Source organism: Sarcophilus harrisii, chromosome 3 (assembly GCF_902635505.1).
Source record: "Sarcophilus harrisii chromosome 3, mSarHar1.11, whole genome shotgun sequence".
Classification (NCBI taxonomy): domain Eukaryota; kingdom Metazoa; phylum Chordata; class Mammalia; order Dasyuromorphia; family Dasyuridae; genus Sarcophilus; species Sarcophilus harrisii.
Window position 1 is genome coordinate 146,442,862 of NC_045428.1, and position 576,716 is coordinate 147,019,577.

The window sequence follows — 576,716 nt, forward strand, 5'->3', positions numbered from 1 at the left end:
GGAAAAAAATCACCTCAAATTCCATGGACCATCATGAAAAAGGGGACTACTATCAAATTTGATTCCTGCAAAGGCCAACAAGTGCATAGTTTTCTAGCACAACCAGAGAAAGGCAAATCAGTCAGTTAATAAAGATTTATTTTGTTATTTATAAATTTCTTTTTTATTTGTAAATAAAAATTATTTATTATAATAAAGACATTTGTGTATCAGAGACTGCTAAATACTGGAAATATAAACATATACAAAAAATCTTACAATTTAGAGGGGAAATTCAACACACAAAGGAAGCTAAAATTCAGGGGTGAGGATCAAAGGGGAAAGAAGTTTCTGTCTTGCTCAGGAGTATAATGAAGAGATCCAAAGAAGTTCAAAAGTAGCATAATTGGTGGGAAACTCAGAGGAAAACTGCTGAACTCTTACTTTAAATAGAAGTCTTAGAGCCCATGACTCTGACCTCCAGTCACAGGTTCCAATCAGAGGGGCAAAAGGATACCTATGAAATGTGAATGTCAGGCAGATTCCATTTTGCAGCATAATGAGATTTTCCAATGATGAGTTTCCTGAGGAAGAAAACCAGAAAAATGTGTAATGTGCAGGGATTTTTCTCTGAAAATGTCAAGAATGGGACAATTCCTCAGAAAGTCTTAGGTGAAGACTAGAGTGAAGAAGACAAGATTAATTATCCCATAACCCAGAAGCATAATGGAGAGAAGAGCTGGCCTTAATACAAGCCTAATTCAAGAACTAAAGCTGAAGGGATGAATAACCCCCCCACAAAAAAATTAATCAGAATAAAAAGTTATAGCAAATCTAGATATTTCCCCAAAGAAGTAGAAATTAAATCTGAAACAAAGTTAAGCAGAAGCTTAAAGGAAACAATGTCAAGCAGAAACTTAAAGGAAAAAAATGTATTTTCCCACAAGGACTACAAGAATACTTCAAAGAAAAGAAGCAATAAGTAAAAAATGAAATAAAAGCTTTGGAAAAAAGAATTAGAAGGATAAATAGTTTAGAAGAAAAAGTGTTAAATCTTTCTCAACTAAAATGTCTGACATAAAAGCAATTTGGAAACCACATCAAGGAAAGATAATTTAAGAATCAGTGGACCCCAATTTTTAAAAGTATGCAAATAACATTTAATAAAAGCATAAAAGAAACCTGGCCAGATATATCAGAATCAGAGTGCAAAATGAAGACAGAAAGGATACATTAATCACTTCCTAAAGAAAAAAAAAGTAAAGTTCTAAGGATGTCAGAGTCAAAATCAAGAGCTCTAACATCAAAGAAAAAATACTGTGAAAGTATAAGAAAGAAGTAATACAAGTTCCAAGGAACCACAGACAAGATGACACAAGACCTGACAACTTCTACTAAAATGAAAGAAAATCTTGGAATATATATATGTTTTAAAATAAGGAACATTTGATTACAATCAAGTATAATTAACCCTGAAAAAAGCTAAGTATAATCCAAGAGGTAGAAAAAATGACTTTAATACAAAGTATTGTCATTTCTAATGAAAAGACCAGAACTGAAAAGGAACTTTGAAATGCAAACACAAAAATAAAGAAAATCCTAGAAATACAATTGCAGGGAGAAATATTCAACTCAAGATGCAGAAAGAGACTTACATTTTTGGACACTGCCATCACATTGATTTAGTTCACTTAACTATGCTTATTTGTTATAAGAAATTTTTTTCTTCTTTGCATTTCTTTTAATAGGGAAAGAAAGTGGAATGGGGAAATTAGCAATACTGATGGCAAAAAATAGAGGTCCATTGAAACATTTTTTTAAAAGGAACAGAAAAGAAGAGAAAGAGGTTCAGAAGGAAGCACAAACAAGCAGAAGAGTTTTGAAAGGAACATGTAGAATTATTAAATACTTTTTCTTAAGGCAAGTGGTGTGAAATAGAGAATTATGGTCTCATATAAAATCATCTTTTTAATGTTCTTCTCTGTGTATGGAAATGTTCTTTTTTTGGTATTTAAGTTTAGAATTTAAACATTTAAAAAGTGGAAGTAGTTCGGTCCATTCTATTTTGGTTATTATTGTCCCATCACATGAAATAAAGTAGATTATATCTTTTTTTGAGTCTATTTTTCTCCCAATATAGTTTTTTAAAAGCCACCAATGACCTTTTACTTGTCCTTTGCTTATCTGCTCTGCATCTGCTCATTCTGACTAATTTTTCATAGGACTGTGACACACTTCTATATTAATTCTCTATTATCCAGTCTTTCTTCCAACTTCTTCACATTTCATAAAAATTTTAGTTGGTGAATGAATGAGTTCCTTTTGCTTCCACAGGGGTATCTTCAGCTAAATCTTATAGTTCTTCCTCTTTGAAATAGTTTCTCTTTGTATCATCAGAATTTGATTTTTGAGTATCTCTTGTCCCTTCTTGGATGACTTTGCCTTTAGTGTTTAGTGCATAAGATCCTACTTATATTTCCTCTGAATCCTTTGAAAATCTGCTCCCCCCCCCCCCCCTCAAATCTACAATGCATTAAAAACTAAGTAGATTTCTTCTGCTCTGTCACAAACTCAAGGAGGGATTAATTAATTCCTGCTGAGTTCCCATCATTCCCTTTCTAGGAGTTTCTTATTAGTGAAAAGCAAATTGAGAGTAAAATTTCCTCTTATTGGTTCCTCAACCTTTTGTTTGTTTGTTTTTTTGTTTGCTGAGGCAATTAGAGTTAAGTTGCTTGCCCAGGATCACACAACTAGAAAGTGTTAAGTGTCTGAAGTCACATTTGAACTCAGGTCCTCCTAACTTCAGGGGTGGTGCTCTATCCACTGCACCACCTAGCTGCCCCCTTTTGAAGTATAAAAATTACTAAGGCAAGTCAAGAAGTTATTAGTTGTCCTGCATTTGGCAGAGAGATTTCAGCAGATGTCTGCATAATTAAAGCTGGTAATCATTGCTAGATTGTGCCTCTGTACAAGGAGTGTCATTTGAAAAGTCTGAAAAAGGGAAAAAAATACTAACAGCTCATTGTCTTTGTTGTCTGTTCCTCACATTCATTTCATAAAGTGAAATGGGGAATTCAACTAGTCAACAGCTCCAACCTCACCTAGAGAAATGATTATCTAAACTTGTTTTCCCCCATTTCATTGTATTTTCTGCCTATTTCTTTGTATTACTCCTGCTTTTCATGATTCCATTCATATTTTCAAATTGTTTCCCATTTTATGAGTTTTTCAATATCTCTTCCTTTTAATTAAAGAAAATTTAATTTTCTATAATCCTCAAGTGCATTTTTTTATCCATTTGAATGCATCTCTCAGGACTTCTTGTATCATTTCTGCTGCTACTTCTGAGACTTATTTGGCATGCATTTCTTGTTCTCTTCCCTCCTTATTTCCCTCCTTCCCTTTAATTTTAATTTTCTTGTGAGAATTGTTAGCAATTTAGTTTGTTTTCACAATGTCTTTCATTATTGTTGAAGGACATCATGTGAAGCCTGTCTTCTTTGTGATCTCTACTATCTACTTTTACTTTTTTATTCTTTCTTCTTGGTTTTTCTAAGATTTGATCTATGTTTCTTCGCTGAGATTCCAGTAGACTCAGCTTTTATAAGCACTGTCAACCAATATTGCTTTTCTTTCATTTGCCAACTGACCGGTTATACTATGCCTTATGTAATCTATAATTTTTGTTTCAATGGGGATCTGCTATAGCCATTGTTGATGTTCTTATGATGTTTTTGGTTAAATCTAGTTTTGAGGCCATCAAAACAACAAGAAAATATATAATAAGCTAAAACTTTCCCTCACCAATTCTCTGATACTGCTGAGAGTGCAACAGGGAACCCCAGGCCCCTGTGTGGACCCTCATAAATCCATAAAATTCTAGGATATTATATAAATATCACTTACTAAATTAGATCATTTAGATCAAAAGGAAACTCTAAGTATTGTATAGAATTATAGAATCTCAAAGTGGAAGTGAGGCAGCTAGGTAGAACAGTAAATAGGATTCTAAGTCTTGAGTTATTGAGGAATTATTATCCCCCTATAAAATGGGGATAACAATAGCATTCACTTTCCAGGAACATTGTAAGTATAAAATATTTATAAAGCATTTTATAAAGCTTAAAGTGCTATAGAAATGCCAGCTTTTCTATTCTATCTAGTCCAACCAGTATCTGAATAAATATCCATTCTACAATGTAACTGGCAATAGTTAACCAGTTTTTCCTTACCTATAGTTTAAATCTACTTCATTGAAATTTTACTTTATTTGTCTTTAATTCTGCCATGTAGGAAAAAGAAAACAAATCTGCTTTCTCTTATTCATGACATTACTTCAGATACTTAAAGACTACTATTCATTTCCTTTCTAAGTCTTCTCTACAGGTGAAATATGATCATATGATATGGTATTGATTTCTTTTATCATCTTGGTTGCCTTTTTCTGGATGCTCACCAGTTAGTCAAGTACCTTCCTAAAACACAGTACCAAGAACTAATCACAGGACTCTAGAAATGGTCTGAATGTAGGTCAAAGTCCAGCAGAACTGTAACTTCCCATCTTCTGGACATTTTGCTTCTAAATGTATCCTAAGTTCCCATTAGCTTTTTGGCTACCATATCATCCTCTTGTCTCATATTGAGCTTAAAGTCCACTAAAATTCCAAGATCTTTTTCAGATGAATTCTTGTGTTCTACATATTGATCTTATGAAACTGATTTTTGACTCCTAATGTAAGACTTCTAATGTATTTTTCCCTATTCATTTGAACTTAATCAAAAAGCTTGACACCATTTAGGTCAACCACAGCTGTGTTACTATAACATGACCTGGTGTTGTTGCTGACCCACATTCTATTCACACTTACAAGATTAATCTGTCAGGATCTTTTTAGATTCCCAACTCTATCACCATACATGATAACTATCCTTCCCAGATTTGGTCATTTACAAATGTTATTAATTACTCTACCTTTGCTTAAATAGGGATCAATGACAAGTGTAGGGTCAAACACTGATCCTGGAGGCACTCCACTTGAGAGCTTCTTTCATAAACCATTAATGACTACTTTTGGCCAAATGCATTTGATCAACTAATCCTGAATCCACTACATCTCTCTATTTCATCCATATAACCGATTTCTTAGGTCCATTCTGCCTCTGGATCTATGAGTTATGAAACCTTTGGACTCCAAATCCCTGAGTCTTAAAGGCTGTTTGTGTGAAAATGATATGAGCTGCTTTGTTCAGATTGTCAATTGCTCCTATATTAATCTAGATAAAATTGGTGCTTAACTGTTTATAAAAGTGATATTATTAAGTCCTTCACCATAGTATATTTGCATCACTGTAAAAGGTAGACTAATTGCCCGGTTATTAATGACTTACTTTTTTAAAAAAAATAGTATTCTATTTTTTCAAATACATGCGAAGATAGTTTTCAACAATTTTTGTAAAACCTTGTGTTCCAATTTTTTTCTCCTTCTTCTCCCCTCCTCAAGGCAGCAAGCAATCCAATTCAGGTAAAATATATGCAATTCTTCTAAACATATTTCCATATTCCTCAGACTGCACAAGAAAAATCAGATCAAAAGTGAAAAAAAAAAAAACGAGAAAGAACAAAAGAAGAAAACCAACAACAGCAACAAAATGTGAAAATACTATGATTGCTTTGAACCACATTTGGTCTCCATAGTTTTCTCTCTGGATGCAGATAACTCTTTCCATCACAAGTCTACTGGAACTGAATGGCTCACTTTTTAAATGTGTTCCTCTCCCAAAATTGAAGGGAGGGTGGGAGGTGAGGGATATGCTGAGGCTGAATTCTCCTGTGAATACATATATCTGGAAAGGAGTGGGAGGAGGGGAGGAAGAATCAATGCTGAAGGGAAAGAGAGAAATGAAAGAGCTATTTCATTCAGAAGTTCCAGCCCATCCCAGAATGTGGGTCACTGGAATGGCCTGGGGCTCCCTGTTGCATTCTCAGCAGTCTCAGAGAATTGGTGAGGGAAAGTTTTAGCTTATTATATATTTTCTTGTTGTAAAATTGCCATTGCTTGCTCTCTCCCCTGCTTCCAGATGCTATTTCCCACATACATCGTATTTGTGACTTCTCCAATCTTCTCACCTACTTCTCACTCCTTTCACTGGTTTTAGTCTTTTGCTATCTAAAAATATCCATACTCGGAAAGTTATTCATATAGCTCATTTCTTTGAGCTTTGGGGAAAGGGAGGACATGATCAATAAACCCTATAAGTAAAGCTTTGAAACGCAATTTTAAAGGTTTTGCTAATTTTCCTGCAATCAATCCTGCAATTAATCGATATTTGGTTCTAGTTTAGATCTTAACATTTTTGGCATGAAGCTTGGTAAAGCATATGAAGCCCTTTCTAAGATAACATTTTTAAATAAGTGAGGGATTTCTATTAAAGGTTAGTGTAAATAAAAATGTAATTTTTTTCTAAGTTCACAGATTCTTCTTGAAATCTATCTATAGCCCCCAAGAACTTTTGTAATAGTTTTATAGATGTCTTTGTATCATAATCTTATATATGCATATTTGCATTTGTGTCTTTACACACACACACACAAATTCTATCACTGAAACTTCATAAAGCTTTAGTTTTATTTGTCTTTCCTACATTTCGGGAAATTTAGTGATATTCTTCCACTAAAAATACAATGAAATATATATATATATATATATATGTATATACGTATACATACATATATATATATATATATATATATACACACACATATATATTATAAAGCAGCATCAGTACAAACTTTCTAGCTCACTGCTATGTATTTAAGATTTTCTTTTACAGTTCTGCTCATCTGAACACAGATATTGTTTCCCAAAATATTATCCAAAATTTCAACTAGATAGCTGGTCTGAAATGAGGTCAGTATTTATCTTTTTGGGAGGTGACTTTTTCTTCCTTATGTCTCCCTATACAGTGAATGTTGGCCTAGTTAGTCTCAGTATAATGATTTTTAACCCAATTTCAGTGCTCCTACTGAATCAATGTCACTATCACAAAAACTACTTTTTCAATTGGCTTCTTTCTCAGGACTCACAGGGAGCTGAGGGCTGTTGTTCTTTGTTTTATTTTTTTCTTTTCAGAAAAGGTCATAGGACATATTTCTGAGGCCAGGTGGAAAAAGTCCCTTAAGGCTCTTTTTTTGGGTTAAGCAAAGCACTGAATTCTAAAAGACAGCTGAATTCTTTAAAACAGCTAAAATTAAGCAGAGGTAGGATATAAAATATAGAATAGGCAGTAGAAAGTCTTTGATATTATATTACATATTTTTAAAGTTCCTTTATTGCATTGTAAAAACATAACTGCAAAAATAAATAAGAAACTTACAAATATATCTAATAATTATTAAAAATCTAAGGGCAAGCAGCAAGAGATAGAGAAATTACATTCAAAATAATTGTAGACAATACAAAATATTTGGGAGTCTACCTGCTAAGATAAATCCAGGTACTATATGAACACCATTACAAAACACTTTTCATACAAATAAACTTAGTTCTAAACAAGTGGAAAAATATTAATTGCTCATGGGTAGAACAAGCCAATATAATAAAAATGACAATTCTACCCAAGTTAATCTTTTTATTCAGTATCATATCACAAAGTACCAAAAATTATTGCATAGAGGTAGAAAAAAATAATAAAACTCATCTGGAAGAATAAAAAGTCAAGATATCAATGGGGAAAAATATGAAGGAAGGTGGTCTAGCCATACCAGATCACAAAATGATAATTATCCAAACAACCTGGTACTATGTTAGAAATAGAGTAGTGGATCAATGGAATAGATTAGGTACAGTACACTATAGTAGTAAATGACCATAGTAATCTAGTAGATGGTAATTCCAAAGATCCAAGCTTTTGGAATAAAAACTCAAAATCTGGCAAAAAATTTTGGGAAAACTGGAAAACAGTATGGTAGAAACTAAATATAGACCAAATAATACTATAAACTCAGTATATACCAAGATAAAGTAAAAATTGGTATAAAATTTACACAGAAAGAGTGCTATCATAAGCAAATTTGAAGAGTATGGATAAAGGAAGAATTTAGAACCAAATAAGATATGAAGATCATTACAACCTATAAAATAGAGAATTTTGATTAAAAAAGGTTTTTGCACAAACAAAACCAATGCAACCAAAATTAGAAGGAAAGCAGAAAACTGGAAAATAGTCTTTATAGCAACTATCTCATATAAAGACCTAATTTCTCAAATATATAGAATAGTCAAATGTAAAGAATACAAGCTATTCTCTAACTGATAAATGATAAAAGGATATGAACAGGTTATTTTCAGATAATTAAATCAAAATGATCTATAGTCATATGAAAAGAAATGTTCTAAATCATTATTATTAGAGAAGTGCAAATTTAAACAACTCTGAGATACTACTTCATACCTATTTGATTGGCTGATATGACAAAAAAAAAGGAAAGTCATAAATATTGAATGTGGGGGAGAAACTGAGACATTAATGCACTGTTGGTAGCTTATGAACTGATCCAACCTTTTTGGAGAGCAATTTGGAACCGTAGTTAAAGGATTATAAAACTGTTCATACTCTTTGATCCAGAAATATCATCGGTAAGGCTATATCCCAAGAGATCAAAAAAAAAAAAAAAAAGGAAAGGAAATATTTGTATAAAAATATTTATAGCAATTCTTTTTCTAGTGGCTATGAATTGGAAATTGAAAGGATGCCCACAATTGGAGAATAGCTGAGCAAGCTGTGGCATATGATTTTGATGGAATATTATGCCCTATAAGAATTGACAAGCAGGATGATTTTAGAAAAATCTGGAAAAACTTAAATGAATTGATGTAAAACATAAGAAGAATGTTGTAAGGTTTGAGCTAGCTTTCTGGAGGACCTTGAGACCAGCCTTGATCTTAGAGGAGGAGTGCAGGAGGCAGGAGTGCCACCAGGAGGATGGTCAAAAATAGAATGTCCCTTTTTCAGTTTTTCTCAGCCCTTATATACTTTAGTACCATTGCATCATTACAGCATACTGAATATGTGTGAACTAGAGAACCATTACATCATCATACTAAGTACTAACTACATATATGAACTAGAGAACCATGATCTCATCAATTCCATTGAGTTAACACCTTGTTTCAAGTATACTTCTTCAAAGTTCTGGCCCTCTACAGAACCTTGTACACAGTAACAGCAATATTGTACAATGAAGAATTGTGAATGACTTAGCTATCCTCAACAATACAATGATCCAAGATAATCTCAAAAGACTCATGATGAAGCATGTTACCCATCTACAAAGAAAAAACTGATATTGTTTGAATACAGACTGAAATATACTACTTCTCCCCCCCTTTCTTTCTTTTTAAATTCTTCTTATACAAAATGACTAATATGGAATATTTTACATGATTGAACATGTATAACCTATATCAGATTGCTTACCATCTCAGGGATGGAGGGAAGAGGAAAAAGTGAGGGATAGTATTTGGGGCTCAAAACTTTTAAAAAATGTTTAAAAAGTTGTTTTTAACATGTATTTTGGAAAAAAATGTTATTTAAAAAATTGAGTACAGCTATTTTTATTCCTTTAAGTGATTTTCTCAAATGCGTCTTTAATAGATGTATTTATAAAACAGTGCTCAATTCTTTATTTAAAAAAAACTTGAAACCAATTTAACATTTTTCATTTTAATTTAAGAAATATTAATCACAAATGATAATATTAGATGTGGGTTGAAGTGGGAGTTGGAGGCTGAAGCCAGTAAAACAAATCTTTTTAAAGTTTCTTTCTTTTCTATTCTTATGTTCTCCAATTTTTATTCATCTCAAATTTTATATAATTTAGGCAATGTTTGTGGTTATAACAATAGACACACAACTTTCGCCATTTGTAGTATTCTAGTTGAGCTGTATTACGACTCACTAATTACATATATGCTCTGAATGAACAGCATTATAGATGCTTATTGCTTTCAAATTCTCAAAGATTTTAAGAATCAAGAAAGACAGGAGAAATATTTGAATATTGGATATAGTTATATCCATTTTCAAAGAAAGGAAGAAGATTGATTCTCAAAACTCCAAAAAGTATGATGTTGTTATCTACCTAACAAAATTCTAGAATGAATTATTAAAGAAATAATTTGTAGTCGTTTAGATGGCAAAATGGTATTATGGGTTGCCCTGACCAAAAAGAGGACTATACATTTTCTCCCATTTGTGTGAGCTTCTTTTTGAACTTCTTCAAGTATGTGAATTATTCCCAAGAGATAAGTAATTACAGCAGTCTCTCTCTCAAGGCCAAGACATCAAGAAGTCTGATAAGACAAAATCTGATGAATTAACAGCAGAGAATGCTAATTATTAATCCCCAGCACAATCATTCAGCACTCCCTTTCCCCCATCAGCCCCCAATTCTGAAAGGGTACCCTGACTAGACCCAAAGGCTTATATGCTGGGATCTACTCAGCAATTGCAGTCTTTGTCCTCAGGACCCATTCTGTGGCAACAGAAATCAGTTCTCCAATCCTCTTTCCCTTGTCCCTTCAACTTGTGCAGAGGAGGTAAAGATAAAAAAAATTGGAAGCATGTTTTACCTGGAGCTACAGCAGCAGCGCTCAGCTGGAGAACTAAAGAACAGAAGGAATTAGGATAGCCATACAGCTTGTGTGGACAGCCACACTATCTAAAGGAACTGACATTTGGCTGGACTTAATTCTGTTCTCCCAGAAGTTACTTGAGGAAGATAGATGAAAACTGAATTCCTCAAAGTAGGAGGAGGCTGAAGCAGCCTTGAAGTTCATTCCTGGGGAATATGACAATAAATGGGAAAGAGTTGAAAAATGAACAATAGAAAAATAAAGGGAAAAAAGGCTGAAATTACCAAAGATTTTAGAGGGAAGAAATTTTATTTTAAAACCTTGAACAAAGAAAAATGAATCAACATCTGATTTGTAAGAGAACTATAGCAGGTTCCAGATGGTTCCAAAGAAAAATAAGAATCATGAAATCACAATTTATAGGCTAAATAGCAAAAATAATTGACCAAATAGCAGAATTTGAATCATGGTAACACATGTTCATAATGAAATGAAAGAAAAATATTAATTGAGAACACAAATACAGATATAGAAGTGAAGAATAATCTTGAAGAACAGAATCAAAAAATAATAATATTAAGAGAACACGTTATCTCTGTAAAGCAAAGTATATTGACCTCAAAAACTGAATGCATAGAGAAAACTTAAAGGTTATTAAGTCTCCTAGAAGAAGTCTAAAAACCATAATGAAAGAAATTATAGATGAAAATTGCTCAGAACTCCTGGACACAGAAAAGAAAGTGTCAATCAAAAGAGTCCACAAATCACCTTAAACACCCCACTACCACTACCATTCTGTAAACTCTAAGACATAATTAAATTTAACAATTCTTATAATTAAACTTTTTTTTCAAGTAACCAGAAGATCTTTAAATATGAAGGAAATGAAATGTAAATAACATGACTAGTCTGTACTCACCAAAATATATAGAAAGGAATGGAATAACTATGTCTCCATCTAATTCAGTTAATTTTTCTCTTTTCCTTCCTTCCTTCCTTCCTTCCTTCCTTCCTTCCTTCCTTCCTTCCTTCCTTCCTTCCTTCCTTCCTTCCTTCCTTCCTTTCTTCCTTCCTTCCTTCCTTCCTTCCTTCCTTCCTTCCTTCCTTTCTTCCTTCCTTTTTCTTCTTGTTTTGGCTGAGGCAATAAGTGCCTGAAGTCACATTTGAACTCCAGTCCTCCTGCCTTTAGGTCTGGTGCTATATCTACTGCCATCTAGCTGCCCCAATGTATTTTTCTTTATAAATTTAGATGCTAAGGTATGTGAAGGATGGAGGAAAGAATGACTCCAGGAGCATGAGGTCTAGGGGGAAAGAAAGACAGGAAATGGGGGAACCCTAAGCAGGACCAGGAGAGAGAGACTTCCTTTGGCAATACCTGGGTTCCTATTCATGGTAATGAATTTACTAACTCAGTGAAGATAAATCAGGGACTTAAAAGAGTACTTGAGATTATATACTGTCTTTTCTTTCCAAGTACTTCAAATACCTTAACACATTTCACATAATTCTCATTCTAGTTTAGAGTTATTAAAACTCTCTTCTCTCAAGGGGAAGGACTAAATTTTAAAATTATTTAAAAAAACCCCAGAACATTATTTCCTGGCATTATTAGATTTATTACTTTTGTTTTGATCAAGTATTGCTACTATTCTTTCTTTTAATGATAGGGATATGTTATTTCACTGGTAAAGAGAATTTTCGAATGAGTAAATTTTCTCAACCAATGCATGTCAATTTTTTCTCTGCAGTTATAATCTTAGAGTTGCTTGGCCACCTTGATGTTAACTGACTCCCCAGGATCACACAGTGCTAGTATATGTCAGAAATAAGACAGGAACTTATATTTTAGGGGCTTTCAGATTAGCTCTCTATCTGATAACATCATGTTGTCTTTTTTCTTTAGACACCAAAAGTCAAAATTCCAGCTCAAAGCAGTAATAACGCTTTATAATTCAAAAGGCCTTGTTCATACTCATTTTGGTTCTTATAGTAACTTTTTAAGGTTGATAAAGCAGAAATTATGAGTCCCATTTTTCAGATGTAGGAGCTGAGGTTCAGAAACATTAAGGGACTTGTATGAGGTTATAGAGTGGCAAATTGGGACTATTCTCTCTAACCTACTTTCCAGTGCCTTTGCTTTTTTTTTTTCCCTTGCTCATTTCTCCTTATAGAGAAGATTATTAGGTCATCTATGGTCAAAATATCAATTTTATCTTTTCTTTCTATTATATTAAAATGTCCATTTTGTTTCTACATCATTATTTTATTGCAGTAAGCCATATAAGTTCTCTATGGTCCTGACTTTTCTGTGTGTATTTTAGGCATAGTTTTCAAGAAACAGTGCATCTTCAGTAAGTGTTCTTGGCTGATTTACTGACTCAATATATTTTTATATTTCAACCCTTTGATGCCTGGTACTCCCAAACCCTGAACAAAATGAGCACTAAAATATCTTTCTATAGAAGAACATCCATGCAAGGTACATAGAAGACAGATATTATCAGATGAGAAAATGGGGACATAGTTTAAATGACTTGCCCCCAAGCAGTTATTGGAAATGGGGCACTAGTTCCCAAGTGTCCTGATTCTTAAACCTTACCATTTCTATTAAATCAGTACTTTTAAAACTTTTTCATTTTTCAAATTCATATGCCAAACAGTTTTCCAAACAAAACAAGAACATTATTATTTAAAATAAATTTTTTTGTCTTTTGTTTTTAGATCATCTGCATTTCCTGTGATGTCCCTCTTGACATTATATATATTCCCTCTCCCTGACTTTTTTTTAAATTATAGCTTTTTATTTACAAGATATATGCATGGGTAATTTTTCAGCATTGACAATTGCAAAACCTTTTGTTCCAATTTTTCCCTTCCTTCCCCTCACCCCCTCCCCCAGATGGCAGGTAGACCAATACATGTTAAATATATTAAAGTATATGTTAACTACAATATATGTATATATATTCTCTGTCTTTTTCTTAAAACTTCCTTTCTCCATGTTCACATTCAATTCTTCTACTTTCTCCCTTCTTCTATCTCTTCTTTTTCTCCCCTCCTTTCTTCTCTCTATCCTTCCTCCCTTTTCATTCTTTCCTCCCTCCTTGAGAGCCATTTCTTATATTAAAGAACTAAAAAAGGGGAAGAGGAGTTCAGGAAAATAAACTATTATTATTTAATGTGTGATATCATATGCAGTATTCCAAATCCACTGTCCCTCCATACAATAAGGTTGTTGGAGATTACCTTTTCATATTCCTTGTTTGTTATAATTTCACAACACTCAGTTTAAAATTTTGTTTTTATTCTTTCTATTTGCATTATTGTAGTAATTGTTTATATTATTTGCCACTTTTTTCTTCACTTTGCATCAGTTCATATAAGTCCTCTATGCTTTTCTGTATTCATCATATTCATCATTTTTTATAGCACAGTAATACTCTATTATATTTTGTTCAGTCTTTTGCTTAGCTATTCCTCAGGCAATGAGTATTTACTTTATTTACAATTTGTGGTTAACACAAAGATTGCCAGCACTTTGTTTTTTAAAGTGGTCCTGGGAACAAAGGGAAAGAATTATTTCCATTCTGTCAAAAGAAACAAAGATGTGATCATGGAGAGCATCATGGTATAATGGAAAGAAAAATATAATGGAATAATATAATGGAAAGACTACCTAGGAGTTGAGACCTGATAAATCAGTTGTTTCCCTGACATCAAAGTGAAGAAATTGGACTAGGTAAAGTCAAAGGTGCACTGCAGATCTAAAAAAATTCCCTAAATTTATGGATCCTTGGAAAAAGGACTAAGATTGTTGAGAGTTAGTTGTTGCTACCCAGGATATCGAATATTGCCAGGCACACATGGTTATGCTTACTTACTTAAATGCAGGACTTAAATGCTTACTTTTACAAGGTGTTCTTCACTACCTGTGTATTTCTTTTTTTTTTTTTTTTCATGAATTCTGACATAATTGATGAAATCCTGAGTAACTAGTTGGGAGTAGCAGAGAAAGTCTGAAGTATTGATAAAATTACTCCCTGAGGCAAGCAGGGAAGGACACTGAGGGAGATCAATTCAACCTTATAATCCTACCATCTATGGAGGTCATGGGTAGTCCCATCTTGCTATGTCTAGTCAGAAATTCAAATTATGTCAAACCCCTGAGATTAAATTTCCCTTATAAATCTGTCCATGACCCAGGCCATCTTTGCTGAACCCTATAGCCCACCACCATATTCTGGAACCTCATGGTGTCTTTTCTCTATCTCCCCACCATGTCTCATAGTTTCTTTCTACTTTTTGTTTGTAACTTCTCCTAAATAAACCTACCTTTTGCCAAAGAGAAAGACCATTGTGATTTCTTCACATGACTGACCTCCAATATGTGATGCCTTATCAATCTCATCTTTTGGTTCTGACCCTCAAATATTTGGAACTAGGAATTGCTACCCTGAACATATCAATGACGACAACTATATTCTAAACATTGAGCATATCCTTTCTGGTCAATGTCCCTTCTTTTTATTGAAATTTTTCTAACCCATGTTTGTACTTCCTAAGTATTTAGGTCCTCTTTTATCAGCTAAAACCTGTTTCAAACCCTTTTGTGTCTTTAGAGATGAAAAACTAATCCAAGCAAGAACCCACCAGTTCTATGTGAGTAGAACTAGGGGAACATTGTACATGGTAACAGCAAATTGTAAGATGATCATATGTGAATTGTATAGCTGTTCTCAGCAATATAATGAGCCAAGACCTCTCTGAAGGATTTATGATGAAAAATTGGAGTCTATAGTTTACTATACATTTTAAAATTTTTATTTTTCTGTTTATATTGTTCTATTTTCTTTTACTAATATGGAAATATGTTTTATATGATTACACATCTATAGCCTACCTATAAAGGGTAGGAAAGGAGGAAGAGAATTTGAAATTCAATTTTTAAATTGAATATTGAAAATTATTTTTATAAGTAATAGAGGAAAAAAAATCACTATATAATAAAAAGAACCCACTACCTCCCTAGAAGAGCTATCACCTTCAACAGCCACAGAGAGTTGCCCTAACTTTAATAAGAAAATAGACTGCCTAATGTCTGGAAACACAAATTCCATTTGTGGCAAAAAACTGGAAGCTAAATGCATGTGCATCAATTGGAGAATGGCTGAGTAAATTATGGTATATGAATGTTATGGAATATTATTGTTCTGTAAGAAACAACCCACAGAATGATTTCAAAGAGCCTTAAAGAGGCTTACATGAACTGATGCTAAGTGAAATGAGCAGAACCAGGAAATCATTGTACATGGCAACAACATGACTACACGTTAATCAATTCTGATGGTCATGGCTCTCTTCAAGAATGAGATGATTTAAATCAGTTCCAATTGTTCAGTGATGAAAAGAGCCATCTACATCCAGAGAGAAGACTGGGGGAACTGAGTGTGGACCACAACATAACACTTTTACTCTTTCTGTTGTTGTTTGCTTGCATTTTGTTTTCTTTCTCAGATTTTTTTTCCCTTATTGATCCGATTTTTCTTGTGCAGCAAGATAACTGTATAAATATGTATACATATATTGGATTTAACATATATTTTTAATATATTTAACATCTATTGGACTATCTGTCATCCAGTGGAGGGGGTGGGAGGAAGGGGGAGAAAATTTGGAATAGCAGGTTTTGCAAGGGTCAATGTTGAAAAATTACCCATGCAAATGTTTTGTAAATAAAAAGCTTTAATTAAAAAAAAAAAGAAAATAGACTTCCTCTTTTCATAGAGAGCTCTTAAAGAAGAAAAAGGCAAAAAAAGTATTTTGTACAAAAAGAAGGTGATTTCTATTTATTGTCAAAGGATATAAGATATTGCCACTGTTATGGAAGAACATTTTAATAAATAATGCAAGTGGGAAAAGACCTTTGTTTTAATGTAAAATGTTAAAATGAGCATATGAAGAAGCAGCTTTCAGATGGGATTTTGGACAGTTTTTGAAAGAAAGAATTTGTGGTATGAATTTAAGGACTTGGATCCTTTGTTAACACGAAGTTATTGTGTGGAAACATTTTAATGTTACAAATAGGCAGAAAAATTAAAATGTAAAACTTGAGAACTATGAGGGGGCATAAATACAAATCCTGGGGCTCCAAGGAGATTGTCATGTTAAGAATCCCCCCTGTAAAACATGATGATATGCCAACTAATTTTCATAGAACTGTAACACTAAAGAAATGAGAACTTGAATTTGATAGGTTCAACTAGAAGAGTTATGACTTTTTGAGTAAAAAGTGAGACACAAAGACAAAATGCTCTAAGTTAAGCCATTAAACTACAGTTACTCTCAGGTGGGGACCACTGGATAGAGATGACAGCTGCAGCAGGAACTGAGGGACAAGAGAAGATACACCTTGCAGGTAGTCCAGAGATGTCTTCGCAGAGTGACTTCAGACTGGCTGGGTGAGGATCGATATCATTGGCAAGAGTTCTAGGGACACATCTTACTGTGCCATCTATAATCGAAGGAAAATGAAGTTTTTAAAAAAAATTTAATAGCCTTTTATTTACAGGTTATATGCATGGGTAACTTTACAGCATTAACAATTGCCAAACCTCTTGTTCCAATTTTTCACCTCTTATTCCCCTACCCCCTCTCCTAGATGGCAGGATGACCAGTAGATGTTAAATACATTAAAATATAAATTAGATACACAATAAGTATACATGACCAAAACGTTATTTTGCTGTACAAAAAGAATCAGACTCTGAAATATTGTACAATTAGCTTGTGAAGGAAAACAAAAATGCAGGTGGGCATAGATATAGGGATTGGGAATTCAATGTAATGGTTTTTAGTCATCTCCCAGAGTTCTTTCTCTGGGCATAGGAAAATGAAGTTTTTACACAAGAGTTTGTTCACTGCTGCCACCTCTGTGAGGAAGGAAAAGTATGGGTAGTTATAGAACTGAGATGGTATCTTGGTGAGCTGGTACCAAGAAAACCGGAACACTATTGCTGTGAGCTTCATTCTGATTAAATAGAACAGTATCCAGATGAGTATATAATTGACTGGACTGGTTTGTATAGTCCAGAGATTGTCAGTTTGATGAGTTTGACAGTTATATGGCATAAAGAGAACTTCTATTTACATAGTAAGGTAATATTTTCCAAATGCCCTTAATCAAAAGAACTTTAAAAGTTTTATTCCAGGAGAAAGTAGAAGAGAAGAGGTTTTCCTCAGCTGGAGAAATAAAAGTAGTGGATCAGTGCAATAGGTTAGGTTCACAAGACACAATAGTCAATAATTATAGTAATCTAGTGTTGGATAAACCCAAACACTCCAATTTCTGGGATAAGAACTCACTATTTGACAAAAATTTCTGGAAAAATTGGAAAATAATATGGCAGAAACTAGGCACTGACCAACATCTAACACCTTATTCCAAGATAAGGTCGAAAAGGGTTTATGATTTAGACATACAGGGTGTAATACTATAAGTAAATTAGGAGACCTTTCAGATCTGTGGAGAAGGAATTTATGGCTAAAGAAGAATTGGAGAACATTATGAAATGCAAACTGGATAATTTTGATTATATTAAATTTAAAAGATTCTGTACAATGCAGCTAAGATTAGAAAGAAAACAGAAAACTGGGGAAAATTTTTTACATTTAAGAGTTCTAATAAAGGACTCATTTCTAAAATATATAGAGAATTGACTCAAATTTATAAAAATACAAGTCATTCTTTAATTGATAAATGGCCAAAGGATATGAACAATTTTCAGATGAAGAAATTTCTAGTCATATAAAAAAAACCTCTAAATCACTATTGATTGCAAAAATGCAAATTAAGGCAACTATGAGGTACCCACTTCATATCTTTCAGATTGGCTAAGATAACAAGAAAGGAAATTTTGGAGGGGATGTGGGAAAACTGAAACATTAATCTTTGTTGTATAATGATCTAACCATTCTAGAGAGCAATGTGGAAGGGGCTATAAAACCATGAATACTTTTGAACAAGCAGTGTCACTATTGAGTCTGTATCCCAAAGAGATCATAAAAGAGGGAAAAGACTCACTTGTGCAAAAATGTTTATAGCAACCCTTTTTGTAGGGGCTATCAGTTGGAGAATGGCTAAATAAATTATGGTATATAAATGTAATGGGATATTATTGTTCTATAAGAAATAATCAGCAGGCTGATTTCAGAAAGGCCTGGAGAGACTTACATGAACTGATGCTAAGTGAAGTGAGTAGAACCAAGAGAACATTGTACACAGCAACAAGATTATGTGATGATCAACTCTGGTAGACTTGGCTCTTTTCAATAATGAGAAGATTCAGGTCTATTCCAACAGAATTCTGATAGATAGAGTCATCTACATCCAGAAAGAGTACTAGGGGGACTGAATGTGGATCACAAAAGTATTTTTATCTCATTTTTGTTTGCTTGCTTTTTTTTCTTTCTCTTTTCTTTTTCTTTTTAATCTGATTTTTCTTGTGTAGCATCATAAATTGGAAATATGTTTAGAACAATTGCTTGTTGAAGCTATATTGGATTACTTGCTGCCTGGGGTGGGGGTGGGGGGGGTAAGGCAAAGGAGTGGATAAAAATTTGGGACACAAGGTTTTGCAAGGGTGAATGTTGAAAAACATCTTTGTATGCATTTTGAAAATATAAAACTATTATTAAAATATTTTAAATAAAAAAGTGCAGTCTTGTGTAGTACCAATTTTTCTGAATGGACCAGTATCATTGAAGTCTGTGGTTAGAAGTTGTGTTTTTTAAGAACATGTCTTTAATATGGAAATATGTTTAGAAGAATTGCACAGGTTTAACCTATATGGGACTGCTTGCTGTCTTGGATGGGGAGGGGAGGAGAGAGGGGAAAAATTTGGAACACAAAATTTGCAGAAGTGAATATTGAAAACTATCTTTGCTGTATTTGGAAAAATAAAATGTTATTTCCCCCCCAAAAAGAATATTTGTTTTCTTTCTTCTTAAATTTCCCTGTGTCCTCTCTTCACCATAGCTATTAAGCAATACACTTAGAATTAGAATATGGTAGGAGAGTATGATCTGATTATACATATATTGAAATGTACTTTACTATTTATGTATTTGCTTGAATATATTAATTTAAGTTAAAGTTAATTTAAAATATTCATTGATTATTAATTTAATGTATTAAATAAAAGTATCATGCTGTTTCTTTTGCCTTATTAAATAAATGGTTGTATTTAAGATCCCAAAGTATTATTATAGTTGAGTGGCTGATTTTGTAGGTATAAAACAGTAAGTAGTATTAAGTAGGGGGAAGTATGTTTCCTTTTAATAGTGTTACTCATGGGACCCAGAGAGAGTTCGAAGATAACTATGTTTTAGTGTTCTATCTCTGGAAACAAAGTTCTATTAGATGAGAACAGGAGCGAGTAAGTCAAACCCAGAGAGCGGTGGGAGATCTCTTATACTTAGGAGGGATTTTTATACCCCATATTTTACCCCAAATCCCACCTGCAGTACATGGAGGGTGTTCCATCATTGGAAAAGACTAGAGATCACCTCATTCCAAGCATTACTGTTGCATTGACTAGGATGAACGATAGACAATATGGTGTCTTGGGTTATGTCTAATCAAAGTGTGACTTCTCCAAAGGACTCTATGAACATCCCTTTTTGTTCAAGTTACCTCTTGGGGAAAACCACTGTCTCAAAAGTTCAGACAACCTCTCTTGTTCTCCTATGCTCCTACCCCAAAGTATTTTATTTTAAGCCTTAAGAATCTCCTTATGTAAGTTAAACAGATTGCAATAAAGACTTACTTCTTTACTTAATTCTGCCCCAATTGATTTTTAGTTCCATTACTACTTTTGAGGAAGGAAACATTTAAAAATGCATGATACACATGACTGGAAATATGTTTAGAAGAATTGCACATGTTTAACCTATATGGGATTGCTTGCTGTCTTGGATGGGGGAGTAGGAGAGAGGAGAAAGTTTTAGAACACAAGATTTTCAAAAGTGAATGTTGAAAACTATCTTTGATGTATTTGGAAAAATAAAGTGGTGGAAGTGGAAATTGTCTTATTATATACTATCTTGGTTAGATCACATGTGAAATATGATGTCTCATTGTGGATGCCATATTTTAGAAAAGACAATTTTAAGCTGATGTCTTTCTTGTGAGAAAATGTCAAATGAGGAACAGTTGAAGAAAATGGAGATTTTTTTTTTTTTTTTACCATAGAGAAAGGTTTGGAGGATACATAATAACTGTCTTGGAGTATTTGAAAGGTTTCTATGGGGAAGGGAGCTTTTTATGTTTGGTACCAGAGGGCAGAAGTAGAAGCAATTGGTAGAAACTGTAAAAGAAACAAATTTAAGCTCATTGAAAGGAAAAAGTGTTATTGATGACTTTCTTGGCAAAGAAGTGATGGACTAGAACAGAGCTTTTTAAACTTTTTCTACTTGTGATCCCTTTCCATAAGAGAAATTTTTCTATGACCCCAGGCATATACATACATAAAATAGGCATATAAATAAAACATTTACTGATAATAAATTTTAAAAATTATATTAATATAATTCTTTGGTATACATATGATTTTTACCATTTATTAAAGATGAAAGCAAATTTGCATACTAATAAGATTGATATACTTGTTTATATCTATATAAACAATTAAATGTTGGCAATATATTTGATACCTTTTAGTGTTGCCAAATTTTTCATGACCCCCCCCAACAGCTTTGTGAGCTCATATTTAAGATCCAATTTAAGAAACTTTTGGAAGTCTACATTAAAGAATGTAGATTGTATTCATCTGTTTTGCTTAACTATTTTGAGAACTGAATTAGTGAATGGTGATAGAGACAATACACACAAAAAAGAAAATATTATTCTTTTTTCTAGTTATTATTAGAATAAGGGAAAATCAAAAAGACATTTTAAAATGTACAGAATCATCCCTCCCTGCAAAAATCCAGAAGGAGATGCAAATAACCATTTTGTTACTACTTTGTTGGATTTATTATAATTTTTTAAAAAATTTGTCCTTTGTATGTTAGGATGTCTGTTGACTATTGATAAATTCATAATAAAATGAAAATTTACACTAAAAAAGTTATTAAAAAAAGAATTTAAACTATTCAAAAGTAAAATGAACTGCCTCTAGAACTAGTAGGTTGAGTTTTATATTTTGGAAAATGTGCTATGCTTTCATTGATCTCCAGCTGCTCCTACTGAAAAAGCCCATCTCTTTAATACCAAAATGTTTCCAGTTATAACATATGGTTTAGAAACACCACACTCTTGGGAAAATCAGAATTCAAAGGGAAAAAAAATCATGATGGTAACATTATTGCAGTTAGATCACATAGCAGATACAGTTTCTGGATTAGCATCAGTATGACCTGAATTGAAATTAAGCCCTAGATACTTATGAGCTGTGTGACCCTGGATATATTACTTAAACTCTGTCTGCCTCAGTTTTCTTATCTATAAAATGGACATAATTATAGCACTTCTTCTAAAGGTTATTGTGAAGATCAAATGGGATAATAATTATAAAACCATCCATAATAGTAAATGTATAGCATAGCAAATCTCGCTTTGAGAGACTTTTGAAAGATGTGGACAAGAATCATATACGGTAAGTAGTAGAACAGAAGGTGTGATATGTTTGGGGGAGGCTAAACATACACCACTGAAATCGTAGATCCAACATAGTATCAAAGTAATATGAAAAATGGAATTTTAAGAATTGAATGCTTGAAACAAAACCAAGATCAGTGATTTGATCTTGGAAGTTTATAATTTCCTGGATTTTTAGCTCTTATGTTCCCCTTCTCCTCCAAACAGAATTTTATTTCTCTGCATTGTTGTTTATGGAGGTTTTCAAAGATATAGGATTCAAGACCAGGAGAAGTATGGTATTTCTGTCATCTGAAGATCAGTGTAGTTAAATTCAGAAAAGCCAGACTCGGGTTCTCTGAAGGCTGATGAATTTCTTGGCCATAGAAATTCTCAAAAACTGCAAGGTCATAAAGGGTTTATAATGTGTATCAGTGAGAAAGCCCAATCATGATATCCTTGGAATATGTAAAATATCTTCATATATTTAATGCAGATTTTGTACTAAATTTTCTGTTTTGGGTAATATGAAAAAGTCAGAAAATTAGAGGAAGCAAAAATAAAAAGACTGAGTAGAATGTTTTTTAAAGGTCATTGTGGATATAAGATGTATCATTATATTTTTCTGTCTCAAGTAAAATGGCCTTAATAAACTTTTTCTTTAGCATCATAAATAAGGTACCAGGATTTTTTTTAAAAAAGGTAATTTCAAAAAAGGAAGCATGAAAAATACTTTCCTAGCAGAAATATAAAAAATCCTCATTCCCACAACTGTGAGGTGAACTGAAAATCAATAATTTTTCATTTTTTAAAATCAGTCAGATAGATATTATTAAACATTTTTTATATCCTGGTCACTGTGCTAAGTGCTAGGGAATATAGAAATAATTGACACTTGACATCAGCTTCTGTTCTAATGAGGATAGATAAAAAGTATATATACAACCATATACAACTTAAATACAAATTAATAAAATACATACAAAATAGTTAAATACAGGAGAGTTTACTAGAAAGAGCATCTGAGGAGGATCAGGAAATGCTTTATAAAAATTTTTGATTTTGAACTGAATTTTCAAGGAACGGTGGCACTCTCTCAGAATAGATATAAATAGGAAGTATATCCCAGATATTGGGACAACCTATGCAATGGTACAGACAGAAAAGATGAAGTGTCTACCAGGTCTGTATCCCAAAGAGATTATAAAAGAGGGAAAAGGACCCATAAGTGCAAGGAATTGGACATTGAGTAGATGCCTATCAATTGAGGAATGGCTGAATAAGTTATGGTAGATGAAGGTAATAAAATATTATTGTTCTATAAAAAATGATGAGCAGGCTGATTTCAGAAAAATCTGGAAAGACTTACATGAACTCATGCTAAGTGAAGTGAGCAGAACCAAGAGAATATTGCATATAGTAATAACAAGATTATGTGATGATCAACTGTGATGGACTTGGTTTTTCTCAGCAGTATGGTTATTTGAGGCGATTCCAATAGACTTGGAATGGAAAATGCCATCCCTATCCAGAGACAGAATTTTGGAGACTGAACGTGGATTGAATATGCTTCAATTCATAGTATTTTCATCTTTGTTAGGCATTTTTTTCTTTCTAGTAATTTTTTTTTCCATTTTGGTCTGATTTTTCTTGCACAACATGACAAATATGGAAAATATTTAAAAGAATTGCACATATTTAAACTATATCAAATTGCTTGCTATCTTGGGGAGGGGAGGAGGTAAAGGAGAAAGAGAGAAAAATTTGGAACACAAAATCTTATAAAAGCAGATGTTGAAAACTATCTTTCTGTGTATCTGAAAAAAATAAAATACTATTGAGAAAAAAAGAAAGAAAGAAAAGATCCAGTGTTTTATATGATGAAGAGGCTATTTAGTTGGATGATAGGGTATGGAAGGGGATATGATGTCCAATAAGATTGGAAATATAGGTTGGGGCCACTTAAGCAGAGCAGTTTATATTTTATTCTAACAGGACTAGGCTTAGTAACCTAGGGGAGAGGTGATGGAAGTCTCAAAGTGGAAAGAAGGGGTCAAATGTGAAAGATGTAAAGATAGAAATAATTAAATTTGGCCTTGGATTGGGTAAGTGGGGTAAATGATTAGTCCATTATAAAACTGACATTAAGGATTTAGGCTACTGGAAGCCTCTCTTTAAGAGAAATAGAGCACTTGGAAGATGACAAAATTAAAGGGAAAGGATATGAGTTAAGTTTTAGATTTGTTGAGTTTAAGATAGACATGGTAGGATCTGGATTTATGAAAAATTAATTTGTTAGTTGTAAGCAGGTGAGAAAAAATGATTCTGGAAGAACAATTAGGAGAATGTTGCAGTAGTAAGTGGGGTGAATGATTAATGTCCATTATAAAACTGATGTTATGAACTTAGGTTACTGGAAGCCTCCCTTCAAGAGAAATAAAGAAGTTGGAATATGACAAGATTAAAGGAGAAGCATATAAGTTGTTTTAGACTTGTTGAGTTTAAAATGTCTATAGAACATCCAGTGACCAAATGACAATTGGTAATGGGGAATTGCAGCTCAGAGGAGACTCTGGAGTTGGATATATAGCTACAAAGGTCATATATCATATGATCATAACACTCTACCAAGGCCATGCTAATGCTACACTGTGGCATGGAGGTAGGTCACACATAATTTTAAATTTCAGGTTTGGGACTTAACTACCTTTTAGTCTTGGGAAGAAGAACCACAACTGTTCTATTTTTGTTTCTCCATTGGGATATATGACTTTTCTAGGGAAAACCATTTTTCATGATTTTCTTCTGCAACTCATGTTGGGATATTAAAAAATGATGTTCTGGAGAAACAACCATTAGATTTATATTAGAAAATCTATGTTTAAGTCCCAAATCTATTTCATATTAGCAATGATTTTAGAAAGGTCTTGTTACTTCTAACTCTTAGTATTCTCATGTCCAAAGCAAGAAATATTCTGGTCTGGGCTTATATCCCAAAGAGATCATAAAGAAGGGAAAGGGATCTGTATGTGCATGAATGTTTGTGGCAGCCTTCTTTGTAGTGGCCAGAAACTGGAAACTGAGTGGATGCCTATCAATTGGAGAATGGCTGAATAAATTGTGGTATATGAATATATGAAATATTATTGTTTGGTAAGAAATGACCAACAGGATGATTTCAGAAAGGTCTGGAGAGATACACAAACTGATGCTGAGTGAAATGAGCAGGGCCAGGAGATCATTATATACCTCAATAACAATACTATATGATGACCAATTCTGATGGACATGGCCATCCTCAGCAATGAGATGAACCAAATCAGTTCCAATGGAGCAGTAATGAACTAAGAGGCTATGCCCAGCGAAAGAACTCTAGGAGATGACTAAGAACCATTACATTGAATTCCCAATCCCTATATTTTTGCCCACCTGCATTTTGGATTTCCTTCACAGGCTAATTGTAAAATATTTCAGAGTCTGATTCTTTTTGTACAGCAAAGTAACGGTTTGGTCATGTATACTTATTGTGTATCTAATTATTTTAATATATTTAACATCTACTGGTCATCCTGCCATCTCGGGGAAGGGGTGGGGGAAAGGAGGGGAAAAATTGGAACAAAATATTTGGCAATTATCAATGCTGTAAAGTTACCCATACATATAACCTGTAAATAAAAGGCTATTAAAATAAAAAAAAATATTCTGGTCTTCCTTTTCCTTCTACTAGAATTGCCTGGAAAGCCTGTTTTTTGACGAGTAACCTCTTACTTTATCTTGACCAGAAACAAGTAGCCACACTATTTCCCAGATCTAGTTATTCTGTCCTAAATTGCTACCTTCCTTTGCCTCTTTCCAGTTTAGCTCCTCTTTACATATTGACCTCAATAGGGTCAACTTTAATAAAGTAAACCTTAATAAACTACCTCAAAAGAAGGTAATAGATCCCTTGTGGGCAAGAATCAAGTCATTAGCTTATTTTAGTATTCCCAGAGCTTAGCAGTGACTGGCATATAGTAAGTACTTAATAAATGCTTTTTCCCAGTCATTCAGTATTATAAATCTTGGTGGATAACAAGGTTATTTTAATTAGGACCTTAAACATATAACTATAAAGCAAGAATAAAAGGGGATTACTGATCTTTAGGGAAGTACACATGACACATATATAATTTTCCTCTCACAATCCTACTTCTTTTTAGAGGCAAATAGCCAGACAGGCAGACAATAACCATTTATTATGCATTAACTTTATGCCAATCATTGGACAAAATACTGGAGATACAAATACAAATAGAAAGAAAGACCCAGTCCTCATTAAACTTAAATTGAATGGGAGAAGACAAAACAAAACAAAATTGAAGGGTTTTGTGTGTGTGTGGAAACAGAGCTAGAGAAAGAGAGACAGAGAGAGAGAGAGAGAGAGAGAAAGGGAGAGAGAGAGAGAGAGAGAAGAAGAAGAAGAAGAAGAAAGAAGAAAAAGAAGAAGAAGAAGAAGAAGAAGAAGAAGAAGAAGAAGAAGAAGAAGAAGAAGAAGAAGAAGAAGAAGAAGAAGAAGAAGAAAGAGGAGGAGGAAGAGAAGGAGGAGGAGGAGGAGAAGGAGGAGGAAAAAAGAGAAGGAAGGAAGGAAGGAAAGTACTTGTCCTAGGGGTTGGTATTGAAGTCTGAAATGTCAGAATTAGAAGGGGGAAGGGGAATGAAGATTGTAGAGACCAGAGTTCTCCCCCAAACAGAGGCCCCACAGGGACTCATCATTGTGAAAAGGAGGCCAGCATGTTGGTAATGAAAGTATTTCAAGTGCCCATCAAACATGACTTATCTTCCCCAGACCAATTCTCCCCAGGAGAGTTCCTGAAATCAAAAGAATAAGATTATAGCTAAATTAAAAATATTTGCAATCTGATGCTCTTTTGTGACATTTTCCTGGATTTCTACTTTTCTTGTTTAGAAAAGCAAAGAAAAAAAGATGACCAGCAAATTCTTCACTTTTTACCTTATTTCATTTTACTTCCCCAAAGATCTATGCATTCTAATATTCTTCTCCAGACTTCAGGAAATGTGAGATTGGAATGATGAGTGGTGGAAGAAAAGATTTCAGAAGGTTTGAAAAACAGAGGTTATGTATGAGGTGACTGCTTTATATCTAGAAAGGCTCTCAGATATACATAAAGTTTTTTGACCAGCTGAGCTCAGCACTGAAAATTTATAAGAACAATGAAGATTAACTGGGGACCTAGAGGTTTCTGAATTTTTAAGCTTAGACATCTGTCTTGAATAATTGACAGAAAATGACAAACAATTCTCACTTTTTCAGAACTTCTTTAGTGAAGACATAGTTATTTCCCTGTTATCTTCCCAATTAAACTCATTGAGAGAAGAGACTGACTGTCTTTGAGTCTTTTATATGCCCAGTACTTAGGACAGTGTCCATAGCTGACACATAATGAATGCTTGTTGACTGGAAAGAACACTGGCTCTGAACTGAGGAACTCTATTCAAATTCTATCCCTGAGATTATAGATTGTAGTCAACATTTGTATTTATTATGTATATCCACCATATATACACATATATGTTCATATCTATCATACAGTATATGCAATACAGTACTGCAATACAGTATAATATAAATGCAATACAAATTATACATAATAAAATATACATTCAATATAAATCTATCATAGGAAATATATATACAATCCTATTTGAGATTATAGCTAATCTATAATTACATGTATACTTTATAAAAGCATGTGCTTACATACACACTTATATGGGCAATATATATTTGAATATATATATATATTTATACCTACATTTTGCTGTTTTTATCTATTTATTTATCTATTGCCTTTGTAATTTTGGAAGCCTAGACCTCCTTGAGCCTTAATTTCCTCCTTTGTAAAAGAGAGGGATTTGGCTATGTAATTTTTGAAGTTTCTTCTGAGGTGTGGATCTGTGATATATGGTCTTATAATTTGGTTTATGAATTGGAAAGGATTTGAGATTTTTTTAGCTAATAAGATTTTTTTTTTAATATCCTGGTACTTAACCTAATACCATATTTAACTCTTGATATAAGGAACCTTTTAAAATTGTTTTCAATTTAATTAAAATTATACAAATTTTTGGAATCCCTATAGTATTGTAGACATATTCCTATTCGATCCCCAATTTTACAAATGAGGAAACTGAGGCCTTGGAAGGGACAGGTATCTTCCCCAACATCATATCAGCTAGTTAAATATCCTTTTCTTCACTCCTGCTAATTCCTGGAATAATTTTTAAAAATCACTCAATTAGAGAGAGGTTAGCCCCTGAGCTTAACCTAATGGCCCAGTCATATTGTGAGCCTCAGCTCCACTAGATTCATTGTTGAACTTTTTAGATCTACTGTTTGCTCTCTTCATTGGCATTTTCATACATAAGGAGGGTAAAAAAAAAATGACATGAAAAATAGAAAAGTCTCTTTTGGAACCATTCAATAATCTGTAAATTTTAAGCATCCCCAATAAGGAGTACTCTCCTGGATCTGCAAGTTGGCTGAAATGGTAAACAAAAATACTATTCCATTTATTAAAACTTTTCTCATTAGTGGAGATGCTCTAACGGTCTAGGGTCTATAATTCTGACTCGGAGTCAAACTCAGGATCTTAGGTCCAGTGTGTCTTTGAGGTGAACACAGAAAAAAAACTAAGAACTTTTAGTGGATTTGGTGGCAAGGAAATCTGATGGTGTCTTTTTATTTTTCTCATTTCTGTCTCTTAAAGCTCAGATTCAGAATTGTCACAAAGAACCTTTCAAAAAAAAAAAAAAAAAAAAAAAAGACCAAGAGGGCTCTTATCTGTTAGGATAAGGGAAAAGATACTACCGGGATGCTAGAAGGTGCCGGAGGGGCGATAAAGATAGCAGTCTAAAGGGTGAATACTTATGGCAGCACCTGCTGAAATTATATCTCTCTTTTGTCAATCGGGCCACGGGAGCACGTCTTCCTGGTCGTTCCGAGTTCACCTGAGCTTTGCAAATGCGTGGGGGCAGAGTACGACAGGTTTCTAGCCAACAGTCCACTCTCACCCACGGAAAGAAAATAAACTGAGTATATGGACTTTGTCTACCTTCCAGAGGGAGAGCCAGACTTCATAGCTAGGGCGAGAGTGACGGACTGGGGAATGGAAGGGGAGGAATCCAGGTGTGCCTCCCACTGGCCGAATCTTCCTTGCAGCAAAGTCCAGGAGAAGGAAGGAAGGGCCGGAATGGGTTGGAACAGCTGGGAATACTGGTTACGCCTGACCTAGGGCCCACTTAAGGCTCCTCTAGCTGGGTGGGACGGGCTTTTGTGGCAGCTGATCCCTTCGGGATTAACCCCTTTGCAGCCTTTAGGTAGCGATGGCGCGAGAGAGGCGGAGCGCGCCCGTGGAGGAAAGGGGTGGCGCGGCTGCTTTTGCAGCAAAGACAAGCTCCTGTCTCCAGGGGCAGCCGAAGAGAGGTGGGTAGCTAGGTGGGACTCTGCTTCAAATTACAAATTACAAAGAAAGACTGGGAGAAATCTTAGGGTCTTGGTATACTTAGTTGTTTTATTTAAACCTCTACGCGGTCTCGAGTTTTACCTGCTCATTAGCCTCGCTAGTTTTCTTTCTTTAAAATCGGCAAACCTGGCTCTTTCTCCTAAAAGGTATAAAGAATGGCTCAAATCTCTCCTTTTCCCCTCTCCCATTTTCATTTACTCCTAGGTGGCATCGCCCAGACCTTCAATTAGGATAAGAACTAGGGATAGGGAGTCCCGCGTGGAGCTTGGGGAAAAGGGGGGGGGGGCGTCTTTTCGGGGAGAGGGGAGCATTGTTTGTGCCGGGTGGGAAGGATGGGGGACGATTCCATAGTCTGCTCCGGTTTGGCGACAGCCTTCCCAGGCACCTCTCACCTTCCTTTTGGCATAACCCCCCAAGCTGTGTCCCTGGGACCCGGGGCGTGTCCTGGGGTCTCCCTTGGAGCTTGGGGCGGGGCGGGGCGGCGCCTGGGAAGCAGCCTGGCTGGAAACAGGACCGAACGCTGGAGGGGGCTGTAGCTCTCCCTCTCCCTCTCCCTCTCTCTTCTCCACCGTAGCTTCCCCCTCCCCCCATCCTCTCCTTCTTTCTCTCTCCCTCCTCCGGAGGGGGCTGGCTTAGGGGCGGGGAGGTGCGGCGACCACGGCGGTGGGGCCGCTGAGTTCAGTTCCCGCTCGCCGGCCGGGTCTACCCGAGGCAAGTCAGTCGCCTGCGTCTTTGCAGCCGCTGTTCGGCCTTTTAATTTTATTTGAAGGGGTGGGGAGGGAAAAAGGGGCGGGGAAGGAAAGAGGCATAGCCACCGCCTCTCGGGCTTCTCCCGTGCAAATGGTGTTTGCCTAGGCGTCGAGCCGGACATGGCGACCCTGAGCCCGCTACCTTCCCTCTCCTCCCCTCGTCTTTCGTCCTCCTGCTCCTCCCCTTCTCCTCCTTTCCCGGGAACCCTTTAATGGCTCGGACCTCCGCCGGCCCCTGCCAGCTCTACTTGTGCGCCGGAGACGAGAGCCAGCAGTACCCGGGAGTATTAATAGAAAGCAGCCGCTGCAGCCCCAGCCCAGGAGCCGCGCGAGCAGCAGCAGCAGCAGCAGCAGCAGCAGCAGCAGCAGCAGCAGCAGCAGCAGCAGCAGCAGCAGCAGCAGCAGTCGCCGCCGCCTCCCTCAGCAGCCCGGGGCCCGCGGCGCAGGGGAGGGGGAGGAAGAGGAGGAGAAGGAGCGGGGAGAGCAGCGGGAACCCAAGCCCCGGACGCTGGAGTGAGCGGCAGCTCTAGCCCCAGCCCCAGCTCCAGTCCGGCTCCGGCTCCAGCTCCAGTCCCGAGACGTAAGAGCTGTTTTGGGGAACAATGAAGAGTGGGGAGGAGGTGTGGAGGGGGGAGCGATTGGGAAGCCAGGTCGGAGGAAGTGGAGGGCATCGGACTTGTCCTCGGTGAGGGGAGGCAGGCATGGGTGTGGGGAGAGGGAGGGCAACTGCCGCTGCAGCAACTTGTAGAAGTCGCTTGGCTACGGGGAAAGCTGGGTGGTGGTGGTAAAGGGCTGAGCAGGATCGGACCTTGGGCGGCCCCTGGAAGTGGGGTGTGGGGGTATGGGGCAGGTGAGGATGGGCTTCGCTTTGGTCGGAGATAGGGTGGTGGGTGGGGCTTTTTGGAAGCCGGAGGTTCTGGGCTGAGCTGGTGGACACGGCTGTAACCTAACAATAGTAGGGGACTTCGGTTGCCCTGTTGGACTCCGGCATCGCAAGCGTGGGAGGACACTTTTCCTTTGCTCTCCTTTAACCCTACGTCAGAGGAATATCAGGGACTCTGATTCTCCAGCCCCTTTCCTTCTTAATCGAACTATCCCGGCCCCACCCCCCCTTTGGTGACAGCATTGAAAAGCTTCTTCTGGACACTTGTGTAAATCTCAGTCCCTAGAGTTGAGTATCAGGCCGATGGCTGTTAAATCTGGTTGTGTATACTGTGAAATGTCCGAAGCTTGTTCAGATCTCCTCACAAAGTTACACTGCAATCCCTAGACCTGGTTGACAAAGACAAATCTGGTCAGAGCACAAGTTGGATTTCGTCCATCTTTCCCTTTCCTCCCTCATATTCCCCTCACTTCCACGTGTGGCAAACTTCTGTCTTGGGGTGAGAAAATGTGATGCACATTTTAAAAATTCTTTGGAATATGATTTAAAAAACCCTAAGTTCTGGAAACTTTAAATGTGTGATGCAGCTTGGTGCTGAGTGTGCGTCTGTTTATTTTTAAATCAAAGGATAAATTCCTCTTAATGAGTCTGAAGTACGTTTATAGCTATAATGCCAAATGGATAACTCACTGCTTCCTGCTGGTTTGGGGAATCTGTTCAGTGTCCCTTGGATTGAGCCTTACAAAGGAATGAGTTCCTTGTAGCCCCTTGGGCTTGTTCAATGTGAGGACTTGGAGAGGGGAAAAAAATCTTGATTTTCATCTGGAACAGCTTAGCAATACACATAAAAGCAGAGTGGCCAACTTGCTTTTTTTTTTTTTTTTTTTTTAATCCTGTTCTGTGGTAAAAATCACATTGAGTTCGCAGTTATTTGTTTAGCAGACTGGTCAGGAGAGAATGGACCTTTCTTCGGTGACTCTTGTAATGCAGTGTGTTTTACAGCGTCTTTCTCTTGCTTTTAGCCCTTATATAGCACGTGTACTCCATTCCTTATGAACCCAGCTAGGATCTCGATAGATGCCTTGAACAAACCATACACTGCATAGTCTTAAATCCAAACTGCTATGCAGTTTTTGGAAAAATTGAATGTGGTCTAGTTGAGTTATCCCATCCTTACTTTGTCTTTGGGTTGGTCATTTTATTTACTTGACTTTTCTCATCCTGAGTGAAAAGGGGTTTGAAGATTGGATTTAAAATTGGCTTCATTGTTAGGATGAGGCAAAGAAATTCATTGGAGTTCTGGTTGCCTCGAACCTGCCCTCCCCCTCTTGCTGGGGTGAGATCCAATTTGGTGCATCGTAGCCTCTTTTTCCCTTCCTTTGGAAGTGTGGGAGGACCCACCTACCTCCTAGCTATTTGTCTATGGGGAAATAAAAACAAACAAAAATGTACCTTTTAGATATGTATACAAGGTGATGGAAATTCAGGCCAATTGAATTATTCTGTATTCTTGCAACACATATCAATAACAAGACTTTGGTTTTGGAATTAGTTCAGCCATAATGAAATTGGCTTGATGGAGTCATGAAGAAATGTAATCTAGTCCTGACACATACTAGCTCTATTATCCAGGGCAATTCTGTTAAGAGTGTTAAGTAGTAGAACTTGGATGGATAGAACATTTGAACTTCCTTATACAAGGGAATGAAATCACAGGTAAAAATCCCGCTCCCCTCCAGGTAAAAGAAAAATGTAATTTTAAAAATAATATCTGACAATATGGTTACTCAAAGTTTAGAGTTCTACATTCATATTTGATCTTCCCAGCAATCATGTGAGGTAGATACTACTTATGTCATCAACCTTATTTTACATATGAGGAAATTGAGGCTCAGGGAGGTTAAGTGATTTGCTCATGATCATATAGCTAGTATCAGAACTATTTTTCAAACCACCAGAAAACCTTAATTATCTGCTTTTTTATACTAGTGGCATAGCTAGGAGTTGTTTAGTTTCTGGATAACCTAAACTAACTTAAGCCTCACCACTATGAGAAGGATATGGAGGTAAAATGCAGCTCTGAAATAGAATTAACTAGTTTGTAAACTCTATGTATACTCAGAAAATCTGTAACTTCTTTTGTTTAGTACAGAATGGAAAGAATCTTAGATTACGACATAAATTTTTCAGATGTGATTTCTAGTCCCTGAAAGATTTGAACCTGAGATTTTAGAGATTTCACTTTTAAGTGGAAATATTAGCATCCAAAGTAACTGAAGACTGTGTTGTACAGTTTGGTTTTATAGTCTCTTTCCTTATATATCCTCTTTCTTAAAGGACCCTGGAAATTGGAAGCCATTGAGTCATATTAGAATACTAATGCTATTCTGCCAGTATTCCATTGGCTATATTTTAATTATTCTTGTTCATTTTTCTTGATTGGTTATACAAATTACATCATGGTAATACTGAGACTATAAACTGCACAAGTACTGTTCATCATTTTTGTTCATCAAAAATAGTTTCTAATATATTTATCTAATTATTGAACATTAAACAGCACATTGTAGAAATTTGTACTTAGCAATCTTAGTGCTTATAGATGTTTGACTATATGATTCACTGGAAAATAAGCAATCTGACAATATGATTTTGAATAATTAACAATAAGATTCTATTTCTGAAGTAAACAATTCAAAGAAATAAATTTAATCAACATGTTGAGAGTTCTAGAAAAGTTGCTTTTTTGAATTTTTCCAGAGAATGAGGAAAATTGCTTTAAGTAAAGATTCTCACCTAGCTTTTTGGTAAGGTGGTGATTAAGTTCTTTAATACATTTGCAAACATCCCTGTTTATGCAGTGTGTTTTGTAGTGATGATGTTTGTTATCTTTGTGGACTAAGGCTATTGCTGCAAATGACTCAGTTATTTTTGCCCCTGGGCACACAGTTAATCTGTCTCTTGGTTGGCCATGAACTATGGGGACTGTCTGTGTTTGTGGATTCTTTGTCTTCTATTCATGTTAGTTATATGCTGGTTTTGTTCAAATTGGGGCCATCCCATCTCTGATTACTGAATTTCAAGTTGTTCTCTTTTATTTCCTTTGCTTACACCAGTCCCTGATTGTGCTGCTCTGCAAAAATCTTAGCATTTCTTCTGTCCCTGTTGCCAACAGTGCTTGAACTATCATATAGGTATTATATTGTCACTTATTCCAAATGCTCAATTTAAGGTAAAATTAACTAGCAAACAACCTGGTTATCAAAGACTTTGAAAAAGTAAAGTTTAAAAAAATTAACTTTTCTTTTTTATTTTGAAACTAATCATTAACAAACACGAATAGATTGGAATACAAAGAATTAAAAAAAGATTGGATATGAAGCATTTCTTTCTTTCTTTTTTTTATTTACTCCCATTTTTTTATTCTTTTTTTTTTATTTAATAGCTTTTTATTTACAGGTTATATGTATGGGTAACTTTACAGCATTAACAATTGCCAAATCTCTTGTTCCAATTTTTCACCTCTTACTCCCCACCCCCTCTCCCAGATGGCAGGATGACCAGTACATGTTAAATATATTAAAATAGAAATTAGATACACAATAAGTGTACATGACCAAACCGTTATTTTGCTGTACAAAAAGAATCAGACTCTGAAATATTGTACAATTAGCTTGTGAAGGAAATCAAAAATGCAGGTGGGCATAAATATAGGGATTGGGAATTCAATGTAATGGTTTTTAGTCATCTCCTAGAGTTCTTTCTCTGGGCGTAGCTGGTTCAGTTCATTACTGCTCCATTGGAAATGATTTGGTTGATCTCACTGCTGAGGATGGCCAGGTCCATCAGAACTGGTCTTCCTATAGTATTGTTGTTGAAGTATATAATGATCTCCTGGTCCTGCTCATTTCACTCAGCATCAATTCGTGTGAAGCATTTATTTCACACATTTATTTTCTTTCCTTTTCAGTTCCCTCAATTGAATAAAAAGGGAAAATATTCCCCCATCACAAATATGCAAAATAAATTCCCACATTGATCTTGTTTAAAAATGGATGTTTCATTCTGAATTAAAAATTCAATTACTTCTTTGGGAAGAGGTGAATAGCACATTCATACTTAGTCTTCTGAAATTGTGGTTTATCATTGTAATTACCTGAGTACTGAAGTTTTTATTACTGTTGCTTCACATCATAAGGTTGGATAAATAAATTTTGAAGCCACTTCTTGCTAAATACAGATTTTTGTTTTTATTCAGTTCCGCAAAAAATGTTTAATTGATTTTAAAGGGGAGAAAGTTATTTATCTGAGGTGAGGATTTTTTTGGTTGTTGTTTGTTTGTTTTTTGGTTTTGGTTTTGGTTACTGTGTCTCTCTGTGCCATTTAGGATCACAGCATCCTAGAAGTACTAAAACTAAAAGCTTTAGTTGAGACATTGAAAAAAAAAAATCGGATCTGGAGAATTTGATTGTGTACAATGAGTCTGATAAGACCAACAACAATTTGACTCTTAGTATCAGTGTTCATTACTGCCAGTGATTTTCAACTCTGACCTGTAACTTCCTTTCTATCAAAATACTGAATAAAGATTTCCAGGTGTGGCAGAAAATTTGCAGATTGAATTCATGTAGGAAGTAAATGAGTTCACTGAATTTAATTTCATATGTAAAATTTTCACATGTGACCATAAGTTTTCAAGAGGGATACTATAATTAATCTGGGTTGCATTTAGCTTCTAAGCATCTTGGATGTTTCATTGTTATAGTAGAGCCATTACAACTGATCTCTTCTGAACTTACTATACAAGGTTTTCTTCTAGTCTGATGAATTTTTTTAAATTATGTCACAACAATGGAAAAATCCAATTTTAAGATGGTCTTTGTTGCTTTTTGGTTTGATTAGTTTTGAGCATGATTTTAAAGTATTTAAAAACTAGTATTTTCTTTTTTTTTTTTAAAGGAAGTTTAATATTAGTGTTGACAAATTCCTACTATTTTGGGTAATTGGAAATCAGATTTTTAATTGCTTATCTTGATTTACTTTGAATTTATTCTGTTAATATTCCTAAAAAGAATATAAAATATAATTTTACCTTTAGATGCCAATTTTTTCCCTCTCCTCCATCCTAAAATTGAAAAATAAAATATTTGTACACATGGTTTTTAATACTTTGTATTTTTATGAAATATTAAATATTATGAAAATAATTTCCAATGATCAAACTAAAAGTAATGTTACACCTTTAACACGGAAGATGATTGTTCCATGTAGCATGTTGCACACAGAAATCTGCTCATTGGTGAGATCCTACTTTTTGCTGCTGAATGATCTGCTTTATTAAAGCCTATACAAAAGTAGTCCTTGATACTGCTCCTTGGGAAGGCGGTCCATCAGATTGGGCTAGTTATATTGGAGCAAGTAAGGGTCAATTAACTTATTCATCTCTAAAAATATAAAATATCAGTTATCTTGTTCTATGAATCATGAAAAGTATTTAGGAATTTGAGGTCAGGCCACATTACATTTGAGCACAATTGTTATGTGCTTGATCACAACATACGGGAATTTTGCTATTGTATCAATAAAATGAGCTATAAAATGAAAGTATTATATGCTTGTCTTAAAAATACAAGATAAATGAGCTTACAATTGCAATCAAACAAACAGATGGTCTGAAAGCAAAAATGAAAAGTTGTTCTTCAGAGTACAGAACAAGTCTGAGGAAGAAAAGGAAGAAATTATCTATTTGATTTAATAGATAACCTTTATTATAGTACTTTATAAATGTTAGCCTCTCAACAACTTTGGGAGATAAGTGCTATTATTATTCCCATTTTACAGATGAGGAAATTAGATGATTTGCCCAGTGATACAACTAATTAATATCTGGCTGGATTAGATTTTTGATCTTCCTGATTAAATCAAGGTTCAGTGCTCAATCCTCTATGCTAACTACAGAGATGATGCCCCACAAGTAATGTTACTTCTAAAATAAGATAAACACGACCTTATTAGAAGTATCATATCTCTATTAATCTAATAAATGTTATATTAATATTATATGATAGTTTAGAAGAAGATATAGATACTTCTGTCAAAGAGTAGAATTTTGTATAAGATGGGATTGTTTTTAACTTATTTAAGAAGCTTTAAACTCTCATCTTTGCCATTCTGTTGTAAGGATAAACTTCAAAATTGTATTGACTTATATTTCTCTAATTTTATTGGTGATTTAGAATATTTTATATGATTGCTTATGCTTTCTTTCTTTTCTTTTTTAAACTGCCTGTTATCAATTGGTGAATGACTCTTATTCTTACACATTTTTTCTCTCCTCTTTTCACACAACTGATTTCCCTGGGTTTCCTTTTAAGTACCACCTAAAATCTCATCTTTAAAGGAAGCCTTCCCCAATCTCTCTTAATTCCAGTATTTTCTCTCTGATAATTATTTCTATTTATCCTGTATGTAGCTGGCTTTGCATATATTTGTTAAATGTTGTCTTCCCCACTAAATTATAAGGACTATCTTTTGCCTCTTTTCTCCCAGTACTTAGCACAGTACCTGACATAATAAGCACTTAATAATTGTTTATTGATTGATTCTTATATCTTGGAAATGAGGTAATTTACAGAGAAAACTAATTTTTTGAGCTTATTACTTTCTAATTTTAAATACTTTAGTTCTGTTTGTATGAAAACTTTTAAATTTTATATAATCAGAATTGTTCTTTTTATTTTTAATGGATCCTCTCTATTACCTGTTTTTCATAAACTGTTCTGTTATTCATAAACGTGAAAGATAATTTCTTCCTTTCCCTTCTATTGTTAATGATATGGCTGTTTATATCTAAGTCATGTATCCATTTGAAATTTACTTGATATATAGTGTAAAGTGTTGATATAAACCTAATATCTGTCAAATTATTTTTTGTTTTCCCAGCAGTTCTTCTTAAATATCAAGTCCTTACCTTGGACTCTTTGAATTTATCAAACTAAAAACAATTAGGTTGGTTTATATCGTATACCTAATTTGTTTCACTAATCGATTTCTCTATTTTTTAAACCAGTACCAAATCAATCTGTTTGTCCATTACATTCTTTTCTGAATATATCTCTCCTTCCTCTGCTACCCAGAAAGGTATCACTTTTCGTAAAGATTACAAATGAAAAAAATCATTTTAGCAAAACCAATCAATAGGGCATTTCTCACATCTAGTCAAACTCCAATCCTGGATTATTTCTTTATTTTCTGCCTCTTCATAACATTCTACTGAATGAAGCTTATAAGAAGTGATGTAAATGTCTTGACTGAGGCTACAACAGAGGTAAATGGATCCTCATTTTCACAAGGTAATTCTTTTACTCTTCCATAATTGATTCTCTAACTCATTCCCCATAATAGCTGTTTAAGCTTTATCTTCTCTTCAAAAAATTCCCATGGTATTCCCTTGCTTCTCTGCATTGCTATTTATTATTGGGTGGTAGAGAAGTATAAAAATTCTGCTAGTGTGTAGAGTTGGAGGTGCTTTTCCCACCTTTAATATAAAGGTTAGTGTCTTTAGTGTCTTTTACACGCTACCAGTGTAGCTGAAGACATTGACTAATAAGCCTGAATCTAGAAATGATGAATACTATAGTTGCTGTGGAGGAGTAAGCACAGTTAAGCCAGGGAACGTTTTGAAAGTTAAGCATCAGAGAAGTAGTTCAGTAGATGGACTAGTTTGGTTGTTTTGTTAGCCAAGCACATTATGGGTCAGCACAACTTAGCACTGGGTGTATTTATTAAACTGAGAAACTACATCTCTCAAGGGACTTTAATTTATAATCTACAATTTATAATCTACATTTATAATCTATATTAAATATATTTAATTTATAATCTACATCTACAATATAATCTACATATTAATCTATAATCTACATCTGGCCACGTATACTTCCCACATATATGCCTAACTGCCCTGGGTGTGTGTGTAATCACTCTGTGGATACGCTGCATTTTGGGGAAGTGGGGAAGTATAACTATAGAAAATTATATAGATTTGTATTTGCTTTGCATTTTTAGCAAGTGTTTCATTGAAGTTTGAGTATTATGGCTGTTATATTCATGAGAAATAAATTAGTAAAGTGTTTGGAAGCATAGTGTTGATGGGAAGTCAACCCCAAGGGCTATTCCTTAAATTCCTAAATTCCCTAAATATTAGAATAAAAGCTAAGTGACTACTGCTCTGGAGCACCAATCCAAACTGCTCGTATGGGTTAAAAGGGTAAGTGAGCAAGTCTTAGTCTAGGAAGTGAGTGGACCAAAGAAAATTGAAAAATTGGTGGCACACAAGGGCAAATTTTGATATTCATGTCTCTGCTACCAAAGGAAGGTTTTTCCTTATGTTCTACATCTTATGGCAGCTATTCTATCTCACTCCCCCTCAGCCCCTTGACTTACTGGTACTCCCACTGCACCAGTTACTTTGCCTGAAACTTAACAGATTGCTGCTTAATATCCTGGAAAGATTTCTAGTTGGCTCAGATCATCAAACCTGATGATTATCTACCTGAACTCATTCCTCAGTGATTATTGAACTCTCACTGCATCATACTCTTCCCCCTTCCCATTGATTCTGAACTCCTGTCCTCTGTCCCTCACTGATTTCTCCTTTCTTTTCTGCCCCCTATGAACTCCTCTAAAAGCTACCTATTTCTTTGGCTGTACTCTTTGGAATGCCTGCTTCACAAGTAACAAATTTGTTCTCATTTTAGACTTTCTCTGTTTTCTTTCATCTTCCTGTTCTCATTGAGACTTGGCTCTCTTCTGATGTCATTAGCTTTCCTGGTTATCTTTTCAAATATTGACCATGATTTCACTCATATTCCCTGACTCATTGGTCAAGGTGAGAAGTTAAAATACTTCTTACTCCCCATTGTTACCTGCAGGTTTCTAAAATTTAGATAGCAAATATGGATTGAATGAAATTCAAAGTAATTACTCTTACTAAATTACTCAAGTAATTACTCAAAGTAAGAGTAATTGCTTTGAGTTCATTTAAACCATATTTAATACCTAAACAAGATTCTGGTAGTAGTTATCAAACATCCTTCAGGAACCTCTCCTACCTTCTTTTTTTAATTTAAAAACATTTTTTTATTACAGCTTTTTATTTTCAAAAAATATGCATGAATAAATTTTCAACATTGATCCTTGCAAAACCTTGTGTTCTAAATTTTTCCCTCTCTTCCCCCATACCCCTTCCCCTAGATAGTAAGTAATCCAATATATGTTAAACATGTTAAAACATGTTAAATCCAATATGCGTATATATATTTATAATTATCATGCTACACAAGAAAAATCAGATTAAAAAGGGAAAATGAGAGAAAACAAAATGCAAGCAAACAAAAAAAGAGTGAAAATGCTTTATTGTGATGCATACTCAGTATCATAGTCCTCTCTCTGGGTAGAGATAGCTCTCTTTATCACAAGATCATTGGAACTGGCCTCAGTCATCTCATTATTGAAAAGAGCCACATCATCAGAATTGATCTTTTTGTAATTTTGTTGTTGCTGTGTACCGTGATCTCCTGGTTCTCTCATTTCATTTAGCATCAGTTCATTCAATTTCTCCAGGCCTCTCTGAAATTATCCTGCTGCCTACTTTCTTTTTTTAAAATATATATATATATATATATATATTTTTTTTTTACCAATTTTTTCAAACATTTCCCAATTAAATGTTGATTTTTTTTAACATCTTGCATTTCCAATTCTGTTTTTTCCTCTTATACCTTTCCACCTTGAGAAAGCAAACAATTTGCTATCAGTTATGTGTGAGACATCATTCAAAATACATTGCCATACTTACCACGTTACAGAAGAAAATCCAAAGAAACAAAAAAATAAATGCAAAAAAAAAAGTATGTTTCAATCTTCATTTTGAGTTCATTAATTTTCTCTCTAGAGGTATTTAGTATTTTTTCAACATGAGTCCTTTGATCCCAGACAATTCTATTTTATTGTTGAGAATAACTAAGTCATTCACATTTGATTATTGTATGACAGTGCTGTTACTGTGTATAATGTCCTGGTTCTGTGCATTTCTCCTTTAATCAGTTCACAAAGTCTTCCAAGGTTTTTCTGAAATCATCTTTAACCCAGTTCTGATAAGAATACAGTTTTAGTACTACTAGCTCTCTATCTCTTGCCCTCCACTGAACTGGTTCTTTCATTCACATCTTGTTTTTATGCAATGATTGCTTCATTTTACCTCTTCCTATCCAATTTTATTTTTTTAGGATCATCCATCACACTCAACTCAATCTCAAATCTTCTATCTATATATGCTCTTTCAAATTATTGTAATACTGATAACATTCTTAAAGAGTTACAGATAATGTTTTCCCACATGAGAAGCAAACAGTTGGACCTTATTAAATCTCTTATAATTGGTCTTTATATTTACTTTATGTTTCTTCTGATTTTCCAGTCATATTTTCCATTCAGTTTTTATCTGTTCCTCAAGAATACCTGGAAATCCTCCAATTCATTAAATATCTAAAATCCCCCACCTCACCCCTTGCAGGATTACATTCAGTTTTGCTGGGCAAATTATTCTTGGTTGCAGACCCAACTCCTCTGTTGCTTTTTGGAATATGTTATTCCAAGCCCTTCGGTTTTTTAATCTTGTTAAATAACAATTGTTAAATCTTGTGTTATCTTGATTGTATTTCCATGGTACTTAAATTGTTTGTTTCTAGTTGTAATATTTTCTTCTTTGACCTGGGAGCTTCAAAATTTAGCTATGATGTTTCTGTGAGTTTTCATCTTATGATCTCTTTCAGGTGGTTATCTGTGGATTTTTTTTTTTCAATTTATATTTAACCCTCTAGTTCTCAAAAGTCAGGGTAATTTTCCTTAGTGATTTCTTGAAGTTTAATGTCTAGATTGTTTTTGATCATAATTTTCTGATAGTCTGATTCTTAAATGGTCTCTCCTAGATTTGTTTTCAGGTAAGTTGTTTTTCCAATGAAATGTTTCATATTATCTTCAATTTTTTTCATTCTTTTTATTTTATTTTATTATATCTTGGTATCTCATAAAGTTTTTAGCTTCCACGTTTCTGATTCTCATTTTTAAGGAATTATTTTCTTTCTTAAATTTTTGGATCTCTTTCAAATTGCTTGGCTTTCTTCTCATAATTTTCTTGAATTATTCTCCCTCTCTCCTTATCAACTTTTCTTATTTGTTTTCAAAATCTTTTTTTAAGCTCTTCCAAGAATTCTCTTGGAGCTTGTGATCATTTAACATTTTTATTTGAAGTAGAAGTAGCTGTTCTGAGTTTGTACCTTATTCTTGTTTTTTCTTAGTTCATTGATGACTTGTTCAGTTTCTTTTTTCTAAAATGGGGTTAAGTGCAATTTATATTTTTATGAATACTCATCTTCTTCACTTAGATCATCAGGTTTATTGATGTATAGTTGGGTAAAATAGCTTCTAATTATTGTTTTGATTGCCTCTTCATTGATGGTGAATTTACTCTTTTCATTTTGATACCGGTAATTTGGTTTTCTTTCATTTTTTTAATCAAATTAATTAAGGGTTTTTCTGTTGTTTTTCCCCTATAAAACTAGGTCTTTGTTTTATTTATTAATGCAATAGTTTTCTTTCAGTCTTATTCATCTATCTTTTGTTTTCAGAATTTCTAATTTGGTAATTTATTGGAGATTTTTAATTTATTCATTTTCTACCTTTTTTAATTGCATGCCTTTTTTTTTTTTTAACTTATATAAACTTTTAAAGAGTTTTGGCTGCATCTTATAAGTTTGGTATATTATTTAATTATTGTCATTCTGTTGACCTATTCATTCTTTAGGATTAGACTCTTTAGTTGAACTTCTTTTCTGCTAGTGACCACAGCCAGGTAGGATCCTGTCCCTCTGCTATCATACTCTCCTGCATGTATTTCATCTTTCTTATGCATGATCTTATCCTAAGATCATGGTCAATGTACCTAGGTCTCAACTCCAGGAAATATTCTGTCCCTATTTTTTCTTTGATTTCTCAAAAACAGTAGCAATTGGATGGGAAGGGGAGCTCACTTGATAAATGAATTTTAAATAATTTGGATTAACTAGTACTACTAGCATCTCTAAGGTGCCTTTTAGTTCTAAAGTTCTATAGTTCAATGATTCAGCTGTTTGTTTTAAGTAACAAAAAGCCAAATCAATGATCCCAGCAGGAAGTAAATATATATAAAAAGAATATCTTGTAAATATTTATCTCAGAAAAAAGTCTTTAAACTTTAGAACTATTTTAAAAATGCATATGCCATATGTGAGAATGAATACATAAACATAGTGTTGATTGAACTATAAAAACTTTTAAAAAGAATTAGTTGGGTAAAATATGCACTATCTTAACCATGGGAAAACAACAAACAAAATCTGGTGAAAAGCTAGTATTGGCATGTCTTTGGGGATTAGTTCTAGTAACAGATAATATTCATTTGCATGTTTTCTGAAGTCTTTTTTGTTTGTTTTGTAGTAAGGTGGCAAGAGCTTTGCTTTGGTACTCATGCAATTTGAGTTCTTGTTCCTGCTCAGCTAACTAGCTGTATGACCTTGGGAAAAATTATCTCCCTTCTCTGATCTTCAATTTCCTTATCAGTTAAATAAATGGATTGGGTTAGGAAATCTCTAAGGTCCCTTTCAAGTCTAAAGTTCTGTCAATCTGTGCCAAAATGTATGTTTCCATTTTTTAAAGAGCAAATTTAGTTATGTCAAGTGAGACAAAATCCAAGATCTGTACCTGTTTCTCACTTTCTCATTTCTAATAGAACAAGAAAATAATAAATATGTTTTCTGAGACACATTTTAGGTCTGGGAGATTAAGTGACAGCTTGATAAGTTAGCCCTGTTTAGAGAGTGGAAATGAGATTATTACCGTGTAATCTGGGCTTTTGTTTTTACTGTTTGAGAAATAACACAACATACAAAATCTTCAAAATGAATTTGTCTTTTAGGCTACTAAAGTGAATTATTTTCTATATTGATTGATATTTGAAATAGTGTAATTCCTATTGTGACTGACTGAAATAAATGCTGTTGATAGTATAAAAGGAGGCTACCCTCCTTTCTTGGTTTTAAGAATAATGGTTATATTTTTCTTTCTCTTGATATTTGCTGAGTGCTGCATGTGAACAGTGCCAAGGAAAGGATTTTAAATGGGAGTGGATAAAGTGGGATGTTCACTGAGCATATCTTAGTGGGCATCTCAACTCTGGGACATTTTTTAATTGTTTTCTATTACTTACATCACCATCCCATTCATTCCTCCCTTTCCTCCTAAGAGGCATTCCTTATGTATGACAATAACTGATCAACTGATCAGGGTAATTGATAAAATATATTGAGAAAGTTGGAAAGTCCATGCAGTGTATAATAATTGTGGACTTCCAATCTTTACAAAGATGTTAGTTAGGGGTGTTCTCTCATATCTTTTGAATTCTGCCCAATCTTTATAATTTTTTATACTTACTTTTGATTATTTTGGTATGTAGTGCTTTCCGTTTTCCATTTCCATTTTTTGATTACCGTGTATTTTGCTTTCTTATCTCTTCTTACATCACTGTGCCTCAATTCATATACATCTTTTCATAGTTCTCTGTATTCATAACATATATCATATAACACAGTAGTATTCCTTACATTCATGTACCACAATTTGTTTAGCCATTCCCATTTAATAAGCATCTAATTTATTTTCAATTTTTAACTATCACAAAAAGTTCTGCTACAAATATTTTGGAATATCTGGGGACTTTTCTTATCAATGACTTCTTTGGGGTATAAATCAGATTCTCTGATTCAAAGTATATGTGTGGTTTTAATTACTTTATTTGCATAATTCCAAATTGCTGTCCAAAATGGCTATACCATTTCCTACTTCTACCAGCAGAGTATTAGTGTGCCTGTTTTCCACAACCCCTTCAATATTAACTGTTGGATTTTTTTTTTTTTTGACATTTTTGCTAATTTGCAACAACTTGTGGCATTTTCCCAAGCTTCTCTGAGTATACTCTGGCTAACACCAAGAGTAGAACAGAAGAAATAGGTTATTTAATTCTCTCAGCTTTTTTTAAAAAATTGCTTCTGCCTGACCTTAGTTGACAGATTAGTAAATTTTAGATTAGGGTTAGGTCATAGTGACAATCAGAATTTTGTAAATGAATGGTGAGTTTTGTAGTCCAAGTCACATTATATTAAATCATAGGAAGCCTTCATCTAACTCTATTATAGTTTTTATAAAGGAATAGGACCCCCACACTTAGATTTTCTCTTCATTACTACACTTACTAGGCTACATTTCACTATTGTCTTATTCCCAGATTATTAGGACTCTCTTTTGTCTTTATTTGTATATCTAGCACTTAGTACAGAGCCTGACACTGAAGAATTGCTTTATTAACTGCCTATTTGCTTTGCATAAGAATCCTGAAATGATTTTGTTCTATTTTAGCAAGTAACTAACACTAAGGAAATGGGATAGGGCTGGGAATGGCTCATTGGCCATCTAAAGCAATACTACAGATCTGCTAACAGTAAAGACAATTATAATAGCTAATAGTTACACTGTAGAGTAGGATTTACAAAACTCTTTACTTATAATAATATTGAAGTTGTGGGGGAGCAAATTGGGAGCTCATAATTGTGAGTAGTTATAGAATAATCCATATAGGAGAAGTGGATGTTTTTCTTCTGTATGCATTATGTGCTTGTGTGTGTTTCCATGACCTAACTTATGTAAAATTTTAGAATAAAAGAGTGACAGAATTGGAATGAAGAAAAACTGGTCTTCCAATTTCAGATCTACTATACTGTGCTTCTTCTTACATTCAAATATTCATTTTTAGAACTAGGACTATTCTGAACTATTGGATTTCTGCTTCTTATGTTACTTTTATTTTCTTCTCAAATATATATGTCAGTTTTCTGATAATTCCTGTGCATCTTCTATATATTTACTTAAATGTTCAGCATAGTACTAGTAAAAGAGGAAAAAACTTAAGTAAGGAAAGATCTTCTGTTAATAGAATAAGGATGACTGCAGCTGGCAATGAGATTTAGCATTACAATTTCTTGTAATATAGTTAATTCTTTTTTCTTCATGGAAGTTTAATCACGTTGTAAAAGCTTTCAAATATAATTAAGTTTTGCTTTTTAGGATTGTACTTTTTTTTTTTTTTTAAAGCAGTCATTGAAACTATTCCATCTTTGCTAAAACTAACAATGTAGATTTGGATAAAGTCTGTTAATGTCTGCATGGCCACAAAACCATGTGTTTTATTTCTGTGTACTACTAATGCATCAGAAGAAAGAAGTTTTGTTTTTAAATTAAAGTCACATAATAAAAGGACTCGGAAATGAGATCTTCTGAGAATTAATGCTATAATACCAATTCCCTTAATCTGGAGGCATAATAGAGGAAAATGGCCTCTCAGACTGATGACTGTTTTCACATCTAGTTTTCTTTTTTCAAATACTGTAGGTGTTCTTGCAACTCCTAGAGAGTTAGTCCTTAAGGGGATTTTAATGTACCATGTGTGTATACTTGTAATGTACTTTGGCAGAGAAAGATTGTAATTCCAAAGCCAATTCACTGAAGTCATGTGTGTATGGTAGGATGGAATCCTATAGGCATTTCCCAGTAAGAATAGCCTTGGGCAAGCACAGTTGAAGCTTGACCTTTGAACATATAGCTTATGAAAGTTTACCTTGAAATATGCTTAGGTCAAACCCTAGCAGGGAGGAGGAATTAGAATAAATTACCACCCTTCTCCTTGGAAAGCAATATTTAGGGCAAAGTTCCTCACTCTCCCCCTCATTTGCTTTAGCTTTATATTTTATATGGTGGGATGGATGGATACTTTATTTGGCTTCTAAAAATACTATTTTAAAGCTTTGGAAGAACATTAGATTCAAAGTTAGAAAGCTCTTGACTTATTGTGTCACCTTAGTAGGTATGCCATTTCTCTCTGGATGTCATTTTCCTCATGTGTAAAATAAAAAGTTTGGACTGTAGGCTACACAAAACTCTCTGCTCTGATCTTCCCCAACTCCATGTTTTAGAAAATTAAGCCCTACAGAAGAAACAGTCTTATTTGCTCTTTAATTCGCCTGTAAAATGAAGAAACTGGGTTAGATACTCACTGTCCTAGCTCTAAAATTCTGGTTCTATAACTTCTACAGGAAAGTTTTTCAGAATGAAATTCAGTGTGCTAAGGAAGGTAAAGATAATACCACACTTCAAATTTAGAAAAACACTCATTTTCTTTGGTAATTTTGTGGCCATCATATTTATATCATGTATATTTAGTAAGGATTTAGTAAGTATTGGTTAAGTAAAGTTAGGCAAGAGAATCATGTAAATCTGCTTTTATAAAGTAAAGGAGTAGGTGGTAGACAAATGTTGAATTTTGTGTGCCTACTATGCACATCCTTTTTTTAGGCTGGTTGGAGAAAGTTTTGTTTTGTTTTTTGAGCCACTCAATGAAATAGAACTTCCTTCCTTCCAGATGAAACAAGCTGTTTCTATTACCACCTGTAGAAATTGGTGAATATCCATTCATACTATTTTAGTGGTACAGTGGATCTTTTAATCTTATTTATCTCACTTTCCTCCTCTGTAAAATGAACTGGAGAAGAAAATGACAAACCACTCCATTATCTTAGCTTAGAAAACCCTAAAAGTCCTCATGTAGAGTTGGGCATGACTTGGGGGAAGGGAAAAAAAAAAATGACTTAACAGTCACAGCTGTTTTGGATTAAATTAAAAACTTAATTATAAAAGGGAAGTGAAATTGATTTCCTTAATTAACCTTTGTCTTTTACATTTTCTTTTGTTTTTACTATTGTCTTATTCAAAACTCCAAGTAAAAGTGTTTGGGATTTTGATTGTTATTTAATTCTTTGAATAATTAGGGCATGCTATAACAAAGTAATCATAATTTATTTAAAACTAAACGAATGCTCATGTGGATGAAAAAGAAAATTGGTCAATATAGTATCTTAAATTAGTATCTAACACTCAAATCAAAACTGCCTTTTCTACTTGTTGCATGTTTAATTTTCTTCTTGGCATAGTTCTTTGCATATGTATGGCTCTGTTGATGGGAGATTGTGTTGTATCATGTACTCTAGTTATGCTGACTATATTGCTATTTTTTCCAATTTAAAAAATCATACTAGTGTTAAGAATATATCTGACCTTAAGGAAAAAGAATTAGTGAGTTAATCACCCCATGAAAGATAGCAGATGGATAATCTGAATGTTACATTGAAATCTCTGAAGTATTAAATGAGCCTGAGGAAGGCTTCAGTATGTTTAACAAATAGAAGAATAGGGTTCTTGTTTGGTGGGTGTTAGGGAAAAAAAATGCCAAAATTTCAAAATTTATTTTTGTAAAGTAATCATCAAATTTTGGAGCTGGAAGGAAACCTAGGGGTTATCTAGTTAAAGCCTGTCATTTTCTGGTGGAGAAAACTGAATATTAAGTTAAATTACTCACTCAACTCAGTTGATTGCAAAGACTTGACTAGATGCCAAGTCTCCTTACATTTTCAGCATCATTCTTTGTATTACACAACATTGCTTTTATTTGTGATTAATTGCATATGTGACTTTAATTTCTGATGATTTAAAATTGTCCTGCTATGAATAGAAATGTTTTATTTCTCTATGGAGAGACCTTTTTTATTTGTTTCATTGTTTCAAAGCACCTAGTAGGTGCTAAGTGCTGAAGATATGAAGAAAAACAAACAAAAAAATTCCTTTAGTTAAGGAACTCACAATTTAAATGAGGGGATAACATGCAAACAATTAGGTAGAAACAAGATGTATACAAGATCTCAATTGGAGGTGATTTCAGAAGGAAAGTTCTAAGATTATGGAGGATTGAGAAAGCCTTTTTATAGAAGGTGAGACTTGAAGGAAGTCAAAGTTATGGACAGAAGTGAGGAGAGAAAATTCTGGGCGTCTAGTGGATTTCTCCACCAGAAAATGATAGACTTTTAACTAGATAACCTTTAGGTTTCCTTCTAGCTCCAAAATTTGATGATTACTTAAAAAAATTTTTTTTTTGAAATTTTGGAATTTTTTTCTAACATCAATCAAACAAGAACCCTAATCTTTTATTTGATAAAACACACTGATGTCTTCTTCTGGCCCATTTAATACTTCAGAGATTCCAATGCAGCAGTCAGATTATCCATCTGTTATGATTGTGATTTTATTATTTTGTTTTATGTTTTTATACCTTAAATTGAATTAATGTTCTTTTAGATGATAATTATAACATAGTATTTACTTAAAAGGTAGTCTTAAGGTTTTAATAAAGCCAGCATGGAAATACTGAAACAATAAGACTGATACCAAAATAGTCTATTTGTTAATATGTATCTAAACCTCCTTAATTTGGATGCTATTAATAAATCTCTGGCAATTCATACTCTGTTAGGATTGAAAATTTCCTTAGGAAAAATTATCAATGTAATCACAAGTTCCTAGCAGAGTGTTTGAAGAAAAATTTTAAGCACTTTAGAAGCATGTAAATAACATGTTAATTATAAATGATTTGTATTTATTAATCAGGTCAGGCAGGACATATAGTTGTTAAGACTGTGACAGATAAGCTTGGAATAAACAAACAGGCAGGTTGGATAAGCAGGAGAATGGATAGCCTAGAAAACTAGAGTGTTTTGTCTTTGGATAAGTTGAATATAACAAAGGATTTTATACATTTTCTTCTAAATAATGAGATGTTGGCAATGATGTACTTAGACAGTTGACTATTTTATGGTAAAACTGATATTCCTGAATTTCCTTAAGTATATGCTTTTTTTTCATTTAGCTTTCTACCTTTTCTAATTCCTCTTCCCTCCCCTCCATTGTAATCCAACTTGTATAAATGTCAGATATGGAATCGTACATTTAGGTGGTAGCTCTAGGAAAAATGTTTATTACTTTGCATTTGATGTTACGCTTGTGTACACAGATCTGAATGTGTGTGTGTGTGTGTGTGTGTGTCTCCACACACATATATCACATTTGCTCTTTATTGTCCACCTAACTTTGAAAATAAATAAGTCTTCTTTAAACTTTTAGTGAGGGAAAATATTTCTTTGTGGGTACATCCTTTTTTCTATCTTTTCTCTTTTTCCTAACTAGAGTTCTTTAGTTACTTTTTATTGATCCACCATTCTGCAATGACTGGATTTTCTTTTTTTATGTTCGCAAGTACTGATTTTCTCTCTTCCCTTTTCTCTTTCTTTTTTCCCTCTTTACCCCTAGAAACAGAAAATAATAAAGGAAACCAACCCTTGTCTAGTCAATCAAAACAAATTTTCCAAATTAGCCATGCCCAAAAATGTTTTTCATTCTATTTATTAACTCTCTGTCAAGAAGTATATCATACTTGACCTGGTACCATAGCTTGGTCTCTGAAGTTTTTCAAAATTGTTCCTTTTTATAATATTGTTATAGAATAAATTTTCTTGGTTCTGCTCAATTCAGTCTGTCATTTTATCCAGATCTTCCCAGATATAGTCAAATCTGTCATTCCTTTTGGCAAAATAGTTTTTCATTCTGTTTGGCGCACCATAGTTTGTGTGACTATTCCTCAGCTGAATTTTTTGAAACTAAATATTGTCCTATTTTGAATATGAAATGACCTTAAGTTCAAGTAGTATTTACAAAGAAATTGGCTAGGGAATAAATAAGAAAGGTAATAGTTAAAAGATTTTGAATTTTGAAGGGTTTGGTAATAGGATCTATCTAAATCAATCACCTCATTTTATATAAAGAAATCAACTCCTAAAGAGGGTGTTACTTGTCCAGAGTGACTGAGCAGCTAATTTGTGGCAGTGCTAAAAGTGTTGGAACTATAACATACATTTTAAATCTTAGGCTAGTGTTTTTCTACGGTCAACTGTCATTAATGTTTTGTAATTCTGGCTCACAAGAAAATATAGTGTATACCAGGTATCATAGTTGAAAGAGACGTGAAGTTTTACTTAAATACACCTTAACTGGAAGCATGAATCCCTCCAAAATCTTTTTTTTTTCCTCATAGTATTTTATTTTTTCAAATATGTATAAAGGTAGTTATCAGAATTCATTTCTGTAAGATTTCGTGTTCCAATTTTTTTCTCCCTCTCTTTCCCTCCTTCCTTCTCCCCAAGAAAGCAAGCAATCCAATATAGTTAAACATATTTCCATATTTGTCATGTTGTGGAAGAAAAATCAGATCAAAAGGTGAAAAACAAAAGAAAGAAAAAAAGCAAATTAACAAACAAAAAAAGGTGAAAATACTGTGCTTTGATCCATATTCAGTCTTCATAATTCTCTCTTTTTCTATCTCAAACTTACTGGATTATCTTGGATGACCACATTGGTGAGAAGAGTTAAGTCTATCATAGTTGATTTATCACATAATCATGCTGTTATTTTGTACAATGCTCACTTCACTCCATCAGTTCATGTAAGTCTTTCTAAGTTTTTTTGAAACCAGCCTATCAATCATTTCTTATAGAACAATAACTTTCCATTGCATTCATATGCCATAATTTATTTAGCCATTCCCCAATTGATGGTTATTCATTCAATTTCCATTCCCTTGCCACTACAAAAAAGAAAAAAAAAAAGGATTGATACAAACTTTTATACAAGTGGATCCTTTCCCTTTTTATGATCTCTTTGGGATACAGACCCAGTAGTGACACTGCTGGATCAAAGAGTATGTACAGTTGGATGGTCCTTTGGAATAGTTCCAAATAGCTTTCCAGAATTTCACTATTCCACCAATGATGTCCCAGTTTCCCCATTATCTCCTCCAACATTTATCATTATATTTTCCTGTCATCTTAGCCAATTCCAGCAAATTCTTAACAAGTAGTCATCTAGTTTCTACTGAGTCTTTCTAGGAAATTAACTATCTCATAAATACAATCTGTACTATTTCCAAATTTTATTGTTAGGAAGATTTCCTTAGAGTTAAATGTTTCATTTTCACTCACTGATCCAAGTTTTGCTCTGTTTAGACTTGATATCCATTCTAATGCACTGGAAAATGCCTTGGGTGTAGCTGGCAGTATTTATTATGGAAGGGAATTAGGTATATGAAACTTGGTATAGTGGAAGGAGCTCTGGATTAAGGAACACTCCCCCCCCCCTTTTTTTTTTTTGCCAATAACTAGCTATTTGACCTTGATTTAACATCCCTAGATTTCAAGTGAACTATTTTATAAAACAAAAAGGTTAAGTAAAGATATAAGATATACCACATTTTTGTTTATTTTCAATAGTGGGTTACACATGTGTCTATGTGTTTGAGTGAGGGTTTTAAAAAAATGATTTCTAAGACTTACATGAACTGATGCTGAGTAAAATGAGCAGAATCCGGAGATTATTATACACTTCAACAATACTGTATGAGGATGTATTCTGATGGAAGTGCATATCTTCGACAAAGAGAAGATCTAACTCAGTTTCAATGATCAGTGCTGGACCGAAGCAGCTACACCCAGAGCAGGAACACTGGGAAATGAGTATAAACTGTTTGCATTTTTGTTTTTCTTCCCAGGTTATTTTTACCTATTGAATCTATTTCTTCCTGTGCAACAAGAGAACTGTTTGGTTCTGCACACATATATTGTATCTAGGATATACTGTAACATATTTAACATGTATAAGACTGCTTGCCATCTAGGGGAGGGGGTGGAGGGAGGGAAGGGAAAAATCAGAACAGAAGTGAGTGCAAGGGATAATGTTGTAAAAAATTACCCATGCAATATGTACTGTCAATAAAAAATTATAATTATTTAAAAAATAAATATAAAAAAGATTTCTAATTTTGATGCCATCTTGGAGATTGTAGATTACATGATAGCTTTGATGGTTAATGTGTTAGCTAATTGTATCTCTTTTGGGATTGGAGTAACTGGGGGGGGGGGCAAAAAAAAATCTGTTGTTTTTTTTTAAGCTGGCAGACCACATGTTTAGATCCCTAGGGGATAAATTATCTCTGTGGTCCTTATTAGTTTGAGTTTTAGATTCCAAGATTAGGTGCATTGAAGAAAGGAAAAGAAAAGGAAAAAGAATGATGGAGATAGAAAAGAAAAAGAATTGATTATGATATGAACATAGTGAGATGTTACCAACAATTTACTTTGGGTAATTGTCATTTTATAGTTTTCTGATCACTAGGTCCCCTCATTCTACAAACTTTTCTATGCCTATATAGCCTAGATGTGCACAGCACATATGTAATTGCCTAAAATATCAGAAGTAAAAAAATTCTTTCATACATCTAAATATGTTAAATACTGTATTGCTAGGGGTGAGGGAACCAATGCCTACTTAGAGCAATAGTTAGAGTTATGACACATATATATTGAGGGTGAATCTTGAAACTAACCACATGGGAATGTCCAACACAATTGTGATTTGCCTCTAGATAGCATTCAGATTGCGAACATCTGGCTGTACACCTATATTTGACAAATCCTGAAGATGTACTTCAAGGAAAAAGAAAAAGAGCTTATCTTAGCACTCTTTTGTCAAATAATGGAGAAAGCATTTAATGAAAATAGTACTTTGGGATCTCCTTTACACACCACGCCTCATTTTTTTTATCCTTTTGATACATATGGAAAACATTCCTTACCTATAAGGGTGAGAGAATAATTCATTGTGTGTTTAGATTTGTTCAAATATACCTCACGTTTGTGTATTTTGCTTGACTAATTCATATAACACATTTTAATTTGTTTTGTAAATTAAGGTATGTCCCAACTGGGAATAGGCCTAATAAGATTTAATTGTATTTTCCAATTTGCTCCATACAAAATTGTATACCCAACTATATGTGTGTATATAATTTGCATATATATTTAACTTCTTTTCCTCTCTTTTTGCTTCTCCCTCTTTAATCTCTTTAATTCTACTCTCCCTTTTACCCCTCCCCTGCCAAATAAGCCTGGCAGCAAAAATTTTTAAAAGGCTTAGAACAACAATATTGTTGCTATTCTTTTGACAGACTATCTAGCAACTCTTAACTCATTTTAACAATTTTTCTTTTTTAGGTTGAACAAAGAAAATATATTACATTTTAATAATAAAGAAACCCTTTTTCCTCCCCTTTTCCACTATGAAAGAATAATATGCATCATAGGGTGTGGTGGGAAAAAAAGTTTGAGAACCACAGTTTGTGATCAGTAATTTAGTTCAAAGAGGGTGTGTGTAACAGAGAGGGATAGGGAATTAAGTGATGATGGGTTGTGGAGAGAGTGAGAAGGAGAGGTAAGGTGAGGAGGCAAAAACAGATGTGTCCAGAAAGAAGCATCTGTTTTAACATTGAAGAAAGATTTTATCCTGCTGAGCTGTGTTACTGTCACTTCCAAATAGCTATTTGAAGTTCTAAAGCTACAGTCTCTGATACTGTCCCACCACCCCTTCCCTGGAATTTCCCCATGACCTCACCACCCCAAGGGTTACCATCATTGTGGGAAACATTGGACTGCCTGTAGCCAAATAGCTTCGAAGTTCATGCACAAAAGAATTCTTATTAAAACCTAATATGAAATAAGAAAAGTAAAACTTATTAGAACTTTTATTGGCTTGTTTCTGTATTTCTTTTAGGCCCCAGGCAATCGACATCCCTATGGGAGTAGAGAAGTTGGATAGAGAAGGAAGTGAACTAATGCCCAGCTTTTCAACACTATAATAACTAATTAATGTCTCTATAGAATTTTGAGACCATGACTTTTGTTTTGAAAAAGTTACTTTTCTGGTTCCCTCTGGCCCTGTTGAAGTTTGAAGAGGGTGGGGTACTAAAGTTAAATTAAAAAATGGGGCAGTTATACATACTTCTGGAAGGCCAGAATTGTAGTTCTGGGATCTGCCCTATTGTGGCAGAAACCTAATACTATATGTTATACTATAACACTTTTTTTTGGGTGTGTGTGTGTTTTTTTTTTTTTTTTTTTTTTTTTTTTTTATAAATGGGGACAATTAGAGCATAAGAAGAATTTTGGATTTGCTAATATGAGATTTTGAACTCAAGAAACAATGAGAACAGAGAAAATGGCACCACTAAATTCTACCTTTTGGACTCCCAATTTCATAAGCAAACCATCTTTTTCAAGGAAAAGTACTGCATTTATTATCTTCTGGTGCAGTAGGAATAATAGGTATCCACATACTCTTCCTTCCCCATTTTAATATGTAACATGGCATCCTTCTTCCTCCCAAGCATTGCTTGGCTTTCTCTCCAAAGTTGCCTTCAACTTTTCTAGTCCTGGCTCTTTGGGAACAAGGGCAGAGATTGAGAAGCAGCACAAAGGAAATTGTGGACACAGCCACAATTTACATATTAATCATTTTAACCTGGAAAAAATTTTGCTACCATTTGTATTAGGTCCCTATCTTTTGTTTTATATATCATTGACACAGTATATGAATATTGTGCTCCTAGCTCCATTTTCCCATAAGCCCTGTGTTTTTTAATTGTATGATTTTTGCATTATCAGGGAATTTTTAGGACCTCACACCAGGTTGTAGCAGAACTGATTATTTCCAGTTGACTTAAGTTCATTAAGACATCTTCAGTAGCTCCTAGAGATTTAGGCCCTATGGATGATCCTGAGAAAATCACTGCCTTGTTGGTATCCCTTAGGGGTAAAGGACTAGTAGAAAAGTTGCTTGTATTTTCAGACAGGGACTCTCAGGAAGGAAGAAGTCTGCTTCAGAGCCATCAATAGCCAGTATTCCTTCTTATAAGGATGAATATCCCAACAAAAATTCAATCTCCCTTTTCTTTCTGTCTCAGTACAGGACCCAAAACTTGTTTTAACACTTCATAGTTACAAATGATTCTTTTTGATCAGGGAGTAATAAGGGAGAGAGATACACTACTGATAAACCACAGACAAAGTGCTATAATTCACCTCCTTAATCTGGACAAGGTACTGGTATCTGGTAGCTCTTCAAGAGGGATGAGTCAATTGGACTTAGGCCATTTCTCTCTCAATTCTCTGAAGTAATGGGGAGGGACTATATCAACTAAATTAAGGATTTTTTAAAAAATGAAGTGGAGAAACAAAGATTTTTATTTTAAAAAACATTAATAATGATTGTAATAAAAGGTTTATTCATGGTGTTACATGATAATCACTCTATTACAATGTCTGTTGTATATCCAGTAGCAAATGGGGATAAAATGGCCAGACCAGTGATTTAATTGATGTATAGAGAACTGCTGGTGAGAAAATTCTATGCCAATGCAGAGCCACAACTGATCTGCTATTTATTATGTTAGAGAATTAAAATTGCCTGAGACACTGAAAAATTAACTGACTTGCCCAGGAGCATTCATTAGTGAAAATATGCCTCCAGATAGACTTACTGTATGAATGCTAATAGTATATTAGCATTCTAATAACTATTCTTATCTACTTTCCCTCCTTTTGTTACTTAAACCAGTGTTAATGGGGCATTCAGTTGGAGTGCCTTTGGCAAATACTTGAGCCTTAAGTTTGAAGAAGCTAGGCAGACTCTTTCCTTATTTGTCTCTGTTGAGATAAAACTCAACTGCCAATAAGACCAATTTAGAAAAAGTTTTTTTTTTAAATTTAAAATGTGCTACAAGTAAGGGTGATGACCAAATTTGTTGGAAAAGCCATTGATAAAGTTTGAGACATTTAGCTGAGTCTAGAGAGTTCACCAAAAATGTCTGTAGTCTTTTAATAGAAAGTCTGGAGGAAGAAGGAGGAAAAATATATTGATTATTAAAAGTTTTTCATTTCTGCATAAATTTTTACTTGAAAGTTTCAGATCACATGACTAAATATTTTGACAAAAGACTTTCTTAGAAGTAGATGTCAGTGCACGTAAATGGCTTTTTAGACTATTATCTAGGCTAGGGTAATAAGATTTCTTAGGAAGAAAACTGTATATCATGCATGGTTAATTTTATAATGAAATGACTGACTAAATGACTGAACTTTTAGGACTACTTGTTATTTGCTTTGTGTACAATTAAATCAAAGTTCCTCTAACTTTGGTCCTCTAATGTTAGGTTGGAAAGTTTTTCTTCATTTCAGTGTATAGCATCTAAGGATAGAATTATGGTATGCTGGTTGAATAAATACCAATACACTTAATAGCTCTTGTAATAATCCTAGTGGATAATATTGGCAAGGAAAATATTATTTAAATATTTATTGTTGTTGTTATATTTGATCCTTATGTATGATTTCATCAGATTAGAGTACTTGATGAAAAAAACATCCTTTACTGATTTAAGTGATTTGCTTATAATCACAAGCCCTGTTTGTCAGGGGGACAAGACTTTATTCAGTCAAAAAACAAGTTTTCTTGAATCCAAGCAGGGTATCTATCTACTATACCATACTGACTTTTAGGATCTTAGAATCATAGAATTATGTTTGTAGATGCCATCCATTTATATCTCCTAATTTTAATTTAATTTTATGGACACTATCTTTTGCACATGAATAATCTGAGGTTCATAGAAGTTAATAACTTGCTCGTTGTCTCACAGTAAGTAGCAGGGCTGGGATTAGAACCAAGATCCTTAGATTTCAAATCTAGTATCATTTGTGCTATTTCATTAGCTATTTTTTTTTTAAAATTTTGGGATTGTGGAAGCATATTTTAAAAAATCTTCATTTTAGTTAAACTGAAAAAATATAAGAAGTAATATTTCTCTAATCAAAAATCCTCTTTTCCTTTTTGAAAATGTGTAAAAAAAAAAAAAAAACAGCACCCTAAATTTTTACTTCATACCCAGCAAACTGTCAGCATGGGAAAAAAAAGATGGGAATAGTCATTGTTGGCTCTTGGAACACACAAATGCATTATTGATGGAGATGTGAATTAGTATAGTTATCCTTTCCATATCATGACATTCCCTATTGTGGTTTTGATATATCTATTGCAGTTCAGTGTAAGAAATTAAGGAATTTTGGGGGAGTTTTGTAGAAGTTTCAGGTGACAAAAAAAAAGTTTAGAAACTCTGAAATGCATATATGTAGTATTGCATAAATACCATAGTAATTCAGACTGCTTCTCTGTACAAAGGGAATGGCAAAAAATTATATGCAGATTTTCCAATTGCTGGGGCCATTGTGCCCCTAGCCCTTGTGATGCGGAAGGGATATCTATATATCCTTTTTGGAAAGCAATTTGGAATTATGCAAATAAATTGACTAAAATATTCATACTTTGACTTAGAAAGTCCATTACTAGAATTATATTCAGAGACTATTGATAAGAAAGTCCTTAACTGCACAAAAATATTTATTGCATCATTTTTTGTGATAGCAAAGAATTGGAAATGGAGTAATTGCAGCAAAATTGATATGGTAGATGAATGTAATGGAGTATTACTATGCTTGTAAAAAAAAGACAAATGTAACAAATACAGAGAAGCATGGAAAGTTCCATATGAACTGATGTAGATTGAATGATGTAAGCCAAGAAAACAATATCCACATTGACTTCAGCAATGTAAATTGAAAGAACTACAAAGAAAATCAAAAGTAAATGTTGCAAAATTATAAAGAACAAGCTGGGCTTAAAGGAAGAGATATGAGAGAGAACACAATCTAGTCACATTTCCTTTGCAGAGCTGAGGGATCCACATATTTTGTATATTGCACATTTTTCAGACTTTCTCATCAGTTGTGCTGATTTTTTCCCTTTTTCTTTTTGTTTTTAAAATATATTATATGGGAAGGCTCTCTGCAGGAGCAGTAGAAGCAATAAGTAAAATTATGGTGATGTGAAAATATATCAATAAAACTTAGTTTTAAAAATTTATTTTTTGGCAGACTTGTGCCTAAAACAAAGTAGAGTATAAGATACTCTGGATGCTACTAAAATTCTACAACAGTTTTTGTTTTTATTTTTCTACCTAAACAAATGTGCTGTTTACAGATTGGGGGTGGTTTTCAATATTTCCAGAATATGTCCAACTGTTTGTTTTAGTCATGTTCTCACTGAGCAATGCTGACAGACTACACTGTCCTTATGAAAGTCTCAGTAGCCAATTTGTAGAATTTATGAGGAAAGTCCTTTGTTTGGATAAGGTAATATTCCTGTCCTTTTTAGTTGGAAATTAATTTAACATTCACATTTATGAATAGACATTTTTTATGTTATATTTATGTTATTTTTAAATTTTATTTTTTAGGAAATATAATTTTATTGTTAAGGTATAATTTTGTTAATAGGAGAGAACTGGCCCTCTTAGCTGGTGAATTTTAATAAGGGCACAGTAGGGAAAGTAAAATTAGCATTCAGTGTTCATAAATATCAGTTGTTTGGGGTTATTTTAGTCAAGCTGTGGATTACCAGTACTTTTCTGAGTATTTGGACTTATGTAATATCAAATGTTTATTTTCTTCTTGAGGTCTTTCATATCATTCCCTGTGTGGGGAGAATGCTATAGCTTGTTTTTATATCCATCATATGTCTTTTAATTGTCCTTTTCTGTGTCCTTTCCATTGTAATTTTTATTTTCCAGGGTCATGATGTTTCAGAATTCATAGTCATGCATAAAAATCAGAAAAAAAATGTTAGTATTAAGATAGATTTTGTGGTAATAAGCAATTTTAGATCTTTGAAGGTGTGGTTCTGTTTCCCAAATGTAATCTAGCCTATTTTTTTTGTTACTCCATTTTGGGTTTAGCTTTTTATCCATCTGTAATTTCTGACCAAAGTAATAGATAAAAATTTAAATAGGACTGAATGTTGGGTCAGGAAAGAGTTGAATTCAAATTGCCTCTCAGAAACTTAACTTCCAGAGATGGTCGTATATGCTTGCAAGTAGCTCTGCTGCTGGGGCGTTGAGGCTGATGGATTGTTTGAGTTTGGGAATTTTGCAATGAAGCTAGCATGGATTATGTTTCTCTACTGTCATAAACAAATATTGATCCCCTAAGAATGGAGAACTACTAGATTGCCTAAGAAGGGTGAACCAACTCAGATCTAAAAAACAGACTAGTTTAAAACTTCTGTGCTGATCTTATTGGGATTAGGCTTATGAATGATTAGTATGCTTTTAGCCTATGGGAGACAGAGAAACTCAGGCATAAAATAAACTTTTGAACTGTATAACCCCAAAAGAAATGTTATTCAGTTTCTTCATATTTAACATGGACCCAATTGACTTTATAGCACATATTTTAGGTATATATAAATATAGTTTATATTTTTTATAATATGTATTATAACACATATAATATGTATTATAATACATAATTTAGGTCACAATTAATTGTGAGAAATAAGATAAGACGTACTAAGTGCTTGATAAACCTTAAAATACTATATGATGCCAGCCATTATCATCATTATCATCTTTTCTCACATACACATATACAAATGATTTGACTCATTTTCCAGCTATTATTTCATAGCCAGGGCAGTATATGTATTCTTTCGTATGTATTGTTTTTCAGTTGTATATGGTTAGACAAATATCTTTTGCATATGCCTGAATTTAATAGAGTTTTATAATGTTCCAGGTTTGATGCAATTAGTTGTGTCATTTTCAGATAGGACTATTTGGAAAACAAAGCCATTATATGTACTTCTTTTGTTCCAACTTCAAGTGGTATATCTTCTACATCACTTTAGTTGAGCATGCATAAGCCTATTTTGTACTTTACTTGATATTAATAGTCTGTAGATGGTTGAACACTATAAATGAAAAAAAGTAAAAATTTCCTAATCTTGTATAATAATTTTCACACATGTGTGAGATACTTGGTTGAGGAGACCCTTCAAGAGTAGCTTTTGTTCACTGGAGACATTGAAAAAAAAAAGATATGCTGAGATTATATATTTTTAATATCTTTACATTTTTATGGTCATATAAATGACTGTCTACTTTAGGAAATAATCTGCTAAAAGCTTTCTTATGGCCACCTCATGTTTTCATCAAGTGTGCCCTTGATGGCTACAGAGACCATTTTCATAAAGATTTTGAAGAGAAAAAGTAAATGCTGTTCAGTAGCTGTTGATGTTTCCAATCTTGTTCTGTTCTTTTAGGCTTTTTTGATATCCTGAAAATTGAGTATCTGAAAGCAACCTAGCCTTTATTAAGTATTGTATATACTTGCATGGGTTCAGATATTCTTTTTGACTTAATCATAAGGTTTTATATTTAGAACATAGACTTAGGACCTTAGAAATAAGTGGTCACTTAACATTCAGAGCAACATAGACCCACAAAGATTGTGTGGCTTTTCAGGGTCACATGGTAAATAGATTCAGGAATTGAATCCAGCTCTTTCCCCTGCCTATCAGTGCTGTTGCCTTGTATCATTATTTAGCCAAAAATTATTCTTGATTGGGTTGACCTGAATTGTGTTTGGTAGTGTCTAATCCTAAGAATTTTGTATAATTCAAACAGCTTTACTAGCAAGCGCCTCTTTGTTTTGATGCTGAGAATGGTGATTATTCCTCATATAGGGCAGTAGATTAATAATTAATTTAATGGTTTACCGTTATTTAGTGAATGAACTTTTAATTTGAGATGGCTAAATATCTTCACGTCATCTTACCACTTGCATTAATACAAACCTCTACTGGCAGGGTTTTCCTCCCTTCTGACGTGTGTGTGTGTGTGTGTGTGTGTGTACGTGTACACATTGAAACAGTTATTTCTCCTCTCTCTTTTCTCCCTGATTTCAAGGCTAGCAGTCTAGTTAAATAGATGTATTTTTCATATTAAGCTCTGTAAGAACACTTACTTCTTGACTGTGGTCCTCTGGGCTCCTTTTCTTGGTGAGTTTCGAAACCTTAATTTTGGGGGAAGATTCCCCAGACCTAGTCATCCCTGATCTCTAGATTAACCCCCATACCTTAACTACATTTTGATTCTGTTTTTGCAGACCCCTTAAACCACTAGTAAATTCTTGTTACCAGTAAGAATTCCATTCTCTGGCTTTAATCACCATTCTGTAATGTGGGTGCCTTCTTTCTTCTTTCCCACTTTCATTTTCTGTATTGTTTTTCCACTATTTGAATGTAAATTCTTTGAGAACTGATAATACCATTCTTTTTGCTTATATTTGTGTTTTTGCCTAGCATGATGCCTAGAATATAATAAACAATTAACAAATATTTAATAAGCATATACTATGTGCCATGCACTGGTAATTACTTAATAAATGCTTGTTGCTTGTTTAAGATCAGCTACCATAACTTGACTCTTTTTAACATGAGATGATTCAAGGCAATTCCAATAGACTTGTGATGGAAAAAGCCATCTGCCTCCAGAGACAGAACCATGACAACTGAATGTGGATTGGAACTTAGCATTTTCACTTTTTGTTGTTGTTATTGTTGTTGTTTGTTTGCTTATTTTTTCTTTTTTGTGTTTTTCCCCCTTTTGATCTGATTTTTCTTGTGCAGCATGACAATAAGGAAATATGTTTAGAAGAATTGCACATGTTTAACCTTAAAAAAAAGAGAGACAAGAAAGTAAATAAAAAATATAAGGGACAATACAGGGGCATATCAGGCCATCTATTGAAACTCTTCATTTTATAGATGAAGAACTGAAACGCAAGAATGTTTAAGTCTCTTGCTCAAACTCATATAAGCAATAAGTAACAGCTCTGGGATTTGAACATCAGTCCAAATCTAGCACTCATTCCCCCATGCTATACTTCAAAACTTTGTACTTTTCCTTATTCCTAGTAAAGTTCTCTGAACATGGTGAATACTAAATAAATTGAAAATAATAGGAAGTAAATTTCTTTTTTTTAAACAATAGCTTTTTATTTTCAAAATACATGCAGTGTTTTCAACATTCATCCTTGAAAAACCTTGTGTGCCATATTTTTTCTCCCTTTCTTACCCCACTCTCTTTTCTAGACAATAAGATATATATATTAATATATATTAAACATGTGCAGTTCTTCTATACATAGTTCCACAATTATGCTGCACAAGATTAAAGAGGGGAAAATGAGAAAGAAAAAGCAAGTAAGCAAACAACAATAACAAAAGGTGAAAATACTGTGTTGTGATCCACATTCAGTCCCCACAATCCTCTCTCTAGATGCAGATGCTCTCTCCATTACAAGTATATTGGAATTAGCCTGAATCACTTCATTGTTGAAAAGAGCCATGTCCATCAGAATTGATCATCATATAATCTTGCTGTTGCTGTATACCATGACCTCTTGGTTCTGCTCATTTCACTTCACATCAGTTCAAGTCTCTCCAAGCCTTTCTGAAATCATTCTGCTGATCATTTCTTATAGAACAATAAATTCCCTAACATTCATATACCATAACTTATTCAGTCATTCTCCAACTGAAGCGCATCTACTCAGTAGAGAGTAAAGAATTTCCTAATAACTAGGATTATCTGAAAATAAACTGTTTTATGATAATATGTGCTAGTCATAATATCCATATATCCATAATAGCGAAAACTCTGTAAATACTTGGAGATATAGCAGAATCAATTTTTACTCAAGGTTAGTAGTTAAAATAGATGAACTATTCCAAGATCCTTGCTACTCTGAAATTCTAGTATTGAGAGGCCCAGTGGCTCAGGTGTTTAGGTTTCCATGGACTCTCTGGAGAGGTAGTGATGAAAGCTATTACTGTTCATTGTTGTTCATTCGTTTTATTCATGTCTGACTCTTCATGACCCTGTTTGGAGTTTTCTTGGTAAGGATAATGAAGTGGTTTGCAATTTTCCTTTTTGACAGATGAGTAACTGAGGCAGACAGGGTTAAGTGACTTGCCCACAACTAGTTAAGTATCTGAGGCCAGACTCAGATTCGAACTCATCAGGATGACTCTTCCTCACTTTAGGCCTGGCTCTATCCATTCATTGCACTATTTAGCTGCCCATATCACTTTTCAGCACCATTTATATTGAGAAAAAAGGAATTGCGTCTATAAGGGGCCCAAGAATACTATTTTTCTTTTCTGTCAACATTTAATTTCCTGTTGTAGCAAGGAAACAAACTCCTTGACCTTTAGAACCAGGATATTTCTGGAGTTGAAACTCTGTCATAAAAGGGTATGGCAAGTGGCACTTTATCAGGATGCCAGGAAGATACCTTAGGATCTCTTAGCTTGGTGCCCATAGGTCAGTGGAAATAATGCCAACTGTTCTGTCATACTTCTCACAATGCTGAGTATGCAGTGGATGCACATTAGATATTAGCTGACTAAAACTTACTCAGTAAATACTGTTTAAAGAGTAACAAAATATTGTTATAAGTTAAAAGGAAAATACTGTCATGGAATTTATAAGATCATGAAGGTGTTATAAGTAGATATTCCAGGCTAAGTTGAGTATGCATTGTTATGGCTTGTGATTTGTTGAGGGTGAGATTTTTCTTTCCTTTTCCATATGTGTGTGTATGTGTATACATACTGATATTAATATATGTAATTTTATTATATATCAAGCATTCATTTTTTTGTTTCTTCCCATACAACCTCTCCAAATTGAAAAAAAAAAAAAAAGAAAAGAAAAAACTTTTTAACAAACATTCAAACAAAACACATTTGCCCTGTCCAAAAAAAGAGTATATTTTATTCTGCATCTTGTCAGGAATTGATAAGCATGCTTTAACATTGGTCTTAGGAATTATGCTTAGTCATTATGTAACTCAGATTATTAAATTAAATATATAATTATAACTCAGATTATTAAATTAAACATCATTATAACTTAGATTATTAAATTAAATATATCTGTATAGATATATTTATACACATACATATAACTGTATAATACATAACTCCACGCCTGGAGTTAGAAAGCATTTTTCTTCATAGGTCCTTTGTAGTTGATTTGAAAATTCATATATCTCAGAATAGCTTAATCATTCATATTTATTCACTGAATAATATTGTTACTGTATATAATATTTTCTTGGTTCTGCTCATTTCATTCCTCTTTTATTTCATGGAAGTCTTTCCATGTTTTCCTAAAATCAACCTTCTCATGATTTATGACACAATATTATTTGATCATAATCATATACCAAAACTTATTCAGTCATTCCTCAATTGATGGGCATCCCCTCAGTTTTTAATTCCTTGTCACCACAAAAGGAACTGTTGTAAATATTTAGGTTCTTTTCCTTTTACTTAATCACCTTGGGAAACAGATCTGATAGTGATATTGCTGCATCAAAGGGTATATACAGGTGTTTGTATTTTGCCAAGCATTTGAGGTTAAGGGACTTGCCCAATGTCATATAGCTAGTAAGTGTCAAATATCTGAGGCTGGATATGAACTCAGGTCCTCTTGACTCTAGGGTAGTCTATCCATTGTACCATCTAGATACCCCTGTAATTCTAGACATAGTTCCAGATGCTCTCCAAAAAGGTTGAATTAATTCACAGTTGTACCAATAGTCCCAATTTTTTCATCCCCTTAATGTTTGCTGTTTTTCCCTTCTATCATTTTAGCAATCCGATAGGTGTCAGAATCCAAAGTTGTTTTAATCTTAAGACTTCCAAAATTGTTTGTCTTTGCAATGCTATTATTGTATAAATGATTTTCCTAGTTCTCCTGTACTATATTCTGATTCAGTTGGGAAGATTTATTCCCTTGTTTGTCTGAAACTGTCTTTCAATCTTTCTCAAGAAGCAATCATATTTCCATTGCATTTCATTTTCCATAATTGGTAGGCAGCTCCTTGAATTGTAATACTTTCACACTGCAGAAAGAGTAGTGATAAATGTTTTTATGTACAGAACCTCTGGGTTCTTTTCTTTTTCTTTGCTCTTGTATATTTTAAGGCTGTGCTACTGAGGAAGCAAGGAACTAATCAAAAATCGTCAAATTGTCATTTCTTTTCTCCCAATTTCAAAACATTTTTATTTAAAATTTTGAGTTTCAATTTCTGTCTCCTTTTGCCCCTCCCTGAAAGAATAAGCAATTAGGTATAGGTTATACATGTACAGTTATATAAAACATTTCCATGTTGGTCATTTTATATAAGAAGATTTGAATAAAAAGAAATAAATAGAAAATAAGAAATAAAAAGAAAAAAGGAAGGAAAGTGAAAAATAGCATGCTTTTAGTAGTTATCAGTTCTTTCTCTGGAGGTGGATACTATACTTCATCATTAATCTTTTGGAATTGTCTTGGATATAGTATTGTTGAGAATAGCTAAGTCATTCATAATTCTCCATTGAACACTATTATTATTGTTAACTATGTACAATTTCTCCTGGTTCTGTTCACTTCATTATGCATCAGTTCATGTAAGTTCAAGTTATCATTTTAAGACCATCAATCTCTGCTCTGTAATTTTTTTGTTATTTTTTAAAAGGTTGTATAGTTCTTTATTGACTGACTTCCTAGGTAATACTTGTTAAGCTTTTGAGTCTTATTTTTACATCAAGAATGCCACATGCAGAGTTAATATTTTTGGAGAGATGATGTGAAGGTAATTCAAGATTCACCTAAATAGATATTAAAATCCTTAATGTAATGTGAGAAATAATAACTTACTTTATAAATGAATATTTTAAATTAGTAATTCTCCAGCCAGAAAAACATACTAATAAAATTAAAGATAAAGCTCAACCTGCTAAAATTTTTTGTATACATTATAAAGAATTTGAAAGCCATGCACTGTTGAATTTTGATTTCAGTGTGAAGTTGAGCTATTAATAAGACATGGATTGTTCTTTTATTCTTGTTTTCAGTGCCCCAGGAAGACTTCCTGTGAAGATGTGTAATCACAGAACCTTAGGAACAGCAGCTGATTTTTAGTTGATTGCATTTATATTTTTTCCTTTCTCTCTTTCAGACAGCTGTCTTTTTTTGTTGATAGGGATTTTTTTCTCCTATTCTCCTTTGTTTCCTTGTGAATTTTCTCTCTTCAGAACCCACGTTTTCTTTTACGAAATACATACACACATGCACCCTTTGCTTCCTTTTTCTGTTTCTTCTCTGCCATTAACGTATGCTTTTTATTGCCTTTTCCCCTCTGACTCCTCTGCCCATCTTTTTAACAGCATGCCTTTATTTTTTAAAAAAATTCCTTTTTCTTTTTTTCAATTCAAGATTTTTATTTTCAAAACATATGCAAAGATAATTTTTCAACATTGACCCTTGAAAAACCTTGTGTTCCAATTTTTCTCCTCATTCCCCCTATCTCCTTTCCTAGATGGCATGTAATCCAATATATTTTAGATATGGTAAAAATATATGTTAAATCCAATATAGGCATACCCATTTATGCAATTATTTTGCTGCACAAGAAAAATCCGATCAAAAAATTTAAAAAAATAGAAATTAAATTCCAGCAAACTGCAACAAAAAGAGTGAAAACGCAATGTTTTAACCTACCCTCAGTTCCCACAATCCTTTCTTTGGGTGTAGACGACTTTCTTTATCACAAGATCATTGGAACTGCCCTGATTCATCTCATTGTTGAAAAAAGCCACATCCATCAACTTTCATCATCATATAAATTTGTTATTGCCATGTACAATGATTTCCTGATTCTGCTCATTTCACTTAGCATCATTCATGTAAGTTTCTCCAGGCCTCTCTAAAATCATCTTTCTGTTTCTTATACAACAATAATATTCCATAACATTCATATGCCATCACTTATTCAGCCATTCTCCAACTGATGGGCATCCACTCAGTTTCCAGTTTCTAGCCACTATAAAAAGGACTGCCACAAATATTTTTGCACACATGAGTCCCTTTCCCTCCTTTAAGATCTCTTTGGGAATAAACCTAGTAGAAACGCTTAATAGCATGTCTTTAAACTTTTCTTTCTAGAGCAGATCTGCTGAAAGTGGAACTGGTGTTGCTTAGCAATGCCTAGGTCAGTGATCCTCAAAGTGTAGTCCAAAGAATTGTTGGGGTCTCTAAAACCCTTTCAGAGGGTCTATAAATTCAAAATTATTTTTTATTTCTAATATAGTAAATAGCTATAAATATAACCCATGTGAACAAAAACTCTTTGAACAGATCCTCGATAGTTTTTTTTTTTTTTTTTTTTTTAACAACATGAAGATACTGAGAACAAAGGTTTGATAACCACTGGCCTAGGTATTAGTTGGTACTCTTGCATGATGTCTTAAGATTAAAGTGAGGATTGAGTACGGCCTAAAATTCTTAAGAAATCTGTACCAACTATTAGGATTTGTTTTAATTATTTTCTTTGTAAAGAGTATCTTATGTCATTAATTTCTTTTGAAAGATATTGAATAACGAAAATGCAAGAAATAAAATTTAAAGAAGCTTCCCCCCCCCAAAAAAAAAAAAAAACAAGCAATACTATGAAGAATGGTGGAATTCTTGTGAATGCTGCTCCATCTATTTTTTTTTTTTTTCATCAAAGAGATTTTCCTTAGAGAATATCCTGCCCACAATCTGCTGCCTCTGCTAAAGTCTCATATGTTCTTACCACCATTGCCATTAGGGGAGTTAGAAGAGGCATTAAAGCATAGTGAAATCTGGAAGAACTCAAGAGATTATATTTTAAAAGCAGCAAGTAAATTTCCAGTTAGCCTAACCTTCTTGTTTTCAGAAGAATGTAATGTTCAGAGAAAATAAGTGACTCGCTCCTAGTTGCACAGTAGGCCTGTAGTGACTATGGAATGGAATGGAACTCAGACCTTCCTGTTGGGACAGTAGCATAGCCTCTGGGGATAAGGCAAGGTGTATTTCTGGTATCTGTGTTTGGAAGTTAGGTTGCAGTTTTTCATAGAAATAACATTTTGTTGGTGGATAAGGTCTTTAGTATTTTAGTTTGTAATAATATGAGAAAATAGACTTTTGTGGGCAATACTGGACACTTGATTAGCTCTTTTTAGAAATGACTTTCTGAAGGACGATGAGTTCTGCATTCTAAAAGACAAACTGGAACAATGAACTTTTGGAACACTACTTCTTTGAAACGTAGTATGTAGGCCTATTTGGATTCCAAGAGTCCAGCACTCTTAAAATTATTGCTCCTTGACCTATTTTCCAGAAGCATGAAAATCTAGTTAGAATCCTGATGTGGATAATCACTTGTTGTGTAACTGGCAAGTCTGGAACTAAGTTTATTGATCTGTAGAATGAGGAGGTTGGATTTCATGTCCTCAGAAGTCCCTTCCATCCCCAAATCCGTGATCCTAAATGAGTACTTAATTATGCTTCTTTGATGATTGATTGATTGATTGAAACCAAGTCTTCTGACTACATTTTACGGTGTTTCTGCCCCAAACAGCATTGAGGACATATGTAAGAAGGGAAAATTATACAGTGTTGGATTGGTAAATGTTTAACAAGAGGTTTTCAGGGGAGGTGGGAGAAAGTACTACAACAAACAATTTTAAGTTTAACCTGCAATGTTAACATTTCTTCATCCCCTTCAGTCTAGACAATCAACAGAAAAATAAATCAAATCCTTATTCATAGTTTGCTATTTTGAGTTGTAATTGTAACTGAAATGTAGCTACTCATACTGAAAATTTAACATGAGATCTCTGAGTAGGTTTAACCTAGCTCTAGCACAATCCTGGTTATATGAATGATGCCTTATTAAATCACATGTTCTTTATATCAGATAGACTTTAGTGATATAGATACAAACTTACTTAAACTTTGAAGTATCTAAGTAAATATGTAACTTATTCTTAAAGGCCTTTCAGGATAAATAGATTTTACATTCTTGTCTGACATGGTAATTTTCGATAGTCTGGAGACAATTTGATGTGAGTCATATTTGCTATGTCAAAATGTTATAGAGTCTTTTCTCTTCTGAGATGCTTGTGAGGCAGTAGGAATTCACCCAACTATGTATTACTGAATTAAGACTTTCCCACAAAAAACTTTGTGCAATACATTTTCTGTTGTCTAATGAGATTGAAAAATAGAATCTTCCAGTTATATATTTAATATTTTAGTTAGAGTCACTTTATTTCATACATGGATTATACATTTTTCTAAAAATTAGAAATTAACTATGCTGAATTGTGATTTTAAAAATAAAAGTATTTCTTTGATACAGAAGGCACTTCAGGATCTTCAGGGTCAGTATATTCCACTATCTTGTGCACTGCTCCCAGAAATCATTCATATGGGTATTGGTATGGATCGAGATCCATCCATGCCTTCTTATTCTGTGTGACTCTGATCCATATTCTTTGATAAATTTTCTTTAAAGAAAATGGTAGATGTCTCTCTACTTCTGTCCTCCCCCCACTTTTCTCTCTTTAATCAGAACAACATTCAAGTTATTAATTATTTCTCATTTTCACTGTATGACGGGCCCATCTTTTCTAATGATGAAGATGCCATTTCTGCACCATATTATATGCATATCATCTATAACCTGCTGCTACCTGCATACAGCTTTTCTTTATGTAGCCTTCATTTTTGATTCTCTTGAGACCCTGATATTCTTTGTGTTGCAGCCATATAGCCTCATTAGGGTAATATTGATATTTGAAAAAATGAGTATTGTGTCTGGAAGCAGTTAAGAATAGCAGTGTTCATTGTGCTGTAAAGCAGAAGTGCTGGTTATTAGAAATTTCTGACCAAATAGTAGCAGAGTTTAATGTGTATTGATTCCAGAAATCCAGCAAACATTTATTAAGTTTCTATTTTATAACAAAGTGCTCTACTGGGCCTTGCATACAGATATAAGAATAAATAAGGCATAGTCTATGTTGTTAAGGATTTGATTTGTTGAAGAGATGGTGAAGAAAAAGAAGCCAGCTGGCTGCCCAGGATTTTCTCATGCTGGTTACACACTGGTGAAGTCACTTCAGGTTAAGCTGTGAATGCCATGCTAATTCATTTGAACTTTATTAGGTGAATACTATCAAGTCATTTAAAGTTTTGGAGAACTAGAATAGTGTTAACTGGGTATTAGGAAGAACTTAGTGAGGAGGTTAATTAGGTGGCTATGAGGATGATGCAGGTAAGAGTTAATGAAGACCTGAACTAGGGTGATTAAGAGACATTTTGGAAGTTGAATCTAAATTTAGTGATTAGATATGAAGGAAGTGGGAATGAAAGATTACAATTTCAAGCCTGATTGATTGGGGGGAAAAAAAGTAAAGGCTCTTTTTTGGAAGGGGAGCTAATGACTTCATCTTGGGGTTTTTTGATTTAGAAATTATGTTTGATTATTGGATAGAGGATTCCAATTAGCAGTAGGAAAATGGGAGTCTAGAGCTCAGGAGAGAAGTTGGGGTTGGAAGTACAGATTTCAGAGTCTTCTACATAAAGGTGATGTTGGAAGTCAAGGAAATGGACATGTTTGTCACTTTCTTCATATAATGCCTAATTGCTTTTCAGAGTGACTTTTAACAATTCATAGCTCCTTCAACAAAATCAAGAGTGTCCTTTTAACACCCACTATTCCCTCTTGTCTTTACCAGTTACAAGTTATTTGACATTCTATTTTGATTAGTGATTTGGAGAAATCTTTCATTTAGTTATTAATAGTCTGAAGTCTTTTGACTCCTTGTTCAGTGATACTACTTTTTCTAGCTATTTGGCAATGAAAAGACTCAGATGGAACTTTTAGTGTTGGTGAGAAAAAGAGTAACCTTTTCTCAGTACAAGAGGAAAGGAAGAAGGGTGGGTAAATACAGACATTTTCAAGTGTGAGTGGGTGTGTGGGTGGTTTGAAAGACTTACTAGTTTTTTTTTTTTTTTTTTTTTTAAATTGACTCTGAAATGAAGTTAGTTCCTAAAAATGCTAGGTACAGAGAAAGAGCTGGGGCTTGAGAAGAATGGAAAATGTTTAGGTGGAAAAGTGTTTAGAACAGCCAATATGGGAAATGATAATATGAACTCAATAAGAGAGAGATATATATATAATAGGATTATTTTTGAGTTTCACTTGTGTACAGATTTGTACCGTTTGGTGACTTCATCATGTTCTATAGCCTGGGCAGAGAAAGTAGATAGCCAGTTTTTTACAAGGTTCATGGAGCATTATTGAAATGACTGACTTTGGTGGTCTAAACTGGATAATGGGGCAAATGAACCCACGCATGAGGTGATGAAATAGGATTCTGGGAGAAGTTGAGGCTACTTTAAGAGTGAAGAGCAGGCTCAGTAGAGATAAGTCAATGGCAAAGATGGAAGGACAAGACACTGTCAAGATCTTCAAGGTAAAGCAGCATCGAATTATAGAGGGGTTTAAGTTGTGACCATATGTATGGCTGGTGGAAGAGGTAATGATGATACAAGTGATTGGGTTGCAGTGGAGAAGATGTGAGTACAGAGTTTAGATGAATCATAAATGTAATACGAAAAATTCCCTTGTAGACTTTGTTCTTTACTCATATATTATCTCTATAGGGACATTGTAAGTGGGCCACATTTTGAAAGGTTCCCAACCAAAATTTTTCCTAAGACAAATGTCTATCTTCATCATTTTTTCACTTTGTTCCATAGTTTAAATTTTTGATAAGCTGTTTGTTCAGACATATAAACGTTATTTTTAAAAAGTCATAGTATATAAACTCACGTGCATGTATGCAGGCAAGTATAATACGAAGTTTAATAGGGACAAAGAAGAGATACAAATAAGATAAGAAAAAGACCACAGCTTTTTTCTTTAAGAATTCAGCAAGATGATAATAATTTTTTATATTCATATACTTTTTCCTGTAGTTCTTTAATCTAAAGTTTTTGGGATCATTCTAACTTGTCTCCCCCCAACTTTAGTTTTTATTAACTAGCTTTTTCTCTTATTATCCTTTCAACATTTTTTTGGTTATTGCTTTACAGAGCATGCATGTAGCATGGGCACTAGACTTCTGTCAATATTTCTGTTTCTCTTCTTTCTTCCTCTTCCTCTTTTTCCTCTTCTTCCTCCTTTTTCTTCTTCCTCTTCTTCTTCTTCCTCCTCTTCTTTCTCTTCTTCTTGTCTCTGTCTTTCTTACTCTCTCACTTTCTCATTCTGTCTCTGTCTTTCTCTTTTTTCTCCCTTTTCTTTTCCCGCACCATTCATCTATCCATTCATCCATCTATTTTATCATTTGTGTCCTGAGTGGTACATTAAGCTTACCTTGTGTTTTATATCAATATGGAAAGAGGACTTGCCAGCAGACAAGTTAAATATTGGCTTTTACACTCTTAGAGATCAAGATGGCACTAAGGTTCACTGAGGTGGGAAATGTGGCATTTCAAAAATACAGGAATACTTGTGTAATCAACTGGGTTTTTCTGGAAATGTAGACTGACTACATTTATATCTGGTTGTTGATTCCCTTGTTTATCTTTTAGTTTGGTTTCACCTGAGTAGGATATCAAATTCCTTTGATTATTTGGCAAATGTTTTCTTTGCCTGTAGCAACCTTTTTTTCCCCTCCTAAAACACTTTTGTGCCTGAAGGCATAGGCAGATTTTGGAAAGAGAATAGTACTTTTTAGTTGATAGCATGTAAAATTCATAGCACCAAAGGATTTTAGAATTGAAAGGTACTTTAGAGATAGAATTCTACATATTAGGTAATTATTTTATAGACTATGAGACAGTTAAGGCCCAGAAAGGTTGAATTATTTGTTTAAATCATATCAGAACAGTAACCATTGCGATGTGGAAATGCATTTGTAGATGTCACCACATCAAAATCTTTTCCCTGATATATATTTGTTTTTCTGTGACAATTCTAATTTAATGTTGGACATCAATTTAATGGTGATTTGAGCATCATTTTTATTGTTCTCATACTTAATATTGTGCTTTTAAAATGTTTTTAATTCTTAAATTAACTTTTAACTATTAATCTAATATGAAAATAAAATACAATCAGGATAGCTTTTCCAATGCTTTTGTATTTACAATATTATTGTGCAATTAACAGTATGCAGTAACTTTGGTTTATTAATTTTTTTATTAATGTGAGAACTAACATTGTAGAATTTAATGTTTACATGTAGTGGTTTAATAGCATTGATTTTCTTCTTTCCTCATTCTACCCTGAGGGGAAACTATTATTTTTTAATATATCAGATTTGAAAACATTTTCTTTTACCTCTTAAAATTATGTAAACAGTAAATTATAATTCATTAGAAGATTGTCAGTGAAATCTTTTCTTTAAAGTAAGATATGGTTATGTTTTATCAGAAAAGAATTTTCAGAGTAGTAAAACTACAGAGAATGATGGAGTGGCATTTGATGAAATAAGTTCACAAGTGGTTATGAACTTCATAATAAAAAAAAACTTGATTATTAATTAAGGATTATCCTGTCTATACTTCTTTTGGGATTAATTTGGAAATACTTTAACACAAAGTAAAAGAAATAGCATTTGTTTTTATACATTATTCTAGATATCATTAATTGGTCTTTAACATAAAATAGAGGGACATGATAAATTCATACTGTCCCTATGAAACAGATGAGTTAAATTTATTTGCCTCATTGGTAGAGTTTCCATAATCAAGATTAGACATCACAATTACTTCTACTAAGATTTATTGTCTATACTTCTCATGGAACTCACCTCCATAGTTGTTTCAAGGGATTTATGAGTTCAGTCTTCTCCCCTCTGATAAAAATCATTAATATTCCTGCCTTGGTCTTCCATAACAATAGTGTTGAAAAATAAAGACTGATCTTTATATCTTTATATTTTTTGAAGTGTTAAGCACATTAATTCGAAAACAACATTGAGTACTACTGTTAGGAGTTAGGTAAACTGTATAATGTTAAATTTATTCTTTGCCTTTCCAAAGTAATTAACACCAGGCAAAAAAAGGCACTGAATAAATTTCGATTTATCGACTCATTCAGTCTTTAATTCTTCTATAATTTTCCATTCATTTTAGAGATTCTGCTTCTTCATTATTGACATGATGATTGATTGCTATCTCCAGGTTTCATGTACAATTCTTCACTTAAGGCTTTCTTATGGGAGAAAATTGTCAGAATGATGTTACTTATTAGTTTTAAATAGTTTTTAGAAGATCAGAGGTCTTTGTATCTGTAATGAGTGATTGTAAGTAGTAATAGTTTATAAACTAGTGAGATGAATTGTTATATAGAACTGAGGACCAGTAGATTTTGTGTGTGTGTGTGTGTGTTTTGGGACAGGGGAGAATCCTTGTGGAATCTGATTCTCCTCATCCTTTCACAGATGCCTACGTGACTATGAAGAAAAAAAAAAACTATCATTTTATGTAACTTTTTGTTGGAAGTTGTGATGTCTTTAGTAAAGCCTCACCAATTTTTAAAGAAATTAAGTTTTGTTAATTGTGAGTATATAGGGTTATTGGAGTTGAATTAACCAACCAAGTGTTGCTTGACAGAAATCTTATTTTAATGAATAGACAGAATGCGTCAGTATATTTGGCAAGGCACGAACCTAAAGATCATTGAACTTTTGACATGTTTGAATCTTGCCTTCTCCATTTTCAACAATGTGACCTCTCTTGGCCTCAGTTTCCTCATATAACTCTTCATTTACTATGATTTTAAGTGGAAGAAAACTATTCATGGAATACTGATATTGCTTTTATAAAAATGGATGTTTCAAATAATTTTGGAAAAGTATCTTTTTTACCTTTTCCTACCCAATTTTGAATTGAGTTCTAAAACCCAATTTTAGAATCACCCTCATCATATTCAGCTTCAGCCTAACCTTTTTAAAAAACTATCCTAGTACACTTGATTGTCTACTGCTAAGAAATATCTTAATAATAATATTTTTCCTCTGTTAGAAGTAAACAGTTTGACCTAAATGATTCCCTTATAATTCCTTTTTTAATATTTTTCTTGTATTTCTTCTGAAACTTGTATGTTGAATTTTCCTTTGAGTTATGATTTCTTTTTCACAAATACCTGAAAGTTTTTCAATTTGTTAATTGTCCTTTTTTTCCATTCAGGATTATACTCAGCTTTACTGAGTAATTTATTTTTGATTGAAACTTTAGTTCTTTTTTCTGCATTTTTCTGCAATTTGAAACTATCCATTTGTTCAGCAAAAACAAAATAAAGCAAATTAAACAATCCAAACTATTTTGTTTAAAAAGTTGAACTTTGTACTACCAGAATCATCTTAAAGTTAGCATTAATGAACTTTGAATTATTGGGAGAGGGTGGATATTATATTTGTTTTCAAAAGTTTAACTTTTTTTCTTACCATAGTGGTAAAATAGTATGCTGATACATTCTCTTTGGGGTTTCCTCAAATTCTTAAATAGTCCAAACTGTGTCTGTTTTAAGCATTTGCATGATATCAAACAGTGACAGTTAGGGTTTTTTTTTTTTCTGACCACAGACATTTTGAAGTAAATTGACCCCAACAGATAATAGTCTCTGAACATTCTTACACATGTCTTATCTGAGTCTACATAAGTATTCAAAACAGGGTCTGCCCTGTTGCTTTTAAAAACTATTCTGATTTAGCTTATTTCTTCCCCATTCAGCTCTTTTTAATTTTTTTATTCTTAGTGCCTAGCCCAGTACTTTATCCTAAATAGAAGTTTAATAAATGTTTATTGACATTGTAAGTCCTTGGAGAAAAATGTGGGGAATGGATTAGATGATCTCAGAAGTACCAAGTCAACAATCCTTAATGAAATCATGATGATATATGAACATGATATGGAATTTATGGAAAATGATGCTCTTCTAGTTTGTTTTTGTTTTTGTTTTTTGTTTTTTTTTGTAAATTTGTGGAAGTGATAGGATGGTGTTTGTAAAGGGCTCAACTACGATACTTCTGGTTTAAGATAAAAATAGATAGTTATTTTATTTCTGTTTTGATCTATATGTGCACATTGTTGTTTGTCCTTTTAAAATGTAAGCTCCTTGAGGGCATGGAGTTGTTTTTGTGGTCCCAAAACTTAGTTTACATTGCCTGACTAAGAAATATTTATTGATGAAGACTTTTGAGAATGGGATCAATCATGTGTCAACTTCAATTTTCCTTTTACTCAGTCTCAGTCTAATGTAATATAAATGAGTCAGGCACCTTTTTATAATAATGTAGCATATTCTGAATTTCTCATTGATCAAAAGTATGTCAGCTCTTTCCTGTATATGAGAATGATGCTTACTCTCCTGTCCTTTCCTTGATAATGGATATCTTTTTTCACCTACCTCTTTGGATTTTACTGATGCTAACTGAAATCAAAATCTAGAATAGTTTCCTAAATGTTATTCCCTTGCTGGGAACAAAGTTGTTTTTTTTTTCATTTTTTAAAAAAATAATGTATTTTATTTTATTCTGAACTTAAATAAAACAAGCATTTCCTTAATATAGTAGAATAGAAAAAAAGATGATTGTACTTGAAACTGCAAATCTATTATGTACAACTTGCTATTCATTTAAAATATATAATAAAGTTAACATGCCATTTTCTTCTTTCCCCTTTTTTTTTCCTCCATCCCTCATCCTAAAAATGGCTACTGTTAGGCATAAATTATACATGCATACATATATGTAAATATGTATGTGTGTATGTGTATGTATGTATATATAAAGTCATTCTATACATACTTTTATTAATCAGTTCTTTCTTTGGATGAACTTCATATGTCTTGTAGTTAATTTGGGCATTTTTAATTGTCGGAATGACTTAGTCATTCAAAGTTGTTCTCAAAACAATATTTTTGTTACTATATACAGTGTTCTCTTGGATCTGCTTATTTTGCTCTTCATTATTTCATGTAAGTCTATCCTATTTTCCTAAGGAGTCCTGTTTCAAGGTAGAACTTAGTTTCTGGAGCCTCAGCTCTTAACTTCTCAAATACAGAAGTTTTGCTGGTACTTTTCAGTGGTACTTTTTAAAGTAAAGTCCAGGCCAGAAACCTTGTTCACATCCACTAAGAGACAAGCCAAATCATCTTTCATTATCCTTGAATTTCTTCTTCCCCCTTTGTATATTCACATATGTTCCTACCCACTTTAAACAAAGTTGAAGACATTACAGCTCTGACCTCAGTCTTTTGATTCTCCCTTCCCTTCTCCCTCCTCTCCCCTTATCTCCTTTTTTCTCTCCCTCTTTGCCCCTTGCTCATGTCCTAACTATGCAACTAGCTAATATGCCCTCCATTCCCTAAGAATCTGATCATCTTGACCACGAAGTTAAATATTTATAAGTTGGCTCAATATATTTCACACCCCAAAGTGGAAGTTTTCTTACAGTATTCTTTAGGATTGTGGGTTTACATTTTTAACCTTTATTTATGCCATATCACACACAAATTATTCTGAAAAGCAAAAGGAATGGGAAAAACTACCCAAATGAACAAAGAATATATGAGTGGTCTGGGATGAAAGTAATGGATACAAGATTGGCCTTCAGTTCAGAAATACTTGGGTTCCAGTCATGTGGTCAACTCACAACTCTGTGACCAAAAGCAAGCTATATTTCAGAGTGCCCCAGGCAGCTCTGAGAGTTGCTGATCTATGTCATTGATCTGCATTATTGGAGGGAGTTTATACACTGCGAATTCTTCATATAAATGAAAGCACATCTGAATCCATGTCTCTCTCATTTTGGTGATAATTCATTATAATATAAATATATGTAATAAAATAAAAAATATAATATAAATAATTTAAATTCATTATAATATAATTCATTACAATATGAATGAAAGCACATATCTGAATCCATGTCTTCTGTACCTTCAGTATAATGCTAATAATACTGTGAGGAGAGGAGTTAGGTTTGAAATTTAAAGTGAAATTTCTGGATTTCAGTTTCCTCATCTATAAAATGAAAGAGTTTGCTTAGATGTCTTGTAAGCCTCACTTCCAGCTCTAAGTCCTATGATCCTCTGACCAGAGAAACTCTTAAGAAAAATTTCTTTCCCCCCAAAGATTGATCTTTTACTAGGTATCTTGTCATAGCATATTGCTTTTAAAGGTCAACAGGGAGTAGCCATCTACTGGGGGTGGGGGTGGGGGTGGAGACCATGAAAGGATGACTGAGTGTTAACACACATTATTAATATGATGTGTAGGCTCCCTTTTTGTCAGATCAGAGGAAATCCCTTTTAGGAAGTGGAAGGCAGAACTTTTTGAAACTAACTGGACAATAAAATGAAGAGTGAAGAAAGATTGAAATTTAGAGTCAAAGTCTCTGAATATCAATTCCGAACTAGTAACTGCAAAGCCAATACTCCCTGCCCTCCCCCCCCCACCTTTGTAATTAGAATTATGAATGTGCTTATATGGTTCACACCAATTCCAGATTTGCTTAGGATTTGTTGAGTTAGGCTCCTTGGGTACTTGATTCTTCAGAAAGTAATCTATTTCATTTTGTTGCTATAACTTTTGGATGTGTGAGAGAGACTCTGCCTTGGTCTGTTTTATAAAACTTGAATCGAGAAATGTGAAAAACTGAGAGAAGTCTCAAGGAGGACAAAGATTAAACAGTAAAATGATGGAAATAAGGCGAAAGAAATAGATTTTTTTCTGGAGAGAAGAAAAGTGAAGTTAACTTTAATTCTTATCTTCAAATATATAAGACTTTCTACCTTTTTTTTTTTAAACACAGTAGATGACTTTATTATTCTTTATTATACTTGGAACTTTACTTCTTTGATACTAAATTACTATTTTTCTTAACACTTAGAACGATCTAATTGCTCTTCTTTCTCCCCAAGGGTAATCTGAGCCAAAATGTAAGGCTCAGTCCCTGAATTTCTTTATATGCTTTCTTTTTTAGATCTCATCTGTTTGCACAGCTCCAATTGTCTTCTAGGTGGGTAGGCTTAATTTTATAGCTTTAGTTTGGTATTTTCCCTAAAGCACTTGTTTTGTAGGCATTACTGGTATTACTTCTAGCCAATCATATGCAAAACAAAACTCTCCTTTCTTTCTTATTTCCCTTCCCCCAGACTATTTCCTCTCATTTGTCTCCCTTTCCTCCTACTTTCCTTATTTTTTCAACCACATCAGTCATTCAGGTTTAATACTTTGTAATAGGTTTTGTTATTGTTGTTATTTTTATTCCTTTTCCTCCTCATTTATGCTGAGCTAGAGGATGACACCTAGAAGATTTTCTTATGAGGAAAATGAAGTTTGTAGAGGTAAAATGATTTATCTAAAGTCACAAGATAGTTAACATCAGAAGTGATAGTAAGGCACAAATCTTCTGATTCCAAGGATGTGGCTTGGCTCATTTCTTATTTAAATGGAACATTGTAACACCAAGTTTTGATGTTCATCTTTATTGGAGAAGCACTGTAGGAGATTGGAGAGTGTTACCAGATTTGGAATTTGGATCTCATCTCTTGACACTTACTTAACTGTGTAAATACAAGCAAATTTCTTAACCTAAAGTCTGTTTCTTCATCTGTAAAACAGTAGTAGTACCTCCAGTGCTAAGGTAAATTTCTGTGGGTATCTAAGAGAAAGACCTTTAGCTATTTGTCTATCCCTTTACAGTATCCAGTTTAATTCCTATGTTCTTATGAAGCATTTCTTCACCTCTCCAGCTTACTGATTTCTCCCCTCTTCCTACCCCTTAAAAACTTATGGCTTGTCCTATTCATTTTGACCTGGCCTCACTGGCTTGAATTTTTCATATGTATGTTGTTTCTCCCAGTACCAGATTATAAGCTTACTGGGGGCAAAAATTACACCTTATTACTTTTGTATTGTGTAAACCTCACACATAGTTTGGGGAATGTACAAATGGTAGGTATTTAACAAATGTTTATTATATGAATAAATGAATGGAAAGGGCCAGCCTGGAGCATTTGGGAAATCTATTGTGAATAATGGAGCTGAAAATGAATTTTTTTTTTAAAGGAATACTGTATTCCAAAGGATGCTTATTAATCTCTAGAATGTAGTATTAAGTAAAGTCCAGGAGTTATTGGCTCTCAGAGGCCTCTCCCACCTGTAAATCCTATGCTCCTTAATATAATTTTTGTAATTCTGTTAAAATAGGATATCCTCCTTTTAAATTTATCTTATGGGTAGTATCCTAGAAACTATGAGACTGACAGTGAATTATCCTTCCAAAATGTATAGCTCTTCTGGCAAAAAAGTAAAAGTGGTGACAAATATTGTGAAATGATTTTTTAAAAATGTACTCTTCTGATTCATTTTATTTTCTTTTTTCCCCTCTTATAGACATTATATAGATTACTTTAAACATGGGTGAAATAGAGCAGAAGCCAACTCCAGGATCACGGTTAGGAGCTCCTGAGAATGCTGGGATCAGTACATTGGAACACGGACAGAAATTGCCCACAGCACCACCAGGAAAACTTATTTCCATTAAAATCCAGATGCTGGATGATACCCAGGAAGCATTTGAAGTTCCAGTAAGTTTTGGGCAAATATGTAAACTTTTTGTTTGGTGGTGGTAGTGGTTGGAATTGAATATTAGGTTGGTGCATTAGTATGATCTGGAATGGGTGAGCAAAAATTCTGTATTCTATACATGAGCACAGTGACAGGACAGTGCTACTTACTCATATGTCCTGATCCATTTCTGAATGTTCTATGCAAGTCTCAGATGGTATACTGCTAAAGGGTGCAGAGTAGGTATATGCTTTTCTCTTTTTTCAGGACATAATAAAGTGCTAAGCACACTAGTACTTAAAGTCATGAATTTGACAAATTTGGTTACTTAACATATTGGCAAATAGAGTTTTTGTGAACTAAGAAGACTTGAAAAAGACTAGAGAACACAGGGAAGTAAAGGGGTAGAGAATGAAAAGATAAGACATTGTAAAGAAAAAATGTTTTATCTATATAGAATACGGGGGAAAGAGCTTTGTGAATGGATTTTTAAGTATAAAAAACCTTGGTAACTTACTCATTTTCTTTTGTGGAATTAAAATCTTTCAAGGGATAGGATCTTTAATGTCTGGTGGATAAAGATACATGAAGCTTTTGAAACTTTAGGATATGTTAAGGGTTATCATTTTTTAAAATTAGATATCTGAGAGTTTTATTGTGTTTTCTGTAGTTCCTTTTTTTTTTTTTTTTTTTTTTTTTTTAAGGTGAAATGGGAGAGTGTTGCTCTTAATCTCCAAACAGGTGATATGTTTATTTTCAGTATTTCTCACTTAAGAAAATATCCTGGGCTTAGTGACTTATGAATTGTGAAACCAAATTCTATACTAATAAACTATGTTAAATGATGTTTCCTGGATGTAGTTTAGAGCCTTTATCAAGTGCTATTGTGTATAACAGTAAAACTTTTAATTAAAACTGTTAAAACAATGAAAACATTAGAATGTATTCTGCTGTACTGTGCCAAAGAAGGTAGAGTTGTGTGCCAGTGAAATTGTGAGCATAGAAGATAGACATTTCCAAGGAATTTGCATAGTATTGAAGGTTTAAACACAATAATATTGAGCTTTTAAAATGATTTCTTTATTGGCAGTTCCCTTTGCACTTGCAAATACCTAGTTCAGTTTCTGAGTGAGGGATATTGCAGGATGATGGGGATATATGTATTTTATTTTATTTTATCTTTTTAGATTTATAATATCTCTTTTTGTCTATAGGAATTGTATTTTGTATTTTATTTTTGTTAAGTTGCTTCTCACTCTTTATGACCCCATTTGGGGGTCCAGGTAAAGATATTGAAGTGATTTGCCATTTCCTGTTTCAGTTCATTTTACAGATGAAACTGAGGCAAATAGGATTAAGTGACTTGCCAAAGACACTAGGAAATGTCTGAGGCCAGATTTGAATTCCAGAAGAGGAGTCAGACCTAGATTCTATCCACTATACTACTTAGCTGCTGCATTTTGTGCCTTAAGAACATCTTAATGATTTTTTTTTGTTTTGTTTTGAAAGCATGATTACTTCCCCAAAACATTGTTCTCTATCTTTAATAAAAAAAAAAAACCCAGATATCTGACTACCTTAGCAGCATTTGGAAGTATGTTTTATAGAACTTACACATGTCTTAAAAAATGTCATATTCCCTCCCCCCCCCCCTTCTGTGCATGACTGGATCTGTGTGTGTGTGTGTGTGTGTGTGTGTGTGTGTGTGTGTGTGTGTATACGCAGATAGAAATGGATAGAAATGGAACTATTTTTCCTAACAAGTGATGCTTCTTATTTTTGGAACTCACAGCATCTTGTAGAGATCAATTACAAAGGCATTCTGATTTGTTATCGGTGGAAAATAATCAAAAAAATGAAATAATGTATCACTTAAAGCATTGATTTTATCATGGAGGAAAGATTGTAAATATGTTACCTTAGAGAACAAGCATACTAACCTGCTAATAATATATGAGAAAAATACAAGGGCCTCAGGTAGGGTTTGAGGAGTAATAATGGAAAACAAAGACCAGATAGGGATGAATTTATTCTGCCTTCATCATTTTATTGTTTTATCCTCTCCAGTCTTTGTATGAATTTTTTTTTCATTTTTTTGTCCAGTTTAATGAGTTAGAAAATTTGTGACAAATTAACAAAAGCAGTGTTAGCTTTTGAATAAGTAACATTTTTGGTCTTCAAGAGTGTATATTTGAGCATATATTTTCATATTTGTAGCTTGTGCATTTATACTTTTTTTCTTTCAATTTTTTTAGACTAATTATATTTTTGTATTTTTAAAAATTTCCCTTTCTTTCTAGTGGTTATTGTACTTTATTATAATGATGTGGGGAAATCTGTTTAATTTGATTCCAAATTTAGGCTTCTTACCACTAACTATATCATATTGAATTACAAGATTATTTTTTCTGCACAGTATACTTTTATTCATAGGATTTCTGCCTTCTCTATTTCTTCTTATGCCCCTTTTCCATCTTTCAAAAAATGATTTGTTAGAATTTTCATTTTCAGAGTAAAGCACATACTTTCTTGCATCCTTTGCAAAAGAAAAGAAGTCAATACTATATCTATGGAGTAGAGACATTGCCCTTTTAAGAAATGGAGAAGCTAAGTTGTAAAATAGCTGGAAAACAGTCTGACCACTGATACGCTGTCTATGCAAGTACTTACTGACTGGAGAAGTATAAAATAGTATGTAACTTTGAAAAAAAATCTCAATCTCTACATTTAAAATCTTTGTTTCTAAAAGCTTATTATCAATCCATTAGATTTATAAAAAATTTTCCAATTTTTAATGCTTAATTTAAGTCTTATATTTGTGTTTTTCTTTTTAAGTCACAAAACTTCAGTGAATGAATTCTTATGCTTTATCTTTCCCTCCAAGATGAACTGGGGCATATTGCCAAGATTATTTGCAATTTTCCTTTGGGAAAGTTCTATGGACTGTGTCTTCTTCCCCTGGGGATTTGGTTTCCTGGACCTTTCCTCATTGTTTTTATTTTAAAGTGGCTGTGCAGCCACAGTAGTCCTAGTATAGATTCTTTGAATATTTTTCCAGCACTGCATACCACATCATACTCCTGTGGTTGACATCAATCATTATTTGTACCTGCTTTTCCTAAGATTGATAATCTGAGATTCAGTGAGACACTGAATGATATACTTTTTCTTCCTCTGAACAGGTCTACATTCACTCAGCTAGTGACTTAAAACTTGAGCAACTTTGGAAACTTGTCAGTTTTCCCTTCAGAGTGAGAAACAAACAAAAAAGATGACACAATACTGTTTTTTTAACAGCAGTTATCTGTCTTTAGCTAGTGGTATATAAACAAGCTTTTACCATGTACAAATTGTATTAAATTAGTCCTGTGGACTCTAAAGCTCAAATATGCCATCCTGAAGTGATCAGTTTACTTTTTTTTTCCCCACAAGAATTAGACTGGGAAGTTAGTATTGGGGAAAATTTACCCTAAAAAGTTTTCGAATATGAGTATTATAATTGGTATTCTCCAATCTCTACCAGAGGCCTACTATCAAATTCTTCTTCAAAAAATATTTGTGGTATGAAGCAGACCATTTTGGCTCTGAGGAATGATTTACCTGTTTTGTTGGCTATGTTTTGTATCCCTAGCACATATCATAATACCTGGTACATAGCAGATCCTAAATAAATTCATGCTAAATAAATGAATCAAGGCTACCACAAGAAAAGCAGGAAGAAGAAAGTAAAGCAGAATTCATATCAATCTATTTTTACTAGTCCTTCCTATTGACTCTGGGTAACCCACTGCAATTTTGTCAAAAGTACTGGAGGAAGATGGCTAGGTGGTACAGTTGACAGAGTCAGAAGGACCTTAGTTCAGGAGATTTTGGATACTTACTAGCCTTGTGACTGTAGGCAAGTCACTTAACCCAAATTGCCTTAAAAGAAAAATAAAGGGGAAGAAGCTTGAAGCTAAAATGGGTAATGTCATCCAAGTAGCTACTTCCTAGTAAAGTGAAATTATATTACTGATGTTAATGATAATTATCAGCTTTTATATAAAACTTTAAAACTGGCAGATTCATTTACTTTAACTTATTCTAGCCTTATAACAATCCCATTTGTCAGATATTTTCTCCATTTTACAAATGAGTAAAGCTTAGAGAGGGTAGTTCATTTGCTCAGGGTTATCACACAACTAGTAAATGTCAGATGCAGGAATTGAATAAAGGTTTTCCTGAATCCTAGTTCAACACTTTATTTAACACCTTGATGCCTTTTCTAGGTGAACAATTGTCAGCCAGGCGGGAAGAGAGAACAAATCTCAAAAATAATTTGGCATGGAGTTAGCCATCAGAAACAGGAAACACAGCAGGTAGACCAGGCAAGAATCTATCATTCTGAAAGTGTCCTTTGTTCTGAATGAGAGTACTGCAAAGTCCCAGAGGGTAAAGATACTCAGACAATCTGATTCTCATAGATTATAAGGATGCTGCTGCAGACAGAGGTATAGTGATCATGTGAAATAGTACCTTCTCTATGTATCTTTTTTCTCATGTGATTCCCTTACTCAGAAATCTTTAATTAGATTCTCAGTGTCTATAAGATATAGTTAAAACTTCCCATCCTGGCATTCGAGGCCTTCCAAAATATGCCAGTATTTTCATACTCCTTACCCAGTAATTTTTCGCTTCATTATGTCTCATTCAGATTTATCCACTGAACAAACTATGTAGATTTTTCTTATCTTTCTTTTTATACCATTGCTCCTACCAGAAATGCCTCTTCTTCCTTCCAAATTATACTAATCTTTCCGATGTATCTTCTTCTATGAAGCCTTCTGTGACTACTCTGGCCAGACATCTCTTCTTTGGATTCGTCACTAATTTACATGTATTGCTCATTTTGCTATTTCATCATAGAATTTAATAGAGTCATTGTCAATAATTACTATGCAACCAATTTCTAGTTGGCGCTTATTGGGTTTTAGATATTCTGTGCTATAAAATGGAAAGGTTCTCTAGATCACTTATAGGTGCCAGTAAGTTCTCAAATTCTAAAAATCTATTTTGTGCCTTTTGATATTTCTTGTGTTTATCTTTTCATGTGTGTCTGCATAATTTATCTTCCTAGATGATGTGGAAACTCATATAAGGTAGGGATTCTGTTTTATGCTCATTTGTAGCTTCTTCAGGATCTCGCAGAATGTTGTTGTTGTTGTTGACACTTTATGACTTCAGGGACTTTTTCCTTGGGCTTTCCTTGGCAAAGATACTAGAGTGATTTATCATTTTCTTCTCTAGTGTGTTCCCATTTTACAGATGAGGAACTGAGCAAATAAGAATTAAGTGAATTGGCCAGTCACATAGCTAGTAAGTGTCTGAAGCTGTATTTTAATTCAGATCTTCTTGACTTCAGGTCCAATGTAAGAGGTCAAGGAATTGATAACATAATTATAAAATTAAACTATTTCTTGGATATAGATTTTTATTAGTTTATTTCGGTTTTACACTATCTGTATTTCACCAGAATCCTCTGCTTCACATCTGGTAGACCCTCAATGGTGGCTCCAAATCAGTTGAATTGAATCCAAGCAGGATCTTGGTTGCCGAAGCAGGTTCTAGTTTAGTAATTCAGTAGAGTTCTAAACTAGTAAATTATATTTTTACTGGTTTACTCAGATTTCTTTTTGTCATCTTTTTAAAATTTCTGTTCAGTTTTACTTTTGGCACATATTATTGGTAAATTTCTGAAAGAGGAAAATTTATTTTTCTATGTAGTTTTTAACTTTTTGTTTTATTTAGCATTGAAGACTTACCTAGTGCTTTAAAAATAAATCTATTCATGTTTGCTTCTATTCTTTAAATAAAAACAAAACATGGCTTCTACTTTTCCCTTTCTTTTTCTGTCCTCCTGACAGGATATGCCTTCACAGTGTGCCATTTAACTTTTAACAAGTTTTTTGGTAGACATTAGTTATTTGCAGTCATATGTGATTTGTTTGCTTGCCTGCTTACCTCCTAGTCTAATTGAAAGAAGAATAAAACAGAGCTTTCAATGTTCTCTATTTCTATGTCTAGAAGATTAAACTACAGGCTACTTCAGTACATTAAAAATATTGTAGAACATTTAAAAAGAATTAAAATAATTCTTTTAATCTTCCTTTCTTCCCTTTCTTAGAAATGAATTTACACGCTTGACTCTCAAGAATTCACAAAGTGGAGAAGAGCTCTTGGTTAGAAATTAGGACCTGGGTTCAAATTCTTCTTCTTTTTTTTTAAATAATAGCTTTTTATTTTCAAAATAAATGCAGAGATAGTTTTAAACATTAATCCTGGCAAAACTTTGTGTTCCAAATTTTTCTCCCTTCTTTCCCCCATTTCTTCCCCTAGACATCCAATATGTTACACATGTGCAATTCTTTCATACATATTTCCACATTTATCACAGTGCACAAGAAAAATCAGATCAAAAAGAGAAAAAAATGAGAAAGAAAACAAAAAGCAAGCAAACAACAACAAAAAATGTGAAAATACTATGTTGAGATCTACATTCAGTCCCAATCTGGATGCAGATGGCTCTCTCCATCACAAGTCTATTGAAATTATCCTGAATCATCTCATTGTTGAAGAGACCCATGTCCATCACAATTGAAATTCACATAATTTTGTTGTTACTATATACATTGCTTTCTTAATTCTACTCACTTCAGTTAGCATCAGTTCATTTAAGTCTGTCCAGGCCTTTCTGAAGTCATTGTGCTGATCATTTTTAATTGAACAATAATATTCCATAACATTCATATACATAACTTACTCATCCATTCCCCAGCTGGTGGGCATCTACTCACTTTCTAGTTCCTTGCCATTACAAAAAGAGCTGCTACAAACATTTTTTACACATGTGAGTCTTTTTCCCTTTTTGGGGGGATACAGGCCCAATGGAGACACTGATGGATCAAAGGGTACGCACAGTTTGTTAGCCCTTTGGGCATAGTTCCAAATTGCTCTCCAGAATGGCTGGATCAGTTCACAACTCCACCAACAATGTATTGGCGCGCCCCCATTTTTCCACATCCCCTCCAACATTTGTCATTATCTTTTCCTGTCACTGGATTCAGATTCTGAATATGTGACTAATACTTCTATGGGCCTCAGTTTTCTAATCTGTTAAATAAGATTATTGGAGGAGGGGGCCTTTAAGTCCTTTATAACCCTAAAACCATGTTCTTATGATAATAATTATGTTAGCACCTTTATCTTTAGTTTAGACATTTTATATTCAAAACAGATTGTCCAGAGTTCTGAAAGTAATGTGGTAATTGTCTTATGGATATAGATGAATGATTACTCTAATTGGAAGAACTGTTACTTTAAAAATAATGAGAGGCATCCTAGAAATACTAGGTTTAGGGACAATTTTGGAGACAGAAGGGCCTGTGTTAATATTTTTCCTCTGACTAGTATTGGCTGTATGACCTTAGGCAAGTTACATCTTAATGCTTCAGAGGCATTAACTAATGTGACTGATTTTCAAATCAACTGCTAATTTCTCTTCCTCACTTGCTTTTTACTACACTAAGCAAATCTTAAGTCTGGATTCCCTCCTCCAACTCCTGAAAGAAAAAAACTAAATTATTTCTCTTTATTAAGTAAATTGTTTTAGTGGTACTTAGTTAATTATTAAAATAGAAATTCTATTAAATACTTTTTAAAATAAAATATTTAGAAAAATCAAGAACAATAGTTCTTAAAATTGAATGAACTTGGAAAGGCTTCTTAAACTCTGGGCTTCAATTTTATCTTTTGTAAAATGAGGAGTAAGTGTAGGTGATCATTAGGGTCCCTTCCCATTTCTGTTGTACTTTAAACTGTGACTATAGCATATTTTATAAACAAGGGAAATGGAAAGAAGTCAACTTTAATATTAGTCTTACTCTTTAAAATTGTTTTGATTAAAGTATTTGTTTCTTTGGTTAATATACATAAAATTAATTATTTTAATAGCCCAAATTAAAGACATGATATTGTATAAACAGAAAAAAATTACAAATTTGTAAATTAGGCTTAGAGGCATATGGTTATAGATTCTGCAAAGAATGTAAACAAGAAAGCCGAAATAGAAAAATGAAGATGGATTGACTAAAACATTTGTATCTTTTGGCATTTTCTTTGAATATGTTTATTGTAGCAGAACTAACTTGGGCTGTGTTTCACTGCACGTGACTGTTTATAAATCATGACTGAGTATCTTTTTCCTAATAACCTGGAAAGCAAGTCATCAGTAACTTTTTTTGTATCATCTAATTTCATTATAGGCTTACCTTTGAGCAATCACATTAAGTTCATTTGGTCATATGGTATTTAAATGGGCATCTGTCTATCTGACTGTTCTTATCCTTGTTATTTGAGAGTTCATAATTGGTGTCTTCTAATGAAACTTAACATTGAATAGTTTGATAAGTTTGCACCCTCTTGTAAGCTGTTTGATAATAAATACAATTGTTTCCTTTACTAATTTAGTTAATGATATGCTTTTAAAATTATAAGAAAGGTGATTTTCTATATTAAAAATGAAAATATAAACTCCAACCTAAGTCTTATGAAGGCTTTCTTTAACACCATTTTATTTGTACTATACTTAAAAATGCTTCACCTTCTCATTGGAAAAAAATGGAAGTGACCTTTTCTTTTTATGGTAATGTATTTTTTTTAAAAGAGGGAAATGGGAAGAAAAAAATGAGTACTGACTTTTGAGTAAAATTATAGCAATCTTTAAGACATGAAAAAGAACAAATATTGTGATAGCCTGTTTTAATATAATTTTAAAATAATCAATTTTAAAGTTTTGAATATTGAATTCTGAGAAGCAACTAAAACTGAAGAGGGCAGTGGCATATGACTGAGTTATTTTTGAATAGCAGAATGCTCGGGGAAAAAATAAATGCAATAACCTTTATGATTCTTAGTCCTGATTGTTCTGTTTTGCTTTTGTTTATTATGAATTCAATTAAGAAATGGTTCTCTGAGTCAGACTAGAACAGCAAAGATTAAAAAGAATGAATGCAATAGGCTTTTATTCAGTAAAGCTGAGTTTATAAATTAGTTGGGAGAATGATTAGCTTTAGATCAACATCTTGGACCATATACCCCATTAAGTTCCTAATGAATAAGCATCAAGGTTCACATCATCAAAAAAGAAAGAAATTCAAGATGACTGAAGGAGCTATTTTTCATAATTAATGGCTGTAAGGAAAACTCTTGAGCAGACAAGGGACAGACAGAATTGATCATAAAATAAAATAGTTATCTCTGAATATATAAATTTATAATGGAATCTTTTCCATAAATAACAGAAGCTGTGGGGGGGAAACTTCATTTTACATATATTTCTGATAAAAGTCTGATATCCATATTATTAAAGGAAGTGACACAGATATTAGATTCAGAACCACTCTCCCACAACCAGGAGCTCAAAGGACATAAACAAAGGTTTTCAAAAGGAATTTAAAGCTATTAATAGCCATAAGAAAGGTTGCTCTAAGGCTCTAATAACAACAGAAATGCAAGTTTAAAAAACTTTGAAGTTTTATTTCACACATAGCAAATTCCTAAAGATTATAAAAGACAAAAATAGTCAATACTTGTGGGACTGTGAGAAGAGGGGCACACTAATTTACTACTGGTGGAACTGAATGTTTGTTCAAAAGTTCTAGAAAACAATTTGGAATATGTAAGAAAATTAAGAAAAGACATTCAACCTTTTACTCAGAGTTGTACTACTGAGCCTGTATTTCTTAGAGATCAAAGATAGAAAGATCTCCCATATATATTAAAATATTAGTGGTACTACTTTTTGTGGCAGGATAAAAGTTCCCAAAACTGGACACAAAATGTGTATAATGGAAAGAATTTGTTTCATCTTCTGCTCCTCTAAGCTAAATTAGGTCATTATAATTACTGTTAGATTTTGATTAAGGGGGTCTTTTAATTTATAGTTACTACAGTCATTGTGTATGTAACTCTCTTGGTTTTACATCATTTATTCTGAATTGGTTCATATAAGTCTTTCCATATTTTTTGAACACATCAATCCATGCAGATATATAATTGCAGGGGACTTTAGTAATCATCTGGTCCACTTGCTCATTTTATTTTATTTTACTTTTTCAATAATATTTTATTTTTCCAAATACATGTAAAGATAATTTTCAACATTCATTTTTGTAAGGTTTTATATTCCATATTTTTTGTTCCTTTCTTCCCTCCTCTTCCCTGCCTCAAGGCAGCAAGCAATCTGATATAGGATATACCTGTATAGTCCTTTTAAACATAGTTCCTTTTGTCATGTCTTGCAAAAAAATCAAACCAAAAGGGAAAAAAGCATGAGAAAGAAAAAACAAACAACAGAGGCAGCTAGGTGGTGCAGTGGATAGAATACCAACCCTGAAGTGAGGAGGACTCAAGTTCAAATCTAGTCTCAGACATTTAACACTTCCTGGCTGTGTGACCCTGGGCAAGTCACTTAACCCCAAATGCCTCAGAAAAATAAATAAATTAAAAAGATGGTGAAAATACTATGCTCAAATGCACATCTAATCACCATAGTTCTCTCTCTGGATGCAAATGGAATTTTCCATTGGAAAATGCTGAGAAGAGCTAAGTCCATCACAGTTGATCATCACATCATCTTGTTACTGTGTACATTCATTTCAAAAAAGCTGGAAAGACTTACATGAATTGATGTTGAGTGAAATGAACAGAGCCAGGAAAACAATGTATATAATAACAACATTAATAATATTCTATTCCATCCATATATTATACTTTATTTAGTCATTTCCCCAATTGATGGGCATATACTCCATTTCCAATTCCTTCACTACAAAAAGAATTGCTACAAACATTTTTGTATCTGTGGGCCCTTTTCCTTTTTTTATGATTTCTATGGAGTACAGATTCAGTCATTCTTTCATTTTATAGGTGAAACCGGAGACTATGAATATAGAATGTTGCATACCTGGTTAGATATAGTTATTGTATTGGCTTTTTTTTTTTTTGCCTAACTATTTTTCTTTGTTACAAGGAAGAGCTCATGGGCAGAATGTATCTGAAAGTGACTGTCATATAAAAATATAAGACATTTCCGTTAAATGTAAATAGAAAAGAAAATGAGATAACATCATAATTCTAGAAGACACATGGGGAAAGCATCAGATGCAAACCAGAGGACTGTAATAATTTAAGACAACAATATATTTTGTTAATAGATCTTAAAATTTGATTCTTAATTAAAATTAATTAAAAGATCTCAATATATGCTAAACGAAGATCTTGATTGATTGTATGGCATATACTCCACATTTCAGTTTAAACAAAGCCTAAATATCAATTTAAAATTTTTCATCATATTTAATTTCATTGAAAGTTAAATTTAAAAATACTAAGAAATGCTAAATTACAAGTCAGTTTTCACAGAATTGCCTTTATTGCCTCCCTTTTGATGGTTATTTTAACAGTTCACTGCATGTAGTTAGATTTTACTGTCATGACTGAAGTTTCTTTTTGCCTGATATCTGATTAAATGATCAAGAAAATCAAGAAAGATAACAGAGACTGCTTTGATTAGAACCCTGGTGATATATTAAGTTTTGTTATATCCCCTTTGTGCCCATTAAAAAGTATACAATTATTTTAAAGCTAAATAAGACAATAATTTCCACTGTTTTACATTGCCCTTTCTGAAATTCCATTAAAAACACACATAACCTTTATGAGTTTTCTGTTTTTCTTTCCCTTCTAACACGTCTTATCCCCTGGGGGCCCGGTTTTTTGGTTTTGTTTTATGAAAGAAGTTTCTAAAATTCTAATTGGTTGACTCATTCCCCTAAGGTGACCTTTCCCACTGTCTGATTTCTCCCCCCCCCCCCCCCCTTTTTTTTGCCTTGTTGCTTCCCTTTTGAAGCCACTGAAAGGTGCATGGAACAGATATCTTTAGAAAATAACATTCTCATTTTGTTCACAAACTGGTTCAGCACTGGCCAAAGTGCTGCCAGCTTCTCTCGGTTGTCCTGCCAACCTGTGCCCTATTTCAGAAAGTGCTTTTATGTGGGCAAAGGGGTAGCACAGCTTCCATTTTTATTCTTGGGTTCTATATTGTTGCTGAAATTGTTGACAAAGGGAGTCAGTGAATTTTGGTTTTGATAATTGTTGAAAAGGGACACACGGAACTGAAGGAAGAGAAACTCTTTTCAAAACTTGCCACTGAACCCATATGAACCTTCAGATGATGGTTGCTTTTTAGTGAATCAAATGAGATTTGGCAAGACCTAGATTTCTAACCTAGAGGTAAAAGTATTGTATTTTTGTTAGCCTAAGCTTAGTTATGATTTAATTTGTTAGTTTTCTATTTTCATGCCATAGGTGACTTTGTTCTTTCTCATATAGACTCAATTCATGGAAAGATTGAGGGGGGGAATGATTTGTGGCCCTTAATGATGGATCCTGGACACCCAAATGACCAGTCACATAAATATGTCATTTTCCCTTTTTCCATTGAAAAGGAACAGCATAAAATGGCAAATTTCTGGGAAATAGAGCAAAGCTTGGAATAGCCCAGTTATGTAGTGATGGAGTATTTGTAAAAGAGTGAATTGGATGGGAACAGGTCAGCCAAAAAGCTATGTTAGCTGTGTTAGATTGAATATTTTTATTCAATCTTTTTAAAATTATTTTTAAAAAGTTTTTTATTTAAGTTATAGGAAAGATCTTTGAGTTCAGAGATATTTGAAGACCTTTTTTCTCCCTCCTGCTAAGCCTTTGTTACTAGATTTAGTTAATGGGGATGCTGTCTGGGAGTCACTTTATACTTCCTCTCAACAATATCCTATTGAATGACTTAACAGTTATCAATCTCATTCTAGCAAACAGACATTCCTTTCTGCCTAGTCAGGGTTGAAAAGACTAAGCCTTCAGTATAAATTCAGGACCCTCCCTGTGTTTAGGAGGTGACAGTAGAGTTCATTGTGAACCAGACTCAGCAATAGCCACTTCATTTTGGTCAACTTCCCATTCATAGGAAAAAAATAGTCTTAACTGTTAGTTTCTTATGTGTTATGTTAAAATCTGATTAGTTGTGTTCCTTCATTACTTAGAGTTTTTGATCTGAAGAATTAAATGGACTTTCAAATGAAATATGCCTGTACTTCAGGCATTTAGGTGTTCTTCTGCCAGCTTTATCATAGGTTATGAAAGAGCATTTGCTCTGATCTCTTCTGGACAGTTTTATGTTGTCTTGTGGTTTTCATTTTATATAAATTCTTTTTATATGATATAATGTTTTTCTCTAAATACATGTTAATTCCTTGTAATCAAGGACCATATCTTATAAGTTGTGTCCCTGGCTTCATTTAGTACAAGGAATTACACATAGAACCTGGCCAACATTAAGTAGTTGACCCCAACTGTTTTTTTTTCCTATTTATATATTTTACAGTAGGAGCTATGTGATTCTGTCAAGCCTTATTAGTTATTAGCGGATTTTTTGTTTTGTTTTGCTGAGGCAGTTGGGGTTAAGTGACTTGCCCAGGGTCACACAGCCAGAAAGTGTTAAGTGTCTGAGGCCATATTTGAACTTAGGTTCTCCAGATTCCAGGGCCAGTGCTCTATCCATTGTATCATCTAGCTTCCCTTATAGCAACTTTTTTATGGTGGCTAAAAATTGAAAATTGAAGGTATGCCCATCAGTTGGGGAAGGACCAAATAAACCATATTATATGCTTGTAATGGAATATTGCTGTGCTGTAAAAAATGACAAATAGTATGATTTCAGGAAAAACCTGGAAATACTTACGTTAGCTGATGTAAAGCAAATTGAATAGAACTAGAAGAATATTTACAGAGTAATAGCAATATTGATCTGTTAAAAACTGTGAATGACCTAGCTATCTTCATCAATACAATGATCCAAGACAGTTCCAAAGCACTAATGATGAAGCATACTATACATCTCCAGAGAAAGAACTGTTAGTGTTTGACTACAGACTGAAGCAGCTATTTTTCATTTTCATTCTTTTTCTTGTATTCATGTCTTGTACAAAATCATAAATATGGAAATGTTTTACATGGTTGCACTGGTATAACCTGTATCTGATTGTTTATTGGCCTAGGAAGGAAGGAATGAAAGAAGGGAGGGAGAGAGAATTTGGAACTCAACATTTTTAAAGAAATGTTTAAAATTTTTTAAAAATGTAATTTGGGAGAAATACAACTTATTTTAAAGAAATTCTACCAAAGCTTCCAGATTTTCTTTTTCTGAAAGAAAATTCCCTTGCCAAAAAAGAATAGAAGGTAGTGGGAAAGCGCCTGTTAGATACTAGATGAGGTACAGAGTTTGACCAGTCCCTTTCCTTTCCTTTTTTCTAGAAATTAGAGTCCAAAACAGGGATTGAATGCATATAATTAGCTGTTCTCAGTAAGGTCAATCACCTGGCAAGTTCAAATCTACCTTTGTGGACTGAAAAGGTTATGATGCAGTGTCAAGAATAATGGACTAAGAAATAAGAAGGAGGTTTTACTTTTGGCTCTGTCACTATGGGTCTTTGAGTGAGGCTTTTTATATTTCTTCTGTTTCCTTATCTGTAAACTTAAATGTTTAGAAAAGATGATCGCTCTGTCCCCTTCTAGGTCTGTGTTTCTATGAATTTGCAAGTGTGAATGCTACAAATTTATTGATCTCCAAAGGATTTTTGCAGGACTACAGATGGGCAAATATCCTTCTTTTAAAAAAGGAGGATAAGATGAAGTCTTTAAAGTAGTACTTTGTCAGAACTCTAGAATGAATTATTAAAAGTGTTGTCCTGGTAATTATTATTAGAATGTAGCATAGTGTAACATAGCAGGTGTTTAACAAATACTGCTCCTTGATTGGTTACTGGTTGATTGATGTATGAGCCTATAGATAATTATTTTGTTTATTGTATAATTTGCCGTTGTAAATGTGTCTTTTTCTCTCCTTGTCCATTACAATCTCTTTTTTGAAGCCTATCAGTAGCATGGAAGGGAGAGGAAACTACTTCTGAGAAGGTAGATCACAAGGACAGAGGAAGTGCTACCATTAAATTATTATTAATGCATATTTACATATTGACAAAAATTTATGTGCATTTTATGTTCAGAGTATTGAGCTAGAAGTTAATTGAGATACAAAGATGAAATATTGCTGATGTACTGGAGCTTATAATACAATATACACCAGGTGTCTATTAAAGCTTAAAACTACACTAGAAATTTTGCACCCTCTACATACACCTTCTGCATACAAATCAGTACAATACAAAATATAATGTAAACACATCAAAGAGTTACAAACAATTTAGGTGTTATGTGAGACCATGGGGAAAAAAGATTTATTGACTGAGAGCTTGAGCTAAATTAAAAGATCAGTAGGATTCCAACAAACTAAAGGGTAATACAGTAGAAGGAAAGCCCTGTTTGCAATTTCCATATTGGTCAACAGATTAGTTTTTGGCTGTGCAGTTCCAATGGTTAGTCTTTTTTCCCCAGGTATGGATATTTTGGAGGTTCATTCATAACATATGATATGATATTGATGATATACCTGTTCTATTAATAAAATAACTATTGATTAAAATAGGTATAAATGACTTAGATGAATAATTTTTCTATTTTTTAATTAAAGCTTTTAATTTTCAAAATATATGCATGGATAATTTTTCATCAATAACACTTGTAAAACCTTGTATTTCAATCCCCCCTCCTTCCACCCTTTCCCCTAGATCACAATTAATGCAATATATGTTAAACATGATAAAAATATATGTTAAATCCAATATAGGGCATACATATTTATACAATTATTTTGCTGCGCAAGAAAAATCGAATCAAAAAGGAAAAAAAAGAGAGAATAAAATGTAAGCAAACAACAACAAAAGGAGTGAAAATGTTGTGTTGTGATCCACACTCGGTTCCACAGTCCCCTCTTTAAGTGTAGATGGCTCTCTTCATCAACAATCATTGAAACTGGCCTGAATCATCTCATTGTTGAAAAAATGCCCATCAGAGTTGATCAATGTATAATCTTGTTGCTGTATACAATGATCTCTTAATTCTGCTCACTTCACTTAGCATCAGTTGAAGTAGGTATTTCCAGGCCTCTCTGAAATCATCCTGCTGATCATTTCTTATAGAACAATAGTATTCCATAACATTCATATACCATAACTTATTCAGCCATTCTTCAACTGATGGACATTCACTCAGTTTCCAGTTTCTTCCTACTACAAATATGACTGCCATAAACATTTTTACACATGTGGGTCCTTTTTCCTCCTTTAAGATCTCTTTGGGATACAAGCCCAGTAGAGACACTGCTGGATCAAAGTGTATGCACAGTCTGATAGCCAACAATGCATTGGTGTCCCAATTTTCCTACATCCTCTCCAACATTTGTCATATTTTCTTAGCCAAACTAAGAGGTGTGTAGTGGTGCCCCAGAGTTGTCTTAATTTGCATTTTTCTGATCAGTAGTGATTTAGAGCATCTTTTCATATAACTACAAATGGTTTTAATTTCTTCATCTGAAAATTGTCTGTTCATATCCTTTGACCATTTATCAATTGGATAATGGCTTGGATTCTTATAAATTTGAGTCAATTCTCTATATATTTTAGAAATGAGGCCTTTATCAAAACTTTTGAATGGAAAAATGTCTCCTCAGTTCATTGCTTTCCTTCTAATCTTGTCTGCATTAGTTTTGTTTGTATAAAAACTTTTTAATGTAATCTAGTCAAAATTATCTGTTGTATGTTCAATAATGAATTCCGGTTTTTCTTTGATCACGGATTCCTTCCTTCTCCACAGATTTGAGAGGTAAACTATCCTTTGTTCTAATCTGCTTATAATATCAATCTTTATGTCCAAATCATAAACACAGTTCAACCTTATCTTGGTATAGGGTGTTAGGGGTGGGTCAATGCCTAGTTTCTGTCATACTAGTTTCCAGTTTTCCCAGAAGTTTTGTCAATAGTGAGTTTTTTTTCCATTAATAATTTAAATCTTATTTAAAGTAAAATTCAATATAAAGCAAAATTTAAAGATATACAAACATGTGAATTAATAACATAAGATTACTAAACTACATCTTCACTTCTATATCCTGGAAAATTTACACTTTCTTTTAATTTAAATTTTCTCTAGTTATTGAAACGTCCCAGGCTTTCTGCTTCCTGGGATACCTTGGTATTTTCTTCAGGTACCTCTGTTAATTAAGATTATGTTCATAAACATAACATGGTCTCTTCTAGACAAGAAACAGAAAATATAGGCAAAAAAGATTGTTCTATGTTTCTTCCTCCATTTTTATAGAGTTTTTAAGAAATTTCAGAATAACTTTTCTCCCTAGGAACTCTCCAGGGTCCTGGAAGGCCTCTGATCTAAGCCACACACTAAGATGCTCTAGATCTTTATGACTGAGCTACTTAATACTTTTGCTATATTTGAACCCTGTTGTACTGACTTAAAGCATCTTTTGTACCAGCTGTTCATGTTAGTTGACCTTGGCCAATTCATCCATAACTCAGATAAATATTCTGAATTGCTGCCTTCCCTAGTACTGCTCTAGATAGGTTTTACATTTCTCTTGCTAGCTTTCTAAAAGAAAGAAGGTAGGTTGACTCCTACATCTTAATATAGTCTTATTTAAGACTTGTCTGTGATATTAAACTTTAAAATAGAAAATTTAGTCTCAAAAAATAGTATAAAATCTCAAGACGTGTAAAATGTACAGTAATCTATTTAGTTTCTGGTTCTTTTTTGAAAAATTAAGTTGGTGTTAGGACTGACAGAAAGTACCCTTAGCTTAATTGTGGTTTTTTGGCACTTTCTAGAATGAGGTTTTCAGAGTGAGAGGTAATTTTACTTTATTTAACAAAATAAAATTAGTTGTTCTCCAGAATTCTCTTCAGTAGCACACTGTGGTGTGGAGTTGACCTTAAATTCTTGAAGTCTATGCCAGCAGTGCATAAGTCCTTGCATAGCTTATGAAACTAGACAACTCTTTGAATGTGAACCACGTAATAAACTGTGTTTCTGTTGTATCAAGACGAGTCTAGGTAACTTTGTGGAAATTCATCACCTCCATAAGATGGCTTATTACCAATCAATAGTTTGATTGCAGGGTGGTGAAATTTTTGTTTTAACATACGAAGAACATCTGTTAAGTCCTTGATAAGTTATAATTTGCATTGGGTAAAGGAGTAGGCCCACCAATAAAATTATAACCCTTTGAAGAAATGTTTTGTTGTATTGATATGCTTTAAAAAAAAAAACTTGATATACCTTTCTTGAAGTTAAAAAGTTAAATACTTTTCATTCTGATTCTGATTTACGTTTTGTAAAAAACATTCTTTTGGAGTGGCATGAGGTAGATAAAGTGGATTTGTCGATTGACATTATGTATTCTATCAATTGTTCATTAACGTTTAAACTGCCATTATAGATAGTTATATACCCATATTCCCCCGTCACATAACTAGTAAATGGCATGAGATAATGTGGGTCATGGGTGAGAAAAAAAAGTTTGGAAGTTACCCCTTTGACACATACTGGATGTTTTTCTAAGGAAGTCACTTAACCTTTAATTTCCTTTGGCAAACTCTTTGAGACTATAACAATTGCAAAGGGAGCTTCCTTACTACAAATTTCTTTACACAAATAAAATCACGTAACTGGTTATGCCTCTCCCCATAACCAACCTGTGTACCTTTTAGCATCAATTATTTGACAATATGTTTTTAAAAGGATTATATTTTCAGTTTGACATTATTAATGAAATTGTAATTTTCTAAGCAAACATAAAGCATATTACTGAAGTGAAGGAGCAAGGGAGGGAAAATTGGGATATATTTTTAATTTATTGGTTTGAGATAAACAATATGACTTTTGTCTTTGAGGGTTTGTATCTTTAATATTTTTTGGCTTCATTTTACATTGAGGGGGTTTTTCATAATATGATCATTAAACTATATAACATTTTGAAATAATGGCAGCTGAAAACTAGCCATTCCTTGGGATGGGGCGTGGATAAAGATGGAGTAGATTTAAAGAACTCATTCGACCCCTCCTCAGAGTAGTTAAGCAATATATTTAGAATTCTTCTGGATACAGCAGTGTCAACTTGTTGATAGTAAGTGGACCTTATGGTGATACAAATTATTTACAAGTTTATCTTTTGTGGCTTATGAGTGTGTGATACAGTACCTTTTAGATATATTTGGGAACTACCATGGTTACTCTTATCCTCTCTTTATTTATTTTCTCTGAGTTCAAAAGCATTGCAGAAGTTTTACAAAGTCTTGGGTGTTAGCAAGTAATGCTTGCTAGTAAGAATAATAATAGATAAAGAATTTAATACTGCCCATTTTTCCCTGACTTTTCTCAGTCTACATATGTCTTTCTCTTGTTATCTCCCAACCAATCAAGTCCAATTTTAAAGTGTTATTTAAATAAGTTGTTTTTTCTTGGTCATTATCATTGCAATCATCATTTCCTCTTGGGTCCTTTGCCTTATTCTCTAGGAATCTGTATTCTTCTTCTGATCTACCTACCGATAAAGTCAAATCTTCCAATAATTTTCTGAGTTAATCTTCTTTCTAAACTTTTTGTTTCTTCCAGCCTAAATGACAATAGAATCTACTGATACAGACCTACTACTTTCCTTAATTATAAAAATATAAAATTTAAAATATGTGTATGTATGCATGTGTATGTAAAGGGATTGCTGAAATTACTTAGTCCACCCCCTTGTTTAATGGATGAAGAAGAATCTAAATCCCAGAGAAGTGAAATGATTTGTTCAGCCTCAAGAAAAGATTTGCTCAAATGATTTGCCACAATGTGGCAGAACCAACACAAGGGCCCAGTGCTCTGATGCAAAGTTTACTTGCACATTCCAATGAGATCAGAAAGAAAAAATAACTGCACAGAATGTATCTCATATTATAACCCAAGTAGTAAGGGCAATTTGCTGCAAATATTATGTCTGCTTCAGAGCTTCACATATTTAAAAATATTAGAAGAAGAGGGGAGTGATAATCTAAAGGATTCATAAATGAAAATACTTTAGTAAAGGAAAGGCAGGTTAAGAGTAGATTTCAATAAATTATTCAAATACACGAAAGGATATTATGAGAAAGATTTTAAATGTCTTCTCAGTCTCTATAGAATATAAAACAAGATGGCATGTGTCTAAGATGCAGAAAGATCAAAGGATATCTGGTTGTTGGGAGGTTGCTAAACACTCAGACTATCAAGGGATTTACAGTATAATGGGGGGAGGGCTCTTTAAAGACAGGTGTTCATTCATTCAAGAATCCAATTAAGAACTTGTTATTTGTAGAATGTTACCTAGCCATTTGGGAAGATACCAAGTTTCTTTAACGTAGAATTACCCTCCTAGAACTCAGCCATCTATTTGGGGTGGTTTAAGAGCAATCTTGCTTGAAATAAAGACCGTGGAATAGATGACAGTTTGAGGCCTCAGACAATTATTCTATGAAAGCACTGAGAATTTACATAGAGATTTTTAACCTAGGGCCCTCAGTGTTTTATAGACATGAATTAATTAAGTCCTCTGACTTTTATGGTACCCTTGTGCATGGGTAACAGGCAGTTAAAAGTATTACTTCCCACTAGTGAAAAAAACGCAGTTGCCAGTGATGCAGTGCAGCCCAATACTGCCCCCCCTTTTCAGTTAAAAAAAATGGAACTCGAAAATGTGGATCATATTCATAGGCATGTATCTTCTCTTTTTGATCTTCCATATCAAGGGGCAAAGAACGACAGTTATATTTTGAAACATTCTTTTAAATATTCAGATCTGTTTAGTCTTTTTGTGGTGAATATGAAATATTGGAATTTTGTTGGCATTGGAAAAATCAGCAGTTATGTTGATACACTTTTTGCATTATCAGGATTTATTTTCTCCACAATTTATATCTTAATTTTTATTAATTATTAAAACTCCTATAATTATAGCATGCTAAATTTCCATGGAAGGATCTAGAAAAAATTAAATTTCTACAATTTACATTAATTTTATACAAGTTAGAATTTTTTTTAATGGGCATAGTTGAATGGCTGTAAATTTTATAGCTTCTTATAATCCTTTTAGAGGCATTGTTCACATTACCAATTTGCTTTGGATCTAATTAATATATAATCAGTAGCTTGGGAGTATAACAATTATATTTTATTAGAAAATTACACAAATTATGCATAGGATATCTTATAAATTATATATTTTCTAAAATAATATGATGTTACTGACAGGAACATTGAAAGTAATCTAGTTCAAGCCCATTGTATAAATGAGGTACCTGCAGCTCAGAAAACTTAAGTGATTTCCCCAAGAAAACATTGAAAGTAGTAGAACAGCTATGATTCTAACCTAAGTCATCATCCTCCATAACTCTTAATTTTTGTATTTTTTCCTTAGGGGAAGAAAACAAAACAAAAGATAAAACCAATGTGACATTTGAAGATAGACTGATTTATTTTACTACATATGTAAAATATTTCATTTTCTATTTTAATTTTTTAAATAGTATTTTTTTTTTTACTAATACATGTAAAAGATAGTTTTCAACAGTTATCCTTGCAAAACCTTGTGTTCCATTTTTTTCTCTCTCTCTTTCCCACTTCCCCTCTGCCCTAGACAGCAAATAATTCAATATAGGTTAAATGCATTCATTTCTTCTAAACATAATTCCATATTTGTCATGCTGCACAAGAAAAATCAGGTCAAAAGGGGAAAATACAAGAAAGGGAAAATTTTGCAATTTCAAATAGTTTTATACAAGTTATTATAAACTTCCATATTTAAAGGTTGGAAGGTAAAGCAAAGAAGACAGACCTTTTCCCAAACAAACAAAACCATCAAACATTTGCATCTCCTCTTGCTTTCTTTTCCTTAGTGTTTAAAACAAATCATGTTTCTGTGTATTTTCCTTCCTTAGTCTGGTAAGAAAATTATATTGAATTATTATGACATTACTCAAAAGGAATTTAATAATTTTTTAGTGGTGTAGAACAATATATACCATTGTTAACATGAATAGTAGTAAGAGCTAGCATTCATATAATGTTTTTAGATTTTAAAGTACTTTATACAGATTATATTATCTTCTCTTCACAATAGCTCTATGGGGTAATACTATTATTAACCCCACTTTGCAGTTGAGGCTGAGAGAAATTAAGTGAATTGTCCAGGCTCCCATAATATTTGTTTGATACCAGAGTCAAAGTCAGATCTTTTTGACTCTAAATCCAGCACTCTATCTGCTGTGCTACCTGGACAAGTTATTTATTTTTGTTTGATTAGAATTCAAAGGGACTTGTGTGCAGTAGTCACTAAATCTAGATTGTTGGCATCTGTTAGTATGAACAGAGACCAGCTTATGATTAGTTAAGTTTAGATAGAGTTGGCGATACAATAACTCTTCTATTTGACATGATTATAGAATAAAGACTTTCACAAGTGAATTGTCATATTCTGAAGCTTACCTTGTTAAGTCCTACAATTTATATTTAACAATTTTTATAGAAATCTTTTAAAAATATACTACATTTTCCTGTCTTTTAAAATAGAATTTGCTAAATATTTTGCTTTTCCTTGACTACTAAGGATCATCATTATTAAAGTGAATTGTTCTGGGTGCTAATATAGTGATATTTTTGAGATACTGAAGATATTGAGGAATATAAGGTGGTTTGCCTGTGTGGTACATGGCCTCACATTGTTATTTTTCATTCTTGTGTTTCCTTTTTATAGTTTTTATATTTTTCCCATATTTTGAGCTCTTAGATAATTTTTTTCTCTGCCGCTATCAATCTTTCTGGACCTGGCAATATCCCCATCTACCTTCCACCCCTTTTTGACTACTACTCTCCTATGGTTTGGGTTAACTAGATAGCTAGGCTTGGTGGAATTATGTGCAAAGTAAGAATAAAGGGACTGAGCCCTTGTGGACTTGTATTATATAAAACTTAATAAGTGTCCATGCATATATGTACTTTGTACCTTCCATTTTAGCTTCCATTTTTAGTGGAGACTTTTTTGCTTTCTAGCTTTTCCTCAGTATATTCTGGGGAATTAAAGTCTCCTTAAAACTGATTCTAGAAAAACAAAGTTTTCGTCATACTAGAATTTGATCCCAGGGCCAATGTTTGTAGTTAGTGCTCAATAAATATATAGTTGAGATTTTTAAAAGTAATGTGTTGTTGTATAATAACTATTCAAAGATAGTTCTGTCTCTTAGAATTTAGTTTTGGTAGGTAATACTTTTGACATGTTACTCCCAACTATGTGATTTTTGAGTATATTCAGCAGTTGCTATTAACCAGAACAGTTATATGATATCTCTAGGCTCTGTAAAGGATTTGTATAATATTTAGTAAAGAAAATTAGAGATAGTTAAATTATAAGATATAGAACTGGAAAGAGTCTTAGAGAACATCTATTCCAGTGGTTTTTAGCCTTTTTTAAAATTTTTTTTTGCCATGGCACAGTAATGGTCAGTTGGTCAGTCTGGTGACCTTTGGTCCCCTTTTCAAAATAATGTTTTAAATAAAAATAAGTAATATTACAAAGGAAGGTAAGTATATTGAATTACATTCATCAAAATATTTTTAAAAAACAAATTCACAGATCCTCAGATTAAGAACCTTAATAGAGACATGGGACTTGAGAGTTATATGAGTGTTATTGTTTTTTTTTTTTAAATGTAATCAATATAATAACCTAATTAGAACTACAGTTATAAGTGGATTAAACCATTTAACCAGTTCATCGTAGCAGTTAACTGATGTTACATACATATATTAATATGTGCATAATTTAAATCTGCAAGGGATTTTTGAAATCATACACGTAAACTCTTCATTTTGTAAATTAATAAACAGAGGCCCAGATAGTTGAAGTGACTTTCCCAAACTATTTAACTGATTTTCATAACATTAAAATTTTTGTTCCCTAACTACTAAGAAAGTTTTGAGAATACATGAATGTGGCTAACTAGCAGTGCTTTCAGTTTCTTTAGAGAAACATTCAATTAAAAAAATTGCTGCCTCTCCTACTTTGTAAAAGTAGTATTCCTTTATTATAGAGTTCAAGAAAGATGATTTTACAGAACACTCACATTGCTACTTCAATTAAGAGCATGGAAAATTTTAAAGAAAATGAATTTTGTCATTTTCTCAGCCCAAAAAGATGTATGCCACTTAAACAATCAATCTTTGTGTTTTATTCATTTTTGGCATCTCTATATAACTATTAAGTTTCAGAATAAATAAACTTCATTTTACAATAGATTATTTTTCATCAGTCAAAATTATTCAGTTTCTTTAGAAGATATGTCATTCTTAGAGGAAATTTCCTTTTATGGAGTTCCCTATTCTAGTGGAATTTCAGGTTCAATCCAAAGGGAAAGAAATCATTCTTTGGCCCTCCATTTCACCAGAGATAGTTAGAGTGGAGCTAACTGGAAGTAGCCAGTGGGCTGGGTATGGTTATGGATTTAGAAGAACTTATTCTTTTTACTTCAGAACTTCCAGCTGCTAATCTTTTGAGCTTGGAATTCTTTCTTATGCTATCTGCTCTCTGGGCACAACTACTGGGTTTCTCACACTGCTATTATCAACAGATCATCTAAACATAACCTTTTGGCCCACAATTTCCAGAATACTCTGGACAAGGGGTAAAGGGACAGGGAACAGCTGCATATACAAGTTAGAACTTCTCTAATGAACTGTGAGGTGCATTTGAAAGAGCTTTAGCTAGATTAGGAGATTTGGCTTTTATATCCTTTCCTTTGTCACTTAGTAGCCCTGTTTCTTTGGTCAACCTCAGTTCCATAGATTTTCACTGGTCATCCTCTTCCTCATAGCTGCTTTTAGTTTATCTGGGAAGAAGCTTATCCCAATCTTTTTCAATACCTGTGTTTTCTCTGTTGAGCACCTTTGATTTATCCTGTATAACTTTTTTTGTACATAGTTGTTATTCCTTCTTAGATTATGAACTTTAGAGCAGGAACTAGCTTTTGACTTGCTTTATATCTCCAGTGGGTAGCATAGTGTCTGGTAGGTACATAATAAGTGCTTAATAAACACTTGTCTGAGTGATTACATTAAATTTCTTGAATGTTTCCCTATGATATGAGTATGATAACCACCTCACTATGTAATTGTAAGGGTTAGATTGTCATTATGGAGGAGGTAAGGGTTGAATGAAAAGGAACAAGTTAAGTCAGCAAGTCAACAATAAGCATTTATTGACTGCCTTTTAAGTGTGGGCCACTATGCTGGGAAGGGGGACTCTTAATTAATGGTAAACAGGAATCCAGGGTTTTAATGTAAATCTAATATGCTTGATTTCCAATATGTTTTTGTGAAAGAAAGGAGAATTAAGCTTTGTGATATCACAGAAATGTCAGTTTTGAGAATAATTCTAGAGAACTAATAAAGTAAAGAAAAACAATGAAGATTTGGGCAGGTTGTATGAACTAATTCTAGTCATTTACATAAACTGCTTACCATTTGTGTCTACTTACCAATTAAATCATTATTTATAACATTAAGTATGTGTCAAATTAACTTTTCTGGTTGATAGACTTGATAACAGTATCAGTCTCTACTTTTGCTCAGATTTCCTGGTCTACTGCTTATATAGAATGACCCACTATCATAGAGACTCTGGGTGGGCAGACATAACACCTTACAATTATATTGAACTTTTTACTTTTCACAGTGCTTTGCCATAAATATATCTTTGGGATTTTATACCAATTTTGAGAAGTAGATAGGGGAAGGGTAATGAAATTAAAGATTGTTAATTCTACAAGGGATCTTGGAGATACTGCAGAGAAATCCTTAATTTTTATGTGTGAGGGATCCCTTTGGCATTCTGGTGAGGTCTAGACTCCTCAGAATGATGTATTTTATAGGCATAAGATAAAATTTAAAATAGGATTTCAATTACATTTAAATGAAGTATTATATACATGTATATATGTACATATGTAGATATGTGTGTGAATACATACATATAATTTCCCCCCCCCCCATTCAAGTTCACAGACTAATTGAAATCCATGCATGATTCCCTAGGTTAAAAACTTCTTAACCTTCTCAGAGGTTAAGAACATCTGAACTTGGCACAGCAAAGTGGAGGAGTGGATAAAGCACTGACCCTGGTTTCAGAAGGACCTTAATTCAAATTTAATCTCTGATATTAGCTGTATGACTCTGTGCAAGTCACTTAACTTCACTTATCATCAAGATAATTAAAAAAAAATCTCTGCACTTGTGGAACTCATTTTTACAATGAGAAAACTAGAGAGTTAAAGTGACCCACAGTCACCCAGAAGTTAGTGACAGAGGCATAACTCCAACTCAGATCTGAACTCAAATTTCATTCTGTCCCTTATATTCTCCTCTATGATAGCTGAGGAATCTGAGATTCTGAGGACTTTCCTTCAAAAGCTCCAAAGCTTTTTGGAAAGAAGAGCAGGTTCAAAACTTGGATCTCAAGATTCTTAGCCTAGAATTCTTTAGACTGCTTTCATTCTCTATTCATTGATCATTGCTAAAACTAAGTTGTAGAGTATAGTAATTCTGCTCTGGTACATTACTAGGCATTATGGAATTAATATTCAGTAATATGTTAGGGAAGTTACCTCTTCTGAGTTTCCTAATATATATTTTTTTTCATGATAAGAGCATCCTTATTTTGATTGGTTTAGTCCATTAGTTAAGTTATTAAGTTTCTGCATATAAAATTCAGTTCTTACAAAGAATTTCAGTGTACTTAAAAAAAAGGCAGTCAGGCTTAAGTAACTTGTCCAGGGGTTCCCTGTCCCTCGATGTAATTTACTAGATAAATTTTCCTTTATTCATTTGAAATTTTAAGGATTCCTACTATTATTTCAGTTTTTAGTACTACTAATAGTTATTCTTTTATTTTTATTTCCACAAAATTAATCTTTTTAAAGATACTTTTTTCAAATTATTGTTGATATGATTCTTTTTAAGATGTAGGTTTCAGGGACATAGATCGTGCAGTGAACAGAGACCAGTCCTGGAGTCAGAAGAGCCTGAGTTCAAATTTGATCTCTTAATATTTACTGCTAGCTGTGTGATCCTAGCCAAGTTGCTTAATCTCAGGTGCATCACCAAAAACAAACAAAAAAAGATGTAGGTTCTTAGAGAGCAAAAATTATAGGAAAACTCTTTGATGTAGTGTAAAGAATACTGGATTTGCTTTTAGAAGGCCTGGGTTAGCATCCTAATTCTCATACTTACTCCTGGTATATCACCTTATCCCTTGGGCTATTAGATTCCTCATCTGTGAAATGAAAATATTTGACTAAATGCCTTCTAAGCTTTTTTCCAGCTCTTAAGTGTGTGTTTGTTTTGGGGTGGTAGTACTTGTTTCTTGAGTGCAGAGACTATTTTATTTTGTTTTTATATTCCTTGTGTCTAACATAATGAATTACTTAGTTGATTATGAAAAATTGACTTTATTTAGTAAATGTCATATTAAAGCCCTTTTCCAGAAAGGTATCTTACTGGAATATTAATATTAACACTTTCAGTGTGACATTGGTAAGAGAAATTAATACACAGCAATGAAAACTAAACCAATAAATTCTGAAGTTTATAGTCAACAGAAGTTTTCCACATAGGGTAGTCTTGAATAAGATCTTAAAACATGTGATGGTTATGATTGGGAAAATGTCTAGATAGAGAGAATGGCTTGTGTAGAATCACAGTGACAAAAAATAAGCAAGTATGACATACAAATAAAATTACCTTGAGAGAAATGGAAAGATATAACCCTGTAATAAGGAAAACTGAAATTGGCTAGATGAGCTATTAAAGAGGATACTATTAAAAGATATTGGCCAGATGAGATATTATATTAAAAATATTTATTAAAAATAAATCATGGTATTTCTGTGAAATAAACCTGAAGCAACAAAAGTTGTTCCAAGGCACTTTATCCCCCAACTTCATAAAATTTCATTCTGTCCCACTAGTTGGAACACTCTCCTTCCTCATCTTTGCCTCCTAGTTTCCTTGATTTCATTCACATCTGATCTAAAAGTTTCTATAGGAAATCTTTCCTTGTGTTCCTTAATGCTTGTACCTTGCCTCTGAAACTGTTCCCAGTTTATTCTGTATGTATATTGTTCTCACATAATTGTTAGCATATGGTCTCCTCATTAGACTTTGAATTCCTTAAGAGCAGTCTTTTTTCCATTTATGTGTGTGTGTGTGTGTGTGTGTGTATACACATCATATACATATCCTCATTATTTAACACAGTGCTTGGCAAATAAGTGTTTAGTAAATGCTTTATTGACTGACATAAGTTAGAAATGCTTGATAGATCATTTCTGATTTGGAAGGGACTTTAGAAATCATGTATGTCATTCGGATACCTGTGGTAATTTTGTACTCTATAGCTTAACTTAAATATAAATTTTAGAACATAACAGGTCCCATGTACAGCATGTTCTGTTCTGTTTTGAAAACTTAGGTTATTTCAGCAAATTGACAGGCTCCATTTAAAACTATAATGTCTTAGAGCAGGAGTCCTCAAACTTTTTAAATAGGGGACCAATTCACTGTCCCTCAGACTGTTGGAGGGCTGGACTATAGTAAAAACAAAAACTTTGTTTTGTGGTTCTTTAAATAAAGAAACTTCATAGCCCTGGGTGAGGGGATAAACGTCCTCAGCTGCTGCATCTGGCCCATGGGCTGTAGTTTGAGGACCCCTGCCTTAGAGGATGGTACATCAGATGGACCATTCTGTAAGGTCTCTTTTATAGAAATGTGAAGAAAGCTTGTAGTTGCATGTTATTGCTATGACAGTTTATCTTTCTGCTGAGAAAGCCACAAATCCCTGTGTTTGTACTATATTTGATTTTTGTTTTTTATTCCATTTTTTGTTTGTTATAGAGGCAGATACTATTGAATTTTAATATTTTTGCATGTTAAAAAAACTTCTTTAAGATATATTGTCATTTATAGGCAAATGATTAAATATTATTTAAAAAACACATTTTTCAGTTGCAAATTCTTGAAATTCTCAAATTCTTCACCCTTCTTCTAGTAAAGTTCAAAGTTCAATTCCCTGAAGGAAATTTTGAATCTGAATAAAATTATAGGTAGACTTTATTTTGGGGTTAATTACAACTTAGAACTTAATCATATGAATAATGTGAAGTTTAGTGGGTTTTTTTTCCTCTACCTATATTAAGAAAGATTTAAAAATAAAGCCACCTTACTGATGATTGTGTGGTGGGTTTTTTTTCCTTTTAAAAAAGAATTATGATCGGAACAGAAGTGAGTGCAAGGGATAATGTTGTAAAAAAAATTACCCTGGCATGGATTCTGTCAATAAAAAGTTACTATAAAAAGAAAAGAATTATGTACAATCTGTGATTTGAGTGTAGTTATCTGTCAAATCCTCATTTGGTTTTCTTGGTAAAGTCACGTCCAAGTACTAAATAGTCATTCTGTTTATTAGTACAACTCTTTTATATCATTTCTTTTAGAGCCACTTTATTTAAAACAGCTCTGTAAATGCAAGTTCTGTTACATACTTTATATAGAGAAAAAAATGGAGGCACAGAGAGAACTTGTTTTAATAATAGATAAAAGGGGAAATGTCATGAACATCTATAGAAGATCACATTATGTTTATGGGTTGGAGAGTTCTCAGGACCTTTGGAAATCACTTAGTCCACGTTCTTCATTTTAAAGATGAGAATTGTGGCAAGAAGAAGTGAACATACCTGGCATGAAGTACTTCCAAGATTGGCTGTATCTTCCAGAATGAAAAGTCAGCTGGGGCATAGTGAAGAAAACAGTCCAGACAGTTAGAATCAGAGCTCGGAGAAGAATTAAAGAGTGATTGTAGCTGCCTCAAACCTTTTCTTAAAATGGAGATTCTGGGAGGAATTGAGGCAAGGGGATTGTGAAGGTGAAGGAATCTTTCAGGATAAGAAGAAATCTTCAATTTCACCACATTTATACTCCACAAACAATTTCTGCAAGAGTAATAAGCATTTTATCATTTTGAGAGAAAGGGCTCTATTCCTGCCTAACATCTATTGCTTCACTGGGATAGAATAAAAACTAGGGCAGGATAGGATAACTGATTGTCTTCTTTACCTGCTCTCAAATTGGGTATTTACATAGTATTTTGTCCTTATTGACAAATTATTTCTTGCTAAGTTAGGTTTGATGATTGCCATAAAATAACTATTCTCTTCTTGCTAACAGAAATGGACTGCTATTGCTTAATATCTAAATTGTTTGTTTTTAATTGTGAGCTTGTGATAATACAGTTCTGGAGAAGTCATTCTCTTGAGCAAGGGGATAAGGGAAGAACAATTTTATTATGAATCTAGAAACAGAGATAACCTGGTAACCTAAGTTTAAAAAAAGGTATTTTTATTGAGTTTTTTTTTATTGAGTTCTAGATTTTGTTGTTTCTACTCAACAGATGAGCTGAATGCTAAAATTGCTCCTCAGAATCAAAAGTATAATTTAGCAAGAGTTCCAAAAAGGGAGTGATTTTAGAATGTAATGGAAAGAGTCTGCTGGTGACCATAAAGAAAGTGCACATTTCAGCAGGTGATAGACTTGGTCAGTCTATCTTGATATTCTCAAAGAGGAAAGGAATAGGCATTTAAAAAAATAATTATAACTTTTTATTGACAGAACCTATGCCAGGGTAATTTTTTACAACATTATCCCTTGCACTCACCTCTGTTCTGATTTTTCCCCTCCCCCCCTCCCCTCCCCTAGATGGCAAGCAGTCCTATATTTGTTAAATATGTCATAGTATATCCTAGATATAATATATGTGTGCAGAACTGAACAGTTTTCTTGTTGCACAGGAAGAGTTCGATTCAGAAGGTAAAAATAACCCGGGAAGAAAAACAAAAATGCAAACAGTTTACATTCATTTCCCAGTGTTCTTTCTTTGGGTGTAGCTGCTTCTGTCCATCCTTGATCAAATGAAACTGAGTTAGATCTTCTCTTTGTCAAAGAAATCCACTTCCATCAGAATACATCCTCATACAGTATCGTTGCTGAAGTATATAATGATCTCTTAGTTCTGTTCATTTCACTCAGCATCAGTTCATGTAAGTCTCTCCAAGCCTCTCTGTATTCATCCTGCTGGTCATTTCTTACAGAACAATAATATTCCATAACATTCATATACCACAATTTACCCAACCATTCTCCAACTGATGGGCATTCATTCATTTTCCGGTTTCTAACCACTACAAACAGGGCTGCCACAAACATTTTGGCACATACAGGTCTCTTTCCCTTCTTTAATATCTCTTTGGGGTATAAGCCCAGTAGTAGCACTGCTGGATCAAAGGGTATGCACAGTTTGATAACTTTTTGGGCATAATTCCGTTATTGCTCTCCAGAATGGTTGGATTCGTTCACAAGTCCATCAACAATGCATCAGTATCCCAGTTTTCTCGCATCCCTTCCAACATTCATCATTATTTTTTCCTGTTATCTTAGCCAATCTGACAGGTGTGTAGTGCTATCTCAGAGTTGTCTTAATTTGCATTTCTCTGATCAATAATGATTTGGAACACTCTTTCATGAGTGGAAATAGTTTCAATTTAATAATCAGAAAATCGTCTGTTCATATCCTTTGACCATTTATCAATTGGTGAATGGCTTGATTTCTTATAAATTAGAGTCAATTCTCTCTATATTTTGGAAATGAGGTCTTTATCAGAACCTTTAAGTGTGAAGATGTTTTCCCAGTTTGTTGCTTCCCTTCTAATCTTGTTTGCATTAGTTTTATTTGTACAAAGGCCTTTTAATTTGATGTAATCAAAATTTTCCATTTTGTGATCAATAATGGTCTCTAATTCATCTTTGGTCACAAATTTCTTCCTCCTCTACAAGTCTGAGAGATAAACTATGCTATGTTCCTCTAATTTATTTAGAATCTCGTCCTTTATGCCTAAATTATGGACCCATTTTGATCTTATCTTGGTGTGTGGTGTTAAGTGTAGATTCATGCCTAATTTCTGCCATACTAATAGGAACAGGCATTTTTAAGTGAAGATGACTCCTCTTCCTCCTCCTCCCACTTCCATTCGCTTTCCGACTATCTTCCCTTACCTCCACTTATCCCTCTCACGTATATTGGTCTCTGGTTTACAAAGCATTTGCCTCATATAACTCATTCTGTAGCTGATGATTTTAAGGCTTAGATGTCCCCAAATGGGACAGTGTTCTTAAATGTCTCCATATGTATACAAACTTGGATGCTTTTGAGATCTGAAAATTGTTAAGCTGATATGTTTTTTGACTTGAAGAAGCTCTCTGATTATTATTTTTTGCATGCCAGAATTTTGTCTTGCCTCAACATGTTGTTTTTGTTGAGTTTATTATTATAGTTATTTAATATAGAAGAGAAACCTGATTCTGGATACCTTGGTGAGTTGACAAAAGGTGGAAAAATATTGTTACTTATGTAACTGAATCTGCTCTGTAGAGTGGCAATTCAATTGCCACTTTGCCCTTAAAGGCACATATTGAACTGTCACTGTTTAGAAAAGAAGACAAAAGCTTTTCTGCTATGGGATGTTGGAAGCTACTATTGGTTGATTTCTTCATTCCATCTCTGGATTGGTTTGAAGAGAATAAAATGAGAGGTATTGTATTTATTGCTAGATGTAAAGTTAAGACAGTTTTCATCCTTTCCTCATTCCTCTCTCTGAACCCAACTTTTGTCATAATTTTATTCATTTATTTTCTAAATGTTCATCATTTAATTTTGGTCTAATTTGTAAGAATTTGTGCTTTTAAAAAAATTTAGAAGGAAAACCTCATTTAACATCTACCAGTGCCCCGTGCTATCTGCAATGATTTTCTCATACATTTTTCAGCTCAAACCATTAGAATGGAATATGACTTGTGAAATATTGAAGAGACAAATAACATCCAAATATTGTTTAATTCATGATTGCCTTAGTGACTTTTTGATAAGAATTTCCAAGTTGTTTATATGATGATAATTAATTTTGTTGAGAAGACAGGCTTTCAGCTCCTACATTTGATTCAATACTTTCATGACAGAATGACATAATGCTTAAATAATATAGTGAAGACTTCTCTAATTAAAAGCAAGAGTTAATTACATTTTTTGGGGGTAACATGAAGATCATCTATTATTTGCTGGAATACAAACTCAGTTTTTTTAAAATCCACTCTAGTTCTCTTTTGCAGGGGGGATGCATAAACATGTCCAACTTGCTTAGAGTGGCAAATATTTCACTCTTAAATTTTATTGCTTTAAAATATTAGCCTTTTATCCTTAACAAATTTCTAACTTCTGATTTTGTGTCAAAATAAACATTTTCTGATGTTTGTTTGACTTTAGTATTTTTTTAAATGTGCTTTTCTTATATTCTGTGGGCAGGGTAGACTGACAGTAAACATTTTGGTGAGTTTTCCATTTTAATAATATTTATTAAATGTTCTTTTTCATATTTATAGGTATTTTTTTTAGGTTAGTTTTTTTTAAAAGTTCAGAGTCTTACTCATGAGTATTGGGACAATACTATGAAGGATTTATTTCAGAAAGTTTAACGTTAACCAGGTGCCTGAGTCCTATGATATCACTTAGGAATTTGCTTAATGAATAGATGCTTTGTCCCTGTGCTTACTTGTACTTTGCCGCTGAAATATAATATAAATTGTTAATTAAGTTAAAAGTGAATCCAAATGAAGTGAATCAGGTTCCTTTAGTCTATATGTGTGATTTCTCTGCTTTTAACTAGGGACTTCACCTGTCCCACTGCAAGGTTGAGGCTTGCATCATCAAATCAGGGTTGAGGCTTATTTCAAGTTGACTGGTCTTTTACATCTCAAGAAGTTTTAAAATGGCTATGAACAATACTTCTAATTTTAAAAAATCTTATTTTAGTATCCTGAACAAGCTATGCATTGTATTAAATGATAGACAAGGTTACCACCATTGGTCTGAATCTGAGTTAATCCCAACTGCATAATAACTATCAGAAGATGTAGCCCAACAGTATACCCAAGAACATACACTTGAGAAAAAGTGGGGTCACTGAAAGAAGGGTTGGAAAGAAAAGACTTCAAAGATATTGGAAACATGACTTCAAGAGAAGATAACATAAATTGACAGTTAAGGAAATTAATAACTGCCAAGAAACCCATCTGAAAGCATTTATGAACAGAGTGACACATTTTTAAACAATGTCAAATTGGACATAAGCATATTTTATAAAGAATTTAAGTTATAGCAAATAATGTTCACTAGTGAAAATCCAACTAGGGTATGATAGAATAGTGAAGATGTAGAGAATTCTCATTTTGATCTTAGCAGTTTAAACCTATTCAGATTAGGTAAAGGATATCATATCTACAGAGCCACAGTATTTGGTTAACATTGCCTTCATGTTGCTTATAATATGGGTGGATTCATTCATATCAAAGATGTCTGAATCCTACTCTTCTAGCAATCTGCTTAGACAGCCTAATTTTTTTTTTTGCTATTTTCTTTTTTTATTTTTCCCAGTTATTTAAAACAATTATTTTTACATTTGTTTTAAAAACTGAATTGTAGATTTTCTCTCTTATCCTGACTTATAGCTCCTATTAAGAAAGCACATGTGAAGTTAAAGATATCCTCATTTGATGAATATAGGAATGTATGGATTTGAACAGAATCAATCTAAATCCCTTCCTGCTTCATAAGAAGAAAAATTTCATGATATCTCTACAGGAAGACAGGCTGCATCTTGTAGAGCAGTGGTCAAAATACAATAGAAATGGAACTCTACCAATTGTATATTGACTTTAGTTGGTTTTTTTTTCTTCTATGTTGTATTGAACTTTAATCAGATCTCTGATGGTTACTTCTGTTAGACTTTAGCCTTTTATGTACCCTTTACAAATTTAGGCTTTGCCACATTGCATCCTTACTCCTGTGTTTTATTATTTTTTTAAGGAATAATTATGTGTGTGTTTTCGTTAAGAGCCAGTAGAAAAGGACAGGCTGCATTTCCTATTCCTTAGAACAGGAAGGAATAGAACTTGGAACATTCAGTCAACAAGCATTTTTTGAGCACGTACAATATAGTCAGCACTGTAAACGTTCTGGGGGAATATAAAAAGAGTTGTAAGAAATAATCTCTTTTTGACCCCATTTAGGATTTTCTTGGCAAATATATGGGAGTAGTTTGTAATTTCTTTCTCCATTTCATTTTAGAGATGAGGAACTTGAGGCAAACAATTATGTGACTTTTCTAGTGTCTGAGGCCACATTTGAACTTGGGAAGAGGAATCTTTCTGACTCCAGGTCCAACACAATATACACTGAGCCTTAGTTGCCTTAATTAAATGCTTACATAGATACTACAGCCCAGGAATAATTTACTTAAGTTCTGGGCAAGGTTTAGAAATTGGAAACCCATATTCCACATCTGTTGCTCCATACCACAGGCTTTGACCCTTCACAATAACACATGCAACTTGATTTGTCACTAATACTTATAGGGCCAGAGCGAGTGGAATCTCATGGCAAGAGATTCCACTTTCTCTGGCCTATTATGGCAATAAAATATAACTTATTTAAAAAACCATATTTAAATGTGTCCCTTCTTGTATTCCCCTATAGAGTTTGCTTCCTAAGGTGCTGCCTATTTTGCCTACCCTGTTTGCCTGATTCTAGTATTTTCTTTTTATTATTTTCAGTAGTAAAAGGTTTTCTCTTTATTATCTGCTAAAGCAGCAGGTAGTTGGGGAAGGCTCAGACTTGCGATCAACATTCCTAGAGCATATTAACCCCAATTTTTGAAGTTTACTTAAAAATCATTTAAAATTACCATTGCAACATACAGTATAAACATTTATAATCTATATACTATTAAGTCCCATAATAATATTTATATATTGGCTAGATCCTTTTCTTTACCTTTCTAATTGCCTGGGAAGGGATTGTGGCTTCTTTATCACTTTTTCCCCCATCTCAAATCATAGTCATTCCATGCCTTAAGTTATATTTGAAATTAGTCATTTGGGACAAAGGCAAAAAGTGTTGAAGAAACAATATAAAGCCAATTTTTTGTATTCAGAAATGTCCGGGATATTCTGCTCAATTCCTATGGAATCTTTGGATTTAAGGTATCATAAATTTCAAGCCAGAAAGAAACTTTAGAGGCTCTCATTTTCCAAGTGAGGAAACTAAATCCTAGAGGTACCAAGAAATAATACAAATTGTAAGTAGCAGAACTGGCATATGACTCCCACTTTTCACACTTTAAAGTCTGAATTCTTTGCTGCTGTACCATTTGGTTGTAGTTAACATTTATGCAAAAATCCATAGGTGAGCTGATAGAGTGCATATTATCTATATATATACAGAATACAAATTTAAGAGTATGGGAATAACAAATTTCAATTATTCATTCTTTCATAACCAAAATTAACTGACACAAACATTTGTAAAAACATTTTCTCCAATTTTGGTAGGTTATTCATTTCTCTGACAAAATTAATCAGTGTTTAAGGAGGGCCAAACAGCCTAACCCCCTTTATTTTATATATAAAGAAAGGAAGGGTCAAAAAGCTTGTGAATTGCAAGATGTAAGTCTACAAACCTGGGATTTATTTTCCATAAATTGCATTTCTCCCCATACTGTCTAATGATTCTCCATGGTGCTGAATCATAGATTCAATCACATAGTCTCAAAAGTCAGAGTTATAATATTAATTTGAAACTGATTTAGAATGTAAACAGTCAAGTGAATATTTCATTTATATAATTTCTTTATAGTATTCTTTTGTGTTTATATGAGCTTACAAGCACACTTACATAATTCAAAATAATTTCTTCAAAAATTTAAAACAAAACCTTTCTAAAGGGTCTGGGACTGCTTATTTTTGACAGCGCTAAAGATCTCAGAATTTCATAATTCATTTTATAATTCATTTATTTTTACTGGGTGGGGTTTAACTTTGTCCTGCTTCAGGAATCAGCAGCCCTGCCTGATGGACGACAACATTAAGAACTTCCTACCTAGTCACTGTTTTACTTTTCCCTTATGGCTACAAGGATTCATTTTACTGGTGTTAGCATAAATCTTGCACTTTCCTTATGTTATTCACAAAAGTTACAGTCCTTTGCAGATGACACATTAAATTGTTTGGCTATTGAGATGATTGATGCCATAGAGGGATGCATCTCAGTGTGAGGCTGAATAAGAACCAGATGAACTTCTAAGAAATCAAGATCACACAGGTCCTGTTTCTGAACATATGCCTCTAAGAATTATCAAAAAAGAAAGGCAGAAGAAAATGTGAAATAGTATAGCTTTTTCATTGACAGTATGCAGCTGGGCTTTAAAAAATCCAGCAAGAAAAAACACATCACTAATACTATCTCATTTCATCTATAGTGTTGTGTGCTCTAATTGGTATAGGAGAGACGGTGTAAGTGTAAGCTCAGCAGTCTTCTTTTGATAGCTTAAAATTTAAGCATCAATGTAGGGATGAAACTTCCATATACTCTACTACAAATCTTTAGTATCCTTTTCCTCCTACACCTGCTTCTTATTTTCTCATATTTTTCATCATCCTTCCTTGTGTTCACTTTTGCACTGAAGTTACCAAATGTCCAAGTGTTCATTTATTTGGTTTGGAGGATCTGGTTCTTAATTGACTTTTTCTATTTCTTCTACAACAGATTCTGATTTATAAGTAATGCTAGTGCCTGATTCATATTCTATGTGCTTAATAAATGCTTGCTGGTTAATTAGCTTCATGCTCCTCTATTTGCTTGTGTTCTGTAATAAAATGGACAAGTTCCCTTTGGAATGTTGCAATTTGTTAAAACCAACTTTGCCAACTCCTTTCCTTTTCCAAGGATAACCTAGGAACCCTAGTTTTATTTTACTGCAACTTCCTTTTACCCTTTGGTTTTATTGTCATAAAGAGACTGGCAAATTGAAGTTAGAATGTTTTTTTTTTTGCACTTTTTATTTTATTTAATTTTAATTTCACTAAAAAGTATAAAAATCTTTCCTAGCTTATGATAGAGAGCTTCAGTTTACTGACCCTTCATGTAGTTTATCAACATTGATGTGGTTTAGTTCTTCCAGTAGTATTCATTGCTCATTGGACAAAAATTTCACCTTTTAGAGTACCTATATTTCAGTGAATTTTTTTATAAAGCATCTAAAAATAATGTGACTCTTAGCATCTTCTGCCTTCTTTTCTGCCACACGATTACCATCATTATGAGATTGTAGAAGGTCATTTTTGTTTTTCTTTCATGGGTGTCCAAGACCAAAAGATCTAGTGGGCATCCTAATAGCTACTCTGCATTTTGGTGATCCTCTCTGTATTTTAACATAGATTGGTCTTTATGCAGCAGACTCAAGTCTATCAGTGAGATAAGTCCCACTTTTTTCCATAAAGTCTTTCCTCATCCTTTCCTTCTAGATGCTCAGAAAGTACTTTGCATTTATCTTGTATGTATTCATATTTACATGTTACCTCCTTCCCCATCCATTCATAATGTAAGTTCTTTAAAGTGAGGGACTAATTAGCTTAATGCATATTTATCATTAGTAATGGATAGCAAGCCTTAGAAAGAGTGAGACCTCAATTTAAGTCTCACCACTTGACACATACAAGATATGTGACCACACAAGTAAGTCACTTAATTTCTTTAACATTCTAGTAACTTTCTAGGGCTATAAGTTGCATCGGATGTGCTTACCTGCACTGATAAGAGATAAATTCTTTTAAAAAATCACACTAGTACTTATTCCTATCCTTATATTCATATTCATTTCTATCTGGATCAATGCTAACTAGCCCATTATGCACCTAGAGGCAGAAAATGGGAAGTGATATCTTTTCTTAGTATTTTAAGATTTCCCTTTTCATGAAAACTTTTGTGTAAGTTCTCTGCAGATTGCATACATTTGCTACATTTAATGGGTTTTTGAAGATACCGATTGAAATCTTAACTATCAATCTGTACTGGATTCTGCTTTTTTATGCAAGTGTCAAATTTTATTTGTTCATGGTTGTATATGTAGGTGAATTATTATGCAAAGATATTTAAGGAAAACTACACTATCCCACTAAAAGCACTAAAAAAAAAAAAATTTAATGAATCCTAGCAATAACTTAGACTTCAGGAGAACAAGTAATTATAGCATATCCTCATATTATCACAGTAAGTTATTTTTTTTTAACAGAACACTTTTATATGATTTGGAATTAAAATAGAGCAGCTCTTAAAATTCAGTTTTGGCAGGCATCTTCCACTGCAATTTTAAGTAGCTTTTATGAAAACAAAATCAACTGCTTTCCAAGAGAAAGAAAAAGTTCTGCTGACACTGATACAGTAAGGATGGAGTGTGATAAATTAATAACTACAAGTTTGTTGGGACATAATGAAAACAATTCTTCATAACTATATTTTCAGCCAGAAAAATATTTTAATTTAGAATCTCTAAAAAGCGCCTTGAGGAGACTTTAAAATAATTTGAAACATAATAAATACCTGGTGACTGACCATTGGATTTTTATTGGGAATATTTGTACTAGTTTTTCCAGTTGTTATAAACTCTTGGTATCTTTTATTATAGTATATCATTAGATATGAATATTCATATTGCATGCATGTGGTAGATGGAATAATGGAGAAACTGCATTTAGAACATATATTTCCCTGAAATTTAGCCGGAAATGGATAAGTTCCATTAGTTCTGCCATGTGGCCTAATCATATATACACTGAAGGAAGAGAATGAAGATGAAAAGAGAGGACTAGGGGAGGGGAAGATGGCAGAATGGCCAGGCATGATAGTTATCATCAAGTATTTGAAAGGCTATCATGGGGAAGAGGGAGAGTCAGGTTTTGGCTTCATGTAAGGAAAAAGTTTCCTAATAATTAGAGTTGTCCAAAAACATAATAAGCTGTTTTGAGATGTAGTTGAGTTCCTTATCACCAGTGGTGAATCAGAGACTGGATGACAATGTATAAAGATATCATAGGAAGGATTCCATCTAAGATTCTGCAAGTCAAGAAATGTAGATTCTAATCCTGGCTCCATTTATTATGTGAAGGACCTTGGGCAAATTGTTAGCCTCTCTGTCTTAATTTCCCTTAACTGTAAAGTGGGTTTTTTCTTGCATACAACCTTGCAGAAAGGTTGTTCTGACCATTTGGCCCATTTATTTTAAGAGGTTCTTTTAATAAGAAATTTATTCCTCTCAAAATTATGTTCCATGTTCTAAATGAGATTTAAGCCAGAATGTAAAATGTATAATAATTTACCCTGGCCAGCTGGGTACATATTCAGATTCAATCTCAGTATAAATAGTCTTAACATGAATTCTTAAGAAACTGCTGAGAATTCAGTATCTTAGCTCACTGCTGGGATTAATTTCTTTTCAACAGACTAGCTGTCTAGAGAATACTCATAATGCAGTAAATGAAAACATATGTTTGTGTTACTGACGGCAATGGGGAACTGGAAATGTAACTGAGGGATATTCAGGAACCACTTCATGGAGAGAAATTGCTGGCTTGGCAACTGCTGGTGTAGGAAACAAGATACACTTAGTAAAATGTTCCTTTTATGCCCTATTTTTCTTCAATTTGTTGTTTAAGATTAGAGTGTATTGAAAAGCTCCAGAATGTGAGAATAATTTGTCATTAAATAATTTTCTGCGATCAGAAAATTTTGATCATGAGATTAAAGCCTTGGTACAGGCAAAGTTAGTATACATTTGCTCTTTAGGCACATTTCTTGTCATCTCATATTAGGTCCATTGTTTACATTTTACCAAAAAAAAAAGTATCTTCATAAGTTTGATAATTTTGTTTCAAATGCAAAAGAAGCTAGCCTGTAGTCATCAAATCCACCATAACTTGAGGAGGTCAAAAGATAATGAAACATTGTTCTTTCTAATTGAGTTTGCTTTTATTGGCTGGTTGTCTTAGAAAAACTTTCAGTAATGAAAAGTAGATTGGTCATATTTGAATAAAATTGCTGTACAAAGAGAAATTCTCTCTTTCTTGTAAAAGGGAGTGCAATCTTTTTGTTTAATTTTATTCCTATTGGCTTAACCAGCCCTATATTCAAACCCCTTAATTTTTATTAATTTATAAAATTCTTATTTTACTTCTTCATTGTATCCCAGTCATTTGCTCTTCTTCCTCTCATCTTATAAAGCTGTATCCCAAATCTCTTTGGTTCTCTTCTTTCCCTCCACTCCCCAATCTCTTCGTGATCTCATTGATTCCCAGGGCTTTATTTATCTCCTCTCTAAATAACTCACATATCTGTAGCTCCAGTTTAACCCTGAGCACCATGTTCACATTTCCAGCTGCCAGCCTGGATGTTACTTGGTCAGCTCAAGCTCTAAGGTCCAAGGGTAAATTCACATTTTTTTCCAAAACCTGCTTTTAGCTTCCATATTTCTATGGATTTCAACAACTATTCTCAAAAGGACTAATGATGAAAATTACTTCCCTTTCATCCATCCCTAATCCATTCAGTTACCAAATTCTGCTAGCTACACCTCATAATATCTCTGCTATTGGTTTCCACTGTTTTTCCCCAAATATTCCATACTAGTTCAGGCTTCATGTTTGGACTGTCACAATGGACAATAACATTGTTTTAGTGTTCTAAATTCACCTCATACCTTTGGTTTCTCTGTGTTCCAGTCTATATCAGAGAAGAGTTGTAGATTATTATTTTCAATATATATCTTTGATCACATATTTCTCTTACTAAAAAAACCTGCAGAGGCTCATCAATACCTAACAAATAAAGTTCAGTTACTTAGCTTGACATTAAGCCCTTCCTCTAGCCTACCTTTTCATCCTTGCTTCATCTTTATATAGGATATGTGCCAATGATAGCACTTTATATTTACTGAATGTAGATTTTTTTCATTTTACATTTCTTCATGACAACATTGCAAAGTAAGACAAGCATTAATAAGCCCCATTTCACAGATGAGAAAACAGAGGCTTGTGGCAGTTAAATGACTTGTTCATGGTCACATAACTCATAAAAATCTTGGCTAAGCTGTAAATTACAGGTGTAATAATTGCAAATCTACTACTCTTTCTACTACTTCACACTGACATCTCAACATTAGGCTCACATTGTTTTCTCCTGTGTTTAGCATCCCTTCTTCCCTCAATCCTGGTCTCTCTCAGCCTCACTTCATCCCAATTTTTCACTTCTATTAAAGGTAGAAGAGTATAACAGTAGTATTACCTTTGGCTCTGCTACTTATTTTGTCTAACTTTTGGCAAGTTGTTTTATTTTTCTGGGTCTCAGTTTCTTCAGCTGTGAAATGCTTGGAAGAGGTGATCTCTCCTCCTTCTTCCTCTGCTAACTCCAAAGCTTTTATCCTTTAGTACTATTATATGCATATGGGAATATTTTGACTCTTCAGTCTATTTTGAGGCAATTAAATGGATCAGTGAATAGAGTACTGAGCCCGGAGTCAGGAAGACCTAAGTTCTAAATGAGCTTCAGATACTTATTAGTTGGTGACCCTGGATGAGTCATTTAATTTCTGCTTCAATTTCCTCAACTATAAAATGGGATGAATAGTACTTTTCTTCCTAGGTTGTTGTGAGGATCAAATGAGTGAATATTTGTAAGTACTTAGCATAGTGCCTGGCACATAGAGAGTTTAGTAAGCGCTTATTTCCTTCTTTTCTTCTTTTAATTGCCTCTTTCTTTTACAAAGTCTTCCTACAAACTTCTCATATAACATTATTATCTTTAATTTTGTCTTCTATTTATATTTTTTCCTATTAGGATTTTCTTTGTAGAGAGGGTAAGCTGCTTAAAGAGAGGAAATCTAAATAGCTTCATATTTATATTTGGATACCACAAAAAAGCACAGTACTTTGAATTTTATTAAGCACCGTCCTTAATGAATGTTTAAATGACAAGTAAAATTTCCTACTTAAATATGTCTTTTTAATTCTTATGTTAAAAATTTAAAACATTTTTCAGGTCATTTTATTTATATGTCAGGTAGATACCTCTTTGGGGAAATGTCTTTTAAGTTAGGGGCCTTCAAGAAAAGAAAGTAAGATTATGTAGAAGACAGTGTAGCAAAACAAATATTCTGAAATGTAGATAGTTTTCTGTCATTAAAAGTTAATGTACAAATATTTTCTTAGTTTTATATCTTGAAAATTTATTAAATGTGTCCAATATACTTTGGTATATATAGGCATCTTATACTGGCTTCATTTAAAGTAATAGCATGATATTTAACATGAAGGTGCTATATTATGTTGCTAATTATTAATTGATTAACTTACTAACTTCCAAAGTCTGTTCATCATGGTAACATATATGGTGCCAGTTAATTAATGTTTGTGGAAAAAGTTATTTCCCTTGACTGAAAATTTCCTCAAAAATTTTTTTCTAATTCGATCATACTTTCCTCTTAAAATTTTCAAGTTTGTCATGAATATGGTAATTGACTTGGGTATGTATTTTTAAAGGTTGTCATGTCATTTGTCACTGGACTTGCTGGTGTATATAATTGTGATAATATGAAAGTGGCTTTCACTGTAGGGTTCTTACAGCTGCCAACTATGATATTAATTTGAAGAGGGCTAGTATGGCAAGATGTGTTAATCTTTCTTTCCGAGAGAGTCTCAACTTGTCAAATTGGGCATGAAAATTTATCTACTTTACCATTTGCTGTCAACTTCTTTTCATTACATGCTGACTTTTTTCTTTCTCTCTCTCTCTCTCTCTCTCTCTCTCTCTCTCTCTCTCTCTCTCTGTGTGTATACACACACAAATATGTATATAAAATTGATATCTTTCTGTAAAGAAGTAAATTTCTATTGAATTACTGCCACAATAAAGGAACCCAGACTTCCAGTAATATTACTGAAAATACCTAATGTGCTATTATTTTATATCTTTGTCATCGTTGTTTTATCATTTCAATCATATATGATGCTTCATGATCTACTTTGGGGTTTTCATGGCAGTGATTCTAGAGTGGTTTGCTATCTTTTTCCAATTCATTTTATAGATGAAGAACTGCGACAAACTGGTTTAAGTGACTTGTCCAGAATCACACAGCTAGTAAGTGTCTGAAGTCAAATTTGAACTCAGACCCTCCACTATGTTATTTAGTTGTCAATGAAACAGGTATTAGGCAAACAGTCCCTATGCCCTGGTAAATTTGTTTTCCTTTTGAGAAAATTAGAGAATTTGATACTGGCATTTGTTAGACTTGCAGTTGAATCAAGACTATTTATGTCTTTTTTTTTTTTTTTAACATCTCCAGTGTTTAGAATTTGTAAATCACTAATAATTTCAAAACCCAATTTTCCACCTCTCATATCTTGGTTTCTTGAAATGCATTGGGCCTTTTAAATAAATCAAAAAGCATTTATGTGCCAAGTACTTGGCACATTTCTATTCATTTTAATCAAAACTTAAGTAAATTTAAATAAAATTTAAAACACATTTGTTTAAATTTGAGGAATAAAATATCCAGTACATATGAGTTTAAAAGGAAGTGAGAAGTATTATATTAATGGTAAAAAGAAAATATAAAACAGAGAACAAATATTCATTAAACCTCCTTAAACAATTAAAACATTAACCTTTGTTTTTAGGCGCACATGGCAAAAATTATACGTGGTCTTTGCAGGTCATGAGAGGTGGATATTTTTAAAAATATATACAATTTGTCTGCAAGAGAATCAGACATCAGTGTTTTAGCTTGTGATAGAGAACTCTTTTATTGAAAATATTACATGCCTCGCTTTTTAAAATGAAATGGTTGATGAGAACTTGTGAATTTCTTATAGTCTTCTTTACATTTATGTTAATGCTTAAATTACCTTAAGATTTAAGTATGTCTCACATTGTATTTTTTCTCTTTGGTGTTCTTATAAGAATTTCCTATTTGATATTCTGTCTTGAGCCTTGAAAGTTTTTCTGGATGGCTGCCAGCTCTATCACCAGGGACTTGTGGGAATCTCTGCCAGTTCATATGCAAGCCAGATTATCCACTGAGAGCCTCCCCAACACGCTAGTTTTAGGCTTTCCAATGAAAACAGACCCACCAGGTCCTGACTGTGGTAACCAGAGTCTGAGCTCTTCAGAGCAGGATGAACAGATTTTTATCATGTCAAGCCAAGAATAAAGTTTTTTTGCATTTCTGGATAAAAGCCTAATTACCAAGGGTAGACATTTTAAACTTGGTTTTGCTAAAGATCATGAGGACTTCCATTTTTGGTAGCATGGCATACTGCCAGGTGTCAGTCTATCTCTCTGGCTCATTACATACTCCTTTCTCTTCCTCCCCTTCTCCACTCTCTGTGTCACTTCAACACCTTCCTTTACACTGTTTTCTTATCTATCCTTAAGTATTCAACCCAAATACTATCTTCTCCCTGAAACTCTCTATAATTCTTTCTTCTTTTCCCTCTCCAGTACTTTGTAGTAACACATTTCCCTCCCAGATGTAAAATACTTGCTTTTTGTATCTTATCATGTTGATATGTTGTATAATATTGTAATGTAGTTGTGTTTTCTTCCTCTACTAGATTGAAATGTTCTGAAGACTTTTAGAAACAATGTCTTATCCAAACTTTGAGAAATTTAATTTAATTACTAACTCAGTACTTTTCATACTGTATTGTAACACTTAATAAATGTATTGCATGGAAATAGGTACGGATTTCCATAGGAATGAATGGACCAAAAAGAATCCACCCTCAGTTGTGTAATCGTCTTACCTGTGATGTCATCACTGTGATTACACTGCCCATCATTCAGGAGAAAATGAAAGAACTTTGAGAGAGAAGTGATTTTGGGGTAGCAAAAGAATAGAAGGGAAAATGCCCCTAGAGCAGCATATGCAGAGCTAGTGACGGAATTTGGGTCCTTGAACTTGGTATATTTGACCATTAGTTTCTGTAAACTTCAGAGTAGACAGATGATTGGTGTACTTTTTTAATATGCCAAGGTCAAAAGCAACTTGAATCCTATGTTTACAGCCTGCACCTTGTATTTTGATATAGCTTAAACCTAGTATTTTAAGGTTTGTTGTAGAAAATCTGGGTGGAGATCAAGATGAGTAGAATTTTTTTTTTCTAGGTACTTTTGCATTCTACAGAAAGCAACTTGAATATATTCCTTGCGTGCACATGCTTGATGGTGGTAATTGGGGAAGATGAAAAGAGACTATAACTCAAAAAAGAATCCCACCTACACAGTGAAAGCAGTTTTAATAATATGGGTGGTTTTTAGAAACTATCTGATTATACAAAAAAACCAGGAGATTTCCTGAATTGAAGACCAGGCAGAAAAACTAGTCATATTCTGATTCTATATAGGTCATATTCTGATTCTATGTAGGTATCTATCATAAGCTTCTTAAGAATTTCGATTATAAGATATATCTTATTCCTCTCATAATTAAGATGTGTGGATTAAAGGGTTTTTCCATCTCTGTTATGTGATTTTTAAACTCCCCCCAAATACTAAAATAAATCAATAGCTGAGTGAAGCTTAGAATTAATTAGAATCTAAATAATAGTAGTGTATATTTATGTAGAGTTGTGAGATTTACCAAGCTTTTTACATATTATATTCTTTGATCCTTACAGCAACCATATGGGGTAAGTGATATTATTAGTTAATAATAACTGGCATTTACAAAACATTTTAAAATTCGCAAAGTACTTTACAGATGTTTACTCATTTGATCTTAATCACAACCCTGTAAAATAGATGCTATCGTTAGTCTCACTTTACAAATGATATAACTAAGTCTGGAAGAGTTTAAGTGACTAGAATAAGGTCACATATCAGTAAGTGTCTGTGGTAGAGTTTAAGCTCAGGTCTTCATGCCTCTTAATTGCAACTATCTTAGCTACCAAGAACTAAAAGTGCTTTTTCTATCTAAAAATCTACCACATGTAATTGACCATCTATCCCTTTTCTTGAATATGTCTATCATAGGACAAATAAAATAATGACAGTATTTCCTTCAAGTTTTTAAACAACAAATATTTGTAGTATCTGAATATCAAAGTAAATAACTTTAAATTGGTTTAAGAAGACAATGGAAAGAAGAAGATCTGATGCCTTAGCTGAAATTGCAGTGTGATGAGAGAAAAGAAGAACTTTCAGATGGTGACCTGAATTTGGGTACATTACATAACTTCTTATATTTAGTTCCCTGGTCTGTAAAATGGGGAGTATGGACTGGATTTTCTCTGAGACAGTATTTAGTGGAAAGAACTGTATTTAAAGTCAGAAGACCTGAGTTTAAGGATAATGATAATATATAGTGTTTACTGGGCACCAGGCACTGTACTAAGAAATTTCCAATTATTATCTCATTTGATTCTCACAATCACCCTGGGAGGTAGGTGCTGTTATTAGCCCCATTTTACAGATGAAGAAACTGAAGCAAACATAAGCTTAAGGGTCACACAGCCAATAAGTGTCTGAGAGAACATTTGAACTCGGGTCTTCCTAGCTTCAGGACCAGTGGTCTATACACTATACCACTAGCTGTTCCTGCTTGAAATCTGACTCAGTTATTTATCAGATACAGCTATGTAGTCACTAACAAATTACTTTAATTTCTCTATGCAGGTCAGTTTTTTCATATAAAAGTAAGATTGAGTTTAACAAAGTTTAATAAGTGCCCATTTATATGGAAGATGTTGATATAAATATATGTGTAATATAAATCCAGTTCTCTATAGTCAGTCTGCCTTTCAATCTTTGTAACTCTTGAATAATTTTAACCAAGGTAACATGAATTTGGCTTCATGTTGTGCTAGATGACTTTAATTTCTTAGATGAGTGGTTCATTTTGGAAACTGGAATATTTTGCAAGAAAAGATGAAACCTCAGAATTGGGCTTCTGACAATCCAACACATGCTCAGTTTCAAAATAAAAATGTTGCTGTGCTTTAAAGACTACTGTCTGCCCCTTATTTAGAAGGAATAGTTTCTAATTTTAGCAACAACAACAAAAAAATTCATCCAGCATTCCAACAAAGAACTATTACCTTCTAAATATGGAATATCTAAATAGATTACAGGTTTTGAACCTTTCTTCTTTTTTGCCAGCCTTTTCCATTTATGAACCTGACATAAAGTGTAGCTGACCTCAGGAAACCAAGGAACTTCACCCCAGATGTTATATGTGATGGCTTTTTATTTACATACCTTTATCTACCAATGGGTGTGTCCTGATTACACCGATGTAAAAATATGTAGTCTTTACCATAATGTTAATACTTTTAACCTTTAATACCATTAAGTGACTTACCCAGGGTTACACAGCTAAGTTAAAATCCTACCCTAAATACTTTAAAACCATATATCTCTGGTCAAGTCATTAACCTCTCTGCCCTGAGAGTTTCTTATCTGCAAAATGATGGCCTCCAACTTCTTTTCTAGTTCTAATTTTTTGTCCCTCTGATAATATTTCTCTTTATTCTCTTATAATTGATTTTGATATATTGAAAAACATTTTCCCAGCAGTGACTATTACCTTTTTTGGTCTTCGCCATTACAAACAGCCTCTGGCTTCTAAGTAAACATCATAAGCATTGGAAAGATAGAGTTCATGCTACTCTGTTGTATGGAACAAACTGAAAATAGTCCCAGCTCTTTGGTTTATGAAAGCAGTGATGACTATTTAACCCATTCTGTTCTGTAATATTTACACATTTCTTCTAAAGCACCTTATTGATCTACCTTTTAGAGTTCCATTCTTAATGTGAATTACTCCGTTGCTACTTCCTTTGGGAGAGCACAGGAAAAGAATCATACCACATGAACAGATGCTCTGACTGTGTTCCATTCTCTGACTTGCTCCAACATCTGCAGAATGTTAGGAATAAGCTAAGCCAAAATATGAAGTTAACTCCCTTCTTGGGTCTTCACAGCTTTTATTGAACATTGTCAGCAGGGTGAAAATAAGAGGAAGAAGCATAGCTGGGAATAGCCATCCTTATCCCTCTTTTTATATAGAGATAGTTAAAGCCTTCTTCAGTAATAATCAATCCAGGGACAGAAAGATTTGGAGGGAAATACTCACAGCCTATTCCTTTGGTAAAATATGCTGTTGCAGGTGTTGGGATAGGGTAGAAAAATTCCTACATCTTGTGGAGAAAATACAGGTAAAAAAACACAATTCACACTCAGGGCAAAGGCAGCCTCTTTATTTTATATTGTTATTGTTTTCCACTCCTCTCATCATCCCCCAGCATACATTTAAGCTGTCTTGTCTAAATCTTTATGACTATATATTTTTTTGACTGGAAGAAAAAAAAAGCCTAGTCAGCTTTAAATGGAACTAGTGAGTGGGAAAGGTGTGGGTGGGGAAGAGATTGTATGAAGTTATATGAAGAGCATTTACTAATGTTTATGAAAATATCAACGTTTGTAGTACAGATGGTACTTTTTGATGCAAAACAGGCTTGTGTAGGAGTAAAAAAAAATCAAACATATGTCTTGAATTTTCTCTGTGCAGATCATTCCTTAAATAGCCTTCCTTGTGTTTAGCTTTATACATGTAGAAACCACTGTGTCTTATATCCCTCATAAACACTCTCCCCCTTCCCCCACCATCCAAAACAAAACATACAGACATACAGACTACGGTTGGTTTATTTGGGGAGGAGGGGTGGAGAAAGCCTCCAGCAGCTGGAGGGGTAGTCTGTAAATTAGACTGCAACTTTTTTTTTCCAGAGCAGGTTAAGTAACTGGATCTGTTTTCCTTACTTAGTATAACTGAAAGCTGAGCAAGCCCTAAGGCCCTTCCACAGGCCTACTTTAAAGTAATGCAGAGCAAAGGAAGATGAAGTTATGTTGTAGAAAAACTTGGAATTACTTTTGGCATGGAATAATGAAACTGCCTCTATTTAAAAGTTTTTATCTGTAGTCAGATCAAATCAGCAAGTATTTATTAGTTGAGTATTCTGTGCCAGCCACTGTGTTAAGCAGCTAAAGATGCAAAAATGGGGCAAAAACAGTCAAGCAGCTCCCAGTGAAAAGAGGAGACTACATGTGAACAACTATGTACAAACAAAAATTTACAGGCTAAATTGGAGAAAAGAAAAAAGGCATTGGCATTAAGGAAGACTGTCAGTTTCATTAGTTGCAGTAGGCGACTATGAAAATGGCACTTGCCCATTGTAGATTGTATAGGAAAAGGTCATTTTTATTTGTTGTTGTGAAATTTAAAATGCCATTTTTATTTAATGAAATATTTTTCAGAGTATCATCCCAGATGGTACTTTTAATGCATCATTCCCCCCCTAATTCTGATTATAAGGTGATTTGGGGTTGCATGCTACATGTATTTATTTATTTTTGACCAAGTTTTTCTATTATTAATGGATAGTGTGGCAAGGGGGGTAGAGAGAGCCTCCTTAGACCAAAGGAAATCTAGATTCAAAGGCTATGTCTATATGACACTGTGCAAGTTACTCTTATGGGACTCAGCAAATCTATAAATTATAATTGTAGAGAAGGTGCTAGCCTGCATTGGTAGAGGGAGTGTCCTCATCTATACGAATGAAATCAATAGATGCAGTTCTTATCAGCTTCTTTATTATTATTATTTTTCAATTATCATATAAAATTTCTACCAGTTTTTCCTTTGTTGCTTCTAGTTTCATTCTGGGCATTTGGTGTTATATAGCAACCCCAGTTTTTCCCCTTATAATTAGTCTTTTTTTCCTTTTTTTTAATAACAACTTTGGTTCTTTTAGGCAGTGATTGAAAATGGAGTAGTGTCCTATTTTCAGAAAATAATTACTCAAGCATTTGTGTGTTTAGGGACTTTGTGTTTTGGGGATTCAAGTTTGGGAAAAATAGTCAGTGAAAAAAAAAACATGAATTGCTAGGGTATTTCCTATAAGAATCATAAACAAATGAAGTATGACGATAGTATAGCACCAAGATTCTCATGGATAAAATGTAACTTACTTTTATTTAAGTAAACAAGACAACTCGAGTAATGAGTAACATTCATCTGACTTTGAGTTTAATTTTAAAAATATTCTTATATATTTTTTATTTTTGAGTTAAGTATATTAAAATCATTGTAGCATCATTTAGAGTCAGTGGTCATAATCTAGAGTACTTCTTTACACCTGTGTTAATTTAAACTCTCCTTAACTTTTAACCAATTTCATTCGGAAATGTTTTACAAATTGAATTTTTTTTAAGGATCCTAGAATATGAACTTCTGCCAGATTTTTTGCAAGTAAAGTGAATTTTGGCTGTGAGAACTGGACTAACACTTGGGAATTTGGGGTCTTAGTTCTGGTCCTGTCACTAATTTACTGTGTAAACTTGGGCAATGTGCTCATAACTCTTTCTGGTTCGGTTTCCTTCTCTTTAAAAATGGGAATAATAATAATAATAAATATCTAAATGTCACAGATATCATGGAGACAAAATAGAGTAATACATGTTGAGGCATTTTGAAAAATAGACAAAAGTGTTTTGCAACTCTAGAAGGTAATTATTTTGCATAATATTAAATTAACTTGTCTTATAATCCTCATATATTTATTTCTTACCATAAATCATATATAATTCAGTCATATTTTCACCATTTTATCCACTGATAATTACAATGATTCCTGAAATGGCTCTGACATGACATAGGAATGAAGTATGAATTATGTCAGTAGCTTGTGATTTTTGGACTAATGGTTACTTATTTTGTTGACATCACAAAATTTTGTTCATTGATAGAAAAATATTCACGAAATTCTTGGAGGAGTGGAGGAAGACAATTATCTTACATGATAAGAAAAATAAACTAAATGGTATCTAAGTAAATGATTAGCAATTGGTGGGTGGTCATAAATTTTCGAGTTGGAAAGGGCTACAGAAATGTTCAAGTGCAGATTCTTCAATGTATAGATTAAAAAAAAAAAAAAAACTGATGGCCAGAGATTTGCAAGGTTATATGGTAGAGTTGAGAGGCTGCCAGGTCTGGGAGTCAGAAAGACTCATCTTCTTGAGGTCAAATGTGATTTCAGACATTAGCTCTGTCACCCTGGTAGAGTCACTTAACTCTATTTGCTTCAATTTCTTCATTTGTAAAGTGAGCTGGAAAAGGAAAATGTAAACCATTCCAGCATCATTGCCAAGAAAATCCCAAATGTGGTCACAGAGTGTCAGATAAGACCAAATAATAACACATGGACTCCTCATCCATTGCTGGTTACTTTTAACTCTATACATGTTACTCTAGCTTTATACATTTAAAAAAAAATTACATAGTCCAAGTCAAATATGTTTTACATTGATTTATATACATCTTTGCTGCTCAGTTTAACACATATCATTTTATTTTTTTTATATGTGCTGTCCCTACATATACATTATCTGTAGGACTGAGTTTGGCAATATTGAATATCACACTTTTGGAGTGCTGGAGTGATCTAGTTTGTTTATTAAGGAAGAACTTGATCATTTTTTTTGCTTTATGGGAGAAAAACAGAAAGCTTAGGTGAATTGGGAGTCAACATTTGGAATGCTTTTTGGCACTGGGGGTATTAACTTGATTAAATGCAATTGGAAAGTATGTCCCAATCCCAGATTTCAAATACACTTTCAACATTTCCAGAATTGAAATTTGGGTTAAAAACAAAACAAAACACCTAAGTTTCTTGTAAAGTTCTTAACAATTGAGTGCATGGTATGGATGGTATGGAAACATTTATTTTGTGTTGTAACTAAACTGAAATCAGTTTTAGAAAATATGACGTTTTAATTTCAAGAAAGAATTTTAGCCAGTGGCTAATCCTGAAACAAGCACCACTTTGTACTGTGCAAAGAAATACTCTGATACTGACATAACCTTTTTCATTTCCTGGCAGTGTCCAGACTGGCTGGAATTGTCTCACAGCCTTGTATCTTTCACAAGTGGCCCGGATAAAGCCTTTCTACTTGGGAGTAAAGTTGTTAACTAATTCTGCTTTGAAAAGTGTGCATTTGTTACCATTTTTCCTTTCATGTTGATTGTTTAAAGTGTAAGAATGCATCTTAATTTCCCCTCCCCCGTTTTCCTTGGACTTTTTTTTTTTTTTTTTTTAAAACAAAGTTAGCTTGGCTGTGTCCCAACTCCTCCCCTTTGGTCAGGAGGGTAAGTACATCCTGATACGTCAGCCAGCTGGCTACCTTCCCTTGTTCACAGCATTTATATACTTCCACAAAGTATTCAACTGCTGTTGGGTGAGGGAGACTAGGGACCTATGGAGCCTATCTCAAACTCGGTTTTTTCCTTCTTGCAATAAAGAAATCTGGGCTATCTGTGAGAAAAGTGAGAAAAAGAATAAATTCCAGACATGGGACCACTGGCATTGTGAAAATAGGGAGGCAGGAGGTAGAGTATCCTGTGTGAGGAACAGAGAGAAGACCAATTTAGGTAAATTTTAAACTATGTAACAATGAGTAAATGTGCCTAGAAAAACTGATTTGGAAAGGGCTTTAAAATAAACATTGAAAACTATGTTTTATTCTAGTTGCAATTTTGGTAATGATACCAAGGTGATGGTTTATAATGGTCAAATATTTTCCTAATTTTAGACAGTTGAGTAAATTAAAATAATTTATTTTTTTAAATATTTATTACAGGGGTTGGTTAATAATGTCAAGACAGTTATTTCATTTGCTTAAGTTTTGGACATTTTAAGTGGATACAATCCATATTGATTTAGTCCAAGAGTCATTTATTAAGCTATAATCTTTTGCCATCTGGCTTGGTTTCATTAATAGTTTTTAAAGACTATGTCAGTCAGGCCCATTCAATTTTATATTCTTTTTGTCTTTGTCAAGAGAAACAGGGAAAACATGGTGAACTAACTAGTAATCATGGCAAAATGAAATGGGTTTTATTTTAATGTATCACTTTAAAAATGTATCACTAATGTATCACTCTAAGAATATTTTAGCAGTTTAAATATTTATGTATATACATTGATGTACATATATTCATATAGAAAGTTTTATTGTGCTTTGATTTTTTTTTTAAAAAATTACTTAATTATTCAGTACTTTTAAAAATTCCATGCTGTTTGAACGTCAGTAAATGTACTTAAAGATAATTTCTGCCTGGTCATTTGACAGTATATGGGAACCTAAAGCTTTTCTCTTTCAAGCTATCAACCAAGTGTATGAAATTGATAGTTCCTCTTAAAAATGACAATTTTGAACTTAGCCTAAGTAAGCCTCTTGAGGAAAAGATAGCCTCTCCAAGGCTATCATGCTACCTTTCCATTATTATAGGCCCCCATTTTACACACAAAGATGACTTTCTTAAGCAATTTCAGTGGGAACAACCCTTTTTTTTTTTTTTTTTTTGGTCTATTTCTTTCTTTCTGCCAACTTTATCTTGTTCCAGAAGTTAATTTGGTTGGGAGGATATGATGTACATGGTCAGTATAGTATGTTTATGTGGGTGTGTTTTGTCGGTAGAGCTCATGAGAAGAGATTTGGAGGAACACTTAAAAATCTTCCAATATAAGGAGACTTATAAAACAATATAAAGGCATAAGTGGATAGGTTTCTGGGTCTGCAATCAGGAAGACTCATCTTCCCAAGTTCAAATCTGGCCTCCGATAAGTGCCACACCAGCTGTGTGATCCTAGGCACATCACTTAATCTGTTTGCTTCAGTTTCCTCATCTATAAAATGAGCTGGATAAGGAAATGGTAAACTACTCTATTATCTTTGCCAAGAAAACCCCAAATGGAGTCACAAAGAGTCAGACAAGATTGAAAATGATAGAACAGTCACCACTACAATAATAGACCAACTATTTGACAGAAATCAGACTCATTTTTTTTCAAATTCTCTATCAATAAAAATTCTTTTAAAATGTCAACAGTATTATAATAATTTTACATCTCAAAATGACAGAAAACTTAAGAACAGTAAACAACAAGCCCATTTGTGGAATTTCCACACAAACTTAAATTTAGGAAATACGGCCACAAGTGATATTTATATGCATTATCACCACCTATGTTTTTCTGTATGGGAAGAAACAATTATAAATCCTGCTTATGATTCTGTCCATCATGAAGATAGATTTCTTTAATCAATTCTGTAAACAGTGTAATTAAAAATCACTGTTCATGCTGCCTTGTACACAGATGTAATTGAATTAGAGGAGATACAGGCATGTCCATTGCTAACAATGGGAGATTCATTACTGAAGACCTGAATTGAGGGATATTGGAAGCACAAGCAAGAATTACTTTAAGTAAAAGTTAAACAAAAAAAGCCCCCCCCCCAAAAAAAAAGCTTGCTGTACACGTTTGGATAAACATAAGAATGATTGGTAAAGAATGAATGATTTTCATAGTTTATAAATGACCTAATTGCTTAAAACAAATCTTGAATGGGTTAAATTATTGGGGGGATAGTATAGAGCTTTTAAATACATTTTTCTCTTCTTTCTCTAGAATACTAAAAGAGTATAAAATAGATGTCTTCAAGAATACCTATTAGATACTAGGAAAAAAAGAAGCTTGAATAAAAGACCAACTTACCTTTTTTTTTTTTTTTTGTATTCTATATCTAACCTTCACTATTCCCATAGTACACTTGGTTATTGCATCAGTGTGCTCATAGCTATATAAAATAATTAATGAAAAAAGTATTTATGTATTAAACACATAGCATTTATCAGGCAATATGCTAAGAATTAGGAATACAGATTGAAAATAGAGAAAGTTCCTGTCTCCTAAGGACTTTATATTCAAAGGAGGTTATGTTCAAATGTGATTGGGAGCTTTGGGGAAAAAATCTAGTCTGGGAAGTCACAGAAGATGGTGAATGAAGCCATAGGGTTGTCAGTTGACTTTCTTTTAGTAATATGATAATAGTATTAAGAGGAAGAGTGGGGAATAGTAGGTAGTGTGTCAGGAAGATGATTAGATTCTCAATTTAAACATTTATTAAGCACTACGTACCTAGGTTCTTTGGTAAGGAATGGGATTACAAAGAAAAGAAGCAAAACAACACAAAACAAAATCCATAGACTCTGCTTTCAAGAAGCTTACTTTTTAGTAAAGGTAGATATGGTTGGGGGATTTAGGCATACTTATGTAGTTGACTCTCAGCAATCCAGCCACCACAGATCCAGGTTCAGAATTCCATCTGACTATCTTTTGCCAGAAAAATGGCCTCTGAGAACATTTTACAGAAATGAGGATGATTCTCAACTTGGTACTATCCTCTTCTCCTATCTACAACAGTCAAGCACGTTCTAATAAATTTTCATGAATTGGGAATTTGAGAAGCATTTCCTCTGGTTGATGTGATTATGTTTTTTTTCATTTTTTTCCTTTTTTTCTCCCCTCCCCTCCTCTCCCTTTCTTTCTCTTCCCTTCTTCTCCCCTCCCCTCCCCTTCCATCCCCTTTCCCTCTTCTCTCTTCTCCCCTCTCTTCTCCCATCCCCTCCTCTCCTCTTTTCTCTTCTTTTCATCCAGAAAAGAAAGTCTTTACCCTGAGCTCTTGTTAGCCTTATTTTAATCTTAAATTGGTAGTATGGAAAGAGTTGCATTGGTTGAGTTTGTCTCATATATGATTTTCACAGAAAGAAAAAATGAAGTTTTAGAATTCATGTTGAAAATTATTAAATAAGTACATCACAGAACAAAGAGCAGATTGTACAATAATCATGATATGAATGCAGAAATGGCACGTTCCTTAACTTTTTCATTCTTTTTTGTGGACCAGCAGTCCTTACAAATGAAGAGAAAAGAAGATAAGGATATCATTACATCAGGTGAAACCCCAAAATGAAATTTTAGCTAGGTGTCCCACTGGAGGGAGTGCTGAACTTGGAGTCAGGAAGACATAGTGAATCAATTAACTGCCACAAACACTTAAATTAGGTATATTACCCTGTACAGGTCACTTAACCTACCTTAACTTTAGTCAGTAGTGGAGAGAATCATAGCACCTACCTTACCGGGTGTGTATCCAATGAGATTAACATATCTAAAACACTTTGTAAACCTTTAAAGTGCTATATAAATACTAGTTATCACTTTAAGGGAAATGTGGCTTAAATTTTACCTAAAGTAAATCTAGAATGGGGATTACAAGATTAAAATTGAAAGTACCCATAAGAGAGTGATTATGAAATCCAAGTTAGAATCAAACCTTTTCCTCAATTCTCCTCCACAGTGTCCCCATCCTCATTATAGAGTTCTGGTTTTATTATAAAGCCATAGATGATTGAGAGTTTTGCTGTAGGAGTATAGTCAATTTTCAGATAACAGGATTACTTAACAAAGTGGTCTATTGCTACCTGATACTGCTTCTATTCTGTCTTTTAGTCTTCAGGACTTTAGTGAATTAGGCACATAGCAACATTTGTCACATTACTCTTTTATGGAAAGGTCTGAAAGATTGAAAATATAATTCTTGTTCACTGGTAATGTGTAATAAATAGATAATTTTAGCTGTTTTCCAGGGTAACTAGGCTCTCAAAAGAACTCCTCAATAAGTGAATTTAATTTTTTTTTTTTTTTTGGTCATTAATCAGGGACTCTGACCTTTGACAGTTGAGCTATGGGATACAAGCAAAGGTTACTTTTTAATTAAAAAAAAAAAAGGTAACTACATGATTTTTTTTTAAAAAAAGTATTGTTTCCCCCCCCCCCCCAAAAAAAAAGCAAAATATGAAAAATTGGGGGTAAAATCCTGAGCTCAGAACAATAAACTACCATTTTGGTATTATGGAGAAAAAGGTCTTTTTCCTTTCTTTTTTGTAGTTCTCTGAGACCCAGCTGAGCTTTTGTGACAATTAATGAATATAAAATGCCCTTCTTTCCTTGTGAATAGTTTGGCAGTGGTGGCTGAACAATTTCAGGCATGAGAAGAGAATAAAGCCTTAGACGGATGAATAGCTGACATCTAACCCCTGTTCATTTCCTGGACTGGAGACACACATGATTCATGTAATAGTTAAAGAAATAAATCTAAAATGTTGTGCTACTTATTTCTTATAGATTCATTGTTCTTCAGCATATCTTTGAAAAATTCCAATAATCACAATATGTATTAAACTATCATAGATGTGAACAAAAAAAAAACCCATAAAAAATAATGCTAAAAGTCATAGGTGGATCTAAAATTACCATTTCCTTTCCCCTATGGAATTTGTTTAAGAGTGATAAAAATGTATTTATTTTACCCAATTTTATTTTACATTCTGACAATTCTACCTGATGAAAAGTTGAATTATCATTGATGTTATATCAAAATCATTTTACATCATTGATGATGTAAAATGTGACTTTAGTAGACCTTTCTTTGTTTGACTTCCATAGTGATACAAAAGATGGAATCTAAATATAAAGAAGATGAGTTCCTTTAGGAAATTTTTGCCTCTTCCTCCCCTATAGTCCTTCCATAAAAACTTCTAAAAAGATAAAATATACTTTGTCTAAAGTGCCCAAACTGAACTTTAGGGATTAAAAAAGGGAGTGGGAAAAGGAATTGGTATTTTTAAGTGCCTATTGTGTACTAGACACAACAGCATATTAATTCATTTTACATGAATTGACAAATTTTATTAAGAAAAGCAAATATACTTTAGTCTGAGTCATGGGATATTACAATTTTATGGTATCAAATTTCAACCAAATATGGAAGTTTAGAGTTTTTTAGTTTTCTGTGTTTTTCTTCCCTCATATTTGAGTCTTGTCTAACACAATTAATTTTCTACCCATATTGGCATGTTATGTAGTTGTATGATAAAGTGGGAGCAGGGGAAGAAATGCCTGTTTCCTCTGGAAATTAAAGCTGTTTTTACTGAAGGACAGGGTTGAGGAGAGAAATCTAAAATTTGAGATGACAGTTGAAACCATGTGCTTGATTTTTTTTTTAAAGTTCTGTAGGTTATACTTAACTATTCATCATTTAAAAATACTTGTCCACCAAACTCTATTTGGAAATATAGAAAAGCTACTGGATGAGTTAGCATAATAAGCAAAAGAAATTTGTGATCTGAATTTTTGGGAATATCCATATTTTAAAAGATATTTCACAGAAATCCTTGTTATTTTACTTAAAAAAATAGATCCATTGATCCTTTAAACTCAATCTCTGGGTGGAATATCTAGAGAAAAAGATTGCAGCTACTTCCCCATTACAGAATTATATTGATGTCTCCTCTATGATCCTTGATTTAAAGATTTAAGTGTCATAATTTAACAACCATCATAATTTAAACATGAAAATTTGAATGTTTTAGAAACACCTATGATGCTGCCGTCCAAGTTAGCGTATTGCCCTCAACTGTTATTTTATCAATTGTGCTTTTGTTGGTAGAGAAGGAACTGCTTTCCCTTCCCCTTGCCAGTTTTTAAAACATCACTGAAATTTCTGTTAGTGTTCTACTAAAGTTTACTCCCTGCTGATTCCATTACTTAGTGAATGAAAAGCCATGGGTTCAGTTTTATGGTAGTTTATTTTTGGTATTTGTGTTTTGGCTTGAATAACAAATACTTTTTAATAATGAATAATTTTCTCCAAGGAGTTGAAAGCTCTTCTGTAAATCACCATTTAGGTAGGGAACTGTAACCAGATGATAATTGGTGATAGAAAGTTGGTGATAGAAAGAATTCTTATTAACATTAGTGCTAAAATTGTAGTCTATAGTGGTCCTATGGATTGAATTTTTTAGGTTTAATCCTATTCCTCCTACCTAGTATATTTTTGTACTATTAATTTGAATTTATGATGTTAAAAAAATAAAAAGCAAAAAAAAAATTAGCAAAACCTCTAATTGTAAAAGTATAAGGAACAGGGACAGTTACTTGATGTAGTGGATAGCTTAACCCCAATTGCCTGAACAAAACAAAACAAAACAAAATTATAGGGACAATATATTCAAGGAATATTTTTGATTAGAGGGGAATTGAAGGAACAGAATCAGTTTCAGTGACTCTCACCCCAGTGTTATTGGTTCTGTGTTCTTTCCATTGGATAGCAGTGGATTATGGGGGCAAGAAGATGTCCACTTAAGTCACAGAAAGAAGCTACACTTGGAAACGGTCCCTTCCAAATGCCCTGAAGGCAAAGTGAAGAGTTGTACTAGAGTGGAGGCATTGGTTTCCTACTTCTCATCCCCATCCTTCCTTTCTATTGTTAGAAGCTCAGTGTCCTCCAAGAACTAATATTCAAAAAAAGAGAATTAAGACCTTTGCTATCCTAATTGAAGAGTGCATCATATGGCTCACCTTAGCAAACTAGCTCCCTCTATGTTTCATATTTCACCCTGATCATTTCAGTCATTCAAAAACCTCTTCCATTCTTTTATTAAAATTCATTTATTAAAATGAGATAGTTCTTAGAGGACTGGAGTCTAAGGTAGTTCTAAGAGGGCTAAGCACTTTGTGATCCCTTAGAAGGTATTTAGACATTACAGATATAGCACTACTTGAAGCTGTTCATTGGCTTTTCAAAGTTATGATTTTAAACAAAAGGGCAGTTAATTTCACAAGAACAGTATTATAAAGGAAGGATACTCCAAGTACTATAGCAGAGAGTTAGGGATAATGATATGGTAAAATTGTTGAAATAGCCTTATGAGGAATTATTTGCATGTACTCTTAGATTGAGAGAGATTCTTTAAATCAGGCTAGTTCTGATGCTCCAGAGTAGATATAGAATAGGTGGACACTTTTCACAATTAGGGGTTAATATCCATTGTCATGCTCACACTTTAGCAGTGACTTTTATGGCTAGGATGGCTCTAGGACTGATACAATGGGCTATTCATTGACCTCTCTAGAAGTCCATGAACCTAATATGACCTTAAACTTTCTTAGATGCTGAAAACAGTATTGAAGCAAGGAAGGTTAAAAATAATCTAACCTGCTGGTTTAGTCTGAAACATAGGATCTTCCTTGTTTTTGTGGGTGACTTTTGTCTAGCCATGCTGAGCAGAGTCAGGGAGGAGGAACAGAGAAGTTATTTTTGCTATCACTACTTGATTCCTTATGACCATCTTAATATTAAGACATCTCTGGTTGTCTTCTGATAGAGAAGTGGTAGAACACAGACTCTGAGTGAAGCAGAAATTATTAAACAATGCCAGTGTGTTTATTTGCTTTACTTTTTATTTTCTTCCTCCTTACTTTGTCTCTTTGTTCTTTCTTACTCATTCTATTCCTCTATTTTTCCCTTTCTCCTCCTTTTTCTGTGTAAGACAACAGTGGTTGTTTTTTTCCCTTTTAATAGTATTTTTTTCCCCAAATACATGCAACTATAGTTTTCAACTTTCACCTTTGCAAAACCTTGTTACACAATTTTTTTCCTCTCCTTCCTCCTCCCTCCCCAAAACAGCAAACAATCCGTCTAAATTAAACATGTGTGATTCTTCTAAACATTTCCATGTTCATCATGTTACATGAGAAAAAGCAGATGAAAAGAGAAGAAAACACGAGAAAGGGAAAAAAATCAAACAAATAACAACTCTCCAAAAAGGTGAAAATACTGTTTTGATCCACATTCAGTCCCTATTGTTCTCTTTGGATGCGAATGGTACTTTTCATCACAAGTCTCTTGGAAATGCCAACAATGTTTGTTTTTTAAAGTTCTTAAACACTTTTTAAAAATCCTCAAGTCTTTGAAAATATGTCATAATTTGGATTTGTGAAATATAGTGGCCATGAGGTTGAATGAAGAATGTGATGTTCAGTTATCTGCATGTGAAACTGAAATAAACATAAAGCTAATCTCTAAGGTTGTGATGACTTTGGAAATGATTCTTCTTAGTTCATCACTACTCCAGCCATAACACATATTTTTCAACCTTGCTTCAGATAACTTTATCAGGGAGGTCATTTCTTAGACTCATCAGAGACTGAAAAGCAGTGGGGGCAAGGAAAAATGGTGTTATTTTTAAGAAATTATCTGCAGCTGTGTAATTCTCCTTTTTCCAAGTTTTTCTCTTTCATTTTGTTACCTACTAGAAAAACAAGCAAAGAAACAACAAAACGAAACAGAAAAACCTCAATAAAAATGCCTTTTTTGGGGGGTAGTTTATCTCAAGGCTTCTATATATGCATTATACACTTTAAGGTCTGAGTTTATTTCCTCTTAGAGAAGATCTATACCAGAGAGCAGTTAGGGTGTGGAATACAAGAATTATTTATTCAGTAGATTATGGTTTTGGAGTTATTCAAAAGGTGGAAAGTGTGAGATCCATTTCCAAATGATCTTTATTGGGCACATCATATAACAAATTAATGACATGAGAAAAAAATTACAGGAGAGAATTTTTTTTTTTTTTACCACAGTTGACACAAGGTAGGATAAGATAGGATAGCACCTTTCATTTAAGGTTTCATTTGTTCAGTAGACTCTCAGTTGTGGAAGTTCCTTCTATCAATGTAGGTTGGTACCTTAATTTTAACTTAGAGATTTTAAAGTTAAGTCTTAGTTGACTAAAGCAGTGAAAATTTGGATCATTTGCTTAGGATGACAAAGTCAGCATTTACTGGAAGAAAACTTGGCCCCAGGAACAAAATATGAAAATATTATTTCATGATGCTTTTAGATGTAATTATATTTTAAATTTCTGTTTTTGAATATTGTGTGAGAACATTTTAGAGTGAACACAGTGCCATCAATACCTGGGTTCATCAAAGTGATACAGATAATGACAGTTAAGGATTGATTGGGGGGATATTTGAACACATTCCTTTGCATCAGTGCTTTTTGTAAAACAAATGCCAATGTGAAGTGCAAAGGCTTGCTGGATTCAAACCCCTGTCCTATTATTAAATAGCTGTATTGTTGAGATTATCACTTAATTTATATGGGTCTCAATTCTTTTGTCTATAAAATGAGAGCTGCGCTAAATTACCATGAAGGTCCCTCTGGTTCTAAATCTATAATCCTATAATCCTTTGATCAAATATTCTACTCATCTGTCAGGCTGATCTTACTGAAGCACAGGTCTGACCATTCTGTAACTTCTAGTGACACTCTGTCAAATATAAAATTCTCTGACTTCTAAAGTTCTCCATAACCTGGATCTTTTCTACTTTTCCAGTCATGAGTCTTCCTTTCTCCATTCACAGTGCTGCTAGCTGCCCCTTTATACCTCTAATTTATACTACTAGAAAGATCCTTTCCACCAGTAGAAACCAATAAGCCTTTCTCAGAGGAATCTTTGACTATGCACAATTATACATTGTTCTATAGTTTAATTCTGTTTTGATGAAGGGTTCTTTAGCAGGGGAAAGATAAGTTTCTTTTTTTTTTTTAACAATAAATTGATATTTTAATGTTTTTCCCCTTAAAGTAGTCTTTTCCCTTTCATTTGAGCTGTTGTTTTCAGCATCAGGCCAGAACCTTTGATTTTAAAACAAAAATAAAACTCTTCAATTAGATGCAATGTGCATCACCTGTAGTTACTATGTAACACATGTTAACAAAGGAGAAAAAAGAAAAGAATTGAACTGTTTTAGAATTAAAACCTGAAACAAAAAAATTAAAATATAACCTGAAACAATCAAGTCCAGAAAGACCAGGCAAATCCATTTCCTTTGCCAAAATCTTACCAAAAAGGGCTCTGGGCCAATTGCCAAGGGGGGAGAAGCAAGAAGTCTGGGGCATAATAGCAAATCCTTCAAATGGGGATCCCCGTCATCACTCTCCCCACTAGGAGAGATTTCCTTAGGATTTAAAGATTTCAGGAAAAGAAGCATTTGTAGATTTTCTTGATGAGGGAGCAATTAATGCCTTCATAAATTAAGGAGCTGTGGGGCTAAGATGGCCAGAAGGGAATAGCTGCCTAGAGAGGCAGCTTCTGCCATCCAGCACCATACTGAACAAAGATACAGCCCCATTCTGTATAGCTTGGTTGTCTTCCCAATTATTATTTGAACCAGTTTTTTCCTACTAGTAAGAGACAAACTAGGCTTTTAATAGCTAAGAAATCTCTCGGTTTAGTAAGCACAACCCAGAACCCACCCCTTTCTCTTAAATCAGAGCTGCCAAAATGAAGCTGAAAGAAGACTCCTGCCTTGTTGATACTTAACTAGAGATTTCTTATACCACTTTTGATATTGTGGCAAAACATGCATTACTGGAACATTTGGCAGAGAAAGGAAGGACATAACTTGATGGCATCATTAGAGCCTTTGGGTCTTAAAGGAAAAGCTGAAAATGAGCATTAGTTAACTAAAACTATACCAATTGGGGAAATCATTGAAAGGATGAGAGACTTCATATTACCTGACAGTAAACCCACTGAAAGTAAAAAAGGAAAAACCATGACATCTGCCATTTCCCTTCCCCAATCCATTGGGTGTTTGCTGCCCCAGCCTGCCCAGTGGCAGCTGGAGACCAGATCTTTCACTTCAGACATTTTCTTAGTGGGCTCCCATTGTTCAGCATGAGGGGGCACTTTGGCTCTGCCAGCTGCTACTCAGTCTCTAGAATTGATGAAATTCTGCTGTAGCTTTAATGTTTTCTTGATGTTAGTGATCTTGTTCTCCACCTGCTGCCGAGTGAGTCCAGCTGAAGTTCTCCTGTTGGGAGGCTTAATTTTGCTTAATTTCTAATAGAACATTTGTCACACCATTCTTGCAAGGTTTTGATAAGATTGTCCATGTCCTTCCCTTGAATGTCTTGGCCAATGCAAAAGTCCACTTCAAGTAGCTAGTTGTACTGATCCAATTTGCTTTGAATGGTGCCCACATAGACAGTTTCATTGGTGAGATCTTCTAGCTGCCAAAGGTTCTGCATCTTGAGATTCTTCAGAGGCACTGGGCAAAGAATACACTTCATTCTTGCGGCCAAGCTTACAATAGTGAGATGATTTAGCTTGTTCTTAGGAACCCATGCTTAGTTTAGATAGGGTGTCCTTGGTGACTATATGATCTGGGTATGTTCTATAGGCAGACAGCAACTGATAATAAATAGCATTAACACTTTTTATAAGTTTCTGCACATTGTTCCACTTGAGCAGCTCTCTAAACATGTATATCCAGAAACCTCCAGGACTTGTATGAGCAGCGAAGGTTGAGCTATTGGTGTCTTGGGCTAATAAAATAAATTGCTCTAGGAGTTTACAGGAGGGTTTTTATTTGCCTGTATAGCAGATTCATTCTCCTCCTCTGTTTCTCCATGGATTAGCTCCAAGTGCCTCCACACAGATTGTCAGATGGCTTCATGGGCTTATTTCTTCAGTTTTTTTTCTTCATGTATGCTAGGTGTGGTCAAATAGTTCCAGGTCCAGACGTTGTGGGAGAAAAGTGTATCATTAACTCTCAGTTGTTATCAAATGAGGTAATGTTTATGAGACTCTTAATATAATGCTTAGTATAGGTGCTTGATAAATCCTGTCCCCATCTCCCCACTCCCACCCCTCATCAGAATTACAATTCTAAAGGCAAGTTACTCACCACTAAAAGTTCCTTATGGGAAAAAATGTTTTGTTTCTTACAGGCTATACCAGGTGCCAGTCTTCATTGTCTACCAGTATAGTCTTCATTGTCTACCAGTATAGTTCTCTGTCAAGAAGTTCCCTATGCCAATTAAATAAACAAATTTGATTTAAAAGAAGCCATTACTGTTTGCTACTGGTTACTGGATTGTTGGGGAACCATTATTACAAGGAGAAACCCCACATTTAAATGTGTTAAAGAATGTTGGGGAAAGGACTTTAGTAAAACTAGCCCCTCTATTTTTATTTTCGAACAATTCTCTTTGTAGTCACTAGTTGTTCATGTGTCAGCTTTAGATTCTGGACTAGTAGGTAATGCTAGTCTGAATGTCTTTTTTTTTTCTTTTAAGTCAATGGAGCCTAGGTGGTAAATGGACCTTCTGTTATTTTATCTATGTAGGGAACTCCCATTTCCCTATCAGTGCAGATCTGTTATTGTTTGGAAACTTCTGTTTTTAAGTATTGCCTGAAACATTGAGAATTTAAGAGACTTAAGATGAGCCAAGGACTCCCAGAATGGCCCTCTGATCACTAACCCATTTTGCTTCTCATCTGTATGCTCAATTTTCACATCTTATTTCCAAAATAATTAAAACAATTTGATTTACATTCAGCTCATAAACTAAAAAGTTTATAGACTTAAACAAATTCCCTGGGGTGAAGCCCCAGGAAGGTTTAAATTGTTCCATAGAATGTTATGAATTTTCTTTCTGAATGTGCAGGAATAGCTGTCCCATATTTTATAAGTACTTGATCAGTCTGATTCAGTGAGATGATATTGTATTTTATAACTCATTAATATTTGGAAAACAGTGTACTCCATTACATAGTCATCTGTCAGCTATCTCTGTAATAGATCCTAAACCCATTAGAATGTACTTTAGTAGTGTAAATGCATTATACTTATGCCAAAAATCAGAGGGAACATATTGAATCTAGTGATAGTCTCAGACAATATACCTATTCTATGTGTTGTATATGTGTGCTTACATGCTTAAGCCCAAACATTCTAAATATAAAACAAAAAGAATATAGTTTTGTTACTTTGAATAAAGCAAGGTGTTTCCATTAAATTAAGTACAGTTGAGGAAATTCCAGAAGGTTATCTCTCCAATTAAAAATTAATCTTTATTCCTGCCCATATGGTACGCAGCATCATGCCCTGATTGATCTGAAACTCCTGCAATTCCACACACAGCATGATATTTTGAACAGTCTAACTCAAAAGAGAGCTCCCTTTTCATATTTAACAATGACTGTCCGAATAGCATTTGGATCAAAGAATCCTTTTTTGTCAGTAAACTAAAAAATTGTTAATATAATGTTTGAAATTTTAAGTGAACTAATATGACAGAAGACAAAACTATGTTTTTTGTGTCTTAAAACTCAATACCTATGAGAAGTAGATTTAGTTTCTTGGAGGTTAAGTAGTTTAACCTAATCCTGACTAAATAAGCAGATGCTCTCATAGGGAACCTGGCATCTGGGACTGTCAGCACTCATCATAAAGATCTAATAAGACAAAATTATAATTTTTCCTTATAGAAAATTCACATAAGTACCTAAATAAAAATATATTTTCTGTATTAAATTTTGATACCCATAAAACATATGAACTCTATAATAATTTCCAAAATGATACCTAGATGGCTGCCTGTGAAGGTGTGATCTTTAAAGTTCTCCCTAGCCCTTGATCTATAATCCTCTGATCTGAGGATCCCTTTTTAGATAAGCTGAGATTTGCTGCTATATGGAACCTTCAAGAGGCATCCCAAGATGATAGAATCTTAGACTTTAAGAACTGCCAACTACATTAGACTTCTTCTTAAGTCAGCACTCTTATTTTACCAATGAATGAACTAAGAATTAAAGAGATTATTGTCACACTTCCTGCATATCTCAAACTGTGAAATCTTGGGTTTATGCAGAAGTGACTCTGGGAGTAAGACTATAGACCTGGCTTAGAAACCAAATTATTTTGTTGAGACTAGTTACAATGATAAAATACATAGTAAACTCTGGTGAGTCAATTTAACCCTATTACCTTGATTATGGTAATATCCTAAGACCATTAACATTTTCTTTGAATAGTTCTGTTTTATCATCTGCTGACATTTCCCCTTCATTATTGGAACTGAGACTTTGGGAATTAAGATCTAAAGAATTTGGTGCTAAACAACCTAAATGCTCATAGATAACATTGCATAGAAATAACAATAACATTGACATACTCCTCATGAACAAAAATGGGAAATTATCAGCAAGTCAGGGATTTAAAAAAAATCCCAAACTTATAGGCAATGCTTATATATATATTCCTTTGAATTTCTTCCCAGAAAAAACTTTAAATCCTACTACATGTGGAATTCTTAGGACAATTTTATTAGGGAATTTAGTTCAGATGCATTAGGGTCTTTTTTTCTTTTTTTTTTTTTTCTTGTTTTTCTTATACTTGCTAGGGATTACTTATATATAGAAATTTATCTCAGAAGATCCAAAGAAAAGTATGCCAAAGATTTATGGGAAGGGAATTTCTGATATTCTAAAGCACTGACTACCAATTTTATAAATATCCTTCCTTTGTTCACCAATTTCCTATTTATAAATGTAATAATAAACGTGATTTCCTTCTTGAACTTATTTATCTGTTCCACTCTCATATTGCAATTATGATATCACAAACAGTACAAAATGCTTCTCTCAAGGTAATGCAAATAGTAGTAGTAGTTTCAATTATGGTAAGAAGAATTAGAGTTAGCTATCATCTTTAATGTAGGAGCTCTGTGCTTGAGTATTTGAAGTGATTGAGAATACATACATCATGGACATATATAGAGCATCTGAGAAGGGATTATTGAATTCTGTATTTCTAGAGTAAAGGATATACTTCAGAATTAATTTCTTCAAGTATCTAATAATTATCTTCAATTTCTCACTGGTTCAAGAATGTCACTCATAATGATTACTTAGAAATATTTTGTAGAATGATCAGGTCAGTATTTATCTAGAAATAGCTATGCTAGTCACATTTCATTCTGGCTCATGAGTCGATTGGACTAGATGATATCTAAGGGCCTTCATAACTGTAGGATCATGATTTGTAAATGCTTTTCAGTTAAGAAAAACCACTGAAATGTTTGCTGTTTGAATAGTTTCTTTAACTAGATTATTAATTTCCTTAATAATATTCATTCTCAACTTCCATTTAGCCATGCTATTTCCCATGGCTTTGAATCACACTTATAGGAAATAAGAAAAGACTTTTTTTTTTTTTTGATTATCTGTTAAGTTCACAATTAAAAAAATTAAAAAGACAGAATGACATCTTTAGAAATGTTACATAGTATGCCCTTCTCAGGACATACTGATATTATATGCATAAGGACAGTACTGTACTTTTTAAAAACTTTTGATAGAGAGGGGGAATGAGAAGCCTAAAAAAGTGTAGATATTTAAAATGACCCATTAGTCTGTCCAAAAACCTTTGTGGGAGAACTTACATTTTGCAAAATGTTTGAATAAATTTTATTTGTTTAGGCCTTTTCAGAACCCGTTAATTTCTTTTTCCTTTCCTTATTAATTCATTCAGTAACTGCTCTGCATTAGAATGAATCAATCAGTTTTTTTCTCTGAGTTCTGTATCCAGCTAGCCTAGTCCATACTCCATCACATTCAACAATTAATGTAGGAGCTCTTTGTTATCAAGGTCTAGACAGCTTGAATAGATATCTTTCTATCTCAGGCAGCCAATAAGCTTTTAAGCGCCTTATATGTTTCAGGCACTGTGCTAAGTGCTAGGGATATAAAGAAAGGCAAAAGATAATACCTACTCTCAAAGAGTTTACAATCTAAAAATGGAGACAACCTGCAAACACAGTCTAGTGCACCAAATGAGAAAATAAGATTGCCTTTTCATTTAAAAAATGTTTGAATTTATGTATAACTTTGATATAATTTCATTTGCTCCAAGACACTCACGGCCACTTAATGTCTAGCATGGCTTTGAGAAGCTACAACATTATCATAATTTAATTAAACCTAATGAGGACTTATGACACCATCATAAATAAGAAGTGTTTAATGGTGTTTCCTCTAATCTGTATTCATGTGGAAGCATCATAATTTATCTTTATTCTTTTCCACTTCATCCGCCTTTTATCCATCTCTTTCTTATCTTCCATTTCCATCAGTTTTTTTTTTCTGAGCAGCTTTTACTATTCTCTGTCATCAAATTATCCTTTCAGTTTTTAATTCTTTTTGATATTTCTTCAGTTTGTCCCCTTATTATTATAAAATTACTTCTCAATGTTATTTCACTAAGTTTCTTTTCATTTCATTTTCTTTTCTTGGCCATATTCTGATGGATGTGTCAGGGTATTTTATCCTTGATTTTAGGATAACATAGTATACACACCATGAAGGTGTCTGATGGTGGCCAGTTAGGATCATTGGCATCCTTTTTCTTGCTGTTTTTCATTGATCCATAGTCTTACTACTTTATCATATCATACCTTGTCATCCTTTTGCATTTCTTCAGATATAGAGTTCACATTCCCTAATCTCTCTGAACGCTTTTTAGAAAACTCTGCAAAGTTGATAAGTTCCCCTAGATTCTTTTTTTTAGTCTTTTCATGATATGTCTGTGCAACAAAGACATCTTGCCCACTCAGGTTTTATGAGATTACTTTTAACCAGTGATGAGCTGGTAAATGATTAACATCTGTCTCTTGAGTAAGAAAAAAGGTACTTAAGATACACTTTAAAATTTCATCTGTAACATTAACATTTCCTACATCACTTTCTTTTGTATAAACAATTAGCAGTTGCTGATTTTTGAGGTGTAAATGCTCACCCAGAAAATTTGAGGCTCTCATGAGGGGTAGAAGCTGACTCCAGCACTCTGTGCCTTTACCTGTATTGAACTCTGTATAGTTTCCATAATAAGAAATTAACTAATGCTTTTTGTTCTGTTCACAACTAGAGTTCAGTTCATTTAATACTTAACAAGAGTCTACTATATACCAGACATGGTGATGGTGCTCAGTTTAGAGAGGGAGTGAGGGAGTGAAGGTAGGAATGGGGAATCAAGGAGGTCTCAGAGAGGAGGTAGCAACTAAGATGAGCTTTGATGTAAGATAAAGAGACAAAGGGTAACATTTCAGGTACAGAGAAACTGTTTCTATCTTTGTCTCTTTGTTAAAAACAGGACAATTTGATGAAAGCAAAAAGAACAATAAATCTGTGTGTGTGTGTGTGTGTCTGTGTGTGTGTTTATGCAAAGAGAGAGGAGATGGAATTAAGTAAAATGTTGATGTCATGAAGACTGAAAAATTTCGAAAAGTAGATGAGAGCCAGATGTTCAGGTGTTTTTGATAGTGGGCACCTTTTTATTATAATTGAAGTGCATGGCAGCTTGGAAAAAATCTTTATCCTAATATCTGAAATCCTTTTAAAAAAAGTTTTTACTTAGTAAATAACTCGCTTATATCCTTACCAAGCTACTAAATCATCTATACCTTTATCACTCCCTTCCTGCCTCCCCCACTCCCTGCCACCTGTTTAAAGCTAAGATGACTTTATTCTAGCTTTTCAGTCGGGTCTTCACAGGGCCAGGTGCTTGGTTGCTATTTCTTTCAGGAGCAACTCCCATGATTTCTAACTTTTAATGTTTAAGTAACCCCGTCTTTGCCAAAGACGGTCATCAAGTGGTCATCAAGTCTGCCTGCTCCTCCCCTGGGTAAAGCCTATACAATGTGATCTAATTATGTTCAGTATTTTGTGGAAGAGTACTTAATCTTGGAATAAACTTGAGACAAAACCTTACTTGAAAGATAGTTGAAATATACTCTAAATAATTTAGTTAAGTATGTTCTATACTTGACTGGACAGATCTAGATAAACATTTTTTTAAAAGTAGGAAACAATGATATGATTAAACTTTTCTTATGAACTTCTGGCCTATCTTTATGTGCTCCTTAATATGGTGGAGTAAAATTTAATGAAAGTTATGAAGTATGTTTTTTAAATCAAAGCTATAATGTCTACAATATTTAAATTTAAATAAATTTAAATAAAAATTTAAAGGTCTTCCATTCCAGTGGTGTCAAAGTCAAATAGAAATAGGGCCACTGAACCTTATGTAAGGATCCCTATAGATGCATTTGAAATCCATATGATAACATCTGTATTTTATTATATTTTAATTTGTTCCATTAAATATTTCCCAGTTATGTCAGTTATGATATCAAATTTTGTAAATACAGGCTAGGAGGATCAACCGAATGGTGAATTCAGAGATCGGGCAGAATTGGGGAGGAAGGTGATGAGATTCATTAGGGACATTGAACTTGAAGTGTCAGTGATTAACAATCATGTGAAGATGCCCAGCAATCAGTTTTGAAAAATAGGCCTGGAACTCAGGGAATTCCATATCCAGGGTTGGATATGTAGATTTTGAGGCATTATCTTTAGTCAGAACCCCCGAAGGAAGGCAGTGGGTAAAGTGTTATGGGAAGAACAGACAAAAAAGAGCTCCTTCAGAAGTCAGGAGCTTCTGACCTGAAAATTGAAGGATGTCTGGAAATCCAGAAGGTTTTGTTGCAATAAAAATGGTAGGTAAAATCAGGGGAGTGAATAAGAAGGGAGATGAAGATAAGAATGTTGGGAAAGATGAGATAAAAAAATTGTGGGGGTACATAAGAGCATGCAGAGAAAGGTGAACCCCCATACCCTCTTCAAAGAAGAAAAAGATCTAAAAGAGAGGTAACAGCAGAGAAGTTTCACAAGATATAAAAAGATAATCAATAGTGTCTCATGCTGGAACACGAGCACTGTGCAAAGGTTATTGGATCTGGAATTAAAAGCTCATTAATGGTCTCAGAGAATTGTTTAAGCAGAGTAGTGGGAAATTGAAGTAAAGCTATAGTAGGTTAAGTGGATGGTGAGAAAATAGAATCAGATTATTTCTAAAATTTTAGCATTGAAGGAAAGAAGCAGGGTTGAATATTTATTTGAAATAGTATCAGGGTCAAAGGAAGATTTGAAGTTTTATGATGTCATTAGAATTAGAGAGACATGTTTGTGTCAGTAAAAAAGAAGTATTGACTGTAAGAGAGACCAGGAATGCTCAGGGGAGAATAGTTCTGTTATAGATGGGAGGAGAAGGAATGAAGAGTACAGATGAAAGATCATCTCATCCTCTGTGATTAGAAGAAGGAAAAGAATGGGGAAATATATAGAATCATCTTGAGATAGAGATGAGAAATTTACAAGAAATTGATTTTGTTTTATCCTATAATGTAACTGTTACATGGGGAAATATATTGCCAAGACCTCTTTTCCTTTAAGACAGCAAGATGATACATATTAACAGTAATTATAGAATGTTACATGAAAAAAAAAAACTTCACAAATTGTAGCCATTCTGTTTTCTCTGTTAGTCTTTCAGACCAATTACTAGATAGAAAGAAAAACAATCCAAGGGCTAGAAGGAGTTCTTGGTTCATCTAAAACTATTCGATTTGTGTACTCTTGCATGTGGAAAGCATTTGCAAATCTCAGTTTTGATCTGGACCAATACTAAGGATATTTCTAGTGCAATTAGAGACTTGTGTACAGCATCACAGTTAAGTATGCAACTTGTTTGCTTCTGCCTTAGGGCTTTTTAGATTAACTGTTGAACATACAAAATGAGTTCATTTAGAAATGTATGAAGATGCTTTAGATTTGGAGGGAACAATGCTCAAGAAGATAAGTGGGGCATTCAAGTAGGTGTTTCATAATTGGAAAAATTCTCAATAAAGAGCTTTTCACTAAAGTTGCCAAGTTTTTCTTAAGTCCATCCTACACAATTGATATTTTATTGTCTTGTTTATTAGAGGCATTAATTAGAGTCAATTGCATCCCTCCTCCTCCTCCTTAATTCCAGCAGCAGGCAAATTGAGTTTATCATTTTTTTCTTCAGCCTGATCAGGCATGCTGGGTAAATATTTACTAACTTGACTAAGGCTTGTGAAAACAGGAGTGGGACATGAATGCCCAGAAGTGGCTAAATTCCCATCATAGCAGCCATGTGAAAGAATTTTACTATCTGAAGTAGAAATAATGAAAAACCCTTAAAATTCTGAGTTATTTATTATAATGCAAAGTATGGGGTGTGGGGGACCCAGAACTAATGGATTACTCTAATCCTGTAGAGGATATCTAGAGAACTCTAATCCTCAGTGGTCCTCAAACTACGGCCCGTGGGCCAGATTTGGCAGCTGAGGACGTTTATCCCCCTCATCCAGGGCTATGAAGTTTCTTTATTTAAAGGCCCACAAACCAAAGTTTTGTTTTTACTATAGTCTGGCCCTCCAACAATCTGAAGGACAGTGAACTGTCCCCCTATTTAAAAAATTTGAGGACCTCTGCCCAAACTAAGTATGATAGTATCAGGAAAAGTTAATGGAAGTAAATATACAGAGAAGAAGGATGGGAACCTACAGAGAGGAAATAAAACAAACAGAAAAAGTTCCTCCTATATATTGCCATCAGCCTTTTTATCCATTCCATTTCCTCCAGTGATACAACCCTCAGTGGTATCAAACTCAAATAGAAATGGATTCCCATTGATTGCAAATTGATTTAAAAACACCACAGATTATTAACATTGTCTGTGTTGTTTTATATTTTGTGGGCAGCTACCTAGTGCAATGGATAGAGCACTGGACCTGGGGTAAGGAAAAGCCATTTTCTTGAATTCAAATCTGATTTTAGACATCTATTAGCTGTGTAATCCTGTTCAAGTCTCTCTGCCTCGATTTCTTCATCTGTAAAATAAACTGGAGAAGAAAATGGCAAACCACTTCAGTATCTTTGCCAGAAAATCCCCAAATATAGAGTCATGAAAAATTGAATATAATTAAAACAACTGATATTTTTATTTGTAAATTGTATTTTTATTTGTTTTCTTAAACATTTCTCCATTATATTTTATTCTGGTTCTCTGATATTAGGGAGTTTTGCCATTTTATACCTCTACCCACATTCATTAAGTCAATGAAATTAATTTGTTAGGATCTACTAAATACATGCACATGTTTTTTATTGATGTTTGTTTAGTGACTTTTTAATAGGATAAAGTAGAAGCTAAACTTGTGATTTCATGGATTTAAGATTTTTCTGGATAAGGAAATTCCCTTCTACAGTACAGATCTTTACCTTCTCTGCAACTTAAATACTTTTGGTATAACCTAAAGAAAATGGTACCATACTCAAATAGAAAGAAATCCCTGCAAGCCATATGTTGACTTAGAAAACCACAAATCAACATCATCTGTGTTGTATTATGTTTTTATTTATTTTGTTAAATATTTTCCAATTACATTTTAATCTAGTTTAGGCCATCCTAGTATATATTGTGACAGCTCAAGAATGTGCTTGATATATCTAGCCTAGATTTCTAACAAGTAAAATGACCTTCCTGGGGTCACTCAGTTAATCAGCATCAAATATATGTCTTGAATCTAATTCTTTTTGGGTTCCATCTGGCTTTCTATCCACTATGTCATACTGCCTCTCAATTTCCTAATAAAACATTTCATGTTTAAAATCCCAACTATAAAAGTTATGCCTCATATTAGGTGAGCAGCAGCTCTAAGTACGTTAGTGAGTAAGATATCCTCCAGGCTCTAAATAATGGAGTCTGCTAAAAGTGGGAGGTATCAAAAGCACTCACTTCAGCAAAGACCTTCTCTTTTAGAATTTAAAGAGATTCTCTTTATATACTGTGGTTGTCTGTAGCTGCCTATTAGAAACCTTTCCAGATGTAATCTGTCCTACAGTGTGATTTGGAAACCCGTCTCACTTGAAATTAAGTTAAACACTTTGAGATGCTTCAGGAAGAAGTCTATTTAAAATGTAATAAGTATGGGATACCTTGTAAGCTTTGACATTTTTATCACCTTGTAAAAACATATAGAAATAAAAATGGGAGAGAGATAATGACAGGATAAATGTAAAGATGATCATGCATAAAATCTGGGAAAAGCATTCATATGATCATAGTTATAGAACTAGTGGAAACCTACACACACCATTGAGTCTTGTTTTACAAATGAGAAAAATGAGTCAGAATCGTAAGTACCTGAAATAGGATTTGAATGCAGGTACCCTGAAACCTAGCCAAGAGTCTATCCACTGGGATCCTTTTTTTTCTTAGCCCATTTGAATAGTAAAGATAGACTCTTCCTTTCTTCTTTCTGAATAGTAAAGATAGGATCTTCTTTCTTCCTCTCCCTTCCCTTTCCTTCTCATCCCCATCCCCTTCCTTCCCTTTTCCTCTCCTCCCCTCCCTTCCCTTTCCTTCTCATCCCCATCCCCTTCCTTCCCTTCTCCTCTCCTCCCCTCCCCTCCTTCCCCTTCCCCTCTTCTCCCCTTTTTCCTTTCCTCTCATTTCCTTTCCTGAGGCAATTGGGGTTAAGTGACTTGCCCAGGGTCACAGGTAAGAGGTTTTAAGTGTCTGAAGTCATATTTGAACTTGGGTCCTCCCGACTTCTGGGCTGGTGCTCTATCTCCTGTGCCACTTGGCTGCCCCTAGGCATATTTTTAATAGAGTTCTAGGTTAATAGGCACTTATATAATGAAACTGCAATATTCCTTAAGATCATGGAATCTTATTTGAATTTCTAAAATATATTTTCATACTGAAGAAACAACATACTGACCAGCTAAAATAGGTGTTCCAGTTTAGTGGAAGAGTTTTTTTTTTTTTTTCCCATTTTTCAATGATTTTTCTAAACTAAACATTTTTTTTTTTTTTTGGAATTTAGCTTATATAGTTTAACTTTACCAAGGCCTGATAGCTTCAGAGGTCCTCAAACTACGGGCTGTGGGCCAGATGTAGCAGCTGAGAACATTTATCCCCCTCGCTCAGGGCTATGAAGTTTCTTTATTTAAAGCCCACAAAACAAAGTTTTTGCTTTTACTATAGTCTGGCCCTCCAACAGTCGGAGGGACAGTGAACTGACCCCCTATTTAAAAAGTTTGAGGACCCCTGTTCTAGATAAAGTGGCCATGAGGATGACAGAATTAAAACACACACACACATACTAAAAATCCAAAGCTTGAAACCACAGTGATGCTTAAGGTACAGATTTTTTAAAAAAAAGTCTAATTAGTCTTCTTATAGTGCCTTTTACTTATTTTCCACGAGAAGATTTTGTAAAAATATTGCTTATTCTTTTATTACTAATGTTAATAGTCTTCCTTCAATAGTTGTGGGGGATATAAAATCATATTCTTTTTTATTTTTTGTTTATATTAAATTGTTATTGAAGTTTTTTATTTTCAAAACATATGCAAGGATAATTTTTCAGCATTGACCCTTGTAAAACCTTGTATTCCAATTTTTCTCCCCCTTCTCCCTACCCCCTCTCCTAGATGACATGTAATCCAATATATGTTAAACATGGTAAAAATATATGTTAAATCCAATATAGGTATACATATTTATACAATTATCTTGCTACACAAGAAAAATCAGATCAAAAAGTTGAAAAAATGAGAAAGGAAATAAAATTCAAGCAAACCACAACAAAAAGTGAAAATACTATGTTGCTGTCCACATTCAGTTCTCACTGTCCTCTCTCTGGGTGTAGATAGATGGTTTTCTTCATCACAAGACTATTGGAACTGGCCTGAATCATCTCATTGTTAGAAAGAACCATGTCCACCAGAATTGATCATCATATAATCTTATTGTTGCCATATACCATGATCTCCTGGTTCTGCTCATTTCACTTAGCATTCGTTTATGTAAACCTCTCTAGGCCTCCCTGTAATTATCCTGCTGATTACTTCTTACAAAACAATAATATTCCATAACATTCATATACCATAATTTATTCAGCCATTCCCCAATTGCTGGGCATCTACTTAGTTTCCAGTTTCTCACTATTACAAAAAGAGCTGCCACAAACATTTTTGCACATATGGGTCGCTTTCTCTTTAAGATCTGTTTGGGATACAAGTCAATAGAAACATTGCTGGATGAAAGGGTATGCACAGTATGATAACCCTTTGGGCATAGTTCCAAATTGCTCTCCAGAATTTTTGGATCCATTCACAATTCCACCAATAATATATTAGTATGGAACTTTTCCCACATCTCCTCCAACATTCATCATTATTTTTTCCTGTCATCTTAGCCAACCTGAGAGGTGTGTAGTAGTATCTCAGAGTTGTCTTAATTTGCATTTCTCTGATCAATAGTGATTTAGAGCACCTTTTCATATGACTACAAATGGCTTCAATTTCTTCATCTGAAAACTGGCTGTTAAAATCATATTCTGTAGTAAAATAATTAGCTGTTAGCCAGTATTTTGTCTTGAGTAGGACTGTGTTATATATATATATATATATATATAGGAAATCTGGTATGTGATTGTTTTTATGAAGAGTACAGTAAAATCCTGTTTAATTAGTACTTAACCAGAACTCTGATATTTTTTGCATCAAACATTAGTTAAAAATTAAGAGTTCTGACTTCAAAGAGACCTTGATGTCCACAGAATTTAAGGGGATTAACTGGGGAGCTGATAAAGTAACTAGTCAAAGTAAATCTTGTGGCCAGTCCATAAAAGGTAAATGTGAAAAAATGAAGTGAAGATAAAACAGAAAAGGAAAATAGCAAGGTAAAAATTGAGGCATTCAATAGGGATAACTTCACAAGTGCAAGATTAAGGAGGTATTATTAGATAGCAATTTAGAAAAGATTTTACTGGACTGCCAGCTCAGTATGAATCAGTAGTGTTATGTGAAAGCCCTCCAAAACTCCTATAAACTTGTATTAGTTTAAAAAAAGGCAAGGTGATAGTTCTACTAATTTTACCTTCTTCATACCACATCTGGAAACATTTATTTTGGGGAACCAAAATTCAAGAAGAAAATTGATAAATTAGAGAGTACTACTCAAAGGAGAACAACCAAGATGGTGAAGATCCTTGAGTCTGTATCTCAGGAGGATCATTTGGAGTAACTGGACATATTTAGTCTAGAAAACAGAAGCTTCAGACTGGATCTGATCTCACAATATTTTAAGTGCACAAAATTAAAAAATAAATTATATATGCACCCACCCACCCACACATAATATGTATAAAACAAAAGAAACCAATTGTATTGAAATGTGGTTATCAACATATTTTAAAAAACAAGTTCCTAGACTCCAGGTTAAGAATCTCAAATTTTGAAGATTGCCTGGAGCATGATGAGTTCAGTGACTTGCATAGGGAGACACTACCAGTAAAGGTCAGAGGCTAAACTTGAATGTGAGTTTTTACTCGGGCAAATGGCAGCATTTCTTTCTTTAATAACCTACAGTCATAGAATTTTAGAGTTGGGAGTAACTTCTACTCCAAAGCATGTCTGGAACTAGAGAAACCTTAGATAAGAGCCACAAGTATGCCTTCAAAAATGAACTAATCATTCACTTAGAATGTGGCTAAGTGTCTAAACTTCACAGAAGTTTCCTCGTATTGTGCACCTAGTATTTTGAAAAAGCTGTTATTTTTTTTGGCCTGTGTATGGAGGTCACTTAAGTAGCTATTTATTCACTAGCAGACTATCTTCTATCATACAAGCTTTCTGGAAGAGAAAAAAAAGTATGACACTGATTTCTGATTTCATAAACACAGTCTCATTAGAGAGACAAAAATCAATGCATAGGAAACAATTGCAAAAATACAAGATGGAATATAATTAAGTGCTTGTGTGTTGCAGAAATTGAAAGGAGAGGCTTTCCTAGAATGTAAAAGTGAAAAGGAACTTTAAAGAATTTGGTCGAACACCCCTTCATTTTATATCTGTAGAAACTTGAAGTCCAGAAAAATTAAGTGACTTTTTAAAGTGACAGAGCTGGAGGTAGAATCCAAGAAGTTCAAGCTGGATCAGATCTTTAGGATCATCTAGTCTAATTGCTTTATTTTGCACCATATTTCTTAGATCACTGTGGGTAGAAGTAATCAAGTAAAACATTTGAAAGGAATGGAGCTTAAACTTAGCAGTAGTGGATGATTAATAAGGTAAGAAAGAATACATATTTAAGGTACATTGCCCTTTACATCCATTTCTTTAACAGAAAGAGGCCGAAAAGAACGTGTGAAACAAAAGCTATTTGAGAAATAATGCAGGCAATTCTGAAAAAACCCAAGAGAAAAACTGCCTATCAGGAAAAAAAATTGCTTGAGGATAGATCCATATAGTTCTGAGAAAAACAAAGTGAAAGCATGTCCCTCAGAAGTGAAAGTATTCACTGATACTTTTTTTTAACCAAAAATTAATTTACATGTGATTGTTTTTAGCACTTGGAGGTTTAATGCTGGGAAACTGGGAGAGGGAGCTGTTTTGGAACCATGGATTTAATTCTTGAAATTATTTTTATCTGACAAATAAATGAATTTGGGGTTTCTCAATCTACGATAGAGGTGATTTACTACATATAATGAAGTACATGGATTGAGAAATTAAGAAAGATGAAAAGCCAGTTTGAAAAAATAGAGGGAAGGCAAATTGCTTAGAGAAGCATATATCAGAAACCAGAATGCAAAAGCACATGGAACTCAGAAGCTTATGGGATCTGAAAATAGCTGGGACCAACTAACTAAAGGTAGAGAAGTTCTGCAGGTTGATGCAGGAGATCTGTTTGGAGAAAAGCTTTAATCCTGGCCAGTTGACTTGAGAAAGTGGCATCCTATGTGAAGGAAGAGCTGGCTGGAATATGGGCTGATTTGCTCTTCGGTATCATCTGTCTGAATGATGGCTAGTTCAGTGGATAGAGTGCTGGGCCTGTTTTTAGATTTAGCTTCAGACTTTTGGTAGGACCTGATAACTTTTGGGTAAATCACTTAACTTTGTGTCACTTTCCTCATTTATAAAATGAGCTGGAGAAGGAAATGGCAAACCACTTTAATGGTGTTTGCCAAGAAAACCCTCAAAAAGGGTCACAAGGAGTCAAACATGACTGAAAAATGACTGAAGACCAACAAATAATTTCAATGAATGAAAATCTTTCAGCAACAATCCTTTTACTATCCTCTTAGACTCAAGAGAGGAAAATGCTTTAAAGTCCACAGGAAAAAAATCAATCCTGAATTACTCAGCTGATCCTAAGCTTTTTGCTGAAAGACTATCATCTCTTCTTAGTATCCAGCCAAGAGAATAGACTTGGGAAATTTTTCACATTCCCAGTATTAAAGCTATTGTTAGCTAAAAGACCCTAGACACTGCTTCATTGGCAGAGAATTGGAGAAGTTCAGAAGAGAAGCAGTTCTGCATGGCAGGTGACATATGGTACAGACTTTTATGTATTCAGAACACAGATATCCAGACCTGCAGTCTAAAGTCATCACTTACTCTGTAGGAACGTGGATTTATCATCTCATGTGCTTCAGTTACTTCTAGTATCCTGATGTAAGTTATATCCATGTCTTTTGGTGGATATAGAATTCTTCAATGTATATGGCTGATTCTCGTGGCAAATTCAGTTGTACTAACAGTGTTGCAACTCCTTTGTGGAAAAGAAATCTGTGGAAGTGTAATCTTGCCGGGAAGGTATCTATACTACAGAGTGATATGTCTTTAACTTTGTTTTCCTTAATTGGCCTGACTGGCTTATTTGTGCAACTTGTCCTTTTAATATATCATTGATAGGACTTTTAAGTTAGCATGTGAATTTACTGTGAGGGTATTTCTGGTGTAGTGTAGCATCATTAGCAAATATGTAATACTTTAAATAAGGAAAACTCAAATAGTGAAGTTCCAAGTCTAAATGACGCAGAAAATTCCAAACCTAAGAATGTCATTAGATAGCTAGTAGAAGTAGCTAATTTTAATGTAGGGATTCCCAACCTGAGTTATTTACTAAATTATTATACTATCAAAATTAATCTTTTCTTTCTTTTAATGATAAACTTGAGTATAAATTTCTTTGATATTGAATAGGGATTATAGGAAGACTTACTGAAAGACAGGGGATAAAGGAATAGATTTATTAGCTCTTATGCATTAATATCTTAATGAAATTCTAGTTATATTTATTTTCACACGCTGTCAGAAAGTCTACCTTTTCAGTCTTCCTGGATCTCACTCTCTTTATAAAATAAAAGTACCACTTGAACTCTTGAGTGACCCTTCTAACTATAAATTATGAACTCTGGTCAGCATTAAGGACTGAGTTTACATATTTAATTTTCCTTGTTGTATTTTTATTTTAGCAGCCATGAAACTCATAGCAAAGTCTTATCAGTTCATGAAAATCTTGGATTAGCCCAATTTTTAAGTTTCTTCCCCCTCTTCATATGTCTACTTCCCTTTTATTAGTCAAAATGAATAAAATCAATGAATTGCTACAAGTACTTTCCTCTTGAGTTACTTTTATTTAAAAGACATGTCACTTTGAAAAAACTTGATCAAATTTATCTGTTTAGTTTAACACTTTCAAATCTAGAACTATCAGGTAACTTTGAAAAGCACTGAATTTGTCAGATAAAAATGTAATGTGTATTGAAAAAGGTTAAAAATTATATTTAGTTAAATCAGTTTGAAACATGCGTTTATGATATTAATCTTGTTTGTTAGTTAATTTCTTTGCAATCATTTCTTTGCAGTCAGAGAGAGTTTTTACTCCACTTCTATTTGGATTAAATCTCTCTTCTGCCCTCCTGGAGAAAAAAAGAGCAGCTTGAATTTGTATTAACCTTTGTTCAGTTTTTGGGGGGCACCTGGAAGAGAACAGATTAAAATTTTTCACATAGTATTAAAAATCTATAAAGGAATGTGTGTGTGTGTGTATGTGTGTATGCATGCAATTTTATCAAAGCAACAGATTTTCTCGACTTTCTCTGCAAAAATATATTGGAAAGAGCAATAGATGTAATGTCAAAAGACATTCAGATTGTGACTTTGCTAGTTACTAGCTGGGTGACCTTGGATGAATCTTAACTTCCTTGTGTCTCAGTTTGCTTGTCTCTAAAATGAAGAATTTGACAAATGACTTCTAAGATTTCTCTCTAAATTTTATGGGAATTTAACATGAAGCAGTTTCTACTTTATATTAGATTAGAAATTCCTCAAGGGTAGAGATTGTTATTGTGTTCCTCCCCTCCTCCATTTTAGTTTCTAGTGTCCTGCATGTTATCCTTGTATTGTAGTGGGCACTTAAAAGTGGTTGTAGAATAGAATTATTGGAGTGGTATGTTGGGGGAAATTCAAGTTTCAAATTTGTCAACTTGATTTTAAGCTCAAAGAAAAACTAAATGCTTTCTTGTAATTTAGAGCATCACTGCATTTATTATTAATGAGATTATTTTTTGGATCATCAATTTAGAATTGTAACAGACATGAATGATCCAGTTCCATTTACAGGTGGGGACAATGAGATCCAGAAAATTGGAGAAATTTATCCAAGATTAGATAGGGAGAAAATATAAAGTTAGAATTTGAACTCAGTTCAAAAACTGTAAGTCAGATGAACTACACAAATTTTGTAATTCCACTGTTGATTTGTTCTTGCTGACAGAAGGCTAGAGTAGGACTATATGTAGTCAACTGGAAACTAAAATACAGCTATTCATTTGCAGCTAATTAGATAATTCACTTGCCTAGGGAAGTATACATAGTGTACTAACATTTTTTTCCAAGTAACTAATAAGTCCATGAACATTTATTTTTGTGGACTTAAGCCTCTTGAAGCCATCTGTGAGTTTGTTTCTGTGAAGCAATTTTGTTGCAGGTGTCCTAACACAAATGAGGTAATAGTTTAATTATTCTGTAAAGCAGTGTCTTTTGGCCAAGAGAACAGCTTCACAATCTTCTTATCCTTTGATTATGACAGTTTGTATTTAGGGATTTTAATGCAGCTCAAACTCTTGAGGCTGTAGTCAAGCTTTAGATGGAATGATAAGGTTTAATCAAGTGTCATATTTAAATAAAAATAAAACAGCTATTTGATTCCAAGTTAATTTCCTCAGCAAACTCATCATGCTTCACACCCATTGCACAAATGGTTTTAGGAGATGTGGATCCACCTTTAATTTATGGGGATCATGAAGAAGTTTACTGTTTCTTTCATAAATTGTTTCATTTGTAGATGATTCTGATTCCTAGCTGCTCCTTCTTGTTGTTTGAATGAAATTTGAATCAGCTCATTTTGGGGAGCATGTTGCATAGCAAACTTGTTACTGTTTTCTCCATTCCCCCCGACCTGCATATACTAAGACTAATCTAGTTTCTATGACTCTTTAAGCTCTGATTAGTTAATCATGGAGAATAAGAATGCCAGAGTACTTGAAAAATATCTATTTTGGAACTGAACTTTTTATTTCCTTCCTTCTCATGGAGGGGGGGGGAGAAAAGAGGGGGGGAAAACTGTAGAGATAAGAGGTGTGAAATGACTAAATCTGTTATATAAAATGAGTTCTTATGGATTATTTGTGAATTTCAGTTAGCTGTGACTGGGTGACTGAAAGTTTCTGGTTGTTTTATATATGCTAGTAGTAACTGATTACCTTTCAGTCTTTTATTCATTCCCTGTTAATTGTGTGTAACATGTTAGATGTTATAACAACAATGTTAATAAACATAGTGCTTTAAAGGTTATAAAGTTTTATTTTGTTTTTACATATTTTAGCTCTTCTGAGTTTAACAACTACCTTATGAAGGTAATTACAGTTATCTTCATCATTTCACAGATGGTGAAATTGGATCTCAGAGATGTTTTTAGGCTTTATAGATTTGGAATTGGTAAAAAAAATCACTAAATCATTTTGTGCAACCTTCTTATTTAACAGACAAGGAAACTGGGATGTTGCTTTGTGAAGTGATTTGCTCAAGACCACCCAGTCAGTAAAAAGGCAAACTCAAGTTATTTGACTCCAAATCCAGTACTCCTTTCACCATAGTATGTTTCTGTAGCTTAAATGGCTTGCTTTAGGTCACAAAGCTAGAAAAGTGTCACAAGTGGGATCTGAACCAGGTGTTCCTCTTTTCAAAGCCAACTTCTTTGCAATGTAGCAATCCTTCTTTCAATATAGTAAGAACATATGAGCCACTTTGAGATTTTAAAAGGAAATCCTACATAACAACTCTTCTCAAGTCTATAGAGTATTAGTTACCCACTTTTTTTTTTAATGTAAGGACTTTGAGACCTAGAAACATTAAATGATTTGCCCCAAAGGTTAAATGGATCATGCAGCATTGGCCCAGCAGGACTTGAATCCAGATCTTAAGATTTCAATCATTCAACAAGCATTTATTTAGCATTTACATTGTACTAAGCCCTGGGGATACAAAGAAAAATTAAAAAAACAACAAGAAAAAACAAAATCAGCCCCCCTGCCTCAAGGAGTTTTGATGATAATGGGGGGAAAATATTAAATGAGAAGTACAGGTGCCAATAGGAACTGAGGGGAGGAAGATTGACTTCTCATTGATATAATATTCTTATGATTTACAGAATACTTTCATTTTGACAGACCTGTAAGATGTTGACATAATATAAATGATGCCAGCTTCATTTTACAAATAAGGGATTTTAGCTGAGAGGTGATTTATTTGAGTCGTGATTTGAGTCTAGGTTTCCTAACACCAAAGGGAAATAGACACAGTTCCCTGTGGGATTGTAAGAAAGGAATTATAATCTTTCTGCAAACTTTTATGGATAGAGTACAGGATTTGAAGTTTGGAAGCCTCTTTCAGATGTTGCTTTATGAGCTGTGTAACCCTGAACAAGTCACTTAGTCTCTGTATGATTCCATTTGTTCTTTTGTAAAAAGAGGGGCTTGGATTGGATAGCCTCTCAATACCTTCTGACTTTAGAGCCTATGATTATGTAACATTCAGATGCAAATAGAACCCATACAAGTGAATGAAATGTACTTTCCTTTCCCTTCCAATTATCCTGAAAGACATGGAGAAAATACATTTCATTGAACATTTTCCTAGTCTTGCCGGGCCAGGCTTTTCTAGCTTTCCAGACTGCAATGAATAAATGTATAAATTATTTGGCCATGATTCAGAATTCCTGTGTGCTGGTTTTATGCTATCATTTCTCTATCTCTTTGTCTTTCTTTGGCTTCCATCATATCTCCCATCTTCACAGAATCTCTCATAGACTGAGAACAAGATGTATACCAGCCAAGAACTCATACCTTGTCTTAATTTAAAACATGGATGGCTGAAAGTGATTTTGATGGAAATTGGGAAGCTGTTTTTGAAGTACTGAAAATTTGACTATAAATTAAAATTGTTCTCCCTTTCTCAGCTCACATTCTAGTCTTGTTTGTGTATATAAATATGTGTTCCTCAGTGGCAGCATAATTGTCAAAAGAGACAGGGAGTAAAGAAATACATGATTCTAGTTCCAAAGAGATACATTAATGACTTGACTTGGATAATTGTCTAAGAAACTTGAATTTATAAATTAGAAGAATTTTATACAATTGGTAACAATATTCCTAAGGAATTTTTATTTTTTTTCTGAGAAGTCTTAGGCAGAGAGATGATTCGTTAATCATTTCAGTGGAATGTTGAGGCAAATAATTTGTAACCATAAGCAGTTAGGAGGAAGCAGATGAGAGTTTATGTAATATATAAAGATTATACCCAATACATTTTTAGAAAGCATTTATGCTAAAGCATTTAATTAATTGGTAATGGATATTTCTGAATTTAGCTTTGTTTCTGTCTCTCTAAAGCCTTCTTCTATATAGTTTCCTCATTGCAATATGAGATAAAATATTACAGTTTCAATGAAAACGCCTACTCCCTTTCTGCTTTAATGTATTTAAATGTATCTGAAATTGCTTTTTAATCATTTCTTCTTACTAACTCCTCTTGGGTACCAAGAATATGCTAGGTATTAAATCAAACCAGCTGGGAGGACTTCATTGATTTCTATCTAAATTAGGTATTCATTGAGTTCAACCTTAGGCTAAAAGAAAAAATTATCCCCTTTAGATCACTAGGTTCTGGTACAAAGATTGTCAGCTACCAAATGCTGATTTTTTGAGGCAGAGACTGGCTTATGTTTTATTCCTATCTTCCCCCACTAAACTACTCATGGCATGACATTTGATTGATTTTTAATGTATCTATCCTAAACGAAAGATTGAAGCAGGAGATGCTGTGGAAGGAGCATTGACTTTGGAGTTGTAGGACCAGAGTTCAAATTCTGACTGACATTTACTGTCATACTATGGCCTTTGGCAAAACACTTAATATCCTTGAGTCTCAGTTTCCACATTGGTAAAAGGAAGGGGTTGGACTGGATCTGGCTCTAAACCTATGATCTCAGGTGATAATGAATAATAATATCAGGTTTCTTAGTCCCCAGATTGTCAGTTGGTGAAATTTCTTCTAAAGTGCATACAAGTAGTTTTGGGGGGACCTCTGTTCATTTGCAGAGCCATCCTGGACTATTGTCAGTTATGGGGATCTTACCGGGTCTAAAGTTATCAACCCTAAAAATTACATAAATAATTTAATTCACGATGTGGAAATTTCTAGAGTATAAAGAAGAAAGGAAGCAAATTGAGCTACTAGGATGTGTGTGGAAACATGGAATAAATGCTATTTGATTTTGATGTTCACCTGGAATCTTTTCAGCTTGTACTCTTAGAATTACAAAATGTTTCAAATCCCTCATGCCATTTTAAAAAAATGGATTCAAATACTAGCTTTGTGACCCTGGGCAAGTCACTTAACCCTATTTGCTTCCATTTCTTTACCTGTAAATTGAGCTGGAGAAAGAAATGGCAAACTACTTGTGTATCTTTGCCAAGAAACCCCCAAATGGAATCAAAAATGGAATGAAGTCAAATAAGACTGAAATGTTTAAACTACTATGGGAATAAGTGAATAAAGTGCTAGACTTGGAGTCAGGAAGAGACCTAAGTTCAGATTCTCTTTTTTATACTTACTTGCTGTGTGACTATGGGCAAATTGTTTAACCACTCTACGCTTCAATTTCATTCCCTGTAAAAATGAAAGGATTAGATTCAATGACCTCTAACATCCTAAATCTATGATTTTATGATCCCATGACTTTAAGACTTAAAAAAACCTAGAAATTAAAGTTCCCTTTCAGTTCAGTAGTTTATCATAACTCCTTTCCTTACTTCAAAGCAATGCTTTAGATTATGGTATTGTTAATAAGCTATCCCTTTTTAGAAAAACCCTTTATATTACAGTGCATCCAGGCTCTTTCCTCTTACAGATATATTACATATTGCTCTATACTCTATCCGAACTATACTAACTAGGAGGGTAGGAGCCTCAGGTTGTAAGAGACAATGCAGTATAGTGAAAAGAAGTTGGCTTTGGGGATGGAAATGCTTTTGCCAGTTTTAAATCTTGGCTTTGGCACTTAGCAGCTGTGTGACTTTGGACAAATCACTTAATCTGCTGGAGCCTCAGTTTTCTCATCTGGAAAATGAAGTGGAGCAGAATCATTAGCCTCTAAGTCTTTCCAGCTATGACATTCTTCTTTTCTTCGGGGTTAAACCAGAAAAGTGTCCTATATCTCACATGGTATATCTCTTCTCTAGGGACCTTGCATTTCTTTACAGTGATCTATTTCATTTTCAGAGTTCATTTGTCAGTGCACACTCTTTTGGGTGAGGAGATGAAGGCTTTCTCATGCTTCTTGAGTATGTCAGATCAGTCTGATTATGAAAAACAGTACTTTTATTGTTTGGCTTGCTTGAGAAGAATTGAATCAATGGTTGTATGAAGGTGTCAGTTTTCTAAGCCACGTTTTAAGTGTCTTTGTTTTTGTCTTTTCCCATTTATAATTTTCCTGGCAATGACTAAAGCTTGGCATTCGTATATGTTTTATTTAGGTTTCATGCCATTGCTGTGACATGGATGTCTTAGACTTCTTAGACTTCAGTTCTTTATTAAATCAACTCCTAATTTTCATAGGAGTTAGTGCTAAAGGGAGATTGATTAAGATGAGGACTTGAAATACTTTAATTTATACCTTTTAAAGACAAAAAAGAAAGTATGGTACATGATATTAAAAACACATAAAGAAATTCCTTGGAAGTGAAAAATTGAGACCATGTAAAATACAAACAAGGCACAAATATGGGGAAGTATGTTTTGTGTGCTTGTCTTAATCATACTGACCAAATTTCAAAACTGAAGCAACACATCTCACATGTGGCATTTATCCATTTATCCTTCTGAGAAATATTCATTTCCCTAATAAGGGCTACTTTTCCTTAAACAATATTTTTTATAGATGTGCCACAGTCTTAACCACCATAAACCCCTTCATTCTTTTATTGCTGAGCTTCCTTGAATGAAAGCAGGAAAGGCAAAAGGCTTTGTTTGACTTAGATGGAATTATGACTTATTTTGGGTAGTAAAGATGATTAAAAGTGTTAATTACCAATCTATTCTATGTTGAAAAACTATATCTAAATCTACAGAAAGGCTATGACAGTGTCTTGAAATGGAACTTATGGGTTGGGAGGCTTGAGATAGGGTGGAATGTTGCTTGGCTAAAAATTATTAGTCATGACTCTGCCACTGACCAGCTGTCTGACCTTGGCCACTTCTCTTGGCCTCGTTTTTTTTCCCTAAAAATAAGGTAAAATATTTGAATTAGATGACCTCTAATATTTCGCATCTAGTAAAAAAATTGGACTTGGTATTAAATTATCTTTAAGACATCTTCTAACCCTGAAAATTCTTTGATTTTTATTCTGTTTCTGATGAGTGAATTATCAGTTATGTTGCTGTGCTTCTTAGTGGTATATGCTTTCCTTTATTTCTCCCTATGAGAGAAATCAAACTAATTTCAGATGGGTTTGCAGAGGTATTGGGGAAAGTCTGATAACCCCAATGTTAATGTTTCCTGATAATATTGTTGTTTCTTTTCAAAATTATATCCCTTGATCAATTCTGATGGATGTGTCTCTTTTGAACAATGAGATGATTCAGACCTCTTCCAATGATCTTGTAATGATGAGAGCCATCTATACTCAGAATTTTTAGAAAAACCCTTTATATTACAGTGCATTCAGGCTCTTTCCTCTTGCAGACCTATATTACATATTGCTATGGGACTATGACAATATTATACAGACATTATTACATATTGCTATATTGACTGTGGGAACTAAGGGTGGGTTACAACACAGCATTTTCACTTTTTCTGTTATGGTTTGCTTAAATTTTATTTTCTTTCTCATTTTTTTTACTTTTTGATCTGATTTTTCTTGTGCAGCAAGATAATTGTATAAATTGTATAATTTATACAATTTATACAATTATACAACGTATAATTGTTTAAATATATATGCCTATGTTGGATTTAACCTAATTTTACCACATTTACCATATATTGAACTACGTGCCATCTATAGGAGGGGGTTGGGGGAAGGGGAGGAAATTGGAACACAAGGTTTTTCAAGGATCAATGTTGAAAAAAATTATCCTTGCATATGTTTTGAAAATGAAAAACTTTAATTAAAACATGAAAAATAAAAAAGCAAATAAAAAGTCAAAATGATATCCTTGTTTACAGGACAAAATAGTCAATGACTATAATAATCTATTGTTTGACAAACCCAAAGATTCCAGATTTGGGGTTAAGAACTCACTATTTGACAAAAACTGTTGGGAAAATGGAAATTAGTATGGCAGAAACTAGGCATTAGCCCACACCCTATATCAAGATAAGGTTGAAATGGATTCATAATTTAGACATAAAGAATGATGTTAAAAGCAAATTAGAAGAACAAAGGATAGTTTATCTCTCAGAACTGTGGAGAAGGAAGGAATTCGTGACAAAAGAAGAACTAGAGTACATTATTGAATGCAAAATGGATAATTTTGATTATTTGTACAAAAGCTTTTTAACTTAATATAAAATCAATGCAGACAAAATTAGAAGGGAAGCAATAAACTGGGGGAAATTTTTTTACATTCAAGGGTTATGATAAAGACCTCATTTCTAAATAGAGAATTGACTCAAATTTATAAGAATTTAAGCTGTTCTCCAATTGGTAAATGGCCAAAGAATATGATCAGGCAGTTATCAGATGAAGAACCCCTGAATGTAAATTTTTCCCCCATTTGTTGCATCCCTTCTAATTTTGGAAGGACAAAATTCTTTTTTTTTTTTTTTAATTTAATAGCCTTTTATTTACAGGATATATGCATGGGTAACTTTACAGCATTAACAATTGCCAAACCTCTTGTTCCAATTTTTTACCTATTACCCCCACCCCACCCCCTCCCCCAGATGACAGGATGACCAGTAGATGTTAAATACATTAAAATATAAATTAGATACACAATAAGTATACATGACCAAAACGTTATTTTGCTGTACAAAAAGAATCAGACTCTGAAATATTGTACAATTAGCTTGTGAAGAAATCAAAAATGCATGTAGGCATAAATATAGGGATTAGAATTCAATGTAATGGTTTTAGTCATCTCCCAGAGTTCTTTTTCTAGGCTAGCTGGTTCAGTTCATTACTGTTCCATTGGAAATGATTTGGTTGATCTACGTTGCTGAGGATGGCCTGGTCCATCAGAACTGGTCATCATCTAGTATTGTTGTTGAAGTATATAATGATCTCCTGGTCCTGCTCATTTCACTCAGCATCAGTTAAGTTAAGTCTCTCCAGGCCTTTCTGAAATCATCCTGTTGGTCATTTCTTACAGAACAGTAATATTCCATAATATTCATATACCACAATTTATTCAGCCATTCTCCAACCGATGGACATCCATTCAGTTTCCAGTTTTAGCCACTACAAAAGGGCTGCCACAAACATTCTGCACAAACAGGTCCCTTTCCCTTCTTTATAATCTCTTTGGGATATAATCCTAGTAGTAACACTGCTGGATCAAAGGGTATGCACAGTTTGATAACTTTTTGAGCATAGTTCCAAACTACTCTCCAAAATGGTTGGATTCGTTCACAACTCCACGAACAATGCATCAATGTCCCAGTTTTCCCGCATCCCCTCCAACAATCATCATTATTTTTTCCTGTCATCTTAGCCAATCTGACAGGTGTGTAGTGGTATCTTAGAGTTGTCTTAATTTGCATTTCTCTGATTAATAATGACTTGGAGCATCTTTTCATATGACTAGAAATAGTTTCAATTTCTTCATCTGAGAATTGTCTGTTCATATCCTTTGACCATTTTTCAATTGGAGAATGGCTTGGTTTTTTATGAATTAGAGTTAATTCTCTATATATTTTGGAAATGAGGCCTTTATCAGAACCTTTGACTGTAAAAATATTTTCCCAGTTTATTGCTTCCCTTCTAATCTTGTTTGCATTAGTTTTGTTTGTACAAAAACTTTTCAGTTTGGTATAATCGAAATTTTCTATTTTGTGATCAGTAATGATCTCTAGTTCTTCTTTGGTCATAAAGACCTTCCCGGAAGGACAAAATTCTTAATGAATATCTTGATCCAAAGTTGGTAGATGATCTACTTTTTGGGTTGACCCTATCAGCCTTTTTCTACATCCCCATTTTATTCAATTTCCATGGCTGGGAATCTAGACTGTTGATTTTCCAGTCTCAATGGGGGAATTGGTTGAGAATTGGACCTAGTGGGTATGATATAACATCAACCAAAATCTAGTATAAATGCCTTTTGAATTGCCAGTGGTTTTGTAATTATTCGAGGTTCCACTCACTTGTATTAACTAGATAATTAAGAACAAACAGCAAAGAATTCACATTCACACACACCTCTTGAAAACAGGTGTGATACAAACAAATTCAAAGAAATGATTTTACATAGGAAGGGTAAAATCACATGGAAATCCTACTCTCAATTTTACCTGAAGTTTTATTTTGTTCTAGATTTCTAGTTCAGAACCACAATGTAGAGTTGTTGAGTTGGCAAGATATCTTCCTATCATCTACTATCAAAACTAGCTTGACCTTTGGAATACGCCAAGTCCCTCAAGAGTGAATCAGGTTCAAATCAGATAAGATAGATGGTGGATTTTTTTTTTGGGGGGGGGAGTGCCCAGAAGAAGATTTTAGCAATTAATGAGGAGAGGCAGAATAAAATAGCTCACAAAGTATTGGCTTAATGAGTTATAGAGTACAGAAATTTTATCCCAAAATAACTTTAATCTGACCAGAGGTGACTATCATAGTTTTCTTGGTGCTAATCTGGCTCTTGTTCTCTTCCAGCTATCATCTAAGCATAGCTTTGCTGTATGGCTAATTGCCATGTTTTCTTTGGTGAGAGCTTGAAGCATCATTAAAACACAATGTCCCTTATTTCTTTTCATTTTAACTCACCTATTCTCAAAGTTGACATCCCTTTTGGGACATTGACAGATTTTATTGGCATAGCAAATAGCACCAGGCACCCTGAGGTAAATGAAAGATTGATACCTTTCCCTGGCCCATCTGCTTGCTTTCTATCTAACCTCTTTAAACTGCTTAAGAAATATTTATTAAGTGCTTGCTGATGTGTTACATGTTGAGGATACAAATGTAAAAATGAGACAGTCTGTATCTTCAGTGAATTTTCATTTTACTAGGAGGACATAATACATGGACAGATAAGTAAATAAACAAATGTGTGTGTATATATAGATATATATGTATGTATATATACATACACACACACACACACACACACACACACACACTATGTATGTTCAAAATAAATCCAAAGCAATAATAGAGTATCCACTAACAATTGGGGCTATCAGAAAAGAACTCTTTAAAGAGTTGGTTTTTGAGCTTGAGCTTAGGATTTTCTGAAGTTGAAGTAAAGAAGTAAAGCTAGTGAGGTGGGAAATATAATATAGAGTGCATTAGGCTGATTCACGTAGAATCATTCTAGAAAGATAGGTTTGCATTGGGTTTTGAAGGACTTTAAATGCCCAACTGAAGATTTTGTGAGAGGCACCATAGTGGATAGAATGTTGGACTCTGAATTGGGAAGAGCTAGATTACTTAGATGCTGTGTGACCCTGAACAAGTCACATAACCATTGTGTACTTCAGTTATCATCTGTATAATGACTTTTAAGGACACTCCCAGCTCTAATCTATGTTTAGATTATAAGAATTTGTATGTTATTTGGAGCAAAGAGGAAGCCATTGAAATTTAGGTTCAATTTAATTGAATAAGCATTAAATACCTACTGTGTTCAGCAGGCTTTCCTAGGTCCTGGAGGCATAAAAATGAAAATAAAAAACAAACAAACCACATTCCAATAGAAAAGATAAAATATACACATATATTATAATATGTTAGAAAATGGATTCATGCAAGCAGAGTAGACTGAGAAATTGAAGCAATAAAAATCATTTCTTATTTGGAGAATCAAAAATCTTTCAAAGAGGAAATAACATTTCATTTCAGCCTTTTATAAAGATTCAAAAGATGAGATAGAGATGAGAATATTGGGGAGGGGGAGAGAAGTCCATTCCAAGACATGTATAGTTGTACAGGGGGATATTGGGGAAACAGTCATATGGTTAGTTAGGAGTTTTGAATAAAAAATGGAGTGACAGGAAATTAGAAAAGTAAATTAGAAACAGATTGTAGAGATCCTTGAATGCCAAGCTAAAAAGTTTGTATTTAATTTGGGAAGAAATAGGAAGCCATTAGAAATTTTGGATCAATGCAGTGATATAATCAGACTTATATTCTGGGAAAGATCATATTAGCCATGATGCTTAGGATCAGCTAGGTAGTACAACAGGTAAGAAGGCTAATGAAAGCCTAGAGAAAGAAAGGCCTGTGTTCAGATATGACCACTAGTTGTGTGACACTGGGCAAGGAACTTTTAGCCTGTTTCCTCATGTGTAAAATTGAAATAATAAATAACACTTAGCTCCCTTGCCCCATAGTTATGAAGATCCAATGAGATATTATTTTCAAGCATAATTCCTGGTACATAGTCAGCATTATGCAAATGCTTATTCCTTTCCCATTTTCTCTTTGCCATCACCTCCCTCTCTTCCCTCACCATGTGAGGGGTGAATTAGAAGAGAAAGAGATTGAGAGTAATAGACTATTATAATCTTCTATGTTAGAAGTAATTAGGACCTGATCTAGGGTAAGCAAGCAATGAGAGCTGATAGAAGGTACCACATGAGCTAAAATCATGGTTAAGGGATATAAACCGAACAAAAATTCTATAGGTAATAGGGACTCCAGTGCCCCCATTAGGTTTCATAGTCAAAACTCTGAGCTAATAAGAATCATAATCTTAGTAAGTTTGTTGGACCGTATTTTTCTGATATATGTGTGTGCGTGTATTAAACTATCTCTAAGGTCCTTTCTTCATCTAAAGTTCTAGTATTCTTTGCCATTTTATTCTGAATACAAGCTGCAGTTCTTCCCAATAAATTAACTTTTAGGATAGATGATTGTGGATTATTGCTTACAGCTACAAAAGGAGAACACTGAAGCTCAGGATTGTGGAGTGGAAATATAAGTAATAAAGGGAAGCAGGGGTAAAGGATTCCAGGTAGTCAGAGAATATCCAGACTTTGTAAATGAGCAAAGGGAATGCTCTCAGAGTAGAGTGATAAGGTAATATAAAATTTGTTTGTTTTTATTTTAAAATATACTTACATACATACACAAATAAGTGTACATACATATGTCTACATATGTACACAGATATGGATTATCACTACAGATATAAGCAAATCACAGTGACTTCAGTGACATGTAGTATCTAAGCTGGAAGATAGCTTTATTCATTACAGTATTTACCTTTTCATTTTATGCCTCTTCCTTCTTTTCATTGGCATAGAATTAAGAAATGTAAGACCACATCTTTCATCTAACTTCTATAGAAAGAGAAATTACCTGTCCCTTTCTGATGTCCCTTTAAATAGCAATTCAGCTCTGCCCTTTTGGGTAGAAATTCCATGGGCATACACATTGAGAAGAAATTGGTTGTCAATGGATGATTTTTTGGGGCTTAATTCCTTTTAGTTTCTTTACCCTGTGTCGTTAAAAGGTCACTTCTTTGGATTGCATGGCTGTTCTACATATAAAAATAGTAAATTATTTCTTATCCAGAGAAAGTAATGGATTTGAGGTTATTTCTGAGATTGGATGTTATTTCAGAATGTTCTGTAAGTATTCATTAAATGACATTGATTTATTTATAATTGGTTAACTTTAACAACAGGCTAAAGGGATTTTATAAGGTTTATTGGAAGGTGATTTAGAATTCCTCATCCAGGTATTTGATGAATGGAATTTTACTCTGAGCACAATTGCCTCCTGATGGAACAGTTAAAGGTCAGTGGCTTTTTTGCTTTCCTAACAACATGTCATGTCTGCTGGAACACTTAATTTAAATAGTACTGTTTAGTTAGATTTGTCAGTGAGAGCCAGGGAGGAAGAAATCCTTTCAAATCTTAATTCTTACTATAATAGGCAGTATAATAAGTAACTAATAGAATGAAGGAGGGGAATGCAAGGATTTGTAGAGGATCCAGAAGGAGGAAGAACTAAAGAAAAAAGTGATAGAGCAGAAGAGCAAAGGACAAGAATAAGAAAGGGGAAAAAAAAAAGAGTAAAAGCATTTTGCTTAAGTTTTCTATTACTCCTTCCCTTCACCCCCCGGGAAAAAAAAAGCAATGGAAAGGAGAGAAGAGAAAAAGAATAAAGAGAAAACCTAAGTTGTGAAGACTTAGGACATCCTCCACTCTTTTCACTCCATAAGGATAGTGCCTATGAAGTAATAAGTATTCAAGCAGAAATACTTTAGATCTTTCTTTCTATGATTATCTTGCTTCAAGCAGGCAAATTTAAATTTAAAAGATATATACAAGAAGCATCAAAGACAGAAACAAAAATGAGAATTTAATGTTATTTGAACATCATTGTCTGTCCATCTATGCCTGACTTCCTCTCTTTCCCTCTAGTCATTTTTTCTTAGTGTAATGTCCAGGCTAGCTTTATACTTAGGATAAAGTGACATCAACTTACTTTTCTCAAATAAGGATTCAGATCATTTAAATAATTTATATCATCTTATGTCTAGGTCCTCATCTTCGTGTCACTCCTGGTTTCCCTAGATATTATAATGTTAATGGCATTTCTAAAATAATGCTGTTGAATCCTCTTTCTTTGCTTCTAACTGGAACAAATCTCAATATAGATAAATAGGTATACATAAAGATGAAGCAAATGTCATTATTATTATTATATACAGCTGTGCATAACTTTTATGTGCAGCTGCATAAAAATGCAGACATAGCATGCATATTTAATTGAGCAGTTTTGGGAAGAAGGCTTTTGGACTTTAGGGGTGGGGAAGATATGAGGCTGTTTTATGTCTTAGAATGTTGATTCACAGAGGCTTAGAGACTGATCAAATCCAAAATTGGATTTAAAGGATCAGTAGGATATCAATCACTATATATGTAAGTTTTTCTTAAATATAAACACTAGAAAAATGTTGGGAGATTCTGAATGATAGGAAGGAATACTGCCATAAAATGTGTTATATTATTAAACCTGTGCTTTAACTGTAGAGTTTGTTGACATAAAACCATATTTCAAAGGAGTGTTACTTAAGTGAACTCCCATTTGTTTTCTTCCAGCCTTATGATCATCTATCCAGAGCTTCTCTGTCCTCCCTCTCCTTTTTAATTTAAGGAAGGAAGGTGGGCGAAAAATGTATTTTAATCTAATGAAATGAGATTTCCACTTAGGATTTTTTATCTATCCCAGTTCATTTATTGAGAAACCAAAGATAATTGTGAAATTCTGTGTCCAAATGTTGAAGGTTTTTGTTCAATAAATCATTTATTTCATTCACAGCATAGGAATAAAAGAGTGGAGAAGGGGGTTAAATATATGTCCTTTGAACTCCTCTGAAGATAGAACTTAGGAATTAGGAATTTTCCAGTATTACTAGACCATGGTGTTCTAAGTTTCCCTAGATCTTAAAACTAATCTTCTCCAGGCTATGCTGTGTATCTAATTGCTGTTAATTTTTGGCTTTTTAAAAATCTCCTGTCATTCCATTTTCTTTAGTCATTTGGCAGCTCCTTTCCCACAAACTCTCTCTTGAGATTTACCTTCCTTTCTTACTCTGTGTAATCACTCTTTGGGTTTGATTTGATACTTTTACTGTTTTTCTTTCTCCTTTTCATCAATCTCTCTTCTTTCTAGACCTGTTCTTTTGTGTCCCTCAGGGAATATTGGCAAGGCTATGTAGGTTTTAGATGGGTGTTTTGTTTTTTGTATTTTTGTAATAATAGTATAATGAAGGATGAATTTTGAATTTCTATAACACCTTTTTTTGACAAGTCAAACTAGGTCTTTTTCATTTTGGAAATATTTTTGCCTAGAGCATAGTTTGAAATAATTCTTAATTTATAATGAGTTTTTCCACTTTAAAACACATCTCATCTTCTAAAAAAATTAGGTAAGTTGCCCTTGAAAATTTATTGAGTTATGTTGTTATACTGTAATAGTTATCTTGTTTGTAAATTAACTTTTTTCTTTAAGGTGGTCATTCATAACTTACCAGTTCTTTTAGTAGTTTTCTTTAGTTTCTGGGAGATGGAATCTAGCTATATTTTAGCATGTTTCATTTCTGATGATTCAATTTTGAAAAGAATAACTTTTCATTTAAAGAGGACATTAAAATAACTCAAAAACAATTAGTACATGCAGCTGCATCACTTTTATTTTTAAAGAGAAATCTTTATATAATAGTGACATTATTTTCATGAGGGTAAATTTAAAGCAACAAATATTCTTTACATAACAGAAATAGTAAAGACCAATTCAAAATAGAATTTTGTGCTTCCCCTTTTCTGGATTCTTGCATTGTTTAAGCATCAAGGTGCAACATGGTATTTTCATCCTCTATCACCTTACTTGGTGGGGAGATAACTTTAATTTAATTGGTTTCCACATTCTTAGATTCTTTTAGAAGAGTTTGTCAGAAAATGTCCTTGAGTTGACTTTCAGACATGAAACAGGATCAGCTTTGAGATTGATGCATGAGTCTAGAATTCTTCTATACATAAATGAAACTTCTTGAATTTGTAGTATATGATGAAGATCCACCATTATTATCTCTGGTCACCTGTGGCTGTTCTGCCTTGTGTCTATTAGGTCTGTTCAAAAGAAGAACAGTGTCTGTAGCAGAGATGTGCCTGACCTATTATTTCCTACCGAAGCTAGGCCATTATATTCTGGAAGCCATTCTTACTTTAAAATTTTTTCTTTCAATTTTATCACTTTTCTGTTTTCTATTATAATGAACAAATAAGATTTCAAGAACAGAGATATGAGTTGAGTAAGAAAATGAACTGTTGTGAATTTTTAAAAAGGCATATATATGTGGTTGTGTGTTATGTGTGTGTATATTTTAACAAAATAGGATACCTATGCTATATGTCTGAAGTGTGATGGGAAATGAATAGCAAAGGATAAGTAAATTAAAAAAAATTTTTTTGGACTAGACTTTTGGGTGATTTCATTAGTGTAAGGAAGTATCTTTGAGGAAATTCTCTTATTTTGAAGAAATTCCATTATATAGTGCTCCATCTTCCTAGGTACAAAATACATACAAGAAAATATAAAAGTATTTTTTGGAGGAGAGGAAGAAAAAAGTAAGAAACCTAATAATTGAGAGCGCCAAGAAAGACTTCCTATAGAAGGTTATTTCTGGAACTAAGCCTGAAAGAAACTAGGAACTCTAAGAGGTAGACATGACAGTGGCTTCTAGGCATGGGGTAGTCTGTGTAAGGCCTGAATAAGGAGATCTTTTATGAGGAACCAACAGATAGGCCTATTTGGTTGACATGTAGAGTGCACAAAAGAGAGTAATAGAAAATAAACCAAGTGGCACAGTGGGTGAAGTTCTGAGCCTGAAGTCATGAAGATTTATCTTCCTGAGTTCCAGTCCAATCTCAGATATTTACTACCTTTGTGATCCTAGGCAGGTCTTTTAACTCTGTTTGTATCAGTTTCTTCATCTGTAAAATGATTTGGAGAAGGAAATAGCAATCCACTCCAGTGTCTTTTACCAAGAAAACCCTAAATGGGGTCATGGAGAGTCAGACATGATTGAAATGGCTGAACAACAGTAGTTTAGAATAAATCTAGCTTAGAGGTAGACTGTGAAAGCCAAATGCAGGAGTTGTATCTGATTCTAGATAGGGAGCAGCTGAAGCAATTTGAAAAAGGGAGCAATGTGGTCAGACCAGAACTTAGGGCCTATCAGTTTGTTAACTGTGCAGGACTGGAATTGAAGAAGAGCTAGACTGGAGTTAGAAACTTTTGGGGAGAATATTATAGGAGTGCAAATGAGAGCTGCTTAAGGCCTAAAGTAGATCGGCTTTTCTAGTTGAATGAAAAGAATGGAATAGATGCAAGAGACATATTTCCACTTTGTTGTATTTATAATTACTATACTAGAATATAATGTGATTTGGGGTCCTGGATTATGGTAGTATTTCCACAAATATATTGCAGAAACATAGGATTTTTTTTTAATTGATAGGCAGAGTTTTAGGGAATATGTAATTATATTGCGGTATATTAGTAGTTCTTTGAACATTGCCTTCCACTCTGTGGGCTGTGGCAGACTGATCAGGCTTTTACTCTCAGGGAATGTAAACACGTGGCCACTTACCAAAGTTACAAAGATAAACACAGACATACCTCGGAGAGGTTGTGAGTTCCAGACCACCACAATAAAGTGACTATCGCAATAAAATGAGTCAAACAAATTTTTTGGTTTTTCAGTGCATATAAAAGTTATGTTTACACTATACTATAGTCTATTAAGAATGTGATATTATTATGTCCAAAAACCCCATTTTCATATCTTAATTAAAAATATTTTATTGTTTAAAAAAATCATCTAAACTTTCAGTGAGTCATAATCTTTTTCCTAGTGGAAGTTCTTGCCTTGAGGTTGCTGGCTGCTGACTGATCAGGATGATGATTGCTGAAGGATGGGGTGGCCATGACAGTTTTAAAAAATAAGACAATAATGAATTTTACCACAGAGATTGATTCTTTATTTTACTCTAACACTTAAAAAGCCCACTGTAGGATTTTTTATTGACCTCATTTCAATATTGTTGTGTCTCAGGAAACAGGGAGACCTGCGGAGAGGGAGAGTGACTGGGAAACAGCCAATTAATGGAACATTAAGATTCTACAAAACATTTATCAATTAAGTTCCTGTTTTATATAAGTTCCTGTTTGTGGCTCTCGAAAACAATTACGGTTTTAAAATCAAAGATTACTGTTCACAGATCACCCTAAAAGATATGATAATGAAAAGTTTGAAATGTTGTGAGAATTACCAAATGTGAGAGATATAATGTAAGCATATAATATTGGGGAGAAAAATGGCACTTATAGATTTGCTTGACACAAAATTGCCACAAACTTCTAATTTGTAATTAAAAAAATAAACAGCTTCTACAATATCTTCAAAACATAATAAAGCTGAAGTGCAATGAAATAAGGTATGCCTGTAAATTCCTTTGTAGGAATGCAGTGACCTGGCCACACAATTAAACACAAGGCCTAGTTTCCTGAAAATCCTCCACTCTAAATTATAGCAGTCTGGCCTTGGTAGAGAATGTAGTAGGGAATATAAAGCAAGCATGGCAATAAAAAGTTATAGAAATATAAAAGATGTTAACATTATTTTTAGTGCTATTCCTCATTAACTTGCTGAATTTTTCTTGGGTATCAAGTTACTTGATAAGTTTTAATTTATATAAATTAATATAAATAGTTACTGTCTAATTTCAAATTGTTTGGCTTGGCTTTAGAGAGGCTTTAATGAGAAAAGAAGGGAAACTAAGTCATTTTGAATAGTTGGGGGAAATACATATATCTTAGAAATTATTAGCCCATTTTAAACACATTTCATTCTTATCCATTTTACTTTTTCCTTATTAGAGAAAATGGGGGAAAGAGACCACATGTCAGTTTTGCCTCTATATAAACAAAATGCTCACATTAGAGAAGAAAGAAACAAACTATCTTTGCTTAGTATTTTTATAGATTGCTGAGAGTTTTACTTATTCTTTTAACCTATGCTACTTTTTATTTAACTATTTTATATATGTTTGCATTCATTAACTTTATATTTATGTGATATTTATTTTTACATGTACATCTTGTCTTTCCCCTCTGTAGTGCAAGTTCTTTGCTTTTATGGATTGTTTCATTCTTTGTATTAAAGTAACCATCTCCTAGTACATAGTAAGTATGTAATAAAAAATAATCAGTCAGCTATCTATTTATCTATCTGTCTGTGTGTATCTACTTATGGACACACATAAGGCAGCAGATGGTAGGAAAATTTGAATCACAGCAGTTTGGAAAAGTACTAGAGAATGATTAAGAAAACCAAGAAGCTGAGAAATGGAGAATTAATTGTCATGTGTAACACATCAAAGAAAGGGAAAGGGTCTGTTGGCTCATTGTTTTAAACATACTACATTAAACTTTTTTTAGGAAGTTGAATAACAAGAATTAGTCTGATTAAGGATGAAAAATTTTTAGGGCAATATGTTTAAGATCTTGCTACAGACCTAGATGCTTTTCTGATCGAATTTGCCATCCCTTCCAGTTACTGTCAACTTCCTAGGAAGGTAACTGCATCGGAGGGCAAAAAAGATGTATCATGGACTTATAGATGTATCATAGTCTTAGTAAAAATATATGGTGGATGTAGCAGGCTGCATTTTTTCCCTTAACTTGATGATGCTGCTGAGAAGAAAAAAGAGGTAACAGTTGTTTGAGTCATTATAATTAGGAGAATCCTTTGCTAGTTTTATGTGTTCTAGTTCATAATAGAAACCATTTGAGAAGCAAGAAATGCCAAATGTGTGAGTTTTCATCAACCTCAAATCATTTAGCATAAAATCTCCTCCTAACTTGAAACATTAAATTATAATTAACACTTACAGGATATTGCAACTAATTAGTGAAAAAGGCCACCTTTCTATTGTAAGTCCAGATTTTCCCATTCATAAAAATAAAACAAACTCCATATAACTAAGTTAAAAATATTTTAAATTTCTATATAGTTGTTCAGTTTTCATTGCACAATTTCAATGTCTGTTTACTACCCCCCACATGCCTCTTAGTGTTTCATCGAATTTTGTATGCTTGGCATATTGTTATTGTTCAGTGAATGTAAGATCTCAAGGGTATTTGTTAGCTTGATGTAATTGTTGATAATTGGCAGTTTATACTTGCATTGGAAGCATCTGTTATTGGCCCAGTTATCTCTATTGTAATATTTGTTACTATGAATTCAGTGTAGCAGATGATAAAATTTGGCGATTTGAATATATCTAGTTAATGAATCTTTTTAAAACATTAACTCAGAATGGGAACAATTTGAGGAAAAGTGGTTGTACTTTTTCTGTACTGCTGATAGCTAACATTCATACTACATTGGGGTCCTTCACCTTTTTTATGTTGTGGATCCCTTCAGAAATAATGTGAACATTATGGACCTCTTTTCAGAATAATGTTTTTCAGTAATTGAAAGAAATGCTAGCTTTCAACTTTTGGATAGTGAAAACAAAAACATATCTTTTTTTCCAAGTTTATAGACATGCCCCCTCCCCCCCCCATTAAGATTGATGGTGGTTTGTGGACTTTAATGAGTCCAAGGATCTCAGATTAATAATCTACTACATTAGACTGATAAGCATAAGAAAGAAAATTTATTAAATTTATTCCAAAAATATCAGTAAATAGTATATATGAAATGCTAACTTGGTTGTGGCATGAAAGTCACCCCATATAATCATGGGAAATTTTTAAGTATCTGTCTGTGTAAAACTTAAATCAAAGTATATATCAACTAATTTGATGACATTTGTAATACTTTTATCCATAGTCCCCCAACTTCTCTAGTCAAATGAGGAAAGTATCTTCTTTCTTTGAGGTGAAACTGATTGTTATAATTAAAGAGCAAAACCAATGTCTCTTTAATATAAAATGAAGTAAATATATCTGCTTCACACACACATAGACATACTTCATCAGTCTAAACAATGGTCCATTCCAGTGTTAAATAAAAATCATCTTTAAATTTAATGCTTGTTTTGTATCATTTGCCTTATTTTTTTCAACAATGAAGTAACATCTTACATGTCAGGGTTTGCAAAGTACTTTTCTCATAATAATCGTATGATTTAGATATAGTAAATATTTATTCCCTTATTTAAAAAAATAGGAAACTGAAGCTCAGAGAAGTTAATGTGAATTGTTCAAAGTATTACAGTCATGATAATAGAGTGTTAAGGGTCGTCTGGGATCATTTAAAGTTATGGTGACATCAATTTTTTTTACCAAAGAGAAAGTGAGTGAATATGAAGCTGAGTGATTTGCCCAAGACCACACAGGTAGTGTCAGAGATGGGATTTCATTCTAGTTCTACAGTTCTCGAAATCCTGATTCCTTCCATTGGATCATGTTGTTTCTCACTTTACTGTATAATTAAAAGTTGATTTCCTAAATCTAGGGCTTCTTACATTGGGATGCATTGATGCCTCCTGTAGATCTATAGATTTCTGTGGATTCATGACCTTGGGAGAAGAGGAAATTACACTTTTATCTTCATTAACCTTTAACTAAAATACAGCATTTCTTTCTACTACTTAAAAACATTTATTCCAAGGATTTCATAGGATTCAGCAGACTTCCAAAGAGGTCCATGTCATCCAAAAGAATCCTAAGAACCCATGATCAACTTTGCTTAGTCCTTTTCAGGACTACACCCACTGTGATATTATTCTCTCTCTTCCTTCATAATGCCTACTCTTTAAGGGCGACTTTTTTCCTTACTCTGGCTAACTGATTAGTCTAAACTGTCAGTCAATGGCTTTCTCCCAAGTCAAGAACTATTTCCTTTCTCCTGGTTAACTGTGAATTCCCCAGGGGAACTTGTCTTTTTCTTTGCTAACTTTATACTATCCCAACTTTATTTCATATTTGCCACTCTTTGTGTCTGTCTGTCTATCTTATCTTTTATTTTGTCTGTAAACTCTTCTCCTAAATAAACCTTGTCAACTATATCATGTTTTAGATGAGAAATATGTAACTAAAAGAGGTAAATTAGCCTGCCCTGTCACCTTATTAGGAAGTGTCAGAGGTGGACACTGGTCTTCCTCCCAGATCTTCCCGATTCCAATAACTGCATTTTATCCATGATGTCTATTTGTCCATATGCAGTTATTTCTTTAAGCTTAGTTAAACCAGCCCAAATTGGACAAATCATCTCAAATTCCACTTTAACAGAGCATGAATTGTTATTGTTCCCCTTGGGCCTTAGCAGGTCTTGTAAATTTCTTAAGCTTCACTAGCCATTTGGTTTGCCCAAGAAAAATCTTGGTGTTCATTCAACAATTCTGAGTCATATACATATATGTCAAAGAACTGTCAAAAGAAATGTCAAAACTCAAGATTGTTTCTTAGCATAAACAGTTACAATTCTAAACTAGGGCAGGACTGGATTTTTGGGAAAGATGTGAAAGAAGGGAAATTATCTTAAGAGGATGGAGGCTCTTGAAAGGTAGAATTGAAAACATCTGAAACCGAAAAACATAGAACAATTATGTATAGCTTTCCTAAGCTACATTTTTTGTTGTTTGCAATTCAGTCATCCTACTTAGTCATTAATGAAAACACTAAAGAAATGATAATGAGATAAAAGAATCTTCTAACTTTACAGTTTCTAATTCAGATTTGGCCACAGCTATTAGTATAATAACTTAGAATATATACTATCAAACAGCTGTTAAGTGCCCTTGGAATGAAGTTGAGCATCTCAGTTACTTCCTTTTGGACCAATATTCCCCATCTCACTTCATCAGATAACAGACAGCGAGAAGAAATGTCTTTCATTTGTATATCTACTTCATTATCAAAGATGGATACTTTGATAATAAGATTAAAGTTAATGAGGAGCCTTTCATACTGATGAAATCTGATTCAACCCTCTTTTTAAACATAAGGCCAATCTTTTTTTATAATCACCTAATTTCTCTACCTGAATTAGAATTGAATTTTCTTTGCTTCCTTAAACCATACATTTTGGAAGTGTTTTTATTATACTAAAGAGATTGGCGTTATTCTACAGCAGTGACAAGAAGGGGAAGGAAGCAAGCATTTATTAAGCTCCAGCTTTATGTAAGGCACTGTACCAAATGCTCTACAAATATTATCACATTTAATCCTTATTATAAACCTGTTAAATAGATGCTATTATGATACCCATTTTACAGTTGAAAAAGCTGAGTCAGAAGTTAAGTGACTTAAGTCACACAGTTAAGAATCATTTGAAACTAGATTTGAACTCAGGTCTTCCTGGTCCCAGGCCCAGTGTCTTCCCTAGGAATGGCACTAGAAATGCCTATCTTCCCACCTGTATCAGGCAGAGAGGAAAATCACATGAGGCAGTTATCCCAACTTCTTCTGTTTTTTTTTTTTTTCCATTCCCACCAAGCATGTTAGATACTCAAATTAGATCCTCCATTAGATTATGAGGGAGAATACATGCAAGGACAAGTATGTACCAACTAGACATATAGGAAGGTCTCAGAAGGAAGATGCTAAAAATTAAGCATGACTAGAAATAGTTTATTGCAAAAGGTGAGATTTAGCTGAGATTTGAAGGAAGTTAGGAAGCTTAAGACTGGGTAATGAAGAGAAGGGAGGGAGAGGGAAGAAGAGGGAGAGGGAGAGGGAGAGGGAGAGGGAGAGGGAGAGGGAGAGAGAGAGAGAGAGAGAGAGAGAGAGAGAGAGAGAGAGAGAGAGAGAGAGAGAGAGAGAGAATATATTTTGGCAGCATATTTTATGTTGTATATATTTGTGTTTATTTGTATATGTATTGCTTCCCTCTAGTAGAATGTAAATTATTAAGAAATGCTCACTGAATTAAATTGAATTAGATTTACATTTTTTTTTCCTTGTTTAGTAGGTGCACATTCTCAAATGTATAATTTGAATAAAACTAAGGCTTGCCTTCAAGTTAGAAAAAATATAAGCCTTCTCTGCAAAGGATTTCTGAATAGCCTTAGTATGTTTGAGTTGTAAGGCCTCAACTCAATTAGGTCAGTCATTCATAGGCATTATAATGAAAGTTTATAACATTTTATTTTTCATGGCCTGTTTAATTTTTTGGGAAATGATATCATGCATCTCAATCATCAGACAATTAACAACCACCTACTATGTCTTAGGCACTGTATTAAATTCTGAGGATACCAAAAAAGCTAAAAGGAGCTTACAGTCTGATGGGGTAGACAACAAGCAAACAAGTATATATGAAGCAAACTGTGGGCAAGATAAATAGGAAATTTTTAACAGGGGAAGACACCAGAATTAAGAATGTTTGAAGACTTCCTGTAGAATGTGGGATTTTAGTTGAGATATGAAAGAAGCCAGGGAGGTCAGTAATCAGAATAGAGAAAAAGGAACATTCCAGGCATGGGGGGCAGCCAGAGAAAAATGGCTGGATTAAAAGATCTGAAAGATGAAAGTTTTTGTTTATATAACATCTCGGAGGCCAGTATCACTAGATTGAAGAACATCTCACTCTTTTAGCTTGTGAAAAGTGATATCATATATCTCACAAATATCCTTGTTTTATTTCATCTCTACTGCCTTTCTGGAACAGACAACCCAACAAATAACTCACCCCCACCCAAACAAAAGGGAAGTCTTTTTCCTTCTTCACTGACTTCTAAGTGAAGTTATGTCTCTAGTCTTCACTTCTAGACAATAGTCACTGTCTTTATTATTTATTAGACACTGGCTAGATCACCCTTAAACATCCTTATTCTCAAATGATAACTTTAAATAAAATCCTAGTTATTTATGAAAATGTAAGTTAGATTTTTTTAAAGGAACTATTTAAATCTACAAAATATGGTAGAACTTTTTAGAAGTATAAAATCAAAGCTGCTGCATTACACAGAAAGCAGACATCATACAATTCAGCCAAGGTCTTTATGTTCTCTAGCTCTTTAGTGGTCTATGGATTTATATGAAGAAATAAATTATAAAAGGCATATTATAAGAAGGAGAAATTGCTGGTGATGTTGGGAAAAAAGATATGTTTTAGAACATTGTATAACGGATAGTATGACAAGTTTTTTTTTTTTAAAAGCACATAAAGGAAAGTCTCTTTCTTTGACAAATGACCAAATTTCAACTCTTCAAGTTGCTTAAATGGAAACTTCACTTTCTTTGAATATTAAAATCTAATGTTAGGAGATTTTTGCCAACAGTTAGAGCTGTCCAAAGATGGAATGAGCATCCCTAGGAGACAATGTATTTTTTTTCTTAGCAGATTTCATGTGATAGCTTAATGACCATTTATATTGAGAATTTTCTAAGAAGGAATTTTCAGATGGGTACCCTTTGCATTAAATGGCCTGAATTCAGGGAATCCTAATTCTAAAACCAGCACTGTTTACCACTCACCTAGCTACTTGAACACTGTTTGCAAAAAAAAACAAACAAAAAAACAAAAAAAATTATTTGATATAAGCCAGTTAAGTTTTTCCTCCCTGAAATCAACCAGTAAATCACCAAGAATTTATTATGTCCCTAACATATGTCTACTGTACTAGGTACTTGAGCTTTAAAGACAAAAATGAAGCGATTCTAGCATGTAAAGCTTGTTTTCAGTCTAAGGAAACAGTATGTACATATAAAAGTATATATAAAATGGATACAATTTATATGCTAGATAATTGGTTGAATATATAGTGCCAGCTGGAGAGAAAGGACTGGTATTTGAAATTACTTTTGAGGGAAGAGATAGTTTTTAAGTTGTCCAGGTATAAGCAGAATCCAGGACAACCTTTGCAAGGGCACAGAGATCAGAAGAATATCAATAATACCATTTGAACCCAAAAGTATAAGACTCAGTAATAGGGTAATAACTCTGGAAAGATAGACTGGAGTAAGTCTATGAAAGATTTTGTCTAAGGGAATAATCTGCAATTTGTTCTTGAGTTAATAGGGAGCCACTAGAATAAATTGAATAGGTAGGAGGGTGATATAGTTAGACCTTTGTTTTAGGAAAATCACTTTGTTAGTAATTTGCAAATTAAATTGGAGAAGGAAGAGACTCCAGCTAGGGAACTAAAATAGGAGTCTATTACAATAGTCCAGGTGATAAAGAATGAGGTCCTTAAATGAGCTGGTGACCATGTGAGTGAAGAGATGGAGATAGATGTGAAAAGAATGTTTGCCTACCAGTAATGTAGCTTACCTTGATAGCGGCTAGTTTTTTTGTGTTGTGGACACACTTAGTAGCCTGGTGAAGCCTTTCTACAGATTCCTTCTTATAGGTATGCTTTTAAATGCATCAAACAAATATAATTACCAAGGAAACCAATTCTATTGAAATAAAGGTTTAATTATTTCCCATTCAGGTACTTGCACTTCGTAAAATCTATTCATGGACTCTAGGTTAAGAATTTCTGGTTGAAAGATAGTATAGTGAAATGCATTCAGCTGCTTGTTCTAATTTGTGACAAATAATCATATAAGTCATTGCATGTCAGCAGTGAGTAGATTGATTGTCTTTTTGTCACTTTATTATATTTGTTCTTGTAAGACCTGCATTAGTTGGGAAATGGAATTTGTATTACATAATACTTGGAATTTTTCACATCATATAATATTTTTTTCCCTTGCTGTGTTTTTCATCAGCATGGTTAGGTGACTACTGCAAAGCAGTGAAGGTAGATTGGCAATTGGCTTTGCTTTAAAATATATTTCAAATGATATTTTTCTCTAATTAGGAGCCCTTTGGCTGTTTACATTTTTTTATTCTGCTCCACTGAGCTAATTGAGCACAACTGTCACTTTGAAGATACAAACCTTTACAATTCTTCCCACTTGGTCGAAGTAACAGTTTCATTTTGCTTTTTTTTTAAACCTTAATTTTACAACAGTTTCATTGTTGTGGTTATAAAGGTTTATAATTACATATATATCCCTATATATAATATGTGCATATTATATAATATATAAATATGTACATATAATAATATATAAACAAATATATATTAAAATTAGCAATTCATTAAACTTCTGAGAGAATGACTCTGACTTATCAAAAACTTATTTACCGTTACCCCCTACCAATGAAAGTATTAAATAAATATAATATAGTCATAACCTGTTTAATTCTTTTTTTTTTCAAGAGAGGATTTTTAAAAGGTGTTATTTTAAATAAAGAGTGTTATTATATATAAAATATAAAGGACAGAAAAGAGGATTACACATGAAAATGAATCCACTATGTAGAGTTTGTTGTTATTTTTCTAAGTGTCAGTTTTAACATGAAAGTATCAACATTCCTTTTCTTTATCACCTTCTAAATATCTTTCTTCTCTCTTCTGTGTATTTATATGTTTCAATGACAGGCTTGTTTCTTTTTCTGTTTTACTTGACTATCACTGTCTACCCACTCTCCTCTAACACCTCTCTTCCCTAAAAAAGAGTCCTCCTCTTCAACACATAAATATAATCAAGCAAAACAAATTTGTGATGTACAGGTTGTGCCTACAAATGTATGTTTCCTTCTGTTCCTTCAGTTCCTCATGTCTGTGCCAAAAAGTAGAAAGTTGCTTCATTATCATGCTTATGGAATCCTGAATGATCATTTGATTGATCAGAATTTTTAAAATAGTATTTAAAAAACTTTTGTGCTTCAGATTTTTCTCTCTTCCTCTCTCCCTTACTGCTCTACTTCCCAAGTTAGCAGGCAATGTGATATAGGTTAAATATGCACAATTTTAAAAAACATATTTCTATATTTGTCATTCCGGGCAAGAAAAATCAGTTCAAAAGGGAAAAAAAAAACATAAGGCAAAAAACACCAAGCAAACAAACAATGACAACAAAAGGTGAAAATATTATGCTTTAATCCACATTCAGTCTTCGTAGTACTCTCTTTGGATGTGGATGGCTTTTTCCATCCCAAGTCTATTGGAATTGCTTTGAATTACCACATTGTTGAAAAGAACCAAATCCATCACAGTTGATCATCACATAATCTTGTTGTTACTGTCTACAATGTTTTCCTGGTTCTGTTCACTTCACTTAGCATCAATTCATGTAAGTCTTTTTAGGGTTTTCTGAAATCATCCTGCTGGTCATTTCTTACAGAACAATAATACTCCATCACATTCTTATACCATAAGTTATTCAGCCATTCCCCTACTTTTCTTAATTTGCATTTCTCTAATCAATAATGATTTAGAGCATTTTTTTCATGGGACTAGAAATAGCTTTAATTTCTTGGTCTGAACATATTCTTTAACCACTTATTAATTGGGGAATGGCTTGTATTCTTATAAATTTGAGTCAATTCTCTATGTATTTTAGAAATGAAGCCTTTATCAGTAACATTGGTTGTGAAACTTGTTTCCCAGATTTCCACTTCCCTTCTAATTTTGGTTTCATTGGTTTTATTTGTGCAAAACCTTTTTAATTTAATGTAAGCAAAATTATCCATTTTTGATTTCATAATGTTCTCTAGTTCTTTGGCCATAAATTCCTCCCTTTTCCACAGATCTGAGAAGTAGCCAATTTTTTGTTCTCTTAATTTGCTTATAGTATCACCCTTTATGTGTAAATCATGAACCCAGTTTGGTCTTATTTTGGAATAGTATATTAGATGTTGGTCATTGCTTAGTTTCTGCCATACTGTTTTCCAGTTTTCCCAGAAATTTTTGTGAAATAGTGAGTTCTTATCCCAGAAGTTTGAGTCTTTGGATTTATCAGACATTACTATAATGATTGACTTTTGTGTCTTGTGAACCTGCCCTATTCCATGATCAGAATTTTTAAGCTTTTTGAAGATGTTTTACTTTAGAAGGTTGTAGCCAGTATATAAATTGTCCTCTGCATCAGTTCATACAAATCTTTCCAGATTTCTTTGAATCTTTTCTTTTGTTATTTCTAATTTTACAGTGTTTAATTTTCAATTTTGAGAGAAGATCAGAGACAGTTTGTTAAGAGTGGGAAAAATTAGAGAACTCAATCCTAAATTCCATTTCCTAGTCTAGGCAGATGCCTAGTCTGGCATAGTCATATGAGCCAGGGCAAATCAGATCACTATTTAGTTTTCTCATCTATATGAACAGATCAGATTAGATCATTTTTTAAGTCCATGCTAGCTCTAATAGTCTCTGATTCTTGAAGGGAAACATCTTCTAAATAAATAATATATTAAAGAATCAGATTTTTAATGAAAATTGTATTTTGTCAATTTAAAATATCCGTGGTTTTTATAACTCCAGAAAACCTATGATAAAGCATGCCATCCAGCTCCTGACAGAGAGGTGCTGGACTCAAAAATAGGATGAGACAGCTTTTTGATCTGATCATTTTTCTTTGTTTGATTATATATATACATAATTCTTAAAAGGCCTTTTTTTCTTTTTTCAATAAAAGAGTTTGGGGGAGAGAGAAAATAGATTTTTTTGTTAAGTGAAAACAACAAATTAAAAAGATCTGTGATTTTGTTGCGAATCATGTAGTTTCCCCCTGAAGCAAATTACAATCCCACAATGCTGAGTGGATTCCCATAACTGAGTTCCTATGGCTGAAGAATTCATTGTCTTGAGTAGTGGCCAGACTTGTGATCATAAACTACTTTGCTATATTTCTCTTAATTTCTTCTTTGACAGCAGACACATAAACCTGCTGTAAAAGAACTCTCCTTGCAGATCCTATCCAGAATCACCTCAGTGACAGGATGCATGAGACATTTGGGAATGGGGCTTTAATAGGGAGTCTAATGAGATTATATAGAGATTGTAAAGCCTTTATTCTTTATTTTTGTTTCCAAAATGTATTGTGTATATACATGTATTAATATATAAGTATTCATGTACTTATGCACACAACAGTACACCTAACTTTTCAGTTTTTCCAGTGGTAGTTTTTCATATGACAACGATAACAAAAATCCCAAGACATATATTTTTTAAATGATTCTGAATGTTAAAAGATGTATACATTACCCCTTTCAGTTCATGTTAAAATCTAAGCCCTTTGAAACAGGGACCAGTTATATTTTTTTTATGTATTCTCAAGGATTGGCACAGTTCTTGGCACATTGAGAGACATTAATAAATAGTTGTGGAACCTTTTCACTCATTTGATTAGTTTTTATTTTTTGTCTCTACTTTTGTATTTTTCTTTTTTTCCTTTAAAAGTATTTATTATATGGGAGTATAGGGAGGAGGAGGAAAGCATGCTGGGAGAAATCCTGGTGATATGAAAAACAAAAGATAATAAAAAAAGCAAGTAAGCACTGATATGAAAAACAAAAGATAATAAAAAAAGTAGGTAAGCACTTATCAAGCATCTACTAAATGCCAAGCATTGTGCTAAGTGCTTTATAAACTCTCATTTGATCCTCACAACAATCTTGTGAGGTAGGTGCTATTATTATCCCCGTTTTACAATTTAGAAAACTGAGGTAGCAGAGGTTAAATGATTTTCCCAGTGTCATACAGCAAGGATAATGATTTTGTATATGTTTGATTTTCTTAAAAGAATGAATTTATCCTTATAAAATTAAAAGTACTTATTTTGGTGGAGGGGAAAGGAGAGTACTTTACTCTGAAAATGGTTTCTTTTCTTTTTCTTTTTTTCAGTGTGTGGTTAAGAAAAAATATATACATTCAGATTTCTTTCATGCTTTTAATATCCAGTCTTTATAAAGGAAACCCCATTTTCAAAAGGAAATTTCGACACTTGGGGCCAAGGTTGTGTATTTTGGCAACATGGATAAGGAGAGTACAGTTTTCAGTGTTCCCAAGGCTACTTGTGTAAAATTTCTTTTGTGGGGAATACTCCTGGTATTTAAGTTTTCCCCACTTAATTTTATAACTGTCTGCAAGTCTTCAGCAGGCTGAAATTCATGATCCATGAGGTGAGCTTGAATAATTTGATGTAATAATAATTTGAATGTTCATATGAGCTTAGTTTTCTTGAAGCAAGTTAACTTTACCTTTATGAAATATTACCCTGGAGAGAATGTTGTTTTTACAACTTATTCAAAACAAAGTCATTCTTTACTATCATTTTAAAAACTTATTCTGCTATTTTCCACTGTGAAAATGGGTTGTCAACTCTCAGTAAATATGCCAATTGGCATGTCTCTACAGATATTTTTATCTGCTCCCTGTCTCTCCCTTCTCATAACCCTTATTCAAATAGTATGTTGTTCTTATCCTCTCCCTGGGAGATTATGAGATCTTTAAAAAGAAAGATTGTTTCATTTTTGCTTTTGTATCTCCAACACCTAGCTCTGTTGCTGAAGACAATTGTCTACAGCATATTTTAAAAGCATGTTAAATTTAAATAATTTAAACAGGTAGCAAAAGGAGCTTTGCGTTAGACCTATGACATAGATAATGTAAAAGACTGGAAGTGTAGTAAAAATTGCAGCATTTTTCTAAGTGGTAAATGGAAGAGTTTAGGAATTGTTTTATGTTATTTCATGGGAACTTCTTTATGCTCTGAGAGAGTTCACTGAGTTAATATGACATAGGGAAATTTTAAACCCTTTTTAAACTTTTTAAGACATGGGAACATGTCTTAGTCATTATTTGTTTAGGGCAGTTTGTGACAATTGTAATTCTTATTGTTTGGAATATTTCTTTGTAGATCACTGAAAAGTAGTCAAATGTAGTCACAATTTTTAAATCAGTGAGTCTGAGGAATAACTGAGAAGGGAGATCAGAAGAATTAAACATAATCAATACTTGCTATATTTCAAAGTGTATTCAATAGTTGAAGCATCAGGCTTCAGAAATAGTGTAGGTTTTGTACCTTTCTGGTGTCACCCACCACTGCATGTTAAGATTTTTGTATTCTTTGTAATTCAGGTATTCGCAGATTAAATGATGTCAGTCTCCATAATATCTAATGAATTCATTGAAGCACTTGGTATTTTTACTATAACTTTTTTTCCTTCTTAATAAATCTTTTTTCCTAGTCATGTGCTTTCATGTTTTTACTGTCATAAGAATTTGATAAAATAAGTTCATAGGACTAGATAGTATCATTAGGATAGGGAAGCAGGGGCAACTCATCTGGGGTTCCTTGTACTTTTCAGATGCCTAGGGTACCTATTTTGGCTGAGGCCTGTATCCTATATCTTTTGTACGTTAGAATGCAAGATAGATATTACAGGCGTAGGTACTTAGAGGCTGGGGATTTCCACATATCTTTCAAGTACATTCTTCCAGACTCTTCTATAGAATATCACTAACACTAATTTGGGATAATGTTAATTATTAACATGTTTTGTTCTTATTTTCTTGGAAGCTGAAAAAATTAATATGATTCTTAAGTATTTAGGTTGGCTTGTGAATCCAAAGTAACATTGTCAGGACCTGTCATCATCTATGATAAGCATGCTCATATTGAACTACCTGCTTAAGCAGGAAACTGTTGAAACTTGTGGAATGAGAATCCCACCCTACCACTTTCAGGGACAAACAATGGATATTCTATCCCCAGTGTGCTAAATCTTATACTATACATCCCCTGTTTAAACAACTCTCCCTGAGACACAGTGTTCCTTATAGCTGAAGACAGTGAGGGGACTTATTCACTAAAATCTTTAACCTGAGGGTGGTTGGAGTGTTGGGTAAAGAGAGATTTATCAATGCTGTATTTGCAGTCTTCTTGGAATCAGTCCTTAAAAGGGTGATCAAAGGAGAGCCCCTTGTCATTCCTGCTTAAAAATATATAAACTAATTCAGTATTCCTGATAAATATTGAGAATGCAACTTGCAGTTGGAGAAAATGACATTTCTTATTTGGTAGTATCATCAAAACTTGTTTTTTTAAAACCCACCCCAAGTTTTTGTATAACATATACTTTTTATGGGCTTCAAACCTGTGATTGGATAGAGAACTCCAAGCTTAGAAACTCACTTGTAATTTATACTCAGATTGCCTGGGGCAATAGGAAGTTAAGTATATATTAGTGGAAGAACTTAAAAACATCTCTTTTTTTACTTCAAGATTGGTTTTCTATTCACTATCTCACTCTGCTTCATAATATTCAGTGGAGGAGCTGTAATTAGATATGTAAATCTGAGTTAAAGATTTTTCTAGAATCCATGGATCACACATGAAATACATTAGATTTTGTTACATCTTGGTTATGACAATATACTTTTAAAAATTAAAGCTTTTTATTTACAAAACATGCATAGGTAATTTTTCAACACTGACCCTGCAAAGCCTTCTGTTCCAATTTATACCCTCCTTACCCCTACCCCCTTCCCTAGATGGCAAGTAGTCCAATACATTTTAAATATGTTAAAATATTTGTTAAATCCAATATATGTATATATATTTATACAGTTATCTTGCTGCACAAGAAAAATCAGATCAAGAAGGAAAAAAAACTGGGAAAGAAAACAAGATGCAAGCAAACAATAACAGAAAGAGTGAAAATGCTATGTTGTGGTCCACACTCAGCTTCCAGTGGCCTCTCTTTGGTTGTAGATGGCTCTCTTCATCACTGAACAATTAGAAGACAATGTACTTTTAAAGACCAACACCTGTATAATTAATATGTTGACATACTGAGTTTCCAGTTTACTTTTCTGAGTTTCTGTACTCCTGGATGCCTCCACTGACCATCCTGGTAATTTTCTGGACCCAAGTTCTTTTCCCTCATTACTACTTCTTTTTCTTTTTTAAATATATAGTGTATAATCCAGTGTTTATTGTTTCTTTTTTTTTACCCAATAGTATTTTATTTTTTCTAAATACATGCAAAGAAAGTTTTCAATATTCATTTTTGTAAAATTTTGTGTTTCAAATTTTTCTTGGTCCTTTCCTCACATCTCTCCTCCCCAAGACAGTAAGCATCTGATATAGGTTAAATATGTGGAGTTCTTTTAAATATATTTCCATATTTGTCTTGTTGTGCAAGAAAAATTGGACCAAAAAAAAACATGAAAAAGGGGGAAAAAAGCAACAAAAAGTGAAAATACTATGTTTCAATCCATATTCAGTCTCCATAATTCTCTCTATGGATATGATTGTCATTTTCCATCCCAAGTCTATTGAAATTGCCTTAAATCACCACAGTGTTCTCCTTGTTCTGCTTACTTCACTCAACTTCAGTTCATGTAGCTCTTTCTAGCTTTTCTAAAATCAGCCTGTTCATCATTTCTTATAGAGCAATAGTATTCCATTACCTTTTTATACCATAACTTATTCAGTCATTCCCCAACTGATGGGCATCCACTCAGTTTCCAGTTCCTTGCCACCAAAAAAAGAGCTGCTATAAACATTTTTGCACATATGACTTCATTACCCTTTTTTGGGAGGAAGGTTAAAGAAAAATGTTAAAATTATGTTTTGTCCTACATTCAGATTTCATCAGTTCTTTCTCTGAATGACTTTTTTTTTAATCATGAGTCTTTTGGGATTGTCTTAGATCATTGTATTGATCAGAATAGCCAAGTCATTCACATTTGATCATCATACAATATTGATTTTACTATATAAAACCCCATACTAAAAAAAAGTAAATGAGGTTAATGTGGCAGTTTGCATTTGTGTGTGAGAGAGAAAGAGATAGAGAAAGAGAAATAATATTATCTTATTATCATCAGTTCTTTTTATAAATGCTCGTGACCTATTTCACAATTTTGTCAGGGATTGATTTCAAATTTCAAATGGAGCAATCTGTAGTTTCTACAGTTTAAATCAACTACAAGCATTTTTTAAGTGCTCACCATGCAACAGACATTATGTGAAGTGTTTGGAACAGAAACTTAAGCAAATTGAAGAACCATCTGGGCCTTTAAGAAACTCAATTTTTTGCCCTTTTTGGTCAAAATTAGCATTATGTTTTCATCATCTCCTGTCTTTTGGCATTCTCCCAGTCTTTGTAATATATTAGATCTGGCAATGCTCATGTAATTACACCTAAAATTATTTTAGTAAATTAGGATGTAATTTTTTTCTGGTTCTGGAGCTAAGTTCTCTATTATTTCAGACCTCTTCCCTCTTGATGGTGCTTACTGCACTTTTTGTTTTTGTTTTTGTTTTTGTTTTGTTTTGTTTTGTTTTGTTTTTTTATTTGGAAATTATTCTCCTCTGGAGAAAATGAAAGGTAAATAGAAATTTAGTATTTTTTGTTTTTCTGGGTCATCTATTAATCATCCGTTAATACTTCACTAATCTTTGTTCTTTTCTTACTTTTTCTCTTTATTTTGCTCTGAATATTAGTAGAAACAACAACAAAAAGGAAAGAACACTGGATTTATAGTCATAGGATGCTAGTTTGAATCACATTCAGTCTTATTCTATTTCACTTGCAAGTTACTTAAGAATTCTAATCTTAGACAAATTGGTGTATCTCTAGGATTTCTCATCTACAAAATGAAGGGATTGGATCAGTTTCTTGGCCACTGAGATTTCTTCCAGCTCTAAATCATGATCCTATGAATTCTGTGCTTGCATACGATTGTAGTCCAAGTTTGCTTTTCATTTTAGCATTTTCCCTTTTTTAGTTGTCTCTTCTACCTTCTCATAATTAGCTCTCAAGCCTTTCCTGACTCTACTGTCAACTTGACCCAAGTAATTTTTCCTTTGTCTAAAGATCCTCTGATTCCAAACTTAAATTTTATATCTTGACTAATACTTGGTTCTTTCTTACCTGGACAATTTTAGTCTTACAGGTGAATTTCAATATCAAACCTATTAATTAATAGGTGTAACTTGTCTCAAAAAGAGAGCTGAATTAGGAGCCACTGGATCCTGACTTTGCTACTTGGTACCTTTGTGAATTTGGCCAAGTCAGCCTCTCTAAATCAATTTCCCTGTCTTTGGAACAGATACCCTCTAAGGTCCTTTCAACTATAGAAATATATCTAGATATATGGTCTTACTTTACAGACTCCTATGATCTTAATTCCCATATTAATCCTCGAATTTCAGAATAAGGTAGTAAGGTTCCCCTTACTTTTCTTTACTTAAATTATAGAATATTTGTCTTCCTACAATAGGCAAGGAGTTCCTAAGATTCAAAAGATTAAATGTGATTTTATACAAAAGCATCAGAGGCAGCAGAGTGTTCTAGGTAGAGAATCAAACTTAGTTAAGAGACATCAGTTCAGTCCTCATTCCCTTACTAGGTGAAAGATGTAGGCAATTTTTTTGTTGAGCCTTAGTGTCTAAATTTGTAAAATAAGCATATTTGCCCTATATATCTCTCAGGATTATTATGAGAAAAATATTTTGTGAACCTTAAAAAGCCTAGAAATATAAGTAGGAAAAAGAAAATTAGAAAAGATCCTTTCTTAGATTATTATAATTTCTCCTTATATATAAGTACTAAACATTTGCCAAATCACAGACATTTTTAGAAACATGTGATCTAGCCCTAATCCCCAACCTGTCTTAAAAAGATAATTAATAAAATAGACCTTCAAAAATAATTACCAGCCATAAATTATTACTGGGCCCGAGGATTATGTTGAGTCTCTATAGTCCCGAGAGAGATCTTTTCAAAATGTAGATTGCTTTAACAGGTACTTTATCTTTTTACAAATTCTGGGTTATGCTAACCTATCTAAACCAAACTATTTCAGAAGAGTTACCATACATCTTAAATTGATAAGCTAATGATTTTAATGCCCAGAGACTCAAACTGAAATCAAGGAGTTATTGCTGATCATAACTACTTTATTAATTTAATATGTATTTTTAAAGCCAAAATCAGTTTCCTATAGGATTTTTATATCTGTATCTAAAAGATTTTTGAATCAAAACCCAGTGGTGTTTTAGTGCTTACCTGGCACATAAGAGGCCCTTGATAAATGCTTGTTCCCTTCCCTTACTCTTTGTGTATATATCATTGCTAACATGGTTTTCTCTGCAGAGATATAAATTACTAATCTTCATTATTATTTTTACATACATAAATGTAAAGAAATATTTTATTTCTAAAACTTTTATAGAATGATTCTTTAGATGTTTGTTTTTTAAAAGTTGGCAGGTGTTTTTTTCCTCCCATTAGTCTGTATATACAAAGTATATTTGTATGTGTCTCATAGTTATCTATTTTAAATATAGGTATGGTAAATCAGGATAGCATACTAAAAAGAGACATCATCTTGCCAACAAACACTATATAGAAATACATATTTCTATATAGTGAAAGCTATAGTTTTTTTGGTAACAATCTATTATTGTGAGGTTTGAACGGAAAACTGAATCCCACAGGATCAATGCTTTTGAATTGTAGTGCTAGAGAAGACTTTTGAGAGTTCCTTGGATAGCAAGATGGTAAAATCAATTAATGCTTAAAAAATTAATTCATGCATTTCACTGGAACATCAATATTGAAGCTTAAGTACTTTAGTCACCTAATAAGAAGATGGAACTCATTAGATAGACTTTGATGTTGGGAAAGATTGAAAGCAAAAGGGAAAGGGTTGGCAGAGGAAGAGATGGATTGATATGTCATAGAAACCATAAATATGAACTTGGACAGACTTGCAGAGATAGTGAAGTATAGAAGGTCCTGACAAGCTATGGTTCATGGGATCATAAAAAGTTAGACACAACTGAACAGTAACATAACTTAATTTGAACTTTAAATCATCCTTTATCTTCTTTGTGGGAAAGTTGAAAGATATTGTCATTGGATAGATAAGATCCAGGACTTCTGTTGCTGGGAGTTCTCTCTGACACTTTTATATCTCCAAGAAGGATGTTAGGCTCAAATTATCTACCACACATGTGAGTCTACCAACATCAAAAGTCTAGTCAAGAGCAGCAGTTCTCAAAGTATGTTCTAGGGGTCCCCTGGGTTATTAAGATCCTAAAAAGCAAAGCTGTTTTCATAATAGTACAAAGATGTTTTAATTTCTAATGTCATAACTATTAACAGTTATAATCCATAAACAAAAGTTCTTTAGCGGGGGGAGGGGGGAGATTTTTAATAGTTTTTACTTTTTCCCAATTCTTCTCTCGTCTTTGCTAAGCTTCCCTAGTTTCTTCATTACATGACAAAGGTATGAATCACTTCACCATGCAATAGCTATATTTTGACAGCAAAGTTCCTTTTATCTACAGGAAATTTATCAACTACCCTTGACTTACATTGTCCCAGGAAAACATTCCTGCAGGGTCTCAAAAGTTCTAAATTTTTTGTCTCCTTTGCTAATCAGATTTGTTGTGTGAACAATAGGAGTTAGGTTTTAAAAAAAACATTTTTAGTGTCATCACAACCATTCAACTAACCAAAAGTTAGTTAGGATAACATATCCATTGGGAATCACAGTTTCCATTATATTTTATATGCCATCCCCAAGTCTGGGGCAATTTTCTTGAAGAAGAGGCTTATGTCTACTCTAGAGGGCACTTTAGACAGTAATTTGAAAACCTTTGAAGGATCAAACACATAAACTTTTGAAACACAGTTGGAAGATTTCCCTAAAGCTACAGACATGAGAAGCAGCACTCTATATATGTACTTTGATTCCTAACACTTGCAACATAAAGAGCGCTAATAATGTATATATAAAGCATAATAGTTAATAAATTTCCTATAGGTATGAGAAACTTTGTTGTTGTCAAAATATAGCCATTGCATGATGAAGTGGTTCAGAACTTCAGCATGTGAAGAAGAAACTAGGGAAGCTTAGCATGGACTAGAGAAGAATTGGGGGAAAATAATTGCAATGTACAAAATAGTGCTATATGGAAGGAGATATATGACTTACTCTTCTTGGTATCAGAAAGCAAATTGAGGAACGTATGGGTAAAAGAAGGTGCTTAATCCAGTACCTGACACAGAAGTGCTTAATAAATGTTTCCTGAGCGATTAAAAGTAACAGTAAAGCAAACTTCAGCCAATATAAAGAAAAACTTCCTAATAATCATGTTGTCCAAAATGGAATGAACAGTTTCAGGAAGTAACAAATTACTGGAGGTCTTTAAGAGATACTTGCATTATGTCGTGTTGTTGACATGATTTGTGACCCAGATGATGGGTAGGATTTGTGACCTCTTAGGTTCCTTCCAACTCTATAAGTCTATGGATTCTTTTATTTTATGTCTTTTGTAGCTGTTTTTTTTTAATTACTTGCTTTAAATACTGAAACTTCTTATGCTCAGTCCTTTACTGTTGATAGAACACCATCTCCATACATAGCAAAATTGTGTGTTTAGGGAGGCAAATCAGTTTTTCGTGGTATTAAATGCTCAATAGATGTTGCCAAATTTTTGTTATGTAGTCTTCTTTGTCATGAAATCCTAAACCATCAAATGATTTATCTTCTCCTTTTCTATTAAGGACTGTTTTATTCAACTAATAGCATTTTAATGATTTCTTTCAATATGCTTTTCAGAAAAATCTGTAGGAATATCGTATAAGCCCTTAATAATGCTGGCACTTAGAGACAAATAAAACCTGCTTTGTAGATTGGCCAAGTCCAACTATACTGAATTTAGTTAATGTTTAAAAAACCTGATGTGAAGCATAAGCACTATTTTATATCATGTAAAATAAACTGATTTTCTTTTAGTTACCCTTTCACCTACCCTTCCCAGTAACAGGATAGCTATTTTTAGTAAAGATAAGATTGTAGCAAATTATTGTTCTTATGTACAATGACCTGTTTTATCTTCTTGTCTTACAAGTTGGGACTAAGTTAGCAATGAAACAAACCAGATTAAGGTTCACTAATTAGGTATGTTGCCATACATAGCAAATTATAGAATAATTTTTTTAAAAGAATGCAAATAAAAGTCAGTAAAAGTCCTACTTTCCCTAGGAATCCTTTACCAGTCTCTTACAAATGAAAACAATCATTTACTTTCTAACATTTTCCCAGAGCTCTTTGGAATGCATGGTTTCCTCTGTTTTGATTCATATTTATAGTGTACATACTGACCTTTCCTTTTAGATAATAAGCTATCCTTGTAGAAATTGTGTTTGTGTTTCTTTATGTCCTCACTTACCATGATAGTACTGGTACACAGGTGCTGAGACATGTTTGTTGAAATGTTGCTTTTCACATTGAATATCTTCACTCTTGTATTAACTTAGAATTCCATTCTTTATTTTACCATTCTTGGAATATTTGAAGCAGCTGCCCTACTGTTAATTGTTTCTGTAAGTGTTTTGTGGAAATAAGAAATAAGGTTTTTAAGCAAGATTGATTTGAATTGAACATGATTTTTCTGATTGGTCTCTTTGTTAAGAAAATCCTACACTTAATAATATTTAGTTCTCCAGAATTATATATAGTAGGATATATTTCAACATATGTGAAGTGGAGTCTTCCTTCTATCTGCCAAACAAAGCATGAAATTCCCTTGACCAAAGTGTCTGCTCTTCACTGGGTACTCTTTGATATGGCCTCTTTCCTAATGCTGATAAAATGTACATTGTTGAGATGGTAACAGTAAGGATTGACACACTTATTAATAATGCTCAGGAATTTCACAAGTTGTACTTTACCTTGCAAAGAAGAGCTCTTGAAAGAAAGCAGTACCCTGGTCAAAGAGTAAAAATAGACCACACATATATATCTCACTTATCAGGGGAAGGATTGATACCACTTCTTTAAACACATAAAATCAGTGATCGGTACTCTTCATAGATTCATTGAGTTAGAATGGATTCCTTCAGAAAAATACCTGCTTATTCAAATAACTTCTCAAGAGTTTGGAGGAGAAAAAAACTTGGATTTGTATTAATAATATTTGATTCACCTGAACTGCATAGGTTCCTGGGGAAACTGAGATCTATAAAAGGTTATCTTGACTGTTGAGTTCAATTGTATTGACTTCTTATTGAACTGGATGTGAATCCTTTGTATTTTCTGTCAAATAAAACTTTTACTATATTCATTGTCATATTAGCCTGCATGCTTTCAGGGGAGCTGAAAACCCTTTTAATTTTATTTACTCTCCCTCCAAAGATATGAACCAAGTTCTTCTGTTCCCATGAGAAACCTTAGGTGGGTGTTGTGAGTCAGAGATTTTACACAGAAGTCCTAAAATCAAACCTAATCAAGCCCAGAATTGCAGTAATGGGCTATAGGGAACATGTAATTTTTAAAATCATGATAAGCATGAGAGAACTAAATCAAATCTCTGTGTAACATCAACAAAAGATAAATTACTTTGATAAATCCACTCCACTTATGAAGCCATTTACAATGTATTCAGTAGAAGGTTAGATTTCTGCATTTGCTATCATAGCAGAAGTATTTATTTTTTTTTAAATTAATCTGTAAGATAATTCCAGAAAAGATCAGTGTTCTTAGAATTTATCAAAGCACATAATCAAATTTTAAGGAGATTTTTTTTTAAATTTCAAGCAACAAAGCATAAATAGATGAACCTTTAGCTATAAGAAATGTTTAATTTTTGGCACTAGATAGAAATACAAGTATTTTATCATACCTATACAGATCAAGATGCTCTCCAATCTAATTTATTTTCCACTAAATGGTTAAATTGATCTTCCTACCTTTTAGGTCTGATTATGTCACCTCATCAACACAGTAAACTCCATAGGCTCTCTATCATTTCCAGGATCAAATATATAATTTTTTTTGGCATTCAAAATCCTTTATAATCTGGTCCCCTCCTATCTTTACAATTTTCTTTTACCTTCTTCCCCTACATGTATGCTGTGATCTAACGACACTGACTTTCTTGCTGTTCCTAACGCAAGACACTCCATCTCTTTCCTGACTCCAAGTATTTTCACAGGCTTTCTTCCATGTCTGGAATACACTTCCTCCTTTTCTTCAATACTTTAATACTTCAAGAAGTATTCTTGACTTCTCTGGCTTCCTTTATGTCTCAGCTAAAGTTCTACCTTCTGTAAAAAGCCTTTTTTGTTCCTTTGTCTTAATACATTTGTTTTCATATTGTCTCAGGTTTTTTCTACAAATATGCATACAAATATACACTTTAATTTATAGACACATATACACATATTTATTTGTATGTGTATAAATATATAACTATGATTATCTATGTATATTATATATGCATGAAAAAATTTTACTTATTTGTTTACATCTTGTCTTCCCCACCAAACTATGAGCTACTCGAGAATAGTGATTTTCCCCCATTGCTTTGTATTCATAGGTCTTATGCCACATAGTAGGCATTTAATAAATTCTTTTTAACTGATTAAGTAGTGCCCAAGGAATAAAACCATTAGAGTTTAAAGAGTTTTGTCAATAAGTAAATACACCATGTTTGTAAATCTCTGTGTCACATCTTATGCACATGCTAGTAGCTACTCTTTCAGCAAAGAAGAGGCTGAAACATTCCATTCACTTTCTTTTTCAAACAAAACATAATATTTAAGAAAGAAATCTATCTACATTTACACACAAACACACTCATAAAGAAGAATGTTTATGCAGGAGAGGAACTTAGAACAAACTTTTTGTTAACAGAAAGACAAATATAAATATTGTCAGATTCCTAGACAACTTTCCAATGAGATATGTCCAAGATAATCTCTCTTACTCATTATCTTTAAACAAAGTTAAAGGCTTCTTTGCTAAATTGGTTAAGAACTATGCAATAATTTAATAAGAAAGCCAGACTCTTCTCCTCATGAATTGTCAAACTCAAATAGAAAAGGAGGGATCACCATATCTTACATAAGGATCCTTGTGAGCCATGTGTTGACTTGGAATACCATATGTTAGTATTATCTGTTTTATTGTATTTTTTTGGGTAAATATTTCCCAGTTACATTTTAATCTGTTTCTAGCCACACTTTGAGATGTTGTTGGAGGTATGCATTGAAAACTGAGTATTTGATATCCCTAATGTAGGCCATAATTGCTCCAGTTATGAACAATTACAACAGAAAGAGCAACATAGACCTATGACTTGAGAGGTAATAAAATGGCAGAAGCCAAATGGAGTCAGGTTCACACTCTAGAATTTCCACTTATTATCTAGGATCAGTTTCTTGGTCTGTAAAATAAGTATATTATTATCCACTTCAAGAAGTGGTTCTGGGAATCAAATGAGTGTGTGTGTGTGTGTGTGTGTGTGTGTGTGTGTGTGTAGTTTTTGCAAGTCTTAAAAGGTCTATATAAATATTAGTAATTACTATTGTTGTTATTATTTCCTTACTTTTAGAGGTGCCCCCCTCAACTTTCTTTCAGAATGCTTTTCTTGATTGGCTTTTTATGCTCTCAATTTATGTAAATCAATGGCCTTGTGTGTGAGTATTCTTTGGATCTCATACATTCCCATTTTTATTCCAACCATTGTAGCATAGAAGGTATTATACTTTTATTTGCCTCTGATGGTACCTTTTATATGCTTTGCTTCATAAAGTAGAGAGCCTATTATTGTTCATTTGCCCACATGGAATTTAGGCTTCTGGGCTCTGTTTCAGTGTCGTTTCTAAATGACTGCCTTCCCTGTCCTCACCTCACCTAAATACCAATTGGCAAGGACCTCCAGACCTCACTACATAACCTGGAATGCCATTTTGAAAAGATAACACTGTGAAAGAATTTCAAGAAGATGTTTTTGATAGGCAGACAGGCTTTAGTAAATGCTGTACTAGAAGAATATCTTAAATGGACTTTGGCTTTGGGTCAACATTTCTTTCTTTTAAATTCAAGAGAACTTGTAGCTTTTTTCTTTTCATGAATAACCCCAAATGATTCTTTTTTGCTAGAGGCTATCTTTCCATTAGTTCCTACCTACATATTTTTATGTATAGTAAGAAAAATTGGAATATAATCAAATCTGATCACTCCAATGACCCATTAAATTTTTTCTTCTAGTTCTGTATTTGCTTGTAAAATGTCTTATGAATAGCTTCTTAAACATTGCAATGCCTATTTCTTGCAAGGATTATTTTATACAATTGGAATACTTAATTATCTAGGAGATCCTTCCATTTTTCCCCCTTACCTCCCCTTTTAGAAAGTGTAAGTTTCTTGAGGTTCCTTTGCTTCTTTTTGCATCCCCAGTGTTTAGTGTTTAACACAGTATCTGGCAGAGATTCTTAAGGAATGTTTCTTCATAGATTGATGCCTACTCTTTTTTTTAAGCCAACCATGCCTTTATTAGAACTTTTGTCCTACTGATGAATAAAAGGTAGGGAAATAAGTTATGCCCTAAGTTAAAGCTTCTAGTCGAAGTTTTTGTGATAATTTTTTTGAGCTGGAAGGGACTTTAATATTGGTGTTATTTCATGACAGAAGAATTTCCATACTAAAAATGAAACATGACCTTTTGAAATTTCCAAATCTGGAAATGTTTTTTATGATTTGAAAATTATGGAAAAAATGGCTCTCAAAAACGTCTATACTACTCTAACCCTATTTATAACAAAAATAAATACCTTTGTTATCTTTTTTCCCCTTAAGTAAGCTCTTGTTTTTTTATCTTTAACTTTGTATTCATTAATAGAAGACCAGTGTTAAATTGATGAGAGTTTCTTAGCTTTCCTCTTCCTGAAATCTTTCTCCATATATGTTTTAGGAAAAAGATTCAAGATGACTTTTTAAACTTATAAGAAGATTCCTCATCAGGCTTAGAAGGAGCCTGAACCTTTCATTTGGATAAGTCGGTGATACTTATGACTGTATGTAGGAATTCTATATTAATGAGATTCCAAAATAATGGGGTACTTAAGTTTGTTATATAATTAGTGGGTGTCTTGTCAGATTAGCCTTGTCATTGGATTTCATCAATCTAGATGAATAAAGATGGAATGTAGGTTGATTCTTAAGCATCATTTCTTTGTAAGTAAAGGTCAACACAAATTCTTTCAAAAAACAGTTGTGGTCACAATTCTCCTTAATGAGTATTTCTGTTCCCCTTTCTATCTGTTCCCATTCTTTCTTCAGACCTTCAAAATGTTCATTAATGAAGTACCTTGTACCTCTTTGAAACTACTTCTTGTAATTACTGTTCCTTGGATGGGGAATTAGGAAGATCATAACCAGGCCAAACATGAAAGTCTGCGTAGAAAACACCATCAGGAGAAAACCTGAATGAATTTAAAAATAGGGGATAGCAAAAATATTATATAGAACTTAAGGATCTGTATTGTACTTTTTTTCACCTGTTCAAGTTTACAAATTTAAAACTCAGAGAGGACTTTTCTCTATATACCTCCCCATTTTAACAAACTGAATACATGACACATCAAATGAGTTTTCATTCAGAGAATTCAGGTGCAGTGAAATACAGTGAGATAATATGGATTGGATTTTTTGAGTCCAAAGTGAAAATTGCCAAGTCAAATAAATACAAGTAAGGGAAAACAGTAAGCTCTTTTCTGTCATTGACTGTAGTGTAATGCTTTCTGATTTATACTTGTCTTAATCATTATTTGTGCAATATTTTATTCTTTCTTAACTGTGCTTAAAATAGTAAACATTATTATGGAAGATTTTTATTCTTCCTTTTTTTTTTATTTTTGTTTTTTTTAGGCAATCATAAGAAGGCAAATTAAATAGGCAAAGTAATATCAAAGTAGTATCACACTCAGCATTACAAATACTGAAATTTCCCCTATAAACATTTTCTGCTCATTGCTTAACTGGTTTACAAGAGAGCTACAGAAATGCTACCCCAACAGCCTGTCTTTGCAAAGTCTTGTTAGGAAGAAGGCAGGCTCTGTCCCTAATGACATCGTGGTTGTTACATAGCTAAATTACAGTGAGGAGTCTGAATGGGGCCTTTCTATTCCTCTCCCAAAGTTGTGGGCTATGAAATTCAATCTGAAGTATGTTTAATGAGTGTTCAGAATGTAGGATTCTGCACCACTGGGGGAACAAGGAGGCCAGTGTGCTACTAAATGGCACTGAGGCCAGGGGTTAGACTCATTCAGTGTTTTGTGGGAGGGAAGAAAAATGTCAATATTTGTTGAACAGGTATACATCCAGACCTAAAAGTGTAGCAAAATTTTCCCCCCAAGTGAAGGCTCAGTGACGGTTACTCATGGTTAAATCTTGAGCTTTCATTTCTTGCTTTTGTTGGCATATTCTAATAACACAGATCAGAGTTTCTGGCTGGTCTAGTGAGTGCCCTGTCCACTGTGTGGCTTTTGAACTGTTTTGATGATGTCATTCAACCATAGAAAGTGAGTTCAGGTGGGTAATCTGCTTTCTGTTTGCCTTCATTTTCCACCAATTATATCTCAGTTGCCCAAGAAAGCTTATACAAAAGGGCTCTGGTCTCTTTGTGTGAAGTGAAAAGTGTTGGCTCATCAGAAACATCACCAAATTTAAAGGAGTTTTGTTTTTACTGTAGTCAGTCTTGGTTCCTGGAATTGTATTACTTGATGATAAAGTCTTTTTACCTCACTATGAGAGAGGCTCTGTTGTGTTGTCTGAAACTTGGTTCAGAGGTGATGATTCAGGAGAGCCTTAACTATGACATCTTGTTTCTTCCTTCCTCATTCTCTCCTGTCTCTCTGATATCCTACTATGGAAACTTGTGGAAGTATTCAGAAAGGAACTACAAGACAGGTCAGTGACCAGCACCTCTGTTTGAAGGAACCAACTAAAATTACTCCTTCAACCAACATTGGTTCTAAGGCCAGAAATTCCTTGCTGTTTTCTTCCTTCTTTATTGTTCACTTGTGTCATGGATTTTATGTGGGGTTGGTCATTTCCTTCTTCCAGTGTGTCCCATTTTACAGATGAGGAACTGAGACAAATTGGGGTTAAATAACTTGCCCAAGCCCACTAGTAAGTGTCTGAGACCGGCTCTGAACCCAGATCTTCCTGACTCCATGCCTGGTGCACTGTCCACTGCATCAGACCTGGCTATGCTGAAATAGTGAAGGAACAAGCATTTGTTAGTACATGTGTACTTTATCATCATATCGTCCAGAATTTTATCATCTTCCAAGATAATGTCAGTCCAAATCTCACACTTCCTCAGCAGCCCTGTTCTTTGGGGTCCCCCCTCTCTAGTTGCAGAGCTGGACAACAGAAAACTCCTCTTTTTAAAACAGTAACTTGTACAGTCACTTCCTCTTTTTCTATCAGGCTGCCCTCCTGGGCTTAAGCATACCTGTGCACTAAGTACCCTTTCTCTGACCCTCCACTTTTCAGCCTTTTTTAATGTATTGTCTTCCTCTGTTAGATTGAGAGTTACTTGAAGACGGGAGGGGAAGCTGTTTTTTTGCTATTCTTTGTGCTGTTGCTTATCACAGTGTCTGTTATATAGTAAGCACTTAATAAATGTTCATTGATTACCAGGTACCGTGTTATATGCTTTACATACATCTCATTGAGTCACTTTCAGTATACAGAGTAGAGGTAACTGTGGTAGTGGCGGTTGGAATTTTGTTTTTGAAGAGGACCATGACATCAGGGAGCTGATGCTGTGACATGCAAATGATTTGGACTTAAGGGAGGGAGGGATGTGCAAGGTCACCTGCCTCACTTTCCCCTCCAGAGCTGTTTGGGTCTAGTGGCCACATATGGATCAGGACGACTGGAGATGGCCCTGGATGCATTGGGAGACCCTGGCCTTTTTAAGCTAAGACTCTTTAAGTAGTCTCTGTTTGACTGAGGCTATACCTGTTCAGTGATTAAGGTTAGGTAGCAATTGAGGCAAAAAATGATTTCTTTCATCTCTTAAAAAAATCCAAATAAATCTGGAAGGAGAAGACCTTCAAGGTATCCCCAAAGTTGTTATTGATGTAACATGGTAGAGTCTTATGACCCATTACTGTATCCAGTAATGCTTTATATTTATTAAAAATTTCATAATTGGGGCAGCTAGATGGCATAGTGGATAGAGCACCAGCCCTGAAGTCAGATCGACCTGAGTTCAAATCTGGTTTCAGATACTTAACACTTCCTAGCTGTGTGACCCTGGGCAAATCACTTAACCCCAATTACCTCAGCAAAAACAAAACAAAACACTTCATAGTTTTTCTGAACTTAAAAAATATAACAAACATTTCCATAACGTGGTAAAATAGAAAAAAGATGATAGCATATAAAACTGCAAATCTATTATATACAACTTGATATTCCTTTTCAATGTATAATAAAGTTTACCCTGTAAATTTCTTTTTTTCTTCCTTGCCTCCCTAGAGAAGATGGCTACTATTAGACACAAATTTTAAATATATGTGTATAATTCTATATATACTTCTATTTATCAATTCTTTCTCTGGCTACAGATAGTATCTTCTTTTATAAGCTCTTTGTAATTAATTTGGGTTTTTATAATAGTCAAAATTACTTTAGTCACTCAAAGTTATTCTTAAAACAATATTATTACTGTATTTAATAGCATCTATTAAATGCCTACCATGGGTTAAATACTGTGCTAAGTGCTTTACAAATATCTCATTTAATCCTCAGAACAACCTTATGAGGTATTATGATAACCAAATTGCAGTTGAGGGAACTTGAGGCAGATAGTTTATAGGCTTTGTAAATTCTTTCAGAATTGCTGTAATCAAAACCTAACATTTTCTGAATTCACTAGGACAATAGAAATGTGAGCCTGTGGTTAGTCTGAATGCACTCAGAGCTTTTCTATTTTTCTGAAATTGCATCACTCTAGGAGGCTCTATCATGGTCTCTCAACCTTGATTTGTAGCTTTCCTCAGAGCATAGTTTTGCTATGACCTGCTAAACTCAGAGGTAAAGATCACCTGCTTTCACTCAGAATGAGATATTAGGAGTAATAATAATGACCACTGTCACCACAATAATAACCAACATTTTCTTGTGGCTGGGGGTTTAGAGTGGGAACTAGATATGTGATTTCATTAACATAGGCAATTAATATTTATGTATCACTAAAGTTTTCATTGAATTGACATATGGTCTTGTTTGAATATTAATCATAACTGTGAAGTATATCATACAAATATTGTTATCATCGTCATCATTTTCATTATATTTTGAGATCCATGAGGGTCTTTATTTATATTCTCAGTGTTTTGCATGATACCTGGCACACAGTAGCTGCTTAATAAATGCTTATTGATTAACTTAATCGTTATCATCATCATCCTTCTTCTCAATTGTTAGATGTATAAATAGGCTCACTACTTTCTCTTGACCTAATACTGGGTAAAGTAGGAAGTTTCATAACAAAGTTGCTAATATAATGCTTTCAAAAGAAGTAGAAGAGGTCCCCCTTAAGGTATTGAAGTCCTAAAATGTAGTGGAGATGTTGATGGTGGTTAGGTACTTTTTAATTAATATTTCCGTATGCATAATTATTAGTGACATCTTTCTTGGACCCCTAAGGACCTCATCTAGTACCAAAGGAAAAAATTATCATCTAAAATAAATATTACTGAACTATTTTGAAGCATAGACCTATCTAAAGATGTCAGAAGATATTGGCCCCAATTAGATTTTAAGATTGTTTAGAATTTTTTTTCTTTGCTTCTAGCATATACCGTACTTGATTTACTTTTCTTTCTAAGGGAATTTTTTTCAAAGTTAATCCCTTCTAGAGAGAAGGGAATTTACATTACAATACAATTTATTGTTAGAGTCCCTGGAGGAGAAAATTGTGAAGTCATCTATTTATTACATTAAATGTTCTTTATAGTTTTACTTTGGTTGTGGGTTATTAAAGCAAAATTAATCTTTTCATGAAAGATAATTCACTTTTCCCTCTTAGTTTCAAAGAGGGAAATAATAAAGACTGGAAAGGTTAGTACCTTGCTGTAGGGAGAGGAGACTCGATTGCTGGGCAAAGAAAACAGTTTGGATAGTAGAAAATAGGAAACCAATTAAGATTTATGAAGAGAGAAGTAATGTGACTCAACTAGATATAGATATAAGGAACATTCTGATAGTGGTATGAAGAATTGTTGGTGGTTCTTTAACAATATGGGAACAAAAATACATATTCCTTTAATTTTCACCTCTTTTACTCCTTCATTTATAATGGGTTGTCTAAGGGTTTGGACTTAAGAGAATCGACATATTATAATAAAAAGAGCACTAGGTTCCTGGGAAATAGGAAAGGAAAGGTAAGGAAATAAGCAATTATGTGTCAGGCATTGTGGTAAATGTTGAGGATACTAAAAAAAAAATAAAAGTAAAAGGCAGTCCCTGGAGGTGATATAATTCTAAGGGGGGAAAGGCCTCTTGAAGAAGGTGGGATTTGAATAAAATCTTGAAATAAATATGAAATAATTGTCCTTCCTGAAATTGGGGGCCAGCTGTTGTGTGAAGAGCAGCAGGAAGACCACTGTCATTCGATAGTGGAATACATGAAAGGGAATAAAGAATAATAATAATAAAACAAAAACCAGAAAGGTGGAAAAGGACCAAATAGTAAAACATATTAGAAATTAAAAAGATGATTTTATATTTGATTCTGGGGGTGAAATGCTGATATTTATTGAACATGATGATGAAGGTGGGTGGAGAGTGACACAATCTGAGCAGTATTTTAGGAAGATCACTTGGATAGATGAATCTATGGACTGAGGTGGGGATACCAACCAGAAGAATATTTTAGTGTGTAGTGTGAAGTAATAAAGATGACCAGCTGTGTGAGTAGAGAGAATGGGAAGTGGAAGAGAGATGTTATGAAAATAGAAACAACAAATCTAGCAACAGACTGTGTGCTTGGGCTGAGCAGGCAAAAGTGAGGAATTGAGGATGACTCCAAGGTTGCAAGCTTGGAGATGATAGTACCTTCTACAGTAGTAAGCATTTTAGGAAAAGGGAAGAGTTTGGGAGGAAAGATAATGAATTTTGTTTTGAATGTCAAATAGACAAGCTGGTCAGGAGAGAAGATAGTACCTGCTAAATAGGAAGTGTATTCTTTGAAATGTCCTATCATTATTTTGATCTGCATTGCCTATCTTTCCCTGTCAGGAAGAAGTCCAATAAGCTATCATCAATTATAATCAATTCCCAAATTATACCATTTGCATGGAATGATTGTGAGGAAGGAACTAGTTATCAACCCCCAACCTATCTTTAAACAACCTTTTGAAATATTGATTAGCATATCATTAATTTTGGTTTATCAGGTATTCCATCTGACTCTTCTTTGATCCCCATCTTTGAGCTCCCTGACACTTCCTCTCCTCCTTGTTCCTCTCTGAGTTCTTGCCTTTACTTCCCTAAGAAGCCCCAAGGCTGTATTTACCTATAAAAGATCTGCTTATTATGAAAATCTTTGCTAAATTCTTTTCAGCACTAAGCTCACTCTGAGGTACTCTCTCTTTCTCATAGTGCCTTCCCTTTAATGGTGCTTTTCTCTTTGTTACCTAGCTAACTCCGATTTGTCTGCTATAGATCTAATCTGCCAGTCAGTGACATAACCAAACTTAATGGCATATTCTTTTAATAGATTCTTCCAAATTCCTTTCCTTTCTAACTTTATGTTCTCCCAATTCTTTCATATCACTCTTGGTGCCTATTTTACCTCTTATTTTGTCAGTCACCTCTTCTCCTAAATAAAACTGCTTTTTATTTCAAAGTTGGGATTGCTATCCTGTCCTCATCAGTTCTTTGTTATTGAAAATGGCACGGCTGGTGATTTAATTCAAGGAGTACTTATTAGATGGCTCCCATATACCAGTATTTGTAGCAGGCACTCAGGATAGGAAAAAAAATGAAGCAATGAGGATACCCTTTGTTTTCTATATGTACAGGTGTGCTCAAAAGAAATGCCAGTTATTTGTCCTATGTGCACTGGATATCTACTGAGATTATTTTTAAAAATATTTCATTGAAGTTCTTGCCACATTTATTTGTTTGTTAGACTCAAAAAGATAAGCCAAACTTGAATCCTATTCTCAAAAAAGATCAATTTTTGCTTGTTTCTAATGAAATTGTTCAATTTGTTATAGGAGTTCCCAAGTGTCCATAACTGTGCCACATTATTTGAAACTATACCTAAGTGGATAATGAAGTAATTTCTTCTGCCTTCCATTTCAGAACTGCCATATAATCCAGTATAGGCAAAGTGGAGGGATAGAAGCCAAGGGTTTTTAATAAGGATGGGACCAATCACATGGTAGAGTTTAAATTCCTCTCCTTCCCACTAACATTTAAATTTAGGTGGGTGATGTTAAAGTGAACCTGAAGGGAAACCCACAAGGGAAAAAGAACTCATAATACCTTAAGAACTCCAGGAAGAAGATATATTTATGTACTGATTTGTATATATAATTAAATGTCATTTTTTAAAAGATAGGACTTTATTTCTGTGAGAAGCTTCTCGTTATTAAAGTTACATTTCAGTTTTTTGAAGGCAATCAGATCCAATCTCCTCCTGTGTAATTCTGGGCCTGATTCATTGTGTGTTTGAACTTTGTCCCAGCTACCCATACCAAAGGACAAGCTGTTTGTCCACCTAATTGCATGTCAAACTATGGGCAATAAATGTTATTCAACTTGGTATTTCTATTGTGGAAGATCAAGTCAAACTTTTTTGAGTGGTTATAAACCCTTGAGAACACAGATGATGTCACCTACAAACAAAGATATCTGGGGGGGCTTCATCATCTACAAATCTCCTTCAACTTCAACTCTGAGTTGGATCTCTTCCATAACAGTGATATATACCTTTGACCAACTTACATCTCCCTGTTACATCTCCCAATAAGGAGATATTGGGACAATTAGGTAGTCTACAGAATAAAGGGCTGGACTTTACTTCTACAAGTCGTTATTTTTCATTTGCTTCATTCATATCTGGTTCTTTGTGATCCCATTTGGATTTGCTTTTATTGTTATTTTTGTCAGATATTGGAGTGATATGACATTTTCTTCTCCAACCTATTTTACAGATCAGGAAACAGAGACAAATAGGGTTATGTAACTCACCCGGAGTTGTCTAATTAGTGTCTAAGGCCAGCTTTGAACTCAGGAAGATGTCTTCCTGATGCTAGTCCCCACATTCTACCTACTGTGCTACCTAGCTTTGCTAGGAATCTGGAATACCTGAATTCAAATCCTGTTTCAGTTACCCAAATATAAGACCTTATTAACTTCCTATAAGTCTCAGTTTTCCTGTCTGTAAAATGGGAATAAAAGTAGCACAAGGTTGTTGTTGAGATCAAATGAAAATATTTATGTATTTTGGTAAATGCTAAAAGTACTGTATAAATTATATAAATTATAATTATATAATTAGGTTTTAACTGGGTTGTTAAATGGGAGTAATTTTCTATCATATTCAAATAATTTTGAATAATTTTTATAAACAGTATTAAGGTGAAAGATGTTGACAAGCACTTTTTGGTTGTTGGTTGTGAAACATAGAAACAGTAAAAAAAAAAAAAATAGAACACAGAAAGCAAAGGAAAATCAATGAAAAACTTTGAAGAGAGTTGGAGGAAAAGCCACCATCAGAGAAGGAAAAAGAAGGAGGCTGATTATGGGATAAGGAAAGGAATGGCAGATGGACAGTGTTTTATTACAATGTTAAGAGGAAGTAAAGATGTTGAATGCATCTTTGTTTGAAATTAGGGAAGGACATAGATGAGTATTTGGGCTAGATGGGCAAACATGGATGAGTTGCAGTCTATATTGTTAGAAAGAATATCCATGTAAATGAGTTGGCATTTCTATTTGAGCATTTGATAATGATCGGGAGACCTTGGCTTTTTTAAGCTAGGGTCTTCAGTTTGATTTAGTCTGCACTCATTGATTACTTAAGGTTAGGTAGCAATTGAGGCAAAGAATTTCCTCTTTCACCTTGTCCAGAAAAATCTAAATGAATGAATGAATGAATGAGTGAGTGAGTGAGTGAATGAATAATGAATTCCAAAATAGTTCCCCACACAATTAGAAACTTCAGGAGATGTAAGTTTTATAAATATAGCCATGCATCATCTGTAGAGATTTTATCTTCAATTATATCACAGGAAATCTGTTGGACTATGCTTAACTTATAAATGGGGAAATATATTCACTTACACTTTTTTATGTCCACATTAGCCCTCATAGGTAAAATAGGGTTGATACAATGTCTTTCCGAAGTAGTATTTATGCTTTGATTCTCTTAAAGATGAAGGGGATGAAAGAGATTTTATTTAATCAAAATAACTTGAAAATAGGAAGAACTGAAAATGTGGCCAAATGAGACAAATTTGATTCAGTATTTTCAGAACTTGTAGCTAAATGTGGAAATGTATAATTCAAAGTTTACTTGCTAGACATTCTCCAAAAATTGTTACATTGTTCTTGTCATTCCAGTCCTTTAAAATTTAGTCTCATAGGATGATATGAATAGACCATTAAAACTTAAGAAACTATGAACCCATAGTTTGAAATCAGTCTACTTGTTTTTCTACCATATTAAAACTCAAACATCATTTGCATTACAAGTAAGAGCTACCGAAAAAGAAAAACAGCAATAATAATTTTGTTATGTATTCACTTTTCCCTGGACCTCAGTTTGCTCATTTGCAAAGTGGGAGGAATAGAACTAAATGATTTATATATAAGGTTCTTTTGTACAACTTATGATCCTATTATTATTTTTAAAATTTATGCATTATAATTGTAGTTGTTTCTATTGTGCTTGTGGACATATTTTGCCAATCTCATTCTGTGAGGATCTTATAATAATGGTAGAGAAGTGTATTTGATCTCAATAGACCATGCTCAAAATATAAGGGTTGGTTTTCTTTTCTTTGTACTAACATCATGCCTTTATTTAGTCTAAAAATACTGTATCATATTCAAATAATAATGGAGACATTTTAAAATCATGTTATTTTTTGTTTGGCTTTTAAAAATTAATATTTTACAATAAATTTAATCTTAATATTTTTATTAAATATTCAATTGCTGAGTTTCTTTTAAGAATTTTATGTGCTTATTTTTAATGATAAATATAGTATACCTACTTTAAACCTCAATAGTTTACCTTAGCATTTTGGAATTATGAATCTTGTAGTTTTAAAATAATTTGGTCAACTTTCAATAGAAAAATGTGCCTAGAATGTATGATTTGAAATTAAGTGCCTTTTTGCACAGCTGGCTTTTAGATTCCTGATCTTTTCTGGGAAGAGTAAAGACCACTAATATATTATTTGGTATACAGAAATGCAGGAGGTTTAGTAGCAAATAATTCATGCTTCCTCTTCCCCAGAATTTCCAAGGAAGAATAGCTAGACTTTTTTGTTGTTGTTATTATTATTATTATTAATATTATATATCTCCTAAAGATGTAATGGTGAATCCTGATTTTGCCATTTAATACTTATACAGCCTTGGAGAAGTACACTTAACCTCTATGAGCTTCAGTTTCCCCATTTATAAAATGAGAGGATTGGTCTAAATAACCTTGTAAATCCTTTCAAGTTTTAAATTTCATCCTGTGAGTTTTTGATCTGAGGTTGTAGGAGGTCATTATCTGTTCTTGGGTTGGTTTGGCTTTATGGAGAGGTAATGTCATTTGAATTGAACTTTTAAGGATGGGCAAAATTTCAACTTATGTAGAGGAGGAAAAAAATCCAAGTAGATGGAATAGAAAGAACAAATACAAGGAGGTGGAGAGCTAGGAAAATAAAGGAACATTTAACTAGCAATCTAGGATCACGGAAACATAGAATATGCAGGGGGAAATCCTCCTACGAGGTACCCCTTAGGGGCATTTTCTTCCTTACACCTCCTTGGTCTGGATATGTTCTCATCTGTTTCCTTGGGCCTTAAGTCACCAAAGGTTGTCTCTTTGGGCACTTATGCAGCTGTGGCTCTGGAATCCAAGCTGTGGAACACTGGAATGCTGGATTACCCTCCTGATAGTTTGAGCTCACAGACTCAGAAGCCTTTTCACAGGTCTGTGATCTCAGAGGGGAGAAGTCCCCTTAGCTTTTCTTTTTATAATATAATCTTACCATACCAGAGGTACCTGGGAAGAATCTGAAATTGATAAATCCCTTTGATCAATTCACAAGCTTGCTTCTCCATACAGGGTTAGTCATGCAGAATCACTTGCTGCTGTTTGTCCTTTGTTTTACAAGAGAGCCAGTTACATCACAAAGTGATATCTTAATTTGAATATGAATTGGATTTAAGTGAGTCAGTAACAGAATTTCTATACTTGTATCATACTTCAAACATTCCATTCCTTGTGTTTTTTCCTTCTCCTGGAAGAATGTTTCATTGCCCCATGTGAAAAAAATTGCTTTATCCAAATCAGTTGATGGGATTTGTACATGCATTAGACCCTTATTGCATGGTTATAATTTCTCTCCTACATTTGAAAAGATTGCACTTTGGACAAAACAGATATCAAATGTTAAGTTTCTTTTGCTTTCATATCTTTAACTTCTCAGACATTTTATAGTGCAGATAAGTTCAAGATGATCTGTTCTTGTAGGAGAGACATTAAATAATCTTGGACTCTGTCAGACATATCAAGAAAAGGATGTTGACAGAAAGCTTAGATGATTGACCTGGCATTTTGATGCAGTGCTCTTATAAATTAGCTAAATGCTATATTGCAAGAACAAAAAATTGTCCTGCTGGAAGAAACAGAGATTCCTTGTCTTAGAAGTGATGAGTCCTTTCATCCTACTTCTATTAGGAGAATCCTTTCAGTATCTAATCCACCTGTGTGGGAATGATATATCCAGGTAATCTTACAAAATCTTAAAGATCCAAGATATTTTGATACGATAGTATCTGAACATGTTTTAGACTGTGCTCAGCAATATGATGTAGAAAAAGTAGAAAAATTAAATTAAAAATCCTTGGCATCCATTATAGTACCATTAGCATGTAGAGAAATATTCAGCACATAATTATTGAATTAAACTTGTTATTCTGTGACTACCATTTTAAATCCTTATAATGGAATCTCAGTGGTGGTGTGATGTATTCTCTTGCTCACAAACACAATCTCAATATACATGTGTTTGTTTATCAGAATCACATAAAAACAAATTCATTTTTTGTTTGTTTTGGTTTTTTCAAATTTAATTTTTTGAGATAGTGTTGTAGAGGGCCTCTCTTGTTGAACTATGGAAAGCATTTAACAAACAGGAAGCTGTGTTGAATTTTAGGCATTTTGTGAGTCAGTCTGTCAGTCAACAAACATTGATTTTAAAGGAATGTTATCATATTGTCACATTGGGAGAGTTTTTTCTTTGTTTCTTAAAGCAAGTCTGGAGTGTTCTTGAAAAAAGTTATCTGGTTTTACATTTTCTGATTAGTTTCTAGAATCAATTAGGAATGTATCATTTCTTAGAGATATTTAGTCATGTGATTCTTGCATAGTTTTGAGACAGTATAAATAGTATTTTAAACACATAAGACTGATAGATTTAAATTTCACCACTAATTAACAATAGTGAAACATTCTCACAAATTTCCAAAATTGCTTATGTTTAAAGAACTACTCATTTTAGAACATTGATAGCAATCAAATATTTATTAAGTACCTACTATGTGCCAGGCACTATACTAAGCTTCTTTTATATTGCCTGTAAAATATTTAGGATAAAGCCAGGTCCACAAAGGTATTCATTGCATTTTGGGTTTTGTACTCAATTCAGACTTAGAGTATTGAATTTGTAAGGCTTATTTCCCAGACTCTGCAAAGCCAGATCAGATCAGGTTTATGAAGTTCACTTAGTTCCAGGAATTCTTTGGGAAATTTGAGCGCTTGCCAATTGATCTGGAAATTGGTTGGTCATTCTGTAATTTACCTCCAAAAGGAAGTATTGTCTGGTGGTGTTGTCAAGGGATTAGAAATCTTGGGTTCTTTTTCTGTTTGTTTAGCTAAAAAAACACACACCTATAGTGTAGATCCTGTTACACAATTTTTTATTTATCCTATTTAAAAGACCACTATCCTTATATTTGTTTATTTTGCTGTAGTAAACGCAGAAGAGACTATTGACTAAATAATTGTCTATTTTTTTAGGCCTTTCACATGAATTTTGGAGTCAATATAGTCTTCTAAGGACCTAGAACAAAAGGCTTATATGATTTGGGTAGAATGGAGGTTTTATCAAAATAAAATTCCATATTTAGGGCATGGCGATGGAATAAGAATGAGCAACCTAAGTTTCCGTGACTTCATTAAAATTCCAGCTAAAATTCCAACATTCTTGGGGAAGCCTTTCCTTATCACATTTAATTCTAGTAGCCTCCCCCTTTTGGTTATTTATAATTTATCTTGTATGTAGTTTTTTGAATGTCTCATCTATTAAACTGTGAACATTGGGGTGGTGGGGGTAAGTAGCTCACTGCTGTCTTTTGCCTTCTTTATATCCCCAGTACTTAACACATTGCCTAGCACATAATAGACACTTAATAAATATTTATTGACTTACTGACTGACTTTATTTTTTGCTAGCTAACATAGCTAGGAAACAGCTGACAGTATTTCTGTGTCTAGGACATTCTGTTTTGTTATATATCCTGGAGGCTCTCCTGTAATACAATATGGAGATATATATATTTTTGTGTGTGTGTGTGTGTGTGTATGTGATGTATATTTTGGGCATATGGTAAGAATTCTAGGAGTACAAGTGATCTTTAAGAGGGAAAATCAGTATATTATTTCACATAGATATTTCTTGATTATATCTTTATGTATTAGAATAGGTGAATTGTTTTATAAATTCACTAGGATCCTAATTGCTATTGCCAAATACATCTATTGGACATTTAATTAGTTCCTAAATTAGTTCATTCTTACCAGAGGACTGCAGACCACAATTAGGTCCATTTAGCTTGTTAATTTAGATTATGATTCAAATTAAGAAAATGTTAGAGTTTGTTAGACTGAACAATGATTGTTTTGCCTTTGTTTTTATCTGCAGCACTTAGTACAAAACCTGGTAGGTAGTAGGTGCTTAATAAATGCAAATTGACTAACAAGATTGTATGATTTTAAAAAACTTGAGAACAAGAATTATTCCAATGTACTTCTCCTGCCTATCTATACTCCTACTCTGCCAATAGTATTGGCACTTGCACTCCAATAAATGGTTACTGCATTTTCATTTATTTGAGTTGTTTATGTCATCTTCACTAAGATGAAATTTCTTGTTTTATTTCACAGCAAAGAGCTCCAGGGAAGGTGTTGTTGGATGCAGTTTGTAACCACCTAAACTTAGTTGAAGGAGACTACTTTGGCCTTGAGTTTCCAGATCATAAAAAGATCACGGTAGGTAGAGTAATATTAATCCTTCATTTAGTTTATAGTTATCAGATTTGGAATTAACTTCTATCCTCATGTGTCCTGTTCTTCATATCCAATTTTTATTTCGTTTGCTTTTTTATTTACTTTTTGCTTTTAAAAACTGCTGTCACATGCCAGTTAACAAGAATTCAAAAAGGTATGGGCAGAAGTTACCATAACAATCATAGGGTTCATATGAAAAGAACAGAATACTAACAGGAAGCTAGAAGAATAAAAAAACACTCATATTACGTCACCCTCTAAGCATACAGCCATAATAATCTCTTTCTTTTGTGACTCTACCTATCATATTTCCTTCATAGCATGTAATCATCATGTGCTTTCTTTATGCTATGATCTTCTCCCATTCACTTTGAATTATAAAATATTGATACTATTGAAGGATAATTTTTAACTATCATTTATGGCTTTATCAAGCTTTAATTTTTAGGATTTTGAATTCTTATACTAGACAAGCTTATAAGAAGTTTTTTTTCTTAATTATTAAATACAGTATGTCTTCTATTAAATTGTGCATATGGAATGTTTAAAAGTCCTTAAATCTCAAATGTTCAATTTTGCTGTTCAATCTTGACATTATCTCATAACTATTCTTCATATGTTTTGTGACCTGATATATTACCTAGTCCGGGAACTACATATGATTTTGCTCTGTTTATATTTGGGATGAGATAATTATTTTTAACCCTGCTATTCCTCTCCTTTTAAATGTTATGGAACTCCAGCTCTGTCCTTTTGTAGAAGTAGGAGAGCCACAAGTGTTACATATTGCACATATGTATTAATCAGTTATGCTCATTATCCCCCTTGCTTTTATTTTCTTAAAAAACAAAACATAGGATGAGGTTGGAAAGGGATATATATATTTTTTTTTATATATTTTATTTTATTTTATTTTATTTTTTTTTTTTTTTGCTGCGGCAACTGGGGTTAAGGGATTTGCCCAGGGTCATACAGCTAGGAAGTGTTAAGTGTCTGAGGTCACATTTGAACTCAGGTCCTTCTGACTTCAAATCTGGTGCTCTATCCACTGCGCCACCTAGCTGCTCCTATTGATATATTTTTTAAAAAATCAATAGAAACCTATTTTTAAAATAAAATATATCTTGTTGGAATTTTATGTAAATAGTCAGAAATGTATAATTTTGTGCTAATCCAAGACTTAATTGGTTTATATTTTGTGGTAGAAGAGAAAGGGACTACATTGTGAACTTTGAGAATTACAATGATAATAAAAGATAAGTTCAGAATCTTTGTTTCTTTTTATAATCAAATTTATGTTAGTGGATTTAAATTGTTCAACTAAACCCGAGTTGTTACTGTGGTTACTATTTTTATTATTTCTAAGTAAGCAAGAAAATGACTGTATTTGAAGCTGATTTAGTCCAATATATGTCATTTCTATGAAACTATCTCTTTATACTTTCTCCATGACCATAATAAAGTTATTATGTACCTTTCCTTCCCAATTTTCTTCCATCTCTTCCACCCTTGCCCTAGAGATGGCTATTTCTTAAATGTTTATCTGAAATATTAACAAGAAATTTTAAATACTGGTATTATGTTTTTTTTTTCTCTCCATTTATTTGTGTCTAATGGTAGCTTTCTCTAGTGTGAGGCATGGAGGAAGGAAGGAAAAAAAGAAATTTTCATGATAACTTTGAAATTTCATGTACAATCATCTTTTTATTGTACTATGTTATGGAAATGCTTGTTTTATGCATAAATTAAAATTAAATAAATGTTGGGAACTGGGGTTCTCACACTTTCCTCCCATCACTATACTTTCAAATGATCAACTTTACTTAAGATTGGTCAAAGGGTAGAATTTTCAGATCACAAACCCATGCTGATTCTATAATGATAATCATCATCAGCATTTGATTTGATGGAGAGGGCAAAAGGAGATTTTTTTTTTTAAGTTCTGTTTTATGTTGCCCAGACCTGTATTTTTCAAAACCACATGCCTGGTTGGCTCACACTGGTGTTTATATTTGGTGGTTTTCACAAAAATGCCAAAGACTGAAAAGAGTTGTTATTGCTGTTTAAAAACAGTACTAGAAATGTTGCCAAGATATAGTTACTTTGTCCTGAATTGCTTGCAAAATGCTTTTTTCTTTTTGGTCTGAACATGTCTGTGAATTCATTTATATACAAAGAGTCCATGAACAGTCTCTCTTTCCCAGGGCAGTTCTGCATCTATTAGGTGGCTTAGAAATTTAGGGACTTTTCTTGGGGTTCTTAGATATTAAATGACTTGCCATTCTGAGTAAGAAAAGAGAATTTAACACAGGGCTTTGGATGCCCTACCTCTCCTCTTTGGCATAGATAAGTGGAAAGTATAGAAGCAATATGAAGTATCAGAGATTAACAATAATTTTATTTCCATTTTAAGATTATATTGCATGGGAACATCAATATAGCTAATCAAAAAGAAGTTTAATACTATCATTTTATCTTTCCTTCTTTTTCTTGGGTCTGGGGATTGGTAAAGAGCTGGAAAAGTGGTAAGGATTAATTTAATTATAAAATTTTACCAATCTAGATCTAATAAGGAAAAAGGCTAGCATGAATTGTGAAATAAAGATTATAGAATCAGTGAATTAGGAGAGTATTTTAAAGGAAAGTCATTTTTATTATGTCCAAGTATATAAAGTGAAAAATTAATCATTAACAGAATTACTGAGAAGAGGGATTTTGCCAAGTTTGTTTTAACAAATAGATCAGATTAATTTATAATTATAGTAAAATCCTGTTACATAAAAAGTCATTGTATTATTATCTTAATAGTTTATAATTTAGGGTACTTCTTTTAAATATAAATGCATCTGGTCACATTGTGATATTAATTTGATAATAAACTCAATTTCTTCAGAGTCTGGTTCTTCAGAGTCTGGGATGAAAAGATTAATTTCATCCCAATTCACATCAGCCTGGACTAGTGGCTTCTCCTAGAATTTAACATTCCATCTGCCCCTTCATTGCACAAGATATTTCCCCATATCTTGAATACACTGTTTCCTCAGGGTTCTTTTCCTTACCTATCAGAATCTTTACATCTTTATATTTCTTCAAAGCTTAGACTTCTTCCATGATTTTTTCAATTAGTAATGAATTATCCTTTAGTAGAACCACAAAAATGCTTATCCAAAAACCCCAGCAAGGACTTTTCATTTTATCAGGGGAAACCTTGTATATACATAGGGTTTTTAGAGTTGTTTTTCAGACAGTATTGTGCTTTCTTCCATATAGAAATCCCCATTATTCATTCAGATAAAAACTTTTCTTCAATTTACAATTTTTTAGAGTTACCTGTAATATTGAGAAATTAAGTGGCTCACCCTTGGTCATGATAATAAATATAAAGAGACAATAATCCAGGTCTATCTGATTCCAAAGTGAGCTCTCTACTCACTACACTGCTACTGCTCCTCGATACATATAATTATCTTCTTTTAATCACCTTATATTTGCTTATCTGTGAACGTGTTGTATCCCTCCAGTGAGAATGTTTCTTGAGAGGAGGGGCTACATAATTTTTGTTTTTGCATCTCTGCTGTTTGGCACAGTGCTTTTCCAAGAGCAGGTGCCGATGAATATTTGTTAATTGAATTGACATTCACACAACCCAAATTAGTGGAATCCACATTAATTTATGTTGGTAAAGAGGGGAAAGTAATGCATTTACTCTTTAGAAGTAAATTGAATCAGTTTTCAATAATTTCCCCTGTCTTTCATATTTGAAAGGTGTCCACATTTTAGTACTTTTAGTTTATTTGAGAGACAGGAGGAGATGCTCACAATCAAGACTGATGTTTTCTGATTGCTGGCAAAGAGGAAGCACAAATGAAAAGAGAAAAATTCATCTTCTGCTGTTAGTCACTTGCTGAGATCAGGCTAGGTTTTGATTTTCAGGATCCTTCTTATAAGTAACAGACTAGTTTATTCTATTCCGTTCTATTTCATTTTTTAGACAATGCAAGAGATCTTGTTCTAGAGAATTAAATAGCAGACGGTCTAAAATACACTGAAGAAATATTTTGAATTTCAACAGATTTAAGCAATCTTAAAATGTTTGTAATTATTCATTAGGAGCTAATGTCTCAATCTGTTTTTTATTTTTTGTTTGCTTTTTAGGTATGGCTGGATCTTTTAAAACCTATTGTGAAACAGATCAGAAGTAAGTATATCTATTTAACAGTGCTGGTAAATGCTGAATTAGAAGTAGCTTTCTTCTTACATAGTTAAATATAGAGTCTTAGAAGTTGGGTTTTTTGCGGGGGGAGGGGAGGTTTTTTTGGTCTCTGTCTTTCATCATCCAGAATGCTATGATCTTTGAAAATTATACTGCTTTAAATGTAACAAGTTAGCAATCAGAATTCGACTTTGCAAATCAAAAATGTCTTTGATTAGTAACTAGCACATATCATTAAGCCAAAGAGTAATTTAGTCAGAAATTTTACTTGTGCATGAGCATGTGTGTGTGTGCACACACACACACACACACATACACAGTACATACACACATGTTTATTGGCATGTATTACTGGTATCTTAGAGGAGGAGAAAGGGAATTATTCATGAATCACTTTTTAGCTCTCACCTACTATTGCCACCTCTAAATTTCATCTTTTAAAAAAAAACCTGTTTTATAGGTATTAATTAAGGTGTGAAGAGTTAAATTCATGTTTTCTTAATATCAAATATATAAACCTATGCTGCTGTTTTCTTTTTTAATTTTTATATTGAAAGCAGCTCTCCGAGAGGAGGCTTAACTTCATACTTTTCATTGAATTTGAATTTTGTGTTAGGGAGGGGAACAGAGAAGAGAAGGAACCGGATGGGAAGAGAAAGGGGCAGTAGACAGAGGTGGACAGAGAGATATGGAATGTGGGGGTTGTGGGGAGAGAGAGAAGGGCAGAAACTGGGAAGGGAGAACTTCCTTCCTAGGGAGGGAAGAGAGAGATCAACAGAAATACAGAGCATATGAGAATATGAAAAAAAAAGTTTTTTACTTCTTCCCACTCTTTTTTTTCTCTGCATTCAGAGTTAGTGACAGGTCCGAACATGGTTATTTATGGGGTTGTCTTTATGTCTCTGAGATTATATGTACAGAAGCACATATTTAGGAAACACAACAGAGTATAGGTATGATATCTGCTGTGTGTTTTCTTATAATTTAAGTTCTTACTTTGCAAAATTTAATTGGAGAAGCTATAGATGTAGAAAATGAAATACGGTCATTTAAATAACAATTATTGGTATTGTTTAGCAATTCCCTTATTGCACATGGGCAATATTAAAAAGAAAACATATCAATCTTTGTCTTAAGGAAGTTTACATTCTACAAGTGTTGTAATCAATACATGGTATTTTCACATAACATAGAAATGGTCACTTTTTTAGTGTTGTAAAAATGAGTTTTTTTTTATGAACCTCCATGAAATTCCACATAGTAAAATCTCTACTACAACATACCTTCATTGCAAAAGTAGTTTGCCCTTATTATATGCATCGCAGTAACCCTTTTGAGGAATATTTGTTTTCTCCCTCTATTTCAGATATTTTGATTTGAAATATTCTGAATTAATTTTCATAAATCGATTGGAAAAGCTCTCTGCTCAACTTTTCATGAATTTATTACTGCCACAGTATTTTATTTTTGTATTTAGAGTCTCTAGTTTTCGAATTTTTGTGAAGATGCTTTATCTTCTGTTTCTTATATCTAAATATATGTCTTATATGTCTAAAATTCTGCATTGATCACAGAAAATTAGAATCCAATGCCATGCCTCTTGTATCAGAAGAAAGCAGGGCTAAATCTTTACCACTTTTATATCCATCGAAAAATTCATATGAAGATTTTATTCACTGATACATGTTTTAATATGTGAATTTGGTTCCAACAATTAAAATCTTGGAACTGATGGGAGATTTCATATGGCTTATACAACAAAACCCTAAAAGTTGATCTGTTTTATCCAATATATTCATTTGCTATTTTATGGCAAAATCCAGAGAATAAAAACACCCTCTGTTTTACTTTTCAGTAGCATGTTCTTTCTAATATACTTGCCTGAATATTAAAATCTTTTTTGGGGGGAATTATTTTTATTTATTTAAATATTTTCCCCAATTACATTCAAAATAATTTTTTTACATTTTTTTTTGTTAAAGTTTTGAGTTCTAGGTTTTCTCCTTATCCCCACTCATAATTAAGAAACTACTTGTGAAGTTATGTAAAATTTAAATCTATTATTTATTAATTCCTTTCATATTAATTAATTAGTTTGTTTATTTAATCTCTTCCATAATCAATTTTCTCAATAGTTCTGGTTCTGCCCTTGGGGACCTTGTAAAACAATGAAAATACCCTCCCTTCTTTTTACCTCCCTTCTTCCCACACACGCAATATAAAAGATTAAGTTATTTAAAGACAGGAATGAATATCACTTTCCTATCTTCTCTTGTTCAGTTTAAATACCCTAAGTTTTTTTTTTTTTTTGCTAAGGCAATTGGGGTTAAATGACTTGCCCAGGGTCACACAGCTAGGAAGTGTTAAAGGTATGAGACCAGATTTGAACTCAGGTTGTCCTGATTTCAGGGCTAGTACTCTATCCACTGTGCCACTTAGCTGCCCCACCCTAAGTTCTTTTAATAGATAATTTAGTTTGTAAGAAAAGAAAGAACTATTTAAATCTATTTTTAACAGAAAAAATTTAAAATAATTTATTTCTATTTTCCTTCTATGTTTTTTTTCTTTATTTAAAACTATTATATATCTTATAGAATTAGCAATCTGCAAGTCATTTCTGGGACATTTTGGAAGCTTTTTTCACTTGGAAACCAAGACACTGTGAAGAGAATTTAAAGGTGACTTCCTTTCCATTTCTTTTAGGGCCAAAGCATGTTGTGGTTAAATTTGTGGTGAAATTCTTTCCACCTGACCATGCTCAACTTCAAGAAGAACTCACAAGGTTAGTGTTTTAAATGGTATTCTTTTAGGGGCAATTGTATTGTTTTTATGGTATTTACCCAACCAACATTTGCTCTTATATTTAACATACTATTTGATATATAAGAATTTTAAGTGAATTAAATGTGATTAAACTTGGGATGTTTTACATGTTTGTTGACATTCTTTCATTATGTGTTAGAACAATCTTTGTAATTCATTTCTGAAGTCCCAGTGTAATCTCAATACTATTATAGTTTTAATGTGTATTAATGAGAATAAATGTGGAGTATGGTGAATTAAGATCTTGCCTCTTGAAACAGAAAGACATAAGTTAAATCTCACTTATGATATATACTGGCTGTGTGATGGTAAATAGTTCATTTACCCTCTCAGTGCTGCTGACAATTCTGTGAGACCATCAAATTGAAAAGAAAGTTTGAATTATTGACATTTCTTCCATGGAAACTCCCTACTTTGAGGAAAACACAAATCTTGCTTTTTAAAAGTTTCATTCTGCTTTAAGGGTATCTGTGATTTCATCTACATGCATATTACTCTTGATAGTATAGATCTCTTCCCACCCATCAATACTTTCTTCTCCAATGTTTAGTCTAGTCTGCATTATGTTTTACAGGATACCTATTGATGTCTTAAAAAGAGTATATGCTCTTATCACTAGAGATGAGGGATGCTATCTTAAATTTCAATATTCTCAAAAATTTATTTTTCTACTTATTAACAAAGAGTAGGAATATTTGGTCCATGCATCTTTCAGGGTGTGTGAACATGAAGAAGCTCATTGGCCAGGAGGACATTTGATACTTTAGAGCCAGGACCATGTTTTATATAGTTCTTTCTAATTCTTCACAGTGACTATTATTTACACAATCAATGAATTGTTTACTGAATGAATAACAAAGTGTTTCTCTCTCCCACTTCCCCCTTACACACACACAGAAGTGACCACCTGATTGAATTTTATCAGTTTAAGACTAAAGAAGGCAATAATTAATGGGCCAAAATCCATGACTTGAAACGCTTGCCTTCACAATTGTCTTCTGGGGATGTTTTGACTTTTGACAAAACTCTCAATACAGATGAGAGGTGGTAAGGTTTAGCAAATACTATGGTGTATATTCCACTTCAGAAAACTTGGGTTCAAATCTTTCCTTAGAAACTCATTAGCTGTATGAACATCAGTGTATCTTTTTGTGTCTTCATTTTTTTTTTTAAAACTAGAAGAAGACAGTAGGCCTCTTGTGGTACTCTGATGAGATAATGTACGTCAAGAGATTTGCAAAAACTTTATTATGTTATATATAAATGATAAGTTTTTATCATTGTTATTGTTTGGAGGGTAACTCTTTGGACAGCCTCAGGTCATTTTAGAGGGAAACTTCCCACTAATCCCTTCTTACATTGTAACTACATTTTACTATCTTTGATGATATTATATGACTTGTAATAAATAGCTGTTATCGACATATTGTAAGAGTTAGTCAGCAAGCATTTATTAAGCACTTACTGTGTGCCAGGCATTATACTAAATACCAAGGGTACAAAGTAAGACAAAAAGCTGCTCATATGTTTAAGGGACTTACATTTTACTGGAGGGACTACAAGTGAAAAACTGTATATATAAAAAAAAAATATATATATATATGGTATACACAGAGTAGATGAGATAGGTATTGTCACAAATGAGTGAAAAAAAGCATTTTGTGATGTAGGTTTGTTTTTACCAGTTCCCACGATCCTTCTTTACTTTTCATTGTACTCTTGGCTCAGTTTATGAGGTTTGGGAGAAAAAATTATATGGCATCCATTATTCTTTTTTTATGGTCACGTTTGAGCATTCCTTTTTTGGGGAGAGAAAAGGAGAAAAATCCTGTTCAATGTGAATGGCTTTTTTCTATTTTTCCCCTATAGAGTTTCTTGGTTTCTACAACTTTGTACACCCTATTGTCATCAAACCAAACTGTGTGAGTATTGTGCCAGCTTCTTTATCAGAACAGATAAATATCTGTAGTTCTACATTCTCAAACTGAAGGTATTAAGTTTGCCTTCTTCCAGTTCTCTCATTAAGAAGAAAAAAAATTTCTCATGAGAAAATTCTTCTAGTACAGTGTAAAATAAAACTGATCTGAAATGTCTGATCTATTAAAATTTGATGACAACAACCAACTGGTGTTATAAGGTAAATAACTTCTGCTCAATTTCTCAAAATGTTCACTGCCAGATTCCCACATCAGCAAAATCAGACCATAAAGCTATTAAGACATAGCTTATTTTTTCACTGTGAGGATTTCATGGTGCTTTCAGTGTCCTAAGTATAAACTACATAAGACAACTAAGGAGGCATTAAAATTGAGCTGAATATGAACTTTTCTAATTGTGCCACTAATCTTCCAGTCATCCAAGAATTGTGTCACACTTCCCATTTACACAGATATAAAATGGAATGGGTTGAACTTTTCTATTAAACATGAAAAAGTAAAATTTCTTCATCTTTATTAAATAGCACATTCCATATGCTTGAAAATCTATAGGTCCCTAGTGTCTAAAAGGGAAAACAGGAAAAATAGATATATAAAACTATTTGCATTTTTTTTTTAATTTTTAAAAGCTCATTTTCCCCTCATTATGGAATGCTGAGTCATTTCTTCTGTGTTGACCAGCCTTGGCAGATTTCTTTGTGCAAAGTATCTTGCTTTCTGTCACAGGGAGCATATTTTCCTTAAAACAGTTACTGATCTCCTCTCCAGCTGGCTATGAATTTACTTGTGAATGGGGCGGATACTATTTGAAGTGGCTGTTGCAGCTTTGCTGACAGATTGAAGAATCAAGTGTTTGCTGTTGTTTTTTCAAACTAAACAGAGAAGTTAGGAAGTTCTTCTGTGCAACACACATAGCAAAAAAAGGCTCAGAAATTAGATAAGGCCTTCCATGCAAAGCTAATTAAAATAGAAATTTTAAAAGGAAATGTATCAAAATGAGTGTTACTATGACTGTTAGAGTCCATTTTTCCTACTCAAATTAAGAAGAGAAGGCAATTCTGAGTTATCACCACCCAAGCCTGATATTTAAGGTTTAATTCTTCTAGAATGACATGTCATCTGGAATGATTCATCAGGATAATGTGATATTATACAAATAAAAAAACCCATTCAGTTCTTCCTAAGTTCCTTCCATTCAGTTCCTTCCATTCAGTTCTTACTAAGAATTCAGTTCTGAGTTCTCATTCATTGTGTCAAAATCAATCAGCAAATGTTTATTCAATATTTATTTCCCAAACATTAGGGATACAATTGGGAGGTAGTCTCTATCCTTAAGGAACTTTTTGTTCTGTTGGGGTGAGAGAGTGGAATGCAGCCATTATCCACAGGCAGGTAATTATGAGATATATTCAAAATTAATATAAAATGATGGAGGGAGGGGTCAGACCAACAAGTAGGTGAATAAGCAAAGGAAAATCTTCAGAGTCCTAAGGATTTTGTTCTTTAGTATCTTAAGTCGTTTCAAATTATATGGGAAATATTAGTGATCTTTTTAGAACCATGGGTTTCATTGAGAATATTTATTCCCACAATCAAGATTTTGGAAGACTGGCATTAGAGTGGGAGCGATACCTGCCAGATTCTTGAAAAACAGGAATCTCCAGGAAGCCTACAACAGCTCCGTAGTATTCTCCAGTTTGCTCACTCCATTGCCAGCATTGACCAGAGTGCCCCACCTATGGCTGAGCAATCTGAGCTCCTACTGATATGATCAGACACAGTCAGACACATGTACTTTGACTCTGACTTTGTCACTTTGGTCCCCTTCAAGAATGAAGGACAATCACCAGTGAGCTATTTATACCCAGACCCAACAGACATCCATCTTAGACTCAAAATCATTTAGAGAAGGAAACTTTGGAGTTTTAGTGTATATTTGTGGAGAACACTATAGTACTTTTAAAACAGAAAATAGTGATTTCCACTTTACATTGAAAAAGAATCTTACAGTGTCACAAACCAAACCAAACCAAACCAAACAAGAAAAATCGTCCAAAAAAAATTGGTCTGGGAAGAGAATGGAAATTGCTTTCTTTAAAACAAGGCACCTGGTCCTCTAAAAAGGCATGCTTTCAAAACCAGATAGTACTTACAGCCTACATAATGACTACTTCCAAAGATCAGCAAAGCCTGTGATTCTCCCCATATTCTTTTCTTGATCACTTATTTGTAAAAGTGAGGCTGGTGATTTTGTACAGCCCTCTCTCACTTAAATCCAATTTGCTTACTCATATGTGCAAAAATATTAGTGGCAGCCATTTTTGCAATAGCAAGAAACTGGAAACTGAGTAGCTGCCCATCAGTTGGAGAATGGCTGAATAAATTATAGTATATGAATGCTATGGAATATTGTTGTTCTATAAGAAACAATCAGCAAGATGGTTTCAGAGAGGCTTGGAAAGACTTGCAGAAACTTATGCCAAGTGAAATGAGCAGAACCAGGAGATCTTTATACACATCAACAACAAGATGATGTGATGATCAATTCTAATGGATTCAGATCTCTTCAACAATGAGATGATTGAGGCCAGTTCCAATGATCTTGTGATGAAGAAAGCCATCTATTCCCAGAGAGAGGACTGTGGGGACTGAGTGGATCACAACATAGCATTTTCACACTTTTTGTTGTTGTTTGCTTGCATTTTTTTTTCTCATTTTTTTTTCCTTTTTGATCTGATTTTTCTTGTGCTCCAAGATAATTGTATAAATATGTATGCATATATCGGATTTAACATATATTTTACCATGTTTAATAGATATTGAATTACTTGCCATAGGGGATGGGAGAAGGGGGAAAAATTGGAATGCAAAGTTTTGCAAGGGTCAATGTTATATGCATATGTTTTGAAAATAAAAAGCTTTAATAAAAAAATCCAATTTACTTGTAAGTCATGGTATCACTTTTCTAATATTATGGTCATCTTCACAAATGATGGACAAACAACATTTATAAAAACATAAGATGTATATTTTTTCATTACTTTTTAAAATAATATTTTACTTTTCCAGATACATGTAAAGATAGTTTTCAACATAAATGCTATAGTATTTGAAATGTAAGATTGTTAGAACAATAAGGTCCTCTGTTTTTTTATTTGGAAAAAAATGGTCATGTAATGTGAATTTCAATTTATCAAAATGGTGATATCTTTTTTTTAAATGTTATCTAAAAAGAAATATTGTACTATATTGTATTCCTCTTCCTTCCCCTTTGTCTTTGTACTATATAGTACGACATGTACTCCTGAGTTTGCTTTGTTCATATTCTATTTCTTTTGCTTCTTCATTTTCTTTCTTAATATAATCCTGAACAGAATTTATATGTGTATATCTGTGTAAAATGTTGATAATAGGAGAATTTTGAAGAACTACCCTTGAATCTTAAAATTGGCCTTGGGACACATTTAGCAGTGGGCATTAGGAGACATGATTTCAAGTTTTTATTTGAAATTACTGAGGGAACAAATCATGGAGAAGAGGCTCACCTTCCTCATTATCATGGGCAGAAACTACTGACTAGCCACTAGTGATGGTAAGATAGGTAATATGACAGGTGAATGTAAGATCCCTAGAAGTGACAGTATGGCCCTCAATGTCATCATCTGGAAAAGCATCTCTTATAGAGAAAGGGTCAGTCATCCCCACCAGCTGCCAAACAATTTATTCTGGCTGAAACAATAAGATACCCAGAAGAAGAAAAAGGAGACATTATGTACCAGGTGAGTCAAATCACCACCACAATTTTGACCACCATTTTCTCTCAAATGCCAATGGAAACAGACTCTGAAACCTTGAGAATAACCATGCATCTTGCTTATTTCTGTTAGTTTTCATCTTGGGAAGTAAGCCCTGTGATACTAGTACTGGACCTATCTCTGTCATTTGCCAATTACCTGATTTTGTGAAAGTTTTTTTTCACATTTTGGAGTTTCTGTTACTTGATATGTAAAATAATTTTGTATAGCTTATCAGGATCAAATGAGATAAATTATAATTCTGTATCATGGTTTTAGAATTGGAATTGACTTCAGAGACCACCTAATCCAACTCTTCCTTTTATAAAAAGAAAAATTGAGCTCTTAGGAGATTCCTAAGGTCACACAGATAGTGTTAGATCTATTGTTAGAGAAAGGATCATGAAAGAGGCATATAGGTATAAGCTATGATTTTTAAGGAAGATAGATACTTTTGTTGTCATTATTCATATGTAGAATCCAATTACAATAAATATCAAGTCTAAATTATTCTTTGTTTTTGGTTTGGCCTTTAAGTTCAAGAATTTTTTTTTACTGTTTTCCCTTGCTTTCTTTCCAACTGTGCGGAGGACATGTTGCCAAGGGAGCATCTAATCTTAGTGTCTCTTTCCCGGGGCTTGATTGATTCATGTGTTCCCATCTGTATTGTAGGTACCTGTTTGCTCTGCAGGTGAAGCAGGACCTGGCTCAGGGCAGGCTAACATGCAATGAAACCAGTGCTGCACTTTTGATCTCACACATTGTACAATGTAAGTCTTAATTCTTTTCCTTTAAAAATTACATGAGGAAAGATCCAGGAATTAGGCATGTATTCTTTTTTGCTCTTCTTACGTGGTCTCTATAAGGGTGTGTGTGTGTGTGTGTGTGTGTGTGTGTGTGTGTGTAACTACATGGACAATCACTGTGAGCATCACAAATGTCTTTTAATGGGATGAAGTAAAATTAAATGAACATTAAAATTTCAAATCTATATTCTGATGTTTCTTTGATTTCTTTAAATCTATGCCCCACAATTCTAAGAAAAATATTTGAAAATTGACAAATTATTTGTATTATTTGACTGGGTCCTTCTTTTAGTATTGCTCTTAGTTATTTGTCATAATCACTATTAAAGCAAATACCACCAATTCATCCTCTCATTTTATATTGACTAAAGTGAAACAGGACACTTACAATAACAGCATGAGATAGTGATTTCTGATGGTAGGTATTTAAATTAATCTTTATCTAGAAATGTTAGAAATAAGATTCTAGCCATTCCCATTCCTACTGTTAGTCTGTTAGAACTATTTTTAATCAGATGACTTTAAATTACAGGTATTTGAAGTGGAATGCATGCCTTCTGTTTTTAGGAACGTCACTATAAAAATCAAATGTGAAGCATTTAAGCTTCACCAAAAAAAGATCCAAGTTGTCTTATCTTAACATTTTTGATTACCTTTATATAAAATGTAGTATTCTCTGTTCAGCACTGCCAGATATAAATTACTTGCCCAAATTAAGAAGCTTGCCTTGGTTTTAGAGAGTCATGTCTTTGTCAATGATATGAAAAACTCATTGTATTTACCAATTAGATGTGATATTTGAAAGAACTTTTTCTTAATCTTGTCCTTGGGCAGTTGCTGACTTCTGTTCATTTAAATTGCCTTTTTACTTCATGTCAATCAGTCAATATTTATTTGGCATTGAGTGTATTTAGTGAGTGCTAGGTACATTCTCTTTTTTTGTTTAGGGCAGTCATGAAAACAAACAAACAGTCACCTCAGGGATTTTCTGTATTACTTATGGTTTCACATTTGGTGATATTTTGTGTTTCAAAAGAAAATTTATTCCATCTTGTATGTGCCAATCATATATATATATATATATATATATATATATATATATATATATAGTAATAGAAACAGGGGATGTTTTAGCATAAAGTTTATTCCTTTCCTTCTGTTTTGGAGTCCCTCAACTCAAATGATTTATTACTCACTCCTCCTATATAATATGAAGTTTAAAAACATGACTTTCCTAACTAAGTAGTAACTTCTTGAAAAATTACTGAAGCATCTTTTTTTTTTCTTCTATTTTTTTCTTTGGAAGAAAAGAGAGCTTGTAATGGTTTGGTAGGAAAGGGAGAAGAATATTCTTCCCTTTCCACATGGATTTCATACTTTTTTTTTCCCTCGGAAAGATATTCTAAATTATTTTTTCTACTGCTCTAGAAAGACTTCCATGAATTTCATTCATCTGAGGAATAACTATCTAAAATGTTTTTCATTGTTTTAACACAGAATTCCTAAGCACTGTTAAATATAATGAAACTCACCTGTGTATAAAGAAACCAGAGAATTCACAAAGCTCCAGAGAATCTCTTTTTTTCCCTCTTTACTAATCTTCTAAGGATCCAATGTGGTACTAAAAATCTCTTGCAAATCTTGTGTTCTCTGAAGGAAATTATATCTGGGAGTTGAGGTACTTATAGTTCTGTATATTTAGCACTTAGTCATGAAAAAATATACATTTTTATCCTTTTATTATCATTGAGAATCTATAGCTTAAATATAGTTTAAGGTGGCATCCTTTGTATTTCCAGAAGTACTGAATAATTTAAAGGGAAAAAATCCCCAGCAAACATTCATCTGGTTGGTTTAGATTGTAAGGTACCATTCGTTACTGCAGAGGTGGAGAGTGCCTACAAATATATGGCCTAGTTCCCATAAGATTACCAGAAAGAATATGAAGCTTATCATGAGTTGAGTTTGGCCACAAAAACCAAACCAAACCACTAAAAAGCTATTTTTAAAAAAATTAAAATTATCAGGAAAAGAAGGATCTAGGAAAGAATTGGACTGATATTCCTGGTGTGTGAAGTTATGATTATAACCAATGATATGGGGAATAAAGCTGCTCAGTTATTATTTTCCTACTCTTTTCTCTGTCAAAGAAAATAATTTTTGGATTAGAAAAGACAGGTCTAAAATTACCATCTAGGATAAGTGGAGAGATAATAAGAGAGCACCTATTGCATTTGATGAATTCAATTGATCAAGTCCCACAGAACTACATCCCAGGCTCCTAAAAGAATTGGCAGAGGTGATTGCTAACACATTGATATTTCTGTTATACGCTATAACTGTGCCATGCTTCCACTCAGATATTTTAAATGCCTTTTTTTTTTTTTTTTTTTGGTCTCTGGAATGTAACACAAAATCCTCATCCTGGCATATAAAGCCCCTATAATCTAGCTCTTATCTATTTTCCAGTTTTATTTCATATTATACAGTTTTACACATTCTCCTTTTCAGGCAATTCAGCCTATTATTCCAATTATATGTGATATTTCATTTTGTTTCCCCCATTCCTTTCCATAACTGGTTCCTATGTCTGGAATCCATTCCTACCTCATTTAATCTCTGGTTCCTTTCAAAGTACAGCTGAGGTGCTATCTCCTACATAAGATTTTCCCTTCATCATCCCTAGTTATAAATACTTTTATCTTTTAAAAATATTATTCCTCTATAAGTATTTTGTATCTACTTTCATTTACATTGTATCTCATCTCTATAGAATGTAGACTGTATGGTCCTGGAGGGAAACAGTAGTATTTTTCTCCTTTGCATTACCAGAGCCTCATCCAGTATCACATTTACTTAATAAATGCTGAATTGAATTGAATTGAATTGCTGAATTAACATCTGTGATCATTGAAAGATTATAGAGATCAAATGAGTTCTAGGTGGACTGGAAAAGACAAATGCTTCACTTTTCAGAAAGAGTAAATAAGAGTTGCTAACATTTGTGTAGTACTTGAGGAAGAGGCCATTGAGTTAAATTTGAGTCTTGGCTAAATTCTAGAATATATCACTAGAAAACACAATGACACCTGAGGGGTAACATGCTTTCATCAGGAACAGGTTTATTTTCACATCATTTTTCTTTTATTTTAACAGGGATACTAGATTTGTAAACTAGGGGGATGTTATAGCTACAATGTACCTGCGTTTTATACAAACTTGGGACAAAGTTTCTCCATGCTATTTTTGTAGAAAAGATGAAGCAATGTTGGCTACAGAGTTAATACAGTTAGTTGGCTTTGAAAGATAGGGAAATACCTGGGCTCAAAGACTATTCAATGATGTCTCAAAGTCACCTCAGATTGGAGTGATCCAGGAATCTGTGGCTAACATTTTTTTATCTGTATGCTAATTCATATCTTTATCAATGGCTTCAATAAAGCATAAATGGATATTTACAAAACTTGCAAATAAGAAAAATTGAAACAAATAGCAAAAACATTGAAAGGTAGAAGATCTAAAAAGTTTTGACAAACTAGAACATTGGGCTGGATTTATTATAAGACAAACTTCACAAAAAATTAATGATGAAAATGTTTGTTTCCAGCTGCATATCCCATAGGTATTTCAGTTTGACCCAAACCTTACCATAAGCATAGTTAGACTTTGGAAAAGATATGGAAGTTTTTTTGGATTGTAGACTGAGATAATAGAACAATATGTTATGATAGCTAAAATTACTAATGTATGTTATACATTTATTTCCTATGACATATTGTTTGCCATTTAGGAGATGAGGGAAGAGAAAGGCAAAAATTTGAAACTCAAAATATTTCAAAAAGTGAATGTTGAAAATTGTCTTTATGTGTAATTGGAAAAAATACTATAAGTCTGTATGTTAAAAAAGGGGGAAACTAGAATCCAAAAAAAAATAAATAAAATTACTGATATAATTTTGGGCTACATTGAGAAAGATAATGTCCATTTGATTAAAGAACATTTTATCGGCTAAGCTGGTGAGCATCTAGAAGATGACAGTGAAGGGCTTTGAAATTTGTTGGATAAATAGGGACTTTTTTAATAGGGAGACTAGAAGGCTTTGGGTACTGGTGAGGAGGAGGAGATATCTGTTTTAAAGTATAAAAGAATTGTCACTTAGAAGAGGGATTAAAATTTCCTTTTAAAAAATTGGCTTGGTTTGGGTTTTGAATTTATTTTGGGCAATGTCCTATTAGAAAGCCATCTAAAAGCAGAATAATTTCCTTGAAGAAGAGTGGGTTTCTACCATTTGTTGGATTGTTAGATGGAATTTATTCATGCTTTACTGTTAAAAACAGAAATTATTTGCCACAATTTTCTACTTCTCATAATTCTTTGGCTTCTCTCTTATTCTAGTCTTTCATGTAGCTGTGGTCCTTCTCCTAAAGGCAGAAGCCTCTTATTTATGTATTCGATCATATTTCTTTTTATAGTTATTGGCATATCTCTTTAATTATCTTTTCCCTTTCCCTAATCTTCATTATCTCCATTTCCACTACTTTCTTCTTGGCTATATACAAATGCCCAAGTCTTCCTATTCTTCAAAAGTTCATACTACATCTAACTCCCTATCACAAACTAGCATCTTATATTTCTTCTTTCTTCCGAAGCCAACTCATAGCAAAACCTGTTTTATACTCTTTGCCTCCATTTCCTCTATATTCAGTCATTCATTTCTCATCACAGCTTGGATTTCACAGCTCATATTTCAACTAAAACTTCTCTCATCTTTCTCTTGTGTTATTGATCTCTCAATTATAAAATCTAACTGCCCTTTCTTACCTATTATTCTTTTTGAACTCTGTAGTATTTGGCCTTTCCTCTTGGAATTTTGTGATCTTAATTCTCCTCCTATCTGTCTGACTACAACTTCTCACTCTCTTTTGCTGAGTCTCCCTTCATGTTCTGTCTCCTAACTTTGGGTGTCCCCTAAGACTCTTTCTTTGTTTTTTTTTTTCCTTTCAAAATTTGAATCCTTCCTTCCTTCCTTCCTTCCTTCCTTCCTTCCTTCCTTCCTTCCTTCCTTCCTTCCTTCCTTCCTTCCTTCCTTCCTTCCTTCCTTCTTCCCTCCCTCTCTTCTTTTCTCCTTCCCTTCTTTCTTTCCTCCTTCCCTTCTTCCTTCCCTTCTTTCTTTCCTCCTTCCCTTCTTCCTTCCCTCCTTTCCTTCCCTCCCTCCCTCTCTTCCTCCCTCCCTTTCCCCTTTTTCTCCTTTCCCCTTCCTTTTTTTTTTCCCTTCTCTTTCCCTCCTTCCTTCTTTCCCTCTCTTCTTCCCTCCCTTCCTTCTTTCCCTCTCTCCTTCCCTCCCTTCCTTCTTTCTCTCTCTTCTTCCCTCCCTTCCTTCTTTCCCTCTCTCCTTCCTTCCTTCCTTCCTTCCTTCCTTCCTTCCTTCCTTCCTTCCTTCCTTCCCTCCCTCTCTTCCTTTCCTTCCTTCCCTCCCTTCCTCCTTCCCTTCCTCCCTTCCCTTCCCTTCCTCCCTTCCTTCCCTTCCTTCCTCCATCCCTCCTTCCCTCCCTCCTCCCTCCTTCCTTCCTTCCTTCCTTCCTTCCTTCCTTCCTTCCTTCCTTCCTTCCTTCCTCCACTTCCTTCCTTCCTTCCTCACTTCCTTCCTTCCTTCCTCACTTCCTTCCCTCCTTCCTTCCCTCCCTCCCTCCCTCCAGAATGGTTGAATCAGTTCACAATTCCACTAACAATGCATTAATTTCTAATTTTCCCCACATTCTCTCCAACATTTGTCATTTTCCTTTTCTGGCCTTTTAGCCAATCTAATAGACATCAAAATTGTCTTAATTTACATTTCTCTTATCAATAGTGAGTTACAGTATTTTTTTCATACTCACTGACTCCCAAAGCCTGTTCTTGGTTTCCTGGCACTCTCCTCATACCCTAGTGTGACAAACATTTCCTACTGACCTTTTAAATTGTCTTTGGTGTCTGTGGGCTGAGAGGTCTGGAAACCAACACTGCTACCATTGATTTGGAGGCCCCAAGGCCTGCTCCTGGATTGCTGGAACCAGGACAGTGTTGCATTCCCACCTTGGTGCAACAAACTTTTTCTGCTGATTTTCTAAGTTGTCTTCAGCTGGAAAACTGTTTTACTCCATATTTTGGGGGGTTATGATGCTCTAAAATTTGTTTAGAATTATTAGAATTATTTCTTATTAGAATTAAAATTAATTCTAATAAGAATTAATTATTAGAATTTAAGATATTTGGAGAATTTGGGGGGAAAGCTTGGGCAGATCCCTGCTTTTATTCAGCCATGTTGATTCCGTCTCCCAAACTTACCTATTTGTGCCAACAATAACCATCATCCTTCCAATTACCACATTTATAGACGTGAAGTCCTTCTCAACTATTCATTCTTTCTCATTCCAGTTTATCAAATCAATTGCCAAGTCTTGCCAAGTTTTCTTGTGCCACTTCTCTCACATTTATCATCCCCTTCTCACTATTTGCATGTCTTCTACTTAATTCAGTTTTACTGCAATAGTTATATGATTATTTTGCACTGATATTCTCTCCTACCTCCAGTATAAAGGTGCTGAAGTACTCTTCCCTCTCCCTCCTCCTCTTCCACTCCCTCTCCCTCCCTCCTTCTTTCCCACCCTCCTTCCCCTTAAAGCACAAATCTGAACATGTCATTTCCCTGCTTAATAAACTCTACTAGCTCTCTATTGCCTGTGGGGTACAATACAAACTTCTCTGGCCTTTAATATCCCTTACAATCTAATTTTAATTTACCTTTCTAGCTTTATAATCTCTTATTTGCCTTTACACACACTCCCTAGCTTAGTCAAACTGGCCCATTTGCTGTCCTTCACACATAACATTCCTCCTTTACTCTATATATACTAGTATATAGGCAGAAATGGCTAACTGGCACTCCATCCCTCACTGCAACTTCTTAGATTGCCTAACTTCCTACAAAGCTTATTAGATCAGAAATACCATCTTCTACATTCTAGTTTCTTTACATGTGATTCATAAGCCCATATAATGGGTCATAACTAAATATGGTAATTGGAAAAGTATGATTTATTATAAATAGATGTTTGATTTGTATACTTATTTTATATACCTATAGACCTGGGGCCATGTAAAAATTTCTCAGGAGTGAAGAGGTCATGTGTGGAAAAAATTTAAAAGTTGTATTTGAAGCTTTTCTTGATCTCCATATCTATTTTCTCCATCCAAATAGATTTTATACTTACTTTGTATGTGCTTGTCATCGATTTAGTATGTATACATATTGTTTTCTCTGATAGAATGAGTTTCTTGGGAGCAGAAATTATTTATTTTTTACATTAAATCCCTAGCAATAAACATAATAATAGATTCTTAATAAATGGTTTTCATTGATACTCTTATATAGGTGACTAAAATTTCTATATCCCCTTCACCTGTTTCCTTCTATATAATGAAATCATTTTCTAGACTGTGTGATTGTGGTATCTTTTCTGTAATATTTAGGGTCTGAATTTCAGTAAAGTCTGATTTTTACATCTGTTAAATAGAATTTTTGCTATTAGAAGAATTTTGCTATTAGAGAAATAATGATGTAAATAGTGAAATAGGAGTAAGCTGAGGTATTGATGAGTTAATTTCTTCCTGTATTCTTCTTCTTAACCTTTGAGTTATCTGAAACAAAATGATTTTCTAAAAGTGTACTTATGAAAATATCTCCTTTAGCAAAACCTAATTTTATGAAGACTTAGGGCAGCAAAAAAGTAGAACATTCTTATCAATATTAAAAGACAATATGTGTAGCATATCATATATTATAAATTTTTAGTTAGGATATTTCAGTAGAAAAGACTTTCTTTTGTTTATATAGAGCAATTAAGTGGCAAAGTGGGTAGAGTAGCCAGCCTGAAGTCAGAAAAACTTATCATCCTAAGTTTCAATCTAGCTGTGTGACCTTGAATAAATTACTTAACCCTATTTCCCTCAGTTTCTTCATCTATAAAATAAGCTGTAGAAAGAAATGGCAAACCACTTCAGTATCTTTGCCAAATAAACCACAAAAAGGCTCAAGAAAAGTTACACACGATTGAAACAACTAAAGGACACATTGTCCATATATGTGTAGAAAACAAAAAAACAAGCTAATTCCTAGTTAGGAAATGTCACTTTTTGCTGTTTGTATTCCAAAACTTATACATAATAGGTACTTTCCATAAATGTTTGTTGAATGATCAAAAAAGACTATGTAGGAAAATTTCTGAGGAAAATTCAAGGAGGGAAAACTGAGATTAAAAAAATGAGTTTAGTAGTCAGAAAAATGCTGAAGGCTCTTTTAGATGGTTTATGAAGGACAAATGTTCCTGAGAGGGATGAGAATTACAAAGAGTTATTCATCCAGCTGAGACAAGAAAACAATTGGGATTCTTTATTGTGTGCCTGCTCAATTTAGAAAAAAAAAAAGCAATTTATACAGTCCATGAAAATTAAATACTTGGTAGAAATTCACTGGAAATCTGTGATGAGCTGTACACTGCATTCTCTCTTGAGTTCTCCTCTTAGGAAAAGAGAGAATATGATGATGAAGCAAAGGTACTATAATGGCTAAGGTAACCAACTTAGGATGACAGATATGATCTAGTAATTATTTTCTATTTCAGTACTTTGTCTGTGATGGAAATTTTAAGAGGGTTTTGGTTTCCCCAATGACAATTTCAGTCTATTTAAGGGAAGAGCTATTCAAGAAATCAAGACATGTATCTGAAAATGAGGAAATTGGATGATGTTGTTGACCTTTCTGTCACAAGAGAAGGAAGGAGATGAATATAGTAAATGGCTCTGTAGCTGCTTGCAATATCAGTAGCTGCTATCCTGTATAAAACAAGCAGGCATGACAGGGGTGAACATATGATTGTTGGCTTAGCAGAAGCAGCATTCATGCTATGTTTTGTGTGATTACAAGAGGTAAATGGCCCCCAAAGTGACATTCAGTCTAGTTCAACAAGACCCAAAAGATGTGTCAAAAGCAACTAGTGACACATTTAATCCATGGAACTGTGACAGATGGGTCTCAGTCAATAATGCAATTTCTTATTAAGTCTTTCTAAAGAACATGACACAGGAAGAAAATGCACAGAAGGCCAAGTTTTAACCTGTGACAGTCATGTTCTTAAATAGTATACTTTTAATTTCTGTATTATAACAAATTTAATATTATGTTATGGTCAAGTTAATTTGAGACTATTCTGTCCAGCAATTTTTGTTTTAGAAGTCAAAGAACAGTAATCAAAGCTTTTATAAATTGTCTTTCAAAAAATAGCCTTTTTTCTTTACCCATTTATTACCACATAAACTCCTTTCATAGAATTCCATAGCAAAAATGAGCCTTTTGAGATCAGATAGTCAGTATTCTCATTTTACAGATGAAGAATATAAAGTATTTCATTTTTCTATGTAATTAGGTTATCTTTAGAAGCTCCCTGAAATATGTAGTATACAAATTCTTAGATTTCCATGGAGTTTTTACAATTCTAAAGGTGAGACTGAGATGTAGATGATGCATTTCCAAGAATGTAGGAGATTAGAATTATGGAGTGATGTGTCTAGAAAGGACAATATCAAACACCCAAGTTGCAGAGATTGCTGAAGAGAATACTATATTTTGAATTTTTCTTTTAACTAACATCTAGTCCTTGGAAAATATGTATTAAAGATACGTATACATGTGTAACTTAATTGTAAATTATGTGAATGTGTCTATATGCATGTAATATAAATACGTACTGGTATATTTATGTGTAGTTATATATAGTAACATATGTGCATTAATATATAATATATACAATCATGTATTTACATAGTACTAAAAATTTAATGGAAACATCCATAGATTTTTCAAATTTTAATAATTTCTAAGACAAAAACGAATGAAAGAGAATTTGGTACTGCATGATCTGTTAGAAGGCTCTTCATAGATCAGTCTGGTCACTCACTTTAAAAAAAAAATCAATGTACACTGCAGAAAAGCATCTATAATTAAGTTGTAGTAGCAGACAAAAGCCATTATGTGTGGCAGCTATGTTTCTAATAATTCAGAACAACTCAAGTGACAGATAAATGTGACCTACCTTTGTTTTTTTCTTTATTTGTTAGCTGAGATTGGGGATTTTGATGAAACAGTAGATCGGGAACACTTAGCAAAGAACAAGTACATACCTCAGCAAGATGCACTAGAAGACAAAATTGTGGAATTTCACCACAACCACATGTAAGTCTCACTACTTTTGCTTATGTTTTCTTCTTATTCATTTCTTTAACATAGTATAATACAGGAAGGGAACTAGAGAAGCCAATTCCTTACCATCTTCATCTTGAGAAATTAATCCTCTTAAAATGTTCTGGATGCTTTTTTGGAGTTTTGTTTGTTTAAAAAATTTTTTTTAAGATCTCCTAGGAAAGAATTGTAATGATGTGAGCTATATTATAATAGATAACAGTTTCATGGTTCAGAATTTCATTTCTAACACACTTTTTATTTCAGATGAAACCTTCCACCCTTTGTTTTCTCATTATCAGCATGCAGTCTCATCTACACTATTGGGATATTGAGATATCAATCTATCCAATATAGGGGAAAGGTTAGGGGAAAAGGAAAAGCATCTATGTATGTGTGCAAGGCACTGTGCTCCCTTTGCTTCATTTCTCTACAGCTCAGAACTTCTGTCATCTCTCATTCTCTACTAAACTCATCCCAGAGTAATAAGTAGTTTCACTCCTCCTTATCAGAAGCTCTAATTTAAATCCCAACAGTTTCCCCATTTTGATCAATTAATCTTCCCCTATCTTTTGCTTTATTTCTTATTTTTCCATTTCCATTGACTTATTCCCTTCTCTCTGAATGAATATGCTTATGACTTCTCCATCCTAAAAAGACAAAATTAAAAAAAAAACCTCTTTCCTTCATGTTGTTAACCTTTTAAGTTATCCTATCACTTTTTTTTTTAAACAAAACCAAACTTTTAGAAACAACAGTAAATACTTGCTTCTTCCATTTCCTCAATATCCATTTACCCTCCAACCCATTGCAATTTAATTTCTACTCTTATCCTCACAGCCAGAAATATTCTCTCTGCCCTGCAAATTGTTGGTGTATAACTTGATCCTTAGATATAGACACCTAGTCCATCATCAGTTCCATAAAAAAGTTATTCTGGCTAGTAAGACCTGCTCACTTAATAGAAATAATAAAATACAAACTTGTTTTTAATTTTCTTCCTTATTTTATTATTATAGTATTTTGGGTATGTGAAAGAGCTGCAGAAGTTCATTGTTGATTTCTTAATGCAACATTTGCCATTAGCACGGCATTAGTTGTTAAGATGATGTTCACTCATCATATTTCTAAAGAAAAAGTCTAGAAAAGATGGTGACTGATAAGATATACAGGACAAAAAAGAAGGGCATTTGAATGGCTGAAGAATGTCTTCATGAAAAAAAAAATGGTAGTAGAGGGCAGATTTTAAAAGGGAGGATGTGATGGCTTCAGCTTTTGACACTATGAATTTTAGATGGGGGCATTCATATGGAAACACCCATAATGTTAAAAATGTAGGTATGTTTTTGAAATGAGAGATTAGTATAAGATGCATAGTTTTTCAAAATTGTGTACATAAAGATGTTAAATGACACTATGAAAGTTTACAGAAAAATTGTAAAGGAAAATAAGAGAAGATGGTGAAGAAGACAGCCTTAGGGAATGTCTACATATAGAGGACTAAAAGGAGAATATTATAGCATAATTAATTTAATACTGGAAAAGACCTATTCCAAATCCTTCATTGTACAGATGAGAATATTAAGACCAGAGAGCTTAAATAATATTTTCAGGGTTATGCAGGTGATTAAGTGATGAAGCCAGGTTTTGAGTCCAGGTATCTGACTCCATGAACACCAACATGCAAAGTATGATGGAAAAGGGCAATCATGGAAAAACAAGAAGAATGAAATATCATGGAAGGCAAAGGAAAAGAGAATTTTAAGGTATGTGGAGTGATCAACTGGGTGAAGGAGTTGAGAACAAAGGCTTTGGTGATTAAGAGGTACTTGAGAGGGAGTAAGGGAAGAAGTCAGATACTGAGGACTCAAAGAATGAAAGACAGAGTAGAAACAAAGAGCATAACGTACTTTCTAGAAGTTTGGAAATGAAAGGAAGGAAGGAGCTAGTTTGATAGCTTGATGGGGTAACCAGATTTTATTTTAGCAATATATAATCTAAATTGATTGACAAGAAAGATATTTTTCCTTTTTTTTTTACCCCTCTAATATTTGGTCATAGATTCTGTATATCCCAATCAGTAAATATTGATTGAATTCTGAAACATAACGCAGTTCTCCACTTCCAGGGATTATTAGACCCTGGGAAAAATTGACTCATGATGAACAATTTCTTTCTTTTTTTTTTTTTTTTTTAAATTTAATAGCCTTTTATTTACAGGTTATATGCATGGGTAACTTTACAGCGTTAACAATTGCCAAACCTCTTGTTCCAATTTTTCACCTCTTACCCCCCCACCCCTCCCCCAGATGGCAGGATGACCAGTAGATGTTAAATATATTAAAATATAAATTAGATACACAATAAGTATACATGACCAAAACGTTATTTTGCTGTATAAAAAGAATCAGACTCTGAAATATTGTACAATTAGCTTGTGAAGGAAGTCAAAAATGCAGGTGGGCATAAATATAGGGATTGGGAATTCAATGTAATGGTTTTTAGTCATCTCCCAGAGTTCTTTCTCTGGGCGTAGCTGGTTCAGTTCATTACTGCTCCATTGGAATAGATTTGGTTGATCTCGTTGCTGAGGATGGCCAGGTCCATCAGAACTGGTCATCATATAGTATTGTTGTTGAAGTATATAATGATCTCCTGGTCCTACTCATTTCACTCAGCATCAGTTCGTGTAAGTCTCTCCAGGCCTTTCTGAAATCATCCTGTTGGTCATTTCTTACAGAACAGTAATATTCCATAATATTCATATATCACAATTTATTCAGCCATTCGCCAACTGATGGACATCCATTCAGTTTCCAGTTTCTAGCCACTACAAAAAGGGCTGCCACAAATATTCGTGCACATACAGGTCCCTTTCCCTTCTTTATAATCTCTTTGGGATATAAGCCCAGTAGTAACACTGCTGGATCAAAGGGTATGCACAGTTTGATAACTTTTTGAGCATAATTCCAAACTACTCTCCAAAATGGTTGGATTTGGATGAACAATTTCTTAAGGGGCTGGTTTAAAAATCCAGAAAGCCCATTTTGTCATTTCTATTAAAAAAACATAATTACCAAATGGAAATTTGTGTTGGTTAATTGCATGTTCTCTCTCAGTGGAGAAATGTATACTAGAAACCAAATATCTCCATTAGGTTTAATAGTGATATGTATATAATCAGGTACTTGGGTTTCTAAAAATCAATCATCATAGTGTAAATTAAAAGAGGGTTACCTATTTAGTTTATGTGGAAAAAGATATATGGAATTCGGTAGACCATAAACAGTCAATAGTCAATAGTGTGACACAAGGGCCAAAAGAGTTAACTCAGTCTTACTCTGTAGTATGCTGTTCTGGCCAGACCATATTTGAGACATTGTCTTCACTTCTGGGCATATATATTTAAAAATATATATGAGGTATGTTCATTTATTTTTACTTTTTGTTTTTTTTTTAATGGTGGGGGCTCAGAAGACAGTGGATGGCACCAGACCTAGGATACTCTCTGTAATGTGGTATTTTTTAAATCTAAATAAATTGCTTTCCTAAAATTAAAAAAAAAATTTAAAATTTGCATCATAAGAGGATCCTTTCAAGTAATTGTATCTGTTTAACTTATAAAATAAAAGAAATAGGAGAGAATACTGTCAAATAGAAATGAGATGAGATTATTTTATAGAGTTTCAAAAGAGAAAACTAAGACTATGCATAGCATTTAAGAGGGAAGCAAATTTTGACTCTGTATAAGGAGATATCCAATACCATTTGTCTTATTCCTGTGCTTCTTTCTGGCATAGAGATCATACTCAGTTCCCAAAAGTTAGTAATAGCAAGACTTAAATAACTCTGAAAGTGTTTAATAACTCTGGAAGGGTCTACCGAGATTGAGAAGCTTTAAGCACAGATCTGATGTGGCACTATATATCTGTCATGTGAAGGCCAGTTTAGATAAGCTTGAAGGAGCCACTTGAAAGTGGAAATCAGAACTAGATTTGTGTCAGCAGAGAAGTCTTTAGGTCTCTCAACTTCTTTATCTTTAAAATGGGGAGAATTCCAATTGATAAGTGATCAAAGAATATGAACAAACAATTTTCAGATGAAAAAAATTGAAACCATTTCCAGTCATATGAAAAGGTTTTCTAAATCACTATCGATCAGAGAAATGCAAATTAAGGCAACTCTGAAGTACCACTTTATTCCTCTTAGATTGACGAAGATGACAGGAAAAGATAATGACAAATGTTGGAGAGGATGTGGGAAAACTGGGACACTGATACATTGTTAGTAGGGTTGTGAACAGATCCAACCATCTGAAGAGCAATTTGGAACTATGTCCAAAAGGCTATCAAACTGTGTATATCCTTTTATCCAGTGTTCTACTGTGCTTTTATCCCAAAAAGATCATAAAGGAGGGAAAGGATTGCTCATCAGTTGGAGAATGGCTGAATAAGTTATGGCATATGAATGTTATGGAATATTATTGTTCTATTAGAAATGATTAGCAGAATTATTTCAGAGAGGTCTGAAGAGAGACTTACATGAACTGAAGCTAAGTGAAATGAGCAGAACCAGGAAATCATTATGCACAGCAGCAAGAAGATTATGCAGTGATCAATTCTGATCATTGTGGTTCTTGCTGCATTTTAATAATTCACCAAAAAAAAAATCTACTAAGTTTTAAAGGGGTAGCAGTTTATATTAAATGGGAGGAATGGGCATACTGGTAAAAGTATCAGATACTTACATTGGATTCCTCTTGAAGTAATGAGTTTTCTGCCAATGGATTTTAAATATGGCTAGAGCTATGATAGAAGGAAAATGGCCTAAGTAACTTTTAAAGACTCTTCTAATACATTAAAATCTATCAAATTAAGAAGCTGCTTTGAGCCTACATTCAAACTATTGATCTATAAAAAAATCTTATCCTTTCTCTCAGACTATAAACTCCATGAAAATGTCTACTCTGTCCTTTTCATTTTTGTATGATGCCTTATTTTTTTTCCTGAGGCAAATGGGGTCAAATGACTTGCCCCGGGTCACAGAGCTAGGACGTGTCTCTGAGGTCAGACTTGAACTCAGATCTTCCTGACTTCAGGGCTGGTGCTCTATCCACTGCACCACCTAACTGCTTCTTATACATAATCTTTTAAGCAAATTTGAATGACATTATCTGCATAATCTGAAATTTATATTTACAATCATTAAAACAAAAAGTCAACAGAACATTCACTAGAAGCCAAAACCTTAGGGAAATAATGGTTCCTGTGTCACTACCTTTTTTTCTTTTCTGCATCCTTCCTTCTTCCCCATTTCCATTTAAGAGATTTGAGTCCTGAACTGATTATATGTATTTTTTATTAAAGTTTTTTTTATTTTTCAAAATGTATATATGGACAGTTCTTCAACATTAGCCCTTGCAAAATGCTGTTTTCCAATTCCCCCCCTTCCCACACACCCTCCCCTAGATAGCAAGTAATATGATATGTGTTAAATATGGTAAAATATATATATTAAATCCAATATATGTATACATATTTATACAATTATCATGCCACACACACACAAAAAGAGAAGCAAAATAAAATGCAAGCAAACAACAAAAAGAGTGAAAATGCTATGCTGTGAACCACACTCAGTTCCCACAGTCCTCTTTCTGGGTGTAAATGGCTTTCTTCATCACTGAACAATTGGAACTTGGTTGAATCATCTATTGTTAAAGAGAGTCACGTTCATCAGAATTGATCATCCTATAATATTGATGCTGCTATGTATAATCATCTGATTCTGCTCATTTCACTCAGCATCAGTTCATGTAAGTCTCTCCAGATCTCTCTGAAATCATCCTGTCGATCATTTCTTACAGAACAATAATATTCCATAATATTCATATACCACAATTTACTCAGCCATTCTCCCATTAATGGGCATCCACTCAGTTTCCAGTTTCTGGCCACTACAAAGAGACCTGCCACAAACATTTTTGCACATGTGGGTCCCTTTCCCTCCTTTAAGATCTCTTTGGGATATAAACTCAGTGGAAACACTGCTGGGTCAAAGGATATGCACAGTTTGATAACTTTTTGAGCAAATGAACTCATTGTATATTTTAAAAACTGAGTAATCTCATGTTGGTCTTGAAGAGAATACTGGCTTGTTTTTAGATTCTTAGCTTGGTCTAGGCTCCAAAAATGTTCACAAAATTGACTTTGAACTCAGTTATTATGTCATATGATATTTCCAATTGAAACATAAGTATTTTATATATCATAATAGTTACTTTTAATCAGTGCTAATTGAGATGATTGCATTAATGGAAAACTTTTTATCAGTTGAATGAACAGTATATACGTGAAGAAGCAATACATATGAAGTCAAAAGAATTGAACTCAACTTTAACACCAGTTATTCTCTACAAAGTCATTTAAAGTCATTTGACTTCTCTTATCTTGAGTTTTCAGTACCTCCTTCTCCTAGTTCACTACCAGAATCACAGGATTACAAAATTTGTGATTTGGAGTTTCCTCAGTGGTCATTTGGTCCAATGCATAAAGGAATTCCCCTACCTTGCATAGTCAACTCATATTGCAGCCTGTACTTCACCATCATCAACCAACATCACCAAGAAGCTAGATCTATCATGTCTTGAGGGAAGAAATTATATTCTGGGACAACTCTAATTGTTAAGAAATATTTCCTAAAATCAAGCCTAAAAATTATCTTCCATTGATCCTGTTTCTGCTTTCTGTGATCAAAAAAAGAACAAATCAAAATTCCTCTTCCATGTGATAACTCTTAGTATACTTAAAGATAGTGATTATATTTTTCTGTTGGCTTTCTCTAGTAATTAAGCTTAGTTCCTTTCATATGACATGGGCTCATGTCACCAATATATCTTTATATCACGTGCACTCAAATACCTCCACCTTCCTAATTCCCTTCTTTGAGACATTCTCAAACTTATGAATGTCATTTATAAACTGTAGTACTTAGAACTGAACATAGTATTCTAGATTAGATCTTAGCAGATCACAGTACAGTGAAATAATCACCTCCCTCTTCCTGAAAGATTTGCCCCTTGTAATGCAGTATAAAATGCCATTTATTTTTAACTGTCATATTATAATTTTGACTTTGAGCATGCAGGCCACTAAAAATGCCAGCTCTTTTTTAGGTCTACTATATAACATGCTTTCCCCTCTTATACTTGTGAAATTGATTTTTTGTACCCAAATGCCCTACTTACCCTATCTATGATGTACTATCATCTTCTTAAGATCCAACACAATGCTCTAGTCTGACAAAATTGTTTTGGATCCTTACTTTGTCTCCAGTGTTTTAGCAGTCTCTTCCACATTAGTGCCAACTCTGCATTTATGCATGTTATGGATTTAAAAATAATACATAGCAAAGGGTCAAGCACAATTCATAAGGGAAGAAGCTCCACTTGAAGCTTCCTGCCATGTTAATATTGAACCATTAATTAAACCTCTTTGAGCTTAAATATTCAAACAATTAATCCTCTAATTGTATCTAATGTCTGTGTCTCCATATTGTCTAAAAGAATAGTATGAGGCACTTTATCAAAGTTTGCTAAAATCTAGGTGTTAAAAATATTCACCTCATGTACTAGTTTTTAGTACATGTCTTATCTACAAAGGAAAAGAATGAATTGTTCTTAGTAGAGTCATCCTATCTTTTTAGACAATACTTCCCCACCCAGAGGCTTGTCAGCCATCTTTTTAATTAAAAATTCTGTTTTATAATTTTCCCTGGAATTGTAGATCAAAGTCATTAGGTTATAGTTTGTTGACTTTTCTCTTTTCTCTTTTTTTGAAAGCTGAGGCAACTACAGTCTTCAGTCTTTGTGATACTTCTCTTGTTTTCTGTGCTATTTCAAATAATATTAACAATAACTCTTCAGTCTCATCTGCCCATTCTTTTAAGACTGGCACATATAGTTCATCTGAGTTTGATGGTTTGAATTCATTAAGCTGATCTCTTACAATCTCTTTACTGATCTTAGTTATGAGCTGTCTTTCAATGATTTTTTTTTTAATTTTGTTTTTTCTGGTATTAAGGCCACTGTTTTTTGCAGAGAAATAAGAATGAAGCACCTTTCCCTTTGGTTATCATTGTCTCATCCACACCAGACTTTAGTCTTATCCCTTTTCGGATCCTTCATTTTGTTTTTCCATCTCCAGTTTCTTGAATTCATTGTGTAAATATTTTATATGTAGCTATATTGCATGTATTTTCTCAATAAAATGTAAATTCCTTGAGGGCAGGGATTGTTTCCTTTCCTTTCCCCCAACACCCTAACAGTGCTTGGTACATTGTAGTTTAAGAAATGTTTGTAATTTGTGATTCATTTGTAAAATGGGAGTATGATAATCCTTGACCTGTCCACTTAAACTGCTAAGTTGTGAGAACTAAATGTTATATAAAAGCTATTTGTAAATGCAAATCAGTTTGAAAATAGAAATGATCATGCATAGGATGACTCTATTGCAGAGTTATCAACAAAATAAAAACAAAAAACTGTGCAACAGGTCAATATGCCCTGAAAAAAAGTCTCATATGATATAGTCTAAAAGGTAGGTCTAGGCATGACCCACAACCCTACTATTATGGAGGATTCACTGACTTTTCTTTTTGTTATTGCTGTCTTGTTTTTTAAATAAGGCTTTTAAGACATGGTGACGTTATAATCCTTGTTTTCTAAAGTATGGTTTTGAACTTGACTTACTGGGCTAATCTATTGTAAATGACTGAAAACTTGTTTTAACACAATGTTTTTGTGGGGTTTTTTTTGCTTTTGTTTAACCTTAAAGGAAATTCTTTGAGATTCTAAAAATTGGCAGAATTTGAAGTAGACATTTTGGGTTTTGAATTACATGAGCAATAGAGCTTTTGTTCCAGCTGCTAGACTTTGGGTAGGAATGAATGGAAGTTTGGATATCATCTGATCAGCTAGCCTCAGTGTTTGGATGAAATGCTTCTTTATATCCCTAGAGAAGCCACTTGATCCCAAATTAATAGACATAGGGAATTCAGATCTTCTGCCCTTTCTTTTTAATTTTTGTTTTATAAGGGGACAAACACCAGCAGAATCAGATTTCCAGCTCCTGGAGATTGCACGCCGGCTAGAGATGTATGGAATCCGATTGCACCCAGCGAAGGACAGGGAAGGTACTAAGATCAACCTGGCTGTTGCTAACACAGGAATTCTAGTATTTCAGGTGAGAGCCACTTCAGAATATTGTTCACATCCCTTACCCAGGAGGTGAGGAAGAAAATTGGGCCTTTGAACTCAATTCTGGGTTAGTTAGTTATTGAAATTAGTGAACAGGAAAGTTATTCACTTTCTACTGTTACTTTTTAGTGAAAAGAGGTATACCACCCCCTCCCCACCCTCTTTCTATTTTCTTGCTCGAAGCCAGGGTGACATAGGAGAAAGAAAGCCTACTTTGGAGCTAGGAAAACCTAAGTTCATATCTTACCTCTGATACATATTTGCTGTCACTTAAACTCCTATGATCTTGCAGTAGTGATATAGGCAAATCTCTTAAGTTTTTAAATATAAAGAGACTATGAATCAGTCTCCTATGCTGCTAGAAAGTATTTCCTTAGCTAATTAAATTATGTCTAGTTCCTTTCACTATTCCTTTATTCAGTTAATTCCTGTATCCAGTTTAATTACCATTTTTGCTTATAATTAAGGAACCCTCAATTAAGAATTTATTTGAGCAATGGAAGCCTAGAAATTTATAATCCTTGCTGAAATCAACATATGGCAATGGACATGACTGTTCTACTATTGTGCCTTGAGGATTAATAACCAACTGATTATTTGGGGATAGTTTTTCTTTTTTCTTTTTTTTTTTAAATTTAATAGCCTTTTATTTACAGGTTATATATATGGGTAACCTTACAGCATTAACAATTGCCAAACCTTTTGTTCCAATTTTTCACCTCTTACCCCCCACTCCCTCCCCCAGATGGCAGTTTGACCAGTAGATGTTAAATATATTAAAATATAAATTAGATACACAATAAGTATACATGACCAAACTGTTATTTTGCTGTACAAAAAGAATCAGACTCTGAAATATTGTGCAATTAGCTTGTGAAGGAAATTAAAAAATGCAGGTGGGCAAAAATATAGGGATTGGGAATTCAATGTAATGGTTTTTAGTCATCTCCCAGAGTTCTTTCTCTGGACGTAGCTGGTTCAGTTCATTACTGCTCCATTGGAAATGATTTGGTTGATCTCCTTGCTGAGGATGGCCAGGTCCATCAGAACTGGTCATCATATAGTATTGTTGTTGAAGTATATAATGATCTCCTGGTCCTGCTCATTTCACTCAGCATCAGTTTGTGTAAGTCTCTCCAGGCCTTTCTGAAATCATCCTGTTGGTCATTTCTTACAGAACAATAATATTCCATAATATTCATATACCACAATTTATTCAGCCATTCTCCAACTGACCGGCATCCACTCAAGTTTCCAGTTTCTAGTCACTCCTAAGAGGGCTGCCACAAACATTCGTGCACATACAAGTCCCTTTCCCTTCTTTATGATCTCTTTGGGATATAAGCCCAGTAGTAACACTGCTGGATCAAAGGGTATGCACAGTTTGATAACTTTTTGAGCATAGTTCCAAACTACTCTCCAGAATGATTGGATTCGTTCAGAACTCCACCAACAATGCATCAATGTCCCAGTTTTCCCGCATCCCCTCCAACAATGGGGATAGTTTTTCAAAGAGGATTCAAAGAAATGTCTCTTTTTGTATAAAGTAGTAGTTTGTATAAAGTAGTATTTATGATCTTTGGCAGGAGGGATTTACGTTGCAAAACCTTTTTTCAACAAGTAAATGAAGCACTTGATAAGTTCATAAATTTAAAAGTGAATGTATTTATACTATAAATTGTTAAATATCCAAAGTAATGCTAATCTACTATAAAGAATGAAAAAAATTTAAATTTCTCTCCAAATTCTTAAATATGAAAGTTGAATTCCTTATAGCATCACTGAGTTGCTTCCATTTCATTCTAAGTAATTTGAATATTAGGAATTACATAGTTAAGTAGCAATGTAAAAGTACTACATAATAAAGTTAATCATCTTGCTAGTCCCTTATTTATATTTCCCTATAATTTTGAATTTGTTGTTCTCTTGTTTATACCTACTAAATTCCTATGGTTTCCTTATCAAATATGACTCAATTACTAAACTCGCAGAAGTCACAGATATAATAGTATATAAAAGGCTTACAGGCTACACTTTAGGTCTAATGTACATCTATCTGAGAGTTCACTTATGTGTGTTTTCCGATGCTGGAAACATCAGACTTGTTCCTAATTCTTGGTTGTATCATTGAGAATTCAACTGACACGCTAGTCAATGAACAATTGTTCACGGTCAATTCAAGACAATAATAAATTCTGGTGTGCTTCAATTTAATGATGGACATTGTATTTAGGTAAAAGAAAGCAAAACAAATGCTAGAAAGCAAGCCCTAAGCAAAGGATTAGTTCTGAGTGGATCAGATGAATTCCACAATAAAACTAATAATCATCACCATTGATGAGGTCTTCAGAGCTTCTAGTCCCCACCTCAAGCTGTGGTTGGTTGGTTTCATTGAATGAAAGAACTCAAGTTCATCCTGATATATTCTAAGGCTTTGTTAAGGGTATAATTCACAAGAGCCTAACCAATTTTTGTGGGAAATGACTTGTATCCTTAAGAAACTAGCGTATGTCAATGTGTTAATGTTCTTTTATGATTTGTGGAGATATTCTAGATTTTGCTACTTGACTATGTGTTTTATTAGATGGTTTTGTATTTTTTTAGGGTTTTACCAAGATCAATGCCTTTAACTGGGCTAAAGTGAGGAAGCTGAGCTTCAAAAGGAAACGTTTTCTCATCAAACTGCGCCCTGATGCTAATGTAAGTGGGTTAGGGAAGTTTAGGGGAAGACTAGTTTGGTTATCCCAGTACAAATGAAGTAAATATTTAAGGTCTGTCTGTGGTAATTTGAGTTTAGTTTTGAACTGAAAGTTATTACTAAGAGCACAATGACTTATTCCTAGTGTATATTTCATTAAAGTTTATTTAACTGAATTTGTGGAAATGATTTTGACAATTGGTGTAAGATGCTTTTATGAATTGGAGTTGGAGGTCTTCATAATTAAAAAATGCTTCCAAATGGGAAAGTAGCTTCTTAACTGTCAACTTTATAAGTTACAATAGCATGTGGTTGATAGAATCAGGAAAACTTAGATTTATTTCACATACATTTTCCAGTTATGTGATTCTGCATAAGTCACAGAGCCTTTTATTTTTATTTTTAGCCTCAGTGTCTTCATTTTTAAAAAGAGAGGATTAAACTCCATGTCTTTTAAGATCCGTTAGGCCTCTAAATTTGTCATTAAGGATGACAAATCTTTACTAAGGTAAAGAAAGAAGGTACTAGCAATTGCATAAAGAAAGATAGGATGTGTGACGTTAGTGGTGTGATGGATTCTTTATAAATTCAAGAAATCTATGTGTATTGCTTCACTCTTGGAGCTCCAACCTGTTATTAACCACAAAAAGCTACTTCTGATATCCAGAAGAACAGAAAATACCATTTCAAGTTTCTTCTGTCCCACTTAACTCTTTCTTTCTATCATCCTTATTACCTAGCTAAAGCCCTTGCTATTTTCACTAGAATCCCTATCTCCATCTCCCCCATTTTAAGCCTTATAAGCTTGCATTCCATGGACCACTATTCCCTACCTGAGTCTAGTGTAGAATTAATTCAAACCAAGGAATTCTCTAGAATTCTTCAGGGATAAATGTTTCTTCTTTAGGGAGAAAAAAAGAAGTATTTTTTTACTGTTAAGATTAGGACTGTGGAAACAATAAATGCATTTCTTGTATCTGTTTTAAATATAAACCTTGTTTTAACATAGTAAAACTGTTAACAAAAAATGATTTGATTCTAAAGACTGATTATGTGTCAAATAGGCTGTTTTCAGGTTACTTAGTCCTATATGTAGTATTCTTTCTTTGTAAAAATGCCCTTTTAATTTCCAAATAATTGACTAAAAATGAAATTTTAAAATATAATCTATTTCTTCGGGGTTGAGTATCAGGAAATTCTCTGTGAAAATTTGGATTTCTTAAGAATTTTAAAAACTTGTTCCAGATAGAAAGACAGACATGTGGACATATATACATATACATGTGTGTGTATATATACACACACACATATATATATATATATATATATATATATATATATATATATATACATATATGTATATATATACATACACACACACACACACACACACACACACACACACACATAGGCAGCTGAATGGCTCCATGGAAAGAACACTAGGTCTGGAGTCAGGAGCACTTGAGTTCAAATATGGCCTTGTATACTTATTAGTTGTGTGCACCTGGCCAAGTCATTTTACCCTGTGTCTTCATTTTTCCATGTGTAAAATGAACTGAAGAAGGAAATGGCAAACCATTCCAGTATTTCTGCCAAGAAAACTCCAAATGGAATCAGGGCTGAAACAAGTGAATAACAACAACAAATAAATATGTACATATACACATACATGTATGTACATATGTATGTGTATGTATCTGATAGATGGATGGATGGATGGGCTTTAAGTTAAGGACAGTAAATGGTAAAAGGAATATGTTAGGAGCTTAAAGAATATCACTGTATCCTATTTCAAGAAGCAAAAGATGTAAACTTGATAGCTTAAACTTGTTAAGATGACATTTTGGTTCCCCTGGAAATGATTTTCCTTTCCAGAATGGTACTTGATGCCTTCTTTAGGTCTGACAAACTTGCTGAAGAAATATAAGATAATGTCCCAACTTTGGCATGAAACCTAAGAAAGAAAAATTTATGAACCTTAGCCACTGAAGCTTTTTGCAAGAGAGTTTCTGTACTAAGGCATGTCTAAGCAAAATTGAAAATGAAGTATGTGTATTTTGTTTATGAATCCTATTAAAGAAATTTGATCAGTCCTGCTAAAAGCCAGACCTTCTTTGTTAGTTCTTCTGGGCAGGATTAAGTGTGTGGAGAATTAAATGTATATGCAGAATTATGATTTAGGTCATCACTGGCAAGAAAGCTTTGCCAAACATTGAAAAGGAATGTTTGCCCTAGCATATTCAAAAATTGAAATAGAATATGGCCTGTTATTTTCCCATCTCCTTTTTTTTGTGAAGCTCAGTAAGCTTTTCTGTAGATGATAGAAGAAAAACAAAGTCATAATTTTCTTTCTCTTTAGAGCTCGTACCAGGACACATTAGAGTTCCTGATGGCCAGTAGAGATTTCTGTAAGTCATTCTGGAAAATATGTGTGGAACATCATGCCTTTTTCAGACTTTTTGAAGAGCCTAAACCAAAGCCCAAACCAGTTCTCTTCACAAGAGGGTCATCATTTAGGTTCAGGTAAGATAGAGGCTCTACCTACAAGACTTATAACCACATTTTGTCACTTCTGAACTATTTACTTGAATTGAATTCCTTCTGTGACTGAATTGTTAGAATTACAGCTACTATAGCTGTTGTTTTATGTAGTAACGGCACTACAGGAAACCCGTTAACCTTTGCAAACTTGAATTGCTCAAGTGATAGAAATCCTGTGCTTTCAAAGCAAAGCCCCTTGATATATCCCCTTTCAGATTTGCTATCACTACTAGATTTAAAACTGTAAACAACCTACCTTTCTAGAAGTGAAAATAATATTATAATCTCTCTAAAATCTGGGGTATCTTATCATATTTACCTGTCTTCAAAGAAAGAATATGCAACAGTGGCAATGTCTACAATTATGCAGTAATGAAGACACAAAATTTTTATGAATAATGATTTCAGAAAGGGGGTTTGTTTCTCCCTGTTGGTTTGGCAAACCCAGAATTTCCAAAGATTGGGAGGGAGGAGATTCTGTTGTTTTCTTTTCTGACCCGTTGAAAAGTTTATTTCAAATGTAACAGTTCACTATTCTGGAAGAAAGAAAAACAAGATAATAAATCTTTGTGTTTATCAGTTATATATATTTCTCCCTCTTCCTATAATTGTGGTCTTTATCCTAGTGGTCGAACTCAGAAGCAGGTTCTTGACTATGTTAAAGAAGGAGGACATAAGAAAGTTCCATTTGAAAGGTGAGAGAAACTTTGATGCTATTTCTGATTTGAGGGCAATGATACACTCACCAGGTAACCTTTCATTGCTGCCAAGAATGTCTGTTTCCCTGAAGGCTCTATGTCCCATCACAGACTTGCTGCAACTTAACTATACTTCCAATCCCTTACACTGATCTCAGGCAAGTAAATTCCTCTTGCTTTCATATTTTTTTCAATGTCTTCTCAGAAGAAACATCTTTTAAAAAAATATTCCCCCCTCCCCAATTACATATAAAAGCAATTTTTAACATTTTCTAATATTTTGAGTTCCAAATTCTATCTCTCCTTTCCTCCTCTCCTTAAGATGGTAAGCAGTCTGACATTATACATATTTAATCATGTAAAACATTTCCATATTAGTAATTCTGTGGAAGAAAACTCCAAAAAAGAAGAGAAAAGGAAGGAAACAAAGAAGAGAGGGAGGGACAAAGATAAGGAAGAAAGGGAAAATAATATGCTTTGGTCTGTATTCAGAGTCAATAGTTATTTCTCTGGAAGTAGTTAGCATTTTTCATCATGAGTCCTTTAGGATTGTCTTAGATCATTATCTTGCAGAGTCTAAGTCATTCACAGTTCATCATAGAGTCTTACTATTACTGTATTCAGTGTTCTTCTAGTTTTATTCATTTCACTCTATATCAGTTCATGTTAGTCTTTTCAGATTTTTTCCCTGAATTCATTCTGCTTATCATTTTGTACAGAATAATATTTCACATAATCTTATACCACAACTTGTTCAGCAATTCCCCAGTTGATGGGCATCCCCTCAATTTCCAATTTTTAGCCATCACAAAGAGCTGCTATAAATATTTTTGTACAAATAGATTATTCCTCCCCTTTCAAAAATTCTCTTTAGATTATAAAACTAGTGGAGTTATTGTTGGGTCAAAGGGTATGTACAATTTTATGGGCCTTTTGGCATAGTTCCAACTTGTTCTCCAGAATGATTGGATCAGTTTGGAATCAGGGGATATTTCTCTCTCAATATAAAGGAATATGAGAAGGAAACGGGCGAAGAGCAGTAAGCAAGGAATGAGAGCTATTCATCTAAGAATAGAGGAGAAAGACTCCCACGGGGGAGGTGTGGAGAGGGGAGAACAAAAATTCAAAACAGAAAATTAAGTATGAAGGATTGAAAGGAAATACTTACATGGGGCTAAGCACACAGTAAATATTTGTTGACCTTATACTTTATGAATTTTTATGAGTTTGTAAATTAGATAAGTCATGCATGAGAAGATAGGATTAGAAAATTTAGCATGAAAAAAAGGAAAAAAAGAAATGGTTAGAAAAGTAACAAAATATTTAAAAATAGATGAGAATAATGATTGAATTATTAATTACTTTTAAAATGTGTATGTGTATGTATATATATATATGTTTTAATACAAGAAAAGCTATAGGTTTAATTTTATATAATATGCATGTTCTTCTCATAAGTCACCTTGAAAAGCATTTTCATCCTGACATAGGAATTTTTTCTGAGTCTTCAAGTCATCAATAAGTGATCTTTATTCATTTTTGGCATTTTTAACATGAAAACACCTTGCAATTCAATTTTTAGCAGTAACGTCAAGTTTTTGATATCTATGTAATTTGCTTTGTTTGCAAATTCCTAAATTTCTTTGTTCCTAAATTTCCATTATTTTAAGAGGAAGCATAAAAGTAAAGGGAGATGTTTACTGATAAAATTATGTTCCACTTCATTGCGTTGATTGAGCTTATAATTGCAGTGATTCCCAAGATAAATCTTTTTTTCATAGATATCCATTATAATTGGCAGGCAATTACTTATTTTTCTTTGAATTTCAAGTACTGAATTAAATAAGTACTATCTGTTTTATAAAGCTGACCTAGAAAGTAAATATATGAGATACACATAACTAATTGTAAAATGTTATCCTGGAGCTTGTAGCTCAGAGTGTGCCAGATTCCATAGAATTCTCTTTCTGTCTCCATTGACTTTGCAAGTTCCAAGTATTGCTAAAATTTGTAATGATCCTTAAAACTGATTTGACTATGACCTTCTCTTCAATCGTACTTAAGTAACTCATAAGACATTCTATGGATGAGAAAAGGCAGACTATAAGTCACACAAGACTAAAGTCAAAACAAATTATAAAATCCTACTTTGAGGAGTTGGCAGTGCAGCTTTTTTTTTTTTTTTTTTTAAAGAAAGTGCTCAATGTTTTTTCATTGGGAAAAAAAAAACTTTATATAACTTAGTTATCTGATGTGATTTTTTTTCCCCAGGAAGCACAGCAAGATTCAGTCAATCAGAAGCCTCTCTGCTCAGCCTGTCGAACAGAACTCAGAGGTGCCAAAACAAGTCAGTAATAGTGTTAAGTATCCAATGTTGTCCTTTCATTATTGAAGTAATTTCTTCTAGTTATTGCTAAATATTTTAATTTCATTATTCTTCCTGTTTAATTTTAGCAATTTTAAAAACAATTGTTGCAAAGGCTCTAGTACAAAAGCATTGAAGTATAGGCTAGAATAGAATCATTCTATTATACGTGTCCAAACATTAGGCCATCAGTTTCTACTATTTCTTAACCTTGAATCAAATTTTACCATAGGGTCCCATGGAATTCAAACCACTTGATATTTCCTGTTCAGCTGTATGTGTGATATAATCCCTGAAGAAGGTTGCCATGTCATAAATTTAACTAAATGGTAAACTTAAAGAAGACTGTTCTTGGAGCTAAGGTCTCCATCAGCTAAACAGGTTCATTTGCTTGAAAAGATTAGAAACCGTTATGCTAGCTGACGGGTGTAACTGCAGCTTGTTGCCAAAGTCATAACCCCTAGTTGGCATCAAACTGAGAAATGAGTTCCCAGGGTTTATTTTACAGGGCAGCAATTGCTATTCTCCACAAGAGGCTTTATCATTGTGTTGTTCTGAGAGTGGCTAAAACATATTTTCCTGGAGGTAATTTCTGGAAGACTTTTGAGTTTTCCCTGATGGTGAATAAGAACTTTGTTAAGGCTTAAATTAACATTAAGGAATTCTATTGTATAAAAATGTAGAATTCAGGCACAGAAGTAATTTTTTTCTTTAAGGTTTTTCTTTTTTGTTGTTGTTGCTAACTTGTCTTTATAAGTCTATGATAAATTCCCTTCTCTTATTGCCTCTGAGTTCCCGAGAGCTACTTAGGAATAAGGGTTTCTTTGTTTCATGTAAACTTCCAACACTAAATAAGATCTTGTATATGTTTTTGGAGAGCAGGGGCCAGCATTTGTCTAGCACCTAGCTTTATGCTGTTTCACATATGGAAGAGCATCAAGCATAGAATATCAGGAGACCAGCTTTACCCATAGAGTATGAAATTGTGGGCACATAAAGTCACTTCACCCTTCTAGACTCCAGGCTCTTCATCTATAAAATGAGTGGGGTAAACCAGATTATTCTGAGGTCCTTTCAAATTAAAATTCCATGTTCCTAAATTCTTTCTGTGTGATATTCAAATATTCTTTGTGAACTTATACTTATTACCCATAATGCTTTTTGAAGACCAAATGAGAGTATATGTAAAAGTACTTTGAAAACTTTTAAATGTTGGGTCTATAAGATAAGCATCATTATTACTATATTTAAATGCTATCTAGAGGAGTTTTTTCATCATCATCATTATTGTTATTATTTCTTCCAGTAACCAGAGTAAGTACTGGTTTGCATCAACAGAGGAAGTTTCTACAATGACACTTTTTCATATCAATCATAGGTTTAGCCTTACCCTTCAATAAAAATTAAACAAAACAAATAGTTCCTAGAAATGTAATTTTAATGAAATTTCATTCATTTGGACTCTGGGAAACAAATCAGTCAAGAAGTCCAAATCCAATCTTATTTTCTCTCCTTCTCCCTATTTCTATTTTACTGCTTACCTCCCTTTCCACTACAGAGTTCAAGTTTTACTTATGGAGATGGTGCTGATTCGCCGGGGGGTCAAAGTGGTCACCAAGGGAAAGAACTGAACATTTCTGCTGAGGAATCTGGGCAGCACAGAAGCCCTTCTCTGAAAAAGAGCCCTAAGGATGGCGGACGGGCTGATGGTGTTGTGATGGCAATGATGGAGGAAGAGGAGGAGGTCATTAAGGATAGAACACGGCCGAGTAATCCTCAGTCGCAGCAGCCAAGCACAGGTCCAGCATCGAGGGCTGCTCGGGGCAGCAGCACCTCCATTCCTTTCATTGACTGCAGTGATGTAGATAGTGAATATGACCTTCTAAGAGAACCAGTAACTCAGTCGCATTCCCCAACAAATGACAATCATGAGGGTGATTTGACCAGTGGTGTTTATATGCTCTCTAGAGATGAAAACTGGAATAAGCTTAGGCACAGGGAGTCCCCCAACTCTTGGAAGTCTTCCCAGGCCATTTCCAGAGAGTACCTTGATGATGATTTAGAAGACATAACCTTTTATAGTAGTGGGAGCCCCAGACTTCAAAGACATAGCTCCTTAGTGGATGAAATGTTTAGGGGATCTGGTAACCGTAGCCCTCTTGCAATTCCATTGTCTCCTAGTAGCAGAGGATCAAGTCCTAATTTGAGTTGGGATAGAACTGGATCTCAGGGCTATGTCTCGGAAAATGGGCATGACTATAGAAATACAATCATGGAAGAGGACACTATCTCAAACAGACATCTTCATTATGGAAACCATTCCCCTATTTTGCAGAAGCCACACTTAAAAAATGTCTCTAGTGCATTTAATAAATCAGAAACAGATCCATTCATCCTTAGCCACATAGTCTCAACCCCAAGGGAAGAAAGCAGGATAGAAAACTATGGAAAGGGAGAGCTCGCTAACAAAATGGCTTGTTCAGAAGGCAAAGCATTGGCGAATGGCGTAGCTGTTCTTGGTCCAAATAAGAAGGTTGGGTGTGCCAGTGGTATGATAGACCGTATGGCAGCCATCCAAATAGCAGAGGGCTCCACCAGTAGTGGGACTGAATCGAGTGATTCAGATCCTGAAATAGTAAGCCCCTTCAACCAGCCCCTCATGTTTGGTAACCCTGTTGTGCTGAATTCCCCTCCCTTACCTAGGAACAAGCATTCCTTTGGTAGTCTACAGCTTGATGAGGAAATGGAGTAGGGGGTTGTGTGTGAGTGTCTTAATGATGAGGATGGTACGTTCATTTTTTTAGCCACTAAGAGTCTGGGATCACAGATCCTGAATTGAGCTTGGGGCCTCCACTCTGATGACTCATTCATTTTTCACACCATTAGAAAGAAAAAAAGTTCTGTAAGAACAAAATTTTAGATAGTATACATGATACTTTTAAGTTATTAATGAAAAAAAAAAGTCAAATGATTCTATAGTATAGCTTTCTTCAATATTTTTTTGACCAAGTAGATGAAAGAAATGACAATAATGGATCATCACAATACACCTATTACTGCTTTTTTTTTTTGATGTAGCTAGCAAAAGGAAATCCATAATCAATTTAATATAACTTGTAAGTGAGTTGTGTTATGCAGAAAATATTCATGTAGATGCTGTCATTTTAAGTAGATTGTCATGTTGATTAATTGAGTGCTTGGGCTAGTATAAATTACAGGAAGGCAAAACTGGCTTTACTTGACTCCTTAAGAGGAGATCCACTTTTTAGTGCCTCATAAAAAGGGGTAGGGATGAAACTTAATTTTACGCTAAATATAAGTTATTTGTTATTTATAATCAAATCTTGGTGAAACATCAGTCAAAAATAATACACATTTTGCTGGGAAGAATTTATTTGACTGGGTTTCTCTCCAGGGCTTGTCTAAATTAAAAATCATCATATTGTCCATTAACTATAATTTAATTAAAAAGGGTTAGTTTCTAGGTAGTTAGTGGAAGAAACTAGTAATCTTGGAAAACTCTGGTCCTCATAATCTCTATGTGAAAGAAAAAATTATTGACTTGTGTTAAATGTTGACCAATAGATTAGATTATCTCTGAACAGGGTATAACACAGGACAATATTTTCCTGCACAGTTACCTCTGTTTTGTTTTGCTTTGTTTTTTTAATTACACTTTGTATGTTCCCATTTTTGCTAAAAATAACTTGGGTCTTTTTCTGACCATAAAATAATGTACATAGACACGAACTTATAGTTGATAATGGTTAATTTATTTTAAAGTTGCCCCCTTTATGTTGTTGCCTTTTTTCTGAATTAATGTTTTAATATATAGAGTGAAGAGTCTTGTCTTTCCTTCAAAAAGTCTATTTTTAGTCAGATTTCCATTTCTTTCTTTTCAGTGCAAAATGCTAGACCTTTAAGTTCTTTGGTTCACATACATGTAGGAGTTGGAGACATAGCACAGTAATGTTCTCATGCCTTTTATTTTACTCTTGCTACATTTAGTACTAATGTGAATCATGAAACACATTTTGTAGCTATTAATTAACCACCAAAATGTTGAACTGGGTTGCAACTGTGAAATGCCTGCCAGTGGCCTTACTGTAATCATTTTGTGACGTTATATTATAGGAAGAGTTGAATATATTTGGCTAACTTAAGTAGAATTTGGCAGTAATATAAGCTCAGTAAAAATAATGGTTGACCATAAGTGAACCATAAATAATTATCTGCCCACATGGATGTTCTATTTTAGTCTATTTTAAATATTCTTAAAACTTAATCAGTTTTAATACAGACTAATTTTTGGTGGTTCTGGAAAACTTCTGTTTTCCTATTGAGTCAGAAGGTGATGTAACATTTAACTTCATTCTTGATGAGTTTGAGAGATGTTTGTTCTATTGGCATACTTAGGGATTTTTTATTTTTATAGATTTAACAAATATTTCATAGAGTTTCTGAATTTTAGATTTGAGAGTATCTTTAGTGGTCACCTAATTCAACTTTCCTATTAAACAGATAAGAAAAATGATGCCTAGAAAACATAAGTGACTTGCCTAGATGCAAGTGACTAATTGAGGACAGAACCAGAATTAGAAATTCAACTGTCTTAACTTCCAAACTAGGCTCTTTGCATTTTATTTATACATATATATTTATATGTATATGGTACTTTATAGAAATGAGTTTTTTCTTTTTAATTTATCTAAATATTTCAATTTGGAGTGTTTTCTTATGGATGAATATTATATCTGAATGGTTTGGAGACTGGTAATAATCATATAGAATTTCCATATAGTTGACTGATAAAGGTAAGAATATCTCATTCTTTTATTGTGATTATTTAGAGGTAAGGCTGTTAGATCTTGTTAAAGTGAAAGTTTTCTTGCAGATGCCATTGTTTTTTTACTTAGAGATTGAGGTCAAATGAATGCTCTTAACTGCATTCAAGTGATTAAATGAATCCAGATGTAGCAACCTGTGGATTCTCTGTCTTTAGGCTCCATTGTTCATACCTATATCCTCAGTTCTTTTCTTCAGTTGATACTTACACAATATCTTTCTAAAATAAGTTGTCAAATTAACTAAAATATCTTGTACAGTATATAAATGCCAGAGATGAATTTTCAAAGGCAAATGGCATCCAGTTTTCCTTTTCTCAGAAGTAGCTTGATAAGAAGTATTTTAGAAAAGAAGTGCTTAGTTCTAGCATAGCTCACATCTGTGAAGACAAAACTGTCTACCTTTTCAGTGGCATTTAAACAATTTTCTTCTTTCTATTGTGTGATAACCAAGATAGGTGCTTTTACTCTATAAACTTCAGGACTTTAAGTGCTTGTGATTTATTTGATGTGAATGCTCTCTATAGTGACAAAGGTGGAAACTAATTGTCATGGCTGAAATTGTGATCACCTGGTGATCAATAAAGTATTAAGCTGCCTCAGTGTAGCTGAGTTGAGCCTTAGGTTTGGGGACATACGGATCATCACCTGGTCTGTACTTGGAGCCTTTCCAAATCTGTCATGGCACATGTGTAGCATCTGGAAATCCCAGGTTGCCTGTACTACAAGATAAGACACCAGAGGATGACATCTGTGGAGGTTATCTACTCCTACTTCTTTACTGTTTATGAAAGGAGTAATGTTGGTATCATTACTTTTCAGTTAATAGATTCCTAGGCATAAAGTTTTTAAAGGCACAACAGTTAGTTCTCAGAAGTCAAAAACATAGTGGATACTATTATATGTAGAAGGAATCCTGTCTTACATTAAATCATAATATAAATGCTTTTAAGCACTAATTAGAGAATTACTCCAAACACTTTTATAGCCCAGTTAAACAAATAATTGCCCTACTTTTTATATTACAAATGATACATAACATAGGACTCTGTCAGTACATCCTTTGGACTCTTCCTGCCTCCCCCCACCCCAAAACTTTCCATTGTCTAAACACATTTCACTTCATCCTACAGAATCCGATTGTGTGGAATATAAGCACACATGTGTATAAAGTAAGTTCTGCAGTAAGGTAAAATGATATTAAGAATATACTCAGATGCCAAACAGTGGTTCTTGTCAGATGGACTAACTGTAGCACACTTTCTTTAAGGCTATGTGTAAGCTATGATCTTTATAGCCTGTTACTCTGTGGTCAAAATAACCCTTTGAATGACCAATATATCACAGTTGCCCTAGGAGTTAATGTTTTTAAGGTTTAAACATATAAATATATTTTAATATAGAAGGCTTGAGTAGTTTTACCACTTGCTTAATAATTAAAATTTTCCTTTTCTTTTGTTGGATAATATTGCAAAGATATTCAGACTGCAAAATGTTTTTGTTGTTTAGTTTTTTTCCCTCGAATCAAGCCTTAAGAAATTCTTTCAGTGTGAAGAAATGTACTTAATGAGTTCCATAACCTGGAAGTGAGCAATTCCAACCCTCTTTGACAATCATCTGTATGCTATTGAAGTTGTGTGATTAGACATTTAATTAAAGGCAGTCTGTGGGCCAGATTCTTTCCTAGATATTCGATGGGAATTTGGCGATTTGCCAGGACTCTAAGCCATTGAGCTGTGATAAATTACCTCTGCCATTTAAAATAAGAATCATTCAAATATTCCTCTCAAGAATGGCTTCATATCCAACATATTATATTCATAGAGAATAAGAGTAAAGACAGAGCAATTGTAGGAGAAGCAACATGTGATATGCTTTTTCTTTCCACAAAGCACACAGAAATCCAATTTTCATTTCCTAGCTTCAGCCAACATTTGCATATTTGTAGAGAACACCATTTTTATATACTTCCAGGTCTATATTACTGGTTGTGTTTGTGTTTTTAAAATAACTACTTGGTAGAATGTTTTCCCTACGAAATTATTGTGTATTTTAACATGATTGAGAATTTCCCCACTGACAAATTTAGTAGTAGTCCTAATTTTCTGCCAGATACAATTTTTCTAAAAGTTTTGACCTGTAACTCATAATTTACTAATATTTTAATTCAATAGTAGTTTCTCTTAAGAATTAGTCTTAGAAGACTGCAAGTAAAATATTACTTGTGAATATTTTAATAGGGAATTCAGAATTACTTCAAGGTTTACTCCTTACTCCTTATGTCAGCTTGTACTGAAAGTGATGATATATGGTACTGAGGTTGTGTCTGTATGATACTGAAACAGTCTGGTGGTTTAGTGAAAAATCAGAGTATTTTTTGTGGGGCCAAACAACTTAAAGTTGTTTTTTTTTGTTGTTGTTGTTTTTTTTTTTTTTTTTTTTTTTACCTTTTGGCAGATTATTGTGCGATTGTATAGATTCAGTTTTGGATTAAATAAATTCTTCCCTTTTCTTTCAGTGTTTGCAAGCTGAATTTAATTTATGTTTTCTGTCCTAAAAACTGTTTTGTGCTTATACTTCAATATTTAAGTCAGTGATATCACTCTTAAGAATTCTTGGATTTCCCCCAAGAGGGATACTTTTCCAAAGAAAAGGATTTTCTCACTCTCTTTCAAATTTTTCCTGTCATTTGTCTAATAGTAATGAACTTTGAGTTATTCTTTACAAATATGATTTATGCAGATACATTTTTATCATTATTATAGATTTAGAGCTAAAAGAGAGTTTCCAGGTTTTCTATATCTCCCCATTTCCTCATTTTAGACGTGGGGAAACTGAGGCCTAAAGAAATTCAATGCCTTGTCTGAGATCAGTCAGCTAGTTACAGCTGAAATTTGAACTCCTATCCTCTGACAGCAACTCTAGTGTTTTCCCTTAACTTTATATAGCTTTTTTTATTATCTAATAGCACAAGTCTGTTTTTATTCCTGATCAGTTGTATTGATTTAAAAAATGTGAATATATTTAGTCATGTAATCTGTATATGGAAGTAAATCAGTCACAGAGTACAATTCAAATAGATTATGTTCTTGAAGTCCCCATTTCTCTTACTAGTAAACTATATGTCATACAGTGGATAAACTGTACATTTGTGTACTTCCCACTAATTTAATATGAAGCTTGTAGGTTTGTACATTACAAAAGAGTTCTCTGAAAATATTGTTTCCTAATGGTATTCCATTGAGTTAAGTTAGCCATGCACAAAAGGAGAATTACTCCTGAATATGCTATTAGGTACACTTGGAGATTAGAGTAGTTTACCCTGGCAGCATTAAAGCATACGCTGGCAGTGTATTTTCTCCTTGGTTTGATTCCATGTGCTTCTGTTAAATTGAGTGAAATGTAATACTCAGAGTGAGCACTTAAATATTTTTCTTGACATTGGCCTATATTTAAGATTGACATAGGTGGTTTGATTTTTTTTTAGGTCAGTATTAATATATCCCCTAATAAAGAAATTTGAACTTTTTAAAAAAAGAAATACAAGTTTCTTTGATTATTTTTTTCTGGCAAAGGGACACAGAGGAATGTTGGCAATGCAAAATTAACTTGTGATTTGCACAATTGCAATTGCACAATTGCACAGAAAAATGAATAAAATAAAAGGATAATCTAGATGGAATATTACCTAAAACAAGCCAAATCTCATCATCAAATCATACTTCCCACTAATCTAGGCCAAATATCATCATTAAATCATACTTCTTACTACTCTGGGATATTTGGCTGGTAGAATTAAATAAGTACTCACATACTCAGACTATAATTATTTTAATTTTTGTCTCTCCTATTTATTTTCCCATTTCTACTTTACTGAACCAGGGAGGAAAGTTATACTGGTGGTTCTTGATGTTAAGAATGAAATAAAAAGTTCACCTGTTATAGAAAACAATTAGATTAGAGGTACTTTAGTCCTGGGTTCCAATTGGTTCCTTGAATAAGTGCTTGATACTGCTTCAAGGTTTCTTTTTTTAAAAAATCAGACAATATACTCTTTATTTCTCATTAGGAATGTATGTCTTCAACGATTTGATATTTAAAGTACTTAAGGACAGATTTATATACGAGTATATTGTGGTCACTTTTCATACATTTATATTTGCTGCTTATATTCTTCCAGAAGCTATTGCCAAGGGCCCATCAAACTTTTTTCCCCTGAGGCAATTAGGGTTAAGTGACTTGCACAGGATCACACAGCTAGGGAAGTATGTGTCTTGAGTCCAGATTTGAAATCAGGTCCTCCTGACTTCAGGGCTGGTGCTCTATCCACTGCTCCACCTAGCTGCCCAAACCCATCGAATTCCTAAATAATTTTTAAAAATGTCTAGTAAGTGAGAACATTTCCGCTCCTTATACCAATGAAAAAGGCATATTTCTTTTTAAAAAAATTTTGATAATATTTTATTTTTCCAAATATGTGTAAAGATAGCTTTCAGCATTCATTTTTGTAAGATTTTTGAGTTCTAAATTTTTCTCCCTCTTTCTTTCACTTCCCTTCTCCCCAAGATTTCAAGCAATCTGATATAGGATAAAAATGTACCACTCTGAAAAAGGCATATTTCTAAGGAGCTGTTCTGTAGAAAAATATAAATTATATCTATTATTACATTTATAAGATTAGGGAAGAAATTTACAGGTTTCAAAAATAGTCTTGCATCAAAAGTTGATCAGCATATTTCTTGCTCTACTAAGGACCTAAAAGAAAATGTATTTTAGCTTTAGCACAAAGTTCACCATATGAAAAATAGCCAACAATAAAAATTATCAAACATCCCAGGGAATTTCAGTGACTTTTTTTTCTTAAAAATCTTTAAAAACAAGGTAGAGTCTCCTCCATTTGTGGTAATTTAAGTATGACTTAACCCAAGTTTGAGGTACTAGTCCTATAATAAGCTTCAGGATTTCTTCATTTTGCTGAAATTTTGTTGGAAATTCTGAATGGGGAAGGCATCTTATACAATTTTATTCCCGAAAGTATGTTCCAAGTTAACTCACTTCATCCTGTGAATATTAAGAGAATTCTTTGGAAAATAACTTTGAAATATGTTTTGGAATCACAACGTTATATTACAAATTTTTGAGGATTAAGAGCATGGACCACAGAAGAAAAAATGGGTATTGATAAGTTGGTATATTTGGGAAGTGACCTCCATGAAGTAGCCAAATTGATGTTGCTGTGTTACAAGGGTAGTAACTCCCCTATGCTAGGTGTGATCTCTTCAGAATGTTAAGGAGGTCAACTTAGTCACTTTAATTGAACATATAACAGATAGGGAAGAGAAATTTAAAAAGAAAAAACCCTTACAACTTCTATAGCTTTTATGTAAGAAACAGTGATGGGGATAAATCTGAGTCTGTTTAAAATTCTGGTTTTGTTTCACTGTGAATTGATTTTTTTTCAGTAAGTTTTAAAGCAGGAAAAAGCAAAATGTCTTTGATAGAGTGTGAATTGGTTATTGTCCATTCTCAAAGGGGACTTAAATGACATCACTATGTTGGGGTCAAAGTATGGTGTGTGGTTGATCAGACCAATAGGAGCTCAGAAGGTTCTTCCAAAGGTGTCAGGCATAAATAGTCCACGTGAACATTTTTAATAGACTGAAAAGTGGCATAGTGATAACCCATGAGCTCACAATCACTGAATAAGAGTTTTCTGGTCCAATAAAGTGGGTTAACAGTTCCTTTTCATGTGTTTCAAATTTCCTTGGTGAGAAGAAAGCAGTTGTCATTCTGCCTGTGATAATATGTGGTGAAATCAAAGGTAGGTCTTCCATAGTTCAGAGCTCAAATTTGTTGCTTTCTCCGTAAGCACTTAAAATGGCTGATAGCCTAATAAATCCCCTTTCCCCTCACTTCTTCCTCCTGAGAAATTGACTTGGGAAAACTAACCAAATTTCATAAGCTTGGCTGTATATTATTAATCCTTTCTGTGTTTTTAAATTTTGTTTGTATATATAAGGCAGTATAGAGAATATATTTTTAATAAAAATCTCTAACAAACCAAATTAATTTTTAAATAGAAAATGCTGGGGACTTCATTCTCATTTTTGTCATTTGTTTAATGAAATTTAAGAAAAAGCATTTTTATTTTGTTGTTCCATTGTATGCACTGTTTTGTCAGCATGTACCTCTCTGGGAGAAAATCTTTTCAATGTTTTGTCTTTATCTTCAAAGCATGGTGTGCCTTCTGTTTCTTGCATTGTTTGGAGCGCTGTCTGATGTCTTTTTTTTTTTTAACTGCAGAATACTTATTTGTACTTGGAATACCTGTTTTCCCCACATACAGTGACCCTGTTCACTTCAAATAATGATCATGGTATCCCCAAAACTCTGTGTTACTGCTCTGAACCATATTTCCTTAGAGGTGGGTAAAACAAAAAGAAATCTAGCTTCTGCTGCCATTTGGAGGGTATCTTTTTATATTTAATTTTCTTACACCTTGTGATTTTTTAAAATTTGCATAATTGAAGATTTATTTTGAAGCAAGCAGGACCACTGTAGTTGTGGGAAGATATCTTGCTGAAACCGACAGTATCTGTGGCAGCTGTTTACAGAAGGGATTAGTTAGACAAAGGATCAGATCTCACATTTTTAACTATGTGAGTTCCTGATATTTAAGTGTGAGACAGGACATTTTACACTCTATTTTATTTCTCATAAATTTTTTTGGGGGGGTAGAGAGAGGGAAAGGAAAGGGGAAGCATAAGAATGACCTTTAGATTTGATCTAAAGCTCAGTAAGTTAACCCTAAATGTAGACGAGCTGCAGCAAACACTGTCTGATTTCATCTTTTTCACTGCCTAATATTGCAGTATATCAATAAAGCATGGATTTGTACCACCAGAAGGGTTGCTGGCTTCTCCCAATAACACTGAGCTTGGTGACTCTTTAAGCATGTCAAGCCAAACTCATGTAACACTGTATGCACGGTATTAATATCTTTTGTTATCTAAACTGAAAGCTTTTACTTGTTCTAACAGGTATCTTTGCTGTAAAAATTGTCAATGGTTTAACTATTCTATCTCACTGATGGCTGAAGCTTTGTCCCAAGTACAAGATATTTTGCATTGGTATGATGTGTTATTCTCCCTAATTTCATGACCCTGCCACCACCACCACCACTACCACCACCCACCACTACCACCACCACTACCACTACCACCACCATGTTCAAATAAAGGAGGTTTTCCTTTCCTGTCTTCCTCATGTATCAGAGTAGGGTAGTGCATTAATTATCCAAAACTATTTCTCCATTAATGGTATCTCTTTATTTTCCTGCAAAATTTGTTTCTGTTGCTTTTCTGAATTGTTTCATTAAGAGCTAAATATTTAGCTGTTAGTGAAACTTTTCTCAAAGGGTTTTATAGATAGACAGCTTCATTGTTCTTGCAACATATCTAACAGGAAGGGGTCAACATTTTTAATAAACCGGTAATCCTGTAAAATAGTTTTTTTCATAGAACTTCATAGTTTAAATTAAAAAAAAACATTCATAAGTTCTGTTTGACATAGTCATTCAAGGAAGGCCTTATATAGATATTAAAACTGTAGTAAAGCCTGCTTGAGAAAACCCTATTTAGAAATAGTTCCATAGAAAAGTGATTTTCAGGGACAGATTAAATCTACAGACAGATTTCACTATAATCTTTTTGAAAGCAATTATTATAGCTCTCAAAAGATCCCTTTTAAAAAGGGGGGAGAAATGGTTTTAATGTGTTTCTTCTATGTGCCTTTGAATAATGTGTTAGTACTCAAAGATAAAGATCTCTGGTGTTTTAGGATGAAAATATGAAAGACAAAAATGTTTTAGAAGTAGCTTTTTGAAAACAGCTAAACAGATTTTGATTATGTAATCATCTTTATTTGAGGTGCTGAAAAAGGCATAGAGAATTTTAAAAATATTTCTGACATATTTCAAAAGAGACACTGAGAAAACATTCTATTTTTTTGGTGAATTGTAAACATCTGCAAATGTGTGAATAGGTTACATATTGATGGAGGCAGTACTTATATCAATTTAAAAATACAAATTAATTCATTCCTATCTTCTCAGTGACTAAGCATTAAGAAGACTCTTGCAGGCTTTGAAAAATAGAATACAATTGCCCAAGATTCTGTCTCACATTTTTGATTTTTCCCTGTTTAAAAAAATAACCCAATCCTTTGAATTATAGCACTAAAGAGATAAAATTTGCTTGTTTAATGTTTGGCTTGGGCACAACTCACACTTCCAAACCAGAAAACAAAGTCATAGTGTATATAGAAGCCAAATGAGGGTTGTTAATCATAAACTCTCATCCTAAATATATTGTAGTTCTCATGATTAAGAGGCTATGGGGGGAAATGCTGACATGCTTCTCCAATATGTGACCCTGCAAATTTCCTTTTCCCTAGAGCTACCAGTAAAACAGAATTATTGAGTGTGTTTTAAATTAATAAAATGGAGTCCAACTGGCTGTTGTGCTGCATAATAAATTGGAAATTGCAGTAAATACAATTGCTGTGATATTTTGGAGTCCCTTGATTCTCTGTATTAGGGGAATAAATATGTATGTTTAAAAGGAATTTTAAAAGCAATTATTAGAAATGTTTCCCTTGAGGTTTTATATGTGAAAGGGCTTCCATTCCATGGAGACAGTGTTATGTCTTTCAGCTAAACACTCAATCTCTTGAGGCACATTAAAGAGGAGGGAAAAAAAAGTAATGTCCCAAGAGAAATCATTGGGAAAAATGAGAAGAATTTGAAAGCTATTAACCCTTATATCTATCTGAAAGTTTCAAAAAATTGTAGCTCAACTTCTGGAAACTACAAAAATGTCCATTCATTTCCAAAGCTCCCTAACTCTCAGTGTGTAATTTAATTTGTAATAACCTCATCTTTTATCTATCTTACTCCTTTTGCTATAATATTTAACTACTTACTTTTAAAGGAGCTGGTAAAATTACACATTTACTTTTAAGACTTTTGTTTAGGAGACCCTTAACAAGCTAATTCAAAACTATGCTTCAGAACAGACTATCTGAGGAGAAAAATAAGTGACAAAATTATTCAGTGTATTGTGTAGGTAACTTAGTAACTTTAAACATCTTGATGTTACTTTATTTTACAATTTCCAGAGGATACACAAAGAGTATAGAATTAAGTTGTGTATACTCCAAATGTCATTTGGTCAGAAGGTTTTATATCAAAGTAGAATTCTAGTTAATTACCCACCTGGTAAGTGAATTATTCATTGCTTTTGTCTGCATATTTTACTGCTTGCCTGAATTGTAAATAGCCTCCAGATTATTGTTTGATTTTTCCTTTTTTTGTCCTTCCACCACTTTGGTGAATACAAGTATCAACTTTCTAAAATGCTTCAAGATATACCTTCTTACAGGTTGAGAATGTGCCTTAAGATTCTATTGGCACTTTTAAAGCTAACTGTCCAACCTTAAGAGTTAGATATTATCATTATGTAATTATAGAATCATGCATCTAGAGATGGAAAGGACCAGTGGCAATCGAGTCTAGGACTCTCATTTTTCAGCAGAAGAAATTAAGACCCATGAAAAATAACTTGCCCAAGTCAATATAGCTAATAGGAAATAGAGTGAAGATTAAACTCAGGTCTTAACTCCAAAACCAGTTCCTCTTAATAACTTTATATGAGTTTAAATATGGCCTTCAGGAAGCCTTAGGCTTTGTTCTTAGTATTTACAATTCTTAGGATTGTTAAGACTTACAGACAAGAATACTTCATAATTTATTGGTGTGACAATTCCCACGTCATTCTTTCCATCAGTTTTAAACTTCCTGCACCCTCACACATATATATTTATATTTATTTAATAAATATTTAAAATTAGTCTGAGGCAAAACAAATTGCTAAATCTAATTAGATTGTCAATACTTAACCAACATCACAAAGAGTGGAAAATTGTATATTGTACATGTGAAATGTAGTAGGTTCTGTCAATTGAAAATACAGAATTTGTCTATACTGTCATGAATATACTGGTTATAATGAAGTTTATTTTCCTTCATCTATTATTGCCCATCTTTAAACTAGTCAAATGCATTTCTTCTTAATTCAGACTGTTTCTTTTAAATGGCATTTTCTTTTTCTTACAATCACATATTTTTCAATAAGCTTGGTCCTTTTGCTCTGCTGTGCTCCTTTTTTCTAGTTCAAACTTTTTTTTTCTCAAGTAGATTTCTAGTTGAAACTTTCCCAAGTAGTCTTCTATAAGGATAGTTTCTTTCCTTCCTGTGGGTGTGGTAGTGGTTGTATTTGAATTTAGTCACCATTATTTTCCCCCTCCAAATAAACGAGGTTATGTATTTCATGCTTGTTAGTTGGGCATGGTCCGGCAACCAATTGCTTTCCTTTTTGCCCAATCCCCATTCAAATTAGTCTTCTTGCTGTGATCACTGTGCTGGTGCTTGTCTGACACAAGACACCAGGGAACAAAAAAAATGAATGGTCATGAATACAAATCCATTATACAGTTGCTTGTTGTTTTATCTGGTATACTTTAAAACTCAGCTACTCAGAATATGAACCTCTTCTTCCATTGACCACGTAAGGGCTGAATCCAAACCTATGTGTGTTCTGGGTAATTATGGTCTGATTAAAAAAGTCATACCCAAGATTGTCACTCATGAGTGCTCAAAGCATTTGTAATCTTTGATACCAGGCAGAGGAAGTACCAGAATTTCTCTTGTAAATCAGATCTAGAGTAATAATGTTTTTTTCTTATATGATTTATTAAGAGTAGTATAGTACTTCTTTTAAAAATTGCCTTTTAAATTGGTTTCACCATTTCTACATGATGAGTTTCAATACTTTTGCAATCATTGTATTCAGTTATGTACTAGTGTCAATAAAATTGACATTTGTGAAGCAAGCTCTGGCCTTTCTCTGGAATTTTACTGGGCATGGTGATGTGTGGTGAAACTGGGTACTAACTAAATAACATATCGTCTCTTGTGTGTTCTCTGTGGCTATAAAAGTGGTTAACATTTTGATTTACCTTTTAAAATACTGTTTTTCTGTTCTTTCTCTACAAAGATCATTACCAATAGAACATATACTGTCATCTGTTTTTCCAGAAGTGGTGGCTTTTCATACACTTGCTGATGGTGAACAGGATGCCTTTGTGAGAGAGCTGTCTGGGGCTAATTAGGGGGTGCTGGCTGAGGCTGGGGAAAAGTTTATTTTTGGTTTTTCCTTTGTGAAGTGATATAACCAATATGAAGATCACATCCATGACTTTTTACCTTTGTGTGCTAAGTGCTGAAATCACCTGAGCTAACCCTCCTCAGCCTAGTTTTTATTGTAGTTGTTTTAAATAATCATGAAGTAAATATTAACCAATCTCAAGCAAGAGATGAAAGGTCAAAGATTGATCAAGTTTAAGTGCTCCCTGAAACTGATTATATTTCTCACATCTTATTGCTGTTGTAGTTGTGCTGTTGGAATGGGCTTTAGTTACATGTTGTACAGTCAGCAAGCCAGACGATTCAATCTACAAAATATGTCTTTATATTTTCTTTGCTTTTAATTATTGTCATTGTCACTTCCATAATTTAAATTCTTTTACTTTGATGACCAAATATTAGTCATTGAAATCACCATCTTCGTTTTTGACAGTTTTAAACTATAAAGGAGAAATCAGATTAAATTAAGTTTTTCTTTTAAAGCTATGGCATATTAGACATTAAAGAAAGGGAAATTGAATATTCAGAGAAGCTTTTCATTTAAACATTCAGTAACCTGGCTGACTTTTAAGAGACCATGAACACTTTTTTGTGTAGAATTTTTAATATTCTGTATCTCCCTGTACAGAGAATTGACTGTCACTTTTTGCACATAAAGTGGATTTGTGGTAATTTCTCATGATCTCCAGTTTTGCACATACAAAATGATGAGCTTTGCATGTAAATGTGATGCTAGTGTTTCTATCTCAAACAGTGAGAGAAGCATGGAGTGACACCATCAGGTACTCTAAGCTTGCTTCCCTTCTTTGTAGAAATGAAGCATTAGCTGCTTTCCTTTTGTGTTATCTATGATGTAATAGTGCATTAATAATTTAGATTTCTATTAGAATAGTTTATTTCCTAATGATTTACCCACATCTCTTTGTGAAATACACTATTTTTGTGGATTAATTTTCAGGAGTAATTATAGTACTCAAGAAAACAGAATATTATTTTATATATATCATAATCTTAAACTTTTATAGTTACAGTGTGGGGATAGCAGAGAGATTATACATTATCTTAAATTATTGTAAATTTAATTATGTGACATTTGTTCTCATTCTGGTATTTTTAGTTGTAAAGGCAGCTGTAATTCAGAGTTTATTAAGGGGCTAATAGAATTTAGTTTCCCAAATACTACTTAGTCATAAAACTATAGAATAGTGAATCAGGCCCTTGTAGGAAATATTTTGGTGGTGTTGTTGTTTAAAATCTCCCATCCCCAAACAGGCTCCCTGACTGGTAGTCCTCATCTCTCAGAACTGTCAATCAACTCGCAGGGAGGACCAACTGCAGCTAACATGAATTTGTCTCCAAACTTGAGTCCTGATACCAAGCAGTCATCTCCACTGGTCAGTCCACTACTCAATGACCAGACCTGTACAAGGACAGATGATGAGGAAGAGGTCAGGAGAAAGGTATCCAGCTCAATTTATTTTCCATTTTGTAAAGTTTTTTCCTGAACCAGGTGGTGTGCTTGTGGTCCTGAGGTCGAGAAAGCTGTGATTGAAATATAATCTCAGTTACTTAGACTCTGCAATATTTTAATGCTTCTTCCCTTCCCAAAAAGGGAGTATTAAGGAGGGGGAGGGAGCAGGAAAGATGAAGTAAGGAGCATACAGCTTATGTTTTTTAAAAAGACAGTAGCTTCTAGTCTGCTCTAAGAATCATTAAAAAACAGATAAGAATAACCAGCTGGCCAACTTTCCCGTTTAACTCATACTTAGCAGTTATTTTTTTAAAAATTGTGAGGTCCTTAACCACCAATTACCACATTCCAGCTCTTAAAACCCTGCTGGTGGCCCGGCAAAGACATAGCTATGTAGCTTTTGTTCTTTCCTCAAAAGGAAACATGATTGTTATTTTTGCTTACTAATTAATTGAATTTTTGTGCACTTTTCCTGAAAAAAAAAAACCTTAATTATGTGAATAAATAGCAATAAGTGGCAGTTAAGTTTAATATCCTAAACTTTTATATATTAAGTATCATAAAGAGATATAAACAAACCACAAATAAGAAAGATCTTTCACTTTTACTCTGAAAGGGCTTAGTTTATTCCCCATAGGAAGAAATTCCCATAGAAACTGAACTAATAATGTTAAATCTAAGCAATAAAACTAGAGTACTGCCTTTTAAAAAACACACAGACATAATCAAACAAATAGAGCAAAAGCATGTGAGAAAAAAGTTAGACAATATCATAGCCCCAACATATATTTTTCTTGAATAATTAGCCTTTTGCTTCCATTTTTAGGTTTTTTTTTCAATAATGATCTAACATGAAAAGGAACATATTTTACAAAGCAAACTAATTACTTGAAGGATTTCATTTATTCTTCTGAGTTCTTGTTCCCAGATGCCTTCATTCTTTTCAGGGAGGTAAGACAGGGCTCTTGTTAGACAAACTACATCATGTTAATGAATTCTTTTTAACATGGAAGAAATTTAAAAAAACACACCTCCAAACCACAAAACACATGATAACTTAGCCTTTTTAAAAAAAAATTCACATGCATAAACTGAGGATTTTTTGGACCTATAAAATTCCTCAGTAACTCTTTTGTATTTAGGAGATGTGTTAAAAAAAATTCTTTTAAATTAGCTCACTTTAAGATTTATGAAGTACTTTCCTTCTCAGACCACTATAATATAGGAAAATGCAGATGTTATTACTCTTTTTTAAAAAAATATATATAACAGAACTGAAACTAATAAATACTTATCCACAATCCTAGTAAATGTCATTGCTAGAATTCAAATTTTGATCTCCCTTTCCAAGTTCACAGTTCTCTCTATTATTTGGCACAACACTCTTTTTGATTTGTATAATGTTAATAATGAGGGGAAATGATTTACTAAGCTGTGCATATTCTTTTGTCCAGTGATTCCATCTACTAAGCCTATATCCCAAAGAGATCAAAGAAAGAGGAAAAAGGAAGCCTATGTGCAAAAACAAAAAAGCCAACCTCGTTAGCAGGTTTTTCTGTGAAGAAAAAAAAACTGGACATGGAGTAAATGCCCATCAATTAGAGAATGGTTAAACAAATTATAGCATATAAATATAGTGGAATACTGTTGTTCTATAAGAAATAATGAAATGTTTAATTTCAGAGAAATCTGGGTACACATATACAAAGTGAACAATAACAATAATATTGTTGACAAACAACATGAAAAACTTAAAAACTCTGATCATTGCAGTGTCTAACCCCAATTGCAGACTCTCAATGAAATATGCTACCTACCTTCTGACAGAGAGGTGATGGATTCTGAGTACAGACTGCGACATATCTTTCTTAAATTTTTTTTTCCTTATCTATGTCTTTGTTACAAAGATTTTATTTTTCTTTTATACTTTTGAGGCAAAGAGGGGGTGAGAGAGAATAGATTTTTCAACTATAAAAAATTAAATTTGTAAAATAAAAATGAGGAAAAATGGTATGAGTTTCTATTTCTGATCTGCCAATTAGATCTAGCTTTTCAGAAAGGGAGCTAGATATGAACTTAATCTTTGTACCAGCTACCCCAGATAAACAAATAATAGACTTAGATTTATCAATAGAGCTATTTTCATTCTAAGATTTGTATTTTAAGATCTAGTTTCTTTTACCTATGTATTTTTCATTTTACAGAGATTTCCAACTGACAAAGCATATTTCATTGCTAAAGAAGTATCCACCACTGAAAGGACTTATCTAAAGGACCTTGAAGTCATCACTTCAGTATGTTTACTTTTAACATTTTCTTAGGCCTTCACTTTTTCTTCAGTGATACTTTACCTGTGTCTGCACTATATCATTAAAAAATAAGTTGGCTTTTCTTAAATTCTGTGCATGTAATGAAGGACTCTTTGCATACAGAGAAAAGGAATATGGTCCTTGGAGACTGATTAGACATCTGTAGTGTGTTTAGTCTGGAATGTACTCTGCAAAATAATTTTAGTAATAGTGGCTTAAAAATGCAAAAGAAGCAATTAAATTCTATAGTGTTGGAAATATGAATTAAACATTTAACTTCTGGTGTGTACTGATCCAGAACACTTTGTATTTTGCTGGTTGTCAAAATGTAGTCACTTCTTTTTACTCGAGGGAGACCTGGAGGTGAATGGGAAGCCTCATTGTAACTTTGATAATAAAATAGATCCTGACAGCAGTATCTACCCCTCCCCCCCAAGTTCCCATTATTATTCTAGTTAGATTCTGGCCTTCTTTGCTTAAATTTCTTTTCCTTAAATTTTAAAGATACCTATTTTAGTCTCAGGATTTTAGAAAAAGAACTATGGGTACTGTAGAGTTTATTTAAGAACTATTGAGTTTTTATTCATTATCATGAAATACTAGCCTATCCTTCATAACCTAAGTAATTTCATATGTACAGAGCAGCATTATGTTTCTTGGTTAGCTGAATTAGAATTCTGCCATTTTTAACAAAAGTGTAGGATTTGTCCTTTTATAAACCTAAAGACACAAATCATGACACAGGAGTTAATGATTTTTTAAAAATTGGTATATCAGAACTAAAGGAATTATAATCAAACAAAGTTCTAACATAGATTAGTATAAGAATGCCTATGGAATATCTGGAAAAGAATTGGTAATCACAACGATTCAACATGGCTTTGATAAAATCAGATTTTACTTAATTTTTTTCTAAACTGGTGAATCAGGAAAATAATTTAGGTATAGTTTAACTGGATTTTATTAGCAAAGATTAAGTAGAGTATGCTATTCTTGTAAAAAAGATGTGCTCTGCATAAGAGTATTCTTAACCTTTTTTTGTTTCATAGACATTTTTGTGACAAGTCTAGTAAATCCTATGGAACTTTTCTCAAATAAGGTTTTTAAATGTATAAAATAAAATGCAATATTTACAAAGAAAACTAGTTTTATTGAAATACTGTCATTAAAAAGTTCAGAGGTCCTGAGTTAGGAATCCTTGCTGTATGTGATAATACAGTTTTAGAATTTAGAATTGGTTGAATGCTTAAACTCAAAAGAGTAGTCATTAACAGTTGTATCAGGTTGGAAAGAGGTCTAAAAGTCTTAGATCTTAGACGTCATCCAGTCCAATGCTTTCCTTTATTTGGGGTTAAAAATTATTTTCTTTAAATATTCTAACCAATGACAAGCAGATCAAATGCCACATAAAACATACCACACAAACATCAAGGTGTTTTAGATCAACCAGTTGATATAAGTTTTGAGCTTTCTGGGGCTTTAAGTTGGCCCTGTGCTGGGGATACCATTTATATCAATGATTTGGATAAAGGAGGAGATGGAAAGATTAACATTGCAAGTAATACTTTAGGTTTGATAGAAAGAAAAGTTTTGTATAATTGGCACTGCCCCAACATGGACTGGGTTTTCTCAACTAGAGATCTTTAAGCAAAGAATAGATATGATCACTTGAAGGATATATTCTTTTTCTAAAAGGAAGGATTCTTTTTCCAAAAATTTAATGAATTTGGCTGGATGACTGCTAAATTACATCTCAATTTCTAACATTCTGAGATGCTTAAATATATTTATCACTTTGAAGATTATAAAATGCTTTCCTTAAACAACAATAATAACCTTGTGAGAAATTGGAGAGTATACAATTGATGGGTACATGCAACTAAGTATCTCTTTCATAAATTGTGGCTTGAAGCAGATGTAGCCAGGTATAGATTGGTTTGAGGAGATTCCTGTTTAGAGGTTTGCTCCAGTTTTGACAAATTATCTTAAATCTAGAAAAGAGCTAACAAAATAGAAATAGTATTTTGATCTCCTTATGTGAAGAAGCTGTAGCTACCTATAATACTGTGTTCATCCATATGGGGAATATACATTTATATATACCTTTATTAAAAATCTCATAGTAGACTGCTGGTGTTAGCCTGTAATTTCATTTGATTTTAGTTTTAATTCTATTTTAGTTAAAAATTCATTCTTTAATCTTTATATTCACAATTTTGTTCTTTTTCTTTCCTTCCAGTGGTTTCAGAGCGCAGTGAGCAAAGATGAATCAATGCCTGAAACACTAAAAAGTCTCATCTTCTCTAACTTTGAACCTTTGCACAAATTTCATACAAATTTTCTCAAGGAAATTGAGCACAGACTTGCCCTTTGGTAAGAATAGCCTTGTCTGTTTATCTCTCTTTCACCAAACTGGGAAGTTATTTATCATGTCCCTAATTAGCTGACTGGAAATACTTAATCATAACTGAGTAAAATGATTGAATCTGACTTGGTACAAGATTGAGTTCTCAAAAAAAAAATCATGTTTTTTTTTTCAGTTAAATATCAAAATTTATGTTTAATATTTATAGTTTTGGGTGCATATGTATTTTTATAATAGAAAATTAGTTTTGGGATATGTAGCAGTCTTGCTAGATACGACTTAGATGAATGCAGCTTTGTTGGCAGGATTTAAATCATCACAGCTAGCAATGAGTCAGTTTTAGGCTTTTTGCTCTCAGACTACAGCAGTAAAATGTTCTTGACTACTAATGTAACACAACATCTTTATATTCTGTTTAATCTGATGCTCGTTGGCCTGTTGAAATGAAAATTGTAGACTAAACACACTGTGTTGCACTCTATATTTAGAAAACCAAAAGTTCCATTATAGAAATGTTTTTTGGATTTAGCAAGGTGTTTAAATTTCTCAGACTAAATCTGCACATAGATTCCCCCATTGTAGATCATCTGAATCTGTTTACAGTGTAACTTCTATAGCAATGGTAGGGCATTTGGTATATGCTGGGCTCTGGGCAAGTCCCTTAATCCTGTTTGCCTCAGTTTTCTCATCTGTAAAATGAGCTGGAGAAGGAAATAGCAAACCAATCCAGTATCTTTGCCAAGTAAACCCCAAATGAGGTCACAGAGAGTTAGACACAACTGAAATGACTAAACAACAGTTGGGGAGGGGGCTGTCACTCTGGAAAATGACTGACATTAGTCATTATTTGACTCTATGAAAGTTCCCCCATTCATGAGGGATAGATTGTATAAGTACCTAAAAGTAGGTAGGTGCTACAGTGTATAGAGTCAACCTGGAATCAACCTGAGTTCAAATGTGGCCTGAATTACTAACAAGCTGTGTGATTCTGGGCAGGTCACTTAACAGCAGTCTGCTTCAGCTTCCTCAACTATAAAATGGGGATAATAACACCTACCTCTTAAGGTTGTTGTGGAGATCATATGAGATATCTATAAAGCACTTAGCACAGTACCTGGCACAGAGCCTCCTAATGAATGTTTCCTTCCTTCCCTTCACATAAGGAAATATGAACTACATAATTACATTATTAAATATCAGGAGCAATAAATATGAAGTCCTACATTTAACATTTTTTTTAAATCACATATTTGATTTGCACATATACAAGATGTTCAGAAATCTAGTAGTTCATCTGAAAAAGATAAGGAATTGTATTTAATCTCAAACTCAATATGAAGCAACTACTTGAAAACAAACTAAGAATTTCATTGGTTTTAATAAAAAGTACCAGAGATAGTGAGAGTCTATTGGTCATTGCTCACCAGAGTACTATGTTCTTTAGAAACACCACATTTTAGAGAGATGTGAAATCATCTTTTGATAAATGAAAGTTTATTCAAGGAAACAATGATGAGAGTAAGAGGGCCCAGAATCTATCATGTAGGAAACAGCTGAAAAAAATACTATGAATTTTTTATCTAAGAAAAGAGAAGTCACAAGAGTTGCTTTCATTATACCTTTCATGTGGAAATGGAAGTAATTGTTAAAGTTAGCTCCACACAGCAGGACTAATAGATTTAAAAAAAAAAAAAAAGACGCAGCAAATAGAAACAACCTTATGATCAAATAATACATGATTAGCCTTTGTTTCGACAGCAAGGAGGCACAGGATATGGAATGGGTCTGAAGTGAGGAAGACTCATCTTCCTGAATTCAAATCTGGCTTCAAACAGCTGTGTGAGTCTAGGCAAGCCACTCAATCCTGTTTGCCTCAGTTTCCTCATTGTAAAATGAGCTGGAGAAGGAAATAATAAACCACTCTAGTATCTTGGCCAAGAAAACCCCAGAAATAGGATCATGAAAAATCAATCATAACTAAAAGTGACTGAATAACAACAGCTTTACACTTCAAAAAACAAACAACTCCTCAAACTATATCTGACAAACTTTGTTCCCTGAAAATAAGGATGTTTGCCTTCTTTTGACAGTATATAGGTGAGGTTTTAATTTATTGGTTCCCTTTATGTGTTGATTTTATTTACATTTTTTCTGCATTTTTGTTTACATTTCTACATTTTTTATTAATCTTTCATTCTCTTTTCTCCAGTTTGTATTATTTCATTCAAGTCTACTGGTGTTTTTTGAAATTCATATTTCGAATTCCTTATAGCACAGTGACATCCAATTACCCTGCTGTATCATAATTTGTTTAAGCCTTGCCAAATCATTGGAACATATTTTGTTTCTAGCTTTTTGTTTTCATAAACAGTGCTATGAAAACAGAAGTTTCTGTCTGTATAAATCTTTTCTTGCTGGTAATAACTTCCATAGATACTCAGAAGTAGAATATTGAGGTTATTGTATAAAAAATTTTATAATTTTTCTTGCATAATTAGAAATTGTTTTCTAGGAACAGTCAGTTTGAAAGCATTTCTTTTTGTTTTAATGGTATTTTCCCCCTCCCTCCAATTCATGTTAAACAAAGTTTAATATTTGAATTTTTTTTAAGTTTTGAGCTCCAAATTCTATCCTTCCCTTGCCCTCTGAAAGTCTGCTTTCAGAAAATATAAGTTATTTCTCTGGAGGCAGATAGCATGCTTCATCATGAGTATTTTGGGATTGTCTTGGATCATTCTGTTGCTGAAAATAGCTAAGTCATTCACAGTTCTTCATTCAACAATATTTTTATTACTATATTCAACTTTCTTCTGGTTCTCTTGACTTTGCAGCAGTTCATAAGGTTTTTTCTGAAATCACCCTGCTTGTTATTTCTTATAATATTCAGTCATAATCATATGCTACAACTTGTTCAATCATTCCCAATTGATGGACATTCCCTTGATTTCTAGTCTTTAGCTACCACAAAAAGAACATAAGCAAATATTTCTTAAGTGCTTGATAATATTTTTGAAAATAATAGCTTTTTATTTTCAAAATATATGCAAAGATAGTTTTCAACATTCACCTTTGCAGAACCTTGTGTTCCAAATTTTTCTCTCTCCCTTCTTCCACCATCTCCCCTAACCAGCAAATAATCCAATATATATTAAATATGTGCAATTCTTCTGTACATATTTCCACATTTATCATGCTATGCAAGAAAAATCAGATCAAAAAGGAAAAAAATGAGAAAAAAAAAATAAAAAGCACACAAACAACAACAAAAAAGTGAAAAAAATATATTGTCATCCACATTCAGTACCAACAGTGCTCTTTCTGGATGCAGATGGCTTTCTCTATCACATCTATTGAAGACAATATTTTTTTTTTCAAAAAGGCAAAAACAGTCTCTGCTTTCAAGGAGTTTGCATTCTAATGAGAGAAAAACTGAAACTTTTCTTAGTTCTATTAGTAGAGAATCAGCGCTAGTTACAATGTTTGCTATCTTGGTCTGTTATCGGTGATGCCTGATTGTGGAAATGTGCATTTGTCTGATTATTTGTGATTGTGAACATTTTTTTCAGGTGGTTCTTCATAGTTTTTACTGCTTTAGAAAACTTTTCCATTTGACCACTTTTTTGCTGGAAAACGGCTTTTAATATATTTTTGTTCATTTTAACAAAATTTTAAATTGTGAGTGTCAAACTTTATCACATAGATTATATAAAGATTTTTTCCCAATCTCTATAATTTCTTCTTTCTACATTAATTATTCAGTAAAAGCTCTGATTTAACTTCTTTCCTTCAGATTCTTTTTTTAAAGCATGTATTAAGTATCTAATACATCCAGGCACTATACTGAGTACTTCAAAAATATTACTCTCATTTGATTCTCACAAGAACCCCGAGTGGTCCAAGCTGCTGTTATTACCCCAATTTTGTATTTGAGAAAATGGAAAAAGTCAGAGGTTTAGTGACTTGCCCGGCATCACATGGCTTGGAAGTGACTGAGCCACATTAGAACTCAGGTCTTCTTAACCCATCCCTAGTGTTCTATCCACTGTACCACTTAGCAGTTTTTTTAGGCTTTCTTATGACTTTTGAGCTTCTTTTGAACATTCTACTTTCTTTCTTTGGTTCTGGTTGTAGTTATTACAGAATTGCCTTCTTGTTTGGGAGAATTATTCTATTTTTTTATTCTTTTAATTTATTTTATAAATACCTTTTCTTTAATCATTCTTCTCTAGGATGATTATTCTATATAAATTCACTTTTCTTTTTTTGGTTGTTCTTGGGTTTTTTTTTAAGTTTTTTTTCTAGCTATTTTCAGTTAGATTTAGGTACAACCCCTAATTCATTTAGTTTGCTGGAAGTTACACACTTCATCTTGTTAAAAGAAAAAAAAATTCTAACAGTTGATGCTATTTAATAATGCTACAGATTGCTTATAAGATATTCCCCATCAGTGGAGATATTTAAACTAAGCCTGGTTGATCATGTTTCTGGCTTTCTTAAGATAATTCTTACATTGAGTGGCAAGTTACTAAGATTCTTTTTAATCCAAGGTTCTATGAACTCCATTTTATATTCAAAGCCTAAAGTTGCTTAGCAAGAGACATGAAACATGGAGTTAGTGATAAAGAGAGAACTACTAGAGTCTTCATAAAAAGCATTTTTATCCATTCTTAAGAGTTGTAAAGAACATGTTTCATTCTCCTAAGAATGGAGAAAAAGTGAGTTTTAAAGTTACTTGATACCAGGAACTCCTCAGAATAGGAAATCATGTTATATTAAATTCATAATATCAGTAACCTGTATGTACAGGTACAATATGATATGTAATAAACCTTTGTCAGTAGTGGGAAGCTTCTGGAACAAATACTTAACAGGAAGCAAATCATGGAGTGATGGTTCAAATAAATACACCTGTTTACATCCCAAAGTGCTAGTGAGTACTCCCAAGTAAATACACCTGGCTAGAGCATATAAAGATTCCACAAAGCCTCCTTCTCAGTAGAAAAATCTAGCTAATTCTATTTCTTCAAAAGCAAAGGAACAGATTTGGTGATTTTTGAAAACAGTGAAAGTCCTTAAAAAGTTAGGGTGTGTGTGTGTGTGTGTGTGTGTGTGTGTGTGTGTGTGCGCACCTACCAATGTACTTTGTTGTCCAAAGGCTAGTATTTTAAACTGAGTAGACCTTTTAATCAGTTGACTAAAAGTTTAGTTGAAACAATTCATAATTTTAGCAAAGTAGCAGGATATAAAATAAATTCACATAAATTATCAGCATTCCTATATGTTATATTTCCCAAAAAAAACTCTGAAAGAAGAGATAGTTTAAAAAAAAAATTTTTTTTACAACTGCCAAAACAAACCCAGGAAATATATAAACACACTTATAAAAATCTTCTTAAACAAATAAAGTAAGGTTTAAATAATTGGAGAAATATTAATTGTTCATGGGTAGGCAGGACCAATAAAATAAAAATAAAAATTTATATATATAATGCCATCCCAATAAAATAACCAAAAAATATTTTACTGAATTAGAAAAAAATAATAAAATTAATTTCAAAAAACAAAAAGTCAAGAATATCAAAGGAAAATGGGAAAAATGTAAAGAAAGTGGGTCTTAGCAGTAGAAGATCTTAAATCATATTATAAGGCAGTAATTATCAAAACCATCTGCTACTAGCTAAGAAAGAGAAAAGTAGATCCATGGAACAGAGTAGACACACAATTTACAGCAGCAAATAAACATAATAATCAGAGAGTTGAAAGTAAGGGGTTTTCCTGGTTATAGCTAGCTGAAAAATTGTCTACTGAGGTGTAGAGGTGCCTTATGGATAAAATCAAATCCTTGATGTATCAGGATTTACCTGCTTGGTGACAGAAGAGTAAGACATTTTCAAGCCTTGGCATTAGGTTTATATTTCCAAACTCTTAATTCAAAAGTGACTGCTCTCCTGACTCCTTTAGTAACTGAGTCAAAATTGATTTCTTTCTGGCTTCAAAAAAACCAATTCTTGTTAAATAATCATAGCAAAATATATTTCTAAATAAATTTTTTATAAATAAATAAAATTTCTAAATAAAATGTTTTTAAAGCTCTTAGAAATTATGGGCTTTTGAGTTTCTTTAGTTTTTAATTTATTGGAATGAGGGACTCTCAGAAACCTTCAAATTTCATAGTGATGTAAAAAATGCATAGTTGTGTAAGGCTACAGCATATTACCAGTATTGCCTTGTGAATAAAGGACTTGATCAAAGACCAAAAAATAAAGGGGCGGGGGGTAGGGGGACTGGTGGCAGAATTGAGAGCATAGGAGATGATGGACAGACATGCCAAGTGTTACCTAGTCATATTCAAAAGGAAAGAAAGTCTTTAATGAGTTGATAGGATTCATTAGGACTGATGCAGGCATATTGATTGGATGGGATGGTTTTAAAAAAATGTATGTTGCAATATGTATCAGAGGAGAGCATACCCACAACCAAGATCTCACACCCATTGAAAGGAGAGAATTTTAGGGAACTTAAATGGATAGGACTTTGACTTAAGATTAGAGGGAAAATATTGCTTCTGTTATGATCAAATCTGCTTTCTTTTCTGTGTGATTTCTACTTCTATAGTTTAAGTTGGGCTAAATTAAGTGCTCAAGATACTTAGAATAGTTTAAGCTTTATCCTTTGATTACTCAAAATATTTGTTAATGCATCTTTCCTGATATTAGCATCTTAGCCTGATATATTTCCATATCTCTCTATATAAATCAAATAATACTTTGTTTTTTATTTAAAATTGATTTTTAAAAAATCTGTTCACTGTAATCTCATTTTACAACATTTTTATAAGGAAATAAGATAGTGTTTTTAAAAAATCAAGAAAAGGCACAAAGAAATTACAACAATGTAAGCCCCATAATAATAGAGTTTGGGAATTGTGACTAAATAGTTTCAAAATCAGCTGTGTTAGAAATAAAAAATAAAATAAGTGCATTTTGATTCTTTGGAAATGTCTTCCATTATCAATTAAATTATACAATATTTATGTTTCTTAAGTATTTTTTGATGATTGTTTTTAGCTTGACTCATTGCCAAATTAGAACAAAAGGCACCATTTTCCAATATTTGTGATTTTTTTTTAATTGCTCTGATAAATGAAGGACAAGGAAGAAAAATAGATTTCCTTCTCTCCTTCCCTCACCATGTAGTTTCTTTTTAAACAGTGTGGGCTGTTTGGCATTAATTGCTTTAACAAGTGCATCTTATGAAAACATTTGCTCCTCCCTTTTGACTTAGAAAAGCTTTGTTATTCTTAAAATTGTATATTGCATTTTAGCAGCTTTGGGGAAATAAATTTTTTCTCTCTGTTTTCTTAACCCTCTTGTAGTGTCTGAGAACTTCTTGAAACATAGTGGTTTTTTCCCCATCCTCTCTGGCCTAAAACCAAGCCAGAAGTTGGATTCAACTCATCATCCCTATAGCGAAAGTTTCCAAAGGGGTTTTAAAATTATTTCAGCATGGTGTAAGGAGATTTCTGCTGCTGTAGAGTTTAATTATAAGAAGTCAGGATCCTTTGCTGCCCTGATTGGTAGTTGGTGGTGCAAATGTATGGAGAGCCTTGACTGGGTAATCTAAGATTTGGGGTGAGACTGCCCCAAAAATATAGCAGGTTTATTTTTTGGTTCTGGGAATTTTTTATGGAGAAAAAGCTAAGGAAGTAAGAAGTTACTAAGGGTCATCAAACCACCTAATAATTCCTTCAATCTGCATTATGATAATAACATTGAAATGTTACTAAGTTATATTTTGGGTTAGATATAGAGATACTTCTTAATTCCTCATATTTTACATAATATATATATATATGTGTATATAGATATAGATATATAATACCTCCCTGAACAGTGGTTCCCAACTCACAGCTTCTTTCTCGACTCCACACCCTGACATGTTATATACCAGGATTATTGGTGAAATAATTCATCCCAATTAAAATATTAATCTTGTTCAAACATTGTAGTTTTTATAGATTCATACTAAGCTTTGACCATTCTTTTGAGGTGTTTACATTCAGGCGATGTTCATGTCTTTGTAAGGATTTTGCCAGAAGCAGGTAGGAAAGTTTCTTTGGCAAATCTTTTAAGAGTACTTCTTGGGGTGACTGCCAATTATTTTAAAGCCAACAGCATAAAATGCAGTAAAAATCTGGTTAGTATCACAGCAGTTCTATGCCATGGAAATGAAATGAAATGAAGCTCCTCATGTGTAGCTGAGGAAGAAAATATATTCCTGCTAACACTCCCTCCTTTTTTAGTGGGGATGGGGATGGGAATGGCAAATAAAAGAAAGCCTTTATTTTTTGTCTGTCACTGATTTCCTCTTAGCAAGATCGAGTTAATTGAATGGTTGCAACTACTTTTGGCTAACAGTGAGATTTCAAAGTACATTCAGTTCTACAAATGTGTTTATAGAGTGCTATGTGAATACAAATACTGAGAGAAAAATGAAACATTCCCTGCCCTTAATAAACTTATATTTTACTGTTTTAATTACAACATGATAATATTTTTTTTTATTTTTTTTTTTATTTAATAGCCTTTAATTTACAGGATATATACATGGGTAACTTTACAGCATTAACAATTGCCAAACCTCTTGTTCCAATTTTTCACCTCTTACCCCCCCCCCACCCCCTCCCCTAAATGGCAGGATGACCAGTAGATGTTAAATATATTAAAATATAACTTAGATACACAATAAGTATACATGACCAAAACATTATTTTGCTGTACAAAAAGAATCAGACTCTGAATTATTGTACAATTAGCTTGTGAAGGAAATCAAAAGATGCAGGTGTGCATAAATATAGGGACTGGGAATTCAATGTAATGGTTTTTAGTCATCTCCCAGAGTTCTTTTTCTGGGTATAGCTAGTTCAGTTCATTACTGCTCCATTAGAAATGATTTGGTTGATCTCGTTGCTGAGGATGGCCTGATCCATCAGGACTGGTCATCATCTAGTATTACAACATGATAATATTAATAATAATAGTAAGTAAGGTTAACAACATTTACAAAGAGTTTTAAAATTTGCCAGGCAATGTACTGCAGGTCCTTCATCCTTGTTTCAAATGATGACACAGGGGCTTAGCCTAGCACTAATTTCACTATGCATTTGCTGTTTCTTCCACATTATATATAAGTAACTAAATCTAAGATAATCTTAAGAGGATCAATAAAAACACCTGATAAATATGAAGCATTATATGGATTTATTAATGGATATACAGGATTTTACAAATCTTAAAGTACTGTGTCACTGCTATCGTTAACCACTGTGTATTATGAATGAAGAGTTTGGGAAGGTTTTTCTTCTGTCTTGATTTGCAAAGTTAGTGGCAGTGTCAGAATCATTAGAATGAGCTAGATATAACATTGTCTCTTCTTTATAAAAGGAAAGTAACCAATAACCTCAGAGTTGTTGGTGGTGGTTATTTTTCAAGAACAATACTCAGAGATAGTAGTTGATGAATTTTACTATACAGGTGCTTAGTCATTTTAATTGTATCCAACTCTTCAGGACTCTGGAATTTTCATGGCAAAGATATTGGGCTGGTTTGCCATTTCCTTACTCAGTTCATTTTACATTTGAGGAACTGAGGCAGTTAAATGACTTGCTCAGAATCATAAAACTATTGAGGGTCAGAAGCTGGACTTGAACTCATGAAGATGAATCTTCCTGATTCCAAGTCCAGTTGCTCTTTCTACTGCAACACCTTTGAATTAATGGATGGGGGAGAGGTAAATAGTGGCCAAATTTCAGGGTTGGAAAAAGAGATGATGGGGTGGTATTGAGAGTGGAAATATTCTTATTTTAAGGAAAACTGATAAGTAAAGAAGAAGGAGATTATATCCTTAGGACTACACATTGGGAAGAAAGTTGATTGACACTGATTGACACCATTATGATACACTGCCCTAACCAAGTAGAGTCTTCATTTACTACTTACTTAAATCCAGAGTGATGACCCAAGGTTCCACTGTTATTCTCTTTCAGTTGACTTGAACACAGAAGATGAAATAGCATTACAACCTTTATTCATTTATAAAAAACCCAAGCATAGATCTGTGCAACAATATCCCAGACATTTGAAAAGAATAGTAGGATAGCAGATTGTTTTAGGACTATTTCTGCCTGATTACATCAAATATAGGATGAGGAAAATTAGAACCTTAGTACATATAGCACTCTGAGGCATGTTTCCATATATTAATTTACCCTCATGACAGCCATGTTTTGGAGATGTAATCAAGATGAAGTCAAAATAGAACTGGATTTGGTGTCAGATGACTTCAGCTAATCACCACATAACTTTAGGCAAGACCCTATTGAATTGTACATCAGTACTGTCATTTATAAAATGAGAGGGTTGCACTAGAGATGTTTCTAAGATGTCTTTTAATTCTAAATACAATCATTATATTTTTTCCCTAATGTCAAAATGATTTTAAAATATACTTTAGACTTCATTCCTTCTTATCTAATTATACATTATCCATCTTTTCAAAAATATTTTCCTTTATAAAATGCTTTTTTCTTTGTGAAAAAAGATTTTAAAAAGCATAGATGATAATTCCATTTTCCAAATAAGAAAATGAAGCCACTGAAGTTAGAAACCACCTTCAGCCCTCTTAGAAATTTTCCCTTTTAATATGAGCTTAAGTATTAAACATAAAACATTTAAATATAAGATTTTATGCAAAACTGTGAACTTCTGTCACAGTTTTTAAAAACCGTATGTTAAATTTGAAAGTGCTCTTTCTACTCCAACATTCTGCTTCCCACAATCTGATTATCTGTACATTAATGTGGGATCCAGATATAAACATAGATAAATATAGACACAAATGTAACTTTATTTCAATATATACTTTTATAATTGTATTTTGATTTAATTCATTTCCTTTGATACTCCTATGTACTTTATGTTATATATTTAAAAATCTTATTCTGAAAATGGTTCCATAGGCTTTATTCATCTTTCCAAGTGTCTCCAACACAAAAAAATTAAGACCCTCTGGGTAATGTTTTAGTTCGATTAGTCCAGCCATATCCACTTCCATTTTGGGTTTTCTTGTCAAAAAATACTGGAGTAGTTTTCCATTTTCTTCTCCTGCTCATTTTACAGATAAGGAAACTGAGGCAAACAGACATAAGTGACTTACTCGGAGTCACACAGCTAGTAAGTGTTTTGAGGCCAGATTTTAACTCAGGAAGATGAATCTGACTGTAATCCCAACAGTTTAAGTACACTCTTTAATTGGAAAAAGAATCTATTTAAACTCAAAAAAAAAAAAAAACATTTCAAATTTATTACATTAGAAAACTACATTCCCAAAGGAAGCCCATATTCTCAGGCTTATAACATTTTATAGGTTAGTTTTGTGACTTTATTGCAGACAAAGTCATTACCCAGTAAATTTTGCTTTTTTCAGAGTTTTGAATAGGTTTTATATTGACCATAACTGAGGGGAAGGTGTGGAGTGAAGTAAGGAATCGTGTTGTTGATTTAACCTTAGTTTATTTTCCAGTACCTTATAACTATTCTCCAAAAATAACAGTAATGATATGGTGTACATCTACCTGGGACACAGCTGTACACTTTTGTATTTTTCAACACTTTGGAGATAAACTTATCAAATTCATTTTTAAGAACCAGAATAATATTCCTTATTGGCAGTTTTGTGCCATTTTTATTATCTAACTCTCAATTATTATTATCTAACACTCTCTGTCTGTCTGTCTCTTTTTTTTTCTTCCTCCTTCTTTCTCCCCACCCCCTTCCTCTGCCTGCCTCTGTTTCTGAGCAGGTGGCTCAGATTAGAGCTTTAAGATCCCCCAGCCAACCAGCTTTTACATAATATGAATCCTTTCTTTCATCTTTGTCCTTCCTTATAGAGTTCATTGTTGAATTATGTACTAGCTGTCAAATGTTTAAACAGAATCAAGATGTTTTGAAAATAGGGAGCTTCCTTTTTTAACTTCCTAAGAAGAAGGGAAAAAAGAACAAGCACTTATATAGAACCAGGAATTGTGCCAAATGCTTTTTATAAATATTATCCAATTTCATCCTTTACAATCACCTTGTAAAGTAGGGCTATTCTTATCCTCATTTTATTTTTGAGGAAAGTGAAGCAAACAGAGCTCAAGTTATTTGGCCAGGGTCTTACAGCTAGTAAGTATCTATGGTCAGATTTGAATTCCCATGTTCCTGACTTTACATACCCAGAGCTCTATCCACTGTACCACCTCCAAATATTGTATTTGCTCACTGAGGAACACTAAATTAATTATAATGTACAAATAAAAATTTGTGGCATTTATGAGGCCTGTTGGGCCTCTTCTGATTTTCTTGTGCTGAAAATGCCAAACAAATGTTCTTGCTATGGGCAGTTCCTTCATTGCAACACCACATATTTGCATTGACGACTTCTCAGGGCAGATAGGCTTTCTGTACAAGGACTCTTTTCACTTGTGGGGTTAATATCCGGAGGATGTTTTGGAAGTTATAATTCCCTTTTCATGTTATTCACGACAAACATGACCTTTTCACGATTGTTCACAGTAGAGCAAATGCTGTAGTGATTTGGTTGTTTCTCAGGCTAAACGTTTAGAGGATTACTTTTTTTTTGTTGTATTGCTTTTTAAAATGCAAGGTTTCTACAATTTTGACCTAAGTAACATGTAAGAAAAATGAAATAAGAATGATGTCTCCACATGAGACAGCAGCAACATCTGAAACCTTGCAAGGACATGTGGACTGGCTGATTTATGTGCCTAGTGATGACAAAAAGCCAGAGTGTGGGTGGGAAAAGAGTTTTGCTTGATGTACAAAGGAATTCTTTGGAAATTGCATATAAAAGGCTCAAAGTAGTTTCTTCTTCCTGTTAAGTTGAGAGGCATCTGAAGTCAAAACCTAGTTTTTGAGAGTTTAGTAAATGAATAGGAAACATTTCATTGTTAGCTGTTGAATTTTAGGATGCCTTTCTGTCACCTTCTGTAATGACCTCATCATCTGGCCATTTTTTCTCCTATGTATTCTTGGCTTCAGTATTCATGTTAATGATATTTATACCTTTGCCTCCCAGTTCTATATATGCTCCAATTCCTTTTCTTGAACATCACTCACTTCTAAAAGTAAACGTTTGTTAAATTGAATTCCTTACTCTTACTAAACCTGGATGCATCTCAAGCACTTACTAAGCACCCCCTATATACTTATACTGTTAGGATTCTGGAAACAAAAATACAATGAATGAAACAATTACTACTTGGGAAGACAAGTGAGTGAAAGTATCTGTGTGTGTTGTATGACATCTACTTGTAAATTTAAATACAGATCTGTGTGTGTGTGTGTGTGTGTGTGTGTGTGTGTGTGTGTGTATAAATAAACATCTTCATGTAAAAATATCTGTACGTACAGAAATAAATGTAAACATAATAAGTAATGAGTAATTTGAGAGGGAGAGAGGGCACAGCTATTGGGAGGATCTGGAAAGGATTATGTTGTATCTTGAAAGATGAGACAAGGAGACGAGAGGTGATGAGGTCTCAACTACAATAAGAGATGTATGAGTGGAGAAAAGTGGTTAGATATAGTAGATAATATGGAGGTAAAATCATCAAGATTTGACAACAGATTAGATACCTGGGGCAAGGGAAGTATAGGGCACTGCTAAGGTTAAAACAAAGAAATGGTGTCTTTAGCAGAAGAAGGAAGTTTGCCAAAGAAGTGTATCTTAGGGAAAAGATCATGATTTCAGTTTTTGGACATGTTGAATTTTAGATGTCTCTGGGACATCATGACCTCAATCCTTTCAACATAACTCATTGTCCTGGTCCATTAACTCAATTTATCTTTTATTTTTCTCCCTAATCAGTCTTGCTCCTTTTTTTCCAAGGCTAATTTTTGCCAAGTGGTATTAATCTCATATTCCTTGATATTTCCAGAAACTTTCTACATTCATTTTCCCTACTTTCTCTGAAATGTTCACTCTATCTTTATTTGTTGTTTCAGTTAATCAAACAAGCAACAAGTATTTATTGAGCTCTTTTATGCCCAGAACCATGCTGAATGCTGTGGATCCAAAGACAGAAATTAAATAGTCCCTGTATTAAAGAAGTTTACATTATTTTGACAAAAATGTCTGAGTGAACATACACATACACACACACATATACATACCATACGTTGTTGCTAGGAATACATTTAAAAGTAAAAATTAAAGCATCTCTAATCACTAAAGAGCTTGTGTCCTACAGGATAAAAGAAGCACACACTTCCTAGTGTTTCTTCTTGAAATAGTCCCATTTTATTTTTAGAGAGTTCTTATTATTTAGAAGTTCTTCTTTATATTAAGCCAAAATTAACCTTTCTGGAATTTTTATCCATTGGTTCAACACCAGCCCTGTGAAGGAAAATTAACATAAATCCATCAGCATTATGCTGGTAAATATTTAATAATTGGATCTCCAAAAAAAGTGCCCATGACACAGCGTTAAGTTTAATATATATTATTAACATTTTTGCCATCAAAAAATTTTAAGTTTAGACAACAAAGCAATAAACCCAGTCTTAATTTTTAGGATCTGCCAATTTCTAAAGTGTAAATATTCACACTGAAAATCTAACAATCAACTCTTGTGAAACAGTTCAAGCTGGCGCCAGTACATTTCTGGCAGTTCCTCTTCCACATAATAATCTTTTGAATATTTGAAGACAGCCATCTTATTCCCACTGTCATTCTTCTAAACTTAGAATCCTCAATTCTTTCAAGTGATGCTCATATAAAATCATCCTGGTTTCATTTTTTCCTGTTCTTTCCCTCTCTAAAATGAAGTTGAGAACTGACCATGTAACTTTAGATGTGCGCTGATATGGGGCAACTAGATGGTATGGAGGATAGAGCACTGACCCTAGAATCAGGAGGATCTGAGTTCAAATCTGGCCTCAGATACTTAATATTTCTAATTGTGTGACTCTGGGCAAGTCACTTAACTCCAATTGCTCCCCTCCCATACACACACAATGTGGTCTGATCATAGATAATAGTAGTTTTCTGAATTTTAGGTATCATTCTGTACAATTGCAGAAGATATATCTCACTCGAAAACCTTGCATGCTTATAGATGCTTTAACAACTCACAGATCTGGATTAAGCAATGTCTTACAATTTGGTCAACATATGACCGCTTTGGATGCCAAATAGATATACAAAAGCAAAATGTAACATTCTAGCTAGTTCAGGGCTTAGATGTATGTGGATCATTTTTGAATATTAGACTAGGATTGGAACATTTGGTGTTAATAGAATGAACTGGAAACCCAGAATATCATTATGGTACAAAAGTTGGTAGATCAGAGCTGAAACCTGAATTCAGAGGTTTGAACCTCATCAAAGACCCAAGAAGTGGTAGTTCTAGTATTATTATTTTTATTTATTGTGAAGAGGAATAAAAGATGCTAAATTGAAGGTTCCTAGTTTCCCTGACTTCCTTCAAGCTTCAACTACAGTTCCATTTATTGCAAAAAGTCTTTCTAGATCCCTTTTCATGGTTATATCGTTTATTTCCAATTTAACCTGTTTATATCTTACTTGCTGATTGTTCCTTCTTCTCAACCGCAGTTCCTTGAGTTCTTTGAGAAAAGGGACTGTCTTTTGTCTTTGTATCTCTCATATTTAGCATAATGCATGGCACATAGTAGGTGTTTAATAAATGCCAGTCGACTGACTAATCAAAGGAAAGGTTGTAAGGCAGCCTTCACAAGCTCTGAGCTCCCTATCCATTTAATATAGTGCAACTGACAAATTGTCAACAAATCTCAGACATTAAGAATTACAGACATAGTAATTATATAAGAATTACTCTGAGTTGACACTGAACTAGCAATGTCTACTGTTAGACTATACTTTTAAATTCATCTATTTTCTATCTTATTGCAAAGGTAGCATGAAAGATCTTGTCAAATACTCTACTGATAAACACCATCTACACAGATAAATTCTATCTACTGAATTTTTTGGATCTACAAAAGAGAAAACAATAGTTGTTTATTGAAGTCAGAAAAGTGGTCTCTGATAAACTTTTGTTCTGTTAGATTTGAAGTGATGATTTTGGCTAAAAGCCAGATATTGAATAAGTTACTATGGTGCCATGAAATAGTAAGATTTATGTCCCCTGAAGTGAGAGGACAGTAGCAATTCCAAGTAAAGATTTTTGCTCCTTGTTCAATGGTGGGTACAGTAATTATGTAGACTGTAACTTATCTGCAGAAAAATATCACTAAGAACTTAACTGGGTGATGTGGAGTTGAGGGAGACACATTTGCTTTGTTATTGATTAATTTTAAGTGCCACTATATATAATGTTGTTTGTTCTTTTGGACTTTATCCAAGGGTATTCATTATTGAAACATTAAAAGAATCCTACTTAAATATGTCTCACCTCTGAGGCAATTACAAAACCAGGGTTTCCCAGGAAGAAACGGTCATCTTTGTCAATATTACCAGTATAATGGTGATGTGTTTCCTCATCTCTCCCATTTTGGTAACACATCAACAAGATAATAGTTCCAATCTGAAATTGTTAGAAGGAAGAAAGAAATGTTCTTGGAGGAGGAATTTTCTTTTTATTCTTAGTAAAAAAGAAAGGAAAGGGAATGAAAAATAAGGAGGGGAAAGACAGGGACTTCTATAAACCTTGCTCAGGGAAGAAGATATATAATAAGCTTGTTTCAGGCTTGGAAAGCATGTGCTCTGTCTTCAGTACTTCCATGATAGAAAAGATTTAATTAGTTAATGGGCTTTGGGGCCCTGGGTTGTCACTGCAACATTATTTACTCAATATGCTTAGTTGGAGCTATCAAAATGAATAGCATGTTCTTTACTCAGTGCATGTTTATTTGCCTGTGACCTGCAAGCCTGGTATAATTTATGAGATGAATTTATTGTTTCCGACCAATAAACTGTCCTTGGCTTATTTAATTAAGCATGGGAGTATACCCTGCTATCAGGTTCCCTCCTTCCTCTCCCTTCCCTGAGAGAAATGCTTGATAAATTAAAGATTAAATAAATATGATTCTAGATACATTGAGTGTCGTTCAGCTTGACTTGACTTGAAATGGAAGCCATTATGTTCTATAGTTTGAAAGCTATTAGATACCACACTTTTGAGGTATATAGTTTGAAGTTTCCCATTGATCTGTGTTCTGTACAGCAGCACAGATGTTAACAGACAATCCACCTCAGATATCAAGAAACACTCATCTTAACTTTACCTACATATCACCTGAGGGATTGGTTTGGGTATGTGGTCTTTGATTTCCAATAGGAACATGTCTGTAAAAAACTCTGGCTATGACAGTCCCATCTGGGTAAATTTCCTATAAACTTAAACACCCATGTATATAGTTACCTCTAGCTCTGAAAACTGAATTATCAACCCTACCCTTGTTTTCCATAAAGGCAAAATAATTCTTATAAGATTCCAGTCAACTGCCTGTTGCGCCATTAAACTTCTCTTTGATTTTTTTAGACCAAAATAATCAACCTTGTCCATTACCTTCTATCTTCTCCCTTATGGGAATATATATCCTTGAGGTCAATGACTGTCTTGTATTTATATTTATACCCCTGGGAATTACCACAATTCCCACTATTTAATTTTTTTTCATTCATTCTAGCATATATATAGAGAGAGTATTTCTATATAAATACATATATTTATAAATAAATTTACATATGAATTACATTTATAGAATATAAATTATGTATAATTTATATGATTTATATAAGTTATAAAATAAGTATTTAGAATACATATATTGACCCCTTCCTCTCTATCTCTTGTAACATGGATACCAATCTTAGAGGTTTTTCTATGTCCAGTTTTCATATCTCTGTGTCTATGTGGGTTTTATTTTTCTATTCCCTGGCTTTCCTGATTACCTTGGTCTAATTTAGATAGAGAGATTTTCAAGGCAAGGCCTTCTTCTCTGTAACTTCAGCTCTATAAAGCTATGTATACTTCTGTTAATCTATAAATAGCAAGCCATCAGAAGCCAGGATTTTAGCTACTAGTTGTTTAAAACGGCATTTAGACTTCTGTAGGGACTCTGAAATTATCCAGGTGTAACATGAAAAATGATGTTGGAATTAATTAGGTTAGAAATATATCTTTACTCTCACTTCCTTCCCCCCTCCCAAGTTTCTTCCCTATCTCAACCAAAACAGGTATGTACTCTAAAAGAATCATAGGATTAGAGAACATGGATGGATGACATTTGGAGAGAAAAAGGTCTCTTGGTCTTTTGTGAAATGATGGCATAGTTACTGTGATATTGGTCAAACTGGGCAATAATTATAATTCCATTTGTTCCTAGGGAAGGCCGCTCAAATGCGCACATCAAAGGAGATTACCAAAGAATTGGTGATGTCATGCTAAAGAACATCCAAGGCATGAAGGTAAGCCACGTGGCAACATCATTGTCCTGGACCACTCTTCCATGTAAAAAGAGTTCACTCTCTTTGCTTCTGTGGGATCCCTAAAGGACCACTCCAAGTTGTAAAAAATACCCCCTGGATGAGGGAGGGGAGAGAATGTAGAATTTAAAATTTGAAAAAGAATGTTACAATTGTATTTACCTATAATTGGGGGAAAATAAGATATTAAATTACAAAAAAAAAAAAAAAAGCCTCCTCACCCTTTCCCCTCCCCTGAGTTGAAAACTTCTCTGAGATTTGGTAGTAGCAGAGGTACTGTAGTAATTGTGTACAGCAAGCATTTCTTGTTTGTTTTTTCATTAATGAATTTCTGAAGGGATTTTAAAAAACACATAAACTGAAAGAAGGTATTTCAGCAAATCATTTTCCAGATCAAGAAATTTCTTTGAAGGTGTGGAGAAATTATAGGATCTGTCTTGAAAAGCTGGTTTTTTTTTTTTTCTTTTAAAATGAAGGATTTTGAGAGCCAGAATATCATAGTGAGCAAAGTTTGGCTTTGGAGTTAGGACACCCTGGATTTATGTCATACTTTTAACAGAAATCAGCTGTTACCCTGTACATGCCATTTAATTCCTGAAAGAGCCAGTAATTTTATTAAGACTTGGTTGCCTGTTATATTCCTATTAAAGAGAAATCACATTTGGACCAAAAATCCAAAACAAAACAAAAAGTACAAAAAAAGAAAAAGTTTGTAGTATCAAAACATGTAGTACTATCACTGAAAATATAGATTAAAAAATTGCTTAGTATTTTGTATGTTAATTGGGCAGTGAGGTGGCACAGTGGATAGAGCATTGGGGCTGAAGTCAGGAAGACTTGTGCTGCATTCAAAACTTACTAGCTATGGCAAGTCACTAAATCCTGTTTGCCTAGTTTCCTCATCTGTAAAATGAGCTGGAGAAGGAAATGGCAAAACACTCCAGTAAGTTTGTCAAGAAAACCCCAAATGGGATCAATAAGTCTCAGTTACAACTGAGAAATACTGAATAATAACATGCTAAATAATTAATTTGTTGATTATGTATTCATAATTACATTGAAGTTTTGTATTTTTTAGAAAGAGTGTTTTAGTATTGCCTAGACAAGATCCAAATCTGAATTTAGAGGCATCAATTCTATCATTTACATTCAAGATAAATAACATGCATGTTTTCTTGTGAGAATGAACAGGAAGAGAACATTGGAGTGCAGAGACCTAGGCTTATAATTTGATTCTGACATAATTCAGTTCAACAAAGATTTGCACATAAAGTTATTTAGGCTAAATCATTTTACCCTCAGTGACTTGGTTTCCTTATCTATAAAATAGATTTTATAAAGGATTTATAAAGTATGGATTATGTTTCAGTACTCCTTGTTAATCTCCATAGGGTATAACCTCTTAGGGTTTATAGACTTTTATTTACCCACCATCTAGAACCACTGTGTGGCTAGCACATAGTAGGTGGTTAATTATTGTTTGTTGAGTTATTGATTACCTATATAACTTAGTTGTTACTTGGAAAAACCTTCTAGTATGTAAGAAAGCAAATTGTTTTTGTTACTATTACCCTGGGTACAAAAGGCATCAACAATATCAAAGAAAATAGTTATATAAGATTACCAACAGTTCTTTCTAAATATATTCACATTATATGAATTTGATTTTATATAAAGAATTCTGAAAGAAATATGCATTCCCCAAAAACACGTATGCTAACTTTATTATATAATACTGTGCTTTCTTTCTTCACTCCTGCCCCTTGGCTTGGTACCTCCCATTCCACTCCCAAAAAACAAACAAACAAAAACACCCTTTAAAAAAAAAACCTTCAAAGAAAGCAGAAGAATGGACACAGAGAGAGAGCAACATTGAATTAGGGACTTGACTTGAGACTTCTGGTGCTGAGAGAGGAGGCCTTCCATCCACCCACACATATGTCTGGCTCCAAGTATCTGTCTTCTGTGCATTCATGCTCAAGTACCTCATGTCCATTTTCACAGCCCTAGTTTGTTACCCATCCTGTCTTTCTGGCCCCACAGGTCTGCTTCTGCGTGTATTCTTCCCTTTGGTTATAGCCTGGTTTCCACATGACTGGCCCCAACCCTCATGCATTTCTTCTTCTGTCTTGCTTCTCTTTCTCAGGTGTCCTTAAGCCATGTACTGTCCTCCTCCCTCTGTGAGCAAGGGGCCTCTTCCTATTTCCTTTCCTTCTTCCCTTCCCCACATCTTTGGGCAAATTAATATTATATAAAAATCACTTTACATACAGGTCTGCAGTTTGGTCCACTTAGATAAACAATAATTATCTATGTCCAAAAGACAAGTAGAAAAACAATGACCAATTTCTTGCACCTATAGTTTTAAGTTATTTTCAAGTTATTAAACTTAATTTATTTGCAAATTAAGAAAATTCAAACTTTCTCTTCATGAATAGAATATAAAGATCTTTAAATATTTAAAATGACTAGTCTTCATCCTTTTTTATCTCTCCATTGCTTTTGACACAATTTCTTGGATACTTTCTCTTTCAGCTTTCATGATATTATTCCTCACTCCATGATTTCATTTAGTGAATTATAATGCATTCTCATTTATCTACTAAGGAATTCCTTCAAGATATATCTCCCTTCTTAGCCTCCCTTCTTCCCTCCCTCCATCACTCCTACTCTTATACATCCATCCACCCATCTTTCTACTTGTCTGTCTATGTATCTATCTATTGATATATAATTTCTTTCCGAATGAGCTTATCAATTTCATGGATCCAATTATCATCTTTCTGCAAAGGACTCCCACACATGTATATTTAGCTCTTTTCCCCTCCTCTTTTTCTCTGTCTCTCCCCATCTCCCTTCTTTCTTCTTCCCTTCCCTTCCCTGCCACTATCTGCCACTAGCACCAAGCCCCACTTCTCCATTCCAAATGCTTGCAGGACAAAGTATCTGAATATCATAGGAGCATCTCAAACATAATGATACATAAATATCAAGTGTAATTTGTCACTTTTCTCTTTTAATGTGCCCTTTTTTCAGATTTCTCTGTTTGTCTTGTGGGTACCCTAATCTTTCTAGTCAGCTAAATTCACAACCTCTAAGTCATCCTAAGTTATTACTCTTACTCACTTCTCATAGCCAATAAATTGCCAAGTCTTGTCCATTTTCACAATATCTTATATCCCTCTGTCCTTTCCACTAGTATTAATATTCTAGTTCTATGCTTCTTAACCTATTTCTTGGACTATTGTAGTAGCATCCTAATTGATCTACTTCATTCTAGTCTTTCCCCACCCTAATCCATTTTCCAAGAACCTACCAAAATAATCTTCTCAGAGCATACGTTTTATCATGTCATTCCCCTGTTCAAAAATTGTCAATGAGACTCCATGTTGTCTGTAGGACAAAATGTAAATGCCTGTTTTAAAGTTCTTCCTAATTTGACTTTACCCTTTCATTACAGATTTTTTCACATTACTCCTACTTACAGATTCTATCTGTCAGTCAAATTGGATGACTTTATGTTTCTTAAATTTGGTATCTCATCTCCCCTCTGTATGTCCAGTGTTTAGCTTTTTCTAAAGCTTTTATATATAGATTATATACTCCTTTTCCTCACTCCCACATTTTAGAATCTTTTGCCACGAAGCTTTTCTTGGTGGTTCTATTTGTAATTGCTTTTGTCTCTTAATATCATATGCTATAGATTTATCCTATATAAACATTCAATCCCCCCAATATAGTGGAAGAGAGGACCCTGGTTTTCTTTAGTCTTTGTATCACCATTATCAAACTTACCACCTTATGTAAGGAAGTACTTCATGAATGCTTTTGAATTAAATTAAAAACAAGCCTTTTTCATCCCAGTCGGCTGGATATTGTCAGAGAGCATAACTTTTAGGAGCAAGTAAAATGCTCAAGTAAATCAAGAGAGTGGAATTTGATAAACTATTTGCCTAGGGCAATAAAAATTATCCTTAAGGCTTAAATTAATGTACTTACCAAAGAGAGATTAGTTCATGGACATGATTTAGTTAAGGTTTGTTTTTGTGTGTTTTTTTGAGTAGCAATACTTGTGATAGAAATAGCATTAAACTGGGAATTAAAAGACTTGTTTTCTAGCTCCAGCTTTGCCACAAATTACTTGTGGCGAGATAACTTCCATGTATCTCAGGTTTCTCATCTGTCTCATGACAGGGATGGTCAACATGAACTTTGATGTCTCTTTTAGATTTAACTTTCTGTGATTATATCTCATAGAAAATTTGGAGCATGCAGTGAGAAGGAGATGAAAACTGTTGAGAGTCTTTCTTGAACTCATTAGTGCATTCTCCCTTTTTTTTCCTTTTTTTTTTGTCTTTTCAAAGACATTGATTGGAATATTTTATTGATAAGAGATTAATTCATATTGTATTATTTGTTAGTCTTTCTAGTCATTTCCATGTCTTTGTGACCCCATTTGAGATTTTCTTGACAAAGATAATGGGATAGTTTGCTAGTTCTTTCTCCAGCTCATTTTACAGATGAGGAAACTGAGGCAAACAGGGTAAAATAACTTGCCTAGAGTCACATAGCTAGTAAGTGTTTGAAGCCAGACTTGAATTTGGGTCTTCCTGACTATAGGCCCAGTGTTGTATCTTTAGATACTATAGTTTAAAAGGCCAAGCTCTCCACTGCATCCAGGGCCATCTCCAGTCATCTTAATCTATAGGTAGCCATTGGACCCAGATGGTTCCTGAGGAGAAAGTGAGGCAGGTGATCTTGCACAGCCCTCCCTCCCTCAAATCCAATTACTTGCATGCATCTCTCCGATGTCGTGCTTATCTTTGAGAATGAAGGACAAATAACACCAGCAATTGATGCTATTATTTTAGGTATGACATAGTAGAAAATGGTGAGTGGCCAGGACTAAAGGACTAAAATGAATTTGGGGTCTTACTCTGCCACTGATTTGCCATGTGACCTTAGTTAAGTAATTTCGCTTTTCTCAGGTTCTTTCCTATTTCCTAATCTATTCAATTTAGGGATTTGAACTATATAATCTTTTAAGATCTCCTTCAATTTCAAATACTGTGAACATCTTACAAGCTATATCAGAGAATATGGGTTGATTTCTGGTGATAAAAGAAGTCCTGCTAAATATGTTTCTCAAAGGAGAAATGTTTATGCTATAATTATAGCATAAAGTACCCAGATTTGTATGTTGCAGATTAACTCATGTCTTTTCCATTTCTAAAGTTTTATCTCCTATCCTTTTTGCATTCTTGATGTCTTTGTCCTCACAGCTACTTATTTCCAATGTCATTTTTATATCTACTTTCTAGCTTCCCTTTTTCTTGTTCCCTTCAGCCTTTCTTCTTGTCTATACTCAGAAAGCTTGTTATAAATCTCATTATCCTTGTTCATCGGTCTTCCTTAGGCATCCTGTATGCTTAAGCTTTTCAAGCTCTAAGATTTCAAGTCTCTGTACCTACTTTAAGTCCCATTTTATAGTACCTAAAACCATGCTCAATGTACATTGGGTCTCCTTTGTCTTGTTCTTTCTATTCTTCTGCTCTGTCCTTCTTTAACTTTCTTTCCATCTTATTTTTCTCCCTTGTACAGCTGCCTTCCTGGCTGCTTCCAGCATTTCACTTTTATACCAAGTGCTGACACTCAGTTCGTATCAGATCTCTTTTCTTCCAACCCAATCCAGGACTTTTAAAAGGTCACATGGAGTGTGATGGTTTTCATTTATAATCACCCCTCCTTCTACTCTATAGCCACATATACACCTTCCTCTCTCTATACTACATCTTCAGTTCAGTGACTTAATGTCTCATTCTGTAAGCTTCCCTGGCTTCTTTGACATTTCAGATATTGTATCAATGCTCTGAATTCTGAATGTTTACAGCTGGAGCTGTTAATGCAAGTGCAAGGAAAAGGAAAAAAAAGGAATTTTCCAAGTGGCAAGTTGGAAAATTTTTTGGTTATTTTTTTAATCGTACTGCTAAAAAAAATAATAAAGCAGCAAGATAAAGTGAAATGAACATTGTATATGAAGTCAGGGGAACAGGCTTCTAATCTTAGCTCTACCACAGGCTGTCTGTGTGATCAAGAGCAAGCCACTTTACGTTCCAGGGGGGGCCTCAGTTTTCTCAACAAAATGATCCTGTGAAAGGAAGTCTTCAGAAGCCAGTTTCCTAATGACAGGTTTGTACTTTGGTTCTAGAACTCTGATTGATAGGATATACTGGCTTTCACAGCATTATGTTGCAAAAGGACCAAAGCCATTTTTTTTTACCATATCTTTGATTTATTTTAAACCAGAAATATGAATTTTATTTGTCCTAAAAAATACTGGATGAGGAAGCTCTTTTTTCTATTCCTGATTGATTGGTACCTGATCTGCAAGTTGTTGTCTTTAAGAGTCACTTGGGACACAGAGAGAATGCATCATTTGTTCAGAGTCAGTACTTGAGGTCGGGTTCTTCTGACCAAAGGCCACCTCTCAATCTATTCACTCCATCCTTCCTCTAGACATCATTAATATATAGTACAAGCAAATCTCACTGCAGCCAACTGCCTGTCTTTAAAGATGTTCCTTATGGAATTGACTGCCTTTGTATCATTGTTTTGCCTGAAGTTATTGTTACCAGAAACCCATTAGAAACGTTAGAAGGATATCTTTGACATTTCCCTACTTCCTTTCCCATGCTATCCATTGCACATACTTGCAGGAATGATGTGGTGAATGTCTTATTAGTAACCTTCTATTTTGAAGGGGCTGTTACATCTTGTATGCAAGGTAGGATACTGACATTATCCAGGGAGCTTTGCCATTTTAGTAAATTAGCTGGAATTTTTTGCTGACATTATTTTTATGATGCTATTTTTTTAAATGCAACCTCTCTGTTTTAGCCACACTACACAATGTAGAAAAAGTAGCCCCTACCCTCAAGATCTGCCTAATTATTTTCTAATAAATATAACTTTAGCACTATCAATTTTGTTTTGAACTTAGGTAGAACATTTTATTAGTTCAAAATACTTTTTTTTTTTTAAAGTGAACTTTAATATAGGTGCAAATGCATTATGTCAAGTTTCAAGTGAATGTCTTATCTTTGTTGCTGTTTAGCTGTGTCCGACTCTTCATGATTCCATTTGGGGTTTTCTAGGCAAAGGAACTGGAGTGGTTTGCCATTTCCTTTCCCAGCTTATTGTACATATAAGGGAACGGAGGCAAGTAGGGTTGAGTGGTTTGCTCAGAGTCACACAGCCAGCCAGATTGGTACCACAATATTACTTCACTCTATCCACTGCACCACCTGGCTGCCCTGTTCATCTTTGTATTCCCCCAGATATCTTGAATAATGGACAGGTACATTATTCCATTAATCCAAATTAGGCTGAATTTTTACAAACATCACATCTGTTTCCCCAACTATCTTTTTTCTCTTCCATAAGCAACTGACAAGTCACCTGTGGAAGCACAACGAGGCTTTGGTAGAACTGGAGAATGGGATCAAGAATTCTCGTAGACTGGAGAGCTTCTGTCGAGACTTTGAGCTGCAGAAAGTCTGTTATCTGCCTCTCAACACCTTCCTCCTTCGGCCTTTGCACAGGCTTATGCACTATAAGCAGATAATGGAGAGGTTGTGCAAGCATTACCCACCAAACCACTCGGATTTCAGGGATTGCAGGGGTAAGTAAAAAGAAATACTTGTTCGTCTACAAAGAGCAGTGGATGGATTCGGGGTTTGTGGATTTTAATGCCACATCTGCAATTTTGCTAACTCACAGATTGCTATCTTGTAGAGGGACCTTTATTCCAGTAATGACATTCCATAAGAAGTTTAAAGTGATGGCAGTGGGTTTTTTTAGTGATATTTTGTTTTCTTCTTGATACAGGTGGAAAATGTTTATGAATTTGTTTTCTTTCCAGAGAAGGAACTAAATGATGTTCCTCCTAACTTGGAAAGCTAGATTGAAGTGGTTTGAAAGCAATATCCTGCTGGCAAGAATCTTTTTCCCAGAGTCTGTCAGAGAATGTAGTCCCTGGTTTGGCCCGCCCTTAACCTTAGTCTTGGGGAACTATTGATTTAATGCCTTTGAATTATTTACCCATTTTTGGATAAGAATCATAGATTTAGAACTAAAAGACCTCTCCAATTCAGGTACAGCTTAGACAAAACAGCTTCCAAGATACTTTCCAAATGTAAAATTTCATGACTAAGGAAACCTAGGTTCTTGCTCTGTTTCTACCATTAGCAATGTTTACACTGAGCAAATCAGTTTGCTTTTCTGGGTTTCACTTACCTTATCTTTAAAATGAAATCTTTGGTCCCTTTTAGTGTAATCCACCTGGGAATACACTTAGCTAAATTCAGAAAAGCTACATTCAGAATGACCACAAGGTGATGAATTTTTCAGTTACAATAACTTTCAAAGCTCTTTTGTATCCTGGTGATGGAATCTATAAGCATTTTCATTTGGTCTTTTCTTTTTACTGCCACAAGGTTACTACCTTTGAAGGCCAATTGTACCCAAAGGAACTAAGAGTGAAGGGATTGTTTATGTGTGTCAAATGCTGTTGGGAAACCAAAGCTGAGCAAGCTAGCCCTGGAAGTAAATGACTACATTTTATTATACCAGTGTCTCTGAGGGAAGCAATGCTGTTAAGCCCTCGGAAGACAGTTTCTGACACTGTCATCCTAGAGGGCTTTATCGTGAAGCTTGAACTGCAGAAGATGGAAAAACCCCCAAAAGCCCCCATGTCTCTCATAAACACTTAGAGTTTTCTTTCCTCTTTTATTTTACTAGCTGCGCTGGCAGAGATTACAGAAATGGTGGCGCAGCTCCATGGCACCATGATAAAGATGGAGAACTTCCAGAAGCTACATGAACTCAAGAAAGATCTGATTGGCATTGACAATCTTGTTATCCCAGGAAGGGTAAGTAGGACAGGATAGTAGTGCCTGGAAGCAAAGCAAAAGCTGAGACCCACCTCTTTCATCTTAAATCAGTTCATGTCTAAGAAACAGTTAGGCAGATAAATGATGCAGTGGAAAGAACATTGCACTTGGAGTCAGAAAAACCAGAGTTTAGATCCAGCCTTAGACACTGCCAGATCTCTCAACCAGCCTCAGTTTCCTCATCTGTAAAATAGAGATAATAACAGTATCTGCCTTACAAGGTTGTTGTGAGGATCAAATGAGAGCACATATTGCAGACCTTGAAGATATCACAGGTTCTGTTTCAGATCATGACAGTAAAACAAATATTGCAATAAAGTGAGCCAGAAATTTTTTTGTTTTCCAGTGCACATAAAAGTTATATTTATACTATCTTGTAGTCTATTAAGTGTGCAATAGTGCTAAGCCTAAAAACACATATATAACTTAATTTGAAAATACTTTATAGCTAAAAAGTACTAAACACTACCTGAACACTTTCAGTGAGTTATAATCTTTTCTGGTGGTTGTCTTGACATTGATGCCTGATCCAGGTTGTGGTTGCTGAAGAGTAGGGTGGCTGTGGCAATTTCTTAAAATAAAACAATGAAGTTTGCAGTATTAGTCAACTCTTTAATTGGCCTGATTTCAATATTATTGCATTTCGGAATAAGAGAGGATAAGAGACAGGAGAATGATTGGTCAGTAAAGCAGTTACAATACACGCAAAATATATTGATTAAGTTTGTTATCTTAATTGGGTTTGGTTCATGGAATCCCAAAACAATTACAATTGTAACCTCAAAGATCATTGATCATGAGAGATAATAATGAAAAAGTTTGGAATATTGTGAGAAGTACCAGAATGTGACACCAGGACTTGATGTGAGCACATACTGTTGGGAAAATGACACTTAAATACTTGCTTAACACAGGGTTGCCACAAACATTCAATTTGTTTTTGAAAAAAATTATGCAACATCTGCAAAACCTAATAAACAAATTAGGCCTGCATAAATGCTTTTTTATTAAGCCCCAGTGGCAAATTGTCTTTCCCCTAGGGTTTTTCCTTTTACTCCTAACATGTTTAGGAAGATGCTGTGAGGATCATGATGCACTTACCACAGTAGCTGGCACATAGGTACTTAATACACTTAATAAATGTTTATTGATAGATTAATTCCATGAATTGAGTTGAAAGGAAATCATAGCAACCCTTTAATTCTTGTCTAATGGTTACTTTTCTCCTAAGGGTGTCATTTATTTTCTTCCCTCACAAGCTGCTCAGGAATCAAATGCCAACTCATGGTTCTGGGTATGGGACAAGCTCATTTATGTCATTTTGTATTCTTTTTTTTTTTTTTTTTTTTTATTTAATAGCCTTTAATTTACAGGATATATATACATGGGTAACTTTACAGCATTAACAATTGCCAAACCTCTTGTTCCAATTTTTCACCTCTTACCCCACCCCCCTACCCCCTCCCCTAAATGGCAGGATGACCAGTAGATGTTAAATATATTAAAATATAACTTAGATACACAATAAGTATACATGACCACAACATTATTTTGCTGTACAAAAAGAATCAGACTCTGAATTATTGTACAATTAGCTTGTGAAGGAAATCAAAGATGCAGGTGTGCATAAATATAGGGACTGGGAATTCAATGTAGTGGTTTTTAGTCATCTCCCAGAGTTCTTTTTCTGGGTATAGCTAGTTCAGTTCATTACTGCTCCATTAGAAATGATTTGGTTGATCTCGTTGCTGAGGATGGCCTGATCCATCAGGACTGGTCATCATCTAGTATTGTTGTTGAAGTATATAATGATCTCCTGGTCCTGCTCATTTCACTTAGCATCAGTTCGTGTAAGTCTCTCCAGGCCTTTCTGAAATCATCCTGTTGGTCATTTCTTACAGAACAGTAATATTCCATAATTTTCATATACCACAATTTATTCAGCCATTCTCCAACTGATGGACATCCATTCAGTTTCCAGTTTCTAGCCACTACAAAAAGGGCTGCCACAAACATTCGTGCACATACAGGTCCCTTTCCCTTCTTTATAATCTCTTTGGGATATAATCCCAGTAGTAACACTGCTGGATCAAAGGGTATGCACAGTTTGATAACTTTTTGAGCATAGTTCATTTTGTATTCTTCTAACCAGAATGGTGACATCTTTGAAAGAAGCAAAGCCTGTTACAGAGATGCATTACTTTCAAAGCAAAGAGAACCACACTAAGTTAAAGGGAAAGTCGCAAAACTATTATAGCCCTTTTAAAAAGAACTTCTTTCCTAGAATATAGTCCTTCTAATAGGAGACTTTGTGTCAGTGTACAAAACTTGTCAAAATGGTACTATAAGTATCACAAAGAGATGCAGAGAGAGACAGTGTTGCAGAATAGATCCAGAAGACCTGGGTTAAAGTCAAGCTCGGAACTCTTACTAGCTGTGTGACCTGTTGCAAGTCATCATACTGAAACTTTCAGTTTCCTCATCTATAAAATTAGAGTAATATAATAGCATAGAGTTATTGTGAAGGTCAATTAGATTATGTTTTATTGTCAAGTCTTTTGCAAACTTTAAAAGGCTTTGTAAATGAAGTAATTGTTATAAACACGGAACTGTTCATATTCCACAGGCAGAAGTCTACCAATTTTATGAAATGCTTTGGTTTTAAATGAGAGAGATATACTTGAAATCTTAATTTATCTAATACAGGAAAGATGAATTGAGCTTCCAAGGTTGGAATCTTTAATTCCAGGAAACTTGGGTATTTCAAACTAGATAATCACAAAACAGTTCATTTTTGATTGGAAACATGTTGAAATAGTTATATATGGAAAGAAGTGGGTGGAAATTAAAGTTAGCATTCATCTCTGCCATGCAGGAGTAGAAACTACTTACTGCTTTAAGCATTTAGTGTCATATTTGGTTCATGTGAGTCCTAGGGAAACTACTTTTAAAATTGTCTGTAATCATATTGAGAACTCAACTTTCTCTGGATAAATTTGTATATTAAAGTGACTAACAAGTTTTCCATGGGAAATTATTATTTTTTTCTTTGAACTCCAACATGTATAATTGGAAGGGTATTTTTTCTAGCCATGTGAATATATGGCTATAATTTTGTTGGATCTACCCTATAGTTAGTAGGAAATCTGAATAAAGATCAAGGCCCTAGTTAGTATTGCAGAATTGCCTTATCACTGTGTTTTCTTACTCATCCAATTGACGTGACTCATTCATTATCTGAACTCTTCTCTGAAGAAAATGAAGTATTTATGCCTGTTAGTCATCAGGGAAATTCTGTAATGGATGATTTTAATTCTTCAAGGTTGAATGAACTATTTTAAAAATGATTTGAAGGGACTGATGTGGAGCTGAAAGGCTCTAGTAAGTTAGTTTATAAACAGAATTTGAAAATTTGTTATTTGAGGATGAGAAAATCTTAAACCTGCTCACATAATCTTAACAACCTATTTTTCCATTTATAATATATTTCCTAAAATGATTTATGGCACAGCTGTGTATCCTCTGCGCACATCATTTGTACCCAGCAGGATTAAGATTGGGACAGTATTGGTGCCTGGCAGATAGACCTTTCTTGGTCCCTTTTAGAACTTTAGTTAGAAGCTCAGTATGCATTAATACATCATGGACATGAAGTGGAGCTGATAGCTTGTTTTCTTCCAGACTGAATTTCTGGTTTAACAGCATGTTGGTGCTACTGCCTGCCTCCTCTTTCTGTTTCCCAAAGAGGAAAGAGAAAAGAGAACCTGGTGTAGTAAACTATTATTTTGACTTAGAAACCTCGGGGCTTTTCCTTCTCTTTAGAAGAGAAAGAACCCAAGTTTAAAGATGCTGTGGATCTGTTTCCTTCCCCTTTCTATAGTTAACAGTGTCTCGAAAGAGACTTTTGTTGAAGGCAGTATAACTGTAAATAGTCTACAGATAACGAATGTGAAACTTAATAGCTGGTGAAACAATCTGTCACAATAGGATGGACTCCTTTAGCCTCTAGTTAATGCATTTAGTATATTCCTGTTTGATGTTTTGTTATGAAACCATTTTCCTCCCTTTTGAATTGCTTTGATATAATAAGTATTATCTCCTATCTTTGTCTCCATAGGATTGAACTCTGACTCTATGCCTCCTTTGTTCTCAGTTATCTGTAGGCTACAGAGGCTGGGAAAAAATGCCTCCTCCTTTTTTCTTTCTTTAATCGTTTACAGCATTAAATATAACACTCCTGTCTTTCCATATTGGTTCTGTCAGAAGCATTGTTGGAAATGTAGCTCCTTTTAAATAGATGGTTAGCTGTTCCTCCATCATCAGAACTCAGTTCTAAGAAAACATCATTTCCTTAAATAATAACAGTGATGTGCCCTAGTCTTCTTGTGTCCTTCGTGCAAGGCTATGCAAGTGTTTCCCAAATGCTATTTTACCAATCTTCAAAATATACCACTTCAACTAATAAATTGCTTCCTAGCCAGAAGTGACCTCTCTACTGCCTCTGAACTTTTAGATTCTACATGACAACTCTCTCAAGCACTTATCTTGACCTAGTTTGTATGATAGCTCTTTGTGTATGGCTTATCTTTTCTATTAGATTGAAAGATCCTTAGAAAGGATCTCTTTATATTTTACCTTGCAATAGAAGAAATTTAGTTAATTTTTTGATTGCTCAAATAAAAAACATTTGAAACATCATTAGCTTTTGACCCTAAATCTGACTTGGAATGGGGCACTGGATGATTATAAACTGAAAATCTTTTTTTTCTTTTCTGAGAAATCTTATTTTAGGTTTTTGGTCTGTGTTCTGGGTAGAAGACTATATTCAGATAAGTATTTTGGAGGGGGAGAGGGGAGGGTGAAGACCTTTTATTTCATTAGTATATGGAAATTTTTCACCAATACAGATTGTCAGCTCACATATTTTATGCTCTTACAGAGTTGGCTTACAGCACTGAGAACATTAAGTGACTTGCCCAGGGTGACACAGCTGTTATGTACCAAAGGCAGGACTTCACCTCAGGTCTTCCTGACTCCAAGACTGACTTTCACATTACCAATGTAGATCAATACAGTAATGAAATTCATCTTTCCCAAAAACATCCCTAGGTCCAAGAAAATTCGAATAGTTTGTACAAGGATATGTTGAATCTAGAGTCATTTATTAGATTTATATTAGATGCACAATATTTCATATATTGGGGATTGTAGCTAAAACATGTTACCTTCCTTTGAAAAGTTTCCAGTCAGAAAATAGCAATGGGACATCTTTTCTTTGCTAATTTGTCTACATGTAAAGTTTTACTACTGCATAGGACCTGCAGCTCTACTACATTGGAAAACTCTGCTTTTAGATAGGCAACAATGTGATATGGATAACAAATGAGAAGTCATCAGAATAAAGTAGCATATATACCAACTACAACTGTTTTAAAATAATAAGACTTTGCTCTATGTATTGTCTATCTATAAACAGATTCAAAATTAGACAAAGATGTATTATTAGTTTTGCTGAAGTTGGAGAATTTGTATGACATGGTAGAAAAATTATGGAATTTATCATTACAAATTCTGACTATTTATACTTATTGATAATATAAACCTGGGCAAGTCAGTTATTCTCTCCAGGTCTCGGTATCCTTGAGTACTTTGGACTAGATGTCTCTTCTATCCCCAAATCCTATTATCTTGAATTATTTTCCCTCAATTACACATGTAAACCATTTGAATTTGCTGTTGTACAATTGTTTTAGTCATGTCCAACTCTTTGTGACCCTTTTTGAGGATTTGTTGGCAGAGATACCAGAGTGGTTTGCCATTTCCTTCTCCAAAGCTTAATGCTTTACTTGGCTTAATTATTTGTTGAGAGTATTTAATTTCTAATTCAAGAAAAATGAATAATATCCCCTTTATACGCCAGGATAGGATATGAGTTCTCTCCAGAGGCATGCAGGATGTCTCACCTTCCTATTTGTCCTCCTTTTCTGTAATATTTCTCTTAAAGAAGATCACTGAAGTCTGCACCACAGTTCAAATCCATTCCAAACATTCCAGCCAAGAATAAAGGACAGTTGTTTGTTTGTTTTTACAAGTCAAAGATTTTAATATTAACTCAGATTGAGAATCTATCAGGAGGCACTCATGACTTGTTCTTCCACAGGAATTCATTCGCCTGGGCAGCCTCAGTAAGTTGTCTGGAAAAGGGCTACAGCAGCGTATGTTTTTCTTGGTAAGTAAGGACAGCTATTTTTTTTTTTTTTTTTTTTGCCTATTGTACACTTAAATGAAACCTTGTACCAAGGAATGAAGTGGCAATATTTGAGTTTGGGACCTGGGAAGCAAAAAGGGTAGTGATAACATAGGCTTAGGGTCTCCAAGTTAATTAAATGATATAAAACCTGGATTGCATTTTTGACTTAGGCAATCATAGGTTTTACTTTCCAGTATGGAAACTCCCTTTACTAATGCAGGTTGTCAACCCATATAACTTATACACTTAGAGAGTTTCTTTAACTTACCAAATTTGGATTTATTGCTTATTGCTATTTGGATTACTTGGGTTTGTTTATTATTATTGGTTTTTTAAAATTAAAATTGGTCTTATTTCAAATGATCTTTTTTCCTTCCTTTCTAGTTTAATGATGTTTTACTATACACAAGTAGAGGACTGACCGCCACCAATCAGTTCAAAGTTCATGGACAACTCCCACTCTATGGCATGACAGTGAGTATACAGTGGGTTAGCAGAATGGTATTAGACCTGGGGGCCTGATTAGATTGGGCATTCTTTTTTGTGTGTCTGCCTTGAACAATCTATGAAGCCTTTGAGAAATCCTTCTCAGAATTATGCTTTTAAATGTATAAAATACATCAGATTACAAAGGAAACCAATTGTATCAAAATAGTTATCACAGTATTTCAAAAATCAGTTCACAGTCTCCAGGATAAAAACTTCTTGATTATATCTTGCTTAGTGAACTGGAATTAGTTTTTTCCCCATTTCTCAAGTCTCTTCTCAGTATTAATCTAGAAAGTATGCTGATTAAGACCATGAAGAATGTATTGATCCATGCCTTCCTCACACACCTTCCTTCAATGCTGCTTTTCTTTCAGCTGAAAGTGATTGGTTCCTTCTCTGATGTTTCTTCTACCATTTTGTCTGGTTCTTTCCTTTGCCCATATCAGTCTTATCTTTTACTGTATTTATTTGTGGACAGGTAATAGAAACTTGTAAGTTCTATGAAGACAAGGCATGGCTATATTGTTCTCCATCTTCATTTCCATATTATTTGAGCAAGGTGCTAAATATTGATTGAACTGATAGTTGGCAGAGCCCTGTTATGTACCTTGGTACTGTTGTATTCATGGTTGGATCTCCCAAAATTAGGAGAAATGTTATGGTTCTCTCTGTGTTGAAAAACTACTTCTTTTGCTGTGTCTAACTATAGATGAAGTTTTGGGGTATATTTGTATAATAGCTTCTAATAATAATAATATCCCAAATGCATTTATTTAAAGTCTAAGATTGAGTGAAGATAGATGAATTATCTACAATGACCTTTCCCCTGTTGTTGTTTTCCAACATTTTTTATAACACAAGAAATTCTTTTACATTCATAATGCATAATCTGTTTAGCTATTTTCCAATACATAACCACTCCATTGGTTTCCCATTCTTTGCTGTTAAAGCACATATAGATCTTTATCTTGTTGCTTTGACCTCTTTAGGGAAAGGCATGCACATTTTAGGGACTTTTTGGAACAGTTCCAATTTGCATTGATTCACTGAGCTAATACTTTGCATTTATCTCCAACTAATTTTCATCATACTAGATTCAATTCATTTTTTTTAGCCATTTGAGAGGTTTTTGGTTCTTGATTGTCACCCAACAGTCAACTTTTTTTCCTAACTTGTCATCTTCAAACTTGATGAGCCTTCTATCTATAACTTCATCAAAGTCATTGATTTAAAGGGGAAAAAAACGATAAATCATGTAAAGCCAGGTCAGAATCTTAGGGCATTCTACTTGAAACTTCTATCTAAAATGATATTAGTCCCTAAAAGACCACTCTGGGTTCAGTCATTCAAGACAATTTTGAATCTACCACCTGTACTAATGCTTAGCCCAAATGTCTGTGAGATTATTCTGAGACTTCTCTATATACATTCTTTTGAATTCAGGTGATGCCTTGTTTAAATGATATATGTAGTTGTTTAAAAAAATAATAACTTTTACTTCCCTCTTTAAATAGTTGCGCTGTATAGTAACAGTCACTGTAAACTTGTATCTTATAGATAGAAGAAAGTGAAGAAGAATGGGGTGTTCCTCATTGTCTTACACTTTGTGGTCAACATCAGTCCATTATTGTTGCAGCAAGGTAATTCAGTGAAGTAGCCTCTTAACTTTGTTTTATGTCGCCGGCTTTGGGTCTGAAAATGAAATGTGAACTTTTATCTTCAGTTCTCGGATTGAGATGGAAAAGTGGATCGAGGACATACAGATGGCAATTGATTTGGCAGAAAAAAGCAGTGGTCCCACCCCTGAATTACTAGCAAGTAGTCCACCTGAAAACAGTAAGTATGATGTTAAGCTGGAAATGTTATCCAGTGTTGTCAATCAGTCCACTGACCCAAGATTAACTAGGGGAAGATAATTGTGATATTAAGGAAAATTAATATTGTTCCATTTTTTAAAAATCCTATTTTGGTCATCTTTTATGCCCATGATACACTATATCTGTATCTTGAGAAATCAGGTATCCTAACAGTCAACTTCTTAGGCAATAAAAATGGCAATAAAAGATTTGCAAGTTTAGAATTTCTAAAATTTTTCTTTCTATATTAACTTGATTTCTCAGAGAATACTCTCCCTAATATGCCCTAAAAATTATTACCTATTAACAAAGAATAAAAGGAAAAAAGGTATTTTAGAAAAATTAACAACCATCAACCAAGCTTGACATTATATGCCATGTTCCTTATATACCAATTATCAAATTTAGATAGAAATGGGGACCACTAAATTGTACATAAAGATCCCTGTGGACACATACTGACCTAGAAAAATAAACATTAACATTATATATGTTTTGTTGTATTTTACATTTTATTTTGTTAAAAGTTTGCCATGTACATTTTAATCTGATTCATGCTGCTCTTAGGAGTATTGCAGGTCACATGGAAGTTTGATACTTCTACCACACATAGTCTTTCTATTTCTGTTTTCAAAAGGGGAAGAGGGGAGGAAGGTGCATTCTCTCATCTCTTCTTTAAGGATAAGCTTGGTTATAATCTTACTACTTGTATAATGAGGCAGCAGGATAGAAAGAACACTGGATCTTTAAATTAAAAACCTGCATTCAAATTCCAGCTCGGCTACTTATTGCCCATGTTTGTCCCCTTAAGGAACTCAGCAACTTCTTACTGCTGCCTTTATTTTTTTTCTCTCTTTTTTTTTTAAATTTATTTTTTATTATAGCTTTTTTATATGCAAAACATATGCATGGGTAATTTTTCAACATTGACCCTTGCAAAATCTTCTGTGCCAACTTTTCCTCTCCTTCCCCCTACTCCCTCCCTTAGATGTTACTGCCTCCTTTATAAAAGAGGGGATTGTACCAGGTAGTTTCTAAGGACCCCTCTAGCTTTAAATCAATGATCTCTTCCACCTTTTAGGGAAGGGAAACAAGAGAACCCATAAAGAGTGCAAGCCTCAAAGTGTAAATGGTCCATTTTCCTTCATAGTGTCAGCTGGACTAGAATCGGCATCTAACCTGAGGGTGACCAAAGTCCAAACATCCAGAGAGTCAGGAAACAAACAGAACTTTAATTAATTTTAGAGTGAGGAAGATGTTTGCCAATGGGAGCTCTACCTCCTAAAAAGGAGAACTGAAAATGTGTTGGGCAAAAGTAGTGCATTTATAGACACAAGTGGCCCAGACCATGACAACCATTCTTAGCTGTTCCCACAGCAGGCTTATGAGTGGAGAATACAGCGTTCCTGGATCTTGTGTCTCTAAGTTGATTATCTCACAGCAGGAGATACAAAACCAGTGGGAACAGGAGAGAAGTACCTGATTCAGTTCACTTGGCAGTTACAAGGAACAGGGATTATGAGCATCTTGAGGGATGCCATACCACATTGGCTCTTAGGTCCCTGGGGAAAGGGGGCCATTAATCCCTCAGTGAGCACCTGGTCCTGATGCAAGCAGTAATTTTGCCAGAGGGTGAGATCATCCAGAACACAAAGGATTGTTGTTATATCTGCTTGCTGGGCCTTAGCTCTGGAATACAGAAAAAAAAATTGTCTCAAATATTTTGATAAAAGCAAAAAAAGAGAGAAAGATAACTCAGAGGAATTTTTGTAGTTCTAACAATGACATTTATAGTGTTTTAACATTTGAAAGTATAGGTACTTTAGCCTGATGAGCTATCTCCAGAGAACCAAGCCTCGGTGAGCTCCAAAGTACTCTATAAGTCTTGGTAATGATAGCAAGGGAAAATCTGTCTGTTTGCAAGAAGAGATGCCTTTTTACCTGCATTCTAGAGTCCCCTGATGACGCCACAGCAGACCAAGAATCAGAGGATGACCTCAGTGCTTCCCGCACATCCCTCGAACGGCAGTCTCCCCACCGGGGCAACACCATGGTTCACGTCTGCTGGCACCGAAATACCAGCGTCTCCATGATCGACTTTAGCATTGCTGTGGAGGTATCTACCTGGGCCACCCAACTAGTGACTATCTCCCAGTTAAAAGTACTTCCTTTTGGTCTAAAGCCAGCCTATCTTGAGTTTTTTTGCCAAGCTGAAACACGTTTCCCACTACCATTAAGAGTCCCAACTGTGCTCTGCCATTTTAATACTGGCAAGCCTTGAAAACTAGAGTTTCCCTATTGGGACCTGATGGGCTATTGCATTATTACTTGTGCTTGAGGAGCTTTCATCTATTTTTATCTAAACCCTAGTGTTGGTGTCATAGGGAAGAATGAATCTGAACCAACAACAATCAAAAGAAAATCTCATCTAAAATTGTTCTATTATTGAGCACAGAGTATACAATTCCTCATACCTGGGAAAAACCAAAAGGGTATTGTTGCTGGGCTTGGTAAGTGCACACCTGTCTCTTCGCTTTAATTCTTTTCATTCTATACCAGGAATCGCTTTCACTATCTGTAAAATGTCTTCTTGTGGTCTCTGTGTATGTTCAATCTATCATGGCTTTTTCTTTACATGTGGTCTGTATCTCATTATTTCATTCCTTAAATGATGTGACTAAAATCTTGGCCACAGACTCAAACAATTTTACAGCAGGTATTCAGAATCAAGAATGGTTGGGGAGGGGGAAAAAAGTTTTAGGTGGCTCTCTCGGAGTGAAGAAAGGCATTTGAAATACTAAGAAAGCTTACCCTTCAGTTGTCTGGTATCTTTCATGGTGGTTTTTCTTTAAATATAGAGATGGTAGTGCAACACTTTGTAGAAACTGTGTTGTTTTTCTTTTTAAGGTAGATTGATTTAATTTATCTTTCCTCAAAATGACAGCAATAGGCAATACAACAAAATAGCTTTGACCAGAAAGCTGCCTCAGGGTAACAATTCTTTACCTTTTCAAGTACGAAGATCTGCTTTTAATAGTGCAACAGTTCAAAGATCCCCAATTGAGAGTTATGCTACTAATATTTTCTCATGGACAAAATACATGACAGAAAGCTACGATTCAGCAATGCTTTTAAATGGATTAATTAATTATAGCAGGATCTACATACATTTAAAACATATTGACACATAGATTAGACTTAGTCTACAGAAGAAATTTTTTACTTATGTTGCCCTGCATAATTTGTTAAGAGCTAAAGAATGATATGGGCAGCTAGATGGCAGATTAGATAAAGTTCTAGGTCTGGAATCAGGAAGATTCATCTCCCTGAGTTCCCAGCCTTAGATGCCTATTATCTGTAGAACCCTGGGCAAATCACTTAACCTTGTTTACTTCACTTCTTTCATTGTAAAAATGAACCAGACTAGGAAATGGTAAACCACTCCAGTATCACTTTCAGGAATATTTACTTGGGATTCCAAGTAAGATCACAGAGAGTCAGACATAACTGAAAAATGACTAAACAACAACAAAAAAGTGGTGAGAACTATTATACTTTCATTTGGATCAGAGGACCCTTAAATAACAACTACTCTTGGTCATAGCTCCATTGCCCCGCAGGGGATCCTTTGCCTGTAGATCAGGAACTCTTGCAATAACAAGCTCTTTAGAAGGAAGTAGAATATCTCCAAGCTCACTTTGGTAGGGGGAAAAGCAAAGTTTCTATGTATCATAAAGACAAATCATAGATCTAATCCCTGTGATTTATTGGCAAAGGGAACTCCCAGACCAGCAAACTCATTAGAGGCTGGCACCATCTCTGGCAATTTCTAGGCTTATAAAGTTGCCTAAAACAGTGAGAAGTGGTGACTTCTGACCCAGGGTCACACAGCTAGTTTGTGTCAGAGGCTCAACTTGAACCCAGGTTTGGCACAGTTCTACTACTACATTAATTCCATTTAATCCCATTGTATATAATATAAACAGACACTCAGAAAGTGATTTATCTAAAGGGGGTGGAGAGTACCACTTATCCTATAGGATGCCTTGGTTAGCATGTATTATATTTATACAACTGTTTGACTCATTTTGTCCCTTATGCACAAATGGATGCACAGCTGAAAGATATATTTTATCTTAAAATATTGAGGTTGATTGTTTTTGTGGCCTGAGCTGGGAGTTGGGTGCAGAGAAGCAAGGCAAGCTTGGCTTTCTGTCATATGTCGTAACACTGATCTTGAAAAATTGACTACTACAATATGAATCAACTTCCATTCAATAGATGAGTTAAAGGGAGTCTTTCCAGTTATGTTGTTAACACCCACATTTTTGAAAACTTACCCAAATGTTTGCTTAATAAAAGGCTTGTGGGTGGTTTTATTTCCCCCCACTCCTGGCCCCCTTCCTTGGAAGTAAACACTACTTCCCCTATATCAGATGTTTGCTGAAACAGTTTACAAACTATTTTTCCCTCAGTCCAACAGAAGTGGGATCTGTTCCCCACAGTATCAAAGTGTTCATCCTGAATCACCACAATCCATCCTTCCCTGTTGTCTCTTGTACCTGGGATTCTTTCATTTATACTTTTCTCAGTGTGACTTTTTTGTGGGCTTTATTTTCTCATTTCTATGTCTTTTTTTTCCTTTTTGTCACCTGTGCTCCCACCACCATCACCAATTTTCCACGCCTACCTCTTTCTTCTTTGTGAGTCTGTCTTTCATGCCCTACTGAGCTGATCATTGATCGGCAGATGGCTTCCATATCACACTTCTGATGGTATCAAATGCAAATCATCATTTTGCGAAGTCTTCCAGATGAATGGTAATCACAAAGGAAAAAGGGTTTGCTTGTATCGTAGTGAAGAAAAGGGAAAGTATGGATAGCTGTCTTAAAAGTGAATTAAGATATTCTAGCTAAACTCTTAAAGGAGGGTGTTTGGGGGAAGAGAGAAACCATTATCTGTCCTTGTTCGTGCTTTTTTAGCATCTGAGTTTGTTAGCTAGAAGCTGGTTTATGACATTGCAGAATTTGAGAGGATCTTTGTGGGCCCAGAGCTGTAGTGTTACTCTGTGGAGGCTTCTTCATACCAAGTGCCAATGTGATTCAGGGCTCTTGAAGTCTAAAGATAGTACAGGACCTTTGATCAGAGTAAAATGGCATCCTGAGAGATATACTGTGGACTTCAAGCCTAATTCCATTTAAGTAACAATTCCTACTAGGCAGATCTTCTTCTTAGAATGGTAGAGGTGATCTTGTTCAATTATGATCATGAATTATTTAAATGGCTCTTAGGTACTGAAGATGTTTTTAGTCAGTCAGGAAACACTGAAAAGGGGGATTTATAAATGACTGCTATAATGTTTCAGGTTTGTTATAGACTCGAGACTCTGATTCCAGGCAACGTTCTCTGTGAAAGTCAACTCACATGCGGTTTTCCTATGTAGTTTTGTGTTCCTCCACAAACATGCAAGATATTTATTCTAGACATTACAGATGGAGCTATTACTCCATTGTTCGTCCTTTGTTCTTGAAAACCATGACATGGAAGTGATGCCATGATATGCAAGTGAATTGGATTTAAGTGAGAGAGCTGTGCAATGTCACCAGCCTCTCTTTCTCCTCCCAAGTGATTAGTAGGGGATCTATTAGACATTTTATATATATATTATATAGCATATGTATTAGACATATATCATAGGGGATATATTTGACATTTTAAATAGGTAGAGAGGGAGAATAGTCACAATGATATTGAGGGTCTTTAAAGTCAGAAAGTTCGGTAGAACCCAGATTATTGTGGGCCTTGGATGGTAGACTAGTGATTTGGGGCTTAATCTCATCATAGTGTATTATCCTTGAAGAAAGGAGAGCTGACATAATGAAAGAAAACTTGGGAAAATTACAAAGTAAATCTGAACTGTAATGTATAGGATGGATTAGAAGAAATTTAGCAAGGAGATCCATCAGGACATTATATACTGACCTTGTCATGAATCAAAAGTAGTCTTGACATAGTGTGATATATATATATATATATTAATATATAAACATGCATTGTATATCCATATGCATATATACACATATATCATGTCAGTGGGAAGGAAAGCATAGAAGCAAGAGATTAAGCAAGACTTGGTAACTTATTAGAGGAACAAGGGAGAGAAGGGAAAAATCAGAAACAATTCATGATTATGAAAAGGAAGTAGGAGGAAGACTAGTTTTGAGGGAAGATAATGAGCTCAATTTTAGACTTGTGAGATATGCTATTCAGGTAGAACCAATTCTACCTGGGCATCTAAGTGGGCAATTGAAAAGTATAGGATCATTGATTAGAAAGAGGTCAAGAATGAAGATGGGAAAAGTCATTAAAGTGGATGATCCTCCAAAGGAAGGAGTGTACAGAGAGAATAACAAAAAAGACAAGCACTGAATGATTGCGTGCAAACACAAGCAAGAGGATGAAGTATGAACTAGCTAACAAAGGAGTCAGATATGTGTTCAGAAAACCCTGAGTCCCCTAGTACAGTGTCCCTAAAACTAAAAAAACACTAAAGGGTTGGAAATGGAGAAGTGTTTCATTATATGAAGGTTCAGAGAAAGTCAAAGAGAATATGGTCTAGAAAAAGTTACTGGATCTCATGACTAGTAGAGTCATCCATTCGTTTAACAGAATCCCAAGGGTAAGGAATAGAGCACATAGACTTGAAATAGGGAGATCTGAGTTTGATTCTTGTCTTAGATATTTAATAGCTGTATGATCTTTGGGCAAGTCATTTTAACATTTCTTAATCTAAGTTTCCTCATTTGTAAAATGGAGATCAAAATAGCAGCTACCTCTCAAGGTAGTTGTAAGGTGTGTACACACCAAGTGAGTACACACATTAAGCACTTTACAGATCTTAAAGTGCTATTTAATGGCTGTTATTATAAGAACTCCATTTCTGGACATCAGAGGACATCTAGTCCAGCCTTCTCATTTTATTAAGGCCTGAGGAAGTTAAGTTGGCCAAATCAAATGAGTTTTAAGCATCAGAGGCAGTATTTGAAAACAAGTCCTCTTGACTTCAGGGTCTGTTCACTTTCCCCTCTGCTATAAATTAGACATTTCAGGTTATCAAATATTTTCTACTTTCATCATTTTACAGACAATTTTGGGTGGGTGGAGGAATTTGATAGGAGCTACCTATCATGCATTTCTTTCTAACCACACTGGTACTCATAAGTAACAATGAACAATGCTTTGTCATTGTTAGGTAGAGAACTAAGAAGGTATTTTTTTTCATAATTTGAGTCAAGGGAAACATGGAGCCCATAACATATATCTTCTCTCCTCAGCAGCTCCACAGGAACAAAGGACCTAAGTGAGAAGCCCATTTTTCAGGCCTAGAAACTTCATTGGAAGGGTTGTTTCCCGATTCAGGCAGAATTTAAGCTTTTGGTTCCTCAACCTTAGAAGGATGTTTTTGTTTAATTTTTGCTAACAGTCATTATAGCTCCCAAAATAAACCCCCCCAATCTCTGCCCTTGAACCGAAGGCACATTGTCCCACACTGAAATGAACTTTCTTCATTTGAAAACAAGAAAACTAGGCAGTCAAACCAAGATACCCTAAAAGGGTGTCTTCTCTTGTAAGGGAGGGCAGGATCTCTTTCATTTCCTACCAAACTAGGAGTATCTTTATCTTCTCTTCCTTCTCCGCCCCCCCCGCCCCCCCAATCCTTCCTGGAAATGGGAAGTCCTGAGGAAAGTTTAGGAGAGAGGCAGCTCAGCTGTCCCTCAGGCAGAGCCACAGTATCTGGCTTTGTTCTTGCTGCAGTGCACTAGGTGGCAGTAAATAGCTGCTTAACCTTTACTCATAATGGGGCTGCCAGCTCCTACTCCTTCACTGGCTTTTCTCCCCTTAATGGGGAATGCCAAATGCTCACAGTGAACTGGAGAGAAGAAAATTCCAAGCTTGTTGAGGAATGATTGAAGAAGAGGTCATCACTGTGAGCTTACTAATTCCACAAGAATAACAGCAAAACATTTTTTCCCCATTAGGATTATAGGCAAGTTTCATTTAAAGGAAAATTATTCTTTCTAAAAAGGTATCACCAGGAAAGGTTTCTGACCCCCTCCCAGAGATGCTGCTTCTTCGTAACTAAAAATTGCGGGGGATGAGAGGAAAATGAAATTTTCTTTTACATGAGATTTTGCTTCTTTTCCGGCAGGGTTTTTTAACTTTGAAAGAGGGGAAAAAAGAAAATGTATGTATGTATGTATGTATTCTCTCACACCCTTCTGGTTTTCTTCCATTTTAGAATCAGTTATCTGGGAACCTGTTAAGGAAATTCAAAAATAGCAATGGATGGCAGAAGCTCTGGGTGGTGTTTACCAACTTCTGCCTGTTCTTCTACAAATCACACCAGGTAAATACCTTCTGTGACTTGAAAAGCTTGTTGCTACAATGGGATCAGATCAAAAAGGTGCAGAGGTCTGGGAGTTTGGGGTCAGAACATTTTTGCCTGCAATTATTGTAAAAATTAAATCCAGCTTCCCACAGACTTGATCATAAGCTACTTTCCACAGTTCTTGAAAACTCGGGGGGGGGGGGGAAAGTGCCTCATGGCTTCCCCCCTTCCCCAAAGTATGGCTACCATACTGCATTTGGAAGTTTTCACTCCAGGAAGACTCCATCAAAAAATGGTGGTAGATTAAATCAAATCCGTAAAATCAGGGCTGTGCAAAAAAGATCTATAAATGGGAATATATTATGCAGATTCTTCTAACAACTAGTTTTAAAAACTAAATAATGGTGATAGAAATGGTAATTAAGAGGATTATATCTTAAAGCAATGGCACTGTCCCTAGGAGTAGATTTTTTTCCCCCTCTAGGGGGCAAATAATAATCCATTCTTTAGGGTACTCTGTGTATCCGTGACAGTGAGGGAAAATCGGGGCCTCTTATACTTTGGGACTGGTTCTCCTTCAAAAGGTGGCAGCTGGCTGTCCTGGAGGCCTGTGGTTCAGAGGTAATCATTAGCTAAGGGCGTGTAGATTTCCAGAGTGTATCTAGAGAGTACCCCGATACACAGTTCCATGTTAGGGCCAATTTAATCTGAGCAATGTCAACCGAGAAAACCTCGGGTTAACACTTAGGCTTAGACCATACTACTAAAAGCATATTTGACGTCCAAGGGCCAGGGACAGTCGGGCACACAGGACTCAGTGGAGAATACAGCCTATGCTATCAATCTCGGGATGTAATGTTACTGCAGAAGGTCTCTGAGGGTTGGTGCGTAGATCAACAGCTCAGCATTCTGACTTCCATTAGAAAGCTAATGCAACATTTCTGCTTCTGGAATGAAGCTTTTGAATATAGATTTCAGCTTAAGTGTTCTCCCCAGAAGACACTCCAGGAGAAATGAGTGACTAGAGCCAGAGAATAGGCAATTTATGCCACAAAAGTTTCAGGAAATAATCTGGGACCTCTCTCATTTTTAAGAAACTAGATAGTTCAATGAATGGAGGACTATGCCTGAAAAGGCAGGAAAATCCAAGTTCATATTAAGCCTCGGACACTTAAGGAATGTCTGATCCTGGACAAGTCACTTATATCTGTCATAGTTTCTTCATGTGAGATGGGTTAATCATACCTACCTCCCAGGATTATAAGAAAAAAGAATGAGACATTTGTGTGTTTACTTTGCAAATCTTAAATGTGATCATTAATTAGTTTTTTCTCGGGCTCTGGCTGAATGATCATGACTATCAGAAAGATTTTTCTACTTATTAAAAAAAATTAGGTAAAATCAACTTAAAGTTTACATCAGAAGTAGTCTACTACAGTGGTGTTAAACTGAAACAGTACATAAGGTTCCTTGAATACCGATTTAGTTTTAAATTGTAACATTGTTTCATTGTATTTTTTGTTAGATATTTTCCTGTTACATTTTAATCTGGCTTGCCTTTCACTCTGGAATGCAGTGGATCCTCATGTTTGCTATCTTTGGTCTAAGAGATACTTTTGCCCAGGTTTTAAACATTCTCCAGAGACTTGCCTTCAAGGCCCAGTGTGCTGAAGAAACAGCACATCCCCAAACATAGCCCAGGTAGGGCACCAATTTGCCCTAGACCCTGGCCCCCGTTTTCCATAAGCAGGGCCTTGGTGAAAAGCAGTCACAAGAGGACTGGGAACAGCCAAAAAAAAAATCAGATTGGGTCTAACTCCTCAGCTTAAGTTTTGGACAATATCTGCAGTTATTTCACAGGCCAAGTTTTCCAAGGGAGAATAGCATCATCCACTTTTGCATGCCTGTGTGTCTGAATATCAAGAATGGTGCTGATGAGAAAACTGAGTTAAAGCTCCAGAGAAGATTTACAAGAAGAGACTGTGTTTGAGCAGGCTTCTGACTGCTTTCAAAATCTGTTCTCATTACTTCCAGGACAATCATCCCTTAGCCAGTCTGCCTTTATTAGGATATTCACTCACCATTCCCTCGGAATCGGAGAACATCCACAAAGATTATGTGTTCAAACTACATTTCAAGTCCCATGTCTATTACTTCAGGGCTGAGAGTGAATATACATTCGAAAGGTAAGGGTTTTCGGTTTGTTTGTTTTACTTCCCCCCTGGACAGAGTACACCTTGTTTGTTGAAGGCCGGGCTTTCCCTGTAATGATGAAGTTAGCTTCTTTTGGCTAAAAGGACCTACCCTTACAGTATGTCATCATGGGTGGGTGTACTATGTTTCACAAATAAGAATAACTTTGATATGGCTGGGAATCCATACTCTAACACACTTTAGTTATTTTTACAGCAACCAAAAGAGTTCTATAAGTAAATAATGGCATCAATGCTTCATACAATGTGGGAGAATTCACATTACAGAAATCAAGTTTTTCAATTTGCTACTTTATAATGTTTCCTAGTAAGAAGCAAAAACAAATTGAATGTGGGTGAGGTTAATGTAGGAAATTGTTTTAATTATTCTAAATTCACCTAAACACTCACTGCCATCAAGAAACTGCATTTGAATGGGGGCCATCTTTAAATCTGGGTATTCAGAGTTGAATTTCCCATTTCTTTTCCATCTGCCTCATTGGGAATCTAGTTCCAGAAGCAGTTCCTTGTGCAAAACAGGAATTAAATGTGTGAATGGAGATGAGGGAGAAAATTTGCTAATGATGGAGCTGATGCGAAAAAACCACAAAAATCTTTTTCTTCCTCTTGCCAGAGTAAACTGTAGCCAGAAAACAGGTTTAAAAAAAAAAAAGACTTGAACATATCTGAGAAGAGATAATTGATGGGGGAGGAAAAGCAGCGCTCACCTGTTCATAAATACATTTTCATAAGTAAAGAACCAGAATTCAATTTCCGTACTCAGGTTGAAATGATTAGGGAAAGGAAATATATGTGCTGAGCCACATACATTATGTGTCATAAATGCTAAGCAATACTACAGGAAAAGTTTTTGATCTAAATAGCAATGATTTAAAAAACAAACTAAAATTGTAGGTGATGTTAAGTCCTATGTAACATCTAACCTTGCAATGAGGGATTTAGATTCATAAGATTTTGGTTTACAGATAAAAACCATCACCTTTTATGTCTAGTAAATTTGGAGAATGCTAATAGACATCTTTCCAAAAGCAATCCTTGGAGATCACTAGGGCCATGAAACAGAGTATTTTTCCTTCCTAAAATATACCATGTTCTGAAAATGGTCTGATGAAAATGTCATGAACATCATGTTTCTTGTTCTGGACAGTAAGCTCAACAACTGAGGTAGCAGTTCATTGAGCCCCCAGATTTTATTTGTGAAGGTAATTTTGAAACATCACATAAGTATTATTTTTTTAAGTTTTGTTTAACTTTAAGACAAATTTGATAAAATTAAATAGAACAAAGTACTATTTTGTCATCAGAAGCAGACACAGGTATAGATATATCAAGTTCAGATTTGTGAATTAGCATTCTCTTAATATCACAAAGTTGAGAATTCTCTTGATTTATAGCAGCATGATTCACAAAATGAGATGTTTTGTTGAAATAGAAGCATGTAACCTGTGTCATGCTACCAGAAACTGAAATGAAGTTAATGAAGCACATGACCTGTAAAATTGTTTCCCTATTGAAGGGCTCACAAACCACTCTCTTCATGTCTTAGAATTTTGCCCTAATTCAAATTTGTTAGCCTTTAGTTTCCATGTCACTTGTTTTTAGAAAATCAAGTCTTCATTTTATGTGACCTCTCCCATTTTCCAAGATCTTTCAAAGGTTATTGAGAATGACTTAACAATCACATTTCCTGATGGAATTAAATCAAGGTTGTCTGGCTAGGTCTAATTTTGGCTCCGAGAACGTGAGGTGCTTCCTTCCCATGTCTTCTATTGTCTTTGGTTTTAATCTACTTGAAAGAGAAAAGCAAAACAAAAGCCAAGATTCAGCCTCGCCCATCTTGAGTAGTGCATGAGCTTTTATGTGGTGTCCCCTCTTGCCTTTTTTGTTGGGCTTAGTATTGATGACCAGCTTCATTTCTCTTCTTGCACACACACGCCTATTGAGGAATCATTCTGCTACTTAACAATTCTTTTTTATTTAATGAATCAGTCTAAAATTGGTCCAATTTTTTATCTTACAAAGATAAATGTATACCTTACAAAGATCATGTATACCTTTGGATGAAGGTTGGCAGATTGAATTGCCAAACTCCAAATTGGTGTGACTGATCTTATTTGCAATCGAGGGTCTCTGGGGTCCGTTCTAGAACCCTATACTGAGTTCTCCAGTACCACATGCTGTGCTTATCTTTACTGACACTTGGCTCACAGAAATCATCAGCATACTTTAAAATTTGGTTAAAAAAATTTTTTTTTCTTAAGACAAATTGAAAAAAACCTTTTGAAAAATTGAAAAAAATCTTTTCTGTTTTCCCCATCCAGGTGGATGGAAGTGATCCGGAGTGCCACCACCTCTGCCTCACGTGCTTGTGTTCTAAGTCACAAAGAATCTCATGTGTATTGATAGCTGAACATCCACGTTTCTTGTTCCAGCAGTTGCTGCTTTTCTAGAGGACATTTGAAGTTACTTTCTCTTGTATTAATAACAAAGCCTAGTGAAATTAAAATAAGTGGTTTTGCAGCAACTTTTGTCTGTCCCAGCAAAACTGTTTTTAATCTAGTCTTTTCGGCTGTTGACTCCCCATCCCAATGGTAACAGAACCCCACCACCTCCTGTCCCGTGTGGCGTTCTGTGGGTCCTTCTCTTGGTGTGCTGTTTTTTTTTAAAAGCTTATGCCAGTATTAAAATATCATTCTTAGAGTGCCAAATGACATTTCTTTTCCTCCAAGATTGCACCTTAAAAAGCAGTACAAATATACCTGCCCCTCCCAATGAAACGTGATCCTATGTGCAAGTGCTTTCTTTTTCTTAAAAAAAAAAAAAAAAAAAAAAAAGGAAAAAAAAGAAAACTTTTTATTGTTTTGATCAGTAGACTGCTGCATTTTTAAATATAATAATGGCTTTTTCACACTATGATACACACAATCGAGGCAGTCTTACAGTAAAGGGGGTCATTTTCAGATTTTGTTTTTCAATCTTTCTACTTTATTAATCAAGGAATTCCTACTAATTTTCTATTGTTATAAAAGTTTGCAGCACACAAACAATATTTCACTTTGGGGTTTCATGTTATATAATGAACTACTTACTCTATGACATTTATCAGACCTTTGTCTTGGTGCAAGTTGACCAAATTGTTTACCTGTTAATTTTGAGAAGTGATGACTATTTGCAAAATGTAGTTTGTTTTTTAACGAGAAACAATGAAACAAAAGTCCAGTGCAATATTATTTGGGCTATAAATGTACTGTGAATGGTGTGTACAATGGGAAGATATTAAGCTGTGGTGTTTTGCTGTTTGTTTCACAAGCATGAAAATACCTGTATGTCATTAACCATGGGCCATTTGTGACATGTTAAGTTATGAAAAGTGTTTTTTGTTGGCTTAAGTGGATGAAGAAACACGATAAAGTAACGGTACTTATTCCCCCACCCCAAGCTTTGATTAAGACCTATATCCTATTGAAAAGAACTCATTTTAAAGAAGTATTCTATGGGCATACAGATTGTGATTGTCTCTTCATGAACAGGACTCTGTTATTATCTACTCTTTGCCCTCTGGTCATGGGTTGTTAACAGTTACTTTGATATTTCATGTGCTGGACTGCTGGTATCATAGGGTAATTAGGTGCAAATGCAGGCTGCATTTGAAACATTCCCACTTTTTAAAAAGCATCTCTGACTGTTCCACAATTTATTAAAGGCATTTTCTAATGCAAGTCTAAAAAACCATAGATGAGCAAAATAGCAGCTCAATTAATACACCTTTCTTCCCCCCTCCCCCACCAGCTAGGTTGATGCTGCCTAACTGAGGATACCAAGGAATGAATTTTTGCTGGAATACAGACTGCATGGAGCTGAGGCTGGCTTTGATACATATGGAAACTACAATTTTGAAATGGACTAGTAGCTTTAGACTTGTTAATCATTTGCCTTACAACATGTACCAGATGGTTTAAACTACTAACAACAAAAGGGAATAAAAATACCTCACGCCACCACTGAGCATACTGCAATTTGAAGGCAATACAACTTATCCTTTCCTTGCTCCTCCTCCTGACCTGGGCTGGTGGAATTATCACCCTGCACACTGCAATTTCCTTGCCAGGGTGGGGACACAAAGGGAGGAACAGTCAATAAGAAAACAACATTACCGGAGTCAAAAGGGGATGAACTGATGAGGTTAAGAATACTAGTCAGACAAAGGTTTTCTTTCTCCTCTGATGTCATGATAAGAAAATTAGGGGCAAAGGAGAGAGTGGAAAAGATAATACTTCCCCTCCTCAATTTGCTTATTACTGATATATTTTCCTTCTATCATTAAGTTATGTTGACAGGAAAACCCAGTGCTGAGAATAGGACTTTAGATGTCTTTTAGTCCATTTCATTTAATCCATCTCATTTCCATATGTGAAAGGACAAGCTCCAGAACACCAAGGTAAAGAATGTCAGAGTCTGGGTTTGAACAAAGGCCTACAAAAGTTGAGTAGAAAAATGGCTCTCTGTAGTAGTCCATCCCTCCCACTGCAAACCCAAGTGTTTGGCTGACAAACGGTCCTGTGCTCAGTGTTCTCACAGCTACCTAAGGTGCTCAGAGGCTTTCTTCAAGCCCACTCTTACAACAGAGTTGAGATAAACTGGATACATACCAATGGCAAGTTTTTGCAAACAGCTAGCTGTTTTCTCATCTATACCACAAGGATAGATAAGCAAAGTGGGAGAGAACAAGATTGTTTTTTAAATTCTGGGTCTTCTTCCATCAATCAGAAATGGCTAATGACAGCCCTAAGTCTTCCACCATGTTTGAACCAAGTTAAGAGACTCCTCCTGGGAGGATCAATGCCTGACTGACATTGTTCTTCAAAGGCACAATACATTTTCAGAATCCCAGCTTCATGGATGTTTACATCTTTTTGAAGGATTCTGACTTTTCATGTAAACCTTGACCCAGCAAGTGAAGTTTTCAATTACAGTTCAAATGACAAGTATGGAAACGTCCTGACTTAAGGCACATTAAAATGTTTACATTTTAAAAGCCATTTGTGACATGAAGTGGTCTTTGTCAACATTTTCTACTGAGTACAAAGTTCCAGTTCCAAATGCAAAGACATTTTCAAAGAAATTTAAAAAAAAAAAAAAACCCACTCCCTCCATCCCAAAATGTTCTCCCTTTTCTCCTCCCCAAAAGCATTCCTTTTATCCTTTATTAAATAAATCTAGTCTATAAGAATTTAGCAACCAAACATATCAAACTAGTATTACATGCTCCCTTCATTATTTTGCTGCATAAACTTATAATGTATTGTTAAACTCTGAATCCAGTGGTGGAAGGGTGGTGCTTCTTTAAAATATTTGCACTTTAGGGGTGGATCTGTAAAGCAGCAGACAGGATTGGAGAACAAAGCCACATATGATTTGTGATATCATAAGAGCAATTTTTCTCAAGGTTGAAAACCGTTTAAAATCCACCCACTGGTCCCAGGCCATGACTGTACATTCAAAGCTATCATACCCACACATATTACCACCATCACTACTCTCCCCCCCACCTTCATGATTTTCTGTGGATCTTTATTGACTCTTACATTTCACAGTATCTGTGCTTAAGAATATTTCCTATGGCTCTCCCCTTTTACTGCCATTTTTGTGACAAATACAGTATCTTGTTTTTACTTTTAAAGGAAGCATAAAAAACTTACAAACTGACAATGTGTTTTTTAAAAACCACATACAACATTGTTACATAAAAACCAATAAGTAAACCAGACACTTTTAAAGAATAACTCAAGAAAAACAGGGGGGTGGGGAGGAGAAGAACTGTTACAGAAATAGAATTGTTTCAATACTTTACCAAGGTACCACCTATTGCAATAGCAGCCCCCCCCCCCCCCAAAAGACAAAGCCAATCTCTTCCATTAGGTAATTCCCAGGGCTGCCAAAATGTTTCCAAGGGTAAGTTGATTTAACCCCAAATACCAAGTTGGACATTGTGACTATGTGGTCAAACTACACACACACACACACACACACACACACACACCCCTACCTCTCTTCTGGGTGAATGCATTTTCATTATTTTTTGTTTGAGAAAATAAAATAATTGCCCTCAAGTATCACTATATTCTATTCTAAACAACTAACCTCCGGCCTATCTCTATATAGGTCCATGAAGAATGTCTTGCCTAGTATAAATCTAATTTTAAGTCCTACAGCACTCATACTGCTAGAATTAAGACTTCCAACTGAGAATTTTAAAGTTCTTTAAAGAAGTGAGAAACTTTAAAAGTGAGATAGAATCTCTAAAGTGGAAGGATCTTGAAAGACAGGCCAGATTCCCTTAAAAAGACCACATCACAGGAGACTAATCTCCTATCAACAGTCTTTCATTTTTGTGGGATGGGGGGACATTATAGCGCAGGAAAGTGTACTATATTATGCGTTTATGATTGAGAATTTTCTGAATCTAAGTAAATGCTGCTACCCACAGAAAGCCTAATCCAAAGAAAGTCAATAATCCACACATTTCCCCCAAATGTGAACTAATTTAAAGTAGTTCACATACAAAAAACCAGAATTCAGACTACAATTATAAGCTGATTAAAGATTATTTAACTATTAATATCAAAGAAGTTTGAATAATAAACCTGGCCCTTCTGAACAAAATCTACTATTATACAGGATTGTCTCACTACTGAAAAGTATACATAGACTTTATTCTTTTCTAAGTTTCAACAGTATTATTAATCTTTCAAAACTGCTATGTCATTTTACTTTTTAAAAAAAGCCAGTAACACACAGCTGCCAGGGGAAAAACTGATCTTTCTTTTAGTGAAATAAACTCAACTGAATTTAAGTGTATGTAAAATACATAGAAGCCAATTCTGACCATACGGGCTCAGCAATTACAGGCCGATAGGCCCCAAATTGTTAGTCTTAAGTATGTTAGGGACAGGTATGCACAACTAGACAACAAAAAATTGTGTTTATTTCCCAGAATCAAAATGTATCCCACACAGAAATTCATGGCTCAACCAAAGACAGAGTTTCTAAGATCACAATATAACTAAAGGCAGAGGTTTAAAAAAAAAAAATAGTGCTTTTCCTCACTCAGTTAATGCCCACTCACCTAAAAACTACTTGGGAATCTTTTTTCTTTACTGTAGTACATAATGCACTAAACCAATAAGTGTCTCACATATCTAAGCTTTTCATACAACTTAAATGTTTCTGGAATTACCTGTCTTCTGGCTGTTAACACAAAGACAGGCAAGGAGACATAACATTCTTTAAAAATGATAATTCTTTAAAATATATGAGAAATAAGGGACTCAATATATCAATACCACCTTGTGTTAAGACATTTACTCATGAAAACCCTAAGGCAATTAATTCAGAAGTCCTCCCCTACCTACCCTATACAGAGAAACCAAGAGTTTTCTTTTTACCCTGAAAGGCAGGCTCTCCAAGAAGTCAGTATGCCCTGGGAATAATAATGACTGTTATGTTATACCTGTGATTTTAAAGGAAATGAGTATAGCAATCTCCCAAGTATCTGCCAAATATACCAGTAACATTCATCCATATCTCTTCAAGGAAATGCACAGGAGCTTGAATAAAATTCAGGTTTTTAAAATGGGTCATTTCTTCTACCCTTCAAAACTTGAGAGTGTATGCACACATACGCACGCACATGCAAGACACAGGAAATGGTGGAAGGAAACAACTTTCTTCTTAGTCACATTTCAAGATTTTTTTTCAAAACTGGTGTAATATAAAATTTATTCATGTAAGCATTCGACATGTTTAGGTGGGAAAGATGATATTCAGATTCTACTACAAGGTTCAACAGAATATAGTACTGAAAGGGATGATACATCTGGTGCAAAATTGGCAGTGGTACAATTTAAAACCAAAGTGAAACGAATGAAGATACTTATTCTGGGGGCAAAAGGAGAACTTAAAATAATTTAAAGGTTTGCGAGGCTAGCCGCGTTCCAATTTAAAACACTGAGAAATAGTACCATCATTAAAAAATGAAAAGCAACCTCTGTGTGTACCAAAAGAGATATGGGGGTCAAAACCAAGAAAATTCTGCATTTGTTTAGGTACAAACAGGAGTTGTCCATAAGAGGGCATAATTATTATTCAATGGCAAATCCTGCAGATACCAAATCAAATCCAAATCACTGGTCACATCATTCAAAATGTACATGTAATAAAGGCAAGGCAATATACTCAGTTATGGCCTGTCAAATATTTACTCCACTAATATTATCTACAGAAGCACTTGGCCATTTTGTACACAGTGATTTCTTATGCACGCTGAAAGGGTTTCAGTAAAAATGACATTATATACAAATCTGTACACAGATCCAACAGAGCGACTCTCCATCTCCTGTGGGAGTTATCAACTTAAAGCAGGATACCTGAGGTTTCACAATATCTTTAGTTGCCTTATCACAATCCCAAATATACATTTCAGGGTTGGTTTATTTGTTTTTGTGTGTGTTTTTTTTTTTTTTTAAAGATACTTCCCTTGAATATATGCACTATGGTTAAAATTAAAAACAATAATAATAACATTAACAAAATATAACTAGCTTTAAGGAGCTGATACACCACCCAAATGGGAGACTTCATCTTGCTGTGGCACACTGAGGAATGTATGTTCTGTGGACAGCTCTCCCTCCTCTGGCCATGGGGGATGATCCCTGCAGTCAGTCACATACCGCTTCAGGGGAGTCACACCACAGGGTCTTGTTGATTAAAAAAAAAGGAAAGGAAAGGAAAGGAAAAGAAAAAACAAAAACCCAAATACCAAAAAAGAAAAAAAGAAAAAAAAAAAAACTTCAGTGGGATGAAGTTCCTCCACCACTCAGTGAATATCTGGAGAGAGAAAGGAAAAATAGCATCACTTCCCTGACACAATACATCAAGTTAAGCAATAACTAGGAACTAGGTGAATTTTAACAAGGAAAACCCACAATTTCCCCCTGCCAAATTATCCAGTTTGTTCCTCTAATCACCTCAAAAGTAAACCTGAAACCCACAAACCCTATTAAGAAAAAAGAGAAAAAAGGGCTGGGGAATTGAGGACAGAGTCCTTCTAACCAAGCTTCATGTCAGAATACTTCCTAGTTCTCTTAAAAAATCAATTATTTAATTTTCAAGTTTATGAAACACCTGGAGCCCCTCAGGAACACCATGCCTCTTTGTCCAGGCTATCCCCAAAGTATTTTTTTTTTTTTAATAGCCTTTTATTTACAAGATATATGCATGGGTAACTTTACAGCATTAACAATTGCCAAACCTCTTGTTCCAATTTTTCACCTCTTACCCCCCCACCCCCTCCCCTAGATGGCAGGATGACCAGTAGATGTTAAATATATTAAAATATAAATTAGATACACAATAAGTATACATGACCAAAACATTATTTTGCTGTACAAAAAGAATCAGACTCTGAATTATTGTACAATTAGCTTGTGAAGGAAATCAAAGATGCAGGTGTGCATAAATATAGGGACTGGGAATTTCAATGTAATGGTTTTTAGTCATCTCCCAGAGTTCTTTTTCTGGGTATAGTTAGTTCAGTTCATTACTGCTCCATTAGAAATGATTTGGTTGATCTTGTTGCTGAGGATGGCCTGGTCCATCAGAACTGGTCGTCCTATAGTATTGTTTTTTTTTTTTTTTTTTTTTTTTTTTTTAATAGCCTTTTATTTACAAGATATATGCATGGGTAACTTTACAGCATTAACAATTGCCAAACCTCTTGTTCCAATTTTTCACCTCTTACCCCCCCACCCCCTCCCCTAAATGGCAGGATGACCAGTAGATGTTAAATATATTAAAATATAACTTAGATACACAATAAGTATACATGACCAAAACATTATTTTGCTGTACAAAAAGAATCAGACTCTGAATTATTGTACAATTAGCTTGTGAAGGAAATCAAAGATGCAGGTGTGCATAAATATAGGGACTGGGAATTCAATGTAATGGTTTTTAGTCATCTCCCAGAGTTCTTTTTCTGGGTATAGTTAGTTCAGTTCATTACTGCTCCATTAGAAATGATTTGGTTGATCTTGTTGCTGATATCCCCAAAGTATTAATTCAATTGCTTAAAAGTATACTAATACTTTTGGGAATCCCTGTGTAAGATACATTTTAAAAACACTTAGTCACTGTTTACCATGTCTCAATTTTTAAAGAATCCAAATTTTTAGTTTAAGAAATGATGCTCAAGGCCTCACTTCATATAAACATGTAACTGACTAATGTCACAGATAAGGAGCAAAAAAATAAATAAAATCACACAGTTCAACCCAGAAAAAGCCTGGCAATATTTAATGCAAGGACAAATGTCTTTTTTCTTATCCAAGGAGAGCTGATTTGCCATCTGAACCGCAGCAGAAAAGATGCAGGGTTGAATAAAGAGTGGCAGGCTGGCAACTGGAGACCTGGCTTAAATGCTCTCTCTGTCCTGAGCTCTGACCTCTAACAAATCCCATCACTTCTCTGGGTCTCAGTGTCCTCATCTGTACAATGACAGAATGGCCTAAATGGCTTATAAGGTCTCTGAGATCTACCACCTCTGCTATATTTGGGGAAAAACTACTCTATAAGCAGAGGTTCTCTGTATTAGAAACAGAGGAGAGATATGAAGACACCTGAAAGGTGGAGGCTGTAGTAGGAAGGTCTTATAAGAATGAGAGGGAAACTCATATTAAGACAAAACATGAATTAACAACTAAGTAATTTAACTATCAACAAGAGAAGAAAAAAAAAATCCCACTTAATAGGGGGAAAAAAAACAAAGAAAACAATTCTTGAGATAAAGAACAAACAAGATTCTTCAAGATGCTTCACTTTGTATAACTGCTTATAATTTGTAAACACATTTCAAAAATTAATTGAGACAATTGAGTACATGATTGATCTAGTATCTTGCATCAGCATAGGAGAAAACAAAATGTGGGCTTACAAGGCAAAAAAATGTCCACCATGAAGAGAATTATATATGTCAATTAGGGAAGCAGAGTACAGAGAAAAAGAGGCAAGGAATTTTAAAAGAGCCTTTGCCAAGCCCAGAGTTAAGTGTTTTCCAAATATTATATTATTTAATCTTCACAACAAGCCTGATGGTTTGAGAAAATTGAGGCAAACCAATGTGAAATAACTTGCCCTGGTTACACAGCCATTATGTGTACCAAGTCAATTTGAGCTCAGGTCTTCTAAACTCTAAGCCTTCTTCCCTTATATATCTAACACCTCATTGCCTATAAACAACAGAGCTATTAAATTTTTTTATTTTTATAGGACTCATAATTTCTTTGGCACAGAGAATTCCCAGGAAAGAGACCCCCTCTACCAATGCAAACTGGAAGCTGCACAGCAACTTATTGTCTATATGAGTTGCCAGAACATTGAAGTTCATAGCTATGGAGTCACACAATCCTGGGACCAAATTGAGAAAAGAGAACTGGAAATGGTCCTGTATACAAGGCCAGTGATGCCTGATCCTCCATGCTGCTGATAATAATCTTCATAATGAGAAAAAAAATAGAGCTTAAATGTATTCAACAAATGCTAACAGGGACCTTTCCAAGTTTATGATAAGGAAGGCAGTTCATTATATAAACATTATACAAACATACAAAAATGTGAAACTCCAAAACATTAAGAGCATTAAACACGACATTACAGAGTAGCCTTAAGTTTTCTGAAAATGCGCTTGCACAGATGGAGAGAAAGGGCTCAGTCTAGGTCACCTTCTGCTCCAGAGGAGCCATCTTGCTCAGCATTTCTTTCCATCTCTATTACAAGGAGAAGGCAAGCTGAAAACTGAAAACTAGCTCACCTGACACAAAACCTCTTTATGGTATATGCAATGACAATCCAAGAAGAAACCTGGGAAATTATTAGTCGCAGTCAGCTCTCAATAAGTCACACTAATGAAGGAGAACATTGGCATGGATAATTGAAAAATAAATTTAATTATTCACCTGACTTGGCTAATAATTAGAACAGTGAGTGGAGACTTACAACCTGACTGAGAACACATTAAACACAGGAGCCCCAAGTCTCAAAGAGAGAAGGTAGATCCCAGAAAGGCAGAGATAATCCATAATGCACAATAACAGGGAATGGAATGTGGTAACTCCACACTTCTTTAAGCCAAAAAGGGGCATTGGCAATGATCTATGAAGGAGATTTGGCCTAATGAGTTCAATTAATCTGAATATTATAATGTATATCTGAAGGATACTGAAGTCTCAGAACTTCTGCATCACTTTGCCTAAAAATGACATCCTAAATATCAGATAATAGAATCACAAAGGAAGGATCTCAGGCCAATAAATCCAAATCCCTCCCATTTTACAGATAAGAAAACTGGGGAATAGAAGCCAGTTAGTAAATGATTCAAACAGGATAGAAATTTGGATCTTTCTGACTACAGCACAGTCAATCAATCAAAAAGTATTTTACAATGTGCTAGGCACTGAACCACCTGCTATGATACCATATTGTGATAAACATTCTGATTGGAGCACTGGATTCTAAAAATTTCTTAGGATCAAAAGCTACTGAGAGCAGGAAGGGAAATCCTTCTAAACACCATTTTTATGTCTACTATTCCTGATGAATCCTACAAGTACATATTCAATGAATACCTCATGAGACAACTATTTTTGAAGCAGAAGGGCAAGGTGGAGAGTATTAGATTTGGAGCCAGGAAACTCAAGTCAAATCCCACCTCTGCCCCTCCCTTTTGTGCCTGTGTGATTTTGGGCAAATCACTCGAACTCTGCAGAATTTGGTTTTCTCACTTTTAAGATGCATTTTATGAACTAGAGGACCTCCTGGTGTCCATTCTAGCATGATCCTTGTCCAGAACACTATGCAATGCTCTGGGCCAAATCTGCCCATGATCCTCCGGCAAAAGATCTACTGCGTTAGTGCTTAAATGAAATTATCAGGCCCAAAGCTTTGTTGTTGGAGGTACTTCAAACCAGGAAATCAAAGCTAGAGCGACAGATGTGGACCAGTGTGTGGTTACAGGCCTGCTCCAATTTCAGCTGCTAGCCATGGCTTTAAACTCTCAAAGCATCTTAATTTTTTTTAAAAAGGATCTTCATATCTATAGGGGAGAAAGAGGGAAGAGTAGAAAAGAAGGAATAAGAACTCCATAAACACATAATGCTATGACATTTTCAGAAGGGTCCAATTTACTGAATTTGGCTACACTTCTATGGACAGAAAAGCTCCTGACTTCCTTAGATTTGCTTTAACACTGAGATTTTTATAGTAAATAGACTCTGTTCCCTTTTGAAGCCAGAGTTTAAAAAAAAATTATTATTATTTTTTTTTACAAACAAGAAATACAAACATTATCACTGCTTCACAGCAATTTTCCTTAGAAGATGAGGAGTCTTACCTCTGAAGCCTCTGTACAAGCTGAGACACCATGGTGTCCGAGATCCCAGGACAGGCTTCTTCTGCCAAATAAATTGCACCTCTCAATTCTTCAATGGATCCCATGTTGCCTCCACTTGCCTGGCTTTTCTCTTTCAACTTGAAAACCAAAAGAAAAATGTATATATATATATATATATATATATATATAAGCAAAGGAACTACTTCCAAGAATATGAACACACGGGCACAGCACTGAGTTCAATTTGTGAATTCTTTATTAGGTTGTATTTCCAGCTTTACATCTGAGGATCTAAGTGGTCCTGGAATCTGTTTGTTTTTTTCTAAACCAGGACAGGTAAGAGAATAATTTCTGCAGTAAATTATTTAGAGAGAATACAGTGGAAACAATGCTTAAAAAGCAGTAGTTACATATTACTTATATATCTTACACGTGGAAGAACAGACATTACCCAAAATAACAGCATACTTATCTTTTTCTCATATAATATTTTTTTAAACATAGCCTTCATTTCCAAGTATATCCCTTTCACTTCTCCTATGCAGCAACCATTGCTTGTAACAAAAATTAAAAACAAAACACACAAAAAGAATTTCAGCAAAACCACTGACTATGACCTCATAGCGCTCTCTAAGAGTCTATGTATGGAAGATTCCTCCCCATCCTCTTCTTGGGGGTCCAAGCTTGATCTTTCTAATGACAGAATTCACATTCTAATCACTGTTTATTTTCCTTTTCTGGTTCTGCTGATTTCACTCCCATCCTCTCTCCCTTTCTTTGAATTCTTCATTTTCGTTGGTTCTTTTGGGACTGCAATACTCCATCATAATTATGTACCACCACTGGCTTAATCATTTTCTAATCGATGGCCACAGTTTTTGTTTCCTGTTCTTTGCTCCCACATAAAGGACTATCACTATGAATGAATGCATTTAGAACTTGTGGAAGTTCAACCTCATCTTTGACCTCTTTGGGTTATATGCTCATTTCAATTCAAAAGATATAACTGGACAACTTCTCAAAGGAATTTATCACATTGTAATCCTGTACATCTTAGATTTCTTCCAGGGGAAAAAGTTATTTCTTCAAACTAGTCCAAAAGTCCCTAAATTGTGCATATTCTTTGACCCAACAAAGGTCTAAACCCTAAAGATATAAAAAAATTTTTTTTTTTCAAAAAGAAGAAAAAGAAAGAAAAAGCACATGCACAAAATATTTGATTCAGTTCTTTTTTTGTGTGGTGGCAAAGAACTGAAGAGAGAGAGAGAGCTCACCAATTGAGTAATAGCAACACATCATGGTACATGAATGAAATGGATTTCTATCGTGATGTGAAAAAGAATGGAATGCCTGGGAAGACTTGCAAGAATGAAGATATAGGAACTGAACAGAATCAGAATAATTTATATAATTTCAACATTGTGAAGACAAACAACTTTGACTCAGGAACTTAAATTAAATGCCATGACCAAGCAGGATTTTAATGAGCCTGATGCATGCAACTCAAAAGTTCTTGATCTTAGAATGATCCAACTGAGACACCTATTTTTTTTTTTAAACATAGCATAGCCTATGCAGAAATGGCCTATGCTTACTTGTTACAAAGGTTTTGTTTTTCTTGTGTCTCCTCTTCCCTTCTCCCTCATTCCTCCTTTCTTATTTCCTGGCAATGGATGTCAAGGAAATAGGAAGGAAAAGATTTTTATTAAAAACATAAAAATCTAATTAAAACACCCTCCCCCCCCAAGAAAATAACTGTTTCACTATTTTGCTGCAGTTACTATACTATTTATTTCTCACTCTGAACCTTTCTGAAGTCATCATGTACTAAGATTATATCATGTACCAGACACTGCACTAGGCCCCTTGGACACAAAGACAAAAACAAATTTCAGTCTTCAAATTTGATTTGAATACAAATTTTAAAATGAGAATAAGTTAATTCGAAAATTTAGACAGTAAGCAGATTGTAAGGACTTTCAACAAAAGACTGAGAAAAGCAGTGCTTGTACTAGGGACAGCATGAAAATACCTGGACCTTACAATTTTGGAAGTTATATGAAGGATGACTTGAAGAAGGGAGAGAATAAAATCAGGAACAATTAGGGTTCAGAGTGAGAAATAGATAGTATAGTAATTGCATCATAATAGTGAAACAGTTATTTTTTTTTGGGGGGGGGAAGTTTAATTAGATTTTTATTTTTTTTAATACAAATCTTTTCCTTCCTATTTCCTTGACCTCCATTGCCAGGAAATAAGAAAGGAGACTATAGTCTTAGTTCCCTATATAGTCTAAACAAGAGATCACAAGTGAAACCAATAAACATAGAGGTCATGGTGCCTATTCAGCTGAATGCTCAGATGTTTTGATAGTTTCACAATGAATGCATATGCATATTTAAGTATATAGGAATTACATATATGTATTTATTATGAATATGGACACACATACATATATAAAACTAACATATCTTTAATATATTTGGGAAGTTTTTTTTTTTTTTTTAAATGGGGGGAGCTACAATTGTTGCTACTGGAGTAGGGTAGCAGCTAGCTTTGAAATTCAACAAGTGATCCCTCCTAGTTACTAATTACTTGCTCAGAGTATTAAAGAATTTCTTCAAAATAAGACCTCTGAACTGTTTCGCATTTGAACAATAAAGATGCACTCTCTCCACAGTATTTAATGTTCAGTTTCTTTATCCCTGGCATTGTGATATAACTATTTGTACATCTGCTCCAACAATAATTTAGGTCCATTTATCTGGGAACTACACTAGTTATTAAAAGTAGCTGGTCCCTATAGGTAAAACCCACATATGCAAACAAGACTGCTCAGAAAAAAAAGAACTTAAAAAAATTGATGTCAGACATCACATGGGTGACAAGTATGAACCATTACTTATGACCCTTTCAAATTCCTGTGAATCAAGAATCATTTTGTGTCTCTGTGTCTCAGGCATTGTGCTGAGCACGTTTTGCTAAAATATACCAGAGACAAGGAAGAAATATCAAAATTTTTACAGCAAGTTTTTTTGATAATAGTTTCATTTTTCAAATACATAATGAATATAGAATAGACTCCAATATAAAAAGAATCATTCCTAAACTGACAAATGGTCAAAACATATAAACAGGGAATTCAGAAGAAGAAATCAAAGCTTTCTATACTCATAAAAAACGGAATCACTACAGATTATAGAAAGGTAAATTAATACAATTCTGAGGTACCACCTCAGACCTATCAGAAATGACAAATGCTGAAGGGAATGAATGAACTGTTGGTAGAGTAGTAAAATGATCCAACCATTCTGGAGAACAAGTTGTAAAGAGGCCCAAAGCACTAAAAACTGTGGAGAGTCTTTGATCCAGCATATCACTATTATGTAGTGTACACCAAAGAGATCAAAGAAAAAAGAAATGGACTCATATGTACAAAAACATTTACAGCAACTTTTTGTGGTGGCAAAGAACTAGAAAGCAAGAGGATGCTTATCAATTGGTGAATAGTTGTGACATATGATTGTGACAGAGTACTACTGTGTTTGTGGTAAATGATAAGGAGAGAGGTTTCAGAAAAAAAAAATGGCAAGACTTATATGAACTGATGCAAAGTGAAATGACAACACCTGGAAGATCACAGTGAACAGCACCAACAATATTATAATGATGATCAACTATGAAAGAAATAGTTGCTCTGATCAAGACAATAAATGCAAGATATTCCTAAGAACACATGATGAAAAAAATTGCTATCGACCTCCACAGAGAGACAGAAATGATGAATTGAGTGCCAATTGAAACCTAATTCTCATTTTGTCTTTGTTGTTTTTTCTATTTTTTGTGGGGGGAGGGAGGGTGCTAATATGTGGAGAGTCTAATATGGAAATAAGTTCTAATAATTTCACATATACAATTGATATCATTTTGCTTACTTTCTCAGTGATTGGGGAGGAAAAGAATATAAGATAAAATATAAAAACAATGCTAAAATTTTCACTTCTTTTGTTGTTGTTTGCTTGAATTTTATTTTCCTTTCTCATTTTTCCCCTTTTTGATCTGATTCTTCTTGTTTGGCAAGATAATTGTATAAATAATATCTATATTGGATTTACATAAATTTTTACCTTGTTTAACTTATATTGGATTACTTGCCATCTGGGAGAATGGGTCGGGGAAGAGAGGGAAATTGGAACACAAGGTAAAAAAAAATTATCCTTGCATATGTTTGGAAAGAAAAAGCTTCAATAAAAAAATAAAAAATAATGCTAAAAATAAAAACAAACATAACATTATCAGGAAAATGGAAAGTTAGGGATGCCCCAGAAAATTCCTCCTACTGGTCTACTTATGGTGTAAATCAAGAAGCATCAAAATGCACAGCCAGCTGGCCATATACAGCCCATTGTACTCCTGACTGCCACCAGAAAGAGATCAAAATATAATTGAAAAATAGTTAAACTAAATAAAAATACAATAAAACATTGATATTTTTTAAAAGAAAGGAAAAAAAAAAACGAATAAAGCTGAGGAACTGGGAGGTTAGGGTGTTAAAAGTATGTCAAAAAATGACTAATCACAATTCCAGAGGGGTTTTGATGAAATATTATTTATAACCAAAGAGAAGTAATGAAAACTCTCAAATCAAAACTCTCAAACATATTTAATAAAAGGAGGTAACACAACTCACTGAGAAAGGAAGGTAAGTGTTTTGGAGGTTAAGTAGGACAGAATTTTGATTGGGTGACAGATACAGATTGAAAGAACATGAAAGGATGAGAGTGTGGAAGTAACAAGGGGAAGCAGGAAGTGTCACAACAACCAATAAGTTTGGGTTAAGCGTGAAAGCATAACTAAAGGTAGAAAGGGAAACTGTATCATCAAGGCGGAGTTACAGCTCAACAAGTACAAGAAAACTGAGGGGATGAGAAAGGAAATTGAAAGCTACTTTAAGATGAAAGCCAGTTTGTTATCTACAAAAAAGACATTCCAGAAAGCAGATCATTACAGTGGGATACTAGTAGGGTGAAGTTGAGCAAGGAAAGGAATAAGGGACAGATACTGAGAGAACAGGGTTTAAACAATGACAAAAGAGGGTTCAGAATCACTGGGATGAGAAGGAAATGGAAGAAGAGAAGTTAATTCAGATAGGTTATCATCATTCAGAGGTGTTCCACCTAGAGTGGGGTTGTCCCAAGGTATCAGACAGTATTGTGTAGCTAGAAAGATTTTCTCAGAGGAGAGCAAGACAACTGTTGTAGAACTGCAGGTGTGGAGAGACAGTTGCTGAAATGGATCAGAATGGCTGTTCTGGGAGGTCCTTATGGAAGCTTTCCTGGGCAGGCACAAGCTGGACAATGCAATGGAGTGTTAGTATCCACACAGAATATATGGAACCAGTTCCATTATTATATACAGTGAGAATTGTTTTGCAACATATCCAGCTCTGGCATTTCAAGATGATTTAGCAAATTTCAGTGTCCCATTCCTAGAAAGTATTTTTCTTTAGTTCTTATTCTAGAAATCAATGATTTGCATTTATTAAATGGTAATGGAATCTGAAAGAAAAGATGTCATATAAGACAACATTAGGGAAAGCTGAGCATTTCAACTTAATAATAACATAGATCGGTTTCTCTGGATTGCAACACATTTGATTTGCAAACTTTCACCAAAGGAACTGGAATTTCTCAGAGCTAAAAGTACAATAGTAATTAAGACTCTTTAAATGAGTAATCTGTTAATTGCCCTTCTTCCATGAACCTAACCCTGGCTATACAAGTCCTACATTAGCATGTCAAGTGAAAGCTTTGGATTAAGGTAGAATGTAACTCAGAGCAAGTGGAAATTCTGTAAAGTGATTAAGTATATCAAAGACTCATAAAATCATAAAGATCAGACAACTCTGTCAGAGAATTCAAATATCATCCAGTTCAAATCCCTCATTATCTACAACTGTGACACGACATTGGCATTTCACTTTCTTTCCTGTCATGTTCCCCTACCCCACCTCCTATCTATTTGGAAGAACAATTATGCTCCAGAAAGATTTCTTCATAGTTGCATAAAATTTTGTTTCTGAAATAACCTCATTGCCCAATTCATTATTCTTGTCTTGCTAGGGTTCCTCCAGCTGAAAACTTGAACTTTCAGAGCTCTTGTTTTTGAAAAATAGAAGAATTTCAATTTTGGATATTGCCATATGTTTTCACCATTTTATTTTTTTCTTTAAATTAGGCTATATAAAAGCTAGTAGATTAAACAGAATTTTTAAATTTAAAAGCAAAAATAGACAGACAGATGATAGGTGACAGATGACATGCCCAGCCAAGGTCAAACAGATAAGGAGGCAGAGTTAGACTGTGAGCCCAGATTAATAAATAAAAGCTCTTTGTACTCCTTTCCCAACATTTAATGATAATCTGGGCCAATGAAGTGTTTTTACAGTACTAAGTGAGATTAAAACATACAGAGAGCACTGTGTACTTCATCAAAGAAGTACTTCCCAAATCCAAGATATGATTTATTCTTTTTATTGGAGCAAATTTGGGGATATTCTTCTTTAAAAAACTGTTGCTTAAAGTTCATGAAAAAAATTTGTTTAAAGATAGGACATAAAAAGAAACCTATGGAAATTAGAGAACAAACTGATAATTATTCGAATTTTATTAGTTAGATTATGTTGGAGCTCCTAAAGAGTAGAGACTGTCCCATGTCTTTCTGTGTACTCCCAGCTCTTAGCACAAGGCTTGAGTAGGCAGTTAATAAATGTTGGATGGCCCACAAAAAAGAAAAGAGAATGCACTAGATTCCTCCTGGTATTAACTAAGGAAATATTTCTGAATGTTTCTTCCACATGTCCAAACCCCAAACTACAACTTAGCATATCCTATGACTTTCTGTCTATTGTGGGTCTAAGAGAACACTGGTAAGATTCTGTACAATAGAATAAACAACTAGAAAACTATAAACCCTGCTCTACCATATAAGAGTAAAATCAAAATTGCATTATATATAGTAACGATAATGAGAAAAAAAATAAAGATACTGTTGAGGAAATCATAAAACTTTTAAATTTAAGCATGAAAGCAGCTCAATGCTACAAATCAATAAACCTGGGTGAATGGTATTATTAAACTATCCACCAATACTGACATTTGCACAATGGAGTGCTAATCTATGGCCTAAATCAGATCTGCTAAATACTCTAAACCACTTAATGAAAAGTATACAGAACTTATTCATGGTACAGTAGACAGGTACAGGTCTGCAAAGCCAGGAAGAGACAAGTATGACTCAGCCAAGAGGCTTATGAGCCGTGTAATCCTGAGCAAGTCAAGCAAGTTATATGCCTTGGACTCCTCATCTATAAAGGGAGGGGAAGTAGACAAAATGACACCTAAGATCCTTTCTAGCTCTAACTACTATAATCATTCCCATTTCTGTGACAGGAAGCCCTAGTCTAACCATAGTCAGTACTTGTTAAAAGCAGGAGGCCAGGATTACTAGATAAGGCTATGATGAGACATAATGAGTAGGAATTCTGATAGAAGAATAGAATATATTCTGTAGTTTTCAAAGACTTAACAGAAGTAAATGGGCAGGACTAAAAATTCCTTTTTAAGAAAGGAGACTTTAGAACAGTACCAGTTTACCATTGAATGTAGGTAGGCATGGCGTGGCTGGACAACAGATGTTAGATAAATAAAAGAGATCAAAGTGCTAAAAAAAAAAAAAAAAAAAATTTACTGGGCTCTGCTGCTTTTCTAATGCAAAAATCTACTTTTGGGCATCTTATTTTACATTTTGCTTTTGCCAAAGTCAAAATCAAAATGGATTGAACTAAAATTATACTTAAGGGGAGTTAAAAAGTTATAACTAAAATTGAAATTTAAGACCCATGCTGCAAAGTTCCATGTACTTTTACTAACTGATGTTCACTGCTTATCCCTACCTAGAAAAAAAAAAAAAAAAAAAAAGACTACATGACATCCCTCTGGCTGACCCTCAGCCAGCAAAGGAGTGAAAAAGTGGCCAATGATCAGTTGCCTGAAAGGAAGGTGAAAAGGCAGATCAAGATGACAGGTGTAAGGATGGGCCATTTCCTTAGACTTGTGACACCAACAGCAAAGAACTGGAAAAGGAGGGAATGCCCATCAATTGGGGAATGGCTGAGCAAGCTGTAGTATGTGAAGACAATGGAATATTATTGTTCTATAAAAAATGATGAACAAACTGATTAAAGAAAGGCCTGGAAAGATTTATACAAATTGATGCTGAGGAAAACAAGCAGAACCAGAAATACATTGTACACATTAACAGCAAGAATGTGTAATGATCAATTCTGGAAAGCTTGGTTTTTCTCTGCAGTTCAGTGATCCGAAGCAATCCCAATAGCAAGTCCCAATTTGGACAGAAAATGCCATCTGTATCCAGAAAGAGAACTATGGGGATTGAATATAAATAACACATGCCATGTTCACTTCTTTTTTCTATTTTTTTTCTCTCCTGTGGTTTTTTTTCTCTTTTATTCTGATTTTTCTCTCTCAAAATGATTCATAAAGAAATATGCATTAAAAAAGTTAGTAAGCATGTATAACCAGAAAATAAATTTAAAAAAATATATATTTGTGGCCCTAAGCATTCTTAATATTTAAGTATAGTTTCACACCACTTTCTGAATCTGTTTAAAAGCATTTATATCTTTCATTTACCATTCTCTTGACATTACCAGCACCACAAGAAGACTTATCTTTAAAATAAAATACTGACAATATCAGTAATCTTACCTCTGCAAATAAAGGAGAAATGACTGTAGATAAGCATTGAGACAAAGGCCTCTTTGGAATATCTTTCACCTTAAAAAAAAAATTAACATAATTTGATAATTTGTGATACATTTTACAAAATTTACTTTCAAATCTTATAAAGTATAATTTTCTGCTTACACTGAAATTAAACCACTTACACTGTGGCATTTAAACTCAAAGGCAGAGGGAAAAACATTCTTTCAAGTTCATTATCAACGAATTTAATCAAAAGTAATCACAAACTTATCTCTCATTAGACCAGAAGGCTGCATATAACAAAATCAAATATATAAAGATAGACAAACCAGATTGTATACTACAATACAAAAATATGTCACAAAGTTCAAAAAAAGTAGTTTTTTTTTTAATTAAAAAACTATAACAACAACAACAATATAACACTAAATACTATTATGCTACATGGAGTGGGAGATGGGGGTAGCCCCCACTTCAAGGAATTTTCACTCTAGAGAGTAAAAAGCAACAGAGGAGAAAGAATGGAAAGATAATGTACAGAAGAATAACAAACTATTTAGGACAGTCTGTGATAACTTAATGTTTCTCCTCACTGCAGAAAAGTACAATAAAATCTTATTATTTTGATTCATAATTATTCCTGGTTCACACCCATTCCATAAAGTAAGGGTAAATTTTAATCTTTAAATTATTTATGGAGAAATTTTTTTTGAAGTAAATTAAAATGCCACTGTAATCAACATGGGGGTAGAAAGGATTAAGGCTTTTATAGAGAAAATATCTTACTTAACACTACAGTAATACCTACTTACACACACAAATAACTACTGAACTAACTGTAAATGATTCAGCTCTTTATCAAAGCAGAATCTGTTAAGACCATTACTATGGAACTATTTGTTTGGACAGGTACTGAAAGCTACAGGTACTATTGTAGCAACAAAAAGTGAGACAGTGTGTTAAACAAGAATCAATGGAAGGAATTAGATATAATCCTTAAGGGCATAGGAGAGATTTCTTCAAATATCTAACAGTTTCTCATAAGAAAGAGCAGTAAAAATTATTCTGTTTGGCCCTGAAGGTCATAAAATGTACCAGTAGTTGGAAATTATAGAGGAACAAATTTCTCATCCCTCCTTCTCCCCCATATAAAGGAAGAACTTCCTAATCATTAATTGTCCAAAAATTGGAATGGATTACCAGGGGAAAATAAGCTCCCACTAACTAGACATATTTATGAAAGAAAGGTTGTGTGGATGTTGAAGAAATAATTGATGAATTAATGAATAAGAGTTAGAATCAATGACCTCTAAGGTTCCTTCTAACTCTAAGATCCTAAACTACAATTTAGGGGTGAAATAAATTCTTTGCACATAACCTTGGTGGTAATATGGTAAACTGCTAGATCTGATAATTACCAAGACAATCAAGCCATGTACTCTGGGCTTTAGCTAATCTAAATTAACCTCTTTGGTCTTCTTCCAGTTTTAAACTTAAGTAGGAATTTTTAAGATCCAATCAACTTTTAAATCATTAATAACTTGACAAACCATTTCCTTGAGTCAATCTTTCAAATTCTCAGTCTGTTTCCAAAATTTTAAATTTAATAGCAAAATTGCATAAATCAGGTGAAATAAGAGATAACTGTCCAGTGTTCTGTAACTGTAAAAGATACTCAGCAAATGATTTAACAACTATATTTCAAGTAATTAGGTTCTATTTATATCTGAATAGCTGTATTTAATTTTTATTAAACATTTCTGTTTAAATAATTCTATTTATGGTTAAGTAGTAAGAATTTACCTTATTTCTTTCTAGTTCCTGTGGCTGAACTGCTCCATTCTCCAAGTTCTTAGGATCTTTTTCTCTGATTGTAAAGATCCAGTCTCCTGAGTCACTGCCACCTGATGCTTGACCATCTGTTTCTCTTAAAACAAAAATTCACAAATCTTCCATCACTAAGTATATTACCACTGAAAGGATTCAATTCAATAAAAAAGGAAGGAAAACAAAACATAGAAACACCAATCAAGGACTAGACAGACAATTAAGACCCAAGGGCCACTTTACTTCCTAGGTGTTAGGCTCAACAAAATTAATGGGTCTGTCTGAAATGGGAAGTTGGCAGTACACTTGCAGTAGAACTTCAGGACTTACAAAACTGAGTCCTGAAGGGAGATTGGAACAACAAGCAGAACAGTCCCCGTTCAAATCAGGATCCTTCTGGTTTTATAAACCAAATGGAAAACATTGCATTTTCTCACTGACACAGAAAAAGAGGCCACTACTTAGAAAATGAGATGGCTACCACTTTGCTAATCAGGAATGAAAACTAGCTAGTGTAATCTTCAATCTTTAGGTTTCCCAAGTCCACAAATCAAAAAGAAGTTCTTTTCCTTTCAGGACTTTGCCTATAAACAGGACAAGTTGGTATCATGTCAGTGTTGTTTTGTGGTCTGAATGACTAAATTCAGGTCACATAAAATGAAATCCAGAAAGCAATTACAAATTTTCTACTCACTAGTGGTTTGTTGTTTTTTGTTTGTTTCTTTGTTTGTTTTAATTAAAAAAGTATCCTGAAAGTAAAGTTTTAAAAACACCAAAACAATACTACATATACTTTGACACTTTTCCCATAAATTTTAATTATTTTCAATTTTACACTAATCCAAACTTTCAGTCTTAATCCCATACATTTTTAGGATGTTCTTTTCTCATTAATGCAGAATTTTTGAGTCTAAATTCTTAGGACTCTGAGACTTTAGAAGTAAAAGTTCTTTCCAGTTACTCCTTAAATAGCTATTGTTATATCCTGCCTTAATCACGAAAATCTATCATCTGGCTAAGGTAGTAGAAAGAAACTAAAGAAGTTACTTTTAAATTTTCTTTCTTGACTTCAAGATCTTGACCAATTCAAGATTGGCAATTTTAATTCTTGGGAAATTCCACTTATGGCATGAAGGGGTTAACAGAACATTAATATGTTCTAAAAAGGAATCTTAACAAAGTCAGCGCTTCAATCTGGTACATTTACTGCCAAAAATTCATAAAGTAATTTGAAGAAACATTTTCTGCTTTGTGATTTTCTGATTCTAAGAGCTGGAGAAGGCTGATTAACACTGTGGCCCACTCAGGCAAAGAAATTCTTTCAAGTTTGATCACTTAACACAATTTTTACTATAAGCTAAAGGCACCCAGAAGGTGACTAAATGAAATAAGCCTATTCACCAACTTAAACCTGCTTGTATAATCTGCAAAATAAATCAACTCTGAGAAAAAGAACTCAAACCATTCTATCAAACCACTCACAAGTGAGCACTTCCATTACTGAATGTTCATAGGACAAAGGACCTACATATGAACATTACCCATAGGAGATGTTGATCTTAGTGAACATATAATAAGAAAAAAATGCAGCCCCATTTGCTAAAATTCATAGGGATTTGGAGATAAGGTAATCACAAGTGTCTATTTACCAGTACAAAGTCACAAAGTCATGAAATACATCTCAAGTAGGAATTTAATTTCTCAACTTTTAAGGGCATCAATCAGCTCTCTTAATAAAAGACACAAATATTCTTTAAAATGTTAGTGCTTATCACCCAGTGACTTTACATATATGATGATACATTTTTATTCCTTATTTATTTTAATGCCTTTTCTTTCTCTAAAAAGAGATTATAATCTGATGTTATCTACAAACACATCAATTTCCTTCGCCATTCCTATATTCAGTTCACATATTATATTTTCAAACATCCCATGTTTTACATCCAAATGATGTATCAAATCCATTCATTTTCTGATTTTCATTTAGCTTGAAGTATCAAAATATTTCTTTTGGAGAAACCATGAATTAAACTTCTCTCCTTCCTTAACACATCCCTGAAGCAGTGAAATAAAGGCTTGTGAGACCACCTTTCTGACATCTGAAGTCCATCACAGGTAGTGAATACCAGAGGAAAAAATGACAGCTGGACAATGAATAGTTAACAGATAGGAGATACTCACGTGTCTGAATCTTCTGAACTGGAGTCATCTTGGCTCTGTTCAGCCTTCCATCTCTTGTACCTGTCAATGAGCTCTGTCAAGTAAGATGTTTTCTTTGCATTCCTTATTATAAACTTGTGTTTCAACAACTCCTTTGCTGTAGGTCTCTTGAAAAAACAAAAGTCAATAAGATGATGTTCACTAATTTATGCCTGAAGGTTATTCTCCAAAATCCCCCCCCTTGGAATTTCCAATGATGACACCACTACAAAACTAGACTTTTCCAGTTGAGCATACAGGAGGGTGGCTCTAAAATGTCTCTCTCTACTTTCTCCTTGTCTTGGACCTTATATAATCCAATGATTTCTGGTATGAACCTATTTTGGGCCAGGTATTATGCTAAAGATACAAAGAAAATAAAAAGAGGAGATAATTTTCAACTGAGAAAATACATTTGTATGCAAATTAAACTTAGATACATGCTATTTTGCTATATAATGCTATAGACAGACCATGGCAACTACAAGCTCTTCAGGTTTGTTTCAATTATTATGTTACCTCTTTCTGTTGTTGTTATCAAAAAGCCAAAATAGCTCCATTTTTAAAAACATGTTCTCTTTTTTTTTTTTTGAGTGTCTTCCAAAAAGAAATTCATATAACATAGAGTGGAAATACTGTCTAAAGAAAATCTATGCAGTATCCTTTGATCCAACAGTGTTTCTACTGGGCTTATATCCCCCCAAGAGATCTTAAAGGAGGGAAAGGGACCACATGTACAAAAATGTTTCTGGCAGCCCTTTTTGTAGTGGCAAGAAACTGGCAACTGAGTGGATGCCCATCAGTTAGAGAATGGATGAATAAATCATATATGGCATATGAATGTTATGGAATATTATTGTTCTGTAAGAAACGACCAGCAGGATGTTTTCAGAGAGGCTTGGAGAGACCTACATGAACTGATGCTGAGTGAAATGAGCAGAAGCAGGAGATCATTATACATGGCAATAACAAGACTATACAACCGTCAATTCTGATGGACGTGGCTCTCATCAACAATAAGATGATTCAGACCAGGTCCACTTGTTCAGTGATGAAGAGAGCCATCTACACCCTGAGAGAGAATCATGGGAACAGTGTGGAAAACAACATAGTATTCTCACTCTCTCTGTTGTTATTTGCTTGCATTTTGTTTTCTCAGTTTTTCTTTTCCTTCCTTCTTGAACTGATTTTTCTTGTGCAGTAAAATAACTATATAAATATGTATACATATATTGGACTTAACATGTATTTCAACATATTTGACATGTATTGGACTACCTGCCAACTGGGGGGAGGGGAAGGTGGGAAAAATTTGGAACAAAAGGTTTTGCAAGGGTCAATGTTGGAAAAATTACCCATACATATGCTTTGTAAACAAATTTTAAAAATTATTTTAAAAAAAGAAAAGAAAACAAAACAAAACCTATGCAGGATAGCCAGCTGTTTCCTTCACTTTCTATTCCCAGGTTTGCTCTATAGGAAAATACATGAACTGCTTCTAATATGACAGAGGAAATTAAATAGTAATTTGTAAACATATTGTCTTTGAAATACTCATTCATTTGTCAGTGGTTTTTATTTAGAAATTTAATTATTTTTCATGCTTTGAACCTTGACAATTTTAGAATCATTTAACTAAGTAACTAGTAACTACTCAATCTATTCCTCCAAACAGCATTCACTTTCTGGGTATGCACTTTCCTTCATGACTACTTAAGACTTGTTTTATGGTTTTAAGATAGCAACAATCATGACCAAGATATGCTACAGGCCAAGACCTACCAACTACTTTTGCTACGTAAGAGCACACATTGGGTACCAATTAGGGGGAGGGATAAAAATAAAAAGAAAGCCTAAATCATCAGTTGGTAGAAATACAGAAAGTGTATTATTTGAGCACTTGGGGGTTAGTCAAACCTCTTCTCTTAGAACAAATGACATACTTAAATGAGAGTGTCATATTACTCGGTCTTGTGAAAAAAAAGTATCTGTAGACACATTTGGCAATATCAGACGTTTTCTCACTTCCTACTCATTCCCAATACCCTGTCATCTTTCTATAGTTCCCTACTTTCCTTCTGGATTCCCTTTATGGTGGAACTGGGCAGGTAAATGGATGTTACTAAATGTGTGCATTTTAATTTACAAGAGATCCAGAATAAAGTCAAATTAATTACTATCTATAACTCCTGATTCCCTGCAACCCAACAAAAAGAATGTCAAGACTGACAAGGACACTGTTATGTTAACTGAAGAAGAATATATAAAGGCATTTTAGTTTCTGGCTTTACCAATCCTGTTAGTTCCTTATTCCCTCATTCAGTCTCTGACAAGGTATCAGCACACTCTAATGCAGTGAAATAATTTAAAGTTTCTTATATTGTAGGTCATGACCCTACATGGGATCACATAGCTAAAGGTGTGTGTCATGAAATGATGATTTCTCAGTAAATGTTTGTTTGGTGTGATGTACCCATGTTACATACTGATGTATCTGGATTCACATAAAAATTTCTTGGCTGAAAAGGGGTTATGAGTAGAAAAAGAAAGTAGCCCTGATATAATCCAGGCTTTACATCTTCAGATAGAAGTCAATAAGATGATGAAGATAAACTACATTTTATAACTAACAGATAAAGAAACTCTGTACTACTAAGTGGAAGGGACATGTGTAATATAGAAATAGGCCCTGCTTAGGTGTCAGTTTCCTCATCTGTAAAAAGGAAGAGGTCAGATTCTATTAGCACTAAGGTCTCTTCTAGATCTAAATCCTATCATGCTACATTGCTAAAGCCCAAACTCCACCTAAAATACCAATCTCATGAACCTAACCTAATTTGGAGCAGAAGCTAAGTCAAAAGTATATAATCAGCAGTGTTCTAATTAAATGTAAATGGAGGGAAAAGGCAGAGAAAGAGGAGAGGGAATAATCTAACTCATATCCATCCTTCTGATGGCCAATTATGTTAAAGTTTTTTGTTTTTTTTTTCCTCCCTGTCCTGTTTCAAGCCATGTTAAAATTGAAAACAGTTACATAAAAACCTATTTGGCTATTATTTTTCCTACTTGTTTTTTGGCATTGCTAAAACAATGTTTCACAATTTGTTTTTAATAAAACTAACGTTATTTGTAGGATTTTCTATTTTTAATGAAATTATCTTCTACCTTTAAACGGGGGGTCAGAATCCAGTAAAGAAAAAAAGCACCATGAGGATCCAGGAAAAGAGAACCAAGATATATAGAGCCTTAAAAGATAAAACTACGATAAAAAGTTTTCCATGTAGAAATTGGTTACAAATTGCCTAGAAAGCAAAATAATACAGGTGTATGTTAGGTCTGATATGTCCTTCTGAAATTGCTAGTAATTACAGTAAACTAGCTGAGAGGATATGTCTAAAAACTTAAAAATAGCAATACTTTCCATGAGATAAAGAACTTGCTTATCAATATGGCCTTGGATAAACCATTTAACTTCTCTTAGTTTCCTCTTCTATTTTATGACTTAAAAAATAAAGTCAAATGATTCAAATTCTCAATCACAGGAACAAGAACACAACAGATTTTTCTGAAAACTGTTGAAAAGGCAACCAAGGTCTAGGCTAAGATTAGCAAAGAATCAGTGAGTTTACAATTAAGATTTTTTAAAATGGGTGCTTGTTTACAAGAAGGCAGAAATCATATTCAAAATTATAATATGACTAGAACTGAAATCATGTTAACATTCAGAAACTTTGAGATAGGATTTTAGACTTAATTTTATATTCAGACCCAATCTTCCATTGAAGAACATTTCATGTGCTTAGACAATAAAACTGAACCACCTCCAAGTGATTTTTTTTTTTCTGATTTAAAAGGCTTTTGGGCAAAATTCCAAGAAAAGTTTGTGTAGCTCTTTTTTTTTATATATTCAAAATACTCTTTTGGTAGGCATGCCAACACCTGTGTGCACCCCTGCTATGACCACACCAATATAAATGAAAATATTTTCATAGTGAGCTATGGTTTCTTCCATATTGTCATTTAAAAAGTTTTGGATCCCCATCATAGATGTTTGTCCAATGAAAATATTTCCATACTAAAGTTTCTCTGTGACTTAAAAACAAAACAAAATTTAGCACTATAAATCCATGCCCTATACTCCAAGAGTGATCCACTAGTTAAACTTACAAAGCTTGGTTCCTTGTTCAGACAGGCCTCCACAAACTCTTTGAGGGGTTTGCTGTAGTTTCCTTCCAACGTTGGTGGATTATTCTTTGGAATGAGGAATAAAACCTTCATTGGGTGCAGCTCTGAATGGGGAGGTTCTCCTTTAGCCAGCTCTATCGCTGTTATGCCCAGGGACCAGATATCTGCCTGCAACACAAAACAAACTTTAGGCACCAAAAGCAGATGATCTTTTCATTCTGCGTGAAAGAAGCTTGATAAAAGACATACCAAAACCGTTTTAATCTTTAGAAAGTATTAACAGCTGCCACTTGGTCAGCTCAACAAAGACATTCCAGTTAAACAAACATGTCACATCTCATTTGGAACACTAGGTTTATTCCTGGACATAGCAATTTAGGAAAGACAATGATGAACTGTATCAAGTCCCAAGGGACAACAACCAAGGGGGTTGCAAAACCAAACTCAGAAGACTGGTTGTATATGGAGGGAAAAAAATGATAGTTGTCTCCTAATATGAGAGAGAAATTAGATTTGTCTGTATCAGGCAAAATTAAGAACAATGAACAGAAGCTGCAGCGTAGCATACTTCAATTCACTAAGATGAAAATTTTACTGTTAAAACCATCCAAAGGCAGAGACTGGAGGATGTCAGGGACTAAGAGATCAGAATGGGGCAAATACATGATTCAGGGTATAGAGTAAAATGTCATGAGTCAACAAGACCTAAATTCAGATCTGGATTTTGGTGGTTAATTAGATATATAACCCTGGACAAGTCATTTCACTTCTGAAATGAAGTGTAAAATGGGGATAATAATCATCCTTGACTTCCAGAATGGTTACAAGAATTAAATGGGATAATATTTATAAAGCACAATGCTTGGCACAAAATAAACACTTAATAGATTCTTAGTAGAAATGTTTGTTGAGGCCTCCCCCCCAAAATATGGTAGCTATTAGAATAAATAAGTGTAGAAAAAGAAGGTAGCCAATACTGACCCTGGTGGGATATGGGAGAGGGGACCACTGCTCTTGCTGAACTTCCCATGTAAAGAGAATGAGAAAGCTCAAAACAGAGCAGGAAGGTAAATGTTATGGAAAACTCAGAGAAATAGGAAGAGTCAGTTATAAAAAATTGTTAAGAACTGAGCCTGTAACTTCTGACACAGGGTACTCCCAAGTAAGGAAATTCCCTCAATCAATGTAAGTAGGTATCTTATGTTCAAATCATTGAGTTTGTGTGTAAACACACTAAGCATTATTTAAACCAATTTATGAAATACATAGAACTTGAAGGCAAGGATCACTGGCTTTTAGGAGCTCAATTCTCCACATGATGCAATGCAAAAAAAAAAAAAAAAAAAAAAAAAGGAATTAAGAAATGTAATCCTTAACTGTAACTTGCTCTTTTTTGGTCATTTTACATCATAAATGCATCATCATACAGACAAAGCAACTGAAGGCCCTAACAAATTTTCTCTGCATTCCTTCTATAATAAGAAGATTAAAGAACTTATTAGCTAGGGTTTCTAAGCCACCAAGACAATTTATCTGCCTTTAGAAATGCCTTATTCTGCTTTTCATCTAACCCACTTTTCATAACTGCCATCATCCAAAAAGTTCTTACTAGAATCTAACCTTGCACTATGTGAAGCCAACAATTTAAACCTGTAGTCTTCGTCCTTTTTGTTCTGAGAGAGAATAGTGTTTATATACAAAGATAGGTATTAAAGGACTAGATATGAGCAAAATTGCTGTCATGCATAATAAATAAAACTGTCTTCCCCCCAATATCTATAATTCATTGCCCTAACTTATTTCACATGATTAGGCCAGCATTTCTGCTTAAAGCAACTGCTTCCAGAAACCTTCAGTCTCTGGTGGAAAATGAAACTGTGCATGGATTGTGTGCATACCAGTAGCTTGGGACAGTGGCTGGGAATTATCAAGAGATGGGCATCCAAAGGGAGAAAAGAAAAGGTGGGAGAATTTAGAGTTCATAGATATTTTTAACCATTAAAAAAATGATTTGTGAAACATTTCTAAATGACAACTTTTCTCTACACAAATCACATGCAACACGTAGCAGTGCTCTTTCAGAGGTAAAATGGTAGAAAGATCTCTGCACATAAGGTGAGAATAATAGGGCCTGCATCCAAGGAAAGACACCAAGTCTGGGGTCAACAGACCTGCTAGAACTGTCTGCCTCCTCTTTAGCAAGCTCCTTCATGCCCAGAAAGGACTCTCACTTCTTCCATCTGAAAATGACCTCTATCTGTCTCTCCCAGCTCTAAATCACTTGGTAGGTACATGACATTGAACGACTCACTATGAGGACAAAAACACACTACATGTACACTTCACAAGATTGCAGTGAGGGTGAATCGAGGTAATCAGCTGCTCCATACTCTCTGACCCAGAGTCAGGCCGAGGCCCATATCCAAAGAGAAAGAAAAAGGACTCCTGGTGAAAAGCATTCATAGTAGGTCATTTTGTAAGAGTGAAAAATTGCAAACAAGAAAACACATTAAAGCAGATTAAGTTATGAGCTGTAGATTTCTGTAGCCTGTGTCAAAACAGACAATTTCAAGAAGAACTGGGAAGACTTTCATAACTGATTCAGTGAAGTGGGAATAACTAAGAGAAACATGTGGAGCAAGGCCTTCATCATGTCCCTTCTCCCCTCTTCACTGCCTGACTCTCTGCTGCAGACACACAACTTGCGAAGCTCATGAAGCTCAGAGGGTAGAAGAGCTGAGAATAGAGGGCTTAAGAGAAAAAAAAGTCCTGTCACTAATTAGTTGCAAGACTACTTAGCAGCAATTCTCTCTATTTCCTTGACCAGACTTTCTCTCCACTCCATGCCTGGAATGCTCTCCTTGCTCTGTTTCATCTACTAATCTTGGCTTCTTTTAAAAAGTGTAAAATCTCATCTTCTCCAGAAAGCCTTACCCAAGCCTCAAATTCTGGCATCTTCCCTTTATTATTTCCTATGAGAAATCAGCCAGTGTGATTGTGTGGAAATGAGACTGACAAAGACCAGAGAAGTGATCACTGTCTGCGAATGGAGTGCTCCAAAGAAAAATTCTGAGGAGAGTATGAAATGACAATCCATACAAAACAAAGTGAACTGCTCAAGAAAAACAACACACAACTGAGGCAAATAGAGCTAATGACTTGTCCAGGGTCACATAGTTAGTGTTTGAAACCAAATTTGAAATCCTGTTTTTTCCCGACTCCAGGCCCAGACCTCTATCCACTGTACCACCTAGCTTCCCAGTGCTCCATTATTCTATATATAGCTTACTTTACTTATTTTTGTTTTCATGATGTGTCCCCAATTAGATCACAAGCTCTGTGAAGGCAGAGGCTGTCTTTTGTCTTTTTTGTACAAATGTCTGGCATATGGGAGGTTAATAAATGTTTACTGATTGACTGATTAGCCCTAGACTTCTTAATCACCAAATGAAGGTATCAGACTAAAATACCTAAGATACCTTTCAACTCTAAAAGTCAATAAGCCTTTTTTCTGAATTTATAAGTAAAACAGCAACAAAAAATGTAGATGGAAAAAACAATAGCAACAAAATTATGAGAGATGAGAAAGCACTTCCATCTGCCAAGGTACCATTTCTTTACATAGGAGTGGAATTATGGATAAGGAATACAATACAGAATGTCCAACTTTCTCAATACATTACATTTTTCTCAACTTTGCCTCCCATAATAAAATTCTCAGGGATAGTTCTCAGGGAAGGAGAGAGAAGAGTTATACTGGCAAAGTGGTTAATATAATAACAAAACAAAAAAATTTACTTTAAAGAATAGGAGCAATAAATAAGCTGGAAATTGGTCGTCTATATCAGATTTGCATTGCCAACCACTGGCCAACTTAAGAATCCACATTCATATTCAACAGCGAAAGGGAAATCATAGAATTCCCTATCATAACTCCTATATCCTCCTAAAAGACTAGGCTTTGGGTTTAAGACTCTGGAGTTGGATACTCCTCTTTTTGAGAACTAAGGACAATAATAGCACTGACAAGCACATCACTAAGGTTAACTTTAGAAACAAAGATTCAAATAATAAAGAGGCAAAAAATAAAACAAAACAAAAAGAAAACCCAAACCACAAAACTGAGCTATCCCTTACTTAGGATAGGGAATTGATATCTCATCAAAGAGAAAGGTACCTTTTTTTTTTTTTTGGGGGGGGGGGGGAGGGGGAAAGGGAGTGAGAGAAGACAGAGAGAGATAGAGGAAACACATTTAAATCAGCCTAGCAATAAACTATCATCTCCTTTTTATTTAAGAGCTATTTTGAAGATATTTTATCAGAAGCTCTAAAAACACTAAAGAACAGGTGCCAAATCCTCATTCTGACTCAGTGACCTACTTTTTTTTATAATGAAATCTTGTTTATGGCACAACTTTCTGTTCCTTTCCATAGGAGAGACAAGTGTAGAATTATCTTTGAAGCCAAAGGCAGCTAAAAAAGAAGGAAAGCCCAGAATGTAAAAATTAGTCTTCTCCAGACCTAGGGAAGGAGGGAAAGGATGAATCTGCTTTTAAAAGAGTCAACCTATAAAGTTTGAAGATGACCCTAAAAATAGTTAAGTGACTAGAGTATCAGTCAACAGAAAACAAATCATGTTATCTTTCAAGATCTGGTATTGGTGAGAAGTTAGTTATTTGGAGAGCTCCGAAGTTTCCCACTGGCTTATAGGTGATTACCTTTGAAGAAGTGAAAACAAAAATGAAAAAAATAATCTACAAAGACAGAGAAACAACATTAGAACATCAACCTTTAGAGTATGCCCCAAGTCTGCTGGGTATAAGTAGCTAGGATGACAACTTCAGATAAACTTCTGAAGCTTGAATTAAACCCTGGTCAATATCCCTGGTAAAAAACAAAACAAAACAAAACAAAATGGCAATTAGTTTTTTTTTTAATGGAATGACAGGAGGATATGATCACAAAATAGCATTTAATATGTACACCTATATTGGATTTACATATATTTTTTATCATGTTTAACATATATTGGATTACTAGCCACCTAGGAGAGGAGCTGGGGGAAGGTGGGGAATTTGGAACACAAGGTTTTGCAAGAGCTAATGGTGAAAGCCATTCTCCAATTGATAAATGGTCAAAGGATATGAACAGACAATTTTCAGATGATGAAACTGAAATTATTACCACTCATATGAAAGAGTGTTCCAAATCATTATTAATCAGAGAAATGCAAATTAAGACAATTCTAAGATACCACTACACACCTGTCAGATTGGCTAAGATGACAGGAAAAAATAATGATGATTGTTGGAGGGGATGTGGGAAAACTGGGACATTGATGCATTGTTGGTGGAGTTGTGAACGAATCCAACCATTTTGGAGAGTAGTTTGGAACTATGCTCAAAAAGTTATCAAACTGTGCATACCCTTTGATCCAGCAGTGTTTCTACTGGGCTTATACCCCAAGGAGATACTAAAGAAGGGAAAGGGACCAGTATGTGCCAAAATGTTTGTGGCAGCCCCTGTTTGTAGTGGCTAGAGGCTGGAAACCGAGTGGATGCCCATCAATTGGAGAATGGTTGGGTAAATTGTGGTATATGAATGCTATGGAATATTATTGTTCTGTAAGAAATGACCAGCAGGATGAATACAGAGAGGATTGGCGAGACTTATGCTCTGTGATGCTGAGTGAAATGAGCAGAACCAAGAGATCATTATATATGTCAACAACGATACCGTATGAAGATGTAATCTGATGGAAGTAGATTTCTTTGACAAAGACCTAATTCAGTTTCAATTGATCAATGATGGACAAAAGCAGCTACACCCAAAGAAAAAACACTGGGAAATGAATGTAAACTGTTTGCATTTTTGTTTTTCTTCCCGGGTTATTTTTACCTTCTGAATCCAATTCTCCCTGTGCAACAAGAAAACTTTGGATCTGCACACATACATTGTATCTAGGATATACTAGGACATATTCAACATATATAGGACTACTTGCTATCTGGTGGAGGGTGGGAGGGAAAAATCGGAACAGAAGTGAGTGCAAGGGATAATGTTGTAAAAAATTACCCAAGGCATGGGTTCTGTCAATAAAAAGTTACCAAAAAAAAAAAAAAAAAGTAGACAATAAATAATTTTGAATGATTAAAAAAAAGTTAATGGTGAAAAATTATCATTGTATAAGATCTGAAAATTAAAGTGTCAATAAAAAAATAAAATAAAATTGCATTTAAGATTTCAAGATCACAGGAAGGACAAAGCTTGTGAATTGAAGGCCAAAGCAAAAGTATGAACCTATGTGCAGCTGAAGTAGTGCAGAGAAACATGAGAAAGAGGAACTAGAAAGTGAAGGTATCTGAAAACACTGGCATGGACATCAAAGTCCTCAAGTATAAAAATATTGTAAAGTCACTCAAGGTTTTCAAGCAGTGAATAAAATGGTCCCTTATGTACAGGAGGGAAAATACGTTTGGCAGCAGTTTGTGAGAAGGGAGCCTGGGTAAGAGAGTAAAATCAAAGAAGTTTTGAGTCTGAGAGATTGTACTGCCATCACCATTTAAGGAAAAAACAACTGAAGGAAAAGGCCAAGTACCTTCACTGTCCATATGTGAAGAAAAATATATCATTTATGATAAAACCCATGGATAAAACTAGGGCCTCTGATTACCTGTGGTTCTGACTCATACATACCATAAGTAGGCATGATACACAATTTTCCTCCCTGCCTCCTCCCAGCCCTCTGGGGCAGCCAATGGCTTTACTCTGCTCAAAGCTTCAGCTGAGAGAGCACAGTCAGTGCTTCAGCAATGCCTCAAGACAGTTAAAGACAAAGCAGAATGTATTACATTTCTTGTCTGACAATGGTAAGGAATTGATGGGAATATTGAGTGTGGTCAACTATTAAAGATAATGGGTGATGAGAATATCATTAAAAACCTATTTCAGCAAAAACATTAAATTTACTTAATAGTAAATGTGCCTTTAAAATAACAAAGAGAATTTTCACTGAAAAAAAGATTGCACACAATGAAGCAGACTTTCAAATAACAATCAACATATCCTTAGTGAAAATGATACCTTAATATCTATAACAGTAAGTTACTTCATCAAAAAGCTACTCCAGAATAGGCAATAATTCCAATTATTCATATCCTAATGAGGCCCTGGAAAACATAAACTATTTCCCACATATAAGAACTGCTTTCATAAAAGAATGACCATAATGAAGAAATTCCATATGCCCTTAAATGTGAAAACGAAGCTTTTAAATAGAACTACTACATTTGGATTCCTAATGTCTCAGTCCTCAAAATACTATACGTATAAGGAGAACTGTCACTAAAACTAATGAAGCAGCTAGACCAGCTGAATACAGAAAAAATCTATGATGATGACAATACAATCTTTTAAAACACTGAATGATGAATTTCCAAGATCTTTACAAAAGGACTAGAAAAAAAATCAGATTTTTGAAACAGAACATTGTTTTTGTAATTGAGGAGATATCAGAAATTACATATTCATATGCCTATTTTCTCCTTCCCATGATAGCTTTTTGAAAATCTCCATGTATACCAAGAATAACCTTGAAGTTATGAAAAAGGAGAAAACTGGCATTTTTGCAAGTGACTTCCTATTTCTTCTAATCATACAAACTGACATATTCCCAGTGTTTACATATCAGAAGAAAAAAAAAAGTTTTTGACTTGAAAATTTCTAGATGGAGATATAAAAGTTCTTCTCCCACAAGGTGACTCCCATACAAAAGTTACAACTATATGAGATTCCTTGATAGTTTGTTCAGTGATTCTTTCATTAATACCAAGTGAATCTTAAGAACATCATAGGATCACAGACTTAAAGTTAGAAAAAAGACCTTAGAGCCCATCCCAAGCTGCCACATGGCACAAAAGTGCCATCCTGTGTCTCTTTCCCCACTCCCCACCCCCCGCCCCAATCGCTCTCACTTTTAAACATCAATACTCTTCTGGTGTAAGAGAGTGCAGAATAGTATACCAGAAGTTTTAGTGCAGTTTTAAGCTTCATAGATAACAGCTTGACAGAGAGATCATATTTCTCTGAGGAAAAACAACAGCTTCTACATGGACTGGTACTCTTGTCCACAAGCTACACAGGAATTGAACACAGCCATTCAAAATAATAACTCTTAAATAAAAACATTTTTAAAAAAATTTAGGGGGTAACTAGATGGCACAGTGGAAAGAGCACTGGCCCTGAAATTGGAACTCCCGTCTCAGACACTTAACACTTACTAGCTGTGTGACCCTAGGCAAGTCAATCCAAAATTGCCTCACCTCCCCTCAAAAAATAATTTTTAAAAAATGTTTAAAAGTACAGTGGTCTGTTTAGACACTAATAAAGCAGCAACCTATTAAATATTAAGTTTTATTGTACAAGAAGCGCAAGCTAGCTATAAACCAAAGTAACCCAATCAATGTTAGCCTGAGATTTAAAAAGCCAGGGTTGAGAACTAGTTTAGCTAAAGGTTTCTCAACTTCTCCCCAGGATCACTTCATAAAACATTTAGATCACTGAGTATGGGAGCTACCAGGTCTGAAGATTGGCAAATGATAGTAAAGTGAATAGCATGTTGTTGCTATTGTTTTTTAAAGACAAAGGGGAGGATGGAGGTTGGATCAACACCAAAAGGGGGCTTCAGAGATGTAAAGGAGGTGGGGTTGCTTTTTTTTTTTTTTTTTAAATAAATAGAGAACTAGTTATTTACTTTATAATAGGTTTCAAAGTGTGCTTTAAAAAAGATTATAGCTGGAAATTACATAAAGCTTTGTTCTGATCTTACCTTTGAATCATAGGCAGACTGCTTGATGACTTCTGGTGCCATCCAGAATGGGGTGCCTACAAAGGTGTTTCTTTTTATTTGGGTATCTGTCAGCTGCCCAGCTACTCCAAAATCGGCAAGTTTTACTTCCCCTTGTTCAGATAGCAGAACATTTGCAGCTAGAAAACAAAAACATGCACTGCCTTGTGACATTTTGTATAATGTTGTCATGTACTATTTAACTCTGGGGCCTACTTTTGTTTCTCACAACTTTGGAGTTGATATCCCAATTCACCTATAAAGAATCTTTATGATAGGGGGATCAAGTTTTACCACATTTTTATATGCAAACAACTTTACAACATATCACCCCTCTCCCCTTTCCCCAAAGTCAACATTTGTACTTAAGAAGAATAAATACAAGGTTATTAGCTGAAAAAAGATTCTGCCAAAAACGGAGAGAGCCCTAAAACTCCAGAAGTCACATTCTGTCAGTTTCTCGGCAGTTTGATAAATTACCCCAAATTGTAAGAGAATAAAAAGCAACATGTTTTTCTTACCTTTGATATCTCGGTGAATTTTCTTTTCTGAATGCAAATAATCAAGTCCCTTCAGGATTTCTCTTAAAATGGTAGCAATCTGAGTTTCATCTAGAGCGCCAGGTTCTAACTGTTAGAAATATAAATTGGTGATAGTCATTAAAACGACTCCTTCAATCATAGAATAATTTACCTGGAGTTGGGGGTAGATCAGAACCACACACAATATATATAAATAACAATGACAATGGCTCATGTTTCAATAGAGTTTTTAGCTTTTACAAAATACTTCCCCCAAAAACCCCCAGAAAGGAAAGAGGTATTAGGGTACGGGTGGCTGTTTTGAGCACAACTACAATTTCATCAATAAATGCAAATTTTAATGAGGAAATTCAATAGAGGCTTGTTCTTACTCCACAGCTAAGATAAGTGAGGCATTCCTAATTCTATTTTCAAGGAAGACGTTATCATTTCTGTTTTCCAGATGAAAAAGTATGTGCCAGTCATCCATGGTATGTAAAAATCCTTTTCTATCTCAATAAACCATTTACCAAAAATATTTAAGGGAGAAAAAAGTGGTGAGAGTGGTTTAATGTTTCACCCCTACAAATGTGAACCATCGGTTGCTAAAGATGGTCAGTCTTAGGCCAGAGAAGAAGAGATAAAGAAATATTTTTAGATCTGTGGTTTCAGTGACCCAAATCCTGAGCTGCTGCAGACTTAGGTTAAGTTCTGATCTGCTATGTTGCACTGAAGGGGAACAAGTAGAAACCAAAATCCAAAGAGGCATAACAACTTAAGACAAGACTTAAAAGAGCTCAGGAAATCAAGCCATGTCAAGAAATTTTAAAGTGTCTATCTTATGCCTTTGCAGCATCTAAACTGAACCTATGTGTGAAAAAAAAAGAAGAAAGAAGAAAGAAGAAAGAAGAAAGAAGAAGAAGAAGAAGAAAGAAGAAGAAGAAGAAGAAAGAAGAAGAAAGAAGAAAGAAGAAGAAAGAAGAAAGAAGAAGAAAGAAGAAAGAAGAAAGAAGAAGAAAGAAGAAAGAAGAAGAAAAAAGAAAGAAGAAGAAAGAAGAAGGAAGAAGAAGAAGGAAGAAGGAAGAAGAAGAAAGAAGAAAGAAGAAAGAAGAAGAAAGAAGAAAGAACATGGTTTAGGTTTATAGTGTTTGCAGCACACCAAAAAGTTGGGGGTAAAGTTTTAAAAGTAAAATATCCAAATATCTATACAAAGTTAAATGTCAAAGCATTCAAAAAAACAGAGGCTTGGATGAACTGTTCACTTCTTCTTCATGTACTTGGAGCTACAAAAACAGAACTTGTAGGGGGATGAACTGGTTGAGGATAGATAGAGAGGAAAAAGTCCACAGATTCATGGTAAAGCTACAGAAGTTGGTTCAAAATAACACAAAGAAAGGTATTTTGTCCTTTCATGTCACTAAACTGGCAGACTGGGCTTGAGGACTGATTCAAATATTAATACCTTTAATATTAATATCCCCTGTAAGGCAAGTGCTAACTATACACACAACTGGCATGACCACCATATAATGGTGATGATGACAAATAATTTGTGTTTTATATAATGCTTTAAGTTTGCGAAGCACCTGACAAATATTCTCATTTTATCCTTACAATTTTGGGGAGGTAGGTGCTATTATTATCTCCATTTTATGAATGAGGAAACTTTGGAAGATCAATCTCAAGTGGTCTGCCCAGAGTCCCACAGCTAGTATGTGAAGTGGAATTTGAACTCAAGACTCACTGGTTCCAGATCCAGTACTCTAGGCAGTACACTATCAAATTTACTATTTTATGTATGTTTTAGATTGTATTACAGACTTAGAAGATATTCACTGACCTAAAAGGAACATAACAAAGAATAAATCAGGAATTTTAAAAGCATAGGAGACAGGGTAAGGAGTGTCTCAAAAAAACTATTTAGTAATATAACAATTCTATGTCCCTAATGCTATTCTAGTTATTTGTGACAATTCTTTGACTTTTTTATCTCTGAGAATTATAAATATTTTCTCTAATCCTCTCAATACTCTTCTTGATCTTGTGAAGCAATCGTACTAGCACCTACTCATTTAGCAAGAGAGAAAAATAAGGAATATTAATGACTGGATCAAGATTAGTCAGTGGTGCATCAAGATGTGAAAAACTAGGAAGTGAACTCTTCACTAATTATTTAAATTACTTTCCTGAGAAACTAGACTTAAATCTAAAAATGGACATCTCAAGCCATGAAACAAGGAGACAAATGACTGGAGAGATCCAGGAAATCGGTGTTAATCTTTAACAAAATGACCAGTATTGTTCTGTAAGTATGTATAATTTTGCATATATTCAGTGAATAAAAATGCCTAATATACTCTACTTTTACTCAAGTAAAAATAGCATTTGCATCTGTAATACAGCCAAAAGGAAATGAAACTAAAATATTCACTCTAAGGTCAAATGCATCACTGATAAATCCACAGTTGCATGGATAAATAAACATAGACCACTCTATTTATATACTTCATGTCTTTCCTCATGGAAAACACCATTGAGAGGCCTACTTTGTACTACACAATGAGTTCCTGAAAAATTAAGTGTCAATTATTTTAAAATGTAAATCAGAGAAGCTAGATGGCGAAGTGGATAGAGCATGGGCCCTGGAGTCAGGCACCCCTGAGTTCAAATTTGATCTTGAACATGACACTAGCTGTGTGATCCTGAGTAAGTTACTTAACCCCAATTGCCTGGACCAAAACAAACAAACAAAAACATACAAACAAACCAAAACCAAAATAAAACCACCACCATCACTCATACTCACTCTCTCTCTCTCTCACACTCACTCTCTCTCTCTCTCTCACACACACTCTCACACACACACACACACACACACACACACACACACACACACACACTAACAATAATTAACAATAAAAGAACAACAAAAAAAACCCTGAATCATTTTCTCATTATAATTTCACAAATATTATTACCTCCCACCAGAGCTATGAATTCTGATAGTCACAATGCACCTTTGGCTGAAAACTTATTCTACAATTAACCAAGATTGAATCCTTTCCAAATGTTGTGCTTGAGAGTCCAGAATTTAAACTCCAGCTAATAATACTAACCTAGTATTTCCATACAACTTTATTTTCTTAAAGGAGGGTATGGCTAAATGAGCAAACAACTCACTTGATCTTTCAGTTTCCTGTAAGATTTTACTTCTGGAAGTGAGGGAAAATGCCAGCAATTTATAAATGTACTTAAAAGTAAGACACTGAACAAGTTAACTCTTAGTCATCCCTTACTATAATTTTACGTTTTAACTATTTAAAGTGTTTGTTGAACAGTAAAAAGTTAATTCCCTCTACTTTGAATATAAGTTTATGCCAGGAAAAAAACACATTTAAAATACTAATTCTACCATCTATCAATTCGAAATGTTGCATTTTTTTTTTTAACTTCATTGTTAGTGCTTATTTTTTTTTTTTTAATAGCCTTTTATTTACAGGATATATACATGGGTAACTTTACAGCATTAACAATTGCCAAACCTCTTGTTCCAATTTTTCACCTCTTACCCCCCCCCACCCTAAATGGCAGGATGACCAGTAGATGTTAAATATATTAAAATATAACTTAGATACACAATAAGTATGCATGACCAAAACACAAAATGTTGCATTTTTGCTATACTCAATTCACTAATGGTTTGTGGTAAAAGAGAGCAAAATCAATGGGAATAATAATATAGTTTATAACTATAAAATTATAGTTTCCATCTCTTTCCATCAAACCAAGTCAGAACTATAAGAAGCAATGTGGTATAATGGAGTTAAGTGCTGAATTTAGCATCAAGAACCTTCGATTCAAATCCCAACTCCCAAATTAGCTGTGTTATCATGAATAAACTCAAAAGCTTATCTATAAAATGGGCATATTTGTACAACTTACACCTCACAAGTCACTGCATGGAAAACAATTAAGTGTTCCATAAATGTGAATTATTATAGTAAATATTATTACCTCATGGGAATTTACCTGCTCCTATTTCAAGTTTCGGGTAAAGTTTTTAATTCTAGTGATGAATAAGCAAATAGTCAAGTAGCATGCAAAACAATGGAGAAGTAGTATAGCTACTACTAGTAGTAGATCAGCTAAATTAAATGGAGAGATTGACCCTGAATTGGCTACATGACCAGCATTTTACTAGTTCAACTAAAACACAGTATTAACTCTTCAATTTTAATTTTTCTGATTAATCATTAACAAATGTTTCTACTGAATTCTTTTATTTGTAACAGGATACTTAAATGTGTGACTTATTAAAAATTAAAACGATGATGACAATGCAAGTTTTCTTACAGAATGTAGAGCACAGAAAAACTATTATACATTGCTATCGCTTCCAGAGAGTAGAGCATCAAGAAGAATCTGGACATTTCAAACAGGTTTACAGAAAATCCTTGCCTTCACAAAGACATTCTGAGCAGGATGCTTCCTTCCTCTCCTTTGTGGAAGGCTGTGAGAGTGCTCACTTTCAGTTGGTCACACAACTCAGCCTGAAACTCGTGACTAAGAGTGATCAATGAGAGCAGCAGAGCACTTTCTCAATTAGATTCCCAAGCTGTCACTTAGTTCTTAGAGAAATACTGATTGACTTATTAATTAGCTAAAATCTTTTCAGTCTTTGGTTTCAACCATCGAGCTTCAATTTACTGGCATTCAATAATTTAAAGCAAGAATTCACGAACAGAGATGGTAATTCCTGCTTTATGAAGGGCTCATGTACTTACTCAAAACTGAACAATCTCTTTTAAGTTCACTTCCTTCTACAGTTGTTCATCTATTAGAATTTTTAAAATAACTTAATTTTTTTAAAAAGCATCCTTAACTAATGATTTGTCCATCACCTTTCTCACTGTTATTTTAATTATCAAGTCTACTCCCCTCTTCCAGTTTAACACCTTCGTTGACTCTTTCTTTTCAGTTACTCTTCCAAAGATTTCAACAGTTAGTTCATGGTTAAATAAAAAAGGCTTTGGACCTGGAATCTAAGACCCTGGGTTAAAACCCCAGCTCTGCCCACTTCCTGGCTCCCTGATGATGGCCAAGTTATATTTCCCTTCCCTAAGTCTTTGTCACCTCATAAGGAAAATGGGGAGTTGAAGCATATTTTCTCCAAGATCCAATTTAGCTCTAAATTGTTCATTCAAATGAAATTTAACAATATTTATTAAATGTGTGCATTTTGCTAGGGATTAAAGATAAAAATAAAACAAAACAAAATGAAAAGCAGTACCTGGCCTGAAGCAGCTTTTATTATACTGGATAATTTCACTTAAAACCTTAAATTTTTATGTACCTATCTAAAATAATGGAAAGGAAAGCTGGAATTTATGCCATAGAGAAGCTACTTCCCTCACAGTCACAATTTTTTTCATCTTTAAAATGGAAATGGAAAGGTATAAAGTAAGAGCAGAGAGGGCTAGTCCTAGAGTCATGAAGACTGGATTCAAGGATCTGATCATCAACCTATGAATAAACAAAGCTTCCCCAGAGTTTAAATAGATATTACAAAACTTTGATTATGCAACCTGGTTTCTGCCTCAAAGTCTCATACACCATCTAGGTCAATGTCCTCATTTTATAGATGAGGAAACTGAAGTACAGAAAGAGTTAAGGGTTTTGCTGGATTAAACAAAAGTCAGGATTCAAAACCAGGCTCTCTGATTTCTAATCCATCACATTCCCTATTATAATGCCAATCAATCAAAACATTGCAGAGCTAGAAAGGAGTTTAGAGATTGTATAGTTCAATACCCTTTTTTTTTATTTTTATTTTTTTGCAGACTAGATGATCCCAAAGTTAAACAATGACAGAGTGACTTCATTAATGATTTCTGTTTCCCAAATACAAAGAGTGTGAATCTGGAGTCAGGAAGACCTGACTTCAAATCCAACAGTGATGTACTTTTTCATTCTGGACAAGTCATTTAACCTGTCTACCTTAGTTTCCTCATCTCTATGCTGGAGATAATATCACCTGCCTTCCAGGATTGTTAGAAAGATAAATGGTATATTTATTAAATGCTTTACAAACCTTAAAGTACTAAACAAATGCTAGTGGTTGTTATTAAATATTCTATCCATAGGTTTAAAAATCATTATTTGAAATAAATTATTAACACTGTCTACAATAATTTGAGGGGACCTAAGGGGAGAAGAATGTAACTGGAGATCCCTTAAGGAAGTGGTATCAAACTACCAACACATTTCTCTCCAAAGCTAACAATTATCTCTTCAAAGCCAAATTCAACAACCAGCCATTCTGGAGAGCAATTTGGAACTATCCTCAAAAAGTTATCAAACTGAGCATACCCTTTGATCCAGCAGTGTTACTACTGGACTTATACCCCAAAGAAATTTTAAAGAAGGGAAAGGGACCTGTATGTACAAGAATGTTTATGGCAACCCTTTTGTAGTGGCCAGAAACTGGAAACTGTATGGATGCCCATCAACTGGAGAATGGCTGAATAAATTGTGGTATACGAATATTATGGAATATTATTGTTCGGTAAGAAATGATGATTTCAGAAAGGCCTGGAGAGACTTACATGAACTGATGCTGAGTGAAATGAGCAGGACCAGGAGATCATTATATACTTCAACAACAATACTATATAATGATCAATTCTGATGGACCTGGCCATCTTCAACAATGAGATGAACCAAATCAGTTCCAATATATTAGTAATGAACTGAACCAGCTACACCCAGTGAAAGAACTCTGGGAGATGACTATGAACCACTACATAGAATTTTCCCAATCCCTATATTTTTGTCCACCTGCATTTTTGATTTCCTTCCCAGGTTCCTAGTACACTATTTCAGAGTCCGATTCTTTTTGTACAGCAAAATAACTATATGGACATGTATGCATGTGTTGTATTTAACTTATACTTTAACATATTTAACATGTATTGGTCAACCTGCCATCTGGGGGAAGGAGTCGGGGGAAGGAGGGGAAAAATTGAAACAAAAGGTTTTGCAATTGTCAGTGCTGAAAGATTACCCATGCATATATCTTGTAAATAAAAAGCTATTTAAAAGAAAGAAAGAAAGAAAAAAGAAACATCACAAGATAGGAAGGGAATTAATGAAAAAATACATGTCATAACAAGGAAGCATTTTCTTCTAATCCCTAAATTTATCCATTATGGCTTGTCAAAAGAACAGTAACAGTTAACATTTATACAGTGCTTTAAAGGTTTACAAAGCACTTTATAAATAGTAGCTGCTGTTAATATTATCCCCATTTTATAAATTAGGAAATTGAGGCTTGGAGTAGTTGACTAGTTCATGGTTATACAGTTTTCCCTTTTCCCACACCCATCTATATCTCTCTACTTTTGTTGTAATCTCAGAAAGTCTTTATGACTAGCTTTGTTAAAGTAGCAAGATGATCTGTCCCTCTCTTCAGTGACCTCCCACAAAAGTCTTACTGAAACAGAAAATCAGAGGAACAATATAGTTTATAGGTACCAGAGATATTCTTTGCCTAGAGAGGAAGGAAAGGCATATGGGAAAAAAGATCTCAAGGATACCTATCCCTCTGTAAATATGACAGATAGCACTGCCAGCAGAGCAAGTGACTGCAATCCAAAACAAGCAGATTGATGCTAAGAGATTTATCCAAAGGGCAGACCAAGCAGAGCTTTTCTTATACTTAAGAACTGATATTAGGCAAAAGATCCACAGACACTAGAACTATAACAAAAAAAGAAGGAAAGAAAGGTAAGAATAGAAAAGAAGAGTTGTCTTTTCTTTGCAGCAGGCTACCCCTAATCATAAATTATCTTTACAGAGCTCTATGCCATGGTGACCATCCTTCATGTCTTTTCCACACCTCAAAAAACATTTATCCAGTCCCTGTAAGAAGGGAACAGTCAAAGTCAAAGGAATTGATGTCTCTAGCTCACAGAAGCCACCAGAAGCATTCCTAGAGCCCCCTACTAATCCCTATCCTTGTTAACACATTTCAAAGGTTTTTTAAATTATTCTACTTTTATCATCTAGCATGAAGTATTTTCTAAAATGAGATATCTTATTAAAATGTTTAAAGAGAAAAAGGCGACATCAAAACATTATCTTATTTTTCCATCATGTCAGTCATACCCAGCTCTTCCTGATCCCATTTGGGGTTTCTTTGGCAAAGACATTGATTTGCCATTTCTTTCTCCAGTGTTTGAGGGTAACATAAGTTACTTAAGTGACTCACCCAGGGTCACACAACTAACGAGCATCTGAAGCCAAATCTGAACTGTGTTCTTCCCGATTCCAGGCCTGGCACTCTATCCACTGACCATCTAGATATCATCACCTTTCCATTAATTCCACAGTTCTATGGGAATCATTATATTACTCACTGCTGTCATGGCCTAAGCCATGGCTGGGGAACATCTGGCCCATGTTGGGCCTGTGAAATCATTTCCTAAGGCAACTGCTGGCAATGATGAGATAAAAACTAGTTACAACCTCCTACTACTTGAGTTCTATAAGTTGATAATTAAGTAATGATATTATAAATATCCAAATGGCCTTTGACAGGAAAAAAAAAAAGCTTTCCCAGCCCTGGTATACACAGTGAAAACTACAAAACATCTATTTACAGAAAATATAAATAACTGAAGATCTCTCTTCTCTGCCCCAATTACACTAAGGATAGGAAAGGGAGGAGAGATAAAAACACAAAGAAAATAAAACAACATGAAAAAGAAATGATACAATTGTTATCCTTGAACTAGATGTTATTAAATAAAATTTACTTATAAATTTATTTCAAGAACAATCAAATAGGAGATTTTCAAATAAATGACCAAATCCCCTATGTTAGCAAGCCCAGAGTGTTAAAAATACAATGTCAATAAAACATTTTTTTGTTGTTCTATTAGTAGCCTACAACTGATTCCAAAATTAAACAAAAGACTTTTCTTAAACTCTCTCAAATCTCGCAGCCAAATACTTAAGTCATGTCTTTAAGGCTAGAGAGCTTTCCATTTCACCATGGCTGTCCCCCAAAATCCATTTAAAATAATTAAACCACTGTGGTCTTAAAACTGAAGAACTGGTGCAAGAGAAAAAATACTAGAATTGTGGAATCAGTAGAAAACTAGTTTTGATTCCTGCTTCTAATACAGTCATGATACACTCTAGTTGTAAAATAGGTACAATCCCTATAGTACTCGCCTCAAATGAGATTACAAATTCAGAATCAGAAGGCAAGAGGACATCTTGTCCATAAGATATGCAATAAGCTCTTCAACAATCTTAGTAACCATCATCATCAGAGTCTAGAGATCTGAATATTTTGCCAATGATGGCAAGAAAAACAGCTTCTTTAAACAATTTTACAAATAGCAAAAATGAAATTTTAACTTAAAATATGTAATTCTACAAAATCTGGCTAGTATGTAACTCTAACTTTCCCTTAAGTACTATTTTCCAAGAAAATGAGGAAGTAAAAAGATGTTAATATATTTAATGTGTTTATCACACAGTTAAGTAGCAGCATAGGATATGTTATGGGTGATTTTATATTTGTTTGTTTAGGCTTCGCTCCCAGCATGTTATTTTTTACATCAATCCTCTTGCTCTTTGAGATGTCCAAAATAAATCTTCCAAATGCATTTCCAATAAATATTTCTGCACTCGATTCATGCAACCCACTGTATTAGATGCTGGAAATTCAAAGACAAAAACAAAACAAAACCCTACTTCTCAAGGAATTAACATTCCACCAGAAGACCAATATCAAAAGATTTTTTTTTCCTGTTAATTACAATTCAGATGTCTAACATTTAAAGACATCTTACTGTTTAAGAAAAAATTATTAAACATTATTAAAAATATTTTTTTGAAAATAAATTGTTTGTCACCTAAAGGAGTCCAGATGCATTTAAAGCAGTTTAGTGTTAGAGTGGACTTGTCAGAGATCTAGGTTTAAATTTTCTGGTTATTCTTTCCCAGTTGTTTAACTGAAAACAAATGACAATCTAAATCTCAATTTCCTTGTCTGTAAAATGGAAATAATATATTTATATTATCTTCTTCAAAATATTGTAAGTAAAATCTTTTGTAAACTTCAAGACTGCTACATATATATGACCCTTTCCTCTCAGAATTCATTTTTAATTTTCTATTTTTTTCCATCCTGATTTCCATATGAAATAATAACATATTCCTTCCTCTTCCCCTTGTGTCATAAACCATATGATCTCCAAAGACAGAGAAGGAGAGATATAAATCTAGAGATTTAGGGAGGATAGATTTCAAGACATCCATGGACTTGTATGGGGGAAAAAAATCATCTTTATTTTCAATAACCTCTGAAACTGGCATTTCTTTCAATTATTTAAAAGTATAACTCTACGGGATCCACAGAATTTACCAAAATTCTAAAGAGTTCTGTGAAAATAGAGATTACTAACTCCATATCTAGAAAAGTTAAATTCATCATAAATGGCAGAATCAGACACTGTTGACTACTAGCCACTAATTTCTCCATAAAAGTAAAAGAAGAAATACAGTCATTCCAGGATAGCCCATGTCCAGGGGAGAAAGCCTATGAGCTACCTAGAGAATGAACTTAAGGGCACTCAAATGTCTACAAGTCCATGCCCCAGAAAGCATATTGATAAGGGAGACAATGACAACAAACTTATTCGTTGCCTGTCAGAAACCTGGGAAAAGAGTTTGTTGTAAGGGTGTGAGAAGCAGGTGTCTAAGGCAAACATAGATTCTACAAATGGAATTCAGGGATGTGGAAACGGGCTGATGTTATTAATGACCTTGCCCAACAAAATCTAGAAATAGGAGGCCCTATGCCTAGACAGGACCAGGCTACAGCTGTGCTTAAAAATGGAACTATTAACAGGGAGAAATGTCAAAAACTAGCTCCTGAATTTTTACATGTAAAATTGTAATTAACTTAAGCTGGGAAATGTTCCCTATCTTCACAACTATAAATAAAACCCAACCTTCCAATACATCTTTATGTTTCACAGTAAGAAAAGTAGTGTAGTAAAGTAGAAGCAGCCTCAGAGCAAGGAAGAACCCAAATTCAAAATCAGCCTCTGACACCACTGGATATGTGATCCTGGCCAAGTCACGCTTAGTGCATGACTAGCAAAGAAGGCACCAATCTGCACTGGCAGAGGGAACTTCTCCATCTGAAAGTTCCCTCTGCTATTAAAATCACAGGATTGATTCCTACCCCAATCCAAGGAAAAGCCTTAAGAAGACCTAAATGAAGGTTTCCACAGAGGAGGCCATACTCTTAAAAAAAAAATCATTTAAGATTAGGCTCAATGTCAGTTATAAATCCTGACAATAGAAGTAGCCAAATCCTATGTAACAGATATAACATCTAAATATTTCCAAGGGATGGTCTTTAAATTTTTTTCAAAACAAAGATTTAATTTAATTTAATTTTGAAATTCATCATTCAGAGAGTACAGAAATTTGGGAGCTTCTAAAGCTCAAATGTAATGAATTACAGAGTATCAGTTATATAAAGGATGAGAATCACTGATGCTAGGTCTTCATTGTCAGAGAAATAAAATTCATCAAGTTCTCTTATGTTACTAGGTTGGTGAAAGATAGGTTCATTTGCTAATAATATTTAATATCCTGTTAAAGAAAATAAATTGGGCTCAGAATTATTACTGTAATTTCAGGCTGTGGAAAAATTAAATCAAATAATTCTGTTAAGAGTAAATTTGGTGGGGGCCCCTCTGATGTAAATATTACTACTGCAAAAGGATATAAAGGTAAATAAAAATTTAACAAAGTTTTTTTTTGGTTTTTTTTTTAAGTTTCCCTAAGAAAAAGTTACATGAGGAAACACTAAGGTTATATATACTTACTAGATCTAATGCAGAACCTCCACCAAGATATTCCATTATTATCCACAATTTGGTATCCTAGAAAATTAAAAAAAAAAAAAAAAAAGAAATTTAAGAAATAAAAGAATCAAAACAAAAGCTTCTTCTTGAACATCATATAAAGCTAGAGGATTTTAGAATTCCATTTAACAAGTTCAATTTAGAAAGGAATAACTCTTATAACCATGTACTAAATAGTGAACACATTAAAGTAAACTCATTAATAATAGAGCTTCTACTAATTGGAGATCAGCCTTCTATAACCAAAAAGGATAAGATGGACAAAATGACCTGGGAATACCACTGCCTTGCTAGAATTATTACTGTATGACTCCCAAACTTCCATAGTGATTCAGACCCAGAAATGATCTTGAGGTGTCCTTTAAAAAGATTTAAAAAGCAAAACAGTTATCTTCTGAGGCAAAAAGAATAAAACCAAGAAGAATATAATCAACAAAACTTACTTCTTACACAACAGGATTATGCTGGCCTGTTTACTGTGCCAAAGTAAAAGAATGCTCTGGGTGGCTGATATTTACAAAAGGTAAAATATTTTTGTACAAAATGAGGGCGATATGGTAGAGATAAAAAGAGAATGAAAAAAGTTCTCTCCTTTTTTGTCTCTAAAGACAATAGACAAACAATGTAGATATAAAAGTTCATAGAAAAATCACAGAAGGAAGGACTCTATCTTCCATAATTATGGCTAATATGAAAATTCTTTTTTTTTGAATTTTTTTTTATTTTATTTAATAGCCTTTTATTTACAGGTTATATGTATGGGTAACTTTACAGCATTAACAATTGCCAAACCTCTTGTTCCAATTTTTCATCTCTTACCCCCCATCCCCTCCTCCAGATGGCAGGATGACCAGTAGATGTTAAATATAATATGAAAATTCTAGCCTAAGAGAGATAATTACCAAAAATATATATATATCGAACAGTTGAAGTAACATAAAAGTGAAAACTTTTTGCACAAGCAAAGCAGCTGCAGTCTAAGAATTAAAATGAGAAATGAGAAAAATCTTCACAGCAAATTTCGAATTTGAATTCACAAATACATAAGAACACGAACATTCCAATAGATTACTGCAAAACAATGAGGAAGCATGCATAAATCTCGTGACAGAGAAGTAGGTGATGGATTCAAAACAGAATGAGACATTTCAGAGATAAATAATCTCCAAAATGTTTTCCTTGAGTATATATACCTATTACAAAGGCTTTGATTGTTTTGTTTTTAAGGGAGAGAGAGAAATCATAGGGATGATTAAAAGAAACAAAAGGTGACAATCATGAAAACATTTTTTAAGATGCAGTTAGCCTAAGAAGGCCAGAAGGAAACAGAGTCAAGCTGGACAGATTTAAAAATTCTATGCTAAATTTATATATTATATATAATAGCTTAGAGATTCATGGTTTCCATATGCAATCTTATTTTTCTGTGCTATTGAAGTGACTTTTATTTATTCAGAATTAAAAAATTAAAAAACAGGTGATCATTAAAATAAAACTTTAGGTTACAAAATACTGAGTTTTTGCATAAACAAAATAAATTCAATTCAATTAAAAGGAAGACTGCAGAATAATTACAGCTAATAATCCAAGCTATTTAAAAATCTAGACAAAAGAACAAGAACAATTTGCCAATTGAACAGTCAAGTTATAGATCTGTTATAATTGTTATAAATCAACTTTCAATTAAAGAAACGCAAACTATTTTAAAATGCTGTAAATCTAAATTCCCTAAATACTTAGAGAAATTTACATGAAAACTATGAAATTACATCTCATAATTACAGTGGCAATGACTATTAAAAAAAAAAAAGAAAATGACAATTATTGAAGAGAGAATGTGAGAAAGGACATTAAAAGGACTGTTGATGAAAATGTAAATTGATTCATACACATTCCAAAATTAGCAACTACCTCACTAAATCAACCCCTTTCTCTGTCATTCCCCTTCCTCTCAAAACACACTATGACAATATTACTATGCTATACAAATCTGTATATGTGTATCTCTAAGATGAAGAATAGAAGAAAAGGGTGAATGTATACAAGAATATTTATAAAAGAACTTTGTGTAATAGCAAAGAACTTAAACAAAACAGGTACCAGTTAATTGAAGATTGGCTAAAGGAATTATATTATATGAGTGTAATGGAATACCATAGGAAATGATCAATATGGTAATTTAAAGAAACATAAGAAGTCCAACTAAATGACAGAATTAAAAGTGTAGCATCAGGAAAACAGTCTACAGTGCATGAAAACAACACATGGGAGGACCACTCTGAAAGATCTTAAAACTAATTCCTGGCAGAGAAGTAACTAACTTTTAAGAAACAGAAAAAGGTGTATTTACAGAGATGCCCACTAATTTATTCTGAGGGCTTCTGGGGAAGAAGGGGAAAAGGAATGGACGAATGGTTGGTAAATTAGTAGGAGAAGGGGGGAAGATACCAATAAGATACATTTTTAAAATATACATTAGAAAAAATGTAGAAAACAATAAATAGCAGATGTGTTTTAAGTACATTAGTCTAAAGTTGTATAATTCTTTTTTTTTAATTTATTTTTTTCCATTACATTTAAAACAATTTTGACATTTGTTTTTAATACTGTGAATTTCAGATTCTCTCCCTTATCCCCACCCCCAACACCTATTAAGAAAGTACACATAAAGTTATCCAAAATATTTTCAAAAAAGTTATGTTGGGAAAAAACCCCAGAAACTACCCTCCCCCCGCCCCCCAAAAAAACCCTCAAGAAAAAGAGAGAGAATCCTTCAATCTGTATTCAGACACAATCAGTTCTTTCTCTTTTATGGACAGGATTTTTCTTCATGAGTCCTTCAGAGTAGTCTTGGATTCACAGATGATCATCCCACAACATTGCTTTTACTCTGTACGTGGAACATTTCACTTTGCTTGAGTTTATGAAGCACTCTTTCTAAGAGCATCTACTTGTCATTTCCCATAGAACAAAATTTTCCATCATAATTACATAATTCAATTTATTCAGCTAACTCTTCAATTGATGGGCATCCTCTTAGGTTCCAATTTTTGCTCTGAGGAAGAGAACTACGAAAGACTTGCTCCTAAAGGTATGTCTACTATCTTTTTCTGATGAAACCTTTGGAGTGAACTTTCTCCAAAACAGAATGGCATTTGAAGTTCTTTAAGTGGTGAAAGTTATTATTGCTTCACACTCATGAACAAAAAGCTCAAGGCAAATGAAATGGAAGACCAGAAGTGTTAACTGTTGGAGTTGTGAATTAGTCTAACTGCTCTGGGAAACTTTTGGAACCATATTAAAGAAGAGTTACTAAACTGTATATATGTTACCTCAATGATATCACTAATGGAAAGAAATTGTGTCCATGACGAAAACAACTAAACAAATCATGCTATATATATAGTATAATGGAAAATAACTAAAACATTTCAAATGATGAACATGAAGAATTCAAAGAAACTTAGAAGTACACATAAATTGCTGCAAAAATAAGTAATCAAGAAGCAAAATAATGTGCTCGGTACAATGATAAAATAATTACTTTAGAAATCTTAATATAGCAATCAATCATCCTACTTGAAGACATATCTCCCAAATCCAGTCTTTTTATTGGCTAGCCTCCATTCCTGGAATGTTCTATCATTCTTCACCTCCCAGCTTTTCTACCTTCCTTCTGGATACAGCTCAAATCTCACATTCTACAAGAGACCTTTCCTGACTCACATCCTAAGGATTCCTTATATTTACACTGTATATATATATCTGTTTTTTTGCAAACAGTCGTTGTAGTGTAAGGTCATTGAAGACAGATACCATTTTTAAAAAATTTTCTTTTTGCATTTGTCTTAATAGCACATAGCATAGTCCCTGACATTACAATAAACACACAACAAAGGCTTGTTGAATAAATCAGAAAAAAAAAGTGGTATATTACAGGTGTGGAGTCATGTTTTCAGACATAGTCAACATGTCTCTTTAAAAAAAAAAAAGCTTTACTTGTTTAAGAGAGTTCTTAGGGATGCTACAACTATTATAAAATGGCAGTGGTATATAGCAAAAGAAGGACAGAAGATCAACAATTTTTTAAAGAATGGATATAAGCTGACAAGATGCCTATGAGTTAGCAATATATAGAAATCACTGGATAATTTATCAGGTATTTCAGTCAATGGGTAGCAACTATAGAGAATATCATGGGTTTTCTTGAAGTACCAAAAGAAAGTTTTCTAATCCAAGAATTATTTTTGCTGTTAGTTGGAAAGATTTATTTTATTTTTTTGGCAGAAAGGTAGCCCCATCCTTAACAAAAATTAGAAATTTGATATTTGCCCAAACTTACATACATTATTATCTTTGCATTTGCATATCTATATGTATGTAAATTTCCCAAAATACAGCAAGCTAATATCACTATGCTGTCTGTTGTAACCTCTCTCACATGGTGGTGATAACTAAACCAAGTATAAAACAATTCCCCTAGTGAATATTAGGGAAAAAAATCTTGAACAAGTAGGATTTATTTTAAAATTATTAATAAAGCTTTTTATTCTCAAAACATATGCACAGATAATTTTTCAACACTGATCCTTGCATAGCCTCATGTTCCAAATTTTCCCCTTCTTCTCCCCACCTCCTCCCCTAGATAGTAAGTAATTCAATATATGAAAACATATTTGTACAATTATCATGCTGCACAAGAAAGATCGGATAAAAAAGGAAAGAAAATGAATATGAAAACAAAATGCAAGTGAAAATAACAAAAAAGAGTGAGAATGCTATGTTGTGATCCACCCTCAGTTCCCACATCCTTCTCCTGGTTGCAGATGGCTCTCTTCATCACAAGATCACTGGAAATGGCCTGAATCATGTCATTGTTGAAAAGAGCCACATCATCAGAACTGATCATCATATAGGCTTTTTTGTTGCCGTGTATAATGATCTCCTGGTTCTGCTCATTTCACTCAGCATCAGTTCATGTAAGTCTCTCCAGGCCTTTCTAAAATCATTCTGCTGGTCATTTCTTACAGAACAATAATATTCCATAACATTCACATACCATAACTTATTCAGTCATTCTCCAACTGATGGGCATCCACTCAGTTTCCAGTTTCTTGCTACTACAAAGAGGGCTGCCACAAACATTTTTTGCACACATGTGGGTCCCTTTTCCTCCTTTAAGATCTTTTTGGGATAGAAGACCAATAGAAACACTGATGGGTCAACGGATACACACAATTTGATAACTTTCTGAGCATGGTTCCAAACTGCTCCTCAGAATGGCTGGACTCATTCACAGCTCCACCAACAATGTATCAGTATCCCAGTTTGCCACATCCTCTCCAACATTCATCATCATCTTTCCTGTCATCTTAGCCAATCTGAGAGGTGTGTTAGTGGTATCTCAGAGTTGTCTTAATTTGCATTTCTCTGATCAATAGTGATTTAGAGTACCTTTTTTATGTGACTAGAAATGGTTTTAATTTCTTCATCTGAAAATTGTCTGTTCATTGCTTTTGACCATTTATCAGTTGGAGAATGGCTTGAATTCTTATAAATTTGAGTCAATTTTCTATATATTTTGGAAATGATGGCTTTATCAGAACCCTTAAGTGTAAAACTGTTTTCCCAATTTATTGCTTCCCTTCTGATCTCATCTGCATTAGTTTTGTTTGTACAAAAACTTCTTAGCTTAATATAATCAAAATTATCTATTTGGGGTTCAATTATGACTTCCAGTTCTTCTTTGGTAACAAATTTATTCCTTCTCCACAGATCTGAGAGGTAAACTATCCTAACGTTCTTCTAATTTAGTTGTAGTATCATTCTTTATGTCTAAATCATGAACCCATTTTAACTTTATTTTGGTATACGCTGTTAGGTGTGTGTCAATGCCTTGTTTCTGCCATACTATATTTCCAATTTTCCCAGCAATATATCAAATAGTGAGTTCTTATCCCAAAAGCTGGGGTCTTTGAGTTTATCAAGCACTAGACTGCTACAGTCATTGACTATTTTGTCCTGTGATTCTAACCTATTCCACTGATCAACTACTCTTATTTCTTAGCCAGTACCAAATGGTTCTGATGACTGCTGCTTTATAATATAGTTTTAGGTCTAGCACAGCTGGGCCACCTTCATTGGCATTTTTTCCCCATTAATTCCCTTGTATAATTGGGCTTATATCCCAAAGAGATCTTAAAGAAGGGAAAGGGACCCACATGTGCAAAAATGTTTATGGCAACCCTTTTTGTAATGGCTAGAAACTGGAAATTGAATGGATACCTATCACTTAGAGAATGGCTGAATAAATTGTAATATATGAATGTTATGGAATATTATTGTTCTGTAAGAAATTACCAGCAGGATGAATACAGAGAGCCTTGGAGAGACTTAAATGAACTGATGCTAAGTAAAATGAGCAGAACCAAGAGATCATTATACACTTCAACAACAATGCTATATGAGGATAAATTCTGATGGAAGTGGCTCTCTTCAACAATGAGATGATTCAAACAAGTTCCAATTATTCAGTAATGAAGAGAATCAGCTACACCCAGAGAAAGAACACTGGGAAATCAATGTGGACCACAACATAGAATTTCTACTCTTTCTGTTATTGTTTGCTTACATTCTTGTTTTCCTTCTCAGATTTTTTTTTTCTTTCTTTCTAGATCCAATTTTTCTTGTATAGCAAGATAACTGTATAAACATGTATACATATATTGGATTTAACATATTTAACATGTATTGGACTATCTGCCATTTAGGGGAAGGGATTAGGGGAAGGAGGGAAAAAGTTGGAACATTAGGTTTTACAAGGGTCAATGTTGAAAAATTACCCATGCATATGTTTTGTAAATAAAAAGCTATAATAATAATAATAAAAAATTCCCTTGTAATTTTCTATCTTTTGTTCTTCCAGATAAACTGTTATTAATTTTTCTAGATCTGTAAAAATAATTTCTTGGGAGTTTGATTGGTATGGAACTAAATAAGTAGATTAATTTAGGTAGTATTATCATTTTTATTATATTCATTCAGCCTATCCATGAGCACTTGATATTTTTCCAACTGATTAGATCTGATTTTATTTGTATGGAAAGTGTTTTGTAGTTTTGTTCATATAATTCCTGACTTTCCCTTGGCAGATAGACTCCTAAATATTTTATACTATTGACAGTAATTTTGAATGGAATTTAACTTTGTATCTCTTGCTGCTGAACTTTGTCAGTAATATATAAAAATGCTGATAATGATGTTTTCTTTCCCAGTTTTTTTCTTCCTTCTTGATCTGATTTTTCTTGTGCAGCAAGATAACTGTTTAAATATGTAAACATATATTGAATTTAACATATTTTTTTAACATATTTAACATATATTGAACTACCTGCCATCTAGGGGAGCAGGTGGAGGAAGGGAAAATTTGGAACAGAAGGCTTTTCAAGGGTCAATGTTGAAAAATTACCAATGCATATATTTTGTAAATTTAAAAGTTTTAATTAAAAAAAAAAAAAGATTATACAAGATCTTTCTGATGAACGTGGATCTTTCCAATAATGAGATGATTCCAATCAGTTCCAATAATCTTGTGAAGAAGAGAGCCATCTATACCCTAGACCTAGAGAGAGGACTATGGGAACTGAATGTGGACCACAGCATAACATTTTAGTTCTTTATATCATTGTTTTGCTTGCATTTTTCTTTCTTTCTCATTTTTTTTCTTTTTGATCTGATTTTTCTTGTGCAGCATGACAATTGTGGAAATATGTAGAGAAGAACTGCACGTGTTTAGCATGTATTGAATCACTTGCTATCTAGGGGAAGGGATGGATGGGAACAGGGAGGAAAAAAATTTGGAACACAAGATTTTGCAAGGGTGAATGTTCAAAATTTTTGCATGCATATGTTTTGAAAATAAAAAGCTTTAATAAAAAATGAGGGAAAAAACTGATTTTAGAAAGGTCTGGAAAGATTTATACAAATTGATGCTGAGCAAAACAAGCAGAAGCAGGAATATGTTGTACATAGTAACAATAAAATTATGTGATAATCAATTGTGAACAATGGGGCTCTTCTCAACAATGCAGTAATTCAAGGTGATTCCAATAGACTTGGGATGGAAAATACTATCCACATTCAGAGAGAGAACTATGGAGACTAATGGATTGAAGAAGTATTTTTCCCTTTGTTTTGTTCATGGTTTTTTTTTTTTCTTTTGATATGATTTTTCTTATACAACATGACAAAGATGGAAATGTTTAAAATAACAATATATTTTACCTAAGAAAAAGAATTAATTTTGGAGAAAAAAAAAACAACCTGCTCCAATCATGATTCTACCTATGGTGCAAAAGATCACTCAGACCAAAGGTTCAGATAAACAATCACTTTGATTAAAAACATTAAACAATCCCCAGGTAAACATATAATCCACCAGGTAGTATAAAAAACAAAAAACAAAAAACAGATAAAATCCACTAGCACAGAGACTGGCAGCTACCAAGGAAATTTTCTAGGTCTCAGGCATATTCCCAAGTCCTAAAAACTTTTTATGTCTCCCTTGCCTCAAGAATCCAGAGCAGAGCCCTAGATCAATCCACCAGGAAGCAAAGTTAACTCAATTTGCTCTAGGAATGCTTTTGGGATCATAACATATCAGTCCCAGCTGCTATGGTCAGGGGAAAAAGAGGAACATGATGATTAATAAAAGCCTCTCAGGTTCCATTAGTGTTGTGGACCACAACATTTCCTGATACAGGGCAACAGAAGAGCATTCAAATATTGAATTCTTGAACTGTAATAAATAAACTATTTTAGATGAATAAAGTACTTAAATATATATGTACCACTCTCTTCTTACAGCTATGCTCCTTAGTCCAAGGTACCCTTTTATGGAGTATCAAAATCTGATGTCAAGATAAAACTTTCCTTGGTGGATAATCTTTCCTCACCTTCCCTTAATCTCTTTACAGAGGAGACAAGCAAGCCCCATCTGCAGCCAACTGTGCAATACTATTATTCTCTGGGAAAACTTGTTTGTTGACCCCAGAGTTTAAACATGCACACACAGGACTTCCTGCAACAGTAACAAGCCATAAACAATCCCCTTAACAGTTTATTCTAAAAATTCCATCTCCTACCAACCAGTTCTAAATTTCTCTCCTCCTAATTAGCCAGCAAAAAAGATAGAAAATTAGTCTTCAAAGGGGGGGAAAAAAAGTAATATATATTCCCTCATAGTCTCAATTCCCTCATGTATAAAATTAATCTCAAAAGTTTTCTCCCAGTTAAAATACAAGATCCTATTATGAACAGGTAATTTTCTGATGAAGAATTCAAAAGATATTTATAGTGAAATGAAAAAATGCTCTAAATCACTAGTGATTAAAGAAATGTAAATTATAAATTCTGAAGTACCACCTCATACTTATCAGATTGGTTAATGTGACAGAAAAGGAAAATGCTAAATGTTGAAGAAATTGTGGGGGAAATTGGGACACCAATGCATTGTTGGTGTAGTAGTGAACCATTTTAGGAAGCGATTTGAAACTATGCCCATGTGACATTCAAACTATGCTTAACCTTTGATCCAGAAATACTACTACTAGGTCTGTATCCCACAAGGTCATAAAAATGAAAAAAGCATCTACATGTACTCCGCCCCCTCCCCCCCAAAAAATAGCTCTTTTTGTGGTAGAAAAAAATTGGAAATCAAGAAGACACCCATGAGTGGAGGAATGGATGAACAAACTTGTTTATGAATGTAATGGAATATTACTGTGCTATCAGAAATGATGAGCAGCTAAATTTCAGCTTGGAACTTGGAAACTTACATGAACTGATGCTGAGTGAAGTAAGCAGAATCACAACAGTGTTCACAATAAAAGCAAGATTGTACAAATGATCAACTTTGAATGATTTAGTTCTTCTGGGCAAACAGTCATCTTAAGACAATTCCAAAAGACTCCCAATGGAAAATGCTATCCACATTCAGAACTAATGGATTTTAAATGCAGATTGAAGAGTACTAGTTTCACTTTTTGTTACTGTATGTGTGTTCCCTTTTCTTCTGTTCCTTCTTTAACAATATGACTAATGTAGAAATGTTGTACATGTTGCACATGTAATACCTAAACCAGGCTGCTTGTTGTCTTCGGGAGTAGAAAAACCTGGATTCAAAATCTTATTTTAAAAAATGAATGCTGAAAATCGTCTTTATAGTGTAATTGGAAAAAAATACTATTTTAAAAAATAAAATAAAATGTAGGATTCTATAACCAAAATAAAGCTCTTATCCCTCATAACTTTCTCCTCTTAAGTTGGCCACTGTGTCAATGGAACAATTATTCTTTTGAGCTCAAAACTTTATTAACTTTGACAATCTTTTCTTTACACCTGACATTCAGTAATTTACTTATTATTCCATTTTAAGTGATAAAAACTCTCATTCATTTGTTATTCTCCTATTCCAACACACTAATTCTGACTCTCAACTCATCCTTAATACTTCATAATACCCTAACAAGTCTCCTTGTCCCTGGCACAATGCTGCCAAAGTTACATTCTAAAAAACTCCTACTTTTAAAGTAATTTAAGGAAAGGGAATGAGCATTTATATTGTTCTTAGTAACTATGCTAAACATTTTACAAATATCTCATTTAAATCTCACCACAACTTAACAAATCCCTCTTAGTATCCCCCATTTTACAGCTGAGGAACTGAAATAACCAAGTACAGAGTGACTGAGACTATATGTAAACTTAGATTTTCCTGACCCCAAGTCCAGTGCTCTATCCAATGTACCACCTAATTGCCTCAATGTTATTCCTTCTTACAATTAATATATAAACATAAAAATTTTGTCATTTCTTTTAAAATATTTCAGTGGTTCTCAGATTATCTCTGGATAAAAATCTAAGTACCTCCACCTGACTTTCAAGAATCTCAATAATCTAATTTCAGCCCACCTATCCAATCTTATTTCCTGTCACACAATGCTCTTGCCAGGTCGGTCTGTTAACTATTCCCCACATATACCAAGTTCAGTTCCATGCCTTCAGTTAATAATCCCTACCTATAATATTGCCAGCCCTCCTCCTATGTAACTAAACACTCGTCCACAAAGTCTAAATGATTCTCATTGTCCCAGTGTAAAGAATATCAGGATCAGGAAGTCAGGAAGACCTAGGTTCAAATCCAATTCCAAACAGTTCCTAGCTGTGTGGCCTTGGGTAAGTCACTTAACCTTTCCCATACCTTTTATTTTTTCATAACAATCATTTATCCCGGTCCTGAAGTGGTATTCTCTGTTGTTAAAGCACAAAAAAGCCTTTTCACATCCATAATAGCTCTTTACTGCCCTCTGGGAGACCTGCAACCATCCAGATAAAATCAGAAAATTAAGAATACCCACCTCCTGGGCTATCCTATGACAAATGAATTCAGAAATCGCAGCTAAGCCAACTACATCTGTGTCTTGGACTGACTCTATAGAAGGAAAATAAATTGGGCTTACTTTAAGAAACAAAACGTCTTAACAAATATTCTGCAGGCTCACTAATGAAACCAGGAAAAGATTTTTACTCACAATCTTGCAAAATGGGATGTCTGGAAGCAGGCACACCATAAAGCTTTTCGTACTCTATCCCAAATGCAAGTCCTTCCCCTGATTCCCCATTGGCTGGATACGATAGATTTTTACAGCCTATCTGGAGGGCCTAATTCCCCAATGTGAGCATGATTACCCATCCCAATTAGTATTCATCTTATTTGAACATAGTTCCCCACAAGTGACCATAATGGCAAAAAAACAAATAAAATCCAGTTACATTTTCTCTGTCCTGTAAGAGTTTACAGTTGGATTATTACATATCTACACATCCTCCTTCCCTCCAATTATAGAAGCAACATTTTCAACCACATTTTTCTACACTACTGACTGCATTTAAGAAACTGCATAGTACTTTGGAGAACTCCTAAGTTTTTTCCTAAAACAAAAATTCATTGTTGTTGTACCAACAGAAAGATTCCAGTGATGTTACATAACTAATTTGAAATATGGAATAAAGTGCTTCATAAATGAGAATTATAAATGCCAAAACTATTCCCAGTTTTGGAAATGAGGAAACCAAATCACTTTTCCACTCTCTGCCCCCTAAATATTCATAAGGCTAACTCAATGATGGAGCTGAGACTTGGAGTCAAAGAACTTTTAGGTTATAAAAGTTCAAAGAAGTCATCTATCCCAATTTACACCTGAAATAAACCTGTCTTTTAGTTTATAGTTAGTTGTAAAATACAAGCTGTCATTAGTATTAACACTATCATCATCTATGGTTCAAAATAACTTGCAAAATATGCCTGGACGACACAAAAAATTAATGAAAAACCAGAAAAAGTATTTCTTTTGATGCAAATTCTTGACCAGTGTGAAATTTCTTTTCATGTTTCATAAATATTTTAAAATTACAACAAGAATGTAATTATGAATAACTGTCTCACAATGGTAGGGGAAAAACTGACAAAGTCTATCTAATAAAGACACTGCCTTCTTGGTTCTCAGGTAAAGGCTAACTGCTGTATTTGCTGCTAAGATATGCAATTAAAACCTTCATAAAACATTTCACAATTTGGCTCATGAGGTATTTGTTTCTAAAGACTGGAAAAATGGATGGTTTTAGATGAGAACTATTTTTATTTGTAGGGAGTTTCAGATGAAGAAATTATTTCAATTGATTTAAAACAGCAATAATGACAACACAATTTTAAGTGTATCCTTACACTTAGTAAGGATACACTTACAATGAGCTTTTCTCTAGATATATGCCACAAGATGTAGACCTATTATGATCTCTAAGTTCACTGCTCCCTCCAAAATCTATACTCTTCAAAGGAGTTCATAGAGTTGGAAAGTTGAATGAGATAAACTGAGTAAAAACCTCTGATGGGAATGTGGCCTTAGCTGCAGGTGTTTGCCTGTCTTGGATAAATATCTGTTTCCCTTAATTAGTGTTCCTCCTTTCTATAGGAATGAATCCCCCCTATTCCCAAGTCTGACAATGGGGTGGAATTCATTCATGGTCTTCATATCTGAAGTCAAATAGCTAAGGATGCTTTGTCCTGTTATAATCATGAAATTTCTATATTCAGAGCAAGTGGTCAGCTTGAAAGCCAGGAGCAAAATGCAAGTATGTAAGATATTGCTGCTTTCTATCTGAGAATGTGTGATCATTAGATAAAAGACTGTTTTTCCATTATTGGGTAGATAACTATTTGGCTTAGTCATCTGCCAGTTATTAGAGAAATATCTCACTAAGAATATTTTTGTACAAGGTCTTTAAATCTTTAATAATGTAAAAACATTTAGCCACCTGATGCAACTGTTTTGGGGAGCTCTCTCTCTTATTTTATTGATTATTGAAACTAAAGTTGAAACATCTTCAGAATAATCTGGAGAAAAGAATTTTAGTGTAATCAGTTTCTTAGAGAGATGTAGCTTATGGAATAGTTTGTTAAATCAATGGGAAATTCAATTTTATTTAAGTTTATTCCTAATGTGGGAATAACATGCTTGTCCTGTGTGTCCTGTGGCACAAACATGCTTTCTTATAAATTAACTTATTTGATACACAAAGAGCAAACCATAAGAAACTGTCTTGCTGGCCAATCTATAATGGCCTCTCCAATCCATCCTTTAACAGTTTTTTTGTGGACTGGTTTTTCTATCCCAAACTACCTTTAACCCCTACTTCTGAGGTTTGTTTTCTTCTAGCAGTCAATTACATCACTCAGTTCCAGGGTTTTGACTCAGAACCACTGGATGCTTCTATCTGCTCCACACTCACATCCTCAAGTTTAGGACCAAACTGGGACCTTGTAGGATGACCCAGCTCTATGCCCATTCTCAGCAGCAAGCAGTTTCAGAAGATGAGATATCACCCCACGCCCCAAAAGACTTTGGGTCCCATTGGTCTGGGGGGAGCTAGAATTAATTGGTGTCTGAATGGGAACCCAATAAGGAGTTCATTAATCCCATGAAGGGGGAGGTTATACAGTATTAATGCTCCTTCCGGGATACAATAGTATTTGAAATTCAGGATGGGGGACATTGGGTTAAGATTTGGGTAAATATTACTGAAAAATATACTTCATAGATTGAAGCCGTCAAATTTTAGATTACAGAGGCTTAACTAATCACAATTAAGTAGTTATAATTGTGCTATGGTGAAAAAAAGGATTTTATGAAACTGCCTGTCCAATTTGGAACAACATTTGGATTACTATAAGGGTCAGATATTTAGAGAATAAAAAAGAATAAGTCAAACATATGGTTTAAGAATAGATGTACTAAGTATAGATCTCAGGAAGATTTGGAGTCATAGCTCTTAAATCATAAGTGAATGTCAAGAACTTAAGGCAGACAATATATACCAATGCCTGGGTAGAACTGATAAAAGTATTCTATAAAGAGTCTAAATACAAACAATTTCTATGCCTCTGCTACTGGTTACTCCATTCCCTGGTTAGTACCATTCTCTTTGGGTAGGGGAAAACAGGTGAATTCAAGCACATGATCCTCCTGTTACGAAAATAATACCCACCCTGGGAAGAAGTGCAGTGCTTTGTTCTACTTATTCCCCTCTGTAAAGGCATAAACCAGGCTGTAATAGCCCCTCATCCCAGCTCTGGAAATCATTCAGCTTGCCTTTCATGGCAGGAGGAGATTCTAAAACCCAGGAACTTGTTTCTTACATTAAGAAATGCAAATTAGAAACAATGCTGAGGTGTCAGCTCACACCAATTTGATTAGCCAATGTTACAGAAAAGGAAAATGATAAATGTTGGAGAAGATACAGCAAAATTGGAACACTAATGCATTATTGGTAAAATTGTATATTGATTCAACCATTCTAAAGAACAATTTGAAACTGTGCCAAAGGGCTATAAAACCAACAATACCATTATTAGGTCTGTACTCCATGAAATCATAAAATGGGAAAAGCACCTAATAAGTACTAAAAATTTTACAAAGCTCTTTTTGTGATGGCAAAGAATTGGAAATTCTTGAACTGGAAAATCCCCTTCAAAGTGGGGAATGGTTAAACAAGTTATGGTATATGACTATGATGAAATATTATTATATTGTGAAGAATTAATATTTCTCTCTTGTAATTGTCATTTGTCCTTCATTTTCTAATATAGTAGGACCGAGGTTTTTTTCCCCTTTTCTACTTCTTCATCCAGAAACCAATTAGTGTAGGAAATCTCTCAAAAGATTTATCCAGGCCAAGATCTAATCAAATAGTAAAAGAAATTCTATGTTTAAACTAATGGATATATAGTCTTGCTTTTTGTATTTGCTCAGGCAGGTCGATTCTCCCTTTATCAAGATACATGACTATGGAAATTGATGCCTTTTTGATCAAAGTCTGGGTAATCTCAGTCATTTGCCCCCAAATCCTCAATTTAATATGGTCTACCTCCCATTATTGGGAATTGATAGCCACCCCTTGGGAACACCTATTCTTTGAAGCACATAAATGCATATAAACCATGAATTCCCCTCATTTACCAGTCTTTGGTCTGAGATAGAGAGCCAATGACCATCCCTTTATTAATAAGATACTAAAAAATAATAATAACATTATTAATAAAATGATTAAATTACTCAAAAACTATCTCTCAGAATTTTTTTAATGGTCACAATAATATAAGAAATGACAAGCTGGATAATCTCAGAAAAACCTGAGAAGACTTTACATGAACTGATATAAAGTGATGTGAGCAGAACCAGGGGAATACTGTACATAGTAATAGAAATACTATATGATGATCAATTGTGAATGACTTGGCTATTCTCAGCAATGTAATGATAAAAGACAATTCTGAAGGATTTGTGGTGAAAAATGCCATTCCACTTCAGAGAAAGAAATTATAGAATCTTGAGTGCAGATTGAAGAATTCTCCTTTTTTACTTTATTAATGTTTTCTTTCACAATATGACTAATATGGAAATGTTTTGTATGACTGCACACATATAATCTACATCAAACAGCCTGCCTTCTTGATGAGGGGAAAAGAGGAGGAATTTTAGAACCTGAAATTTTTTTTAATGCTAAAAATTGTTTTTATATACAATTGAGGAAAAAAGACTTTTAAAAATGGAAAGAACAAAATCTCAATTTAACAAGTGTTTAAAAATGCTAATTATATGCAAGGTTTCAGTAATACAGAGACAAACATAGAATATTATTTTCTCTCAAGAGCTTCCATTCTATTGGAGAAACAAGTACATAAAATAAATACAAAATATACTGATGTGCAAAGTAATTTAGGTAGGGTGGAATAATAGTGACTAGATAGTGACTACTTAACCAATTTCCCAGGCAATTTTATCTATGAATCTTCCCTCTCGATTACCTAATGAGACATTCAATTTATTACCAAGTCCTTACCAATCTATGGCTACAATACCTGGGCTACAGCAATATCTTTCTCACAGATCTTCCAATCTCCATTCTCTCTCTCCTCCAATCAAAATAGATTACTTGCCAACTTCAGTTATAAAGACCCATACTTTCCCAACTTTATGTGTTCAATTTATTACCAAGTCCTTACCAATCTATGGCTACAATACCTGGACTACTGCAATATCTTTCTCACAGATCTTCCAATCTCCATTCTCTCTCTCCTCCAATCAAAATAGATTACTTGCTAACTTCAGTTATAAAGACCCATACTTTCCCAACTTTATGTGTCTGCAGGTACCTACATTTAGAATGCTATCTCTACCCCAGCACATCTGCTGTACTTCTTTTTGTTGTTATTCAGTCATTTCAATTCTTCATGACCCCATTTGGGATCTTGCTAAAAATACTGAAGTAGTTTGCCATTTCCTTACCCAGGTCACTTGACAGATGAGGAAACTAAGGCAAACAGGGTAAAGTGACTTAACCAGGGTCACACAATAGAAAATGTCTAAGGTCATATTTGAACTCAAGAAGATTAGTATTCCTAACTCCACGTCTGGAACTCTACTGCTTTACTTAGCTGTCTTTTCCTGAGAATCAGTCTCTAAGACCCCGACAAATCATGCAACCTCTATGTGTCTCAGACAACTATTTGGACTTATCAAGTTACACATAAGTACACACAATTTTAATTTCCACACTTATCCATTAAGTTACACGTAAGTGTGGAAATTCTACACAGGGACTTCACAGTTCCTCCACAAAGTGACTCAGTAAAGATAGCATAAACACAACAGATTGTCCAATCTTAATAGACTCTCTTCACTGTATGATACAGAAACACTATCTGGGAAATCTGCAGTCTTAAACTTTTCCATTATCTCAAGGAGAGATCATTTTTTAAAACTGCATAGCTTATAATAAATAAGCTTTGAAATCCTAATACTTTCCTGCAATTTATAAACTCTTGAAATGGAAGTCTACTTAGGCTTTCAGTTTTCCCAATTACTTATCATCAGGAAATGCTGATGACCTCAAAGTCATTTACTTCTTATACAATTAAAAAGATTTTTTCACCAATCTAGTTCTAAGGAACTTTTAAGTTCTTTCATCAACACTCTTCTTTGTATTCATAAAAATGATCTGATCTATAACACTCAAGCCAATATAAAAGGTATGGATGTCATTAGAAATTAGTACACACTTCAAAGGGAGATAACTTTACACATAAAGAAAACTCTACCTGAATTCCTTCCCTTTTTTCAAAGTTCAGTTCAACTGAAATCTCTTAATTGATCCAAACAGCTGTGAGTGCTTCCAACTTGAAAATACCTCTGTACTTTGCATATATTTTATATATATTTACATGTTGTCTGTAACAACAGGGACTATTTTGTTGTGTAGCACAGTACCTGACACACAGAGTAGACATTTAATAAAAGTCTGTGGATTGATCTTACTCTTAGAAGACTATAAACTTCATTCACCCTCTTTTACTTACTCCATCTCCCATACAGCATGAAATAGCACTTTGCATATAACCAACACTTAATGTTAGATATTAATATTTTATGTTAAACTGAGTTGACTATCTTAAAGTGAAGATGGTGAGGAGAAAGGTGGTTTCCAATGAAACAAACTCACCACAAAAACAGGCTGGGGGGTTCAAAGCCTCCTCTTTTTCCTTCCTGCTTCCAAAAAGTATAATAAAATAAACAAAATCACTCTCAATTATTCATTTGCCAAAGTTTCCCACTTTTCCTCTCAAGATAGTCAGCAAAAATTCAGTTCATTCAATTAAATGTACTAAAACTGAAACATATTCCTGCTTCTAAATTTGCCTAAGAATAATCTATGGGTCAAAAAAGGGACAGTAAAAGTACTGAAATACTTTTTTCCCCCAACACTAATTAAAGACCCAAAGACTTATTCTCAGAAAAAGAGAGTGTTTTGCCTTTAGTCATTGCTGAGCCAATTCTCAGGAGCACAATTTTTAAAAAAACAGTATACAAATGCCCATAAGTAAAACAGTAATATAAAGAATTAGTTCTTCCCTAATGGTTCCGAAAATTTAGAGGACAAAATGAGCAAGAACATTCTTCTCTGATTTTTAATATTTTGTGGCAGCCTGCTGAAAGGAGTTAAGAAAAGAAAGCAAGAAGGGTTTGTGTTTCTTTCTGCCATCCCACTTCCCACATCCATGCCTTTTGCAAAGGCAGTCCCATATTCTTAGGAGGTTATTTCATTTCATCCTTTCAGAATTCTAAGCTTAGTTCATATGTCTCTCCCTACATAATAAAATCGCTGATTTGGAACTGGAAAGAGAGCTTATAAACTCATTTTACAGATAAGGAAACAGATCTAGAGAGGAGTAAATGACTTGAATTTTCTTGGTTACCACTTAAACTGAACCCTAAACCCCCTCCCCCCCATGCACATACCTGTTATTAGTACATTCTACTCTTTGAAATTACTTTGAATTACTTGGCATATTTTGGTTTTTATTTGTTTGTGTGATATAACCTCCTAGTAAGCTTCTTGAAGGCAGAACATTTTTGTCTTTGTAATGGAGACAAAAACTAAGCACAAAATTGGCAGTTACTAAAGATGTTTAAATTGTGTTTACTTCAGTATAGCAACAATAAAGTCCAACAACATCCATTCTCAGAATCCCTGATTATCCTTACAGTAAAATAACACAATGGACAAGAATAGAAAACAGGTCAAACTTTAGGGCCCTTCAAATCTCAAAGATTTAATATGATATTGGCTCACTAATGGGGATTCATTTTCTTGGCTGAAAATTAAAATACTTAGTTCACTTGGGAGCTTCACTTTCATTCTATTTATTTGAAGGGAAAGGAAACAAAGAAAGCAAAACAGTTAAATATCTTCAGGGACTTTCTTCAACTGCTTTAAGAGAATAAGATCCGGGAAAGAAAGAAGTTTCTTCACCAATCCCCCATTTTTCACAATATTCATGAAACACATTTCTTCTGCATTAACTTTGGCAATCGGTCTCACTTTTTAAACAACTGACTGGCTAATGAAAAGTTATCTCACATTACTTCAAATCAAACTTTGTCAGATGTTTGTTTAGCCTACCTAAAAGAAAAATGAATAGCTTTGCACCTCCTTTACTTATTGGCACCAACAGAGGCTTAATGTACAGAAACCATTTCTACTATTCCCAGAAACATGAAGACAAACAGATACTTGGTGTGCTAAAAATTACTCTCAGAGAAAACAGATGTGCTTTTCCCTTGCCCAGAAGTTCCATCTGTTCTGAGCCAATCAAGAATTCAGATGACCTCTCAGAACCAAAGTAAAGCTGGCAGGATAACTCCCATTCTATGTGGCTGATTACTTCACAGATTCAGGTACCATTTCAAGGGAATCCTTGAACCACGGGTGTATTACCAGAAGATGACCAAAGATGAATCTGGGGAAATGATCTTTCTGCCAATCAAAAGTTTAAAATGCCTGATAGGAAATTCTTAAAGATTTACTCACTGCCAAGACTTGGCATCAATACCAGGAGTAAGCAAACTATTTTGCTCACTGCTCATACATAAGCAATCTTCCTAGAAAAAAGAACTCTCAGAACCTATGACATCAACTTGTGACTTATAGCAGAGGGAAATAAAGAATTTCCTGAGTGCTGACTACCTATTATAAAGTGCAGACATACAGGTGCACTTTGAGCAATCGATAACAATTAACTTTATACCCATCAGTCCTAAAAAATTTCTTTGTACAACTGATACCATTATTATCTTGGGACCTTCATTACTGTTTCACTGGGTGTGGCTGCATGCAAATGATTAACAAATTGGCCTTTGGGGGGGGGGGGGGGGGGGTTTATATAAATGAGGTTAGCCGTCTTTGTTTAAAAACACACACAAACACAATAAACATCTGGGAAAAATCACTATCCCAGAGCAATTTCAAAAAACCCAAATAATTATTCAATTGACCATATTTATATAAATGTGCATGAACTTCCAGGATATGTTTCCAGCAACTCTGAAAACATATTGCCAAAGCTTCTTACATCCTTCTACAGCTTACATGCTTCTAGTTTAGATGTAATCATAAATCCAAAACTAATTTTTTTTAAAGATCAAACTATCCTGACTGAGGAACTTTTTAGAAAAATTAGTACAAACAGAAGTTATTTTAAATGGTACCTAAAAAGAAAAATGTAAAGTAATGAAGGTTAGTATTCATGAAATAAGTAATCCAAAGGAATTATAGTATGACAAAGGACAAAATGATCAGATAATTAATGATTGAGTGAGTGAGTAAATGAGAGAGAGAGAGAGAGAGAGAGAGTGTGAGTGTGTGTGTGTTTGGGGAGGAGGGGTGTAAGTGAACAGACCAAACTCAGAGGAGATGTTGTGCAGGGCAAGAAACAAAGCATATCCAACAAAAATAAAGGCAAGTCTGGGGCAGCTAGGTGGCCCAGTGGATAGAGCACCAGCCCTCAAGTCAGGTCGATCCTGAGTTCAAATTTGATCTTAGACACTTAATACTTCTAGCTATATAACCCTGGGCAAGTCACTTAACCTCAATTGCCTCAGCTGAATGGATAAATGAATGAATGAATGAATAAAGAAATAAAGGAATGAATGAATGGGTAAATAAATAAATAACAAAAATTAAAAAATAAAGACAAGTCTATCATCAATGTCATAAAATAGAGGCATAACTTTGGAAAGAATTCACAGTCCAAAGATAATCATATAATGTCATAAAACACCTAGATAATTGCTTTAAAATGCCAGACAATACTTCTACCTAGCTAAAGCTAGCTGGATACTTTCCCTGAAACTACGGAATATTCTCATGATCATTTCCCAGAATATCACCCTAAATAACCAGAAATAACCAGCAGAGCAGACCACAGCAAAAAGGTGACTTAAAAGAACTTTGAAAACTTCCACTACATCCTTCTTCCCTACATAATCATGTGCATGTTGAGGAAGAGGAATGAAGAGGAATACAGTAAAAGCAAGTTGTATGACAGAATATTTTGATGGATTATTGATGAACTCAATGTTGCAATGCAATTCTTCTAATGTTTTTCTTTAAATCCTTAACAGAGGATCTACCTAACACATCTGAAAACTTCCACTGCTATTTAATTTTGTATTTGATTGTCTATTTGCAAAGCCTGATGAATATAAAAAAGGCTTGCACTAAACTTATACTCCAATTCTGTGCTACTGTTAATTCAATCATCAATCTCCACTGGGCAAACAGATTTTCAAAATACTATTGGAAACTTCTTCTTTGTGGGGGTTTTATATAACTTCTGGTAGTTTTGATTTGAGTTGTTTTTTGTTTGTTTGTTTTGTTTTGAGGGAGAGGGTTATAAGAAATAAACCTCTTGGAATCAGAAGGGGTGAAGTTAAAAGTGTTTTCTGCAATAGCAGACTTGCACCAGGAGAAAGAAGCTTTAAGCATTAGATACCTAATTCTACACCACACAGTCCCTCCATTTTCCCATTTGCTGGATATAAAGGGGTACAACTTCCTAGTATGCCTATTACATACTTACTCTCATGTTCCCCCTCTCACTACATGCATTGCATGACCATTAAAAAATGAACCGTAGCTCCTCCTGGGGAGGAAAAACTAATATTATGAGCTAACTGTACATAAGCCACAAGCAAAGCTTCATTTTTACCCTACTGAAGTATCTCCCAAATTTGAACAGGATAGAACCCAGTTACATTATATTTTATCTGGTTCTTTCTCCTACCTGCTACTCTGAATTTATGAAGAAAAACACTCCATTATATCTCAAGGAGGAGATCTACAACTTGTTTGTACAAGTTAGATCAGAACTTCTAGAAAAAAATAAAATGTCACCTTCATCTTTTTTATTAGCTTGACATTTATTTTAATGATATCAATGATTAGGCTATAAATAAAAAGCTGATTCTGCAATGACTCTCAAAGCAATATCAAAGAATTTTTTATCTGTTAAAACAAATTTTCTTTGTTCTACTGTTTGATACTGGTCACATCAAGCATCTTTAAACCCTTGTTTAAAGGTTTTCTTTCTTAAAGACCCATGTTAATAATGATCGATGGGTGTGGTATTTCTTAATAATCTACAAGCCTTTGGTCTCTTATTTCTTGATCCCAAGTTATTTTCCCCCCAACATATTTTGCCTGAAATGAAGACTAGTATCAAAGTCAATTTTTAATGCATTTGCAGTTACCTTGTCAAGTTCTTCACTCAATTTCCCCTCTTCGTCTTCTGAACAGATGTCAATGAAATTATGTTTCTGGTAATCAATTTATTTTCGTGGTAAGCATGACAAAAAAACAAGATGAAGTAGATTCCATAAAATCATGATCCTTATTGCCTTATTAGAGATGAGGAAACTGGGGTAAATAAGGTTAGGATCACACAGATAGCAAGTGTGAGACCAAATCTGAACTAAGGAAGATGAGTTTTCCTGATTACAGTCCCCCGCTCTGTGCACTAAACTACCTAGCTGCCCTTTGAGACTTCCTTCCATTTAATAGCAACTTTTACGTGTCTTTTGGTTTCACAGCAAGAAGATAAAGATAGATGTGATTCAGTTATTGCAAGATGCCAATGTATTTGTTAGTCAAAGACAAAGATCACACACAGTATGAGTACCAACAGTTAAAAGAATGTGGATGGTCAAGGAATTGTAAAATTCTTATCCTCTGTACCCTATTTCACCATTCATAGAAATGAAAAAAGGACAACACAGAACTATAAGCTAGTTGTATTTTTATATTTCATGGTTGAGCAAAAAATATCTAAATACCTAATATTTTAGTGATATGTCTTCCCATTCCGACAAAAATGAAAATGATATATCAGTTTGATTTATAATTCCTAAGGTGCATGAATTAGTAATACAATAATACTATAAACATATTCATTCTATCTCAAGCAATCATACAATCAATATATACTTATTAAGTGACTAATATTTGCCAGGTTTTGGTCTTAATCACTGGGGATTTTAAAAAGAGATGTAAAAGATAGCCCCTATGCTCAAGAAGGTTGCAATTTAATGGGGAAGATAACATACAAATGTACACAAAGCAAGCTGTATACAGCATAAACAGGAAGACAAAATTAAGATGGGGATCGAGGAAGGCTTCCTGTAAAAGATGTGTTTTTTGTTGAGACTGAAAGCTAGAAAGTTAGTAACTGAAGCAGAGGACAGAATGTTCTAGACATGGAGCTCAGCCAGAGAAAACTCTCAGAGCCAAAGACGGATCAACTTGTTCTTAGAATAGTCAGGATGATGGTTAAAAAGAATATGTTTTGAGGAATAAGATAATACAAAGACTGGACATGTAAGGTTAGATTATTAAAGACTTTGATATTCAAACTGCATTTTGTAGTTGATCTGGGAGGTACAAGGGAGCCCCAGAGAGAGTGGACATGAAGGGGAAAAAAATCATTTTAGTGACTAAATGGCAGATGGATTGGAATGGGAAAGATATTTGAGGTAACTACATTTACTGATATGAGTCAACACTAGAGTGTAATGGCAGCAAAAAAGGAGAGAAGAGAGCTTATTTGAGAGATGCCACAAAGGTGAAATTGAGAGGCCTTGGCAAGAGACTGATTTGGGGAGAATAAGAAATAGTGAGTAACCCAGGGTGACTCCTGGGTTGTAAGCCCAAGGAATTTGGGTGTGTGGTATATTTCTTTCTATAGTGATAGGGGAGGTAAATAGGGAGAAAAAAACATGAGTTCCATTTTGGACATATTGAGTTTAAGATGTCTACTGAAAATCCAGTTCGAATAATCTGCAAGGCAATTGAGGATGTGAGAGTGGAGGTCAGCACAGAGGATAGTACAAGATAAGCATATTTAAGACTCACCAGTATAGAGATACTTTAATTAAATCCATGAGAGTAGATGGGATCACCAAACTGACATAATTAAAAGAGATTGAGTCCTGAGAGACCATGAGCTACTGGACATGAGCTACAAGGGGACCCAGCAAAGGAAACATAGACAAGTAGTAGGAGAACTAGAAAAGATCAGTCAATAAAAACCTGGATAGAAGAAAGTTTCAGGGAGGAGGTGATCAATAGTGTCAAAGGCTACAAAAAGGTCAAGGAAAAAAGACCATTGCATGTGGCAAGTAAGAGATCCCTGAGAAATTTATAGAAAGAAGAGCTTCAGTGGAAGGATGAGGTCAGGAGCCACATCTAAGATCCTACAAGAGAGTGGTAGGAGACAAAGCAGAGACCTCCTTCCTCTGTAGTTGGCCTAGTCAAAGAATTCGGCTAGAAAGGAGAGAAAAGATAGAGTAATAACTGGCAGGCATGGAAGGATCAAGGGAACAGTTCTGTGTTGGGGGGAGGGAGGGTTGTAGGTAGTAGTAGGGAATAAGTCAGTAAAGAGGGAGACTAAAAATAATGAAATAGTGAAAGATGACAGAGAAGGCAAATTATTGGAGACAGATCAGAGATCAAGAGCTATAAAGGAACTCAGAGCCATGTAAACTCAAACCTCTTAAGAATAAAGTAAGCTTAGGGAGCTTAAGTGAATCACCACTGAGGCACAGCACCAGACACACTTTCACTTTTTAAAACCATTTTACTCACCCAAACTATTCAAATGGAAATTTAAGAATTCAAATGCAGAAAAATGAAGTAATTCAGAAATGAATGTTTTAATTGAATTATAACCTGGTTTTATTTAGAAACACATTCTCACACTGTGGCACTTTCTTCATACTAGCAGTTTAAAAGACATCTGTCTAAACTTTAGTCATAAGTGGGGGAGAAGGTAATAGGAAGTAGTACCCAAACCCAGTTTGTAGGCACTAAAGGGTTAAGTCAGTAAGACAATATAGACTACTTTTCCCCCCCATGTCCTTTGTTAGGTATGGTATGTGGAAGGAAGCAAATGTGAGGATAAATATCTTTTATATTTATATAAAATGTTAGCATGGTTGTGGTAGAAGTGCTAAAACTCAGTCTGAGCTGAAGTTAAAGACAAAAAAAGGATTTTTACTCAAAGGAATGACATAGTAGATACTCTGCCTTAAGAATGCTATTTTGTGATAAGTTGGCTGATTTCAGAAAAGCTTGAAAAGACTTACACAAATGGATCCTAAATGAATGAGCAGAACCAGAACACTGTTCACACTAACAAGATTATGTGATGATACATTGTGAGGGAGTCGGCTCCTTTCAATAATGAAGTAATTCAAGGAAATTCCAGTAATGATGGAAAGACTCCTCCTTATCCAGAGGGAGAATTGGAAACTGACTGTGGATCAAAGCATAGTATTTTCACCTTTTGTTGTTGTTTGCTTACTTTTTTCCTTTTTGTGTTTTTCTCTTTTGATTTGATTTTTTTCTTGCACAACATGACAAATACAGAAATAGGTTTAAAAGAATTTCACATATTTAACCTACATCAGACTTCTTGCTATCTTGGGAAGGAAGAAATAAGGGAAGGAAGGAGAAAAATTTGGAACACAGAGTTTTACACAAAAATGAATGTTGAAAACTATCTTTATATATATTTGGAAAAATAAAATATTGAAAATATAAATTAATGAAAAGGTCACCAAACTGTAAGATCTGGAATATGCTACAGAAACTGTGTACATTAATTTCCACAAAGCATCACAAACTCTCTTTATGCTATCCAGTGAACTAGAGAGGTCCAATTCCATTCAAACACACATGTAGACTGTATGATAGCATTAACTGGAACAGTCCATACCAATGTAATGACTTGACTCAAAGACTAGACATTAACAGAGGATTAATATCAACTTAGAGGGAGAATTCTAATGGAATCCTCAGCTACAGCATTCAAGATCTTTATCAGTGACACAGTGACAGTGATAAAAATAGAGATAGCAAGTTTATAAAATTGGCAAATAAAACAGAGCTGGAAGAGATAATTTAATCTCCTATAACATTTTATAATTTGCCATTTGCTTTCTCTACAACTCCATGAGAAAATCATCCACAAATCAAAGATTTTTTTTTTAATGTCTCTGATGATAATCACCAGGGATATATAATTCTTTATTGTTGTTATTATTAGTATGCCCATTTTTTTGGATAAAAGGTGTGAGGCTGAAGTGACTTTAAAACGTTAACACTGCTGCTCATCACCAGAGTAGACACTTGGCCTGACATATTTTTGGCATACTGACAGACTTAAGCCCAGGATTCCTTCTGTTATTCTACACTGTCCCTAACCAATGGTTCTACACTGCATTTAAGATATTATTGAATAAAAGGATCCCAAAGTATCTTGACATACTAGAACAATAAGCAAAACAAAAACACAAACTTAATTCCTATTAAATGTGTAAGTAAAGGATGTGGCCAATAATGATACAAAAGCCTTCTTTCCTTCCCTCCCTCACAAAAAAGTTAATACAGCCTTGGTCTGAATTAATATACCATCCAGAATGAAAATAAAGAGAATCCTCAACTTTTGGACCCCATCTGTTGTGAGCTGTATTCAATCCAGGGTACACCACCTTATAGGAAGAATACTGACAAAATAAAAGAGAGGAAATTTCTGTTCTATATTATATTAGTCTAGGTGACTAATCTCTTCCAACGTAAGATTCTGTGAGTCCTATGTAAGATACATATTTCTAAAATAAAACAGAAATTGTTGTAAACTTTTTTACATTCCAATCACTAAACATTGTTATGGGCCGGAACTCTGAACCCTGAAACAAGGATTTTTACAAGGTGTTAAATCAGTGGAATTGATAAAGACAATGGTTATCTAGTTTAGCATGGTGCTTAATAGTTCTCTAGTTGAGTATATGTACTTAGTCTTAATATAGTTCCACAAGATTCACACCTATGATAATGGAGTATATAACAGCCAGCAAGGACTGGACGACATTCAATTTCATCTTCATCAGCCTTATGGCTGAAACCACTGAAATCAAGATTCGGAAGCCTTTAAGAAAGCTAACCTGACCCCAGGAAAGGAGACAAGACTTTAAAAGAGATAATAAAGGATTTGGACTTTAACCCCTGGCTACTCTTGTGGTGATTACTCTGCTGAAAAGAAGGCTGCTCCAAGACCACCAGAAAACCAAACTTGAACACTACATTTTGGCACAAGAGCATTACAAAACATCTCTTCATTCCCAAAGCATAACAACCTGTTACTGGAGACCAAGGATTTTTTTAAAAAATATTCTTTGTTCTCAAAGAGAAACCATGACATGCAAGTGAATTGAAGCGAGGAAGAGCTGTGCAAGGTGACCTGACTCATTTTTCCCTACAGAGCCATCTGGATTCAGTGGCCAGAGATCAATCAAGATGACTAGAGATGGCCCTGGATGTAATGGGAAAACCTAGGCCTTTTTAAGATAAGGTCTACAACAGGTCTGGACTTAGTCAACAGCAATTAGTCATTTACTATGTGACAAGCATTGTGTTAAGACACTATAGTTAACCTAAGCTAATTAGTTATCTAAATTATAAAATTTGTTAAAAGCAAACAAAATTTATTTTACTTTTGATGTAGGAAATACCTCCTAACAGACTTGATAGCTAACAGACTTGATATTCATTTTGTCAGAATTTATTTTCTAGTTGTCAGAGTTCATAAAATAGGAGCTGTTACTTGTTAGAAATTATAAGAAAATATGGTATATTATTCATACATGCAAAAAGACAATACCATTTAGCAACCACCAATTTATATCCTAACTTGATATATTATTTTTTGTTTCTACCTTCTAAATGCCTTTTTTAAAATTAATGCAATTCATAAGACCTTAACGAACACTACTGTGTCCAATAAATCTTTAATTCTGCATAATAAATGCTTTCTTTTGTTTCAAGCAAGTCACCATCAGATAAAAAAAAAGTCAATTTGTTATGCTAAATTTTGACAAAATCAATTCTCTTTTCAATACACTCACCACCTTCTACCAATTTTTAAATCCTTTAAGAGATCATAAATAGTTAATAGACAATTCACACCTACTCTATTTTCCCCAAGAATAACTTCCAACTTTTTAACCTAATCATCTCCTAAACCCAAACATACACATATGTACATAGATACACACACATAATTGCAGCAACTAGAAATCTGGCTAAGCAATTGTGCTAATTCATACTATTTTTCTTTGTTACTCACTTCTTAATGATTAGAGAATAAATACAGATGATGAGAAAATTGTTACCTGCCACTAGGCACAAAGACTTTCACTGTTAATACAACCAAGTATCCTTCAGGTTTTGTATATTTAATCATTCCACAACAGGCACACTGCTCCAAAGAAATGTAAAACTTTCAGATCATAACTGCTATTCTATCAAGATGAGGAGCAATTCCTCCTAAGAAATCCTAGAGTTCAGTTTCCAAATGGATCACTATTAAAAGGAAGAGCCAACCCTAAAAAGATTTTGCCTTCACAACTCAAATATAAAAAAATTAAGACAGCAAGACGCTTTGCAAGCTGTCCTCAAATGGCAACATGAATTCAAACGAGGCAGAAATAAGTTTGAGTTCAGATGGCAGCCAGCTGAAACCAGAAAAAAAAAATCTGTTTTCAGATATATGTCCTCAATCAGAGGCCAGAAACTCAGCCCCTCTCCTGGGCCAAAAGGAAATAAGGTTGTTCTATGACCCTATGCACAGCCGGAACCAAAAGACTGAAAGAGTTTTCATGGCAAGATTTTCACAAGATTGGATGCAGCTCAGAATGTGAGAGGGATGCGCGGGAAGTATGTATTTGTCTGAGGAGTACCAACAGAGGTGCTTACCTCCTCCGAAGTCTGCGGAGGTCAGGGTGATTGCCAGCTGTCTTTCAGCCTGCCATCCCTTTTGAGGAGAGGGCCCAAAGCTTCTTCTAAAGTCAAGTTCTTACGTCAGGCTGGCCAAAAAGTCCCTGCAATCAAAGAAATTATTGTGGTTTTGCATTTGGCGTCTTTATGCCTCTTTCCTTTGGAGACAAGTCTGTCAGTCTTTGAATGGATATGAACCACAAAAAGCAAATGATCCAAAAATAGATATCCACCAGAACATGAAACAGGTCTGAGAAGAAAACAAGTGCCTGAATTGTACAGAGTAATTTTGGTGGATCCAAAGGACATCTCATCACACACTAAAGGCAACCATTAACCTTTCCCTTTGAAAGATCTTGACAACCTACAATTCACTAACACTTGCCTTCTCCACACCAATAACACCATAATATCACAATTTTCCAAATAAGAAGTGATTACTCACCAGCCCTGAAGTCAAGAGGACCTCCTGAGTTCAAATCCTATCTCAAACTTAACACTTACTATGTGAGACCCTGGGTAAATCACTTAACCACAATTGCTTCACACACAAAAAAAAAAAAAGAGAGAGAGAGAAGTGATCACCAAAGGCTCTAAAGCAGCAACTAGCAATGTTACTTGAAGAACCTCTAACATTCAAAAAGCAGTACTATTTATGTAAAACTACAAAATATTAAAGATTAGCTTCTGTAATCACTAGACTAACATTTTTGCTAATTATCTTCAAAAATTCCTACTATAATTACAAGAAAAAACTATTTAACAGAAACAAAGAATACAGTCAGAAAATCAACATAATACCCAGTCACACAAAAGGAATCAAACCCTAATGGGTAGCTAATTAACAATATTAATCCTGTGTAAAGAAAATAAATTTCTTTATTTACTCAACAAGTTATATAAATTCCATTCCTAACAATTTAATCTCCTGAGAACCAAAAATAATTTAATACCATAATACCTCTTTTATTACACACACACTTTAACCATATCAGTAAAATATATCTGATTTCTAAACCTCAGAATTCCCCTTTAATCATATCAAACAATATTTTCCACACTGTTATCCTCCTCTTCTAAAAAATGACTAACATTATACAGGGAAAAAAAAAGTACAGCCCCAGAATACCTTGGTTGCCTGCCCATTCTGTACTCAAAATAGAATAATTCAAATAGAGGAAATCAGGGGGAATTCTATAATACCAGCGAGAAGCATTTTCACACAATGAACTCTCAATAAAAATAATGAAGTATATATTCTTTACTTCTACAGTACAAAATTCTTCTTGGCCCAAATGCAGAAGTAGGAAAAAGTTGCAGGAAGCAGATTTAGCCTTGCAATAAAGACACTGCCTAACAATTAGAGAAGATGTTCTTATAATTGAGGTTCATGAACTTGTTTTATTTTTAATTTAAAGTGTATTTTTTAATTGTACACATGCAACTTCTATGCCATCTGATTCCTTTTGTAAAATTACACACTATACATAACATTTTGCACCCAAAAATATATTTCTAAAAAGGGGGTTGGTTCATAAGCTTCAGTAGAATGACAAAGGAGTTCACAACTGATACTCACCCCCCCCCAAAAAAAAAGATTAAGAACTAGTAAACTAGACCTACCAAAAAGTGAAATTGACTATCTTAAAAGACTAAGTTACTCATCACTGAAGCCTTTCAAAGATTAGTCTCCTATATGTACTTGCTGTCTCCTCCCAATTCCAAATTAAGCTCCTTTTCAATGGGGATTGCTTTGTTCATTCTACTGGGATCCCGATTAATTGTAGAAATTCTTTACACACCACATTCTCAGAACTCTTCTACACTCAGCTCTGTATTCAAAGGTCACTGAAATTTCACATGAAGTCATTTTCATTGCCTTGAATGACAACACAGCAAAGGAAATGCGGAGAATTTCAAGTCAATGTCAACAAATGATGAGCATTATCATCACTGAAATTTCATTATAGTTATATCAGCATTCTACTTTAGAGCTTAAATTGTATAGCAATTCTCTTTGTTACTACATTTTCCCTCCTACTTAAAAGGTCTTTCTTAGACATTTCCCTTGGGACAGCTTTGTATTGAAGTGAAATCCTATATTTGGAAACAAGCTGAATATGTAGGCTGCCAATACCTCCCTCTGATGTGATCTGACCCACTATGCCCAAATTCACCAGTAGTATCTCAAACTATGATTAAAAAAAAAAAAAAAAAAAAAAAGAAAAAAAGAAAAAGACCACCAAAAAAAAAAAAAAAGGACCACAAAGTCCTCCTTCCCAACTGTCTATGCTTGCCAGTTCCCAAGCAACAGAATTCTCTGCAAATTAGGGAAATTTCTTATCACACTGAATATCAATTAAACTACCATGACCTAGGGTACTATGTGTTTTTACTTGAAAAACATAAATATTATCTCTCCATACCAGAAACATAGAAAGTTGTTGCTACATGTATGCAAAAAGTTTGTGGCCTCAAGATCTGAATAAATAACCCAAAGACTGATTACAAATTTCAATCTGGAATCCTCTATCTCGGCACTTTTCATACCCTATGACCAGAAATGCTAGGAAAGAAATCCACCAATAGCATCTTTGGCAATGTCCTATTATTGTCCTCAGCAGGGCCAAAGATTCCTTTCTGCACAAGGTGCAGAATACCCTAAGTTGCCTTAAAAAACAAACAAACAAACAACCAAAAAAAAAAAAAAAAAAAAAAAACAAACCAGATAAATGTAGCCACTAAAACAGGTTCTCTTTGCCTCTCCCAGCTTCCATAACTGCTTTAACAAAAGGTAGTACAGGATTAAAGTTTGCCCTCCAATCTGGATGAAAATGCCTGAAGATAGCTAAAAAAGCATTCTTCAAGGATTCCAAGAGAAAAACTTGCAAATCCAGAAAATGTCAGCTATAATCACAGCAGAGAGTTCAGTATTATTACTCAACAGTTATATGTTGGATGGGCTGCACCTGAGGAAATGACAATTACTAGTTGCCTTGAGTGAAGCAAAAACAAACAAAAGACTATTAAATATGGTAGAATTCAAATGTGAGACAAAACTTCAATTGATTTTCTGAACAGAGAACAAATCTGTTTTCCTTCTTTAGAAGGAAAAATTCTAAAGAAAATGGGAAATTAACTCAATTTTCACAGAATAATTGGGATCATTTATTTAGAGGTAAAGTGATATTACAGATTACCTAGTAGTACAATCCCATCATTTTACAGATATGAACATTGAGGCCCAGAAAAATTAAATATATTGCCCCCAGATTACATAAAGTTAAATGACAGATCCATGACTGAAACCGAGATCTTCTGACTCCAAATCCAATGAGCCTTTTATCCCACTAATCAGTCAGTCAATAAGCATTTTATTATTTGCCAGGCACATAATACTAATTACTGAGGGGGATAAAAAGAGAGATCCATTTCTTTAGATGCTCATCTTCTTATATGGTAAAAAACATGTAAATAATTACAAACAAGATATATACAGAATAAAATAGAGATAATTAACAGAGGAAGGCAAGACAAAATGGGCAAGCCTTGCAGAAGCTAGAATTTTAGCTGGGATGAGATGAGGGAGAAAATTTTCAGTACAAGTCAGTGAAAATCATGCAGAGTTAAGACACAGAATATCTTGGGTAAAGAATAGCAAGGAAGTCAATGTTACTTGATCAAAGTGTATGTTGGGAGGAGCAAGGTGAAAGACTGGTAAAGTGAGAGGAAACTCAGTTGCAAAAAACTTTAAAAGTCAAATAGAAGGTTTTACATTTGATCCTAGAGATAAAAAGGCATCACTAGAGTTACCTGAATTGTGTAGGAGGATGGGGAGCCAGAATGCGAGGATATTAAAACATAGATTTGAGTTTTAGGAATTATTAATTTAATTTGATAGTTGAGTAGAATTAGACTGGAATGGGAAGAGATGGGGCATAAACATTATTTTATGAACAAGGAAATTTGGTCCAACATGGATTTTTATTGTTTCATAGCCTTAATCACCGAATGAGTGCGGCCTCAAACTAAGACCTGTTGAAGACTTTAGCTTAAAAATCCCAAGGTCTCCCACTTCATCCAGGGCCTTCTCCAGTCATCCTGATGTACATCTGGCTATGTGACCTAGATGCTCTGGAAGGAAAAGTGAAGCACATGACCTTGCCCAGCCTCCTTCACTTAACCAATTCACTTGCATGTCATGGTGTCCCCTTCCTAAGGTCATGGTCCTCTTCTAGAATGTAGACAAACAACTGTTTCATTTAGAGAAAAAGATGATTTGTTATGAGTAGAGTAGAAAAAATACTCATCCTCAAAATTCCTGTCAGCATTTAGAATCAACAAGTATTTTTAACACTTTACTTTCAGTAATTCAGCAATACTTTCTCAAATGTTCCCACAAACCTCTTATGCTTTCACATGAATCTAATTAATCCACATTTGTCTTTTGGGAAATACTACTAAAAAAAAAAAAAAAAACCACCTACTTGATACTTTGTAGTTATCAGCTTTTACAGCCTTTTTTTTTTTTTGGGTGATGGACCTTTTTGGCAGTCTGGTGAAGACTATGAAGCATTTTCAGAATTATGTTTTAAAATAACTGAAGGAAATGCTAAATTTCAATTAGACACTGGTGAAAATAAAAATGTAACTTTCTTTCACATCAAAATTTAGGGACCCCCTGAACTCTTTCTGTAACCCTAGATTAAGAATTCCTGCTTTAAAGGAAGGAAAAAAAGTTCAGGTTTCCACAAATTTTAACACTTGGGTATTTCATTCATTTATTTATTCAACATGAATTTAATAATTTCTTCCTATGTGATTGAATGTGTTAGACACTAGGGATACAAAGGGCAAAAAGCAAACAATTGCCTATGTTATCCTGAGGGGAGGTAGGAATACTGAACGACACATACACAGATTATAAAATATAAACTACTAAGTAATTTCGGGGGGGGGGGTTCTGGGGAAGTGGAGAAAGGGACCCTACCAACTTGTGGGACCAACACAGGCTTCCTTTAGGAGGGGACCCTGGATGTGGGCTCTGATGAAAGTTGAAGATTCTCTACTGATTCTATGAGCCAGTGAATTTGTAAGTTTGGAGCTCTCTAATGAAACTTTGCAGTTGCCGCTGATTTACATTTCCACATGGCTTTAGGGTTTACACAGAGTGACTTCACAATAGTTTCCAAAGGTAGACAGTTGAAGCATTATTACCCAAACGAATAAAAAGCCAGCTGAGGCTTAAAGACATTAAGTGATTTGACAGGGTCCAAAACCACTAACTTATCAGAAAGCCAACAATCAAACACAGATTTTTGGATGCAATTCTATCTGCCTTCTCAAATCAACTTCTACAATCCCTTCCAGGGTCTCAATCATCAGTTTTAGAAATATTAATGTTTTTTAAACTCAGTTAAATGTAAGGTCTCTGTTAACAATTATTGAAGAAGAATCTATTGTTAAAACAAAAACAAAAAGCCTGGCACACATTGGAAATATCTCCACTCCTATCTCACTCCCGGCACTCAATTTCCTACTCTATAAAAACTAAGGCCTAGACTAATCTCTAAGGTCTCTTTCTATTTTGATTTCCTGGGTAATGGCTAGCATGTACTACTAGGTGCTGCCTAGATACTTTCCTTACAGGAATTACATAAAAGAAAATTTAATTCAAATAAAGAACATGAACAGACAATATATTTTTATAACAATGCTTAAATTAAGTAAAACCTTTATTTGAAAGAACCATTTTTCCTCTGAGGTATTGCATATCCAATATTATGAAGGAAAGTTAATGAAAAGGCATATTTAACACACTTTTTTCAGGAATATATCTAATTATTAAAGGGTCAGGCCGAACTAAAGAGATTAACATGCTTTGCTGAACACTTGTTCCCACTATTAACAGTTACGTAATACTCCTTTTAACAAAGAAAAACAATTCTGTCTCAAATAACAAAAAATTTTAGGAAGACACAACAAACAACACTTCCTATCAACAGAAACTGCCTCAATGGGGTAAATGTTCATTTTTGTTTACCATTTGCCATATAGTAATACATCCATTGTTTTATATCCATAAACTGATAAAAGCTCATACCTCAAGAGCGTCTCATAATTTGCTTTAAAAGAAGGCTCAGGTTTAAACAGCAGTCACCAAATCTACTACATTAAATAAAACTAAGAAAAAAAAGAAGTAAAACTTAAATATATTTCTGTATCAAGCTCACTTAGGCTGAAAGCACTGACTGAAACTCCCAAACCTTAATTTGCCTTTGGCCTCTTCTGTCTTGAAGTAGAAGGAATGAATACCCTACCAAAGAAACATATCCTCTTATAAATCACACAAAACAAATTCTGATGTGTAAGGTAGGGACACAGTGAAGAAAATTTCTCAATCCCACATAATTCCAAAGGAAATGCTATGACCAGTAGTCATTTTGGCAACCAGGATCAAACTACACAAATGAAGGAATTGTTTAAGTTTTACTCACACTCCAGCAAATTGGCAAAAATGATAAAAGACATAATGTTGGCAGGAATGTAGAAAGATATACTAATATATGTATTGTACAATAGAATTGTGAATGAGTACTTTTTGTGCTGTAATTACTAGAAACAAAAAATGCCCATCAATTCAGAAATGGATAAATGAAATACAGAAGAATATGAAAATAATGAATTATTACTATAGAGTAATGATGGATATTCTGAATACAAAGAAGAATGGCAAGACCTATATGAAGTGAAGCCAAGTAAAATAAGCAAAGCCAGGAAAAAAATACACAAAGACTACAATAGGAAAATAAAATGAAATGAATGCTATGAAATTACAAAATATTAGTTTGGCTCCAAAAAAGACACATAAGAATATTTTTAAAATAAAGGAGTTTGTTCTAGATAGGGTCTAAAGTCCCTGTTAGCTTAAGATCTTTGTATGACAGGTTCTTGTTTTCTAAAGCCAACAGTAACAAAAGTCTCATTTAAAATTCCACTGATCACATCTTAAACATTTTTTTATTCCCAAGGAAAGACCAAGACTGAAGAAGGCACAAAGGACATATATAGCTTTTGGTACCGAGTTCTTCCCCACATATGCAAGATACAATGTTCATACATTTAACTTTAATTGAGGCTTTCAAAAGTGAGTTATAAATCTAGGAACAATGATGAGGAGATAGATAATCCCTGTCTGTTGCAATGTGATGTCTGTGATGGCTTGGCTCAACATCACATCCACTTTATACCTCTTCTATTCCCTTTCTGTCTCTTGTGAATGAGCTTCCATTCTCAACTGGTGGCACCCACACACTGAGACTGGGGAGTGATCCCACTAATGTCCATTAGGAATACCTCTTTTTGATGCTCCAAGTCATTATTAATCAGAAAAATGCAAATTAAGACAACTCTGAGATACCACTACATACCTGTCAGACTGGCTAGAATGACAAGGAAAGATAATGCAGAATGTTGGAGGGAATGTGGGAAAATTGGGACACTAATACATTGTTGGTGGCATTGTGAATACATCCAGCCATTCTGGAGAACAATTTGGAACTATGCTCAAAAAGTTAGCAAACTGTGCATACTCTTTGATACAGCAGTGTTACTACTGGGCTTATATCCCAGAGATCTTAAAGAAGGGAAAGGGACCTGTATGTGCAAGAATGTTTGTGGCAGCCCTCTTTGTAGTGGCCAGAAACTGGAAACTGAGTAGATGCCCATCAATTGGGGAATAGCTGAGTAAATTGTAGTATATAAATATTATGGAATATTATTGTTCGGTAAGAAATGACCAGCAGGATGATTTCAGAAAGGCCTAGAAAGACTTATATGAACTGATGCTGAGTGAAACGAGCAGGGCCAGGAGATCATTATATACTTCAACAATACTATATGATGATCAATTCTGATGGATGTGGCCCTCTTCAACAATGAGATGAACCAAATCAGTTCCAATAGAGCAGTAATGAATTGAACCAGCTACATCCAGCGAAAGAACTCTGGGAGATGGCTATGAATCACTACATAGAATTCCCAATTCCTCTATTTTTGTCTGCCTACATTTTTGATTTCCTTCACAAGCTAATTGTACACCATTTCAAAGTCCGGTTCTTTTTGTACAGCAAAATAACTGTTTGGACATGTATACATATATTGTATTTAACTTATACTGTAACATATTTAACATGTATTGGTCAACCTGCCATCTGGGGGAAGGGGTGGGGGAAGGAGGGAAAAAGTTGGAACAAAAGGTTTTGCAATTGTCAATGCTGAAAAATTATCCATGCATATATCTTGTAAATAAAAAGGTATAATTTTAAAAAAGGAATACCTCTTTTTTTGGTAAACCTTTACCCAAGTAAGTTTCTCAGCTCTCCACATGTACCATATTATCATCCTAATTTTGCCACTTGCAAAGTACATATCATGAGCCAAAAGCAAAATAGGATGGGGTTTTTGTCTTTTTAAGAAGAACAGAGATATTGGTTGAGAGGGAAGGCTACCAAAGTTATTTATGTCTTTCAGGCATATAAGAGATTAAGTTCTAGGCACAGATCTGAATTGAAATAAATTTTCAAAAATGAATTTATCATGTATGTTTCTAAATACTTCTGAATCCTAGCTGTCAACATACAAATTATTTGTCACAAATTAATATGGGGAAAAATGGGAAAGTGGGGTCAAATAAGTGCTTGGTTGAGAATATTACAATCACTCTAAATCCCCTGTTAATCAAAAGGTCAAGAATTTCAAGGGAATTAATGAAAAAAAAATCAAATGATGGTGGCTTAGCTGTACCAGATCTAAAATTATATTATAGAGCAGCAGTTACCAAAACTATTTGGTATTGGCTAAGGAATAGATTAGTTGATCAGTGGAATAGATTAGGTTCAAGGGATAAAACAGTCAACAAATATAGCAACCTAGTCTTTGACAAACCCAAAGATCCCAGCTTTTGGGATAAGAACTTACTGTTTGATAAAAATTGCTGGGAAAATTGGAAACTAATATGGCAGAAACTAGGCATTGATCCATACTTAACGCCGTACACCAAGATAAGGTCAAAATGGGTTCATGACCTAGGCATAAAGAATGAAATTATTAATAAATTAGAGGAACATAGGATAGTTTACCTCTCAGACCTGTGGAAGGGGAAGGTCTTTATGACCAAAGCAGAACTAGAGATCATTACTGATCACAAAATAGAAAATTTCGATTATACCAAACTGAAAAGTTTTTGTACAAACAAAACTAATGCAGACAAGATTAGAAGGGAAGCAATAAACTGGGAAAATATTTTTACAGTCAAAGGTTCTGATAAAGGCCTCATTTCCAAAATATATAGAGAATTAACTCTAATTTATAAAAAATCAAGCCATTCTCCAATTGAAAAATGGTCAAAGGATATGAACAGACAATTCTCAGATGAAGAAATTGAAACTATTTCTAGTCATATGAAAAGATGCTCCAAGTCATTATTAATCAGAGAAATGCAAATTAAGACAACTCTAAGATACCACTACACACCTGTCAGATTGGCTAAGATGACAGGAAAAAATAATGATGATTGTTGGAGGGGATGCGGGAAAACTGGGACATTGATGCATTGTTGGTGGAGTTGTGAACGAATCCAACCATTTTGGAGAGTAGTTTGGAACTATGCTCAAAAAGTTATCAAACTGTGCATACCCTTTGATCCAGCAGTGTTACTACTGGGATTATATCCCAAAGAGATTATAAAGAAGGGAAAGGGACCTGTATGTGCACGAATGTTTGTGGCAGCCCTTTTTGTAGTGGCTAGAAACTGGAAACTGAATGGATGTCCATCAGTTGGAGAATGGCTGAATAAATTGTGGTATATGAATATTATGGAATATTACTGTTCTGTAAGAAATGACCAACAGGATGATTTCAGAAAGGCCTGGAGAGACTTACACGAACTGATGCTGAGTGAAATGAGCAGGACCAGGAGATCATTATATACTTCAACAACAATACTAGATGATGACCAGTTCTGATGGATCAGGCCATCCTCAGCAACGAGATCAACCAAATCATTTCTAATGGAGCAGTAATGAACTGAACTAGCTATGCCCAGAAAAAGAACTCTGGGAGATGACTAAAAACCATTACATTGAATTCCCAATCCCTATATTTATGCACACCTGCATTTTTGATTTCCTTCACAAGCTAATTGTACAATAATTCAGAGTCTGATTCTTTTTGTACAGCAAAATAATGTTTTGGTCATGTATACTTATTGTGTATCTAAGTTATATTTTAATATATTTAACATCTACTGGTCATCCTGCCATCTAGGGGAGGGGGTGGGGGGGGAGGTTAAGAGGTGAAAAATTGGAACAAGAGGTTTGGCAATTGTTAATGCTGTAAAGTTACCCATGTATATATCCTGTAAATAAAAGGCTATTAAATAAAAATAAAAAATAAAAAAAAACAAATGAAGGAAAAAAAAAATCATAGAGAGTAAGAAAATAAAATAATTGAAATAAATCCCCTGTTAATCAATCGAGGAAATCAAATTTATTAAGCATCTACTGAGTCAGGCCCTGAGACTGTAAAATATACATAATTCTAAGTTTTATTAAGTAAATTGACATGTGATATCTCTTCTCTGTGCATCCTCAAATTTTCCTTTACAGGAAAATACTAAATTTTGACAATTTCCTTTTGAAATTTTTTTTGTTCTGTCTTCATTTCAAATATAGAGAAATTTAGACAAAATAAAGTAATAGTTAAAATCTAGAGAAATCTGAACTCTAGATTTTGATTCTCACTTTTCTGTTTTATTTTCTACTAGAACTTATGTCTCAATACTGAAAATTAGCAATTTCCAATATCTTGATTTTACATAGTGATTTTCTTCTGACAAACACAAATTACTTCTCCTAACCCAGAATGATCTCATCTTCTTCTCATAATATTTCTTCAGAATTCAGGGCACAGAAAATGGTAAACTACAGTTTATCCATAATGACTAGGAAACAATGGACTCCTACTTACCATATACTGTTATAGCATATTGTCCAACAGTTTTCAAAAATGATTCTTGAAAACTACAATAAATACACTTTAATTGCACAACAGTTTTGAACCTTGTAAGATTCTTGAGGACAAGGATTTAACTATTAAATTTATATCTCGAGCACAAAGGTACCTAAAAAGTGTTTAATAAATGCCTACTAATTGAGGTCTTTAGCCACCACATTCCTTTTAAGAACATCATTAACTAATGCATAATACTGCAAGGTGAAAACAGTAACTGCTTGCTTGGCTTTGAGATAAAGAAGTATGCTGTAGTATGCTAACTACAAAAACTGAGGGAATCATGTTGCAGAATAAAAATGAATGATCAGCATATGATTCCACAATAAAAAACTAAGACAGGATATATCTGAATAGGAAGTTCTTGGAACATGCAACAATAAGGAGGTATATTGGTCTGCCAAAATCTAGGTCACCTAACTGGCTCCGGTCAATTTCTTGCTCTTTTACAATGATCACTCATTGTAAAACAATGCTTTAGAATTAATACATTCCTCTAAAGTAAATTTACCCAAAAAGAAATCTGGTATTTTCAAACTTATGGCACAGTCTTTTTTTTCCGGGGGTGGGGGGGGGGAGTTACTTATCTATCCCTTACTTTTAAGTTAAGAATAGTTATATTGTCTTTGATTCTTAACCACGGCTTTCTAAAAACAAGGCATGTTTGAAGGGAAAACAATTATATAGAGTAGACTAAATCCTGCTAATAATTCACAGGGAAAAGAGAATCACAGGTCTGGAATGTCTAATTCAGATTATAATACTTAATATTGTTTTTACAAGATTCATTCTCTTGATAATCTTTTAGAAAAGAGGAGTATAAGCTTCTATTTTAGTGCCTTAAGAAAAAGATACATTTAATTAAACAGGCTATACTATGATTCAGCACACAAATGTCACTGCATATCTGTAGAATAGACAATTTTGTACACAGAATGCAGAATGCATGTAAAATGTGGAATAGAATTGCTTCTACTTTTAATTATGTTAATCTTTGTTGAAAAAAATTCACAGATTTTGAATTTGAAAGTTGGAAAGGACACCTCAAAGATCACCTTGTTTAATGCCATACCAAATCAATTTAACACTTTCAACAATAATCCTGTTTTTTAAAAGACAGCAAAAGTTCATAATTTCATATTTAGTCTTTTTTGTGGTTCTTTATGTGAAATATTCATTTTTGTTTGTGATCATTATATTATGATCATTACTTATACATTAAATGTGTAATTAAAAAAAGAAAACAAAAACTTTGTAAGAAAAGGTAGACAGAGGAAAAAGAGTTGTAGCTGAACTATCCTGACATCAAAAAAAATAGGGGGTGTAAAGGAGATCACAAAAGCTAAAATAGACAATTTTGATAACATGCTACTTTTAAAAACTATATACTGTTTTCATATGAACAAAATCATTATACCTTGTCAATTGGGAGGAAATTCTTTACATCAAATATTTCTTATATCAAAAATATATGGGGGAAGTGAAAAAAAATGCAAGATGTCCCCAAGTCCCCATCTAAATAAGATAACCATTCCCAATGAAGAAATGATTGAATGAGGGAAATTATTTGTATTAAATATCATAGATAAAACTCTAATATTAAAAATGTAAAAAGTATGAACAAATATATAATATCCAGAATTATTTCCCAGTTAGCCTTATGAAAGGCTAAAGAATATAAACACCCCCACCTTTCCCTCCACCTCCCCTCCCCCCAGCAACTGCGGTTAAGTGACTTGCTTAGGGTCACACAACTAGGAAGTGTTACTTGTCTGAGACCAGATTTGAACTCAGGTCCTCCTGACTTCAGGGCTGGTACTCTATCCACTGTGCCACCTTGCTGCCCCAAACAATTTTCAAAAGAAGAAATGCAAGCCATTAATATACAAAAAATGCTTCAAATCATTTTAAGAGATGCAAAAATTATAAACAATTTTAAGATTTCTTCTCACTCTCAGCAAATAGGCAAAGACTATAAAATGTAAAAATAGTTCAAACGTAGGAAAAATGGGTACATTAACATAAAACTTGCAAAACTACAAAACAGTCCTATCATCCAGTGAACAGATCTGGAATATATTATTTCATCATAAGAAATAACGAATTTAAGGGATTCAGAAAAATGCTGGGAAGATAACTGAGACAGAAAGAAGCAGAATAAAAAAAAAAATAAAAAATCTATACATACTTACTACAACAGAGTAAAGAAAGATATCGAAATTCAAATCTGTACAATCCTGACTTCAAAAGACAAATAACATTAATATACAGGACTTTTTAAAGATTCATAAAGCACTTTAAATATACTAGCTCCTTTGAATGATGAAATATAGTTTCCTTAATTCAAAAGAATTGTTAGTACAGAAAAGGGAACATGTTAGACAAAAGCAATGTGTCCCTTTGTTTTGCTTATCCAAAATTCATTCTGAGGTAGGATTCTTTGGTTAGGTTTAATTGAAATATGTTTCTGAGGAAGCTTGTTTTACTCAAAGTTGCTTAGAGATGAGAAGTTTTAAAAATGTAAAGGAGGAACTTGAACTTGACCATTCTTCTAACCTGATTATCTTAAAAATTCCATTAAACATTTCAATGATTCATAAACTTTTTATGTCGTCAGGTAATCCCTTTCATCTATCATTTTTTAAACTTAAAAACTCCTCCAACTTCTCTATTAAAAACAACAAAAACACCCTAAACCAATGCAGTTAATATGTTGTTCTCATTATCAGAAATGATACTAATATAGCAGAAGTGGAGGAAAAGGGACCAAGCTCATTCTATACACAGTTCGTGGTTCAATGCTGCATTATCAATATAGCAGTTAAACACAGGTACAAAAGTTCCACAAGAATTTCCTCACAATTTTCCAACAAAGTAATCCTCAGAATCTCTAAATCCCCATTATAGAAAACACTATATATATACATATATATATATATATATATCAGGTCAAAGAACAAGACAGGACTTGAGGTGGTTATGAAAAAAGAAATGAGAGGTATTCTGGTTCTTGAGAGAAGACGAATTCAAATGAATCTATATTCACTTTAGTTGATTCACAGGAGGAAAAGAAAAGCAGGAAAATATTACTCCAACACCTCTGAATCATTGTCACTCCACTTGTCCAGAGCCTTCAATTTTTCCTAAAAGTAATGATGACCATATATTGGCCCAAGGGCCTTAAAAAGTAAAAATTGAGACCCAAATTTGTATGTTCAACTCTCCAACCAACTCCCTTCCCCCCCCCCAAAAAAAAACCTCCAATACCCCAGGCAACATTCAATTATTCAAACTCTATAACTAGAAAAATTGTAAAATCCCTATATACACATTACTTCATTTTTAGAAAGAATTCTTAATAAAATCAATCAAAACTGGTTGCTAAAATAGTTTTAAGAAATTCTTTGTGTTTTCTTTTCAAGGACAATGATCCAAAGATTTAACACTTAACACACACATCCCCAGCTCATTATAAACTGAATCAAATCCATACAATGGGTCCTATAATATATATTTACATTATCTTGTGATTTTAAATGTCATCAAGGTACCAACCCAACAGATGTATAGCTCTAGATAGCAAGATCTGCCTGATTTCAAAAACCAAAATGTTTCTTGTTCTCTTTTTAAAGCAAACCATGAGATCCAAGTCTTTCACAAATTCTCCACCTATCTGCAAAAGGCTTTACTATCAAGAGGATTTTTTTTTTTAATTTCTTACCTTGAGATAAGATCCATAATACTTGGTGACATATGGACTGTCACACTGGCTCAGCACTGTGATTTCTTGCTGAATGTCTTCAATTTCATCTTCTGCTTCTTCCAAATCAATGATTTTTATGGCAACTACTTTCTGAGTCCGATTGTCAATGCCTTTAAACACCTCACCAAAGGAACCTTTTCCAATTTTTTCAAGTTTTGTAAAAAGCTCTTCAGGATCTGCTTTTAGATTCTATTATAGAGAAGGAAAAAAGAAGAGGGGTCAGAATTATTTGAACTGTCATAGACATTTTTCTGTTTAGTTCTAAATTTAATATCTATGAGAAATTTTAGGAGGACTTAACTATTTTCCTATATTGATTTACACAGATCAATTTTCCAAGTTTCAAATATTTAAAATAGCTATATGTAATATAAATTAAAATATATCAGTATCTATAATTCTATAGAGTATTTTTTACAACAGTAAAAATACAGATTTAAAAAATATATTGATAATGAAAAATGTTTCAATATTTTCCAAAATAAATGTTTAGACTGTTTACTTTAACACAGGGCAGCTAGGTGACAAAATGGATAGAGTATAGAACTTAAGAGTAAAGAACTCGCATTTGCCCTAACTGTGTGAACCTGGGCAAGTAAATCATTTAACTCTGTTTGCCTTAGTTTCCTCATCTGGAAAATGAGCTAGAGAAGGAAACTGTAAAGCACTCCAGTATCTTTGCCACAAAAACCTCAGTGGGGGTCATGAAAAACCAGACAAGACCACTGAATGTTGTCACCAAATACTAATATCTTAAGATGATTATTAGGATAACTAGTCAAGTGACTGTGGAAAGAGCACTAGGCCTTGGACCTAAGAGATCTGGGCTTCAGTCCTGACTACCTGTACTTAATCTAGGTTAGTCACTTAAACTCTTTTGTGCCTTAATTTATGCTGCTGATCCAACTGAGTAATTGTGTGGAAATTAGCTTTGTAAACCAAAGAGCATCATACAGAACCTTAGTGGCCTTTTTAGTCCAAACCCCTGATTTTACAAATAAGACTGGGAAAGATTAAAGGATATTTGTCCAAGGTCACCCAAGAAACTAGAAGGAAACCTGGGACTGGGACCAAGGTCCTGAATTGAAAGCCACCATTCTTTTCATAGTTTTCTGCACATAAAGTATGTTATTATTATCAGTTTGGGGAAACAGAATATTATAATGAAATGAGCACTGGATTTTTCGAAAGGGCCTACAGTCAAAACCTGACTCTACTATGGATCAATTCTATGACCTTGGGAGAAATTTCTAAATCTCTGCTCTGGGTTTTAACTTTTGTCACCTATAAAATAACTAGCTTCAAAGAGATAGCTTTATAGCTCTCAGTCCCGTGTGTCTGTGTTCCTATAAGCATAACTGTAATCTGTGAAGTGAATTTTAACAGAAAAGAGGCTAGGAAAAAAAACATGTTCAAAGCCTCTTAAACTAAGGGACTCAATAAACCATTTAACCTCCTTCCCCCCAACAAAAACCCAACTTCTTCAACCTTGCTAACTCATGAACACTATATATGCAAAAACTATCAATTAACTTTGCTGGATGTCCTGGTCAGAGATAAATGTTCCCCAATTCTCAGAATTCTCTTCTTGCCTGAGGTTATGAAATGCAATTTTTCAAAGAAACAAAATTATGGCTGGCTGTTAAGTTTCCAGACTATCAAGAAAAGCCTTTTTATCCACAATGAAGGTGTAGCAATATATGAAGCTGATAAAGAAACATCACTTAAAGAAGGAGAAAAAGAAGAAAAAAATGGTGGGGCACGCCAAGACGGGGAGGGAAGGAGATATAGACATGAAAGGAAAAGAAAAAAGAACAGGAAGAAAATTCCATGAAGTATGAGCAAGTAAACTAAAAGGATAAGAATAAATTAAATCCATTTCAGTTACATTTTTGTGCCACAACTTAGGAAAACCTCTGTTCAAATTGGACCTTTGAAACTAAAGTGATGGAAAGCAAATCACTGCGTGTCTCAGTTTCTTCAACTGAAAACTAGGGAATAATAATAGCACCTACCTCACAATAATAATAGCACCTACCTCCAAAGAGGTTCATGAAATAAAGGTAAAGAACTTTTGCTCTAGAGACATTCCATGCCCCAAGAGTGTGCCCACTGAAATAAGGGTGTATGTAATTTCACCCTTTTCCCATATGATCCCATTCTATACACAGTATAATTATACAATTAAGACATTAACCTAAAAAATGAGACTGACACTATCTTTACTTGATAAATGAAGGTTCATGCCATAAATTAGGTTTCTATCATCTATCTCACCAGGCTATTGGGAGGAAAAGTAACTAATAACTTTAAAGCACTATAAAAATGATTTGTCACCATTACACTTCATTATATTTTATTTCTTTTAGAATAATCAAAGCATGAAGATTATGGAGATCATGAAGAGTAATCTTTCAAATGTCTTCACAGGCATTACATGCAATTATTCAGATAATGGAAGGCAGAGCCTCTTTTCCTTGGTCAGGTGAAAGACTATGATTGCGAAATTGTTTCACATAATTTTTGCTGAATTCTTTCTTTTTCAGCTTTGCTATGAGATAAGGCTGGTAATGATGAATGGCATATTAAAAAACAAATATCAACAACTTTTTAAATTAAGTGCATACAAGTATAAAAGTGAAAAAAGTGAAAAGTCACTGACACTAGTTCAATCTAGAATTATTTATTCTGCAGCCCTTCAACAAAAAGTTTTTTGCAGAATGCACTCTCAATGCATAAACTTATTTATAAATGATGCACATGTACTATAATACTAATTTTATAATTATAATTTATGCAAAAAAAATTAAGAGAGACCGAGATTAAGATCAAATGGCATTTGATCCTATAGTCAATAGGCAACCCCTGGAATTGACAGAATAGGAGAATGCCACAGAAAGAAAGGCCTACTCTTTAGAATAATCAGTTTGACAACTATGCAGAAATCTGGAGTAGAACAAGGAGAGACATGAAAGGATGAGCAATTAGGAGGCTACTTAAAGAATCTAAGGTCTGGAGTTATGAAAAGGGCCTGAACCATGTGGTGCTATATGAGTAAAGAGGAAGCAGATTAGATACAAGAGACAAAAAATTTCCAATCCTGGAAAAGCAATACTAACTTCAGTGGCAATGAAAGACAAGGCAAAAGCTGGAAAACAATGTTCCAATTTGTGAACTGTTTGCTGTCCTTTAAATTTCAGATAGGTTAGAAAACAATTACTGAGAACAACTTCTGCCACTGCCTTTTAAAAAAAAAAAAATGCATTTCCAGAAGTCTGCCACCTATAAATTCAGCATTAGTGGCTTTCTTTTCACATCTGTTTCTCTAGGATTCTAAGTAAGTAAGAGCTCTTTGATCAACCAAATCATTTCCAATGGAGCAGTAATGAACTGAACCAGCTACGCCCAGAGAAAGAACTTTGAGAGATGACTAAAAACCATTACATTGAATTCCCAATCCCTATATCTATGCCCACCTGCATTTTTGATTTCCTTCACAAGCTAATTGTACAATATTTCAAAGTCTGATTCTTTTTGTACAGCAAAATAACGTTTTGGTCATGTATACTTATTGTGTATCTAATTTATATTTTAATGTATTTAACATCTACTGGTCATCCTGCCATCTAGGGGAGGGGGTGGCGGGGTAAGAGGTGAAAAATTGGAACAAGAGGTTTGGCAATTGTTAATGCTGTAAAGTTACCCATGCATATAACCTGTAAATAAAAGGCTATTAAAAAAAAAAAAATAAGAGCTCTTTGTCACTGTTTGCAGGTAGAAACTTGGCTGAAAATTGTCAGTTAAGAATGAAGACATATGCTCTGATAGCTTGACACTAAATGCAGTTATGGTTCTCTAACATCTCTATTTCTTGCCTTTTGGCAACTCTTCCTTAAGCTTATTACTATCTAGTGCTTCATCACTACATAGACATATAAGTCAAAAGACATGTGGCTACTTCAAAAAGTTGCCTCATATGCTATTTGTCTGAGCTATTCCTTCCAGAATGTTCTTTTTTTTAATTTTAAAATTTATTTTATCTGAAAAAACAAAGTAGGAAAAAAAGAAAAAGAAAAGGACTGCAAAATAAAATAAGGCAAAACAAAGGAAAACACTGTCGTGTCTAGCAGAACATCAGGGAAGATTCAAAATATAGGATAACAAATTACCAGATCAAAAAACTATATATAACATATAAATATGTTAATGTTATTTATTATATTGTATATTATATATAATTATTAATATATAATATTAATAGAAGAAATTATAGTCATGAATGTGCATTTTTTTCTTTACTTCCTTGTAAATTATTCTTTGGTTCTCTGCTGTGTACCTTATTTACTTTATTCTTTTTTCCCCTTTCATTCCCCCAAATAAGCTACAGCTAAGAAGATATACATATACATATGTGTATATATACATACACACTCACACACAACACTTTTCCTATCCCAGCTGACTAATTGAATTCAGCTTCATAACTTGCTTTACTATTACTTAACCTTCCCCTACCCAAGCATCCCTCCCTTGTCTTTTTCCCCTTACCTTTTCTTTCCTCATCTACCCATCCCTCCCCACTTATTTCTTTACAAATTTTGGAGAGTGCTATATCTTTCATGGTATAGATGTAGTATTGCCTATTGAATCTATTTACGATGTGAGTAGCCTCCCTCTCCCCTCTAATGCCTGTGTTCATTCTTCCTCTGCACCTCATTTATATAACATGATTACTATTTTTACCTTAACTCTGCCAATCTTTCTTTTGAGCTACCCTATTGTTGATGTGAATCTTAAACAAATAGTATACATTTCCCATGTAAAAAAACAATTTGTCCATGTTTAAACAGTTTGCCCATGTTAAGTTCCTTACAATTGATCGTTCATATTGACTCATGTTAAATGTTTTGTTAAGTTCAGGTTTGAATGCTAGAAAGTCCTGAAAATCTGTAAGTTTGTTAAATGTTCTTTTTTTCTCATTCAAAATTATAATTTTGCTAGATATGATATTTTTAGTTGCAGGCCTAGTTCTTTTGATTGTTGGTAGATATGATTCTAGGACTTGAAGTCTTTTATAGTAGCTGCTGACAAGTCTTGTGCAATTCTAATTGTAGTTCTAACGTATTTGAATTTTTTTCCTTGTTTCTTGCTAAATTTTCTTTCTGATCTGGGGATTTTGAAATTTGGCAATAATATTCTTGTGTGTTTTCCACTTTGAGGTGGTAATTGGTGGACTTTTTCTATTTCTATTTTCCCCTCATGTTCTATCACTCCAGGATAATTTTCTTGGATTATTTCCTGCATTATTGTGTCGAGGTTCTTTTTTTGGTCACAAATTTCTGGCATTCAATTATTCTTATATTTTCTCTTCTTGATCTGTTTTCCAGATCTGTCGTTTTCTTTAACAGTTTCACATTCTATTTTCTCATTTTTATAATGTTTTGTTATTCCTTGGTCTCTCACAGCTTCACTGGCTTCCCCTCGCCCAATTCTAATTTTCAAACAATTATTTTCATCTTTGAGACTCTATACCTTTTCTGCTTAGTTATTTTTTTCATAAGTTTTTTTGTTTTCTTGGTTTTCATTTAGTTTTTCTTGTTTTGTTTTTTGTGAATTCAATGTCTCACATTTGATTTTTAAATTCTTTTTTGAGTTATATAAATTCTCTCTGGGCAGGAAGCCATTTCACATTACTCTTTGAGGTAGAAGCTTTTTACTTTTTTCTAAAGTGTCCTCCTCTGAAGGTGAACCCCAGTCTTCCCCGTTCCCATAATGTTTCAATGATGGTGTTCGTTCTTTCTTTGCCAATTCATTTTTTTTAATAAGAGGTATTAATGTAAGTACCTTTAATCATGGGGTAGTGGGATGGTGCCTCAAACTTTCCCCTTCAGCTCTCCACTATGACCAGGAAGCTCAAACCAAGAACCCCACCTTCCTCCTACCTACCCAGCCAGCAGCATCACCACCCCAAAGCTTCTGCACTGATTCCTGCTTGCCCAGGACCCTGATAAGCCCAGCTGGGCCTAGTGTACCCAATCAGCCCAGGTTCACTCAGTCCTCCCAGACTCAAATCTCTACCTGACAAACAGTCCTGAAGGTGAGAGTCTCTGTGGTTCCTGCTGAGGCTCCAGCTATACCCAGCTAGCCCTGTGCTCTTCACAGGATCGATCCCCAGCTCGGGTCTTTCTTCAGATCTTTTCAGGTTGCATCAGGAAGACACCTGTTCTGCCCCAAATCTTCCAGAATTTCCCTAGTCTATGTTCGCCCTGAAGAGCAATTTGTTCTCTATTTGTGGGGGAAATCTGGAGAGCTTGACATTTACCCATCTACTCTGCCATCTTCCCAGAATCCTCACCCCAGAATGTGGGGTAGTTCAGATTAGTATAATGAACAGAATGCAGGATTCAGAGTCAAGACCTTGGTCACAAGTCCAGCCCTCCTCCTTGTTCCCTATGTGACCTTGGATAACACTTTGTAAAATAAAGGATCTGGACTAAGGCCACTAAGGTCCTTCCAGCTCAAAATTCACAATCTATATGGTGTTCTCCAGTTTGCAAAATTAAATTAAATTTCCTCAAAATAATCCAGCAAGATTGGTAGTATAAGTCATAGTATTTTAACATATTATCACTAGTAGCATGAGTCAACATTGTGGTTATTATTAGAAGTTTTAAAAGTGCCTTTCCATAAACTATTCATAAGGATTTTTTCCTGAAAAGCTTACCTTAAATTAAAATAGTCAAGCTACTTGAGTTCTCTCAAACCCATTCATAGACTTGATATCTACACTATTCCTCCAATAAATAGTGGGTGCTAGTTACTCACCACTAAACGGTTAAGACAGAGGGGAGAGGTGCTAGGAAAGAGTTGTTTCAGCAAAAGGCAAGGGGAAGTCTAATAATTAAAACAACCAAGGGAAACTTTATCTCATCACTGTAATGCTCAATATGAGAACTCTTTGGTATAGTAGAAAATAGCATTACTTTAGAGTCAAAGAGCCTTCTACCCCAACTTTAGGCAAATCATTTAATTTCCTTGCATGTAAAAAATTAAGGAGTTGGACTACATGGTCTCTGAGGTTCCTTTCAGCTCTAGACTTAAAAGCCACGATCCTTTGACCTTGGATAAATTACTTAGAACTCCTTAGCACTTATTTCCATTCTTAGAAAGTAATTGAGATTGGACTAAATATCCTCTAAGGTCCCTTAATACTAAATCCAGTCTATAATTTAGCAAGTAAAATCAAGAGCATTAAGGGCAGCTAGGTGGCGCAGCGGATAGAGACCAGCCCTTAAGTCAAGAGGAGCTGAGTTCAAATAAGACCTCAGGTCACACCCTGCTGCAGCTCACTTAGCCTCAATTGCCTCAGCAAAACAAACCAAAAAGGGCATTTTGCTTGAGGTATTTGAAGTTAAATGACTTGGGGTTTGAGGGGGAAAAAAGGGCTTAGAGACCTAGTATTAGAGGGTACTACAGAATTCTATTAAATAAGTGAAAACCAGACCATCAGATTACTTTCTCCTCTGTGCCATCCAATGTCCAACTGACTTTCTGGAAGAACGTTTCTCTTCAGTCGGTTTCCAATGGCTTCCCACTGAAGCACATTCCAGTCTTGAAAATTAGTTGAGTATCAGAGCAGCACAGGTTGCCTGGGGCTGTGACTTAAGTAGAAGTACACTAACCCCCGAAGTTGGCTAAAGAACAAAGCAGTACACTAGGAAAGCAGCCAAATGCCAAGACTTCTTTGGCTTCAGCTGAATAACCCAAAAGCATCAACAAAATAGGCCAGATTTGAGCACCTTTGTGGTGAAGAGACTATCTACCACCAAAGTGGTCAGTCAACCATTGAATTCTCTGTCTTTGGATGTTCCTAAGAAGTCTGTTAACTGAATAACTGAGCTAGAACACCTTTTTTCCTTCAAAGATTCTCATTCAATTATTGTTCTATAAGAAACGATCAGCAGGATGATTTCAGAGAGGCCTGGAAAGACTTACATGAACTGATATTAAGTGAAATGAGCAGAACTAGGAGATCACTGTACACAGCAACATTATATTAAGATCAATTCTGATACACATGGATCTTTTCAACAGCGAGGTGATTCAGGCCAGTTCCAATGATCTTGTGATGGAGAGAACCATCTACACCCAGAGAGAGTATTGTGGAGACTGAGGGTGGATCACAAAATAGTATTTTCACTTTTTTGTTGTCTTTTGTTTGCATTTTGTTTTCTTTATCACTTTTTTCCTTTTTGATCTGATTTTTCTTGTGCAGCATGATAATTGTGGAAATATGTATAGAAGAACTGTACATGTTTAACATATATTGGATTACTTGACATTTAGGTAAGGGGAAGGGGAAGGGAAAAAAATTGGAACAAGGTTTTGAAAAGGTGAATGCTGAAAATTATCTATGCATGTTTTGAAAATAAAAAGTTTTAATAAAAAAATTTTTGAAGGCAAGGAAATTTTAAAAAATTCTCATTCAATTCAACATTCATTTACATAACTTTCCTAATCACCACCTCAACACCATTTATCATATGGTTAAAAAATGAGAATATTTTACTTTTCTAGACATTTAAATTTCCATACCTAGGAAAACATTTTTCACATTTGCATTCTCAGAGCTTGCAGAATTTCCTTGTTCGCAACCCAACTCACTGTAGCAATTCTTTAGAGTACTTGGTTCACAGTAACCAGTTGCTGTCTTGTCATAGCAGTCAGGATATGAATCCAAGCCCTATGGCCTCAATGTTTAAAAAAAGTTTCTTAATACAGGCATAACAGTATTACAGTGATCCACTTATCTTCTCTTCATCTATTCCTCATCTTTAAAATTAAGAGTTGGATTAGATGGAGATTAAGGTTCTCCATTCAACCTGTGATACTATTGGTTAGACCTGAATAAAAGTATTAGTTAAAAAAACTCAAATGTACAAATCATGCGTTCATAGTGACATTAGAGTCTTCTACATTCACTAATGAAGCTTTTAATTTTCAAAATGACAATTATTCTTTTTTTTTTTGGGGGGGGGGTAAATGTTTATTTTTTTTTTAATAGCCTTTTATTTACAGGTTATATGTATGGGTAACTTTACAGCATTGACAACTGCCAAACCTCTTATTCCAATTTTCCCCCTCCACCAGATGGCAGGATGACCAGTAGATGTTAAATATATTAAAATATAAATTAGATACACAATAAGTATAAATGACCAAACCATTATTTTGCTGTACAAAAAGAATTGGACTCTGAAATATCGTGCAATTAGCCTGTGAAGGATATCCAAAATGCAGGTGGGCAAAAATATATGGATTGGGAATTCAATGTAATGGTTTTTAGTCATCTCCCAGAATTCTTTCGCTGGGCGTAGCTGGTTCAGTTCATTACTGCTCCATTGGAACTGATTTGCTTCATCTCATTGCTGAGGATGGCCAGGTCCATCAGAATTGGTCATCATATAGTATTGTTGTTGAAGTATATAATGATCTCCTGGTCCTGCTCGTTTCACTCAGCATCAATTCGTGTAAGTCTCTCCAGGCCTTTCTGAAATCACCCTGTTGGTCATTTCTTACAGAACAATAATATTCCATAATATTCATATACCACAAATTATTCAGCCATTCTCCACTTGATGGGCATCCACTCAGTTTCCAGTTTCTGGCCATGACAATTATTCTGACTAGCTATCCAATCACTATGAGTAATATTGTTCCCAAAAAAAGAAAGGAATAATAAATCCTGAGTAAATCAATGGAAAATAAAAACATTTCTCCATGCCAATTCACTTTAACATAATTTTTGATTCCCAGATGAATGAGGAGGAAAGAAATCACTTTTCTGTTAGTACTCCTCATCTCTCACACACCAAGACAAAACTTGCTCTTAAGCTTTGCTAGATCAATTTGTTCCATTTTCCATCCATTGGCATTACCATCTGTGACTATTTTCCTAGGGAAATAATTACATTATTGGTATAGTGCCCAAAATCTCCACAAGAAACGATTTGCTTTAACCTTGGCCAGTCAAAAATATAACTGGGAAACTATAAAGTGGTATAAAATGTGAACAATTGTTATTATCACTCACATAACCAGAAGAAATTGTCTTGACCTTTATGAAGAATAAATGCCTTCTTAACTTCTAATAATAACTACAATGTTCAACTAATCTAGGCCTCTCGCTAATGGTGACTCATCTCTAGAGCTTACCTACCCAGACCTGCTAAAGCCCTTTTTTACTCTGCCCAGAATTCTTCTTTAATCAACCTCCCCATTAGGAGGATGGGAGAAGAATAAATGCAAGGAGGGGAAAAAAAGAAAGAAAAGAATGGGAGGAAAAGACAGCACAAAGAGAAGAGTATGGATGTAGAAAGCTAGAACAGTACAAAATCAGGCTGATGGACCCAAATAGATCCAGAAATAGGAAAAAAGGCTAATTAAATTATGAATTTCAAAAGGCAAAGATACAGACAAATTAGATAACCACTAGAGGCAAACTAAAGGAACAAAGGGAATTTTAACACATCTTTTGTTGGCCTGCACCAATAATTTCACCATTCAACAATGTAACAAGCAGAAAAGAACTCTCTCTACCAATATCACATATCACATATACTCCATCACATAGACAATATCACGTAGACAGAGCAATTTAAGGTCTTTGCTGCTTGAGGGATTGAGATATTAACAATGCCAGGAAAAGAGCCCAAATGATAGAGAACTGAACCAGATCTTCCTAACTCTAACACCAGGTCTAACACTGACTGCAAGACTAAATGTAATACCAAAAATATTAGATCACAATCTGGTACAGTGGTAAGATAGAATTAGATGGACAGATTTTAAAAAGAGGAATTAGAAGGGAAAGAGAAGCAGAGGGGGAATGGTATGGAGATACCACAAAACATGGTGGAGGCCTGTTCCTAGAAAGATAAGGCAAAAACTTAGCTATCAGGGAACCAAATAAGTTTACTAAGAGATAAAGGAAAATAGTGTCAAATCAAGTTGCAGTCTAAAGCATAAATCATTTTTACCATACTATATTCATTGACTGCTGTGTCTTGTGAACCTAATCCATTCCACTGATTTACTACTCTTAATTTTTAGCTAGTACCAATGGTTCTGATGACCGTTGCTTAATAATATATAAACTTTTAGTCTGGTACAGTTAAGTCATTTTTCTTTGCATTTTTTTTTCATTAATTCCCTTGAAATTCTTGGATTTTTGTTCTTCCAGATGAATTTTGTTATTATTTACACTACAAATTAATTTCATAGCAGTTTAATTGGTATGGCACTGAATAAGTAAATTAATTTAAGTAGAATTGTAATTTTTACTATATTAGCTCAGCCTACTCATGAGTACTTGATATTCTTCCAATTGTTTAAATCTAACTTTATTGTGGAAAAAAGTTTTGTAGCTGTGTTCATATAGTTCCTAGCTTTCTCTTGGCAGGTAGACTCTGAAATATTTTATATCATGTATGGTTATTTTAAATGGGATTTCTCTTCCTGTCTCTTGCAGCTGGGTTTTTTGGTAACATAAAAATGCCAATGGTTGATGTGAGATACATCATTTTTTTTCTTTTTTTTGTTTTTTAATTGAAGCTTTTTATTTTCAAAACATATGCAAGGATAATGTTTCACCATTGACCCTTGCAAAACCTTATTTTCCAAACTCTCCTTCTTCCTCCCATTCCCTGTCCTAGATGGCAAATAATCCAATATATGTTAAACATGGTAAATATATATATAAATTCAATATAGGTATACATTTTTATACAATTATCTTGCTGCACAAGAATTAGATCAATAAGGGAAAAAATGAGACAAAATAAAATTCAAGCAAACAACAATAAAAGTGAAAATGCTGTGTTGTGATCCACACTCAGTTCCCACAGACCTCTCTCTAGGTACTGATGGCTCTCATCATCACAAGTGGATTCTACCATCCCCTTCAATGTATGCTTTCAAGTGGCCTCAGTCTAGATCAAATAAATTACACTTTTGTCAGAACCATAGCCACAGAATAAATTTTGTGGCTTTAAAACTAAAGAAACCAAGTGGATTCAGTAAGTCTTCCCTTACGTTTCTATAAGGCTTTTCAACTTGCAAAGCACTTTCACATTAATTCTCTCATCTCTATCCACCCATTTAAAGGTAGGTAATATCCTCATTTTATAGATAAGAAAAGGTAAAGCTGTTCCAAGGTTATAGGGTGGAGTTCAAGAACAATTCAAACATTTATTAAGTACCAATTGACTATGCTAAGTAATAAAAATAAAAAGTGAATGAAACTAACAGTCCTTGCCATCAAAGAACTTATAAACTAGTAGATGCAACCTGCAATCAACTATTATATAAGTCAGAAAATGAAAGGTACAGAACAAATGAGACATCAGAAATTAAAGGTGAGGAAAGATTACTTCTCTTGGGAGGGTAGGATAACTAGTAAAATCAGCAAAGGAATCAAGGAAGGGGTAACCCTGATACAGTGGATTTCAAATCAAAGGATCAGTCCAAAATGGTTTTCTGCTATTTACTACGTTGATCAAGTCACTTACTCAATCTGTACTGGTTCCCTCATTCTTAAAGTGAGGGGAAGAAACAAAATGACCTTTAAAGTTCCATAATAAATCGACAATGGACAAAATATTATTTGAGCTAGGCCCTGAAGGATTTTAATAGGCTGAGAGTCTTAGCTAAAATTTGAAGTTATCTCAATATCAGTGCCCTGCACACAGGAGACAATAAACAAATATGTTAAAATAGAAGAGAGGAAGAATTGGGAAAGAGACTAATACATTCTAGACATGAAGGATAGTAGTACGTAAAAGGCAAAACAGAGGTAGAAGGCAGGATGAATATATAAGTATCATGAAACTAACATTTCTTGCAATTTTAACTTAGCCAAAGCTTCCCTTCTTCCCCATTTGGCTTCTAATGGCTTATGGTTGACAGACATTGCTCACTCTGCCTGAGTGATTGTTCATATTAACATCTGGCCTCTCTTGGGCACTTTTTTGAGAATGTTTACTTTACCAAGTACCTTAGAACCTGGAGGTCAATTATTTTCAATTTTTTAAATCAAAACACTCCTTCATGAAAAGTCTCCCTTAACTACTTGGGTTCACCTTTCTCTCACTTCTCTCAACTCGAAATTTCATCATCTATCCACCATGTTCTACAATAGGGTTCCTAATTACCACTGCTTTATTTCATTTGATTTGTCTTTCTGATTAGTCAAATACTTATAGGGCAAAAATATTGTATATATATATCAAGTAGCACAAGTTTAAGCACTATACTTGGTAACTGAATGGCTGAGGTCCCCAAGAGCATCATACCCACACAGTTGCCATCAGTCATAGCCATGCTGGTAGCAGCATATAACAATGATATGCCCATAGAAAGAGTTCAATTAATGTTTCTGATGATGAAAATCAAGAAGAGTGTCATAGAGCTTCTTTCAAGAAGAGCTACTCAGGTTTCCAACCTTTCTTTACATTTCCATGGTCACCTTTTAATGATTAACAATAATTTGTGTTAATAAAGTACTTCATAGCTTTAAAAAATTTCTTCCACTATAGTTCTGAGAGAAATGTAGGGCAAATTTCATTACTCCCATTTTCTATTTTCTGCTCTTCAGGGAGATTTGCGAAAGTTCAAGCAGCTATAAGGCAGACCTCAAATCTAGGACTTCTGGCTCCAACTCAATGTTCTTTTCTCTGCTCCCTGCCTTAACCCAGATCATCAGCATAAAGAAATCATATTTACTGAATTGAACTAAATGGGTAACTGGTTATGACGGAAAATTCTGAGAAACCAGGTGAAAATTAAGGAATTATTCCATACCTGAAATTTTAAAAAGGAGAGCAAAGAAATCACTTAAGCCATATACTGCTCTTCTTCCAATGAACTTATATAACTAATACATAGGATAACACATATTCTAGACAACAGTTCACTAGTGGAAGCACATAAGCAATTTCACTGTGGGGTCAGCATGGTTGGTAAAAATCTTATAGGAAGTTTAGAAGAGCCTTGTCCTTCCCATCTGCTCATACTTCTATTTTGCTCTCAATGTAACTTCAAAAGAAGTCACTGCATAATACCAAAAAAAATTACAGGTATTATCAGGAATCCTCTTGGAATCTATGTGACCACTCAGCTCTAATTATTTCAGCCTTCTTCTTGGCACGCACCGAGCTAAGGGACAGGGGAAATGGGTTTTGGACTACAAATATTTCAGGATCTGATAGAAAAGGAACTTTTCCCAAACACCTTCTCTGAAAGTCATTTTTAGATCCCTTGGTGATTATAATTTATGTCCTGATCCAAGACTGATTATTCAAAGAGACCACTTGATTTTCCTGAATTCATCCAGGTAGTCAAAAACAGAATGAAGAAGAGAATTCAACTCTCTTTTCCTTGATACGCTGCTTTTTATAATATACATTGCACAATATACAATATACATTAAAATATACATTACCTTATATGAAATACAATATACAATATACAAATAATACAATCAAGTATGAGAGTTTCCTAGATTCCCTTAAAAGTACATGTTTTGTAATACTTAAAAATGTACTGTTGTCTCCCCTAATATAATGTAGCTTCCTTGAATGCTAGAATGACTTCATTTGGGACACTAATACTCATTAGGTAAGATGGCATACTTTATACTTTTATTCACCTAACATATTTCAATCTTGTTCACCACAAACAGTACCTTGACAGACTGTCATATTATTTAATGAAATCACATTATGTCTGACACATTCTATACATCACCCTGCAAACCCTAGCCAAAAATGAAATGGGGTTACTGTGACATGACCTAACATTTTTAAGTGAACCTAACTTTCTATTTAATAATTACCACATTCTTTTCCAAATCCTCAAAAATTATCTGTCAACTACTCAAATTACCTTCTCCAAACTTTTGCCAGGCATCAATGTCAGGCTTTTGGGTCTATAACCTCTAAATTTATCCCTTTTCTCCTTTTTAAAATTCAGGGCAACATATAGTACTGTACTTCCAGTTTACTGGAACCTCTCTCATTCCAAATGAAATTTATTGTGATTACTAGTTGAAATTCTGAGACCACAACTGGTAATTTCTTTCATCTAAAGCAGTTCTTAGCCAGTTTTAATTTGCTCTAACATGCTTGTTCCAGCCTCTCCAGTTTGAACATCATTCTCCTTCTTGGATAAAACAGAAGAAAAAGAGTTAATAAGAACTGTCTTTTTTTATTTGTTTGTTTTGCTATTATACTATCTTCTCCAAGGAATAGCTAAATAGGGAAAACCCACAGGTGATTTTTACTTCTATTATAATATGTTCAATGAGAGAACAAATGCAATTTGCAGCTTTGAAACTATTTCAAGACATTTTCCCCCTACATATAAAGCAAGACAATTTTAATGAGGTGAGCCACTTGTAAAAACAAGTGAACATACTAAGGTACAAAACTCTTAAGAACAAATCAGAATCTACATGCATTTTGTCTATATACTACCTAAGACTTGTGAACTAAAACCAGATTGACCTAAGAGATACTGCCTAGCAATTTTTGAACAAGACATTTTTAGAATAATACTACAATGAAATTCTCATATATATTCAACTAAACTAGATATCAAAATGATCTGGTCTTTCCCCACCACAAATCAAAGGGAAATTGCAAGACTAAGCAGGGAAATCATCAGGCTTGGTTGTCTTATATATCTGGTATAGGAAGCAAAAGCTCAGAGAATAAAGTTGTTTGAGATCATCTAGTCAAATTGCTCATTCCATAGATGAATAAATTAAAGTCAAAAGAATCAACACTAGCAGTTCACATTTATATAGATTGTAATCCACACATTACTTTCCTCACAATAACCCTTTGAGGATATTATTTGCAATGCAAGTATTACTTCCATGTTGCAGATTAGAAAACTGAACTTTCTTAGCCCAGTATTCTTTCCACTATGCCTGCCCCTATTTCTCTTCCTCAAGCTAGCTTTCTACAACTTGGATGAAGTAATAAATCACTTAAAGAACAATTATGTCTACTTTTGAGAAATAATTCTTTAGTTTGGAAAATGCTTAAATGAAAAATAGCTATCAAAAACAGCTCTTAAGCTTTTGTTAGGACCCTAGTTTTTTGGTGAAATGCTGCTTAATTTTATACTATGTACTTTCTCATTTATTTAAACATGAATCCTTTTCTATAAATAAAGTGCATTACGATCTGCAAACAATTTAGGGACTGAAAGGCTTGCCTATCAGATGAATCTGACCAGTCAATCCTACCAGGCAGACAGAATTTGTCTAAAACACAGGCATCTGTAAACTGCTAAATGCTCCACTGAAAATCCTGCTGTGGTTTCAGATTTTTTACATTCCAGCTAAGTACCAGTAGTTTGTCTAAATTGAGCTTGGTAATCCACACAGGTCTATTCAATCTTTCCAACAAATCTGCAATTCAATCACTGCCAGAAAGTTACTGAGATATGACAGTGAAACTGAGGTTTAAATGATCAATACTCCTTCAATGAAAACTGTACCAGGAATATAACTTTACAACATAAGAGCACTCTAGAAATTAGCATAAACAAAATAATTTTCAAAAATAATGAGTAACACAATTCTTTCTTTCAACCTTTTACTAGGAAAAAGTTAATACATTTCTCAGAAATTTCAAGGAGTTTGAAATTTGATCCTTAAAATTCATTAAGGATGCTTACTCAGGTGTCAGCATTAGAAATCTAAAGTATCTACCTTCCTTTAAGGCCAAAGGGAGAGGTATATAAATATAATGGAAAACTATTGTTCTGGAAGAAATGATGAGCAAGCTTATTTCAGAAAAGCCTAGAAAGATTTATATGAACTGATGCTGAGTGAAGTGAGCAGAATCGGGAAAAAGAACATTGTACAACAGTAACAGAAAGATTGTGTGATGGTCAACTATGCTCACTAAGCTCAACTTAGCTCTTCTCAGCAATACAGTAATTGGAGATAATTCCAAAAGACTTGGGATGGAAAATGGCATCTGCATCCAGAGAAAGAACTGTGCAGACTGAATGTGGACCGAAGCGTAGTATTTTAAACTTTTAGGATTTCTTTTTTTTTTTTTTTTTTTGGGGGGGGGTAGGGCCCTTTTGTTCAGATTTTTCTTTCACAACATGACTAAAGTGGAAAGGTTTAAAATGGTTATACATGTATAATCTACAACAGATTATTTATTGTCTTAGGAAGGGGGGAGGTAAAGACGGGAGGAAGAAAAAAACAACCTAGAACTAAAAATCTTACAAAAATGAATGTTGAAAACTATCTTTACATGTAATTGGGGTGAGGAAAGGAATAAAATATTAAGAGGAAAAAAATGAATGCTAAAAATTCCCTTGACATGTAATTGGGGTGAAAAAAAATATTTTTAAAAATAAAATCTTTGAGGACAAGGGAAAAAAAAAAAGACTATAGGGAAAGGGACAAAACCTATTATTGAGCTCAATACCAATGTGGAAAGGTTTATGGCACTACCAGTAAAGAGAAAGTTTATTTCTGTGTTGAAGTGATAGAGGAGACTGGCTCCTGGCCTAAAAGCCACATATTTCTAAAGAGTAAAGTCTGAATTAACAATATATTATAGAAACTGGAAACTGAATGGATGTCCATCAGTTGGAGAATGGCTGAATAAATTGTGGTATATGAAAATTATGGAATATTACTGTTCTGTAAGAAATGACCAACAGGATGATTTCAGAAAGGCCTGGAGAAACTTACACGAACTGATGCTGAGTGAAATGAGCAGGACCAGGAGATCATTATATACTTCAACAACAATACTAGATGATGACCAGTTCTGATGGATCAGGCCATCCTCAGCAACGAGATCAACCAAATCATTTCTAATGGAGCAGTAATGAACTGAACTAGCTATACCCAGAAAAAGAACTCTGGGAGATGACTAAAAACCATTACATTGAATTCCCAATCCCTATATTTATGCACACCTGCATTTTTGATTTCCTTCACAAGCTAATTGTACAATAATTCAGAGTCTGATTCTTTTTGTACAGCAAAATAATGTTTTGGTCATGTATACTTATTATGTATCTAATTTATATTTTAATATATTTAACATCTACTGGTCATCCTGCCATTTAGGGGAGGGGGTGGGGGGGGTAAGAGGTGAAAAACTGGAACAAGAGGTTTGGCAATTGTTAATGCTGTAAAGTTACCCATGTATATATCCTGTAAATAAAAGGCTATTAAATAAAAAAAAAAAGTGAGAAAAAAAAACAAACAATATATTATAGTATTAGTAAGAGGAATTATTTCTCTTAAATTTGAAAGGAACTTGAGGCACAAAGTAATTCAGTCCACTTCAGGTTCCTATTTTCTAGATGTCTTCCTAAAACTTCCTGTTTCTAAATATCCTGTTACTTGTTGAATAATATACTATAATGAAGATCGAGAAGGAGTCATCTTTGGTTAATGGAAATGAAAACAGATAGACAATGCCATACTTACAGTCATTTGACTTATGAGTTCAAGTCCAGCATCTTGGCTACAGTTTCCTCATCTCTAAAATGTGGGTGATGATATAATAGCATCTGTTTCTCAGAGTTGTTGAGGCTCAAGAGTAAAAATATACATGTATACTCTGCTATGTAAATATTTAGCTACTTGTGTCGTAATTATTACTAATGCTGAAATATTATTTTGTCTCTGGCCTTATGATTGAAATTAGAATGTATAATTTCTAACTTCTTTCTACAACACTCCCTGTAATTATTTCCATGATAAGTAGCTACAAAAGTTCCTGCCCCATCACCAGCTAGTCGGAAACTGTTTGTTAATTTTAGGTGTGACCATAATCTCAAGTAGAGAAATCTTTGTTAAAATATGGTCTTTCACTATGCCCAAAGGGCTATCAAACTGTGCACACCTTTGATCCAACAGTGTTTTTACTGGGCTTATATCTCAAAATGATTTTAAAGGAGGGAAAGAGATCCACATGTGCAAATGCCCTTTTTGTAGTGGCAAGAAACTGGAAACTTTAGTGGATGCCCATCAATTGGAGAATGGCTAAAAAAGTTATGGTATATGAATGTTATAGAATATTATTGTTGTGTAAGAAACAATCAGGAGGATGATTTCACAGAGGTCTAGATAGACTTACATGAATTGATGCTAAGTAAAATGAGCAAAACCAGATCATTGTTCATGGCAACAGCAAGAATCCATGATAATCAATTCTAATGGACATGGTACTTTTCTCAACAAGACAATTCAAACCAGTTCCAATGATCTTGTGATGAAAAGAATCATCTACACCTAGCGAGGGCTGTGGGAACTAAGTGTGGCTCATAATACAGAATTTTAACTCTTTTTGTTGTTTACTTGCATTTTATTTTATTTCTAATTTTTTACCTTTTTTGATTTTTTTTTGAAAATTAAAAAGCTTTAATTAAAAAAAAAAAGTAGTCCTTCACATTTATTTCTAGACAACCAAGATTCCCACATTAGATTTTAGATTAAAGAGCAGGTAGATGCTGAATGCAGGAAACTCTACCTGCAGACAAACTTCTTTCCTTTCTCTATATGACACCTTTAACTTAACAATGAATATTCATGCCCTATACTGACTATACTCAGACCAAATGTCCTAATTTTAGTCTATTTTCAACCCTACACATGTCCTTATAAATAGTCTTAGGTTAAGTCTATTTCAATTAGCATTCCTGCTCCCTTCACTTTGAAAATCCTTCAAACTGTAGATGGCAACTAGGGAAAAGAATATAAAAAAGAAAAACTAAGGCCAAGGATAAAGTTGCATTTTTATGATCTTACCTTGCAAAAGGGGGGAAAAAAAAAAAAAAAGCAACACCAGAAGGCAATTTTTGAAGATAAGAAAAAAGGAAATTTTTGGCAAAAGATAAGGAACATACTATAGCAAATCATAAAGAATTCTGATGCAAAATTAGATGTGGCTTTTCTAAGCCTGATAAGTCAACTGTGTGTAATTTCACATATATCAGTTACAGTCAAAGAAATAGCTTCTGTCTTCTAATCTGAAGCTAGGAAAATATACTTCCAATATGAATAGTCAGCTAAGAGAATGAGTTGTTTTCTCCTCTTTAGTAAATAGCTTAATTTTTTAACCTGAGATTCAGAATCACAGAATTCTGGAACTGAAATTCAACACTTAATCAAGATAAGCTAATATAAACGTTGAATAGAGTGAATTGAAAGGATTGAATTGCAGCTTGGAGAATCTGGGTTTTTAAGTTCTGACTTTGTGATTATTTATTCAACTTCAGCAAGTGTCAAGGTCTAAAAAAAAATGAGGGTACACTAAACCAAATGATCTCTTTAGGCTTATTCCAGCCTCTTAAAATACAAATCACCAAAATCTTACTAGTTTACTAGCCGGGTAACTCCAAGACATGCAAATAGAAGTTTTTCAAAGGCTCAAGATTAAAAAACCATTATTTTCTATTAGAAGAACAAAAATAAGCCCCAATTCATTTTTTTGTTTAATTTTCAGAAAGATCAAAATGGAATATTAAAGCTGGAAAGAAGTTTAGAGGCAACTCCTCATTTTATATATGAAGAAACTGAATAAGTGATTTGACCAACATTACAAGGTAACGTGACAAAACCAAAATTAGAATTAAGATTCTTTGACCTGCATCCAATACACTATGCAGTTTTCCAGGCTGCCTCTCCTCCATTTATAAGGCAGCTTCAGAACTCTCACGAATTTGAGGATACTTTTCTCCTTCTCTTTCTTCTCTTTTAAACTTTGTTTTTCACATCTGTAAACAAGCTATTATAATTTTAGGCATTCAGGTATAGGCAAAGCTAGCTCTTTGTGTAACATCTGAGCAGAACAAAATATCAGAAATTTTGTTTCTTATTTCACTAACTATTTGATCATTCATTTTCTCTAGATAGTACTTTCCCTTGAGGGAGAGGGAACACAGGCATGAAAAACAAGAAAGAAGAAAGAAAAATGAGTGAAAGGGAAAGGATGAGGAAGAGAAGGTAAAAGGAAGATGAAGAAAGTACTGACAAGTTTCTTCAAACTCTAAGTCTTCAAACCACTATGGTTCAGTGCTGCCTCTCAACACCAAAAATCATTAACATTTCACTATTACTTGGTAATATATGCTCCCATTCATATTCATTCATTCTCTCTCTCTCTCTCTCTCTCTTTTGCTTTTACATTAAAAACAGCCTCTTTTGTGAGATTTACCACATTAATAAATATGCTCCCTTAGGGGGCTTTTTCTTCTCTTTAGTTTCTTTTGCAGCTTGATCTCGATCAAAAAGTTTGAGGGAGGAATGGAAGATAAGGACAACACCTTTTATTTTTAGTACCAATACAGAATGATAAAGATCAAGCCAACCTTGATTTATTCATTTACCAAGATAAAGCCATTATGACCAAATTTCCTCATATGGCATTTATTTGCACACAACATGTTGTTGTCTAGTTCTGTTCTTTCCTGTTGCCAACACCTTCAGCCGTGGTCCACAATTAAATCCTCTTACTTCAGTAGGAGTAACATTCCATGATCTAAATCCAATGACATCAAAACTGGATTAGTCACATAGTCATAAAAAGTTGGAGCTGGAAGGGGTCTTAACTTTAAGGATTTTTAATCTCTTTAGTGTCATGGACTTTTGACAATTCAGTGAAATCTACGTATTCCTGTTCAGAATAATTCTCATAATTCTCTCTCTTCCTTCAGGTTAAGAACTCCTAAACTACTCCAATCCTTTTATTTAACAAATAAGAAAAGTTTGACAGAGATAAAAATGTTCCCAAACTGAAAATAGGCAATCTTTACCCAGTCAAATCTTACACTAGACTTCTGTTACCAAGAGGTTCACAAGTTTCAGATTATTTTCATTTTACTTCCTGATCTCTGACAAAAGAAGTATCTACCTAAATTTAGAAACTTTTCAAGAGATTTATCACACAAATACTATTCTGATAGAGTATTTAGTTATAATTTTCTGTCAATATTACTCTACAATTTACCCAATACAAAACAGCTAGACAAATAAGCTATTTTTGTATTATTCACTTGCTCGGTGTTACATAATACAAGGTAGGTATACAACTATCAAGTTTCTGATAACAAAATATAAGTTCCTTGAATGCAGGATGTCTTCATTTTGTCTTTGTATCCCCATCACCAAGTATGCTATCTGAAATAAAGGTGCACTTAATCCTTAATGAATTTAATGAACACTTTCAACTTTATACAAATTTTCAATCAAAAATTATACTACCAAGGAATAGCTCTAGCCTCTCTCCACCTCTGCCCCCAAAAGAAGAAGGGCTAACCTCCCCATTCCTTCAAAGATTACATGCATAATTGTAATAAAATTAAAGAGAATGTTCATCATTGAAAATTCACACTTTTTGAAATGAGCAGGACCAGGAGATCATTATATACTTCAACAACAATACTAGATGATGACCAGTTCTGATGGATCAGGCCATCCTCAGCAACGAGATCAACCAAATCATTTCTAATGGAGCAGTAATGAACTGAACTAGCTATACCCAGAAAAAGAACTCTGGGAGATGACTAAAAACCATTACATTGAATTCCCAATCCCTATATTTATGCACACCTGCATCTTTGATTTCCTTCACAAGCTAATTGTACAATAATTCAGAGTCTGATTCTTTTTGTACAGCAAAATAATGCTTTGGTCATGTATACTTATTGTGTATCTAAGTTATATTTTAATATATTTAACATCTACTGGTCATCCTGCCATTTAGGGGAGGGGGTGGAGGGGGGGTAAGAGGTGAAAAATTGGAACAAGAGGTTTGGCAATTGTTAATGCTGTAAAGTTACCCATGTATATATCCTGTAAATAAAAGGCTATTAAATAAAAAATAAATAAATAAATAAAGTAATTAAAAAAGAAAAAGAAAAAAGAAAAAAAGAAAATTCACACTTTTACCACAGATCTTCAGATATCTAAATCAAAAGGAATGACTGGTGAGTGGAGTAGGCTTAGAGATTTAAAGAACTTCTCAGGATCTTAAAAGGTCTCTCAGTTCACAAATGAGAAAGCTAGAACTAAATGATGAGGCCACAGTCACACAGATATTAAATGGCAATCAGGACTGGAAGAAATCTAGCCTTATGGCTACTAGTCTATTATTCATTATAGCATACTTGTAATTAAAGGTCAGATTTGATTATATAATTACATTTTTATATGTTTCAAATAATATTTCTTACAACTTAAAAGATTCTTCAATAAATTCTAGTGATTCCTTGAAAAATTAATTAACAATATTTACTAAATAATTACTCTGTGTGCTGAGCTTATATGTTGTAGGATACAAGATATCATCCCTATACTCAAGATCTTACAGTCCACTCAGTGCACAAGTATAAAAGAAGATAAGCAGTAGATGAGTATTCCAAGAGTAGTATGATAAATATCTAAATACTATGGGGAGGACATGTCAGGACGTGTCAGGACAATATCACTATAATCTCTCATAACTTTTGTATAGTGTTTTAAGGTTTGAAAAGAGCTTTGCAATACTACCTCATTTTTATCTTGATAACAACTGAGGTAATATTATCACTCCTATTGTACAAATAGGAAAACTGAGGCAGACAGAAATTAAGTGACTTGCCCAAGCCCTGGACTAGTCTCTGTAAGACCAAGAGTCCAATATCAAATGAATTTATCTTCCTAAAATCATATCCAGTGTCACCCAGCTATTTAACTACCATAGGCTAATGTGGTCAGGGAAGGCAAACTTGAAATGGGCCTTGAAGAGTAGAAGAATTAAAGTAAGTGGACTGAAGGGAGGACATTCCAAGCAAAGGCCTAAACAAAAGGACAAAGACAACGGGAAAAATGAGTAGGTGTTCAAGGGATAATAATAGTTGTGAGTATTGAAAACCTCCACTTCAAGATTTTGTTGAAACTAAATAGAAAATCCAACATTTTACTTGTAATGGACAATGATGCTATCCTCATTAAGGTACCCCATTTGAATCTGAAATCACTAACTAAAATTGTTCAGCCAACAGTCACCAGTCTATGTAACATCTGATCTTGAATCTTCCCTAATCCTAAAATTCCCTAATCCAAAACAGGTTGCATCTCCAGAGTCAAGCACACTTGTAATCCTTGACCACAATGCAAAAAAAAAAAAAAAGCTCGGCTAAGCACCATCCGAGAGAGACCATTATAATCTGGATGAGAAGGCACTCACCTACTGAGCCAAATAGACTCATATCCATGAAAGATCAAAACAGATCCATCAATGACCTTTAGCAAAACAGCAAACAATCTACATGCACACCACCTCTGGAATGTCCAAAAAATCGGAAGCAAAGGGCTTTAGATATTTGCCATTAAATTTTAAAAATTGTTCAATGACTTTAACCTCAAGTTATTTATAACTTTTTATAAGGGGGAGGGGAGAGTTGTTTTCTTGTTAATAACCAGCTGGAAAACTGAGGGCCTGCACAAGCCTTAATTATTTTCTTCACGTGACAGGACCATCTGATGATATGGTATTGTTTTCTGGATGCATCATTCTACAGATTGCTCAGTGCTGACTGAGAACATCAATTGTATAACCAATTACAAAAGGCTGCTTACACAAAATACATATGGGGGTATGAACTGAACAGAGTATTGCAGATCATGGACAGCTCTCTCCAGCTCTTTACCATCCATAGTAACAAAGTATCAAGAAACCCAGAATTGTCAGAGATGGAAAGAATCCTTAATATGATCTAGTTTGAGTACCAGCTCCCACAACCACACTGCCACTGTTTTACACAGGAAATAACTGACTTGGAGGAATTCAGGAATGAGGGTTAGTAGTGATTCAATTAACTTTAGTAATAGAAAGATAATGCCAAAAAAGAAAGAAAATAATGCACTGAAGCAGTTTTCTTAATATACAATATAGCTATGAAACATAATGAATTTACTGCATACTTTAATTTCAATTTTTTTTTTCTTTTTCAGTTCTTTCTACATGTAAACCATTCATGTTTACTGGTGCTTAGGTTCAGAAAAGCAAAAAAATTAAACAAATGAACAATGATGGCAGTAAAACAGTGTGAAAAGAAAAAAGAGAATAAGGAGAACTAGATTTGGGAAGACACAAGGAGAAAAGGACATTGTTTTGCTACCATAAGAATGAGAGTGTGTGATAACACTGAGAAGTTTTGAGGAATGAAGGACAGGTAAGAGAATCACACTGGCTGGCCTTTATCTTCAGAGTGAAATAGAAGAACAATTTATCTCTTTTAAGCATAGGGACTAGAATGGTTGTATGACAGAGAAGAGAGGGAAAGTATCCAAAAAGTCACTATGGGGAATATGAGAGAGGAATTTGTTTTTTTCATCCATGTAGCAAATCAATAATTGAAACTCAATTCTTTTGGAGGTAATAACTAGCATCAAAGTGTAATGGAATATGTCTCAACCAACTATTGCTAAGCTGACCTTTTATAGATCTACTAAATGGAAAGAAGGTAAGATGACATAAAGGCTGACCTTGATAATTGGGCTAGAAAAAAGACACTACTGCTATCCTATGAAAGTCTGGAATTTGGTGGTAATAATTCTTTTCTCTCCAAATACTTTTTATATAGTGAAGATTTATTTAAGAAAATTTATTTAACAAGATTTAAGACACACACACACAAAAGGCAAAAATCAAACATTTTAAGGATAAACCACATAATTAATTGATACAATTATTACCGCCCCTCTCTGACTACCGTTTTAAGTATACACATTTTTGAGACCACAAAGACAAGATCACCTAATTGCAGTTATTGTCATTGCCTAGTCAGGTCATAACACATGCACAATGTTGTACATTTTACAATACTAAATGAGCACTTGTCAGACCAAATTAAATCTGAATATTTTACTTATCCTCCACACTTCATCTACCAATAGTGCTAGATAACTTGTTCTTGAGACTTTCCCCCCTCTTGCTTTGTTTTAGGGGTTACTTATTATCATAAAAACATAGTTTAAGACACGTTTTCTGAACAAACTTTCTAATCTGGAGTTAATTAACATAGTTAAAATAACTTTAAAAACTGGGAGAGGGGGAGAGTATCTCAAGATCTTTGTCTCACTACATAGAACCTTTTCCTGGGCAAAATAAACTTGCCATTTGCTAACACCAATCACAACCAAGATTCTGAAGCAGCTAAAGATAAAAATTCCCATTTATCTCACATTAAAGGAGATACAAACATGATCTGTACATACATACATGATCACATTCTGACAACAAATATCTATGTTAAACAGAACAAACAGTGTTTATTAACTGAAACTGTGATTTCACTGGTGTACAGAGTATCTTTTCTAATGTACATCTTCACTTATTCTTTTTTTTTCCCTAAGGCAATTGGGGTTAAATGACTTGCCCAGAGTCACACAGATGTTCACTTATTCTGTTGGTCAGGTGAGGAAACTGAGGCAAAGAAGGTTAAGTAACTTGAGTCTTCCTGATTCCAGGCCAGCTACTCTATTCACTGTTGTCACCCAGTACCCTGGGGTACATGAGATACTTAGGGAGGACAAACCCCACCTGATATGAGGCTGATCATACATCTTCAGCGTGGCATAGGCAGTAGCCAGATAGTAACCAGGTTAAGGGTAACAAACAGGCCTCAAATATGCTGATGAAGTAAGGGATACCTTCCCTCAAACATTTAAAAAATCTTCCCCATTCCCCAGGAAAGGGTAAATAAGAACAATTTGTTCCAACAGTCATAAAGGAAATTGAAGCAGGCTAGCTTAAATTCAATTCACAAGCAACTCAGATATCACCCATGATACAATGGTACCACCTCTCCAAAAAGGAGGAATAGCAATGTTAGGTGACTTGATCAAGGTCAGAGACTAAATACATATCAGAAACTGGACTTTAACCCATTTCTTCCTGATTCTGAATAAGCTACCTGTTTTGACATCTGTACACCTCTCACTGCAAATATTTCATTAGCCATGTTTGACAGATGAGTTGAGCTAATAAATGAGAAAGTCAGAAATTGAACTCAAGATTGCAGTTTCTGACTATGAATTCTGAATTCTTTCTACTACAATGATTGCTCAGAGACCTACTACAAGTTTCTACATCCTACATTTTAGGTTAACCAAACAATATATCCTGGGATAACATACCAGAAAAGTCACTCAGATAAATCAATCTTCAACTTGTATTCACTTAAAACCTACTATGTTCCAATCATTACAAAAACAAAAATGTGACAATCCCTGCTTACATTACTATTAAGACATGTAAATCAATGGGTTAGAAGGCATGAAAGTATCTTCACTACTACATACATCCAATTAAAGACTCATTAGAATTTTAAAATAACCTTCATACACGAAATATTCTTAGTGATTTTAACAGAAATCTATACATCAATTTACCAGCTGTAGCAAGTTTTCTTCCTGAGTATCATAAGATCCTTTGTAAAGCTAATAGATGAAAAAGTACAGGTGCTGAATATAAGCGACAAAGTGCAACAGTATTTACACATCTAGAAGATAAGGTAGAAGAAATAAAGCACATTCTAAAAGGTGAATATAATTTTAAGTGATGTGCAAGTTCCTTTAAATATAAGTAAGATCCTTTAAATTATATAATGTCCTACAGCTTAATGAGTCAAAAGAACAACATATCAGGAATAAAATAGACAATGATCTTAGGCTGCATTAATGTAACTTTGTTTAGAATAAAGGATATTAACATCCTAATGTACAGATTGCATCTGGATTGCTCTATTCATTTCCAGGTGCTACATTTTAGGAAGGACATCAACAAGCTGGAACATGTCCATAAGAACATAGTGAGAGAACCAAAGTGATGCCATGAGAACTTGTAATTATGCCTCTGTTTAAAAGACTGGGCAAAAAACCAGGAGATGAGACCTAGAGGAGACATTATAGCAAATATCAAAGATCCAAAAAGTTGTCAAGTAATAAATATAGGGACTATATATTTATTATCCTTGCAGTAAGAAAGGAGAATTAAACAAATGAGAAAAAAAGTCACAGAGAAGCTCTAGGTTTGATATAATAAAAATGTAAGACTGCCCAAATACCAGGGTCCAACTTGTCTCCTTCCTGCCCAATTTCCATTTGCTGTGTGTGTATCTTTTATATATATGGCTATTCACATGTTGTCTCCCACATTATAATGTATGTTTCTATAGGACTAGGACACTACTATTTCTCCTAGCTTAACATAGTGCATGGCACAGAGTAAGAATTTAAATACTTACAGACTAACAACTAGAATTTTATTAAAGTAGAAAGGACTACTTTATATAGGGGATGAGTTCTTCCCTCTAGAAGTTTCTCTGTAGAGTTTGAATGACCATTTCTCAAGAAGATTCTAAAGGACATCCCAGCTTCAGATATGGGTTAGATACTACCAATCCCTTTATACTATATCTCAAACTCAAAGATGAATAAATACTCATTGATTTGAAATCTGTGATTGTAAAATTGAAAACCAGTTATGACCCATCCTCCCCCTTCCTCAAAAAAAATTAAAATTAATTTTCAGGGGAGGAAACTCCCTCTGCCAATGCAAGTTTGCACCTTCCCTGACAACTTATAGACTTAAAAGAGTTGCCTAGAAACACTTCATAAGACCTGCAGCACTCAAACCAGATTAAAATATAACTGAACAAGATTTAACAAAATAAATAAAAATGCAATAAAATACAAATAATATTACATTTTAAAACTAAATCAAGGGGCAGCTAGTTGGTGCAATAGATAAAGCACTAGCCCTTAAGTCAGGAGTACCTAAGTTCAAATCTGGCCACAGACACTTTCTAACTGTGTGGCCCTGGGCAAGTTACATAACCCCAAATGCCTTAGCAAAAAAAAAAAAAAAAAAAGTAAATCAACAGTGGTCTAAAGGGATCCTTAGTATGGATCAGTGGCCCCCATTTCCATTTGAGCTTGATTCCACAGATCTTAGTTAGAGTTAGAGATTAAGTGATTTGTCCAGAATCACAGAGCCAGACTAGATCAGTAAAAGGCCTTAAACAGAATTTTTCCTGATTTTGAGGCCAGCTCTCTATCCACTACCCCACATTGCCTCTCTTCCATTATGTCTGGTTTTTACATTTGCTTCATTTCCCTTCTTTTCTTCATTTATAGATATTATAAATTCCTTAAAGGCAAAGATTGAGCTTTATTATTTTATCATTTCATCTACACACACACACAAAGCACTTGGCATTAAGTTTGCTGAACTGAACTTATGAGTATAAGTATTTAACAATGTTTATATTTATATTTAACAATGTTTCTTCAAGTTGTTCAAAGCAGCTTACTAGCACTTAACATACTGTAAGAAGCAATTATCAGAAATCTAAAAAGATCACACACACTTCAATATTCATTTATGAATCAACAATCATTGCATTAATCCGTTTCAGATAAGTCTCTAGAGATAATGAAAATCATAACCACGCTGGCACATCATGTGTTCAGAGAACACATCTTACTCCACAGTATACAACATGGGATGCTGCTAAGAGTGCATCTCTGCAACTAATAAATTCATCTCTCCGGAACTTCAATTAACCATTCTCATTCCTCCTGAAATCAACAGGGGTCAATTATGTGCCAGATACTGTCCTATGTCCTGGAGATAGAAATGACAAAAGCTCATGCTCACAGATAAATGAGTATGATACACACAGATTTATACTGAGGAGAGAGAGAGAGAGAGAGAGATAGAGAGAGAGAGAGAGAGAGAGAGACATAAAGAGATAAACAGACAGAGACAGACACAGAGAGAGACAGATAGAGAGAGACAAGACAAGATAGAGACACAGAGATTAGACTATGGAAATGACTGAAAAATGACCATTGTTAAGACTCATAATAGTGAGTTTTCAAGGGAAAAGAATGGGAAAACAAAGACCAAAAATCTATGGTTCTAAGGATTTCAGGGTTATTATAGTCATAAATGATATAACATTGTAGCAGTCTTGAAGAAAGCTGGGGGTTTCAAGAGGCAAAGGTGAGAAGAGACAGCACTCCAGGAATGGGTCACACAGCCTGTATTATGCAAGGGCACAGAACCTACAAGTTTAGTCCATGTAAACTATGAAGACAACAGAGGGGATTTCCACTTAGGCATGGACTGTGGAGTAGCTGACATTATGTTCCTGTCTAGTTTTAAGAATCTAGAATACTATCTATCAATGGCAAGATCAGCATGTTATCAAGATCAAAGAATACTTCTAAAAGCATCAACCTATAAATTTCAGGGCAAAGAGGAGAAAGATTAAAAAAACACAATTTCTGATCAATAAAATATCTCAATGAAGTCTATACCAAAATGACTCAATTCCTAATTCTAAGAAACCTGGAAAGAATGTTATATCTATATCTATATCTATATATGTATATGTATATGTATACATATATATATATGTATGTATGTATACATATACATATATATATATATATATATATATATATATATATATATCAAGTATTCTGATATTCTAGATTAAGTAACCTGAATTTTATCAGACTGACTCACTAACCCCTAAATATTGTATAAGTGAAAATACACAGGATGGAAGGACATGAACTAATCCTAAATAGCTTGATGCAAATTTGAAACATTAAGAAAAATTAATTTCCTGCTACATTTACATCAGAAAAATTTAAAACTATTCCTTAATATTAAAAAAGGTACCTGAATAGACGATAGGCACATCACAAAATGAAAAGGTCAAAACCCAACGCAAGAGTTTCTTAGATTAATACTTTGATTCTAGTCAACTGGGTTTGCAAAGCTTTATCTTCTCAAAGGGAATGAGAAATAAGGGAGAAGTAACAAATGATATGTGAAATAGTTCAAATTAAGTAGCTCTGACTGCAATGAAAAGATAGCATGGTTAATTACATGTGTACCCTTTCAGGAATGAAAGAACAAGATGTGGCAAGATAATCACTGCAACAAAAACTGACTTAACTCAAAGCTTTTAAATAGTTCAGTTCAGAGTAGTGTTGCCAGGGCTCAAAATAATAAACTATGATTCACATCTCAAAAGGTAAACGTGAACTCAATACTCTCAGAATGGACTTACTGGCAAAAGCTGTCAGGGTGCCTTCTCCTCAGGAATAGTATCCTCTACTCTCAGTAATCTCTATTATTAATTATTGCAGATTTGAATTGGCCCAGCATCAAGGACAGATTGCAATCCCTTAACTAAAGAGCCTAACTTCTTTCTACTAAAAATTATAAAAACAAAAATATACATGATTGTTCATTCATTTACAGAGTTTTTTTCTTCTCAAGCTAATACTTCTTCCTCTCAGGAGGAGATTTTGATTTCTTTATTTTTTTTAATAACAACTTTTTTATTTATCCAAATACATGCAGTAGTTTTCAACATTCAATTCTGCAAACTTTGTGTTCCAAAATTTTCTCCTTCCTTCATCTTCTCCCCCCTTCCCTAGATAGTGAGCAATCAATCCAATATAGGTAAAACATGTAATTCTTCTAAAGAAATCTCCGTATTCGTCACGCTGTGCAAGAAAAATCAGATTGGGAGAGAGGGGAGGATAAGCAAATAAACAACAACAACAAAAAAGGTGAAAATAATATACTTTGATCCACATTCAGTCCCCATAGTTATTTCTCTGGATGTGGATGACTTTTTCCATCACAAGTCTACTGGAATTGCCTTATATCATCTCATTGTTGAAAAGAACTTGACTTCTACATTATTAGAATGAGAAAAATAGAAACCATTTGAAAATAATTCCTTCTCTCTTCCAATACTCTTAACCACCTTCCTCTCCCCACTCTTGCCTCAGGAGCAGGCTCTCTGGTTCATTATCTCCAATCTTCAATCTTCCTTTATCCACTGATTCCTTCTTAGCAGCTAAAAATTTACTCATTGTCCCAGTTCTCATCAGAACTTTAAACTAATTCTGATATTCCCTCAAATTATCATCATTTTAAATCTCTTCTCCTTAGAACCAAATTTCTTGCTTCTACTTCCTCTCTTCTCACTCACTGCTTAATTCCTTTGTAATCAGGCATAAACCAGATTACATAAACCACACACTAGATTCCATAGTAATAGCTATTTTCAGCCACCTTTTAAGGTGACCACCTGTTTAGGCAACCAATAACATTTTTAAAAGGCTGAAAATATAGACATAATGTGTTTGAGGTACCAATTTGAGACTTGTCCATTGGAAAAATCTACCAGTCAAGTAAAAACATTAAGAAAAGTGATCAGAAATGAAGACTTAAAATTCTGGAGAGAAGTCAAAGCCAGAGACAAAGATTTGGGATTCATCTGCATGGATTTAATAACTGAAGCAATAAGAATGGACTAGATTAGCAAGGGAAGAATATATAAACAAGAAAAAAAAAAAAAAAAAGTAGTGCACCAATAATGCCTTCATGAGTAGGGGGGAAGAGATTGAAAAATCAACAATAGGGAATAAGGCAGGAAACCAAGAGTGTTGTGGAAGCATGCTGTAGCCAATTCAATGAGGTTGCCAACAGAAATAAGACCACTAGATTTCATGACAAGGAGGGGTCATTAGTGACTCTGGAGAGATTTGTGGGTATTGTGCTATGTCACCTACCTAGAGATACAGAACAAAGAAGGGAATGATGCTTTCTTTCTTCAGTATTTATTTGCTTACTACTAGACACTAAATGAAAGAGTACTAATCAAAGGATAGTCCTCCCCAAACCTAAATAAGAACTCCAAATGCCAAACTAAATCCTACAAAACAATGGGCAATAATAGGCCTTCTATCTTCAATTCTACAAATACAGAAGAGGTAACCTCCAGACTAAAAGTCAAATTTCTTTATCTTTTTCATTTCAACGTGTCAGAGAGCAATTTGAAACAAGATTAAAAGAGATAATCTTGTTTTTCTTCGTGGAAAACTGCCAGATCACATACATGTATATTCCATGAGTCCTTCCTTCCCTTCCCCTTTCCCTCCACCTCTTCTCCTTCTCCACCCCATGCACATACACACATTCTCTATTCTGCAAACCTTTGGAGCTACTCCCACTCCTGATTTTTGATGTTGTCTAATACTTACTTCCTTTACACGCATAGCAAAATTCTCAAGTGTAATTCTCTAAATATTGTTGGAATCTTTACAAAGTGTTAAGCCATCAGAGTTGATAGAGACAATAATTATCTAATTTAGCATGGCTCAATATGATTGATTTGATCTTAGAAAGAGATATTCTGGGCCAGAACTTGAAACAAGGTACTAAGTACAACTGATAGAAACAATGCTTGTGTTCACACCTTTAGAGAGCTCTTAGAAGCAAGAAATATTTAAGTATTCATTGGAGTTCACATGTTTGGGAGATTTTAGGGTTTAGAAAGAGATATCTGAATTCATACCTCCCTTAATCCCTGCCTCCAGAAGGCGGCATCAGCCTTTTACACTCAGCATAAATACAACTCCAATGAGCCACTCCAGGGGGTTACTTGGGAACATTCCCAGGGGTCAGAGAAGAGTACTCTGGGAGGAAGCCTACAAGCCCTCTCTTGAAGGCAAGAGAGATTCATTGCATCTTCCACCTTGGTGCTGGCTGGAGTCTGAAGGACAAATCTTTGAATTTGGAGACATTCGGAGGGAGCTCTTGGAACCAAGCAGAGAGATAGGCCTCTGGGCTAACAGGGCTATATTGAAGGACACAATAAAAGATCTGAACTTTTATCAGCTGGTTGCGATTTTGGAGTAATTATTTACTTGTAACTGAAACCAAGGCTGCCTCCAGAAAACCTCTCCAAGAAACCTGCTTTCTCCCAGAGAGAACCATGTTATCTTATTATTTTAAAGAAGAAAAACAAAAAAGAAGAAGAAGAAAAACATCCAACAAAATATAATAACATTTCATTCAACAATCATCTTTCTGCAAACATATTTTTGTACTCCAACCAGCTTCCACCTCCTATCTAGGAATTCAACCCCCCAACCTGGAACCTTAGACTTCTATCTGTCAAACATTGCATCTACACTGTTCAAATTCAGATCTGTCACACTCTTTTCGTTTCTTTCAACTTCATTCAAGGCCACTACACCTATACCTTCCTTCATCTCTTTCCTTCCATAGCTCTAAGAATAAAATTCAATCTGTCACTACAAAACACAGCTCTCGACTATCACTCCCTATTTATCTTCCCATATTAGAATGTGAGCTCTTTGAGAACAGGGACTGCTTTTAAAAAAGGGAAAAAAAAAAAAAAAAAAAGGACTGTGCTTATTTTTTTAATCTCTAGAACTTTATCCAGTCCTTGGCACCAAAAAATGCTTAATAGAGGTTTTTTCATTCATTTCCAAAATATGTTATTAATAAATAATTATGCAGAATGCATGTTCTACGTTGTTTTTTCCTTCCTTGTGAGGCATAAAATGCCCTATCTCCTTATAACCAACAGCAAGCATGGGTAATATAGCTAGTTTGAATTAGGGGGTTCAAAAGGTCCCAAGATATAAGAATATCTTTAATTCAAGACAAACTGACCAGAACATGATTTAAGAATAAAAATGGGCAGTGAAGCTTTAAAAAATTTTAAAGGAAAAAAAGAAAAAAGAAAAAGGCTAACCATCCTATACAAGGCTCAAGGCCAAAACTGACTTCATTAGCCCCACTTTCCTATCAACCAAGCTACTGAATTCAGTCACACTACAAACTGGAATACCAACTTTTACATTTCAACAAAATGCCAAAGCAAGTACTTGTCCACTCATTAATTAAAAATGCAATTATTACTCCAAACACCTTTAAAATAAACCCTCAATTCTTATGGAATACATCATTCCGCTTCTTACTGGGGCTGAAATCATTTACTCGTTGACCAAAGTACAGATATAATAGTGGGAACCTGTTTTCCCTCTAGGGCTGATACCAAAGCATCTCTATACTACTCACTACATCTCTAATAAGCATAAAATCAAGACCTTCTCTTCTCCCCATTACAAAGACACCTATATCAAATAGGAGGTGCCAAACATTCTCTTCTTCACCACAGACAGATATAAGCCACTTTTTTTTTTTTGGTTGAAAGATCCAATGGTCAAATCCTTAAGTGCCAGAGCTATATTGTAGTAATATCCATTAAAATGTCACAAAGAAAATTCAAAAACACTTTTCAAATGACCACTGAAAAGTTTATCACAGAAACAAAAAGATAAATTGTTGATCCCTCAAAAGATCTATCTCAACTTTATCCTTTTATTTGGTGGCTTTGATTTCTATTTAATCATCTATTATTAGAGAAGATTCATAAATAATGAATTTTATCAAATAACAGATCAATGGTCAAAAGTAAAACAAACATCAGATTTAAAGGAGCACAGATGTAAAGCTGGAAGGAACTCTTCTTAGTCTTATAAATTGTGTAAACTAAGTAAACTAAGTAAGTAAACTAAGGTTTGGGTAGACCAAGTGATTTTATATATATAATCTGAATTCCTCTAATGCACTTCTTCATATTACTACTGAAAATTTTCTTCATCTGAAAGATGAAGAAAGAGTTCTTCATCTGAAAACTGCCTGTTCATATCCTCTGACCATTTTATCAATTGGAAAATGACACCTCTAAGTTGCTGAATAAATATTTAAGGTACCAGAATAAAATGGAATATTACTGAACTATAGGAAATGAAGAATTACAGAAGCATGGGAAAGCATATATGAACTGATAAAAATTGAAGTAGAATCAGGAAAATAACATATGCACAGGTGATGATATAAACTGGAAGAACAATAATGTTAAATGAAACAAGCTAAGCTCCAAGGAAGAGACGTAAAAACTTACCTCCCTCTCTTTGTGGGGGGGAGGGAAGGGAGAAGATGGGGTGAGGGAAAAGATGAGCAAAAAATTTTGCATACAATGTCATATTTATTTGTTTGATTAGTTTTGCTGAACTGTTTTTCCCTTTATTATTTGTCATGAGGAACAACTCTAGAAAGGAGGAAAATTGAGTAATGTAGGTTATATAGAAATATTTAATGTTCAGAAAAACTGTACATGTTTATTAACCTATATCAGAATGCTCGCTGTCTTGGGGAAGGGTCAGATGGGAGGAAAGGAAGAAAAAATTGGAACACAAGGTTTTGCAAAGATAAAAGTTGAAAACTGTCTTTGCATAATTTAGAAAAATAAAATACTATTAAAATTTTTTTCAAAAAGTTCCCTACACCAAGAAAAAGTAAAATAAAATAAAAAAGATATTTAAATTTTTCACAGAAATTAAGGAAATGTTGGAGATTCAAAGTCAACCCACAAATGTTCTCCAAAACCTTGAAGTTTCATAATTTATGACTCAAAACCTATTCCAGATGAGGAAAAAAAAAAAATGAGCAAAATTATCCAATTGCTATCTTTTCACAGTGAACTGCCAGAAGTAGCCACCTCTTTGCAAGTAACTACTCACATTTAAATAGTATCTTGAGGTCTGCAAAGTATTTTGCTCACATCAACCTTGTGCTATCTTACCCAATTTTATAGGTGATTAAAAGTGAGGCCCCAAGAAGTGAAGCCATCTGGTTAAGGACACACAATAAATATCCAAGCTGGAAACAAAACTCTCCCAGTGCATTACTATCTTCAAAAAATGCCCAAAATGTATTTTTTTAGTGCTTACTGTTCTATGTGGCATAGAGCTCAGTTTCCAAATAGGTCTTTCAATTCTAACTGTTAAATAATTCTTTACACCAAGCTAGTATTATAGACAAGTTATTATTCAATTTGTAAATAGAGAGGCTATAAAATTCCTAATATTTGGACTCCAAATGTTGACTACTGCATTGTAACATCTATAACAGAATAAAAATCCTTAATTACAGACAATTTCAAAATTTCCTTCTCCCCACAAAACTAGCATTTCAAAGAAAATTCTTAAAGATAAACCCTATAAATTAAAAATCTTACATTCAAAAAAGACTCTCTGGCTTCTCTATAGGTGTTTGTTTCCCTACAAACATTTCTTTGGCATTGATTTCAATACTACTGTCTTTGAAAACCTGAACCAACTTTCCACTATTTCATTTGGTGAGTGCCAAGACACTCCAGAGTTCATTAAAAATGATTCTGGTCACATCATTCACACTGTGGAATGCCCACGGCAGGGTGTGTCACACCCATGCATGCCAAGTCCTGGCACTTCCCCTGCCTGCTTTCAAAAGGCCCAGTCCAAGACAGAACTCTAGAAGGAGTAGCCATTTTAAGGACAAGTCTGCTCTTACTCAGTTTTGCTCCTTACTCCATTTCTTATACCCAGCACCAATTAAATCCACTTCACAACATCAAGGTACATCAGGAAAGGTACCTAGGATACTGGGAAACAGGAGGAAGGAACAAGGGGGAAAGAAATCACGACAAAGTCTGCATTCTTTGAAATTCCGTCCATAGCTGGACCTTACAGCAAAGAAAGTTGTTTCTCTTTCTTTGCTTATTCCTACTCTGCAGCTCCCAAATTTGGTGCTATAATTCAGCACCTTACATTTTAAACTTCAGGAAGTAACTTCATCAATGTAGACAACACTTTCCCAAGACTTAATAAATTTTTTCTGTGGCCTACATATTGATGAACCTCTTAAGTTCTAGTTCTCAAACCCAAGACCCATCCACTGTCCATTAAGACAGTCATCTTTGAAGCCATTTGAGTTTCTTAGGACTTGCTAAAGCTGGGAATCTACTGGCAGATCCTTCAAAAAACATGAAAAAAGATCTGACATCACCTCCATAGGATACATCAAAGGAATTAAGTCAAGAAATTCAGCTACAACATGAACTAAATAATAGTAATAACAACTACTCTCATTTATGTACAACTTGAAAGCTGAACATAATCTTTTACCCTAACCTCCATTTATACCACTGATTCAATGAAACAGTATGTTCCAAGTTCCAAAGAATGAATTTTCAATTTATAAATACCTATAAGCTTTGAACTACCCCTTGTTTCTGTCATATGAAAGCACTTTGCTTCCTTTTGTATAATTTTATATCTAAAATAAAATAAAGCATAGAATAGTAATATTCCCAAACATACAAAAATATTTCAGATAATAAGCTTCCATCCTATATTTATATGGTAACTTTCATTGTAAGATTTCAAAGGGCTTCAAACACTAATTAAGCCTCACAAGTGAGACTTGTCATTTTTTAAAATTATGTTTCCAATAAACATTTTTGTACCTCTTTATTCCCTGAAGAATACTTAATCAAATCAATACCCAGCTTCCCCCCACCCCCTTTAACTTATAGGAGAAACAGCATATGAAAATCCATTCACTCCATTGCCTTTTGAAAGTTAATTTTTCCTCTCCCCAATTATTGTATCTATAAAAGAAAAGTAGTAATACTATGATTCAATGACAATAATTTACAATACAATGTAAGCTCGTTGAAGAAAAGGACTACTTCATTTTTGTTCCCCCATCCCAGCCCTATCATGATGCCTAACCCATGGTATCAGTTTAATAAATATTTAATTGAGTTCATGTGCATATAGCATTCTTAAGGTTGAAAAAGTACTTCCTTCAAAACAACTCCTTGAAGTAGATAGTGCATATATTATTTCCATTTTTTTTTTCATGAAAGGAAGCAGAGGCTCTAGTGATAAAATGGTTTATCCAAGGTCATGAAGCTAGTGGCCTTCAGTTTCCTCATTAAGAAGACTCAGAGGTTCTAAGTGACTTGCCTAGTTATTCAACTGACTAGTAGCAGGGACAAAATTAGAATCCAGGTCTTTCCAATTTCAGCTTAGTGTGACTACATTATAAAGTTTTTTGGTTTTGTTTTTGGTTCCCTTCTAAAAAATTTTAACATACAATTTCGTTTTGTTTCATCTCTCCTGAAGAACTGATCACCAACTACTATTATCCAAAGCTACACACAGGTAGGAAGCTAAAGGTTGGAGGTCAAAGTGGCTATTTTATTGTAGCTGCACTAATACTACTAGTATGATTTCATCTACAGATTTTTAATTAGATCTCAACTACAACTTCAAAGATAAATACAGATGATCTTAGAAATAGGCCGTAAGCGTGATTGTTTCGAAAGAAAGAAAGAAAGAAAGAAAGAAAGAAAGAAAGAAAGAAAGAAAGAAAGAAAGAAAGAAAGAAAGAAAGAAAGAAAGAAAGAAAGAAAGAAAAGAAAGAAAGAAAGAAATAGCATATATGAAGTACAATCTGACTTGCTCTAAAACAAAGTTAGATTCAGAGATTTTCATCAATGAGAGAAAAAAACAGAACAAACAGAATCTCTTATAATTGGTTTTCCTGATCTATTTAACCCCTTATCCTCCTTCACCCTAACCCTCAGGTCTACTAAATAGGGAAACCTGGTTTCCCATTCATTTAAAAAACAACCAAAACATAAAATTTTCATTTCATTGATGATGAAACTATGGTGAACACCTATGAAGTTATATTTTCAAGAAAACTAATGAGAAAAATGCATAATAAATGATTAAAGTTGCACAATATTAGAATTCAAACTGACATATAGCCAAAGCTAAAATCCAATAATAGAATAAACAAAATCTTGTATAAGAACAGAGAGGTGGTACAGTGTTTAGAATACCAGACCTTCAGTCAGGAGGACCTGAATTCATATCTGGTGTCAGACACTAGTTCCTAGCTGTATAATCCTGGGCAAGTCATTTAACCCCAATTGTCTTGCAAAAATAAATCGAGTAAATTAATGAATGAATAAACTCTTGTGTAGTATAAAGCATTTAATGAAGACATTCTTTGGGCTCAAAGTAAAATTTATCATCTATAATACTGAAACTTCAGTAAGAGGGGAAAAAAAAAAGATTACAAAGACCAAAAAAAAAAAAAAAAAAAAGAAATCAATACGTCAAAAGGAGAATTAGGTCATTGATTTCATGGCCAGAGAAGCTAACATTCATTCATAAAGGAGGGAAAGTGTCCTTCAGTGCACTTAAAAGTTATAAATAAAATTATCAAATCAGTTTTAGCATGTATTAAGCAAATCATCCATGTGCCAATAGTATGTACAAGGAAAAAAAAGACAAAAACAGTAAAGTCTCTCTACTCCAGAAGATTATACAGGGAAAGTAGAAAAAGGAGAAAGCAACATGTACCCATGCAATCCCAACTATGACATTACTCTGTGTAAACTTGTGCAAATTACTTAAGTTTCCCCAAGCCTCAATTTCCTCATCTGTAAAACAAGGGAACTAAATGGGGAAATGTTCAAAATGTCTCTCCCAGCTCTATGATCTAGAATCCTAAGTAAATATTTAAGTTAAAGGATGCCCTCTAAAGCACAACATTTAATGTAGAGATCTTCATTTTTTTTCCCTCATAATGTAAATCTACCAGAGAAAAATCTGCCCTGAAGGTTTCAAATTAATCAGTAAAACAAAGTGCACATAGATGCAACTAGAAAAAAAAAAACAAATACAAGTGATATTACAGTACAAGCAGTTCAAAAAAATGTCCTCAGGGAACAGAGCAGAATGGGTCTTCAAAAGACATTTTGAGGGGATGAGTAGAGAAGATCAGGAAAATGAATCTGCATAAAGTTCAAGAGAATTCTAGTGATGGAAAAGTTGCAGAGATGAGTGTAATGGCTAGAAAATTGAAAATCTGCTTGGAATCCCTATTTTTTCCTACTTTATACCTAGTGATCCTGGATCAAGTCACTTTCCTTCTATCTGTAAAATGAAGAAATTGGTTCAGTGAATCTTAAAATCTTTCTCCAGCTTTAAATCCTGTACTTCTTCAAAACTGGCCTGTTTTGGGGAGGAGAGAGTTTAAAAAAAAAAAAAAAAAAGACAAGAAGATGAGTTGGAAAAGACTCAATGCTACAGTTCAGGTTTGAACTGAAAAGGCAGCAGGAAACCATCAAACTTTTGAGCAGAGGAAATGTGGTAACCACCATGGTGGTTGTGAAAGATTGTTCTGACACTGTTAATAAAGGACAGACTGGAATAACGGAGACCAATTCAGAGGCAGCTGACTTACACCAGGAATGAAGGCAGAAATTTAAGTTTAATAGCAAGATCACAATTTAAGTCACTTTCCCCACCAATGAATACATTTAACATGAGGGGAAAAAGCTAGTGAATGCATTGATCTTTCATTCTTGGGTGCCTTTCTTCCCCTTAAGCCTCAGGAAACTGAAGTTGTAACAAGGTAGGACAATATGCAAATTATAACTGCTCACTTCATCAGGTTTTCTGATATTTTATAATATGAACCACAGTAGTCATTTAAAGCCATAAACCAAATATGATTCGGTAGCCACATGGCTTTAGAGTAACAATGTACACCCTAAGGCCTGACCTGAGAGTTTCCATTCACCCCTTTTATCACTGGAGTCCACAGGGTCCTGCAAAACGAGCAGATCAAAGTTGCGGGAGAATATTATTCCTTAAGAATGAAGTGTCTTTTCCCCCCCTCAGTACTCTTGTTAACAAGAGTCAACATAGCATGGTGGATATAGAACTAGCCTTTGAACCAAGAAAGTTGAAAATTTTGAGTTCTGCCTCTTAATCTCTTGGTGCTCCAAGACAATTCTCAAAGACATGAATTGGTAGTTTCCTCCTTTGAAAGTTCCCGAGTCAAAGAAACCACAGAGCCAATCTCTTTCATTACTTGGAAATGGAAAAGATGTTCATATCAAGCATTTTCCTAATCCATATACCTGGAATTACCTTACTTTTAAAGCAAAGACCTATCTCATTTGCAACCTATCCACATGGAAACAGAAGACAAATACAAGGTTAAGATAAGGAAGCCAATTTCATTCAGTCTCATACTAGGAAAGCATTTTATTCCTTCATCAACCAATGCGATATTTAGATCTGCATACATATTCCATGGCACAACTTAAGATGAAAGAAGCATAGATGGTTCAATAAGAGTGATTCTAAGTTGTAATAATGGAGTAATACTTCAAAAGTTATCTTCACTTAATGGATGGGAGCCCTTTTATGACACTAATTTTGTGTTCAAGCATGCAAAAAGTCAAGAGTAATTCAGGAGTGGTCTGTTCCCTATAGATAAAGAGGCTCTAGCTTATCAAGCACAAAACTCTAGTGTTGGAGAAATTTTCTAAATGAAGAACTACATCTCTCAAAAGAAAACTTCATCTGTCTTTTGAGACTTTAGCCTGCCTTCAAAGTATGCCTGAAATAAATAGATGAAAGAGTTTGGGTTTTTTTCCAACCATGAAGAAGAGGAGAGTCATCAATATGATCCGTTCCTCTACTCTTCTGGATCTTCCTTTTCTCATTGCTCCAATGTCCAATAAAATGCTTGAATATACAGTATTGAATATATATACCATATTGAAGAAAAGGTTGTTCCAACTGGGCTCCAAGGCCCAGTATCTAAAGGTACAAACCTGTTCTTAATAACAGCAGCTTCATTTTGTTAGCTACCATTCACAGAACATCATAAAGTAATTTTAGGAAGCGAGTTAGAAACTAACCTTAGCAATCTAAACTAATCTGACTTAGGGTCCTTTTTCTACCTATGGTAACAATCTTTACTCTGAAAGAAACAACTTCAGTCCATCAAATTAACTTTCTATAGTTCCATAAGGTAAAGGAGAACATGAAAAACTCAAGTATATATAAATAAAACCCACAAGAGAATAGATTCTTCTGATCTCTAAGGTTTCTACTAATTCTTGAAAAGTTTTTCTTCCATCAAAAAACTTTTCATTGCATTTTAAGCACAGAAGGAAAATTCAACTAGTGACAATTTTATTTGTTGTCATTTTTTGACCAACAAGTCATAACAATTTTAGTCATAACAAGAATCCGTGTTTATACAATCGTTTGAGGCTTACAAAGCACTTCCTTATAATAACCCTGTAAGCTAAATACTCTAAGTATTATTCCCATTTTTCAATGTAGAAACAGTACTGTATAGTGGATGGAAAGATAGCTTGGAAGCCAAGAAGACTGTTCAAGTTCAGTTTCAAGCAAACTTATTCCAAACTCTAGGGAACACCCATCCAACTTTCTAAGCCATAACTTGCAAATAAGGTGTTAACCTTAACTGGTAGAGTGTTCTCTCATCCAAGAATTTTCTATGCCAATGAAATCACCAAGCCAATTCTTGAAGTTTTTATTTTAAAAATCAGGAAACTGAAGCTCTGTAAGAATAAGGGACTTAAACGAGTCAGTTTAGAAATCATCTAGCCCAATGGTTCTAAACCCAAGAGTCCCTGAACTTTGTTTCTCAAAATACCTTGATAATTATGTTTTAATATAATTGGCTTTCCTTATGCATTTAAAAATACTATCATGAAAAGGGATTCCTAGGTTTCACCAGACTGCCAAAGGAGTCCATGAAACAAAACTTTGATCTAGTCCAATCTCCCAGTTTTATAGTTAAAAGAAATTGAATCCCAGACAAGTGATAGGTCTTGCCAAGATTACATTGCTAACCACTGGTAAAGGAGGACTAGAACTCAAATATAATTCTCAGTCCAATTTTTTTTCCACTATTGCTGGCAGTAACAAATAAGGGAGAAAAGTAGCAAAAGATTCTGGATAAACAACAAATCAAGAGAAGACCTGGAAAAAACCATAAGATTTAAACAATTTCCCATGACTCTCTCATATCTCCAAATCTTCTAGCACCTTAAAGACATTTGTTTAGACTCCCATACTTGTACTGCTGTTATTATATTCCTGAGCAATCTACTCCTCAGCCCTTTGCAATCTGACCTCTTCACTCCATTGAAACCATCTTTGCAAATTCACTACTTATTTTTTAACTAACAAATTCCAGAGGCCTTTACTTAGTCCTCCTTGAATTTTCTGGTGAATTGACCTAGCTGATCAGACCCTCCTTGATAATCTTTATTCCTCTGGTTTCCATAAGTCTGTTCTTAATTATTCTTTATCTGTGTCCTTTGGCAGGCTCTTATTCCACCTCTCTTCCCTTAAAGCATTTGACTACTCTTGGCTATCACCATTATTGCTTTCAATAGTAACTATACCCAGAAAACTTTCAAATCTTTATCTCAACCTGAAACCTTTCTTCTTGGTTCCTACTTAAGACCTATTGGCAAGCTCCACTATGTTCTCCAGGAACTTTTAGATTTAGGACTAAAAGGAACCAAATCCATCCTCCTCATTTTACAAATGATGAAACAGAGGACAAGAAAAGTGAAGTGACTTGTCCAAGATTACATGGTTGGTTGGCTGGTTATAGTCCTTTGTTCTCAAAGATGAACAAAATGACATCTCTCTCTTAGAGTCAAGTTACAGTATGTCCCACTGTGGGTGACCAGACCAATGTTCTACCACAGGTCAGGTAATATCCTGATAATAGAATATTTGTCCTATCCATACATAATCCATGTGAATATTTGGGGTGGATGCTCTCAATTTGCACAATTGCCATTTCTTCTGAGCAACTTCAATTCTGCTTTGCTCAAGATTACAGAGGTGGTAATAGTAGTCAAGATGTAAATCCATATCCTCTGCTTCCAAATCTGTTATACCACAACTCTCAAATTAACTTAACTAATCAAAAATTGATTTCATCATCTTTCTCCTCTAGACCTACATATTTTGCTAACTTCCCTAACTGATGATCTTTTTGGAGTCTTCATTTTTATATCTAATTAGCTACCAAAACAATATCCTTCTAGTAGAATGTAAACTTCTTGGAAGGAAAGACTTATCAGCAGTGCCTAGTACAATGCCTGACACATAGCAGATACTTAATGCTTGCTAGATGACATCCCTAAAAACTCAGGTCTCAACACAGCACTTCTCCTTCACACAAGAATCTTCATGTATAGGATACTTTCTAATCTCCAGTACTTGGGTTCTCAGTCCAGGGGAATCTGTAGATTTGGATGGGGAAAAAAGATTATATCTTTATTTTCACTAATACTTAATGGTCTTTGTAACTCTAACTACTTTATTGTATGCATTTTAAAGCAGTACTCTATAAATGGATCAAAAGGCTTCCATGACACACACACACACACAAAAAGATTAAGAACCCCCGCTTTAGGACAAAATACAAAACCCTCAGCTCAGTTTAAAATTGAAAATATTACACAATATAGCTTTTAATCAATTTTGCACTATATCCAACTATTTGTACTATTTTATCTACCTTCTTACTCTCGATTCCACTCCATCTGACCTGTTTCCCAGCTATATTCCATCCTGCATTCTATACCACTGCAGCTTTTCCAAGGTTATCTATCCTCTATATCTGGACTAGATTGTATCTCTTAGAACTCATAGCTTCCTAAAAAGCTAGATGCTTTTCTAGCCATACGAAAAGATGCTCCAAGTCATTATTAATCAGAGAAATGCAAATTAAGACAACTCTGAGATACCACTACACACCTGTCAGATTGGCTAGAATGACAGGGAAAGATAATGAGGAATGTTGGAGGGGATGTGGGAAAACTGGGACACTGATACATTGTTGGTGGAATTGTGAATACATCCAACCATTCTGGAGAGCGATTTGAAACTATGCTCAAAAAGTTATCAAACTGTGCATACCCTTTGATCCAGCAGTGTTACTACTGGGCTTATATCCCAAAGAGATCTTAAAGAAGGGAAAGGGACCTGTATGTGCAAGAATGTTTGTGGCAGCCCTCTTTGTAGTGGCCAGAAACTGGAAACTAAGTGAATGCCCATCATTTGGAGAATGGCTGAATAAATTGTGGTATATGAATGTTATGGAATATTATTGTTCTGTAAGAAATGACCAGCAGGATGATTTCAGAAAGGCCTGGAGAGACTCACATGAACTGATGCTGAGTGAAATGTGCAGGACCAGGAGATCATATATTTCAACAATACTATATGATGATCAATTCTGATGGACCTGGCCCTCTTCAACAATGAAAAATAAACCAAATCAGTTCCAATAGAGCAGTAATGAATTGAACCACCTACACCCAGGGAAAGAATTCTGGGAGATGACTATGAACCACTTCATAGAATTCCCAATCTCTCTATTTTTGTCCAGCTGCATTTTTGATTTCCTTCACAGGTTAATTGTACACTATTTCAAAGTCCAATTCTTCTTGTGCAGCAAAATAACTGTATGGACATGTATACATATATTGTATTTAACATGTATTGGTCTACCTGCCATCTGGGGGAAGGGATAGGAGGAAGGAGGGAAAAAAATGGAACAAAAGGTTTTGCAAATGTCAATGCTGAAAAATTACCCATGTATATATCTTGTAAATAAAAAGCTATAATAAATTAAAAAAAAAAAAACATAATTCAGGTGCCACTTAACTATTAAAAGACTTTACTGGTCCTCCCTCCATCCATCTACCCATCAAGTGTTAGTGTTCCCCTCTTGCAATTATTCTGTATTACTTCATTTTGGGGACACTTATTTAACAAGTACATGTTTTTCCGTCAAGGAACCAAAGTTCTTTAAGGGTAAAAACCACTTCATTTTTGTATCCCAGTAGGTACTAAATAAATATGGTTGAACTAAATTGTTAAATCTGATCTAATTCTACTACTGGAACACTTTACATCTACATTCTATCCACTCTGAACATCACCTAGCTGATTCAGGTACCTGGACATTAGTCTTTCAACTGCTCTGTCTCCCTTCTGGGAGTTTACCCTTTCCAATTCCCATCATTCACTCCTGCTGCTATCAAAATAATCTACACAATTTAAAAGAATCATCCTTTACCATTCTGAATCAAAAATTTTCATGTCTTCTGATTACTCAAACTCCTTATACTGACATGCAACCTATCTCTTTAGCATTATTTAATAATGACAATTTCCATTTATAGAGAATTTGATGATTTACAATGCTTTTTGTACTGTATCTCATTTGGATCCTAACAAGTCTGTGAGGTAGGAAATATGACTATCATTCTACTTTACAATGAGGAAACCCAAGCTGGGAGAGGCTAAGTGATTTTTTTCATGGTCACAAAGCTACTAAATGTCAAAGTAACACAGATTTTCTGATTCCAATTTCAGGACTCTTTCTACCATCCTCCATTTATTTCACATTATTGTCCTTAGTGAGCTCTATGTTCCAGCCAGACAGGATTACTGGCTGTTCTCCAATGGCATTCTTGACTCTCCAACCTTTGTAGTTAATATAATGCTAGCCTAACTGAACAAAACCTATTTGCATCTGTCTGCCTTTTGGAAAACTTCTCTTCCTTGAAATCTAACTCAGATGCCATTTCCTTCAATAAGTTATTACTGATTTCCTCAGAAATCAGTAATAGAAAGATACAGCAACTATCAAAATCTCTTCTGAGCTCTCCAATACATTTTTATCACAGCCTATATAAGTGTCATAAAGTATGAGTAAGAAGCTGTGATATAGCATAACTAGAGCTGCACTACAGCTTTGAGTGCTTGGATCTAACTCTCAAAGAGTTTACAATCTAAAAGAAAGTTATGTCCCTTCCACTCATCATTGTGTTCCATAGTAGACACTTGAAATTTTAATTTAATTGTTAAAAGAAATACTGCAGACATGTGAAGCAAATGAATTGTAGTATTCAATATTGCACACTTTTGGGTAATTCTGGACCCAAAATGAAGACTGACCTACTCTTCCATCTACCCACAATTTATACCAAAAACTTCACTCAAAGTCGTCAGAGGTAAGACATTTGAGAGTGGGAGAGTGGAGAAGGGAAACCTCACTGTAATGTAGATTACAGACTAGTCTGGGCAATAGCAAGTGGCTAGCTACTCCTTCAATTTAATCATCTACTTATTTAATAGCAGGCTATTAAAAAATTAGCACTTCTTAAAGAAGCTTCTAAGGAGTTGTTGTTTCAGTGGGGACAAAAAGTGGTAGTAGGGAGCTAGAGGATCCAGCTATAAAGAGAAAACATTTTCTTGTTTTTTTTTCTCAAAATAGAGTAAGTAGTATAAATAATATCACATTAGCAATCCTAAAGTCAAGAGAAACATATCAAAACTTGAATAGCTTTCCCGTCAAGATATTTTTTTTTTCAAGAGCAATCTGGAATTATGCCCCAAAAGTTATCAAACTGTGCATACCCTTTGATCCATAAGTGTTACTACTGGGCTTATATCCCAAAGAGATATTAAAGAAGGGAAAGGGACCTGTATGGGTCAAAATGTTTGGGGCAGCCCTTTTTGTGGTGGCTGGAAATTGGAAAATGGATGCCCATCAATTGGAGAATGGTTGGGTAAATTGTGGTATATGAATGTTATGGAATATTATTGCTCTGTAAGAAATGACCAGCAGGATGAATACAGAGAGGCTTGGGGAGACTTACATGAACTGATGCTAAGTGAAATGAACAGAACCAAGAGATCATTATACACTTCAACAACGATACTGTATGAGGATGTATTCTGATAGAAGTGAATATCTTCGACAAAGACAAGATCTAATTCAGTTCCAATTGATCAATGATGGACAGAATCAGCTACACCCAGAGAAGGAACACTGGGAAATGAATGTGGACTACTTGAATTTTTGTTTTTCTTCCCAGGTTATTTTTACCTTCTGAATCCAATTCTTGTAGTACAACAAGAGAACTGTACAGTTCTGCCCACATATATGGTATCTAGGATATACTATAATATATTTAACATGCATAAGACTGCCTGCCACCTGGGGGGAGGGGAGAAGTTGGAACAGAAGTGAGTGCAAAGGATAATGTTGTAAAAAATTACCCATACATGTGTTCTGTCAATAAAAAGTTATAATAATAATAAAGAAAAAAAAAGATATTTTTCCTCATCCTTTTTTACTATATCATTACCAAGAAAAATGTACTTATTTATTCATAAAGCAAAAGAAGGCAAATTTTTATCTTTTGAGATAAATATTTTTCTGATACTATTTCTCTAATAGTATTGTATAGCTGATATAAAAGGCTGATATTGTATAGCCAAATGATTCCTACAATTTTATATCAACTTAAAAGCCTCAATGTATTCAAGTTTCCAAGAAGTTATTTCCTATTTCAATCCACTTTGTGCAAACAAAATCCCAGTATCTAATACTTAATACATAAATGAGCTACTTGTACCACCCTTCTACTTCTAAGTGTTTGAGAAAGTGGGTTCTGAGATGGTCTGGTATGTGACACTGCCATATAGAAACCAGTCAACATGAAATATCTCCCAATTTCTTCTATTACAAGAAACCATTCTTGTTTCACTGGTTAGGTAACATTCAGTGGCACCTAATTTACCCTTCAAAATTTAACCAAAGTAAGAGCTTCAACCCAAACCAAAATTCAAGAACTGATTTCCTTTTTCATTAAATGCACAAAAATAAGTCACTTTTAATTATGCAGTTGCAATAACATAATTTATTTCACTGAAATGTTTCAAAGTCACTTTCACAACATCCACTGTCACTATCTTCACGTTTATTTCTAAAAGCATATAGCTAAAACACAATTCAAAATATAGCTAACATCGACCCTCAATTGCACATATATTTTAAAAATCTGAAATCCCTAAAATGAAAGTATTTCTTATAAATACAACTGAAGTTTTTAATTTCCTTAATTTCCTAAACTCTGACTCTGAAGAATGGTATAATCATAAATATTTACTGTGCACCTTAATATGCAAGGTATTGTTTCTTAGAAATGGTGACAGAAATAAGTGACAGTTATCCATCATTTCTCAAAATGTTTCTCAAAACCACCAAAAGAAAAAGATAGTATCGTTATTATTCTGATTTTACAGATAAGGAAACAGAGGCCCAGAGAATTTAAACAACTTACTCAGCTTAATAGAAAAAGTGTCAAAATTGAAATTTAAACTCAGATGTAGCAACCACAAGACAGGCCTCTTTCTTCTACCAAGAGTTGTTGATTTTTTTTTTTTTAAAGTGCCATTTGGTGGTCTGGGGCAACTTAAACACCTTCTCAGAAAAATTTTTTAAATGCCAAAAATACACACATACAATTACAAAGAAAGTATATTATATTGAAATAATTCCCCAAATAAATATTTTTTAAAAGCTGACATCCTTCTAAAAAAATAAAATCTACTACCTTCCCATAAGGAACTCTTGCAATGTAATAAGGATAAGCTAATTACACAAATAACTAAAGGATAAGGGAGAATGTTAAGCTCATAATAAAAGTACAAAGTGCCATGGGGCTGCTCTCTGGCCAGAAGATTATTGGCTAAAAGTCTTCAAATTGCTTAGAAACAGGGATGAATCCCTAAGGATCAGGATTACTTGCGGAAACATGTAAAGTTTTGTTGGTCAAATTTAAGAAAAAATAATTACACTATGTACATTATTACTTTTAGTATTTTACTCCCCATTTTGTGGGTCAATTTTTAAGAAAAAATAATTATACTATGTACATTATCACTTTTAGTATTTTACTCTCCATTTTGTGGGTCAATTTTAAGAAAAAATAATTACACTATGTACATTATCACTTTTAGTATTTTACTCCCCATTTTGTGGGTCAATTTTAAGAAAAAATAATTACACTATGTACATTCTCACTTTTAGTATTTTACTCCCCATTTTGTGGGTCAATTTTAAGAAAAAATAATTACACTATGTACATTACCACTTTTAGTATTTTACTCCCCATTTTGTTGGTCAATTTTAAGAAAAAATAATTACACTATGTACATTATTACTTTTAGTATTTTACTCCCCATTTTAGTAAAAATCAAAAAACAAAAACGAGAAAACAAAAATGTTCTGTCTCTACATGTGGGGTTGAGGATGGCGATTTTATACTCTAATAATTCTGAAGCTATTTATATTCTTTAAAATAGTAAAAATTTATGGAGGTATGGACTATATTTGTTGAGCCAAAAATTTTGGTACAGCACTAAGGTTTCCAAACTAAGGGTTTGGAAAACCCTATTATGTCAAATTTTCACATTTGAACAAAAATGTACTTTTTGGTCAAAATGCCAGAAAGTATCAACAAAGTTCACTCGGGTAGCTAAAACTATACCCCATGAAAACAGGAAGTCAGACACTTAAAAAAAAAAAAATGGTGTCCTAGAATTTGTTGTCGAGAATCTGAGGCTAGGTTGAGAATAGGAGTAAGATTGTATCCACCACAAGAGCCGCCTCCTTTTTCTACATAGTCTTTTTTAAGGGGATTTCTTCCAGAGGTTACCACCTAAGGCTTCCCTCCTCCCCTGGCACCGAAACGAAGTCCTCCAAGTTTGATACTTTAATGATACATATTAATGATATGTGAACTCAAAATTCAAACTTTACCTGCAAAGCTGGTTAAAAAAATAATAATAAAATAAAATAAAAGCCCTCTTCCCCCCCCCCCCCCCCCCACCAACTGCTTTCCTGGTGTCCAGGCAGCCCTCACCCCATCCTCCCGAAGTTCCTCGCAGGCTGAAATGGAAGCCGCGAACATGGGTAAGGAAGAGGGCGAGTCTGGACCTGCTCTCCTTCCGCCCCTCCTCCCAAGTTCACCGCCCGCTCGCCAGTCCCGGAGGTAGCCCCCCAAGGTTATCTGCACCGGCTACCCCCATGTCCCACTTCAGTCCTGGGAACCTGTGACCCACAATAAACAGGGGGCCTCCAAGGGCATTTCTTGACATCACTTCTCCCTACACCGAAGGCGGACGTGGAGAGCTTCAGCGGTGAGGAGCTTAGAGAAGCGCCGGGGAGTTTGGAAGGAGAGCGAGCCCTCCTCCCCCCCCCCCCCCCCCCCCCCCCCCCCCGAGGTCAGGGCGGCCTCCCCACGGAGCCGGCGCTAGGGCCACGTTCACGTCCGAGTCCCCCGCCCCCACCCCCGCAGCGAGGAAGGTCGGGAGGACCCCATTCGCCACTTCCTCTGCTCTCGGGGAGACGGCGTGTCCGGGAGCACGGAGCCTGCAAGACCTCGCCCTCCGAGCGGCCCTCCACCCAGCTCGGGGAAAGCCCGGGGAGAGGGCGGCCCGGGGGGCGGGATTAGCCCCGCCAGCGCCCCCTTTCCGAAAGGGGGGAGAGAAGGGTCTGTGTTTACTGGGCGAAGTTCTGCCGCGCTCCCCGTCCTCTCCCCCCCAACTTACACAAACTCGGATACACTCACATTTCCACACTCACTCACACAATCACGCACTCGCCCTCACAAACTCGCGCCTGCATCCCGCGCACTCTCCACACTATTCGTACACACGAACCCTGTCACCCACGCTCAGGGCCGTACAATTCACACCGACCTTCGCTCTCACACTCACTCCCCGCCCCTCCCGCGGCGACGGCGGAGGCTCTCACCTGCATCCCGGGCAGGCCCGGCTGCACGGGCGAGTGAGCCATGGCTGCGCCGCCGCTACGGACGGGCCAGGCCGGGCCGGGCCCCTTCCCCGCGGCGGCAGCGGCGGCGGCAGGCGGATCGGAGGAGGAGCGGAGCCGGCGCGCGGCAGCGGCGGCCTGCCCAGCACGGCACCCCCACGCTCGTCCCGACCGGGGCGGCGGGGGCTCGGGGATCAGCGGCGCGGCGCGGGCCGCGCAGTCTCCATGCACGACGGTCTGGCAGCAGCTGGGACGGCCCGGGCAGCAGCGCCTCCTTCTCTTCCTCCTCCTCCTCCTCCTCGGTTGGCAGAGGCGGCGGCAGCGGCGGCGGCTCCTTCCGGGCTCTCCGGGGCGGCCGCGGGACGCTCGGCGACTCCCCACGCACACCCAGCCAGGAGCCGTGTCCGCCCCGCCCAGGGCAGCAGCAGCAGCCCCCGCCCCCGCCCCAGCCTCCGCCTCCTCCTCCTCCCCCGGCCGGCCCGGGGTGTGGAATCCCCCCGCCCGGTGTTTCCGGGAGAAGGAGGCGGCCTCCGACAGACAGCCGGCCTCGGCAACCCGAGTCCGCAGCCGCGAGAGCTCCGCACCTTCCGGGGCCTCGGGCGGGGGCGGGGGCGGGCTCTCGAGGGGAGGAGTCCCCGCGGCCGCCGCCGACGCTGATTGGGCCCCTGGAGCGGCCGGGGAGGGCCGAGAAGGGGCGACGCGGCGGCGGCGGGGTCAGCCTCCCCCTCCCCCAAGGCTGGGGCCGGGGAGAACTAGGAAATAAGGTGGATGGAAGCGATCTCCGAGGTCTTGCGTCTCCAGGAGCTCGGGAGGACCCCGCCGATCGGGCGCCAGTCTCCCATCTTGGGCCGGAGAACCCAAGGGGATAGTGACCAAAACTGGCTGGAGAGGAGGAAACAATTAGCCTTCCCACCCCCTCTTAGAACGCCCCCGTGTGCTCCCTGCCTTCCACCGCCTGGTCCTTCAGCTGTCACGCTGTCACTAGTTAGGTTAAAGGAACCGTTCCCAGGCCACGCCGAACTCATCCTAGAGACAGGCAGTGCGGGACCGGGGGGAGGGGAGACGGAGGCGGCGATAGACACAATAGGGAGAGTGGCCGCGGGATGCGCCAATGGTCCCATGGACTTTCTAGCCAGGACGGAGAAAGGAACCTTGGGAGGACTTCTTGCAGAAAATTCGATGCCCGCAGCTTAGGGGCATTAAACACAACTGGCACCGTGACTACTAGCAAATAAAAAGTGACATCTACAAGCTCTGGACCCAAGCAAGAGTCCGCCCCCAGGCTTGGGAAACAAATGAAGGTGGAAGGGGGAGGGGACTTTAGAGTCCAGGAAAGAAATCATCAACTCTTACTTTTAGAACTGCTTAGGCAAGTCTAAAGCACTTAATTTTAGGCAGCCCTGCGAGGAAGGTAACAGATACTCCTTGTCCCCATCTTGCAAAGATCTTTCAGTAACTTTCTTGGATCTCGGGAGCAAGGGAAGCCAGAACTTTTGACGCCAATCCTAAATTCTGCCCTCTACACCCCGCTGCCTATTAATATTCGCGCTGCTTATAGTCCCATGTAGCCCTCAGTGCTAACTTAACCGACTTTCAGGAGGTTCTGGGGAAGGAGGTGCTGATTGCTGAATAGAGAATCAATACTCTGGTTCGAATCCCATCTTGGGGATTTACTACATGGACGATCATGGATCCTGAATATGTAAAAAGAGGAAATTAGGCTAGATGATTTCTAAAATCCTTTCAGCTCTAAAATTATGTCTATTCTTATTCTCAGTCTCCTGGCCCTGAATCATTTCACCATCTCCTTAGTGTGAAATAAGTTCCAGCAAGTCAACAATAGAGTTGGTCCCCATCCTTTTCTTCCTTTTCTCTTCCAATCTTTTCGTCCTTCCTTCTTTTTTCCCTCCTTCCTCTTTTCCTTCCTTTCCCTCCCTCCTTTTCGCCTCCTCCTTGCTTCCTTCTTTCCTTTCTTTTCTTCCTTCCTTTGTTCCTCCTTTCCTTTTTTTTCAAAAGTGCAGTAACCGATAGTTCCTGAGGCTTCAATTTGGTCTCTCCTTGGTGCAAACAACGTAAAAGTTCTAAGATCCTTACCAATCCATCAGGGACAAAAATTTCCTTGCCTATTTCCCCTATCAGCTCCTTACCCTACAATATTTCCTTTAGAAAGTGATACAAAGGGAAATGAAAGATGGCTTCCCTAATGTTCAAGCTAATCTTGAACAACCAACTTTCCTGGACCTCTGTATTTTCATGTGTAAAATAAGGAAATTGGACTTGACTGATCTCGAGCGTCATTTCTAGCTCAAATTCAGGGTAAGGGTCGAATTCTTCTCTTCTCTAGACTAGATTCTACTTTCTGCCAAAAAACAAGATCATAGAGTTGGAGCTGGAAGGGATTTCAGAGGCCATCTAATCTAACACCTTCATTTTGCCAACAAGACACCGGAAACCCAGAAAGGTTAAATTACTTGCTCAACCTAGTTAATGGCTAAGCCTCCTGCCTACAAATCCAGTACTCCCTCCACTATATAAAACTATTTGGTTAATCCCACAAATAGCATTAAAGTTATCACCTAATCCTGTTTTATTCTTGATTTGTTATCTTTCAAGAATAAAGGCCAGAAGATTGAGGAGTTGAGGGTGAAATTATGACATGAGGTCCATAAATGGAGCCATAAGTTGAATTAGTGATGCTGTCATTTTTATGAGAAAAAAAAGAAAAAAAGTCATTTTATGAGAAAACTGCTTTTTATGCAGTATCTTGTTGATATTCTTGTTTGTCCTTCATTCTCAAAAAGGACCATGTTATCAGGGAAGTGATGCCTTGATGCAGTATCTATTATCAATCAATTAAGTATTTATAAAGCACTTACTACGTGCCAGGGACTGTGTTTGGCCCTGAAATATAAATACAAAAAGTTAGAAGCAAGTTTAGATCTTAGGAACAGACAACCTACCTTCAATCTTATAGGAGTGATGACATTTATGTAAATATATTAGGCAGAATATGAAAATGGAAAGGTGCCTACAAAGTACCATGGAAAATTTGATGAAGAAGAGACCAGTTTTAGATGGATGGGTCAAGAATGACAGGAAAGAAAGGCAGCACCTGATTTGGATCCTGGAAGATGGGAGGGATTTTAAGCAACTGAGAATTGGGGGTGGAAAAATTGTAGTATGTAAATTCAATGAATGGCATGAATACAAATGAGCAGAGATAGAAAAGAACAGGACTAGAACAGGAGAGTAAGAATCATCCACTTAGTTGCAATATAGAGTATGAGAATTGAACTAGAGTGAAATGATGCTTAAAAATAAAAGTAGCTACCAGATTGAAAAAGGCCATGGAGTTCCAGGATTAGGAGTTCAATTTTTATTATGTAGGACAGAAGAAGTCATTAAAGTGATATTTGCTGGATGTAAGAACATGCCCCAATTTTGAGACATAGTATATCTTTTTCTGAATACTATCTAGGACCAGATAACTTTTTCCTGCTTAACATGCTTCTATATCTAAATATATACTCTCTAAGGCTCAAGGTGATACCCCCCAACAAATGCCCCCAGAAACACAAGCCACCAAAACTCAGTCTTCTTGGGCAGTGGAAAGTGCACTATCAAGATGAATCAATTATTCAACAAGTATCTTTTTAAGTGCATTTATGCTCTAGTCACTGTATCAGGAACTGGGATATTAATGATGATAGATAGATAGATAGATAGATAGATAGACAGACAGACAGAGTCTCAAGTGATTATTATTTCATTTGATCCTCCTGACAATCCTATGAAGCAGATAAATACAAAACAAAAATGGAGAGTAGGCTAGATGACCTCTGATGTCCCTTCTGTAAATTACTATTCTATGCTTTATAAATAGTTGAATATATTTCTAACCTGGATAGATGAAAAAAATAGATAATAGCTACTCATTATCTATATTTGAATAGCTCATAGAATTTCAGTGTTGTAAAGAAACTCTTTGGTCATCTAGTCTGTTAGTGTTAAATAAAACGATGATCCCTATGGATCCCATATTGACTTTGAAAACCACTTATTAGCTTTATGATCGGTTGTATTTTTATTATTTTCTAAATAGTTCCCATTTCCATTTTAGTATTCTTAGGCAGCCATTCAGGAGGATTGCCAGTTGGCCGTTTTTGACACTTCTGATCTAATTTATTAATTTCGCAAATATGGAAAATGAAGTCTAGAGGATTTTTTGACTTTGTTAAAGTTGTACAACTATCTGATTGGAAACTACATACTAAATCTTCTTAATTCGAAAGCCAATATATCCTATTGTCCGATAGAAGGAAGAGCAAAAGAGAGGTAAGGGAATTTAAGGGACTTTAAAATAAAATTCATTGACATTTTCCTGGATATAATACTTGCCTTTAGTTTGTTTTGTTTTTTCCTAAGACTCTCAAAGATGTTATATTGGCCATGATCAAATACTTACTAAGCATAACTTTATCTCCTCCCCCCCACCCCAACCCTACCCTATAGTACACACATTCTTTGAACTATGTTTTATTCCTGGTGGGAAGAACAAGCGTAATTACAAAGACTTATTAGACATGGTTTTTACCTTCAAGTGATTGCCATTCAGTTGGGGATCCAGTACACATATGCAAAAATATAAATAGCAATATCATATGACAAATGACAAATGAATTGTGTCAACCAAGCATTTTTGGTCACTGTTTTCCCACCAATGAGCTAGAAAGGACACAACAATACACTGTGAACACCTGACTAGTATGTTATAGTTGCAGTGCCAGTTCCTCATTTTGAAGACTGTCAAGCTTAAAATGATTCTATTCTATTCAACAAATACAAAAGGAGCCCATCAAAGTGCATCAACAAGAATCCTTTTGATCCATCCAAGGCAAGAACTTGTCTGGTGTGGTTTAAAAAAAAAGATAAAAATAAGGTGACTTTCCTTAATTATATGTATTAAAGTCAGAAGTACAACTGTTTCAGGACAGCTAAATGATGCAGTGGACAGAGTGCCAGGTATAAAATCAAAAGGATCTGAGTTCAAATCCAGTCTCAAACTTTTACCAGCTTTGTGACCATGGGTAATTAAGCCTGTTTGCCTCCATTCGTAGAGAGCTGGTGTAGGAAATGGCAAATCATTCCAGTATCCTTGCCAAGAAAAACCCAAATGGGGTCACAGAGTATTGGACACAATTGAAATGACTCAACAAATAACACAACTATTTTAAGAAGAGGCATAATGAAAATATGTCCACACACTTGTCTCCCTGCTTCTAACGCTCTCCAAGTCATGATATTGTGGATATAGGCAAGCAGCATAAGCATATGTTATTCAGCAAAATTTTCAAGCTGCCAAAGGAGATGAGATTAACTGGGACCAAGAGGCTATTCCAGAAATTTCAAGATTCTGGGTGTATGGCTGTAGGGGCAAGTCCCATCCTATAAAGCTGCCAATGAAGATGCTCTTCCCCTTTAAAGAAATGCTGTATAAGACATTGTAACAATTTAGCCACAATGTGGGGTAGATTGGCTTGGGAGTCAAAGGAACTGGACTCTGGTTAAGGCTTTAGCACCATCATGAACTATGTGACCTTGAGCAGTCCAGTCTTCCCTCTAAGTCTCAGCATCCTCCTCCACAAAATGAAGGAGCTAGCTAGACAAGATGATCTTTAAGGTCCCTTCCACCTCTTAAAATTCTTTTAATTAATGAGTAAACTTATCATATGACCAGAGCAGGATTCAATGGAAAAGAGTCCCTGAACTGGTTAATTTGGGGGTTTCTCTTCTTTTAAATTTAGTTGATGATAATATTGACCCATATTTAATATACTTCTGAAAACAAGGAGAGGCAGCAAGGCACAGTAGGTGTAGAAAGCTAGTTTTGAAGATGAGAAGAATTGGGTTCAACCTCAAGTAGGAGTATGTAAGCCCTTCTCCCCCAGCTATGTGACTGTGCTTGCCTCAATTTCCTATCTGTAAAATAATTAGAGAAGGAAATGGCAAATCATGTCAGCATCTTTGAAAAAAAAAAAAAAAAAAACGGGTTCATGAAGAGTTGGACAACAAAACTATACAAGAATCTCCTCTTGTATCCTAGATCCCTGACAGATGATCTAATCGTTCTGTTTGGGTATTTCCTGAGATAGGAGTCTCAATAAAGAATTCTAAGTCTTAGACAGTATTTACTAATATAGACCCAAAATTGATCCCAATTCTGCCCCTGCCTCATGGTCCAACCCTCTTCCACAGAATAGTTTTTCCCATGGGTGACACCAGCTGTCATGTCTCCCTTAAGGTTTTTCTTTATGCTATCTACTCATCCTAGTTTCTACAAACATTCTTCATATGATATGTTAGCCAGATCATTCAGCATCTTGTGTTCTTACTACTTCTTAAAATCTAGTGCCTTAAACTGAACATAACATTGCAGGAATAGTTTGACAGTTTAAAGTGAGGCTATTACATCCCTTATTCTGGATTCTATACTTCTATAAATGTTATGAGAAATTGCTTTGGCTTATTTGACAGCCATGTCACATTGCTGATTAGTATTGAATTTTCAGCAAAATAAAGTCTCTAGGTCTTTTTTTTTCAATATCAACTACATTTAAGTTGTTTCCTCCATACATAGGATACTATATAGTTGATTTTTTTGAATTCAGGCATAGGGATTAATATTTTTTCTTATGAAATTTCATTTCCAAATACTATTATTCATAGATGACAATTGTATCAAAAGAAGTACTAATAGAATGCATAATCATTTGGAAAAGAATGGCCTCAACTCTATGCTAGAAAATCAAATTGGATGAAAAGCACAATTTGCCAAAATTACACTATCCATCCTATTGGAAGGATAAGTTAAGGTTTCTTATCCATACATATATGTTGGATAGCACTTTAGATGCACAATGAACTGAGAACTAAACAGAAAAAAAGAAAGGTAGATAGAAAGATAGATAGATAGATAGATAAAGATAGAGATATATCATATCTTTAAGAGCACATTGACTGAGCCTTTCAAATTATTTCCAAAATTTCAAAGTTGAAATAGAACTTGGAGACTATAAATAATGTATCACTTTTAGAGTTCAGACAATCTCTGCCACAAAAAGCCCCATCTGCTTTCTTCTTTTGAAACATCTTCATCAACAAAGAAGACTGAAAATGCAGATGATCCAAAAGGCAATGGTGAATTGTGAGTAAGCATATTATCAATATGTGTGAGAGAATTGGTGTAAAAGCCATCATTTAGGACAAGGACCAGAAAAGGAAGGGTATTAGTCATTTACCAAGTAGAAAGAATAGAGATAAACAACCTTAGTAAACCGAAGGGAAGCCTCCAGTATATAATCCAGATCTTCTAAGGATCGCACAGAATGAGGTGTAGATGAGTTATAATTTACACTAGGGAAGGGAATATTCACTTGATAAGATTGTGGATTCATTAAAGTACATAAATTTCATTTTGGTGGTTTCAACCTGTCATTTCAACTAGTTGAGAACTTTGAATCTTGTCTTTAAAGTTTTAGGCACAACCATCCCCAACTCTGCTTTTCATTCACTGCAGTTTTAATAAGCAGCATCAATTCTCTATCTTTATTTTAAATTATTGATTCATGATATTCTTGAAATATCTTCATTTTAAATTGCTGATTAAAAAGTTGAATGGAAAATGGCCAAGTAGAGAACACTGCAGCATACAATAAGAGAGACTTCCCTTCAGACTGCTATCTTTGGACTAATAGATATTTTCTGGGTCTTATTCAACCATGTAGGAATATTTAACATATTCACAAAGATATTGTGAAAGATTGTTAATGTCTTACTAAAATCAAAATACACTGTCTCCTGATCTGTCTGTCTAGAAAGTACCAAAAAAAAAATAATAAGAATAACTTGAAATGACTTGTTCTTAGTGAATCTACAATGGTTCTTAAACATCACCTCTTCTTTTCTCTATGTGCTCACAAACCATCTATTTTAATCATTCAATTTAGAATTTTGATTATCCTTGATTATGCTGTTACCTTGCTGTGTGATTTTTGGGCAAATCACTGAACCAATCTACTTCTCAGGTTCTCAATCAAACAAGTGTAAAATAGCCTCTATCCTTTTCAACCTAATATTAAGAGTAGAATGGAAGAATGATTGAGACATAAACATGCTTTGATTTTTCTGAGGAAAAAATGATAAAGGAAAATAAAATGTTATTTTCAGTATGTATGGTGAACATTGATACTGCTCTTAATGCCCTCTCAAAGGTATACTTACAATAGCTTCTATATCAATATAAAGCCAGAAGGAAGAATTTTGAGGGTCTCCATAAGATGATTCATTTCCTTGTCTCTATGGTGACACAACTGACCTTCAAATGGCTTTGCTTTATAGTCTCTATCCCAAGGGCTAAATTAAAATGTTCACAAAATGGCAAAGGTTTTATCTCTGTCTTTCAAATGAGATCTTCTGAACTACACAAAGCATTCCTATAACTAGGGAGGCAATAATATGGCAAAAAGAGACTCAGGTTTCAGACCAGAAAATGTGGAGATCACCACTTTCCATGTTTGTTATTGAGGTCTGTTTTCATCTTCTCTGGATTTTAGTTGCCTTATTTACAAAATGAGGATTACAATGCCAGTATTTCTTTCTTTGGGGGTTGGTGCTATATAAATGGGAGTAATGGTTATTTCTCTGGAATGAGTATCCTTGAGCATAGGCTCCCACTTCCTGACCTGAACTCTTCCATTTGAGCAGCTGTGCTGCCTCAGGAGTGCTCTGAAGAACTTCTTTACCTTTATATTTGAAAAGATAAACACTTCAAATGCCACATCATAAGGAAAAGTTAAACAAGCAGAGCATTAGAAATTGAAATTCTTGGATTAAATAGATGGTTTTACCGGAGAGAATCTTTCTGAAACTGGAAAGCAATAGCTGGGATAGATAACTTGGACAAGTGACTAACAGAAAGCCTAACAATTCTCTTGTTATACTTATGCTTAAAAGGTACAATCATAAAAGAAATATAAATAATTTACTTTCATATAAAGTAATATGATTAGAAAAAAGGAGGTGACATAAGGAGAGAAATAGGTAGGCAGAAAAAATCTAGAAAAACACCCCTAATACATAGAATGATCAGTGCCTTACAGCATCTGAAAGAAGTTCCAGGCTGTGATTTTGAGGCATAGAGAGAACAGTTATTGGCAGCTTTGCTAACTGTGGGTCCAATGAGCTCTACCTCATTCATTCTTCATCAGTGCCTGAGTGGCCCTATTATTCAGGGCTTCTGGGGCACAGAGATTCAGCATTTCAGTCGGGAATGGGGAAGCTTCTCTTGACTGAGTCCTCTCTGCCAAGAGCAGGAAACCTTCTTTGTTCACTTCCTTGGGCGTGTAGTTCTCAAGTCTTATCTCCTAGAATATGTAACCAGAACACAGGCCTCCCGAGCTGGAATCCAGAAAACATTGATAGCAAACGCCAGGCACAATTGGGTGGATTCTTGATAATGTGTTTCTGACTAAGAGACTAATGTGTTTCTGACCAGAACCCATGGAAAAATCTATCAGAAATAAGTTAAATTGTTTGAAGGGAGTCTTTCTTTCTTTTAAATTTTATTTTCCCCAGTTACATGTAAAGAACTTTTTTTTTTTTTTTTTGGTTATATATATACATTCATTTTAAAAAACTTATTTCCTTATGAATAATGTTGGGAGAGAAAAATCAGAACAAAAGGAAAAAACCACAAGAGGAAAAAAAAAAAAAAAATCAGAAGAGAAGTGAACACAGCATGTGTTGATTTACATTCAGTCTCCATAGTTCTCTCTCTGGATGCAGATGGTGTTTTCCATTCAGAGTTTATTGGGATTGCCTTGGACCACTGAACCGCTGAGAAGAACCAAGTCTGTCATAGGTGATCATCACACAATCTTGCTGTTACTGCATACAATGTCTTCCTGGTTCTTCTGCTTGTTTCATTTGGCTTCAATTCATGCAAATCTTTCCAGGCCTATCTAAAGTCAGATTATTCATCATTTTTTATAGAACAAAAATATTCCATTATTTTCATATGCCACAGTTTGTTCAGCCATTGCCCAACTGATGGACATATACTCACTCATTTTTCAATTCTTTGCTACCTCAAAAAGAACTGCTACCAACATTTTTACACATGTGAGTCCTTTTCCCTCTTTTATGACTAGGATACAGACCCACAAGTGGCACTGCTGTATCAAAGGGTATACACAGTTTGATAGCCCTTTGGAAATAGTTCCAAATTGCTCTCCAGAATGATTCAATCAGTTCAAAACTCTACCAATAATGCATTACTATTCCAGTTTTCCCCCATCCCCTCATCATCTTTTCCTGTCATTTTAGCCAATCTGAGAGGTATGAGGTGGTACCTCAGAGTTGTTTTAATTTGTATTTCCCAATTGATAAATGACCAAAGGATATGAATAGAAAATTTTAAAGCTGAAGAAATTAAAGCCATCTGTAGATATATGAAAAAATGTTCTAAATCACTATTGATTAGAGATAAGCAAATTAAAACATGAAATTGTGCTTCCCTTCTAATCCTGGCTGTGTTGGTTTTGTTTGTGCAAAAATTATTTAATTTAATATAATCAAAGCTATCCATTTCATATTACATTATGTACCCAAATTCTTCCCCTCTCCAAAGATCTGATAAGTAAACTATCCCTTGCTTTTCTAATTTGCTTATAATTTCAGGAGATTTTCTTTCAATTCTAATAAATATTCCTTTTAGCCAAAAGGCTGAAAATATTTCCTCTGTTGGAAAAAGGTTTGACTATTTTTAGGGTACCATTTAGTGCCACCTTCTACTCAAGCCTTTCAACCTCAAACTTTATTATATTTGAAGGACATGTGATTTTTAACTCCAGATACTCTGATTTGGGGCAAAGTATTGCCTCATTGTAGGGCTCAGTTTCCTCATATGTATAATGAGGTTTTGGACTAAATGATCTCTAACTTCTAGACTCCTATTTAGTCAGTTCCAGGGAGCTGAATACTCCTAAAACCAGACTTTTTTATAAGCTTTTCAATTTTTGAATGGCAGTTGCTAGAGTTCACAATAGTGAGTCATCTTAGGATGCTCTAAAGGTTCAATGGAGCATGTTCATAACTGAAATCCTTATCTGCAGTCCTGCTTGGCAGAGAGTCAATTAAACAGGGCTGCTGGTGACCCTTGAACCATCTACATTTCACCTCAGCTCAAATCAAAAAGCCCCCAAGCATGGAAGGGCTAATGCCCTATGATTTGTAACTTCAGGAAGATTTCCAACACCCTCCCTCCCAAGACTAAGATTTGTTTTCTATATGAGAGTTTATTTGGAAAAGGGAGAAATGTAACATTTCTTATTAAGAAGACATTATCCCTGGTCATAATTATTCAACTGCAGAAACCTCAGGAGCCATTAAATCTTTTTATACAAGAAGTGGCAGTTTGGGAGAAGAGTATTTCTTCACTTATACAAATCTGGGCTATGTATTTTGTATTTAAGGTAGCTAATACATTACATAAAGTCAAAATGTGATGATGAGTTGCAGTATAATGGAAAGAGGTTTAGATTTGTAGTAGGGGACCTAATTTCTGATACTTATTAGCTGTGTGTGACCTTTGACAGCTCATATAATCTTTCTCAACAGGGTGTGCTAAAGTAAGCTTGAGCTGGCTCCAGTTGTTAGATTTTTAATGTAAGCATTTGCACCTTAGAAGTTGGAGAAAGCTAAAAACCAAGAGTTGATTTATTATTTTGTATATTGTCTAGACTTGGGAAAGTAATGGAGAAAATGTTAATGATGTAGATTAAACCTTCAAGTGTATTATGAATCTATTTTTTTTTTCAGAGTTGATTGTTGCACATTTACCAGCACATCTCTATTTCAAGCCCTATAACATGAATGAATTGGGCTAGGTGACGTTTAAGATCTTTTCCAACTGATCTTATTAAATATGGTACGTGATGAGAGATCTTTTTTTAGAGTAATTATTAAAATACATTTTACCTAATATCAAAGCTTAACCTAGGGGAAACGATTTATGCTCTGCTTCCCATTTCTAGTCCCTGGTGTTTTGGTTTCCATGAGAATTTATACTAATGAGGATTGCTTATTATTACCTCTAAAAACTGTATGGATCCTTTTATCCCAGTGTCAGGAGGAGCATCTTCTGATGAGGCACTGGAAAATAAGATAAAAATTCAAGCAACCTTGGTATTTGTTGTTCAGTTCATTCAGTCATGTCCAACTCTTTGTGACCCCAATTGGGGTTTTCTTGGCAAACATATTGTCGTGGTTTGCCATTTCCTTTTCTATCTCATTTTACAGATGAGGAACTGAAGCAAAGAGGGTGAAGTGAATTGCCCAGGGATTACCCAGCTAATAAGTGCCTAAGGCCAGGAAGATGACTCTTCCTGATTCTAAGCCCCTTACTCTATCCACTGAGCCACTTAGTAATTTAGATGAGTATTTATAAATCAATAGAATGAGATTGAAACAGAACAAGTTCAGGAAAACACATGAATTAAGTGCAGACATGTTAGAGATATAACAGAAAATACCAAGACCAGTTACTGGATCATATTTCCTAAGTAAGTTCTCAGTGTGATGATGTACTTAAAAGAAAAAAAGAAGGCATGATCACAGAGTCCATCTAAATAAATCTGCAGAACAGTAATATTGTAGTTAAAAGAAATAAGGAAACATGATCCCAGAGTGCATCTAAATAAGTCTGCAATGTAGTACTATTATGGTTAAAGAAATAGGGAAACATGATATCAGAATGCATTTAAAGAAGACCAGAGCATGGGGAGTTATGAAGTAATTGTCTTAATTCCAAAATTAGAACTTCTGGGATTTTTATCAGGGAATGGAATCTTTTTCTACTATACAATCAGTCACAGAAGTGAAAAACTTGGAAGCGGTTCAGAGGCACAGTGAATGAAGAAAATGAACCTATAAAGAAAGAAGCATCAAGATAGAATGAAGAAAAAAAGGCAAGAGTGGAAAAAGGAAGCTATGAAAAGGGAAGATGAGAACTTCAGAGATTTTTGCCCCTGATCTTGGGGCAATGAAGAAATGGCACAAAATTAAAGAAAATTTTCCTGACAAATTCCAAGGATTAAGGTATGACTTTGGAGAAAGTCATAGGCATGGCTGGAAGCTAAAGACTTCCTACTCCAAACTCCTGTATTGGTAAGAGTTGAGAGACTTGTGTGTATGTGTCTACACATGAGAGACATGTGTATGTGGGGAGTGAAGAAAGATTCTACAAGAAGAAACCTCCTATTTGGGATTATAAATGCAGCTGAGGATTTAAATAAAGCTTAGGAACTAATGGACACTCAGTAGTTTTTTGTTTTCTTTCTACTTTTTTTTTTTTTAACAATTTTATTGGATGTAGTTGGAAGTAAGTACTTCTGACATCTATAATTAGAAAGGAGAATTCTTACCAAATAGGAACAGAGGAAATCAAGAAGAATAAAATTAATAATTCTAGTTAAATGAAATTGAAAATCTTTTGCACAAAGTCAATGAATTTAGGATAACAAGGAAAAGTCTTTGCCTGAAATATTTTTGGTAAAGGGCTGCTACCCAAGATATGTATTAGCACAAACACAAAAGATGCCCTAATTTATAAGTGGTCAAAGGATATGAAAAACATATGAAAGACAGTTCCAAATCACTAACAAATTAAAACAACTTTGAGATTTCACCTCATACTCAACAAAATTTCCAAAGTGATAAAACATGGGAATTTTCAATGTTAGATGAATTACAGGACAAAAGACATACAAATATACTGCTGTTGGAGCTGAAATTTGGTCTAATTATGCTGAGAAATAATTTAGATTTATGCTAAAATACAAAATGATGAAAATGTTCATTGTAGTGAAGGACTTTCAATGCCAAATTGAAGAGGTTGTATTATTGTATTTTTCTAGAGGTAACAGTGGAGTTTTTTGAGGATGATAGTGACATCATTACCTGAAAAATCACTTTTCACAGGTGAGGAGGGATTGGAAAGGAAAGATAGTTGAGGCAGAAAATGTAATTAAGAGGCTATTGAGATTAACCAGGCAAAAAATATCTGATCTATGGTGATGGCAAGATAATGATCTAGAGAAGAGAAGTGATGGTTGATGAAAGTATGAAAACAGATTTGACAGGACTTAGTAACATGATTTCAAGGTTACAAACCTCAGTGATTGGAAGGATGGTCCCAACCTAGATAAGAAAATTCAAAAGAGGGGTTGAGTTTAATGAGGAAAATAATGAATTCTATTTTAGACATGTTGAATCTGAGCTGCCTATGACACCTAGTTTGGGATGTGTAATAGCCAGTTGATGATGTGGGGCTTAGGAGAAAGTCATTTAGCAGAGACTGAATGCTGAATAATTTTACTGACCTATCTTGACATAAGAGAAGAAATACACTAATGCAACTCTCTCCTTTTTTGGATGAGTAAGGAAAGATAGATAATGAGTGTTGCAAATTTTCTCAGATGTGGTAGATGTGTTGGCTGTTTTTGAATAACTGTTTTTCTTCTTTGTTTACAAAAGAAAAACTTGCAGTGTAGGGGAGGTGGGAGTGGAAATGACTGTGTTGTAAAAACAAAACGAATGACTAAAAACAAAACCCAACCTACCCCTTGATTCTTTAATACTGTATTTGCAGGTTGCAAGTTAGCCTCAGTAAAATGGAGGGAGAGTGTGTAGAGGTAGAAAGGACCATATATGGAGATTTTCAGATATATTGAGTGAAAACATAAGAAGCAAGGAGAAGTGAGAAAAATAGTATACTCGGACTCTTTCATTGTCAAGAAGTCTCTGACCCAAGGATTACATGAGTAAATGAATTGGAAAAGTTTGAGGAATAGATTTCAAGTATTTAAAAAGCAACAGTATAACGGCTAACCATTTGTTTTATGTTTCTATTCAGTCCAAAACAAAAGGAGAGAGGACTTAGTTCTATATTAGACATGAAAAAGAATTTCTTGACAGTAAGAAGTGTTTAAAAAAAAAAAAAAAAAAAGGAAAGGAAACACTGTAGAATCTCTTTCCCTGAAGGCCTTTTAAAAATAGGACAATTTTTTTTCCCTCTTGTCACGAATGGTTTGAGTGTGTTCATGCTTGAAAAAGGAAGACATCCATCAGAAGACCTTCCAAGATTATTTATTTTCAAATTTAAAATTCTTCAACTTGGGAAGGGAAGAAAGAGTCTTTTAGAAAGCAATGACTTGGATGGGAAATGGATGCTATTGTTAAATATACTTCGATCACTCCTGGCTATTTATTCCCATCAAGAGTTTACAGTGGTTCTGACTACCTCATGGAAGACCTTTTAGATCCTTGGCATTGGCATTTTTAGCATCCTCTACTCACTATTACTATCACTTTAAATACTGATGGGGGTGGGGGTTACACAGAAATAAGGGCTACTTTATTTCTCTTTGTTTTGTGGGTTGCCATGACCAACAAATTCTTCATGAAATGACTACTCTATCATGGATGAGTGTCTCCACACTTAAGTTAGATGGATTTGAGAAAACTGCCACAGTCTATTACTGGGATTTTCACAAAATCTTTCCAGGATAATAGAATCTTTCAATGCTTAAACCCTATTAACAAAGCCTTCAAGAAGCAAACCACCTCCACTTCTTGATAGAGTAGAATTGGAGTAGGATTTTTGTAGAGTACTAAAAGAGAGTAATGGAATTCTCATTAGCTTAAAGATTTTGAGGTTATTTGCTAACTAACTTGATTTTTGTTTTTGTACACAACAATAGGTAGTTTGAGGTGCTTCCTGTTACTGAAAATCTATTTCATTCTGAGCCAAATATAGACATCTTGATCCAAAAAGGAGAAAAGACTGGCAGGTTTGACCTTTCCAAGATAGGTGATTTATTTCAATATCATTAATTTCATTCTAGGAAGTTTACCTTGTGAAGTTAGGTACATAATTGGTTTGCAAATGGCTCCTGGTGATGTGTTTTGAGGACCAACATGATGTAGGTGATGTAGACACCAGAAAATTTGGGATTTGGTCTTGTGAAGAAATCAAAATGACCATTCTCTTTGGCAAAAGGTAGATTTATTTAGGAAAGAGATTATAGACAAAATGAAGGGATACAAAGTTGGGAGAGCTTAGAAAAGGGTTTTCCTGAAAGGGACACCCCAAAAGAGCTAGCTATAAGGAGGAAAGTGGTGTTGAGAAATTTAGTAGTTAGATATCACTTGGCATGGGGGAGGGGTGAGGAGAAAGACATGAGGCACTATGCCGTGGGGAATTGACCCAAAGGAGGGTATATTTATAAGGAAATTTTAATCTCTGGGACAGGACTGGGATTTCTGACAGAGCATGGCAAGGTGTGACTGCTCAAGACCTCTTACAGTTTGATATAACTTGGATTTAAGACTGGATAATCTCCCGAGAGGGTGGGATCCTGGACTAAACTGATCTCTATCAGTGCCTTCTCCAGACCTGCCTCAGGAATCAATTCTTTAGTTTTTCTCAGTCTAAAATACCATTCAGGACCTCATCACTAGTAGTTTTCTGATATTCACATGTATTGCATAATTGTACTAAATCTAATTAAAATTACTAAATTTCAGGTCTTAGATATAGTCCCAGGAAAATGAAGAAAATGAGGAATGTTTGAGTTATACAATCTCTTTATATTTCATATTCTAGTTTAGCCACTAGGTGGTGCTAATAACTATTCTGCATTGGGGAGTCCCATTGTCGCCCTGGTATTTTGTATATACCATATTGGGGCAAAAGTCCTGAATTATTGTTATATTCTCTATATAATCAGTTCTGTCTCTCTCTATGGAGCAGTGCTACTCATTGTCCAGAAGGGTGTGGACTTGAGTAACTACTTAATCAAAATTAGCTGTGAGCCCCCTTTTACCATATTAACCCCTACTTCCCTGTGAATATGCTATATATTCAATTAAGACTAGTTACATGGCCTGTATATAATGAAGTTGGCCAAGATGCCACAGTTTTTTCTCTTAGCTGAGAATCAGTCAGTAAATATACAGTATATAATTACTAAAGCATAATGCTTAATATAGCATATAAATATCTGCCGATTTGCAGTAGCTTCTAAATTATGGAGATCTTTGCCCTGAAACATAAAATTGATTTGGGATGTCAGAGTTCTAAGCATATAAACAGTGTGAGTCCTTCCCGAGTAGTCAAAAAAGGTGCAGTAACAGATGCTTGATGCACATATCACAAAGGACTAATTGTAGTTTACAAATACAAGTCAGAAACTCAGCTCATACACAACATGGGAGTCAAAAGACAGGATGTGGTGCAAATCAAAATTCAGGAGTGTTGTTGGTTTATCTGGTCTCTGGACCTTGTTTGGAAGAAGTAAATCCATCATAAGCCATGTCTGATGGAATGAGGGCAAAGGGTATACTACCCTTGTTCTTATGCTACTTTCTCATTGAACATAGGATTAGGTTCCCTTCTACTGCTGTTATTTGTACTTTCTAATCACTTCCTGTCATCAAGCATGATCCCTATCTGAGTCAACATCACTCTGAGGGTGAAGAGTAGGGAAAGAACAGAAAGGATAAGAATGAAGGAGAATCACCTTAACAAATTTAGGGGTTGCTATTTAGTGTCTAGAAAGTTTACTTAGTGAAGTTAGGTAGACATTTGATTTGCAAATGGATCCTACTAGTTATTCTGATGTCTACATACACTGCATGATACTCAGATCCTTTCTGACATAATCTTAGCTCCCTCTAGCAGCTTGGAATTTTCATTTAAGGGATCTTATGTAATTGTTGCACCCTAGAGAAGGACTTTGGGGGGGGAGATCCCTAATATGGCTATATGGAGGAAAGTTTTTCAGTCATTTTTCAGTCATTCTAATTCTTTGTGACCCCAATTGGAATTTTCTTGGCTTCTGTACCTCATTTTACAGATAAAAGAAACTGCAGTAAACAGGATTAAGTTATTTGCCCTGGGACACACAGCTGGCAAGTGTCAAAGGTTTCAGATTCAAATTCAAGAGGACAAATCTTCTGACTTCAGACCCAAATTCTATTCACTGTGCCATTTTGTGCAATTCAAATGTTGATTCAACAATTATTTATTAATTTTTCTTTGTGCAAGTTACTGAGCTTGGGACTGTAGGCAATACAAAAATCTTCCTTTTATCCTCCTTTCTTCTAGCTCCTCACACACTCCCCTCCCTCTAATTCTCCAATTTCTTTACTGTACAAGACTATTAGTTATTTGAAGTTAAGAAGACTTTGGTTCAAATCTTAGCTTCCATAATAACTAGCCATGGGACCACAGGCAAGCCAATTTACTTATCCGAATCCCAATTTACTCATTTGTAAAATGGAATTAATAATACTTTTATTAAGTACCTCATAGAGTCATGTTGAGAATTAAATGAGGTAGAGCAAACAAGATGTTTTCCAAACATTAAAGGGCTATGTAAATGTCAAGGAGAGGGCAGCTAAGTTGCTTGGTGAATAGAGCTCCCATCTGGGAGTCAGGAAGACTCCTGGAGTTCAAATTTGGCCTCAGACACAAGCTATATGTCCATGGGCAAGTCACTTCACTATTTGCATCAGTTTCTTCATCTATAAAATGAACTGGAGAAGGAAATGGAAAACCACTCCAGGAGCTCTGCCAAGAAAATTCCAAATGGGGTAACAAAGACTTCAAAACTTTATAACAAAAGGTCAAGGATAATAATGGTGAAAAGGAGGAAGAGAGGAAACAGTGTACTGTAATGGGGAGAGAGATGATCTCAAATACTAGGAGACCTGGATTCAATTCTCAACTCTGGCAAATACTGGCTATTTTTTTTTACTAGATTAAAAAAGACATTCTTTGCCTCTTTTCTTTCTTGGCTAGCCTTAATTACTGCATGGGCAAGCTGCCTTAGTCAAACTGAGACCTTAGTTTATAAAGGTCAAAGTCTCCCACTTCATCCAGGGACATTTCCAGTCCTCCTGATCTATATCTGGCCACTGGACCCAGATGGCTCCAGAGGAGAATGATTCTGGTGACCTTGCATTCTCTCTCTCACTTAAATTCAATTCACTTGCATGTCATGGCATCCCTTCCCTGAGGTCATAGTCCTCTTTGAGAATGAAGGAAAAACAAGAAGTCTCTGGGCAAGTCACTTAACTTCTCAGTGATATTGGTAATTATTAAAGCTTTTTATTTTCAAAACATATGCATGGATAATTTTTCAACATTGACCCTTGCAAAACCTTGTGTTTCAATTCTCCCCTTTCTCCACTCCCTCCCCTAGATGGCAAGCAATCCAACATACATTAAACGTGCTAAATATATGTTTATATACATATATATATATATACATATATATATAAACAAAATACAAGCAAACAACAACAAAAAGAATGAAAATACTATGTTGTGATCCACACAGTTCCCACAGTTCTCTCTCTGGGTGTAGATGCCTCTTCATCCCAAGATCATTGGAACGGGCTTCAATCATCTCATTGTTGAAAAGATAGGCAGTTCTTTAAGTTGCAGAAAAGGTGCTGAACTGATTTTGTAATGGGAGTTTCTTCACCAGGGAGTCACCTACTCCTACTCTTTACCTCTATCTCTATTATGAGAATAGGGATCATGCTTTGTCTAAAATCTGCATCATAAAATATATGCTTAATAAAGGACAATAGAAGTTTTATCTCCTTTTCCTGTTAATTCTGCAAACTAGTTTATTAAAATAAATAAAAAATCTATTTGAACCAAATGATAAGGATCTAATTATCACTTGATAATTGCCTTTATTCCCTTTATTCAAATCAGGATTTGGTGGATTTTTTAAAAAGTGATTTCAATAGTAATTAAGATTTGCTAAATTACTTTGTAATGTCTTTTCTATAAAACCTTATAATGTTTCTCCCATAAAACCTTGTAGTGCCTGCTGGTAAGAATTTATAATCTACATAAGTAATTGTACTTTTCCATCTCATATTGAACAACTTCCTGGATGTTTGCCATTTCACAAACAAAATTTATTTCAGTTGATTGATGGAATAATAAATGGATTAAAGGATGTTTGTAAAAAATTCATGGCTGTTCAGAAAGGGGTCACTGCAATAAGGGATGCTAAAACATCAAAGGAAGTGAATCTTGTTCTTAACTTTTTTTAATGGTGAAAAGAACAAAGACTCTTCACTGGGACTCTTTAAGGTTCTAACTCTATTTATGGGACCAGAAAAAAAAAAAGATGAGGTATATATGAGGAGAACTGAGAATTCTATCTCTGTTGATTGGGAAGCTGTAGTAAGTATGCTTTGGACAAGTTTAGGTAGGATGATTAAGTTATAAGAAAGAACTCTCAGTTGTTTGTTTGAAATATTGAGAAACTTATGTCACCCGTAATTGTTTTGCCGACAAAAAAGTATCTTTACAGACAAAAAGATCACTTAATAGAAGATTATTACCTCTATTACCTCTTCTGTACATAATTGGTCAGGTTGAAAAGAAGTCTAGGCCAAGGATGTCCTGAAGAAATTGACTACTAAAATCTACCCATTTCTTATCATTTTCTTTATAATAGCATTAATAATATACTTTTGTCCATCTCAATAATTTCTAGTGAAATAACCTTATAGCAAAAATTAGCAAAGAATAGAAGAATACAGATCAACATGTCAATCAACATATCAATCACTCAATATCAGTGAATACATATTTATTAAGTGCATACTATGTGCCAGGCACTGTGTTGAGAACTGGAGTTACAAAAACAGACAAAAGACAATCCCCACCCTTAATTGGGCTGGATGTTCCTACACCCAAGTAAATGTAGCCTGATTTGATAGCAGTCTCCAAGGCAATGTATGTTCTTATTTGTATTGTAAATTCTCGTATATTATCTAGATGGAAACTGTTGAGACATTTCAAATTATTATTTAGTGGAACTATCTCCAATTGTTGAATATAGGACAATATATTGAATGATGGGAAAAGTACAGAACTTGGTAACCAATTTCATTCAAAAGTCTGCTTTGGGATATCTTTGGTTTATATCTCTTTTCAGCTTGACCATTTAACTCAGGATAATTTGATATCATCATGGCAAGTAAGATAACAGTTCTGTCAAGAAATTCAAATTCCTTAAATTCTACTCAAGTAAATATATACCCATTGTCTAAAATAGATGTTGTTTGAAATCCTAGGGTAACAAAAAACCAAAGAGAATTATTCTGACTTATCCATTTCTCAAAAAGTGTCCTAGAAAGACTTCATTGTGAATACTTCATGCAAAACAGACAAAAACATACTATTCAAGAAATCCACTGAATTTTACCTTTGATCCAGATTATGTATCAATATTCTCAGGGTCTTCATGTCCTTTACTATCTTTAATCCAGGTACTATAGTAGGCTCCAGGATACAAAAACAAAAAATGGAACAATCCCTGACCTTAAGATTTTCACAATTCTGGGAAGGGGGAAAGTAGATGGGTAAAGAAATCAACATGAAACATAACTACAGAATGCATACAAAATAATTTTTGGTGAGAGTGCATTAGCATTAGCATTAGCATTAGCAATTGGGGCAATTAGAAAGAAATAGCAAAGTTAATTGAGCTTAAAGGATGTTGTGGATTCTTTGAGTTGGAAATGAGAAGGAATTGTATTTCAACTATGGGAGTAAGAAAGTGGAATCAATGATTATAGGCAACTTTTTCTAAGAGTTTGGCTATGAAAAAAGAAATATAGGCTGAAAGCTTGAAGGAATGGAAAGACCAACTCAAGGATTTTTTTTTTTTTTTTTAGGGATGAGGAAGATCTGTATATGTTTGTAAGTAATGAAGAAGGAGCTACTGGATAAATCAAAGTTGAAAATTTAAGGAGAAATAGAGTGATTAGAAGGGCAATTTCTCTTGAAAGATGGAAGAGAATTGGATCAAAGTCACAAAGAGAGTGTTTGGCAAATAAAAATGTGACGTCTTCCTCTAAGAGAAAAGGAAATGAAAGAAAGAAACCAAGGGCAAAATGAGAGATGATATTAAGATAATTTAAATATAGAATTGTGTGGATGGGTTGGCCTCAGTTATTTTAAAAAGCCCTCTGCTGAGAGGGAAAGAAAAAGGAATAGTACAGGTGATCTGAAGAAAGAAGAGAAGAATTAAAAGACATATTGAATGAATGAGATAGAAATCCATTGAGAGAAAAGTGAAGAACTAAGAGAAATTGGCTAACATAAATACAAATGTTTGTATGACTCTCCATCTATGATCAGTAATGTGTGTGTAGGAATGGAGAAGTTTGGGGCTTAAAAAAGGATAAACTTGATAGAACAAAGACAGAAGGAACTCAAGGTGAAATGATTAGTGCATAACTGATTGACTATCATAAAAGTTTTGAAGGGAGTTATGTGGTGTGAGAATGGTTCAGTGAATAGAGAGCTTTGAGCCTGGAATCAAGAAGACCTGAGTTCACCTTCAGACACTTCAGACACTTACTAGCTGTGTGACATTTAACTTCTGTTTACCTTAATCCACAGTAGAAAGAAATGGTAAACCACTCCAGTATCTTTGTCAAGAAAACCTTACATGGAGTTACAAAGAGTTGGATATAACTGAATACATAACTACATGTGAAGGAAAAGCAGGGATGAGCCTGGGAAAGCAGGGAAATGTGGATGACGTTTGAAATGAGAGTGGAGAAAAGTTTTGGGGTGAGGGGGAAGCAGGAGGAGACCTCAAAAGAGAGGAGTTAATAGTCAGATAGAGGAATATTAGGATTTAGGATTGTAGGATCATAGATTTCCAGCTGTAAGGGACCTTGGGAGCCATTAAATCCAATCCCCTGGGTTTGCAATTGAGAAAGCTAAGGCTAAGTGACCTTTATAAGTCTGAGACTTAATTTGAATTCAGGTCTTCCTGACTCTTAAATATAACACTCTATTTTTGTTATATGGTGATATTAGACTAAAGAAAAGGTTTGACTAATTATGTGGTTTCAGTGGAGAGAATGAGGTGCATATCATGGGAATGAGGAAGTTGATGCAAGGGTATTAGATTCCTTTACAAAATTAATCTCTAAGGCTTTCAGAGAGACAAAAAAAGGGTCAAATTAATATATTTCTGACTTTAGAACCTTAAGATATGAGCTTCATTCTAACTGCACACTCATTTATGTGATTACAGGTAAGTCCTTCAATCTCTCTCTGTAGTTTAATGCAACTAGCACCATTACTAATCAGAATTTGACTGGGGAGTAATTTCCCTTGTTCCTTTTTGAAAGGAACAGAGGATTCCTTCTGGATCATACCTATCTCTAATCTTGGAACTTTGTTTTCAGTCATTACTTTCCCTCGGGTCACATTCCTACTCCCTCTCTCAAAACACTACTTTTTCTTGTAATTGTTGGAGTATGGGACTGGAAATTATTTCCTGGTCTCTATAGTTGCAGTGGTCAATCTGTATGACAAGAAATTAGTTTTTAACTTGAGGAAGATTTTGCACAGACCCACATATATTCTTTTGTCTGCAAATTTAAAAAACTTAAAGAATAAATTATCAATAAAAAACACAAAAACTCAGACCTGTCTTCTAGTCATCAGGCCAGAGATGAATATCTCTGATCTGCTAAATTTTGTTTTCAAATTAGCTAAGTTTCCACCATCCATATTGTCTATAGTTAAAGATATACTCAATTAATATACAGATATACTCAATATAACAATTAAGATCACTATGTCTTCATGTGGAGAAAAACATCATCATTCTAAAAGCAACATATACTCTCAATACAACAAATAAGAAAAATTTTTAAAGTAGAAAAACACTTAGGAGCAAACAATTCTGTCTGTTTTTCACAGGGCAATAAAATAGAAAGAGAAAGCCATGAATGGAGCAATTTCACAGTTGTTCTAACAATCTTTCCAGGTAATCCCTAGCTGGATTCTCTCAAAAAGTAGAGCCCTAGATGAAGGAAAAAAGCTCCAGCTGCTCAAGATTTACTATCAATTCGTTTGCACAGCATCCTCCATTGTTGTTATTGCATCTTCTCCCTCTTCATCCTTATCACAGATTTATTTTAACTTTTGGGACCGACATAACTCAACTCAGTCCAGTCCAAAACCTGCAATGGATTCTGTCTCTTTCTATGCTGAGAAGAGGGATCTTTGAGACACTAAACTACATATCTCAGGAGTCTATGCAGTTAATTTCTGGAGATTGGTTCTTTTAATGTGGTAGGACTTTGAGATGTAGGAAGACTATTAGCAGTGGTTGGTTTCCAATGAATAAAATTACAACTATAAGTGGGTTTATGATATTTTGCCACAATAAAACAAAATAAAAACAAAACAAATAAATACAAAAAATTTAAAACAAAAATAAATAAAAATATTGGCATAATAAAACAAATTACTGTTACTATATCATTAGCATAAACCCAGAAAATCTAATCCCTTTACCAAAAAAAAAGTTCTACATTTTACATTCTGGTTCTTTTAATGTGGTAGGACTTTGAAATGTAGGAAGACTATAAGCAGTGGTTGGTTCCCAATGAATAAAATTACAACTATAAATCATGACCAAATATTCCTTTAATCCTTGAAGACAGATGTAATGCATAGTATGAGTATTTAAAACTGAATTGAGACAATATCATTAAAATAGGCTTGAAGTGTTACATATTTGCAAGAAAATGATTTCTCACTTCTCAGTTTATAAAACTGAATGACATCCTTAAATAGGAAGATTAATTTTAAACATATAAATAAGAAATTTTGAGAAAGGAAAAAATCATTGAACCCAACATATTTGTTCTATTTTGATTTCTTTTAACTTAGACTCCAAACCACTCCAGGACCTTTGCCAAGAAAACCCCAAAATGGGGTCATGAAGAGCCAAACATGACTGAATAACACAACAACTGTGCTTCTCAATATATTCCCTCAGAAACAAATGAGTGTCTCTGATACTTGTCAGTATTTTTGACGTGTTCAAAGATTTGCTCTGGAAACTTATTTTTTTATTATAACTTTATATGAAATCATGCTCTGGATTTTGATATAACATGCATGGCCCCTTTTGCTCCCATTTGTGGAGTTTTAAACACAAGCAATATGCTGATTTTCCAGGAGAAGATCTGAAGAGAAAAACAAGCCAAATTCTGAAGTTCCCAGAGGAACATGAGTCAAAGAGTAATTTATGAGAAACTTCCAAGATTAAATTTATTCTCTATAAGCCTAGAGTATGGGATTCTGGCTCATGGGTTATGTAGGATTTGTTTTTTGGTCTTTAGAATTATTAATTATAATAAATTATCGAATAACTTCATGGTCCTTGGACTTTCTTTTGTGAAATATGGACTTCCATTACTCTAAGGAGAATAACACAGGGTCTAATCTGTCAGTGTACTTTGGCATTCATTAATTAAGCAAGCAATAACAACAAGAATAAATAGCCTAAAGAGAAAAATATGTTAGGAATGATTTTAATTAAATTTGCTTCAGTGAATCAAAAAGATAAAATTGAACCAACTTTTCTTAAAGGGCCTATTATGTGCAAGGCACTATATTAGATCCTGGGGAACACCAAGATAAAAAATAAATTCAGCTATTATCCTGGAGAAACCTTCATTTTGCTTGGGGACTTGGGTGTGTGTATGCATATGTGTATGGATGTAAATCCATGAAAAAAAAAAAAGAAGGATTTTACTTCTTTGGCACTTTATTCCACATACATTCACCTAAGTCCATTTATAAATGCAAACCTTAGTGTCTTACCATATCCTACTCTGGTTGGGAACATACCCAAATAGAAAAAAAGGAAACAGTCTCTCTGGACACATTATAATTATGGTTGGATAACTACTTCAGAGAGGAGCTGTTTTCCAAAATTTAATCTCAGAAATCCCTAACTCAGGCTTACAGTTTTATTTCCAGATCATTGGGTGATTGGATTAAGTGGGGAAAGGGCAAAAATAACAGGACAGAAACCAAGGAGCAGAAGTCCTTTGATTTCTAACTTGATGCTCTGTGAAAATTATTACCTGGGTGGGTGACCTCCACTTTTTTTTTTTTTTTAAAGTAATAGCTTTTTTATTTTCAAAATACATGTAAAGATAGTTTTCCTCTTCTTTCCTCTCCTTTCTTCTCCTCTCCTTTCCTCTCCTTTCTTTTCCTTTCCTGCCCCCTCATTCTTGTTTTCTCCCTTTTTTCCTTTTTCCTTCCTTTCCTCCCTCCTTCCTTCTTATAAAATTGTAGTCACTATGTATACAATTCTGCTTTTGCTAATCTTGGTTGACTTCATAGAGGATGTTTTTTATTTTCTTGTAATATTTTTTAATAGCATTATGTTGTTCTGTAACATTAATAGGTCACACCACACTATTTTCTAATTGTTTGGACTTATATTATTTACAAATAAATTCAGTGAACGAATATTTTTGTAGCTCTATGAAAACATCTGTGCTAGTAGATAATATTTTTTTTGATCTTTTTTTTATTTTTTTATTTTTTTTAGTTTTGATAATAGAATTGTAGGAATGATTGAGTCAGAAGGTATGGAAAAGACACTTGTACTTGAGAATCAAGAAGATTTCAATTTCATTCCTAACTCTGATAACTATGACCACAGACATGTCATTTAATCTTTCTGATTCTATTTTATTAGTAGTAAAATAATTAATAATGCTTAGAGTACTTACTTCACAGGATCTTGTAGGAACAAATGAGAAAAAATATATAAAGCACAAATGCATATAAGCAGTATAAAAGCACTATAAAAATGTCAATTGTCATTATGAAATTTTGTCACTCTTGCTGTATATTGCCAAGTTGTATTCACTCTAATCTCCAGTTCCACCAACAAGGTAACAGAGTTCTGTAATCCCTGTAACCATGTCAACATTAACACTAACTTTTTAAATTATTATTTTTACAATCCTGGTGAATGAATTATAGTATTATGAGGTTTTCTTGATTTGCTTTTCTCTGACAATTAAGGAATTGAGAACTGGTTGAGTATAATTTTCTCTTTTGAAAGATAGTGTTTTTACATTGTTCCAATGGGGACTGTGCACCAGTTTTGTAGATTTGTATTGGTTCTTTATAGATTCTGGATTGTGAGACCTTTATGAGATACATTTTGCTGACAATATTTTTCCTCAGCTAAGTGATACAGTAGATAAAGTGTTAGGCCTGAAGTCAGAAAGACTCATCTTTGTGAGTACAAATCTGGCCTCAGACACCTAGCTATGTAACCCTGGTCAAGTCACCTAAGCCTGTTTGCTTCAGTTTCCTCATCTGTAAAAAGAGTTGGAAAAGGAAATGGCAAAATACTCTAGTATCTTTACCAAGAAAACTCCAAGTGGGTCATGAAGAGTCAGACATGACAAACTAAGCAAAATTTTTTTCTCACTCTATTTTTTTAAATTTCGGAGATATTGCGTTTTGTTTAATGAAATCCTTTTATCTGTATTATAATCCAAATCAACTGATTTTATCTGAATCTCTTTAATTTACTTGGTTGATAAAAATGTTCATCCTCTCCATGACTGGAATAAAACATTATTCCCTTTTCTTTCAGTATTTTTGTAAGAGAATTCAATACATTTTGTTTTAGTTTAACAGCTGTTAGGTTTGTCTGTTATTAAATTCTATTGTAATATATATGTTGTTATTTCTATTATTAATCCAAAGTTAACAAAATAACTCTATACAAAATTCTCCCATATTATTTTAATGACAAGATAAATTTCATTTTCTTCAACATCCCCTTTTGTAATACTTCTTTTTAGATTCTCTCCCCCATATACTTTTTTCTTTCTCTGAAATACCCTTTAGAAACATTTAGTAACTTAGCCAACATGATAATCTAGATATTCTTAAATTGCTAGAAACTAGTTTATCTTGCTTTGAGAAGTGTAAATTATTTTAATCACTTATCTTTCTGGCTTGGAAACTTGACTGTCATCAAACTTCCTTTAACCAGATCTATATCTTTGTGTAATCATTTCATTCTTGTTGCTTTCCATATGTCTATCTTGTGCTTTGAAAAGACATAAAAGTTTTCTTTTGCCTGTTCTACATTCATACGTACTATATTCCAAATTTTCCCTCTGACTCTTGTACTAAATACATATACATACATATATATATATATACTATATACTATATAAAATATATAGTATATATATATATATATATATGTATGTATATGTGTGTGTATGTACTTGGGTACACATCTTCCCCAATAGAACATATGGTTTTTGAGGACAGGGGATGGTTTATATTACCAATGCATAGCACAATATCTGGCATATAGTAGGTATGTAATAAATATAGTAAATGCTAATTGATTAATTTATTGACATATAGAAAAAGAAGAGTACTAAAAGTTTTAGATTATTCTGACACATTACCAAAGGGGAAACCAAGAAAATAATAACTAGTGACCTGTCAATCTATAATTCTACAAAATATTTATTAGTATAGTATGTATGTGTAGCAGAGGGTTACTTATCGGATGGGGGAAAGCAAACTTTTTGATACTCTGTAGTAGGCTACATCTTTACAATCACACACTGGACTGGTGCAGAGAATACAAGGTTTCACTGTTTCCTTTTTACTTACTATTTTAAAAAAGCATTTAATTTACACAGCAAAATGCCACTTCAAAGACTCTCCTCCAAGATATCTTACACGCATATTTAAAATCTTAAAAGATTCCTTGAAAGATATAACAACAAAGAGAATTTTGTTCAATTTGAAGAGTAAAAAGTGACCTTAAGGGCTTTCTTCCAACAAGGTATTTCCCATGCATTTGGTGAAATTATACAAGATTACTCTAAAAATATAACATATGACATATAACAAAGAGATCACTTTGTTCAATGTCCCTCTTATTATTATAATCTAGTGAAGGATAAAATAGGGAGATATGCTAGCCAAAGATATTTGCTGTTATACAGAATATGTCTAACCCAGAGACCAAATGACATACTGATTCCCTAGAGATGATGGATTACCTCCAGATGCTCCAATTTGCAAATGAATCCTTTGATTATACAACAAAAGTAAATGATCTGACAGTATCCAGTGTTATTGTATTAAAGTTTTTGTTGGTATAAGGATGGCCCCCAAATCTGAAGTTTTGTGTATATAGATGTGTATATAGTGTATATAGATGATAAGCCAAGAATGTGACTAGACAATGACTTTAGCCCCTGGAATTAGCTTTGTCTCTGGGACTTTTTCACTCTGCAAATCCTCGGCTAATTTTGTCTACCCCAAGCATATGAAGATTTCTTCTGGCAGAATAGATGGAGTTGAACAATTTTATTCCAACAGCCATGAAGGTGGTTAAAGCAGATGCTGAGGGATACTTTGGGCTTGGCCAGACATCTAAGAAGTTAGTGTCATCCACTGCCTCTGGACCATTGCCTTGGTGATTCTGGGAGAGAGTGAGGGTGATGACTCTGTGCAACTCTGCCTCACTTAAATCCAATTCATTAACAATTCAAGATATCATCCCACGATGTCATTGGTCCTCTTCAAAAATGAAGGACAAACAACAATTATTTTGTATGAGAGAGCAGAAGTTGGGAATTGAGAAACTAAGGATATGCAAACAATTCTAAAGCCTTTAATAGTTCATTGAAAGAACTACCTCCACCTGGATAATGATTGGGTGTGGTTGAACTCTGCCATAGAACTCTGCCATGCTAAGGTGAAATCTCTTACAGAATCATGCCTAGGACCAGGAAATTTAATAAACCCGAGGACCTAGTTATTTAGTTAGGAGTGTATGTGTTTTATTTCTTAAATAGTTTGACATCTGAGTTAAGCTCTTGCTGAAGATGGAAGGCTTTCTAATCATGATTCTGAAAGGAGCAAGGCAAGTGACTTCATAATGAAAAGAACAAATACCATTCTCTTCTAGGGAAGTTTTTTTCCCCCTTCTTTGTCCATAGTTAAGGATTTTTCTTTTTTAAATGTATTTTAGTTTCTGAACTTGATAACCACCAAGAAAAATTATGCATTTGCATATAAAAGGTAGAACAAGATACTGAGGGTGTATGTGTTCAGCCGCTGTATCAGGAGTGTGAATAATATCAACTAAGAGCTTTAGACATCTCATTGCAAAGCTATTTGATTTCTCTGACTGGGTCCAGCAAAACTATTTTAATATTATTTTACTCTAGTTGCTGTCCCTCTTCCTTTCTCCCTATAGCTCTGACACTGTCCCCATCTCCCTCCCCACTCCAAGTCTATTTTGGTCAGGCAGCAAAATATTACAGTATTGGGAGTTTCGAAGAGAGGGCTGTGAGAAGATAGGTACAATTCAAGTCAAAATAATGGTCCATGATTCTAACACCATCTCCACAACAATCTGCCTTCTTGCTCTGTGATTCCACAACTATAATCTTAGAATGGATCCACTTCCCACTCTCTATTCTATGATAGCTTGTCATTGCGGGGATTAACTAGAGAGGGTTTTCAATCACTTTAATAGCTATGTACTGAACCTTGTCTTTTCAGAGTTACAGTCATCTCCATGCATCTGACAAGAGAGACTCAGTGTCCAGCTCTAGGGACATCCATGTAACTTGGCTTTCACATACCACTCAATGACTCTGTGACCTCTCTCTGTCTTTGTCTCTGTCTCTTTCTCTCTGTCTCTGTCTCTCTGTCTGCCTCAGTCTCTGTTTCTGTCTCTTTCTGTCTGTGTGTGTGTGTCTTTGTCTCTGTCTCTCTGTGTCTCTTTCTCTGTCTGTCTCTGTCTGTCTCTGTCTGTCTCTGTCTCTCTCTCTCTCTCTCTCTCACACACACACACACACACACACACACACACACATACACACACACAATGACCCTCACTACCCTTCAAGGTATATAAAAGGCAAATAATGCTCCTCAAATTTAGGTGTCCACTTATAGGTACATTTATACCAATAGATACTAACCCATTCATGCTGATTTAAACTTTTTAACTTGTACACTAACACATAGCTTGTTCTTACAAGAATATTAAATTGGATCATACCAAAGGCCCATGTGCTTCTTAAACTCCAACTTAAACTTCAAGAACTTTTAAATCTATCCACTACAATTATGTTCAACCATCCAAAGACTTGTTTTTCCATGAATGCCAAGGCCTGGGAAAGATTTTGGTGCTTCTCCTATGGTCCAGGAGTTGGGGTAAGTTCAATCCCAAAGACTTTTGGCAGCTGGGAGAGCTTCAGTTCTGCTGATGCACCCTCAAATCTAACAAATAGAGTAGCCTTGCATATCTGACTTGATGTGTGGCTGTTAGATGATATTTGCCTCTTCTTTTAACCAGTTTTCTTTCTTCCTGTTCTTTTAAAGAGCTAGGTTACACTAAGGACTGTTTTGATTGTTTCCTATCCTCTATGTACCTTCAGAATTCTTCTGCACCATTCATTCATTTAATAATCATTTATTAAGCTTCTCCTATGTGACAGGTACTGTACTAGGCAATTAGGATATAAAGACCCAAATGAAATAATCCCTTCCCTCAAAGAGTTTATGTCTATTAGGAGAAAAAAACATGTACTTAGATAGACCCTTAGCAGACCTCTACTTGCTCACTTTTGGGTCTCCACATTGTCTTTCAAACTATTCTATTTTATGGGGTAAATCCTGAGCACTGAGGTATTCCTTGGTTGGATGATTAGAGGTTATACTAAACTGCAGGGGTTCTTAAATTGGGGTCTGTTAATTTGTTTTTTAAAATATTCTGATAATTATACCTCAATATATAATTGGTTTTCTTTGTAATCCTCTATACCTCAATTTATGTATTTTTAAACTATTCTAAAAATGGGTCTATAGACTTTACCTGACCGCCAAAGGGGTCCATTACACACACAAAAAAATAAGAACTCCTTAACTAGAAGTAGATGTCACAGTGAACTCAAGATTACCATTACTTGTTGACCACTACTTCCTTGATTTAGTATCTCCTCCTCTGAATATTGTTCATAGTAAGAGGATTATGTTATGATCAACAGTAATAGACTTGGCTCTTCATCATCTTCTCAATGTGTTTAAACTGTAATACCTAGATCTGAACAGAATACTCCAGATTAAGTTTAATGAGAACTATCACTGTTATTGTATGTTGTCATGAGACATTGAGCTCCTTGGAGGCAAGGTTTATTTTTATTTGTTTTACCTTTCTTTGTATACCTAGCATGTAACACAGTGCTAAGCATAAAGCTGAAACTTAAGAAACTCTTGTTGATGTGAATTGCTGACTTCTAGGTTCAAGCTAACTGCCAGTAGAGGTGGCAGTTTTGTCTAAGCTATACCATCTGTATATTGAATTTCCCTCTGTCTTGTATCTATGTTTGCTTTCTTCAGTGAAGCAGATTTTGCTACCTATTCTTAACAATTGCAGTTATCTTTGTTAGTGTCATATTCCTAGAAAAATGACTGCTTAGCAAGCAATTACATATAAATTTTACAAATTCTTGAACTCTTTGAGAACAGAAATAATGTCTTACCCAAACTTTAAATTTTCTCTGACGCCTAGCACTGGGGTTTTTTCACAAAAATATCACAGAATTTGTTATCTATGGATCCATATCCATCAATATACAGACCACTCCATATAGGAGAGAAATTCTTATCATAGTACAGCAGAAAAATGGCATCCAGTAGAGGGAATACTAACCACCTTCAGAGGCAGATTTTCCACTTGGGACAGTTTCAATTACTAAGAATTTTTTTCCTTGATATACATTTAAGCCTGCTTCTTTGAAATTTTACCCAGTGCTTTTTTTTTTCTGCCCCCTGGGGTCAAAAAAAGAACATTCCTTCTCCACATTATAATTTTTATAGCTTTTTATTGACAGAACATATGCATGGGTAATTTTTCAATATTGACTCTTGCAATCACTTCTGTTCCAATTTTTCCCTTTCCTCCTTCCACCTCCTCCCCTAGATGGCAGGCACTCTCATACATGTTAAACATGTTAAAGTACATCTAAATACAATATATATGTACATATTTACACAGTTCTCTTGTTGCACAAGAAAAATCGGATTTAGAAAGGTAAAAATAATCTGGGAAGAAAAACAAAAATGCAAGCAGTCCACACTCATTTCCCAGTGTTCTTTCACTGAGTGTAGCTGGTTCTGTTCATCACTGATCAATTGGATCTGAATTGGATCCTCTCATTGTTGAAGATAGCCACTTCCATCAGAGTTGATTCTCATATAGTATTGTTATTGAAGTGTATAGTGATTTCCTGGTTCTGCTCATTTCACTGAGCATTAGTTCATGTTAAGTCTCTCCAGGACTTTCTGAAATCATCCTGCTGGTCATTTCTTACCGAACAATAATATTCCATTTATCATTTATATACCACAATTTACTCAGCAATTCTCCAGTTGATGGGCATTCATTCAATTTTTCTAGCCACTACAAAAAGGGCTGCCACAAACATTCTTGCACATACAGGTTCCTTTCCCTTCTTTAGTATTTCTTTGGGATATAAGCCTAGTAGTAACACTGCTGGATCAAAGGGTATGCACAGTTTGATAACTTTTTGAGCATAGTTCCAAATTGTTCTCCAGAATCCACATTATAATTTTTAAAATATTTGACAATCATCATATCCTTCTCTGTGTCTTCTTTGCTTCCATCTAAATATACTCATTTCCTTTAATCAATCCTCTTATATTATGGGCTCAAGGCTTTTCATCATCTTTTTAATGTCTTTAAACTGTGATAGCTAGAACTGAACAGAATACTCCAGATTAAATCTAACAAGAACTATTGCCATCCTGTTCCTGGAAGCTATTCCTTTCTTAATGTAGATGAGCCTGGAAAGACTTGCATTAACTGATGCAGAGGTGAACAGAATCAAGAGAACATTGTACACAGTAACAAAACAAGATTATGTGATGATCAACTGTGATGGACTTGGTTTTTTTTTCAACAAATAAGTGATTCAAGGCAATTCCAACAGACTTGTGATGGAAAGTGCCAACTGCATGCAGAGAGAGAACTATGGAAACTGAATGTAGATCAAAGCATAGTATTTTCACCTCCTATTATTATAGTTGGTTGTTTGCTTGCTTTTTTCACTTTTGATCTTATTTTTCTTGTGCAGCATAATGAATGTGTAAATATATTTAGAAGAACTTCAGGTTTCACCTATATTAGGTTGTTTGCTATTTGGAAAGGGGAAGAGGGAAGAGAGGAAGAAAAATTTGGAACACAAGGTTTTGTAAAGGTGGATATTGAAAACTATTTTTGCATGTATTTGGAAAAATAAAATACCATTTTAAAAAAAGATTGTATGAGCTTTTTTGTTTGACATATATTCTACCCAAAAATGATGAAATGAATTCTACAAATGAATTTTGCCTACAAAAAGGTGGGAGTGAGGTAGTGAGGGGTGGAGTGGAAAATAACTGCTCAGCAAACATTTATCTATACATTGTGTGTATACATATGTATGCATATGTTGTCTCTTTGGATAGAATGAGAGTTTCATGAGTGCAAAGGTGACTTTATTTTTGCTTTAGGTGACACAAATAGAGCATTAAGCACGGAATCAGAAAGATTCATCTTCCTGAATTCTGTGTGACCCTAGGAAAATCACTTAACCTTATTTGCCTATTTCCTTATCTGTAAAATGAGCTGCAAAAGGAAATAACAAAGTCATTCTACTATCTTTGCCATGAAAATCCCAAATGGGCTCACTAAGACTGAATTGACTGAACAGTATCACAAGTACGAACTTGTGGTTTGATTGATTGATAGAAAGAAGCTTTAGTGAATTATTTGGATTACTGCTCTAATTTAGATGATATTGATTTCACCCTATCTTTACCACCTTAATATAGTTTCTGACTGGGTGCCACTGCTCAACTTCCTTTTCTCTTTGCTGCAAGAAATTTCAAGGTCCTTTTGGCCACTGCTAATAAATAAGCTTGCAGAGGATTAAGACAAGTAAACTGCAGGTTGTTTATTCACTCAGTAGCATAACATACACCATCAGCAGGTGATAAACATGTGTATCTGATAACTCAGCAGATGACATATATATCACTTGTGACAAAGGAAAGAATCTGTTCTTGTTAGCCCAGTCATTAATACACATCAAACAGTGTGATCAGTCTTTTTGACTAATCAGTTTTATTAATCAGTGGATTCATTGACTTTTTCAGTCAATCAGCACTTATTAAGCTCCAACTATCCCAGAATTCAATGCCCTTAAATTGTGATACCCAGAACTAAACACTCTAGAAACTGATGGGGACTTTTGCCAATAAGGACATTATTCAATAGGATAAAGAGAAGTTAACAATTTCCTTGAACTGTGAAAGTTCTTTTGAATCTTCTTTGCAAAATGATTAGGAAGAGAGATTTTAAAAGGGAGAGAAATTTTGCTTTAAGCTGTCCCTATAGTATGCTCTGAGACATCACATACGTTAAAAAAGATGGCAACTGCAGAACAAAAATGGAGTTAGTTATGTCAATTTTTTACAGACCACTTTTAGCTCTTAAAAAGTATTCTTTCAGTGCCTCTATTGATGCATACCTTATTATGTTTGTTTCAGCTAAGACCATGTGTTAGAGGCCAGGTGTTATTTCTCTCATCCATGACTGATCAAGCAAGACAGTACACTATGCTGGAAGGTAGCTTTAGGCTAAAGTTCTTCATTCTATATTGTTTGTTCTCTATCCTATGTACCATTAACTGCGTCGGAGCAATGAGCATTTGCTTGGTGATTTGCCAGGTGGTCCAAACTTTCTGTTTAGAAAAAGAAAATGCTGAACAATCACACCAAGCTCAGACTATTTTCTAATGGAATGCTGATGTTCAGGAAAAAGAAGGGAACAAATATTTACTAAGTACCCAATCTGTGTATGACATTGTGCCAAATTTATAATTTTATTTATAAATTATTTATAAATATTATTTATTTTGATCCTCACAACAACATTGGTGGTGGATGTTGTTATCATCCTCATTTTATAGCTGAGAAACTGAGGCAAATAGGGGTTAAGTGACTTGACCAAGTTTACATAAATTTGAAGTAAGGTCTTCCTGACTCCAGACCCAGCTCTATTTGATATACTTCCTAGCTCCCTAATCCCTAGAAGCACCACCACTTCTGCAGGTTCTTTTTTTATAGTATTTTATTTTTTCCTCAATTACATGTCAAGAAGATTTTTAGCATTCTTTTTTAAAATTTAATTTTATTTTTGTAGTTTTTTATTTTTCCCAATACATGCAAAGAGTTTTCAACATTCACTTTTGCAAAATCTTGTGTTCCAAATTTTTCTCCCTCCCTTCCCCTTTCCCTCTTTCCCCAGACAGCAAGCGATCTGATATGTTGAATATATGCAGTTTTTCTAAACATATTTTTATGTTTGTCATTAGTATTCATTTTTTACAATTCTGAGTTCCTAATTTTTCTCCCTCTTTACCGTCCCCTCTTCTCTCCCCTCTTCTGAAGATGGTAGGCAATTTGATATAGTTTATACATTTGCTACCATGTAAAATATATTTCAATATTAGTTATAATTGTGAAAGAAACAGATCAAAAGGGGGAAAAAATACAAGAAAGAATAATGAAAGTGAAAAAATGCTTTGATCTGCATTCTGAGTCCATTAATTCTTTGTCTAATTATGGATAGTATTTTCCTTTGTGAGTCCTTTTGTACTTGTTCAGGATCTTGTGTTTCTGAGAAGAGCTGAGTTAATCACAGTTGATCATTGTGTAATGTTGCTGATACTGTGTACAATGTTTTCCTGATTCTGCTCAGTTCACTTTGCCTCAGTTTGTACAGATATTTCCAGGTTTTTCCAAAGTCTGTTAATGATTTTTTATTGCACAATAGTATTCCAATAAATTCATAAACCACAGCTTGTTCAATCATTCCCCAATCAATGGGCAGCCCCTCAATTTCCACCATAAAAAGGGCTGTTATAAATATCTTTTGATTATCTAGGACTTTTTCTTTTTTATGATCCCTTTGAACACTCCTGCAGATTCTTACAAGCTCTTGAAAACTCTTGCACCCTCTGCTTTGGAGCCTGAGCTGGTCAAACCTTGTTTGACTTTAGAGCTTATGAAATGCAAATTTGAGCTCACTAGAGCTTTTGTGTGCCAACACATTCCTAATAAAAACCAGTTTCTTGCTTCAGCAGGTTTCCTGAAAAACCAGTTTCTCCAGTTTGCCATGATGAAAAACTATGTTTGCACATGGCTAGCACTCATTCTCCCTTCATGACAACTCGTCCCTCCCACTGTCAGAAAGTGCAGGTTCACAAAGAGGCCTTTTATAGGCAATTGGACAGAAGAACTAGGTGAAGGGGAAACAGGCAGTGGGTCAGCAGGGCAGAAGCTCAAAAGCCAGGCGGGAGATAACTAGGAAGTGGAACTAGAAACTAGAATAAACACCCCACCCAAAAGATGATGAGGGAATGTTTTCATAAATTTGGAGTGTTAGTTTCATCAGAAAAGAGATTTGAGAAAGAGTCATTTACCTGGATCCTTCTAGCACAGTTATTTGACAGATATCTGGCCTGGTCAGTCCTAATGATGGAGAATTCATCAAGCTACTATAACTTGATGAAATATCTCTCTTTTGGCCACCTGTTTTCCCTGTGTCTCATTTTATTGTTATAAGGCAACCTAAAATTCACATGTGCATGATAAATGATCTCATTTGTCATATGGATTCATGAGCTACTGAGCAATTATGAATCTTTATTGCTAAAAAGATTTTACACTGAATTTCACTAATAAAACTACCGCTATTGAACATTACCCCTAATTTTTAAAATTATGATTTAAAATCTTTAATAATTAAAATTTTAAAAATTAAAAATTAAAAGATAGGGGACTAGATAAGTGATTTTGTTTTCTCATGTCTCTTAACTGAGTAGATTCTATCTGTCTTTGAAAGAACTTATAGATTAAGGTCACACAGCCATTATGTGTGAGTTGAACCTAAACCCACATTTTTGAGACTCTCAAATCAGTTTTCTAGCTACTATACCCCATTGCCTCTAAAAATAAAAATCCTACCAAAAACAAACAAAAACAAAAATCAAACAAACAATCCAAATGATGATAGAGAATTCCCTCTCTACTTTTCCTATTACTAGGGGCAATGAAATTTTCCTGAAAAGAATAGAAATGCTTTCTCTGAAGTCCCTGGGTTCAAATCCAGCCTCCAATGATACCTGTGTGAAAATCATTTAACTTCATCTATAAATGAGGAGGATGAGGCTCATGACCTCTGAAATGCTTTCTAGCTGTAAATATCTAATTTTATAAATATTTAGAGATTAAAAAGAAAGAAAGAAAAGGAAAGAAAAAAGAAAACGCATCATGAAGGAAGGAGTTGTTAGGAGTTTTGAGAAAGGTAGAATGTAATATAGGGAGGGTGACAAAAATAGGGGCCAGTGAACATTTGGGGCTATGTAAAAGGTATGATTTTTTTCCTGAAGTGAAGGTGGTGTAGTGGTGGTGATGGATTTTCTCAGAAAGAATTATCTTTTTGTGCTCCAAGGGATAATAATGGGGCCTGTTAACCTGACAGATCAGCTCATGTTCAGTTTGGAATTACAAGATGATGGAAGTGACTTACATGGCAGTTTTAAAAGACTAGAGATGTTTACTGAAGAATACTCACATCGAGGTGAAAATGAACAGTTCTAAAGTCCTTCTGTTGGTACCAAGGTGCTGTGATTGCAGGGATTCTCAAAACCTGGAGTGAACATATATAAGGTGATTTAAGACAATTCCAACAGATTTATGATAGAAAGAGCCATCTGCATGCAAAGAAAGAACTATAAAGACTGAATATAGATCAAAGCACAGTATTTTCAATTTTGTTGTTTGTTTGCTTGGAGGTTTTCTTCTTGTGTTTTTTTCTTTTACTTTTTGTCTTGATTTTTCTTGTGCAGCATGATAAATGTGGAAATATGTGCAAGAATTGCACATGTGTAATTTATATTGGATTGTTTGCTGTCTATAGGAAGGGATGGAGGAGGGAAAGAGAAAAAAAATTTGGAACACAAAGTTTTGCAAAGGTGAATATTGAAAACTCTCTTTTGCATGTATTTGGAAAAATAAAAAGCTATAAAAACAAAAAAGATGTGGGTTTATTAAAAGCACAAGATAATCTCTCAATAGCAATGGAGCCTATTGTCTTCCTCCCATTTGATTCTGTGCCCAACTTATATTGAATATTAATTATTTACTACTCTTGGTTGCATTTTGGGGAAAAAACAAAATCTGAGATTTTTTTATGTATTCAGAAGCCTTCTCATCTTTCATGTACTCTTGAGAGTCCTTAGAATTCTTGGCACCTCAGAATTGTACTTTCCATTATGGATCTCCTTTATGTCTATTAGTTCTAGTCCAACCATTTTCCCCATGTTTATTTTCATCAGTGTACAACTGGGATGGATGTTAGAATCCAAATGTGAAGAATCCTTGATAGGAAAATATGCTATAAAAATTTTAGTGGAACTTCTCCAATTTTTATCTCTTTACTGTGCTCTGTCAAGTTTCATCCTTAAATGCACTCAAGATGACTTTAATTAGGTGGGTTATCACCAGGCTTGTTTTTATTTACATTTGTTTTTCCTTCCACTGTTTCTTATTGTTTTATGAAGTGATTTTATTCATAGTTTTCTATTATCTGTCATTAAACTTTACAAATAAGTTTATAAACTTTCTAAAGCATGCTACTTTTGGCTGCTATTTTTCTCTGTTTCGCAAGGAAATCAAATGTTCATATTGGTGGAGGAGGTTTCTGGAGATTTTTGTGCTTGTCTTTAGGGCAAGTCATTATTTTCCTCAATAGTATTTTATTTTTCTTATTACATATGTAGTTTTCAATATTCATTTTTTAAGATTTTGAGTTCTAATTTTTTTCTCCCTCCCTCCTCAAGATAGCAAACAATCTGATGTAGGCTATATATATACCATCATTTAAAGCATATTTCTACATTATTCATGTTATGAAAAAAAATCAGAACAAAAGGGAAAATCACAATAAATAAAAAACAAACAAACAAAAAAGATAAAAATAGTATGTTTTGATCTGCATCTAGTCTCTCTAGTTCTCTTTCTGAATATGGATGGCAATTTCCATGCCAAATTTGTTGGAATTGTTTTAGATCACTGTACTGCTGAGAAAAGCAAAGTCTACCAGAGTTAATCATCACATAGTCTTACTGTTACTATATACTATGTTTTCCTTCTCCTGTTCACTTTACTCAGCATCAGTTCATGTCTTTTCAGGTTTTTCTGAAATCAGCTTGCTCATCATTTCCATTACTTTGCACAATTTATTCAGCCATTCTCCAATTGATGAGCATCCACTCAATTTGCAATTGTTTGCCACTACAATAAGAGCTACTACAAACATTTTTGCACATATGACTCTTTAGAGCAATTGACTGATAGCAGTTAAACTTCTGCCTGAAATTGTGATACTTGATTTTCAGGCTTTTTTCTCTATGTTTTTCCTCTTTTGGGCACAAATCAGATTGGAGTTGTTTTATTTGCATACTATATTTTTTCTCACTTTTTTCTTCTGGTTTAAAATTTTTATTTTTATTATTATTTTCCCAAATTGGTGGTCTGAGTCTATAAAGATAGTTGATTCAGAGATAATTCCCATATAAGTAATTTCCTACTCTGTGATTATGTGATTTAGTTCATACATTCCCATATTTTTATCACAGATGAATTTGAAAGCCTTCACAAAATATAAGGCGCCTCCATGAACACTGTGAAAATACCAGTGAAAATGCATGTGACTAGTCTATTTTCTGTGTCTTCAGTGACATGCTTTATATCGCTTTTCCTGGATAAATCCTTATTGACAGTAGGTTCCAGCCAGCTCACACCCTCCATATTGCCTCTTCATTGTACTTTGGGTGATTCTCAACTTTATTTCTTTGGAGGTTGTAGTATTCAATGACTCATATCTATATAACAGTACTGGAACAATACTGATGTTAAAAAGTTGAACTTTTGTTTCAAGAAGAAACTTGAATTCATTAAAAAAATTGTGCAATTTCCCAAAGGCAAGTCAGTCTTCTCTCTGTATCCTACTCAGTTTCAATCCCAGCTGTAGCATCTGTCCAGATGCCCATTGTAGCATCTGTCTGAGATTTAAAAAATAAATTTCAAGAAAGCCTGGCAAGGGACCTAGTTAAATAAAGTTATCTTGAGGGCATTTGAGGTTACAATTGGGAGGACAACAAAGTAGACTAAAGATGAAAAAAGTCAGTAAAGATTTTCATAGCAAATTCTTTTCAATGTCAATCAAACAATTAACAGACATTTACTTAGCATCTCCTATTTGATAGTTACTGGACTAGACACAGGGGATACAAAACCAAAACTGAGACAGTTCCTCTTCTGAAGGAGCTATCACTCTTTTGAGATTCTAACATCACAATTCTGAATATACTTCTTGAAGAAGTAGAAAAGGAATTGAAGAAAAAAGATATGAGAAAAATAGCTGGACTATATCTGAGGTATCTATCTGTCTGTTTAAAAATATAGTTAGGTCTATATCTATGTATATAGATATAGGGATAGCTAGATGATACAGTGGGTAGGTCACTGGGCCTTGAGTCAAGAAGACTCCTGTTCCTGAGTTCAAATCTGACTTCATACTCTTACTAGCAGTGGGACCTTAGGCAAGCAGGGTCCTGTGTTGCCTCAGTTTCCTCATCTGTAAAGTAAGCTGGAGAAGAAGATGGTAAGCCACTCCTGTATTTTTGTTGAGAATATCCTAAATGAGGGTCACAAAGAACTGGACACAACTGAAAATACTAAACAACAACAATATATCTAGATATAGATACAGATATAGGCTTGTATGTATGTGTAATAAATATGTTCTTAATATATGTATACACACATATATTGTGTTATTGTTGTGACTCTTCTGACTCCATTTGGAGTTTTCTTGGCAAAGATATTGGAGTGGTTTACCATTTCCTTTTCCAGATCATTTCATTGATGAGGAAACTGAGGCAAACATGGTGAAGTGATTTGCCCAGCTATAAATATCTGAGGCTTGATTTGAACTTATGAAGATGGATCTTCCCGATTCCAAGCCCAGTGTTCTATCCATCACCTAAATGCCTCAAGAATTCCAGAGCGGAATACACATATGTGACATATATACATGTATATATTATACCATATATATATGTATATATATATATATACCCATAAATACTTTATATGTATTTATTATTTTATTTTTAATTTATGAAATTACACAAGCATTTCCATAACACAGTAGAATTTTTTGAAAAAGGTGATTACACATGAAATTGTAAATCTATTATTTTAAATATGTAAGTTTTATTTAAATATATAATAATTTAATGTTTTAACATATATATTTTAAATATATAATAAAGTTATCAAGTAACTTTTTTCCTTTATTTTTATTTCCTCCCTCCCCTAGAGATGGCTACCATTAGATACATGCATATGTGTGTGTCTGTGTAAATCATTCCAAACATTCTTCTATTTTTCAGTTCTTTCTCTGGAAACAGATAGTACCTTCCTTCATAGGTCCTTTGTTAGTAGAGTATTTATAATAATCAAAATGACTTAATTGCTCATAGTTGTTCTCAAAATAATATTACTATTGCTATACATTATGTATATACATTATCTATATATGTTCCATTATACACATGCATATATATATATATATATACATACATATACATGTGTGTGTATATTCCATTCCAGAGAGAATACATTTTAAAGGGAGTTTTCTCACCAGGAATCCCTTATTATCAATGAAACCATAAGTCCAATCTCTCTTCTAATTAATAACTTTTATTTTAAATACAAGTAAACAGACCCATCAATAACCTTAAAACAAACAAAAATTAGAAATAAGAACAGCTAAACAAACTATGGTGTCATAGCATAATATAATAGTATGTAGTTATTTTCAATGGTCAGTATATGAGATTATGTTTATGAAATATTACTTGTAAAAGAAAAGCACAAAATGATATGTACACACATATTACACATATTAAAGATATGCAATCCATTAACAAAGATAAGTAGAAAACCAAAGGAGATGTAAACTAATTTAAGTCCTTTTTCCTCTTATAAGTTGCTCAACTTCATCATTATTAAAAGTACACAATCCAAAGTGTTCCAAATATACTTTAACACCTTATCATGGTATGAAGGTGTACCTAGGTCTTTAAGGGCTATGTCAGAAAGCACAAGCTCTAGTGCTTTGGTTGGAAGAGCTTTGAATACAGGTCTATACCTTTTGGTTGAAGATCCACTTCACTAAGTTCAGAGAGGTTCATCTCCAGCTTGTTTTCAAGATGAAAAATTCTTCAGTCCTAGTAACTCCTAAAGATTTACTAGTAAGTCATTAAGAATTATGATAGCTATATCTTACACTGATGAAATGTCTGATTGTTTAACTAAACCAACCAATCAAACAACAAATAAATAATGTCTCCAGACCACATGAAAATTGAATTACTGACAGTCTTTTCTTCTCAAAACTTGGTTTTCAGGCTCAAGACCTATCAAATACCCAAAACTAAGAGGCAAATAATCTGTCTCTAAAATTATGATTCTTTTTGCAAGTGGAATTTATTCAGTTAACAAACCTCCTAATCTTCCTTATGCAACTGAAGAACTCTCAAATTTGATTTCAGACACTTATTAGCTGTGACTCTGGGTAAGCCACTTAATTTTTCTAAGCCTCTGTTTCTTCATCTATAAAATGGAGATAATAATAGCACCTAATGGGCCATCTCCAGTTGTTGTGATCTATATCTGGCCACTGGACCCAGATGGCTCTGGAGGGGGAAGTGAGGAAGATGAACTTGCACAGCCCTCCCTCACTTAAATCCAATTCACTTGCATGTCATGGCATCACTTCCTTGATGTAGTGGTCCTCTTTGAAAACAGAGGACAAACAACAATAGCACCCAGAAGAATTATGAGAATTCTTAAGACTTTCAGAAGATGATTGCAGAAAGGCATGGAGAGATTTACATGAACTAATTCTAAGTGAAGTGAGTAGAACCAAGAGAACATTATACACAGCAACAAGATTATGTGATCATTAATTGTGATGGACCTGGCTCTTTTCAACAACGAGATGATTCTAGACCCCCCCAATAGACTTGTGCATCCTGATAAAGAAGTGATGGACTCAAAATGTACAATGAGAAATACATTTTTTGGACTTGACCTACGCAGTAATTTGTTTTTTGCTTGCCTGTGCATATCTGTAACAAAGGTTCCCTCTCTTTCTCTCTCTATCTCTGCCCCTCTTTTTATTCTCTCTCTCTTTTTCTCTCTATCTCTTTCCCTATTTTTTCCTATCTTTTTTTTAATGGCGGATGTAGATTGAGAGAGAAAAAATAGATTTTTGTTCATTGAAAAAAAATTTAATTTTTTTTAAGTAAGCTCTATGAGGGTAAGGATCATGCCTAATCTAAACTTGGTAAAACCATTTTGTCCTCTCCTGATTCAAAGAGGCATTCAGTTAATGTCTGTAGAATGAATCGAGTGAATTAATAGAGGATGAGACCTCTTATTCTCTTGCCATATTGGAGAGAATAAGAAAGAGAGGTGGAAAGAAGCAAGATATATAGGTCACTGAGTAAGGATGAGGCAGGAAACAAGACTTGACTTACTATATCAGGCAGATATCTAAGCTTAGAACTGATAAGGGACCAAGGAAGACTGTAATATTAGAGAGAGCAACAACTTGAATTGGACAAATTGAAAGAATTTGGACAGGCCATAAATGTCAAGGGAGACAAGGTACATGGTCCAGAAGGTTGAAGAGTTCACAGAAATAACACTATTGAGTAATGAACACCAGAATGACCTTGGGACTATTGACTCTAGTCTCTGTTAGTATTTCCTTCTAGGTATCGGTGACCTTCAACCCACAAAGGCATAGTTAAAGCTAAAGAGAAATTCAATGGCAGAAGCAGAGAGATGGAATTACTAGTAGTTTATCCTATCAAAAATATGTGAAAGAAAGTTGGGAGAGTATATATCTATGTGATGCTGATCAGTTTAAAACATTGTTTTTGCATGAAGCTGCTGAGATAATAAATTGATTTTGATAAATCATTTGGATATGAAAAGAAATCCTTTGTTGCAAGTCATTGACAACAGACTGCTCATTCAATGGAAGATTTGTAATGGTTGGCCTGGTTCCCCAATCCCGCATCCTACTAATTGTACCTGCAATTAGGGATTATTAAATTATTGTGGATTTTTTCCACATCAAGCTATAGGATAAATCTAGACCCATAAAGTAAAGATATATAAGCATCCATTGATCCATGCCTTTGATTTGTAATAAATCCATACCTTCTCTTGTAATAAAAATAAACAATTAAGCAAAATTGACAAAACAACCTCATATGACATCATGTGACATTCTGTGCACATGGTTCCCCTCCTCTCTAAAGAGAGGACTTATAAGTATTTCATCTTCTATTTCCTGGAATCAAATTTTTTCATTATAATTAAGGCAACTGAGTATTAGTGTTATTTTTCATTTACTTTATCATAGCTAGTTTGTATATTTTTCCATTTGGTTCTGTTTTCTTTGTTCTATATTATTTCTGTCAATCAATGAACATTTATTGTCAAATGCTGTGATAGAGAGCATTTAGGTTTCTATGTGCTCTCTATGGCAACACAGAGACAACAAAGAGCTCCCCTGAAAAGAGCTTACATTTTATCAGGAGAAAATAGTACATATGTTTATATAAAAAATATATACAAAACGTATAAAGGATACTTTTTTTTGAGGGAGATGCTAACATCTGAGAACCAGGAAAGATCTCATCCAGAAGATAGCACCTGAACTGAACTTTGAAGATAACTAGGGATTCTCAGAGAAAGGCAGTGAGTTCATTTCTGGATATGTTAAGTTTAAGATGCTTCTGAGACATGCAGTTCTAAGTCTCTAATAAACAGGCAGTTGGTAATATAGTACTGAAGCTCAGCTCAGGAAAAAGTAAAGTTAGATAAATAGATCTGTGAGTCATTTGCAGAGGAATGATAATTAAAGTCAAGAGGGCTGATAAAGTCATGGAAACTGGTACTGTAGGGAGAACAAAGAGCAGAATCTTGGGGTACACCCATGGTTGGAAGGGAGGAACTTGATATGTATTATGACCTAGAAAAGGATCATTCATTTCATACAAGTTTCACATTCCTTTGACTTATCTTTTATGCTGCAATATAATGCAATCAATGTACATGTATTAAGTGCTAACTAAATGCCAGGAAATAAACTTATTCAAATATATTTATTGTACCCCAAATTTATTCATCCATTCCCTAGTCTACGGGCATTCATAGTATTTTTTGTATTTTTCCTTATCACAAAGAGTGCCGATATGAATGTTGTGATATACGTAGAACCTTTTTTCAGTCACTAATCTCCTTGAAGTATTGCTTAATAGTGAGATCAGAGGCAAATAGAATGACTATTTTAGTGATTTCTCTCATTGGCTTGCTTCACTGTGACCACGTAGCTACCTTCTACCCCTATCTCAGCATATTATTATCTGTTTTGATCTTTAATGCTTCCATTCCTTACCTTGACAGCATGTCATGCCCAGGGATAACACTGTAGGCTGTTGGAACAGGCTCAAGAGCCAAATGTTAAACATTCATTGCGATCATTTACACTTAAATCAGCAAAAGCTATAACTTTGAGACTGATTTATTATTCTGTTGATTGTCTAAACTTAAGAAAGCAAAGAGGCAGCTAGATAGAGTGCTGGGCTTGGAATTGGGAAAACTCATTTTTGTGAGTTCAAATCCAGCCTTAAATACTTATTAACTATGTGATCCTGGGCAAGGTAAATAACCTAATTTTCCTCAGTTTTCTCATCTGTAAAATGAACTGGAGAAGAAAAATGACAAACCACTCCAGTATTTTTGCCAAGAAAACCCTAAAACAGGGTTACAAAGAAATAACTCAACAACAACTACAGCAATAAGAAAGTAATGAAAAAAATATCAGTAATACAGTTTAAACTTAAAAGTATGTCCCAGCATACAATTTTTTAAAAAAATTAGTTGTTAAATATTTACCAGCACAATCTTGCTCATCTCCATTTGCCCTTTCCCTGTCCATATGACTGGATTCCTGCTACTTCCTTCTGTCTCTTTCTGATCCTGGCTATCCGCCTAGACGTTCATATATGATATGCCATCAGAACCCATGACCCCTGAGATCAGGCTTCATCCACCTTGCAGGAAGTCCATGTGCTTTCCATCACTCCCTTATGTAAACATCCTGCTTGCTTGGTTCTTTGCCTGTTACTTGCTGTCATAATCCCCTGACTGGCCATCCACCTGTCCATGCTTCCTCCAACCACATATCACCACAGGTCCCCTGCCTCAGAAATTCTTTCTACTTGACAAATCATCCAGGACTCACTAAAACCCAGTATTTCTTCCTGCCAGTTTAGATTTAACCACTTTTCTCCATCTTTTGCTAATTCCCTTCATCTTGGATGTGCTACTTGTTAGTCCTTTCTGTCAAGTCTAATTTTTCATGACTCCCTTTGGGATTTTCTTGGCAAAAATACAGGAGTGATTTGCCATTTCCTATTTTCAGCTCATTTTACAAATGAGAAAACTGAGGCAAACAAGGTTAAGTGATTGCTCAGGTTCACATAAGTATCTGAGGCCAGATTTGAACTCTGGAGAATGAATATTCCTGATTCCTGGCCCTGTGCATTATGTGCCACCTAGTTGCCCTATGATAAGCCATCTTTAACTGTTACAAAACTGTAATGAAATAGAGGAAAAATGGATCTGGAGTCAGTGAATCTCAATTTGGATCCCAGCTTTGTCATGTACATTTAAGTTCATGACTCATCTAGATAATTGAAATCTCAATTTTCAAAACTATAAAATGTTGTAAGTTCGATTAGATTATCTTTAAAATAAAGGAATATAGGATATTGGGAAGAGAGCTACACATGGAGTCAGGGGATCTGAGTTTGAATTCTGATTCTGTCACTTATATCTTAAATTGCATTGGGTAAATGACTAGGCTTCTTGGACTTTAGTTTTCTCATCCACAAAATCTTATCTAGGTAGATAATTCTCAGTTTCCTGACAGATTTAAATCTGAGGACTCTATATTGACCTTTCGAGTTCTAAAATCTTATAATATTCTAAAATAAAATGATCACATGCAAGCAATATGGAAAAACTAAATGTTAAAATAGTAAATGTTTTTTCCCTTCCAAAATATAAGCAAATAAAGGGAAAATTATAATAAGTCTTTGGATTCTCCACACTTTCATAAAACCTCCTTCTCTATTTGAAATTTTAAACCCTCATAAGAAAATTTTTATTTTTTTCCCTAGTTACATATAAAAATACTTAACATTCATTTTTTATAATCTTGAGTTGCAAATTTTTTCTCTCCCTCCTTCATCTCCTGTCTCCCTAAGACAGTGAGCAATTTGGTGTAGGTTATACATGTGCAATCATGGAAAACATATTTCCATATTAGTCATGTTGTGAAAGAAGACACAGACCCAAAAGGGAAAAAAACTATGAAAAAAACCCGAGAAAGTGGGGAAAAAAAGCTCTGATTTGCATTAATTCTTTTTCTGGAGATGGATAGCATTTTTCACCATTGAGTCCTTTGGAATTGTCTTGGATCATTATATGAGAATATCTTTCTTTAGATGAGAAAGCATAGGGTCTTTGGGATTGGAAGTGAGGAGTAGAGTATTTGGGGGAGGAGAGGCGAGGAGGGGAGGAAAAAAAATTTTAAACTGCTTAGTTATATAATATGTTCCTCCAAAAATATTAATAACAAAAGCTCATCTTTCAATCCATAAGTTGCTCTTAGTAAAGCATGGTAATATTGCCATTATACCAATAGAGGTCCTTTCAGTTTTCTGGTGTCCAGGATCTATTATTAGAATAATTTGTTTTGCTCTGAACTGATAATAAAAAAGGGTTAGGTTTTCAAAATGTTTAAAAAAGAGTTTTCCTTCTGGAAGCATATTTTATCTTTGTCTTTTTCCTATTTTCATTTTTATGGCTTTTCTATTTTCTTGTAAATCTCAGTGACTAAATATGGCTACTAAGAGAAAGTACCAGCATAAGTAAGTAAGCACTGCAATAGAAGAATGTTCAATCTTTTATTTATTTTTTATTTTTTTTGTGTGTCTCATCTTTTCTTTTTCTTTTTTTTATTATAGCTTTTTATTTATAAGTTATATGCATGGGTAATTTTACAGCATTGACAATTTCCAAACCTTTTGTTCCAATTTTTCCCCTCCTTCCCCCCACTGCCTCCCCCAGATGTCAGGTTGACTAATACATGTTAAATGTGTTAAAGTATAAGTTAAATACAATATAACTATACCTGTCCAAACAGTTATTTTGCTGTGCAAAAAGAATCGGACTTTGAAATATTGTACAATTAGCTTGTGAAGGAAATCAAATATGCAGGCAGACAAAAATAGAGGGTTTGGGAATTCTATGTAATGGTTCATAGTCATCTCCCAGAGTTCTTTCGCTGGGTGTGGCTTGTTCAGTTCATTACCACTCTATTGGAACTGATTTGGTTCATCTCATTGTTGAAGATGGCCAGGTCCATCAGAATTGATCATCATATATATTGTTGTTGAAGTATATAATGATCACCTGGTCCTGCTCATTTCACTCAGCATCAGTTCATGTAAGTCTCTCCAGGCCTTTCTGAAATCATCCTGTTGTTCAAGAATGTTCAATCTTAACAGGCTAGGAAAGTTCCCCTATTTATCAGGGGTTACACAATATGCTAATTATTCCTAAATGGGAACTGAGAGATTAAAAATTATGATTAAATGGAGACTTGGGAAAAATAGAAATATGAAAACTTAAAAAAATAACCTTAGCCATTTTCTTCAGTGGGATTTTAAAAAATTGATATATTGTGATAAAATATAAGCTCCTTAATATTAAATTGGACTATTTAATTTTTGTCTTTTTTATCTCAGCAGTTAGCATAGGGCCTGGCACAAAATAGATGCTTACTAAATGGTTCATTGATCCTAACACATCTATCACTTCCCAACAAATATCTATTCCCAAGTAACTTCCCATAAATAAGCAGAATCACTTATATGACTAAAAATAATATGTCTCAAGAGCCATTTCCCAATAGATAAATAATAAAAAGCTAGCATTTCTATACTATTTTAAGGTTTGAAAAACATATATCATCTTATTTGACCCTCACAAAAAAACACTGAAGTAGAGTCTCTTGTTATCTCTATTTTGCAGGTGAGGAAACAGAGCCAAACAGGCTAAGTGACTTGCCCAGGGTCACACTAAATTCAAACTCAGGTCTTCTTGGATCCAAGTGTAGAACTCTATTCACTGTACGAGCTACCTGCCTAATAATCAGAATCATAAAAGGAAGAAAAGCAAATTGCTCATCTATGAATGATATGAAAAAGTGTTTCAAATCACTATTAACATAAATATAATTTAATACAATCTGTAGTCCTACCTCACTTCTATCAGATTAATCAAGATGACAATTAAAATCATTGGAGGTATAGTAATGCACTCTTGATGAAACTATGAATTGATCAAATCATTCTGGAAAGTAATTTAAAACTCCAAAAGTCACTTAATTGTGGATTAGCCCTTCTCTCCAAGATATTTCTACTAGACATATATTCCAAAGAAGCCCCAAAAAAGAGAATAAAAAGACCTCTTTTTATGATAGTAAAAAATTAAAAACTGAGGAGATGCTCATCAACTGGGGAAGAACTAAAAGAATTATGATACATGTGTGTAATGGAATATAATTATGTTTTAAGAAATGATGAAAAGATTCAGAAAAAATCCAAACACTATTATAAAATTTAATGGAAAATGTGATGAGCAAAACCAGGAGAGTAATCCTTATAATGACTACAACAATTTAAAAGACAACAACTTTGAAAGACTTGAAAATTCTCTTCAGTTCAGTGACCAATCATGACTTCGGCAGGTTAATAAGGAAGCATGCTTCCCACTTCTTGGCAAAGATATAATGAACTGATGGGACAGAACAAAACCTACATTTTCAGACACCAGAATGTGAGAATTTGTTTTGGTTGACTACATTTACTTGTTACAATGAAAAGCTTTTATATTTTATGGATAAGAATTGTAGGAAGAAGGTTGAGCAACTGAGGAAAGTGAAGGTTTAGAAGAAAAGAAAGAAAAGAGTACCACTGAAACAGTTTTTTAAAATACATGAAAATCAGTCAGCAAATAAACATTTATCAGATACCTTCTATATGCTATGAACTGTGCTAAAGTGCTAAAGATACAAAGAAAGTCAAAAGAGAGAAAAGGTGCAAATAACCATGTACCAAAGATCTACACAAAAAAAATTAGGAAATAATCAATAGAATTAAGGTAGAATTAAAATTAAGACCCTATGGGGAGAACATTAAGGAAGCTCATGAGGACAAGAGGCAGAGATGAGGAAGGAGAGCATCCCAGGAATGAGGGATTGGCAATATAAATGTTCAGTGAATAAAGATGAAATGTCTACTCCAAAGAATAAGGCAGATCAAAGAGTACATGTCAGGAGAGGTGTAAGAAGACTGGAAAGGTGGGGTTGGAGGAGTTTTAAATACCAAAGAGAGGATTTTATACTTAATCTTAGATACAATAGGGAGTCATTGAAATTGATTAAGAATGATTCGGGAGCAGAAGAAAATTCAGAAGGGAACACAGAAAAGCAGAGTAGTGCTAGTAATAATAGGTATATTTAACATAGACTTAAAAAATAAGCTGCCCCTACTATAGATTTGGTTTCATATAACATTTTTTATGTTCTTTGTGTATGGAAATATTCATGTTTATTGGTGTTTGTCAAGTTCATAATCTAAAAATAAAAATTACAAACTGATTTTTTAAAAATGATGAACATTACTTTTCCTTTTGTTGTTTTAAAACAGAAAAGATTTTGAAATCATCCTTGTCCATTGAATATGATCTGAATTATATTGCCTGTTGGTGTTGTCTTTATATAATTATAGTCACTGTTATGGAAACAAGATTCAAGGTCTGTCCTTCCTTCTTCATTGTACTTCTAGATTTGGCATTAGTGCAAAGAACAATGTGTAGACCAGCATTGCTATCCAGAGGGATCATGAAAAATTATCATTCTCCTGAAAACTTGGCTGCCTCTGGGCAGAACAACAGAAAGCACTTGCCCAGCATGTTGTAATCAATTTTTCTGTCAGTGTGTTACTTGTTCCCAGAATGCTTTTTACTACTCCTCCTCCTCATTTGTCTTTCAACTATATCTATCTTTTAGCTTCATAATCTACTTTGAAGATTAAGATTTGAACATTATTCTCAGATCAGGGAAGACTTAATTTATGGAGCCCAGTATCAATGGTTTGGTTTTTTCCCTTGTACATAAAAAAAAAAATTGACTAAGAAAATGCAATAGGCCTGAGCCAATTTTTTTTCATTACTGAGTATCATGTTCTTTGACTGTTTATATCAGTTTGAACAAGTTTTCTGTCTTTATTCATCATACTTTACATTAATAATTCTGAAAATTCTTTACATCATTAACATCTTTTATAAAATACTGTTTTATTCTGTTCATATGCCACAATTTCTTTACTGATTCCTCAATTTCTGGGCATCTAGTTAGCTTCTTGCTGTTACAAATAGGGGAAACATCATTTAGGTAGGTAAATTCTTAGTAATTTGGCTCTGTCAGAGGGGCATAAATCCAGAAGAGGGATTCATGAACAATTTAGAAGCTTATTTCAGGTAATTACAAATTATTTACCAGAGTGGTTAAGCTATCAATGATAAATTAACATATTTATTTTCTATAGTCTTTCAACAATGAATTTTTCTATCATTTTTTATACCAGTTTCATGAATTTGAGGTAATGTCTCAGAGTAGTTCTGATTTTCATTTCTCCAATAGAGATTTTGGAAATTTTTTATATGATTGCTGATAGTTTTAACTTTTTTCATTTGAAAACTGCTAAAATTAAGAGAACCCTGAGGTAACTCCTCTTATCTATAAAAATCGCAACTATATTAAAAGAGAGGGGAAATTCTTTCTTGAAGATGCCATTGGGAAAAAAAAGAAAAAAGTCATGCTAATCCATTCCTTATAGAATTGTAAATTACTTCTATTTTATTTTAAAAAATGTTGGTATATTATGAAAGAAAAGTTATTAAATTGTCTAGATCCTTTTAACCAAAGATCTTATTACCAAAACAATATCCCAAGGATGTGTTTTGAGTCAACAAAAGACTCTCATGGACAAAAATATTCACAGTGGTATTATTAGTGATTTTTTTAAAAAAGCTAGAAAAGATAAGAACAACAATTAGGGACTAATTGAAGAAATTACAGCAAATGAATATAATAGAATACTACTGTAACATACAGAATGACAAATATGAAAAATCCAGGGAAATATGAAAAGACTTGTATGAAGTGATTAGATTAGATTATACTGGAAATAATCCAGAAGAAGGAGCCAAGAGAACAACATGATTATAACCATATAAATATAGTCAATCTTGACAGACAACAAAATTCAGGTAAAATAAGACTCTCAATTTTAATACATACTGCTAAAAGCTGTATCCCTCCTTTTTGTTAGTAATCAATAATCAAAATGTTTTCTAAATGAGGTATTTTTGTAAAAGGTGCTTAGGTATTTGTTGAGAGCTATCTGTCATGTCAAAACAAAAGTTAACTATATACATAGACATGTGTATGTATATTACATTATGTATTATATTATGAATATGTATATATTTGAATATATATACATGCATATGTATATGGAAATTATTTACTCAAATCCTTTTGTCCCTTGTCTATCAGGAAATTGTTCCTAATTTTATAGATATCAATTCCCTATAGATTTTGGATATCATACTTTATCAAACAGATATTTGATACCAAAGTTCTTCTCAATATTATTCCTGTAAATTTAGCTGCATTGATTTTGTTCACTCACATTTTTTTACAATTTTATTCTACAGAAATTTTGTCTTTTATAATCTTCTTTTTCCTTTATCTGATTATGAAGTTTTCCATATTCACTTAGTGTGATTTTTCCAAGTATTTTTTCATATACCTCAAAGTTATATAAAACAAAACAAACAACTTTCACAAGGTTTAGTATTCACGTGGGTGTCATTTTAAAAAATATTTCCAGAACAAGATAGTAATATTACACATCACTATCAACCTGATATAGTCACATTAATTTTATGGTTACATTTTGGCAATAAGATTGCAAACATCTTGGTTACTTAGGATTTTCAAATGAGATAATGCTTTGTAACCATAAAGTGTCATATAAACATGAGTTATTATTATTTTTACTTGTGAATTCATATGTGATTTTGTAGGCATTTGATTTATCATTTCATTTTCTTAAAGAACAGTATTCCCCACTGTAGGTCTCTAGACGGGAATTATTACACAACAAAATTTTGTTGTTCTACAAAAGTTTTACTTGGCATAGTGTCTGATGTGTTGTTCGGTTGTATCCACTCTTAATAACCTCATAGATTTGTTCATGGGGTTTTTTTTTGGTAAAAGTACTAGAGTAGTTTGCCATTTCTTTCTCCAATGTGTCTTCATTTTACTAATGTGGAACTGAAGCAAAAAGAAGTTAAGTGACTTGTCCAGGGTCCCATAGCTAGTAAGTGTCTGAGGCCACATTTGAACACAGAAAGATGAATCTTCTTGAATCTAGGTTTGGGACTCTATCCATTGTGTCACTTAGTGGCACTATGGAGATAAAAATAATTAACTTTGACAATAGAGTGAATATGGGCAGGGGGGAGTGAGAGAGAGTGAATAATTAAGGATGATACCAAGTTCTGTAAGTTTGAGTGACATGGAAGATAGTAGTAAATGAACAGTAATGGAGAAATTTGGAAGAGAATGTTATGTTTTGCACAAATTGAGTTTGAACTATGAGCAATCCAATTTAAGATGTCCAAAAGGAAATTAATGATGTTGAACTGGAGCTCAAAAGAAAGATTAGGGCTAAAATATAGATCTGAGAAATATCTATATAAGAATAATTAAACCCATGAGAGCTGATGAGATCATCAAGCAAGATAATATAAAGGAAAAAAAGACAGTCTTGAGAGACACTCACAAATTAGTGAGTAGCATGTAGATGGAGATACAGCAAAGAATATTGGGGAGTAAGTAGTTATACAGACATAAGAGAGCAGTGTCATGAAAATCTAGAAAAGAGAAGGTTTCTAAAAGGAGAAATCAATCAACAAAAATATATTGCAGAGAAATCAAGCAGGATAAGGTATGAGAAAAGACCATTGAAGTTGGCAATTAAGAGATCATTGAGAACTTTGGAAGGTATATAGTTTCAGTTGAATAATGATGAAGTTTGAAACAAGATTTCAAGAAGTCTTAAAAGCAAGTAAGAAAGAGGAAGTGAAGTCACCTAATGGAGATGGTTTTCTCTTCTTGCCAAGAGAAGGAAAATTAAAGGATAAGAGCTATTAAAGATAGGTTGAGCAAATAAAGGGTTTTTAAATTTTTTTATTAAAGCTTTTTATTTACAAAAAATATGCACGGGTAATTTTTTCAACACTGACCCTTGCAAAACCTTGTGTTCCAAATTTTCCTTTCCTTCCCTTACCCCCTACTCTAGAGGGCAGGTAATCTAATACATGTTAAATTGTTAAAAAAAATATATATATACATATACATATATACACACATATATATGTTAAATCTAATATATATATATATATATATATACATATTATTACAATTATCTTGCTGCACAAGAAAAATCAGACCAAGAAGGAAAAAAAAACTGAGAAAAAACAAAATGCAAGCAAACAACAATAGAAAGAATAAAAATACTATGTTGTGATTCACCCTCAAATCCCATAGTCCTTTCTCTGGGTGTAGATGACTTTCTTCATCACAAGATTTTTGGAACTTATCTGAATCATCTCATTGTTGGAAAGAGCCACATCCATCAGAATTGATCATCATATAATCTTGTTCTTGCCATGTATAATGATCTGGTTCTAATCATTTCACTTAGCATCAGTTCAAGCAAGTCTCCCCAGGACTCTCTGAAATCATCCTGCTGATCATTTCTTATAGAACAATAATATTCCATAACATTCATATACCATAAGTTACTCAGCCATTCTCCAACTGATGGGCATCCATTTAGTTTCAAGTTTCTTGCCATTATAAAAAGGGCTGGCACAAACATTTTTGCACATTTGGGTCCCTTTCCCTCATTAAAGATCTCTTTGGGCGATAAGCCCAGTAGTAATACTGCTGAGTCAAAGGTTAAGCACAATCTGATAACTTTTTGAGCATAGTTCCAAATTGTTCTCCAGAATGGCTGGATCCATTCACAATTCCACCAACAATGCACTAGTATCCCAATTTTCTCACACCCCCTCCAACATTTGTCATTATCTTTTCCTGAGAGGTGTGTAGTGGTGTCTCAGAGTTGTCTTAATTTACATTTCTCTGATCAATAGTGATTTAGAGCACCTTTTCATATGACTAGAAATGGTTTTAATTTCTTCATCTGAAAATTGTATTATTTAAAGTTTTTTTTTTTTTTTTTTTTTTTTTTTTTTTTTTTTTTTTTTTTTTTTTTAAGGATTAAGGAAAATTCCCTGCTATCAACAGCAGGAAAGAAGCCAGTGAATCAGGAAAAAGATTGAATCTTAGCAAGATAATAGATATGACAGTAGGGACAATTTACTGGAGAAGACAGAAGTGTAAAAACGTTTTAAAGAAATTCTGGAAACAAAGTTAAACAAGCATTCATATTGAGGGCATATAAGGGGAAAAAAAGGGAAGCATTCTTTTATCTTATAGTAATTTTAATTACTGTGATAATGATAAGAAGAATTGCTGATAATAAAAAAAAAGAATTATTGTGTTCCACTAAAGTATCTTTTAAAACAATTAGTTTAGAATTAATTAAGTCGATATATTAACAAGTTGGTAATTTACTTCTTGATTGGTAATGTGTTAGACTATGTACACATGAGGCAACAAATACAAATGGCAGCCATTCTGGTATAAAAATGAAAATTAAAGAAGTGACAGATAAAATTACTTATCTTATTAGCCATGTGTATTTATTTTTTATTATAGCTTTTAAAATTTTTTATTAAAGCCTTTTTTTTTGGAACCTTCTGTTCCAAATTTTCCCCTCCTTCCCCCTATCCCCTCCCCTAGATAGCAGGTAGTCCAATATATGTTAAATATATTAAAATATATGTTAAATCCAATATATGTATACATATTTATGTAGTTATCTTGCTGCACAAGAAATATCGGATCTAGAAAGAAAGAAAAAAAACCTGAGAAGGAAAACAAAAATGCAAGCAAACAATAACAGAAACAGTGAAAATGCTATGTTGTGGTCCACACTCAGTTCCCACAGTTCTCTCCCTAGGTGTAAATTGCTCTCTTCATTACTGAACAATTGGAACTGGTTTGAATCATCTCATTGTTGAAAAGAGCCATGTCCATCAGAATTGATCATCATATAGTCTTCTTGTTGAAGTGTATGATCTCTGGGTTCTGCTCATTTCACTCAGGATCAGTTCATGTAAGTCTCTCCAGGCTTCTCTGAAATCATCCTATTGGTCATTTCTTACAGAACAATAATATTCCATAACATTAATAAACTATAATTTATTTAGCCATTCTCCAATTAATGGGCATCCACTCAGTTTCCAGTTTCTATCCACTACAAAGAGGCCTGCCACAAACATTTTTGCACATGTTTCCCTCTTTTTTCCCTCTTTTAAGATCTCTTTGGGATATAAGTGCAGTAGTAACACGGCTGGATCAGAGGGTATATACCGTTTTATAACTTTTTGATCTTAGTTCCAAATTAGCCACGTATATTTAGAAGCAAAAAAATTGCTCAGTTATATATATATATATATATATATATATATATACATATATATATAATTATAAGAATAATCAGTAGAGTTTGTAAAGTATATTAAAAGCAGAGCATTGAATTAATACGTTTGCAATCTAGGTTATAAACTGAACACAAGCATTTACAAATTACTGTTCAAATCCATTGGTTATCATAAAACAGATAAATAGGCCCACTGAGAGTGTAAGATTTAGGTTAAATATTTTCATGGTAAACTAAAAAGCTTGCTTACTTATTTGATCTCTTTTCTTTTATCAGTGACTTAACTTCGAATCTCCTATATATTAAAATTAGTCTTCAATTTGTATAATGAAATCCCCAAAGTTAATTTTTTTAAAAGTTAAAAGTTTGGCTGAAACATGACAGAGAATAATTGTGAAATGTTTCCTTCATTCTCTGAACTTTCAAACTTGAATATAAGAGGAAGTTCAAGCATTAGTTATAAGCACTTGAGGAAATACTTTCACAAATCTTTAATGACTGATTTTAAATCCACAGGTAAATTACCAAAACAACAACCTTCTGGAAATAATGTAAGAAAAACTTACTTATCTTCAGTTTTTGTATTAGAATCAATAATTAATTTTAGAAATGTGATTCAGTTTGAGATAAGAACAAAGAAAGAATATCTAACTCTCTACTAAAAGGCAATGAAAAATTTATTGCCTTTTTCAACCATATGAAGCAATGTTTTTAGGCTTAACAACAAAATAAAAACCAATTTAATGGGGGTCTGGCACGTGTGCTTGCTCAGATGGCATCTCCACATGGAGGATGCTGAGCAGTTGCTTCCAGGAGAATCATAATGATGTGTAAGAGAAGTGTATACTTGTACATAATAAAACTGAGTCTTCCTTTCCCACCTGCAGTCTCTTTATAACGTTTCCCAGTGGGACAAAGTATAGCACATACCACCTCATTTTATCTCCATACAGATTCTAACCAATATATGACTGTCTTTTAATATTTTCTGGGTCCCAGTGAATTATTCAGGTTATTTGTCTGTTATCTTGGTATATTCCTTACTCATCTAGCTAGATAGTAGAATAGTGTTAGACCTAAAGTTAGAAGACATGAATTCAAATCTTGCCTCAAACAATTGCCTGATGCATGATTTGGATAAGTCATTTAACCAAGAGATCCTTAAAATTTTTTCTACTCGTGACCCTTTTTTGTCCAAGAAATTTTTATGAGACCCTGAGTGTGTAAGTAAATAGATAGGCATGCAAATAATAAACCATATTTTTGCAGCCCCCACATTCAGTTATGAGACTCTATATGGGACTGTGAACCAAGGTTTAAGAAGCTGGGATTTAACCTCAGTTATTACCTTCTAGAATCATTGTGAGCATAAAATGAGATGATATTTTTAAAATTATTTATAAATCTTAAAAAGCTATATAAATGCTAATTATTATTGTTAGGACACCTAAGTGGCACAGTGGATAAATCACTAGTCTTGGAATCCATAAGACTCATCTTTTAGAGTTTAAATCTTACCTCAGACACATAACAGCTATGTGACTTTGAGCAAGTCACTTAATCCTAATTGCCTCAGTTTCCTCATTTATAACAAAGACTAGAAAAGGAAATAATTAACCAGTCCAATATCTTTGTTAAAAAAGCCCCAATTGGGATCACAAAGAGTCAGGCACAACTGAAATGACATAACAACAAAAATTATCATTATTATTATTATTATCCATTTTCTCTTTTGGTCATACATTCTCTTTTTAAATTTTTTTCATACATTTTCTTGATAATATTTTTATACCATATTTTTATGGCCCTTCTTTGATGGAAGTCATAAGCAGCATGCTGCAGGCAATTATCTAGACGGCATTTCATCATTGGCCTTTGGGTCACCCACATTTTTATTTATTCATAAACTGGTATTCTATAATTCATGATTCCTACCATCATACAGAGAATATTACTGTTTAAAGATAGTTTGTGTGTATCCAGAAGCTGATTAGGATTTTTGAAGATGGTCCTATTCCCTCAAATGTAATATAACCCACTGTCTGTCTCGTATTCAATTTTGGGCCTAGCTCATTGTCCATCTGTAGTTGCTGTTAAGACATGTTTCAATGGACTGAATCAATGGCCTGTCCATCCTATGATATGTTATAACTTTGAGAATTTGACTTTTTTCACTTATTTAGTTTTTCCTATGTGAATTGCTAGGCTGATTTCATCTGAGTTATTATGGATGTCATCGAGTACATATGATGGCAAGGAACTAGTCATGGGGTTCACTAAATAACATAAGAAAAAAATGAAATTGTCTACATTTTAAGAAACAATAAATCTCTGACTACTAGCACAGAAGTTATTTTGGAAACAAATTTCTAGGTAAAAAAAACCATCAAAAAGAGAAAAAAACAAAATCCATACTATATTTTAAGATAAGCTAAAGGTGAAATATGAAGGAATTATTACCAAAAAAAGTTTTTGGCATGATGTTTTGCCAAAAAATGTTACTAATTTTTTATCTTTTTAAAATCTTGGTAGAATACCCCTATCGAGGGTATCTTTGATGAGAAATATGAAAAAAGAGTGGAGGTAATGGGTATTTTGATCTGGAATCATCCTCAGAGACCCTCTAGTCTAATCTCATCATATTACATGCAATGCCCAGGTTGAGTACCTTTCCCATGGACACACAGTTAGTGTTAGAGTTAAGATTTGAATCCAGATCCTCTCTCGAGGTTTTTTTCCCATTATACCTTCTTAGACAACTTTTATAGTTGACCATAATTTCATATATATAATACATTATTGCATAACTAACACAAAATCATGTTGTATTATGGATTGCAGCCTATAAAATGTATATGACCAAGAAGAATAAAATTCAGTATTAAAGGTTATTCTTCAACATTGTGTTATTCATATATATGTTAAGATTTCCTGGAAAAAATGCAACTATAGAGAGAAATTTGTTCATCAGTCCTCTAGATAACACTATCAAGTAAGAAATGACAGATAGATATAGAGACAGAGAAAGAAGAGAAGAAGGGAGGAGAGAGGATGTATTTATGTATATGTTGTTTATCCTTCATTTTTGAAGAGGACAAAAAACATCACACAGTGATGTCTTAACTTGTGTGTGTAGTGGATTTAAGTGAGACACAAAGTTGTCAGACTCATTTTCTCTTCCTGAATCATCCAAGTCTGGTGGAAGGACAAAATCAAGATGACCATCACTGACCTGAGATGGTGGTCTTTGATGTCTGACCAAGCTCTGAGTGCTTCACAACCCCTGCTTCAGTTGCCTTCATGGCCGTTGGAACAAATTATTCTCATCTGCCCATTCTACCGGAGAAAGTCTCCCCGTGCTTGAGGAAGCCATCCTTGCACTCACTGACAGATTTTAAGGTTTCAACCTGGTTTAGTCCATCTGCTGAGACGGTTTTATCACAGCTTCCTATCATCACAGGTGAGAATTAGGTGAATCAGATGGACCTCAAATGTGGATGGATGGCACTGAAAAGGGCTCAGCAAGCCCTCACACCATAAATGTTAGTCCTCCTAATCACCCCCTACATTCATGTATTTGTGTCTATGTATGTATATGTATATATCTATATATGTATGTTTAAATGCCTTCATGTATATGTTGTATAAATATTACTACAAATATATATCATATATAACTCTATAGACATGTACACATATTTAGGTGGGTTATAATATTGATTGAAATTCTTGTCTTTTAAATTAAATTAATTTTTTAAAAAATAAATTTAATTTTAACATTAAATTAAATTTAAATTTAAAACAAATAAATAATTTAAAAAATTAAAAATTAAATTAAAAACTTTTAAAATTAACAATAATTTTTGTAGAGAATTCTTTTAGAGTGGCTTGCATAGCCAGAAAAATTTATATTCAATATTTTCAACATTGTTCAGTCCAAGAGGAGGATGCCTTATTGTGACCACCACAGACCAAATGTCATCTTCACCACAGCCATGTTCATTATTCCTAATATTACCTGCTGAGTGGCTCTCAGCCTAAGCAGTCAAGAATATGGGTGCTTCCAAAGTAGACTCCCTATCAGGGCTCTGTGCCACATTCTAATTAATCCTTCTGGGATGATCTTCTATTAGAGTAGCATCTTCTCACATTCTCCCACTCTTTATTGGACTGTCTGGCTTCAGGGAATACAGCTTTCCAATTCTCTAGACTCAACTAATGCTTGATTCCCATTAATTTTAGAAAAATCATTTTTTTTCAGGCCTAATATTTTTAACCCACAAACTGTTTGTACCTCAGCCATGCACCTTCCTCCTTCTCTTCCCTTTCTTTCCACTTCCCTTCTCCCCTATGGAAGTCTCATTGCTTTGTCACTCCCAAACTGTGATCTCAGAAGTAAGAAGCTAACTAGACAGACCTGAGCATGACCCATTTCTTACCTATAAAATAACTGAAATTCCCAGATGCCCAACTTCTTGAGCCCAGGGCTTCCTTGAGTATCAACACACCAGTTCCTGGGAGTAGTTTTTTTCAGGATCATTATAGACTGTCCTTCTATCATGACCTAAAGAACTCTGGTGTCCAAAAGGTCCTGGAAACATTTCTGTTGGTAATCCCTTGTTATCCTCCTCATTTCAGAATTTTCTTCTGGAGGTAAAACAATCCTGCCTCCAAAGTTGGGTATTATTGCACTGTTTTACTACCTGTATTTTATTGCTCCTGCCTCTTCCACCCCATCTGTGGTCTTCAATTATCCATGTGTTCTTGATAATGCCAGTAAAGGAGATTGCTATTGGTGTCTTCATCTAATCTTTCTGTAAATTTCCAGGAACAGGTTTGATTGCATCATTTTGATCTGGACCCAAGAGACCACTATCATTGACATCATGTGGCTGCCATCAGTGGCTGCATCTCTCCTTGCCTCTGGGGGATTTACTTCCTTCATGTAGGGAGTCCTATTACCCTGTTTTGTAGTGTAGCTATTCCCTCGGGCTCTGTCCCTCCCTGCACTACTGGACTGGTACCATGCTGGAAACACAGACCATTAAGACCAGAGCCTAATGAACTGAGATTTATTACTGGCTTCCATTTTGCATGTTGCATTGTGCATGGCTCTTTCTATCAGAGGTCTATCAATATTTATTTTTATAAAATTTAGATCCAAATTTTTCTCCTTGCCTCCCTTACCTACTCTCTCCCCAAGAGAGCAAGCAATCTGATATAGGTTAAATATGTGTAAATTCTTTTAAACATATTTCCAATGTTTAACATGTTTTACAAGAAAAATCATACCAAAAAGGAAAAACTATAAGAAAGAAAAAGCAAATAAACAAAGAAAGGTGAAAATAATGTTTTTGAATCACACCCAGTCTCCATAGTTCTCTCTCTGGATGCAAATGGTATTTTCTATCCCAAGTCTATTGGAATTGTCTTGAATCACCACATTATTGAGAAGCACAATTTATTATCACATAATCTTGCTGTTACTATCTACAAGATTCCCTTAGTTCTGCTCAATTCATTCAGCATCAGTTCATGTAGGTTTTTTCAGGCTTTTCTGAAATCAGCCTGATAATCATTTTTTATAGAACAATAATATTCCATTACATTTATATATCATAACTTATTTAGCTATTCCCCAACTGATGGACATCCATTCAATTTCCAGGTCCCTGATACTACAAAAAAAAAGCTGCTACAAACGTTTTTGCACATGTGGGTCCTTTTCCCTCTTTTATGATCTCTTTGGGATACAGACCCAGAAGTGGTACTGCTGGATCAAAAGGTATACATGGTTTTATAGCCCCTTGGGCATCGTTCCACATTGCTCTCCAGAATGGCTGAATCATTATGCAACTCCACAAACAATGCATTAATGTTCCAGTTTTCCCACATTTCCAACATTGATCATTTTATTTTCCTGTTATCTTAGCCAATCTGAGAGGTGTGAAGTGATACTTCAGAGCTATCTTAATTTGCATTTCTCTAATCAATGGTGATTTAGAGCATTTTTTCATATGATTAGAAATAGCTTTAATTTCCTCATCTGATAATTATCTGTTCTTATCCTTTGACCATTTATCAGGTGAGCAATGGCTTATATTCTTATAAATTTGACTCAGTTCTCTCTATATTTTAGAAATGAGCCCATTATCAGGAACACTGTCTATCAAAATTGTTTCCCAGATTTCTGCTTCCCTTCTAATCTTTCCTACATTGGTTTTGTTTGTGCAGAACCTTTTTAATTCACAGTAATCAAAATTATCTATTTTGCATTCCATAATGTTATCTAATTTTTCTTTGGACATAAATTTTTCCCTTCTTCACAGATCTGACAGGCAGACTTGTTTTACTAGTTTGCTTATACTATCACTCTTCATACCTAAATCATGAACCCCATGCCAGACTTCTAATTATATCGAACATATCGGTAATCAATATTCTTTACATTGTTCTTTGTGCTTCTCTCTTTTCTGCCAGGAGGCAAAGAGTACATCAGTAATGCTCTGTCAGGTTATGAACTAAAGTCACAATGATTTTTTGAGAATACAGCAACTGCTTCAAATGACTCTCTCCAGAGCCTGGTACTGTTAGTTAATGAATGAAAACAATTCCCCCCTTTTAAATCAGATTGTATTTTGTCTAAAACAAAACATTATTCCCTAACTCCAACATCCCTGATTTCCCCAACTAAACCTGCTGATAATTTCCATCTTCTCTGTGAAACAGTCATCCTCCCAAGGCTCAAAACTTCAGAATTATTTGACATTTTTCTTTTGAAGCCCCAATAAAGCATGCTTTGTATCTACCTTCTCCATTCTATTTTCATTTTCATTTTTCCAATTAAGCTCTTATTACCTACTGTCAACCTTCTAACTGGTTTTGTTCTCTGGTTTCTTGACTCTGGAATAAAGTCTGAGTTGCATCCCTAAATATTCTCAGGTCTGAGCTGCAATCTGTTCGAGGTCTCCATTCGAGTTCAGAGTCATAATGACACAGGTGCCAGCTGGCTTCTCTTCCTTCTCCCTGCATGGTACTCAGCTTGTATTGGCTCTTTGATTCATTAATAATCCACAATCCTAGGGTTACATCTCCACTGGAACCCCTTTCTGCCTCTGATGCTGTCTGTTTCCTCCCAGAGCTGCTGAATTCATCTGCTGTTCTGGTGATGCCATATGGTGGTGGCACCCCTTCTACAAATGGCTAGAGTCTTCTGCCAGTCTACTTGGTCCTCTTTGTCTGCCATCTATTAATGTTTCTACTAAATTTCTGATGCTGCCACCTGTTGGTTTTCTTTTGAAAAAAATCTTTTCCCTATTTGGGGGGGGAGGGGGAAGAAGGGGAGAAGACTCAACTCTTTTAGCTCACAGAAGTGGGATTTATTTTAACTCTTTGTGATTCAGACCCACAACTAGCAGAGCCCTTGGGCATTGTCTAACCTTATAACTGCTTTATTTCTACCTCAGCTGCCATTCCTTGGATTCAACCTAATCTCTTATTTTTTATAATAATAGTTTTTTTTTCAAAATACGTACAAAAATAGGTTTTTTCCCCCCTGCTGAGGCAATTGGGGTTAAGTGACTTGCCCGGAGTCACATAGCTAGGAAGTGTGTCTGAGGTCAAATCTGAACTCAGGTCCTCCTGATTTCAGAGCTGGTGCTCTATCCACTGCACCGCCTAGCTACCCCCAAAGATAGTTTTCAACATTTACCCTGTAAAACCTTGTACTCCAAAATTTTCTCCCTTCTTCTCCATCTATCCCCTCCCCTAGAGCACAAGTAACCCAATATAATTTAAACATGAGATTCTTCTAAACATTTCCTCATTTATAATGCTACACAAGAAAATCAGATCAAAGAGAGAAAAAATGAGAAAGAGAAAAAAAAGCAAACAAACAATAGCAAAAGTGAAATTACTATGTTGTAATCCACACTCAGTCCCCACAGTGTCTCTCTAGATGCAGATGGCTCTCTTCATCACAAATCTATTGGAATTGCCCTGAATCACCTCATTTTTTAAAAGAGCCATGTCCATCACAGTTGATCATCACATAATCTTGTATTCAACCTAATTTCTGAGCGAGGATAAGAATATTCTTCTCAAACTTCATCATAGAAGGATTCATTTAGGAAGCCTGGAATTTGTGGGTGAGGTTGGCTACTTTTATCCTACTTTCCTGCCAGAAATGAAATCACAGCCTTCCCAGGATCTGTGACTTTACAATTCTAGGCTCCAATCATAAAGAGGTTGGCTAGAACTTCTAAGTTTCCTATTAGAAACCTCTGGACACATCTGCAATTATATCTGTCAATGGTGTGGAGGTAGACATTAGTTAACTTGTCAAACCATACTCCAAAGTAGGCCTGCAAGAAAATTCTGTAAGTTCAGAGCTTAGATTGCCAGACAGGCCTGGATTACGAAAAGAATTTTTTTCTGAAGGGAATAGAAGAAAACATCTGTGTGTGAGGATTGTGACATTTTAGCAGGTCTATGCTCCATTTTGCTTAATGTTCTCCAGCTTATGTGAGTCACTGGAGAGCTCTTTAGAAAAGAACTCTAAATTGCTTGAGCAACAAAGCTGACTCACCAGCTCACACTTACTTTTTCCCTTGTTTCTTATTAGTACAACTATCTTGTGAGTCAGGGCTAAAATAAAGAACATTATTTTAATATTAGAATTGAGGAGTGGGGAGCAGTATGTGAAAAACATCCTGGGTTGGGGGGTGAAGGGCGGGAAGAGAATGTTGATGTATCATAGTTAAATAAACAAATCTAATTGTTGGTCCTTCTTAAGCCAAGTAAGAAATACTGTATTTTAAAATCTGAGACTACATTTTTAAATTCAGCAGATATTTACTGAGGTTCTACTCTGTGCAAGGCATAGTGCTAAATGCTAAGAAGGGTTAAAGTGGTACAGAGGATAGAGTGCAGAGTCTGAAATCAGGAAGACCTGAGTTCTTAAATACTTGTGACCTTGGACAAGACATCTTAAGTCTTCCTTGCTCCAGTTTTCTAAATTATAAAATGGGCATAATATAGCACCTATTTCCTAGTGATGTTGTAAAGATCAAATGAGGTAATTATAAAATACTGAGCACAGTGCCTGACACAGTAAGTACTATAAAAATTTAGCTATTACTATTATTATTAATACCTCTACAGAAACTCCCTCCCTAATTTCCTCATGGACTGCATCCTTCATAAGGAAGTTACTCTTACAGGTTCTAGAATAGAGTCATTAAACTGGGACCCAATGACTCATTGACCTTATGGTTGGATTTTAAGGGCACGAGGAATTTGGATGGAAAAAAAACCTGACATCTTTATTTTCACTCATTTTTTAAATAAAGTTTTTATTTTCAAAACACATGCATAGATACTTTTCAACATTCACACCTGCAAAACCTAAACTTTTTTTCTCCCTTCCTTCTCCCCACCCTCTCCCTAGATGACAAGTAATCCAATATATGTTAAACATGTGCAATTCTTCTATACATATTTCTACAATTATCATGCTGCACAAGAAAAAGCAGCTTAAAAAGGAAGAAAATGAGAAAGAAAACAAAACAACAGAAAGATTTTCACTAATTTCTAACAGAAATTTAGCATTTTTTTTGATTAGTTGAAAACATTATTGATAAAGGATCCATTGCCTTTACCATTGTGCCAAAGGAGTTAATACAAAAAAAACCTATTAAGAACACTTATAGGTGTATACTCTTAAAACTACAAGTTATTATCACCCATAAATAAGCAGAAGTCACAACTAAATCAAAACAATGGTATTTAAGATGGCATAATAAGAACAGTAACTGTGAAACATCCCTTCTCTGTCTTCCTGCCCTAACTTATGGTATTCTACAAGAAAAATAGGCACAACTACAATGGTGATGATATATACATGGAAAGAGTACATGTGGCCAATATGATTTGTTACAACTAAGTCTAAATATTCATTTTCTTTTCATGAAGTCTCACAAGAGACCTTGAGCAGGTAGCTAACCTAGATTCCCTGAAGTCTATTTTTCTCTGCATAGCTAGATTTGTTTTAAATCCATAAGCAACTGTCCTCTGTTCTGCCAGAAGTTTCTTTCATTGAAAATATTTCCTGCCTTGGATGTTATCTCTCTGTGTCTTTGAGAAATAAAAATATAGTTCTTTATAAATTATGAATTAAATCACATTTTCCAGTCTTTGTTGCATTTCTTTATCAAATTATCAAATTGCTACTATGGGGAAAAAGATAAAGATAGATGCTTAAAGTATTCATAGGAAACAGGTGCATAGGGCTGTTTTATGGAGTGACAGGTAGAATATGGGGGGAGGGGGAGCGGAGAAAGGAAAAAAGAAATTCAGTCAGGTACAAGTGTTGTGTTTTTGTTTTTTTAAAAAACAATAGCCTCACTCCAAATTAGAAATTAGGTGAGATGAAATAATACATCTTTAGTTGGGTCCCCAAATCAAAAAGGAAGTAGACAATATAAGTAAAATAATAATGATGATAATCAATAATAAGAATAATAACTATCATTTAAATCATGCCATAGCATTTATAAAGTACTTAGCATATCTCATTTGATCCTCACAATAATTCTGAGGGGCAACTACGATTATTATTCCCATTTTCTAGGACAGGAAACTGAGCCTGAGAGAATTTATATGACTTACCTTGGGCCACACAGCTAGTAAGTATCTGAGGAAAATTTGAATTCAGATCCTTTTTTCCTTGTCCAGCACTCCATCCACTATACCACGAAGAATTGGATTGAAGTGAGGGAGGGCTGGGCAAGATCACCTGCCTCACTTTCCTCTCTGGAGCCATACTACTATGTGCCAGGCATTGTATTAAGTGCTTGTGATGCAAATAAAAATATAAATAAAATCAGTCCCTGCCTTCAAGGAGTTTTCAGTGTAACAGGAGAAGATGACATCCAAAAGGAAGCTAAAAAATTGGGGAGGTAGGGGATAAGGTCCCCAACTGGTCATTGGGGCATGATGGAAAAGTCCAAAGAAGTCCAAAAGCAATGAGACTGATGAGAAATGGGAAGACTTTTTAAATGAAGGCTTTAGAATCTATGGCTTTGCCCTTCAGGTTAGAAGTCCTATCAGAGGGGGCAGAGGGCAATAATGAGATGAATACCAAAGCTGATTCAAACTTTCAGTATAATGAGATTTCCCAGCGATGAATTTACTGGAGAAGAAAGGATGACCGAAGAAGCCAAAAGTGATGTAAATAGCTTGTGGGAAATGGAGATTTTAAGAAAAATTTTTTTAAACACACAGGACTTTCTCTCAAGGATCTTATAATTTAGTAAAGATAGAAGATAAGCACATAAATAATAATTAAAGTTTAGAAAAAGGATTAAATGCTTAGAATAGGAACTGTGATTTACTTGGTAGGGGGAACTTTCAGGTATAAAATTTCCTTTTACCAATGCAGGTAGCACTGGGGACAGCTAGGTGGGACAGTGAATTGAGTGCCAGGCTTGGAGACAGAAAGACTCATCTTCATGAGTTCAAATTTGTCCTTAGACACTTATTAGCTCTGTGATTTGGATAGGTCATTTAACCTTGTTGCCTCAGTTTACTCATCTGTAAAATGAGTTAAAGAATGAAATGGCAAGCCACTTCAGTATCTTTGCCAAGAGAACCCCAAATAGGATCATGAAGAGTAGGACATGAAAAATGACTGAATAACAAAATGCAGATATCTTCTCCAAAACTTAGAGTCTTAAAGGGGTTCTTAGACCCCAAAAGAGTTAAATTCATGACTATGGTCACAAGCCAGTCCGTGTAAAAGCTGGGACTCTAATCAAGGTCTTCCTGCTTTAGAAGCCAGTAACCTATTCAGTAAGCCATGCTATTTATCCTGTATACATAAACTAAGTCTATCAGAGTAGTCCAGAAGATTTAAGACTGGCAGGAACATGTCTCTTTTGGGGAATGAGGTAATGCTTGAAGAAGGAAAAGAAGCAGAGATGAGGAGTTGTAGGAGAGGAAGAATTTCATAGTGAGTATTAGGTAGCACAGGTTCTTAGGCCTGTGGGAAGGACAGGGCAAGATGAGATTAGGGAATAGACCAACTGAGTTCAAGCATAGATGTGAAATGTGATTTTTTTTGTGTGAAATGGAATAACATGAAATAAAAACACTTAAGTGGAGCAGAAGTGTAGAAAATCTTGAAAGCTGGGTTATATAAAGACTTCTTATTTTATTTATAAGAAAAGCCACAAAAGACTTTCAGCAGAGGAATGACAGTCAGACTTGTGCATTAGAATGATTACTTTGGTAGCTGCATGAAGAATGTTTTGGAGAAAAAGAAAGAGCCAGAGAAATCAATTCAGATGACATCTCAGTAATCCATGGATTACTGTGTAGTGAAAATATGTAGTATATGTATGTAGTAAAGATGTAGTAAGAAAAAACAGAAATGAAGGAAATGTTAAGAATAATCTTTCAGAGTTATTTTTTCCACATCAAGACTTCCCCATCATACTTTTGATTGATTTCAGATCATCATAAGAAATTAAATAGGAATTTTGGGGGAGTTTTGTGAAAGCTGCAGATGATAGGCAACAGCCAGAAGATGATGCAGAACCTAATACCAAGTACTTAACCCAAATTTTACAAAAAGGTACTATAAACATCCCATAAAAAAGAGAAAAATTCCCATATTTCTAGTACAAAGGGAGGGACAAAAATTTTACACATATTTTCAAAACTGTGGGGGCACTATGTTCCCGATCTCCATGACATGGAAGAAATAGCTGTATTTTTAAGCTTTGACAACTAATTTGATACAGTGCGGGTAGGACAGGCAATAAGAAAGAAGGAAAAATCAAAAATGGTTCTGAGGTTAAGTAGTGATCACTCAGAGGTAGTATGGTTTCAATAGCCACTGTCTTTTTATTAGGCCCTCTAAATTGTGTCATGTTGGAGTTACTAGCACTTTAAATGTTTTTGGGAATCACTTTTTCAAGAAAATTCCCAGAGGTGAAGAGTCTAAAAGAGTGGAAATAACATTAGTATTCTTACAAATAAATAAACAACAATAAAAAAATTAGCAATCTACATGCCTCTTTTGTTATTTCTGTAAAATTTTCATGACTATGACTATGCACTGTCCTCTTTGAGAAAGGCATAAACGAGCTTTTAAAGATGACTTTCTATTACAGACCACATCATGTCACAAAACTGACTGACACTTGTAGAAAATAGAAAATCCTGTTTTGTTTATTTTTTGTTAATTATAAAAAAAAATCCTGGAAAACAACTGATTTAGTAGAGACAGTTATGTGGGATAGTGAATAGAAGATGGTAATAATCCAAATACTCATTTTATATTTATGAAATATTTTTGAAATCTGTGCATTATTTGTATAACAATATTATATAGAATATATAAACATATTATAATATTATATATAACATCTAACATAACATACAATATATGACATGTAATATATAATGATAGGTAACAATATTATATAATAGGTAATATGACATAACATCACATAATATGAGATAATATATAGTATAATACATGTAACATATAATATATAGCAATATATAATAACAATTAGCATTTGAACGGTGCTTTAAGTTTTGTAATGTGCTTTATGAAACAAAACTACCTGGTGTTTGAAAGACCTGAATTCAAATTCAGCCTTAGACACTCATTAACTGTATTACATTGGGCAAGTCATTTAAATGCTGACTGCCTCAGTTTCTTTAACTGTAAAATAACAATAATAGCACAATCTCCAGGATTGCTGTGAAGATAAAATGAAATTATATTTGTAAGACACCTTGTAAACCTTGAATCTCCATATAAATGCTAGCTTTTATTACTATTATTACAACAAAATGTAACTGCAAAGTCTTTTTCGAACAAGGTGTTTTTCATGAGTATATTATGACTACATAATAATAATTTCCATTTCTATCATGGAATATAAGAATTTCATGATACGTGCAACAGCAGAGGTAACTTTTTTCAACTTTCCTTTCAGCAGCAACACCTACAAAGATATAAAACATAGAGTCATCTGCTTGAATGACAAATGTGTTTTCTAGTGTCACTAAAATAAAGATAGCCTGGGGAGAAGGATGTATTGCCTAGAGATACTGAACACTCTCATTTGTGGATAACATTATTCTGTCTTCACTAAGCCATGGAACAGGACATGGCCTCCTTGAAGAGATACATGGTCATTCAAAAAAAAAATTGATCTAATAGTCTACATGGGGGTAAATCAAATGAATAGAGAATGCATATTGCCTAGACTATAATAGGCAGTTAAATAAGATGGCCCTTTAATCAGTCTCTTAACTCAGATATCTTGGGATACATACTGTAAATAGACAATGAGCAAGGCTAGAATCAAAGGAGCAGCTCAGGCTGTCCTGAATATCAGAGACTACTATGCGCTTTCAGTGATGTCAATGTGCTTCCTACTGCAAAAGTCCAACTTTTAAAAAGTTACCAATTTTTTTCAAAATTACCAATGCAGATTGTAAATCATGGAACTTCAGGGTCTAAGAAGAAAAAGAATTGCAAATGAAGAAAAATAGGAAGACACATGGTGGTTGTATGTAGGAAGTAGCAATATAATATCAACGACAATATGTGCACTAGAAGTGATACAAGACATCATCAGAGACATTAATTTCTGAGAAAGGACATGAACTTGTTAGTTGGCAAGAAAAATACATAATAGTCTGAGTTCTGACCATGAAATATTAAAAGAACCTGTGCATTATGTAAATAAAAATAATGATGACAACAATGCTTTAAGGTTTGGAATGTGCTTTACAAACATCTCATTTTTTTATCCTCTCAACAATCTTGGGAGGTAGTTGCTATGATTATTATTCCCACTTTGTAGATGAGGAAACTGAGACATACAGAAGTTAAAAGTAATTTGTTCAGGGTAACACAGCTCATAAATATCTGAGTTTGGATCTGAACTCAGGCCTTCTTGATTCAAGATCCAATCCTCTGTCCACTGAACCACCTATTAAAAACTATGAGGAAGAATTCCACAATATAAAAAGATTTGATATTGGTAGAGGGAATAGTTATATCCATAAAAACCACAGAGCAATTGAAGTTTCAAAGAATACTAGACTGAAAAATCAGAGGAATTCCATAAATACAGTATGTCTTGATTTGACCAGAGAATATTGACTGAGTCTCTTATGCTATTCTGTGGATAACAGATGAACAGACAGACAGAGAGAAAAAAAAGAGATCTAAACAAGAATATGGTATTCCTCAGTAGATTTCAAATTGGGAGAATGATTGACTCAAAGAGTACTGTTTGATGTCAACTTAGAGGAAGTGGCAAATGTCATCTTGGGGATCTTTCATTGATTTTTTTTCTTCTGATCTACATTAATCAGTGACTTGTATGAAAATTTAGACATGATCATATTTTGACTCAAAGCTAGGAGATATAACTAATTCATTAGGTTTTATGTATTTTTTATTTTTCCCCAGTTACATATGAGCATTTTTAATCATATCTATACATTCTTTTGTGGGGAGGGGATATTTCCTTATGAATCATGTTGGGAGAGAAAAAGCAGAACAAAGGGGAAAAACTACAAAAGAAAAAAAACAGAAGAAAAAGAAAAACAAAGTGAATCATGTATTGATTTACAATCAGTCTACAAAGTTCTCTCTGGAGTGGATGGTGTTTTCCATCTAAGATTTATTGGGATTGCCTAGGATAATGGAATCACTAAGAAGAACCAAGTCTATTATAGTTAATCATCAAACAATCTTGCTGCTGTATACAATGTTTTCCTAATCCCACTTGTTTTGCTCAGCATCATTTCATGTAAATCTTTCCAGGTCTTTCTAAAATCAGCCTACTCATTATTTTTTTTTATAAAACAAGAATATTCCATTACTTTCATATACTATAATTTATTCAGCCATTTCCCAGTTGATGGGCATGAACTCATTTTCCAGTCCTTTGCTACCACAAAAAGAGTTGCTACAAACATTTTTGCACATGTGGGCTTTTCTGATTTCTTTGGTAAACAGACCCAGTAGTGGCACTGCTAGATCAAAGGATATGCACAGTTTTATAACCCCTTGGGCATAGTTCCAAATTGCTCTCCAGAGTAGTTGGACCATTTCACAACTCCCCCAACAATGCATTAGTGTCCTAGTTTTCCAACATCCATTCCAATATTTATCATTACCCTTTTCTGTCATTTTAGTCAATCTGAGAGATGTTTTAATTTGCATTTCTCTATTCAATAGTGATTTAAAGCATTTTTTTAATATGATGACAGATAGCTTTAATTTCTTCATCTGAAAACTGTTTGTTCATATCCTTTGACCATTTATCAAATGGAGAATGACTTGTATTTGAGCTTTTATCAGAAATACTAGCTGTAAAATTTTTTTTTCCTAGCTTTCTATTTCCCTTCTAATCTTGGCTACATTGGTTTTGTTTGTGCAAAATCTTATCAATTTAATGTAATCAAAGTTGTTCATTTTATATTTCATAATGTTCTCTAGTACTTCTTTGGCCATAAATTCCTCCCTTCTCCAAAGATCTGATAGGTAAACTATCCCTTGCTCCACTAATTTGCGTATAGTATCACCCTTTATACCTAAATCATGTATTCATTTTGACTTTATTTTGGTATGAAGTGTGAGATGTAGGTCTATGTTGAATTTCTGACATATCATTTCTTAATTTTCTCAGCAGTTTTTGTTAAATAGTGAGTTCTTATCTCAGAATCTAGAGTTTGGGGATTTATCATACTCTGGATTACTGTAGTCATTGATTATTGTGTCATGTGTATCTAAACTATTCCACTGATCCACCATTCTATTTCTTAGCCAGTACCATATGGTTCTGATGATTGCTGCTTTATAATAGGCCATTGTCTTTTGTATTTTTTCCATTAATTCCTTAAAATTCTTGACTTTTTGTTCAGATAATTTTGTTATTATTTATTCTAGTTCTATAAAATTATTTGTTTGGGAGTTTAATTGATATGGCATTGAACAAGTAGACTACTTTAGGTAGAATTGCCATTGTTATTAGATTAGCTTGGCCTATCCATGAGCAATTGATATTTTCCCAATTGTTTAAATCTGATTTTATTTGTGTGAAAAATGTTTTGTAAATATGTTCTATAGTTCCTGGGTTTGTCTTGGCAGATAGACAACCAAGTATTCTATTTTGTCTGCAATTGTTTTAATTGGCATTTCTCTTTCTATCTTTTGCTGCTGGGATTCATTAGTAACATATAAATGCTGATGATTTATATAGGTCTATTTTATATCCTGCAACTTTGCTAAAGCTATTAATTGTTTCGAGTAGTTTTTTTTTGGATGATTGTTTAGGATTCTTTAAGTGTACCATCATATCATCTGCAAAGAGTAATAGTTTTATCTCCTCATTGCTTACTCTAATTCCTTTTTTTTTCTTTTCTTATCATTAGATCCAACATTTCTAGTACAATACGGTTTTACGTTATTGATCTAAAAAAGATTTTGACTCACAAGGAGGAATCTCAATGATTGGCAGACTTCCATTCCATCAAACCCTTTCCCAAACTAGTGCTTCTGGACTTATTATTTTTGTTATTTTTGTTCAAGCTCCATTCTCTGCACGAATGTTTGTGGTAGCCCTTTTTGTAGTGGCTAAAAACTGGAAACTGAATGGATGTCCATCAGTTGGAGAATGGCTGAATAAATTGTGGTATATGAATATTATGGAATATTACTGTTCTGTAAGAAATGACCAACAGGATGATTTCAGAAAGGCCTGGAGAGACTTACACGAACTGATGCTGAGTGAAATGAGCAGGACCAGGAGATCATTATATACTTCAACAACAATACTATATGATGACCAGTTCTGATGGACCAGGCCATCCTCAGCAACGAGATCAACCAAATCATTTCCAATGGAGCAGTAATAAACTGAACCAGCTATGCCCAGAAAAAGAACTCTGGGAGATGACTAAAAACCATTACATTGAATTCCCAATCCCTATATTTATGCACACCTGTATTTTTGATTTCCTTCACAAGCTAATTGTATAATATTTCAGAGTCTGATTCTTTTTGTACAGCAAAATAGTGTTTTGGTCATGTATACTTATTGTGTATCTAATTTATATTTTAATATATTTAACATCTACTGGTCATCCTGCCATCTGGGGGAGGGGGTGGGGGGGTAAGAGGTGAAGAATTGGAACAGGAGGTTTGGCAATTGTTAGTGCTGTAAAGTTACCCATGCATGTGTCCTGTAAATAAAAGGTTATTAAATAAAAAAAAAAAAAGAAAAAAAAACTCCATTCTCCATCTCCCACTGAGAGATCCTTTATTTATAGCTCCCCCCCACCCCCAATCACTAATATCCTACTCTGAGGCTACATATATCTTTTACTGTGCTTTCTCAAATGCTTGTGCCATAGATGGCAAAGCTATTTTCATTTGAGGTTCATTCAATATATATGTAAGATTTTGTAAGTTATCATCTACAGACCTCTAGGACTCTTACCTTTGCTCAAGAAATTCAGTGGCTGGTTCAAAGTCTTTCTTCTCCCCAACTCTTGCCCTCAAACTAGGGACTTCACATTACCCAAATGATAAATGATCAAAAGATATGAACAGACAATTTCCAGAGGAAGAAATTAAAGCCATCTATGTTCATATGAAAAATGCTCTAAATCATTATTGATTAAAGAAATGTAATTTAAAACAACTCTGAGGTAACATCTCTCAGATTGACTAAGATAACAGGAAAAGATAATGATAAACTTTGGAGAGGATGTGTGAAAACTGGGACACTAATGAGTTGTTGGTGAAGTTGTGAACTCATTTAGGAATTCTGGAGAGCAATTTGGAACTGTGCCCAAAAGGCTATAAAACTGTATATAAAATTTGATCCTGCAGTGTCACTACTGGGTTTGTATTCCAAAAAGGATCATAAAAGAGGGAAAAGGACCTACACATGCAAAAATGTTTGTAGCAGTTCTTTTTGTGGTGGCAAAGAATTGGAAAATGAGTGGATGCTTGACAATTGAGGAATGGCTGCATAAGTGATGACATATAAATGTAATAGAATACTATTGTTCTATAAGGAATGATGAGCAGGCTGATTTCAGAAAAGCCTGGAAAGACACACATGAACTAATGCTGAATGAAGAGAGAAGAACCAGGAAAATATAGTACACAGCAACAACAAGATTGTGTGATGATCAACTTTGATAGACTTAGTTCTACTCAGCAATTCAGTGATCTAAGACAATTTGGATGGAAAATGCCATCCACATTCAGAGAGAAAATTATGGAGACTAACTGCAGAACAAAGAATATTATTTTCACTTTTTTTTCCTTTTGTTTGGTATTTTTCTTTCTCATAGTTTTTCCTTTTTTTTCTCATTCTTTTTTCCTAACATGACTCATAGGGAAATATGCTGAAAATGAATTTACATATTCAAAAAAAATAAGGTACTTCAACATAAACACTGATATTCCCTCAAACATCATAACCTTTCCAATACTTCAAATTACTCATTTTGTATGACATATTCCTCCATTTTTATCTCAGTTATACACAGACAGTGAGAAGTCATATCCTTGATTTTATCATTACCTATAAATATTCCATACTTATATATTCATGTTTATAAATTCTGAAATTGTCTTATCTGAATATGATCCATTGTCATCATATCTTCATGCATAACCACAGCCCTATTCTTAGTTCATATTGTGATCAATATGCACTCTTTGGACTTTTAGTTCTTCCTCGGCTATTACTTGTGTTACTCTCAAAGCTACTACCATCTTCCCAGAAACTTTGATGTCATATTTGATTATACTTATACTCACATACCTGTCTCATCTGTTGCTAAGTCTCGGGGCTAATACCTTCATAACATCCCTTCTGTATATCCCATTTTCTATATTTACACAGATACTACCATGATGTAGGACCTTATGACCTCCCTTTTGATCTCCCTGTCTCAAGATTTTCCCTTTTTCCATTTGACTGCCAGAGTAATCTTCCTTAAACAAAGGTCAATCGAGATATCCCTTCCTTCCTACTCAATAAACTTCAATGACTCCCTATTACAATTCTGTTTAGATTTTAAAATTCTTTGCACCCTTATCCCTTCCTATTCCTTTCCTGGACCTTCAATCTTCAGACACTGTGTTTCTTCATGTGAGAAGACCAATGACATGGGCTTTGCTATTTTTAAATATCAGACATTCCATCTCTGAATTCATGCTTTTAAAAGTGATCTCCTGGCCTGGATGTTCTCCCTACTTGTTTCCGTCTCCTGATTTCCCTGGCTTCTTCAAGACTCAGCTTAAATTATACTTTTTACAAAAATTCTTTCCTGACACTTCTTCTCCTCTTCATCCCCCTACTTTTTTCAAGGTCCCCTTCAGTTATGTGTGTTTAATAATATGTGTCATAAGCTTAAGATACAAGATATGGGTGTGTATGAGTATGTGTATCATAGACTTATGATACATGTATCATAAACACAAACAGCTATACACCCATATCTTGTATGTATCTAGTTGCATTTATATTGTTGCATTCATTCAAATGTGTATCTAGTTGCATTTATATTGTTTCATTCATTCAAATGCATTAATTAAAATTCTTTCAGAGCATGGACCATCTTTTTCTTTTTCTGTATTCCTAGCACTTAGTACAGTGTCTGGCACTTACAAGTGCTTAATACATGCTTATTGACATGTATTTCTTGTTTTCCTTCCCAATGAATTGAATGAGAGTGGAATCTGGGAGTATTTCTGGCTGAAGGTAGCAGTGGATGGGGGGATGAGTGGGACATGAAGGCAAGAAGGGAAGAAGAAGACCAAGAACAGTATGGGTGATGTCTTTATTTGTGGGTGAATTGGATTTAAATGAGGAAAGTTACACAGAATTATCAGTCTCACTCTCTCTTCCAGAGTCATCAAAGTCCAGTGATAGGACAAAAGTCAAGATTATTGATGATGGCCCATGATGTTGTGGATGGCCTTGGTTTCTTTGAGGGATGAAGGATGACATGGAGGACAAAGAAAGAGAGAAAACTTACTCCTCCAGAAAATACACAGACTTCTCAAATCAGGCACTGTTGAGCTTTACTATATTGTAGTAGACCCAATGGAAGTCATGAACCTAGATTCGAATTCTGATTCTGTCACGTATTACTTGTGTGCAAAAACTTTCTACTATCTGAGCTACACTTTCTTCATTTGTAAAATGGGTGATTTCTGCTAGAGGGTCCCTACAGTCTCTTCTACTTTTTTCTTCCTGGATAGTTCAATAAAAAGATAAAGGGAATGAAAAAAAAAAGTCTCAAGGTACTTAAATCAAATCAACAAGCAGTTATTAAGTCCTACTATGTGTAAAACACAGAAGTAGCATGGAATAGTAAATAGGTAGTAGAATTGGAGTAAAAAAAAAAAGAGTTGGCTTCAATTCTTTCCTCAGATATTAATTAGCTTAGTAACCTTGGATAAGTCACTTAACATGACATTTGCCTCTAATGTAAAATGCAAAAGATGGACTAAAAATCCGTTCTAATGGTAAATCTATGATTCCATGATGCTAATAAACATAGCTCTACCTTAATTAAAATGTAAGTAATTCTATAATGAGCCCAATCACCAATATATTTGCCCAAAGCACAGATACATTTGATGTGTTGATCAGGCAGCTAGGTAGTATAGTAGATAGAGCTCAAAGACCTGAGTTCAAGTCTGGCTCCAGATACTTACTGATGTATGATCCTGGATAAGTCATTTAATCCTGTTTGCCTCAGTTTTCTCATCTGTAAAATTAGCTGGAGAGAGAAATGGCAAACTTCTCCAGTATCACTACCAAGAAAACCCTAAATGGAATCAAGAAGAGTAATATATGACTAAAACAATTAAATAACAAATACTTATTCCCTTCCATATAGTTTTCTTTTTTTATAAACATCAGTGACAAATGGAAAAGAAAATAAAAATTTGCCTCTTGGAAGTATAATTGCATCTAAAATATTTTAGAATTGTACATATTTCATTGAAATAATTTTGAGTTTCCATTTCAATTTGATTACAAATATCTACGTTTTAATAGTTGTTTTATCTTCAAATCTATGGATGGAGCTCTGAAGAAAAATACTTATAATCTGGAAGTGTGATTTCTTGGACATCTGTGGAACATAGCTCCATTCATTTGACAAACAAATATTCTCATCTATAAGTAACATTCCTGGATGATAGTCTCCCTCAAATTTATCATGTTATTAGAAAATATTTTCTATTTCTCATAGCAGCTATTAATGACTTGACAGTATAATTAGACTGAAAACCCTGCTTATTCAGGAGATAGTGAAGGATTTTTATTCTAATATAGATGATCAAAATTTAGGATCCTCAGAACTGTTTGGTTATCTTTTTTGTTCAGTCATTTTGGTCATATCCAGCTCTTTGTGACCCCATTTGAGGTTTTCTTGGCAAGATCATGGAGTGATGTAGCATTACCTTCTCCAGTTCATTTTACAGATGAGGAAACTGGAGCAAACAGAACTAAGTGACTTGCCCAGGGTTAGTAAGTTTCTGAGATCAAATTTGAACTCGGGTCTTCCTAACTTTAGGCTGAACACATTATCCATTGTGCCACATAGCTGTCCATTTGGTTGTGGGATTATAGATTTAGAGATGGAAAGAACCTTTGAGAACCCCTGGTCCAATTCTCTTATTTGACAGATGAAGAAGCTAAGACTCAGAGACTTCAATTGGTTTCCCTAACGTCAAACAAATGCAGTGCTAAGGCTTGAAGTCAGGAAGATCTGAATTCAAATCTGACCTCAGACACTTACTACTTATACTGCCTTGGGCAAACCATTTATTAACTCTGTTTGCCTCTGTTTCTTGAACTGCAAAATAGTGATAATAAGCAATAATATAGTGATAATATATATAATATAGTGATAATAGTGCAAAATTGTGGTAAGTAATGTATTACTTATTAATACATTATTATATGAGATGAGATTTAAACCAGATTCCCTGACCCTAAATCCCAAGATCCTTTGCACTATCTTCACAAATAATAATCTCAGCTCACATCTATATATTCATTCCTTTTTAAATTTATAGAATGATTTTTTTCCCCTACAAAAACTGTGAGACACATGGTTTAAACATTCTTATCTTCATTTTACAGATGAGGCTACTGATACCCAGAGAGGCAAATAATTTGTTCAAGGTTGCATAATAATTCTAATTCACATTAATGTAACAGTTTTCCTCACAAAAATCATTTTAAGATATTGGTTCACTTTTTTTTAGTTGAACTGAAGTGGCTTTTCATGATCACACAGCTAAAAAAAAAAATTAAGCTAATCTTTCTTAAGTCCCACTCCAATATTCTATCATTATATTATATCCTCTCCCCGCCCCCAAAACTAATAATTAATCAAGTTTGGAACCCAGGTCTTGTGCCTCAAAGATACATTTTCTTGTTCTTTTTTATAGAGCAGACACCAAGCTACAATTACTAGTGAGTTTTTTTTTTTTCCTGCATTTTGGTTTAATGATTTAAAGTATCCCAAATGATTCCCAAATTTAATTTTGCTTTATAAATTTTAATTTATAATTTTGTTTTCTAGCATTTTACAACATAAAAAACAATATATCAAAATGGCTTTTTTCACTGATTTCATAATCATTAGAAGGGTCATTCTACACAACAAAGGTCCTTGCTGTTCATATGTTTCATCTGTGTCTGACTCTGTGACTTTATTTTGGGTTTTCTTGGCAATGATACTGAGATAGTTTGTCATTTCCTTCTTCAGCCCATTTTGCAAATGAGGAAAATAAGACAAATAGGATTAAGTGATATGCCAGTATCTTGTAGTTAATAAATGTCTGAGGCTAGATTTGAACTCGGGTTGAGGAATCTTCCTGACTCTAGGTCTGGCATTCTAGTGCCACCTAGCTGCTTCCAAAGTCCTAGAACCACAGAAGTTCAAGGTTGGAAGAGAGCTTAGAAGTATATGAATGTACTATCTGCCCAAATCATAATTACTTTTGCCATATGCCTGACAAGCATTCCCGAAAGCTTTGCTTGAAGACCCCTAGTAATAGCAAAATTAGCATCTCTTCTTAGTCACTTCTGATAATATTAGGAAGTTTGTCATTATTTTGAGTCAAATTTTGTCTTCTTGTAATTTTCCAAATAAGTTTGCATTTTAAATTCTATGTTCCAGAGATAAGACAAACATATTCTTTCTTTCCTATGACAAATATATAAATAATTCAAGATAATTGTCAAATATCTTCTAAATCTTCTGTATTTAGTGAGAATAATTATAAGAACCATAATAACAAGCATTAATAGAGTACTTTAAAGTTGCAAAGCATATATATTTGATCCTCACAACAACCCTGCAAGGAAGGTGCTATCATTATCCCCATTTTACAGATGGAAGAAACTGAGGCTGTGAAGTTAAGCATCTAGCTCAGGTTCACATAACTAGATATCTGAGGCAAGATTCCTCTCAAGGCTTTCCTGACTCAGTTCATTCTATCAGCTATGCCATCATGGTTCCTTCAACTGCTATTGTACTGTATCATTCAAAGTTCTCTCACCTCACTTTTCTGTTCTAGCTGAAGTCTAGTTCGTCAATGTCTTTTCTAAAATGTGTCACCCAGAACTGAATATAGTGATCCCAATATTGTATTATACAGAGCAGGACAACTCTTTCCCATATTCTGGATGTTATGTTTTTGTTAATGTACCCAAAGAAAGCATTTACTCTTTTTGACTTCCCTGTCTCACAGATGACCCAAATTAAGTTGGCAGTCTCCAGAAACTCTTAGGTCTTTTTTCATGTGAACTAATTTTTATTTAGGTCTCTGTTTTGTATTTGGGTAGATTTTTTTTTCTTCTATCTAGAATAGATGATTTTACATTTCTCCTTTATAAAATGAGAGGGTTGAATTAGAAGGCCTCTGAGGTCCCTGTCCATTGTAGATTATGATCCCTATTCAGATTTAACTTTTTAGTTTTAGCCTTTAAAGATCTTTTCTGAATACTAATTCTGCCATCTAATAAATCTCTTCCAATTTTATGTGATCTGCATATTTAATAAGCACACTATCCATGGTTGCATCTAAGCCACTGAAATGATGTTGAGCAGAAAAAGACAATGGCACTGTCTTTTTGCCATATGCCATACAATGGCACGTATATTTGCATATGTATCTTTTTGTTTTTATATTATTATCATTTCCCAGTATATTCTTTAGACTTCCCCACCCTAATGGCACTAGGACTTCCCTCTAGATCAACATGAATTGATTAATAACTACTTTTTGGATTGGGGCAATCAATTAGTTTTGAACCCACTTAAATATACAATTATCTAGTCTACATGTTTCCATTTTACTCATGAAATTATATACACACATGTATATATATACACATATGTGTTGTTATTGTTTATTTGCTTCAATCAAATCTAACTCTTTGTGATCAAATGTTTTTTGGGCAATAATCCTAGAGTATTTTGTCAGTTCCTTTTCCAGCTCACTTTATAGGTGAGGAAAGGGTTAAAAGATTTGCCCAAGATTGAGCAGCTAGTAAATATCTCATACTGGATTTCAACTCATGAAGCCGAGTCTCCTTGATTCCAAGTCCAACCCTTTACTGCATCACCTTGTTGTCTCGTGGTGTGTGTGTGTGTGTGTGTGTGTGTGTGTGTGTGTGTGTGACAGAGAGAGAGAGAGAGAGAGAGAGAATGTACGTGTGTATCACGTATATTTGCATATGTATCTTTTGTTTTTATATTATTATCATTTCCCAGTATATTCTTTAGACTTCCCCACCCAAAAAGGCCAACTTTTTTTAAAGCAAAGAATAAAAAAGAAAGAGTAGATTAGAAAAACTAATCAATATATCAAAAGTTTAATATGATATGCAGAATTCCATACCTCAACTGTATGCCTCAACTGTAGAAAGAAGAGAGGGAGGTGCATTATCATACTTCTTCAGAAACAAATTTAGCCATTAAAATTATATGTCATTCAGCTTTGAATTTTTTAATTTACATTTATATTATATTCATTGCTTATACTGTTTTGTTGATTGTATTTCATTTTCATCAGTTCATATGAATCTTGTCATACTTTTCTGTATTCTTCATTTTTACTATTTCTCATGGTACAGAGTAATAATGTTCCATGACATTCATCTACTACAGTTATTTAGCCATTCCCCAATTAATAGACATCTCTTTTGTTTCCAGTTCTTTTCTACTACAAAGGGACTACTACTGAAAGGCAAAGGGTAGAAAAGTCATACAAGATTTGCTTTATATATCTTGTATGACTTTTCTACCCTTTGCCTTTCAGTGGGATTTTGGTATTATCTTTAGGTCAAAAGATATGGTGGTTTAATCATAATCCCAAATTACTTTCTAAAAAAATAGTGTATTCATATGCTTTTTTTCCCACAAGCTCTTCATCTTTTGTCATATTTGCCAATTTGCTGAGCATGGGATGAAACCTCAGAGCTATTTTGATTTACATTTCCCTAAATGTTTGGTTAGTTTATATTTTTGTAGGTCATTTTTTATTTCTTTTAAATTCACCGTTTTTTGATTAGGAGGATTTTAAAGAGGCCCAGAGAGACTTACATGAATGCTGCCAAGTGAAATGAACAGAGCCAGAAGATCATTGTACATGACAACATCAATATTATATGATGATCAGTTCTGATGAACACGACTCTTTCCAAAAATTAGATGATTGATACCAGTTCCAGAGATCTTGTGACAAAGAAAGCCATCTACACCTAGAGAGACGACTATGGGAACTGAATGTGGATCACAACATAACATTCTCACCTTGTTTTTGTTTGCTTACATTTTGTTTTCTTACTCATTTACTTTCCTTTTTGATCTGATTTTTCTTGTGCAGCAAGAGAATTGTATAAATATGTTTACATATATTGTATTTAACATATATTTTAACATGTATAATATATATTGGATTGCTTGCCATTTAGGGAAGGGGGTGAAGGGAAGGAGGGGAAAATCTGAAACACAAGGCTATGCAAAGGTCAATGTTGAAAAATTATCCATGCATATGTTTTAAAAATAAAAAACTTAAAAAAATTAATTCTCTGTTTTACTGTAATATAATTGTGGAGAAGATTCTGATAATTCTTATTTCTTCACTGTTATTAATTCACCTTAGTCAATTTTTTATTGATTTGATTTCCCTCTATCTTTTAATCATATTATCTAAAGATTTATCCATTTTTGGCATTTTAAAAGATTTTATTTTTTATCAATTCTATTGTGTTTGTTATTCCAACGTATCCATATTTTTTCTGTAATTTTATGATTGCTTATTTTGTTTTTATTTTATAATTTTAAAAAAGTGTTTATTAAGTTCATTAATCTTTTCATTTTTTAAGTTATTACCATGTGTTCTTGGGGATATGATTTTTCCCTTGAGGACTTCTTTAGCTGGTATCCAGAAATTCTGATATGATAAAAAAAAATTTCATTTTTCTTTTTTAAAAAAAATTAAATTAGATTATTTTTTGTTACATTTTAAGGTCTGAACTGTCTTTCTGCTTTCCTCTCTTCTAAATGCTTCCTGCTCTTCCCAACTCTCCCCTCCCCCACTGGAGAAGGAACCATTTGATACAGTTTTATAAATTTACATAAAACCAAACTTTGCATAGTTCTGTTTATCAGTTCTTTCTCTGGAGGTGAATAGTGTTTTCTTTATAGTTGAATTGAGTATTTATAGCATTCAGAATAATCTTATTGCAACAATTTTATTCTTTGAACAATAGTTCTGTTACTGTATAGCATTCTCTTCATTCTGCTCTGTTACATGAAAGTATTTCCATTTTTTAAAAATTAACCACTTTATCTTTCTTAGTAATATTCTACCACCATTCCCACCAATATACTCAACAAAAATTATCCCTCTGCAAAACCAATCCTCCTTCTACCTTTGGTGAGTTCTTCCTGGAAGGTCCATTTTGTATATAGATTCAGACGAACTAGCCTTTATTTTTCTTCTGGCTCCACTTCCTATTTTCTCTAGACCATAAAACTGGCCTCCTTTAGCTTCCTTTTCCAGTGTGGTTTCCCCCACTAGAATATAAGCTCCCTGAGGTCAGGGGCTATTTTTTTTTCTTTTTACTTGTATTTGTGCTTTAAAGAAGCAAAACTTAGAATTTTACAGAAATAAAGGATTATCTACAAAAATGTAAAAGATCCAAATGAACAGAATACCTATGCAATTTCAAGGAAAAAAATTAAACTAGCTATAAAGGAACTTGGGAGTGAAGTGTGGGGCATAGAAATCTTGATCTAGATAAACTTAGAACTTAGATAGATTTCATCAATCACAAGTTCTTGGGACAAAGCGTGGCACATAATAAATATCTATTAAATCCATCCTTACTTGCTTCCTTATGTCCTTCTTTCCATAAAACTTATACTAAAGATGGTATAATATTGGTACCTTGAGTCATATGTAATCATACACAGCCACAGACACACATACACACACTTTAATATAGAACCTTCATTTCTAGATAATCCTTTTCAGACTTCCTGCCAAATATTAAAATAGTAGCTGATGGCATAATGCCTTGCTTTAGTATATCTTGAAAAAAAGAAAATCTCATGGCCTTTTCTTATGCCTCATCCTCCTTGATCTTGATATAAGATTTTTAGAATTATTTCTTTGCTTTTTGGCTTATATGACTTCTTTTAGTCCTTCATTAGCCATCTGTTCTCACTGTTAATCATATAGAGAAAACTGAAGCAAGAAAAATTTGTTTGATAAAACAAGGTTTATGTATTAATTTGGCATGTTATTTCCAAGTTCTCAGCTATGTTTCTATTTGGTTGTAGTCCAATTTCAGAAAGTGTAGTCACACTTTCTTCTGATTTCACTATAGTTCAATGTCATATAATTTCTATATAAGACATTTGTGTTCACATTGGTCTTACCAGGTCTGTAGTTTATGCTCAAATCAACAGAAGTCAGGGTTGCTGCCCATCTGCAGCAAGCAAACCCACGTTTGTACTGGTCAAAATATATCAATGGAATTTATCAATCTATATTTTGGGTCTTGCTTTATACACATAGTCTTTTAATTTCTTAGTAAAAGCTCAGTTGAGTGCTAAAAATTCAAATTTGATGAATTCCATCAAATATTTAAAGAACAAATAATTTCAATACTATATAAGCTATTTGGAAAAATAAGGAGTTCTATCAAATTCCCTTTATGACATAAATAATAGTGCTGACACTTAAACCAGGAAGAGTAAAAACAGAGAAAAAAACTGAGACCAATTTCCCTAATGAATACTGATGCAAAATTCTTTCTTTTTAAAATAATTTCTTATTTTCAAAATACATGAAAAGATAGTTTTCAACATTCACCCTTGCAAGACCTTGCATCCAAATTTTCCCCTTCCCTTCCCTCCACTTCCTCCCCTAGACAAAAAATAATCCAATGTATGTTGAACATGTGCAATTCTTCTATATATATTTCCACACTTATCATGCTGCATAAGATAAATCAAATCAAAAAGGGGGAAATGAGAAAAAAAGCAAACAAACAACAACAAAGATGAAAATACTATGATCCACATTCAGTCCCCATAGTCCTCTCTCTGGATGCAGAGGGCTCTTTCCATCACAGAAATTGACCTGAACCACCTCATTGCTGAAAAGAGCCACATCTACCAGAGTTAATTGTCACATAATCTTGTTGTTGCTGTGTATGATGTTCTCTTGGTTCTATTCACTTCACTTTGCATCAGTTCATGTAAGTCTCTCTAGGCCTCTCTGAAATCATCTAGCTGATCATTTCCTATAGAACAGTAATATTCCATAACATTCATATAGCATAACTTATTCAGCCATTCTCCAATTTATGGGCATCCACTCAGTTTCCTGTTCCTTGCCACTACAAAAAGTGCTGCTACAAACATTTTTGCAAATATAGGTCCTTTTCCCTTTTTTTATGATTTCTTTAGGATATAGACCCAGTAGAGACACTGTTGGATCAAAGGATATGTACAGTTTGATAGTCCTTTGGACATAGTTCCAAATGATGCAAAATTTATAAATAAAAACTAGCAAAGAAATTACAGCACTATGTTATAAGGATATCCAGGAATGCAGGGCTGGTTCAGTATGAGGAAAACTATTACTCCAATTGACCACATCAATAACAAAGCCAAGAGAAATAATATTATCTCAATGGATGGAGAAAAAAGCCTTTAACAAAATATAATATCCATTCCTATTAAAAACACCGGAGAGATATGAATAAATGGAGTTTATCCTTAAAGAATAAGTAATGTAAAAGCACCAACAAGCATTATCTGTAATGAGGATAAGCTAGAAACCTTTCCAGTAATAGCAGGGATGAAATAAGGATGTCCATTATCATCGTTATTATTCAATATTGTACCAGAAATGCTAGCTATAGCAATAAGAGAAGAAAAAAGAAATAAAAGGAACTAGAGTAGACAATGAGGAAACAAAACTATCACTTTTTGCAGACATGATGCTCTATTTAGAGAATCCTAGATAAGTAACTAAAAAACTGCTTGAAATAATTAACAATTTTAGCAAAGTTGTAGAATATAAAATAAACCCTCACAAATCATTAGTATTTCTTTGTATTCCTAAATCCAGCAGCAAGAGAGAAAAAGAGAAATTCCATTTTAAATAACTGTCTGTATTACAAAATATTGAGAGTCTACCTGCAAAGAAAAACCAAGGAATTATGTGAACACAATTACAAATTACCTTTTACATAAAACTCAGATCTAAACAAAGAAAAATATTATTTACTCATAGATAAGCTGAGCTAATACAATAAAATTAAAATTCTACCTAAATTAGTCTATTTATTCACTATCATACCAAACAAACTACCAAAAATTGATTTATAAAGTTAGAAAAAATAATCACAAAATTCTTCTGGAAGAAAAAGTGTCAAGAATATCAAGAGAATCTATGAAAAAAAATGTGAAGGAAGATGGCATAGCTATACTTGGGCTCAAACTATATTTAAAGTTAGTTATAAAAGAAGTAAAGAAGTAGTTATCAAACAATCTGGTATTGGCTAAGAAATAAAGTGCTGGTTCAGTGGAATAGATTAGGTACATAATATACAGTAATAAATGACTATAGAAATTTAGTGTTTGGAAAACCCAAAGATCCAAATCTTTGGGACAAAAATAATCATTATTCGTTAAATAATGATATTTAACAAAAATTGCTGAGAAACCTTTAAAACAGTATAGCAGAAACTAGATATACATCACATCTCACATCATACATCAAGATAAGGTTTAACTGAGTAAATGAATTAGATATAAAAGGTGATATCATAAGCAAATTATGCTATGGAAAAAAGTGGAATAGTTTACCTGTCATATCTATGGATAAAAGAAGAATTTAGGACCAAAGATGTAGAGAGCATTTTAAGATATAAAATGGATGATTTTATTATGTAAAATTAATTTTTTTCACAAATAAAACCAATGCAACCAAAATTAGAAGGTAAGTAAGCAGAAAACTGGGGGAAATGTTTTACAGTAAGAATCTTTGATAAAGGTTTCATTTTTCAAATATAGGGAGAAAAAATTTTTTAAGAATGTAAATCATTTGCCAATTGATAGTCACAGGATATAAATAGTTTTCAGATGAAGAAATCAAAATCATCTATAATCATATGAAGAAATGTTCTAAGTCACAATTGATTAGAGAACTGTAAATTAAAAGAATTCTGAGGTACCACCTCACACCCTTCAGACTGGTTAATATGACAAAAAAAAAGAAAAAAGAAAATGATAAATGTTGAAGAGAAGGTGGGGAAAATGAGGCACTAGAATTCCAAGAGAATATGAAAGTTTTCCTATAGGAGGTGGGACTTGAAGGAAGCCAGGAAAGCTTGGAGACAGAGATGAGGAAGAAAAGTATTACAGGTGTTGAGAAAATGTCTGAAGCTAAGACATAGTTTGTGGGACAACAAGGAGTCCAGTATTAGTGAAAAATAGTCACTAAATGGAAGATGTGGGAGGATGTAAGAGTTATGGAAGACTGGTTATGAAGGACTTTGAATGTCAAACAGAGCTGTTTATATTTGATCTTGAAGGTAATAAGAAGCCATTGGAGTTTATTGAATAGGGATATGGCATAGTAAGACCATGGTTGGGGGTTTTTTGGGAGGGGGTAGTTATCTTGATTTTTAAGGCAATTGGGATTGAGTGCCTTGTCCAGAGACCAGCTAGTAAGTATCTGAGGTCATATTTGAACTCAGGTCTCCCTGCCCAAATATTATTGTAAACTATTGTAATAGTTTAGGAATAAGATGATGAGAATTTGTACCAGGGTAGTAAGTGTCAGAAGATGGAAGGATATATATATATAATACATATATATATATATATATATATATATATATGAAAGATATTACAAAGCATTAGCAACAGATTGTGTATGAGGGGAAAGGGGAAGAGTGAGAATTGAGGATGACACTTAGGTTGTAAGCCAGAGTGACAGGGAGAATGATGGTATCCTGAGCAATATTAGACAATTAAGGAAGAGACATAGGTTTTTTTTTAGGGGGAATAGTAAGTTCGGTTTCGGACATGTTGACTTTAAGATGTCTACAATAGGATATTCCATTCAGTTTGAGATGTTAAGGAACTGTGAAATTAGGATTTAGAGAAGATATCAAAATGGATATTGAAGTCCCTTAGGATGAGGTAGGTGTTAAGGAGGAAATACTTGTGAGCCAGGCTCTGAACTCATTGAAGAAAAAAGTGAAATGATCAACTACCAGAATTTCAGTTGGGTAGCATGTATTGGTTTAGTCAACTTCAAAGGAGGAAACTACTGTGTGATGATGATAGAAGGACTATCTGGAAGTGCCATTCATTTTCTCTGTGGAAAAATTTTTTTCATTAGTATGGGTCCTAGTTTTCAAATAGCTCTTTGCCCTCAGAGGCTGAACTGCTTCATGGTTTCCATGTATTAATTCCTACTGCCAGTCCCTCTGGGAGGTATCCAAAGTATTACAAATACTTTCTGAATGAAATCATTTGTTTTTAAGCTAGTAATCTTCATTCTACAATAAATTAAAAAGGTTTTGCACAAACAAAGCCAATGCAACTTAGAAATAAAGCAGAAAGCTGCAAAACACTTTTTATAGCCAATGTTTCTGATAAAGATCTCATTTTTAAAATACATAAAGAATTGAATCCAATTTAAAGGAATACAAGTCATTCCCCAATTGATAAATGGTCAAAGGATATGAATAGTTGGTTTTCAGATGAAGAAATCAAAGCTATCCATAGTAAGATGAAATGCTCTAAATCACTTTTGATAAAAGAAATGCACATTAAAATAACTCTGACATGCCACTTCCCACCTATCAGATTGGCTAATATAACAGAAAAGGAAAATGATAAATGTTAGAGAAGATGTGGGAAAATTGGAACACTAATGCATTGTTGATAGAGTTGTGAACTGATCCAACCATTCTGGAAAGCAATTTGAAAGTGTATCCAAAGCAGCATAAAACTGTGCATACTCATTGATTCAACAATATCACTACTAAGTCTGTATCCCAAAGAGATCATAAAAAAGGGAAAAGGACCCACATGTACAAAACTATTTATAACAGTTCTTTTTGTGATGACAAAGAATTGGAACAAGTTGTGGTATATGAATGTAATAAAATACTATCATGGTATAAGAAATGATGAGCAGATAGATTTCAGAAAATATATAGAAACTGTGCTGTAAATGTTACCAATGGTTTATTGGCCAAATGATGTTACAATGAAATATTATGAAATTATTTTGGGTTTTATAATATATTAATGACATAATAGTAATCATGTATTAATAACATTATTATGAAATCAGTCAGGAAAATGTAATAATGATACCAGGAAAACTAATAACTCGTCCCATTACAGATCCCTTCTGAGAAGCAAAGTGAAGGGGTGGAAAGATCAGTAACTAAGCTAAAGGAGCACACCTGAACTTCCAATGAGAGAAGTTTCTTCATTTCCAGAGGTGTGAACAGAAATCCAGGAAGCCTTACAAATGATTTGTCATAAGAAATAGCTTTTTAAAAAAATTCTATGATTTTTGTCTGTGTACCTTATTTTTTTCAGCTATACAGATGGAATCCAACTCAGTACAGCTCAAGGATAGGTAGCTCCTTAGGATTTGCTGTGATTAATTCAATCCCATAGTATAGCAAATATATTAATGACCAACGTAGGCACCCATAGTTCACAAAAAAGGAACCCCTTCCCCCAAGCTTTTATTCTATTGTGAGAAATGACATATGTTGAAATAAGGAAATAAAAAATATGCAAAACATATACAAATATATACAAATATACAACACATTAGTAATTCTTTTTTTTTTTTTTTTGGTAGGGAGAGCTCTAACAGGGGAAGGGAGGAGAATCAAGAAAGATTTTTTATAAGAAATGAACAAAAAAATTTCAACACCTGTTAGCAAATCTTTTGATTAGTGAAAAATTATTCCCTTAAAAAACACAACACAAAAATAAAAAGAAGAAATAAAGGAAGACTAGTAAGCACAATATTGTTGGATTTCATCTTAAATTTCTTTTTCTAAATCTACCTTGGCTTAAGAACTCATTCCTTTTCTCTTAGAGAATACTCTTGGCTAAACCATTCTGCCTAAAGATGAAATCAATAGTATCCATTTTCAATTCAATTAAGCAATCATTTAATAAGCACCTGCAGTGAATATTCCCACAGCTTCTGAATCTGGGATCAGATGCTCTGGGCTGAAGGAGTGTGGTCCTGCTGTGGAGAGGTGAGGTGAGGTGAAGGGCTGATGAGAAGACAGCTGATAACTCTTCCACCAAAGCTGTGGATGCACTAAAGCACTAGATGCAAAGATAAAAATGAAAGAATTGCTGCCTTGTGGTGCTTATATTTCAGTGTTTATAGAAATAGCTAAGGACAGATTCATTTGTGCAAGAGAGAGCCTTAGCCACCCAATTGATAAAGACTCATAAAGATGAATCAAGAAGACTCATCTACTTGACTTCAAATATGACTTCAAACAGTTACTAGTTGTATGACCCTGAGCAAGTCATTTAACTCTGTTTGCCTCAACTTTAAAATAAATTGGAGAAGGAAATGGCAGTGTCTTTGCCAAAAAAGGAAAAAACTCAAATGGGATCTCAGAGTCGGATGTGATTCTAAAAATGACCGAACAACAAAAGCATAATGCAGAGTACACAGTGGATGCTCAGTCTTGACGAACTCATCCATAATAACAGCATCTAGTTTCTCTCTATTCATGTTTCAAATGCATCTCCCACTACACTGTAAATGGCTATTGGATTTGTTGTTTTGATGTTTGGTTTTGGTTGGGGGCCTTGTGAGGGACATAGAAAGTGAGGATGATGTAATGATATCCATTTTCAGTTGCATGAGAATGGTCTAAGGAGCTTCAGAAAACCAAGTTGGATGAAAATCCTTCCTTTAATTGTCTTTTGGCATAGTGGAGGCCGCCTGACTCCTGCCATAATTTCAATCTGGAAACCAGAAACAAACCTAAATCGTAGCATGATTTGTAATTCCTCCATCTCCCCACCTCCTTACAACTCTTTTCTTTTCATCTAAGAAATACAACCAAGTTTATATACCATGTCTTTTGGTAGCAGTGAACTAGAAATTCCTAAATTATTAAGATTCTACATAGCTTTTATCTTCGGGATGAAATTTCTTTGTTTCCTAGACATCTCTGGAGCCATATACGTTTCTGCCATCTAGTGGCTAAGCGCTGATATTCCACATTTACTATTTACAATAGAATCCCTTCATCAATCATATTAAAAGTATGAAGGCAGGCTTGGTTGGACTTGCAGAAGGCGGGAGGCCAAAAGCCTGTTGTCATTCTTTGACCAAACTCTGATCCTTCCCAGCTTCTCAAGCTCCCCCATTGTTTAGAAATCTCAGAAAGCAAATCAATAGATGTGGATTAAGTGCTGTCTACTGTGTGTGAGGCCCTTATGAGACATTGTGGGGAATATAATGTAAAATAAACCATAATCCCTGATCTCAAGGGGGTTTTGTTATTATTGCTGTGAACATAAATGAAAGTACACACTATATCAAATGACACAAATCTCACAATATAAAATATGAACACATAAATTCAAGGTATTGTTCTGACAATATTATAGGTACAGCTCACATACAATGTTCTCAGCTGTTATAAGTTTTTAGACATTATTGATAAGGTGAGTTTTTCTAATATTAAATGGGCCTTTTTATTTTTTTCAAATAAAAGTCTAGGACAATGAATTAGAATTCTGACATTCTTATTCAAAGCATAATATACTTTTTCCCTTTTTGA

General features: G+C 34.2%; 2 protein-coding genes and 1 pseudogene across 6 annotated transcripts; 1 reads left to right on the top strand and 2 right to left on the bottom strand.

Moving 5' to 3' along the window:
- Positions 1–29,662: 29,662 nt before the first annotated feature.
- Positions 29,663–338,585, top strand: FARP1 (FERM, ARH/RhoGEF and pleckstrin domain protein 1). Of its 3 annotated transcripts, none has more exons than XM_031958582.1 (27): positions 29,663–29,731; positions 81,549–81,742; positions 223,486–223,590; positions 227,764–227,806; positions 230,525–230,603; positions 237,048–237,145; positions 247,334–247,448; positions 256,549–256,696; positions 259,315–259,410; positions 261,768–261,931; positions 262,576–262,644; positions 264,919–265,006; positions 266,571–266,811; positions 282,392–282,579; positions 284,795–284,884; positions 287,139–287,272; positions 305,696–305,777; positions 313,239–313,476; positions 314,595–314,725; positions 320,907–320,975; positions 321,381–321,470; positions 323,043–323,125; positions 323,209–323,321; positions 325,294–325,457; positions 331,641–331,748; positions 333,765–333,916; positions 336,265–338,585. In XM_031958582.1, the coding sequence occupies exons 2-27, from the start codon at positions 81,572–81,574 to the stop codon at positions 336,344–336,346; spliced, it is 3,141 nt and encodes a 1,046-aa protein (XP_031814442.1). In that variant the 5' UTR covers positions 29,663–29,731; positions 81,549–81,571; the 3' UTR covers positions 336,347–338,585. The 3 variants fall into 3 exon arrangements, with proteins under 3 accessions (XP_031814442.1, XP_031814441.1, XP_023356285.1); XM_031958581.1 differs by lacking the exon at positions 29,663–29,731 and adding an exon at positions 30,730–31,100; XM_023500517.2 differs by lacking the exon at positions 29,663–29,731 and adding an exon at positions 30,730–31,100 and having other exon boundaries at positions 264,919–264,994.
- Positions 146,482–147,916, bottom strand: LOC105750013 (annotated as a pseudogene).
- A 1,201-nt stretch (positions 338,586–339,786) lies between the features above and the next one.
- STK24 (serine/threonine kinase 24) lies at positions 339,787–482,852 on the bottom strand. Of its 3 annotated transcripts, none has more exons than XM_031958583.1 (11): positions 482,155–482,852; positions 429,785–430,015; positions 385,669–385,725; positions 373,754–373,862; positions 373,215–373,372; positions 364,370–364,555; positions 360,185–360,330; positions 357,977–358,100; positions 356,177–356,245; positions 347,388–347,524; positions 339,787–342,829 (listed from the first exon to the last, which is right to left on the bottom strand). In XM_031958583.1, the coding sequence occupies exons 1-11, from the start codon at positions 482,194–482,196 to the stop codon at positions 342,793–342,795; spliced, it is 1,296 nt and encodes a 431-aa protein (XP_031814443.1). In that variant the 5' UTR covers positions 482,197–482,852; the 3' UTR covers positions 339,787–342,792. The 3 variants fall into 3 exon arrangements, with proteins under 3 accessions (XP_031814443.1, XP_031814446.1, XP_031814445.1); XM_031958586.1 differs by lacking the exon at positions 482,155–482,852 and adding an exon at positions 437,331–437,453; XM_031958585.1 differs by lacking the exons at positions 339,787–342,829; positions 347,388–347,524 and adding an exon at positions 351,898–352,737.
- Positions 482,853–576,716: the final 93,864 nt, after the last annotated feature.

Bases quoted from the DNA above. Each gene is read 5' to 3' on its own strand.
- FARP1 (XM_031958582.1), top strand. From the start codon at position 81,572: ATGGGTGAAATAGAGCAGAAGCCAACTCCAGGATCACGGTTAGGAGCT. The intron at 237,146-247,333 runs GTAAGTCTTAAT...TTTATTTGTTAG, and splicing joins GATCTCACACATTGTACAAT to CTGAGATTGGGGATTTTGAT. The intron at 320,976-321,380 runs GTAAGTAAGGAC...CTTCCTTTCTAG, and splicing joins AGCAGCGTATGTTTTTCTTG to TTTAATGATGTTTTACTATA.
- STK24 (XM_031958583.1), bottom strand. From the start codon at position 482,196: ATGGCTCACTCGCCCGTGCAGCCGGGCCTGCCCGGGATGCAG. The intron at 430,016-482,154 runs GTGAGAGCCTCC...TCTCTATAATAG, and splicing joins CGGGCCTGCCCGGGATGCAG to AATCTAAAAGCAGATCCTGA. The intron at 373,863-385,668 runs GTAAGTATATAT...TATTTCTAACAG, and splicing joins GAGGTTCTGCATTAGATCTA to TTAGAACCTGGCGCTCTAGA.